The sequence below is a fragment of the Ptychodera flava genome, chromosome 9 (assembly GCF_041260155.1).
Source record: "Ptychodera flava strain L36383 chromosome 9, AS_Pfla_20210202, whole genome shotgun sequence".
NCBI lineage: Eukaryota > Metazoa > Hemichordata > Enteropneusta > Ptychoderidae > Ptychodera > Ptychodera flava.
Window position 1 is genome coordinate 10,646,723 of NC_091936.1, and position 576,716 is coordinate 11,223,438.

At 37.6% G+C, this 576,716-nt stretch overlaps 20 protein-coding genes and 1 long non-coding RNA gene across 32 annotated transcripts; 11 read left to right on the forward strand and 10 right to left on the reverse strand.

Moving 5' to 3' along the window:
• Positions 1 to 596: 596 nt before the first annotated feature.
• Positions 597 to 54,180, forward strand: LOC139139947 (MAM and LDL-receptor class A domain-containing protein 1-like). The gene is made up of 39 exons (XM_070708914.1): positions 597 to 811; positions 1,448 to 1,585; positions 2,258 to 2,378; positions 3,905 to 4,149; positions 5,740 to 5,877; positions 6,460 to 6,804; positions 8,898 to 9,038; positions 9,865 to 10,127; positions 11,475 to 11,559; positions 12,577 to 12,615; positions 13,167 to 13,292; positions 14,476 to 14,634; positions 15,479 to 15,741; positions 17,196 to 17,406; positions 17,708 to 17,857; positions 20,218 to 20,315; positions 21,856 to 22,026; positions 22,291 to 22,384; positions 22,915 to 23,091; positions 23,773 to 23,943; positions 32,709 to 32,962; positions 34,198 to 34,282; positions 34,644 to 34,766; positions 35,352 to 35,501; positions 36,249 to 36,346; positions 37,991 to 38,161; positions 41,101 to 41,353; positions 41,525 to 41,668; positions 45,012 to 45,374; positions 47,560 to 47,688; positions 48,807 to 48,965; positions 49,401 to 49,558; positions 49,816 to 50,023; positions 51,194 to 51,340; positions 51,527 to 51,571; positions 52,053 to 52,149; positions 52,384 to 52,447; positions 52,804 to 52,851; positions 53,663 to 54,180. The coding sequence occupies exons 1-39, from the start codon at positions 766 to 768 to the stop codon at positions 53,708 to 53,710; spliced, it is 5,925 nt and encodes a 1,974-aa protein (XP_070565015.1). The 5' UTR covers positions 597 to 765; the 3' UTR covers positions 53,711 to 54,180.
• A 10,134-nt stretch (positions 54,181 to 64,314) lies between these two features.
• Positions 64,315 to 69,042, reverse strand: LOC139139948 (galactose-3-O-sulfotransferase 2-like). The gene is made up of 5 exons (XM_070708915.1): positions 68,857 to 69,042; positions 67,152 to 68,254; positions 66,520 to 66,660; positions 65,428 to 65,735; positions 64,315 to 64,539 (listed from the first exon to the last, which is right to left on the reverse strand). Exons 1-5 carry the CDS (start codon positions 68,979 to 68,981, stop codon positions 64,432 to 64,434), a joined length of 1,785 nt encoding a protein of 594 aa, XP_070565016.1. The 5' UTR covers positions 68,982 to 69,042; the 3' UTR covers positions 64,315 to 64,431.
• Positions 69,043 to 84,682: 15,640 nt separating this feature from the next.
• Positions 84,683 to 174,106, forward strand: LOC139139949 (MAM and LDL-receptor class A domain-containing protein 1-like). Of its 3 annotated transcripts, none has more exons than XR_011553913.1 (47): positions 84,683 to 84,920; positions 99,446 to 99,586; positions 102,953 to 103,070; positions 103,586 to 103,824; positions 104,910 to 105,038; positions 106,161 to 106,511; positions 107,329 to 107,478; positions 108,010 to 108,266; positions 108,561 to 108,645; positions 109,136 to 109,279; positions 110,344 to 110,461; positions 111,006 to 111,250; positions 111,775 to 111,909; positions 115,075 to 115,419; positions 116,725 to 116,865; positions 117,343 to 117,605; positions 117,985 to 118,069; positions 122,138 to 122,176; positions 122,582 to 122,710; positions 124,172 to 124,327; positions 124,684 to 124,946; positions 125,571 to 125,778; positions 126,757 to 126,909; positions 128,598 to 128,695; positions 129,001 to 129,171; positions 131,925 to 132,021; positions 133,157 to 133,336; positions 133,635 to 133,814; positions 135,055 to 135,308; positions 137,503 to 137,587; positions 138,039 to 138,161; positions 138,877 to 139,026; positions 140,067 to 140,170; positions 140,669 to 140,839; positions 141,677 to 141,926; positions 144,088 to 144,228; positions 146,632 to 146,976; positions 147,638 to 147,766; positions 156,615 to 156,773; positions 157,210 to 157,367; positions 157,609 to 157,816; positions 158,592 to 158,744; positions 159,423 to 159,467; positions 159,730 to 159,826; positions 160,153 to 160,213; positions 160,983 to 161,036; positions 161,934 to 162,921. XR_011553913.1 is itself a non-coding variant. In XM_070708916.1 (47 exons), the coding sequence occupies exons 1-47, from the start codon at positions 84,875 to 84,877 to the stop codon at positions 173,723 to 173,725; spliced, it is 7,446 nt and encodes a 2,481-aa protein (XP_070565017.1). In that variant the 5' UTR covers positions 84,721 to 84,874; the 3' UTR covers positions 173,726 to 174,106. The 3 variants fall into 3 exon arrangements, 2 of the variants coding, with proteins under 2 accessions (XP_070565017.1, XP_070565018.1); XM_070708916.1 differs by lacking the exons at positions 144,088 to 144,228; positions 146,632 to 146,976; positions 147,638 to 147,766; ... (7 more) ...; positions 160,983 to 161,036; positions 161,934 to 162,921 and adding exons at positions 163,357 to 163,497; positions 164,269 to 164,601; positions 165,502 to 165,627; ... (7 more) ...; positions 173,030 to 173,074; positions 173,600 to 174,106 and having other exon boundaries at positions 84,721 to 84,920; XM_070708917.1 differs by lacking the exons at positions 106,161 to 106,511; positions 144,088 to 144,228; positions 146,632 to 146,976; ... (8 more) ...; positions 160,983 to 161,036; positions 161,934 to 162,921 and adding exons at positions 163,357 to 163,497; positions 164,269 to 164,601; positions 165,502 to 165,627; ... (7 more) ...; positions 173,030 to 173,074; positions 173,600 to 174,106 and having other exon boundaries at positions 84,721 to 84,920.
• A 3,354-nt stretch (positions 174,107 to 177,460) lies between these two features.
• LOC139139974 (probable phytanoyl-CoA dioxygenase) lies at positions 177,461 to 182,237 on the forward strand. 5 transcript variants are annotated; one of them, XM_070708951.1, is made up of 5 exons: positions 177,461 to 177,590; positions 177,964 to 178,372; positions 179,595 to 179,699; positions 180,214 to 180,432; positions 181,399 to 182,237. In XM_070708951.1, the coding sequence occupies exons 2-5, from the start codon at positions 178,103 to 178,105 to the stop codon at positions 181,615 to 181,617; spliced, it is 813 nt and encodes a 270-aa protein (XP_070565052.1). In that variant the 5' UTR covers positions 177,461 to 177,590; positions 177,964 to 178,102; the 3' UTR covers positions 181,618 to 182,237. The 5 variants fall into 5 exon arrangements, with proteins under 5 accessions (XP_070565052.1, XP_070565054.1, XP_070565051.1 ...); XM_070708953.1 differs by having other exon boundaries at positions 177,465 to 177,590; positions 178,090 to 178,372; XM_070708950.1 differs by having other exon boundaries at positions 177,505 to 177,590; positions 177,954 to 178,372.
• A 7,289-nt stretch (positions 182,238 to 189,526) lies between these two features.
• LOC139139973 (cobalamin trafficking protein CblD-like) lies at positions 189,527 to 196,674 on the reverse strand. The gene is made up of 8 exons (XM_070708949.1): positions 196,534 to 196,674; positions 195,940 to 196,007; positions 195,040 to 195,166; positions 194,441 to 194,649; positions 193,406 to 193,502; positions 192,939 to 193,075; positions 192,536 to 192,622; positions 189,527 to 192,043 (listed from the first exon to the last, which is right to left on the reverse strand). Exons 2-8 carry the CDS (start codon positions 195,946 to 195,948, stop codon positions 191,837 to 191,839), a joined length of 873 nt encoding a protein of 290 aa, XP_070565050.1. The 5' UTR covers positions 195,949 to 196,007; positions 196,534 to 196,674; the 3' UTR covers positions 189,527 to 191,836.
• Positions 196,675 to 196,886: 212 nt separating this feature from the next.
• LOC139140205 (breast cancer type 1 susceptibility protein homolog) lies at positions 196,887 to 221,148 on the forward strand. Its single transcript, XM_070709293.1, is given in 17 exon segments — positions 196,887 to 197,256; positions 198,295 to 198,348; positions 198,943 to 199,017; positions 199,296 to 199,384; positions 199,807 to 199,889; positions 200,094 to 200,251; positions 201,039 to 202,546; positions 204,873 to 205,040; positions 205,569 to 208,316; positions 208,881 to 208,975; positions 215,360 to 216,361; positions 216,364 to 216,570; positions 216,831 to 216,918; positions 217,330 to 217,407; positions 217,936 to 218,115; positions 218,360 to 218,494; positions 218,990 to 221,148. Coding segments are annotated over 17 exon segments (6,912 nt in total). The 5' UTR covers positions 196,887 to 197,182; the 3' UTR covers positions 219,160 to 221,148.
• A 1,582-nt stretch (positions 221,149 to 222,730) lies between these two features.
• On the forward strand, positions 222,731 to 228,579 carry LOC139139952 (transmembrane inner ear expressed protein-like). The gene is made up of 4 exons (XM_070708919.1): positions 222,731 to 222,928; positions 223,465 to 223,603; positions 223,897 to 224,201; positions 225,723 to 228,579. Exons 1-4 carry the CDS (start codon positions 222,743 to 222,745, stop codon positions 225,861 to 225,863), a joined length of 771 nt encoding a protein of 256 aa, XP_070565020.1. The 5' UTR covers positions 222,731 to 222,742; the 3' UTR covers positions 225,864 to 228,579.
• On the reverse strand, positions 227,606 to 235,134 carry LOC139139951 (mitochondrial protein C2orf69 homolog). Its single transcript, XM_070708918.1, has 2 exons — positions 234,806 to 235,134; positions 227,606 to 231,307 (listed from the first exon to the last, which is right to left on the reverse strand). Exons 1-2 carry the CDS (start codon positions 235,043 to 235,045, stop codon positions 230,531 to 230,533), a joined length of 1,017 nt encoding a protein of 338 aa, XP_070565019.1. The 5' UTR covers positions 235,046 to 235,134; the 3' UTR covers positions 227,606 to 230,530.
• A 242-nt stretch (positions 235,135 to 235,376) lies between these two features.
• LOC139139971 (GATOR2 complex protein MIOS-like) lies at positions 235,377 to 266,936 on the forward strand. Of its 2 annotated transcripts, XM_070708946.1 has the most exons (21): positions 235,405 to 235,626; positions 236,509 to 236,738; positions 237,651 to 237,836; positions 238,745 to 238,817; positions 239,696 to 239,785; positions 240,519 to 240,620; positions 241,330 to 241,466; positions 241,956 to 242,085; positions 242,666 to 242,710; positions 243,671 to 243,792; positions 244,285 to 244,498; positions 245,286 to 245,478; positions 248,802 to 248,873; positions 252,798 to 252,904; positions 254,907 to 255,079; positions 256,897 to 257,082; positions 258,429 to 258,562; positions 259,782 to 259,950; positions 260,429 to 260,543; positions 262,293 to 262,386; positions 264,055 to 266,936. In XM_070708946.1, exons 2-21 carry the CDS (start codon positions 236,550 to 236,552, stop codon positions 264,149 to 264,151), a joined length of 2,628 nt encoding a protein of 875 aa, XP_070565047.1. In that variant the 5' UTR covers positions 235,405 to 235,626; positions 236,509 to 236,549; the 3' UTR covers positions 264,152 to 266,936. The 2 variants fall into 2 exon arrangements, 1 of the variants encoding a protein (XP_070565047.1); XR_011553919.1 differs by lacking the exon at positions 264,055 to 266,936 and having other exon boundaries at positions 235,377 to 235,626; positions 252,798 to 252,913; positions 259,780 to 259,950.
• A 1,010-nt stretch (positions 266,937 to 267,946) lies between these two features.
• On the reverse strand, positions 267,947 to 279,127 carry LOC139139976 (replication protein A 14 kDa subunit-like). The gene is made up of 4 exons (XM_070708956.1): positions 278,931 to 279,127; positions 275,027 to 275,101; positions 272,127 to 272,229; positions 267,947 to 268,446 (listed from the first exon to the last, which is right to left on the reverse strand). The coding sequence occupies exons 1-4, from the start codon at positions 279,030 to 279,032 to the stop codon at positions 268,370 to 268,372; spliced, it is 357 nt and encodes a 118-aa protein (XP_070565057.1). The 5' UTR covers positions 279,033 to 279,127; the 3' UTR covers positions 267,947 to 268,369.
• A 230-nt stretch (positions 279,128 to 279,357) lies between these two features.
• LOC139139953 (uncharacterized) lies at positions 279,358 to 304,454 on the forward strand. Its single transcript, XM_070708921.1, has 3 exons — positions 279,358 to 279,556; positions 283,282 to 283,594; positions 302,928 to 304,454. The coding sequence occupies exons 2-3, from the start codon at positions 283,379 to 283,381 to the stop codon at positions 303,435 to 303,437; spliced, it is 726 nt and encodes a 241-aa protein (XP_070565022.1). The 5' UTR covers positions 279,358 to 279,556; positions 283,282 to 283,378; the 3' UTR covers positions 303,438 to 304,454.
• A 21,049-nt stretch (positions 304,455 to 325,503) lies between these two features.
• Positions 325,504 to 404,079, forward strand: LOC139139972 (protein FAM117B-like). Of its 2 annotated transcripts, none has more exons than XM_070708947.1 (7): positions 325,504 to 325,937; positions 365,126 to 365,271; positions 385,471 to 385,560; positions 388,457 to 388,711; positions 393,839 to 394,094; positions 396,341 to 396,467; positions 399,517 to 404,079. In XM_070708947.1, the coding sequence occupies exons 1-7, from the start codon at positions 325,679 to 325,681 to the stop codon at positions 399,689 to 399,691; spliced, it is 1,308 nt and encodes a 435-aa protein (XP_070565048.1). In that variant the 5' UTR covers positions 325,504 to 325,678; the 3' UTR covers positions 399,692 to 404,079. The 2 variants fall into 2 exon arrangements, with proteins under 2 accessions (XP_070565048.1, XP_070565049.1); XM_070708948.1 differs by having other exon boundaries at positions 393,839 to 393,989.
• Positions 404,080 to 411,072: 6,993 nt separating this feature from the next.
• LOC139139977 (synaptic vesicle membrane protein VAT-1 homolog) lies at positions 411,073 to 420,453 on the reverse strand. Its single transcript, XM_070708957.1, has 6 exons — positions 420,163 to 420,453; positions 418,706 to 418,913; positions 416,362 to 416,532; positions 413,018 to 413,107; positions 411,917 to 412,158; positions 411,073 to 411,418 (listed from the first exon to the last, which is right to left on the reverse strand). The coding sequence occupies exons 1-6, from the start codon at positions 420,451 to 420,453 to the stop codon at positions 411,242 to 411,244; spliced, it is 1,179 nt and encodes a 392-aa protein (XP_070565058.1). The 3' UTR covers positions 411,073 to 411,241.
• Positions 420,454 to 420,509: 56 nt separating this feature from the next.
• LOC139139978 (rho-related GTP-binding protein RhoN-like) lies at positions 420,510 to 442,275 on the forward strand. The gene is made up of 5 exons (XM_070708958.1): positions 420,510 to 421,160; positions 421,619 to 421,706; positions 428,262 to 428,371; positions 436,128 to 436,265; positions 438,968 to 442,275. Exons 1-5 carry the CDS (start codon positions 421,041 to 421,043, stop codon positions 439,253 to 439,255), a joined length of 744 nt encoding a protein of 247 aa, XP_070565059.1. The 5' UTR covers positions 420,510 to 421,040; the 3' UTR covers positions 439,256 to 442,275.
• A 4,487-nt stretch (positions 442,276 to 446,762) lies between these two features.
• Positions 446,763 to 462,478, reverse strand: LOC139139979 (beta-galactosidase-like). Its single transcript, XM_070708959.1, is given in 14 exon segments — positions 446,763 to 450,038; positions 451,829 to 451,915; positions 451,918 to 452,055; positions 452,726 to 452,872; positions 453,944 to 454,048; positions 454,553 to 454,717; positions 455,046 to 455,202; positions 455,439 to 455,560; positions 456,455 to 456,513; positions 457,058 to 457,238; positions 459,303 to 459,461; positions 460,783 to 460,933; positions 461,603 to 461,769; positions 462,355 to 462,478. Coding segments are annotated over 14 exon segments (1,974 nt in total). The 5' UTR covers positions 462,433 to 462,478; the 3' UTR covers positions 446,763 to 449,780.
• Positions 462,479 to 463,821: 1,343 nt separating this feature from the next.
• LOC139139980 (beta-galactosidase-like) lies at positions 463,822 to 485,104 on the reverse strand. The gene is made up of 13 exons (XM_070708960.1): positions 484,847 to 485,104; positions 483,554 to 483,720; positions 481,523 to 481,673; positions 480,478 to 480,636; positions 470,572 to 470,752; positions 469,196 to 469,254; positions 468,734 to 468,855; positions 468,093 to 468,261; positions 467,588 to 467,752; positions 467,029 to 467,133; positions 466,542 to 466,691; positions 465,859 to 466,089; positions 463,822 to 465,479 (listed from the first exon to the last, which is right to left on the reverse strand). The coding sequence occupies exons 1-13, from the start codon at positions 484,904 to 484,906 to the stop codon at positions 465,243 to 465,245; spliced, it is 1,956 nt and encodes a 651-aa protein (XP_070565061.1). The 5' UTR covers positions 484,907 to 485,104; the 3' UTR covers positions 463,822 to 465,242.
• A 691-nt stretch (positions 485,105 to 485,795) lies between these two features.
• LOC139140212 (jmjC domain-containing protein F-like) lies at positions 485,796 to 486,836 on the forward strand. Its single transcript, XM_070709301.1, has one exon. It carries the CDS (start codon positions 485,796 to 485,798, stop codon positions 486,834 to 486,836), a length of 1,041 nt encoding a protein of 346 aa, XP_070565402.1.
• Positions 486,837 to 494,061: 7,225 nt separating this feature from the next.
• On the reverse strand, positions 494,062 to 499,950 carry LOC139139588 (uncharacterized). Its single transcript, XR_011553821.1, has 3 exons — positions 499,782 to 499,950; positions 495,792 to 495,993; positions 494,062 to 495,424 (listed from the first exon to the last, which is right to left on the reverse strand). It is a non-coding gene; the product is annotated as an uncharacterized lncRNA (long non-coding RNA).
• A 2,788-nt stretch (positions 499,951 to 502,738) lies between these two features.
• On the reverse strand, positions 502,739 to 545,877 carry LOC139139981 (secreted frizzled-related protein 3-like). 4 transcript variants are annotated; one of them, XM_070708962.1, is made up of 7 exons: positions 545,720 to 545,877; positions 531,862 to 532,544; positions 515,641 to 515,715; positions 514,390 to 514,505; positions 511,801 to 511,959; positions 506,970 to 507,193; positions 502,739 to 505,661 (listed from the first exon to the last, which is right to left on the reverse strand). In XM_070708962.1, the coding sequence occupies exons 2-7, from the start codon at positions 532,322 to 532,324 to the stop codon at positions 505,634 to 505,636; spliced, it is 1,065 nt and encodes a 354-aa protein (XP_070565063.1). In that variant the 5' UTR covers positions 532,325 to 532,544; positions 545,720 to 545,877; the 3' UTR covers positions 502,739 to 505,633. The 4 variants fall into 4 exon arrangements, with proteins under 4 accessions (XP_070565063.1, XP_070565064.1, XP_070565065.1 ...); XM_070708963.1 differs by lacking the exon at positions 545,720 to 545,877 and adding an exon at positions 542,982 to 543,341; XM_070708964.1 differs by lacking the exon at positions 545,720 to 545,877 and adding an exon at positions 533,010 to 533,143.
• A 16,369-nt stretch (positions 545,878 to 562,246) lies between these two features.
• LOC139139983 (integrator complex subunit 12-like) lies at positions 562,247 to 569,712 on the forward strand. Its single transcript, XM_070708965.1, has 7 exons — positions 562,247 to 562,457; positions 564,634 to 564,794; positions 565,600 to 565,719; positions 566,338 to 566,604; positions 567,151 to 567,243; positions 567,812 to 567,934; positions 568,178 to 569,712. Exons 2-7 carry the CDS (start codon positions 564,642 to 564,644, stop codon positions 568,565 to 568,567), a joined length of 1,146 nt encoding a protein of 381 aa, XP_070565066.1. The 5' UTR covers positions 562,247 to 562,457; positions 564,634 to 564,641; the 3' UTR covers positions 568,568 to 569,712.
• A 1,494-nt stretch (positions 569,713 to 571,206) lies between these two features.
• Positions 571,207 to 576,123, reverse strand: LOC139139984 (tripartite motif-containing protein 2-like). Its single transcript, XM_070708966.1, has one exon. It carries the CDS (start codon positions 576,035 to 576,037, stop codon positions 573,875 to 573,877), a length of 2,163 nt encoding a protein of 720 aa, XP_070565067.1. The 5' UTR covers positions 576,038 to 576,123; the 3' UTR covers positions 571,207 to 573,874.
• Between the last annotated feature and the right edge of the window lie 593 nt (positions 576,124 to 576,716).

The window sequence follows — 576,716 nt, forward strand, 5'->3', positions numbered from 1 at the left end:
TCAATATCTGTGAATAAACAAACAACAGAAACGGGTTTATGAAGCTTTGTTTTATAATCTCTTAGGTAATGAAACAATTAGAATGTCTAAAACTGTTCTTTTTAAGATAAAAGAAATTCTGGTTCAAAGTACTTCAATTCGTTGCTATGCCGATCTTATTGATAACTCATTTAAACATCAAACTTCCAGAAAGTATAAATTCACTGAAAGAGGGTTTTAAAAATAACGCTTCTGAAAGCACAGCTGATACTCACACTTTTGAAATATATATATATTTCAGGTTGGAGTCGGTAGTAATTTGTTTGTGGTAATATTTGAAATAAGTCTGAAATATTTGTTATGCCGAGCGGCTACTAGACGTAGGACCTGTGGCTGAGTGCACTTTCTAACATATAAAGACGTGTGTCAATAAAATTCGTCCTAAGTAAACAAACCGCCATGACCCTCGTGAATACAAAAATGACAGTCTTGACAACTGTAACGGCTACAACAATTCATATCGCTGACGAATGTCAACACTAGCACCTCATGTCGTCGCCCCCTCCCCCCAGCGGAGACACCTGGTACAAAGAGAAAGCTCGAGTGCTACGCCTACCAGTTTCAAACCACACAACGCAGTGATCGTATCGCCATTAGCACGCGTCACTTTCTGCCTCTGGCTTTCAGATGGATAGTTAGACGTTGCGGCCTAGTTTGGTTTTCATCTCTGGCAGAATTTGACCTATCCTTTTTCCGCCGTCAGTCCTGGAAATCTGGTTGACGACGATGGAAAAATTAGGCGTTTTTCTACTTGTGTGCTGTGGCTTGGTCGGTAAGTGGTGTTCTAAAGCTTTGATCGACAATATCACTTCTCGAAATTTGGAATTCTAGTAACTGGCATAAGTTTACTTCACCGAGTGCAACAATTGGCAGCATTATAAACATATTAACTATAAAGATTTAAATATATGTATACATGTATTTAAGGAAGCGCACCCTGGAGACATATTCAGAAAAATAAATATCACAATCGTACAGTCAGCGTGATGAGAGAGAAAGACCACAGTTTATGTCACCAAACACAAATCAATGTCGAGCAGCTTTATATAGATTAGATAAATACCAAACAAAATTTAAGAGCACTGATATGATGAATATTGAGGAAAAACTTCTGTTTCGTCAAAAGAATTTATCCTTTGCATCATGTGGCCTAAACAGCTTCACATACAGTAAATCACGTGAATTCATCTAAGGAGGGCGTTCCCATGACTTGACAAATATCTTGAAAGCTAAATTCCTACCTGCCATGTATTATTAAGCAAGTTCTTCCAGGTTGTACATTTTGGCAATAATATCGAAGAGGGAGAGGAAATTTAAGCATGGTTGAATGTCATAATTTCAGAGAATTCGTTGCCATGTTCAAATCAGGGAACGAGAGAGATTAACATGGAATATGATACTTTTTCAGTTGCCCAAGATTGTGACTTTGAAGGAAACAGCTGGTGTAGCTGGACCAATGATCAAAGTGACACCTTTGATTGGATATTAACACAGGGCCTCACTATCTCTCCCCATACTGGACCATCAGTGGATCACACGTATGGAAGTGAGTGGTATTATTTAAGACAGTATGCGCCTCGAAAGTGACAGACTTAAAATTTTGCTCAAACTCAAGGAAACTTTCAACCCTTTCAAAATCAAGAATAAAAACCGGGGTCACTGTGCAAAATGTGGAACTAGAGAAACAAATTACCCAAGATTTACCGATATTTAAATTCTAAATGACTAACCGTATGTGTTAACTCTATGGAGAAAAATGAAATTTTCGAATTTTGAAAAAGTAAGACGGTGAAAAGTTTTCTTACACCAAAAGCTTTAAAATGAACCCCCAAAAGTGTTAGATCAGAAGGGAATTGTAAAAGTTTGAGAGTACGAATATCTGTCCACGAGGCACGTTCTACGTTAATATCTACAATTGGTTTCGTCGAACAATTCCAGAAATATAGATTGATTGACTCATTCCTATAAGTAAAATTATCTTGTTTTTGTGATGCAACATATTTTCTCGTGTTATTATGGGTTTTTCTAAGAAAAAAATCATGTGACGTCATATGTTAATCATTTGTCGTTTGTTTGTATGAATTCAAACTCTACCCAGCCACCAAACTGTGATACACCAGTATTTCTAACAAATTGCTTCACGTCGTGATGACGTATTATGCTATTAATATAACTATGTAAACTACGTGACAATTTTGCCCGACAATTTTGCCCCCAGACAACAGCGGTTATTACATTTACATCGACAATACGGCGGATCGTACGGAGGGCGACCCTGCAAGACTCATAAGCCCTGATGTCAGCTTCGGAACAAATCAGCCGAAATGCTTAACATTCTGGTAAACTCAACTTTTATGTTTTCAGTTTGATTAAATCTAAGAGTCGAAGTAATAGTTGGTCTTGGAGGTTCGACCCATCTCCTCCTTTCATTCACCAATCAGATTGCCACAGGAATATCGTGAAGAAATGATGGATGTAACATTACTTTTTTGATAATATTTAATTTCCATAATTCTTGTTCTATGAAGTCTATATGTTATCCTTAAAGTAATAGCTTTGCCGACACAACCCCCCGAGTGCAACATTCTTGTTGGTTATACTGCGGATTTATAATCATCAATTTTACATTACATTTACAACATCAATAGTCTACATCACACGATTACAGACTGTATTGAACAATTTGCATACCAGGCTGTCGGCCTGACTTTTGTAGTAGACCGAATGAATAAAAAACTTTAACGAAGGAAAAGCAAAATTAAATACTGGAAAATATTTCAAATGTTGAAGCTTTGTGGGGTTTAAATGTTTAAAGGTCTAAATTATATTTGATTTATTAAAAATATAATCTAACAAGTAAAAATACATGAGTGTTAAACTAAACACAAACGCACAAACACGCACACATACATACGTATGTATGTATGTATGTATGTATGTATGTATGTATGTATGTATGTATGTATGTATGTATGTATGTATGTATGTATGCATGTATGCATGCATGCATGCATGCATGCATGCATGCATGCATGTATGTATGTATGTATGTATGTATGTATGTGTGTGTGTGTGTATGTATGTATGTATGTATGTATGTTTGTATGTATGTATGTATGTATGTATGTATGTATGTATGTATGTATGTATGTATGTATGTATGTATGTATGTATGTATGTATGTATGTATGTATGTATGTATGCATGCATGCATGCATGCATGCATGCATGCATGCATGCATGTATGTATGTATGTATGTATGTATGTATAATAGTGTGGGTGAATCTATCTATCTATCTATCTATCTATCTATCTATCTATCTATCTATCTATCTATCTATCTACCTACCTACCTACCTACCTATCTGGTATATGCAATATAGTTTCTCAATACATGCATGTTGATCCTTACTGACGATGCTCACTTAGAAAAGACCGAATAATGAATGGTTCCTGTGACCTGCCCCAACTGATATGCAAATTCCGCGACACCAAAAAGTGTTCAAATCTTGTTATTAAAACGACGTCAACGCAAACTAACGTGTTAATAGTAGTTTTGGTCTTTGTGACTGGACGATCACCGTCCCGAAATGCCGAAATCCCATTGCAAAAAGCAATAGGGCATAAATGAAAATGGATGATGATTTCTGAAAGAAAAACCGTTAAGCCATCCTATTTCTCACACAAAAACAAATATATTCATATTCAAGGTGTTCTATTAGAGTCAAAAGTTATAAAGCCAAATGCAGTGTGTTAGTGCAAGCTAAAGTGACAAATATTCACCAATGCTCTGTGAGGATTTAGCTAATTTAGATGGTTGAGGAAATATATGTCATTTAAGCAAATATTATGCATGTTCCCCAGGTATCACATGTACGGGGCACATATTGGTTCACTCAATGTCTACCTGAAGTCGGGCGACACGCTTGGCGATGCTGTGTGGAGCAGAAAGACTACTTACGGTGACCAGTGGAACGAGGCGAGGGTCTCTCTCAAGTTATCTTCAGCTTCAACCAGGAAAATTGTACTGGAAGCACAGCAAGGTTACAGGATCCACGGCGATATAGCTGTGGATGATATAACACTTGCAGATGGATATTGCACATTAGGTAATCATAACATCTGAATATTCATACAAGGGTTGTTTTGATTGGCCGATCAATCATAACATCTGAATATTCATACAAGGGTTGTTTTGATTGGCCTATCAATCGTATTGAATGTAGTAACCAGCTGATCGTAATTTATCTGGGGACATATACTATAATGATCGCAAACAATTCTACAAAGGTACACATGAGAATATATGCATTTCTGTCACATGAAACCCATTATACTGTCATGTTTCTATAATTTGTACCGGTTACTGTAAATCTTCATTCTAGTAATTCGCCAAATTTCAACATTTCGCCATCTGGGCTTGAATTCCCACGATTTACCGGAGGCGTTAAGGTGAAGTACTACGAATTACGTCAAAATTAGGTTGTGGTGTCATTTTCTTGAAACTTTGCACAAATATTCTTGGAAGTTGTGCAAGTGCAAAAATGAAATAAAAAATGGGGGTCACCACGCTCGTTTCCATGGAAACGGACGTTAAAATGGCGTCGTTAGAAATAAACAAAAATGATATAATTCACTTAAACTAACGAAAGCAATTATAAAACGCATAGCAAATGAGTTAATTTTAATAAATACCAAAAATTAAGATCCATATCTATCGAATGTATAGTTTTCATGATGTTTGTAAAGAAATTTTAACATAAGTATCGATTACAAAATGACGATCACTACATAATTTTCTAACTTTCTTCCTGTCGCTTTGAATGGTGTCATTTTGACCAAACTTGGCGAATAAACTCCTGACATAATACCATTCAGTTTACACTTTTAATAAAAGGGTGTCACCACGCTACTTTTTACAATATCTCCAGGTGAATGGGTAATTTGCGCCATATAAATGGGAGAGAAACGTTAATTTCTCGCTCATATGGAATAAAAACCAGCTTCCTAGGGGGTCAAAATATGACAAGGTTATAGGTCGCATGTATTTCTAAGACACTGGGTCCAAAAATTAGGTAAAAGCGCAATTTCAACAATGACAGGTGATGTTAAATACATGCGCTACAAAATAACCCATTTGCGGCTTAGCTCCGAGAGCCTGGAGATATGCTCACTCCAAGGCTCCCAGAGTCTGAATTTGCCGCCAATTTTGAAGAATTACACCGCCGATAAATCGTGGGAATTCGAGCCCAAATGGCGAAATGTTGAAAATTTGGCGAATTACTATAATGAAGATTTACAGTAACCGGTACAAATTATAGAAACATGACAATACTGCTATTTCTCGCACGGGTTATAAATGTCAGAAGCCGAGAGTGTACGGAAACGGTAGTAGATTTGGCTGACCACTCTGATGGAGCGTTTGTTGAAAATTGATAGTTGCAGGTCTCTGTTTGCGTAGTCTAAATTCTCTCGGCAGGTTCGGTTGTTTTGTGGTACCGAAACTGTGAAGAGATTCTAGGCTACTGTTTCTATTATGCACATAAAGATACACTGACGATATTAACCCATGCGAGTAATCAAATGAATGTTTGTAATTATCATTCTTAATGCACAAATAAGCGTCAAATCAGTTTCCCACAGCCATCACCAAGGACACTTTTTGCCAAAACGATTTACTTTTCTGAACGACATTTCAGCTTATACCGGTTGCGATTTCGAGCGTGAAACCATGTGCAGTGGTGCAAATGACGGAACCGACGATTTTGATTGGTCGATCAGTACCGGTGATGATGACACCGGGCCGCCGTTCGATCATACCTATGAAACTGAAACAGGTGAGGCGTCTGCGTCAGATAACCTTCGAACCTTTCCCAACTAAAACTTTGGAATTGTCACATCCCAAATCCTAAGAGCTCCACGCTGCCTTACTATATTATGAAATGAGCATTCTATCCGCTACAAATCCGAGCCGGTGTGAAGAGTTAGCAAAGATACTGAAGTAGAATTATATTGCAAGACATTTCCTAGTGCATTGGTGTTTAACTTGATTTAGAAAATGAATATTCCTTTTTTCGCTTTACATTATCATTCCACGATGCAAGGATTTTGAAGCTAAGATATGAATTAATGCTGGCATTTTTTTACTACAAATATCAATGGCCGCCTAATCAAAGGAATTCTTCCACCTCTATAAATATATTATGATTGATTTTTTACCTTGGGCTATGTAAAATATTATTACGATGCAGCTGTGTAGTGATAGTGACGTTCCAGATGTAAATATGCCGATGCTCCCCTTTAACCATATACATGCATGGATATAATATGGATGTATGCAAATATTGAAACGCTTCTTCAAAATATATGTGTATATGCAAATTTACCTTGACCTAGTAACTGTAATTCCTGTACTTCAGGTCACTACCTATTGGCGGAAGGTATAGCAACAAACAGAGCTCAAACAGCTCGGTTTCTCACAGACACTCTAAACCTCGATTCGAGCAAATGCCTGCAGTTCTTCTTCGGTCGGCAAGGGCTAGCCGTCGGAGTCCTCAGCGTTCGAATTAAAATCGATAATAACTTAGGACAGCCGATCTGGCAACGACAGTTGCAAATCGGAGATGGTTGGAATATTGGTAGAACCTCATTGAGGCAACAGACGAATTTCCAAGTCGTGTTTGAGTTTGTCCGTGGTGCTGGTGAGACCGGCTACGTAGTTATTGACGACATACAAGTGATGGACGGCGACTGTCCAAAGCCAAGTAAGTTATGTAGACAACAAAGTAGCTTTCTTCGATTAGTTTTTATATCTGTAGACTGTGTTTGGTATTTGAAACAAAATATACTTCAGCCAAACTGGTTAAAGAAAAGGAATAATATAATGCCAGGTATCTGTTAGAAATACGCTAATGAGAGAACGGCCACTGACACATTATGAATCTTTTCAACAGTGACTTATATAATGCATTGACACAATTTTTGTTATAGTCAACACATAAAAAATAAAATGGGCAACTTTTTATCTTCAAACACACCTTTGCTGAATGAAAATTCGAATGAGTCAATGTTGCGTAAAACTCTTGAGCTTCACTGTTCTTCCGATAGTGGATGTTTGCTCTTGTAGAGATTTTAATACAAAATTCAACCTTCGGTTTTTAAGGACGAGAAAAAAACACCAGCTTTGGTAAAAGTGGTGCTAAAGTTTGGAGCATGGATCTAAAACACATGATTCAAATTGCGGTGTCCAATCAGTGGAATATACTGAAAGCGCTTACCTGAGAGAATAAGCAACAATGAGGGGTAATGGATATCTTTCTCTCATTTAGTCCATTGTGTTCGTTGGTGGCGCTGTCTGGCCAGATAGCGAATATTTTTTTTATTGAAAAAACAAACACAAAGACTACAGAAAAGACCAGAGGAAAAAGAAAGACAACACAGAAAGAAGAAAAGCTAACCATCAAAAAGTTCACAAAATCTCCCCACTTTTCAACATGTATCCTTTGTCTATCTTTTGACATTGCTACATACTTTTCTGTTTTGTAAACAGAATTCACATACAATTTAAACTGAAGAACATTTGGCAGTGAATTAGCATTTTTACATCTAAAAATATAAAAGCGTCCCATAAGGAAGATGAGATTTATAAGTAACCTAGAACTCGAACACGAGTCACCAAGTGTACAGTATATTGCATTAAGCGTTATGGTATTTTGTGTAACCATTTGAAACTACTCCTTTACTGAAATCCAAAAACGATTTACATAAATAAAATCCCAAAATAAATGATAATAATCCTCTTCAACCTCTTTGCAAAAATTACATATCGGTGAATTAATTAGTCGCCATTTATATAGTAATCGATTTGAGGGAAGAATCTTCATTATCAACTTATATTGAAAATTCCATAGCTTAATATCACTAGTTAATTGGAATGGAAGCACTAACAACTTTTTCAGAAATATTATCTCATCAAATAAATCGTACCAGTAACAAACTATGTGTGGAGGAAGGTCCTCAGGTGTTTCTATATTTACAAAGAAAGTGTAAATCTCTCTGTTAATTTTTAAACCAGACAAACATTTAGGATTGCGAAAATTAGGCCCACAGACCTGAAATTTTGATGAATGTGAACCCTGTAAAATATTCTTCCAATCTGTTGATATTGCAGACAATAATTGATTGTACTGAAAGCGAGTACAGATATTACCATACATTGTGATGACATTTTCATAACTAAAAAACTTACAATTATCGTCGAGAAGATCGTTAATAAAAATTATACCATTCTCAAAAAAGCGTTTCCTCATTATTGGCTTGTCCCTAATACGTATTTTAGAATTATAACAGATCAGTTGTTGGCAAACATCTACCTTGTCAACAACAGTGATGAAGTTATACTGCAGCCACGCTGAAAAGATTTCTCGTAAGAAAACAGAACTAATGGGCTTTAAGAGATCAAAATCAGTCTTGTCTAAATTAACATAATAAAAAGGAGGACCACCAAAACTGGAAAGTAAATATTTATACCACTTACTGCAAAATAAATTATTATTACACAAGAGTCTAATAAACCAGGCAGTCTTCATTGTGAGGTTAAAAACACTCAAATTTGTTAATTTAAGACCCCCATTTTTATAGGAGTTTTGTAGCGAATATTCACGAGGGGGCATCGCCCCAATCACAAAGTGGCAACGTATATGTTCTCGTGCACTGTGAAATTAATTAAGGTTGTTGTGTGCAGCCTTTATCGTTAGGAAGACTTTACTAGAAATATCACTTTTTACGAATATTGGTACATCTCATCGACTAAAAGAACAAGATCATCAAAGATGGCGTGAGCTCTGGTTTATTTCAGGTCAATGTAATTTTGAGGAGGACAAGTGTTCCTGGAGTAACATGGTAAGCGGCGACGATCTCGATTGGGTGCTCATAAGTGGAGCAACGTCGACTGGCGGCACAGGACCGGCAACCGATCATACCACCGGAAATGAAAACGGTAGGATTGTACAATTTAAGGCAGAACGCACCTGGGGGACAGATTATCAGACTCTCAATTTTCAAATTACAGTAACCTTTTGGTCTGCCTCTTGGATGGGCTCATTTCGAGGCCCATAGAGTAACTAAAGTTTTCACTTATATATGTGAACATCAAAAAATTAAATTTCTTTAAGGAATTAACACAGGGATGGCGGCCATTTGAATTTCAAAGGTCGAAAGATCAAGGATAATTTTTCACTCTAGCACTAAATTTTGCCCGGTAACCCCTGATTTGCATTCTTGATTTAGAAAGGGAACAATTTTAAGTTTCCTTAGGTGAAGTTTAAGGAAAAGTTTAAGTCTTTCAATTTTAATCGGCGCAGCTACCTCACGGATAGAGCCAAAGGCACTGCCTGAGCAAAATATATACAGCTATTCCGAATTATTAGTATAGCAACAGTGTAAATCTGGAATTCAATTTTATATGTTGATAAAAATTCAATGCGAATCACATGTAAACGGACTGCGCCAATAAATACAATGTTTCGAAAAGCCAAAGGGTGTGGATCAAAGAAACGTGTCGTATATGCTATGGACGAAAAGAGCTACTATACGCTCCCCTCCTATTAAGAAGGGGCGCGTAGAGAGCGCCCTCGAGCGACGGATCTTCCAGTCTAATACTTTACCAGAGTTGATTTGATTTTGACTGTTTTATCTGTGCATGTTTTAACGTTGCTGGACATTCGTACGTAAAGAGTTTGTTTGAACAATACAATGGCATACACTGTGGAGGAATCATTCATGCAAGATTTTCAATTCTTCTTGTTTCTTTGCTTTCAACACAGGCGTTTACCTGTACTTAGAAGGCTCTAACGCCAATGTCGACGCTACAGCCAAGCTGTACAGTCAAACCTTCCCGGCCAAGTCCACTACCGGATGCCTTGAGTTCTGGTACAACATGAACGGAGGAGGAATCGGGACCCTTAGAGTGGACATTGTCACGGCTGAAAACCCGGGAACCCCGGACACAATATGGACCCTGAGCGGGAACCAGGATACAGCGTGGAAATATGGCAGAGTTCCGTTCATGCAAACCACAGAATACCAGGTGAGACACTGCACTATCGCGAGAATCTCGGAGGAAACGGGATAGCTATTCATAGTCGTTTAAAAAACACACAAAAATGGAATTTTTATACGTGATTCGTTACGGTATAGACAGTCCTTTTTCTACAGTCTATGGTTGTGGATACTTTCGAACAACTTGAATTTCGTCGGTCCTTATCGCAGAATGAATCTTTAGATCGCCTTTAAGGTAGAACGCGCCTCGGGGACAGATAGTCACACTCTCAAATTTCTACAATTCTTTTCTGGTGTACCACTTGTGGGGGCTTAATTTAAAGCTTTTGGAGAAAGAAAAACTTTCGCAGCCTTAGTTTTTCGAAAATCGAGAAATTAATATTTCTCCCATAGAGTTAATACAGGGATGGCGGCCATTTTGAATTTCAAATATCTCAAAATGTTGGGTAATTTGTTTCGCTAGTTCTTAACTTTGTATAGTGAACCCTGATTTTTATTGTTGATTTGGTAAGAGAATGGAAAAGTTTTGAGCATGTTAACGTCTTTCACTTTCACTGTTTTATTTTTCAATATTAAGAAATCAAATTGCAAATCTTATTCACGTGGCTTGATACGAGACTGCATCGCATGATACACAGGTGTTCACAGCTGCCACTTTAAAACTTGGTCACATACACGCGCTTCCAAAGTGGTTGATCTTGTCAATAAATATCGGTTTTTATAGACTGGTTCAATATGAGAGAGAGAGAGAGAGAGAGAGAGAGAGAGAGAGAGAGAGAAATAATTGCCCCTCGGATTTGACAAAGTTAAGGACTGAGAGAGAATTTGTTTTTTCACGGACCAGCAAAAGCTCCCATTTCATGTAGTTACATCGTTACTGGTCGCTTGGAGTGTAGATTTTACAAATTGTCCCCGGCCCGGCACCATAATGGTGGCGGTACATATACAGGCAGTGTTGACAGAACAATTTCATAGCATTCACACATATTCCAAGAAGAATACAAAGAATAATGACACGTACACCACAGGTGGTCGACCGGACATCCTATGAAAAGTTTTATTCCAAGTCCCTCAGACTCGAGAGACTAAAGGGCGCCGTCACCTAGACCACAAATGATGCGGATGTATTATTTAAACTTAAAACAAACCTGAAAATTTCCAAATTGGCCGAAGCAAAAGCGGCGATTCCGAGGAAAAAAATCACTTATCCTGCGTGGCCTAAATTATATTCTGATTTCCTTGATAGGGAAATATTGGTGAGAATTTCTGTGTCCCTAGATTTCTGTGAAATCTCATTGAAAATGTCTGTTGCGCTGATATTAAGCTCAGTCGAGTCTAACGTTTATTTCGTTGTGGTCTATCTCTCGACAATTAGCTTATATTTGTTGCCATCAGAGGAAACGGGCCATCAAGTGACATTGCAATTGATGATGTGGTTATCAGTGATGGATATTGTACAGGTAGGCAGAATTCTAAGCTTTTTTACTTCAAATCGAAAGGAAGAAATACTCGTTCCAGTGGTCTTATCACAGGCTACCCAGACAGTATTAATAAGCTTATTATTGAGTTTTCCTCACTGTTTTCTCCATCATTTACTCTCCTTTTCTTCATCCTCTCACTGATCGGAGTAAATAAAATAAATGGTTATATAACCTAACCTAGCCTCTGTGACTCTTTATTTATTTTACACCCCATTACAAGGACGTATATCTCTCATACACACATGTTGTAATTAATTAGTCAACACAACTAATTATGCTAATCCGTGGACTTATCAGGGATTTAACGGGTTGGTCAACATCGCGAAAGATAGGAATGGTTGGCTCCTTTTTCATTTACATCTCTATCTTTCCAATGTTGACCAACCCTTGATAAGTCCACGGATTAGTATAATTAGTTGTGTTGACTAATTAATTACAAGATGTGTATATGAGAGATAAACGTCCTTGCAATGGGTTGGATTATATAAGCGTTTATTTTATTTACTCCGATCAGTCAGAGCATGAAGACACAGTCCCTATATCCATAGAGGGACTGTTATGAAGAAAAGGAGAGGAACTGATAGAGAAAACAGTGAGAAAAACTCAATAATAAGTTTTTTAATACTGTCTGAGTGGCCTGTGGTCTTATCTTCGAAAAATACCATGGAAGATAGAGAATTGACAACAATGCGAGGGACAGCGACAGGAAGAGACTACTGGAGACATAAATAATTGACAGAGACAGACAGGCAGGCAGGCAAAATCATGGAGTGACAGGCAGACAGACAGACAAATAGACAGACAGACTGACTGACTGTCAGAAAGACAGACTGACTGACAGGCAGACTAACAGACAGACAGACAGACAGACAAACAGACAGACAGACAGGCAGGCAGGCAGGCAGACAGACAGGCTATAGCAGGCAGGCATATAGGCAGATAGCTAGAGTCTGCAATCCGTCTCAAGAAGTGTATGTTTCCCGTTCTTTCATTCAGGAGTACCAGGGGCTGCAACAGTATATCCACCAACCGTTGGTAAGTTGCTTCTCGTAGTCTCAAGGCAAACATTTTAACACATGATCCGTTCATACTTCACAAGAGATTTGTATTTATGAACTCTGATATCGTTTTATTTCTGAGTCGACAAGCGAATGAATGTCGAAAAGGTGGCGCATAAAAATGAAAATGAGACTTATTTGAATATCTCATTTAACATTATCTAACTTTCTGTGGTCGTATTGTTCTTTTGTGCAATCCGTTCGGGATTTCGATAGAATGGTAATGGTCAAGAATCAAATCTACGCACTTTGAGTTGTAGCTGCACGCGCGAAATCCTCAGCTATACCCTGAAATTCGACAGCAATGCCTATTTGTATTTTTCTTGACATTTTTCCATACGTTTGTTTACTTTTCGAGACCTACATGACATTATATGACCTCGTGTGACCTCAGAATTAGTCACTATAATAGATGAACATTACCATACCATACCATTATACCTTACCATACCATACCTTACCATACCATAGCATACCAGAAGCTGAACACCACTAATTTTGTTTTTCCCCTTTCTTCTTTAACCCAAGCACCGACGGGAGGCAATCCTTGTGGTCCCAGCAAGTTCACCTGTGCAGACGGACAGTGCATTGATGAGAATCAGAAATGTGATTTTGTCACCCAGTGTGTTGATAAATCGGATGAGGCGGAGTGTCGTAAGTCTTGATATAGGTGTTCGGGAAAAGTTATTTAGTCATGATGTGGTTGATATCTACTAGTAGGTAGCTAGTATGTTTTCATTCGACGAATACACTCTGGAATGTCTGAACAGAAATAATTTTCTCCGGTCCAAGATCTCTTGCAAGCTAATGCAGCAACACGTTTTGCTTGCTTGCTTGCTTTATATTTATTCTGTGACTCACAAAATCCAACTAACCACATGAAAACAACACAGCAGGACTGTTTTCGTTTAGAGATAATTCTGACGCGCAGCAAGACAGTTCACATTTTTGCAGTCCTGAAACTTGACCGCTATATATTCTGCGAAATTGTGAATCTGAATGGAGGTCATTGTTTTATTTCGACACAGATTCACGTGCATGATGTAGTTCTAGTTTTGATCTTGGAAATATCTCACCGTAGCCTTCATCTGGCGTTCTGTCGGTTTAAATATTGAAACGCCGGCCAAATATTAACATGCACTGGCTGCAGCCTCAAGATGACACTGTCGCCATTTATCAAAATGAATTGAAAGTGTCTGTAAAATCTAAGAATAAGGTTACCTTTACTTTTTAAGTACGACTTGAGCCATTGTTCTACTCTGCGATGAAAGCTCTTTCGATACACGCGATGATGTTCATATTCATTTGGTAAGATAAAATTGATCAACATTAGCCGGAACTCCTATTCTGAGGTCTCGGTACACTTTAGTCAAAACTAAGGGACATTTATATCAACTTAAGAGAACAGTCTTCGCAATTTAGTCTCACTTGAATCTTGTACTGGAAAGAACTGTTTTTGGCGCGGAAACAAGTTCGTCAGAGCTAGTTATGTTTAACGTTCAGAACTGTTCACCACTCATGTGTGATCTTTCAAAATGTTCATTTCTTTCGTGCGTAGCGCACTACCACACTGCCAATAACGATTTATGTGGTTTGTCTAGATTCACATAAGAATTAGGAAAGATTTTTTTAACCTGTTTCAAGTGTTAATTGAGCAATTAACACCCCGAATATGACTAGAAAAGTTGAAACGTAAATACACTTAGTCCATTGCCAACAACATTTTGACATTTTCCTGCATCAATTTGCATGGTTTGCCAGTGTGCGTATTAGGATCAAAAATCTTGGAAATGAGCATTTTCGTTTCAAAATGAGCATTATTATTTCATTTTTCCAGCCACATTTTGTAACTTCGAACAAAATGAGTGTGGGTGGTACGAGGGCAGCAGTACTGATACTTTTAATTGGTACCGTGGACGAGGCTATGATACACAGTCCACGCCTAATATGGCTCCGAGATATGACCACACCTACGTGCACTTGAAAAGCTTGTACTGTGAGTATTTTCAGGGGCAAAGTGTCCATTCTCTTCATATCGCTGCAATGTTGGAGAAATTAAGGCTAAATCATAATCATTAAAAACAATTCGAATGAATGAATGGGTGTTTATTTTTTTACTTTCTTTTCTTTTTTGTTATGTTTTTGTCACGCTGACCATAAGAAAACAAGTAATGGCAAATGTACGTGATATTTTTGAAAGCGTGAAACGAGTGGTTGAGATCAATGCAAAAATAGGGCACATAAAACATTTGCATCATTAAGCGGCATGGTGTAAATTTCATTGGACCATGAGACAGTATGATACGACGAGTGGGCCGGGACAGCCAACAAAGCTTTAGGTGAAGTGATCGCCAATTTTCTTTTTTCTTTGTTCTTTTGGCAGGCGATATTTTTCGAACCATTGAATTTAATTCTTTTTGGTGGGAAAGGGAGAGAGGGAAGGCTTCTCGTTGCATGCGTTGGGGAGGATTGAGTTTGGAACACCATTTGGCGTCTTTTGATGTCTAAAATCGTATCGGGGTGACAGTTGCATACAGCTTTCACTTTCCCATGCAATTCTACCGGGTAATTTTTTTCAAAATGTCAGAATGACACAAATGTAAAAAAAAACACCTGGAGTTAACGTTACAGTATCTCACATTGAAAAAGGTCTGGCTGGATAGCCAGAAGTATAGTTGTGGCAATTCATCAAATGTGTTTGGTCTTACAATCACTAGTACTTTGTGATCGAAGCATAATATGTAAGAGCAGTGACAAGTAACTTGTGATATTCTCAACCAAGCAAGACATCTCATTCCTCTAATCAAATTCTTCTAATCCAATTTCTACGTATTTTACAGATTACTACGCTTATATCCACCCTGTTGGTGCTTACACTTATCCATACTCGATTGCCGAGTACATGAGTCCAAAGTTCTCATCGGCGATCGCGACATGCAGGCTGAATCTATGGTGGTACCAGAATGGCGTGTCACCATACTACTTCGAGATTTGGATGGTCCAGGGAACTGTGGAGACTATTATGTTTTCATATTATTACAGCATGGGTGATCAATGGAACAACATGATAGTTGGCATCGGCAAACAGACTTCCCAGTGGCAGGTAGGGTACAAGATAGACTTGGTTCAAGTCTTGTGATTTATGAATGTTTGAGGGAGGTGAGCGCGATGATTTGTGTTCTGTTTTCACATGAAACGCGTGAATGTGATGAACACTATACTGGGGAGTTTCTCCCGGAATCTGTGAATCCGGCAGAAACTAACTCACTACTGCGCATACTCACAGACAAATAGTATAGACAGACTGGAAACGCAATAATGCCTTTTGTTCCATGGTCGTCTTGGTAGACTATTGGCTTTTCATATAAAATGAGCTTCAAAGGTGTTAAACTTTTTGGAGGCTTTGTTTGTGGTTGATAATTGCACGAGATTATGCGAAAAATACGAGGAGATGGCATCGTACTGCCAGTCGCGTAGCAACCATAGTTACTTTGTGAGCTCTCAGGCCAGAAACACTGCTTCACGCCAATCAAAACATAACACGCCAGCAGTTTCATAAACATGTCCTTCCTTGACGCACGTGTAAAAGACGGTATGACTGACCGTAAACCATTGAGTGAAACCAGACAGTATCGATAAAAGACTTTCAAATTTGGTTCAAACACACTCATTATATATTCATAAAAATAGGAGAGGAATTTTTAAAACGGTAAAACTCACTTTCCTGAAGCTCAAAACACTCCCCTTTTCGCCAGCACGTCAATTCCGCTCAGCACCACACGACAACAACAACACAAACTTTGCCGAACATACTTTCGCTTAACAATTGGCGAAAATCCGAAAATTACCGAAGGATGCATGGTCGGCACTCTTCGGAAAAGAGAGGCCAGAGCAACCTGAGGCGAGGCGAACATGGATGGGTTACGTAACCGCTTCACGCCTTAAACAATACCCGTTGCGAGTCTGTCCATGTTTCTCTGTGGCATACTCAAAATTAACGCGTTCAGTCGCTAGGAAAACCTGGCCTGGGCTGCCAAATTTCAAATAGGTTTGTATGAAATAGGAGAGACACAAGAGAAACTATGACAAATTATTTTATTTTTTTAAAAATTCACCGACTTGAACCAGATCTAGATACGAGACAAAAACTGCGATCTCTTTACAATAGATTGTGACGAATCGATTTTTTGCAATGTTCGACCACAGATAAGGATACCTTCCTTGAAAGAACGTTCACAGATAGTCCTACACTCATAAAACTTTTTCTGGTTTCTGACAAAGATAAAGTGCAAACTTCCAATCGAAGTCGGTATTTTTTTCATGCAAACATATTTGTGAGAAGGCAGAAGACTCAGTTTTGTCCTCTAACACATAAACGACTTCGCAATTCACCAGCTTCATTTACATGTAAAACATGCATAGTCTCAATGGGCCAATCCGGGAACACGATTGTAAAGCAGGATATCAGCGATGTGTTGCAAATAAGTTGAAATACGAGGTTTTGCTCACTTATTGTACATAAGAATCGGTGAAATTTCAGATTACATTCAATTTCAGATCAAATTCAGAAAGATGCGATACAGTAACTATAACGCAGCGACGGCCCTCGACGACTTGAAATTCGAAAAGTGCGCCCCACCGCCACCGCAGGGCTTCTGTAACACAGGGTCTAATTTCTGGTGCACGAGGACGAGAGCCTGTATTAGTAAGAGTCTAGTGTGTGATTTGGAAGATGATTGTGGTGATGGATCCGACGAATTGAACTGTGGTATGTATACACTCCGTGGAAGTGATCATATACTTTCATTTGTATACTTGAAAATCTGTTTGCATGTTATTTGAAATGGACGCATGGACGTCTGGTTAAAATACTTTGTTCCTATCCTCAATCAACACTAATGATTTAAGCGTTATCGCCAACCAGATAAGCATAAAATGGCGACCATATTCGTAAATGTCCATATCAGCAAATTTGAATTCATGGTTACCTATAAGCGTTATTTCAAACTAAAAAATACTTTATTTTACGGATCTGACCGTTTGAATTTTTGACTATGTATTACTTTCAGGTGCTTATGATCAGTGCACTTTCCAGACAGGATATTGTGGCTGGACACAGGCCTCAGGAACGGATCATTTATCGTGGATTCGCAAAGCTGGCGCAACGTCTACTGCCTATACCGGCCCTCCGTTCGATCATACGTACAGTAACATTACAGGTAGCAAAACCCGCCATCATTTTCTGTTTTTAAGGAGATCATTTGCCGTTCGCAAGAGAGTTCTCATGTAAACATTTTAACATATATATATATATATATATATATATATATATATATATATATATATATATATATATATATATATATATATATATCGTCGAAGTATACAAGAAGTATTATGAGATAGATGAAGTGAAAGGATTCTTAGCCCCCCCCCTCTCTCTTATGCTTATATCTTTGTTACGCACCATAGATAGATAGATAGATAGATAGATAGATAGATAGATAGATAGATAGATAGATAGATAGATAGATAGATAGATAGATAGATAGATAGATAGATAGATAGATAGATATTAAATAGATAGATAGATAGATAGAGAGAGAGATTATATATACAAATATGTAAGATATGTATAATAAATTATATAATTATAGATATAATATAATCATAATCAATAAAGTTTACTTCAAATGAAAAATAATAATTAAATAATAACACATGAGAGCGAGGGCAATATCACGATTTATTGCCTGCCCAAGGGATGGTGGTCATGATCGAAATATTGATGATCAGTATTTCGATCATGACCACCAGCCCGAGGGCAGGCAAAAATCGTGATATTGCCCTCGCTCTCATGTGTTATTATTTTTATTACACCGAACAAGCAAACATGCAAAGACACAAAAACACAAAGACTTCTTCGAGTACAGTTCGCCTTTCTGAGTCCGGACCTCAGCGTAAAATATTGTCAGTGCCGAGTCTAGGGTTGCCGCTGAAAGTTTGCCGATCTCCTCGGTAGCGTATCCAAATTTGTTGCTTGCATAGTCGCTGAACACAGAAATTGCATCCTTGTTGCCATTTTCGTTCGTTTTTCTGTTTACTTGCATCAAAATATCGTCTAACCGGTGACAGCTTTGCATGACGTTTCGCAGCCATAGTTGCCGACTGCAAGTACAAGCGAACGACAATTTGTTTTGCGCAGAAAGGAAGCGCAGTAAGTAAAATGACGTCATCCATGTAATATCAAATGCAGAGGGCATCATCAAGTTCACAGAGGGCATCATTACGTTCGCAGAGGGCATCATCACGTTTTGTAACACACCTCATCCGCAGTCTGTGTTCTAATTCGCCAATTGACAGTCACGTGGGATGCGTTCTTTTTGTGCTGATCCACGTAAACGACGTCATCAGGCATCATTTGTCGGAACTGTTGCCTGCCAGGCATCAGTTCCGAAAAATGATGCCCGCTGACGTCAAAAAAACATTGGCGCATGCGCGAACTGGAATGTAAACAAAGATGCCGTCTGCGGACAAGCGAAACGATAGTCGAGAAATTTCTCGGTTTATCCTACTTTCTGAAGAAGAACTGAATGCTCTGGTTTCAAACAAGGACTCGAAACGAACGAAGACGATAATCAAAGGTGCATTGAACGTTTTGCAGAAGTATTGCGACCCTGTCGGCAAAAACTTTTTCTTGCTGAACCACTCCAACATATTACATCATGCGACAACTTTTGTGTATGGTACGTGCTTATGTATGACTACGGATGAGGTGTGTTACAAAACACATATTGACTGGCCATTAGGGCAACAACATACGTCTTTAACCCCTCGGGCCTGTGAGTCACCCCCAAAAACAGACTGTTTCCCTCGGCCTACGGCCTCGGGAAACAGTCTGTTTTTGGGGGTGACTCACAGTCCCTCGGGGTACAGACGTATGCTGTTGCCCTCATGGCCAGTCAATATGTGTATACTTTTACATGTCATATGAGTCGTATTTAACCAATGGCAGTGCACGCTGAATGAGTGAGGTGTAATGATATACGCTATTAGTTTACCTATCATTATTACACTGGTTTAGAACATCTACACACGTGCGGTGATGTTGTTTTGACAACGTGACCTCCTAATAGACAATATTTCAACTTTCGCAGGGTTTATTTCTTTGTAAGTGACTGATATTAGCACTTAGCTGATAGTTACGCCTGACAGTGTTGAAGTTTACAACACCTCGATTTAGACAATACGTCTAGTTCGTCTTATGTCAACGAGTCAACGCAAACCACTGTATTATTGTTTTTCTTGTTCTTGTTCTTGTTATATTTTATTTAAAGAGCGCAATATGAATTAAACGTACTCATGCCCATCATTGCCCTCTGAAAAGTGTCATTTTCCACAGTGGTTAAACTGGTGAAAATAAATAAAAAGTAAGTCAACGAACTAATATATATGGCATACCTTCAATAACGTCATCATCATTTTCACCATTAATGTACGTGTTACCAGGTTCTTATCAATTATTATAAGTGACAATACTGGGGGTTTTTTTGTTTGTTTGTTTGTGTGACACATTCAGGTTTTTACATGTACATCGAGGGTTACTACAACTACTATGGCAAGACAGCTCAGCTGGTCAGTAAAATATACAAAGCCACGACCAACGGTCAGTGCCAGGTGAGAGCTTTTAAATTTGACAGTCGTAAAAGGGACAAAGTCAATCTTTTTCTACCATTTTGTGATATCAAGAAAACATGGAATACTTGAATAAAAAACTCCGTGTACACAACGAAGACAGTGCATAACTGCCAAAGTGTCAAAAATTACCCCTTTGCTGAATGCAAATAGATGGTTTTGATTACATAAAGACCTCTAGGCAAAATGGATTTCTCCTATTCGGACTTGCTTACGTATTGTAAGTGAAAGCTGCTATTCTTATCTATGTGAAAGGCATCACCAAACTTCATGTAACGGTGTATGTTCAGTAATGGATGGCGAGAGTTGTGTACTGAACTTGATTTTTTTGGTACAGACCGTAAAATGTTTAACAGAATGTTTAATTCTGGTTGGTTGCAAATAGAGTTGAGGTTGTGCACTGTTTACCAGTATTTCAATGTTTCAGAAGTCAAACAACACAAAGTTATTTTCATATAACACAAAAGTCATGAAAACTCAAAAAAGAGCGACTCAATTCCTCAACTTATGTAGGAAAAAACGTAGTTGATCGTTTATCCGATGCATAGTATATAAGCCGAGCCCAGTGGTCTTGAAGAGACGACTTGCCAACTCATCGACACGCCTCCTTTAATCGAATGCTATATTTCGGTGCTTATCATTATCAATAAGAAAATTCCGCCAAGATGTATCATCTGTCTTATATATACATGGAAATATACAAAAGATATTGTTTAGAAACCTGTATCGTATGCCACTGACACAGTATAAATGTTGTGTGTTCTTCAGTCTGATTAAAATCAGATGTAGAGTACGGCAACGTCTATACTTACGCGGTATTCTCTTGCTGTCGCCTTTCACTAACTAGAGAACACCTGGTAAGTATAGAGGTCGCCGTACTCTACATCTGATTTTAATGAGATTGTGTGTTCTTGTACCAAACGCTTCTCGTTACAGTTAGATATCTATCAGCTCAATATTTGTAACAGGTATTATCAAATTTGGTGTAGGAATTTCGGAGTCATATCACTAATTACAAAAGGTCATTAAGCTTATATACACAAATGAGCAGAAAATTGACATGACACAGTATCATCAAAGTGTTCTGAGATTGTCATCTGTTAAAAGTTTCATGAAATTTTGTGCAGTATTTCTCGATACATGTCGACACTGTCATTACTGTTTCCATGGGAAACCATTATATGAAAAAGTGATAGTTCATAACTTTATTAATATGCAAGCCATACTAACCAAAATCTAACCTCATCTTACAATTAGCACACAGTACCCGTCTACCAAATCTGATTTTGCAACCCGTTCAGCCGTTTTTGGAGTTATCGTGTAAACAGACTGACACACACACACTGGCACACACACTAACACACACACTAACACACACACAGACATCGCTATGACACTGACTCACGTGTGTGAACACGTGAGCCAATTGAAGGGCTACAGTGAAAATTTTGGATTCGGAATAGCTGTCTCCGGAGCACATTCTACCTTGACAGAAACCAGCCCTATTTTTTATTCTTTTCAGCTTCGTGTGTTTTATCATATGTATGGCGAAAATATTGGCAAGCTCACGATCTACACTCGTATATACTATAACACGAACCAGGGTCAAACAGTTGTTTGGCAGCAAAACGGACCTAAGGGGTCATACTGGGACAGAGCAGCAGTAACTTTCTCCATTAGTACAGAGTTCCAGGTATGTGATGTACTTCCTTTGTCAGCAATGGTCATCTTAGTCATGATTTTATGAATAACTCCAGGGCATTGTAATGCTAAATATTTCAGCAAATGCATTTTATTACATTTGGTCGCCATTGCCTTTAAGAAGAATATTTTGAAAGCAATCTTGACGACGTAATATTTGCGAGAAGTATGTGTCCGCGAAAAGAAGACAAAGTGGCGCTGTCGGCGTGGTGACAATGCAGATAACAGGGCGCAAAATTGTACGTGTTTGTTGCAGATTGTCATAGAAGCGATGGCTGGGGATTATTATTATGGTGACATAGCGATTGATGACATCACTCTGACGTCAGGATGCGTCAGAAGTACATCCAGTGAGTGAACTTTGTCTTTCTTAGACTCCGATAACTTAAGTGATTTCCTATTGCATGTTTTATCGACAACATTAACACGTGTTGATAAGTACTGTGCTGATAAGCTCTAGAGACATAAGTACAAATGGAATGATATTTGGACGACTGGCCAGCAAAATGGATACACAGACGAATAAATCGGCAGACAGACAGACAGACAGACAGACAGACAGAGAGACAGACAGACAAACTGACTGACTGTCTGACGGACAGAAAGACAGACAGATAAATACATAGATAGATATGTTAACTGATTGATTGATTGATTGATTGATTGATTGATTGATTGATTGATTGATTGATTGATTGATTGATTGATTGATTGATTGATTGATCGATCTATGCAAAGACTTCACTGCACGACGAGCGAAATTTTACATTTCCATAGCAAACCAATATAACACTATCAGGATTTTTGTTTTACACAGTCTGTCCGATACTTGTCGTCTGCAACGAAAACTTCTGATCGTTGTTATCGCTTATCTCCACAGGTAGACTGCCGACCGCGCCACCAACAACACCGCCACCATTTCCACCCTCTCCAACACCCCATCCATCGTGCAGTCCGAACGAATTCTACTGCAACGCTGATAGTAGATGTATATCTCCTGACAGAGTTTGTAACTTCCGCAGCGATTGTACCGATGGCGAGGATGAAGTTAGATGTGGTGAGTGTTTTTGTCTAAATATTCTAATTTTGAAAGCCCCAAAGCTAACCTAAAATGTGCGGAGGTATCCTTTTAAAGTGTTCGTGTTTGATCATATAAATACCTACTTGCCTACATTTTGCGTGATAAAGGATAATACGTGAAAACATACGACTCTAGAAGCCAGAAGAAGAATCGGAGTCATTTCCACCGTACACATTATCGCAATACGTTGAAGCTTTCACTGACGGTAAGCTTACATACGAAAGGAAAAGGTCCGATACCTGAAAACGTCACATTTCTTTCGTTACTATACGCAAAAATAATTATCCGTCGGAGCTTCGTGATAGGATTATTCAGAAATTACGTGCATAAAACGAACGAGACACGTAACATCTTATTGCAAGGCCAGTGCAAGTATTCTGTGAAAGAACTCAAGCCTGTTGTGAGTTGTTTGTCTGCTTCAAGTTTAATTACAATTTCTCCTGTCACGAAAAGTCAAATTTGTCATCATTTGCTTGATCCAGGCGAGCACAGATGATTAAGTATCACCTTTACACCATATTTACCAGTGTAACATAGGCAAACACGGTGCAATAGTGGTACTTTCTCTACCGTGCCTGGTTTAGACTTTTCGTACAAATCGCTGTTGGGATTCAGGATTTGATTTGGAATTTCATTCTTACTCCTTCGGTCCATCAGCCAAGAGTTGTGACTTCGAAAGCGGTATGTGCGGTTGGCTAGGTGTGTCAGGAGAATCAAGGAAACGAGCGGCACCAGTTCCACAGTTTATATGGGAAAGGAAACAGGGAAAGACCAAACTGTCATCCGAACACAGACCAGCCAATGATAACACTAAAAAGAACGGTGAAGGTAATGATACTGTCTTCATATTCTGAAAGAAGAGGAAACCAAAAATAATACGTGGGTTAAACAATTGATGTAAAGGATAAGAAACACTCTGTGAAAACTTTGATGTTATTGTTTATCATCTGGAGAAATAAATAATAACTTAGACCTATTGTACTCAACCGTAGTGTACATCTAGATATTAATACAGTATCGGTTAAAAAGAAGATTTTAAATATTGTATATATATATATATATATATATATATATATATATATATATATATATATATATATATATATATATATGAGTCATGTGACTTTTGTGATTTGCTATGCAGACATTCGCATGACACCATCAGTGCTCGAAATTAACTTTTTACCCTGGTAGTCCACTTGGGCTACCATTTTCTGAAGTTGGTAGCTATAGCCCCATGACAATGGCTGGTAGTCCATGAATATTCAATGTCAAGGGTCTACGCATCGGCTTCTGGAATGTACAGCATATTACTAACAAGATCGACGAACTCAGGTTATTGCTTTCTCACGTGAACAAGCCTTTTGACATTTTGATTTTAGGTGAAACTTTTCTCTCTGAATCTCACCAAGACCTTGACTTTATTGTGTCAGGGTATAATTTGCAAAGAAAAGACAGGATTTCTGGAGCGGGCGGGGGTCTTCTTGCATATATCAAGTCTGACATTTCCTGTATCCGAAGAACAGATTTAGAACTTAGTACTCTTGAAATTATCATTATTGAAATTTCTGTGAAAAATGCACGCCCTCTTCTTGTTATCGGTGTATATCGACCGCCCAGCTCAACACTGTCTGTTGATAAAGATATTGAATCTGTGATAGAATCAGCGTATTTTGAAAACAAAGAAATCATTGTCTTAGGGGATTTTAACATAAATCTTCTTACTCCCATGGGGAAGAAACACAATGTTCATAAAGCAATGGAATCTCTGAATTTCGAGCAACTTATCACTGTTCCCACTCGTCCATCCTCCGGTACTCTTCTTGACCATATCTATGTAACCTGTCCAATGAATATTGCTCATGTGTGTGTTCCCAAAGTTGGTACTTCCGATCACTATCCCGTGTGTGTTGTGAGGCGTTTTCATGCCAGTGACATTACTACAGGTTCTCATATTTCTATAAAACGCAGACAGTTTGGTAATTTTTCCACACATGATTTTATTTGTGATTTGTATGCTTCCCATTGGCCACATCTCTCTGAGATACATGATGTGAATGAACTCATTGATAAGTGGATCAATTGTTTCAACCAGGTATGTGATACGCATGCTCCTTTTGTTGAGAAACGTGTGAAAAGACTCAGACAGCCGCCATGGTTCACTCCGGACATTCTTGATCTCATTCATGTCCGGGATTATCATCTTGTTAAGGCTACCCGATCCAAGTCTCCCAATGATTGGCTACTTTATAGATCTTTAAGAAATAGAGTTGTACACACTATTTCCTATGCAAAACGACAGCACTATCGTGACATTTTCAGGAACAATTCAAGAAATCCGTCTATAATGTGGCGTTGTATAAGTGATATTCTCTCTCATGATAATTCTCGTTCACAAAGTCCTTGCATTTTGTATAAGGGTGAAAAGCTAACAAATCATAAGAATATTGCTAAGGTTTTCAATGCGTATTTTACAGGTATTGTTAATAAGTATCATTCCAGTCTCAATGCTTCACCTGACATGGGTCTTATTGATAACTGGGTTAGTTCGAAAATTGGTGCTACCATGGCCAATTTTAAGATTCCTCCGATTTCTGTTAATTTTGTTACAGAGCAGCTTTCTATACTAAGTGAATGTAAATCAGCTGGTTACGACAATGTCTCTCCCAAACTCTTGAAAATTGGTGTTTCTTGTATTGCAGAAACTGTTACAGAAATGTTTAATTTGTCAATTACCAGTGGTACTTTTCCCGACTGTTTCAAATGTGCTAAAGTAGTTCCGATTCATAAGGGAGGCTCTAAGAGTGATGTAAACAACTATAGGCCTATCTCACTTCTGCCTGTTCTCTCTAAAATACTAGAAAAACATGTTTATATTAGTCTGTACAATTTTATGCATTCAAACGATCTTTTTGTCAGCTCGCAATCTGGTTTTAGACAATATCACTCTTGTCACACTGCTTTAGTCAAGTTAACTGACCAGCTTTTACACAATATGGATCAAGGATTGTATAGTGGTGTATTGTTTTTAGATTTATGTAAAGCTTTTGATCTTGTTGATCATAACATTTTACTGAGAAAACTTTCTGTTTACAGGCTTTCTGATTTGTCCCTAAAGTGGTTTCAATCATACCTTACAGGAAGAAGCCAATTTGTTAGCTATTTAGGTGTACACTCCGATATTTTGTCGATTACGTGTGGTGTACCTCAGGGGTCCATTTTGGGTCCACTTCTGTTTTTGATCTTCATTAATGATCTTCCCCTTTGCCTCAACATGGGAAGCTTAGATATGTTTGCCGATGACCAAACTTTGTGTGTTTCTGGAATTGACATTGAACAAGTCGAGGGGAGACTGAATGGAGATCTCGTGCCAATCTCAAACTGGGTTCATAACAATAGCATGGCAATTAACACCACTAAAACAAAATATATGATTGTTGCGTCTCGCCCCAAAATTTATCACTTAGCCGACTCTGATATTTCATTTCACATTCAGATCAATGATACTCTCATTGACAGTGTTGCTGTTCACAAACTACTTGGTGTTCAATTAGACAACATTTTATGCTGGGATGACCACATAGATAATTTGTGCAAGACTTTGTCTGCAAGAATTGGTGTTATAAGACGACTACGCCCCTATTCTCAAAGGAGTGTTCTTTTGCTAGTTTATAACGCTTTGTTCTTGTCTGTAATTGACTATTGTTGTATTGTTTGGGCTAGTACGTCTAAGACCAATCTCCAAAGATTGTACAAACTCCAGAAAAGGGCTGGTAAGGTAATTCTCGGAGTTGACACGACTTTTCCTTCTCGAACAGTTTTTGTTAGTTTGCACTGGTTGCCCATAGATTTACGTATTGAATACTTTACAGCTGTTATGACTTTCAAAGCTTTAAATGGTCTCGCACCAAGCTATATTAGTGATCTATTCCAACCTCTCTCAGAAATGGATCGTTTAAATACTCGTAGTTCTAGTAATGGTAACCTTTACCCACCAATGTTTAGGACAAGCATGGGTCAAAGATCATTTGTATATCGAGCTACTAAAATCTGGAATTCCATTCCCCCAACTATCCGTGACTGTGAAGCCTTGTCGACGTTTAAATCAAAACTGCATTGTTATCTTTTCATGAAATATTGTAATGAAGGCTCTGACTTAGACTAGCCTATTTTTCCTTTGTCTTCGACATCTTCTATTCGTCTATTCCATACGTTTTTGTTTATTCGATGATTTGTTTGTGTATTTTGCCTCTCTTTTCATGAGGGCTCTGATGGAAATTACAATTACTTTACTGTAATCAGATTACCCTCTTTAAATAAAGTGTAATAATAATAATAATAACAAGGCAGTATTGCTGAAGGCAATGAGTACTTGGGCCGTGATAGAGTAATTTTGAGGACAATATATACTACTATTCAAATATGGTCTTGAATTTCCTCCTGTCAATGAGGCATTTGATTAACTGGTTATTAAACGAAGCAATGGCATGACAACGGCAAAATATGTCTAGCAACTTTTGTGGAGTTTGAGGCAGGGGTTCTTTATTTATAGTGGAAATTGCTTAAACTCCTTAAATATTCAAATTACAGCAAATTTCTTTTGTTCTCGATGGTAGATGTCTAATATTTAGATGGGCATATTTAGATTTCTACCCTATAGTTATCCCTATATACCAAAAATCGGACATCCAGCTCTATTGGCTTGCTCAGAATTAGATATGCGCATAATTAATGAGGTACAATATGTGGTGTCATAAGGTGTCCCATCATACCATTTATGAAGGGTGTAGCACTTGTGGTTACTGAGTTGTGGACAAATATATATATTTGAGGTCAAAGGTCATCGAGGTCACGTGACATTTTGTCAAAATAATTGTATTGATAAGTTATTCCTATATACCAAAAATCAGACCTCCAGCTCTATTGGCGCGCTCAAAATTATATATGCGCATAATTAATGAGGTACAATATGTGGTGTCATAAGGTGTCTTATCATACCAAATATGAAGGATGTAGCACTTGTGGTTACTGAGGTGTGGACAAATATATATATTTGAGGTCAAAGGTCATTGAGGTCACGTCACATTTTGTCATAATAATTGTATTGCTAAGTTATTCCTATATACCAAAAATCAGACCTCTAGTTCTATTGGCTCGCTCAAAATAAGATATGCACATAATTAATGAGGTACAATATATGGTGTCATAAGGTGTCCTTTCATACCAAATATGAAGGGTGTAGCACTTGTGGTTACTGAGTTGTGGACAAATATGTATATTTGAGGTCAAAGGTCATTGAGGTCACGTGAAGTTTTGTCAAACAAATTATATTGTTAACTTATCCCTATATACTAGTATCAGAAATCAGACCTCTTGCTCTATTGGCTCGCTCATAATTAGATATGCACATAATTAATGGAGTACAATATGTGGCGTCATAAGGTGTTCCATCATACCAAATATGAAAGGTTTAGCACTTGTGGTTACTGAGTTATGGACAATAATGTATATTTCAGGTCAAAGGTCACCAAGGTCACATGATATTTTGTCAAAATGTCTGAGATATCTGCGTGAACCGATGGACTCACTGATGGACTCACGGACGGATATGAGCCAATCTATAAGCCCCCTGGACTTTATCCGTGGGGACAAAAAAACTGTGTCACTGCATCCTTTAGGCAATATGAATACAATGAGAAACTAAATTTTTATTTTTCTTGGCATCATACATGCGAGTCTATGGAGAACTGCCTTATACATGGGAGTCTATGGAGGTGTAACTAAAAAGTCCTCTAACACGGCCAAATTTGATAGCATTGTGAAACAAATCGACGTGCATCTGTATGGGGTTGGGTACTAGGCGTGAACGGACGGACGGACGCACGGACATGACCAAACCTATAAGTCCCCTCGGACTTCGTCCGTGGTGATTAAAAACAACGCAACAGTTATTACAGCTACACCGGCGGTAGGTTCATATCCAGAGCCCCGTACGGTCTGCCGCCGTCGCTTGAAAACATCTCATGCACCCGGCCATATGGGCAGCTGGCCGGATGCATGACTTCCCGGAGAAGGCGAGCTGTCACGTTCAAGCTCAGGATTATTTGTCGATCAAATTTCAATAAATTTACCTTACCTAGATGAAATTTTGTCTATAGGCTGAAATTTCGCCGAAGTTTGACAAAATTACATCGATTTTTCAGGTTCATATGCGACATTTTTGAGTTTTGAGTGCAGACAGAAATAAGTTTTGAGGCAACATGGCTGCGACCCCATGTTGACCCCTAGCCCTGCGTACGATGCTATGTGCTACAGCTGACACACAGCATCGTACGCAGGGCCAGCGAGAGAGTTGCCGACATCGACGGTTATTTACGAGAAGTGAATAAAAGACTGTCATTTTTGGAAGCGATCGAGTAGCTGAGGTAGGCTGGGATACGACTTGGGCCCAAGAACGCTGAATTTCGGCAGTAATTTGGCTTTTTACGTCAAGTCCCAAAATGGATTTGAAGTCACCGACCCTACGTACGGGTCTTTGCAGGGCTGTGGTGAGCGGGGCGGTTAGACGCAGGGCTAGTTGACCCCAAGTGAAAATGTGTTCGCGATCAAATCTTCCTATATTTTTTTCAGAATTTTCAACAAAATCATTGCTTCTTACATCTTTTGTAAAATATAAAATACTAAAATAAAACTGCGATGTGCCATGTCTCCAGATTTCTAAAATATCGTTCGTTGACCGTTCGACGCAAACTTGTGACGCAGTTGAAATTCAATACTGACCGCCAAATAATCTTAATGAGACGAGATCAGTCTAGACATCCTCCAAATTATCCAACCATTCGCATTGGAGTTCAGCTCGCTTAGAGTATCATAACATTTTTCGGCCTTCTTTTAGATCGACCCTAATATCTCCCATTTAGGAAATAAATACACAAGCTACCTCGACAAAACTTCGTGCACCATCCAAGACCAAACGCACTACAAATCTGTCTTGACGTCATCATCTCCTTACATGGTAATCGGCATACCGTATTTTTTAGCAAAGGGGACACAGAATACGTCGGAGTATTCAGTTTCAAACGTATTACATTGTGTGATGTTGTCAAAAAAAGTCATGTTACTGCAGTGGTATAAATTACAAAACACAAAAGTTCAAATCAGTTTATTTTGGACTGGCTTTACCCAACATTTCATATTGTTTCTTATGCCAGATTTGACCACGTGCTTACTGGCGACCCCTTTCATGCAAATTTTGTGTCAAATGATGTGTTCCCCTGGAAAAACAAACGTACGATTTCTAAATGAAGGAGGCGAAATTTGCCCTCAAGACTCGAAACCACCCCTTTGGGGTGTACCTAGCTATTTTTAACGAGCTTCTCGAATCTGCAGCTCTATTTCGAAATGATGGTCTGGTTTTCTCAGCTCAAGGATAAGTGTTCTCCATCGCTGTGGGCATTACTATTCTCAACCGGGGGTACAGTTTCCAGTCGTAATGTTTTTCATTGTGTCCGGGATATAAAACCTTTCCTTTTCAAACTTTCTCTTTGATTAACACTAATCCACATCTTGTCAGTGATTAAACATGTTTCAAGTTTAAATGTTAAATTCTGGTCTCGAGCCCTCCTGTTCGACCAAACCGAAATTACCCCTCCCACTTTGGCTCGTCCAGTGGGTGTAGCAAGGGTCGTGCCATCGCCTAGGAAACGGAGGGTGCATTAATTGTTGCATTTCGATGCACATTTTGATTATATTCAGAAGATTTTGTGGCAAAAACTCAGATAGAGAAGCATTTATATTCACATCTCACTTATTCAAGACTGGCTGAGAGCAGCACTTCCATTCAGTTAACATCATTACGCCATTTATTATGCCAAGAAAGATGAAGCCAATACATTTTGCCCTCCCTGGTCTCAGCCAGAAATGGTTATACCTTACAGTTTTTTCCCACGGAATGAAAACAAATGTACTTGGGCTGAGGCCCAAGTACAATAATATTTTGGTTTAGGGATACTTTGCTCGTCCCAGTATAAGCCCCCGGTTCAGCAACACAAAACAGCAGTAAAACTTATGTTATGTGTCACGAACGCTTAATTTATGCTTATTTTTGTACATTTGTAACACTTTCTATCACTTTCTAAATCGGCTTATACATCCAAAAATTGTAACTTTAGTAAAGAAAGACAGAAAAAAAATATTCTCATGATCTTTATGAACTGGCATGCCTTGTTACACCCGAGTCTCTCTGTACGGAACGTAATACATTGATACTGATCGACAACCATAGCGAAACTCAGCCACGATTTCCAAGCGCAGTGTTTTATATTACTATTTCAAATCAAACTTATTACACTATCTCTTGATATAGAAGTGAAATTTTTGTGACATTTCAGCATCAAAACCCCAAAACTTGACACAAGTACGTCTTGTATGCTGTCGATCAACAGCATAGTGTGAACTGGTATGCAAAGACTGCACACGGAAAAGCAGCTCAACATTCTAGTATCAAACGCTCTGCATCTTGTGAAAACAACAACAACATAGCAGTGAAAATTGTAACAGTCACCAGAAAAAACTCTTTACAAATGAAAGGATAATTGCTTCAAACAAATGAAACTACATGTTGACTGCATTTAGATCGTCCAAAAATGACGGACATCACACGCCAAGTATTTCATGTCCCAGGCTTTGGTAGTCCGTGAGGGCTACCACTTTATGGACTTTGGTAGTCCCAGGGAAAAGTTGGTAGTCTGTGGACGCGGGACTACCGCTAATTTCGAGCCCTGCACCATGCATTGTTCTGTTTTTATTATCATCAGTGCTTGACAAAGGTGTGCTATTCATACCGAAACGTCGCCGGCAATTAAACGTTGGGATTGGAAATAAGGTAGACTTTGAACATCTCATCAGTTTGTAAGTCACTACAAGTGTGTATATATATATATATGTAAATATATATATATATATATATATATATATATATATATATATATATATACATATATACATATATGTATATATAAAATGAAACATGTCAAGTTATATACTAGTTATATACTAGTATATATATTTATATATATTTATATATATATATGAAATACAGTGGTCACCAAGTCACCACACAAGTCACCAACTTAGGAATCAGTTATTGGTAATGAGGATCAATCTTATGAATGATGCAAAGCCAGAGAAGGGTAAATTTGAAATGACTCACCATACGAATTTTTTATATGAAATACAGTGGTGAATGAAAAGTGACCCATGCGGGACTCGAACCCACCCCCCCCCCATATATATATATATATATATATATATATATATATATATATATATATATATATATATATATATATATATATATATATATATATATATATATAGATAGATAGATAGATAGATAGATATATAGATATAGATAGATAGATAGATAGATAGATAGAGATAGATAGATAGATAGATAGATAGATAGATAGATAGATAGATAGATAGATAGATAGATAGATAGATAGATAACTTGACATGTTTCATGCGCATACACTGTCAGAGATTATACTATCAAAGATGTTCCCATGTCTTGTCTTTATCGTTTTACGCAGGTTATTACGTATTCGCGGACAACTCGCCCGGACAAAACCTGCACACAACGGAAATCCGCAGCCCTACGATTGGTAACAGCGGACCCGATTGTCAATTGGAGTTTTACTACAACATGGGTCGCTTGAATTACTATGGTTCGCTAGAAGTAAGGAAGAGGTTCGCCAACTACACAAATACTTACTTTACCCATAGCGGAACACTGGACGAATGGCGGAAGGCAAGGGTTTACATAGGGACTGGACTCTCCTACCAGGTGTGATACAAACAAACTCAATTTCATACAATATTATTGAAAACTGAACCATTGTACAAGAAGGTGGATGTATCAGTAGCTGAAACTTCACATTTCAAATTGAAACGTTGAGAGTCCGTGACATTTCGCGGCCAACAATATATGTAATTGCCCGCGGGACCTTATTTTGGGGCGCCTTTAGTTCCGCAGTAATCGTTATTTTCAAGGGACACTCTGATTACAATATCGAGCATTCTGTCAATATCAAATAAGTTAGAATCGAACATTCTTAAGCATGAGACAGAAATATCACATTTCCCAGATTATTTCAAATTTGAATGGCCGCAAAATGTACCGCAAATGCTGTAAATTCTGAAAAAGCTAGATTAAGTTTGGTCTGCAAAAAAGAAGCAAATGACGGTCAAGAATATCCGATATGTTGATCCTCATGCGAGATATCGATACATCAGTATGTATAGGAGTTGACCTCAAATGTGAGTAGGAAAATCGGATACAGCTGTGGGAAATTGTAACATAAAAACCGATATGTCGATATACCGATTTCAACTAGATATATCGTTCGGCCGCGAAATGTCACGTACTGTTACGGGGGTTAGTTACTGCCTTCGGGCAATGTTTTGTCAACTCTGTATCATTTTAGAAGTCTACACTCTCCGGAGTCTTGTCTTGAAACAGCGGAATACGTTGTCAGTAATACATACATGGATTCCACTGAATATACGTGTAACGGAAAGCTGCCAATGATATTAGTATGTGATAACATGATAGCTGACATATTGACCGCAAACCTATTTGAACAGTAATATTTTATTTGACACCCATATCATGAGTGATAATCATAATTTTATTGCATGGATGATTTGACAAGAAACCTTAAAACATAGATGTCTGAAGCATATGGGTACTAGAAGAAATAAAGAATACCTTGCCTATACTTTGCCCGTTGTTCGATTGCCTTGAAGTTATCCCCTTGGAAAGCTTTTTTCTAAGTTCTTTTCACTTTGGCAACATTAAATTATGTACGTCCGTAACTATAAAAATAGGTTGACAACGATGAGGAGCTGTAATCACGCAGGATACAATCATTCTATATGACATTGCTCCTTACTTCATAAAGCGCTAGGAGAGGAGTAATATTACACATTCTTGGTGCTGTTGTTATGTGTAATCGATAGATGGCGTAAAGCTCGCAGACTAAAAGACTTAATGTGTTCTTTCTAACCCTCGATTTACAGATCGTATTTGTGGCTATCCGCGGAAATTACTTTTATGGAGATGAGTGCATAGACGATGTGAAGTTCATAGACTGTGAACCACCAGGTATTAATCGCTGTCAAGCATTAGACTACGAGTATCTTTCAACAGGGAAAAAAGCAAGGGCTGAATTTATGGCGAGAAAACACTTAACATGATGGTTGTCCAGATTTCGAAGCTACACTGTTATTTTGTCGAGTTTGTACAATTATTTATGAAACAGTGTTCCAAGGTCTTTGTCGGAAGAAGTATATCTTTGCGTCACCTAGATGTGTTTGCTTTTATATATAACCAATCAATGAATTGACTGAATTTTTATGTAACTTTGTACTCAACAAAATCTGGACGGTTTGGTCATTTTGCTATGTGTATGTTAATTTAGATACTGTATCTAGGACACGATAAATGTCTTTCCCTTACCTTTCAGTCATTACCGGTGATCCGTGCCTTTCCACAGAGTACACGTGCGGAAACAAATTTTGTATCGATAAGAGCAAAGTGTGCAACTTCGTAGATGAATGTATGGATAACACAGACGAAGACCATTGCGGTGAGAACATTTCTTGGCTGAAAGCAGAGAATCCCTTTACATCAATTTGACTTCTCGCTAAAGTTCCGTCGTGCATAAGGAACATGTAATGAATGTAATGTTTTCCGTGCCAGAAAACTCAAAAATGTGAATTCCGCAAAACGTCGCGAAATGTGACCTAGGTTGCTGCATATTTTAGTGATATTCACCTTACTGTTTACATCTTTTCTCGCATTACAATGATACATTTCACTCCATCTATACCAATTTATTACACGCATTACTAGGACACGACAAACTTACAGCAGCAATCTTTGCATCGTGGTAAATTTGATCTGAATATATAAATTTGATCTGAATATACGGTATACTACGGCCAGTTTTCTGAGAACCTATGAGCAGAACGAAAATTTCATCGCCTTTCAGCGGAATTATGGAGGATTTCACATGGATTACCCAAACAGTAACCAACTATCAGGCGTAGCATGTGTTAAAACAGTGCTCATGCACTGAAGCTGAACAAAGCTGAAAGTGTCAGTTGAGTTGCAAGAGTTAAGCGGAGAAACAGTTTTTGTCGCCAGAGTAATGCCCGTTTCTTTTGCGCAGACTCCCTGGCTGGAAGGTGTGATTTTGAAATCAGTATGTGCGACTGGAAACAAGAAGGCGGTGATAACTTTGACTGGGGTTTACTAAGAGGTACAACATCTTCAGCAGGCACCGGGCCGAGTACGGATCACACAACGAGAACCGAAAAAGGTGAAATCATGGTTAAACTTAGAATATGCTCTTGCAGTCGCTATTAAGGTAGTGAACGACTTGTCAATTTGTCAATTTAAAAAAAAATATATCCAAGTCAGTTTTTTTCAGATTTTGCCTTAATTTTGAAAATAACTGTAGCCAATGAAATGTGATTTCCATTTGGTTCAAAATTATCAAAAAAGTTACAGAAAATTCATAAAAATTGGTAAAATATCGCAATAAAATTTTGGTGGGAAAAATTACAGCACTCATAGGGTTGAACGTTTGTTCAAAATTTCCTGAATGAAACTTTTAATCATTGTCTTATCAAATTAACAATTGAAATCGGGGTCATTGTGCAAATTTTAGAACTAGAGAAACAAATAACCCGAAATTTTGCGATATTTGAAATCAAAATGGCCACCATCCCTGTGTTAACTCTATCGGAAAAAATTAAATTTTGAATTTTTAAAACACTAAGACGGTGAAATTTTTTCTCTCTCCAAGACCTTTAAATTGAGCCCTTACAAGTGATAGATCAGGCAGTGGAAAAGCAGTGGAGAAAATCAACAAAATTGAAATGAATTGAAACTTTTTGATTATGAAACCATTACCGGTTTTCAAATTTCCTACTCAGATGATTACATTCCTGACGTGAAGTTTAGAAGTCACCATGTTTTGAATATTAATCAGTAAAGGTGTGAAGGCATCATTACGTCATTACTGTGCCTCGTTATGTAACTTCTGTCTCCTTGTTGCGATCAGGAAGCTACCTGTACATTGAAACGAATTACCCGCAGTACCCATACTACATCGCAAGAATTGCCAGTCCAACCATCCTAGCGACAAGTTCCAATTGCAGGGTAAGTAGCCAATCACTGCTACTGGCCAAATCTCATAATTGTAGTCCCATAATATATAGAATCGTTTAATTTCTGATGTTCAAAATCAATGCATGTAGCTTACAACGACTAACGAAAATGCGAACAGTGGCAAGCCAACATTTTGCGGTTTAAGGTAATATGCGCCTCGAAAGTAAACGCTTTAAATTTGCTCAAAGTTTCCTCGGTTAAACTTTCAACCATTCTCTTAACAAATCGAGAATTAAAATGAGAGTCAAAGCGCAAAGTTTAATACTGGAGAAGCAAATTACCTACAATCAAGCAGAGCGATATTTGAAATTCAAATGGCCATCATCCCAGTGTTACAATGGGAGAATGAAATTTTCGATTTTCGAAAAATTGAAGTGATTTTTATTTCTACAAGAGCTTTTAAATGAGCCCCTAAGACCAGAAAAGAAATGTTAAAATTTGAGAATCCTAACATCTTTTCCCAAGGCTACCCTACACCTCAAAAAGTATCGTTCTTATGGCTACCGTACACCTCTAATTTATATCGTAACAGTTATTGCCAAAAAACGATGACTGTATATCTTCATCGCTTGTTATAAAATACTAAAGTAATTTATTTACTTTGGCCCTGGATTGAACTTGTCCCAAGTGCAATATACGGCCAAAGTAAATAAATAGGCTTTTTCGTGAATGTGCATCCGGCTGTTTGACGTTTCTATTATTTGTTTTATATGACTTTAGAACCATAGAGCTAAAAGATGACCCTCAAGAAACATCCGTTCGGCTAAATAATTAAATAATTTGTGTTGATGATGTCTGCAGTCTCGTTTCACGAATAGGCTTTATGCAGAATTTTCTTTGTGTTTTTTTCAACCGTTTGCCCGGCGATCTGTCAATATTTTTAGTGGACACAGAGCAAAGCAATTAACTTACTTTGACTAACTAACTTCTAGCACGTCTTGTTTCATGCTTTCTCTGAGGTAAAATGACATAAGCTGTAACTTGCGGCAAGTGTTTCAATATTCAGCTCCTGTATATCAACTACCATGTCTGACCCTAATCCGTCTGTCATGCTGAAATTTCGAGTATTCTTTTTGTCAACACAGCTTGTATTTGTGTAGTGATCATTGTTTATTGTTTACAAATGAATTCTAGTCCGGACTTGAATAGAATTTTCAACAATAACAATGTAGATTATACTCATATAGGTTGTGTTGATATGCTAAATACTTTGGCATTAAATTACAGTTTAGGGATTCAATGCAGAAAGTGTAGGGAAACCACAAAACAAAAGTTCTGAAAAGATAGCCAAAAGATACAGCTTATGGAGCTTTAACTATGAACGTGTCGGCATTGGCCTGTACATAGCCATAAATCTGGCGAGCCACTGCCGTATATGTACCTTCACGTTCGAGCAGTACTAATACAAAGGAGAGGCTGCATAGTAAGAAGGAAAGGAAGCGGGTAATGCACACAAAGAAAGTAGATCACGATTCGGCCATTGATCGACGACTAGCGACCGGTGAACTTGACTAGTTGAAGGGAGGTATTCATAAAATGTGTAACAAAACTAAGTGATGACAGCATATCCGTATATAACGTCAAGTTCGATCGTTCTTGAACCTCTTATTCATACTCCACGTCTTCGCCCTTCAGCTCAATCTGTGGTATCACATGTACGGTACACATGTTGGATCTTTGGTGATTTATCAACGGACCACCTATCTTGAGAATAATATGCAAGTACTTCAAAACTTGACCGGAGACCAGGGAAACTTTTGGCAAAACTTGGATGTCCCCATCACCACAAATGGCAAAAATTTCAAGGTTTGTGTGACAAAAAATAACACACATAACACCGTCATTATAAGCACAATCTCTCTCTCTCTCTCTCTCTCTCTCTCTCTCTCTCTCTCTCTCTCTCTCTCTCTCTCTCTCTCTCTCTCTCTCTCTCTCTCTGATTCGGGTTAGAGAAACACATCTTTAAAAAGTTTGCAATGTGTGTGAAGTACAAAATTGCCGCTATACACTGTATAATACGGTGGCCCCTACACGCCACTGAACTCTATTACTTTTGAATATAAGCTCTAATTTTTCTTGACAATATCTTTAATATTTGTAAGAGAGTTTATTTCTCCACCGCGAACTTTTAATTTGTACGGGCAACTTTATCTTAACTTTATCTTAACTTTAACTTCTCGAAAGTATTTTTAATTTTAACTATAAACAAAATGTGTTTCTCAAAAGTATTTTTTATTTTGTAAAACAAAAGTAAAAATTTTTCAAGACAATAAACTCCCCAACACGTCATGGAAATTTATTAATTTTATTCAAAAACTCATATTTCTTGACAATATATATTTGTAAGAAATTTTATTTCTCCACAGGAAACTTTTATTTCTGAACGGGGAAATTTTATTTTTGGGGTAAACTGCTTTTAAAAACTTTTAACAAAAAAAACTTTAACTTTTAAAATATAACTTTAAATCTGAACAAAATATTTGTTTCTCAAAAGCGTTTTTTTATTTCGAAAAGAAGTAAAAATTGTCACAGCAAGAGTTTAAGATTTTTGCTGAGCGCGAACTGAGTTACTTAAATGACATAACCTTATGTCTTTAGAGCAGAAAACTTAAATTCTTAAAGTAAAGTTTTATTTTTCAAGAGTAAAATTAATTTCTTTATGGAAAAAAGATTTCTCAGAGCACCAAATTGAAATACAGTGAATAAAACTTTTTTCTCAATGGAGAGAAACTATTTTCTGAAGACAACAAAACTAACTCCTTTAAGATATATTTTCTACATATGAGTGTGGTTTAAGAATTTGGTAAAACTGAACTGAGAAAGAACGAAAAAGCAGGAATGAAAAAGTCAAACTTACTTTTCTTCAGAGCGCAATTTAGTTCTGAGGAGAAATATTTCATGTGAGGGCGCAATTACCTATAATGCATAGCAAACTCTCTCTAGCGAGAGTAAACACATTTTGGGGAAGAGTAAAACATTTTTCCGACGAGCAAAACTTTATTTTAACGGCGGCGGAAGTTAAAGTATCCCACCATGCAACACCCAAGTTTGACGGCCTCCCACCACTTAACGCCGGTAACACACAGCCCTGCCATGGAGAGCTAATGAAGGAACCGCAATGCGCGGTCCCGTCGGATCACTCAAACATAAAACCGTTCTTAGGAGGGAATCAGACAAGTGGCAACTGACCCGTTTGCGTCCCCGTAGCCCTGCGTACGATGTGTGTTCCAGGCGTTATACGGCCCCAATACACAGCATCGTACGCAGGCAGGGTAGGGCCGGGCTAGCGTGCAAGTATCGCCGATGAAGTCAGTCATGGTTCAAGTTGTCTCGGAGACTCTGGGTCATCAAACTTGGGTGTTGCATGGCGTGGCGTGTAGGGGCCACCATAGTATAAACTCTAGCAGGTAAGACGAAGAAAAAATATATGTTTAATTGGCGAGATTGAAACATGGGTAGGTAGATGGGTATTAATTTTATTTTATATTCTCTTGAATTATTTTTCTTTGTTTTTCAAAGTTCTTTGCAAAATGCCTTTTGTACTGATTGTCTTTAGCATATGGCTCTTTTTAATGTATAAATTTTGTTTCCTTACAAAAAACGTGTATCATGCTTCCATGTTGCTAATTGTTGTAACATTTCAGACATTTTAAAAACAGCATTTATACACATGAAACAGTGTACAAATTTTTAAAATACAACTATTCCACTACAGGTATCACGGGTGGAGAATGCATTTATCGTCTACGCAAAATGTAATAATATTTATAAAATATGAATGTTATGAATAAAATCAGATTGGTATCCACAGCGTTGAGCGACTTTTCGATGCACTGCAGAGCAGAAAAAAAGAACAACTTATCCTTTGAAATCTGTCACGTGATTTTTCAGTACTTCACAATCCTGTTCCAATACCAATCTGGTTTTATCTATAATATTTTATTTCATAACTATCTATATATTTTGCGTAGATGATAAATGCCTTCTCCGTCTGTGCCAGTGCGTCGCGTATATGCATTTGATATGCTTGTCAATAACAGGCGTCGACCATTCCCACACACAGCAAGCTGAGGACACTGTGCTGTACAGAAATTTGCATAATTCATCACTGCCAACAAACTTTCTCAAACTTTTCAGAGTCTTGTACATTTGAAATACCTTTCCAAAACACATCACCGATTGTCATCGTATTGACGTAAGGTCTTTCGCTTTTACGGTGAATCAACACGCTTCAGCAATATTCAGTAATCGCAACTGAAGTGTGGAAGAAGATATTTTGAATATTCTAGAACATTCATCTTTAAAAAAAAGTTATTGGCTCTCTGTAGAAAATGACCTGCGAAATGATGTAAACCTGACAGCTGTTTGTCGATTGAACGGCCAGTGTTTGGCACTAGAGAAAATAATTACCTAACTATTACCGAGGTTAGAAATTCAAAATGGCCGCAATCTAACCCTTTGGGAACAATAAAATGTTCCTTTTTCGAAAAACTAAAACGGTTAAAATTTGTCTCAACTCCCTCCCCCCCCCAAAAAAAAACACCGATAGAAAGCAACCTTTAGTTTTATCAGTTTGCAAAGTAAACGAAAAATGAGGGTACTGTGTCAGATACCTGACCAAAACCATGTGCACTGTGCAAATTAACATATGAAAAATATTTGCTTGATTTTTTCTTCGCAAAGTCTTTTATCGCTAGCTGGTAAATATTAATTCGATAACAAAAGCACCATTTTCAATGCACTAGATTGTCATCGAAGGTATGGTTGGTAATGGTTACCTTGGCGATATCGCCATCGATGACGTCACCTTCAGTGACGGCTGCATAGCGGGTGGTCAGATACCTGGGGAAGATACAGCCACACCACCGCCCTCACACGACTCCTGTGGTAACGACCCGAGAAAGCTTAGCTGCAAGACGGGAAGTGGTTGTTTCGAGAGCTGGCAGCGCTGTAACTTCATCAGCGACTGTGCAGACGGGTCTGACGAGAGCAACTGCGGTAAGTCAGTCCACGAACTCGTCCCGCTTACCGATATCAAATGTGCATCGTGATTTTAGGCCGGTATTGTCAAAGGATTCAAGCCGACAAAGTTCAAAGTTCAAAAAAATTATATTAAACCATTACTCTTGATCAATAGCTACTGACTTTAACGATCATTTCGTTTCAAAGGGAACGACTGCGATTTTGAAAACGACAACTTCTGTGGTTGGCAGAATGTCATAGGAGTTAAAATGAATTGGACAATCGCAACTGGCCCGTCTTGGACTACGTACACAGGACCAAATGTCGACCACACCAAGGGTTCGCAACTAGGTAAGTCACAATCAAGAATATACAAAATTTGTCAAGCCATAAAAGCTGTGTGATTCGTCTTTTATTTAATCTTTCACATCTTATTTAGCTCTCTCTCTCTCTCTCTCTCTCTCTCTCTCTCTCTCTCTCTCTCTCTCTCTCTCTCTCTCTCTCTCATTCTTATTTGTGCAACATTCAATTCGTAATTTTAACATAACTGCCAAAAAAGGCGATTTTTCAAAAGAGTACACTTGTATTTTATAATACACCGGAGATGTCAGAGCACGGTAAACCCATATCAATAGTACGATTGCGATTATATTCACGTGTCATAAGACAAAAGAGAAGTATCTTGATTACGTTCGGTGAATGCTTGTTTTTCTCGAAAAGCTTTGCAAAACCGCGGTTGTTTAGAGAGCATTCGTTTTACGGGGAGGGGGTTCGGTGAACTTCAGCTACAAACGAAATGCAAAAAAGCGACCCCCTCCCAATGGAATTCTAAATTTGATCCCTACCTCAATTTATCAATTGTAAATGTGACTCCCCCCTTATTTTTCATCTGATTAACCCTTTACACCCTAAGGCCCTGGAGTGGAGTTGACATCTGGAAGTACCATGGGTCCCATAAGGGACTGGACAGAAATTAAAGGAGGGAGGGTCGGTGTTTTTCAAAATGACTCTGCGCGAAAAATAGTGACCCTTTAAAAGAAAAAGAAGTGACCTTCCCCAATTTTCATCTGCAAAAAAGTATCCCTCCCTCTGCGTGTCACAGGCCATACCAATAATATCTTAATTGATAGATAATTTCTAATTTGACCTTTGAACTTTCAGAGAATACATTTTAACCTTTACAAATTATCACTTGTGTGAAATTCCAAGATCATATTTTTGTTCATATCTGGTCTTTCAAACACCCTATTCTAATCACGTACATTTATATAAATTGTCAAACATTTATAAACGCACAGATTTAGCTAGTTTTGTATTGTTCATAGTTTCTTCAGAGACTACAATATATAGAGAATCAACATTTCGCTGAAATTCCAAATTAATCAAATTCCCTGCACACACGCGAACTTGTAACCTCCCTAGTCTAATCAAGTACATTAATATCAACTATCAAGTGTCTATAAATTCACATATTCAGCTAGTTTTATATTGTTCATAGTTTCCTCATAGACAACAATGTATAGTGTATCAACATTTCAGTGACACTCCACAATCAAATTTAGGAGCATCTCCATGGTCCCAATATCTCATCTTATACTGATATACGGTCACTGATACATCATTGTCCTCTGACTGATGAATGAATAGCTGACAGAAAATAGCCTGCCTTACCATCGATCAGTCAAAGTGACTATCAGAACCGAGTAGTATGAAAGATGCAGTTTACCCCTAAGAACTTGACAGTCAATCAAAGTGGCTCGTCAGAATAACTGATTAAAAAGCACTTGTCTCATTGGTGTTCTTATTCTTATTTCTATTCGTTAATCCTGGATTTTTAAATGTATGTAATTATAAAGTCCAAAAAGCAAAAATTGTAAACACTTCATATAACAACATATTTTCAAAATTGGAGTTATTTTTCCCAGTGTTCAAAGTGTTATAAAATTTATATGGTAAACATGGCATGACACTTATTTCTATTTTTGTGAACAAATGTGCTCTTTTCTGCTTGTTATTACCTCACAGTACAATAAATTACCCACAATTCTCTTTGATTTGTATCCATGAAGGTTACTTTTCTAAAAAAAATTTCAGTTCTGCATGTAAGCACTAATGTTCAGCATCAGAATAATTGTTAAATAATATCCACTAAAAGTACGTTTAGAAATGTCAGCAAAAGTTTCAAAATAACCATTAAACAACCATGGAAGTCATGTTCTGTAGGTACAACATTGCCATACTTTTTAGGCAGCAAGTTATGACAAACTGAAGGGGTCATTCTCTGAGAAAACTTAGAATGCAAATTTCTTTTGTCATTTCCATTGGAAAAAATCAATATCCTCTTGTTTCAAAAAACAGGTGCAACTGGTCTCCCTACTTTCCATCACATTATTCTGTATGGCTGAAGACAGAATCAGTGGAAAATTTTACAAAAATGCTATCTCCTCTCTCAATCTTGCATAATTTTCCAAATCATTTAAAATGAGAATTGAGAAGAATGGTGTCCTTAAAAGTACGTTTTCAGAATTTTTACAACTAGTCTATGAATTTGTCTACACATTGGAGACCTGATAGACTTCTCTGGGGAATCTCTGAGGATACAAATTGCAATGAATTATGGGAAATTTACAGTACTGTGTGCACCTGTTCAGACAGAATAAAGCCGCGCTCGCAGCTCGTATTGTGTTTTATACGCTTTTTGGTTAGTGGTGTTGCTTTTTGCCGTACCTTTCAAACCTTCGTAAAATTTGACCCCCCCCCAAATCATTGATTGTAAAATTTGAACCCCCCTTAAAACGGTTTTGTAAAAGTCAATTCCCCCCCCCCATTTCCACCGATCTCCCCTGCCTGTAAAAAAAACCAATACTCCCTTACCGGAGCCGATACAGACAAGTAATTGCATTCCATCTGTACACTTAGTGTATTTGTTATTTGATAACCAGATGTTTCATACTTTCGGAACGTCAAACGACACTTCTACACGTAGTCATTACGGTACGTGTATTATTTTTTAGATTTTCTTGGTGTTTTTCGTGAATTTAGACGAACAACCTCGTAAAGTATCACTGTAAATCAGCAAATATCTTGGATATAGAATATTTCATAGAATTTGCACCAGTACAAGAAATAGGCCTACTTGCTATGATTTTCTGGCATGAACGAAATGTTGTAGTCTAATATCAACTTTTTATCTGACGGCTCCAAAAGCTTTGCTTACACCTCAGATAAAATTGACCGATTTAATTCGAGAGCAGAACGAGGTATAAAAATAGTTTTCACGTAGAAAAATTAATTTTTCATAAAAATCACACGAATTTCGCATATTTCTGAGAAAAAAGTGCAGCAAAATCTTCGGGAACGCTTGTGTTCGTTAGTTTGTTTAGGTTTCTTACAAGAAAATTATGATTTTTTTTTAAGTTTATGTCTCATCTGGTGTAACTGGGATCACGTAACAATGAATTGTTAAACACAACACCTGTGACATGTTAGTTCCATGCTTTCCGTTAAATGCACGTCGCACTCAGCACCTGTCAGTTAGCAACATTTGGCAGAGTATATTCGTCACTATGATAAGGGTGGCCTGCACTCCTAAACCAACGATACAATGACAAAATATTCGTCAAATGACGGCGAAATTTATTAATTCATTTAAATACCCGTTATTGCTACTTCTTTACACTGTTTTGTTTTCCAGGTCATTTCATGTTCTTCTACTCCAGGACATCTTACACATATCAAGGAGACCAGGCTCATTTAAAAAGTTTGACTTTCCAGCACAGTAGTGAGAACTGTAAGATAGTGTTCTGGTATCACATGTTCTGCAGCCTGGTGTCAACTGTAGAGTACATGGGAACGCTGAGCCTGAATTTGAAGTACGGCAACCATCAGACCAAACAATTGTTTTACCTGAGCGGTAACCAGGGCAACACTTGGCAAAAAGCTGAAGTTGATATCGGCAAGTGGGACGAATTCGAATTAATCTTCGAAGCGACCAAAGCTGTCAGTATCTACGGAGACATTGGCATTGATGACATTTCGTTCAAAGACTGTGCCGACGGTAAGTTTATTCCGTGCTTTCACCGGAGGTATTCTTTCTTGCATGCCAGACCTCGGAACCTGTGTCAGCGCTTGATCCCTGCACCGCGAGCGGCGAAGCCGCGAGCTGCGTGTTAGGCGATTACTCGTATAGCACGCGGCGCAGGGATAAGGCGCGGACGCAGGTTCGAGTCTGGCATGCGAGACACTGGAGGTTGCTCCGTAAAATAGACTGTGGGAGTTGAACCTTACTCAGCGTGGCGATGCCAGTTCAGCATCTTGGGAATTTCAAGTAGCTAACATACTGATGGCCAATAGAACTGACGCCGTTCAAGTCACCTGATAGCCACAGCTTTCTAATCGCTGTTTGCAACATTTCCTTCATTTAAAGGTATACTGTCACCTCTTCCAATTTTGCCACAGTTACCATGGAAAGAGAAAATCTAACCAATCACAGATTTTAAACGGGTGGACGCTTTTTAAAAACAGCGCCCTCTATGGGCATTCTGAATATCAAGGAATGCCCCTTTGACCATATATGAGCATATTTAGATTACAGGTGACTGTATACCTTTAAGGTGACGTTGCACATGACACGACGTGTACTCTCTTTTGCAAAGATTTGTTCAATTTTCATTAATATGTTGACCCAATTTTAAAACATTGGTTAGGTTCACTTTCAGCATGACAAGTAGTCATAGGTTGGGCGAGAAAGATCGTTTAAATTGATGCAAATCACAAGATTTCGTGGCCTTCTTTCTTCTGCCGTTTTCAAAGGGCCAAATTTCGTGAAATTGTAATATTACGTTCTGTAAATACTATACTTATATAGTGTAACAACAATTTTGCTTGTCAACAAAGCTTTTCAGTTTTGATTGAGAAACATTTCAATTTTGCATATCATGATTTTTAATCAACTTTTTTGAATGTCAGTCCTTCAAAAATCCTGCCATTCAGGAATGAAAATAGATTATGCAAAACAAAATCATTGTTTTTTCTACCTAATATACAATCAATCGAAGTTCACCCAGCGCCAAAATCCAGAAAACAGTGTTTGCTCTGTGGCACTCACACATGCTCTGGAGAAAAAAAGTGCGTTTTCAGTTTTCTTTTCAAAGTTTCCGAGCTTGGGGATTCTCTGTTCTCTGATACTCTGGTTACAAATGAAATATTAAACTTCATAAAGTATGAAGTTTTCGACTTGAAGTAATTTTATCATTAATACTAAAATTGAGGTTTTCTACTCCAAAGATGTGCCCACTTCATCCTCCGAGTAAACATTTGCTACCATACTAAACTTTAGACTCTCTGCTTTTTGAAAATGGTTGTTCACAAAGGGGTGTTCATTGATTTAGTTGAAACGTTGGCATACATAAAGAAGATACTGGTGGACTTCTCAAAGTTTAGTCTCGTGTTTGGTGTTCACCTGCTAAAATGGCGGTAATAACAGTCCATATGAAAACCATGACAAATTTCTGATCCTTTTCTGTTTTCTCTATGAGGATTCAGTGTAAGAAAGCAACATGCACTTATATTTCACAATATATTTGATATAGTGAGATATAGATAGAAAGAGAAAAATGACAAGATATTTTGCCTCATTGATGCAACTACTTTCCCATATGTCACATGTTTTCAAGTACAAGGTGCTTCTATGAGTAAAATGATCGTCATCAAAAAGCAGTTTTTTCCAATAGCTGTGCTAAGAAAAGGTCTTCTCAGACACTGTGCACATCAGATTTGGCTACGACCTATAAATATAGCTCTCTATGGCTTCTCAGGAGATGTAATTTGATGACTGGCAACAGTCTAATTACAGAATGAAGGTTTAGTGATTATATGACATCCATTTAAACTTTAAAATTGAATCTTTTGAAATTCCTATCTTACAACTGACATGTTAACAATTTCACCAAAACACATATTGATTGCATGTTTAGAATATATTTAAAAATTATATATATATATATAGAGAGAGAGAGAGAGAGAGAGAGAGAGAGAGAGAGAGAGAGAGAGAGAGATAGATAGATAGATAGATAGATAGATAGATAGATATTTATACACACACACACACACACACTAAATCGATAAAAAGTAGAAAACAGGTCTTAGGCGTTACTTAGAGTTTCACGCTACATGTGTTCTTTGTTGGGACTAATCAGATTTCTGCATTCATGCTAATTCTTGTTTTCTATCTTGATTGGCAGACACATACGAGAGACCATGTGATGATTATATGGAGTTTGAGTGCGTTAGCGATAACAACTGCATCCCGGCGGACAAACAGTGCGATTACAAAAACGACTGTGCTGATGGCTCCGATGAGAAAGATTGCAGTGAGTACATACATGCAAATGTTTTTGAGGTTACGCCATACGTACATTTCATCTCAAGTCAGACATGATAATGCTCAAAATATAGGATCATCACGTTTTGATCCCGGGGGGGGGGTACCTGTTCAGAGAAGTGGTAGGGGTGTGCGGCCGCAGGTATAAAACCCAGGGCCCATTTTAGACCTAAAATCCCGTTATTTTAGGACCCCATTTGAGACCTTTATGACCTTTGACCCAGGTCAAAAGTCAAAGCGTCAAAATTTTTAAAACGGAAAAAGCAAGTATTTGCCCCGGCAAAGCCTACCACTGTACCGCGTTTAGGACTATGTTGTTGCTGGCCAAACCATGATTTCCAAAAGGAAATACCAAAAAAATTTGATGAAAGAAAATTTTGTCTTTCACCCTCACCGAATTTGGTCAAGTTTCTACAAATTATCAATTATCTGCAGGTACAGTCTGACTAGTGGGTTTTTTTGAAATTGCAATTCACAACAAACCTCGCTGTTCATCTGTAAAGCAATACTACTTCATGTGGCCATGGTTGACCTGTCTGTCATGATCAATACTAGGAACCACTTTGTTTGGGTATTTTCTATTGGGCAAAAATCTTCAATATATGGAGTTCTTACCAATCAGTGACAGTGTTTGACAACCAAGTCGATATTTACTTTGGCGTAAGCCAGGGGGTCTCTTTAATGGTTCCCCTGCCACAGAAAAAGATATCGATGCTTATAAAGTGCAGCTCAGAGCCCTGCGAGCGAGACGGGAACAGACGGTTGAAATTTGTTCTTGTGTGGCACTCAAAAATCAACCCCATTTTAGACCTTGGTTTACAGTGGAATTGATACCCCCATTTTAGACCAAGTTGCTGAAATACCCACCCCATTGGGCGGCACGTATACATATAGGCAAGTAATGGAAGTGACCCCCCGGGGTTTTGATAGCCTTTATGGCGTTGCATGGACGTGACCTATTACTCTGCCAAGAGCATGGTACAACTCTCAAAAAAAACTACAGTGTAAAGTTGATTGCTGGCGTGTACAAATTGTAGAAATAGGTTTGCATCAAAAAGTTTGCCCGTTAAACTTGTCTGTATGTTTCTTTGTATTGATGGACGACAGTTGTCAAGCCAGGAGACTGCCACTTTGACCAAGTGCAACCGCTCTGCGGATGGGAGCACAGCGACGGCAACATCTTTAACTGGGCTACCGGTAGATCAACAATCAGCGCTGACAGTGGACCCAATTTAGACCACACCACGGGAAATTCTACTGGCAACAGTAAGTTAATAGTCAACTTTGGCTTCACTTACGCTTTGAATTACACCGCCTCCAGTTACTTCATGAAATAAAACGCAAATTATATTGACATCATTTGACAAACACGGTAACTTTTTCATGTTGTTTTCGAATCATGTCAATGCAGTTTATCAATTCCTTTACTATTTTCTCATCTTCTGTAATTGTCTCCCTGTATGGTATCTTAGTAATTCAAATAAAAAGTCAGCAAGCAAGTTTACTGTTATTGTCTCTATTTGCAACTATACAAAATACTATTTCGCCACATATTGGAAATATTCAGTTATCAATGTAAGGTCAGTCCAATCTACAGTCAGGACCGTGTTCAAAAGCTTATCAAATATCGATATAAATTTGAGATGGCTCTTCAAAGGTATGTCTCTAACTTCATTTCGATTCATCTGTCTTCAAATCAAGGTATGTTTGCTTATGTGGATAGCTCAGTGCAGCTTGAAGGCGACATAGCAAGACTTTTAACACCAGGTGACGCTGTGTTTCCTGCCAGTAAAGATGTCTGCACTCTTAGATTCTGGTATCACATGTATTCTGCAACGGGTGGTATGGGCACGCTACGAGTAAGTTCAAAATCGCTATTGTACAATCAATGTACATATAATATCACAGTATGGCTGAGCTCATAAGCTCGCGCACTTAGATTCCACTTTTTTAGTTTTACCGACTTCAAGCAATATTAGAAATGTCTACATGAATATGAACAATGTAAAATGAACGATTGCTACAGAGAAAATGAATTCTTTGCTCCTTATGCTGTGACTTTAATGTAAAGACAAATATTATAGCGCCTCCTCCCTTCTTATTCTCTTAAATACAGGTACTCACGAGGTCAGAGACCGAAGAAGGACAGATGATACCCATGTGGAGTTTGCACGGTGACCAAGGCAGCCACTGGAACTACGCCAAGGTTATAATCGGAAACCCCCATGATTTTAGGGTTGTATTTGAAGCCATCGTCGGCGACAAGAACTCGTCAGATATCGCCATCGACGACGTCACCTTTACAGACGGGTGTTTGGAGCCAGGTAAGGGAATGCGTGTATACAGAGGCTAATTGGAGATGTGGTTTATTTTCATGAAATGTGAAAAATATAAAATGTCAACAATTATTGTCATCATGTGACGTGCCTCGAGAATTGCCGAAATGTCGGGCAACCTTGCGGCATCCGCCTGGTACACCTTGGATCCTTTAATATTTTGTACAATAATACTGAATTAGTTTTGTTTGCATTATACTACCATACAAGATAACAATGACAGTACTGTCGGAATACGCACGAGCGCTTAGTTCGAGAAAATCCCCATTTGCAACATTTCAAGCCATAATTCCAATATAATATTGTGATATAATAGCAATAACATCAGCAACGAGTATACCACTCAATTTTTACCAGATCACTTCGAATATTCACTCGTTTCGCTCGTGCATATATATCATGAACTGGTCAAATCTCGTGGTATACATATTGTTGGGTGTGATTATTTGCTAATATAACCTCTTATTATTAAAAACTTTTAAAAATCATCAACCCTTAATTCGCCTATGTGTATATGTATTGGTTTTCGAGATGGTGGAACAAGTTATCATGGCGCACAATCTGATTAAAATCAGATGTAGAGTACGGCGACGTCTACTTACGCGTACGGGGTATTCTCTTGCTGCCGCCTCGTAGTGAGAGGCGACAGCAAGAGTATACCGCATACACGTAAGTAGACGTCGCCGTACTCTACATCTGATTTTAATCAGATTGCATGGCGCCAAACATAGTGTCGCTGTCAAGCAGGAGTTTTATTTTGATGTATAAAGGCATGATATTGAAAATTCGGACGTATGTATTGCAGATATCGATTTTCCATTTTCTGATAGGTACAAAGCAGCCCTCTATTGTTGATCGATAAGTGATAAAAATTTGTGAAATGTGATTTGTAGAAAAAAAACCGACTTGCATCATGTCAAAACAACGTCCTGTTAACCATCCAAACGTGTAGAGGTATGAACCTGAAACTGTAAACCTGCCCCTATAGCCACATTTTAGGATTTTTCCCTATAAATTATTAGCATCTTTTCTGAAAAGGGGACCAGAAAAGTAAACATTTTGTACTACAAGATAAGTACTTGGCTCTTGTCAGATTTTCTGACATTCAAATAACTCTGGTCAATTTTTGATACTTTACTTCCCTTGTTCATGACACAGATAACATGACACTTGTTGGCTCCTGTTTACGTAATCATGTCTTCTGTCCTGGCGATATGATCTGCATCCCAAACTCCTGGATCGACGACGGTTCTGTTGACTGTCCCAGCGATTGTTACGACGAGACGCAATACAGATTCCAGTGCGGTAAGTATTCCTGTTTCTTTTCCTCTCTATCCGTCAGTCTATCTATCAGCGGTGTAAGTTCATAAATTATCAAACAAATGAGGTCTATTCTTTGGTTGTCATGTGACGCTAAGCATTTCGTCTTTTCTATATAAAGCGAAAAACACATTTATTCACGTTTGTCTGTCTGTCTGTTTGTTACAACAGAGTTGCTGCTTCCGATTAGCGGGGATGACACAAGTTCTGGAGGAAGTAAGCCAAATTTCCTATAACCTACAGTGTAAAGTTAATGACAAAGCTAATTTTGTCTGTGCAAATAAACAGGGATCTTTGAAAGATATCTTCGTGTTAGATAGATACTTGGAAGCTGTCACGATACCGAGGAACAGGGAGGTTAATTTAACAGCATTTCGAACAAAAATTCAAAATCTTGTATTATTTTTCTGACTTTATGAATTAACATCTATCATCAATAGACCTGGGTACAAGACACGCACACAGGCAGCAGACACTGAAATGATCAATACTGCGTCCAGTCGACCGAGCGCGCAGTCTCAGCAGCGTGTCTGACATGTATATTTTTTCAGAGTAATCTGCGATTATTTTACAACAGGTGACTCACTCACATCCAATTACATGTCAGACATGTGTCTGCACTGACCTTTTTGACATGTCTTGTTCCTCATTTTTTCAAAGACGATAACCAAACATTGACTGTTTCTTTCCCGCGCAGATGCAGGTGTCATAGCCGGCGCCGTGATTGGTGGATTGTTGCTTGCAGCTGTTGTTATCGTCGCAGCTGTTTTCGGGTACAGACGTTTCGGACAGAAGTGAGTTCCAAACCAACAGCACTCTACCAGTTTGATTCAAGACAACAAAATTTCGGTTTCATTTTTCACGCAAAATTTTCACAAAAATTGAAAAAATTGACTGGAGTATATTTTAAACAAGCGGATGTTTCAAGTAGTGATTGCTGTCTTATCCATGCACTATTCGCACTGTAGATCTTCCAAAACTGGACTCGTCACAGACATTTCACAGTCGATTTTCTCTTTTCAATACAGGGGCTCTTCATCATTTTCGGGTTTCAACTTCAATGTCAACTTTGGCGGAAGCAACGAGGGCAAGGTTTGAACTCTTTTCTGTACTACTTATCGTGTTACCCGCAAAATGGGTTGTATCTTCAAGCCACACAATCGTATTTGTATTTCTGACATTTTTTGAGGGGTGGGGTCGTATGTTTAGTATCATTTCCACAAGGGATGAACTGGCGGCGTTAAATGAAACCTTGCAGAATAGCATTGATGTAATGACGCTATCAATCCGAAACCAACCGTTCAAGATGAGGTGAAAGGTCACCAATTAGAATGAAGTTGGTAGTAATAGCATGTTTCATTATCCTGGCATTATCAGCTGCGCTGCTCTCATGATGTACAGTGTTTTGTAGTTGGATAAGCAAATATTATCAAATTTGCTGTTTTTAGGTCCGAATGGGTGACGTCATGGTGAACAGCGACTTTGGTGACCCTGAGGTAAGCACTAGTATTTTATATGTCATTAAAGTCAATGAAAACTACAACACCGATTCTTGTGACACACTTGTAATGTCAAACTTAAAATCCTTGGGAATCGAGAAGTACAACAGGATTTTACTTCAAAATGGCCATGAACTTGAGGCTGTGCAGCATATTTGTTTTCCTTTATTAGGGTATTCTGTAGTCTGCTACCAGTAATTGTTGATTATTAATCAAAGTGAGGTTGATATCTTCAACGTACGCGTTTCTGATCTGAAAGGTTTAAAGTTTTCACTGAAGTCTATAAGAAAAGGGTCCTTCTTGACGTCCAAGTATGTTTATATTTTAAGGTAGTGGAAGGTTTACCTTTTTCCATGACTCTACTCGGCAATATCTTATACTACTCTCGCTCGGTGAAATGTTTTGATCAGAAGCAAACTGACCCAAATTCATGATTGCCGATGTAGCTGCCATTCCTTATAATAACTCTTCAAAACTGAAACTTAAATTGAAAGTGAATGTATGTTGACTGTATTATTTTAATGCATTTACTTACACATTGCAAACTAGTTTTCTTGTGCCACCGACTATTTTACCTACCCGATCTGTGGCTTCGTGAATTGCAGCCGGGCTGTTTCCATGTGCAGAAGGGCGCCACCAAAGTCAGTGTTCTAGAGATTATTGTACTGCGTGCAGCATACTGTTATGACAAGTGGCCACCTTCAACGTTCACTTAAATCACAAGGAAATCCAACTTCACCACTGACGTTTTCGTCAAGAGATATCAATGTCTTTCTTACATTTCCTTATATTTCACTCTGTCTAATAGGTAGCCAATGAGGCATATTCGGTCGATAACCCTGTGTATGGAAAATGAGAACTCCTGAAAACAATCGGTTACAACATGCAGGGTGGCAAGAATAATGAAACCAAGATAAAACATCAACAGCTATTTTCATTTTGAGAACAGCAAGTATCAACACCAAACAGCAGTCAAACAGAATTTAAAATTGTACCTCAGGCAGAAGGATATTTTTCGTCTTTACTCAAGATTTCGAGAGAAAAACGTCAAATCATATTGATAATTTTCAGCCACAATGCAATATATATGTATATTCTATAAATTGATAATATTTACTTCAAGGTTTTTGAAAGTCTCTTTTATTTGGAAATTATTTGTACACAATTGTTACATATTTGGGTCATGTTGATGGTTTAAACAAGGATGCGAATAAAAAAAATTGTGTCAGGTATTTTGACACCGCATCTTTCCCGCAATACGTGTTTTCTGTATTTTAAATATGAAGCATTTTAATGTTAATAAAATGACAATTATTAAAACATCAATTTATCATTTTGTATCTGATATAATTATAAATCTTCGTGAAAACTGCATGTTTAGCTCACTCCAAAATGGTCACCTAATGACTCCATTATAAGTTGTTATATTCAAATTTCTGAGTCATGAAGGAAACACCCCTTCTTACCTCTCCGCGTAATTAGATCATTTGTGTCACTTCAATGTACATCATTGGAATCAGTCTACCCACGTCTGAGTATTGACTCTGGAAGGACAACTATTGAAATATAAAATGACCGCCAGGCTGCCATATTAATTTTTTTATTTCAAAATGAATTGACGTCCTTCTGAACGCCATGATACTACGTCCTTCGGCAGAGTTTGATTGAAATTTGTCCTGACGTGTCATAATACTGGCCCAGATCGATAAAAATAAAAACAAAATGGCCCCAATCGCCAATACCATAAGCTTCATCACGAAACATTATTCCAGGATAGTTCCGGTACAGCGTGCCAGGAGCTTGTAAAGAACAACTGTCTGGAAAAAAAATCGAATCATCGAATAAGTTTATACAAAAGTGGTAATGAAACGGATTAGTTGCTTTAGTCTTAAACCCGCGTTTGTAATCAGACACGTAAATCAGGGCTGTCTAGCGATAGACTTTCAGCAGCTGTCATAATGCATGTCAAGCGTACTCTTCAGAGCTTAGAGTGTGTTGTTGTAGTTTGGCCTACAAAGTCTATCTAGCTATGAATCAGCCCTAATCGTACCTCAACACATTAAAGCAAATATAACACAGCTTCAAGCTAGCTGAATACTTTTTAAAGCTGACAAGTTCCATTGAGTATAATTTCCTTCCAAGTGTTCCCTGAGTGCGTTCGCAAATTATAGCATCGTATAAAACAATAGCATTAATACTCGTATGTCCATCTACACTGGAACACAGTCCAAGGTACCGATCACCGGCTGCGTCAATATCGGAGGGCGTTGCTCACGTTGTTTTCCTGGTTACATTTATTAGCATAATAAAAAAAATGTTATTCCGGACGTTAAAACGGAGTTGTGATATAGCAGATACGTGGGGATCTAACTTGTGTCAATTTTGCAGTTTTATTGAGTGAAAACTTGATTTCTTCCAAGAAACGGTGCTAATACCAATAACAGGGGCATTGACTCCAATATCGACGCCACAAATAAACCCTTCCTAAAATACATCTTCCCATTCGTTACTATGCATACCATTTACAGAATGTAAGGGAAAGGGAGGCAATAGCTCAACTTTTGATAGTTCCATAATCTTTGTTCCAGAAATCAAATGCGTTTCTTTGTTCTTCTCCCTAAATTAGGTTGATTGCAATGTACTAGCCACGCAAACACTACGTACCCTGTACGACATGTTATTGTTGACAAAAACTTGTCCTCAATAAAATTCAGGCGTTTACAACAATATGAGACATAACACACAAATGCAGTCTGTGTAGACAAGTTGGGCTTGACAACATGATTTATAAGGTAATAGTCATGTAATAGCAAAACAAAAAGTATAGCTGCAAGCAGCAATGCCGGTAGACAGAATGCCCATTAATGCCCAGTTTTAGTTGAAAAGTTACGATGTTTACGATATTATTCATATTCACGGGCACACAAACAAACCATTATTGGGTATTTGTGGTCGGTCACATGGTTCAGCTCGACCAATTAAAATGCGACGGACAGGGCATGGTAATATAATGCCGAATAAAACCACATTCAACAGCAGGGGCCAAACTATTCTTCGCTGCAAGGTAGTCCAGCATGTAACACACCACTATTCTATTGCTGGGCCAAACAACTTTCAGTGGTAGGGGTGCTTCATAGAGCTTAACCATTCTTGGCAACAACGGATGTCCAGTATATTTAGCACAACTAATTTTGATCGGCGGCCATTTACTATTGTAAGCTATAGGGGTGTTCAGTACTGAATGGCTATACCACTTTGTTTAGTAGGGGAGTGTGCAGCATGAGACTTAACTATTCTATGCAACGAAATTGTATCCAGTTTATTTGACAAAACTCTGTACAGATTTCCAATATTGGCTACACCACTTTCAGCTGTTGGGGCGTAAAGGGAGGCTCTATTCTTGACAAGGTTGTGCACAATAACAGTAATTACTATTATTTTAACAGCTAGGGGTGTCCAGTTGATAGGGCAGAACTACTATAATCTACAGAGTGTCAGATATTGAATGGCTCAACCATTTTCATCATCGGGGACGTGCATCATTGGGCATTGATCGTTCTTAACACAAGGAACTAAACAACAAACCACGCTAACCAGATATTGGACTCAACAAGATATCCAAATATTACGAAAGCCGCTGAGGGCCATCGTACTTCCTACTTCAACCTCACTTCTCACTTCAAAATTTTGTTTCTAAATTTAGACACTCCTACACATTTCTCACTTTGAAATGTCGTGTAATAGGGACTTCTCACTTCAAAATGTTGACGACCCACAATTCCTGTAACAAGATTATGGCAGTCAGGACGCACGGCCAAGACGGCTGAAATCGTGTAAGTTCCGCGGTTTATCAGGTAAGATTTGCATTTAATTATTTTATCATAAGTCAGCTAATGCAGTGCCACGAGCCTAATACCGAGGTACGGTTTAAAACGTTTGAACATACGACCAATTAAATTAAGATGATCAACTTACTGATCAAGGACGGTGATTCCACCATAATTAATACATTCCCCCACTAGTTTTGAGCTAATGTGTGGATAGGTAATATTGACACTCACAGAAATCTCTCATACATCAAATGTGTAAATACTTTTTCGATTTCCGCCGTATCGAAAATCGATTTCCTCAAAGGAGGTCGACTGGCATTTACACGAAGGAGCTCTTATATTGTTAGAAATTGTAGTGCTGTAACTTTAGTCTTCTGTATGAAAACTATATTTACAAACGAAATATTTTAGCTGTAAAAGGTAACATAAAAACATCACAAATGAGTTAGGTATTTTGTAATGAATGACACTCAAACATCCATACATCTAACTACAAAATCAAGTTTATGAATCTATAGACTTTGGCACCTATTTCTCACCTACATTATTTTCATATTGTTGTGAACAGAAATAGTACTGTTATTTTAGCCTAATCTAAACACTATTTGCAACCGAAATATTTTAGCTTTAAAATATCATGTGTTTTAGTTTTGATATTTTGTATAAAATCAACTTCCAAGTCCAACGTTCCTATATCTTGTTTCAAAATTACGTTTGTGTGCACGGCTGTTCTCACTTCGAATTTCCTGATGACCACTTGTTAATCACTTCAAAATTTCTTTTTATAACTTCTCGTTTGCCTCTCCAAATAAATTCCATAATTTACTATTTGCTTCATTAATAATTTCCTCAGGTACGTGATCAAATGATGCCAGTTACCATAATTTTGATAAGCCAGCATATTAGCTACTGCAAAGGACAGATTTCTAGTATTCCAGATCTTAAGGCAGTTCGTGAATTTCTCCATCACTGTTTTCAAGTTTTCTCTGGATGTGTTACTGTTTCCAAACCCAACTCCCAAGATCCGTAAAACCTTGTTTGAAAAATCGATCCCTTCCACTGAATCAGTGCAGTTTTTAAAACTCCCAGCCCATAAACCTCTGGATTTCTTCTTGTTAAGCTTTGCACCTGTTGCTTTTTCATATTTGTCAAACATTTTCAATAACTGTGTAATGAATTCTACATTTCTCAAGTATAGAGTCGTATCATCTGCATAACTCTTAATTTAGTGGCTCACGGCTCAGCTTTAATTATGTAAGGGGAATGTAGTGCGCCCTCTCTTGGTGACTGTTTGACATGCTATACAATACCCTGAGAGCCCACGCGTGCTGAAAGCGTTTGTATGGGGGTCAACGCAGAAATACTGTGCAGGCGGCAGAAGTTGCGCCTGAAACACGACCTGAGGGGCAGTTCTGAGCGGAGTAAACATGTATTCAACATTCAATGACATCACTGAGGAACTGCATGTCTGCCGTGAGGGCAGCCCAGATATATTGCTGCCCTCAGGGCAGATTGGCAGATAGGATAGGAAATGGATGTCTGCCCTGAGAGTAGCTCTGATATATTGCTGCCCTCAGGGCAGATTGATAGATATACCCCACGCAATACTTAAAGGATAGGAAATAAATGTCTGCCCTTAGGGCAGCTCTGATATATTGCTGCCCTTAGGGCAAATTGATAGATATACAATTATTTTTTTATTTATTTATTAGCCGTGTTCACAATAATGACATTGGCTCAGAAAGAAAGAGAGAAGGGGAAGAAAATGTATAACACTGAAAAGTTTTCAGATTCACTTCATTCACATTAGCTCAAAAGTGATTGAACTTTCTGTCTGAAAATCTGTAACAATTCATTCATGTATTTTGCAACAACATGAACAATGCAACTGTCAGTACATGACAAAAAGTACTTAAAAAGAGAATCATTGTCAAAGCATTTTAGCTGGTTCTGAATGTTAAAAATTATTTCTAAGTAAATTGTTCGTACAGTTTGTGCTGGTTTACTTGGACATAATAAAATACAATGGATTTCATCACCAACACCAGAATGACAAAGGGTACAAAGTCTAAGATGTCTTGGAATGTTTTTAAAACGACCAATTTCTATTGCAAAAGTATGATCAGAAATTCATTATGCATTGATGTGTGGGCAAAGAAAATGTATGTCTGCCCTGACGGCAGCTCAGATCACAGGGCCTGGCAAGAATTATTAGTGTAGAAGTTATGAATATGATCAATAAATGTCTTGTATTAAACTATTTTTCATTATACAAACCTTACCTGTGTCATGGAGGTAACTACCTCCATGCCTGTGTCTAGTGTGTGCCTATTACTTTACGCTAGCTATCCCTGTATAGTATTTCAAAGAACACTGTAATATCTGTTAATTGCCCTCCCTCCCTAATCTTCATTAATTTGTTCTGCCGATCACTGACGCGGGGACTTATCGCCCTGACCAAATAACTCGTTAGCAGCTCATAAGGTAGAGCCGCTAACAGGCAGGTGTCATAAGCCTGTTGACAACCCTGTGGGCTGTTGACATGTTGTTTGAATGGAAATGCCGGATTAACCAATACCCCTCTATTTATGTATAGTACAAACCACAGTCCCTCCATTTTGGTGGAGGGACTGTGTACAAACCTTCACCGGTGTTTGAATCTAGCAAAAGTGGCCAAGGGTTTCAATCGAAGGGGAGGCCGTTGTCGCTTACACCACGGGAACCGTTCTTATACATGTCTTTATTTGGAAAACATTTTGTTGATGCGTAATGAAGTATATTCATGCCTCAAGGTTGTCTTCCCCCTCCACTGTCTATGGTCCAAAGGAGTGACCTATTGATTTGAAGAATGTCTGAGTAGGGACAATGCACATTATGTTAATAACTCAGTGTTCGGGGTCAAACTGTCTAGCTTATTATGACTAGCTTTGTAACACCCGATCGAACTGTCTGGATTAGCATTATAGTTTTGTAACACCGTTGCCGATTTAAACAAAATGAAAATTTTATTTCGGAATAGGTGCATCTCAAGATGACGCTCACAAGTGGCAATACTATTACAGATGTTGTACTTCTTCGGATAAGTGGCATCACGGTAGAACTTGACACATGCGCCTTTTCCTGAAAACAACCTAGCTGAATTTAAAAAGCACATTCGCCTCCAAACGGTCGATGTTTACACCACCCACAGGCGGCTCAGACGTATTGAGTTTTTCTCACTGTTTTCTCAATCAGTTCCTCTCCTTTTGTTGATGTTCTGACTGATCGGAGTAAATAAAATAAATGTTTATGTAAACTCAAACTAACCTCTTCACTATTTTTTTTTATTTTACACCCCATTACAAGGATGTTTATCTGTCATATACATATCTTTTAACTAATTAGTCAACACAACTAATTATGCTAATCCGTGTACTAATCAGAGATTTTACAGGTTGGTCAACATTGGGAAAGATAGGAAAAGTTACTGTTTTATTTGTTTTATGTTAGTCTACATTTTGATACTTAATTATCATTATTTAAAGCCCCAGTATTTGTAACTTTTAACCTTTTTTTATGTTCGAAATTGCATATTATTCTCTTACAGCCATCGTAAAATGTTGCTCAGTAAAGAAATAAGCCAAATTTGTGCTCCTGTAGTGACATACAAACGCTAGATATTGCCCGATCGAGTTGGATTGCCGCGCGGGTTTGTTGACAATTTGTAGGCTGTGCACGTGATCGAGAACGCCGATACTGATGACATCATCGAGCCTGCAACATTCCTGGGGCCTTGCCATGCCACGCCACTGCCCGGGTAATCGCCCATGGTCGCCGGCTGAATGACCTGCGAATGGTTTTATTTTGTTCTTCTCCGTTCAAATTCGTACTGCTACTGTGTTTCAGAGGATACAGAACTTTGGCAGAGGAGACTAACATTCTATTCTGGTACCGTGTGCGTTATATACGGATTATTCAAACTGCAGTCGGCAGTGCACCGATTCGCGATGCGCACCCTGCAGTTGGTCACTTAGAACTCCGGGTACCGATGTAAAATAAAGACGACACTATATACACTTTGCTCACTTCTGTAGGCAAATAGCTATCAAAATTGAGTAACTTGAAGTTATAAATTTTAGCTGATTGTCGCTTTAGCGGCAAGGTGATTGCGAAATCGAAGCAGCATAGTTTGGCAATGTATGGTAGGCTGTCGAATGCAGTGAACGCGATGGCCTTTGGCAGCAAGTAAGGGAACCGTCAGTATTTACGACCTGGGGGTCATTCAAAAATTGAAAGTTATAAGGGGGTGCTCAAAATGTTTTTTCTTTGTCTTACTCTGTCCTCAATGACATAATGATTAGTTGATTATATATATTTTACTCTGATACATATCAAATAAAAAGAAAATAAATACTCTAACAGTACAAATAAATATCAACTAGATGAAGCAAGGCAAAAAACTACAAGTAGGTGCTACTAGCAATACTTATTATGAAAGAGAAGATAGTGACGATGAGAATGATATCGTTGTTCATGTACGCAATGCCACCAGCGACATTAAAGATGAGGATCAACAGTGGTGATGATGATTTCACACAGTAGTTTTCTGCAGTCGTTACCAGGGTTGGAAGGAGAGGCTGGGTCATGGAGAAATGTTCTCGACAGATATCAATATAAGTGCACTGGATCTAGGACAAAACTGAACTGTTGTGAATTCATCCTTTATATTATCATAGAAATGTATATTTTATTTGACTTGAGTTCAACAACCATTTGGACATTTAACCATACCATAATGACATGCTACCCATCCAAATTTAACAATACTATATGGTCGGAGACTGCTTATTAGGTGAGCTTTTATATCTACATATTATTACATGGGCTCAGGTAATCCAAACTTTCTGTTAGAGGGGGGGGGGTTACTCAAAGTCATCATGGTTGGCTGGGGTGCGACTCAAAATTTCGGAGTTTCTAATGTAATTCCTGCGACCCCCAGATTGTAAATAATGACGGCTCCCTACACAGCTGTGAACGCCCGAGTCAGAACGATCGGGACCAGTATACGCACTGCTGTATCTCAGCGAAAATTTAGAAAAAAAACAATGGAGCTACTGCTAAGAAATTTACAGACTCTTGGCTCTTGATGCATCAGTTACTGATCTTTTATACTGGTAAAAAGGCATTCTGAATACAGCGGTAAATTTCCTCCCAAACGACAAAGGATAACACGCGGGCATTCTGCAATGGACGCTGTCAATTTTACCTTGCTGCAGGCCCCACACCAATCTCGGCCCGGCCCCGCTGCACTTGTGCAGTCTACTACCTCCATGTAGTACAGCCTTACAGGTCTAGTAGCTGGCCAAAACACACAAAAACACAACGTCGCAGTGTAAATTCCGTAGGTCAGAACCGTTGATCATAAATTTTCAGAACCAGTGATGTTTAAAAGTTTTGTATTGATCACTTCATTTAGGTTTATGTGAATGACTTTCTCATCGATCTGCGTCTATAATTGTCCCGGGCATTGTCCATGCAAATTTGGGGCCTGCCTTAGCTCCCTCCGATCGTCTGTAGACTACAGCCTGAGCAAATTGTACAGTTGTGAAAGTCAGATATGTATCATGAATTTTATACAAAAATATAAACGACAGAATCAAACCAAGAGGTTAGTTTGCTGTCGGGGGTGCGCAGGGGACGACTTTGCAGTGAGGCCGGGATCTCTCTTGTGTTTGAACGGGGTTTGAACTTCCATCGCATCGCAGCTAGCCGATACTTGTTGTACTACTGTAGTCCTTGTGAGGATTATATACCCGTTACGTTCGATATTATTTTGAAATACTTTTAAATTTAATAAGTAAGACTTTTGTACTGCATTCAAGATATAATTTTTCCTTTCTGAGCGTTTTCAATTACGCCGTACGGCAACGACATGCGAAGTTGATAGGCTGTGTTGCCTGCAGCGTAGCCGGCCTGGCCGTACACAAAACTTCGTTTGAGTAGACGGAGCAGAATCAGTCCCGCCATTTATTTTCAACGAAATTTTCATTATACTCCATAATGGAAGAAACGACTAGTTCAATGATTACAATGGTGAAGTGCAGAATTTTTATTCATACATGATTTTCTCTCTCAATTCATTCAGCAAACTTGATCTCCGTACCATCGGTCACAACGTGCAGTGCCTTGCATGAAGCTTACAATCGACTGCCTCCGTCGTTAGTTTAGCTGTTCAAGACGTTTGTTTGCACGGCTCATTATAGTCGGAACAATCTGTAAACACTTACATATTTATATCTTTCCGGTATTTCACCCAACTTTCGCGCGTTTTTAGCTGAGTCTCCAGTTTCGATGGACCAGACCTTTTCGAAGAGCGTATGGTTTCTACGGACGCCACAGTAAAACTTGCGTAGATGTGGTTGAGCATGCGCGGTGGTGTGATTACGTTTCGTTTCGTGTGTCAACAGAGCTGACTTCTGGTCCGGACAAGAAGTCATTTTTCACTCCTTTTACTGTTAATCGTGAGGCGGGCTGGGCATGCAAACCATGCGATTCAGTATTAATTATGGTCTACTTTCACATACTGAGGATGTCATTTTAATCAAAAATATGAAAAAAATTGTTAAAAGTTACAAATACTGGGGCTTTAACTGTGATTGTGATGATAAACAGCTACAATATCATTATGCCGATCAAGGGCTGACGTTGTAATATTATTTATGGCCTGAATCTGTCAAAATGTTTACCCAGCAGTTGATGTGTTTGAGGATTAAAATTGTTGCTCAGGACGACTTATCAGGTGTGGCTGGGTTTTTTGTGAGCGGGTGATAAGTGATTAAAACTACTGAAAGAAAACTTGGAAGCGGGTGATAAATGATTAAGTACTGAAACAAAACCACAGAGGTGTTAATGGGAAAGACGACCTGAAATAATACACACGACCTAATACCTGCGTGGTGCAAACTACTCAAAGAAGTTCAAGAAACCTCGCGATTCACACTACCGTCATAAGAAATTCCAGTACAAGGACGTGATATTATCATCAGATTCGGATGTAAATTTTGACCTAAACTTTGAGTTTTCAGAGTTAGATGATTGATGATACATGGGTTTCAAAAGGATTTCTTGACTCATTGACTGTCAGAGACTCGATTGCATGTTAGCTGGACGGCTATAAGTCGGTCATCACCGGCTTGAAACATACTAGTATTTTGTTCGCAATCTATCCATAGACCGTACGCTCTATGATTTATTGATAATAAAGAATGAAGAGAACTTGATAACCGGTTTATGCATGGTAAATTTTTCCCTAAATTTGAAACGTGTCATGTCATGGTGGTCTAATGGGCAAGTTACGTGGCCCGAAAACAAAACATTAAAAATCGTAAGCAGTGTGACACGAGTGATAAACGCAAGATGTGATAAGTCGATGTCATGGTGGTTTGATGGGAAAAATTAGGTTGCCTGAAAACAAAACATTTTAATCGTAAGCACTGTCTGTCACGAGTGATAAACGCTAATCTTGGATTCCGCGCTGTCTGACAGGAGTGATAAACGCTAATCCTGGGTTCCCTGTTAGCTCGACGGCTATAAGTAGGTTATCGCCCGCTTGAAACGTTGTTTACGTTTCAAGCGGGCGATAACCTACACATAACCTAGCGTTAACATTGTAACAACGACGTACGGAATGGCAAATCGTGATATACATGCAGTGAAACCTTTGAACTTCAACATGTACAATTCAGGTTTCTCTATGTACTCTCTTAGTTCAACATGGCCGATCTCGCTGTAATGACACGTCATCAAGTCCAATAAATAACTGGTTAGTTATATTCCTGATAACAGAAAATTGTCCTGCCACAGCTTCAAAGGCTACCTGAATGAAAAGAGACAAAAAGATAAGAGAGGATCAAAGATTGTTAGGAATCGAACTCCTGTTATGTAACAACACCACCAAACTCTACCAGGCATGCAGAAAAGAGAAAAAAAAAGTTATCGGCGCGCGCACGCACACAAAAAAGTAAGAAAAGACATGATAAATTCTTTGCTAAAAATTAATCCTGAAGACGCAGCACCATGATCATTTCTAATCATTCATTAGGATATTAAGTTGAAAGAATAAAAGTTATGGAAAAACTACTGACTGCAATGACTTTGCACAATAACATAGAGAAGAAAGCAGGGGACCAACATCGCTTGAGACAGAATGCATCTCAGGATATGGCGGTAGAAAGAAAGACCTCCATGCTCAGGGACAGATCACCGTCCCTCCACCCACGGACGGTGGACAGATGTATGAATTCTCAAATCAGTGTACAATTCTTTTCTGTTTTACTACGGGGTCTTATTATAAAAGATCTTCCGGTGAGAAAATCTGCACCGTCTTAGTATTTCTAAACTCGTAAATTTTATCTTACTTCATAAATTTAACACTGGGACGGTGTCCATGTTGAATTTAAAATGTAGGTGAAAGCTAGGTTATTACTATTTCTCTTGTGCCAAACTTTGTACGGTGACCAATGATATTTGTTCTTGATGATTTAATAAGAGAATGGTTTTAAGTTTCTAAGTAACAGATATTATTAATATGTATTTGAAGTGATACCAAGATATACCAAGAATTGCAAACAACATTGGGTTATACAGCCGTGAAGTTGTATAGCCATGAAGTTGTATTTTGGTCTTAGCGATGCCAGCACGCACTTTTTACAAACCTAAAGCAGCTGTTATTTTTTTCTGATACAGTTAGGTGAAGCACACTCACTTGCACTGTGTTGACGGCGGCTACATTCAACGACACATAATTCCATTTCCCGAAATACGTAGCTATGTCCAGCATGTTCCAAGCAGGTAGGCAGTTTGTCAATTTTGGCCCTATGGTTCCAGGAAGCAGGCAAACTTGAAGAGTGAAGTTTCTTCCAATTATACCCTTACTCGGGTAATAGTAAAAGCTGAGACAATTTTGGCTGCTCTTGCGAAGGTAAACTGGTATCAGAAAGCTTGCCCTTTTATTTACCATTTTCGCCACGGTAATATTCCTTTTCCCTGTGTATTTTGCAACAAGAAATGTACCTGCAAGGAAAATTGTAGAATTTTTATACTAAGTTTAAGCCTACCGTATAAGGAGAGAACTGTAATTTGCAACAAGAAATATGTCCTGCAGAGGAAATTTTTAAAAAAATTGTTCTTAGGGATACTTAAAAATAAACACTAGCGATCAAAAAGCAAATGGTTGCTGCTCGTAGGCAAGGATGTTGTTACACTTAATGTCAAAAAGAACAAATTGATCTGAAGTGTTATAAACGTCTTGTTAAAGGTGGAAAAACTGTATACGTTGAGCGGTGTCCCTATAAGTTCAAAATCGCTCAACTTTAATATTGTCAACGTCAATTATATACGGTAGCTTCATTCAGTGGGATATCGTGTCGTAATCTTCGATAAATACAATGATGAATACGGTCTGACATTGCAATCTGAGCAAAGAAATGCATTCCCTAAGTCGTTCCTGTTTTGTGAAAGTGTCTGAAGCGTGTTAAACATTCCGAGCAAAAGTATAATGCCTCAGATAGTACAAAACAGTCAACTATTTACATTTTAAGGATTTTTGTACATTTAATTAACAACGATATGCCGATGAAGAACTTTGGTCTTCGAACATGCACCTTCACTCAAGTAACAATCGATCTAGCGAGCAACTATAGACTGACGATCAAGTTGTGGAATGCATGGCTGGCTGTAAAACTATCCTGCGTCATGAACGTATTGAAATTCCCATTACACTTCTTGTTACGTCACTTCCGGTCAAATCTGTCAAACATGATTCCACGCCATAAACGCGAAAGAGGCTGAAACTTACCGTCGGTAGAGTTTGTGGTAACGTCTTCGATATTAAGTTTTCGATCGAAAGTCCATTCGTAACCATTTTCACCGGCAAGCTTGAACCCACAATTTGCCCTGTATTCAAAGCCGCATATTTTCTGTCTATGAGAATCTGGACCTGTAGACATAGACAGAGCCAACGTGAACATTCGTGCTGCAGGAGAAATCTACCATTCCAGATCACTATTAAATGTATTCATTGTGACAAAATCAATTCATGAAACACTTTTGGGTCAAAACGTTTCGTGAAAAACTAACAAAATGGAATTAGATAATATCGGGACCAATTATTCAAGTATACATATCATTTTCACTATATTTTGGGTTGCACCAGCTATTGCGGACAATTTAGGGTTCTAGACGCAAATTCTCACAAGTGACACGATAAAACCTTAAATTTTATTGGTTTATGGGTAGTTTGTGTTATTTCACTTTCAGATAACGACACTAAAGGTTGTATCAACCAAAGAACGATGAATGTAAAGTTTGTACGTTACACAGTAAAGACTGTTTTTACTTGAAATTCGTTCGATAGTGGGACTTGAAATGTTAGTTTTACAGCACCGCAAACTTTTTATATTACTGATGAATTTCAAACTTCTGCTTTACCTTCGGAATTCGATAAAAAGTAACCCGATGATTGCTTTTGAATAATCTCGTCAGTGAAGTATTTGTTGCTGACTGTCAACAACTTGCACAAAGTCGAGGATGAATTAGGTGCTCTGTAAACAACCCTTTCATGCCTGCTTTTAATTGAAGAAGATGTCGTCAAGGAACAATTTGATTTAATTGTTCTTAGCTGCCTTCTCATTTTGTCCAGATCCCTCTGCCAGTCTTTTCCATACGCTTTTACGCGTCTCCAGAAAGTTTTGTTGAATGTCTGGTACAGCATATTGTCCGCACTGTTCCAGTCTTTTATCTTCTTACAGAGGTCTAAGGTCAAAGTGGCTCGAGTTGTGTTCTGAGATCGCATGTTTCTGGCAATGTACATGATGTCGTTCCAATCCCAGTGTAAAAGTTTCTTCAGTAATAACAACGATTCGTCGAAGTATTCTGTGATAAGCATCAAATCGATTTCGTCTTCCAATTTTCTTATGAAGGAATTGAGAACATCGGTATCGTTGTGATAGACATGGTCCAGTCCAAGATCAAAGGCTTGTACATTGCGTGTAAAAAACTTGAATTTCTCTCCGTAGTTCTTCATTGTCTGTTCCCAATAAAATTCTGGATCTTTAAAGTATTCCTGAAGAGTCTCTTCGATACAAATATTCTTTTTGATGCTTTTGACAACAGCCGGTATTTGGTAATACACAAAATCCGATTCGAAGTGTGAGCATGTCTCTCGTAATATTGAGATATACTTGGTGCCGGGATTCATGAACGTTTCAAATGATGATCTATTGTAGCGTACATGCCCAGTCATCATGTTGTACTTGTAGTTAGTCCAATCACCGGGCTTCACACCAAGGGGCGGTAGAAATAATTTACGTGGACTGTCTTCATGAATTGGAATAATATTAAAATGTCCGCTATGTGTATTCGTCTTCATTAGTGCCAGTGACAGATTACGGGTTAGGGCGAATCGGTTCAAGATGGACGACAGTGTTGTACTTGCTGTTTTTCGTGTCTTGATGAAACATACATCATACAATTGCGTACTCCGTTGATTTCTCCAATGATCATTATAAATGAGATTTTCTCTACCTAGAAGGCTGATGAAACATTTCGAATTACTTTATAGATCAAACAAGAAAGAAATATAAACCTCATCGCAAAACAAAAGGAACTGTAGGTGTAGCGTTCACCGCGCAACTCTTACTCTGACTATGGAGGTAGATGCTCTGACGGGGCGTGATCATGACTATGGCGTTGTACAAATAAACACAACCATGCAGGGAGATACGGCATCGATCGGGGGAAAATGGGGGAAAAGCTTATGGTTGGGAACGTGTGTTGGCGCCCAAGGCTAACATGGCCTTATTCGAACTCTTTATTTGTCATAACAGACACCTTCTGGCGACGGCGTTACAATGGAATACGCATCGATACACTCAACCGCACAAATAGGAGTCGTCGAAACGCGCGAGAATTGAGTCTACTTGTGTATTGGTGATGACATTGATGTCGAAAGACTGATGATCGTCGACTTCGATTGAATTATTGAAATGCTCAACTGTCGGCGGTGTCTATGACTTTTCCTGTTACACAATGCCATGATATCAGCAAATAGAACACAGAGAACACGCTGTGGCGTTGTTTCACTTTGCTGGCCAAGCAAGCTAGGTGGAGGCATTAACAGAAATGTTTGGCTTACCTTAATGAAAGGTGGCTGTAACTCTGATCCGATAAAACCAGTAACAACACACAGGAGCAGATCCCGGCAAGTAAGGTTATTAAAAATATTTTGTAGAGCTTTGATTTGGGCATTTTAATTGTCATGAACGAATTCGACGATAAAATTGCAGTAGCTCAATATCTATTTTGCCTATGAATGAGACAACCCTCACATTATTGTGTAACTACGTCAGTATTGACTTCAAGCCTTGCAGATACACAGGCGCCCTCAGACGCAATGAGTTTTCCTCACTGTTTTCTCTATCAGCTCCTCTCCCTTTCTTCATGCTCTGACTGATGTGAGTAAATAAAATAAATGATTATATAACCTAGTCTAGCCTCTTGACTCTTTATTTATTTTACGCCCCATTACAAGGACGTTTATCTCTCATATACTCATCTTGTAATTAATTAGTCAACACAACTAATTATGCTAATCTGTGGACTTATCAGAATTTTTACGGGTTGGTCAACATTGCGAAAGATACATAAATCTTGATAATGGTGTACAATATCGATAATAATGCCTTTCTTTGCGATTTATCAAACTTTTTTGAGTCCTCCTGGGTGCACTTTGAGCTTTGCCATTCGTTTTTTCTTGCTTTACAATTCGGCCTGCTATGGGAGCCTTCAGTAATTACAGTGGGGTGGGCCTGGGGAATGGAGAGGGGGAAGGTCACTCTGGACGGAAGATGATTTTACCTCCAAACCTTTGAATGTCCAGTTGATATTTCCTGAATAGGAAATTGCCGACATAACATCGATTCTTGTAAATACATGCACATTATCGACAAGCTTCACAAGCAAAGGAGATGCAGTGGTATCCTACATTAAACACCTTGAACAGTTCAAACTGATGAAAGACAAGAGACGAAAACATATAGGACAGATGGCAAAGTGTATCTCAATTATCAAATGTCTATAAATGCACAGATATTGTTAGCTTTATGTTTTATATTGGCAAAAAGTTGATCATAGTTCTTTCATAGACTACCATTGAATCAACATTTCGGTGAAATTCCAAAATCCAATATCTTGCACACACATCCATTTGTAACCACCCTAGTCAAACCAAGTACATTAATATTAATAATCAAGAGTACATAAATACACAGAGTTACCTACTTTTGTATTGGAAAAAATATTCATAGTTTCATCATAGACTACTATGTATTGTGAATCAACATTTCAGTGAAATTCCAAAATCCCATTTTTTGCAGACACATCCATTTGAAAGTAATTATTATGTAAATTAGCTGATACTGTTTTAGTAATTCCTTGGAAAAATAATGCAGTGATTTGGGGGAGGGTCAAGTTTTAGAATGCCGGACAAGGGGGAGTGTCACATTTTACAGTACAGTTGCGCACGGAATTCCCCTGGCCCACCCCCTGTAATTACTGAAGGCTCCTTTAAATGTTTGTACTGTCAAAGCATCTTCGCTTACTCAAAGTCTGGGTGTGCACATGTGTTTCACAGCCGGACAGGTACATAAAAATCGGAGTAAAATAGAATTTTAGAAAATGGAATGAATGAATGAGACTTGTACAATAAGTGTCCTTGCCTAGTACTGATATGTAAATAAACGCTTTGTACTGCGAAGAACATTTGCGAGCTTTCAGGGATAAAACCATTAACCCATTAATACTAGATCAAACAAAGAATTAAAGTCCTACATCATTACGTAAGCAGAATGGTACATTTTACAGCTCTGAACATTTTGAAAATACGAATTCACAGAGTAGTCAGGCACGTCCTCTTTCCCAGCATTTTCGGATGATCTGTAGTAAAATGTTGAAATAAGTTAACTTGAATAGAAAGATGCTATGTATTTAACTCAAATGTGCGTGTTAAAAAAGCAATATTCCTCACTGCTGCAAATCAAATAGAAAGTTCCAAAAAGTGTATTTGTATTATTTGTATACCGTAGAACATGTCATTTAAAAAACGATTCGTCAGAGAAAGTTAGTATATCACAGTAGCTATCATGCTGGCCATGAAGGAGCACTGTTCAACTTTCACTGTTACCAGGTTCGTTTTTGTCACGTCAGATGCTTTATTATGTCGCGAACTGTAAGACTCTTTGGAAACGGACAATCAGCAGAAGATTAACATCATCCGTTCAACCCGTTTGCTCAAAACGTAATGCAATTGTGACTCTTGTCACTCGAGCATCTTCCTTTAATTCATGGAGACTAACAGGGCAAAGGATTTCATTCCGAAAACTCCTTTACTCACTGTGTACATGGAGGGTCAATGATCCTGAGTTACCCCGTGTTAATCCGAGGGGCAGAAGATTGTCTCTTTTGTTGCTTGTTTTGTGCCCTGTCTGAGCTTTTTCCAGTATGGTAGGATCCTTTGTACTAATGAGTGAGTTCACAGTCATGTGGAGTGGTTTGGTGACCCATGAAGATAGTCCATAAAGACAGTAGTGGCAGATTTTGAGTTGTCTTTAGGTTGAGCAATACTCATGCCTAGCTTTACTAACTTGAGCTCAGAGTTTAAATCTTGATAAGGAGTTAGTTTTAGCTCCCAATATCATATTCAATGTGGGTGGAAACTTTTTGGAGTTCTGTTATTTCACTGTCATGCCGAGTACTTTGGTTATCAATAGTCGGCAGGGTAAGGTCTACCCGAGTTCTAGATTTCCGACATGCAGAAATTCTTGTTGAACTGATATTAACATGTGAGAGATACGTGATAAAAAGCCGCTTTATGCTCCTTCTGATGTGTTAAAAGGCGGTGGGTCGTCGGAACGGCGCATGTGCAACTTTCTAATTTATAAACATTCTATTTCATGCACTATATGTAGATGCATCATGTCAAAGTAGCTGCAACATTTAAATTTTACAATTAAGACAAACATGTTTTAACTTTCAACAATCGCCAACGTAGCTTGGATACAGTGTTTATATCGGTGGTAGGGGTCCCTAGCCACCTTTGAGGAGTCATTGTCAGAAAGTGCTGTCCTTCTCAAGAAAGCAGAAGCGAGTATTTGGCCATGTGAGGGCGTTTTTAGGTACCCAAGGCAAAAAATAAGGCTCCGCCTGAGCTGGTAAACAGTCCCCAAATGGCCGAGATTTCCTGTTTTTTTTCTCTCGAAATTCAAAACGTAAATTTTCTAAGCATGTTAAGCTTATATTCAAGCATATGTTTCACCTTTTTCCTGCGGATGTGTAAAATGAGATGAGGAGTTAGGGACGATTCAGAATTTACTTCCAGGGGGAGGGTGGAGGATTTTCTATTTTCTCGGTGATTTTTTTCCATGGCCCCCCCTAGTAAATTATAGAAAAATCTATGGCCCCCCTCATCTTTCCTGTTTTTTTTCCATGGCCCCCCCCCCCCCCTAATATATACATGCATGCTTATACGGTACATTATAGACATATCTAGTCTAACAAGTTGCAGGAACTGTAGGGCCTAGTGGACATTAATCGATGATATAACAAATCATTTCAGGGTTATGTGACTATAAAAGAATGATTTGCAGGGACTGCAAGTGGCACACTTTTGGGAAGGGTAGCAATAAACATATCTGGTTGTAAATTTCTGAAGAAAAAATAATTACTAAATATGAATACTTTTTTCGTTATGTCTCACTGATACATATGATGCACACAAAGACAAGCAAAGATGTCAGTTAGAAATGGTGAACAGAAAATCAGAGGAGCAGATAATTGGCAGAGTGATATATATCTTGAAGTTTAATGGTACATCTCATTTGCAGATATCCAGATATTTCTGGAAAGTGAGATGTACATGTACATGCACATGTTCAGCATACATTTTCATTTGATGATGCTGAATATTTGCAGACTCACGGTGAAAGTTTTAAACATTAGGAATTAAAATTGGTGAAAGCCAACTTGTTTTTAATTTTCTCTTTTTTTCTAATTTGGTTGTCATAAAACCAAGTTGCTGCCACTGAAAGCAACAATGCTGAGGAATATTTTAGAACATTTCTTGAACAAAACACCTTATCCAAAACATGAATTCACATGTTATTCTGCTCATTCCATTCACAATCCAATGTTCATATTAAAATGCAGATAACCCTGTGTAAGTCAAAATTCACATTTTGTCAGCAGTATTTTTCAAAATTGACAGAGCATTCATATTTCAAATTTTTTTTAACAAACTTTAATTTTAGAATAGTCATGATGCGCATGTTTTCAGATGACACGAAACAATACATGTTAATTTGTTTTTTTGCCTTTTCTGCCAGCCGCCACTGTGAAATCTTTGATTATACATATCAGAATGAATGGGACACAAAAGTATTAGCATCAATACACAATGTGTAAGCCTATCCACATTTCTCCTAGCCTCATTCACACTGAGATCACTTCTTGGACTACAGCAAATTTCTTGTGTACACAATATTTCAACAATCCGACACCATAGCATTGGTGCAGTGCCACATGATCTTCTGGATGCACATACAGGATTATTGGAAAATCAACCTTTTTGTAAATTTTTCACCATATATTTTTGACAGTAATACATAATATTTTTATTTTCAACATTAAAACCTATTCGTTGAAAAGCACCTTGAAGATGAGACGGCCATAAATTTATTTCAAAAAAGTTTATAGTAGATGTAAGCACTGTAAAAAGTTATGTAGAACATTTAAAAAATTTAGAAAGGGTAAAATTGATGAGAATGAAACATAGAAAAAAGGAGCAGAAAAGAAGAGGAGCAGTAGCAGTAGTTTACTCAAAGGATGAAGTGGGTGTATATTTGGGGTAAAAAACCTCAATTTGTATTAATGATAAAAATTAATTTAAGTCGAAAACTAGACAGTATTTTCTGAAATGTAATATTTCACTTGAAAGGATAGTATTCATGTAGAAAAAAACAACTATTTTACTTGGCATTATCCATCTTCATTTTAAAATTGTAGGGGTTTAAAGACTGACACTCTAATAATTGATTGAAATCATGATCAGCAAAATTAAAATGCCTCTTATTCACAATGCCTCTTATTAAAAATGTAAGAGCTTTATTGCCAAACAAAACCAATTGATAGTTGTTGTGTTATATAGCATTTAAAAAACATAATGTGAAATTTCAGAAAATTTGACCCAGCCGGAGTGGAGTTAAATTCGTTGGAAATTTTGAAATTGGGAGGCAAAAGAAGCCAAGAAATCAGGTGATTTACATACATTTGCATAAATTAACACTTCTTTATCATGCAACTTTCAACTGCTTTACAAGCTACAAGGTAAACCCAACCTTAATAAGACATTTGCTGTAATTTTTAGCATTTGTTCAATGTTCATCTCTGTGTATCAGCATTTGTTTGTTATTCTATCACTACATAGAACACCCAATGCTGTATTTAGCAACATACCAGTGTGAACATAAATGACCATTGTTATTGTTGATAAACGAATTCTAGTCTGGACTTGATCTGAGATCTCTTTTCAACAAAAACAACCCTGACTGTTCACTGTATGGTTTGTATTGACACGCTAAATACTGGACATTTCATAACGCTTCAGGGAGGAGAACAAGATACTGCAGTAGATGCATAAAACAAACCACTATGAATATTACCGAATTTGGCAGCTAAAGGAGTTTAACTAAACATGTTGAGTTTATCTGTCACCCAGGTAGCGTCTACGGTGCTCTTTTGTAAAGATCAGAAATTCTGGGCAAATATTGAATTGATGTTTTTTTTCCTTGGCCCCCCCTAAAAGATTGTGGTATTTTTGTCTGGCCCCCCCCTAAATTTTCTTGGGAAAAATGGGTGGCCCCCTGAAAATCCTCCACCCCCCCTGGAAGTAAATTCTGAATCGTCCCTTAGTGTCAGAAACTGTTGTCCCTCTCAACAAAGCAGAGGCGAGTACTCGGCCGTTTGAGGGCGTTTTTGAATAAGTCAAGCAAAAAAATAAGGCTCCGCCGGAGCGAGTAAACAGTCCATAAATGGCCGAATTTTCAAGTCTTTTCGCTGGAAATTCAAAAGAGTAAACTTCCTAATATTTCAAGTTTATATTCAAGCATATATTTGACCTTTTTCTGACATAAAACCACTTAGCAGGTCAATATTTGGATGAAAGGCCTTCACGGGTAGGTTAGCTTTAATGCAGTCAAAAGCTTAGAGTGTTTCATTGCTTTGAGAAGATAATTAGTTACAAGACCATAGGGCGTCTTCCCCTAATTAATGGAGACCAAAAGCCATAGAATTAGATGCCGAAAACTCCTTTATTCCAGTACATGTAGGTTCAATGACGCTGAATGAGCTCATGTCAATCCGATATGGCAGAAATTGTCCTTTTTGTTGCTTGTTTTATGCCCTGTTTGATCTTTATCCAGTATGGTAGGATCCTTTGTACAGATGAGTGAGTTCACTGTCATGTGGAGTGCTTGATTTTGAGTTGTCTTTGCGTTGAGCAATACTCTTGCCTAACTTGAGCTTCAGATTTGAACGGTTGATGAGAAATCAGGTTTTAGCTCCAAATATTATATTGAATATCAGTGGAAACTCTGTTGAGAATAGTTATTTCACTGTCATGCTGAGTTCGTTGGGTATCCATAGTCGGCAGGGTAAGGGATACCTGAGTTCTAGTTTTCCGACATGCAGAAATTCTTGTTTAACTGAGATTAACATGTGAAAGATACGTCATAAAAAACACTTAATGCTCCAACCGATATGTAAAGTTATTAGGTGAACAGTTAGTTTGCGGAACTGTTCTCCCTCTCAAGAAAGCTGAGAGGCTAGTACTCGGCCGTGTGAGGGCGTTTGTGGGTACCCCAAGGCAAAAAATAAGGCTCCGCCGGAGCGGATAAACAGTCCCCAAATGGCCGAGTTTTCCCGTTTTCTCTCTCGAAATTCCAAAGAGTGAACTTTCTAAGCATGTCAAGCTTATATCCAAGCATATATTTGACCTTAGACTTGCTCCAAGTCTGTGGGCCTAACAATGATGTAATAAAATAAATACGTTTCTGCAAAATTTGCCTTGATTTAATTTTACGCGCGTAGTGTGATCGGTTAATGTAGGGGTGGACCATTTGATATCCTGGGGGGGGGGGGCTTGGAAGATTGGTGGAGAGCCATTATTTTTTTTTCCAACCTGCTTCACCATGAATTATTTTTTTTCTACAGGGCAAATGCTGGCAACTTTTTTTTTCACTTTCCTTCTTCGAGATATATTTTTTTTACCAAATTTCGGTGCAATGTTTGTTTGCTTGGTTTTTCACACCCAGTAACAAGATGCTGTTCTATCGCACACAGACTATATTCAAGAAACTAAATAAAGATATGTAAATACATGTACATTTTTGATTCACTTTACACAAATATCAGTTTATAGATCTTATTTATACCATGGGTAACACACTGAAAATACAAATCAAACAACCTGATTACTGAGGTCTACATTAACAAACTTACAGTGAAAACTTTTCTGAGAACATCACTGGTGTCATCAGGAGAGATGATGGTATCCTACATCAGGGCTGTCAATGTTTTTCAGAATAGAAGGGTACAAGTGAAAGAACAGGAGGGTACAGCCTTGTGCGGAGCGAAGCAGAGCAAGGCGTGCGCGCAAGCGCACGCGGGGGGGCCAGGAGAGGGGTGTCCCCCCTCCTGAAGCTGAAGCTTTTCTAATTATTCATCTTCAATTGGTGGCCTGTGGTGGCACTTTTGAGGGCAATTTACTGTCAAGTTTATTATAACTGAAGTATCAAAAGTAAAAAGTAACATGAAATCGAATCTTGTGAAATAAATTATGAAAGACAAACAGAAGTATTTCAGAGTTTATATGTTTATTGATACACCAGGTTATTATTATTTGCATACAAATTCTGTTGAATTACAACCTGCTTAATAAGGATCATAATCTGAAAATCTTCCTCAATGAGACCACTTCAGACGAGTTCTTGTTTCATTTGCTGAAAGCTACAGTGATAGTAGCTGTAACTTTTGACAATTTTTCAGTGTTTTTGTTTGTGTATTTATTTCAGTTCCTCGTTTAATAAATTCTAAGTTATTGTTCCTCAAGCTTGAAATGGTTTATGATTTTTAAAACTCCAGAGCTACTGCTTGATTTTTATTGATGCTGCACTGTGCATCGAACAATTGCCAAGATTTTTTTTCCGAGTTGCAATGGTCCATAATTGTTTTTCCATCAGCCACTTAAAGCCAGATTTTTTTTTTCGAGCAACTCCACCTGGCATCTTTTTTTTCCCCCAAATCTTCCAAGCCCCCCCCCCCCCCAGGATATCAAATGGTCCACCCCATAGATCCTCGAGTTTTTCTCGAGGGTCTATGGTTAAAGACAGTGTGATCGCTATGCGTGGACCCAGTTTAGTAACTCAGCTGCCGAAAAGCCAAGTGACTGGTGGTCAGTCTATACATGTAATGAGCAAATATGACATAGTTGCCCAAAAGACGACTTAAATAAATATTCACATTTAAAATTTGCATACGCTATTACAGATAGTCAGGGTAATAATGTAATATCATGATGATGTGAAGATTTAAGATATGTAAATTGTCAGAGAGATCATTTAACTGTCTGCTTGTGATAGGAATTAATAAATCACATGCAAGCAATAGAAAGTATATCACAGATCGCTCTGAACAAACGCCGGTCTCTTTTGAACAGAATCTATATTTATGGGTAATGGCAACCATACATCATGACATGTTCATACAAGTATGAATACGAATAACACACTGTCGGTACCTGTCAGTTGCTATACTTCTTGTACTTGTGACCTGTAATTTTTATGATCGACGAATAAATTAATGTTACGCGTTTTTTTATCAAAATACACATTCTTTTGCTCCTTGTATGATCCCGTATGTGTGGAGTGCTTTGTGTGTAGTACTGTCATACATATGCACCGATGACATATCTCTATCACGATTTGCAAAAAAAATCAATATTAAAAGAAAGAAAAGTTTTAATGTTTGTTCTATCACATGATATGCAAATGTTGGAAGTTTAAAGGCGGCCTTTCGATGCGACAAACTTCATTTTTTAATGTGCCGTCAACATAGTTTATTAACAACAGCATTAATGATACCTTCCATTGGAGACAATTTATCTACATATGATATAAATGTAGAATTACAGTTTTGTTCCTTAGAATCACTTGTTAAACTCTACAAATGACACTTTTTATATTATATCTTGCGAACTTTCAAAATAATGTCTTTCTTTATGCATTCCAATATATTCTATACTTTCTTCTTCGATTAAAAGACTACTATTCACCAGCACTCAATCTTAATTCAAGGCTACTGATGAGAATTTCTGTGAGTTCTCCTTCGTCGATGGTGGCGTTCTCAGAGAAGATCAGAATGTAATAAGAGATGAGGCTGCCTTCCTCAAAGTTGAGCACTTCGGTGGATATGTAGTCTTGGCCTGTTTTTCATGATCCCCATAAACGGTGTCACCTAGAAAATATTTTGATCGATAGAATGTTAGATGAAACGAAATTTCAAATGTAACATACCGTGCGTATGGAAGCCCATAAGGGACATTTTTGTCAGAAAAATAATTATTATCTCGTGCGCACAAGATACTATCTTTTTAGTTTGTTTGTTTGCTTAGTGGAGTTTTCGCTGGATTTATTCCGTGATCGACTGCAGATTGCGTTCACTCCACGCATGCGCAAATGTACAGCAAGATCAGATGCGACAACAGCGCGAAGCGTGGCTGGAGGAAATTATAATCATTTTTTAGATCCCCCTCAACTTGAACACCCACCTATATGATCGAAACTTGCACACACCTCCCCCCACTATCAGCATGCATGGAGTGAAGACGTTCAGCAGTAAGTTTCTTCCGGAATCCGACGACAACATTCTCATCGTACAATAACACAAAATTAAAATTTTTACCAGTAGGAAATTATTATTTAAATAAAAAATGTGTGAATGAGTGAATTTTTAATTTTTTTAACCAAACAGCCAAAGTTTCGGAGGTTAAGTTTTATTTGATTCAATAGTTCAACCCGGTCGTAGTGTAAAATTTGTAAAACTTTTCTATGTAACATCAAGGTCATATATGTCTTGTACCACCGTGATTAGTTTTTCACTACTTGGCAAAATGTACTAGAATTCACAATTTCCATACTCTGTCATGATGGTCATTTTGGATGCTCTTCGGCGGATACCATTGACCCGGTCAGGTTTGGATTAAGTCACAGACAAAGTATTTTTCTGTGATTAGACCAAAAAAATATATTGTGCTGTTCAGATAACATGGTTTTCAAAAATAGGGTAGGTAGGTCGGCAGGGATTTTTTTTCAAAATATTTTTATTCTTAAATATGCACTTTTCAGGGGTTCAGGGGGATCAAACACTGGCCACAACATTTCCAGAAAAACGTATCATACATATAAAAGGAATAAAAATATAAAAGACGTCCTCGTTCAAGCAAAAATTAAATGCCAGGTAACGAACACGTGATTTTACGGGTTTTTTCTTTCTTTTTTTTTACTTCCATGTTTACGTAGCTCTAAAAAGTTAAGGGTCGGCATCAGGCAGAAAATAGGGTAGGTCGGGATATCGGAACTGCACATTTTTTCTTTGGCCTTAACTCAAGTCGGACTGATAAATCATTTACAATTTAAGAATTTGCCCGATGGATATGGCTCTATGCAAATTGCTGACAACATTTACATAACCACTACTCCAGAATATTAATGTGTGCGTCATAAAATGTGTCGAACATCTGCGAGTAGAACTTAGCAATATATGTTTCCATCCCTAATATATATTTGGCTTTAATGCACCGCAAATAGCAGCTCTGATCAACTGTTACAAGATTTGTGCATCTGCTATGGACCGATTCTCAACAACGGACTTTGGACATCTTTAGTAATCTCTTGACGACACTGTCAGAGTAAACCTGATGCCCAACTTTCTCCTTTGCGACTGTAAATTACTTTTTCAGTAGATGAGCGACAAAAGACTTTCAATAGTTGATGGACCAACTGCATCCAATTCCTTTTATGAATGTTCTTTGGTTCTTAGGTTAATTAATAAGTCGCAACAATAAAAAGAACAGAAAAAGATGGCAATTTTTAAGTGCTTAACAGTAGTCATAATACTTGTTTTTTCCTATCACAATTTCTTGTCACAGTACACTGACACACGTCACCTCCTTCCCCATGTCCATGCTGGTACCACCTGTTTGAATATAATGCAGGGTCAGTGAACTCATATAACATCTGCACTCTCTTGAATACTTCGCTGTTTTCTACAGTGTCTGTGGTAAATGTTGTCACGGGATGAAATTAGGCCTATATTTGAGAGCGACGTCCCTTGGTCCCTTTCCAGTATTCTGGCACTCCCACTGTAAAATAATCGTATCGCTGGTTCAGACCAACACTTAAACTTGGTTCAAGTATGTGATTATTTGAAATAAAGCGATTTCAGTAGGTAATAAAGCATTGATGATACTTTTTTGTGTGAAACTCTTTCAGTGAGATGCAGTGCGATCAGACACTGTCTGTGATCGCTCATGGACGTCGCCATCGGAACTGTAGTACCAGTAGTAAGCGATCACCAGGCTATTTACAGGTCAGATCCACCCAAGTGGTGGCGCTGTAGAAAACACGATCTAACGACCCGTCGACGTTTTGCCAAGGTCTGATTTCGGGGAGCATCGGGACAAGACCCTGGTAATCGAAGATGAGGCAACACATTTTCGGCGAAGGTTACAGCTAGCAGTGTCTGGGTCAAATATTCGCGTGTCATATTAATCCAACCTTTATCCAATCGCCACTTTCTGCAGTTCACTTTATCTTTCACGCCCCTTAACAGTGAGCAGTAAACAGGAAAAGGTTTATGTGGATATTTAGCACTCTATTCTGGATATTGATCGGTAAAAATCTGTATTCTAACGTAAATTTGGGACAAGGCACCCCACTCTTTGCTGTGATCTTGACCTGTGAAAACTAGGCTAACCTGACTTTCCAAGTAATTACAAGGCCTGCCTAAAATAACCTTGGCCGCCGTTCAAGGAAAGTGAAATATTTGTATTCAGACGCTGTAAATGCATAGTATTTAGCTCATGACATCGAAATTGTTCGACACTTATTTCCTGTTTATTACTAAGTTGTTGTTCTGGGGGTTTGTTTTTGTTTTTGTTTATTTTGTACGGATATTGTTGTTGTTTCAAGTACGGGGAAAGAATAGTATCAAGGTAGTATGCGCCCCGAAAGTGGAAGACCTAAACTGTTGCTCAAACTTTACTCAAGGAATCTTCCAACCATTTTTATTTCAAAATCAAGAATAAAAATCGGAGGTCACCGTGCAAATTTTGGTGCAAGAAAAGTAAATTACCGAAGATCTACTGATGTTTGAAATTCAAAATGGCCGTCATACCTGTATTAACTCTAAAGAGAAAAATAAAATTTTGCAATTTTGAAAAACTAAGCAGCTGAAAATATTTCTTACACCTAGAGCTTTAAAATGAACCCCAACAAATGGTAGATCAGAAAAGAATTGTGAAAGTTTGAGAGCCTGAATATCTGTCCCCGACTCCGAGTCGGAGACGCATTCAAACCTAGAATTGGCTGATATGCACGTATGGTGTGGACTTTCCATATCATGTACTCTTTCACAGCGATTTGTATGTGTGCTTGCAAAGACAACAATGTTGAAGCCCAAAAAGTTTCAGTTTATTCGTTACGAAGACACATAGACATACAAGACCCGAGTTCTCCGTGTTTTCTGTGGAATGTTGACGTTAGCTTTACCCGTTTGACGTCTAGTCAGCAGATGATTGGCCGGGTAATTGCCCGGTAATTGAAAATCGGTGCGCACAGAAATGTGTATGCGTTACACCCACTCCACCTTTCAAATCGAGTCCGAAGGCAATAATCCAACTCTAGGGGTCGCCGATCATGCAATCTGGCAAAAGTGAAAAGTATCTTTCGATTTAGAACTGACTCCTGCAAGTACTCCTAAAGAAACATAATATAAAGAATTTTATTTCTTGATAGATTGCGTTGTTCTTATTTCAATGTCGATTAACGGGCCCGACATCCTCTTTTTAAGAAGACATTGAATTTCGCATGGTCCGTTATGAATAATCGACGGCCCCTTATTCTTTCATAAGTGCACCGAGAGGACTTTATAAAATCGAAAGACCAGTTCTGGAGTGCACAAACCAACGGCCATTGCAACAACATTCAACACAAAAAGGCCAGTGACTACAATTAATGATTTTAGCGAAGATGAGAGGGCGGGGAGCGTAAATTACCATGACGTTACAATGAAAAACAGAAAATGCTTACATTTTAAGTATGATTTATGTTTCTGAAGTCTTTCTTCAACTGTGCTACATTGGCTCTAAGGAAGCCGCTAGTCTAATTTTCTCAAACTAATACAGGCATCATGAGTGCATATATTATGAGGGAAGAATCTTCTTCAGATTGTACTTTTGATCTTATCAGTATCAACAAATGATAACAGGTTAGGGTACGACTGCACACAAATAGAAAAAAAATGCCTTATTGTGACACAACCGACAACAGTGCCGGCGCACATAAGTACGCGACGTCATCGAAGATTTGAAATCCCGACTAAGGCCTGCAATAGCTATAGCCTTTCTTACTAAAGTGCAGTCACGGTTTGGGTTGAAGGCAACATCCTTGAATCGCTGCTGGCTAAGCCTGCTCCTCTGAATCGACTCCGAAAATTCCTAAGCATGCAAAGGGGTCATGAAAGTTCAAAGATTCAAACCAAACTCAAGGCAAAGGCAAATAGTCATTATTGGAAAAACGAGCGTTCCGAGAATGCACTGCAAGTATCTTACCAACGTGAGAAACAATACACGTAGCATTGAGACCGAATCAAAACCAAAATGAAGTGAACCAGAAAATCGGCACAATATCAAACGTATCCTGCAGAACCATAACATCTAAGCTTATTTCCACTAGAGTCGAGACTGATAAGGTTGCTGCTTTTTAATTTTCACGCAGCGGGCCCCATTTTGAAGCACGAGTGACGAACTAAACCAGTAGACATGAAATTTGTGATGAAAAACTCGTAGGCTTGCTGACTTGCCAGACCGTGCAAGATCGTCGTAGCTGTTTGTTAGTGTAAGGCCCCGGGCCGTTTGCTATATCTCTGCGCAGTTTACTTACCCCAAAAAATATCACCAAATCTTCGGAAAGATGTTTTTGATTCCCATTATTAAGCCATATTGTCTTTGAAAATGTCACTATTTCAATCCTTGGAGATGGATTTAGTCGATTAAATTAAGCTGCTAAAGCATGTACTTGCGACGGCCATATTTGAGTTGCAATTCGAAAACTATTAAGTTAACTTTCTTCACTGTTAAAAAACGATCTCTGGTCACACTTCAGTAAGCATTTTTACATAAGTTGTATTTGATTTCAAACCATGTCATATGCAAAAGGTACAGTTAATTGGCCTTTATAGTGATCTGTCCGACTGACTATCTACGCAAAATCCGAAGCTTGGGGATTATGGTTGAGTTTTACGACAGAAGCAAACATTGAGTGTCAGTATAATAATATGATAGCCTTACATATACATTTCCTTTTAGATCGATCGATCGATTAAAATTAAATTCCGTATCTGATTCAATATCTACTCAATGTGAATTATGCTAAAATCTTCTTGTTCTGAACTGCATATCAGATTGGTTGCACAATGGCTTACAAAACACACCAGTCACTGACATTGGTTTGATTACCAAGAATTGGCGGCCAGGCGTGTAAGCGGTACGTGTGAGTATTTCTGATCAAGGTTACAAATATCTGCAAAATCAAGGCGTTGAATGCTAAGCGTTCGATAAAAACTCACTTTCCGTACCATATGGCGGCCTCAAGAGAGCGAAAAGAGTGCAAAACCTGAGTACCTCTCGAATCAAACGGGAAATTTATTTTCGACAGCTCAAATACTTGCCTTTTTATATATTAGAGTGGCTTGTTCTTCCATACATCTTAGTCACTTGAGATGATAGGCTATTTGGCAGGTACGTCGAACGGCCCTTTCACTTCTTCTTTGCGTAAACAGACCTGTTTGATATGTATCACCCGACTCAGTGAAAAACATCAAATCAAAGTCTTAAGTCAAACAAACGTCTGCTTTGTTTCCCTTGCTCAAGTTAGCGCATAGATCCTAGACAAAAACTGGTTAGCTCTCTCTCTCTCTCTCTCTCTCTCTCTCTCTCTCTCTCTCTCTCTCTCTCTCTCTCTCTCTCTCTCTCTCTCTCTCTCTCTCTCTCTCTCTCACACACACACACACAAACACACAAACACACGCATTTGAGCGCCCTTGCATCAAAGTTTCACAAGGGCCTGTTTCAGCCAGGTTGTATGACCATTTTCTTGGTTGTCTTATAGTAACGCAAAGTTCCCTAACTCCAAGTGGTCCACACTTCAGAGCAAGGACTAGTCTTATGCCCTGCTGCACATGCTAAGAGAATGCAATGTAAGAATGCGATCGTTACGTTAGAATACTACTGCTAGGTGGGTTGACCCTGTACAGATTCTGAGACTCTCTATGTAACTGCTTTTATTTATCTTATTTTTATTGTTATTTACACATTGCAGGCCGTTAAAAGTTCCAATCTCATGGCTGGTTTTTTGTGTTTGCTTAATTGTCATATCTAGATTATCACGACAGTTTCCGTGACAACGGGTGATCAAGTATATGGACCTGCAAATAAGACGGGGATCCATCAACATCATTATATGAATGTAAATAGACTTATTCTAGAAAGGAGCTGTATGTGAAAATGATCGCCTGAGACAAAGGTATCGTGGACATCCGATACGCCTCCTGGAAAACAACCGCCCCTCGCGATCAGTTGCATCGACGTCAGTTCACCTCGTAGCATCGACTCCTGCCCGCTCTCCTCGTTTCTACGCAGTAAAGTGCCATGTAGCGCAAGTTTACTAGCGTAGACGACTTTCTATGCCTCAAGACAGACTCTAGCACCGACTTTCACCGTTCAACCACACCACAAAGTACTTTTAATTATTTATTTTGACGTCGAAATGGAGGTCTTAGGTTTTCTGGTGGTGACGCTCATCTGCGCAACGGGTAAGTCACATTGCTGTTTTTACTACCCCCCCCAGTCGATGTTCGAAATATATCAAAACAGAAACTTTGTTATGTCCTGAAGATAATCGGACAAATTGTAGAATGCAGGATTTATATCGTGACTTCAATACATGGCAATTTTAAAAGAAAAACGCTTTGCTGTGTTTTCTGCATCAAAAAACTCAAGCAAACAGAAAGGGGCGTTTCTACATTTTTTGCGTAACCTTGGTGTTGGAAACTTGATCCGTTGAATGGAGAGAGTGATGTTACAATATGGAATGCAAGGTTTTGAAACCAGAGGAAAATACGCTCAGACATTTTCCATGTTTCTCGCTGTGTGTTTATATCCAATTATAACTGACGTAAATCGTCTTTAAGAACACAAAGTTAGCATTTGTACATGTCTGAGACCTGGATGAGAGCGACCTCGCATTGCTGATCTGCACCTGGCGTTGACATTGGAAAACGGATATTTTGTAAGGATAAGATACAGCTACCGACGAAATTAATAATCTTTTTGTGCTATTATAATTTTGGTTGCCTGCGAAGAGGGACCCACGTAAACTGTCGCCGTGTATGCGTACAGATAAAGAGATAGTTTTCTCGTTTGAAGCAGCAATCAAAGAACCCAATTACATGCCCGTGGCTTGCCATACAGTGAACTGTGTAAGTATGGAAAGAACCTTCTTCGGTTTCGGGTTCTCATGAGGCATAGTTCCGTATCAAGATTTCGCTATTAAAAGACCGTGAGAACCTGGTCAAAGATACGGCTAGGCCTATAGTATCACATTTATGGAGCCTGTGCACATTCTTGCGATTATTTTTTTTCAATCAAGTCTGCCGTTGAGACTCGCATTTTTGGGGGCGTTCCGTTTACTCTCATTCCATAATGATCGATTCATCGTGAACGTTGAGCTCCTCAAATGAATAAATGCAAACATTAAAATCTAAAGAAGGATAAAAGTGAAAAAAAAGACTGAATAAAACAAAAAGTTACTTCCAGGTATATGATGTCCAAAATCCAGTGTTGAACACTTTGTGAGCATCGCATTGAGGTTGTATTACTCACGTCTGGCTTGTTAATAAAAAAATACACATTTCTTCCACCGAAGCAGAAATTTGATCGGTCTACTAAGATTACAGGTCTTAAATTTGAAAGGGTATGCTGGGTTAAGGTGCTTAAAAGAATATGGCGAATCCATGGTTGCTCAATCAAGGCAGGGAGCATATATTAACATGAAGAGAGTTGTGTCATACGTAAACGAGTCCATCTTCATTGTTATTTATAAATAAAACCTAAGGGAGCTCCAATACAAAGACTGGTCTGCTGTAGTTCAGCTAACGTTATGAAACGAAAACAAAGTGCACTGTCTCTAATGGTCGTTTGATGGCGCTGTGCGTGAGTTTGTTGCAGATCAGTCTCACACGAAATTTGAAATTTTGGTGCACTGATTCTTTCAAGATGTGAAAGAAATGTGTTATACGGTGCGGATTAGAATTGCCAAGCAGTACAATTTCCGAACGTTAATCACTAAAACATAGTTGTGCGATTTCGGGAAAGTTAATATTTTCACTCCGTACACTGACATCCTCGAGGTAAGCAATCGGACTTCGTTCACTCAGAACATGGAGGTAGTAGAGAACATGGAAAAGGCTCAGTCACAGTCGCTGGTCGCTTGTCACAATCGGTCGCGTACTCAGTACTCTGCTCTCTACCGAACTTCTATATCGAACCACAAGCGACAGTGGGCTCAGTGATTAGTCTTGCTGCAGTTCCGTAGCCCACAACTTTCCCCATTTCCCAAAATCACTGGGGAAAGTTGTGGGCACGGAATGCAGCAATGATGAGCCTTAACCACAGTCGCTGTACTCTGCCAAAGTAAACCACAAGCTATTGTCCTACCCACAGGTGCTCAAATCAACCAGTGATCGCGAAGCCCCCTGTAAACGTACATTTTACAGGGGGCTTCGCGATCACTGGTTGATTTGAGCACCTGTGGTCCTACCCACGGTCCCGTGTCCTCCTACCCCATGATTTCAGCTGTTTAGAATTCTGAAGACAGTCTGTATCACAGGCGCAGCCCTGCACTCTATTGCAATAATTGTAGTCTGAGTGGTCGTTTTTTTGCGTTAATATCCTTATTCTCCCTCGAGGGGACGAATACGGAAGTCGACATCGAGCCAGCAAACGCCGCGCCGGGATTAAACGACCCCTAAGGCTACAATCATTGGAGCCAAACACAATGGTGCAGAGCACCGAGTAGAGTACACGACTGATTGTTCGAGCCAACCCATAAGGGCCACAGTTCTGTACATTTTATTCGTAAGTTCTCAATGAAGGTTTTTCAACGTCGATGATGTATTACACCAGCGCTGGCGGGCAGGCATTTTAGCATGGATGTTCGAGAAGGGTCCGCTGACCTCCTCCGAGCTCAGACATTATCTCCGTCCTGTGGCGGAGCAGGTCAAAATTTGCATAGTTCATTGCGCATGCAAGGTAGACATTAGCAATATGACGATCTATATAAGACGCAGTCTTGGCAATATGACAAGCCAATTAAAACTGTGTGGCGACTCTTGTACTAACACAAATAAATGTTATTCACTGTCCAATCTGCCCGGCCTACGATTTCCGGCCAAACAGGCTACAAAAAGTCAGAAGCCATCTCGTCGCCAGTCATTGGCAACACCCGATAGAGGACGCTACGGACTGAGATAGATTTGAAATTTCTTATCGTGACAGTTTTAACGGTAGTGCTGTTTGCTTCGAGCTGGGACATTTTAAAAGTTTCGTCATATGCACATCGTGTTGGATATTGCATTTTGTTGGAAACTTGGCGGTTTTTTTTTCTTAAATGTTGACTATAGATGGAGACTCGAGCACATTGGACGATACTACGGACTAATCTAAGACGTGGACGGAATTTTAATCTTACTGCAGTTTGCTCCGAGCTGAGACATTTTGATAATTAAGACACATAGCGTGTCGGATATTCCGGCAAAGTAATGACATTTTTCGTAAGCATGGACTTTAGATATTATTAATATCATTAATCTTTATTTAAACTCGATAACTCCATAGATGAAACACCTCTTTTCATTGAGGTCGAATAGACAAAAGAAAATCATATTACAGCACCAACTTGAAAACACGAAAAACACAGAAGTACAAATATCAAAAAAACTACGAAGAAGCATCAGACTATGGAAGACCGGTCACGACATGCGACTTTTTAAAACTGCGATCTGCGGTTAGGGTTTGGGTTTAGGGGTTCGGGTTAGGGTTAGGGTAGGGGTTAGGTTAGGTTAGGTTAGGTTAGAGGTTAGGTTTTCTCTGGTAAAAAGCCTTACTTCGCTCTCAACCCTGGAGGTTAGGCAAAGGGATGGAAAATTGTAACGGCATAACTTAGGGTTAGTTAGCGTTAGGGGTTAGGGTTAGGGTAGGGTTAGGGTTAGGGTTAGGTCGCAGATCACAGTTTAAAGACGCAGGTCGTATGTCGCAGGTCGTGACCGGTCTTCCATACTATGTCTGAGTCCTAACGTGGCCGCTATTTCTCCCACGGTGTATTAGAAGTATGCAGAAATAAGCTCGTCTCTACCTCTGTAATCCATCGTTAGGAGGAGAACGAAATGACATGTATGCAAACGCCATATTAGTTTTGCAACTTGTATGTCGCAGTTTAAGAACTCGCATGTCGCAGTTTAAGAACTCCCAGGTCGCAGTTTTAAAAAAAAACTCGCATGTCGCATGTCGTGACCGGTCTTCCATATTAGACAAGTAAATAGAATACAGAAAGTTGTTACAAGATTTCTTAAAGCTATGATTGATTTGGGGAGATTGTTATATTCATCCACACCCGAAACAGACAAAGTGTTTTGATAAAGAAGTGTACGTGCTTTGGGAACTTTAAGGAGGTTCTGATTGGAAGAACGAAGTGATCTGGAAGGGATATAATTATTGAACATACTGGCTACACAATTAGGGGTTAGATTGTGAGTTGCTCTGTAAATTTGGGCCAAGATATAGTCCTGAGATTATTGTGGATGCAACCAAACGTGAGTGATAGGTCATTTTTTGGCGTGGACGGAGTTTTAACGTTAGTGCAGTATGCTCTGAGCTGAGACATTATAACCGTTTCGTCATATACACAGCGTATAGGACGCGCACATTGCTGCCAATGATTGACTTTTCGTATCCATGGCCTTAAGATAGAGTTATGAGCTTGTAGGAGGATACAACGAACTGAGATAGATTTTAAATTTCGAAGCCTGGATGTAGTTTTCATCTGCATTTTGCTCCGATTTGAGACATTTTAAAAGTCTTGTCATATAGGCCTACACAGCGTATCGGATATTGCAGTTTGTTAGAAACTTAGCGTTTTTTCTTTAAAATATTGACTATAGATAGAGTGTCGAGCAAAATGGAGGATGCTACGAACTGAAATAGATTTGAATTGTCTTATCATGGAAATATTTTAACGTTACTGAGTGCAGTTTGCTCCGAGCTGAGACATTTTAAAAGTTTCGTCATATTCACAGCGTATTGGATATTATGTTTGTTGGGAACTCGGCGTTTTTTCTTAAATGTTGATTATAGACGGCGACTCGAGCATATTGGAGGATGCGACGGACTGAGATTGATTGGTAATTTCTTGACATGGACGGAGTTTTACACTAGTGCAGTTTGCTCCGAGCTGAGACATTTTGATAATTTATGTATTACACATAGCATGTCGGATATTGTCGGATATTGTGGCAAAGTGATTAAATTTTTCGTAAGCATGGACTTTAGATATAGTTCTGAGATTATTGTTGATGCAACCGAACGTGCATTGAGTGATTTGTCAATTTTTTTTTGGCCTGGATGGAGTTTTAACAGTTTTAACGTTAGTGCAGTATGCTCCGAGCTGAGACATTATAACCGTTTCGTCATATATACAGCGTATTGGATCTTGCACATTGCTGCAATAATGGTTGACTTTCGTATCACTGGCCTGTAGAGAGAGATGTGAGCTTATTGGAGGATATAACGGACTGAGGTAGATTTTAAATTTCGAAGCCTGGACGTAGTTTTATCTGCAGTTTGCTCCGACTCGGAGCTGAGACATTTTAACTCGTCCTAGGCCTATACAGTGTATTGGATTTTGCAGTTTGTTGGAAACTTAGCATTTTTCTTAAATGTTGACTATAGATAGGGTGCCGAGCATATTGGATGGTGCTACTTACTGACTCGGAGATAGATTAGTAATTCTTAACATGGATGGAGTTTTAACGTTAGTGCAGTTTGTTCCGAGATGAGACATTTTGACCGTTTCGTAATATGCATAGCGTATTGCATGTTGCAGATTACTGCAAATAATTGACTTTTCGTATCCGTTGACTTTAGATTGTCCTGAATTTATTGTTTCTGTACTATTCATAGCGTGTCGGATATTGCAGATTGCTGCAAAGTGAATGACTTTTCGTATCCGTTGAATTTCATAGAGTCCGGAGTTTATTAAATGATGTTGCAGACCGAGATAGAATGGTAATTTCGTAGCCTGTACGGAGTTTTAACGTTACTGCAATTTTGCTCCGAGCTGAGACATTTTGACCGTTCCTCATACACACTGCGTATTGCATGTTGCAGATTGCTGCAAACAATTGACTTTTCGTATCTGTGGACTTTCGATAGAGTCCTGAATTTATTGTAGATGCAACGGACTGAGATAGATTGGTCATTTCTTAGCCTGGACAGAGTTTTAACGTAAGTGCATTTGCTCCGAGCTGAGACTTTAATATTTTTTGTACCTATACATAGTGTGTCGGATATTGCAGATTGCTGCAAAGTGAAAGATTTTTCGTAACGGTGGACATATAATAGAGTCCTGAGTTTATTAGAGAATGCTGCGGACTGGAATAGATTAGTAATTTCCTAACCCGACAGAGTTTTAATGTTAGCGCAGTTTGCTCCGAGCTGAGACTTTGATAATTTTGTACCTACACATAATGTGTCGGATATTGCAGATGGCTGCAAAGTGAATGACTTTTCGTATCTGTGGATTTTGATAGAGTCCTGAGTGTATTGGAGGATGCTGCAGACTGAGATAGAATGGCAATTTCGTAGTCTGCAATTTGCTCCGTGCTGAGACATTCTGACCGTTTCCTCGTACACATTGCGTATTGCATATTACAGATTGCTGCAAACTATTGACTTCGTATCCATGGACTGTAGATAGAGTTTTGAGTTTATTGTGTATGCAAAGGACTGAAATAGATTTGAAATTTGTTAACATTGTCAGAGTTTTTACCTTAGTGCAGTTTGCTCCGAGCTGAGACAATTGATAATTTTGTACTATACATAGTGTGTCGGATATTGCAGATGGCTGCAAAGTGATTGACTTTTCATACTGTGGACTTTGATAGAGTCTTGAGTTTATTGGAGAATGCTACGAAATGAGATAGATTAGTCATGTCCTTGCCTGGACGGAGTTTTAACGTCAGTGCAGTTTGCTCCGAGCTGAGACTTTCGTACCTACACTTTGCGTGTTGGGTATTGCAGTTGGCTGCAAAGTGAATGACTTTTCGTATCCGTGGACTTTGACAGAGTCCTGAGTTATTGGAGAATGCTACGGAATGAGATACATAGTGATTTCTCAGCCTTGACGGAATTTTAGTGTCAGTGCAGTTTGCTCCGAGCTGAGACATTTGATAATTTTTGTACTACACATATATTACAGATTGCTGCAAAGTGATTGACTTTTCATATCTGTGGACTTTGATAGAGTCCTGAGTGTATCTGGAGAATGCTACGAACTGAGATAGATCAGTAATTCTCGGCCTTGACGGAGTTTAAACGTCAGTGCAGTTTGCTCCGAGCTGAGACTTTACTAATTTTTGTACCTATACATAGTGTGTCGGATATTGCAGATTGCTGCAAAGTGAAAGATTTTTCTTAACGGTGCCCATTAAATAGATTCCTTAGTTTATTAGAGAATGCTCGGACCGAGATATTTATTTAGGAATTTCCTAATCTGGACAGTATTAACAATAGTGAAGTTTGCTCCGAGCTGAGACTTTACTAATTTTTGTACCTATACATAGTGTGTCGGATATTGCAGATTGGTGCAAAGTGAATGACTTTTCGTATCTGTGGACTTTGATAGAGTCCTGAGTGTATTGGAAAATGCTACAGACTGAGATCGAATTGTAATATCGTAGACTGGACGGAGTTTTAACGTTACTGCAAATTGCTTCGAGCTGAGACATTTTGACCGTTTCTCCATACACACTGCGTATTGCATATTGCAGATTGCTGCAAACTACTTTTTGTATCCATGGACTGTAGATAGAGTTCTGAGTTTATTGTGGATGTAACGGACTGACATAGATTTGAAATTTCTTTACATGGTCGGAATTGTTACCTTGGTGCAGTTTGCGGCTCCGAGCTGAGACCTTTTATAATTTCTGTACTATACATAGCGTGTCAGATATTGCAGATGGCTTCAAACTATTGACTTTTTGTATGTATGGACTGTAGATACAGTTTTGAGTTTATTGTAGATGCAACAGACTGCGATAGATTTGAAATTTGTTTTCATTGTCGGAGTTTTAACCTTGGTGCAGTTTGCTCTGAGCTGAGACATTATTTCATTTTGTACTATACATAGCTTGTCAGATATTGCACAGAGGGCAGCAAAGTGATTGACTTTTCATATCTGTGGACTTTGATAGAGTCCTAAGTGTATTGGAGAATGCTACGGCCTGAGATAGATCAGTAATTTCTCAGCCTTGACGGAGTTTAACGTCAGTGCAGTTTGCTCCGAGCTGAGACTTAAATAATTTTTGTACCTACACTTAACATGTTGGATATTGCAGATAGCTGCAAAGTGATTGACTTTTCTTACGTGTGGACTTTCATAGAGTCCTGAGTGTATTGGAGGATGCTGCAGACTGAGACGGATTGGTAATTTTTTTTTAGCCTAGACGGAGTTTGAACGTTAGTGAAGGTTACTCGGAGCCGAGTCATAGATTGTCAGATATTGCAGATTGCAGCAAAGTGAAACTGAAGACAATAGATGGCCGTGAGCATATTGAAGAATGCTTGGAATAGAGATGATTTCGTCGTTTCTTAACAAAATAGGAGTTTAACGCTATAATGCAGGTTACTCAGTTCTGAGATAATTAAATAATTTTGTTACACGCATAGCTGGTGCGGTCAGATAGTACAGATTGCTGCAAACTATTTCGTGTCACAACTACACGCTACTGTAATCTTTTCAAGGTATTCTTTTCAAGGTATTCTTGTGTCAACTTTTTATCTCATAATTCGACGAGCAGCATCGGAAAGTTGGTATCTATTTGCGTCACAATGTATGTTGTACAATGGAGAGAATGAAATGAAGCCGTGGAGGAGTTTTCTTTAATCTTCGAACACTTCCTTGACAAGTGTTCACAAAATAACTTCGGAAATTGCGAAAGTGATCTCTATTCGCAAATTCTGTTAACTTTTAGAAATCTCGTGATGTTTTCGTTGTAAACATTTGCTTAATTGCCATGGAGATAATTTTGACCCTCTTATCAAAATTGAAAATTAAGCTTGTGAACTTCATAAAATGTCTGTCTGCCGAGCTTTAATAAAATATTAAAACTTTTTGCAGCGGAAAATATGTGTTTAGCAACACCTCTAATATGGCTTTCAGCTGGCGTTTCCTGTCCTGTCAAAATGTTAGTCTTTTTCGTTTTATGTAAGCTTTGGAAACCACAAAATAATAATAATAATAATAATAATAATAATACAGGAAATCAGTACAGAAGAATTTTCTCTCTGCTTTTTGACCGTAACGTACAACTTTTCAAATATCACTGATTAGGTATTTGGTTGTAGGAAAATAAATAAATTCCTTTCAGGGGAAAGTTTTCTATTTGGCGACAGGGTTTTTCCTCAGCTTCCTAAAGGGTTGGTAAAGTAAAACAGAATTACAGTCAACTCGCACTTTTTCCAACTCGCCCAGAACCAACTCGCCCGATTCAAACTCGCCCGATACCAACTCGCCCGTTGTTTTGAGATAGGGTGTTGTGCGTAGATTCCATGTAAGCTAACCCGATGGCCAAGGCCAGCTATTTTCATGTCATGCCAGGCCAGTAACTCGTGAAAGACGGTCCTGCTGTTCCTAAAGAAGGAGCCAGTACGCAGTAACTATCCCTATACGTAAAGAAGCCGAACGAAATTTATTCTTTCAAGAGATTTGCAAAACGTGAAGTTCGCAAATAAAAAGTTTTCCGTGTTGGCACATATTTCAAGCAGCACCTGTGGTTCTCTATGTTAGAAATAGGCCTATAACGTTTTATGCGTACCAGTTGCTGCGAAAACGAGCCCTGCCACTCCTTGACATGTTCTTCCACTCCAATGACCAAGCTACCCGAGTGGCAAAGGCTACGGATTCGCAGCAAGCGTACCAGTAGCTCTGCATGGCAGGGCTGTGTGTTTACCGGCGTTATACGGCCTCCGCATAACGCCGGTAAACACACAGCCCTGCCATGCAGAGCTAGCGTACCAGGTAATCATAAAATTGCAAATAATATCGGGCGAGTTGGTATCGGGCGAGTTGGCATCGGGCGAGTTGATTATGGGCGGGTTGGAAAAAGTGCGAGTTGACTGGTACCCAAGAATAAGGTTCTTTTACATACAAGGTAAAGCGAAAAAATCTTGTAGGTTATATTGGCGATGTCTACTTAGCATGCGCAATGAACTATGCAAATTGTACGACCTGCTCCGCCACAGAACGGAGATAATGTCTGAGCTCGGAGGGAGGTCAGCGGATACTTATGAATGGATGATGTGGATGGGATGTGTGGTTCCCTCCTCCTCCGAGATCACGAAGCAAGCACGTGTGATGGTCGTGATCCTGGTAGGATAGACTGCCGAGCAGGCCCGGTGATCGGAGCGTGTGAGAGACGTCGATCGTTCAAGTACAAACATGTCAATGATCCATGAGGATCAGTTGGATCCTGGAACCTATTAAATTCAATGTCATGCACTTTTGTAATTTCAACCGGAAATCCAGCAAAGTTTATACCGCAGCTGTAGATTGCACTGTGGAGATACCTCTGCATCAGCTGCAGATCACCCCCCCCCCCCCCCCCCCCTTTGACCAGTAGTCCAACCATACAGGTAGCACACAGATCCAAATACCGTATAGATGGACGATATTCATTTTCAACTTCATCTTTGAATTAACTGTACGTAGTAATATAGCCCATAGTTTTCCACAATGACGTGGCTAATTTTCAGTTAATACATGGTATGTGATGGTTAAACTGTCTGTTTTGGTTGTATCATCAGTCTATTTTATTTATTTATTTATTTATTTATTTATTTATTTATTTATTTATTGATTAGCCGTGTTCAAAATAATGACATTGGCTCAGAAAGAAAGAGAAGGGGAAGAAAATGTACAACACTGAAAAGTTTTCAGATTCACATCATTCTCATTAGCTCAGAAGTGATTAAACTTTCTGTCTGAAAATCTGTCTGTCAGTCTATGTGCTCCAAGATTGTTCATTGGTGATGTTACAAGGAAAGATAGTCACATAATCACATCATGATATTGAAGTCAGTTTGATGTGATTTTGGAACTGATATAGCTGTCAAGGTAATAAGAAATATCAGATTAAAATTTAAAAATCAAAACACCTACAAATCCACCCATGATGAGTGCAGTAGAGATAGGAAACTTCTCAAATGAACATGCTAGTGTCAAAAATATTCAAATGAAGTAAAAAAAGAGCAAACTCTCATTAAAAACCCTAAGCATAGTCCAGATCGGGTTGAAATGATATGAATATTGCTTTTGGTGACCTTAATTATAATTAGCTATATGAGTATCCAAATTGTGGTGAAATAGATTAAACCCAGAATTCGAGTGAACCACAGTAAAAACAAACCCAAGTGCACAACTGTGCATAGAAATATGTGTATTTCTGTACGCTCTTGTACACATGGTTTTGTTTGGCCACCATCACATGATCATTTGGGCATACTAAGTCTGAAGAACTCACGTCCTTTTTAATCCAGAGTGAGAACCATTGCATATTTGTATTAATTGGGGGAAATTTTTCCCATTTTTGGTCAAAAAGTTGCCTTTTGTGAAACTGATTGTTTGATTGCTTTGAAACTTACTATGCAAGTTCATGTGATCTCAGTCAGGTTTGTTCAAATCGTTGTGAAATTTTTGTATTTTTGGGCCAATTTTCTCATTTTTGGTCAAAAAATCTTTTCTGAAACAGCTTGTGTGATCGCTTTGGAAATTTGATATGCGTTCCTAGGGATCATCTCAGTTCGGTTTCCTCAACTTTTAGGGAAATTTGCATAGCTTTAGGGCAGTTTTTCCTATTTTTGGTCAAAAAATCATCTCTGAAACCACTTGCTCATTTGCGTTGAAACTTGATGCACATGTTGCTTGCCAGGAGGTCACCTCACCTCAATCAGGTTTGTTCAAATGGTGGTGAAATTTTTATATTGGTATTTTTCTGCCAATTTTTCCCACCTTTGGTCAATAATGTTCTCCTCTGAAAACCACATATCCAATCGTTCTGAAATTGAATTGATGATATGCAGGTTACAAACGATGACCTTTGTCGTGCTTCTTTAACTTGTGTGAAATTTGCACATTTCTTGTTTTTGGGCATTTTTTTCCTGTTTTGATCATTCTCGCGAGCCAGAGCATAATTTCCGCTCCACTGACCTACGCAAAAATCAAGCTCTGGCAGATTACGCCGGGAAACTGGGGAAGTATGAAGTTAATTAATTATTTAGATCAACCACGGCCTCTTAACGGGTAGTGCTAAGCTGTTGCCGTAAAGAGGCGCGTGGTTTACGACGATGTGTTTCAACTTTGATCAAAAAATCTTCTCTGAAACTCCTTGTCATGAAGGTCTCTATAGATGATCTATTTAAGTTTCGTGCAAATTGTGACAAAACATACAATCTTGTATTATGGGCAGTGTTTGCTGTTTTTAGTAAAAAAAAATACCAAATATCTCATTCTTATGATTCCCTAGTCCAATTGCGAAAACTTTAGAACAGCTTCACATTTCACCTTTGTAATCGTATTTAGTGTTTAGATACATGCTGAACTATCATTTACCAAAAGTGAGCAGCAGATAATGTAAAATTGGTCTCAACAACTACTGGTCAGATTATGTTGATAAGTGTTATGTAAGTACCTTTCACAGGTAGACTTCAATTGTGTTGGTCACTTTCTAGCTAATATCTGGAATTATATATTTTTCATGATGATACTGATCCCGTGTTTGATTTGTTGAAATTTGGTTTGCAAACTCCTGAAATAAACGCAGATTTGTGTTTGACATTTCCCCATGTGGCTCAATGACACTGCCATCCTTCAAAAAACAACTCGGAGGCAGTTTGGTGCTTACCATTGCTATATAGGGGTGGCAGCATTGTTAACTCTGACAGATTGTCATCATCGTTTCAAGAAACTTTCAAAGGAACCATGAGCAGCCCAACACGATATAATTGCGATTTCGTTCATTTTGACCTCCCACATCTGATCAAATCTAAGCACAGTGTCCTTATCGCAATTTTTTTTTTTGTCAAGCGATGCATGTCTACATGTGTCGGTAGTCAGTAGCTTTGACCACAAAACACTGATTACTTTTCAATTCCGTATTTCCTGTCACTCTAGGAAACAGTAGCAATAATAAATAAACAATCATTATCTCTCAGAGCAGGAAACTGCACCAAACTCATGTGTTCAGATTTCCACTAATCACTCTCAAGGACTGGATCCAAAGATGGCTAAATGTGTGTGCTCTGACGTAATTGTGATTCTAATATATCCCTTGCCAGTATATGAACGTCAAAACTATGAACTTGCACAAAGTATCAGATGATAGAAGGCATATGATTACACAACGTTTGTGCATTCTGATTTCAGTGATAAAGAATGCATTGGGTAGTTTAATATGACTGCTATAAAATGATGGACCATTGGTAATGCTCCATTAGACATTGCTCACAAAATAACACTATTTACAGATTGGAATTTACATTTGAGCAGCGTTGCATGGAGTCAGCCAGAAAATGTTTAAAATTTTGAAAAACTGGCATCTGTTGAGGTCAAGAAAGAAATTGTGCACAGGTAAACTTTAATCAAAATATGAAAGTGGAAAAATAACCCCTAAAAGTTTGCCTGGCTATTTGATTTTGTGTGACGTTACAGGAATGAGGAAAAAAGTGAAATTAGCATCACAGTGAAGTAGTACATGCATATGAAAGGAAAATGTCAATGGGAACCATTAATCAGAAATCACGTCCCAATATTTGTACAGGTATGATTTTTACCCCGATAGGTAACTGATTAACACGAAGGCCAGGGGGTGTTGCTGACAGTTAAACATACATGTACACACATTTTTAAAAAGTGTGTGTCAACAAGTATCTTGATATGGAAATGCCAACTTGTTATGAAAGTGTCCCAGACTAGAGTCCTGTCAGCTTGCACTTTTTGGTGTCAAAAATGAAAAGGGCACAGGCCACCACTTGTGTCTGCAGAGTGAAGAATTGTGACTTTAACTGATACAGAGAAGGTTTGTCAGTTTTGAATGAGTCAATAAATAGCTACTTTGATGTTGTATGTTACTTTCCTTTCAACGGTGTTTGTGGAAGTAATGATCTTGGTTAGAGTAATGGTGCACTGCATATATGACCAGATATTTTGGAATAAGTTTTGTCTTTCTTGAATGTTTTCCTGCATAAAATTTTGAAAATGAATTCATGTGTTGTCTGGGACACATTGTCAAGGAAGCATTTGACTGATGGCACAAATTTCATATTGTTTGAAACCTTTCAAAAGTCTTGCACAATAGTTATACAATCATGTTATAAAACAATGACTAAGCCTGCAAGTTTTTAGTTTTGAATATTAGAGTAGGTGCATGACATATAACTTTTAGCGGAAGTACATGGTTACATTCTCTTTTGTGATGTGTAGTAATATCTACAATCATAACATGATTGAAACATCATGAAATGACATTCGTTTGAATGTCAGCAAGATTCTCTCAAATTCCTTGGGGGTCAGGCCATATGGTTTGCTTGCCTGTTATGCAGGCTTCTTTCAGTGATAAGGAAGCTCGTAAATCAGCCCAAGTTCATTGCATCATATTTTTTCAACTTTCCGTGGTCTACTTGATTGCTAAGTTTGCTCATTCTGTAACAGGAATCTGTAAAATCTGTAGAATGATGCTAGAGCTATAGCGTACGTATAAACATCATGTTTAGTCGGAGTAGCACTGTCAATGCTGTGTACCATGTGAAGGCTGTGGTTGTTGGTTGAAAAATTAGTAGGTGGCCAGTGAATTTGGTTCAAAAGAAAAAAGGTAGGAGCCAACACTATATCTGAACAACTGATACAGTGAAAAAATGTCATATTTGAAACTACGCATGGTTTAGAGCAACAGTACTTTTTACATGAGAATGATTCTCCTTTTCTAATTTCTTTCTCCTTTTTATTTGACAGGTGTACTGAGTCAGAATTGCACCTTTGAAAGTGACCAGTGTAACTGGAGTCAGGCTCAAGATGATGATTTTGACTGGGTCAGACAGCGCAGTAAAACCGGCACACCCCACACAGGTCCCTCAGGTGACCATACCATCGGAGGTCAGTGAACCCATCATCAGGTCACGTCAGTAACATAAAGCATAGAAATTAAACTAGCTAGAAGATAGCTTGTACAATATGCTCTCAGATAAATCTGTAAAAATGATCATGGTTGTACGTGTGTATTTGCAAGAAAAGTCGGTGAAAATCATGAGACTCAAGTGACTGCATATTCTGAAGGGTTTTCAAGTGGTCTTGTTAAACTAAGACGTCCGGTCTTTCAAGTGACTCAAATACCTAGAAAGTACAATTTATGAGACATGTTATTCTTCAAGGCTTGTAATCATTGACTCGTTACCAACAGACAAACACCTGGTGGAGTAAATTATTGCAATCTGATATGAAAAAGTGATAGTTGTCTGGCAGACTGCAAAGTTAGTATTTCACATTCCCAGATTACCTGCCTTGAATGTATGTAGTCCCTTTGTAGGTGTCAGTATTTAATCAATTTGGACTGAAAATAGAGGGCGCTGTGTACAATTCTAGTCGTGAAACAGCCACATGCCACAGAACTGTTTGTCACATATTTAAAATCAAAGCAGGCAGTGATATTTTATGAATGTAATACTATTCTATAGTGAAACTAATGCAAGATGGTAAACAAAGGTTTTGATACAAAATATCAATTTTCCAAAATAGTTTTGAGCACTCCTGTTTTGCCTAATACTGCAGAAAGAAAACCAACTCTGACATAGTGGTATTACTATTGGTAGTATAATAAGCTAAAGTGAGCCCAAATTTGAATGCCTTTTAAATATTTTAACAGACTATTCTGTGTTAGTGCAATGCATACATGATTGATTCTAATTTCCCCAAGTATGTTTCAGTGATTCACTTTTTAGTCCCCCGGACCCGTCCGGGGGGACTTATAGGTTTGGTCATGTCCGTGCGTGCGTGCGTGCGTCGTGCGTGCGTGCGTGTGTGCGTGCGTCGTCCGTTCACGCAGATATCTCAGAGATGCAAGAAGCGATTTCATTCAAACTTGGTACAAGGATTACTACATATGTCATACAGATGCACGTCTATTTGTTTTGTGATACGATCCAATATGGCCGCCAGGCGGCCATTTTATTACGATTTTTTCATGTACAGAGCCATAACTCAGACATGTTGCAACCGATTTTATTCAAAGTTGGTACAAGGACATTGACCAATGTCATAGATGTGCACGTCAATTTGTTTTGTGATACGATCAAATATGGCCGCCAGGCGGCCATTTTATTACGATTTTTTCATGTATAGAGCCATAACTCAGACATGTTTCAACCGATTTTATTCAAGTTGGTACAAGGACATTGACTAATGTCATAGATATGCACGTCAATTTGTTTTGTGATACGATCAAATATGGCCGCCAGGCGCCATTTTATTACGATTTTTTTCATGTACAGAGCCATAACTCAGACATGTTTCAACCGATTTTATTCAAACTTGGTACAAGGACATTGACCAATGTCATAGATATGCACGTCAATTTGTTTTGTGATACGATCCAATATGGCCGCCAGGCGGCCATTTTATTACAATTTTTTCATGTACAGAGCCATAACTCAGACATGTTTCAGCCGATTTATTCACGTTGGTACAAGGACATTACCAATGTCATAGATATGCACGTCAATTTGTTATACATATATACGTCAATTTGTTATGTGATACGATCCAATATGGCCGCTAGGCAGCCATTTTATTACGATGTTTTCATGTACAGAGCCATGACTCAGATATGTTTCGACCGATTTTATTCAAAGTTGGTACGAGGAGATTGACTAATGTCATACATATACATGTCAATTTGTTATGTGATATGATCCAATATGGCTGCCTTGCGGCCATTTTGTTACGACTTTTTCATGTACAGAGCCATAATACTCTCAGGCATATCTCAACCGATTTTATTCAAAGTTGGTACAAGGACATTAACCTATGTCATACATATGTATGTCAATTTGTTTCATGATATGATCCAATATGGCTGCATGGCAGCCATTTTGTTACAATTTTTTCGTGTCCTTAGCCAAAACTTGGGCATGTCTCAACTTATTTTATTCACCAATTTTAATCATTGTACAAGGACAGTGACCTATGTCATACATATGCACATTGATTTGTTTTGTGGCCATTTTTTTTCCGATTTTTTCATGTCTGGAACCATAACTCAGACATGTATCAAGCAAATTTATTCAAAGTTGGTACAAGGACATTGACTTATTTATATGTATGTATGTCGATTGGTTTCCGAGATGGTCCAATATGGCCACATGGTAGCAATTTTGTTATGGTTGTTTCATGTCGAGAGCCATAACTCTGGCAAGTCTCAACTGATCTTATTCAAAGTTGGTACATGTACATTGACTTACGTCATACATATACGTGTTGAGTTTTGAAACAGTAAGATCAAATATTGCTGCATGGCGGTGATTTTGTTACAATTTTCAAATGTACAGAGCCATAATCAGACATATTTCCACCAGTATCATTCAAAGTTGGTACAAGGACATTGACCTACGAGTATTTCATACATATGCTCGTCAATTTGTTTCACGTCATGTAGCAGTAACATGTCAATTATTGAAGTTTTGTAAGTAGGCTGATATGTCAAGAAATAGTACTGCATCAATTCATGAAACTTATACAGATGATAACTGATGTTAAGCTCACATTGCTTTAACATTGAAAAAGACATTTATCAGTGTCATTTTAATTAATTTGTAATTGCATAAGTAATGAACTTTCCTAATTAGGGTGATATAGCCATAAATTAATACAACGTCAAATGTGATGAAACTTGATACAGATGTTGATCTCATAGTGTTGTAAATACTGCATCAAACTTTATGAAATATGGTACCAGTGATAATCTGTCAAGTGTTAGAATTGTGTGCACAAATGTTTTGCACATCCTGTTGATTAATTCCTTTTCTGAACTTTAGGTGGCCTACATTGGTTTTATGTTTTCATCACCATGGAACTCATTCTTGCCATTGAGCGTCATCTGTATCAAAGTATTTTTATCACAGACCTAATTAATGAAGAGGACTCTATCCTCTCTGAGGACATGTAATCAAAGTACCCATTAACAAGTGGGGACTGTGTCATCAACGATGGACTTTTCTTTAACCCTTTTGGTGCTGCAATGTTTCCCACCAAAATTTACTGCAACATTTTACCAGGTTTTATGAATTTTTCTGTAAATTTTGTATAATTTTGGACCAAATGGACATCACATTTTATCGGCTACAGATTTTTATCAAATTTTGGCAAAAATCTGAAAAAAATTGACAGGGGTGTATTTTAATCAAAGCGACAAAAATTGACTTTTGCACTCAAAGGGTTAACTCTCCCCTTTCCTCTTTCTACCCCTAGGTGGCGGTTATTTCATGTACATTGAAAACACATTCAGTGGAGACCCTGGTGACAAAGCAAGGCTCATCAGTCCAGCCCTTGAAATGGTGGCTGACATGCCACAGTGCCTTACCTATTGGTGAGTGCAGGCTACAGGAAATTTATGAAAGTAGATGAGACAGATCAGGACTATTGATACACGTTTTCAAACTTGGTACATTAATACATCAGTGAAACGCATATTAGTGTTTAATGTTTTCATGATGTAATTTTCAAGGTGCTAAATTATTTATCATTATCTCAAGGATTTTGTACTGTAGTTTCATTACATGTAATGTTTACAATCATACAAAGAATTTTATATAGGCTTTACAGTGAGTAAAAACACAGATAAAAACCAGAAGAGACTCAGTTTCAGTTTTCTCATGTCTGTGAAATAGATTAAGCATCAGTAAAGTACCAGTAAATACTTGAGGTCATGGGAAATATCAAATATTTATTCAACTGTTCAGATATAGTGAAATTTTCTCAAGTCAAAATAATCCTGCCGTATTTTTGAAAATGACGTGAAAGCAGAAAGTAGTGGGATTAACTGAGAAAGTTGAAAGGCAACAAGATGTTTACTGCGTGGATATATCTGTGTTTGATTTCCAGGTACCACATGCACGGTGCTCACATACACACGCTGAATGTCTACTTGGGCGACTCGAGTCTAGGTGATGTGCTGTGGACCAGACAGGGTACACAGGGGAATGCCTGGTTGAAAGGTCAGCTGACATTGATGGTGACAGCTAACAGCACCAAGACTGTCGTCTTTGAAGCGATTCATGGTATCATACAGGGTGACATTGCCATTGATGATATCTCAGTCGGAGAGGGTGCTTGTGTTCCAGGTAGGTCAAGGCTTAGATTTGACTTCAATTTGAACTTTAAATCTGACCTGTTACTTCGTAATTTTACACAGTTTACTTCAATAGAGAATGACAGTTTAAATGAAGGTTTCTGTACATCAATTGCTTAAGTTACTTAATTTAAATTACTTTTTATTCTCAGAATAAGATTTCTAATGATAAGGCAGTTTTTTAGGGGTTTTGTTCTCAGTGTTACACAAACAAACAAGAACCGGCCAAAACTTGTTAAAGAGCCTGTCTTCTTAAAAGCTTTGTTTGTGATAACCTATGATAGATAAGAATCTAACACCAAAGCTTGGATTGACACCTGTCAGTCTGGACAAACTGTGGTTTCCATGGCAATCATTTCTCAATTGTTCTTTTTCTATCATGTTTTATTGACAAGTAAACAGGTAGAAGATGAATTGGCTGCGACTCAGTAACTCTAGTCTTCTGCACAAAACATCAATTTTCATGATCTTTTAAGTATCAAATGTGTGCAGGTGTCAGGGCTCGAACTTAAGTGTATGGTATGACCATGTGACATTTCAAGTTAGTGTCACATGCCAAGTTTTGTCTAGGGCAACTGACAGATACAACAAAGTGACGTTTTCACCTAAAATGTTTTCAAATGCTTGACTTGCCAGGTGTAAGTCTGATTATAAGTAACATTTTTGCTGATGTGAAATTGGAACAGGTTATACAGATATCTTGTTCATGTTGAATGACGTTCACAAAGAAATGGAAAGCTTGAATCATCAAGTTACCATGTAAAGATCAATGAAAGATCACCTGACTTCTCAAGATATTTCTCAGGGAACTTTGTTTAGACAGACATCCTTAGATTGGCATAATTGTGCTTCTGAGCCAATTTGACATCCCAAAGACTCGAGAGTGATGTTGCCTCAAAACATTTTATATATCGCTAGAGCTTAGAATAAATTTGAAAAAATCAATCACACAGTGATATCTGCCACCCCGGACAGCTCAAAGCAGACAGTGTGTTTGATCCCATTCAGTGAACGTATTAGAGTTCTACATTTTACTTAATTAGTTTTCAAGAAAGTCTAATATTTTTCATTTTCCAGACAACTGTAATTTTGAGGACGATGGTAATCTTTGTGGTGGCACACAAGACACTGGTGATAGCATGGATTGGACCTTGTCCAGTGGAAGTCTTGGAACCACTGCCGACTACACACTTGGCACCTTGTCAGGTAGATTACTTGATGAAATATTGGTGACAGCTGTACCTGAATGCTGTCTGCCATTTTAAGGATGCCATATTACACAACAAAATCACTGATAAGGGACAAAGTCACCATATTTTCAAATTATGTTGGTTAGTTTGTTTCATGCCAGCAACTATTCATGTTGTCCTGCTCGCTGAAACATGCTACATTGTCAGTCCTCAGATTTCAACTCCCATCCAAGCTTATAAATATAACAATATATATGCTTTGACAGCATGCAGTAGTGTATGGTATTTACCAGAAATTATGTCATCAATATAGTTACGTGTTACATATACACAAGGTGTAAGGAGAGCTTTGATGCTTAATCATTCAACATGCTTTATAAGGAGAACAATATGAAACCAAAATAACCAAAATAATATTATAAGATATCAATATCCAAGAATGAGTGACTAAATAACAGTTGACACCTTCACCCTGCAATGAAGATTGAGGTGGTAGTACATTTTGCACATACATGTCATGTGTGACTACATGCATTGATTTGTGTACAGATTACACATTATCTCAATCTGTATCCTGGATGGCCAATAATCAAGAGGCACAGTAATCACCGTAACCATGGCCTCACTTCTTTTGTTTTTACATAAGGAGAATTTCTGCTTGCATCATTCAACTCTAAGCTACACTAACATGCATCAACTCTGAGCTTCACTAACTTGCATGAACTCCAAGCTTCTTAACCTCAAAACTGGGACTGGTCCTGTATGTATTTTAACTCTGGGACAGCCCCGGTTCAACTCTTGCATGTAACTTTGGAACCATTCTGAAATAACACATTGCAACTAGCATAGTTAAAACTGTCTAATCGTGTGGTGATGGCAAACAGATTCCTCATGCAAGCTAGCAGTAAGCCAGATGAAGAATGTATGGTACTTTGACTGTGAGAAACCAGTTGTTTATTTCCAACCATTTTGTTTGATGACCATGAGTGCACATACATGTATATTTCAGTGTGCCATGGTTGATAAAAGAAATAAAAAAAAACAGGCACCCATTGCAGGGACAATAAACAAAGAATTGAAATACTTAGGACTTATGTGAATCCGACATGTGATTTTCTCTGTACATTTTTCTAAAAAGGTCATTATCTGTATGTATCAGCAAATGATCAGAACATGCAAAAAACAGCTAGATTCATCAGTTCAACGTTTTCCGGCTCAGCTTCACCTCAGTGTCTTCAGTTCTACTACATCAGAGGCGGCCAGAGTGCTGCAGCCACGTTAAACATATACGTGCAAGTTGGGGGAACCAGAGGAACTCCAGTGTGGAGCAGTACGGCGTCGCAGGGCGATGGTTGGTTTGAAGGACAGATCAACATTAACAGTGCCAACAACTTTGAGATAGTCTTTGAAGCAGTCAGGACCACGGCAAATGCAGGATTTTTGGGATTTGATGATTTCTTTGTGTTCCAAGGACAGTGTTCCAGTGTTGGTAAGGGCAGACTCTGTGTCAATGTCACTGATCACCATCGTGGCATTTTCAGTATACCAACGAATACGCAGCGGTATACCTGCAAGTTCTGAGATCTGAGGCTCTTAAAAGTCAACTCAACCGTGCATGTGGCCTTTTTGGCTCCTGTTTGCCAATGTCATCACTCTGTCAGTCAGTGTGTGTGTGTTTGTGTCTGTCTATCTGTCCCTTCGTCACTCTTTCAACCAAATATGATTTTCCTTTTCATCAAGTACTTTCTCCTCCAGTACATCACAACTCTGGACTAACTAATCACAATAATAATCTGTAATTGTAGATCACTGAAATGATGATGATGAAATCAAGTGATGATGTTTAAATGAAAAATGGAAAGATGAAATATTGATATTTTGTGGATAGCAAAAAATCACACAATTATAAAAAAATTAATTCTATGATACATTTTATTACACCATATGAAATATTTCAAAAAATAGGGTAAGTAATTATGATAGTATATAATTGTATGTCCCAACCATATAAATGAGAGAAAAAGACATAAGGAAAATTAAGTAACTGACTGAAGCTTGCAGGATGCATGAAACTTAAGTAACGGGTATTATTATAGAAGTAATTTGTGTTATATATACCTATAACGTTTTCAGCAGATATTGCCGTCAGTCTAGCTGCCCCAGAATCCATTATTAAAATGTAGTAATGATCGTGTATATGGATTTACAGTCATTCTCAACTGAAGAGTGAGTATTTGTACAACATTCAAAATATCACATCACACTTCCTAAGTTCTATTTCTTCATTACCGTACTCCAATTCTCAGGATCTCTGCTGGGGTCCTGTGACTTTGAGAATGGACTTTGCTCCTGGAAGAATCTCATCACTGATGAAATAGACTGGGTTGAGAACACAGGTGGTACCGGTACTGGCGGCACTGGCCCAGCCACTGATCACACGTATGGTAATTCAACTGGTAAGTGACAGTGTATTGAGTACTTGACTCAGTGAAGGATCTCATTTCAAGTTGAAGTAGAGTGAAAGATTCTGTCCTGTGAGGGCGCTGTGAGGTCCAAAAGTTCGCCAAAATAACTGAATCTTTCTGTGCAAAGTTTAAGAGGCAACTGAACATTTATCTGTGTGTATAATTCCAACACAGAATATGAATAAATGCAAATTTTCCTTAAAGTAAGCTCCTTTCCGTAAATTCTGCCCTTCAGAAAACTAAAAGTTAAAAGGTGATTATGAGTCGAATGAGTCGCAAATGCAAAATGATTATCTTTGATGCAAGCTAACAGTTTGATAATAGAAAGTGTTTAATTGTTTTGTTACTTTTCTGAGAAAGAGAGTCAGTTTTTAAGATTGTAACCAGTTTTTATGATCTTGACAATATTTATATAGATACCAACACTGATGATCTGTAGGTTTATTTGTCATATACACATAATATAAATCGGACCTCAGCGCAGCAAACAATTTGTGTGTCTACTCACTCTCTTTGCTCTAGGAACATATTTCTACTTTGAAGCATCAAACTCAGAAACTGGAGTGGTCGGAAGTTTTGTCAGTGCTCCATATGATGCCAACGCTGATGACGATATCTGTGTCAGCTTCTGGTACCACATGTATGGTGGTCATATTGGCACGCTGAAGGTGTCGCAGCTCATCGGTACCCAGGTCAATGATCTCTGGACTTTGTCCAGTGACCAAGGAAACAACTGGATCAACGGCCGTGTTGGAATCCGCCAAGATCAAGACTACCAAGTACGTGTTATGATTTAAATAGTTCATAAAAATTGCTGAATTTACACTATACGCGGTTGCTACATGTTGGCATCATGTACTCTGACTTACATTTTTTCGCATCATGTATTGTAAATTACACATTTCATGTTTAAAAATCCCGCAAAACTTTCAAACTGCCACAGCGTTCCTGTAGACAACGACACTTTTGCTGAAAAAAAATTGTAATCGCTGAGAAAATTCCTCACTTCTAGCTGGATCACACAACAGCTTTAGATGTAAAACATGCAGGTAATGATGTGTATCTTTCAACAGTTGATGTTTACTGCAATCAGAGGTAATGGACCAGGTGGAGATATCTGTGTTGATGATGTGTCCATCACAAGTGGCTATTGCAGGGGTAAGCTATAAAACTCAGACATATTGAAATCAGCAAGGAATTTCATTGAGCTCTGGTGGTTCCCAAGACTTAGGTGTCAAAGTAAATATTACAGTGGTTTTTGCTGCTTGCCTAGTGGTTCTGTTGTTATTCTTTACCATACAGGTGCAATAGTCAAATGTTTGTCATTATACTACACAAGCAGGATGGGGGCCAACTCCACTTGTTAAAAGCAAAACAAGTTTATACTCACGTCATTGAATCATTCATCTGCAACAAGGCTACGCACTTTTGCTTTGTTACCTTGAATTATATCATGTTTTTTGAAACATTTGTCATTTATACATCATTCAGTGAAAGGCAGTTTCCTAGTTTTCCTTTTATAGGGTCACCACTTCAAAAGAATATTGAAGGCATTTTAAGCAATTTTAACATAAAATTTATTATTTCCTATATAAGTAATTGACCACGATGATATTAAATATAGATACACTTTTTTGTATTTATAAAGTTGCGTACACATCCTTTGACTGTGACTTTGAGGTTGATACATGTGGTTGGACCCAGGATACTGCAGATCGATTTGATTTTATAAGAGCAAAAGGCTACACTGCATCACCACACACTGGACCCTCTCAGGACCATACTATAGGCGGTGAGTTGCTTCTCAGTGAAATATGTCTGCTATCAAGCTAGTGCACTGTGATGTCATTACTGTACAGTGGCATTAAACAGTTCTGAATCTGCTTTTGTTATTTTCAGGCAGAAAAATGTATTTCTGAGTATTGTCACCAAATTTGAAATTTCATTCTTACCCCCCCCTCCCCACTTCCTTTCTCTGACCTTTGTAAACTTCCTCTACTGTAACCTTTGACCATGAGATGTTGACCTTATCATCTTTGCATGCACTGGTCATGTGTGGTAGGTGTTTCATTCACACTTCCTTCACACTTACATGTGATCTTTATTGTGTATCCACCTTTACTGTGTGTAAACACTGACCCTGGCCAGCTTCCATGAACATATACAGCCTCAAACTATGACTTCAGTCCATGTAGCCGACAATGAGATGCAAATGATATGCGGTTAAGGTCTCCTCGAATAACTTTCAGCTGGTTGCTCACTTTCTACTATTTTTATAGTATTTTATACAAGGGCACAGACTTATTCTACCCTTAACTTAAAACTGATAGTGATTTTGTAGCTCATTCTTTACTATTTTTCATACTTTTTGGTAGCCGGTAACAGACACTTCGTGTTCGTGTCGGCTACATGGACGATCTTCCATGAACATATACAGCCTCAAACTATGACTTCAATCCTGGCCTGTCTAGCATGTGGTGGCCAGTGTGCCCACATGCACTGTTGTGCCACGAAGTCATCAGTGTGTTTCAAACAATAGGTTTTCCCATGCTCAGCATTCCTAAACTTCAAATAAAGCACAGTGTCTTCATGTTAAGCCGGTTTTCTACATCTAATTATCTTGCATAGAGTAGCGAGGGATCATGCCTGCTGTGTCTGCTTTTTGCCAATTCTCACCTTTCCCTTATCAATATTGCAAGGGGAACTTGAGCAAATTACCAAGACATAAACTAATGAGTGAAGATTCTGATATGTGGAATCCCTAACTTTTTCAATAATGTAAAAAATACCTTGTCCAAAAAAACCCACTCTTTTCACCATGATGTAATGATTATAATGGTTTTGCTTCTTTGCCAGTGGATGGTTACTACCTGTATATAGACAATTCAGCTGACTATGATTTTGGAGACCCAGCCCGACTGAATAGTCCAAGTGTTATCATCGAAGCAAACGCTCCAAAATGCTTATCATTCTGGTGAGATATCCCTACTGTGTCAGTCGTACTGTGTTTATTGCAAGCAAATATAAATGCATGATATAAATGTTGAGTTTTTATCACCATGGTCATTCCCCTGACCAACCTTTGAATTTACCGTGACAAGTGTACAATTTAATCTTTTCACACCCATTTCCAAATGTACAGGTAGAGGTTTGACTTTGCCTAGAAGACTAGGGGTATACACACCCATTGTTACAGTAGTAAAAAGGTTTAAACAAAGAAAAGAACCGAGAATCACAATTATTAATATTCTCTCTTACATAAGAAATTCACTTGGTTTTATTTATTTACTTTTCTATTTATTTATTTATTTATTTATTTATTATTTATTTGATGAGTCATCACCCATGAAGCCCATGGCAAAACAGACTCTATCGATTTAAAAGCAAAATGGATCATAAAAAATCAGCTTCTCAGTAGAGCAATGTGGCCAATCATTGCAGCTATATCATATCCTCCATACTGACTGATGAATTTTCAGCTGCACATGGAATGCCAACACATGTGTTTTGGTTGGCAGGTATCACATGTACGGAGCACACATCGGAACACTGAATGTTTATCTGAAATCAGGAAACACACTTGGCAGTGCAATATGGAGACGGCAGACCACATACGGGGATCAGTGGATCCAGGCGAAGGTCAACATCATCCAATCAACTAGGGTTACCAGGACTGTTGTAATAGAGGCAACCCAGGGGTACAAAATACATGGTGATATTGCTATTGATGATGTGTTCATGGAGGATGGTTATTGTAAATTTGGTAAGATATAATTATTGATACTACATTTGTTTGATACATACAATAATACATACCATAATTTTCCTCCAATCGCTCTTTCCGTCATTGAATATCATGTGCATTTGCATTGTGTATGTAATATGTTGATGTCATCATTGTATCGAAAACGATAGTATTAGAGTAAAGTTTGATTATTGCAGAACAAAAAAGTCTGCATTACATTATGGTTTTGGTTAAGTCTATCATTTTCTCTGGTATGGTTGAATCCATTTTCTTTGCTCTTGAATTGAAAAAATGAATTTCCAAAACTTTAGATTCTTCTGCATGGCCTATAGAAAGTTTTTATCATGTTACAAATGTGCATGGAGTCATCTGCATTCAAAATGCTGACAAAAATTCTTTGTCAAGGATTAGATTGACATATAAGGTAATAGACATAATTTGAAAATTCTTTACAGAAATCGGTGTAAGTATGAAATAATCTGTCGCTGACTTTACCACCATATTTTACTAAATAATTCTTAAAAATTTATCCGATATATTAGAAATGGATGGCTGTGACTTTGAGAATGGCCTGTGTGGTGGTGGTAACGATGGAACTGCAGATTTTGACTGGACTCTGAGTAGTGCCGGAGATGACAATGGACCCTCTCTTGACCACACTTATGAAAGCAGCATAGGTTAGTAGGCTTGTGCTCTAAGTACAAGGGAGAAAGTAGATGAAGTTAAAATGAAGTGTCAAGTGGTTGAAAATGAAGTTTGCATGGGCTGCTGAATTCATCAGTGAAGTCGGGGGGACTTTGTTTAATAGGACTAGCAGTTCCCATAATTCTTTCTCACTCATGTGGGTCATGTGTAGTTTGTGTAGTCTGGGCAGATCGTCCATGTAGCCGACACGAAAACGAAGTGTCTGTTACCGGCTACCAAAAACTATGAAAAACAGTGAAGAATGAGCTACAAAATCACTATCAGTTTTAAGTTGAAGGTAGAATAATTCTGTGCCTTTGTACAAAATACAATAAAAATAGTAGAAAGTGAGCAACCAGCTGAAAGTTAGTTGAGGAGACCTTGACCGCATATCATTTGCATCTCATTGTCGGCTACATGGACTGTGTGCCGTAGTCTGCCCAGCTCAGCTTCAGTTAATTTGCATATCAGACTCTTTTACAAAGCTTCATTGGATTTGATTAGCTGTTCATGTAATTGGAGATGTGCAGAAAAGAGACTTCTCACAAATCTTCCCACAAATACAAAGTATATAAAACAGTTGATAAACTCTGAACCAAGTATCTCATTTAGAACCAGTAATCAGTTTAAGGTGATAAGAACCTCAATGATGAAAGACATACTTCGTTGAAAATTCCAACAAGGAAAATTTAAACCATTCTGTTTCAAAACTAAGAATAAAAATTTGGGGTCACTATGTAAAATTTGGTTCTAAAGAAACAAGTGACCAAATACTTTCCAAGACTTTGAAATTCAAAAGGATCGCCATCCCTGTGCTGACTATATTGGGAGAAATTAAATTTTCAATTTTCACACAAATAAGTTGGCGAAAACTTTCTGTACTCCTTGAGCAGTAGATGAGCCCCCACAAGTGGTAGACCACAAAGGCATTGTCAAAGTTGGAGAGTCAAGTCACATTCTAGGTACATAGAATCACGAATGTCGCTCGATCCACTGATGCATTGTTCAGTAAAGGTACACAGTCACCTGTAATCTAAATATGCCCATATATTGTCAAAGGGGTGTTCCTTGGTATTCAAAATGCCAAGGTGAGGGCGCTGTTTTTAAAAAGCGGCCACCTGCTTAAAATCTGTGATTTGTTAGATTTTCTCTTTCCATGGTAACTGTGGCAAAATTGTAATAGGTGACAGTATGCTTTTTAGCTAGTATAGACTATAGTCTATAGAAGCTATTGGTATGGTATCCGTCCGGCGTCCGGCGTCAGTCTGTATGTATGTATGTATGTATGTATGTATGTATGTATGTATGTTCGTTTGTAAGGCGTCCGTCCACTCAAATATCTTGAGAACCGCAATACTTACTGATTTGATATTTGTTGTGTAGATGGAAAATATGATTTTGAGAATTTTTTTTTTAATTTTTTGATATTGTTGAGAATAGGCAAATTAATGCCAAAAAAGGTGTTTTGGTAAAAAATCTTCTTCATAACCGCTGGTCAGACAGCTTTGTTATTTGGTATACAGGTCCCTAGGGACAACCCAACTTAGATTTGTTCAAATTGTGATAAATATGCAAATCTGTAGTTTTAAGGAATTTTTGGTCATTTTTGATCAAAATTTGACTTACATTGTATGTAATTCTTGTACTGTATAAACCCTATCAATTCACCAAGACAAAAATTATTGATATGATTTTAAATAATTGAATTAATTAGGAAATCATCAAAGACAAAATAATTTTAGTGTAAAATTATCAGAAAGTTCAACTTTTTTTGACAGTTCATAGTGAAATGCTTACCATCTTGGAGGATTAAAACATGTAAAGGCAACTTTCCTGAATCCCAACTTTGACATATTCTGAACCGTCATTTATTGTGCCCTGTATGTTATCTAAAAGAAATTGCTCAAAATAGTTTGTCATGATAGGGTGGTCAAATAAATAGAGATAGAGAAAGTTCTAATTTCCATTTATGGTTGACTTGGTAAGGATAAAATAAAATTTCTTTTTGAGGAAAAAAATAGAGTGGTCAATTAAAAGAGTAGTCAAAGTGATAGGGTTTTTATGGTAAAGCTGGGCTGTAAGATTCCTCATGTGCTATTTATAGCAATTATGCAATCTGTGTAAACAGTGCAATGAAAGTGTTACATGATGCTTTTGATGACCTTGAACTTCTTAAGTTTCAAACATTTGTCTCTTCAGTGTGCTTTCTCTGAGTACGTACAGTTTCAACTTATTCAACAGAACTTACTTACAATGTTCATTTGAAAGTTAAAATGTGCTTGGTTAATAGGATGAAAATACTGATAAAAAGATAACCAGCTTAAGATTCTTTATAACCTGACAGATATGCTGTTTTTTTATGATGAAAATCTTGATTTAAGCAAGTCTTGTTTACTTTAATTAGAATGTAATTAACTCTCGTTTATTAGCTACTATAGACTAATATAGTCTATAGAAGCTATTGGGATGGGTATCTGTCCGGCGTGCACTGTCAGTATGTATGTATGTATGTATGTCCGTTTGTGAGGCGTCCGTCCACTCAAATATCTTGAGAACTGCAGTACTTACTGATTTGATATTTGTTGTGTAGATAAAATATATGATTTTGAGAAACTTTTTTTATTAATTTTTGATATTGTTGAAAATATGCAAATTAGCACCAAAAAAGGCGTTTTTGGTAAAAAATCTTCTTCTTCACAACCACTGGTCAGACAGCTTTGTTATTTGGTATACAGGTCCCTAGGGATAACCCAACTTAGATTTGTTAAAATTGTGATGAAATATGCAAATCTGTATTTTTACGGAATTTTTTTTTCCATTTTTGGTCAGGCCATCCTGAAATGAGCTATCAAAGATATCCACCTTCTTCATCAATACATGTGTCACAAAAGGTTATTCTCTACATAACACAGCAGAGCTCTGTCAACTGTTGAGTCGCTTGTTTTTTCATAACCGCTGGTCAGACAGCTTTAATATTTGGTTTACAGGTTCCCTAGGATGACCTTAGTGAGATAATTTTAATTTTGTATCCATGTCTATAGTAGCTTCAGGGACTTTGGCCCTATGTTTAATAGTAATACTTTTTCTACTGGCAGAAGACTTTTTTATATGAGAGCTCACTACCAACATTTCAAGACCATCATATTTTCTGTCACCAGGTAACTACTTACTGCTCACAGCATCATCTGACAACTCTGGGCAGGTGGCTACCTTTCTAACCGCATCCTTGACAACCACCAAGAGCAGATGCCTTCAGTTCTTCTACGCCTGGGAAGGGAATGACTTGGGAAAGTTGATGGTGCAGACCAAGACCGGGAATGCAATGAGTCACCCAGTGTGGACAAGATCCCTTCAGCTTGGCACTGGGTGGAATCTTGCCCGTGTGTCGCTCCGTCAACAGAGAGATTTCAATGTCACGTTCTCCGTTATGCGTGGCACAGGGGATACTGGCTTCTTAGCAGTGGATGATATTGTCATTATGGATGGTGATTGTCCGAACCCTAGTGAGTGTGATAACATTTGTATGGCCAGGTTTATTTTCTGAGCTCAGACACAATTAAACATCCTATGCAGCAAGATACAAAACATGCGTTCCAGTCTCACTCATAGACAGAGGAGAAAAGAAAACAGTGACATAATTACACAATAAACCGCTGCATCGATTGGTGAACCACAAGAGTTTGGCTAAATTTATAACATACAGTGTACATGCATTGGCTATAGCGGTGCATGTGAGGAATGAACTGGCTAAAACTGACTGGTACACTCATTGCTGAGTGCCATTATATCATGACAGTGTATTGAAATTCTGTCTTGAAATATTAAGAAAGAGATTGTTTCAAACCAAATTCAAGCTTGTGGGTGTTGCAACTGTTCTATACTTGAACATAGCACTGATATTTTCACATCTCAACCAGGAGGCATCATGGGCCAGTGGCTAGAGCAGTGGACTCACGATCAAAGGATGGTGAGTTCGAGCCCCGGCATGGCTGTGGTGTTGTGTCCTTGGGCAAGGCACTTTATTCCTCATTGCTTCTCCCCACCCAGGAGTGATGGGTACCTGGTAGGACAGTGGTTGTAATGTGTGCGTTTAGCTCTGCTGCGCTTATTGGCTGCACATGTGAGCTGTTGTTTGCTCCCCAGGGAGTTGAGTGGTATCATATTGGGTCCAGTGACCAGGGGTAATGATAATTGTAAAGCGCCTTGATCACATCTACTTGTGGATATGTGCGCTAATATAAGAACCAAATATTATTATTATTATTAACCAATCAGATTGCTGTATTTTCATCATTGATAAAGTGGTATAACATACAGTAAAACATGCCTTTTTAATACATCATTGATAAAGTGGTATAACAGTAATGCCTTTTTAGCTAATTTAGCTCGAGTCAAGGGTTCACTAATTGAAGAAGCAGCTAATTCAAACATTGCACTACATAATAATAGCCACTGTTTGTCAGTTAAATTAAGAATCCAACAATTTCAAATGAATTCCCATTCAGCTAAAAAGCATGAAGCTAATTTAAAGTGTTTTATGGCAATTTCTAGTATCCACTAGAAATACGAGATAATAAGCCAACGATACTTTCATAAACTGCGACCTCAGATTCAATATACAAGTTTTATTGTCAAACTTGAGATGATATTTTACCAGACAGATAAACACCGAAACAGCTTTTACCACTTAATATCGTTTTAATTTTAAGGATTTTTGTGCCAACAACATTGTAAAGGGAACTTGAACTCAAACCCAGAAAAAAGTTTGATAATCCTAAAATATGTATTTTTTTCCTCAAATATTTTAGATGAGTGTAACTTTGAAAATGGGAAGTGTTCATGGACCAATAATGTGGTTGGTGATAATCTGGACTGGGTGTTGAATAAACGTGGTACTGGTACTGGTGGTACTGGACCGGCAAACGATCATACTCTTGGAACGGCAGATGGTACGAAGTTTTGCTTTTTAATCCTTTCATCCACTGTATTGTGATGTAAAATTCCTGAAATGAGATAATAAAACATGTAATAGGCTGTACCAGTGTATAGCTAGCGGCAAAATGTTTCACTTAATGTGAGTTGTGTTATTGCTATATTGCTGCCTTTGAAAAAAGTTGATCAAATCTATGATGTGACCGATTCTAGAATGAAGAATAGGGCTTTTAATAAATGTGTTCTATAATCATTCTACTTTTTGGTAATGATGTAAATCATAATATCAAAGGAGATTGCTAAATGGGTAATTGAACTTCGTGTATTTATTCAATTTCATTTCACAATGGTGTTATTGACTGTCCTTCTTACTGATGAATTTTTGACCTTCAACAGAACATGTTACTGTAACTGAATGCAGATATTTGAAATTGTCACGTTTGAAGGATGCTAACCTCAATATTGTCATCCATTTTTCTTCTCTCGATTGTCAGGAACCTATTTGTACTTGGAAGGGTCCAACGCAAGTCCCGGAGCCACAGCTAAGTTCTACAGCCAAGTTTTCCCACCAGGCTTGACACATCAATGTCTGGAATTCTGGTACAGTATGAATGGCGCCAATATTGGAACACTGCAGGCGGATATACTGACAGCGGCAGATCCCGGTACATCAACAACCATATGGACATTGAGTGGTAACCAAGGAACAGATTGGAATTATGGGAGAATTCCTTTCATTAGTCGCCAAGAATATCAGGTATAAGTCAGAATAGCACTGTAGTCAAGGTATACCAACTCAATGTAGCATTATATTATGATACTGGCTGTTCTAACTGACATTTAGACATAATTATCAGTCTAGCAGCAATATTTAAGACCCAGCTTGTTGTCATAGTCCTTCACATGTCATAACATTTGTGGAAACAAATTAAATCATTTTTGTCATCCTATGTCTTCCTGAAATCTTGCAACAAATTTGGACTCTTCACCATTTTACATAGAGAACGGCATCCATACTTGTTTGGTGTCAACCCTATTCCAGTAGCACATTGTGTGTGAATTTAAAAATCAAGTCTGTGAATTTAAAAATCAAGTCTAGAGGCACATACTATTAATGAATAATTTCTTTTATCCAGCTAATCTTCACTGGAATGCGTGGAAGTGGCTCAGCAAGTGACTTAGCCATTGATGATATTGTTATTACAGATGGTAACTGCCTAGGTAAGACAAACTACAAAACTTTTCGTACTGTTTAGTTTATTAACTGTCACAAATTGTAACAATTTACCGTGTTTTGCATTCTGTTGACAGTCAACAAAATCAAATGCTGTATCAGCAACTAAGATAATGGATTCGCTGTCTCTTATAAGTGTGAAACGCGCAATGTACACCATACTCTCAACATGCGACTATTCTGAATGGCATTTTATATATTCAGTAGTATCTGTATCACCTAAACAGGATTTATCTTCTACACTCACACTTTCTCATACTGGTTACGGTATTTTGATCAACATGGGGGAAAAGAATGAAAGATTTGTTTTGCAGTAACAGTGTACTGAACTATAATTCAATAGTTGCTGTTTCATATTGAATTGCTACAGGGCTTCATCCTCACTGATTTTTAGCTACTATAGACTATAGTCTATAGAAGCTATTGGGATGGGTATCCGTCCGGCGTCAGTCTGTATGTATGTATGTACCGTATGTATGTCCATTTGTGAGGATGTCCGTCCACTCAAATATCTTGAGAACCACAGTACTTACAGATTTGATATTTGTTGTGTAGATGCAAAATGTAATCATGAGAAACTGGTTTTTTTTTGTTTTTTGATATTATTGAAAATATGCAAATTAGCTCAAAAAAGGCATTTTTGGTAAAAACCTTCTTCATAACTGCTGGTCAGACAGCTTTGATATTTGGTAGACAGGTCCCTAGGGATAACCCAACTTAGATTTGTTCACATTGTGATGAAATATGCAAATTTGTATTTTTAAGGAATTTTTTGTCATTTTTGGTCAAAAAGTTATTTCATTAAAATGTCTGAAAGCTTTAATATTTGCTATACAGGTTCATTGGAATGACCTAACTTAGATTTGTTCACATTGTGATGAAATATGCAAATTTGTATTTTTAAGGAATTTTTTTTGTCATTTTCGGTCAAAAAGTTATTTTATCAAACCGCTTGTCTGACAGCTTTGACATTTGGTATAATATAGGTTTGTAGTGATAAACTGAAGTTGATATATCAACATTATGATGAAATCTGCAATTTTGTAATTTTGGGGCAATTTTTGCCATTTTTGATCAAAAAATTTGTCTCTCAAAAACTGCTCATCTGATAGCTTTGATATTTGGTACACAGGTAGGGGTTATCTTATTTATAATGTATAAAAATAATGATGAAATCTGCAATTTTGCATTTTTCGGGCAACTTTTGCCATTTTTATAGGCATAAATGGCAGTTTTCTATGCTGGCTATTGATGAATGTCTGTGTTTATAATGGTCTTTTTAAATATGAGCCATACTGAAACAGTTCTCCTGCTATAAGAATACACTTTATTGCCAAAGGACCTCTACTCTCACTTTATAGGTATTATGCTATGTCCTCTGTACCATCTATAGCAGCTTAAGGGACATTGGCCCTGTTAAATACAGTGATTTTTCATCTGTCCATGTGCCTTTCTTTCAATCAAGGTTCAGATAAACCGTACAATAAGGCCAAAATAATTAAATTCTTTTTTTGCGTCCCCTCAAAATGGGAAAAGGTATGCGTCTAAGCGGCTGAAAAACATACACAAGAAAATTAACACAATGTAATTTGATTGCAGCAAATAAAAAATTGTAACAAAACTTTTAGTTCAGAAAAGCTAAGGGGGTATGTCCTAAAATTTCCTATTCAAATACACTGTGTGTGTTTTTCATGAAAACCTTAAAAACCTAAGCGGGTAATTTAATTACTTTGGCCTAATACTGCTTCACAGAAACATGTGCAGGTTTGATGCTGTTATTCCGTGGCCGAGGATGTTGCTTTGATTTTGACATGATTTCATATCCAAATAATTGGCTCCAGATCCCCAGGTCTGTTGAGATTTTCGTTTGTTATTTTAAGCGATGACTTTCAGAATTTTCCCCATGTTGTAAAAGGTAGTGTCGAATCATAGTGGTAGAGGGACTTTTAAACCGCAGTCCAAATTCAACATTAAACCATGAATGTATTGTCAGCAAAGTGTCACTGAACACGTGAATACAACTATCAAGGTCAGTGACACAATATCAGTATTGACTAATATCACACAGTGCTGAAAATAGTGGCATATACATACCAGGGGTAATGTTAGGGTACAAATTAAATAACAAATAGTAGAGATTAAAAAAAAAAGTGTAAACTTTTTTAATTTATGTATTACAAAACTGCCGTGCGGGAGCAGTATTTATATTTTCATACTTGAGATATGAAATCATCACTATATGCTCCCTGCTTCATGTACATCATGGCCAAGTACCATATACCAAGTACACCTACATGTATAGCAATAATACTGCAATAATGGATGAAACGTCTTTCACAATACTAGAATCACAAAGTTTGAAATTAATAGAAATAGTTGTTTATACTGTTCAGAATGCTCTGAATTAGTACTGTTTACCAAAAATAATAGTACCAGCTCAGTGATTTATGGTGTATGTCAAACTTTACTCAAATATCATGTAGATACCTGCCAGTGACAGTGTTTAATTGCTTAGTTTAACCATGACAGATTGGTCAATGAGAAGCATTAGTTGCTTTGTGCTTCTCTAGAGTCTGTGATTCGTGCTGGGAATAAACACAACTTTGGATGAGAATCAAAACCTAAACCATCATCAGCCATCCTCGGTTGCTTCATTTCACAAAAGATCCAGAGAGCAGAAGTAAAAATTATGCATTCTGCAACATACAGCAGTAAAAATGTTGAACCGTTCCAAGGTCTATAGTTATGCATTATCATACATCCAAGAGTGGTTTGTGAAGAAAGGAAAGGACAGCGAAGTGTTTTTTTGTATTTTGGCGTTTTTATTTTGACAGCAAGGATTTATAGTACACCGGTCAGTGAAAAGGTAATTGGTGTTTTTGATAATCCCACTATTGCACAAAGATGCATGGCTTTTTAGGCACTGAAAGAATCTGCGTCAGAACACCAAGCCAAACTGATTGAGTCCTTGACCATATCACCATCTAACCAAGCATGTTTCAATAATTACAGGCAGTTAGCCTATTAGCTGTAACTGTTAAATGTATTTTCCTATATTTTTGTTTTTGTGTGGAGTTTGTTCTTCTTCTACCAAGTTCATACCATGATATTCAATTTTGATATTAACCATTGGAATGCAGCAATTTTTCCCACCAACATTTTAGTGCGACATTTTACCAATTTTTTGTGAATTTTCCTGTAAGTTTTTTGATAATTTTGGACCAGATGGACATCATATTCATTAGCTACGGTTTTTATCAAAATATTGGCAAAATGTTGAAAAAATTGATAATGGGTATGTTTCCCATTAAGGCAATAAAATTGACCCTAAAGCCTGTGTGTTTGTAATGTCCAGTGTTACAGTCAACAGGAATTTTAATATGTACTGAAATCCATCTGTCAGTGATAACACTGACAGGTGCACACAAAGCATTGTGTGGACGAAATCTTGGTATTTCAACATTCTCCAGAAAACGTGTCTGTCGTACAGAATATAAGATTGACAAAAGTACTTTATGGAAAGTTACAGCTATTATCCCCTTAAGCTGCTGAGCCAGTGCTAATATACTAATCAGAAACCACCAGTTTGTTTCTAAATTGATAATCAAGTATGAGAGTGTTCCACTAACATTCTTTAACCCTTTACCTCCATGGTTTAGCCCAAACCCATCGTTAGGCTGCATTCAAAAAAATGATAAGGGGGCTGGAGGAATCGCGATTGAAATCTTATTTTTTTTCAGATCCCCCCTCAATACCCTCAAAAATTTTCAAGTCCCCCCCCCCCTCAATACCCCAAAAATTTTTGAATCCCCCCTGAATTCCTCCAGGCCCCCCCCCCCCCCTCACCATTTTTTTGTGAACGCAGTATCAATGTTGAGTGTGGACCTGTTTACAGGGAATTAGGGTGATAATTTATACAAAACATATGAAATCAAATTTAGAGTTTCTAGTATTTGCTAACCAGTCAGCAGTTTTAGTGTCATTCCAATTGATAAAGTTCATGCAAAGTTGTTCATCCAGTTTAACAGTCTGTCAACAATTTACTTACGTTACAGGTGTGCCAGCTGAAGCCACAGTCCACCCACCAACTGTCGGTAAGTGAAAATTCACCGTTCTTCATCTTGGCTGATGTTTTGCAACCTGAATTGCTCTGAACCTCATAACAAATTTCAAACTCCTCTTTGTTTTACATTTTTCTGTTCCAAAAATCTATGGTTCTCCTTCTCTTCAGCAGACTAGAAAATAACTGCCTTGCAAATTGCACCTGCCAGCTTTCCCATTAAGTGAAATTTTACCATCTTAGCATCTACTACCTGATCAACGGCTGGAAATACCGGTATTTTCTAATCTTTGGTTTGTTAAGATCAAAATCTACGTATAACAGGGAGGTGTTCAGTATGTAATTATCAGGTAATGTACTGGTTGGCTGGGCAACTTTTCAAAGCTACCTCTCGCTGTCTGGTTTTTAAACATCCATGAATTTCCTATACTTCATGTAGGTCCAACATCCAGCACTAATCCCTGTGGACCCGGAAAGTTCACCTGCACGGATGGTACATGTCTGGATGACACACAGTACTGTGACTTTGTTTCCCAGTGTAAGGACGGATCAGATGAAACACAGTGTCGTAAGTTCTAGTTTCCATGACCCTACATCATCCGTTTTCAAATTTTCCACTCTGGGTTATGCATGGAAGGTGCAAATGTGCAGAAGATTCAGTTCTTCTTCAGAAAGTAGGATAACTGAGAAATATCTTGACTATTGTTTCACTCAGCTGCAGACAACATCTTTGTATATTCCAGTTCGCGCATGCACAAATGTCATTTTTGAAGTCAGCGGGCATCATTTTTGAGAACTGATGCCTGGTAGGCAACAGTTCCGACAAATGATGCCGAATGACGTTGTTTACGTGGATAGCACAAAAAGAACACATCTGGTGTGACTATCATTTGACGAATTAGAACACAGACTGTGGATGAGGTTGGTTATAATTCAAATTGATCAAATATGTAATATGCAAGTGAGCAAAATAAATCATGAAAAGAATAAAAATATGTCCAAATTCTACACTCAGACAGTACTCACTCTTTGACTTCAGTATTTGCTAAAGATGTCCATAATCTAAAAGTTTGTTTGAACAAAGTTGATAACATGACTGATATGCAAATGCCATGAGTAAAACAGATGGTCATACAGTACAACTTCATAAACTAATCATTAGCTCTCATTTACAACCCTTGGCAGGGTCTGTTTTGTCTTTATACAAGCAGAATTTCTGTCTGTATCAAGTAGGCTTGATCAACACTAAAGTAGCCACGGGTGTAACCCCACCACTATCACAGAATGTTCATAATGCAAAGCTTTTGAAGTGTAGTGAAAATGACAATATTTGAAATTACTCCTTAAAGATATACTGTCACCCGTTCTAATTTTGCCACAGTTACCATGGAAAGAGAAAATCTAACCAATCACAGATTATAAGCGGGTGCCCGCCTTTTAAAAACAGCGCCCTCACATGGGCATTTTGAATACCAAGGAACGCCCCTTTGATCATATATGGGCATATTTAGATTACAGGTGACTGTATATCTTTAATATTTGTGGTATTTTCACATATTGTTCTTCTTGAAACACACGGCCATGTGATGGCGGTGTTTTTAATAGTTTCTTGTCATAGCTGGTCTATCAGGATTTCTGAAATTTCAATCTCATCATAATAATTCAGTCCAAGTATTGCTTTGCACCTCTTTTATCTTGTTCCAACAGTACCAAACATGTCAGAGACTGCATGTCTTTATCAGGTGTACAAAAGCTTGTATATTGAAAATACCTTGGCATCTTGAATTTTCACAAATAAAGGGTGTATGCAAAGTTTAGTAAAGATTCAGTTTTGTTCTGAAATCAAACATACATGAATTTTTGAATCATTATCTGATGGGAGTTCTTTCAGTTAAATCTCGTTCATTTCACAAACATAGCACCCCATCCCCACATCTATGAGCACTGTGATTTTAAGAGTACTGCTCTAAGTCTCAAGTAATTTGACCATTGCAAGTGATTTGACATCTTTTCCCTTCTACTACTGTAGCAACCAACTGTATCTTTGGTTACAACAATGCTGCCTGTGGTTGGTATGAAGGAACACCAACTGACAAGTTCAACTGGCACGTATCACGTGGATATGACACCCAAGTGACACCAGACTTAGCACCGAGATACGACCACACATACAAAACCTTGTACCGTAAGTTAACAGCTGAGTATAGTGTTGAACTTTTTTTCATCATCAGAAATTTTGTGTGGATATTTGCCAATTTTCTGTTTTCAGAGTTAATAATATCTACTTAATTATATGAATACAGCAATACTAGTCCATTGCTCATTTAGTCTGTCCTGCAAAGTGCAGAACGGGAATGTATGGATTTTATTCTGTGCATGTGTGCTTCTATGCATGCATATGTCCGTCTGCACCATACACTTTGATTTATTTTGTCATCTGATCCAATATGGTTGCCATTTTGTGCAAAGAGCTCTAATTTACACAGGCCTTGTCTGACCAGCAGCAATTTTACTTATGACTCTGTATTTCATTTTTGACAGAATACTATGCCTATATTGCACCGGTTGGTAGCTATTCATATCCGTATGACTCAGCCGAGTTCCTCAGTCCAAGGTTTTCATCAGCTGCGTCCTCGTGCAGACTGAACCTCTGGTGGTACCAGTATGGACTGAGACCCTATTACTTTGAAGTCTGGCTGGTGGTGGACGATGTTGAATCCAAGCTATTTTCTCAGTCTGTGAACATGGGAGATCAATGGAATAACTTGATAGTTGGTGTTGGCAAGCAAGACAAACCTTGGCAGGTATTGTATGAGGGCGCCATTCATACTCCAATTTCACAACATGTTCAGATTAGAACCAAGATTAAGACCAGCAAATACACTACAAGTTTCTTTATCAATATGAATCACTTCCTAATGCAGTATTATATTTTTGAAATTTATTGATATACCATATAAAGGTATAGTAATTTATAATGGATATTTTATTATTCATTCATCATGATATCTCACGTTTTCAATGGTAACCTGTATTATCTTGTCTCAATTTAGAGGAAATATCACTAAATCACACAGAGAAAAGTAGTCAAAAGACCAATTCTGAATTTAAACAAAATCAGAAGCCCCTGCTCAAGTGCAACAATTTCTGAAAGTTCAACAAACTGATTTGACCATCTTTGCGACATTGACTTTATCAAGTGGAAATGGGGCATATGTCATATACCTGTGTATGCTGCAAAATATATGAAAACTGAGACCCTGCACGACTTACACAACATTTAATGTCTTAGGCTTCTTGATGTTTTACAAAACGTAACATCTCATATGCCTCCCGGCCAGAGTGTATCGAGTTCTTAACCTTGGTGTAGAATATACCATCAGATACTTACTATTTGATTACTTCTTCCAAATTTCTCGTTTTGAAAGATTAAAATCAACAAACTGCGATACAGTTCTTACCAGGCTGCAACAGCTATTGATGACACCAAGTTTGAAGACTGCGGATGGCCACCAGCAGCGTCGTTCTGTGACAGTAGTAAATTTTGGTGTACCGACACCAGAGCCTGTATCAGTAAGGATCTGGTGTGTGATTTCCAAGATGACTGTGGAGATTACTCTGATGAAATGAATTGCAGTGAGTAATGTTCTATTTCAAGGCCCCTTAGAAGCTTTTGCTTCTCATCTGTATACCTATTGCTCTATACTTCGTGTGTCAGCCTTTTTCATTCATGTTTGCTTGAAAAAGGCATTGTGCTATGCATGGAATAACACTGCCGGTACTGGTCTCTTACCAGGGTTCATCCCCAGTAATGTAGGGGTTCCCCTGAAAATATCAACACCACTACATTAGAGGACAGCAGAAATGGTACCGGGGTAATCACATCACTTATCTTTATTCTCAATCATTCCCAAGAACACTGCACAAACTATCACTATTTGTCGGATATCACCTGTATGCACTATACAGTATGGTTGAGTTGATACTGTCATCGTGTTGGTGTGTTTTAGATTTAAAGCTGCTTGTTTATTGTCTTCATGTCGGTAATTGTATATTTTGGGCTAAAAAATGATATAAAAAATATAAAACCTGGCTGATATAAGCAAGCTTGGTATTTTTTTGCCAAGTTGAACCATGTAGCTGTAAAAACATGGCCGAAAGAGCTGGCAGAAATATCAATCTTTTATATAAGTATTGCCTTCTATTAATGTTTGTTGTTTTTCATGATAAAATTTATAGTAGAAATATACTCATCAAAGAAGTCTGATAAAAAAACATGTCTATAATGTGCTTTCCCCTAATGCAGTTTTACCAACTTCATATGTCACCATCAGGTCAAGTTGGTTAAAACTAGTGAAGCAAAACATGTCCCATATAGTGCACTTCAATGATAAATTGAATTGAAGGCCCCTGAGAACAGAGATATTGTAAACATGATTTTTATGAACTGAAGTTGCTGTAACAGGCCAAACCAAGTGGGTGAAAATACATGGTTTTGGCTCAATACCAACTTTATGGGAAAAAGATACTGTCTGGCAGGAAAAGGGCTAACTCCTAGTAACATTGACTTCAACAAAGAGTGTTTAAAATTGCACTCTTTTGTTTATGTAACAGATTCTTACACACAGTGTGATTTTCAAAGTGGTACCTGCGACTGGAGGCAAGCATCAGGCACTGATCACCTCACCTGGAATAGAAGAATGGGAGCAACACCAACAACTTACACTGGTCCTCCTTTTGATCACACCACTGGCAATGCAACTTTAGGTAAGGTCAAGAAAAATAAAGAGTTTTTTTCTCATCCTAGACACATTGCAAAATGAAGTGGTGATGCGGGTTTTTTCTTCTCTTTTTTTTTTTTATTCTTCAACCAACAAGAACATGCAAAAAACGTGAAAACATCATAGGACTGCACAAAGAGATAAATGCACAGCAGTGTTGCTTTAGTATTTTTGTAAAGCAACAGTTCTGCAGTTTGACTTTTAGTGCAGCAATGCACAGTTATGACAATTTAATATAACAGTGAAACATATGTGTACAGTTCTGAATGGAAAGTATGTGTCAGTTATTTTGTTTACAGTTGTTTTAGATAGCACTATAATGCTATGCACTATCGTTGTGTATTTTTGTGGGATATTTTTTCATTTTATTTCCTCATCAGCAGAAAAAAAAGTTGATGCGGCGGGTCTGAATTGATGCGTGCGAGGATGAGAAACAATCCTTTTTTATTTTTCTTGACCTAAAGTTAGTTGAATAGTACCTGGATCAAAAACAAAGTCAAGCTAGAAGTACCCAAGTGGACAGGATCGTCGTATCTATAATTCAGTGTTACATGTAACATTTTCAAGGGAGAAGCCTGAGGTCAATGGCTTGTCAGTTTAGCTCAGATGATATGTACAGGTGCAGCCAATATATGTTTGCTGAAAAAGGTGTTCGTGCAGTTACAAATAGCTACACTTTGCCCGGCAAATCTTAAGGTCGAGGTCAACACATGTAATACACATCAGTACATTAGCTTAAGAAATGTGTTTTGTAAAATCTAATGAATTTTTCAGTCGGCCACATCTGTTTGCACATTGATCAGCATCATGCCCCATGTACTCACACATGTCATACACATTTGTATCGTATCATGAGCAGAAGATTAGGGTACATGTACATGTAATTACAAGTGAGAGGGAAGACCACCATTATCCAATAGCCAAACCAGGCAAACCTATTCCAAAAGTACTTTTGTTGTTTATCATCACACCAATCACAAATCTCTGATTTTTCACTTTTCAAGTTTCAATTTAGCATCGGAAAAGTTCTCCTTCCAGCCAAATCAAATATTTGGTTATATGTTCTAACAGATGGTTAGCTGTGAGAGGTTGAATGGATCTCTGTGAGGGGATATAATGGTGAAAGGGATGATATAAGTGTTTATTTATAAATGTTGTAATGTGATATTAGTGGAAAGGCTGAAACAACACAATTCACAGTATGGCTGGTAGATTTTCCCATAGTCCTCCTGGACAGTGTGTGATATTACAGTTAAAGTCCTAGTAATGCTAACTTTTGACATTTTTTTCATCATTTTGATTTTATAAATCAATTGCAACTTCTCATTTTTCTCCCCAAAGAATGTTGAAACACCCACTATTTAGTTTGTCAACTTAGCGTCTATATGTGTAAAATGCATGGTTATTGTTTACATTTGAATTCTAGTCCGGACCAGAAGTCTGATGCAGTTTTCAACAACAACAGTGCAGTTTACAACCATAGGGGCTGAGTTGACAAGCTTGATACTGTGTATATCAACATTCTTTGGGGAGAAGAACAAAGAATTATGGTACACATTCAAAATAAAAATGTTGAAATTATTATCCAAAGTTAGCATTACTGGGGCTTTAAGTAGAGTCTGACATGACTAGTACATTCAGAATTGAGTTTTACATGTTGTCTGTCCATTGCAGGTTATTACATGTACATCGAGGGTTACTTGAACTACTACGGCAGGACTGCTCAGCTGGTCAGTAAAATATACAGAGCAACTACCTCAAGAACTTGCAAGGTAAATTACACAGTTTGTCACACCCTGATAATCATTTCACACTATCACTCCCTCCCCTTTACCCCCTGTACTTTAAAACATTTGATTTCGTAATATTATGCTCAAATATACTTTTAAGAAAATTTAAATTGCAATAATAATTAAAGCAAATATTTCTGCCACATATCCTTCAAACTAATAAAATGCAATTTGCTTCATGAAAGGTAGACGATGAGAAGTTGATCACTGCAGTGTGAAACAGATTATCATGAATTCAGTATGAATTTATCATAAATTAAGTGACTTTTGTTTGATCTGTCCGACAGTTCCGCATGTTCTATCACATGTATGGTCAGAGTATAGGCAAACTCACCGTCTACTCTCGCATTTATTACAACACAAATCAAGGCCAGACAGTACTGTGGCAGCAGGTTGGACAGAAAGGACCCTATTGGGCCAAGGCAGAAATTGCTTTATACATGACCAGAGATTTCCAGGTAAGCATTCATTCAGGTCAGTTTGCTGATTACATTAAGGTAGCATGTGCCTCGAAAGGGAAAGACTTAAAACTTTTACTCAAAATTACAAGTTAGAATGAAACTTCCAACCATTCTATTACCAAATCAACAATAATATCAGGGATTACCATGCAAAGTTTGGAATAACAAAACAAATTACCCAACATTTTGCAATATTTGAAATTCAAAATGGCTGCCTAAATTCCCTGTGTTAACTCCATCAGAAAAAATGAAACTTTGGATTTTCGAAAAACAAAGATGATAAAACTTTTTCTTTCATCAAGAGCTTTAAAATGAGCCTCCACAAGTGAAAGATCAGAAAAGCTTTGTAGAAATTTATATGAGTCCAAGCATCTGTCCTCGAGGCACATTCTTCCTTAAAGAGCAAGGTCCAGTGCCGTGGGCGCACAATACCGGTAGGCAACGTCGTAGTGACGTTGGTTGTTGGCAAACACTGGGCAGGATGGTTAAACACTAGCTTGCCTAGTTGTTAGCTTATCAGAGCATAGACAGTAGTGTCTATGATCAGAGAAACATAAACTATCTGTTACGCCAGGAGCTACTGATTATCACCTTTGCCTGAATATTACAGAAGTGTGCAGGGTTTACACAATTCGAGCCTAGCTCATAACCAGGGTTTGTGGACTGGCAGAGGGGTGTGGTCTGGCCGACAGACCTTTCTTGACTGTGATGCCTTCGCTAGCTGACTGGATGCTGTACATTGTGAGCTAGTAAGATACATGTACCGGTATACAGATTTCAAACCACAGTCATTTGTGGTTCGATACATAGTGATGGCTGCGAGTTCGGAGACCAATTTCCCTCATACAATTTATTCAATAAACTAGCAACGATTCATGGCTTTCAATACATCTCTGAATTCATATCTGCTATCATTTGTGCATCTAAGTCGATCTGTGCATATTCTGTTGCAATTTCCAATGGGACACGGCTTTCAAACCCAACTTTCAGCATGAAACAACCACTTTCTTACAAAAGCAGCAAGTGATTTGAATATAGAGGTGCTGTGATGGAAGCCAATCATTGAAATAGACACATTACGAGCTCCGGAGGGAAGATGAAATGAAATTGACTTAGTTCAGGAGAGAATTTCCCCGGGCACTATATTGAATCAAATCTAGCCCTGAGCGTCTTGTGTTCAGTACAAGTACGCACACTGGACATAAACATATTAGGGGAAAGTCTAGCAAATGAATTATATATAGTTATTTTTAGTGTATTTATAAGGAAGTTAATTTGAAAAAAAATCTTCACCCATTCACATTTTCAGTGTAAGTTTAGGCATTTTGAAACAAATTACAGAAAAGAGTGAAGAATTTTTGAGTAAAATTGATCTAAAACATTACGATCCCGAGCTCAAGTTGGAACTTGGCATGCATTGGCATGACCCAAAGTATAGTAAGCACAGGTTGCATATCCAGTTACCTCGGATAGGTAAACTCGGAAAACATTGACGTCTGTTCATAATATGCAAATGGCATATGACTAAGATTTCATAGTTGAAAAGTTGTCCGTATATAGTTCCATAGATGAGCATACATATTTGCATACCATATATGCTGCTTTTCACGATATGTAAGCCAGAAAATTTCAAAAAAAAGGAAACTAAATGATCAGCCAAGTATTTTGAAATACATTGGTTAAGAAAGTTAGTGAGGCTGATGAGTCGTCAGGACAACTTTGCAGGGCTGCGGCCATCGTTGATGAGGGTGGATGATCAATCAAGCAACGCAATGTTGATGTTGAGAGTGATGGTCACGAAGTAATCAACAGTGAAATTTCAAGTCGAATCAGTTCGACTGAATTGAATCAACTGATATAAACAATGATCAAAACAGTCACAATGCCAAAGGCAATTCATCAAAATATGAGAGAAAAGATTCAGTTTCGATGCCTGAAGGAAGAAATGAAATTCTTATGCCTTCCAAATGACGTGTTAAGACTCTCAATGTTCATAACTTTAACAGGACCACATACAAAACATTTCTTTTCAAGACCACCAATCACACGTTTCTTGCACGTTCATTACATGTCTTATCGTGTTGTATGTTGCTGTGTATGCGTATGTTTAGGTACATAACGGTGATTTTAGTGATTAAGTCAGTAAGCTTTGTTAGTTGTGCTCAGCAGGGATCAAGATCGATCGATCAAGATTTGAATTTGAGTAATCATGATTGACAGTACACATTAACATTTAGAACAGCGGTCAAATGGACATTCTGGAACCATATTTTATGAAAATGTGAGTTCTCTGAATTCAATAGCTGACTAGTGTGTTTTTCAACGTTTTCACTTTTTTGATTTTCACACAAGACGATTTGCTCTACAGGACTTTGTGAAAATATGCTTTCTCTGAATTAAATAGCTTTTTTTTTTCAACGTTTTTACTTTTTAATTTTTTATTTTCACACAACAAGATGATTTACTCTACAGGCTTCAAAATGAGTCGCCATGAGCAGCAGACCAGAAAAGTGTCGTAAAATTGTTAGAGTGGAAATATATTTTCCCAGCAACCTTCATTTCTGAAGAGCAGAACAAATATTGCAAGTCTTGTACAGTTAAATTTTAATAATCAATCATATTTAACATATTGATTTGTTTGCAGATTACATGTAAGCCCATGCAGTATAGAGCAAGTCATTAAATTTTTTGGTTGAATCTGAGAAAGTCTCTAATTCCGATTGATGAAATATTTGACCTTGATTATACAGATTGTTATCGAGGCAACAGCAGGAGACTATTACTATGGTGATATAGCCATTGATGATATCACTTTGACACCGGACTGCAGACCTAGAACAACAGGGGGTGAGTAGAGAGAGATGTAGATATCACTGTCAGGATAAATCAGCTCTCCAATACAAAAACGGAATAACATACCAGTGTATGGTCTAAGTGTGGTCGAGAGTTATTCATTGCTGCAGAAACTAATTAAGACACATTGTCCATTAATAGATAGCATTTACAGTTTTCAACTAAATGTCCATATTTTAATAAGTTTACTGCAAAGAAATTGCATGACATGTATTATATCATACCAGTATATTGACAGCGCAAATACAGTGATCTGATTGGTCGAGACGCAAAAAGAACCGTGGTATATTTGCAATATACCACAGCTATCATTAGCGCGAGCTTTCGGCTTGAGCAAAAATCCGTTTTTGACGTTCCAGACCAGAATTTCAATATACTGTTATGATATAATAGCAATAAATCACACCCAGCGACAGTATACCACTCAATTTTGACCAGTTCACTTTATATATGCACTCGCTATCGGTCGTGCATATGTCATGAACTGGTCAGAATCTCATGGTATATAATACCATCGCTGGGTGTGCTTTATTGCTTAAGGCATCATTGTTAGTGGAGCCTTACTGTGCACGTTTATACTGCTGTGAAAATACAAAAAACACTTCTGTTGACTATTTCTTTGCCTTAATTGATGACTGTTTACAATCTTGGAACTACTTTTGCTCACACTTGGTGTCATATTTTCTCTTTTCTGGTAAAGCTTTTTAGCGTATTTTTCATGAACCACAGTCACTCTTATATTTGTTAATATATTATTTCTGCCATTATCAACACTAAAAGCTCCAAGGCATTACAACATGACAGTTTATTGACATATAATTCCATATCCTACATCGGAAACATTTATGCCAGCATGCTTGCTCTTCACTTGAAATGAGACATGGACGTTGGATATACCGGGTACTATGATATCAATATCAATTACAGCAAGTTCCAAAATACAAAATGCAGCAATCTCATAAAATTTTGCTCTTTCACTTGGTGTAATGCTCCTGCCATGTTTTCTGGAAAATAATTCATAGTTTACCAGTTAATATACAACCAGTTTTATTATTTGTCATTCATTTCACTGGCTCAGTGGGTATTCATGCACTTTCATGTGTTTCAAACTATCACTTTTTGATGACAGGTAACCTACCAGCTGCCCCTCCGACAACTCCACCACCAGTGCCTCCATCCCCAACGCCACATCCATCCTGTGGTCCAACCGAATTCTACTGTAGTGCCGACAACAGATGCATTGCCGCTGAGCTGATCTGTAACTTCCGCAGTGATTGCTCTGATGGTGAAGAAGAGACAGCAAGATGTAGTAAGTTTTAATACATTTGGTACATATCTGTTTGATGGACTGTGGTAATTTTTTTTTGCAATCAGCAAACACAAACAATAAAGCATTTACTGTCTGTTTATAAACATGCTCAATACTTTTGTCAGGCGGGATCATATCAATGTAAACACCTTCGTAGCCAAAGATTGATAAATTGTATCTTTGACAACAAAACACATTCCCTATCATTATGTTTTGGACAAGCGCCATTGATCGATTGATCAGGAAGTACAATTTAACACAGTGCATATGTTAACTGTCTTCTCTTCCCATCTCAAAGTGTCTACAAGTTGTGACTTTGAAAATGGTGTCTGTGGTTGGGAAGGAGTCTATGTGCCCAGTAGCAGGAGACGCAGAGCCCCGGCTATTCCCAAGTTCAAGTGGGATAGGCAACAGGGAAAGACAAGGCAAATTGGTGATTTCCGACCACCTGTTGATCACACATCAAACTCAGGAGATGGTGAGTAGGGGATATGCAGGTTCATAGTGTCTGGATCCTCTGAAGTTTTTGTCACATTATGGCAAATTGTTAAGATGGCACACATCTCAAAAATGGAAGGCTTCAAATTTGCTTAAACTTTTCTCAAGCAAACTTTCAACCATTCTCTTTCAAAATCAAGGATAAGAATTAGGGGTCATCATTCAACAATTTGTACTAGAGAAACAAATTTCCAAGTATTCATGGATATTTGAAATTCAAAGTGGCCACCAGCCCAGTGTTACATTGTCTCTGTATAGGGAAAATAAAATTCCCGATTTGCACAAACTAAGCCAGTAAAATCTTTATTTACTCCATCATCGTCAAAATTAGCCCCAATGGCCTACCAAGGGGTAAGCTAAAAGAATATTATTACAGTTTTTGAGTCTGAATTTCTGTCCCCAAAGCACATTCTACCTAAAGCTTTTGCCGTATGGCTGGTAATGGCAAGTAACTTCATATTGTTGGTGGCATGTTACATATAATACCATATATAGTATGCAATCATGTATATGCATATTCATATTGTTTGTGGCATGTTGCATCTAGTACCATATATGGTATGCAATCATGTATATGCATATCCATATTGTTGGTGGCAATTGTTGCATCTAATACCATATATGGTATGCAATCATGCATATGCATATCCATATTGTTGGTGGCATGTTGGATCTAATACCATGTATGGTATGCAATCATGCATATTCATCATGCCCTTACACTCTCTAATCCAATGTGATACACAATACTTTTGATATATAAGTACATTTTCAGCAAAAAAAGACTTAATATGATATTTGTTGATATGATAGTGATATAGACTTTTATAGAGTGTCAAAATTAACTTAACGTACATGTCAATGTTTGTATTTTTAATATTGATAGATTTTACTCACTGAGTATCATAAATTTATGATCAGGATGAAAAATACTTTTCTATCTAACGGTATTATACCGTAATTATGCTCGCCTTACATGTAACATTCTAAGAACCATTAATCTAGTTTTTCAGTATCATATTTGAATTTTACTCCAAAATTAAGTACAACAATCATGTCAGATGTGTATTGCTGTAGCCTTGACAGTCACCTTACTTTTAAATTTGGACAAAGTTCAATCAATTTAGACTCATTCATGGCACCGTGAACTTAACTGTTATTAGCCATCTTCTCAGAAAATTTATTTGACGTAGTTTCCCAATGCTGTTCTCTTCTTCCAGGATATTACCTATTTGCCGATAATTCCCCCGGTCAGTATCGTGAAACAGCCCTCTTCAAAACCCCAACGATTGGTCGAACTGGACCAGGTTGTCATCTTGAATTCTATTATCACATGGGTGGTACCAATGTGGGCTCGATGCAAGTTTTGACCGTCTTTGACAACGACAACAGCACCAGGTTCAGTCTCAGTGGTGTACAAGGAGATGAATGGAAGAAGGGGCAGGTTTACATCGGCTCAGGACAAGCATTTAAGGTAATACAAATCAAAACATACTCATGGAAACATAATTTCTTTCCATTTATGCAACTACTCCGATGCAAGTTACTCTCATCTCAGAAGTTTGACAAGGGTAAAGTGTTGATGTGAAATAAATAAAGCAAGGTTGGCTAGAATTTGTGAACATTTATTGTGCTCTGTGTTATGAAACAGTTGTAAAATAGTAATAAAAATTAGCAGTGATGAAATCAATAACGTGGTCAAGACAGCACGAAACTTCATGAGGCATGACACTTACTTCTAAATATACGCCTCAAGTGACATACTTGCTGTTTTTTTTACATCATTATTGTAATTTTGTATTGATTGAAATGTTAGTCATATTGTTTGGCATCATAAACATGTTCAAAGAATGAACGGATATAGCACATCTTTATATCTTCCTTTGAGTCTGGCTTGGTTCACCATGGCACTCAGGCCAAGAGAGCCATCTCTGGGCCAGGTGCAAGATTTTTATAAACTAAGAAAATCTTTTGCTCCTTCTTGTAGTTGGCTTTTTGTTAATATATTGAATATAAAAGAATGCCAATATATTTAATTAGGTGATTTTTCATCTTTTTTCTCTGAAAGGCATTTCACATTTACTGTGTGCTTTTTGGCCCAATATCACTCTTTGACAAAGATTCATATAATTAGTCCCCACGGACACCGTCCGGGGGGACTTATAGGTTTGGTCATGTCCGTGCGTGTGTGCGTGCGTGCGTCCGTCCGTCCGTGCGTCCGTCCGTTCACGCAGATATCTCAGAGATGCCTGAAGTGATTTCATTCAAACTTGGTACAAGGATTACTTCATATGTCATACAGATGCACGTCGATTTGTTTTGTGATACGATCCAATATGGCTGCCAGGCGGCCATTTTATTACGATTTTTTCATGTACAAAGCCATAACTCAGGCATGTTTCAACTGATTTTATTCAAAGTTGGTACAAGGACATTGACCAATGTCATAGATATGCACGTCAATTTTTTTTGTGATACGATCCAATATGGCCGCCGTGCGGCCATTTTGTTACGATTTTTTCATGTACAGAGCCATTACTCAGGCACGTTTCAACAGATTTTATTCAAAGTTGGTACAAGGAGATTGACCAATGTCATAGCTATACATATCAATTTGTTTTGTGATACGATCCAATATGGCCGCTGTGCGGCCATTTTGTTACGATTTTTTCATGTACAGAGCCATAACTCAGGCATAACTCAACTGATTTTATTCAAACTTGGTAAAAGGACATTGACCTGTGTCATGCACATGCACATTGATTTGTTTTGTGATACGATCCAATACGGCCACCGTGTGGCCATTTTATTACGATTTTTTCATGTCCTGAACTACAACTCAGACATGTATCAAGCAATTTTATTCAAAAGTATTTTTATCACAGACCTAATGAAGAGGACTTTATCCTCTCTGAGGACCTGTAATCAAAGTACCCATTAACAAGTGGGGACTGTGTCATCAACGATGACTTGTTTTGTCAGTAATTTTGTTTATGCAATATAAATATATCGGTAGGTTGAATATTTTTGCATGACATCAAGTTTGAAGTTAGGTGATCTGAGAAAGAAAGAAGTACGAATTTATGCAAATGTATGCAAATTACCTGATTTCTTGCGTTCACCTGCTTTGAATAATTCAAAAGAACATAACTCAATTCTAAACCATGTCTGACAAATTGTGTGAAAGTTTCACATTTCATTCTTGGAGTAGTATACAATAAAAGGGTAATTTTGTTCATGAATGTAAATTCTTACATTTTTCAACTTTGCTCATCATAATTTTAATCACTTTTGTAAATATCAGTCTTTCGATTCCTGCCTTGGTAGAATGAGAGTCTAGATTATGCAAAACAAAATTAGTTTTTCCTACATAATCTCTAGATTCAAATTATTCATTAAGTTGGAAGTCTTTTGAGTGAAATTAATTTTGCTATCATCACCAGAATTGAGGTTGCCTGCCCAAAATATGTACCCCTTCATTCTTCGAGTAAACACCAGCTACCACACTAAATTTCAGATTCTCTGCTTTTTGAAAATTGTGTAGTATTAGGGGACTTTACTTTCATGCTTCATATTAATTTGATAAAAAGTGTGTACTAGGTAAAATGCAATGCCATCTTAAATACAACAGACTGTATTTCTAACTTGATATTCGTTTCCCAATTCAGGTAGTCATACAAGCAACCAGGGGGTCGAACTATCAAGGAGACGAGTGCATTGATGATGTTAAGTTTGTTGACTGTGCACCACCAGGTAGGCACATGTTGAATGACATTGTCCAGTGTTGCCACAGCGATTGTCAACACGTACGTTTGACACAACCTCTGTCAAATTTTCGTCAAATTCACTTCAATGTGAGAGTGAATGTATTTTCACGAATTTGTTTTTGAAACTTCAATCTGAAATTGGAGTTAAACAACTTGTAAAATACGGTATTGTGAAACAGTTATTACTAAAGCTGATAATTGATACATAACAGGAATAGAGATGCAATGAGTCAACCTGATGTCATATTCAGTGAAATATTTCAGACTTTAATTTTCAAAAAAATTGGAATCAGATTAACTTATGCTATACTCATATACAAGACAAGGCCTTGGTTTAATGTTAGGAAAATGCATTGGTCATGCAAGCAATTCTTGACCAATCATGGTGGCTGCAAAGTTTCGTCATGAACTCTGACCCTTCCTGTTAACATTTTCAGTGATCACTGGTGCTGACTGTCTGACATCGGAGTTCCGTTGTGCTAATAAGTACTGCATTGATAAATCCAAAGTGTGTAATTTTGTTGATGATTGTATGGACTTCACCGATGAGGACCACTGCAGTGAGTATTCACTTTGAATGTCATCTACCCTCTCTTCTTCAATGGAATAACCCAACTATAAACTTATTGTGTTAGAACTGCCAATGACACAAGACAGCAGGGCAACAAAGGGTACATTAATAATGACACAGGCAAACATCCCAGATGAGGTTTTAGCAACAAAGTGTAAATCTCATTGAGTTTCCAATGAGAAGTCTGATCATTTTCATGTTTCCAATCACAAACATTGCATATTTCTGTTTAAAACTTTTATACATTTATCTTTAGCAAAGATTCTTAAAAAGGGAGAAGGTTGCTAATTTTAATGATTATAATACAGGTATGAAGATCAACCATGAAGTAATCGATATTATCAATCATGCATGTGAATAAAAATCAACTTAAAAAGTAATAGTACTCTTTGCTGTGAGGTTTACTGTTTGGTAGCAACATCTAAAGCTGGTCATTCACTCACAAGCATAAATCTAGAAAATATCAAATTATGATATCACTCTGGCTCCTGTCTGTAAGAGAGGTGTGAAGTATTTGTTTTCAAAGATTATTTCATCATTCATGCAATTGTTACAGTTCTGACCAATGCCATGCATATGACTTCTAGAGGAATACAGAACTTTTAAAATGATGCCATTAGCAATTTTCTTCCCATATGTAAGTTATCATCACCAAACAGAGAGTAATATTGTTAAGTGTACATATTTTTGTATCTTTGTTGCAGATACTTTGGCAGGTCGGTGTAACTTTGAACTTGACTTCTGCTCTTGGAAACAAGAGCTGACTGATGTTTTTGACTGGACACTGTTTAAAGGAACAACAACATCAGTTGGTACTGGGCCAGACACTGACCACACCACAAGAAGTGAAAAAGGTGAAAAATCGTAGTAAACTCATATACCTTTAAAACTATTTTAAAATGAAATTGTTGTCTCAACAAAATGGCTATAACTTTGTTTTTCTTCAGTAGTCATTTTAATGTGGCATTTTGCTGACTGAAGGATTCACCATTTGATTTGAGGAAAGGGTTAAGCAGGATTGTGATGTTTTCTGCATTATTTGGCATTCCAAGATTTAGCAGAATATCCACTCCTTTTTTCCTGGAAGTCCAGACTTTTTTTACTCTCTAGCCTCCTTTTTACAAAGGCAGAAGGGGAAAGCGTTTGTCCGATCATCATCCAGCCTGCTTGAAAATGTTATGTAAAACAATTTTATGATTTAGATTATAGTTTGTTCCAGATGTTTTATCCTCTATAAAGCATACACATGTAAGTTTGACGCATTTCTGACATACATTGAAGGACAAAGTCAGAATTCTAAGCAGAATGATATCAAGAAAATTTCAAAGACATGACATGAAACAAAATGAACCAAACGACTTGATTTTGTCCTGCAAATTAATCACAGTACATCCTAGAAGTGGGAACTTTTAGCCTATGGTTGTGAAATTTTCAAATCGAGTACAAGTATGTAAAATCCATGGTCACCTTGTAGACATAATGGCAATAAGAATGATTTTCTTGAAAGAAAATGTGCAAAAATGTAAAATCAAAATGTTGACCAAAATTTCTGACTTGAAAGGAAAAATTGGTGAAATGGACATCAGTTCTATCATTAACATGGAAATTGAATGAGTGTCCCAATGGTTTACTCTAGGTTTTGAAGCCTTTTGGAACAAGCTAAAAGATTGGAGGGTGCATGGCTACATAGACTATCAAATTGAATGTGGACTAGAAAGCCATAAAAATCAGACTACTAGAGAACCACAAAGCACAAGATAAAAAAGACAAACTTAAGTTTATTCAATTTTTTGTAAATAATGGTCGATGCACATACACTCAATTACACCCACAATTATACATTTACTAACAAACCTACAGTCCAAATTTGTGTATTACTACCTTTTTTATTCAGGTCATTACGCATACATAGAGACATCCTCCCCACGTAGGCCAGCTCACGTTGCCCGCATTGCTAGTACCACCATCAAAGGAACTACAAGCAGTAGCAACTGCAGGGTAGGCTGGTATTTTTGCATTATGACTCATTTCTGACTGTTGCAGAGAGAGAGAGAGAGACAGAGAGAGAGACAGAGACAGAGACAGAGAGACAGAGACAGACAGAGAGAGATACAGAGAGATGTTGGAACGGTAAAGATTGTCATTATGATTGCCGATAAAAAACATCAAAAAACAACAGAACTCTTAAGCTTCCATGCAATTTTGAATGTTAGACATAACATCATTAACCCTTTCACCCCATGGTTCGGCCCAAACCAATTGCTATCAATGGTGATTGTGGACCTGTTTACTAGGAAATTGGGTGGGGGAGTTCAAAATAAGTCATCACAAGAACACAGTTCTCCTGATTATCTTTTTATCCCCGTTACTTTCTGAAAACCCATACAATAATACTTGCACTTCGACAGAAAAATCAGCAAATACTGAAAGCACACACCACATCTCCCTATCGTTGAATAGTGATATGAACTTTTTATTCTCTGATTTTTTTTGTAGATTAAGCTATGGTATCACATGATGGGGACAGATATTGGGTCACTGTCCATCCTCATCAGAACAACTTATGACAACGACAACTTTCAGGTTGTAAAGAACATCACAGGTGACCAAGGTAATTTCTGGTATTTCCTGGACGAAGTACTTGACTCTGGAGGCCAGGATTTCAAGGTCAGTTTTTTTTTAAGTTTTTGCAAATTACACAGCTTTGTCTTGCCCTTTTTAGTGATGAAATTTTTTACACCATATTGTACAGTGTTAAATCTAATTTTTTTCCATAACTATACCACTGACCAGCATTTCAATCATAAAATTACAAATTGTATCCACACAATCTTTAATATTTTGCAGTCTAAAAAAAAAACCATAAGGAGAGAATCTTCCCAGGCCAGGTCAATTTTTGACAAGAGAGGTAAAATCTTACAGTCACCTGCCCAGTGGATGAGTTGACGTAATTCTTGATTTTTGGTTTGTAGAGATCAGAGACTGGGTGTACCAGAGAGTTAGTACAGTAGACAATTATTTTAGCAGGTGCTGTTTTGCTCGTGCAAGTAGCTTTTCAAAGTTTCCTGTCTTTATGTTTTGTTGTTATTTTCCATAAGTTTGCTGTTCTTGATTTAAGGTAGAAATTCTTTGCACCTTGGCGACAGGTATTCAAACTCTTAAACTTTTACAATTCTTTTCTCTGAAGCTCTTTTAGTAGTAAAATTTAAACATCTGATTTTGATAAAAATTGGATGTATTATTTTTTCCCATAGAGTTACCACATTTCGAATTTCAAATATCAGTAAATTTGAGGTAATTTGTTTCTCTGGTACCGAAATTTGCATGATGACCCCTGACTGTCATTCTTGATAAGACAGAATGGTTTAAAATTTCCTGGAGGAAAATTTGAGCGAAAGTCTAAGTCTTTCACTTTCGAGGTGAATACTACCTTAATCCACTTAAGAACCATTTTGTGAAGTACAACATTAGAAACTGATGCTGTATTTGTATTTTTTGTAACAGGTTGTGATCGAGGGAATGGTTGGCAGCAGTTTCCGTGGTGATATTGCCATCGACGACGTCACATTCAATGATCAGTGCCTTGCTGGTGGCTCTATCCCAGGTGAAGACGATGCATACATTCCCCCGCACGATACCTGCGATGATGATCCAACAAAGTTCCAATGTGATGCAGGCAAGACTTGTTTCTCCGGATGGCAACGTTGTAACTTCATCAAGGACTGTGATGACGGCACAGATGAAAGTGATTGTGGTATGTACCAATTAAATTCTCTTGATGCAAAGAATTTTGTATTGAGAGTAATCACAGATATGGAAGTTTCTGATTTGAGCTTGCCGTTCAGACAAAACTCAGTCTGCACTTGGAGGAAGCAGTTTGAGTATGGTGTTGTATACATGTAGTAGTGAAAATGTTTGTGTGTTTTGTCTTTTTGTCCCCTGATTAAAATAAAATTTCTAACTCCCAGCTACTGTTTATGTATACGTCATTCTCAGCTATTATGTTTTACACTTATTTCTACCAATTTTGATTTTGAATTCCCCATCCCTTTATCTATGTGGAACCTCTGTATGCACATGTATACCGTACACATCTTTGAATCATTGTCTCAGAGTGTAGGGTTTGATTTTATATCTTTGTTGTTGTCTTACACTGTACATCTGGTATAAAGTAAAACAAAATGCATTTGCAACACCCAATGTGTTATTGACTTTGTCAGTACTTGACTTGTAACTCAAGACAAAATCATCAACATTTACTCAAGAGACAAGAAGATGTGCTGACAGGTGCCACACACGTCAACTTTGACAATTTTCACCTTACATGCAAAGAGTTAGCATTCAAAAGAATTGCATTGCTTTGCACATTTTGTGCTTAATTATGCTGATGATAGTAACAACAATTAATCCTCTTTCTACCAGGCTCCATAGCCAAACCATAGAAATAAATACCGCACTGGATCACTTTTGGCACTGTTCACGTACTTGATAAAGTCAAGAAACACAAAAATAGTGGAGAAATAATCTCAAAATGCAGGTTCAGAGTCATTTGTTACAGTTACAAAGATCCTGACATGTTTACTTAGTAGCATTGTCCAGTTTTTGGCATTGCTCACCATTAATGCTGATTAGGTGTAATTAGGGTTAATGCATGCATTGTTATCAGTAGCTATACTATCACTTTGTGAATAACTTTTAATGTCTTGTCAACACCCATCCAACCGGAAACCAGTCCTCTATGAGAAGATAATAACTGGAGTTTTAAAATCTTAATTTCATATAACTAAGATAAGTTTAAGCATGTGCTGTGAATTGATATTTCATAAATTCTGATCCATGTTGTAGATTTTGGCAAAACTTCATTGAATCATATTTTGTTAAGGAAAGTGTTGTGAATAATTTGTTGTATCTTTGCATGTAGAAGTATTTTTCCACACTTGCACATTGAACATTCATTCTTTGCCTTGATTGTATTGAAATTAATATTACTCTTCACATCAGCTGTTCTGCGTATCCACTTGAGATGTTCATGTTCTTCCTCTCATAACATTGCATTGCGTAATGCCAGCATCAGCAAAGCACAGAAGTACACGACCCAGAAAGTAGTAGCATGTATTGTCACTACAACGCAATTACTTGCTTGCTATTCAGCTGCATGTGATCTTCCGCTTTTGGTAAAATGCTTGCATACAGGTCTGCAAAATCGCTCCTTTTTGCATCAGAGGTAAGTGTCAACCAAGCTGTAAAATTTAATAAGCCAGGGCACCTTACTTTCAGTAATAACATGCTAAAGAACATATCTGTCACACTTGCTTGGAAATTTAAATCTATAAATCTTCATCGGTTGATGAATATTGGCATTAAATTTTGCATAAGATCAAAACTTGACTGAAGAAAACGTTTTCAGCATTTAGATTTACCAGAAAATATATGGTACTCGTCATATTTTTAGTTTATACTGAACTGATTGTAGGAAATGTCTACTTTCACACAAGTCTGAATTTGCATTTTGCTTTCTTGTTTACACTTTTTAAGTATCAAGTATCCAATGCTCTCATAGATTCAAGGGTGAGCATATTCATTAGCCCAAGCTCACAGGCTAGTTTGGCTCACAGGCTGGTTGTTTTAATTGTTAGAACTGTAGGTTTTTACATCTCTTAACATAAATAATGGATTAGTTAGTTATTTAGCTGGTAATTAAGATGTTGACAAGAAGGCATTGCCAAATAGAAACTAAAGTTCGGCTACTTATCTTTTTTCCAGCCTTGAGGATCTTAATTAAAATGGTTTTTCTCAATTCAAATTCATAAAGATGGTTCACTTTTACTTGTGAATTCACTTTCAAGAACTATTATAGTTCACTATCAATATTCTATATTTCTATCATGCATTGACTTTTTCCCTTTTCTCGCCAGGGACTGCATGTAACTTTGAATCTGGTCAGTGTGGATGGCAAAACTCTCTGGGTGATAATTTCAATTGGACCATGGGACAGGGACCATCCTGGTCAACAAACACAGGTCCAACAGCAGACCACACACTGAAAACTGCTCAAGGTAAATAATTAGTCAATGTACAGTGGATATTTTGCGGAGTTTATACTGGATCTTGCCAAAAAGTTGTGATGAACGTCATTACGAAAAGAAATCCTGTTTCTAGGAAACAAAATTCTACACATTATTGTACAACCAACTAATTTATATCCCCTTTCATTTCAGAGCTTCACACAAAAGTCAACATTAAAGGGACAAAATTGGCCATTTTTCATGAATTTTGTTTGATACAAGACACTTCTTATATTGTTTGATGTATTGAAAGATACTGAATGAATGGGTGACCATGCATATATTCGACCCTGGTTTTAGACATGATCAATGAAACCATCGCGAAAATGAATTAATGGTCATGACCATTAATTCATTTTTGTGATGATTTTGTTTATTGTGTCTAAAACCGGGGTTGAATGTATGCATGGTCACATTTATTCAGTATCTTTCGTCATGAAAAATGGCCGACTTTGTCCCTTTAATTCTACAGAATAAAATACAAAGTTCTCCGCAATTTTGTAAGTCTTTCTTTTTCATCAATGATGTGGTTTCAAAGCTTGTAGGAAAATGTCACCAATACAGGAAGAAATATGGGCCACTGTTCATATTTTGTCGGTTTTAATTTTTTGGATACTAGTGAATTCAAGCAAGATATTACCAGGTGATGATTGAGTTAGCTTATGCACAGTCCCTCTATCCACCGGTCTGGAAACGTGGCTGGTTTCTTTGTGACACTCCGTGATATGAACAAACACACGATTCACACCTTAAACAAAGGACACTGACAGTGTTCAACTGGCCGTTATATCGATGTCGCTACCCCCACGATCCTATGACAGCCGCAATGTGATCGTTCAAAAACATGACGTTTGTGGGTTGTTATTTTCAGAATATCACAAAACATTACAACTTGTTCCCTTTAGAAACACTAAACAATTATTTTTTCATTAAATTGGTAACGTTGCCCCTCTAGATAAAGCTTGAAAGGGACCACACATTATGGTTGCATTATGATCACAATCGAAAAACAAAATGGCCACGCACTGTTCGCAAGTGTCATGGACTATCGCCCGAAATCAAGAAGACAGGCAAAATCAGCTGAATATTAACATCGACAGCTGAGTAGTTCATTACCAAACTTGTTATTGTGTTGACATGATAGCATTTTGTAAAAGGTATTTACTGTGCCTGAGCGCGAGCGTACGTATCGAGAGTTCGCCATATTGACGCTATACATGGGAAAATATGCGAATAAAATCTACGTGCATTTCTCAGCAGTTGTCGTTCCTATTCTGCTCAGTTAACAGACATAATTTCACAGAATATTACACAGAAAACATATTTAGATCATATTTGGAGGCACTGACTACTAGCATTGCAAGAGAAAGGGACGGCAAATTTTCCGGTGTGTTTCCAGCCGTGCCTGAGCGAGCGTACGTATCGAGAGTTCGCCATATTGACGCTACATGGGAAAATGTGCGACCACACAACTAAAATCTACATGCATTTCTGCAGTTGTCTTTCCTATTCTGTTCAGTTAACAGACATGATTTCACAGAATATTACACAGAAAACATATTTAGATCATATTTGGAGGCACTGAATACTAGCATTGCAAGAGCAAGGGACCACAAATTTTCCGGTGTGATTCCAGCCGTTGCTTGTGCTACGTACGTCAACACACTCGCAGCGGTCAACCCCAGAAATTATCGCACACTATCATCATTACGATGGGATAAGGATCACGAAAAACACACACCGGTTTCAGGATATGATAATTTCTGTCTTCGTGTCGTAGATAGACGCAGAGAACACTTAATAGAGCGCCAAAAACAGCCAAAATTCGAGAAAAGCGTACACACAATCGGGGACTATGGCATGCAGGACAAACCCAAGCTACGCATTATCACGTGACTGGCCCTCGTATCGCGGTTCGGCTGTGCGGTCTAGGTGATTGACACCTTTTACAATAGGCGTTTCCAGACCGGTGGATAGAGGGACTGTGGCTTATGGTATTAATTTGTCGAATATCTCTTTCATTTAGGATTAGGAAGGTGTCCTTGCCTCCATTTTAAATCAACTTAAGCTTGTTGAGAGTGTAAGATATGCTAACCACCTGCGAGTCCATTTTGACCTGAAAACTCATATACTTATATGTACATCTAAATGTACAATGGAATTTTTACTGATTGGTGACAAGTGCAGTGGAACTGTCAATTGCATGTCACCATATTTTCACTCTAGACTAATATCACTATGCCATGACACCTGCTTTGGCCTTTGTTATCAGCTAGCATGGTCTCCAAATGACATCAGTTGCTTTACCATTTTTGTAGAGCAGTTATATCTTAATATCTTGCACCCTAAAATCTTAGGAAGTGCTATTCTAAGTCATATATATTTGTTCTGCAGGTCATTATATGTATCTGATGACGAACACGCGATACACCTACAAAGGGTTCAAGGCCCACTTGCGCACTTTGGCCTACCAGCACAGTAGTCCCAACTGCAAGCTAGAATTCTGGTACCACCAGTTTGGCACCACCGTGGGATCACTGTCCATCATAGTGAAATATGGAAACCACCAATCCAAGAATCTCTGGACAAAGGTCGGTAACCAAGGTAACCTGTGGCAGAAAGCTGTTGTTACCATCGGCCAATGGGAAGAGTTTTCATTGATCATTGAAGGAGTACGTGGCACAAGTAGCTATGGAAATATTGCACTTGATGACTTTAGATTCATCAATTGTGGTGACAGTAAGTTTAAGTTTTATCATGTGTCTCTAACTAATTTTCCAACTCAAATGTCAGTGATTTGCTGCTTGTCAGATAGGTGGAATGTTTATCAGCATCTGTCTGTAGCGCTGATCGCAAATGACGTCACTGTTTCTCTCATTAATATAAATAAATATTTTCTGCATAAACAATGAAAATAAAACCTGCTAGTGTTAATTCGTATGAATTTATGGTTCAAACTACAAGCTTTCAACAACAGTTGCGCATACAACAATACCATTTGTCCGAATTTCAGGCAGCGTTGTCTGAAGTCGCATACGTGCAGCTATATTTAGTAACAAACCTGAAATCACGATCAACACTATTGATGTTCCCCACTAACTTGACTTTTGTCACCAAATTGATGCACAGAAAATGTTCAGATTTGGTGTATAGTCTCTAGGGATTACCTGACTATCTCTTAGAATGGCAAATATATATATATATATATATATATATATATATATATATATATATATATATATATATATGGAATAATACTACTGGAGATAATCAGTCTACATTGATTCTGTGACCACATTTGAAGTCCTCATTAAAGTAATATCTATGTCAGTACATATTAAAAGCAAAACACTTCAAAAAAGTTCTACACTTGATCACAATATTTTATTTGTATTCACAGCCTCCTATGAGCGGCCCTGTGATTCTGCCACAGAATTCCAGTGTACTACAGACAGACGCTGCATACCAATTCACCAGCGATGTGATTATAAAAAAGACTGTACTGATGGATCTGATGAAAATAAGTGTCGTAAGTTAATGTAGAAGAACATTTCATTAATGGCCAAATTAAATCTATACAAAATTATATTCCGATTTTAAAAAACTTAGAACGCTGTAAATTTTTCGTATTCTAAGAGTTTTACAGGGCTTGACAATTTTTTTTCCAGTTCACTTGTCCATCGGACAAGTGGATTTTCAATTTCACTTGTCCTCTCAAAAATTTTACTTATCCTCCATTTGTAATAATCAAGACCAAAATACTTGCGACAAATTCCGTAGTGGCTTTCAGGGCTTTCTTATTTTGGTAATTTTCGCCGATGTTGATGCCGATTTTTCTCAAAGGTTACATTGAAGTAGGCCTGCGTACGGTCTGTGTGTTCCCGGCTTTATACAACCTCCACCCACAAGAGGCCGATTACACCAGGAATACACAGACCTGTACACAAGGCTAACAGAACATTGAATTTGAAGGTACATATCATACATCAGCTGCCCGTGTTTGGCAAGCATAGGCCTAAATGCCGTCGTAAAAAAATTGGTCAGTGTCTGTCGCTGGTCGTCGTCATTCAGTTCACGCATTGCGAGTGCATGCGATAGGGGTGTTGGCAAGTGAAACCGTATCGGGCTCAGCGGGACCCACAGAATTTCCACAATTATTGTCCCCGTCAAGATCTCATCTGCGATGCGCCAAACAGTCCAAGCGGTTGACTAAACTCGTGAGACCTTATCGATTCAACGCAAAACATGTCGCATCCGTCAAGAAAAGCATTTCGCTTGGTTTGGCCATGGAGGTAGTCTCTTCCTACCTCCATGGTTTGGCAATGGTGGGGTATTTGAGACACGACGTACAGAACATTTTGGAACCGTCATATTTCAACCAAGGCCACTGTGCTTTCCATTTCGGGAGATAACATCTACGGCGTTTTTCCTCATCATAACGCTTATCAGCTTATGTTTAGATCTTTTGTCAGAAACATCGTTCTAATCATCACATCAACTCATCATCAGCACGCTGGCCCTCGTTGTGCCGTCGTAAATCATCACAACGTCGTTTCTCAGAGTTACACAATGCCCATCGTCGTAAACTACGCGCCTCTTTACGGCAACAGCTTTGCTTGATTTTTGCGTAGGTCTGCGGAGCGGAAATTACGCTCTGGCTCGCGAAAATGCACAATGCCTTGTTTGAGTTAGTGGAAATATTACCGTAAAATACTCATATTTACAGCGATCACTCCACAAACTATCTGCCAACAATGTTCGTCTACCTCGCGAGGCCGCATAAATGATTTTGAAGTACTGCACGGTCGATCGCCGATAAGCAATATGATTGGGTTTTGCAATTTTTTACCTAATTTGTTGGGGCAGAGCAGTCAGCATACAACAAAGAAATGCTGTTTACGCCAAATTTTAAGCGACTTTTTTAATTTAGACGATGAAACAATTTCATATCGATCATCAAAAAATTGCAATATTTTGTGAGTCGGCAAGTGAATCGCAGAAGAATGTCACAATTGTATCTAAAAAAAGTCAGTGATTGATATTATTTTTGTGTGAACGACAACGCAAATCAGGCGACACATGCACAAATCGCAACTTAGGTTCGTGTTGATTGCGCCAGAAGTTGTACAAACAGCTTGTCCGGCGGGCGACCAGATTTTATTTTTTACTTGTCTGAACGTAAATTTCACTTGTTCCGGGCGTCGGGCGATAGGAATTGTCAAGCCCTGTTTTAAATGAGCCTCCACCGCACTGCTTGGTTAATCAAAAAAGAATTGTGCAAATTTGCTAGTCTGAATATCTGTCTTGAGGAACATTCTAACTTTATGTGGTAATGTATTTATCTAAACATAATATTCAAATCATGGATCAGAACAATGGTGAAAAAGCTCCAGAAAGAGAGAGGACTATTTGTCATATGTGTTCACAATAACTCCTTCCACTGTACATCTTGAGCTCTGACACAGCACAGTGAGGAAATTTTTATATGATTTATACAAGGTTCAGTTTATAACAAGATATGGCAATTTCATCTGTCTGCCTCCCTCCACCCCCTCCACCCTCCATTTCACAGGTAAGAGCACAGGCGACCCAATAGGTTCTGAGTTTTTCACACTGTTTTCTCTATCATTTTCTCTTCTTTCTTCATGCTCTGAATGATCGGAATAAATAAAATAAATGGTTTATATAACCTAACCTAGCCTCTGTGACTCTTTATTATTTTACACTCCATTACAAGGACGTATATCTCTCATACACACATGCTGTAATTAATTAGTCAACACAACTAATTATGCTAATCCGTGGACTTATCAGAGGTTGGTCAACATCGGAAAGATAGTGATGTTAATGAAAAAGGAGAAGGTATGAAGATCGTGGGAAACATGTCCCGAGGACATCCGTAAACCTAGTGGACGCTTATATATTCATGATATGCGCAAACAAACACTGCTCATTATTCAAAAATAAACGGGAAGTTAGATCGAAAGGAACGCTGGAAACGCGCATGCTTTTCGTTGCCAAGCGCCAAATTCTAACATAACTAAGCAGACATGGTCCTGCTCCGTGTAACAAATGCCACCCAGAGAGTATCGACCGACCAAGCAGAAAAAGATCGCCGGAGTTGCCGTTTCATGAGTTTTTCAACAAAATTATATAGATGTATGCTTCACGTCGTCGTTTTCTGCGAGTGTATATACCGAGTATAATTTACAAACGCGTCGTGATTCAAGGCACAATGGTGACACATTAGCAGGAGCACACACTGGAGAATTTTGGCCAGCACTGTGAAATTTTTAAACCAGTCACCTTCATTTCTCTGCACTCGCTATTAACTCCATGTCTACCGCTAACATATCGTTATTTTCTGTCTCAAAGTACGTACCAGCAATAGGCCTTTGACGTTAAGTTGGTTGTTTTCTGGTATACGGTAGCAACCAAGCTCATGATTAGAATGACTGTACGGCGTCAAAGAGTCGCCGGTTTCTTTTTTCGCATAATAAAAGAGAGTTGGTCGCTACGTGGAGCTATAAGTTTCTAGCTCCATGGTCGCTACTAGTCTAAGGAATTCATCGATTTTCATCGTGTCTTATGCTCAGCAAAATTCCCGAAAGAAGCGGCGCACGGGCTATAAAACTTCGTTTGTACTGTTAGGCTAGCTTTGGGTCCCTAGCTGTGTGTTTTCGGACGGGATTTCTGCCTTTTACAGCTGGTTTTCACTTTAACGTCACCACCACAGCCATGGGAACGTCAATGTTCTGCCCGACAGCACGCTTGTCGCAACTTTGTTTGTCGATATTTCGAAAATTTTCCAACCAATTGCCAACACTCATCGACAACATGGTTAGGCCTATTAGGGCCTACCACTACCAGAAATCCGCTCAAAAATCACCAAACTATCGCAGTTTTTCCAGCTTTTTCCGACATGACTACTCGCAGACCGTTCTTTTTCTGGCGTACAAGCGATTGACGAGGCTCAGAGCAGCCCGTCACTAAAGTCACCTGAGCGGTGACCTCGCAACATCGAAACACAAACTGACATCACCGATGATGTCGGCCACTACGTTAAGAAGCCTGTGAGAATTTTTACCAGCACTGTGAATTTTTTAAACCAGTCACCGCCATTTCTATTCACTCGCTATTATCTCCATGTCTGCCGGTAACATATCGTTATGGAGAAGTTTAGTTACACGTAATGATTACGTTCCATCATCAGCTGATCAGTGATACCCATACGTCGCGTACGTGTAGAACATATACGTTCGGAACGGCAAACAACACCTCTACACGTACAAAATGTAGTCATAATTACGTGTAGTATTTTTAGATTATTCTTGATGATTTCCGCGAATTTAGACAAGAAACCTTGTAAACTATCATGGAAAACATCTTTGATATCATAATATTTCGTAGAGTTTGCACCAGCGCAAGAAGTACTTGCTATATGATTTCCTTACATGAACGAAATGTTGTTGTCTCATTCACGATGCTGAAGTTATTTTCGTATTCGTTTTCGTATTCGTTTTCGTATTCGTATTCGTATTCGTATTGGAGTCACTGACAGAAATTGTTATTTTTAGTCCAGGTTTCAGGTATGAAACGTGCTATATACGATATTTACTGAGGTTTAAATATTGTGATAATTTGATTCGTAATTTCATCTGCCAAATTTGGTTAAATTTACATAAATTTGCATTTGTAGATTTTAAAGAATTTTGTTCACTTCATTTTATTTGGAAAAAATACTTAAAATCGGTTGGGATCTGGTAAGGCAGCATCTTTGCTTGCCAATGTCTCTTGACCGGGCAGCTGGATGCACCCCTAAATCAGGTGGTCAGTGCCAAGTAATGGGACTCGTGAGAGCGGATGCAAAGGAACTGCCCTGGACTGTACCATTGTTTTGCGGGGAGGGCAGATTTTTGTGAGGCGCTGCAAAACGGGTGACTGTTGAAAGCTATGATGAACGGGGGACTGTCTAGGACAACCATCTGAATAAAAAATATGAAAATTGTTATATCCGGTCATCCTTTTGGACTCACTTTAGAATGATCATATCCCTTTACAATTTTGTATTTCAAGTATTTTACTTGATTTTGATATGGCTCTACGTAGACCTGAAATAAATTATAATAACGATACAATACAATACTTTACAAAACTCAGGGAGTGCGGTAAGGCAAAAATTACAAAATTGCAAGTTACGACTAAGTTGTACGTGCTGCTACAAGGGAGAAAGTAACATAAATCAATGACAATAGGTAGTTTATCTTTCAGAGTAAAGATGTGAGCAATATTATACATAAAACCGGACCGACCGATAATTCATGTATTACATTCAATCAGGGCTCAAAGTAGCGACCATTTTCAGTAGCATAGGCGACCAAATTTTATGAGATTGCGACTGAATGTTTTTCAAGACATTTCTCCATACCATATACGTGATCAAATACAACATATATTCGCTCAGTGTTCACGGAGCATTGTCCTGAAAGGCCATGACCCCAAAATACGCATTGAATAAGCATAGCCGTTGAGCGGAGTTACTCAAAGGTTTGAGCGCGTTCTCTCCTCTGCACAGCGCTGCCAATGTGTCTGCTGATGTTATCTTGAATGATCTGTCAAAATATCCCATGAATTTAATGATAAATTTTACTACAATCCAATCAAGTATCAGAAGCAGTTTTAGTGCTGTCACATCATTTCAAATGAACCAATCATAATCCCAGCATAAAATGTCATCAAAATGTAGCTGACAAGGGAAAACAAGCAACCAGTAACTGCAACATGTTTCATGCGTTCACGTGCGTAATGAATATTTGCGTTAGTGGCACGTGACCGGCTAGACCATTTCCGGAAATCGTCCTTTGGAGAGCAGATCAAAGCATCGATTTCATCAAGCTTGGACTGGATTATCCTGTTTCATAAAGGTTTTTTTTCAGCTAGATCTAAATAGCAAGCAACTTTGTTGAAATATCATGGCAAATCTGCCGGGTAGCGACTGCAATTATGTAGAACCATGGAGGTAGTAGAGAACAGACCATGGATGGGACTGTGGCGATGACCTCAATGACCCGAGCGAGTTCGATACACGCCACAAGTACCGCTGCGATATCATAGCTAGGATTAAATGCGCATATACGTTTGAGTTTTGTTCTCTTGCCTACAAAGTATCTATCGAAAGTTGATAGTTGCTGCATTTCTATTCAGAGTTTTTGTTGAAAAAAGTAGCTATCTACGGCTAGCGGCTTAATTGGTCCCCCAAAATAGTACTGCTGAAAGTTTTTGGAGTGACCTGCAGAACGGAGTTGTAGAGCTGGGCAAACTGCGTAACACTAAAACTGGATCGCACAGTAACAAATGACGTTGCTGCGAAAACGAGCCCTGCCACTCCTTGACGTGTTCTGCTGCACTCGAGCTCCAATGACCAACCTACCCGAGTGGTAGAGGCTACGGATTCGCAGCAACAAATGACGGAAACCGATCGAGCCAGTAGCGACAGCTACTAGACTAGCTGAAGTCTATTTATCATAGAGTACAGGTATTTCTCGATATTTCGCGATACAATTAATTTCCATGCATTCTGGTGTATCTTATCATAAAGCAAGTTGATCAACATGTTCTGGCAATGACAGTTGACGCAGAGATGGGCCATACTGAAATAAGGACTCTGACAACAGCGCACACATTAATTTAATCTTTATTAGGGAAACAAATGTACCGATCGGGACATAGGCCTATGATACCATTTTATTCATCTCGTTTTCTTTTATGACGCTTTTCCACATCATATGAGATGATATTTTCTTTGCGACAGCAGTCTAAATATAGCATGTCATCGACTTAGGGGCATGCGATAACGTTGAGCCCTGCATTCACTGTCGTTATGACGATCACTTTCTCAGGATATCAGTTTAAAACAAGAAAATTACCTTTTAAGTTTACAACTCGTCAAATTGGGCGGGTCAGCTAAATTTCCATTATCGATACTAATGATGTCAACAGAATGTTTAAGTTGGTTGTTGTGATAAAGTTAATACGAAAACGAATACGAATACGAATACGAAAATGATGTTTGTTTAAAAAATCTTTCCTCCAAAGACTACTACTGGCCCACAGGCGCTAATAGCTTGGTAGTCTGCTAAATAGATCGATTTTCGGCTCGATCGATCGATCCCGTGTCAGTTTGCCCGCCACTGTAACCTAGTGAGTATTTTGGTTACAATGGCGCGCATATCGACTACGGATCGATAGATCGAACCGAAAATCGATCTATTCAACAGACTACCAGCTAAGGAGTGCCTGTGTACTGGCCGTTTGTTTTTAAAATCTCTCCTCTAATTATACCAACGATATCTTTCAATCTAGGGCCTAAAAAGATTGGATCTTTTTCAACTTACATTCTCAAATATTGAAGTATTGATAAATTGTCATATAAAAAGTACTGTAAGTTCTGTAAAGACAGAACTTTTATATAATACGTACGAAATTTGGACTAAAAATAAAAAATTTTGTCAGTGACTCCAATACGAATACGAATACGAATACGAAAACGAATACGAAAACGAATACGAAAATAACTTCAGCATCGTGTCTCACTCCACTTGTTATCTGACGCCGCCCCAAAGAGTTCTCCAAAACATATAAAAAACTGTATCAAAGAAAATCGGCGGATTTAATTCGAGGATACGAGCTAGAATATTCCTCATATAAAAATTAATGTTTCTTAAAACTTAAACGAATTTCCAATGTCTGTGAGAAAAAATACAGCAAAATTATCGAGAACGCACAGCTAAACTGAAAGGCAGACCACCGTCCGTACACCCACGGACGGCGGGCAGGCAGAACCTTAGCAACACCATTCGATTGAGAGAACCACGCTTAACCACACGAACTTTGACCCTAGTCAAAATCAGACTTGTCCCTGGGAAATATGTTTACAAGTTTGCCCACATATAAACAACGTAAAGGTCAAAGGTTTCAACTTCCGACTTCCTGCTTTACGGATGTCCTCATGCCATGAACTGCACGCAAGGCACTGGCAGGGTTTGCACTGTTCGCGACCATTTTAACGTTTGAAATAAGAGTAGCTGGCTCTCCTCGGCCATCGAAATACATTGGCTGCAGTAGATTTTGGATAAATGGTAATGACTGGCCGCAATTTGGTAATTTCTGGACACATTTCAGGAGAGCTTCTTACCTTCCCGTTTTAGTAACCATTCCTATCTTTCGCGATGTTGACCAGCCCGTAAAATCCTGATAAGTCCACGGATTAACATAATTAGTTGTGTTGACTAATTAATTACAGCATGTGTGTATGAGAGATATACGTCCTTGTAATGGAGTGTAAAATAAATAAAGAGTCACAGAGGCTAGACTAGGTTATATAAACCATTTATCAGCGTTTCCGTTACAATTTCAAAACATGCGTACGATTTTACGCAACTGAGTTTTTTATTGCGTAAAATGTATTCAAAATGCGTACGGTAGGAATCAGTATCTGAAGTGAGCTGGGCAGTCTTTTCTGTAGAACTTGGGGGTTTCCTGTAATGCGCATGCTGTATTAACAAAAAACAACAACCTGGGGGGCTTCAAGGTGAAGCTGAACGTTTGCCATGCTGCGATGCATGTCCCGTATATGATCGTTGAGCAGCCCAATGAGTTCATGTTCAAAGAAAATACCTCCTGACTACGAAATTAGTGTTTTCAAAGGGCCAACAAAAAGCAGATACTGTTCAAAGTCCAGCGGGACCTCTCAAGAATGCAACCCCGACAAATGGTCACCCGTAAACACTTTCCAAATAACATGCGACGTAATGACCATTAACTGTATTGTGTTACCAACAACGTAGACTCGATCGATTCTCGAATTTTTTGCATCTGTAGTGCCATTGTCTGTACAGAACTGATTGACATGATGTTTTGTGATGATGAAATACAATGTTGCATAAAGTGCTGGGGTCTGTTTAAGTTACAATGTTGCAATATCATGATAAATGTCACTTGCAAGCAGGTGCATATGTTCTATTTTTGTCCTGCATTGAACCACGTTCAGGCAATGAAGTACGGGCCCGGGCCAAGTACGTCGTGTCATTGGGCGGCATTTCTCAATGCGTATTTGTTTACGCAGTCATGATTTTTTTTGCGTATTTCCGAACAATTTTGCGTAAAATACGCAGGATTTTGCGTTAACGGAAACACTGTTATTTATTCCGATCATTCAGAGCATGAAGAAAGAAGACAAAATGATAGAGAAAACAGTGTGAAAAACTCAGAACCTATTGGGTCGCCTGTGGTAAGAGTCACCCTCTTTCATCTGTAGCAGCTATTCCACCTCACTGCCAACTGAAGATAACTGTACGTGCATTTTTGTTTTCCATCAGTCGTGAAACCAGGTGACTGCCACTGCGACATGCCCACATCAACTTGTGATTGGGAACAGTATGAAGATGATGACTTTAACTGGGAAATTGGAAAATTGACACCAAGTAATTCTTCAGGTCCTTCCCTTGATCACACCACAGCCAATGCATCTAGTAATAGTAAGTATTGACCTTACATGACCTATAAGAGTTAACACTGACCTCAAATGACCTACAAGTTCAGTTGCCAACAATAACATTGGGGGTTTCACACATACAGGCCAAGTTATTGCCAAGTTAGGCATTAGGAATTTGAATATGAATTTTGCGCTGGAACATACAAGTGCATTTCACAAAAGGAAGACAATACTAAAAAAAAGCTTTTAAAAATACAGCTTATAGAAGCTTTTTGCTTATTACGAAGTTTTAGAAAAATTTTTCTCTTTCAGTTTGCGTTGCTGGTTTTAAAGTTTAATATCAGACAAAATGAAATATTTCCAATATGCAATATTCTTTTTCATTATTCCACACATTTACTGTATAGCTTCTCCTTTGAAATCAGTGTATAAGTTGATTCAACCTTCTCTTACGTTACTGTCTTTTATCGCATCTACAGGTCAGTTTTACTACGTAGACAGTGTCAAACAAATACGAAGCTACATGGCCAGAATTGCAACACCAAAGTATGCAATGTTTCCAGCCAGTAAAAATCTCTGTACACTAAGATTCTTCTACCACATGTATTCCAAGATTGGCGGCATGGGAATGCTTAAGGTAACTTTGAACTTTGAACTCTGTCAAAGGTCAAATGCATCATGCACAGCTTATAGTTGTAATGTGACAATTTCTGTTTTTTTTCATTGCATAAGAAAATAGGAGTGATGTAGAACTTGAAAATTCCACTTATTTGCTGCTTAATTGAAGGACCGGATCTCTATCCAAAGAAAACAGATAACAGACTGTCAAGACTATGAAATAAGTGACTGAAAATCCTGTTCTTCTGCGTAATTTCCAGGTGTACACAGAGTCAAATTCTGCCAATGATCAAAGACTTTTGATGTGGCATAGAACCGGTGACCAAGGAAACCAGTGGAACTATGCCAAGGTTATCATAGGCAACCCACATGAATACAGGGTTGTGTTTGAAGCCGTCATGGGTGACAAGTACGGTTCAGATATCGCTATTGACGACATTACATTTACAGTGTCATGCTTGAATCCAGGTGAGTGATAATCTTTTTATTTTTGAATTTAATCCTTTCACAATCACTCCTAAGGTCCAAAAGAGAGTTACCAGAATGAGGTAGGATCTATTTTGGGGAAAATATGGGTGGACAGTAAGTATTTATTTCTGTCACATTTTTAAATCCACATTATATTTAAAGTTTGAACAGTACAGGGGAAAGTGTTGATACTGTGTTAGGTAAAATGGTCTTTATCGCTAATAATGTGAAACATTTATGTGAAATTGTACATGGGAATTGCTGTGGAAGTGAACCCTGTGATTGCACATCAGTAAATTGCTGACATCTTCCTGTTGATTAAATACAAGTGATAATTTTCTGCTCTTCATGCCAACTAATAAGCCTTGGCTTCAATCAATCAATGCAAATTTGCATAGATTCATATATACTGGTAGTGTGGGAATTTAAACCATGATAACTTACAGAACATAATTAGCACTTCAAAATTTTGATGATGTGCTCTTTGGTGGCAAGATGTGAAAATTTATAAATTGTTTCCGATCTGTAAATACAGATGACCGGGTCTCTTTAACCAACACCAACATTGTAATGAATATTCAGAAAAGCTGCAATGAGGGTTGTCTCTGCAAATAAAGTCTCAGCTGCCTTGATGCATTTAGTATCTTCAGCAAATTTTAATTCTGGTTAGATTTAAATTGTATTTTTACAAATGTTTAAATTACTACAGCACATAAGTGCCATATTTCTTGATTGTTGCTGGATAACATTCCCTAAAATTCTGATTTCTTCACAGATAACAGCACTCTCATTCCACCTGGCTCTTGTGAACGCGACCAGTTTTACTGTGTTGGCGATAATCTATGTATTCCGTATTCTTGGGTCAACGATGGCAATGTAGACTGTCCAACGGATTGTTATGATGAAGAACCATACCGCTTCAAATGTGGTAAATTGCACTTTTCTCTTCTCTTTTCTTTGTTGGTCATTCACAATCACAACACAAGTTCAAACTTTCTGTACTTGTAACGATGAAAGACATGATATATGCCCATAATCTTGTTGAGTTCCATGAACAGGACAGGTATAGAAGTAAAGTGTGGCAGTGCAAATCTGAGAGAAGTGGTAGAGATCAATGAACTATTGATTACAATTGCTGTATGATTTAGAGCAGAATGAATAGAGAGATTTGGGAATGAGAATAGCGTAGATTTTATCTTTAGAGGACCAGTGTGATGAACTGATCTTTGACTGAAGTTTTTGTAGCTATATGTGGTTTGAGAGAAATGTGACACAACCAAGATAATAGCCAAGAGCGTGATACATGTAGTGGAATTTCTTGATTGTGGAAAAGATCAATAATATTCTGCTTAGCAGACACCATAGCACACTCCTTGTTTAAATATGATTGCATCAGCAAATGAACATCATTTAAAATGAACAAATAGTAGTTCATTTTTTATGATCATTATCAACACAGCTGTGATGATAGCTTGCAAGATGTTAGTCTCAAACAGTGAAGTCAGCAGTGAAAAAAATTTACAATCTTACATTTAGGACAATGTCAAAAATATGATATTAGTTTCTATCCTCGTTTATTTAATATGTATTTATTTTTTTTCATCAGAATTGGCAAATCCTCAAGTAGGCGACAGCTCATCATCATCTTCCAGTAAGTACTTAAAACAATGATGTTACAAATTTCTTCCATTCATCAAAAGGAACACTCAGCAAATCTGTTGACTGTATAATTTTAAAATGTTTGATATTTTATGACTAAGTTGGCAAGCTTTCATTCCATTGTGCCCGACTTGGTTGTCTTCCACTACAATTGTCATCAAATTTTCTGACTGACCGAAACAGAACAAAATTTTTACAATTTACAGCATAAGAAATACCACTCAGTTAATTCTATTAAATTTTTGTTTTAATAGATGCTGGAGTTATCGCCGGTGGTGTTATAGGTGGACTCCTAGCTGCTGCACTGATTATTCTTCTGGTTGTGTTTGCTGTCAGAATGTACAGAGAAAAGTAAGTCATGACGATAAGTAACATCAGTAACCTTTGACCCCATCATCTGAGTACACTTGTCCAATAACGTCAGTGCTTACACTCAGCTGATACATTAAATTTTATGTTTTGCAAGCTAGATTGGAAATCAAAGCCTACCTTACAAACAAGGCCCATACAGCATGATCGAAACTCAGAGCAGGCATCTAGAGAAATAGCTTGATACAGAAATTTCTTCATATGGTTATTCTCATCTTCCGCATCCTCCAATCACAAATCTCAATCTGTGAAATATACTGATTGAAAAGATCTGACATGGAATGTATCATTTTCTTTCCCATATTTAGGGGTGGAGCATCTTTCAATTTCAACTTCAACTTTAATTTTGGTAGAACACCTGATGACTAGGTATGTCTTTATTCAAAATATTTACAACCTCAGCGACTATCCCAGTTTTATTTGGAGTGTTTAATTGTGACTGTGTAGATTGATTTCATTTATACACTACGTGTTGTCATCAGAGTCACCTTTCAGAGAGTTAGAAGGTTATTATCACATTTTTGAGTATTTCAAATATTCCATATGTGACAAGTTTGAGGAAGAGCTTTCTAAATTGCGTGAATATTTTAATGGAAAAGTTTGGTTGAAAGTGGATAAATTGAAATTCTTCTTTGAATTTTTAGGTCTATTGCTCATAATCAAAGAGCTGCATGGACTTTGCCTTTCAAAAGTACTTTTAATGACCCTTTAACCCTTTGAGTGCTGTAATTTTTCCAACCAAAATTGTACTACCACATTTTACCAATTTTTATGATTTTTTTTCTGAAAATTCAGATAATTTTAGACCAAATGGACGTCATATTTTATTGGCTACAGTTTTTCATCAAAATTTTGGCAAAAATCAAAAAAAAATTGACTGTGTTATATTTTGTAAAGGTGAGAAAAATTGACGTTTGCGCTCAAAGGGTTACATCGGAACTTCTTCAGAAATCACTGAATGTCTCCTTTGTGTTTCATTTTCCTGTATACCAGTACGATACGCATCTCATTGTGAATTTTTCACAATACAGTTGCCTTTTAAAGCCTTAGGCTATTTATGGATCAATATTTGACTTCTCATACTCACAAACTGTACAAAAATTTAAAATCAAATTTTAATTTATTGCACTATTCAAAGGTCCGTATGAGTGAAATTGAGACAGGATTTGACTCTCCCATGGGTGATGTAAATGTAAGTAGTTTCTGATCAGCACTACAGTCATCTTTTTAGCAGGATAGTACAAGGAAGTTAAATTCTTGTTTATACAATTACCATTATCATCCTTGGAAGCATTTTAAACGATACATTGCCAAACTTTTTGTGGTGGTTATCTTCTTATAAGGAATTATGCGAAAGGTATTTTGCATTCAGTTTCATGGAGAATCTCAGCCCAATACTATTGTATGATAATTATAAAATCAGCAGTTGAAAAAATAGCAAACCTAGAAACTAGGGTGAGAAAGTCTATTAGCTATAAATAGTGTTTGGTTGTCTCCATAACCAGTATCAATAGACACTCTCAGTCAAGTTTGCTTGTCCTGCATAAACTCCGTATCATGCAAGTGTCTGAATATTCACAACTTGAAAGGACCCGTGGGATGGCAAATCACTTGTTTGAGGAAAACAGTCTGGTAATCCAAGATCTTAAACTGTTGCATTTGCTCATCCCACATGGAATAACTTGTGTACGAAAGGTAGAATGCTTAAGGGAAAACTATGCAGGCTCTAAAATATTTGCAGTTCTCTTCTGGTCTCTAGCGTGTGGGGGCTCTTGGCATAAGAAAAGTTTTCACTGTCTCAGTTTTTTGAAAGTCAAAAAGTTTAATTTTTTCCTCATTGAATTAATGCAGGGAAGAGAGACATTTTGGATTCCAAATATCAGTAAATGTCAGGTAATTTATTTCTCTAGTGCTAAAGTTTGCACGGTGACCCCCGATTTATCTTCTTGATTCAGTAAGAGTGTGGCTGAAAGTTTCATCGAGGAAAGTTTGAGCAAAAGATGAAGTCTTTCACTTTCAAGATGTGTACTACCTTAATAAAATTATTGGTAACACCTATCCACTTGAAGTCAACATGTTGTCTTTATAGGATGGTCATCAACCATACTCCCTGGATAATCCAATGTATGATGGAGATCCCACAACAGTGTCAACGGTACAGCTGAAGGACCAACCATCCTCACAGTCTAAAGCCTAATTGGAGGAATCAATCCAACAAACATGGAAACATCATGATGTCATATAAGTTCTTATAAGAGCCAACATGGAATCAAACTTGTCTTTTTATTTATTCAGAGTTGACACATGTACAAAGAACCATTTGGTTCACTATCGGAGTAAAATCTAACACATATATAATGAAACTGATATTATCACTATAGTTACACAGTGAAAATAAAGAAAAAGATGTAAAATTTTTTGTTTCTCAGCTTTTTGCGAAATTTTATACAAAGCTCCATTCCATGAGAGAAATAGACAGAAAATAGTGAAGTACGGTATATAACCATGTATGGCTACTCATTTGAGTTTATAACATCCAAAATTACAGCTGAGAATGTCAGCATAATGTATTCCTTGAACTGAGTATATTTACTAATAAGATAACCAGTTGGTGTGTGTACTGTGCAATACACGAAGATATATTTCAAAGATCCTTATTTGCAATTTTCCCTCAGTTGTGAAAAATTTGGCCTACACTAAAGTCTTACTTCTTCATAGAGCAAAATGTTCAACAAGTTGTGTGCTATATTTGAAAAAACAGACTATCCAAGATCTTATTTTTTTAATACGGTAAAGTCATGATTACCTTTCTTCGACCAAATCTTTTACGTATACTGTTGTACATATCGGAAATTTAAGATGTTAGAACACATTCAGAGTACTGGTATACGAAACTAACAATGCACCTCTTAAAGCAGAAACAGTGCAATTTCAAAAGTCAAAATGCGAGAGACATACAGATTACAGTTTTCATAGTACATGTATTTTTTCTTTACCCCAAATCAAGACTTCTTCATCAGCAGTATCGGACAACCTTGTGTTTTTTTTGAAAATAAATAAAGTGCCTCTAAACAATGGCTAATACGTCTCTTTTTTGCTCATATCATTGACTGTGTTCAGTTTATTTGCCTGTTTGTGTTTATTTAATCAAAAAATACAAAATAATTTGCATTTGGAATTCGAAACAGGTATGTAAAACACAAAATCACAGTTTTCTGGATTTCTTCTCTGTACATTACATGCACATATGGCATGTATTCTTTTTATCAGTGGGTATACTAATGTCATACATTTTGTTAAGTTTTGGTCACGGTGATGATTATTTGAGATTGATCATGCACATACCCATGTTATCTGTGTACTTGTGTCGTGGTTGTATTGAACAGTTCATATTTTGCAAGTGCTGACATTTCACAAATCCCAGATTGCATTCACACTAAAAGGTCTATAGGCCCTTTGCATTTACAAAGTTGCTGGTTTCATTTTTCTCAATCTTCATTTTTCTCAATCAGGTACATCATGTGACTTTGAGTCCGGACTATGTGGCTGGTTCAACGCCCTCAGCGACTCCTTCAACTGGACGCTGGGACAGAATTACACACCGTCCGTGAATACTGGCCCTTCTTCAGATCATACACTTGGCACTGATCTAGGTATGGATGGAAAATCTATGAAACATTCAGTTTTCTTCAAATCAGTTCATACAAAAGAAAAACATATATTTTGAGAAGCAATCTTTCTTCAGATGCCGAAAGTGTCAAATGCAGAAAATTTAAAATTCATAACAACAGCATGTAACTCTTAAATCATTGACACTCGTATGATGTACATCAGTAGACATGCTGTTATCTGGTGAAAAATTAGCGTTTTGTGATATGATATCACGTTTTGTAGCTATGCAATATTTTTATGTATCAATACGAGTACTTTATTGTTTATGTAAGATATGATTCATGATGAAGTCCAACACAAAAAATGATGAATGTAATAGTACATGTACCATGATTAAAGCTTGAGAAAATTTTGAGTTTTGTGCACAAGGTTTTTGTCATAGACAGACTGACCTATCTAAATCTTGCCTGTATAAAGAGAAAATGTGCCTTAATGAGAGACATTCATAGACTCCAAATTTTATAATTATGTACAGCTGTTACGGACTCATGAAAGTTGAACAGAATTTATTTTTCATTAAGCAGAAGTGTGCAAGAATGACAAGTATTGTGAATTTCATACATCGGTAAATCTGACTTTCTTTGATCCAAAATTTTATATGGCGATTCATGGTTATATGAGAGCTATTTGTGAATTTTACCTGAACTTCCAGGCAAGAAGGGGTTTTCCAAAACCCAAAGTATGACTAAAATTATAAATTTAATGTTTTAGATATACACTACCCAAAAGCACCGTTCATTTGCTTTCATCAGGTCACTATCTATACATTGAAAGCTCCCTGACTGGCCCCAAAGCACATCTACGGAGCCTTGCTCTCCAGCACAGCGGATACAACTGCAAACTGCTGTTCTGGTATCACATGTACGGGGAAACCATCGGCACTCTCTCTGTCTACATCAAGTATGCAGACCAAACTTCAGAACAGCTGTGGTCACTCTCCGATAACCAAGGAGATCAGTGGATGCAGGCCACTGTGGACATCGGACGACAGGAGGAATTTACTTTGGTCATTCAAGGAGAAAAAGGATCGAGTTATACCGGTGACATTGCTATTGATGATGTCGAATTCCAAAACTGTGAAGATGGTGAGTCCTTTTCTTTCCAAACCCTTTGTCACTTTTTGAAAAGGCAGCACTTAAATTACTTGATCTAGTTAGTACTTAATTATAATCTTTGGACTGCATGAAAGTGTTGAGCGAAATCGGTTTTCAAATTAAAGAGGAATGTTTTAACAAGGTTCTTATAAAGTAAACAGAGTTAAAGGATAATGTACGAAGTCAGCATGGACTATAAATTTCCTGGTATCTGCATCTGGTACTAGCAAGACTAAACCTCTTCACTATTTAATGTGATTTGTTCTTATGTTGTTGTTGACTCTTTACACAGTAATAGCGGGTAAGAAAGTCCATAATTTTTCCAATTTATGTTAAATTCATTTGCATATATTATTAGAATGATGATTAAGCAACAATTTTCCTCTGTCACACAGCAATTCAAGATGACATATGTCTTTTATTAGAATTTCGGATGTACAGTGGCAATGCACAATTAACAGTTACTGTATTAGTCATGCTGAATTTGGTTATTATGCACGAGTTGGGAGTGGTGTTTACATTCTTTGGATATGAAAGAAAATAGTTTTCCTGGGGGCCTTTAACTATATAGTCTATCCCTAATCCTAAAATGTCCCCCTAGGCTACTAGTGATGAACACAAAATGCTGTCTGTATCTATACTCTTCACCTGTACTGCATCTGTTTGAACACTTTCATCCTCTTAAGATTTTGTCTCTTCAGTTTTCATGAAAAGAGAGATATTTTATAATCCAAAAAATGTTAATTTTCTTACTATGTGTAATTACTTTTGCTTCATGAAAGATACATTCCTTTTCGCAGGACATGGCTAGATTTTAAATGTTAATCCTAAAAAGTTAAGGGTAAGCTAAATATTTAATTATTAAAAGATCCTTACTTTTCCCCTTTTCAGTGGCATATGTTAGGCCATGTGAGAAAGATAAAGAATTTCAGTGTCGAGATAAGCATTGCATTTTAATGGATGAAGTCTGTGATTATAAAGGTGACTGTCATGAATTATCAGATGAAGAAAATTGTGGTAAGTTGTGCTAACCAAGTCTTGTATTGTCATGATTAAATACTTTCGTTTGAAGTTGTTTTGTTTTCATTTGGTCTTCCATTGTTCTTTAAGATATATCACTTAGATTTATGCGTTTAATATTTCAAAGAGAGTCAAAAATTGGAAACTATTATGCTACTGTACGTATGTAAATTAAGTCATTGAAAATGCAAAAAAAAAACCAGAAAAATTTTTCTATCTGCATTTTTTAAGAAAACAATACAACATGTACTTCTCACAATTTTTTTTCTGGTTATCTGTACTGTCTTACACTTTTTAATTCATTTACTTGTGATTACCAGTCCTAAGGGTATCTTAATGTGACCTATAAAAAAAAAACAGGACTTACACAAAATTGGAGTAAAATTGAAATTTTGTCTTAATGAACAAGGATCTTTTAAGCTACCACAGCTGATCTGTAATTCTGTACTTTTCCTTTATTGTCTAGTTGTGAAACCTGGTGACTGTCATTTTGATGAACAGAATCCATTGTGTAACTGGGAGCAGGCAGATGATGATGACTTTGATTGGGTCGTTGGTCCATCAACTCCCAGCAACTCCTCAGGGCCAGACTTTGATCACACTGATCATATGGAAAATGGCACAATCAGTCTGTATAGTAAGTGAAATGTGGGCACTAACTTTTTTACTTTGCTCTCTGCTTTAAAATGACAATAGCTGTAACCGTTGATAATATTTCCATGATTCTTGTCGCAGAAAACAAGTAAAGTTACTCATTCTTCTCCGTACAGTATGTTGTATGTTACCTAAATAGTCATGACAACATAATGTGTTGTATACATCGTGGAAAATTATTGACTGATGAATTCTAGACTTATTCTTGACGGAAATTCAGTAATCAACAATAAATTTGGACATAGCACGTATACATATAGACAGGAACTTTTACATGTCTTTTGGAGTAGAACATGACTCTTTATATACAGAACAAAAATATTGAAGATTCATTGAAAGTTATACCAGCTATCTTTCAATAGAATTCTAAGTAGCTTTTAATAGAATTAGAAGTGGTGTACAGAGTTGCAGTGCATTCTGGGTAAACAATATACCGTTACTTCTTTCGTTGGTAAACTTTGGGACGGTTTGATCATCTGCAAAGCATGAAGTTTCACAACAGTCACTGCTTAACGTCAAAGAACGCCTTGCATTGACCAGAAATGTATTTTAATTTGTTGTAAAGATATGCCTTGGTTGGCTGGTTGCAAATGGTACCATGAAAAAAATTACCATGGCTTTACTGATATTCAAATTTTCCATTTCACAAAATTAGGACAGTGAATATTTTACTAATGCCAAGAGTTTCAAAGTGAGCCCACATGAGTTTTAGATCAGAAAAGTGTTGTAAAATTTTGTATATAATTTTGAAAATCTCCCCAATGTGTATCCTGTTTTAAATTCAAATGGACTAGATTTCACTAGGGCATTGCCTGTGATAACTCCAAGAAATGATCATTGAATTAATTGTCTTAGTGTTTCGTGTTTTCATGCAGACTTTACCACACTATGAATTAATAGGCATCAAAATAATCATGACACTACATGTAACCAAACAACACTTTCACCTTCCAGTATTTACCATGAAGATTCTATAGTGGACACTTCCACCAAAATCAGCAAAAATCGAAATTTCGGAACAATGCATTTGCTAAATGTTTAGAGATATCCTTCTCCAACAGGTCAGTTTACATATGTGGACAGCAGTGTTGAAATGGAAAGTAAAGTGGCTAGAATATCCACCCCAAATGATGCATTGTTCCCAGCAAGTAAAGACGTGTGTGTTCTCAGATTTTGGTATCACATGTATGCCACAGCTGATGGAATGGGAGTGCTCAGGGTGAGTAAATGAGTTAAGTTAATGTAGTTCACTGGTTAACAAAATCATGAACTTGATCTTTGGAGCAAAATTTACCACTGGTAATTCACTATGCTTAATCAATTTAAGTGAATGGAACCAAATTACAACTAGTAATTTAAATTGTTTTGAATTGTCATGTTCACATTGTATTTGCAATTTTGCTTTTATGTAAGTTATCCTTATGATCATTATGCAAATTAATTACATAATGATGATTCTTGACTGATGCCTCTGTCATTTCTTGATATTTTATATCTTTCAACTTTATCTCTCCACTCGTCAAAGTAATTCATAATTACAATAAACTCCATTCCAGGTTTATACAAAGTCCAACACTGCAAACGATCAAAAAATACTGATGTGGCACAAGAGTGGAAGTCAGGGAAATCAGTGGAACTATGCTAAGGTTGTCATTGGAAATCCACATGAGTTCAAAGTTGTGTTTGAGGTCATCATGGGTGAAAAGTACATGTCAGATATTGCTATTGATGATATCACCTTCACACCAACATGCCTGAATCCAGGTATATTATATCTCTTCCTTTTTTTCATCAGCCATTTTTTCTTGCTTCAAATGAATAGCTCAAGCCCTGTGAATTTCCATGTGTAACAAATATATCACACAAACAAATTCCTAACAGCCTAATTCAGATTTAGCTACTACGCTACAACTTTATATGATATTCCGTATTTATGGGTTCCCACAAAATTATGACAATGGAAATGTCTCATATAGTGCCATGTGGTTTTTCAATCATTTACATGCCTTACAGATTAAAAATAATTAATTGTGTGGAATGATTAACTGCAATACATTTCAAAAAAAAGAAAGAAGATACCGCAATTATACGGTGTTGCTCAAATTTGATCAGAATTGGTATATACCAGTATGGGTTACCAATGATCAACAATAAATGTTGTTCTATCTGTTCAGTGGAGGAAAATTCTACGTTGATGTTAATGATTTCTGCACAGTACAACCAGAAAAACAACAAGAAATATTGAAACCAGAAAAACAAGAATGACAAAACTTATTAAGGTCAAACTTTAGGTACTGGAGGTCAACTTTAGCAACATGCATAGCAGAAACAAGCCCCTCTTAGTTTAGTATAAACAGTCTTCCCCCATCTACTGTCTATGGTTGCAGCTGGTCTGTTCATGTATATGTAACAGTTCATAAACAATGACAGGAAATGAGTCAAGATCAGTGGAGTTTGCCTGTTTCTCACTGCCATGCCTCCTGCACATTTGCAGGATTTCACTTTTTCTTACCTCATTTGCACATTTTGACACTGATGCGTTCATTTGAACAAATTCACATCTCAACCCCTGCATCTACCTGTACACCAAATACTGAGATTGTAGCTTTGGCGGTATGGGAGCCTTTGTGCGTGACGGACATACATCCGCACATACCCACAAATATACAGACATACAGACATGCAAATCAGATGCAAATGAACTGATTCAGCTTATACGATAACCTCACATTGGTACACCAAATGTGAGCTAAAAAGAAAGAAGAAGCTATGTTAAATTCCTTTCAAGAAAAAGTTAGAGGTCAAAGGTCAAACCAGGCAAGCTTAAACTTGTAGCCTCCCTCTATCAGTGACAGAACATTTCCTTTTGTGAACAAGAATGAAGTAATTTGCATATGGCAACCTTGACTTCCTGAGATTGAAAAGCCGCTGCTTTCAAGTACTTATTTCCCAACTTAAATCATGTAAAAGTACAAGAACTAGAACCAAAAGACTAGGAAAGATGGTAAAGACACTTGAGTGCTTTGAATTTCAGTTACCCAGCAATGAACCCACTGTGTTCAATGCTCTGGTCTCAAATGTGTTTAGCAATAGGGGATCCTCAGCATTGTATTTTACACAAATGCATGTAGCGATAATTTTATAATAATATATAATACTTATAATACTTACCAAAGATTACAAGGCTTTGTAGAAGACTTAACACAAACAGGGTTGGTTCTCTATCTAAAAATTGCCCTGTTTACTCTCCTTGATAAGTGTATCAAAGAGGGTTGCTGTCATTGAAATGAATGAAAGACTGTCTCGACATCTCAGATTCATCTCTTAGATATCTCCCAATTTACATCTGTTATGCAATACAAGGGTAAACAGTTGGATACATACTGATTGTAAGAGTCAACTTAAAATGAAATACAAGAGGAACCGTATCTCACAGAACTCTATGCGCAGATCTTCACCGTAACAACAAGGCCAAGAAAATGTATGTTAAGATAAAACTGGTAATTGTGGGGAGGGGGGAGCACTGCAAAAACTAGAGGAAGGGTAATAAGGATCAGAAGGCCCTGGTACTTAGCTTTCCACCGCTGATTTTGCTGCTTGCCTTCGACATTTTAGCAAAAGTGGTGTGATTTCAAATACTTTAATTCTTTTATAAACCACTCTGATATAAGATTATCACAACTGTAATTTTATACAGATGGCAAAATACTTTTTCTTTCCTTCTTGCATTTTATGGGTAAAATGCAGAGGCAGCTGTCATACAGAGAGTGTCCTAGTATTTGAATCAATTTGTATTATTATGAATAGTTTATAGTTAACCCTTTGAGCACCAAAGTCAATTTTTGTTGCCTTTATAAAATATATCCCAGTCAATTTTTTTCAGATTTTTGACAAAATTTTGATAAAAAAGTATAGTCAATGAAATGCGATGTCAATCAGGTGAAAAACTATCAAAAACTTTTCAGAAAAATTCATAAAAATTAGTGAAATGTGCACTGAAATTTTGGCAGGAAAAATTACAGCACTCAAAGGGGATAGTTTGATAGCTTATCTGGGACCATTTCTTTCAACAAACCATTTAAGGAAAAAAGCTAGGACATGACACACAGGTTTTAAAGTGATGACAGGAAACTACTTTATTTTGGGATGGGATGGGGCAAATTATATACTTTTTCATTCAATACAGAAATCACCATTCAAATCTTTTACGTTTTCTTTGATTTTAAAGCAAAACTCAATTTCATATTTTTCCACTATGTTTTCTCTTCATGACAGAAAATGGCAGTATTCCTATCCCTGGTGTGTGCCAACGTGATCAGTTCTACTGCCCAGGTGACAATCTGTGTATACCTAATGCATGGGTCAATGATGGTGTTGTAGACTGCCCTACAGAATGTTATGATGAAGAAGAGTACAGGTTTCATTGTGGTAAGTTAATTATTCAGTTTACCTGGCAACAGCTATTATTGTGCAAATTGAAAGTTGTCTATTCAGATCACCTGGTTACAGTAAGTTCATAATACAGATTCGTCTCACTGGATATTCAAGCCCCTGATTTCAGATGCTTTGTTATTAGATATGTACGTTCTTTAGGTTGTGAAAGAAATTTTTTTACTTCAGAAGTAAATATAGACGTTTTTAAGAAAGTGCCACTTAGCTGTTCTTTTCAAGATTAAAATAAAAGTAAGTAAGTCAGAGTGGATGTTGGAAGGAATGGTTTAAGCAGCAATTTTAGCATCTTATCTTTGATAAACTGGTCAGGTAAAGCAAAGTAGCTGGTATGTTGTGTGCTGGCTGCAGGCTCTGTAACTACCATATTTTAAACCCGGGGTAAGAGACTCAGTCTAAAACACTAAAAAATCTAATAAGTATCATGCTTTTGTCTGCTTGCAAGATTTTGACCGTCCAGAAAATTATGAAAAAACATACATTGCATTAATATGAAATATAAATTATTTCTTGCTGCAGAATATTCAGTTTGTATCCTCTACACCATTCACCCAGTGATGAAGGTTTGAGATGCTGTATGGCCTATCAACTATAAAATCCAAAGTCTGTAGACATCCCAAAACCAGTAAAAAAAGGTTTCCATAGAAGGTCTGCCTTATTCTCAAACAATATCAAACAAGTCGTATCATTCTATTCAGTAATGGTCCACTTGATAAGAAATGGATATTTGGATTTCGAATTTCTCATTTGTACTTAAGTTTCATACCAATCTTAATGTTTTATTTCTGCAGAAAGACTGTTACCTGTGATTGGAGATAAAACAAGTAAGTAGATATGAAAAAGAATAAAATTGATTATGAGTAATAGCTAGTGGTTAATTGCATTTTAAAAGAATAACTAAATATGAATGACAAACAATGGTACAACCCAGCTTGCATTCTGTATCAATGACCAAAATAATAATGAATCATGTTACCTCTTTCATATTGTTTTCAATGATAAAGTTTGCCTCCACCAAGGAGTACAGGGTTAATACGTACTGCCTGTTATTGTAGGGCTTCACTTGGTTGAACAGTTACTTTTTTAATTACTACCATTCTATGGCAGAGTGATTTCGTACTGTCATTTCATTTTTCTAAGTTTTAATTCAGCACTATTGAACAAAATGTGCTTCGATCGTTAAGCACAAAAATATAGAAACGTTTAAATCTTTCTGTTTAGTATTACACTTTAAAAAGTTATATCTCATGAGTCATCCAACAGTTAAGTTTTAACAATCAAGTTTAAGCCTTCAAAGGCCTTAATTTTCTTCAGAATTATGTATTGACCAGTAAAATGTTAAAAACCTATAAAATATTGAAGTTTTCCTGAAGAATTTCAGGTTGAGCAGTAAGCAATAGGCCTCGTCACCAAGAATTAGAGATCCTTTATGAGTAGAAATTCTCAAACAACTCTGTTTGCTGTCTTTCATTTCCATAGATGCAGGTGTCATAGCGGGTGCAGTGGTTGGAGGACTTGTAGCTGCCATTGCTCTCATCGTTATCGTCGCCTTTATCATCGTCATGTACCGTCAAAAGTGAGTTTGCTGTCTACCATCTGGGCCCTGTTATGCTTAATTGAAATTTATTTAAATTTCTAACCAAAATATTCAACTTTTATGCCACTGACACAGGTGAAAGAAAAGAAATTTTAAGGCTTTTATATGATTCAAATTTTAAAAATTGTTGCGCACCATTGAACACAGGAAACCGGAAATTCTATATGCACATTGACTGATTAATATATATTTTAAGTATTGCCACCAACCAATATAGATTGCAGGCCACTTAATTAATACCATAAACAATAATCAATTATTTTCAATATTATTTCACATTAAACATTATGTGTGACTCTGAACAGAATTTTCAAGGAAAGAGAAAGAAGCGATATTTTGCATCACACAATCATGACATGTTTCTTCCCATTCTCTGATTCTGTTCTAATGAAAACATAAAGAATGTGAGACATGACAGGATTCATACAAATTCTTTTAAAAGTAAAGAACAATTCTCACATGATAAAAAGTCAAGATCTGTTTTTTGTCATATTATTAACATGTTTCAAGTGGCTTAAATTTGTATTTCACATCCTTTTTCTAGGGGTTCTTCTATTAGTTGGAATTTTGGATTTGGAAACAAGTCAGACGACAAGGTTAGTATTGTCTTTCGTCTGAAAGTGTCAAAGAGTTATCTCATTGTTAATCATCAGATTCAAGTTTTATCTTGAACTAATGTGTGATCAATTTTTACTACAGGTTCGGATGAGTGACATAGACTTTGATGTACCACCAGAAATAACGGTAAATGAATGATGTTTCTATAGTTTACATGCTTTATAGTTTTATCATAATCTTTAATTGTATCAATCATTTCCACAGTAGTTTTCATGCTGTTCACCCCAACACCCCAATTCCCAGTAAACAGTCTCCACAGTCCCCATTGATAACAGAGGGATGTGGACCAAACCATAGTGCTTGAAAGGGTGTTGATTAATGCACAAACTGTTTTCACAGATATGTACTGTAAAGATGTAGTTGTTTGAATTAACAAACTTCCACACCTGGTTGTTTTAGTCTTTGAGTATCTGATTATTCATAGTACAATATTTTGCGGTGTACCTATAGAGCTGCTTTAGGCATGTCAAGTCTACAATGAAAAAGTATAGACATAATTAGCTTTGTTTAAAAGCCATTATTTATTGCAGGAAACAAAAATTGGTATCAGTGGAAGCATACCACTGACTAAAAATATTTTGACCGCAGATACTGTACCACTGTCTTCTTTGCCAAATCTTCATCCATGTTTTCATCTTGTCTTTAACACAGAGTGGACAAGAAGCATATTCTGTGGATAACCCAGTGTATGGAAATTCGGTCAAAATTCCAACAGTGACAAGAATGGAACAACCACCAATAATGGAAGTGAAGCATAATCCATTGGCAGTAGCTTGACCACGTTAAACATTTTGTCATTTCCAAGACTTCTTTGATTCCGTAAAATTGAGGTCTGAACTGTCCTGAATTTTTTTTGAAACAGTTTATTTTTCCTAAATTTTAAAAAGAAATTGATGGCACCTAAGCAAATACCACAAACAAATTCCATTTGGTAAACAAATGAAGATTTGCCTTGTCCATTCCTTTCAAGAGACTTCCATGTATGTAGACCCTTATAAGTGAGAGTTGAAGATTTAGATACTACAATAATGTATCAATAAATGTAGTTGGTTTATTTTAATTTTTGTAACTCATTGAGTACACTGTCATGAACTTATTGATGCCATGTTTGACAGAAATCAATTTATATGAATAAAAATGATATTGAGAGTACAATCACACCCATTGTTTAGGTAGTATGTGCATCAAACTTTAAGTGAAAGAAGTAAACGTTTGCTGAAACTTTACTCCATGAAACTTTCTGACCATTCTCTTACCAAGTCAAAAATAAAAATCAGGGGTAGAAACTCTGCAAAGTTTGGTACTTAATAAACAAAATACCTAACATTTACCAATATTTGAAATTCAAAATGGCCACCATCTCTGTGTTACCCCTATGCGAATGAAATTTATGATTTTCAAAAAGTAAGACAGTTAAAAGTTTTCTGACATCAAGAGCTTTAAAAGAGCCCCACAAGTGATCTCCAAATATCTATCAACAAGGCGCATTCTACATAAATTTCATGAAATTTTGTAAAATTCATTTAATTGTATCATACTGTCATCTTTTGTTTACCTAGACATGAAAATACAACTGTACAGTACTTTTGAAAGATCTTATAAATTTTTTGTCGCCAGATGTTTCAAATAAATGCACTGTCAAACATTGTAATTTGTATTCCATTTTCTTGTTGTCTATGGTCTGATTACGTGTACGTCTAATGTTTCATTCACACTGTACTGAAGGTTTTCCATGTATTCTGAATAGCATGGTATTTAGCAATTTGGTTGTGTTCTTCCCTGCCATATCTCATAACGGGCAACGTTCTATTCACCCTCACCCAAAACACAACCTCCCCTTGCCCGTCCTTTTCAGGCATGGCAGAATGACAGGTGCACACCTGGACTAGAAGTGACAAAAACCAAAAGAAATCTGTCCAGTATCGTTTTAACAGTCCCGATCATTTCCAAAATTTGGCAATTGGGCAGCCGTAAAGCATCAGTCTTATGAAGTTTGACAAACTTCGACTGTCAACATGATCTACGTGTTCTGCACAAGATCATGGCCACCAAGTCCGGTAATGGAAAAAATAATCAAGATATTTATAATCATTTCAACGGTCAGTTTATGGATTTCTCTCAAGTACCAAGAATCATTGTGTAGATGTTCGTCATCCCTATTAGAAATACTCTTTTCAAGCTTATTTGTGTAGGTATGCATATGGCATTTTGCTAGAAGTAAGAGCGATGTCAGAGCTTTAAAATGATACCTAAGTTATGGTTGTCCCATGCAGACTAAAAACGGTGCGCGATTTTGAAAATGTGTGTTGACAGAATGACCACACAACTGTTCAAGATTATGACAGAATACGGCGCGATTAATTGTCATTTCCCAACTGACATCCGTATTCCCTTGCAATGTGGAACACCTATTGTTTAGGCAAAACCCCTATTTCACAAATAATATTTTGACAGAGATATACGACAATACACGAAGAGTTCTGTGAATTGTGTACAGGAGGAGTTTTAGATATACCCCCCCCCCCCCAACACACTATGGCGTACGTAACCATGAACGCATGTGGAGGTTGCCAGGAAATACAATTTTTACTGATGGCGTGCTGGCCGCTGATTGGCTAATAATAGGAAAAACATTATGGTATAGCGTCGCAAATTTTGGAAATGACCCGGACTGTTTATTACTAGTAGGGATAGTTCAGTCACCAATGGTCAAGTTTTTAGCTCCACTGTCAGCAACACGGAGCTTGTCAAATAGGCTTATAGTCATCCGTTCGTCTGTTGCATGTCCGTCGACAATTGCCATCTTCTCTGAAAGTGTATGTCTGATTGCTTTGAAATTTGATATGCTGTGCACTTGGGTTGGCCTCAGTTATTATTCAAATAGTTGTGAAATTTGCATATTTGTATTTTCAGGGCATTTTTTTTTCCTTTTTTCGATCAAAAAAGCTGCTCTGAAATCACTCGTCCGATCGCGTTGAAATTTGATGTACAGTTCACTTGGGGTGACCTCAGGTTCAAATTGTGGTGAAATTTGCATATTTGTATTTTAGGGCATATTTTGCTGTTTTTGGTCAAAAAAGCTACTCAGAAACTGCTTATTTTTTGCTTTGCAATTTGATATGCAGGTTCATGGTGATATCCGTTGGGTTTGACAGGTTCCTAGGGGTTATCTTAATATAATATATTGAAATAATGATGAAATCTACAGGTCTGATAGCTTTGATATTTGGTAGACATTGTGACCGGTAATCTTGGGGATGATCATATAATGTGATATGTTCAAATTATGATGAAATCTTTCAATTGTGGATTTTTTTGAAGCAAATTTTGCCGTTTTTGGTCAGGCCATCCTGAAATGAGCTATCAAAGATTTCTACCTTCTTCAACAAGAGAAATGCGCCACAAATAGTTATTAGTCCCCACAGACACCGTCCGGGGGGACTTACTAAGGTTTGGTCATGTTCGTGCGTGCATCCGGCCATTCACGCAGATATCTCAGATATGCCTGGAGCGATTTCGTTCAAACTTGGTACAAGGATTACTTCATATGTCATACAGATGTACGTCAATTTTTTTTGTGATACAATCCAATATGGCCACCATGCGGCCATTTTGTTACGATTTTTTCATGTACAGAGCCATAACTCAGGCATATCTCAACCAAATTTATTCAAAGTTGGTACAAGGACATTGACCTATGTCATACATATGCACGTAAATTTGTTTTGTGATACAATCCAATATGGCTGCCAGACGGCCATTTTATTACGATTTTTTCATGTACAGAGTCATTACTCAGGTATATTTCAGCAGATTTTATTCAAAGTTGGTACAAGGACATTGACCAATGTCATGCACATGCACATTGATTTGTTTTGTGATACGATCCAATATGGCCGCCGTGTGGCCATTTCATTACGTTTTTTCATGTCCAGAACCATATAACTCAGACATTGTATCAAGCAAATTTATTCAAAAGTATTTTTATCAGAGACCTAATGAAGAGGACTCTATCCTCTCTGAGGACCTGTAATCAAAGTACCCATTAACAAGTGGGGACTGTGTCATCAACGATGACTTGTTCCCTACATAACACACCAGAGCTTTTTCAGCCATTTTTAAAAGATCGCTGGTTATTATGTTACTACCAGGGGTGAGCAAATGCCTATCAGTTCTTATCTAAATCAATATTTACATAGTTCCTAGGCAAAAGGAAAAGGTACTTCTTGGTCCCCAGATCAACGTGAATGCAAGTCTAAGCGGTTCAGATGACTGCATGGTTTAAAATTTGCATATATTGTCCACCATGTCCCTAGGAAAACAATTTGACCAATTCTAGCGAGAAAATAATTAGTCTCAGACCTCTATACTGTATAATAATAGCCATCTTCAAGTGTGGGGTACACCTGCACTTTTTAATCCATTCCTTTGAAAAAGTGGGTTAAGCTACAATCACAGTGGTATTCAAATGCAAATAAAGTCCTGTGATCTGTACATTTGTTTTTTGTGGCCATGTGTCCTTTGCACGTTTTCAGGTGTTGTTTTTTATTGTTGAACTGATAATAGCTGTTACGTACCACTGTGTACTAACAGCTAGGGCAATAGCCTAACTTAAAAATCCTTTTTCTGTTGAAAGTCTCTGGTAAGTATTAAAATTCTGTTTGTTGTCTAAGTCTGATGAAATTTTATAACCCCCTAAAGAGAAGACAATCCTTTATTAGTAATGTGATTTTGATGGACAAACAAACCAAATGCTACATGTTGAAACTGTGTATCGATACAAGGAGTGACTGAAAGCACGATTACTGTGCTGAAAGTGGGTCTGGGACAAAAACACATGGCATGCAATGATCAACACAATCTGCGGCTTAGACTTTGTTACTAAGTCAGTAGAGGTGCCCTATGTTAATGTTTATTTTGCAAAGTTTACACATGTAAGGTATTTCAATCTGTGCTTGAAAATCTAGAATTTAATATCGTCCCATTGTTGCAAAATGCACTCAAGGTTACTCTAGTAGAGGGTGCACTGGACTGCTTTGTGGTAGAGCAACTCTGCAGAGGACCTGACAAGTCATTTGCTGTATTGCATCATCCTGTCAGTTGTACACATGTGCAAACACTACAGTTACTTGTAGATCTAGAATCCCAGCCATCATGGTTACTGAAGACATCATCCGTGAATATGAAGAAAACGGAGCAGTGTGTCTGCGGGGAGTCTTTAACAACTACTGGGTTGATATGGCACGCAAAGGAATCGAGAAGACCCTGGCTAATCCAAGTCAGTACTCGGAAAACTTGAAAGGACCCACTGGTCCAGGAAGGTACTTCAATGATTACTGCAACTGGAAAAAGATTGAGGAGTTGGAGAAATTTGTTTTTGAATCTCCAGCAGCTGAGATAGTTGGAAAATTAATGAAAAGCAAGGTAATTAATTAAGATTTGAATCAATTTTCTGAGTAGTTCATACTTGGTACGACTGTAAGACGTAGAAAATTATTTTCTGAGCCATATTTCAAAATAAAAAATGAACGTTAAATTACCAGTAGTTTTGATAATGCGCTATTGGTTTGATGAAAATAACTGGCTGAGGTAAAATTTTGACTTGATAACTTATGTAAAATTTATTGCAGGAAATAAGTATATAAGTTGATTTATTTGGCAGAGGTCCTGAAAATTATTGTGTCAAGAAATTCGGCCAAACAAAACTTGAAGTTTGTTTGTCATCTTACAATATGTCTGCGATAGCAGTGCATGTGTAATTCATATTTTATTTGACATGAAAATAGGAAGAGGACTGATGGAATGCAGTGATGTAAGATTGATAGAGCGAGATAAATGATGATTAAATTCAGTTAAGTGTTCAGAGCTCAGTACAGTGCAAATATATCTGACAGATATTGACATCTGCCATGCATGCAGAACTTTTATTACTTTATATTTACTTTTACCACACACAAAGGCTGCATTTTAATGGCTAGTTGACGAGTTCAGTGCATGATGCAATAGTGGGAAACAAACTTTATTTCCTTACCATAAGTTAAAGATTTACAGAACCATTTGGCCTTGACCAACACAATAGAGCAGGAAAAATGGTAGTTGAAATCATAATGTACCGGCTAAGTTCATATGTACAAAAAACAAGTGACTATTATAATAAAAACCCATAAAAACCCATAATAACCCATAAAAACTTGAGATCGATAGTTTATACTTTTCAGAAAATCTTGTGTGATTGTAAACACTGTGTTTGAAGCTTAATGTTATGACCTTACCTTTTTTAAACTTCAAGAAATTATGATAAAATGTTGACTTTGATCGTGTCGTTCAAGTGACCTTGGCACAACTTCTGACCCATAATAAACAGTAATTTGGACCTAGCTGTCATTTTGTACAAAATGTGAAGTATTTGTCATAAGAATTTTGCTGAAATTGTACACTTTTCACACTTACTCCATCCCCTTATTTAACAGAAAAGTGGAGTTTGTGCTTTGTAGTTTGAATTACCGGGTAATTGTGACGGTACATAATTGTACCCTAGCTATCTCGATTGAAGCCCCAAACTGACACCCCCCTGGATTTCAGATAGGAAGATTTAAAGGCAAGTGTGCCTTCCAGTTTATGTTAAAATTTCTCTTCCTCCAACCAGGAGGTGGCATTTTACCATGAACATGTTCTGACAAAAGAACCAGGAACTATGAAGGAAACACCCTGGCACCAAGACCAGCCATATTATCCAGTAGATGGTGACAAGGTGAGAATTTAGGACATACACACAATGCACACAATGTCCAATTACATCAGTCATACTCATTCTGTGGCAATTTGCCAGACCAAGTTATGTGTTGAGAAAGTACATATGTCTAGTGCCCACTGGCCCAAAAAGTCACAACAGAGGGTATTTTTCTAGAGACATTGGGGAAATAGTTTGCAAAGAAGTGCCAACAGGTTAAACGTGCACAACATCATGCAGCATCATTTTCACTGAGAACAACTACATACATTATGAACTCAGGTGCTTTAATGGTCACCAAGTTATGGAAGAGCATGTCCAAACATTTCAATCAAAAAGATCATATCAAAGTTATTTCTATGGCATTCATGCTGTAGTATTTGAGAAGTAAATAGCATTCCCTATGCATGGCTCTCTAGAATAACTTGAACCTATTAAGGCTTTCCATAGACTCAGCTTGGTCTACTACTCCCTACAGAGGGAGATATGGCAGTGATTGGGATAAATTCCCTGTTGACTTATTTTTGTCTTGCAGGTTTGTTCCATTTGGCTGCCCATTGATCCCGTTTCCATGGAAACCACTATCCAGTTTGTAAAGGGTTCTCATCAGACAGGAAAATGGTTTCATCCCAGGAAGTTTGCCACTGCCAACAAATACGAGGTTATAAACAATGAAGAGCAGAGAATTTATCACACCATTCCTGACATCACCAAGGAAACCAGCAAAGATGACATATTGAAATGGGAAGTACAGGTATAGAATAATTTAAAACTACGTCAGTGTTTTCTCTCAAATTGCACAAGTTACACATTTCAAGCTATAATGTAGGCTGAAAAAGTTACACAAAGTGCAGCATATTGGTTCACTAAACCATCATAGATTCTAAACACAGACTATAAAAAACATAGCAACCAAAAGCATCAGAGTCATATATGTGATTGTGGCTGATGTTTAGTGTTACCCGTGGTGTTGCTGTTGTTTCTTGCAATATCACTCCATCAGAAAAGTCAAAATATCGCCTAGCTGTCATTCTCCTTTGATGATCTCGCGTGACCTGGAGTGTATACATACTAATAGTGCAACCAATAATATCTTGCGTGACCTGGAGTGTACATACTAATAGTGCAACCAATAATATCTTGCGTGACCTGGAGTGTACATACTAATAGTGCAACCAATAATATCTTGTGGTTGGTCTCAATGGACGAGTACAATCTTATGTTTATGTTTCGATAGTTATAAAGTGTCAAAGCAGAACTTGAAACATTGTATCAATACATAAAATTGAACTGCTCTCCAACATTTCAAGTGTGCCCCTAGTTTTGATGAATTGGGCACAAATTGACCTTTCTGTGAACATTCAGAGAAAACACGGCTACAGGAGTGAAAATGCCCAGAAATGAAATTTACAAACATTTTCGAGCATATTTGTCAGATCTGTTGAACATTTTAGTAGAGGTGCTGAAATCTACAAGTTAAATATTTTGGATTTTTCTCAAGTCAATATGAAATACAGTTATCATAGAAATATCAAAATCTTCATATACATTGCATATTAACCATTTTTCATCAAAAAGATTGTTCCATCCATGAAATAAAAATTGATTTCCTGGTAACAAATATACATCATATACACGGTAATCAAACAGCATTCTTTGAAAAATAGAAATGCAAGATGGATAATAGTAGTTCACATTTTCTGTCACACCTCATTTCCAGCCTGGTGATTGTATCGTATTCCACATGCTGTCCATTCACGGAGCTCCTGGAAATACTTCCCTGACTGTACCACGGAGAGTTCTGTCAACCAGGTGGTTAGGTGATGATGCCGTCTTGGCAACCAGGCCATGGGAAGTGTCTCCACCAATCACAGGCGGCTTGAAACCTGGACAACGCATGCTGTGTGATACCTTTCCATTAGTGTGGAGGGCACCATGAATGTATAGCAATGTTATACAAGTCATTAATATAATAAAGTCTGGACAAGAAAAATATTTCAAACAGCTGTTAAGTCTACAGACAAGATCATTTTCATATTTTGAGGGGGTATGTTTTGACTTACAGAGCACATATATGTGTTCTTTTATAAGAGTTTGATAATCATATTGGAACAGATTTCAAGAAGGAAATTCTGAAATTTTCAGGTATTCTGACTCAAAACTTGTAAGTCGATAGTATTTTGTTAATCAAAGACTTTTTAAAATCAATCCTACTGAATCAAGGAAACTAGGAATTTTGGATGTGTACATGTATCATGATTTAAAAAAAAGACAAAGTGGGCATTGTACAGGTAAGAAAACAGCTGTTTTATTATTCACAAATTACAGTGTTTCTTTGAGAAAAAATGAGAAACTAAAACAGCAGGTCTACAGCTAGAGTTGAAGCTGTACAATGATAGTCAAAGTGTCTTTCAAAATACATGGACAACATCACTCCTAGCCAGAATAGTAACCGGTAATTACAAAGTATATTTTTATGCTCATTAATAAATACAACATACCCTATAGTGAGATGCAGTCAGGTGAATTGAATAAACGTGTGTGTTTGTAGTTCATGTCCATGTAAGGGTATTTCTGCTGAAGTGTATATACATGTTTGTGCGTAGCTATTGGCTGTCAGTGTAACCCCCAAAGGCAAAAACTAAATCGAATTAAAATCAGATGCCGAGATGGATTCATGTTTACTCTCATTTGCTCTTTGCTGGCACTGAGAGGCAACACGGACTGAATGAGAATGGCAAATGACAAACAGAGGTGAAAAAATCATCGCCACATCTGATTTAAATGAGATAGTCAAAACAGTAGATTCCAAACTGTAAGAGTGTTGATGTACTACTTTCCTGAGGCCATCCTTCCATACCGGAAATAAGTTTGACAAATGAATATTCCCTTGTGGTAGTTCATCTAATTCAACCTCAAAGTGGTTAACAAATCAGTTTTGGGGTTTAGTCAGGTGGCTTAACAAAAATATCGTTACACGGATGACAAAAGTGCCAAATTTGCTACAGATGTTCGCATATATGTGTAGATCAATGTTAGCTATTGCTCCAAAAATTTGGGCCACCGGAAAGGCTCGATGACGTCATAAATTCAAAATGGCCGCCATTATAACGCTTAAACATGGTAAAATACGTCTAATTCAGGCAGTTTTCAATATTTTTTGAATAAACCGACACAAACATCCCAAATTACAAATACAACATAAAATTGATGCAAATCAATTATTATGATGACGTCATAAAGCCAAAATGGCTGACCGAATTCAAAATATCCCCCATATTATCGTCTAATAATGTTCAAATACTGTTAATTAAGCGTGTTTCCAGCATTTTATCACCTGTACTGAAATTAACACCCAAAATTACAGACAAAACATATAATTGATACAAATTCATCATTGTGATGACGTCATAAACCAAAATGGCGACCGAAAATTAAAAAATGACCTATTATGAAGTTCACTGTGCTTAGTACAATAGCCAATTTACGTGACAAAATAATAGTTTAAAGGTAATGTACAATTTGTCTTGATAATCCATAAACTCAAAATAAATCATAAATGTACTAAAACTTAGCCAATAAGCTCAACACAAATTACAAACTGTTATGAAATTATTTATTTTTAACAATGACCTCTGTCTGAAAAACTGAACCAATATAAAGGAAATAAAGGCATCTTTACCCATCGGTTCTACCTTTGAAAGTGTTACTATATAGTGAGTAGATCAATAGTGATGTGATTTCATGATAATGAAAAACATGGCGAGAAACCGGTAAATAAATCACGCCTTGACCCTGGTCATGTGACCTTGGTCCCTGAAAAAGATTTATGTTTGTGATTTTGGTCTTTTGCTTCTTTGTTTCAGAAGCCTTTTTCGTTTGAATTTTCTTAGATTTTTATGTCTCGGTGTGTGGTGACATAGTTTTGTGCTACAGTAGTTCTCTTTTTGGAGGATGTGCCGGCCTGAAAAAGACCGTTTGGTCAGGGTTTATGAACGAAGAAGACTATTTTTGCTTTTGAATCTAGTTTAGCTTACTTTTTTGCAGCTTTCGTGAATTTTATGAAAAGCGTCTTTGCCTTTCGTTGTTCACTTACCAGACTGGTTAGGAATTCAAAGATGAAGGAAACTGCAAAAACGTGACCAGACGGTTTTGCTGTTTGGAAACCCAAAACATAAAAAGATAAAAACAAGCGACCTAGCGGCCGATATAGCTCCGCTGTGTTTATGTAGAGAATAACTATTTTTGACACATGTTGATGAAGAAGGTGGAAATCTTTGATAGCTCAATGCAGTGGCCAGAGAAAAGTGGCTAAAATAGCTGCAACAAGTCATCGTTGATGACACAGTCCCCACTTGTTAATGGGTACTTTGATTACAGGTCCTCAGAGAGGATAGAGTCCTCTTCATTAGGTCTGTGATAAAAATACTTTTGAATAAATTCGCTTGATACATGTCTGAGTTATCGTTCAGGACATGAAAAAATCGTAATAAAATGGCCACACGGCGGCCATATTGGATTGTATCACAAAACAAATATATGTGCATATGTATGACATAGGTCAATGTCCTTGTAGCAAATTTGATTAAAATTGGTTGAGATATGCCTGAGTTATGGCTTGTACATGAAAAAATCATAACAAAATGGCCGCACAGCAGCCATATTGGATCGTATCACCAAAACAAATTAATGTGCATATGTATGACATTGGTGAATCTCCTTGTACCAACTTTGAATAAATTCACTTGATACATGTCTGAGTTATGGTTCTGGACATGAAAAAATGTGATAAAATGGCCACACGGCGGCCATATTGGATCGTATCACATAACAAATCAATGTGCATGTTCATGACATAGGTCAATATCCTTGTACCAAGTTTGAATAAAATCGGTTGAGTTATGCCTGAGTTATGGCTCTGTACATGAAAAAATCGTAACAAAATGGCCGCCTTGCGGCCATATTGGATCGTATCACAAAACAAATTGACGTGCATATCTATGGCATTGGTCAATGTCCTTGTACCAACTTTGAATAAAATCGGTTGAGACATGTCTGAGTTATGGCTCTGTACATGAAAAAATCGTGATAAAATGGCCGCCTGGCGGCCATATTGGATCGTATCACAAAAAAAATTGACGTGCATATCTATGACATTGGTCAATGTCCTTGTACCAACTTTGAATAAAATCAGTTGAAACATGCCTGAGTTATGGCTCTGTACATGAAAAAATCGTAATAAAATGGCCGCCTGGCAGCCATATTGGATCGCATGACAAAACAAATCGACGTGCATCTGTATGACATATGAAGTAATCCTTGTACCAAGTTTGAATGAAATCGCTCCAGGCATCTCTGAGATATCTGCGTGAACGGACGGACGGACGCACGCACGCACGCACGGACATGACCAAACCTATAAGTCCCCCCGGACGGTGTCCGTGGGGACTAAAAATACCAATTGAAGATTTCATCATACTTTGACTATATCACATCGGATCATCCCTAAGAACATGTCAACCAAAGCTATCTGATGAGTAGTTTTTTGAGAATAAAATTTTCTGACCAAAAATGGCAACAATTGTGCCCAAAAATAAAAATTGCAGATTTCATCATCATTTCAATAAATATCATTTAGTTAATCTATAGAACCTGTATACCAAATTTCAAAGCTATCAGATGAGTAGTTTTGGAAATACATATTTTTTGACCAAAAATGGCAAAATTGCCCCCAAATTACAAAATTGCAGATTTCATCATAATTTCAATAAATATCATTAAAGTGATCTGTAGGAACTTGTATACCAAATTGCAAAGCTATCAGATGAGTAGTTTTGGAAATACACATTTTTTGACCAAAAACGAAAAAAAATTGCCCCAAAAGTGCAAAATTGCAGATTTCATCATAATTTCAATAAATATCATTTAGTTCATCTGTAGGAACCTGTATACCAAATTTCAAAGCTATCAAATGAGTAGTTTTGGAAATACACATTTTTTAACCAAAAACGGCAAAAATTGCCCCAAAAATACAAAATTACAGATTTCACAATAATTTCAATATATATTACTTAGCTCATCTGTAGAAACCTGTATACCAAATTTCAAAACTATCAGACCAGCACCTTTTGAGAAATACATTTTTTGACCAAAAATGGCAAAAATTGCCTTGAAAATGCAAATTTGCATATTTCTGCACAATTTGAACAAATCTGAAATAGATCATCCCTAAGGACATATGTACCAAATATCAAAGCTATCTGACTGGTAGTTTTGAAGAAGAAGATTTTTAAAGATTTTTTTACCAAAAATGACAAAAATTGCCTTAAAAATACAAATATGCAAATTTCACCAAGATTTGAACAAATCTAAATGAGGTCACCCTCAGTAAACTGCATATTAAATTTCAAAGAAATCGGACAAGCGGTTTCAGAGAAGAAAATTTTTTACCAAAAACAGCAAAAAATGCCCCAAAAATACAAATATGCAAATTTCACCACGATTTGAACAAACTTAAGTGAGGTCACCCCAAGTGAACTGCATATAAAATTTCAAAGCAATTGGACTTGCGGTTTCAGAGGAGAAGGCAATTGTTGACGGACGACGACGACGGACGACGACGACGGACGACGACGGACGACGACGGACGACGACGGACAACGACGGAAAATCAACCTATTTGATAAGCTCCGCGTCGCTGACAGCGGAGCTAAAAATACCAGGAAGAACATAAGCAGAAATGGAAGGTTAAACAAAGATAAGAACTCAGAAAGATTCTCAGATTCATCAACAATCTTGCAAATCAAACCTTAATCAAAGCATTAAGTAAGGCTTGAAATTTATTCCCACTCCGGAGTGCCTCTACAGAAAAATTGTCGTATGAGATATCAACAAATTTATTCGCTTCATGAGATTGTACGATATCATGAGAAACAATCAATCAATCAATCAGACATCTGTTCTAAGATAAGTCCATGTTCGACACTACTAACCGCGGAAAACCCAAAAATTGCAAAACTGTCTCGAAGCAACTTAGATCGATAGAGGAAATTCCATTCACAACCCACATCAGAAAGAACATGACTCTGGCAGAAAAGACTGTCCTGAACAATCTGTCTACAAACAAACAAATCTCAATGAAACCCATCAATAAAGGATGAGGCATAGCAATTGTGAATAAGATAAATGACATTAAAGAAAGTTATAGACAGCTGCGAAATGTTCACTATTACACTTGGCGACATTGACTATACAGTGGATATGCATACGAATCATTTATCTGCGACAAGAAGATCATTGACGAGGTGATTTACAGTTTCCCCATACCCAAAGTAGAATAATTTGTACACCACGATGGTATTTCCTGCCAAAAATACACAAAACCAAAGCAGAAGAAACAATCATCACCCAACGTCTCAATAGAAATGGCTGCTCGAGCCCAATAAAACAAATGTCAGAATTTCTAGACCTTGTCATAAACCAATCGTCCAAACGACATATATATGCCAGGGACACAAAAAACTTTATTCTCTAGTTAGAACCAATTAAAAAAACAAGCAAACTCTATTCTGGTAACATTAGTCGTGATATCAATGTAGAAAAACATGCCAAAAATGAAGCCATAAATGCAGCGACCGTAGCGTTGGACTCTGAAACAGTACCTGCCAACTGATATGATACAAAAAACCCACCATCAATATATTTTAATTCAACTGAGAAAAATACAAACGAATCTATGGATGCAGTATGGGCTCACCAGAAATAGCTGATATCACATACCATGAAACGGAGAAAGTTATATTAAATCCCAAATCCGGTCAAATATTCGTAGGGAATTTAAAAGGTGACATGTTCATGGTTTACACAGGAATCGAACATCAACTTCTAACATTCAGAACATTTGTCAAGGAGTGCAACACCCTGTACTGTACGTTCAACTTGGGAATTCATAATTATACATTCTATCAACAAAATCTCATACCTTGACACAATCGGGAGAGATGGCTCGATTTTAAAACCAACACAAAACCATCTGACGATATTTATCTGCCTTTGACTTTCAAATGCTTCACTGAAGGTGAATTACTCAGATATGTACATGCAACAACAATATGGACTTCATAAAAAGGTCAATTTCTCAACGCAAAATCTTCAACAAGAGATTACAAAAAGAAAGACATAGCTTGTATAAAAAAAATGTAACAAAACGTCAGCCATCCTTCATTAACAAAAGTAAGAGTAATGATGTAACAAAGTACTTGTCAGCACAACCTCATCAAAACCAGCCTAATCAAACAATGTGATAAGATTCTGGAAAATTATGAAGGGCGATTAAACGCTGGTCATGGTTTTCCAGAAAATCTATAATAACGTACAAAAGGAAGAAAAACATACAATATATCCTCCTTCAAGCAAAATTCAAACACAAGGAGAGTACAAATGAACGGTCTGAGCAACAATTCACGCAAAAATCTGACCAAAACATAAAGATTTTAGCATCTCTCTATTATGAACAATGGGTACCATTAAACTGAGCATGTGGGAATACAAAACCATTCAAGTGACTGAAGAAGGGATCACTTTGGCCCGAAACGCCGCTAGGAGGAATAACCAACATAAAACCTTATTTCCGGACCAAGGTCACATTACGAGGGTCAAAGCACTATCTATTCTCTGGTTTCTCACTATTTTCCCTTATCACCAAACCACATTGATCTACTTACTATACCGTATCACAAGCAAAGGTTGAACCAGTGTGTGAAGTTGCCTTCATTTCCTTTATATCGATTCGATTTTTCAAACACAAACCATATTTAATATCAATAATCTCATAAGAGTTTGTTACTTGTGTTGAACTTATTGGTTGAGTTTTGATACAGTTATCTTTTATTTTAAGTTTATGGAATATTAATACAAATTGTACATTACTTTTATGCTATCATTTTGTCACGTAAATGGGCTATTGTACCAAGCATAGTAAACTTCATAATCGTCCATTTTGTAACTTTCGGTTGCCATTTTGGTTTTATGACGTCATCTTAATAATTAATTTGCATCAATTATCTGTTTTGTCTGTAATTTGGGGTGTTAATTTCAGTTCAGGTGATAAAATGCTGAAAACAGGCTTCATTAACTGTGTTTTAACATTTTTAGACAATATTACGGCGGACATTTTGAATTTGGTCGACCATTTTGGCTTTATGACGTCATAATAATGATTAAGTTGCGTCAATTCAATGTTTTATTTATAATTGAGAATGTTTGAGTCAGTATATTTACAAGAATAGTGAAAACTGGCTGAATAAACCGTATTTTACCATTTTTAAGCAATATAATGGCGGCCATGACGTCATCTAGCCTTTCCGGTGGTCCAAATTTTTGGAGCAATAGCTAATTTTGATCTACACACATATGTGAACCTCTGTAGCAAATTTGGCACTTTTGTCATTCGTGTAACGATCTTGCTGTTTTTTGTTGCTAAGCCACCTGACTAGTTGGCATGAATCAAACCAAGTATACTACCAAAAAGGAGAATGTTGAGGCAGCACGCTCAGGAACTCTCTTTCAGAGAACAAAGTGCAGAGTCACCGGTATTTTAACTCTTTGAGCGCTGTAATATTTCCCACCAAAATTTTAGTGCAACATTTTACGTTTTTGTAAATTTTTCTTAATTGTTTTGATAATTTTGGATCAAACAGACATCACATTTCATTGGCTACAGTTTTTCATCAAAATTTTGGCAAAATCTGAAAAAAATTTGACTGGGTGGGTTACATTATAAAGGCGACAAAAATTGATTTTTGCGCTCAAACTCATTATAGTGAATACATGTATACTGAACATGTGTATGGTGTTTTAGTGCAGAACATTTTACTGTTCACTTAAAATTCAAAAAGTGCAACATCCCAGTCAGTCAATCACAGCTCAGAACTTGAGGAAATGTACACTGTAAAACTAAGTTCATGATGTGAAAAGATTGAGCTTTTGCATTCAGTCCACCACTTATTCTGATGGAAAAGAAATTTGAAATTGATCAATGCATATGAACTTTGTTGGAGCACAGGTCAGTGTCAGTGTTCAATACAATTCTTGTATTACTGCACAAGTCATAGGTGTGAAATCAAACCATACTTCAAATCAACTCACTAGGAAATATCTCTGAATTTTGCCAAAGGGAATTCCTATGCAAGACTTGAAGAGATTCTAAGGATCTTCCTAATGGTAAGCTACATCACTAGTGTAAATAAATACATTGCTAAATTACTGAAAGCGGCTGGTCTATGACCAAAACAGCAGAAACCTCCACACAAAGTATGATACACAAACATGAACTTGGCTGTTTGTACAGAGTGTAATACACATTAAAACAAGGATTTATTAATTTTTGTATTTAATTTAACTTTTCAAAGTTTTTCTCTAATTACATTTTTGGAATTTCAGTTAAATAGTATGAACCAATGCCTCCATTGAAAATTCTATTCTCGTGTTCAATGATTCAAGTGCCATTTAGCAGCGAATGCTCAGAACTGCTTATAACTAAGCAGCATGAATAGCTCCACTCTTCAATATCGAATGCCCAGCACATACATTTTTGGGAGCTACTGAATGGTGCTGCAGTTGGCATGAGGAAAATGTTGTAAAGACAGAGGTCAGACAGAATGGAACTGTGTAACCTCTGTTACATTACAAATTAGACATTCCATATACATTCAGATGTCTATTACCACTGATAGACTGACACAAAAACCCACAGCCTCTCTACAAACTCTGCAATTTCTCTATGGTTCACCATGGTGGAGAAGTTCCTGTTGCCATAAATACAAACTCTACCAACATGAGTCTGCTCCCATTTCAAGCATATCTCCCATTCAAAAAAGATGTGTTATGCACCAAACATAGTTACCAAACACTCATATTGAAGCTTTTCATGACAGATTTTTTAAGTATCATCTTGATGTTTCTATTCTTGCTTGCTTTTCAAGTCTTAACCTTGCATAAAGTATGGCTATCACTATTTGTACATTATCTTCGACATTATTTAATGCTGATGGTTACCATTTGTAATTGTGCATCAACCATTTATTTAAATGAAACCTTTGTAAAATTTTACGAAAAAGGGATTGCCTGTGGCAATTTGTCACTTCAGTGTGCAAAATTGTTGTCAAAATATATCCAATTTTCCTGACAAGTTAAAATATTTCCTAAAAACTACATCCCTACAGTGCTTACGTATTTAAAACGTAAATTCACTTTGTAAACCTATAAATGCAAATAAAAGCAATGATGATAACAAATGGATATTTCAGCAGCATGAATTGAGAAATTAATATGATCACTCTGGTACAAATTAAAAACAAAACTAAAACATTAAAACTCCCTGTTGATTCATTCTCCTGTACACATTTTCTGTGATTCCTATTGTTCCGGCATATGTCAGTGCCAATTGTGTGCTAACATTTTAAGACCAAAGAAACACATGAACTGATAGCTGCGCCTTGTCTCTTATATTATGGGAGTGATCCAATTATAATCCATCAAACACAGTGGTTCAATATATTATTATAAATAGTCTGGTACCCTGTCCTAGTTCTGCCACTGGCTGCGCTGTGCTCACGAGAAGAGTCCAGTATTTGCCATTCTATCCTAGGCTGTCACTGGCTCTCCTTATCAAGTGAGCTAATTTGTGAGTAGTTTCTTGAGTGATGCAAGAAGCATGGATGACAGTGTTCATTTATGATGTCAAATAGGCTATAGAATGTATAAACCTTTGACAGGGCATATAGTGTACAGAATCGGGGCAGGGACCTGGACTAGTATTTCACTTGCAGCCATGAGCGTATTAAATTTCAGCTTACATATCACACCTATTCACCTAAACCAAACTTATAATCTCCCTGATTGGTTCTTCTTGAACCATGTGGCCAGTATTTATGAGCATCTCTTGTCTTGGTATTTGTTCTGAACATCAAACAGTAAAAGTACCACCAAAGAGAAAAGAACACAAACCACACCACCATACCATGGACCAAGTCCTTGTTGTGTAACAATATCCAAGACAGATCTGACCAACCAAATTCACATTCCTATCCTTTTTTGACATGAATAATCAAAAAAATATGGGCTTTGAGAGATGAGTTCATGAAACGGAGTTGGGCGGACTAGTCCTTGTGTAGACTCTGCATGATCTTCACCATAAGTGGGCTGTCTGTTGGTGCATTGGTGAACACGCTACCGACAAACGCGTGTGTCCCCCACAGGTGATGGCTGATGACTTTACAACAGCCAAGGTCAACAATGTCAAAGCCAAGGGTCTTGTACCTTTCGTCGGTTTCAAAGAGTGCTGTGTTGGTGTGAGGTCCATAATACTGCAGAAATGAGGGAATACAAAAATTACTCCAACAGAACAAAATGCCAACATTAAACAAGTTACATTGTAAGAGAATTTTGAATTTAATTCAATCAGTGTATCAAGTATTTCTGAGTAAATTTCTACACTTACAGTAACTTCTGCATACGAAATTACAATGTAGATTGTTTCTTTCACCAGAATTGATCAGAAATAGACAGTTTTCCTTAATAAATTATTAAATTCTGAAAATTCTGTGATGCAGTACAGAAGCACTGAGGAAGTTTTGAACATAGATTTTACAGACTTTTGTTTTCAGAAAGTCACCATTGCACACCATAATAAAGCAAAATCTCAACGTTATGAGAATAACTACCAGACCAATATGAAGAAATATTGAAGCCATTAACATGTACTGATGGCAAGGTTGACAGAAGGTATGACAACATTTAATGTTTCCATGCAAGGCCAGTCATTCAGGATGGCTGTATTCTTTAATGAGAATACTTACAGCAAGGCCAGACGCAGGATCAATGAAATCAGCCCAGTAACCTTCTGATTGTAGCAACTGACAGATTTCCTGAGCTCCTTCAACAAACTGTGAATCAAACATGAAATGTAGTTTGAGTCTAAAGAAATGTATGAATGATTTAGAAATGATACACTGGCATGTTGTGTTGTTGTGTCAGGCAAATAAGCAGATTTTAAGATATGTACATTACACTCCATATTACATTCCTACATTCCGATGAAAGATTACTAAAGCCTATTTTTCAGTTGTAAACAGATTCTATGTGAAAGAAAATTGCAAATATGATTCCAGTTAGGCGGGGTATGGGAGTCTTATACATTTTCCCTCTGACAATTCATATTTTGTGAAGTAGACACATAAACTGTATGAAATCAATGCTTACATAGTCAGTGAGCTCATTCCTTTCTTTCTCTACAGCTGGACTCCATCCACTCATGTCATTGGTCGTCTTCTGACACAGTGTAACAACTGTGAGTTTACTGTCACCAACATTGGCCTCTAGAAATAAGTCCATGAAACCTGTGACAAAAATACCAACCAATTAGTAACTTTCTCAGAACTGTTGCAGGTGAAGTTTTTTAACACAATCTAGTAACCCTGCCACGATATCCCAGTATTTTATCTGTTGGCAAGTATCTATATTACAGTAACAATATACTACCAATTGACCTAATGGTATAGTCAAAATCAGTATTATAGCATTTAGGTCTGTTTTTCAAGATAACATACTGTGTTCTATCCACCACATGCATGTATCAACAAAAGTAGCCGAAATCAAATCAAAAGAATCTACTGAAAGGACCAGTGAAAGGTTAGTAGCTAGTATAAGAACAGGAAATATAAGCATACTTCTCTTCATCCTTGGTGTACATTCCTGTGCAACACATTCAAGCACATTGTCTATGCATTTTGAAGTCTGTTGACTGTGTTTTGCCATGGCTTTCCCCTGTCATGGAGAGTGAAATCAAAACTGTTAATTAAATGCTCTGATGAAGAATTTTGGAAACCCAGTCTGGGGACTTACACTCAGCTACTATTCATTATCTGTCACGGCAATTTCAACAAAATGTTAATTTCTCTACATTTTGAATATAGCAAAAGTACTTCAAGGTTCAGGGTGCCAAGAATCTGGTATTCAGGGGCCATTATCCTGCAAAATCACTGAAATTCAGTTATATTTATATAAGTTATAGCCTATATCTTTATAAATTATAGTCCATTGACACACACCATGTTCGAGGGAAGTGTAAAATCTGCCAAGCTGAGCATAAGTAAATTGCACACATTCATACGAGACCTGCCATGTTGGTGCAAACAGGTTGTGGCTCATTACCACTTTTTACTAACATAGCAGGGTGATGGATGACAGGCGTTGCATGAAAAGGCTTCACGTACATGTCATTGCAAAGTACACTCAGTGTGTTACTTGTGGTAAAACAGAAACACATAATCAATAGTGGTCACACTACATCTTCAAATTTTTGATGATCTCTGCAACTAGCAAGGCCACAGTGCAATGCAGCCACCGACTTGTCTGATTGTTAGTTACGGCTCCACTTTCTCATGATAATGTAAATATCCACATAATCTTTTTTTGCCCATACATATTAAAATACACATGCAAATAACACAAAAAATAAAACAACTGAAAAGGGGACATTCTCGGACGGGCAGAGCTGGCTTCACTATTTCACAGCAATAGTTACAATACATATTCACGGGCATGACTTCACATGCCCTGTCTGTAAGGGTTTGCTATGGATGTATTTTGAGAGACACTGAGGGTCACCTGAATATTTCAATGACAAAGGTATACACTGGGATAGTTTTATACCATCCTAGAGTCTCTGCTGCACTACAGTGTATCTGATATAAACTACTTACCTCTTCTGAGGCAAAGAACTGTTCCATGGCAATCACTTGCCTCTCATGAGACGTTGGTAAAGTATTGACATCAAGTTCAAAGGGTAAGACTGGTTTGACTGGGGGTTTCAGTTGTGTTGCAGCACCGACATTACCTGGTAGTGGGAAATTCTTATCCACTGGGGCCAGAGGACCAAGCGTCACATCTGGCCACTCACTTCCTGTCAAAGCTATAAAACAAAGAGAAATGATGGTTCAAAAGGTGTAGTTGTATAGCTTACATAGTGTAGCATTTCAATACGTACAAATGCACTTTGCATAACATTTTGGTCCAATTGCTTGATTAAATCATCATGCATTCTGCAGTACCGTCAACCTTTCTCAACAAGGGAAGGTCAAAAGTTATACTGCACTGGGAAAGAAGATGTTGACAATGACATTTTCGGTCTCAATATGATAGACTTTTCACTTTATTCAATTTGATTCTTGGTTCAAAGAGACTACCTTCCATTTCCAATTGTATAAATCTTTTTCATTAGCAGCAAATTTCAATGGATACAGTAGAGCAACAATGTGATGAAAATAATTAAATATACAATATCAAACTTTGCATGCAGTACCTTCCTGTTGATCTGCAGCACTTGCGAGCGGTTGTTGTTGTCTGAAGCTGGCAAAAGTCTGCAGTCGTGATCTCATCACTTGAAGGCTGGGCAGACGGCACACTAGCCTAGGACTGCTTGCTAGCACCTTTGAACACAGAGAAAAACAAATGGGTAAAAATAAAGAAACACATGGAGACATAGAGAGTACTAGTCAGAAAGCTACTTTTTGTGATGTGATAATCACTTGGTGAAGCTAGAATATAATCAGTTGTTCAAAGCTATGATGAAATCAGGCTTGTACATCCATTGTTCTGATGCATATATATGTGTTACTTTACTTATCAAACTTTTGCGCTTAATTACCTTGGGGAAACTATGAGATATTTCCTTTCAAAATCAGTCATAAAAATCTGCAAAATTTAGTTCTACAGAAACAAATTACCTAATATTTCCTTACACTTGAAATTCAAACTGCCACCCCTGTGTTATCTCTATTGGTCAGGGGGGTGGGGGAATTAATTCTTTTTTAATGCTCACCCAAAAAAAGCTCGTGAAAATGTTATCTACTCCACAAACTTAAATGAGTTCCAACAAGTCATATACCCAAAAAAGTATAGTAAAAATTTGGGTCACAATATCTTTCCCCGGGGCACACTCTATCTTTTTTAAAATCATCTTCTGCTCAAGCATCAGATGAAGGAGACTCCTAGTCTCTGAAAGCTTTTGCAAAGTACTGCCTAGTTGATCTTAGCAAGCCACATGTACCTATCCCCTAGCAAACTTTTAAAATGTATGCTACATGTATTGTTCATAAATGTGTGTAAATTATTCAATTTTGACAGAGTATGGCATTCTCTGACAAAATGTGGACGAATGACTGCACCTCCATGAAAGTTGGAAAATGTAATATACATGTACCTTTGCCATCTTATTCCCTTTAGTACTGTTTTGACAGCTTACAGAATTACCACTTACGTCCAGTACAACTGAAACCCAAGCAAACAAGTAGGACTTGATGAGATATTTTGATTGATGAAGTAAGAAAATGTCATATTTCGTTTTTTCTTTCAATAACTTTTCAAAAAACAATATGCACAGAATCAGCGTGACAATCACTGTCTATGAAGTCAAGTGCCACTGATGATACCTGTACATCAATAGATGGCATACCGCCTAGACCGTAGAGGAGTTGAAAATGAGAACTGGCGTTGTGTGTACAGGTTAGGGTAAAAAGAATGACTTGTTATATCACTGTAACACATGATCAACGGTCACAATATTTAAATATCCTCAACCTAAAAATCAGTCAGACGAAAATGAAAGCTATCTGGCCGCGGTTTATATCAGCCTACAGCGCTAGCGGCTGTGAACTGTGAGGGCACTGAAGACAGTGAAATTGAAGGTTTCGGACGCCGGGTCGACAGATTTGTTCAGTTCCGATTTCTCGGTAATTTATCAAAATACATGAATTACCAAAGGAGAAAAATAACTTTGACACTAAAATCTACTTACTTGTATACCTTGGAAACGATAACCCGGGGGAAATGTTCAAAATTTCGAAGGTACGTCACGATGCACGCAAACGTGACGAAATACCCGATCGCCGTTTCCGAAACAAATTTGACCCGAATTTGACCTTTAGGTCATTCCCAGAGTTCATAGGAAGAATTCTCGGCAAATCTCGTTGCTCCCAAATCACCCTGCAACAAAATAAGACTGATAGATATTTGAAAAATCATTAAGATCAAAGTGAACAAAATCAAATTATGAAAAAGAAAACGAAACATGGTACGAACATGTTTGTTCGTACGCCCACTGTTCAACTGAAGAAAAGTTGGTTGTCACATGACCATGATCATTTTGCGGGAAAATCGAATATGGCGACTTACTCTGTGTACATTTCACCGCGCCGTTCTTGTCATCAGGCTCAGTGAACATTTTCATTTATATTTCGAAATCTTTTGACTTATCAGCTAAAACTTGTTAATTTTCACACGTCGGTATCGAAAAAAGAACACTGAAGTGTCGAGTATGTGATAAACTGATATTTCTGACGTCGTTTCTGAAGTTACACAACTCGTTCTTCATACTGTACTTGGGTTTTATGCAAGTGAGATAAATAGTAAATAGGCGCCAGTTTTCATCGCGACCAGAAAGAAGCATGGCTGTGACCGAAATCAAGTTAGTCCAAGACACTCTGTGTCGAATGCAGAAGAATTTAGAATGCCCTATATGGTAAGTTTATTCGTAAAAATAACGATTTCGCCAGTGTCAATACACGTCCACTGATCGAGTGACCCGATCATTTAGAAATGGCTTCTTTCGAGTCCGACATAGCTGCAGCATGCAGTTACGTGTACAGTAACTTGAGGTTTTGCCTTGGGTTTGCTTCATTCAAAACCTTGAGCTACTGTACTGCAGCGAAACAGAACTAAGTATTCCGAAAGCTGTTGTTGATTGTATAAATTTTAGACATCCCGTGCTGTGTGTTCCCGGCGTTTAATACGGCCTCCCCACCACACAGCCTGTGGCGAGGCCGTATAACGCCGGGAACACACAGCACGGTACGCAGGGCTATTAGACATATAGACACCCATTCTTTATGAATACAGTACATAGACCAACTCAGAATTTGAAATTCGTCAACCCATTGAGCTAGTAGAATTTAGAAAGTGATCTACATGTAGCTCCATATAATTATAACCTTTGACAGATTCTGGAACATCTTCTAAAATTCCACTTTCTCAAAAACATGAAGCAGTAATGGTTCAATTCCCTAAGAGTTCAAGTTGAAGTATTTTTTGATGTTATCATGTTTGAAACTTTTAAGTTACCTTACAATATTACCAGTACATGTACACTTTTGATTTGATGTTTTTTATAGTACAAAGTTTTTTTCTTATCCGTCTACAAACATAACAGAAACTAGCACATAAACTGACTGGCTGAGTTGTCTGCTTGATCATACTCTGTGCTTTGTAACACACATATGGCCCACACAAAAATTTAGTGTGTTAGAGCGCAAAGGACCAAATACACAATCGGTCAATCGAGCAGACTACCCAGCACACAAATGCCAGTGGATGGCTTCAACCGCTGCAAAGAATCATTCTGTCGAAAAACAGCCTTTAAGTATTCAGTACTTTTAACTATTGTATTTTGTAAGTTTTTTTTTTTAAGTGAAACATTGCAAATGTCAGGAAATTCCACTTGAAATAACTTATTCAAGTCAGCATGTTGAACAAGTGTGTTAAATAAATTTCTTGTTTTTAGTTTGGATTTACTGAAGGATCCAGTGTCCACAAGATGTGATCACCAGTTTTGCAGGTAATTATGAAGTGTAATGCTTACGTTGGATAAAATGGAATGATGATAAAAATTGGATAATTTTCTGGCCATAAGTTGTAGCTATAAATACATAACATTGCAATAGTTTGCTTCTGTTTTAGGGTGAGTCATCTGGGGCCATGCCTGCTACAGACTGTAATACATCCCTTTTACTAAATGGACAGTTAACTGCAACACAAATCTTTGTCAATCAAATTCAAAAAGTACATCCACAAAAAGACAGTTCAGTGAATTGCATTATATCTGCATGATCCCAAACTACCATACAGAATCAAATTCTCATTACTAGTAACTACTTACTTTTTTCAACTACTTTCTTTTTCCAGCTTGTTAAATCTTGCATTTCTAAAACAGATTTCAGCTTTACCTGTCGACAACTATCTTGTCTCTTTTTACACAATATTATAATTTGACCAAATCATTGTAAATGTGAATCCTAAGCAATGAACCATTTTCTCACTCAGTGTATTCAACTTTTGATTGAACTTCCAATTTGCCACAAAATTAAGCAATATTCAGAGACAAAGTTGCAATACATTTAAAAAAACAATTCTTATATAACTTTACCCTAAGGTTTTGCATCCTAGAAGTTCTTAATAAGAAGTCATCAGCTCCGTGTCCACTTTGCAAGAAGCCTATAACAAAAAGGTAAGAGCATGCATTTCAAATTTATTGACAAGAATTTGTTTCAGTTACAACATTCATATGTGTGCATACATTATTAACAATAAGAATATTTTATTTCTTCAATAGCTATATACATCTAGTGCTGTTATTGCTGTTCTCCGTGGAAGTTAAAATTTATTTCATTATGCAAATAAAAGTCCAACACCTAGTGTTAGTCAGCAGATCACCGATAATAAGGACAGATTACACTAGTTGTATGTAACGCATTCTTCTATTTTATTTATTTTACTTTACTGCAGGAGTTTAACAGAGCACTGTAAACTGAATGAGATTGTTACTGCGGTAAGAGGAGTGGTCAGTGCGGTAAAAGATGATACAGGAATGGAATGTAAGCGAAAAAATGTCATATTCAGTCAGGACTTTATTTACATCTATACTATAGTTATGGAAAGGACATGCAAACTGATTCAAAAAAATGCATAATTGATTGTTTTTCCAATTAGGGCTATACTTCTGCCTCAAAGTAATGAAGATGTTCTTTGAAGTAACTAAAAGCAGTCTTTATTGATGCTTTCACTTGAAGAGTATCAAACCATTACAACTCACGGCAGTCATAGTCTAATTTTTATTATACTAGTTGAAGGGTCAAAATTACTTATTTTACACCTTCTAGGGATGAACTGTTCTTTCACACCTATAACACCATTGTTGGGTTGGATTGTTTCCCATTGTGGAGTTAGATCTCTAGACTGGGGTATTGGGTTGAAAGGCTTATCTTGTCCTTTAATCATTTTTGTGATCTGGTTTAAGGTACGCCACCACGAGGTCCCCCTATTGCATCGCAGCCATCACCAAAACCTAGTCGGCTACAACAAGAAGAAGAGAACAACCAGGTTGGTCTAAGTGTGTTAGTGATTTATCAATCAGACATTCCAGTGCTTTATTATTATAATATTCATGGTTCAACTTGCTTATCAGTAGAATCATTCAATTCTTTGCTGCATGATCAATATAAAATTCTCGATTGTCACATGTACATATTTGGTCAATTTTTTTTTTAATATAAATAAACCAATCACAATTTTTCCTCTCTGAAGACTGTTGCAAACACATCTAAAGGAAGAAAGAAGAAAAAGAACACAAGAATTGCCAAGACAAGAAAAGTAGAAAGTCAACATATTGATGTTTACATCGATGAGGACTGTGAAAGTGAAGCTAGTAGGCAAGATATCATCACAACCAACACTAATGTCAGGTAAGATGTTGGTAAGAAAGAAAAGTTTTGAAATTCACCTGAATCAAGCTTCACCATACTATACCAACACTGCTCTGTGCAAGAACACCTTTATAATGTGTACTGATGCCACTAAATTTCCTCATATTTAGATCAAATACTTGAACACAACTGTGCATTGTAGTTTTCTGAAACTTACAAGTAGGTTTTTTGTAATCATTTGAACAGGCAAGAAGTAAATCCTTCAAAGACGTTTTGTTTGCACTTCATTTTCAGCATAGATACATGTAAGTTGTTACTCTACAGCAAGATAGTATAAACATTTTAAATTTATATATTGTTAGGTGACACTATATAAATATTCTTGGTTTGATTGAAGGGCCAGCAGCTATAACTTTTGATAATTTTTCTAGTATTTTTGTTTTTGGATGTCAACTGCAAGTTGTGTTCTACACCTGGAACTATGTTGAAATACCCTCTATTAGCTTGTCAATACAGCATCTTTATGTCTAAAATGAACTGTTATTGTTTACATTTGAATTCTAGTCCAGACCAGAATGCACTCGACAACAGTTGCACATGTACAGGCTGAGTTGATAAGCTGATTACTGTGTATTTCAACATGCTTTGTGGAGCAGAAGAAGAAATTATGGTTTACATTAACACAAAACTTAAAGTTACAGATACTACCCCTTTAACCCTTTTCCTGCCGGGTCACTGGATTACTACTATGTGATACAGAAGCCACAGATAGTTTTACATTCCTGTAAGATTTTCTCATCGGTGCTATTCTTTCGTTCCTTTTCAGTTCCTCTTTCCCAGCTCCTCAGTCTTCGAAGACCAGGAAGAGGAGAAACACCAGGAGATCCCTCAGGAATGACAATTGTGATGATGCAAATAGTGATAAACATCCTGCTAGCCATGGTGATCTTCTTCTGGAGCTGGACAAGTTGCCAGTGTCAGATCAGCTTGACTTGGAACAGATTGCAGGAAATCAGGATAGAAACCAACCTGGTGTAATGAACAAGCCATCAAGCTCTACTGCTGTTGCTAGACAACAGTCTGAAACAACTAGTAACCATGGTGAAAGAAATGAAGCGGCAAAACCACAGGAGGAAAACAGACAGAAAGAAAATGTCTTTCAACTGCCAGAGGTGGCGCCATCACGCAATACGAATGTTGGAAAGTCGTCATCATCAGATATGGACCCGTATGAGTTCATTCCAAGTCAGCGAACTCCAAAGAAGAAAGGGCGACTGCAGAAGAAAGTGAAGGGGAAAGGGGCCAACAAGAGATTGCACAGTAGCAGTGAGGAGAGACCAAGGAAGAAGGCCTGTGTTGTTATTGTGTCTCGGGAAAAAGAAGTAAAAGGAAATCAAACTGGTGAAGATGACCATAGTAAGGGCCTCACTGGAAACACTGGAAGCACTGCAGCATCTGACAAGCTTGAAAAAATTTCTGCCACAAACACTGCCACAGGACAGCAAGTTGTTGCTCAGCAACTGTTTGCTGTTACCAAGGAAACAAGGACAGATGTGACTGATGGTAATTTTCTGGATGGATTATCTGGTGATGAAGTGACAACAAAGAGAGTGACAAGAAGTCGAGAGAAGTTGGAGGAAGAAAACTGCAAAGAAGGAGAAGAGTCTGAGGATGATTTCTTTACATCCAACAGGAAATCTTCTCTTGGAAGTAAAGTCTTTGTGAACACTTACAGTAAAGGGTTAAACCACACGAGGAAGAAGTCCGCTGAGAGGAACAAAGCCATCAAGAGAAGTAAAACACATGCAAGTGGTGATGATTTTGATTCTCTGATGGACTTTGATAAATTTCTAGAAGACAGCGATGATGAAGTAAATGTAAAGATGCCGAGATCAAGCAAAGAGGAAAAGACTCATGGAGAGAGCATCTCGGAAAGTCGGAGACAAATCTTTGATGCTTACAACAAACAAACGATTAAGGAGACTGGCAAGAGTGATCAGATTCCAGAACAAAATTTCAAGAATTTAGCAAATATCAGCGGTATAGCGAGCAAGACTAAGGGAAGGGGCAAAAGGAAGAAAGGCAGAAACACAAAGGATACCATCGCTGATTTCATTCCGTGCAGTCAGGATGCCATTGGTCATATCATAAAGAACACAGTCTTAGACTATCGCTGTGATGAACCAGACATCTCCCAGTGTGACTCCATTCAAGATATGAACACAGTAACAGATGCACACATGAATGATGAGCTGAAACAGGTTAATATTTCAGAAAAGAAAGGAGCAGGGGGTCAGAAAGTGTTTACAAGCGCACAGAACAAGAAAGAAGAAGGTAAGTACACTTGCTCAATCGATAATCTTCAACTATTACTGTTGAACCCACGTTGTTTAGTTTGTGAAGTTTTAACCAATATCCTGCCAGGCCTGTTACTTGCCATTTTAAATGCTAAGTCAGTGACAGCATTGAGCTGAAATCTACACTTTCACCTACAATCAACACGTATACCACAATGGGTTAGGTCTGTAAAATCATGTTTACATTAGCTAAGTATTCAGGGGCACTCAAATGTTCAAATCTGTTAAAAAAAATGCATGGAACATGATATACATTACCAGAGTTAATCTGATTGTGATATGAACTTTGATAAATAAGGGTTACTTGTGATCAAACAAGGTCGAGGTAATTGCGAGTATTTGAAACAATGTCACACATTTGAGATATGCACAAAGAAGGATTATCATATACCTACATTCACGTGCCTGTGTAAAGCTATGGGAGAAAGCGCCCTCAGATCCGTGCATTTTTTTTACGTATCACGCCCCGGCCCGGTGCCCAAATATGGGCAATCGCGTGCATTTCTGAACTATGTCGATTCTGGTTACTACGCGCATTGCTATCCGCAAACGTTCCATTCGTACACAAAGCCAGCGCGAGATTTGGAAAACGTCTGCTCGCTCAGCTCGTAGTTGCGCGTGGCGTCAGTGGCGTCAGGCTATTATTTCTAAATTCTAGTGAAATCCTGTGTATATTAAGTGAGTGTCTGTTCAGTATAAATTACCAGAAACTGACATCACGCTTTTATCCTTCCTACACCTCGATTTCAATCTGGATCTCTGTTGGTCACGTACTAGTACGCAAGTTGCTTTGCGCGTTCTAGAATTCTGCGGGTAAACAAATGACGTCATTATGTATGTCAATCCGCGACGGGAAGCGGCCATCGTATATATGGAAAACAGACACAAATGGCGATGAATTTTTGAAATCGCACGCATTTTTATCTCCTACACAATGTTGAATATTATGTAAACTACATATTTATCATTCCATAAGGTATATGATAAAACCTTTACGGCCCTGATACGGCTTTTGCGGCCCGAGGTCGTACGGCGTACGGGCCCTCGCACGCTCGGGCCCTTCCGCCGTACGACCTCGGGCCGCAAAACCGTATCAGGGCCGTAAAGATTAAAGGGGAAATTTACCCAGACTTTCTTGGTAATCAGGTCGTTATTTAGTGTAAAATAAACAAAATAGCGTTGGTTTCATTCACTTTCACTTGCGCGTATTAGCGCAGTGGCCACAAGCTGAACGCACGGAAACCGGAAGTGACATATCAAACTTACTAGTCACAGCGGGTTCAAAGCGAGGTCACTTATGACCAAGCTCTTCCACGCCAAGTAGAGTAAACGTACGCGGTACGCAAACCTCAGTGCTCGACTAAAAAGCATAATGGCGAAGATAATCGGTAATAACTTCAAACCTGAACGAGCAATCGATGATCCAAGATTGACATCGTCAGAAAGTTACAGCGACTCGAGTTCGGAAAGTGACTATTCTAGCTCCGATGACGAAGTTCAAATTACTCTCGGCGATCAATCATGCCTGTCATTGTCAACCCACGGTCCCTGTGAAATCATGCCAACACCGAAGTAATGCCAATGCTCTAAAGAGATCGACATAAATTCTAAAAGTTTGAGCATTTTTAATGTGTTACAGAACACCTCGATGTAGCCATGATAAGTCTAGAACCAGCGGTCCTGTCTACAGCGTTCCGTTTCTAGTGCCTGAGCGTAAGCACAGTCCCCATATGTACAAGCAAAGCACTTTGGGCTGGATATGCCCCGGGCAGTTTTCTTTTAGGCTAGTAGTTCAGTAGTTGGACTTGCAACTTTCGGTAAAAGCAGTCCTTCTCAAATGGTATTCGCAGAAAACTTTATTTCTGCTCGACTTTAACATTGACACCGAGTGCTTGGCCCCTAATTCTGTAGCCATTCTGTACACTGTAAGTGGAAAGCTTACCTGCTTACAGTTACACACGTCGACTGCTTCAATGACCAAGTTTACGACGTCACTTCCGGTATTTTAGTACACCACTGTTTGTTAGCCAGTGAGTGAAAGTGAATAAAATCGACACGAAAGCCTTTCAATGACCATATCAGTTTAATATGCAAAATTAATTTTCAGGGTAAATTTCCCCTTTAAATGTACTGTATTTGTTACAGTTACTCTGTGAATGTCACTGTTAGTAAAACAATACTATGATAGTATCTACACAAAGTGCAGTATCAAAAATATTATACACAGAACATATCATAAATTCGTGAAAAAATATCCAAATTTGGTATATCTATAGATGTATTTGGTTTTCTTTTTGTCTCAGGTACTACAGCAGAAACGCCTCATGCAGCTAATCCTAGTGATGATGAATTCAATGGAAGTATTACAGAATCCATGGAATTCCAAGAGGATAAATATGATGGAAGTACTACAGAATCCATGGAAATCATAGATGATGTTGCAGAGGAAGAAACTATCAAACCAATAAAAGGTGAGATTTCTTTGTGTGATATTGATTATGTTGAGACTTGCGTCGTAGTTGTCTATTTATGTCTACCTGCAAATCCAATTGTGTGTTTGTTCATCGTTGTAGATAGAACTTTCCCATTTTGGCACAGCTCTGTTTATATTTAGAACCCCTTATTATCGCAGATCCTATGGCTAGATTATCAATGTACCTAAAATTGTGGTGATGACATTTTAAGTGCCTTTCTTCCATCAGCTAATTTATCTCAATATAGTAAACATCAATAATAGAAAATGTGACCCCGCTGTTGATGAATCTATTTTCCTTTACATCAAAGTGGATGATGAAGACACATCTATGGTGAATTTATAGAAAGTCAAGACATTATTGTCAAAGTTGATATTTATAGGATAACTTTATTTTATAATTGATAATTTAAAGAAAAAAATTGGAAGAAGAACAAATTTAGCAACCAAAAGTGACATATGTCTCAGTGGTTTAGGACAATCAATCTAATGATCCTTTTTATGAAACACTATTCTTTCACTTCAGGTTCACAAAGTTGTCTCCGCACAGGGAAGAAAAGTGAAGTTGTCTCAAGAAAGAAAACTCATCCCAAGGTCAGACAACAGAGAGAACTGTCAGAGAAGAAAATGAGAGACGGTGCTGTGGAACAAGTGGGAGCCATTGACAAGGCAGGTAGTGAGAACCTGGAAGACAGTATGACACCTGACTTGATTTTACCAACACCGGAAGAAACAAAAGAAGAGAGTGTCAAGAAAAACAGGGGAGACACTGAAACAAATCAAAGTGAGGTGATTTCAGTCATTCCAGAGTCTCATTTAGAAAAATCCATTCCCTCTGGTAAAAGTCAAAGTATGGAAAATGAAGACGTTAAGATGAATGCAGTTCAGCCGACAAAAGATGATGGAAATGATGATTTGGAAAAGACAGATGATGATGATGATGAAGATGATGATGAAAGTGATGTTGAGGATGAGGATGATACAGCTGATGATAGTGATGATGAAGATTCAGATTTGGACCTCCTTCCTCCAGGGCGAGATCTTGATGATAGTCTCATTGCAAGGGGCAAAAGACAAAGCAGAAACAGTTCATGTGTCGGTAATAACAAGACAAAGCTGGAGGAGGCAATTATGAATGGCAGCCAAGAGAAGAATGCAGAATCTCAAAAATCCCAAAAGAGAAATTCTGGCAAAACTGCAAATACAGAGACCAAAGGCAAGAGTTCACTCTCACAAGACAATGCAACATGTAAGAGTCTTAAGATGACAAGTTCCAGACCCAGAGACGGACATCTTGAGGTTAAGGAATCAGTGCCAGCTGTTACTCCTGTGTCATGCATACCTGAGAGCATGGAAGATGATTGCACAGCGTTGGTCACAAAACGCAAAACCAGGTACAGTCAGAGCAGGAGTCCAGCCCTGTCAAGGTCCAAGCTGAGATCTTTTGCGATGGGGGAAAGTAAACAGGCTGTAATGGCTGGCAGTGGTGGCAAGGAAAAACAAACCATGAAAGGGCCAGACAGTGAACAGACTTCATGTGACAGTGAACGTACAGTGGAATTGTTTTCTAACAAAAGTGATGAAACTGGAAACACCAATCCAAAGGATGAACATGTTGAAACAGATATGAATGGCGTGAAATCAAAATTGAAAAACAAAGGCAGCTTATCAGCAACATCTTCAAAGAACTCAGTGTCTCAAGTAGAGTTAACATCACCAGTGTTTCAAAAGCAAACATTTCAACAGAAAGCCCAAGACGTAGTTCATGGTGGCAGTGAAACCGATAATGTTACAAAGGACAAGATCGAAACATCTGCAGATAACAATGGCATTGATGCCAACAGTACAGAATCCATGGTACCTGCCAGCATTGGTGCATCACAGAGTGAAAATGAACCTACTCCTGTCATAGTTGTGCCCAGGAGAACAAGGCAGTCTGCCAGGGCTGTCGACCAATCAGCCACTGCCAAAAAGGGTCAAAGTTCAATGAAAGAACAAGCCAATAAACAAACCAAGCTGAAAAGGAGGAAAGGTAAAAAGGCTGAGTCATCGGAATCTGATGCTCGAAAATGTGCATCACAAATTTCAGCAGTTACAGGGTCAAATGTCAGTGAGGTCAATGACCTTGACATGGATCAAGAGAGTGTTTCACAGGATAAAATGAATTCAGGTCAAGGTTCACAGCTGAAGAACAACAGTGACAATGCTTCTGGGGTCTCTCTATCTGGTGAAAATAGCATCTCAATTCTACACAGGACAGACAAAGCAAAGGTAAATACTGAGGAAAAGTTGACAGAGGGTAAGGAGACTGGAGAAGGAAAAGATAGTATTGCTGGAAGAGACACAGCAGTTGGATTCGGAACAAGAAGGATCTCAGAAAGCGATCATGAGTTGGTGAGCCCACCTGAGAAGTGGACAGAGGGGACACTGAAACTATACAGCAACACTGAGCAGAGCCTTAGTGGCAGTAAAAGCCTGGAGTGTAAGGAAGATGATGCTGTGTCCAGCAATGTAAGTGACAAACTACGATGTCTTGAAACAGATATTTCAGGTAGTATTGAAGCCACCAAAACTTCTCCCAATACTAATGATGATCATGATGGTGATATAGTTGAAGCATCAGAAAATGAGGAGGAGGAGGAAAACGATGATGATGATGATGATGATGATGATGATGATCCAGAAGGCGTTATTCCACCTACACCCCCTGCAATGCTGGGTGCTATCTCAGATAAACCTGCAATGTTGGGTGCTATCTCAGATAAACCATCTGTGAGACTGCTACGGAAGAGAAGTCATAATGAAAATGCCAATAATAACCTAAGGGATTATTCTGTGAAGTCCGCAAAGAGTTCACCTTCAAAGACATCCATGGACAGAGAGAAAGTACTTGAGGATGTGAAGGAGACAGTGCTTGAAGATGATTCCAATGTCTCAGGTTGTGATGATGATGAAACAGATGACGAAGGAGCAGTAAGACTGATCTCACCTATGTCATCACCAGTGAAAAAGAAGAGAAAAAGAAGAGTTGCCAGGCAACTGTCTGACAGTGACAGCAATGATGACATTTTGACCAACTCACAGTTAGATGCCATACTAGCAGAATCAGCATTCCCACTGCATAGTGAGGAGACCCCTTGTAAGGAAACTGCAAAAGGAAAGAGAGATGGCCAAACCAATGCTGAAGAGGTCACAGGTCATACCGATATTGATATGGAGACCTATTGTGAAGAAGTTGAAGACAGAGCCCTCAACAGCTGTGATGACACTGACTGTAAGTAAATTAGAACTTTATAAAGGATGCATTGAGAGTTGTGAGGACGGCTTTCTAATTAATAACATTACTATGCTGGAAAACATTCCAAAGTTTTCTGTCAATGGAAATTGTTTTGTGAATTTTTGTAATTACAATATGTTTTATATCAGAGTTTGATTGATGCAAATGAAAGCCAATGAAGAATATCTGTGTCCATAAAAAAATATTTCATATTTCCAGCTTGTACATGAACAAACGAATCACTGTTCACGCTTTCAGCTACAATGCTTATCTCAAAAGTTCATAGGATAAGATATCTGCTAATTAATTCAAAATTAATCTTTCATCCCCAAAATGTAGCCTTTCCCAATGAGGTTTTCCTTATACATGCAAATTACCACACAGATAAAACAAAGCAAAACTTGATTGCATATGGTATGTGCCATTTTGAAAACTTGTATGGCTTGAGATAAACGAACAAGGGCGTAGGATATAGGGTATACTGAAACATTGTATCCATATGATTTATGTTGTGCTTGCAGCTCTCAAGTAAGTTTCGCCATTATTTTAATTTGATTACAGCTGACAGTACTCAGGACAGTGCTGCAAGCAAACAATTGAATCTGACCAGTGCGTCATCTATTCTATCAAGCCAAGGAGAAATGTTCAGCTCTCAGGTATGCAGTAAATCAAATCTTCGTTTCATGAATGTTTCTAGACTTGCAATTGCTTCAGCTATCACTTGTATTGCATGCTTATGGGAGCATAGACTTTGTAAATTTCATTTGTGTTTCACTTACCTGGTATTATTGCCACAGATTCTAAAATGATAAAAGTAATGGTTTACGAGATCAATGCTGATACCCCTGTGGGGAATCTAGAAAGCTAAAGAGATCTGCAACATTATTATACATATAATATTCCACACTTGCCAGAGTAGAGGTATTCTTATGGTGTCCAATCCATGCCAAAATTACTACTTTGATTTTACAACTCAACATGCCATTCCGAATTTCTATTTTACAATTCAACATGCTATTTCACAACACAACATGCACTTCCAAATCCTATTTTACAACTCAACATGCTATTTCACAACACAACATGCACTTCCAAATCCTATTTTACAACTCAACATGCTCTTCCCAATTTCATTTGACAACACATCATGCACTTCCAAATCCTATTTACAACTCAACATGCTATTTCACAACACAACATGCACTTCCAAATCCTATTTTACAACTCAACATGCTCTTCCCAATTTCATTTGACAACACATCATGCACTTCCAAATCCTATTTTACAACTCAACATGCTATTTCACACACAACATGCACTTCCAAATCCTATTTTACAACTCACATGCTCTTCCCAATTTCATTTGACAACACATCATGCACTTCCAAATCCTATTTTACAACTCAACATGCTCTTCCCAATTTCATTTGACAACACATCATGCACTTCCAAATCCTATTTTACAACTCAACATGCTCTTCCCAATTTCATTTGACAACACATCATGCACTTCCAAATCCTATTTTACAACTCAACATGCTCTTCCCAATTTCATTTGACAACACATCATGCACTTCCAAATCCTATTTTACAACTCAACATGCTCTTCCCAATTTCATTTGACAACACATCATGCACTTCCAAATCCTATTTTACAACTCAACATGCTCTTCCCAATTTCATTTGACAACACATCATGCACTTCCGAATCCTATTTTACAACTCAACATGCTCTTCCCAATTTCATTTGACAACACATCATGCACTTCCTAATCCTATTTTACAACTCAACATGCTCTTCCCAATTTCATTTGACAACACATCATGCACTTCCAAATCCTATTTTACAACTCAACATCCTTCCCAATTTCATTTGACAACACATCATGCACTTCCAAATCCTATTTCACAATTCAACATCCCATTCTAAAGCTAGCTCTGCGGAGCAGGGCAGTGTTACTGGCTATCGAACAAGATTCAAAATGGCGGACGCGAAATGGTCCCCTCGCACAGAGAGAGAAATGCGAACTTTGCACAAGTCTAAAAACGCAGCTTAGCACATTGTGTATCTAAACAAAATGAGCGTGCTCGAAAACTAGGATCGATCACGATTATAAATTAAAAATTGGCTGTTTTTGGAAAAGAAACTGTGCGCTGCAATCAGCAGTTTTGTCTATTGTGCACCGTGCGTGGGAGGCTTATCGTGAAAGACCGAGATTTACTATATGGCGCATCTGATACGGATATGGTCCCATCGCATAGAGAGATGACAGTGGGCTTTGTGTAAGTTCAAAAGCACAGCTTAGCTCATCGTGCATCTAGACATGTTGAGCGTGCTCAAAATAGGAGATCGATCACGATTTTGGGTGAAAAAAAACGAGTTTTCGGTGGAGAAACTGCACGTTGCAACCAGTGGTTGGTTTTGCCTATGGCGGTCAGCAGGGCTGTGGTGGGAGGCCTTTCGCCGCCAGGGGTGGACCATTGGGGAGTGGAAAATTTTCGAAAAAAAATTCCCCACAAATTTCAAAAAAAATAATCAGCCAAAGAAACTTGAGAAAAACAGATGACGCACTTAGGTAAAGGAAAAAAATCCGTCAAAAGTTACTTTCTGAAACATTTTTATTTTAGTCTGCATCAGATAGGCCTATACTATGATTCTTTGGCCAAGGGGGGGGGGGGGAGGGAGATCTGAAGGGTATAATCGTGGCCAGTAAATGAAGTAACTTTTTATTTCATAACTTTTTGTTCTGTTTATCATATTTTTTCTTTCACTGAAGTTTGGCATCGTAAAGTAATTCGAGATATAAGATAATATAAAAATCATATCTGTGATATCGATTGTTAACAACTGTATTGTGGGTCTTTACACTATGATTAATTAACAAGAATTCAACAATTCAGGCAGCTTGCATCGGTACATAAAATGGAAATATTCACCAACCATATGACAAGCAATCACTTTCTTTGTATTTCACTATTCAACGAAACTGATTTCCATTGTAATGTTTAAACTTTATTTTACAATTAAACATTACAAATCCGTATTTTTTAGTCCCCACGGACACCGTCCGGGGGACTTATAGGTTTGGTCATGTCCGTGCGTGTGTGCGTGCGTGCGTCCGTGCGTCCGTCCGTCCGTTCACGCAGATATCTCAGAGATTCCTGGAGCGATTTCATTCAAACTTGGTACAAGGATTAATTCATATGTCATACAGATGCACGTCGATTTGTTTTGTGATACGATCCAATATGGCTGCCAGGCGGCCATTTTATTACGATTTTTTCATGTACAGAGCCATAACTTAGGCATGTTTCAACTGATTTTATTCAAAGTTGGTACAAGGACATTGACCAATGTCATAGATATGCACGTCAATTTTTTTGGTGATACGATCCAATATGGCTGCCAGGCGGCCATTTTATTACGATTTTTTCATGTACAGAGCCATAACTTAGGCATGTTTCAACTGATTTTATTCAAAGTTGGTACAAGGACATTGACCAATGTCATAGATATGCACGTCAATTTTTTATGTGATACGATCCAATATGGCCGCCATGCGGCCATTTTGTTACGATTTTTTCATATACAGAGCCATAACTCAGGCATGTTTCAACAGATTTATTCAAAGTTGGTACAAGGACATTGACCAATGTCATAGCTATGCACATCAATTTGTTTTGTGATACGATCCAATATGGCTGCTGTGCGGCCTTTTTGTTAAGACTTTTTCATGTACAGAGCCATAACTCAGACGTGACTCAACCGATTTTATTCAAACTTGGTACAAGGACATTGACCTATGTCATGCACATGCACATTGATTTGTTTTGTGATATGATCCAATATGGCCGCCGTGTGGCCATTTTATTACGATTTTTTCATGTCCAGAACCATAACTCAGACATGTATCAAGCGAATTTATTCAAAGTTGGTACAAGGAGATTGACCAATGTCATACATATGCACATTAATTGTTTTGTGATACGATCAATATGGCTGCTGTGCGGCCATTTTGTTATGATTTTTTCATGTACAAGCCATAACTCAGGCATATCTCAACCAATTTTAATCAAATTTTCTACAAGGACATTAACCTATGTCATGTATATGCACATTTATTTGTTGTGTGATACGATCCAATATGGCCACCGTGTGGCCATTTTATTACGATTTTTTCATGTCCTGAACTACAACTCAGACATGTATCAAGCGAATTCATTCAAAAGTATTTTTATCACAGACCTTATGAAGAGGAGTCTATCCTGTCTGAGGACCTGTAATCAAAGTACCATTAACAAGTGGGGACTGTGTCATCAACGATGACTTGTCTTTTCAAAATTTCATTTGTACACTTGTCTTGACGGTTGAATACCGTGCGTGTGAAATGCAATAGTGCAGAAGAATACGGATAGCGACATTACAGCGACCTCTATCGGTTGTTATCCACACAGTCTTTCTCGCGAAGTCCGTTCCAACAGAGCTTTGACCCTTGTCTGGCCCCATATTCGTATTTTACATCTCCGCTTGCTGAGGCTTAGTTGTCAGTTGTCATGGCTGTAATGTCGCTATCCGTATTCTTCTGCACTATTGCATTTCACACGCACGGTATTCAACCGTCAAGACAAGTGTACAAATGAATTTTGAAAAGAAAAATACGGATTTGTAGCCTAATGTTTAATTGTAAATAAAGTTTAGAACATTACAATGGAAATCAGTTTCGTTGAATATTGAAATACAAAGAAAGTGATTGTTTGTCATATGGTTGGTGAATATTTCCCATTTTATGTACCGATGCAAGCTGCCTGAATTGTTGAATTCTTGTTAATTAATCATAGTGTAAAGACCCACAATACAGTTGTTAACAATCGATATCACAGATATGATTTTTACATTATCTTATATCTCGAATTACTTTACGATGCCAAACTTCAGTGAAAGAAAAAATATGATAAACAGAACAAAAAGTTATAAAATAAAAAAGTTACTTCATTTACTGGCCACGATTATACCCTTCAGATCTCCCCTCCCCCCCCCCCTCTTGGCCAAAGAATCATAGTATAGGCCTATCTGATGCAGACTAAAATAAAAATGTTTCAGAAAGTAACTTTTGACGGATTTTTTTTCCTTTACCTAAGTGCGTCATCTGTTTTTCTCAAGTTTCTTTGGCTGATTATTTTTATTGAAATTTGTGGGGAATTTTTTTTTCGAAAATTTCCACTCCCAATGGTCCACCCCTTGCCGGCTAAAGGCCTCCCACCACAGCCCTGCTGACCGCCATAGGCAAACCAACTGGTTGCAACGCGCAGTTTCTCCACCGAAAACTCGTTTTTTTTCACCCAAAATCGTGATCGATCTCCTATTTTGAGCACGCTCAACTTGTCTAGATGCACGATGAGCTAAGCTGTGCTTTTGAACTTACACAAAGCCTATTTTCATCTCTCTATGCGATGGGACCATATCCGTATCAGATGCGCCATATAGTAAATCTCGGTCTTTCACGATAAGCCTCCCACGCACGGTGCACAATAGACAAAACTGTTGATTGCAGCGCGCAGTTTCTTTTCCAAAAACAGCCAATTTTTAATTTATAATCGTGATCGATCCTAGTTTTCGAGCACGCTCATTTTGTTTAGATACACAATGTGCTAAACTGCGTTTTTAGACTTGTGCAAAGTTCGCATTTCTCTCTCTGTGCGAGGGGACCATTTCGCGTCCGCCATTTTGAATCTTGTTCGATAGCCAGTAACACTGCCCTGCTCCGCAGAGCTAGCTTTAGAATGGGATGTTGAATTGTGAAATAGGATTTGGAAGTGCATGATGTGTTGTCAAATGAAATTGGGAAGAGCATGTTGAGTTGTAAAATAGGATTTGGAAGTGCATGATGTGTTGTCAAATGAAATTGGGAAGAGCATGTTGAGTTGTAAAATAGGATTTGGAAGTGCATGATGTGTTGTCAAATGAAATTGGGAAGAGCATGTTGAGTTGTAAAATAGGATTTGGAAGTGCATGATGTGTTGTCAAATGAAATTGGGAAGAGCATGTTGAGTTGTAAAATAGGATTTGGAAGTGCATGTTGTGTTGTGAAATAGCATGTTGAGTTGTAAAATAGGATTTGGAAGTGCATGATGTGTTGTCAAATGAAATTGGGAAGAGCATGTTGAGTTGTAAAATAGGATTTGGAAGTGCATGTTGTGTTGTGAAATAGCATGTTGAGTTGTAAAATAGGATTTGGAAGTGCATGATGTGTTGTCAAATGAAATTGGGAAGAGCATGTTGAGTTGTAAAATAGGATTTGGAAGTGCATGTTGTGTTGTGAAATAGCATGTTGAGTTGTAAAATAGGATTTGGAAGTGCATGTTGTGTTGTGAAATAGCATGTTGGATTGTAAAACAGAATCCGGAATGGCATGTTGTGTTGTAAAATCAAAGTAGTAATTTTGGCATGGATTGGACACCATAGTATACTGCATAGCCAATTTTGTTTACAGACTTCTAACATTTTCTATATTTATTATACACGTAATAAATGAAAGAGGTGGGGAATTTCACAGGTGTTACAATTCAACAACCCCACAATGTTGTTACATGACAGATATGCTGTGCAGTACCACATTAACCCTTTTAGCGCCAAAGTCAATTTTTGTTGCCCTTATAAAATTATGCCACAGTCAGTTTTGTCAGACTTTTGCTAAAATTTTGATAAAAACTGTAGCTGATTAAAAATTGTTTTCATTTGGTCCAAAATTATCAGAAAAGTTACAGAAAAGTTCATAAAATTTAGTACGATGTTGCACTAAAATTTTGGTTGGAAAAAATACAGCACTCAAAGGGTTAAGGCTGTCATTGATGTTTTCCAGTACAAAACAGTGATAAAAGGTCGAGGCTGCAGTGTAGAAAACAATGTGTGTACCCAAACTTTCTAAACTTGGAGGGTTTAAAAGTGATGCTCAGAGTTACATGTATTACATATTATTTTCACACGAGAGATAAAATACAAAAGGAACACTGCATGATGAGTTATCACATATTTTTTTCAGACAAGAGATAAGATGCAGAAGGAACTGCATGACATCGAAGCAGAGATGGCCAAGATAAAGGCAGCAATTGCAGCAACAGACAACGACGGCAACAAGTCACAGCAAGGTGACCACAGTGTGACTGATCACCCAATGGATGTAGACGCTGAGTGTCGCAATGACGGTGACAAACAGGATGACAAAAATCCCAGGGAGGATGCTGAGACTGGACTCTATGACGGTGACAAATCATGTGATGATGAGGGTGACATGGATGGTGACAATGATGTTAGCATAAATGGTGACAGTGATGATGACATTTGCTGCAGCCCTCTGTCACCCTCACCACCTCCCCGGATATCACCATCAAAACTCCGAATTCCATCAGTCAGTGACTTACCTTACAAACTGAAAGAAGTTGAGGAGTTACTTGGACAGCTCAAGTCACAACCCAGTGAAGAGAGGTCAATGGTTAAAGCAAGCCTTGAAAAGAAAAGGAAAGTTGACATGAACGAACTGAAGCAAAAAGCCGTCATATCTGATGATACAGACAGTGAACCAGAGACAAACACAGGGCAGAGTAAGTCTCAAACAGAGTTGAGAAAAGTACCCAGCTTTGAGAATCCAACTAGCCAGCAAGGAAGTCAGAGAAAATTCACCTTCAGACAGAATGTGCCAAGTAAACTCAATGCCCAGAAACAGTCAGTTGTGCAAGACAGGAGGAAAATCAGTCCAAACTTTCCCAGCAAGCAGGATCAGAGAAAGATTCTGATGCAGAAAAGCAAGATCAGCCCTGTTTCAGAAAGGAATCGGTCTGGCAGCAGTGTGGTACACAACCAGTCACAGGTAGACAGGACTGTCAAGGCATCTGGCAGCAGTGTGGTACACAACCAGTCACAGGTAGACAGGACTGTCAAGGCATCTGGCAGCAGTGTGGTACACAACCAGTCACAGGCAGACAGGACTGTCAAGGCATCTGGCAGCAGTGTGGTACACAACCAGTCACAGGTAGACAGGACTGTCAAGGCATCTGGCAGCAGTGTGGTACACACCAGTCACAGGTAGACAGGACTGTCAAGGCATCTGGCAGCAGTGTGGTACACAACCAGTCACAGGTAGACAGAACTGTCAAGGCATCTGGCAGCAGTGTGGTACACAACCAGTCACAGGCAGACAGGACTGTCAAGGCAGAGTATGCCTTCATCACAACTGGTCTCAGTAAAGAAGAGCTTGTGAGTATACAGTTTGCATCTTTCAAACTCAAAGTCATTCAATCAGGACAATTTAAGACTCATTCAAACAGGATAATATGCTAGCCATTTTAATTTTTTTCAATCAAATTTTGCTATTAAAATCTTTCAGGCAGTTTGAAATGAACGGACAGTGAAGGGGTCCCTATGCAGTATCATAATCATAAACAAGTTTTGTCAATAGTTAGACACCTTACATGTATTTATTTATTCATTATTTCTTTGTCTTTTTCCTCATACAGAAAGATGTTGAGTATGTAACCAGACAAATGGGTTGTCGTCTCCTGCCAAAGTTCAATTCTTCTGTTACTCATGTCATTGTGAAAACATGTAAGTTGTCAGTTTTTGTAATCTTTTATTTCTGATATAGCATCAAACATATATATACATGAATATTCACACAATCCAACTATATTCAGTCTACAAAACTAATAAAGTTTTATACATACAACCACTGTAAATTCTGCAAAACTTGTTTTCAGGCTCTTATCTCAAGCTTGAACAGTGACTGAATTGTTAGTAAGTTAACATCAAAAGGTAACGAAATATTGCAACAGGTGTCAGTTTCAATCAGATATGAATTACTGTTTCCTTTTAAACAAACAAAAACACCTGTATGTCAGATAGTTGTTTTCCACAATTATTTATTTTCTTTCTTTTCTAATCTCTTCTCTTGAATTTGGTATAATAATGGAAATGTTGATCAACGTTTTGTTTTGTTTTGTTTTGTTTTTCTGATAGATGATGGCCTTGTTTGTGAAAGAACTCTGAAATACTTCTTTGGTATTGCTGCAAGGAAATGGGTTGTCAGTTACAAGTGTGAGTATTGCTGTTTATTTTCAGTGATGTAGATGTCTCGAATTCTTGCAGTTTATGTGAATTTGTTCCGTTATGATCAACATATCATTCTTGAAGTTCATCAGAAAATTTGAAGAAGTTGCGCTCAGTGTGAACAGTTAACTTGTCTCTTCAGCTGACTTAACTTTTCACATTTCAGTTTGATTATTCATGTACAACTGTTACACTGATCACGTTCATGCTAAGTCCACTTTCAACTCTGAAGCAGTCCATCATTTGCCATGCAACTCTTCATACCCCATTTGCCATACTTATGTGGTTCCTACAGTCTGATTGAGCATGGCAATACTTAATTTAACTTATAAAACTTAATTAACTTCATTGTTGAGAGCAGCAAAGGTTCTCAGTGCCTAAGATTCGCTATCTTAAATTTGTATGCTGCCCAATCCAATGAAAGTTGTTGTCCTGAAATTTCATCAGTAAAGAGCAGGATTTCATTCAAAAATGGTATTTTAGATTCACAATTATCCTACATTGTATGTATTACAGGGATACAAGCATGCGTACAGGCTGGCACCATGTTGTCTGAAGAGCCTTATGAAGTCCGTGGTGATCTTGTCAACGGTGTAAATCACATGGGACCTAGAAGAGCCAGGAAAACAACGGGCAAGCTGTTGCTAAGCAACTATGAGATCTGTCTCATGGGGTCATTTACAGCCCTGACTACAAGTGAGTAAATCCGCATATTTTGATGCTCGCACAGATCATTGGCTACTATCATCTTTTATTATTGATCTCTTATATTTATAGACATTTATTGTAAAATATCCATCATTGTGCATTTAATTTATATGCATTTAATAGCAAGTGAACAACATACCTTCAAACATGATGTAGGCTATTTCAAAGTTGCAGAACTAGCAAGTAGAAAAATAAAACAACTTTCAAATATTGCTGATATTTCTTTCCACAGGTCAGTTTCGTATACTGATAGAAGAATGTGGTGCCAGTATAGTTCATCAACCATCCTTGTTCAGCTACGACACAAAGATGACTCCAGTCATAATCCTACAGCCAGATGCCAATACTGTACAAATTGACTACAACAGTGAGTACTGCTAACACGTAACATACTTGAAATGTTATAAAGTGCCAATTTGATAAAGATATTTTCCTGTTATGAAGGGGAATGAACATTCCATAGCACAGATGAGCAACGGCATTTACTGTATGTTCGTCCTAAGCCATCTGAAAGTCAAGTGGTCCTATGGTCTTGTCTGCTAGTTCTGTACACATCCTTGATTATGCAAGTGAATTTGAACTCTCAAGTTTATGAGATCAGTTGATGGGCAAATCCACCTTGTCCATGCAACAACTTGCTGGTCGTGTACCTTTGATTCTAGTGGTTGCCAACCCCTAAATAGCCATCTCAATATTGGCATTGACTTTGGGAGGACAAATTCAGCAATTAAAAATATTTCATAATAATCAGAATGATGGAAATATATGGTAGTGCAGTGTCGTATTTTCATCATCTGCTAGGTAAATGCAATAGTTCGGCAGTGTGTACCTTTAACTTTGTCAAATTTTTCCCCATTTCAAGGTATTTACAAGAAATTCCATGCAGTGACAGCCACCAGAGAGTGGATCTTCGACAGCGTAGCCCAGTACACAGTGCAACCATTGAAGGAGTACTTGCTGTGTGATGTGCAAGAGAATGCTGGCGATGAGATCATTACACTGGATTCTGACAGCGACAGTGAATTGTACTGAGTGTCTTAGTAACAGCGACAGTGAATTGTACTGAGTGTCATACTAGTGTAGGGCATGATGTGAGCAGTTTGTGAAGCTGATCATTTGGGAATAATACCCGCACATAGAACTTAAGTCTAACAGGAAAAAGTTTCCGTTTTTTGATATTTTGTCTCTGTCAAACGACAATAAACAAGCTTTCAACCAACTATGCACTCAATAGATATTGATTCGTAATATGTCAGCATCATACGTAACCTCACTACAAATCAGACCAATATTTGCAGTTTAATACTGGGCAGATATTTCATACTGATTTATTTCTGGTGGAAGTAACACACTGTATTAGGACTTGTTGATCATTTTACTCAATGAGGACTTTGTTTACAGGATAAGCTGATCATTCCTGATGCTAAGTACGGTTGAAAGGCTCTATTGTTTATCACTTTTTAGACATGTTTCAAGATACAAATACAATATGATGATTTCTCAATAATACACAAATAATACAAATAATGTCTGTAAGTTGCAAACTTGTTCCAGTTGATACAATGTCAATAGTGTTCGTCAACCAACATGGCCTTCCTTCAGAATTGCACAGACATGATTTCAGAAAGTTAAAATTTCAAAAACTACATTTTAAAATTACATGAGACGGGCTTACAGATAGGTCAAACAAGTTAAATAATGAGTAATTAGACAATCAATGTTGTGTGTTGACACTTAATCATCACAATGACAGTAGTCTAGAAATGTTGTGATGGCCACGTTGTTTTTCTCTACAAAGAGTTAGGTTGGAAAAGGTTGCAATGTTGAAGTTTCCTGATTTGAACAAACATCACATGGAAGGGGGTTAAACAGACTGAGAGTAAAATATTTTATATCTGACTTTTTTCTTTTTGTCTTTTTTATGTGTGATGTAGATCATACAGCCGAAAAAAACAATTTGTAGACAGAAGTTGTCTGTAAGATTTTGACTTCCATTCAAGAAATCAATAAGAGTTGAGTTTCTTGAAAGATTTTGTTCTGTCAAGTTTTAAAAAATTATAGTATGCTTTCTTGTTCAGTTCCTGCAGGATTTACTGTACATTGAAATACCCAGTATTTACTTTTCAGCTTTTCAACATGTGAACATATAGTATGTGCACAACTTGTACCTGTATTGTTTCTGTAAATACCAAAATTTCAAGAATCAACTGAAATCATTTTTACGATGTTACACATTTTAAAATCCCATTGCATGTTTGAACAGTTTTACATTGTCAGTTAGGTTAGCCTGTGTCACACAAATTGCCTCAAGACTTGTCAGATATTTTTAATGCTCTCTGACTGACTACATAAAGAAATCTCATGTCACGTGGATACTATTTTCTGTATACCCCCTTGTACATGGGCTAGAGGTCTTAAATACAAATTACAATACATAAAGGAGAAACTTCATCACCCAAAGGAAGGCAGTGGAAGTTCAATACAGTACCTACCCCTCACTCTGTAGTAGTCTGATGTATCTCCAGTCGCCTAGAATGTTACTATTAACCCTTTGAGCACCAAAGACAATCCCCTTTATAAAATAAACCCCAGTCAATTTTTCTCAGTTTTGCCAAAATTTTTAGAAAAAAACTGTAGCAAATGAAATGTAATGTCCATTTGGTCCAAAATTATCAAAATATTACGGAAAATTTCATAAAAATTGGTAAAATTTTGCACTAAAATTTTGGTGGGAGAAAATTACAGCGCTCAAAGGGTTAAGTAACCTAGTAACTCTCTAGTCTGTAAATAGAATAATACAAATTTATTACATAATTACATTAGAAATAGCCTCACCTACACTATGTCAATTTGCTAGAAAACATTTCTTTTCATGTACTTTTTATGCAGAGAAATACAAACTTTGCTTTTTATATCAAGTATATCTTTTACAATGGTAAATTGAATGTCATTTCTCAAATAACAGTTGACTTATTTTTTGAAAATTTTCAATAAAATTGCCATCTGTACATAACTACAGTATATCTGCTTTTCTTTTGTCAATCTTTTTATTGTGCATGAATATGAATTCAACTTACACTTGTTTTACTTCAGAATGTTTCAAAGTACTGAGATTTGAAAAGTTCTGGTTTTGATAACCAAGCGTAGGTTGTTTCTGAAATGAAAATTTTTGTTATTAATAAACCATGGGAGACCTCAGCATTCTTATTGTCTTCTTGATTTTCACAAAATGCACACAAAAAGCTGACAATAATGATTAAAGTAGTGATAAAATAATATTGTGTGGTGATAGATAGTCACAAAGAAATGGCTGAAAACTCTCAGCAGCCTACTAGATGCCATTGACACTCACATCACATTTAACAGTACCTTATTAGACCAATACACTCTATATTTTAATATAGGATAGCATCACAGGTTTATGACTGAAGTGTTTCAGCTGCTTGGTGCTAACCTTTAGATTTAATATGTTTACCAATGAATATCATAATATTTTACAATAATTAGCTGCCTGTAAACTAGCTTTCTGCAAGTTACTCTAAATGGAATTTGTGTTTCCATTTTGAATAGCATTATTGGCAAAGAGTCCATGAAAATTCAGATGCATGTCAATTTTAAAAAATTAAAATTTTGCAAAGGAGCCAGTAATGTTTAAAGGTATACTGTCACCTGTTCCAATTTTGCCACAATTACCATGGAAAGAGAAAATCTAACCAATCACAGACTTGAAGCGGGTGGCTGCGTTTTAAAAACAGCACCCTCACATGGGCATTTTGAATACCAAGGAACACCCCTTTGACCATATATGGGCATATTTAGATTACAGGTGACTGTATACCTTAACTTTTAATGATTTTTGTACAATTCCTTTTTTTCAATATCAGCTACAGTTTCTTGTTCTATTCCCCAAAGCATGACATGCTTTGGGGAATATTTACTGTTAACATTTGAATTCTAGTATGGACCAGAATTCACTTGTCAACAATGACAATGTATTATCTACACATGTACAGGCCGGCTGAGTTGTAAAGCTGAATACTGTATATCTAAACAATGTTTAGATATACAGTATTCAGCTTTACAACTCAGCCAGTACATGTGTAGATAATACATTGTTATTGTTGACAAGTGAATTCTGGTCCAGAGTAGAGATCAAACGTTAACAGTAATAGTGCATTTTGCACCTATGTTGTGTTGACAAGCTATGTAGTTAGTGCTTCAATATACTTTGGGGGGTAGAACAAGAACATGCAATCGCCATACAAGACAAAAATACAAATGTAGTTAAAGAAATCATCCAAAATTAAACTGGCCTTGTAAAAAGACCGCAACCTCTCCTATTGTTTGTTTTAAATGTACACTGAGTGTATTGATTTCCGTCATGTAGCGGAGCGGTTAGTTTAGGGGTTTAAATTTGAAATCTGAAGTGTAATTTTCATTTGTAAAACCGTCGATAACATATCAAAGCTTATCAATGATCATTTAAAATATGAAAATCAGATGTAGTTACCAGATATTTCATCAATTAATAACAAAGGACAATGTGTATATAAAATCTAACAAGGTATTATATGCTGTATGGATTGTATATACAATTTCACCTGGCAAAACGTGTATGTCACTGCCTATTGTAATACTCATATATTCAATTGTCACTAACTTTCCTGTGCATACTCATTCAAAAATATTGATCAGCTTAGGGTGCCTCATTTCTATCATCATGGCTGATGGTATAACAGTGAAAGTGTTCATAATATTGCTGTGTTTTTGTCAAATTCACGTTGCTGCAGCTCAAAACCAGGTAAGTGAAGACAAAAATTATGATAATTGTTTAATACGGTTTAATTCTTGTTCAGTGTAGAATGTATCCTTTACAGCAAATTTTGTCAGAAATATCGATCCTTTGTGGACATTTTTCGGTGTGCAACCACGCAGACAACAAAAGAGTAAGTTCCCGCGTGACGGTTGATTTGTCAGTCTCTTTGTGTGTTATGAAAAGAACAATGATGGCCTACTTCAAATCCAATATACACACAGCTATCATAATTGGATATACCAGCAGGGTTGACAGCGTTGATGAAATATAAAATACGGATGTTGGCTGAGTCCTTCACAGTTCCTTTGTTTCCATAACAAAGATCAACACTGCGCAAAGGCTTTAAAATTAATACGAAAAAAATTTAAGCTGAATAATTGCATTACAATTGACGCATTATTTCTCACTAATGGAATTCAAATTTTTTTCATAACAACTTTAAACATCACAGCATGTAGAATTCCCATTGATGGATAAAACTCATTAATTCGTCATGCATTTCTCTTTGTGTCTGTCTATAGCAAAGCACTAGTGATGGCGACCCTGGCGATGAAGAACTTGGCACAACAGAAGCCACTGTCAAATTCACAGAGATCGATGTCTGGGGCTTGAGACTCTGGCAGGTAGCTGGCATGTTTCTTGCTGGAATAACTGGCATCAGTAAGTCTGTATTTTTTTATTGGAATATCAAATATTTTGACAGCAAATTCATTTTCAGCATAATTTTTCCAACTGTTTAAATAGAAAAGTTGAATTTTAAATTTTGAAAATTGCATGCATCTCCATTTAACATTTTAATATATAAATGTTTATTTATTTACCTTTATGTATTTAATTTTTCATTGATTAATTTCATTGCAATAATAATTTCATGTTACATTTTTTTAACTAACGTACTTTCTGGTTCCCTGCTGAAAATATTCTCACTATGGCTTTCCATTGTCTATCAACAGTCATACTTGCCTGCTGTTTCTGTGACATACGGATTCCTAGAACAAAAAAAGAAATCGAAGCTCGCTACAAGAAGAAAATAGTCGTGGAAAAGTACGCTGATGACATGAACACCGTCTATGTAAGAGATCTGCCACCCCCTCCCCCAGAGACAGCTGAGGTCCTCCAAGAGGTCAGACAAGTGACCCCAAAGAAGGAAAAGAGAGTGACCAGGACGCCAAAGAAGGAAAAGAGGGGAAAGAAAAAAGGTAACCTGCTGAAGAAACTTGGACATTCAAAACAGAAGCAAGATGCCAATCAAATGGAGGTATGATGAAATTTGATCAATATTTTCAGTCAAAATTTTAAAGTTACCTTGGTATGAATATATTGAAGCGTTGGTGAAAATCTTACTGATGACATTAATTCATTGCTCGCCCATAAATTTTTGCCGGTAAAATCACTATTTTAATCATGATATCTATCATTGTATAAAAAAACCAAGCGTCAAAATTAATATATAAAGGTGTGCAAGACTTTTACCTGGTTAATCAATGCCGCATTATATTTCCGGGTGAAAGTGTTAACTGTGAATTTTGACTTATTCTCTTTTGTGAATTGTCCATCCAAACTTAAAAAATTGTAGATATATAAAATACTACCAGTCTCAAAAGAATACATGCCATATCATATATATTTCTGCCATTTTCAATATTTAAACATAACATTTTATAATAATTTTTCAATGAACTGTATAGATGAGAATATGTAATAAAAATAATGACCAACAAAACAATTATACAGAAACTCACATTGACACAAAGGTTATTGTAAATACTGTACTTAAACAAGGTGTGGTCTCCGAGTTTTACAAATATTTTATCCATTTCAACAGTCAACAGACAAAAGTACCATTTGGTGAAATATATTTAGCTTTAATGTTATACCCAGCAACCATTTCTTCAACATTCCATTATCTGTGGGGTTGCCATAGCAATATTCAGTTAATGTCAGACATTCTTTTATTGTCTTATGAGGTAATGTAATGAAAATTGTCTGTAGTATTAAAGAGACATAGTTCTGCAAATGTTTGCTTATAATTAACAGAGAATTAAAAACATGGATATAGCGGAATGTCAAATTTAGAAAATGAAAATTTGTGCAGACATTGGGAAATCAAAATCTGAAAGACTGCATCCATTATAGCTTACAACAAAATTTAAAAATTCAAATTTGCACACTTTATTTTGCTATCACGATTTTAGCTGTAATTTATTTTAATAAGAACCAGAAAGAATTCAAGAGGTAATTCTAAAAAAAATTCTCTGTTACTTGTACCTGCAGTGTAAAAACCGGTGTGATTTCTGCAATTTTCAATTTACATTTTATTTTTCTGACAGCAAAACCATTCAAAGTGGGAAATATGAGCCAAGCTTTTGTTTCTCAGACCATTTGCCCTGAACACAGCACACATACAGTACATGCCCTTGAAATGACAGATGTTTCACTGAGAAGCACAGCTAGCCTTCATCTGTTCATGCATTTGAGTGAAATTCTTATTTTCATATTTTTCAATGAAAAGTCATCCTCTTTGAAGATGTTTGTGATCCCAATTTTCTTCCTCAAATCATGTACTTCATTTCCATGTCAAAGTACTGTAATTTCAATGTATGTAAAACTTATATGTAAGTTTTTTAAAATCCCTTTGTTTTTCTACATTTCTAAATACCACACCCATCAGTGGAAATATTGCAGTGCAAATAAAAAATCTACTACCGGTATTAATAAAAAATATGTTTCTCCCCTTTAAAAATATACGTACTGATGTTTGATGTTTCTGTGCACACAGGAGGCTGGTCCAATTATCCATAACCCAGTAAGCAGTGACCCGGCATTGACATCAAACCCCAAACTGATTGAAGAACCATTCGGGGGTCACATGAACACTCCGGGCCAATCATCAAGGCAGTACACCTTGTCAAACTTGTAAAAAGTCTGACAAGTATGTGACCTCTGAACCCTTCTGTGTCAGGATTGTTTGTTGGTATGTGTTTGTGTATTTTCTTCTCCAGTTATCTTCAGATTATGATATTGTACTTCACAAGGCTTTAAAACTTAAAAACTTTCACTGATCATATTTCAAAAACATGGCTAATTCATTTAAATTTTGGTAAAATGTCAGTTTTGTATCTTTTTATACACAACATTTCATTCTTTATGAATTTTATTCAATGAAAAGTACTTTAGAACTATGAAATGAAATTAAATGGTACTTGCGGCTTAAAAGACTTCGCTTATAATGCAGAAAAAAATGTCCTCTGCCCTTTTGCACAATTCTTTGTTATTTTTTCCAACCCGAGCAGCATGATAAAACTACAGAAAAATATAACGGTTACATAAAGATCTGACACCTTGATTTTTTGTCTGCGCAAACCATCAAAAATTTCTTTATGATGGCAAAATGATTCAGAACAGTCTTTGTGCTGTACACAGTACCTCATCAGTTGATATGAAACATCATAGATTGTACTTTGGGATCTTTACATGACATTTATAACTACTTTATTTGTAGCATTTCTACAATATGGCATACAGAGAATACATAAATCGAAAATTATCTTTATTAATACATCATCTTGGAATCAAAATTCCTATTATTCTTGCACTAGAAGAGCTATTTTCATAAATTTTTAGCGATATATTTTCTGGAGATGTGACAAGCTTTATGAGTGGGTGGCTTGTTTCAACTAGACAGTTTGATAGAAACTTATTCAGCGCACTTATGCATCAAGAATGTAAATTCTTTCTTTTATGTCTGATCCTGCAGGAAACCTCTGAAATACAGTCACACTGTCACCATATGTCTCATATAGTGGAACCATAGACCCTTTGAGGTCTATGGTATTTTTTCCAACCTTATATCCTGTACTGAGTAGCTGCCTTTAGGGTTATTATACATTAAAAAATAGAACTTGCACATATATAGCTGACTGCAATGTTTAGGTAGATGACAACATTTTCACAGCAAACTCATGTTACTACATAACTTTTTTGTTTGGTGTTAGACAATGTTATCTTATTAAATGTCTGCTTGGTGTCTTTGTATTCTACCACATTATGACTGTGTTACTGTGTTTGAGATAAAAAGTCATCATGAAAACCTGTTATTTATATCATTTTATATTTTATGATATAAAGCTGTACTTATAAGCAATGACTATTTATTCATTTTGAAACCAGCTTTAGGCCAGTTGTTGCAAAATTTTCTCAATATTAACATTTTGAATGCTTGATTTTTATAAAGAAAGCAATTTAAAGATATTGATCATGGAACAGATAAAGACTATTCATATATGGACATCTATGCTATACTCATGATCTACTATGTGACGGTTTGTATGGTTAAATAATCATGTTGTCTGATTATTTGATAAAAATTATGACTTTTGATATTCCAAGATGTTTGGTTCTTTGTATATCAAGTGTCTTGTACACTCTTCTTAACGTACTTGCTGGTATAACGATGATGTTTGATGGAGTTTACTTAATACCGTTCACTGTATCTTACTTTTGAACACAGTCCACTTTGACATACCTAAGTATGCTTACACCCTTGAAATAAACATGCAAAACTCGTTTCTGGAGATATCCTGTACAATGAGAAAGTAGGTATAAATGATTTACACAGTTTTCATTATTTGACAGAATGTCTTTTATTTAAGTTTTGTAGCGTTATATCAATTATGAAACATGAATATCAACAAAATTACACAGATTTATTGGATAAATACTTTATCATTCCATTTATTAGCATAATTTAAATTGTGAATTGCTTATTTGGGTTTCAAAATTGGCAGCAAATGTGGAAAATCAGTAGAGCCAATGCTGTAATACATTGTACACCAAGGTTCCAAAACACTTTGGAAGCATTGGAGGATGTTTTACCATTCAACTGGATAACCTGACAGTATTGCAGGGCAGAATTAGTATTTCCTTTTTCAGTCCTGCACTTTAGCTCCAAGGCTTGCTGGGCCATATGGGAGCCAGCACTCATGTACATGTACTTTGTGCTTAGAAATACTGATTGGGAATTTACACGAGAAAAACAACAACACCCCTAACTGCTTGGCTGTTATACCAGAACATCAGTGTGCGATATGTCCGTGTTGCATTACTATTACTGATAAAGAGTTCAGATTTTGATGTTCAGAAATATCTTGCAACTTCCCAGAGCAATGAATACGTGTACAAGCCAATGTTGTAGTATTACTATGCCATAGAATCAGCAAATTGAACATTTCAAAAACATTCCACTAAATTTAAAAACATCATTGTGGCGTCTGAATGGCTTATATTTCTTAAGTTCAATGTATTTACCATTTTGTTTCAGTCCATCGCAACACGTTGCCTGGCTACCCTTGCAAGTATTAGCAAACATTGAAAAGAGAATCTTACAAGTTTCAGTGTAATTATTAAGGATGTCTATAACATACCATTTTGTTTGTTTACAAGTATCTTTATTGTTAGTATGTTAGAATTATATTGATGAAAGGTTCACAACAATGTTGTTATTTCAGAATGAAATGACTAATGCCAAAAAGTTTTGTACACATCTTTGTGGATATACCAAGGCTTCAACAGCTCTGATCATAATTTTTTCATCCTTCACACTGCATCAGCAATAAATGAATGTCCTTTAATGTAAATATCAATATTGGTATTGCTTTGATTTCAAATAATTTCACTCCAGCAAGATGCCCCCCCCCCCACCTCAATACTTATGACATAATGGTCAGTTGCGTTTTGTTGCTTGTGATTGTCAATTTAGAAGTAACAGGCCTTCTGAATGGCTGTCCAGAATGCAACAGTTGCATTCATGTCGAATAAGTTCACGACATAGGATTTTTAAATATAACAATTGTTATGATCATCTCAGGGAGCAAACAGCCATATTATATCACCATGCCCTGTCAATCGCCTTTTAATTGGTCGAGCTGAACCACGTGACTGCCCACAAATACACAGTAATGGTTCGTTTTCATGCCCATGAATATGAATAATATCGCAAACACAGTAACTGTACAACTAAAACGAAAACTGTGATTTGTACAAAATTCATAATCAACCACAAAGTAAAACGGAGCATTTGTCAGCCAAGTTTAGACGCTTTTTTTTCAAAAAAATTCAGATTTGCAAATTTTTGCAGTTTGCACACTACTCACTGACAGGTTCTGGGGCCCCGTTGTCGTTCGCACTGGAAATTTTCATAAATTTTGACAGTTTTTCGGGGTTCGTTGATATTATAATGGAAATAACAGACTCCGCGCTGACCATTAACGTTTATTTATGGGCGCAGGCGAGAGGAAAGCCAAATTAACGGGCTCGGCAAGCCTCGCCCGTTAATTTTTGGCTTTCCTCTCGCCCTTGCCCACAAATAAACGTTAATGGTCAGCGCGTCGCCCGTTATTTCTATATTATAACTACATGTACTTGTTTAACTTGACAGTAATTTGTCTGGCTGAGGTTGTAATTCAAGTCATCAACCAGCTTTGCATACCCCTCCGATCAAAATCTCATGTTGAATCTTTTCAATACAGTCTGTGTCACAGTTACTGCATTTCCAATCTGTCAAAAATTCACCACAGCACACTCCTATCCTATCCTATTGTTTAGACCATCACCCACAGTCTGCTATCTAAAGTGATCCCCAGGGGGAAAAACAAAATCATTGATTTGCTATTTAGTATCAACTTGGAAACATACATTACAAATTCATATCTGAATTCCAAGAGAAAAAATTAACAGATTTAGCAACATATGTAAATTCATACTGGTACCGAGATATGGCACGATGATAAAATATGCAAAAAAGAACTCTTCAATCTCTTGCATTATTTGAAATAGTACTTTCACAACGTCTCACAAAAGATCTTAAAATTTCAGTTATTTGGTTAAATTTCAAAATACACTCAAAGTTAAGATGTTCAAGATGTTAATATAACTATCCCCTGGAAAGTGTGAGATAATGACTGTAATAGTTTTAGATGGAGGATTATCAGAACCCAGACTGGAGAATCCATCACTTGACCATTCCACTCCCATCTCAAATGGGTGTGATGGTGAGGTTAGTATCCTAGGGTCAGGACTCTTAAAGTCTGACATTATGACGAGCATATATGTAACTACCCAAGTCTAGGTGTCCTTTGTTTTCACATTTTGGTGGTAAAAATTAGGGACATCTGAAAAGGGAAACTTATTAAAGGAATAATACAACATTCAAGTTTCTAGTCCCTACAACCAACCATCTTATGAGTTATCGCACTGCATTATGTTAATCAGTATCTCCTGCCAATGAGAGTATCAGAGTATGGTCTACCTAGAGGAGACAAAAACCATAACAGTAGAGTACAAGGTGTAAGAGTCCATTCATCGACACCCTTGAGCACCACTAGTGATCAAAGTACTAAAGGCAACATGTAGCATAATTGTATTCTATTACAATGATTATTCTAGTTTGATAAATATCATCCAAAACAACTTCCAACCATAGAACATGGTGTTAAAATGCTCATGATGCATATTTCTGCTGTACTTAATTGCATGTACTGGTACAGATCAATAGGTCAGACGGGAATTACAAAATTATCACACTTATGTCTAAAACATTTCAAGAATACCAAAATGGTACTTAAGTGAGGGCCCTCTTTCCTCAAAATGGTTTTTAAATATTATTTTAGCACCAAGTCCTTGCAACGTATCCATAAATATTTTTGCCTCCTTTCCAGTCCATGGTTTCTGTGGGTTTCTACTCTGGTATGGAGTCATATGAACCTGAATGTCTATTTGTAAGTCAGTCAGGTCTCTCAAGACGTCAACATCAGTTATCCATGTGTCCTTTGTTCCGCTGTGTCCACCATCCAGCCAATACAAGGCTTTCCACTGCTGAAGGAACTCTGCAGCACCCTCGTCCTGCCTCGCGTTCTGCAGTTCATGAAGCATTTGATTCATGACGATGCATCCTTTACTGAAACCAGCAATAACAACTGGTAGCTGAGCATCAACTACAGGTGCAGACGATTTCTCCTCGCATTCAAGATCATCTTCTTTTTTCTGATTCATAAATCTGGAATATCTCTTTGCAAAATCACCATCAGTTGTTTGCAGTTCCTGATTGACATATTTGACAGCATTGTAGAGTAAGGCTTTCAGATGCGATATCGCAGTGAGGTTTTTGGAATATACTGGAGTTCCGATGGTATCACCCTCAACAAAATTGTCAAAACAGTTGAAACCACCAGCAAACTTCCTAGCTGGCCTGATGACCCAGATATAGCTGTTTGGGAATCGTTTACTCAAGAGTATAGCAGTGTCTTCCAGATTCCATTTGCTCCATTTCCTGGTGTGGCTGTCTTGCTCCATTAACTCTGCATAGTCCTGTTAGACATGAGAGACAAAAATTTTGAAATGTGATGAAATAATATTACAACTTGTAGGTCTAGCAGCTACACTTTCAGCATAATCAACAAGTGGTCAAGTCTTGATGAGTCCATAATCTAGTCATTTAAATCTACAATGAAATGATTTGTATCCATTGGCAAATTGTCAAACCTCTGTCACTGCAACAGTACAAATTACAACACCTCATTCACTACCTCTGTCATGTTTATGGTAATTATTACAGTCATGTCGGATGTGTCATTTTGGCGCTGATACATTTATTTATCAATCAAATGTTATGGTATTCTACTAAACCAAGTATGGTTGGCAGCACAATCTTATCCATGTGAGCACTTTCTAAAAATGATCACAAAGAAGGCAGTGTCATCTGCAGCCGAGACAAGGGATAGTGGAGAAATTTCTTGATTATTCCGTAAGGAAGATAAATCAAGTGTGTTACATTCAGCTGCATTAGGGAAAAGTAAACCCTTGTTTCCCCAAGGGACTGTGAGTTGAAACAAAAACAGTTTGTTTACCCTTCAGCCTTGGGGAAACGAGGCTGTTGAGGAGGGGAGTGTATAGCTCTATGATCCACACTCCCCTGGGGAAACAAACATGCTGTTCCTCAAATATGGCCAGCCAATATGTGGATAATGTCATCATATTTTGAGGCTCACGCTTTTGGTTTTATATTATTGAAGAAAGGTCTGCCCTTCATCTGTTAAGTAAACTGATCAGCAATCTCAGACTATAGTCCAGTGGTCTGACTAACAGGTGGTTGGGCTCTAACTCTGTATATACAGGCAACTGCAATGAAATGATGTAACATATAAAATATAAAAAAAATGAAATGATGTAACACATTATTGTTATTCCACTATTTCTACAAAGAAGCATTTGGATTGTTATGGTAATCAAGTTCATTATCAGCCTGAAGAATAGTGTACCTCATCAGCAAAGCATAAGTGAAACAAAGTGACAAGTTATAAGCTGTATACACTATATTCTTCATTTTCCAACTGTAAACATCCATCTATAGTATCAATTTATTGAAGTATTGTCTGAGAAAATGCTATATTAATTTGTATATCTGTCAGTGTGTACATTTTTAAGCCTAAAACTTACGTAACTAATTCAATAATTTCAATTAGCTGTTTCCCATTTAAATTTCCTCATCCATGAAGAGGGATACAACTTGTGAACTTGTCCTTTCTGTAGCTGGCTATCAATGACAGGATGCCATCAATTTGAAAAATTTGAACATCATGTCAGTACATGCATTCTTTACCTTATGTCAACCTGCAACTAAGTGACTACTGTACTAGATGCTGTAGTTGGACAAAGTCTCAACTATGGTGCACTTCGTATTTGTTAGTGAACTGTGTTGATCACAACAAACTTTAAAATATTTTTCACTTTCCATTGAAGCTTCTCATCCATCGAAATTTGGTCAGCACAACACCTGTGCCAGTCAAAACCATTTGATATTGGGTATTTTATTTCCAAGTTGGTATACTTATATTCTTCTGACTGAAAAACTAAGAACTTGACATTTACAATCACATGCTCATTGTAGATGATAGATGAATGTGGTATCCTAACATTTGATTTTGCTGACCAAAATGGGGTTATTTACCAGAAATTAATACATATTTCATTAACAGCGAAATATAAATAAACACGTATCACATTCACAGTATAGTGTCTATCACAAGGCTGGGCGTGCAGATCCAACCGCAGCTGCACTTCCGACCTCCAGCTGCGGTTGGAGTTGGGTTTCATGGGCAGGGCTGTACCGCTACGCGTCAGGATGTGGTGGGAGGCGTGGCCGGTAACACACAGCCCTAAGGGAGCCTTCAGTAATTACAGGGGGGGTGGCCGGGGGAATTTCGCGAACACCTGTACCGTAAAATGTGACCCTCCCCCCAATCCTCCTGTCTAAAATGTGACCCTCCCCCTTGTCCGACATTCTAAAACTTGACCCTCCCCCCCCCCCACCACTGCGGAATTCTCCCCGGGAATAAATAAAACAGAATCAGCTAATTTACATAACAATTGGTTCAATTGTTATGTTAGGGACAAATTACAGAGGGGAGAGCTGGTGTTTTTGGAGGGACAGTCGCAATTTATCACGCAAGAATTTTTCAAGAGATATGGTATTTCATACAGTTTAGGGAGGGTCACCATATTTTGTGCAACTATAAGAAGGCAAGATGTAGCTGATTTAGTGCTTCATCCAAAAATATCAAATCATAATACATGGAGTCTATCAGGCAAATTATTGACAATTTGCCCCCACAAAACATGCTATATCTGTATTTTATACATGTTTGATAATGTATTTAAATGTACTTTGCTTGAATAGGGAAGTAAAATGAACATTTGTGTACAAGAAATTGATTTCTGAATTTCATCTAAAAAGTCGATTCACTATACATGGTGTTTATGATGAAATTATGAATAGTTTTTTCCAATACAAAAATAGGTAAATCTTTGCATTTCTGTACTCTTGATTATTGATATTAATTTTCTTGATAAGACTAGAAGGTTACAAGTCCATGGTTGTGCAAGAAATTTGATTTTGGAATTTCACCAAAATGTCGATTCACTATGCATTGGGGTATATGACGAAACTATGAATAATTTTTTTTCAGTACAAAATTAGATAAATCTGTGCATTTATGTATGCTTGATTATTCAGATTATTGTTCTTGATAAGACTAGAATGGTTACAAGTCCATGGTTGTGCAAGAAATTTGATTTGGAATTTCACCAAAATGTCGATTCACTATGCATTGGGGTCTATGACGAAACTATGAATAATTTTTTTTCAGTACAAAATTAGATAAATCTGTGCATTTATGCATGCTTGATTATTCACATTATTGTTCTTGATAAGACTAGAATGGTTACAAGTCCATGGTTGTGCAAGAAATTTGATTTTGGAATTTCACCAAAATGTCGATTCACTATGCATAGGGGTCTATGATGAAACTATGAATAATTTTTTTTCAGTACAAAATTAGATAAATCTGTACATTTATGTATGCTTGATTATTAAGATTATTGTTCTTGATTAGACTAGAGTGGTTACAAGTCTATGTTTGTGTAAGAAATTTGATTTTGGAATCTCACCAAATGTCAATTACTATGCATGGCGGTCTATACGTGTGTGCGTATTTTGTTGGTGATTTCCTATTCAGGAAATATCACAGGACAATCAAAGTTTTGGCCATAATATCAGCTTCTGTCAAAAGTGACCCTCCCCCCAAGATAGGTTTATAAAAAGTGACCCTCCCCCTTGAACTGTTTTCTAAAAAGTGACCCTCCCCCAATTCCCCCGCCCACCCCCCCCCCCTGTAATTACTGAAGGCTCCCTAATGATGGAGGGGCGGTTCCGCCTGTTCCAGGATCGAGGGCGGAGAACACGAATAGCACGACTTTGCGACTGAAACAATAACGTTCAATCTGAAATAAATTACTGTGTATATCTACCTGTACGTCACCAGGGAAATATAGCACGTGCTGGGTGCTCGCTGACGCACAACAGAAGACCATTTCGTTTTCTTTACCCCGAGTGCCCTCGATTTTAGGTAAAATGTGCGCTGCTGGCCGTCCAGCGGGAACCTTGAAGTTTCCTTTACTCTCCGAGTCCAAGCTTGCCATAGTAGTTGAGTGCATAGAATGTGCCAGTAGTCGAAATGTGCAAATGATCGGTATAAAAATCTTGTTCATCGTGCCATGTTAATTTGCAGTGGTACTGGTGGGATCACATTCACAGTCAGATCGGGCACCAGTCTTGTGCAGTTGCTGTGCACAGTTGTAAGCTTGAGCTGTTGAGCAGTGACCTTCAGAGTGAGGTCACGCGTGCAGCCGTGCAAGCGGAAGTGGAACGTCGAAATTGCGACAATAAGAGTAATGGGGAATTTGGCATTCCTAAACGTTAAAATCAACATCTAAAATATCTCTAATCTCAAAAAGAATTATTTTATTCGACGAAATGGTCGACTTTGTCGATTTACAGTATTGATTCGTCTATATTATCTACGTTTCTGGTTGTCGTAAAAAGGTGATTCACAGTGTTGATGAACCTCGTTTTCGAAACAGGTCCTACGGGCGACGAAGGAGTACGTGTGGCTGCAGCAGGTGTGGTATGCCTCCGTCACAAGCCTTAGAAAAGCTCTGAAAGGCCAAAAATGCAAACATTTCACATGACATTACAGACGTCACCAACATCTTCGTATCTTTAAGTTGATATCGGTATCGGCAACGTAGGCGCTGTGTTCACCTGTAACTTACAGACGTGGTATAACGAAGTGAGTCGTACTGGTTTAATGTTTTCCTAAACGGGAATGTGAAAGTGAAAGAAGAACAGTATTTACTTACTGTATTTGTTATACATTTGCCATTTCTATGTTATATTTGCGACCAGTAGAGGGATAGTGATAATATATATATATATATATATATATATATATATATATATATAATATATATATATATATATATATATATATATATATATATATATATATATACACACACACACACACATACATATATAACATGTGTGTGTGTATATATATATATATATATATATATATATATATATATATATCAAAGTATACAGTCCTCGTGGGAAATTGTGTGTACTATATATATACTCTATATATATATGTGAGTGTGTGTATATGCGTGCATGTGTGTCTCAGTGTTACCTATTACAGGTTCCTAATGTTGTTGATGTTTTCTTAATACTGGTGATTGCAAATGATGTCATACTCTCATTAATATGCAAAAATAAATATTTGTCTGCATTTTCCGGAAGAACGATGAAAATAAGTCCTGCTAGTGTTACCATAGACAGTAAAAGTGAGATGCTTTTACTGTCTATGGTATTAACAAAGGATACACTAATTCATAGCTCAGACTACAAGCTGCAACAACAGCCACACATGCAACAAAGTCTGTCTGAATTCCAAGCAGTAGTGTCAGATGTCTGTGCAGGGGCAGCTGTATTTAGTAAAAAACCTGAAATTGCGATCAGCAATATTTGGCAATTGTTATTACCTATAGCCATCTTCATGCTCACAGAACAAGGCTGTAGACTGCCCTCAGGTGTCAGGTTCCTCATTAATTGCCAACAAATAGCAAAATAAACCTGCTATACAATGTCTTTCAAACATTTCAATTTACAGGTTATTGCATACCGTTGTCTTTCACCATCTCGGCACCCAAAATGGCGACTGGTCCCAGGTATGAGGTTCTGTGGTCACCTTCTCAGCCAGAAAAGTTCTTGACCTTTGGCAATGACCTGACATTGTACAAGGTGGAAGATCAGCCTGGCAAGGCCCAGGTACAGAAGATATCTGATGAGAAGTTTGCAAATCTAGTCTCTATTAATGCAGATAACCAGTACAACATGAAGGTAAGGAAAATTATGCTAAACTTATTCATCTTTATTTCTGGCTGTTCCATGGAAAGACATACAACACTGATGAAATCCAGTCTCCAGAATAGAGGCACATATACTTTGTCAGTGGCCCTTTCAATATAATAACAAGTTTCATGTTTCTCGTAAAGATTAGTAATAAATTGACTCTTCACAGACATTAGAAACAGAGATAAAAAAAAGATAAAAATTTGTTGATATCCATCCTATGTTTTAGAGTTGTTGAAAGTGAAAAATGATAATGTAAGAATAAATTTTGAGAACTTACTGAAATGTATCAAAGTTTTCATGGTCTCTCAGCATATGTATTACTAGTGGCCTGTACAATTACAATTTGATGATAAGATGCATGTATGCTTCTCTCATCTTAGTAATAAATATTGGTAGGTCATATACTTTTTTCGAAATTTCTTCAAACATTGCCGGCTAGCAATAGATTCTCAAAGATAAGGACTCAAATATAGCCAGTATGGTATATTTGTTGTATCTGTATGTCACAGAAATTTCTCCATATAAGATTTCAAAACGTACACTATTATCTGTTTTAGTTAACCATGCAAGCAAATGTTCACATATCAACTTCACTTTTTCAAAGTGAATAAAATCGACAGGTAGGATAAGTGATTTGTATGCGATAATAGTCTAGTATGCGGCAAAATTGACTGTCAATGGCTGTGCTACTTTCAAATTGACTGTAGCATCCTATAATCTGGAAATTTACTGTAACATAAGATAACCTTGAAATTGACAGTGACATCAGATAATCTTGAAATTGACTGTGACATCAGATAATCTTGAAATTGACCAGAGTATCCAGAAACTCTGACCAGCACAAGTGATACAAAGTGTCATCTGATGATGTACCAAGTTCATATGATTCTGTTACAGTGTGTTGCATGGTATCCAAAGGGTGATCCAGAAGACTTGTTAGCCGTAGGTCTCACCCATGGCAGAGTTGTACTGACCAACTTTGGACAGGAACCTGACCCTCATGGATTGGTTGGTAAAACTTTTGTACCAAAACATGGCAGAACATGTAACAGTTTAGCCTGGAATCCTATTGATTCAAATCTTGTAAGTTTTACGATATATTCCAGTATGTGCAGTAGTCGTATAACTTCAGAATCCTAGCAACATTTTATAGCTTTTGCGACTGCAATTCCCTCAAAACCTGAGGAATCCATCCAACCTGATAAATCACACAGGTTACTGCATCTTAAAAAATTCTGTGCAATACTTTAGATTCCTATGGTGTCCTACTCAGTAAAACTACAAATCCCTGCTAAGGTGGTACGTGCCTCAAAATTGAAAGATTTAAACTTCATCTCAAACTTTCTTTGAGAAAACTTCCAACCATTTTCTTTCAAAATTAAGAGTACAAATCAGGGGTCACCATGCAAATTTTGGTATCAGTACCAGATAAACAAATTACCTGAACTTTAGCAATGTTTGATATTCAAAATGGCTGCCATCCCAGTGTTAACTCTATGGGACAAATTTAAATTTTCAATTTTCACAAAAATAAAATGGTGAAAACTTTAGTTACTTCAAAAGTTTTGAAATGAGCCCACGCAATCAGTAGATCAGAGTAAAAGTTGAGAGTCAGAATATCCGTCCCCAAGGAACATTTTTAATCCATGGAATCTTAACCTTATCAACAGCACAGCTAGCTGAATCCTATAGAATCCTGACTTATCCTGTTAAATCATACATGAAACACTCTGCATATCAAATGGAATTTAGAATCCAGTGTAATCTCACCAAATGGAGGGTATCTTTTTTATTCATGGTACCGCCATTTAACAATACACAATTTGATACATGGTATCGTAGACTCTAAAAAAGATGGTGGTATGGGAAGTAGCATTGGTATACATGTAGCTTCAACAAGATACGTGTCTTATGTGTGCTGTACACATTTTACTTTGTACTCAACAATTTTAGTGAATCATGTTCTGACAATACATATATACTTCTTCCAGTTAGCAGCTGGCTTTGGTGAAAAATCCAGAACAGACTATTCAATACTGATATGGGACATTAATGCAAAACCATGTAAGTTTTCAGTTTCATTTTATGTCGATATCATAGGTACATCTATGTATATTGTCAGATGAACATATGCATACTGCAGACAGACTAATGCACGCTTAAAAATGAATGACATGTTCAAAACAGAAATTGCCACAATACTTTCAAATCCTGACCAACTAGATATTACTTTTGTGAAACAAGATTGTGTGCAGTCACAAAAGGGTTTGACCAAACAATTGGGTGAAGTTTCAGTGAAGGATAGTATAGTGATGATATTTAAGCATCAATTGCCTATACCTCTGTGTGAAATTTCTCATGTTACTAAGACAACAAGCATGAAACTATTTTGACCATGTCACAAAAAGTCAGATTTCATGAAACCAGCACACGTTTTCCACATCCAAATAGCTCAGAGGGTTAAAAGTATGTGAAACATCTTTAGATGGTTCCTCTAAAACACATGGTGAACACTCTTAAGTACTCTCTTCACAAGAACAATATGATGCAAGCATAGAATATTTATGAGTAAATTTTGTACGAGGGAGGAACACTGATGCAAAATTTAGACCATTAGCTCTTTTCTATGCAAAATGCAATTTTATTTTTAGACATAATACAGTTGAAACCTTTCAACTTCATGTTCCAATGCTGGTTTGAAATTTAGCATGAGGTTCCATTGAGTGTTAGTACCATAAGTTATTCAGATGTGTTGATATGAAGAAAATTAATGAATATTGTGATGAGATTTTCTTATTTTTGGCGAATTTATACTTGGTTTTAGCTGGATTGATATCAATTGTGTGTGTGGACCTGTTTACAGAAAAATTGAATGCACATCATAATCTCATGCATTATCTTGCCTAAATGTCTTCCCTTTGTATTTTATCTCTTCTTTTCAGCTGCTGAACTGAGTTCTACACCTGAAAGAAACAGAACTACCAGCTATATTGATTCATCATTTACAGTCACCAAAGCAATGACAGAACTCGGTATTTGTAGACAAATAATATCACCCATTTACAAACTCTGTGAATTAGAACTTTAGAACTTTGAAAGGGGTTGTAGTCAGTGTGCTGTCTAACTTCTAAGATTCCTCAACTCTTTAAGTGAATTTAGGAACGTCTTGAATTTTCTGTGCATCAGCCCTATACCAGTGCATGTAAATTGTGAAATTGTTTTCAATTTAAGGAAACACTGAGTATGTTGTACATCAAATTGGCTCAGAAGACACATAAGTGACCGTATGTTTGCAATTTTTCAAAGCAACAGAATAATATAGCACATTGAGTAAACCCTCATTTAATATTTGCAAAAGTACAATTAAATTATTTGAAGGTCTGCTGAAGACTGAAATATGAATATTTAGCTCCAGGCACCTGGAAAGATTCATCGGTGCAACCATAGCAACCAGCTGTGGAAACTCTTGTTTTGCATGCAATATTAAATTCATGTTGCTATGCAAGAGAAGACAGAATAATTCCCCTTGTGTTTTGATATCACTATGAACCATGCTGTCTGCACATCAGACAAGCACCTTTGCATATATAATTGTTTCAAATATATTGTATACAGCAGCATACCACAACAGAAAGTCTGTAATATTTTTGTTCCATAAATGAACCATTAGTATTAATCAGGTCAGTCAGTAATTTTCTTGTTACAGAATTCTGATGATAGAGCTTTAGAGAGAGTGATAATAATGAAGTTCTTTTATATTTTCAGGATTGTCGGAAACCTCAACATCATTGGCGTGGTCATACCACAATGCAGCAACTTTTATCACTGGAATGAATAATAAGTTTATACGAGTGTTTGATATAAGAGGTGAGTCTGAAATTACCGAAAGATTGTTGGCAGTGTTGGACGTGCATCATGGCAAGAGTCGGGGTCCTGTTGTTGCATTACATTCATTGGATACAGTCTTTTTGTTGTGGTTGGCACCCTGGTAAATTCTACCAGGGTTTCCTAATAATGTTTCCATAGATCCTCTCTGTATATCAATGTAATCATGTAAGAGGGGATAGCAGACATGTTACCAGGGTTCCCAAACCATTTATTACACACCAACCCATAGCAGAAAATACTAAGATACTGTCAGCTTGCCTAACCAATTATTCTGAATACAGCAGCTGTTTCCATGGTAGTATCTGTTACCAAGCCATTCTACTTAATTTCACAAATGCACAGATGGTTGGAAATGCGACAGAATGTCTGATTATCCATAAGGAAATTCCTGGATTATAAATGCTATTTGTTTCAGCTTTCAGTTATGGAACCTTGTCTGCTTAAAAACCATAGAGTGTAGCTGCCTGAGACATTTATGAAATTTCCTGATATCAGTAAACTTTTGTTTATGTTTCTGTAGTGTTTGCTTTTCATTTAAAAAAATGATTATCCGTATGAGTACTGAGGAATAATTTCTTCCATGCAAGTATGAGGTAGGATTGTTTATATACAGTGTGTACAGTAAAAATAATGTCTCATACCATACGATACCAGAAAGATGTTACTAAAATATTTCTTTATGTTTTAGATCCTACAAGACCTATGAAGGTAGCTTTAACCAAGGCAGTGTATGGAATATCAGCTGATCCACACTCAGCACACAGATTAGCCTCATACTGCGAGGGACAGCTGACCATATGGGACCTGAGAAACTTTGATAAACCTATATCCTTTTATGAATTTATACTCTCAAGTCAGTGGTTTCAACTTTTGTTATTATTGTTGTTCTGGCACTTTGTGAAAGTTACCTTCCAAAACTTTGATGATTGTGTGTGTACATTTATGATAAAGGTCTAAGGCATTTATCTCAATTTCCCAATCTACATGGCAGACTACTCCATCTAAATCAATAGTGTACGGAAAAAACAAGTTGGAGGATGTACAAGTATGTATGAATACATCCTTCAGTAATCAGACATCCTTGTAGATGACATCTTTTTGCAAACAAGACTATTGGCAGGCACTGCTACTACATTTGCTACTACGCCTGTTTGTTTGCAATAATGTGAAAGAAAACTTGTTCTCACTTCGTGTAATTGGACAAAGAGTGACATTTTCCATTTCTTTGGACTTGAAGATCAGTTTGGCTTACTTCCAGTGCTGTACGTTTCCATGACAATATTCCGTGCATATTTTGCCTTAACCAATGTGTACGTCTTCACCATCAATGAAAAATGTCAAATCAACAGGTTGTCATGGTGTCCGACCAGAATGGGACTGCTGGCTGTCCTGCCCAAGGACCATCCAACCATAAAACTCTATGACGTACAACACGCTACTTTCAGTAAGTTTATTCTGTGTGTCCCACACATCAGGACTTGAATCCTGAATTGCATAGTAACTGTGATAGTCTTTGTGAACAGTAAAACTACTGAATGTGGATATTGTTGTGATAACTGGTTTTGTGACTTTATATACATGCCAACAGTGGGAGATTCAGAAATGTAATTTATTCCTGTGCATTTATATATACTAATCTTTGATTCTCTGATACAAGCCAATATCCGAATATCCTGAATGAAACACAAAGAGTAATGTGTGTAATTAATGATGAAATAAATAAATAAGGGTACATTTACCCATAAGAGCACAATTGATGTGATGACAAATAGAATGGATGTGAACTAAAGAGGATGCATAAATTTCAGTATGACTTTTAAAAATAAACACACATACTGGAGTTGACCTCGGTGTGAATAGAAATTTGGTCAAGACATTGGTTTTTCAATGAAAAATTGTGTGAAATTTGTGTCCATCATAGCAGCCAATTTTAACAACTGTTTTAAAACATTGTGATGCAATCAGTATGACGGCGTTAAACTTCACAGAACACATTCTTTTATATTCTTTTATTTCTGACACAGGTGGTGAAGATGTAGAACCAGCAGTTATAGAGAGAACCGTGCAACGTAAGTGGAGTTTTACTGTTAGTTTTTTTGTGTTTTCTGTTCATGGTGTCCAGTTATGTCAAGTTTGGTGTACTCAACAAACTGCACAAATACTTAGGAACCAAAGCATGGTTTGGTAAAGGAAATCAAGGTTTGATTTAAAAAGACTTTTCCAACATTTCAACTGTGCACAGACTACAGACTGTCTTTATCAAGGTCAGCAAGCTGAAGCTATTTAACCAGCTGCTTTTAATGAAAACTATCTATTTGGTGTCAGTGTATTGGGAAATTACAATAAAATCCACTTTGACCAGGCCAAAGCAGTCTTTGACTTGATTTATTTTATCAATTGAACCCATGTACAAGTACAGTATGCAATGCTTGAATCCATGCTGCGTTTAACTTTCTGTGCCCGTCAACTCAGCTAGACTGGTCATGGATCATTACTACAGACCACTAACACTCCACAAATTAAACTCAAACTATAGTGACCATGTACAAACACAAATAATGCATTTGAATTTGCATTTTCTGCAGCAAAGTTTGATTTCTTCAAAGGGAAGTGGAGGGAAAGTGTTAAGATGGTCCATCTTCATAATTTCAGAAGCTGTTGGTTTCTGAGTCACTCCTGTTTTTTTGTGTGAAGACAATGTAACAGCTACTGCTGTTATTTTGGCATTGAAATTGATCCAACCCTGTTGGTTTCTGTGGCAAATTTGGACTTCCACATAACAGAAACCGAAAGCATTAAAGTGGTCCACCTTGATCATTGTTGTATTGGGAGAAAGTCTATCACTTTCAAAGTCACTGCAATGTGTTCAAATCTGGCATCAACTAACATTCACCTGTAGTAAAAAAATTTCACAGCTTTTCTATAAACATTGCTGTTTATCATACACATAGCAGTGTCATACATTCTGTACGCCAACAAATTCACACTGATCAAACAAATTATACATGATATCTGTATAACACTTTCAGCATATCCAGGCAATCAAACCATGTCTTCCTTTGCCTGGCATCCAACGGATGAAAACAGAATGATTACCATAACACCAAGTGGCATTATCAAAGACATCACTGTATTTGAAAGAATAGCTTTGGTAAGTCTGTGCTTGATTTGAGGTCTTATTCTAATATGTAAGAGGGAAACTCTGTGTTTGCACTCATCAACCATTCAGGCCAATAAGAGGATAAATTATGACATGTCATTATGAAGTTTTTGAATAAGGACTTCTACTTTTTGCGACTTGTGTTTCAGACAGAATTGAGATATAATAGCCCATGGTCTCTGATGGAAACTTGAAAGAGTTTTACATGCAATGTACCAGTCAGTTGCCAATCATATGTACAAATCAAGTGTTTACCAATAGAGTGTTATCTATAGCATACTGGTAACTAAAATGAGTGAGTTTTTTCTGCCTTCCTCAACAACAACGTAGATGATACAATGTTTGCCACGCCCTGGGATCTTTAGATGATATTTTTCACCACAACCATTAAGCTTCATACATCACAGGTAAATGGTCAGCAATTTTTCTTTTATAGGGGATGTTAGCATCAGTAATATGCATTTTTGTCAAATTCCCCCATAGGCATGGTCGCCACACACCAGTGTGATCTGGTCATGTGGTAAGAAGTTACTGCAGGGTTCACCGGAGATACCCAATGTAAATGTAGAGGATGATATTTCAATCAAGATGAAACGTCGAGCTAAGGAAGGGTATGGACTGAAGACAGATCAGCTGAGTGACAATGGAGAGCTTACTGGTGATCCACAGTTAGAAGCATTGTGGTCTTGGCTATGTGATATCCTTTCTAATGTAGTTTTTGTTTGAAGAGATGTGAAGGATACAACTTTGCCTGATGAAAATTTCTAATCACTTGTGACTTTCAGAAAATTCCTCATGCTATCTCATGCTATCATAAACAATAATTACCCGGAAGATGTCTTGACATGGCCTCTTCCACATCTTTGAATATGCGATTACTCCTTGAAAGTGGAATGTTTGACCTCAAATATGGCAGTCAATGAAAACTGTTGAAAAAGTCCTAAAAAGTGCTAGTAAAAGTTTTTTTCTTTGCTGGTGCCAACACAGGATCTGTGGACCCTGGACACGTAGAGTGCACACAGTTGCCCAGCCACCAGATCCTCAGGATCATACCCTCTGTTGAGATTCCAAATTTGTTTATTTAGAAGGCGTGAATGGGACAATTCTCGATAGGTATACCACTTGGTTTTTACCAATTCACTCCATATCTGTGCATAGGTTTATTATGAAAAGGATGAGTTCCGCCCACTGCAGTACACCTTAGTTTGGTTTTCGATTAATATGTATTCATGCCATTGTCAAAAGTAAAAAAGATAAATTTACAATGACTGAAATGTGATACATTTAAGTTTCTTGTGTACCATCAAGGTGTTCGGTCAGCTATATTGGCCATTGGTGTGCTGAGCCCATTCACCTCCGAAGTTTGGTACAGTTCTTGAACTTTCATTTTCCACAGGGAAATGACAGGAAGGCTTTCCATATAGTTGCCACTCTCTACATTTAACATTTATTTTTTAGTCAGTCTTTCCTTGACTCAAATGCACATGTTAAAACACTTCGTGAGGAAGGCAAAATTAGGAATTCCGGTAAAAACACTATCAAAATGCCAGGTGTGAAATCCGTGGTTCAGGGCGAGTTGAATGGTACAGGAGTATGTATGCGCAGTGAAGAAAAAGTAGTTGAATGGGAAGGTTTAGATTGGCCTTTGTCATCAGTCATGTACAAGAGTGAAGACAGGTAAGTGTGAAACTCAGTACTACTACAGGGGACTGTCTAAATGTCCGTCCCCAGGGGTGGGTAGGTGTTTCGTTGTATCGCTAATAAAGATATATTCTACCAACCTTTGGTGTTTCGGTCTTAACTTAGCACTGCCCTTGACAATCTTGCGTATACGTTTTATCAACATGACGCGTCTATTATCTGATGAGTTTGAGTGCCTAATTAGCCAAAGTAATCAAGGGTAAATTACTAATCTGTGGACGCTCTCACCAGATTATCACCGGATTAAATATGACAAAATCAATAACGACGCACCAGCAAGGTATAACTGAAGAAAGGGCTGAAACTCTCAAAAGCCGTGTTCACAGAAATCTACTTTACAATAAACATTTCCTAATTTTTCGAACGTCAACAGTTTTCTGACATGTTTAAAACGGGGACAGGCCAATTTATGCCTGCGTCGGTTGCTTCTTTGAGCTGTAGGACGCTAATCGAAGCGGTGGAGTCAGTGTCCCGATGTGGTCCGTCAGACCGGAAGCCGGAACTACAAACCTTTAACCTTAGAAATGTTTAGTTTAAGCCCACATGATCGATAGAGGTAAACAAATTAGCCAACATGCTTTGGGATCGAGGGTCAAGCTCATCGGTGTTTATAAACACGGACATGACAATCTATGTATTTTTGACTACAGCCGGTCATCGTTTGCTGGAAGAAACTCGCCGCTTGTAAACATAAAAACTGACTAGTCGGCAAAAGTATTTTTCATGCCTTATACATGCTTATTCGTTTCAAGACGAGATGAAAGCTGCAAAGACACATTGGAAGCATAGTAATACTCAACCAGGTTGATCTATACGTTGGGGAGATATTGATGTCACAGTCTTGTCGAACGAAAACGGGGATGTTTAAGCCATAGCAAAGACGATATAGCAAAGACGATAAATCAGTCAGCTGAATAAAACGAATTTTTTGGACACCATATCTTTTTATGTCAGTTTTGAGCCCGCGTGAAACCCTGCGTAACAATGTAATAACTATAGTATACAAAACCTTTTGGACATATCTTTTTATGTCAACGTTTGGCACGCTTTAGAAATGCATGATATAGCATACTGTATATGTCTGACTGTCGGGGAAACACTTCTTGCGCCGCTGTCGGACTCAGTCGCGCGATCACGGTGTCTTTCCCCGTCTTTCCCTCGCACATTCGCTTTACCAAAAATGTGTTTTTTGTATAAAAACCGCAGCTTTACAGTTAAGGATGTTAGACTTCGAAATTTATGCAATCCATCATCATATGGCCACTGGCTCGCCTTTACATGTTATGTGGGACTTTGCTCTTAGTTCACTACAATTTGACGTAGGCTTCGTTGACTGATAGAATGGAATAACAGAGATGTGTACATCGGACACAAATGCGAATGCACTGGGTTTTTTTTCGCCTCCGTCGGACTCAGTCGCTGTGTCTTTCCCTTGTACGTCAGCTTTCTCGAAAATGTGTTTTGTATAAAAACAACTTTACAGTGAAGGATGTGATCCCTCGAAGTTAGTAATACAGTTGTCGATTTGATATGCGAAGACACACTGACGACCAGTTATTTATTAGTTCTCAAACCTAGTGAAAATCATTCCGCGACACTAATCGATTATATGTCTTTTGGAGAATGTCCTAAGAACCTGACATGACCCTTGTTTGATGCGTTAGGTAGTTGAGTATAAGGATTGATAAAATAATGTATCAAAATATACACAGATTCACGCGACTGCACTATATTCTTGGCAGCTCAATGACGTTTATGGCCGAGAGGGCGAGAGTCTCAGACCCAAGGGAGCATAAGCAGTATGCAGTACATTGCATGCTTTCCATGCAAAATCCCATATGTGGCCCAAAATCCGGCTTTGACTAATGTTCCCGTCCTGTTTCCGAGCATAACTTTCGAGCTGCGTAGCTAGTAATGTTGAGGTCAAGATATCTGAATCGTTCGTGTTCGAAATACTTCTTGATTTGCAGAGAGAACACTCGACCTTCTTGTTTGTGTAACTTAGCACATGGGGTCAATTGAAAAATTCAAAGCAAAATACCGCGGTGTATAACATTTGCAAGCACGTAGTCACCAACCCACAACACTACTGCTGCAGAGCACATGATCGGTCGTATGTAAAACATGTCTTTTGTTATTTGAAAAAAAAGACTAATACAAAAGTGTACGTATTGCAAGAACGCAGTTGATAAACTGGACAAGTTGAAGGCGAGCTCGAACGTCGAGTTAATAAAGTCTTTTCTGTTCTTGTTCTCGACACGACACTAACACGGAATTTTTCAATATACCCGTGAAGTCTGATTCAGTTCGATGCGGTGTTAGACACGTCGACCAACGTGGTTTTTGCCGGGCCAGCATGCAGGAAGAGTATAAACACATCTCCGATACATTACCAAGGTGTGTTGAACACATACCACGCATTCCTGGGAGTCCTCCTTTCCGACCTGTTCGTTTACAAATGAATATCCAAGTTTGTTTTGCCTTCTGTTTGTTTATGAATACATGAATATAAAGTGTCCACTAGTTTTACGGACCACCTCTGGACACGGCTTTTGAGAGTTTCAGCCCTTTCTTCAGTTATACCTTGCTGGTGCGTTCGTTGTTGACTTTGTCAAATTTAATCCGGTGATAATCTGGTGAGAGCGTCCACAGATTAGTAATTTACCCTTGATTACTTTGGCTAATTAGGCACTCAAACTCATCAGATAATAGACGCAGCATGTTGATAAAACGTATACGCAAGATTGTCAAGGGCAGTGCTAAGTTAACACCAAAGGTTGGTAGAATATATCTTTATTAGCGATACAACGAAACACCTACCCACCCCTGGGGACGGACATTTAGACAGTCCCCTGTGGTACTACTTCAAGTTATAGCAGCTTGTTCGTCTCAAAAATTAATCAGTATATTCAGTTTACTGATACTCAGAGACAACACTGTCAACATTGTCTAGTGTTTCTCACCTTGTCAATCAATGCCATTGTTGGCACTGTACGTTTCAAGATATTTTAAAAAGTGTCAAAGACATCTACAAGCAATTAGTCAATAATCGGGTCTGTTGGGAATAACAGAAAAATCATAATTCTGGAAAAAATTCCTGAATTTATTCTGCCAGGAAGTAACACTGGACAAGGTTGCTGCACACTTGCACTTAATTAGTTGGAAAATGTTATGAAAGTAGTTAAATAACCTTTGCCTTTCAAAATATTTATGTAAATATGTTGAATATGCACTCGTTGCTTTCATTCCAAATGGTGTTGATGAACTCCCAAATGACTCACTTTATTTTCTATTGTCAGAACACGCACACTACAGCTATGTGGATGGAATTTTAGCAGAGATGATCAATCCCTTGATGGATTTCTCAAAGAGTAAGTCACAACTCACTCTGTTTAAAGGGCATTGGCTGTAACTTTTGATGATTTTTTTCACTATTTTTGTTTTTAATGTCAACAACAATTTGTTGTATTCCCAAAGCAGTTGAGATACGCAGTATTCAGCTTGTCATCTTGGCCTGATATACATTGTAGTATTTGACTAGAACTTGACTAGAATTCAAATGCAGACAATAACAGTGCATTCTGCATTTAAGGCCAGGCTCCACCCTTATTTTTAACACATTTTGACAATGGAAAATTTGCCATAATTTTACTAAAAATTGTTAAATATTGATGAAATTTGGCAATATGATGTAAAAATAATTTCTCCAAAATATAATGAAAGTTCAAGGCTGTTGACCTCATTTGACCCCTGAAAATATGCAAATTAGGAGATAATATGGCTTCAATCTATCAAACACCATTTTCTTGTGTTACTTCTGATGTAAATGATCAGTGTAAGTGTTTTGTGACTTGTAGGTATTTAATTCAGTATTTTGATGTTTACTCAACAAACTCTAGCAAATTTCAGCACACAGTGATGAACATTTATCATCATATTCAGGACAATTCTCTGTCCTGCATAGGTTATAAATAACCTGCAAAAAATCAAATTTTGTTGAAATTCACTGCAATCTTGCCTTTAATGTGTAAACATTACAACTTGGAATTTTAAACTTACGTTACATACATCGACAAAATATACAATAAACACATTTTTCGGGTTCTCACTAAACTCATTTGCATAATCAGTCATGTGACAAAGATGGCTGCCGTACAATAATTGATTTTCAGTAAAATCGCAATATCTCCAAACTGGCTCAACCGATTGTACTGAAACTGATCACACATGTACAAATGCCTATTGTGCATCAATCCAACTATTATATCTGATGTTCATTCATTTTTTCAAGTATTAGAGCCATTTACACAAAAAGCTGCATCTGGGATTTGCAACAATGTTGCACAATCTATCATATTTTGAAAATATTTGCAACGAACTTAGTTTATTTGATAAACTGGTTCATAATGAATAATCACTGCAAATTTCAAGAAGATTACATTAAAATAGCCAAAGATACTGTGCACACCGTGTGCAATGGTTGTTGAAAAGTGTCATTTTGAGAAAACTGCAATCAAAGTTTTGTTTTACTTTTTTCAGTGTTTCAAATTCACAGATATTGTACTGAGGTCAAATATATACTTACAGTAGATAGTTGACATATTTGTGAGCTGCAATTTATATCTAAGATCATCAGTTGCAGGTTCTGGGTGAAAAATATCATTAAAATCATCTAAAATTCACCAGCACCATAGTCTGGATCATCGCGCTGAGCTGCTGCATGAGCAGCACGAAGACGACGTGCACTGATTATGTCACTGGCTCCAGGAATATATCCCCTATTGACCCTCTTTCTATCAAGGGCTTCTAAGCCCTGTACAGTGTAGTAGCCAGGTCTGAGTCCCAATTTTTTAAAAATTGTCAATCGCCTAAGTTCTCCCTCATTGTACACTATTGTTGCATCTGCAACAGCAAGCTCCAGTCTGCAACGCCCGACGAATCTCTCTTTCGGGCACCGATCCCATATGAGATTATGAAAAGACTCATTTGTGTTCTGAGTTCCTCCATGTACACACTTTCTCAGCAAATTATAGTCAGACAGTTTCTCAAAAACTGGCCTAATTGCATTGCAAACAAACTTAGGAAGGGCATTTTTATTTGGGTCACCACGTCCAGATTGGGATGGGAACCACTCGCCGCAGTGAGTGTGGTCTCTGTTTCGGTGTTTCCACATTGCCCAAACAGATTTATGCATAGCTTCTAAATTACCAGCATTATCCCGTACTGCACCTCCATAATGGCCCTGAATGCGTAGAATGGATTTCCTTGTCAACCTCCGATACCAGAATATGTCTTTTGTATTTTCAACAAACCGTTTTCCCTTGTTCTTGGATACCATATCAAGCAATTGGCGACCCATGCGCTTCTGTACATGGCCACAACACTCAAGTTTATTAATTCCAATTCCAGGATATATTGATGAGTTTGCATTTGCTACATGGGTATATGATTTACTGTCCCCATCTCCCAAATAGCCAGTATAGCGTAGATTTGTACTATTGACTGAGCAGTGAAAAATAGCTTTGACACCTGTAGGCTCCCTTGCACAAGCAGATCAAGTATGGTTTTGGCAACAGTCTCCAGACTGAGAGTGTCTATCATACCAATCACGAAAAGTTTGCTCATCTACTGTTTAGCTTTCTGATTTGCACAGCTATTACAGTAGTTGCTCAGCACTTCAGTATCGATGACTTTGCTAGATGGACCAGCAACAGACAAAACAGTAGCTACACCATTCTTGCTGCTAAATCCACGACGTTGCCATGTCCCATCACAGCTAACAGTAATATTTACTGGATCATTTTCATCAATATTATTGTTTATGTCATAGTGTTGCCTTGCTTCAACTGCAGCTCTTTGCATACTATGCTCAGCAACTTTACGTGTCTGACGATTTATTTGTTTGAGATGGCAACTCCAAGCTTTCCAGGATTTGGGCTGTGGCATGTTCATATTGGCGAGAAATCGTTTTCCCTGAGAAAAATGTCTTCCAATTGCAAACATGGAAAGTGGAAAACGACGATTTACATCATATACTCGACTGGTCATCCTGGATGTGTTCATTGATTTGTGTTCATTACACTGTCTGCAGACAAAGTCAAACTTAGAATTGAGGCCAGTACGAGTCTCTCTAACATCCAAGTATGTTATATCATCGCCACAACCAAAGTTTACAGCACTGCAATTGGGGCAGGAAAACTGTTGTACAAAATTAATGAACAATTCAATGTCCACAAATCTGTACCCAGAAAGTTCATCATCGGGGTCTAAACCATTATCTTGACAGTCACTAAGGATTTTTCCCAACTTACTTTCTGATGAGGAGACAGATGATCGACTTGAAGGCTCAACGTTGCCCGATTTGGTGTCATGCTGTTCTCTTCTTGGCAATGATCCAGTAAATCTGTTGCCGTGAAATATTCTCTTCTTGGGTCGATTGGAATTTTTACCTGGTTTTCTTGGAGCCATCCGTGTTATCGTGTTCACTACATGTCCAGAATGATTACTTCAGTTTTAAAATACTGACCAGTGAGGAAATTGAATAATAACAGCAAAACAGGCACGCCGCAATTGAGTTTGTAATCAAGAGCTACCAGTTTTTGAACCCATCCAGATGAGAATTTAGAAAACTAGTCACGCGGATAAGTTTGAAAGCACCATCTATGCGTGCACACATTCTAGACAATGTAAACAAAGATGGCTGTGTCGTCTGCAACCCAGCTTCCAAATGAGTGATAGTAGAGATATTGCTTCTTTTGTCAGAGAGAAAGGTGGATGGGGTATGTTACAAAACATATTGATCGGCCATATTGGAATAACAAGCATATGTTATTTGTCCACTGGGGACAGTGAGTTGACTCCTTAAAACAGTCTCTGCCTTTGAAAACAGACTGTTCAGGAGGGATTCACAGTCCTAGGTTAAAAACATATGCCGTTACCGGAATAGGGTCAGCCAATATGTGTATACTGTGATACCATATCTGCTCATGTTTTTCTCCACCAGTATTCCTGATTCTATTGTGACTGGAAAACTGGCATAAGAATCTTTTTTCATATTATATATTCAACTTGAAATTGTGACACCTAATTCTCAATTTCTCACATTCATTCTCACATACATTCATGAAAGCATATGCAGTTAATAAACAGTGTTTGTGTGTACAAATTTCCTCATGTGAATAGAGATATTCATTTGACTGCAAAAGCTCACAATCTACATCGCAATGGCAAGTTTTGTGTATCTGTCTAGGAGGTTTTACAAACGGACTCTTTGATTTTCTTTGAACTCAATGCAGATTGGAAGAAGATGAAGAATATGAGAGGGCTGCGGCAATTGCACTGTTCAATTTAAAACTCAGAAAAACCATAGAAATTTTGAAAAGGGGCGCTTCATCCTCAAATGGTAAAAAAGGTAATGTGTAATCACGGTCCCTTCACAACGGTGTAATTCATAGTACTGCGATCATCTTACATCTGTTTCCATCAATTGTGAAGTGTTAAAATAAAGTGATATTTGGTCTATATATTACATCAGAATTGTTCACTATTAAGGGCATTTATTCTTGTATTTCTAATGCCGTTTCAAAACTTTGGATAATGCCTGTATATGCTGAATGGGATAATCTCAGCAATAAACCACCCTAGCAACAGGTATATTACCATGAGAGTTTGACCAATTCATGACATGCAAGCACAAGCAGTAATGAGTGCATATACGGAGTGAACTGGTCAAAACTGAGTGGTACACCTGTTGCTTAGGTGGTTCATTGCTATATATGATAACAGTGTATTGAAATTTTGCCATCAAACATTAAAAAAGTTTTCTCCAACTGAGAGCTCACACATGTTCCAAGCTTGTTACATCATGAATTTGTCTACTTGTGAATATTTTCACGTCTAAACCAATCAGAACACTGTATTTTTGCCATCAACACACTGGTATCATCATAAAATACAAATTATTGGGCATGTCATACTAATCCTTTCTGCTACCATGGGATGACAGATCAATTTTAATGAAACATGGACAAAATTCAGACTACCTTCCACATGTTCTGTATGGTACGATACATCATTCATTCATTGCCGATCAATAATCTGAACACGGATTTTTATCAATAAAACGTCAAAATTATACATACCGATACAACTTTGTTTTTGTAGATGTCATGGGCACATATAAGACGTTCAACAAATCCAGCATTGTAGATTAAGGGATTACCAAATAAAACTAATATTTGTCACCAGGAACTAAAACCATCACATATTTTGGTTACCAAAGATTTTCAACAAAAAATACAAAAACACACCAATCATGATTATTGACCCTGTTCGACCACTCCCCAAGTGCTGACAGTCAGGGTCGGAGGTCATGACAATTTTGATCAGCCGTTTGTGCTCCAAAAGTCAACCTGATCATAAATTTTTCTGAGACGTGTAAAATGTGTCCTTTCCGATCAAACTGGATATCACGTCTTGTACACGTGTAATACCAAAGGTTCCTAACATATTCAAAATGAAAATTTGTAACTTAGCAATTATCACATCAATATCTTATCACTGTGATGGAACTTTGGAGAACAGCGATGTAAAGTTCAATGATGAAAAAATTGGCTAAAATCGGATATTTGCTCAGTAGCAAGAAAATATGGCTGATTTGTCAAATCAGATTCTATCATTGACATGCAAAAACATAAAATAGTTGTCCAAATCTGACAGGAATTGTGAGAATTGTACTTATGTTCTGAATGAAACTACCATACATGTACAAAAATATAAACCCAAGGGTGCGACCATGAGCTGTAGTAATAAACTAAAACAGGTGTACTGGACAAAATTTGCAGGAATTTCGGTCAGCAGTAACAAATGTCACACACACATTGCTGTATTATTGTAAATACCTATTATCGCGATCAGCACTATCGAATTTTCTTGGTTTATTTTCTGACCTTTGAAGTAATTCTTTTGATTTTGATTTTATCAGTAATGAATAGCTCGATATGTGTATGTTTCAACATATAGTCTGATACCTACAAGGTATGACATGATAAATGAGGTAGAAATACGTCTAAATGATAAGAACCTGACATCGTCTATTTGTTTCACTCTATTTATTATGCAGTAAATGAGGTTTTATCGATATGTGAAGTAGTCGGTTATTTAAGACTGTGACATATGTTTGAACTGAACAGAACAGGCTACTAACATGTCTCTGTGGTCAAAATATGAAATTGTTTTCTTATTTGTCTTCTCTTGTCATGTGCATAAAGTCCACCTTCTCCCCTCCCTCTCTCTCTCTCTCTCTCTCTCTCTCTCTCTCTCTCTCTCTCTCTCTCTCTCTCTCTCTCTCTCGTACAAATGATTATCTTTTCACAAACATCACTCTCATACATTCTTTCCTCCAGCTGGAGATCTGAATCTCAACGTGGTTGCTATGGCGTTGTCAGGGTACACGGATGATAAGAACACATTGTGGTGTGAGATGTGCAGCTCACTGTGCCAGAAACTGCACAACCCTTACCTCAAAGCAATGTTTGCGTTTTTAATAAGCAACAATGATGGCTACACTCTTGTACTGGTGAGTCCACGATTCTATTAATTCCACATCAACCACGCATGAAATCATGAAATTTAATTTATCCCCTCACAGATTTTTTGCTGAAAGTCCTAACATGTCTTATCTTGTGTCATCCAATCTACGGTAATCTTGGTATATCTTATCTTATTTAATCTTTCGCTAGTCGAGGATGAGTGGCCTATTCATTGGCATCTTATCTAATAAAATCTAGTCAACATGTAATTCTTAACCAGTATTATTTCATCTAGATTTACATAAGTTTGATCACAGTTCATTTTACAGGCCATATCATATCTTGACTATTCAACGACACAGTGTACATCACTATGGGGTTTTGTCAGAACATGATCCAAAAAATATTTACGTCACAGCTTGAAAATTAATACTTCTATACTTGCAACAGGAAGCTGTTGCTTATCTGAGATGTTGAAAGTACAAAAAGAGAACTGAAATAAAAACTGTTTGGCTTCAGAGGACAGATGGTTTCCAAAATGGTAGCTACTCTGGAAAAGAGTGTGTGTAGTCTTTGAAATTCTCGTTGCTTTGTTTGTATACCTTTTTGTTTATTTTAAGTTGTGTACATCTCAAAATTTTTGCTGAAACTTTCCTCAAGGAAATTTTCAACCATTCCCTTTTGAAATCAACAATAAAAATCGTGGTCACCATACAAATTTCGGTACAATTGAAATGAATAACCTGAAATTTACCAAAATGCAAGATGTCCGCCTGTATATATAAGAACTTTAAAATCTGTTCCTGAGGCTTCTAACAAAATCAGGAGAGCTAAAAATTTTTGAGAAGGCATTATGTTGCAGGTTACTCTGTCAGTGACAGAAGTATTTTGTTTTCAAAACAGGGTACATTTGCAGCATCCAGTTGTAAACTTCTAGCTCGTGTAGACCAACAGGATATATTTTGATAGTCAAATGAAAATGTTGGCACTCATTAAAAAAATAGATTTCAAGGTCATACCTGGCAAATACACCCTACATTGAAAGCCTGTAGACCTGTAAATGCCACTGATTTATTACACATTTGATACCGGTATTTAGTTTTCAAAAACATGAATTTGTTTGATTGTGGACAGCATTTAGCTGTTTCTGTGAGGAAAATAACATCAGGCGGACATGGCACTAACAGATCATCAATTGGAAAATTTTGCTGCTGTCCTTTAACCACATGTATTTCTGTAACTCAACCAATGTGATAAAAGGGACTTGGCTTGACTCTATCTGTGACATTTTCCAATTTCTTCACAGTAAACATTGGTGGTCATTAAAACCACCAATGGTTTTTATATAGTGGTCCAAATGAAAAATTGGTGGTTTTGGAAATCTAAATATTGAACCCTGATTTGTTTTGTTTTTTTGTTCTTTTTTGTTCTTGGGGTTTTTTTTGACATGCACTTCTTTTTAGCTCATATTTGGTTTTATATATAAATACCAAAAAGAGCTTATATGATGAGTCTGAGTGGCGTCTGTATGTCTGTATATTTGTGGGTATGTGCGGATGTATGTCCGTCACACACAAAGGCTCCCATACCGCGAAAGCTACCGTCTCAGTATTTGGTGTACAGGTGGATGTAGGGTTGAGATGTGAATTTGTTCAAATGAACACATTAGTGTTTTTCTGGTTGTACTGTGCAGAATCCATTGTCACAACATTGAACGTAGAATTTCCCTGCACTGAACAGATAGAAACAACATTTATTGTTGATCTTTGGTACCCATACTGGTATGTACCAATTCTGATCAAATGTGAGCGACACCGTATAATTGCGGTATTTTTTGTCGTTGTTTTTTTTTTGACATGCACAGAGTGAATCAGAGATGAAGGTACAAGACAGGGTTGCCTTTGCGTGCCACTTCCTGTCAGATGCAGGGCTGGCTCAGTACGTCGGTGAACTGACCAAAGAAATGATTAATGACGGAAACCTTCAAGGGATACTGCTGACTGGGCTTACCAAAGATGGCGTTGATTTGATAGAAAGATATGTAGACAAGGTTTGTACATGTGAAAATGTTGTATATTGAATATTGTGTATTGCCAGTATAGGACAATCACCCATCATACACAACAATACATAACAGAAACAATAGAGGTAGCCTGCGACCTAAAAACAGAATAAAGGAGATAAAAAAAACACAACAAAACAAAACAAAGTCAACATGGATAAAGTCTATGGCACAAAAAGATGAATTAAAGGAACAAAGTCACTTTTTTTTACCTTTTTTTGTGAGATCAAAAAAACATGGAATACCTACATAAAGCCACTCAGTGGTCAAAATAATGTCTATGCATAACTGCAAAAGTATCAAAAATTACCCCTTTGCTGAATACAAAGAGATGAATTGAGTGACCTCTTGACTTAAATAAACTTTTCCTGTTCAAATTTGGTTTTGTATAAAATATAAACATTGTCACAATGTAATAGGAAAATCTGCTATCCCAATTGATATGAAAGGCACTGCCAATTAAAGATTTCATCTCACAAGCTTTACATGAGGGCCAAACTTTATGTAACAGTATACACTCAGCTGTGCATAGTGAGAGGTGTACACTGAACTTGATTCTTGAGTTGAGACTATGAAATGTGTCACTGAATATTTTATTTTGTCTTGTCTTGTGCAAGCAGAGTAGAGGTTGTCTAGAGTTTACCAGTATTTCAGCATGTTTCAAGTACACATAGTCAAACAAACAACTTTTCATATCATAAACAAAATTCATGAAAACAGCTCAGAAAAGAGTGACTTGTTCCTTTAATCAAAAATGCAAATTAGATAAATTAATTTGAGCCATGGAGTGCATCTCTTCAGCAAAGAAGTTTTCTTTATCTGTGTAAATGTATGCCATAGTAGTCAGTGAGCTGACAAAATATCGTGCATATTTTCCTGATGACCAGAATATAACAAGCATATCTTTTTAGAAATGCATTGTCAGGGACAAGGGGATATATTGCAATATCTTCCAGATATTTTTGTTTCTTAATCACTTTTGAAGGAATCATTTTGCAGCATCAAGGCTGGCCACCCTGACAAAAAAAAAATCCTGAAATATTACATTTTAGACAACCTTGTTCTTGTGGGTAATCTGCATATCACAACCTGCACACCTGCTTATTTTCTAAAAATCATGCGTTAGCAATCTCATAGATTACAACCTTGTCCAGTGTTTACAAGTACCCAGTAATTTCATACGTCTCTGAGCATAGCAACTATTGTGTCATGATGTACTGATGAAAATGTCACGTCTATTGTCCTGTATTTAATTGATAGTGGCACTCTATTCACTATGATGTAATTTGTTCAACTTGTTTAATTAAAGAGTGATTTATTTCCCTGCCCTGCAGAGCAGTGATGTTCAAACTGCCAGTCTTGTGATGCTGCAAGCTTTCCCCAGTGAGATCTCCAAAGACAGTCGAGTTGAATACTGGATTGATTGCTATAGAAGTCTGCTTGACAGATGGAGACTTTGGCATGAAAGGTATTACCGTGATAATTAATAATAATTACCATAATACAGTTTTTTTTCTGTCAATAATCATAAAAGCTGACATGTTTGGGTAATTGAACTCTGACCTAATCATGCAAATATCGCTGTGCTGACTGTGTTGAAAAGTAATACTCCCATACATATATCTGAACAAATTATTGTGAAGACCAAATATTTCTCCGCAGCTCAATCTTCTTTGTGATACATCATATCTTTGCATTCGATATGTAAACCTGTTTTTTTTCATAGTGACAGTTTTGGGTCAGGACTATGTTGCTATGTAGGACTCATGCCCCTGCTATTAAAATAATCAGATATTTTCAATGTGTTTGTTTAGAGAACAAACGCTAGGAATCACAGAAAAATATGAGTCGTGGCTCTCAGTATGTTGACTTCACAAATCTCATAATAACAGACAACAGAATACAAATGACGGCCTGAAAGAAAGGGCAAATTTCAAAGCCAAGCAACCCTACATGGTAGTCATCACACGTATCACTTTGAAATTTGCACAAAATGTCCAAACATATGGATAGCACACAAATTAATTGATTCACAATATGAAATCAGAATAAGAAAAATTAGAATTTGTGAAGTTCCCTCTCTTTATACCCGTGAAATACTGAAAAAGAAGCAGTATTTGCAGTCAGGACAGATATTCAGACTGTTAAATTTTTACAATACCTTTGTGAACTGCCACTTGTAGTGACCCATTTTGAAGTTCATTGACTAAATGAAGTTTTCACCGGCTCAACGTAATGAAAATTGAAAATTTATTTGTCCCCGTACACAGGGATGCAACCATTTGAATTTCAAGTGTCAGTAAATATTGGGTAATTTGTTTCTCTAGTAGCAAAATTTCATTGTTACCCCGAATTTTCATTCTTAATCCTCTTTCTCCCAAGCTGGATTTATTTCTATGATTTGTCTATGGAGCCCGGTAGAGGATCAATTTCTAAAGAGAAGGATTTGATATTTCGTTACAGAAAGTTTGAGAAAAGTATAAGTCCTTCAATTTCAAGGGGTGTACTACTGTAAAGGGGAACACAGAAGGAGAAGAAAAGAGCTTCCCTTTACCACATCAGGTTTGCTAAATGTAGGGGATCAGAAAAATAATCATTTTATCTTGGTTTTTCTGTGCCAGTGTTATGTACTTGTCACGCATCAGCTCATTCGTTCTTCGATTTATGTTTTCTTCCTACCCACAGAGCAAATTTGATGTGTACCGAAGTCAGTGTGATGCACAGAGTCGACCAGCTCAGCAAGTTTTCATCAGTTGTAATTTCTGTGGAAAGTCCATCGCCAGTAACATGATAACTGGCACCGCCAGAGCTCGGTTTATGACGACATTTGGTGTCGGAATTGCGAACAAATCAAAGGTAACCCAATATGTTTCATCTAGATGTTCCATGCTGTAATTACTCCAACAGATCAATTTCATTTTTTATCGTATAACTTTCATTTAATTGTTGTTTTTCTTGAATGGCATGTGAGTGCATTCTTTTACACAGAAATCAAACTGGAAGACTGGTGTTCTTGTATAAATGAAATGTCATGAATTCATCACGAATGGCAAATAGTAGTATATTAAAGAAAAATTAAAATTCAAAACACAGTCAAGTTAAATTGTGGTCTGGTGTTTTCCTCAAGATACTGTTCCTGGGAACATTCTTGTGCAATCTCATCGATATTTACTTTGTATCGCTACATCCAGGAGAAGAAAAGATCCATTCATTATCCACATAACACTCAGTATTCAGTGGTAGCATGTGTTAAACACTTGAAACATTTATGATGGCAAAGGTGACATTTTTCCAAGTAAGACTTACTCTGCCGAGTGTTGATTTTTTTTTTCAGATCAACAGTTGTCCAGGGTGCAGAAAACCATTACCACGGTGTGCTCTCTGTCTCATCAACATGGGAACGCCCTCGGCACCCCCGCCTACTTGTAAACCAAAGGATGAGACAGAAGGTCGGTGATCTTTCTCGTTCTTGACTTTTCCCCTATGAATCATCAAAGCTAGAATGTCTGGTAGTATGGTTGCTATGTGCATATAGATGACGCAGACTGTGTTACGGTAATAGTTGTGTCTGGAATTCAATGTAGAATCAGCCTCAAGAATAATTCTTGGATCTCAAATTTTCATGACATATTTCTGTCTGCTGTTTTTGTGTAGTGATTTTGGAGCCTGTAGAGCAAATGGAGATTCTGTCGGCATGGTTTTGTGAAAATTCAATTTTTACCCCAATACAGTTCACGTGGGGTGTAGCAGCCATTTTGAATTTCAAATACCAGCGAAGTATCGGTAATTGGTTTGTCTAATGCCCAAATTTGCATGATGACATCTGATTTGGTCGCTACAAATGAAGTCCAGGGAAACTAATGGCTTAGTCTCTATCCATCTCAAGCCATTACTCAGATATGCCTGGACTAACTTTGTAATATGCACATCAGTTTATTTTGTGATACAATCCAATATGGCCACCAGGTGGCTATTTTTACAAGGACAATGTAGGTACTATAATGTGTTCGCATCAATTTATGCAGGGGTATGGTTGAACACGGCTGCTGTATGGGCAGCCATTCTGTTGTAATGTTTCCATGTCTTGAGTCATTTTGCAGATATTCATAGCAGATCAATTCCAATCAATTTGAAATTAAGCACATATATCTGCTTGTTGATTTGTGATTGCACTTTCCAAACCAGGATCAACAGCTCCCCAAAAAACAGTTGATCCAGAGGGGTCTGTGTTATTCACAAATGGGTCTGTATCGTTCACAATAAGTTGCCATTCTCAATTTATGACAGAGAATATCTTCTTGAGGAAAGTTTTGAGCAAAAGTTTCAAACTTTTTGTTTCCAGGATAGATCTTGACAATCCTGGCAGTTCAACACAGGCAGATATATCAGGGGACTTATACAACAGCAGTGCAAACTAACCTTATTTTATCACAGTCAAATATATATGTGCATGCTGATTGTATCTCTGTTTAGCTGCAGAGAGATTTTTTTAGCCCGATTACAGTATGCTGTAGCGTAGTCATGCAAATTTTCATGCGTAATAAGCCAAATCGTCCGTTTATTTTGTTTAATTAGCCAAATTATTTTACATCTAATAATCTAGCAGGGAGAGCTATTGAAACTCAAACCTCAAATTAGCTACAATGTGATGTGCGTGACAACGCCGTGTCTGCAGGTTTAATTAGCCCAATTGCCGTAACTTGTGTTTCCGGGGACCGGGAAATGTGAAATGGGAACATCTACTGAACTCTGAAAGTAGGGATTATATAAAGGCAGCAGCAGTGTCAATGATTGAAAGCACTGCGGATGAAGGAGAAGTATTCCTCTATGAGTGGTCATTAACACCGTCTTGCCAAAGTACAGTAATTTCACAATGGTTGACGGTAGAGTTTCAATGATATATACTGGTATATATGCCAGGAAATGAGATTCTGCAATATTCCCTTTTCACTTTGTCACACAAAAAGCCCCTCAAAACTCTTGTCCACAGTCAGTTACTTCCTAATAAGGGTTGGTGACTTCATGCATTTTACAAGGACACCATTGACTTTGAAATGACTTATTCCTGATGGCTTCTAGGAACACTGCAGGAAAAGGATGGATAACATTATCTGCCCACGTGACACTTGATAATTGGACTACTTTTAAGAGAGCCTTTCTCCCGTTTTTTTTTTCAAACATATTAACTTTTTTTTCAGATGTGGGTAAACGAAGCCAGTTCAATAATTGGTTCACTTGGTGCCAGACGTGTCGACACGGTGGCCATGCTTTTCACATGACGCAGTGGTTCACGTGAGTTTGAAGTATCTCAAGTCAGTCTTGTTACCCAAGTGCTCCTTGAAAGAAACTTCCCCACATATCTTAAAACCATAATTTCCAGCTTGAAATCCAAATGCTCCAGTTACAAACTCAACTCTGTATTTTCAATGGACGTGTGTCCGGTCAATACAGAAAAACAATATTGCATTGGCAGATTTACTACTAAATGTACCTAAAAACATTATCAATAACAGCTGCCAACAGACATTCAGTCAAACTTTGTCCACTGTACTCAGCTTGTATCTACAGCCCTTGATATGATTTTTTTATATCTATTTAAGGATGTGGGTCACAAAGCACCATTTTCCATCATATTTGTTACCATAGTTTCCAAAGGTCTCATAGAAAACTTTTTGACAAATAATTATTTTTGTATTATCATTAACAATAGAATTGTAACACTCTTTGGAATTAGATCTATTGTCAGGCTTTGTAAATTCAATTGAGAATTTTTTCACCCCATACTTAACATGAAAAAGAAATTACTGTGTGTCAAACAGACCTCCATCTATATCCTAGTGATATTTAATCTGACCTTCAATAGCAGAGACAGCTATGAACACATCCAGTGTCAATTTTCAACACAAATACATGAAATTTTGTGAAACTCTTGATGCAAAATGTCTCCCTACTTTGATCATCAAACTTTGTGTTAGTCAGGGTAACATTTTAAATTTCCACCTCTGACACTAAGAATGAGTGTTTACTATCCCTTTTGTTTCCGGGGAAAACAGGATCTGCCTCAGTATCTCTCCATGTGCCTGTGTTTGATTTCAGTTTCATTTTGGCAATTTCATTTCACATCTGCAAGGAAAGGAGAGACGCTTCATATCGAAACTCTGATTTCCCATGTGGATTGCAGTGTAGGACTGATGTCTGATAATGTGACAATTCTATCATTCATTTGAAAAAATGATTATTCATTCATGCATTGTATGTTTCTTTCAGAAATTATGCTAACAAAATTGATGTACCAGTAAATAGTGCTTTGTTATCACGACTGTTATGATTGACAAGAAAAGAAGTCATGTTCAGGGCAGCAGAAATGAATACATTTACACAACCACAGGGCTGTGACACAACCGACAAAATTTGTCAGAATTTTTGTCAATGTCACTTTCAACTGATGTCCCAACTCTTTACTATGTTTGGTGACAAACCTTCAATCATAATTGTTCTACTCTGGAATAAAAGGGACGTGATGTGTTCTGCAAACTCAGTACACCTTTAAGAGATCACGTGATGGCAGTACAAACAAATCAACACGTGTATAAATGCGTATGGAAAACACGCACCTCTATGCACATTTGAACATGTGGATTGGTTTGTACCGTGGGCTATTCAAAGTCTGGGTTTTACCTATTCAATTGTGTGCTTGAAACCACTCTCAGTAAAAGTAGACAAAATGTGTACTTGTTGTAATGCATGCAGTTTTCAAGGGTTAGCAAGGTGGCTATTTGTAAGCTACACAACCTAAGTCAGGGTGAGAGTTGTTAGGAATTCAACCATTTTGAAAGTTGCAAGTTCAATGTGACAAACAAACTGAACATGGACAGATAGCAACAAGGTTGTTATGGATTTCTATTGAAAAACTAGATTCTGACATTTACAGTGACTTCCTGGTTCTAACTTCTCCTACAGAAAACACACAGAATGCCCAGTCACCAGCTGTAAGTGCAAATGTATGACGATGGATGGAATCGGAACTGTAACATCAACCACAAAGACTGAATCATAGCGAGACGTGAAACACGTCCGAATCCAGGCAGAGTTTCAAGATGGCTACTGTTCATGTACATCAGATCAATGCAACATGACTTGCCAAGCTGTCTAATTTCATCATGCAATGAATAGAGACAATGGCATACATCTCATCAGATCTTTCTGCATCAGGGATATGAATCAAACTTTTGATGAAATGCAGTTGTTCAAAAGGCAACTGCAATCATGTACATTTAAAGGTTACTCTTCCAATGACAAGTTTTCAGCCTTACTTTAATTTTCCCAAGGGTGTCAATTATTTCTACTGTACAGTAACATTGGACTGTCTGTCCAAGAGACTTTGAAATGATGATGACCTACCACAGGATGTTACAGCGGATGTAAAATTACAATCCAATCAGTGTAACAATACTTGAAGATTCAAAATTTAGTAAGATTTTTCCTCAGCACTTTTTTGTCTTTTCAATAAGATTTTCTGTTGCTATTTTTTTGTAAAGAGAGAATCCTGAATAGCTGTCAACTGTGTTTGTATATGGGTGTATTTCTTCGCAGTAAAAAAATCTGTTTTGATTCTGAGTGAATATAGTTTTGAACAGAGTGAGATCTGTCTCCATATTGAAAGTGTTTCTCAACCTCTACATAGCTCTAATTTTACATTTTGCCACTGACAGTAATTCAGTACCGTAATCTCAAACAAATGAATGCAGACAGACGCTGTGTGATTGAAAATCCCACTTTCATAGATTCTTTTCATTTCACAAAGCAAGAAGTACATCAAAATGTATGTATACTATGCATAACTTGACAGGCATTGCAAGACGGACCCTAGAAACAGAGGGTATAGGATTGCAGATTTGTAAAACAGTTACATTATTTCATTCCAAATTTACAATGTTTTTATTACATAGTACAAATGTGAAATGTTTAGCTTTAATTTTCACCCATTACTGTCATCAAATGACATCAGGCTAATAAACTCCTTGTAAACATGAAAAAAAAATCAGATGAATTTGCCAAATTATTGATACTTTATTTCAAGTGAAGATATTTGTTACATTTACGGTTTGATGATCTCAGATATCAACGGTAATTCCAGTGATAGAAGAAATAATGTCTCAGAAATTGACTCTTTGCATATAACTAGCCTATACATTTAGTGGGGTTTTTTTATATCGAAGACTATAATGAGCAACTTTTCTGTGCAAGACAACCAAGTTGCCCAAAATTTAACAAAGCGGCAGCTATATCTACAATTTTTTTGGAAAAAAATCCTCCATTTTTCACGCTTCCACAACAATGGAATAATTTTTTTACTGTGGGAGACAGAGATGTGAACTATGGATGATTTGCTTACTTTGAAAAATGAATTTACAAGGTCAAATGCAAGGTAGCATTGACAAAACAGCCCTCTGTACGCCATAGAAATCAGAACTATTGAAGAATCTGTTGTGCAATTTTGAACCATGCTATTAAACATATGGGCAATATCTTTGCCTCATGAAAATAGGATCAGGGTTAGCACTATCAATACCATTGTCACAATTTTGAAGGTATTTTTTGCAATATTCTGGGTTTTTTCCAGTTTTTAAAAAGTTATACATGTATATGATATGGTTCCAAACATGTTTTTCAGTGACAGTACAGGACAGCAAGATGACAAGGTTGGAGTAGAATCGCTTTTTAAGCATTTTCCCAACACGTATCCTTACATCAATTCAACTGATGGGTTGTTCCATGTCGAGTCTGATGCAATCACTGTACAAAAGATGACAAAATGTCCCTGTGCTATTGACTTATTCCTTGTCAAAATACAGAAGGTTGAATTTGTACAAGTGCATTTCTTGCTGTACTAGATGTGGTAGAATTATGTTTCTCGATGTACTGTTCACTGGAATATGATGTCAGGTTCTTTGTTGGTCAGGCAGTCAGGAACAGTCCTCAGCACTGCTGATATATCTCAAGACTTTTTCATTATAACTCTTTTAAAGCAGTTGATCCATAAGCCAAGGAGTGATGTGCTCTTACAAATTATTTATCAATTGTAATTTTCCACGTTCAATATGGCGCAATATTTGGTATATCTTTCGCTACCGTAGTTTGTCATCTACATTTTCTAGGAAACGTGCGAAAACTTATTTGCATTTCCTCTGTCATACATTTCGATAATGAAGTTCTGAGTTCCAAGCAAGGTTGAAAATGAATGGTGTTTCTGAATGTCCATGGAGTTTCAGTACGTACAATACACATCAAGTCTAGCCAATTCAAAACTGGATGTGGAAAATAATGAGCCAGCTGTGGTGTATGTGTATAGCAGATGGGCTTGATCATTTTTAATGGTGCACATCTCAGAGAGTGACATATTTAGTTTTTAGTAAGGAAGTAGTCTTGAAACTCAGCCATAGTAGTAACCAACTATTATGCATAATTTCTTTCCTGATTTAAGCCGGTTGCCTTCAGGTGACCTTAATTTCTCCATGTCCACCCAACCGCATGAATGAAATGTACTGTCATGCATTGTCATGTGGAGAGTTATTGTAAAGAGTGTTGTGAAGCTCTCCACAACTGTGTATTTTCTGCACAGAATTATGATTAAAATTGTACTTTTTAGGACAAATCAGATTTTTGTCACTTTTTGGAAAAGTATACCTTCAACATGTGAGACCGACAAACATTCATGCCTGCCCAGAAGAATAATATAGTTTTGCATTGTGATAGCAACTTCCTCACACAACTTGAATGTTTTTAACCTTCAATATAAGTTTTGCTAATAAAATGGTCATGTAAAACAACAGTAAACTAAACCATTCACATATGCATACTGTGTTCTCCACCATGTTTTTGGCTCTGCTTAATGAAGTAGCTGAGGAGGCCAAGTGCTTAATGAAGCGGCTTAGGAGGCCATTTCTTTCATGAAAACTACATGTATGTCTGTCAGTGTGCCCACTACCTCAGAAACTTAGAGTAAATTTAAGAATATCTGAAATTTGTTTGTTTCAATCTTGTATCAACGTGTAATATGCAAATTCTTCGCATTGGAAATTTTGCTTAGGAGGGACAACGCCTTATGAGTGTGTGTACGTTTGCATGGCATTTGGATTGCATTTACCTCAAAAGTATTTTGGCAGCGATTAAAACTTTCACACACAAGACCTGTCTGGTTTCTTCATAGATACTAGTGTGCCCTAAGTCTAGTTGACAACTTGAACAAGGGCATTATGCGACTGTTCTCTCCCTGCCTGAGAATCTCACAGGTGTTAACAAATATCGGAATTTCAGATGCCTTCTGCTGAAAGTACAACCCACTGTCAGTGCATTTTGAACAGACTTCAGTAGAGTAAAATACAGTAATGGTTTGCTCTCCAGGCAGTATGAAACTCATCCATGTGCATCTGGTACTCAAAGTCGTCATAAAATATTCATTTATGCAAAGTATAGTAATGTGCATGGTCTGTGGGAAATCAACTGAGAAGTCATTATTAATTGAGAAAGCGGGCTGAAAACCATGCACTCTCCATATGAAATTGTCAATTCTTTGATATACTTTTTAGGAACTTTTTGTCACATCTTACGCAATAGAAAATGAAATACAGCATGAAGGTTGCAGCTAGTTGTTACTAAGGTCAGTTTTCAGGACTTCACTTCCACACATGTATCTCTAAAACTGGAACAACAATAAAGTTCTAGTCTGCAAATGCAAACTTTTTTTCAAAATTCAAAGTATATTTATGCTAATTTTGAATTTTACTACATGTATTTTTCACATGTCTTGGCAGTCAAGCTTGGAGCAAGAACACAACCACAAACATTAAGATTTGAAATAAAAATGTTATTCTTTTATTCAAAATAACATCCACTACACGATGGTATTCACACTTTTCTTGTACTAAATTCTACCCTGTAAATACTTCAAAACTCTGACAAGAAAAACGTGACAGGATGTTTGCTGCATTCCCTGCCACACCTACATTCTTTGGTCAAAGTCGCAAACTTAAAAAAAAGATGTTCTCACAATGGCAGTGTTTAGAGTAACTGCAATTTATACTGCATGATTTATGCAGTAAAATCTGCACACCTGTAAAATATCAGCTCTTTCAGGTGCATGGTCTGTGTTCTGTAAGCATTGAAATAGAATGGAAACACGTATAGAGGCCTGTTCAGATGCACAGGTACCCAGGCTTCGGATACAAAAATATTTTCTGTGAAAAAATTCAGTCCTTCCTTGACATCCACACTCTCATTCCTCTTCATCTACTACATGATACTGTGGGAATTCTTTAGTCAGTTTGACAGCTTCGTTGTAAAGTGTCATGTCTGAAAGAGAAGAAGAAACAGGCATTATGAGATTCTACACAACTGAACAATAGTGGGTCCACATCCTAGATGGTATGTTTCTATTATCAAGTACAAAGGACACCCTAAGACAAGCACATTTCTGGCATAAAGAGGATTCAAGTAACTAAGATGATAACGTTTCCCAGCATGGACATCTCTAAATTCCCTTATCCCTACATACAACTCCCTCGCACTTAGGTATCGATGCCAGCTACCTCTTGCAGCTTAGTTGCACCTATATTCAGACACAGAAGCAGATACTGAGACATCAAAATCACAGCAAGTCTTGAACAAACTGAGGATAGTCTCTTTTTTCAAATGGGGAGGACAGGGCAAGGTTGTGAGGGCTGAGGCAAGACATTAAACATATCACTGACACTATGACAGTTAGATGATAGAAAGGCTAGCCGACTGTGCAGGATATATGAAGGTTGTGTTGACTGGATGGATTATTAAGGTGTCTTGGGGACAAGCACTTGAGGCAGAAGTGTACAACAGGAGCCATAAAATGCAAAGGCTATGAAAATCAGGATATTAGGAGGAAAGAGGAAAGCTGTGAGGTCAAAGACATTACTGCCGAAAGGTTAGACGCAATGAGAAAATTTGTTTCCAGGTAGTCTCATTCTAAACAAGCTGCCCATGTGCTATGAAAGTCAATATGCCAGGAAAGTCGGAACATATGGAATTCACTATAATGGCATTGGAAGTTTCAGCACGGAGTCGGAAGGAAAAATGATATGTGGCAGATCAATATTGGGAGAGTCCAATATGACCAGGGTAATTGCCATAGGCAATCAAACAGATCTGTACTGCATTCCCAGTGCTGCAATAAATAACAGCCGTAATCAAATATGACAGAAAACAAGACATGGCATGAAATTCAAGTAGTATGTAAGAGATCGTAACGAATTCAGAAATTTGGCTCAAAGCTCATCAAAATAACTTTCAAAGACTTGGTCATTTTATACTAATTGACTCGTCTCACCAACATCCAGAGCTTGTATCTTTTTCTGCTCTACACTATTTGATTTGGAAGGAAACATCTGATTCTTTATTCCAGAATGGGCATCTCGGTACAAATACAGTGCATGTATGTTTTCCCAACTGTGTTTTCAGCACAGGTATAGCCTACGGTAAGGATAAAAGGGAATATCCTCCTTCACGTCATCCGATTGGCTAAACCAAAATCTTATACATCTATCATAAATGACATCAAGGCAGTAACCGTATTTAGGGCAACATGACATCGACCTAAAAGTTTTGTTATACTGAGGTATTCAATGGCATTGTGTTAACAACTGAAGCCATTGATAATGATAGATTGAATTCTCATATATGACCACAGGTGAGTATTTTATATGCAGAAAGGAAAAGTAAATGAAATGCTTTTTCAATTCAACGACTGCTTGTGCCATATTGACAACCATGTACCAATGCCCTCTTTAGTATCATCAGTTCTTACATGACAAATTATTTTTTTTCATTTGAACTTTTTTTTTCAATTTTTCTAGTGTTGCCATTGATTATATCTAAGGACTAATCTTCTTAAATTTGCCCTGCTCTCAGTTACTCATCGGAATTCCATCATTCTTCCCTCAAGTAATGCACTTCAAAGAAGGAAAGAAAACAAAGTTCCAATGATTTGCTTCAGTAACAATGTCGTAGTGTTTTCACTACAAATCATTATCAGATGATTTTAACCATTAGTGTACATCTCTCTACGCACACAACAGAGGTTTTTTTTTTATTATCAGAGATGATCAAATGAAAGCGGAGTCATTATACTAATTTGTGCTGATTGAGTCGCACAGTTGACAAGGCATGACTTCATCTGCTCTTTACTGCTATCCACTGCAGCATCAGCCGGTGAGACTTCAATTCCAAATTGGCTTAACTTTTCAATGCGTCATTAGCTCTTAACAATTCACTGATTTTATTCGAAACTGACTGCACAAAGATGGACCGAAAATCGATCTTAATATCACGAAATGGCCGGTGCTCCGAGTGACAGCACTCACCATCAGCTGCTACTCAGCGTTTTAGAGACAAATAAAAGACTGTGATACTTTAACACTGAGACTAATTGCTTTTTTCTTGCAGCAAGTAAAAATCTGTCTTTATTAGCCGTGGAGCAGTCAATGATTTTCAAGAGCCAGTGACTTGCTAGGTCATCAACATCAAAAGCTAAGGATCGGCAAGCCAAGGATATCGGGAAACTCTGCATGCAGGGATGATTGTTGGGCCCATTGTAGTACAGAATCAGCAAACGGCAAATGCTCTGATGTGAAAATGATGAGGTAAGCTGATTAGCAAGACCCATGGAAGAGGATGCGTGGGCAGGCAATGACAACACTTGGGAATTTGGAAGGTCACTCCATTCAGTAGACAGAACACTGGTCTACAGGTGAGAACAAGTAAAAGACACTTTAGCAAGAAATCAGAGTGTCACTGACTGTTGCATGTAAATGTTCGTTTGACTTAATCTTCCAATATGGATGTCACCTCCATTGTGCAGCAAAGCATAAGACACTAGGAATGACACAATTACAGTGGTAAGGTTACACTGATCAAGTGATCCTTTGCCTTAAAAGGGGGTTCCAGTTTTTTACAATTTCTACACTGAATGTAGCTGAAAGTACACTAAAATAATTTTCATGAACATGGAGATCATGTTTTTTAAGAACTCTTACTTTGTTAGCTGTAATTTGAAATTTAATTTCTCATTGTTGTAGAGATGTCAAGGCTAAGCAGACTTTTAACAAAATTCAACTTGGTAAAAGAGGTATGACTGTAAAACACAACTTTTGCAATTCACAATTCTGACCGGGACCAAACTGTGTTGGCCAAAGGCCGACACAGCGTGTCAACATTGATTATTTTACGTCGGCCCCTGCCCAGCACCGTGCTACACCGACGCAAAAGGTCAATCTGAACAGGGTATATATATAGGTTAATTTGCATAACATTTCCATAAAGTTATAAATCATCTACAATGTAGCATAATTGTGACTGGTTTTAAATCATGTGTTCAGCCAATTATCGCCAATCTTTGGAGAGATAATGTACTCTCAGTAAATATTCCAGCCACTGGCAATCTTGATCACCATAACCCATGAATTTACTATGACCAAGTTAGCGGGAAACACTGACATCAGCAGCGTGTGATTCTGTCTATGTTTATATGTGTTTTAGTTTGCCAAGACGGAAACTGAGTAGTCTTTTGACCTTATGAACAGGTCATTAAAAGTCAAATATTTCATTTCATGGTAGAGCTATCATTTTTACAAGAATAAACATTAAACTGTCGCAATCAAACTTCACAAACATAACGTTGATTTCAGTTCATGATTTTCGTGGCGTCTATGAGCCACATCCAGAAGAATAATGAACACCCTCCAAATGACATGTACACAAATAGCCCTGATCCTCTCTTTATTTATTCACTAACTTATTTCTTTGTTAATTAAGTCATGAACCAACAAATTACCAAAATAACAGGTCTATTACACCAGACTGCCTCTTAAATTATAGTTCTGTTCTACAAATCATACAATTGTCTTAGTCAGCATGCAAGAATGTCCAAAAAGTGCAACCTAAAAACCTTTTGAGGGAAAAAACATAAAAGACTTGATGAATTAACTAAATATCTTACAACTTACCAAAGTCTGTATCACCAAAGTTGACATAATTGGTACACCTCACTTGACATCCATTTTCAACTACACCAATCACTTCAATTATTCCATCTATCATATCATTTAACTGAAAGTAAAGAGAAACACACATATAGACAAGCGATATAAAAATTCAACGTACATTCAAATTTGTCAGTGAACCTTTTTAAGCATATTACCGTAACATCATTAATTACAACAAAATAAACCAATAAAATGTTTGTCAGCATAATAAAGAATTCAAAAGCTGAGAAACTTATGTGCATGATATGGGAACAATTTCACCAATTCTACTGCCCCTTGATAGGACTGCTTAGCTGTGAAAAACTAGTGGAACCATGGCCAGCTAATTGACGGTGGACCCTGGTAATTTTCATTTACCAACTTCAATAAACTCCTATTGCTCTCTATAACATACATGTCTTGATGTACAGAAGCAAAAGGCAACATGAAAACTGTTTTTAACCATCGATATTTGGTTTTCCCTTACAACTGTGAACTATTCACATCTTCATGGACGCTTTTCGTAAAAACCTTTCATAATTTTCTTTTATGATCAAGTTTTCACTACTTAGCCATCTTGCCATTTTCTGTTTTCACCTCTAACTTATTCATCCCTTTTGCCCAATCATTTGATCTGAAAACACACTTGGAAAGGCATTTCAGATGAATGACCTCAGTACTGTGACTTGTTGCAGGACAATAAATCAACTGGTCAAATAAAATCAAACTTGCAAAATTGATCTGTCATTTTAAGACTTTTCAGAGTTGTTGGAGCAGTTCAGCAATAGTTCAGTATGGGGCAAAGTCAGTGGAGAAGTAGAAATGCTGACCCTGTCCCAATCCTTGACAGTAATTGTCATTCAAATTAATCACTCAGAACCAGCTGTATAGTTTCTTATTGTTTTAGCATCAGTGGGTGAATACCAGGTGCATAGCTACACACATTATTCTTTGTGAAAGGAGAAGTTTACCAAGGATGATTTTTAGATATGTGATAGCTTTTGGGTCACTTATTCAAGAAAAGTCATTTTCGACATTTATAACTTGCGCGATTTTTTACAAAAGCGGGTAAAAATAGCGGCAGAAGTTGCATTTTAAGGCTTAATCAACTCAATGTATTTTGAATCATGGGGAATAGCGCCAAGCTTGGCTCTTTCATCACGTTATATGGCAGGGCCCATCTTCCGATGGGTATGGCATTATCCACTCACTCGAGTTCACACCAGGCTGTGCGTATTTGCATTAACATAAACAATAGTTATGCCAATGCGCACAGCCTGTTGTGATTGTGAATGACAATGCCATATCCATCAGAAGATGGTCCCTGCCATATCATGTGATGAAAGTGTCAAGCTTGGCACTTTTTTTCCATGATTCAAAATACATCGAGTTGATGAAGCCCTATAATGCAACTTCTCCCACTATTTTTATCTGGTTTTGTAAAACATAGGGCCAAAGTCCCTGAAGCTACTATAGACATGGATACAAAATTAAGTATTTCCTGACTGTATGAAATTATCTCGCTAAGGTCATCCTTGGGACATGTAAACCAAATATTAAAGCTGTCTGACAAGCGGTTTTGAAAAAACAAGCGACTCAACAGTTGACAGAGCTCTGCTGTGTTATGTAGAGAATAACCTTTTGTGACACATGTATTGATGAAGAAGGTGGATATCTGTGATTAACATTGTAAGTGAGTTCTGTTGAATAAGTTGAGACTGTACGTACTCAGAGAAAGCACACTGAAGAGACAAATGTTTGAAACTTAAGAAGTTCGAGGTCATCAAAAGCATTATAAGGAATCATGTTACACTTTCATTGCACTGTTTACACAGATTGCATAATTGCTATAAATAGCACATGAGGAATCTTACAGCCCAGCTTTACCATAAAAACCCTATCACTTTGACCACTCTTTCAATTGACCACTCTATTTTTTTCCTCAAAAAGTAATCTTATTTTATCCTTACCAAGTCAACCATAAATGGACATTAAAACTTTCTCTATCTCTATTTATTTGACCACCCTATCATGACAAACTATTATGAGCAATTTCTGTTAGATAACATAAATGGTGGTTCAGAATATATCAAAGTTGGGATTCAGGAAAGTTGCCTTTACATGTTTTAATCCTCAATTCACTATGAACTGTCAAAAAAAGTTGAACTTTCTGATAATTCCACACTAAAATTATTTTGGCTTTGATGATTTCCTAATTAATTCAATTATTTAAAATCATATTAATTATTTTTTTCTGGGTGAATTGATAGGGTTTATACAGTACAAGAATTACATAAAATGTAAGTCAAACTTTGACCAAAAGTGACAAAAAAATTCCTTAAAAATACACATTTGCATATTTCATCACAATTTGAACATATCTAAGTTGGGTTATCCCTAGGGACCTGTATACCAAATAACAAAGCTGTCTGACCAGCGGTTATGACGAAGAAGATTTTTCACCAAAAACACCTTTTTTGGCATTAATTTGCCTATTTTCAACAATATCAAAAATTAAAAAAATAGTTTCTCAAAATTCATATTTTTCATCTACACAACAAATATCAAATCAGTAAGTACTGCAGTTCTCAAGATATTTGAGTGGACGGACGCCTCACAAACGGACATACATACATACATACATACATACATACATACATACAGACTGACGACGGACGCCGGACGGATACCCATCCCAATAGCTTCTATAGACTATAGTCTATAGTAGCTAAAAATCGCACATGTTACAAATGGCATAAATGGCTTTTCTGGAATAAGTGACCCAAAAGCTAGCACATATGTAAAAATCAGCCTTGGTGAACTTCCCCTTTAAACTATTGCTTCTCAACACATTTTATACACCATATGAATTTTTCACTTACCGGCTCTGACAAGAGTATTTGGACGTCTTGTTGATCACATGATACTAAAACAAATGATGAGCCGTCTTGACTAACCTGAAAAGGATACGATAATAGAACTATACATTAGCAGTATATGAGGCCATACACATAACTAAAATTACCCTAATCCATTTATGAAAATCACAACACAACAACTCCTTTGCAAAAAGATAACCTTCATTACTCATGAATGGGAAAATAGCTGAACTTTTGAGGATTTTTTCACTATTTTTGTTTTGCATATCGATTGCAAATTATTTTTGTACTTTGCTGATTTCTTTCCAGTTTTTTATGCTCTGCAAAACTGGAAAGAAGTCCATCAGAAATCTAAAATTTTGTTGAAATTCCCCACTTTTGGAAAATGAAGTTTTAATTTGGACAGTGTTAATTACAACGATATATTTAGTTTAGAGTGACAGACGTTGCTTTGTAAGGGGTATACTCTCTTGAAAGGTTACTGAAAGTTGCAAGTGCTTAGGACAGAGATTGTCCGATGTCGCTTCTCGGTAATCACTGAACACAGGGCAGACCAGGAATGGTTCACTTTAAAAATGGAGGCCACCAAGCCCGGTCGTCCTAAATGCAATTTCATAAACTTCAGTTTTTTCATATTTGAACTTATTTCACATTAAGCCTACATCACACTTTTTTCTGTCAAGGTGACAAGTAATTTGGTTATTATTCTGCGCTACATTGAAAATATCCCAATGGACTGCCAAGCTGCCAACCTTATCATTCATAGTGTAACCCAACTTTGTTTGGCACTATGGCACGTAGCAAAATTACTGCATCCCTTGGCACAATGTTGCGTGTTGTGGCACAGATTGTGCCGATTACTAAAAGCTGACTGTGTGGGAGCGGTCTTATATCATGAGGTTTGTCGCTGAAGGAATACAGGGATCCAATAAACACCAGTACAGCCCATAATCATGTGAGTGCAACTTTAGGAGGCGTAACTTACAGAGCATCCATGCTTGTACAGTACGAGGTTGATCAACATTCAGTGCAGAAATACATACATCCAACCTGCACCAAACGCTACAATTTACCGTCCTTTAACTCATATTTAATATCTAATCAAAATGTTGAATCAGATTGAGTATTGTCATTGGTGTGCTAAGGATTGTTTAGTTACACCATGTCTATGTGAATCAAATAGTATACATACATGTATGATTATAGGCCATCAAACTAAAATTTGACCCTGCTCCTATTCATCTTCGTGGTAGTTTAAATGTGTTCGTTGGCACCAGATTGTCTCATCAGAAAATTTACCCACCAGATTACAATTTCAATGAAAACAAAGGCTATCACAACTCCATTAATCCTCGTTACGACTAGAAAAAGGCGATCCCTGGGATCGCGAGTAATGGCTTTAAAACCCTTTTCCTGCAGAGTGCCCTTGTTCATTATCCTGCCAAGTCCGTAGAAAACGGCCCCATAACATGTGCCTGCAAAAGATTGGCTCTACTGCACGTTATCCTGCCAGGCATTTCGGCAGAAACCGCCCATTTTCAGGGTAGTTTTAGCCCTACTTATACGTGTTAGACTTCGATAATTTCTACATGCCCGTAGACAGGGGAAGGTGCTCAAGGGTTACTGCAGAAAAAAATTGAGGTCACCGGCTTTGTTTGCCCCAGGGGGTGCGTCATTTTATTGCCGTTTCATGCTTATTTTTTCGGAAATAAACTCCTTCAGTATTGCGCACGTCCGCTAGGCACAAACATCACCTCGCTCGTCTGTTAGTCAGAGACCCTGGGGGTCGTGCTAGGGGTGCAGCAGCACCGGCAAACCTGTCCTGTTTCCCCAGGGTAGGGTCAATTGAATACGTACCTTCAACGACTTGGCAGTGTAGCACAAAAACTACGTTTTTGCCGTTGTATTAAACAGCATGGCTGAGCAGTTTAGCCAGCTCGTTTGGGAGTTGGCTTACGAGTGTTACTCGTTCATTACCGACTTAATCAAGCGGTCGTCAGTCAGGTACGGGTTTGTACTGTCATGGCTTGGGCTGCAGCTATACAAGTGATAAACAGTCACTACACGCAAGTCGTCAGTCTCACTTTTGCGATGCACGGGTACAATGCAATATGCTTCCATTGTTCTAGCCGTCGACGTCTCCACATGCCTGGCGGCCATTCTACATCTAGCTGGTTTGCATAACAAAGCAGTCCCTGCTAAGTGCAGGCTGTATCCCCGTAGCATTGACCTTATGTCCCCTTTTCAATTCTCTGTACGCAAACAGCGTACGTAGTTACCAATGCGTCGGCAAGAGGATACGTTTGCCTGCAAACCAGAGCTAATACTTCAGACGACGGAATAAATAAAAAATCCAAAGCACGTCCATTGAATGGCACGGCCAAGGCGGTGAAGGACGTTGCCTGGCTTAAACTTGCAGAGCTGAAGCCCAGCTTAATACGTCGGACACCAGTTTGTAATGGTATTTCCGAGTCGTTCATATCCGTTCCATCGGAGGAACAAGTCGAGCCGTCCCGTCAAAAATACGTTCTCATTTTCAGTCACGCACAACTGAATAAGTGACTTTCGTCTCTCACCATCGGCACATCTGCCAAGTCGTTTTCAAGATGTAGCCTTCTAGATTAGCATTGCCGAGCTGGTCAAGTTCAGCAGCAATCTCTATAGTGCCAGGCAGCCAAGTAAGTCTAACTCGCCAGAAAAGTCACCATGCTATCCTGCCAAGTCCACTAAAAAGCGGTAAAAAAACCCAGCCCCCTCGGGTGTGGGGGACTGGCGGACAGGTTTCTGCACCTTTCCCTGTCTATCGACTCCTTGCGAACCCATTTCGAGGCGTTCCTTGTCAGAAAACCTGTCCTCAGATGACCCCTAAATGCACGGGGGATAGCAAAACGTAGTGCCGTCGACTTGGCAGGAAAGGGGGTACCCAAAAAGGGCCCGATTTCCCCGAGTTGGTAGAAAAACGGTCACCAGTGCTTAGATTCTGGCTACACCAAATTCGAGCAGATTTTCACCAACTTGGCAGGAAAAGGTTTAAATGTGTTTGCTGTGGGTCTGCACCAGGCTACTATTCCCTTTGTTGTGTTTATCTCTATTTATTTATTTACTTAGCCGTGTACACATACGTGACATTGGCGTAAAAAGAAATACAAAACAAAAGAATAACAAGATCGAAAACACTTCGCAAGAGAGAGACGAAAAAAGTCATCTCAAAATTATACGTTATAAGCTTTCATCAGCTGTGTGTTGTTGGGGAGTCGACAATGCCAATGCACCTGAATCATAGCTATATATGGGTCCAGTAGGCTGCAGGTGAGGTCTCAGCCCGTAGGTCTGCACCTACTGCCACCGAACTTTCGTTCACTGGTATCACAAGTGTTTAACTTGAAGCATGAAGGTCTCGCTTCTACCTTTATGCTTGAAGCATGGATGTAAAAAAGTGATTACATCCAATGCTTGGAGAATGGATGTAAAAATATAATTTACACCCTTGCTGCGGATCCGTAGCCCTACCACTCCCTTTGCTGGTTGTGTTGGGGGAGTTGGCAACACAACCAGCAAAGGGAGTGGTACTGGTAGGGCTACGGATCCGTAGCAATTTACACCCATGCTTGGCTACCTCCATCAATCATGCTTGGAGCATAGAGCAACCTACCACTGCCAGAGGGGGACACCCAGCCTTGGAGATACATCTAAGTCTATTTAGCTCCAGCATCAGACCGCGATCGAGCGAACGATACTGTATTCATCACCAAACAGTATCTTCCTAATTTATTAGAACATTATCACACCTGTGTACATCCATGGATCGAAGGAGAAATCGTCGAGGTACACTATCCGCATCCCACTACTGTTACAACAATAAATAATACTTGTGCCGTTCACTTTGGAAGTTCAGGAGGTTACTTACGCTGCCAACTCTTCCTAAGAGACACACATATCTCCCGTCGTATCTTGGTAACATAGATGCATTAACTCTTGGCCGTGCTTTTGTGATGATCTCCATTGTCATGTCGAGTCCTCTGCAATTTTTTTACCTCCAATACAGAGTAACCTATATGCTCTAGTTAGTTGTAGTTGCGCATGTGAAATTGGCGCGGATTTATTGCGCATGCCCGATGATGTCCTCGTTCAGTACTCACAAATAGGAGAGCCTGAATACCCACACAACATCACCATCCTGCTTTGCTTATATTATTATCGACAAGCTTTTGAAAATTATACCGTTTGTATTTTTTGTGTTGCACTATATATCATTTTGTCATATCAATATATTTTTATCTGTTTTAAAATGGGTAGAGCTCGACCAAGGACGTCTGTGACCTCTTGTGACCCCTGAGATAACCCGGATAGGATTGCTACGGCACGATGAGTCATAGGAAGGTGGAAGGTGACGCATCGTAGTCTCTTATACTTCGGACGACTGTCTTTCCAATATGTATTTTCGCGAACTCTGAGTAATGGGTAGGTGATTCCCCATACGTTGTCCTGTGAGACGTATTTTGGGACTCCACAGTAAAATTAAACACGTTATTGGTAAGTAAAAGCGATGTATTCCAGTATAATTTTCTTGCTTGTTGTGCGCCATATTGACTGTTTACTTCTTGCGGGGTCGACCGACTTCTGACACCAAGTGACCAACTGTGTGTTCTCCAGATAGCCCACCAGGTTGATTTCATTATATTGTGCACCCACAAGGTAACTATGCTGTGGCAGTTGCCATATCAACAGTGGTTTCTTCTGTTAATTTTTAATGGAAGTCCTGCATGTCGCATGTTTGCTTAAAACTTGCTCAGAAAATGAAACTATATTTGAACTTGAAGTACATGTACAACGTGTTGGCTTGCATAGACCCTAGAGTGATAGGGTCTATGGTTGTACTACTAATATAAGAATATGGAAAGAGTTAACTCGTGAAACGTGTAGTTTTTGATCTATTTATCATTAAGATATTTTAGAATAGATGACGAGTATTTGAGAAGTACTTTGTGAAAATCTTTTTTTCCAACCAAGGAATGAAAAAGTTGTTCAGAGACAAAATATAATATATGAATTTTAGTAAATTGTGTAGCAGGTAAAGTTGTTCATTCAAATCGTTTCTGTATTAAAAATCAAGAGATCATCACTTCAAATATATGATAAACCATTTACTATTATGTTCTGATTCGAGAAGAGATCTTACTGTACTGTGGTAAATCAACAAATACCAGCATCAGAAATTTCCCTTTCATCAATGGTATTGTGAAATCATAATGAATTTGTCTTTATAAAGACAAATGATAAATGAGAAAAATATTACAATTCTATAAACCGATCAAGATCGAAACAGTCACCTAAGTAGTGTCAAAGTCAATAAAGCTAAGATTCATGATTACTGTACGTAATTATGGAGGGACTGTGGTGATACATTTCTATAACAAGTACTAGTATCTTACTTTGCCAATCTAAACAGTAGATCTTTTATTAACTCACGGAATACTGGGCATTTTGTGTGCTGTAAGGAGTTGGTTAAAAAATTGCAGTTGATTAAGACATGCATCATATGATGTTCCACAAGTTTTATCTGAATATTATCTTAATTGCCTTTCTGACAAATTATCTTTAAATAAGGGCTGAGCTTCTCAAGACTTTGACACTCTGCCAGTTCCATGAGGGAGCCAATATTCCCCAAATAAATACTGATTTGTAATTGTCTATCAGATTCATAGCTATCCTATCACGATCATCAAGATCATCTATCTTCTATTGATTTTCGTAATCTATCCATATTGTTCTGAAAACTACTTTCCATCTTCTCAAAGATGCTATGACTCAAAAGTAATATGAATATAACATGGTAATGAACAGTTTTCATTTTCTGAATAGTTCACTTTTCTAATCAGGGAAGACCGGCACTACATATCATTTCTTTCTTCATACATGTAGGGTTCACTACAATTTCAGAATGACCCATCAGCCATTATGTCAGTTTTTCCCAGGGGAAATGCCTTTTGTGTTTAACCAGCAGGAACACACTTCTGCAGTACTTCCAAAAACGTTACATCTCAGTACCAATGATAGCCTTATTAAAATATGATGTTATAGCTGTCCAAGATGGCACATGTCAATTCTTAGTGTACCTATGTATCTCAAGCTTGTTGTCACAGTGTTTTGAGATATCCAATTGCGCTGATCGCAAATGACATGATTTTTCTTTCGTTTATACACAAAAATAAATATTTGTCCACATTTGCCATAAGTAATGTTACAATTGATACCCAAAGTCACACTAATTAATGACTCAGACTACAAGCTACAACAATAGCCATAAATGCAACAACAAAATTTGTCTGAATTTCAAGTGGTATCGTCCGATGTCGCATGCATGCAGCTATAATTAGTAGCAAACCAGAAATTGCAATCAGCGCTATTGTAGTTTGTTAGTCAGTATTCTCCCCAGAGCAATTATAGAGTGGTAGTCACGACTCTTTAAAATCTGGCAAACAATAGAAACTCAATACCATAACAATTACATTTATTGTTATGCAAATTAGTCGCCACTGTCACTGAAAATCCTTGGGAGAACACTGTTAGTGATGGTTTACATAAAAGTCACTGAAAGTATGATAATAATATTGTGTAAATGAACAGGTAGATTCTGATTTTATTGTACGAAGAATATATGATTGCATCCATTAGGCTTGATCGTCAACACTTCTAAAGTCTGTAGTCCACATGCAGTTTCAGGCCTTTATAATGACATACAGCAAAATGTCACTCACATGAATGTTAATATAGCACATCACAAAATATTTCACCTGTTCAAGAAATCTAGTCAGAGATACCATAATGTGTCTAACAACATAAAACATGTAAGTGACCATACTTTCACTCAACCAAAAAAATATTTGTCAGTTTTCAAACTCATACATTTTTAGCTACTATAGACTATAGTCTATAGAAGCTATTGGGATGGGTATCCGTCCGGCGTCCGTCGTCAGTCTGTATGTATGTATGTATGTATGTATGTATGTATGTATGTCCGTTTGTGAGGCGTCCGTCCACTCAAATATCTTGAGAACCGCAGTACTTACTGATTCGATATTTGTTGTGTAGATTAAAAATATGATTTTGAGAAATTTTTTTAATTTTTTGATATTGTTGAAAATAGGCAAATTAATGCCAAAAAAGGTGTTTTTGGTAAAAAATCATCTTCTTCATAACCGCTGGTCAGACAGCTTTGTTATTTGGTATACAGGTCCCTAGGGGTAACCCAACTTAGATTTGTTCAAATTGTGATGAAATATGCAAATGTGTATTTTTAAGGAATTTTTTTGTCATTTTTGGTCAAAATTTGACTTGCATTGTATGTAATTCTTGTACTGTATAAACCCTATCAATTCACCCAGAAAAAAATAATTAATATGATTTTAAATAATTGAATTAATTAGGAAATCATCACAAGCCAAAATAATTTTATGTAGAATTATCAGAAAGTTCAACCTTTTTGACAGTTCATAGTGAAATGCTTACCATCTTGGAGGATTAAACATGTAACGGCAACTTTCCTGAATCCCAACTTTGACATATTCTGAACCGTCATTTATTGTGCCCTGTATGTTATCTTAAAGAAATTGCTCAAAATAGTCAATAGAGATAGAGATAGAGAAAGTTCTAATTTCCATTTATGGTTGACTTGGCAAGGATAAAATAAAATTACTTTTTGAGGAAAAAAATAGAGTGGTCAATTAAAAGAGTGGTCAAAGTGATAGGGTTTTTATGGTAAAGCTTGGCTGTAAGATTCCTCATGTGCTATTTATAGCAATCTGTGCAATCTGTGTAAACAGTGCAATGAAAGTTACATGATTCCTTATAATGCTTTTGATGACCTTGAACTTCTTAAGTTTCAAACATTTGTCTCTTCAGTGTGCTTTCTCTGAGTATGTACAGTCTCAACTTATTCAACAGAACTCACTTACAATGTTAATGAAAGATATCCACCTTCTTCATCAATACATGTGTCACAAAAGGTTATTCTCTACATAACACAGCAGAGCTCTGTCAACTGTTGAGTTGCTTGTTTTTTCAAAACCGCTGGTCAGACAGCTTTAATATTGGTTCACAAGTCCCTAGGATGACCTAAGTGAGATAATTTCATACAGTCAGGAAATACTTAATTTTGTATCCATGTCTATTGTAGCTTCAGGGACTTGGCCCTATGTTTACTTGTTTTCCTTGTCCTTTTTTGTGCAGTAAAATATTTATGTCTATTTTTTCAACAGTCAAAAGAAGGGACATATCAAAAAAGGGAATTTTTTCCTGCATTCTGGCCAGGAGAAATCTAGAAAACCTAGCTGTTGTACAGTAGTAAGAGTCAGGATGGTGGATGCAATAGCTGCATTTCTCAACAGTCTCTCGGGACCGAAGAGGACCACATCAAGACAGTCCTCCCACTCGTCACCGCCGTCAAGACGACGGCGAGCAGATGAGAGAGAAGAAGATGGCTTTGTGTTTCTCGGCGACACAAGGTCAGAGAGAAACCAGAGAGATTCCAATTACCAGGCTGATGCTCCTCCTACGTACGACGACTCACAGGTAATGGACACAGTTGCCATTTCTTAGAGAAGCTGGTCATGATTAAAGTGTGGAGACAGAAAGAGGATTACAATCACATAAAGCCAGCTATATGTCATCTTCACCTGTTCTCAGAGCAACATAATACCGTTATTAGTGTTCCCCCTAAGCCAATTTGACGTGCTACCAACTCAAAAGAATCCACATTGGACTGAATGAAATTACATATTACATCTATAGGGGAAGGGTTGACTCAGGGAAATTACAAAAATTCCTCATGTGACTCAATTTTTAGAAAGTAAAATACCACAGACTATTACATGTGATATTGTATTGATGATTTTCTTTTTACTGACACCACAGATGTCCTCTCATATTATCAAAAAGCTGTAAAACAGAAGAAAATATTACTTCTTCCAAGTAGATGAGACTTTTACACAATATCAGATACCAAAATGTTACATGGTAATCAAATGCTTTGGGTTGGTTACCCAACATCATTTTAATTTTTAAACTGTGCAATATTATTTGTTTCTTCAACAATATATTCCAATTCAAACTAGATGTTATAAATGCTCGATTATTGCAGATAGTTTGGTTATGATTGTTTCAAAAGTACCGGTAGATAATAGTCATACCTCCTGTAAGACAGCACCATATCAATGTTGGCCATATTCATTTTTAGTCCCCACGGACACCGTCCGGGGGGACTTATAGGTTTGGTCATGTCCGTGCGTGTGTGCGTCCGTGCGTCCGTGTGTCCGTGCGTCCGTCCGTTCACGCAGATATCTCAGAGATGCCTGAAGCGATTTCATTCAAACTTGGTACAAGGATTACTTCATATGTCATACAGATGCACGTCGATTTGTTTTGTGATACGATCCAATATGGCTGCCAGGCGGCCATTTTATTACGATTTTTTCATGTACAGAGCCATAATTCAGGCATGTTTCAACTGATTTTATTCAAAGTTGGTACAAGGACATTGACCAATGTCATAGATATGCACGTCAATTCTTTTTGTGATACGATCCAATATGGCCGCCGTGCGGCCATTTTGTTACGATTTTTTCATGTACAGAGCCATAACTCAGGCATATCTCAACCGATTTTATTCAAACTTGGTACAAGGACATTGACCTATATCAGACATATGCACATCAATTTGTTTTGTGATACGATCCAATATGGCCGCCGTGTGGCAATTTTATTACGTTTTTTCATGTCCAGAACCATAACTCAGGCATGTTTCTACAGATTTTTTTCAAAGTTGGTACAAGGACATTGACCAATGTCATAGCTATGCACATCAATTTGTTTTGTGATACGATCCAATATGGCCGCCGTGCGGCCATTTTGTTACGATTTTTTCATGTACAGAGCCATAACTCAGGCATATCTCAACCAATTTTATTCAAACTTGGTACAAGGACATCGACCTATGTCATACACATGCACATTGACTTGTTTTGTGATACGATCCAATATGGCCGCCGTGTGGCCATTTTATTACGTTTTTTCATGTCCAGAACCATAACTCAGACATGTATCAAGCAAATTTATTCAAAGTTGGTACAAGGAGATTGACCAATGTCATACATATGCATGTTAATTTGTTTTGTGATACGATCCAATATGGCTGCTGTGCGGCCATTTTGTTATGATTATTTCATGTACAAAGCCATAACTCAGGCATATTTCAACCGATTTTAATCAAAGTTGGTACAAGGACTTTGACCTATGTCATACATATGCACATTGATTTGTTTTGTGATTCAATCCAATATGGCCACCATGTGGCCATTTTATTACGATTTTTTCATGTCCTGAACTACAACTCAGACATGTATCAAGCGAATTTATTCAAAAGTATTTTTATCACAGACCTAATGAAGAGGACTCTATCCTCTCTGAGAACCTGTAATCAAAGCACCCATTAACAAGTGGGGACTGTGTCATCAAGGATGACTTGTCTTTACTTATATGATGTATGAATAGTGAGCCCCCATGTGACAAGTAGAAGCATAGAAGGTATCACAATTTACATTGTTAGCAAATTCAGATAATATGCTGTGCTGAAAACACTCTCACAAGTTCTGCTGTCCACACAGGAGAAGCTATGACAGAGATGCAAGCAGTGGCTTTGCAATGACAGAGAGAGATAAGGGTAGATTTCTCATGTCAACCTGCCATTGGAGATCTACATTTCAACATTTCAAACAGGCTAAATTTGCATAAATTTGCTGTTTCAAAACCAAATTTGAAAAATTCCCAGCAATGGTACGTACATTGTGTACCAAGAGATGCGTCAGAAAAGATGCAACATCACCCCTATGGTTTACCTTACAGGCATGAACACAGGTACATGTACTTTAATTCAGTTCCTGAATGAATTATAGAAATGGTAGAGTTTACCCGTAACCTGCTTCTGTGTTGAGAAAGCACTTCAACAGGCTGTCATCAGCACTGAATCACTGTTTCAAAACCAAATTATCGAAATCACTGCTGTAGATATGTGTGTGTACTGAAAAATTCATGAGTACTGTAGAGGGCAGGAACTCAATCACCCCCAAGGGTTACTCTACAAGGGTGAATGTATAATTATAAACAGAAATCGTAGAACTTGCCCATAACACATATACTTTCTTTTCCTTTTTAACACCTTTTACTGCCTCAGCTGACGTCCATGGTGACTGCAGAAATGATATTTGATGGGTAAATTCCCATGGTTTGAAAATTCATGTGCTACTCAGTGACCCATTTCCAAGAATGTAATTTGTACAACTGCAGTCCACCCTCAACTTGACCCACTGACCCAGTCATGGTTTTCCATAAATCTATCACCGACTAAATATGGAATTGCCTGTGTTCTGTGTTGGCACTTCCAATCGTTATGTATGGCAAGGTTTTCTGATCGAATTACCTCAATTTATTTCCCTTAGAAGTGAATGGCAGAAAAACAGATTACATATACCAATTTCAATCCAAAATAATGCAAGTACCTAGAAGAAATAATTCATTGTGGGTTTCTCATCTTGATTTTCAAGTGAATTAAGTTAATGCAACCAGCAAGTTGATAACAATTTATCGCATCCCGCGCATGAAACACACATTACTAAGATGTAAATTGCATCTGGCATAATTATATTACATTATTCAATGGTATAAACAACCATAAATTTCTTTCCCTGCACGTAAGCCACAGCGTATATGGGACAAAGTACAATCATGTCCGTTGGAAAACACATCAAGGTGCGTGTAGCACATGTACAGTATACACATATTGACGGCCATGAGGGCAACAGCATACGTCTTGGTACCCGAGGGCCTGTGAGTCAACCCCAAAAAACAGGCTGTTTCCCCGAGGCCGTAGGCCGAGGGAAGCAGTCTGTTTTTATTGGGGGTGGGGGTGACTCACAGGCCCAAGGGGTTAAAGACGTATTCTGTTGTCCTCATGGCAAGGCAATATGTGTTTTTAACACACCTCATCCGCAGTCATGCATAAGAACGTACCATACACAAAAGTTGTCGCATGTAAGCTATATGATGTAATATGTTGGAGTGGTTCAGAAAGAAGAAGTTTTTGCCGACAGGGTCGCAATACTTCTGCAAAACGTTCAATGCACCTTTGATTATCGTCTTCGTTCGTTTCGAGTCCTTGTTTGAAACCAGAGCATTCAGTTCTTCTTCAGAAAGTAGGATAAACCGAGAAATTTCTCGACTATCGTTTCGCTCGTCCGCAGACGGCATCTTTGTTTACATTCCAGTTCGCGCATGCGCCAATGTTTTTTTGACGTCAGCGGGCATCATTTTTCTGAACTGATGCCTGGCAGGCAACAGTTCCGACAAATGATGCCTGATGACGTCGTTTACGTGGATCAGCACAAAAAGAACGCATCCCACGTGACTGTCAATTGGCGAATTAGAACACAGACTGCGGATGAGGTGTGTTACAGTGTTTGCTGCTGTTACCTTCCACCAATTAGTGTTCCTGTACATTGTGACAAATAAGGCTCAATGCCTCTTGGGGGGGGAAATGTGCTGAAGTGAGTCTTTTGAAATCCTGTTAAGAAAAGACACCCACAGAAAATCTCAACTCTCAGTCTAACTAATTAAGCACAATTTCCCCAAAGTGCCCTCTCCAGAGAGAAAAATTGGATGATATTTCTTGTGAAGCTCAAGACTCAGTGCCCTCAGGCGATATGTGTTCAAGTAGTTAAAAACAGATTGCATTGCCCTAAGATGGATATGCCTGTACAAAATTTTGATAAACTGAGCGTCTTCTTTCAAACAGCACTTCAAGACCAATCTATGTTATCTTCAGCAGTACACTGTGATGGCAATATGTACACGTACGTAAGGTCAGATTCTGAACATCTAGTTCATTGAACCATGCAATAGCTACAAAAAATATGATGTGCTGACAACATTTTTCCATGAGAGTTTGTTAATCTTCATGAATCTATCTGTTTATACATGTTTTGTTTGTATATCAAAGAGAGGCAGATTTCAGTGGTTGCAAAGTGTGAATTTAATTCCCTTCGGCTTATACTAAACAATAGGTGTTATCAAGTCAAGAAATATATCTCTCTGATTTCCTGCTCTAATGATAAATGTGTTCATAAAATAGTATTACCAGAAATCCCCAGCTGAAGTTTGGTGTGAATTCTCCGATATGGCTCACCTTAATCTCTCATATAACACTACATAAAAGTACTGAACCTACTGTAATATGAAATCTAGTCGTCACCTAACACCGTACCATGTGAACATGATCGTTGTGCACAGGACAATTGCATCACTTATATATCAGATCATATGTGTAAAGTTTCTGCTACCCTGATTTGACAATGCATCTAGCCATAAGTGGAAACTTGCCCATATCCAAATATTTTTGTTTGTAGACAATCATTTTACGCACAGTGCCCTGTATGAGCAGTTTCTCCTCAGGGCCAGTGTAACTTGCTTTGCAAGCATAACAAAACTCCTTTCAAAAACGACGCATGTTGTTTGTGAAAAGTGGATGCGCCATGAATGAACAAAATGAGGGCCTTTAAAGACCAACTTTTATCAATGACACGTTGCTGTGATTGCTGTCCATGGGTGCAAACGTTACGTTGGATTCACATCTCACACATGCGTACATAGATGACCTATGCCCTTCCAGGCCATTTGTCACCTGTGACAAAATAGCATACTTTTTGCATATGTTCGTCCATTAATGTTCCTTCTGTCCTGATATCCACGATGTTCCTCCCAAAACATTTCACTGAAGACAAAATTGTGAAATAAAGTATTATTGCTATCACTGCATGCAAATGTTACGTGGAATAAACCCATCTTGTACATTCTCATATGAGTTACTATCCTACACTAAATATTGCTTAATCTCATTTTCAGCTATTGGACTTTTTTAGAAACAAGATGAAGTAAAACATCCTTGTAAGCCTTAAGATTCAAAAGTTATGTTGTGGATTTATGCAGGATGCAGCTTGTGCCTCCACCCGTCTAAAATTAAAGAAAATCTATCATCGATGTATAAAAAAGAAAAGCTATTTTCTATGCTTCCAAATGATTTACTGTCAGTGTACGATGTTTTCAGAAAAGGTCATAATAAAGAGTTAGTGAATTACTTTGGAATCTGAAGAGTTACAATGTTTAAACTTACAACAATATATCGCAGAGATTCACATACATGTGGCAGCAGAGCTCTGATGGAAATAAACCAAGCTATGTCCTATTTGCTATTCTCAGCAACTGCTGTTGTGTTGTGTCTCTAACAGTTTGGGAAATTTTAGTCTGAAAGTGGAGACAGAGTTGGCATGATGACAGAAACAGACTAGCACTGAATATTGCCCTGTCTTTCTTCAAATTGCTATTAATATTCATAGAAGAGAGGAGGTCGTACTCTGATTGGTTGAAACGTGCCAATATCTAAGGTCATGACCTAAGCAGAAGTATGGAAGTGGCCATCTGGAAAGGTACACAAACTTTCCAATAGGTTTTTTTAAATATACATGTTTTGCCTAGGCTTATCAAAGCTAGGATTTTTTGGGCTTCAATAATTAATGTAGGACACTTATTATTCATCAGAAACAATTGTTTGTCAGTTACCAAGGTCTTCTAAAAGAAAGCAAATATTGTTTGTTTTTGTCAATCAGTTTTCAAATCGTTATTGATATTGGAAGATTTGCCATGGGAACATGTATATAGAATTCATTGAATTCTATAAGAGGATTTTTTTTTTTGAGGAGTTTGGCTGCCCTTTCTTTTCTGTGTCTGCCTATTCATATGTTACTAGCCAAATAAAAGATACATTCAATAAAGAAATATTCAAATTTTATATGAATATTCAAACTGGATGTTCTGTAACTTTAACAGCATGGGGAAATAAATTTAAACGCAATTTGTCTGGGAAGCGATGACCATGTCATGTTATGTGAAATGAGAATATTTATATTTGTATTTATATGCAGATAAGATATCAGAATCGTTTTTGCTAAGGAAAACACATAAAAATTGTTTTAACTTTTTCATGATGGTAAATGTATTGTAATATACATGTAACATGCAATGCTGTGCAGTGAACAGAAAAGGGGCATTGGAGGGGAACTGTTATAGCAGCTGTGTTACTCAGTAACAGGGAACTTAAAGAACATGTTTGTGAAAGCTGTAATGACTACTGTACTGCATGTATGGCATGTGGCTTACATAAAAGATCTATGAAAAAACCAACACATATGCCCCAAAACAAACAGAAACGACCATGAATGCAATAATATAACCTATTTACAGAATATGTAGAGCTTGTATTTATTTAACAAGCACTATTATACTGTGACCCAGTTTTTAATGTTACAAACTAACTATCCGATATTACTTCATTTGGTTTAGGAAGTGTGTATCCATGGATAAATTAACCGTAGTTGAGTCACAACATTGCAATTGGTACTGTTGAGATCTTCAATCAACACAATTGACCTCAAAAGTTGCTATTAAGGTAATAATTTAACAGGAAATGACATCATTTCTGTCAAGGCCAAAATGGTATTAATGCATCTATTGAAAACTTACTCAAGTGCGTACACTTTGCCATTTACACCGATATCAAAAGAACCTAAATGTGATTTTGACCTGGCAAGTAGCCAGATTGAGAGTATATTAATTGGGAAAGAGGCTTGGAGAGAGAGGAATGCCGTGTTTTCCTGAACTGTAATGCACCATGGCCATATGGTGACATGCTTTAATAGTTCATTATTCCAGGAACTTCTGTAATGTCACACAGAGTTCATGGACACAGAATGCAAAGAAAAAAGCAACCTGTTGTTTGAAAATAGCCAACCAAATATCTACCAAATAATGATATTGGCAAACAGGAATAAAAGGAATTTTATTGCATCATCTGTCGTGTTTCACGGTACATTTCTACAAATGATCGACACAGTCAATTAGTAAAATATTTTCACTGTCCCTGCAGAAAAATTCCCATAAAATGAAAATTCATGGCTTTTCATTCCATGTTGGATAGAATTTCATTTATGAAACAGACTTTGATACCTGTACGTGTATACACGTAAAGTCATTTATTGCAAAACTACAGTTTGGCCAATATGCACATTGAGGTAAAATACACTTCAGGGACAGATATTCAGGCTCCAAATATTTTACAATTCTTTTCTGATCTATTGCTTGTGGGAGGCTTAGTTTAAAGCTCTTGGAGTGAGAAAAATTTTCACCCTCCTAGTATTTTGAAAGTTGAAAATGTTATTATTCCCCATACAGGGCAGGCAGCCATTTTGAATTTCAAACATTCGTAAATATTGGATAATTTGTTTCTTGTGTACCAAATTTTGCATGGTGACCCCTGATTTTATTCGTGATTGCAAAAGGGGATGATGGAAAGTTTCCTCAGGAAAGTTTGAGCAAAACTTTAAGTCTTTAACTTTGGAAGCAAGTACTACCATAATTACAGGTGATATTTTTTCACAAGAATATGGTACTTTTGCTTGTCATTTCAAACCTGTCTACAACCATAGACAGTAGAAGTGTCTATGCCACAACACTCAGTCAATCTTTTTACTAGCATGCTTGAACTCCTTGAGTAAAAAATTGAATGAAATGTTATCCATCCATATTATTTCTATGAACACTTCAATTAGACTGTAATACCAGTACATAATATAAGCCAACCAGTAATGATGTCAGTCCAGTTGCCAGTCCTAAAAATTGAAGTGTAAAACAGTACATTTTTGTCAAGATCAAAAAAATAAAAGTTTTAAATGCTTGTAAGTTACCAGTGTTACTAACAAAGGCATTCCAACTTATGTCAGACCTAGTTTCTTTACTGAGATGGGAATTTTGGCACATAGAGAGTATTTTTGTATTAATTAATTTCTGTTTTTGAGTATTTCTATTTGTACTACCAAGAGTAAGAGCTAAATAAATACATATTTGCAAAATCAAAATCCAACAAATGCATGCAAATCCAACAGATATGGACACTGCAGTATATTGTCTATTACATCCAGGGGTCTCACCATGCATGCAACATGTACATGTATGGTGTGACTGTCGTTTCTGTGTCCACATTTACAAATATAGTGTACCCCATTATGATCTCAAAATTATCGTTGTTCTGAGGATTTAGTCAGATTTTTTCATTTATTTGTATTTGTTTATTTATTTACATTTGCAACTCGGTTTTGTTAATTTTGCCAGTTTGTATTGTGCAAATACTATGTAAAGTATCTCCAAGAATCCTATACACTGTATTTACTTACCGGTATGTCACAAACGTTCAACTGTTATTACCAGATGCACTGAATGATATATTCAGTACGTACACATACAGTGTATGTACTTTGTACCTTTTTAAGCCCTTGAGGAAAAGAAATTACAAGATAATCTATCGCCGACACATGAGCAAGTAGCATGTCATTTCCAAGGGAATTAATCAACAGAAAAACCGTGCAAAATGGACGTCAGTTCATGTCAACAGACATAATGTAGCTTTATCAAACCATGCAGAACGCAAACAGTTCACTTATTACATTTTTCATTCCCACAAAGGATCTACATGTACCTGTTATGTCTCTCGTCACAACATATGTCACCAGACTCGAGGAGGGATCATTCAGTTTGCATTTTTCCATAGAAGTGGTGTTCTTTTCTAGTCTCTTTGACAAGCACAATATGAACGCTACAAGTGGCCTGTTTAAATTTACACTCAGGTGCTCTGTCAATTTATGCAAAGTTTATAGCCGTGTAACAGTTTGGCAAGGACAGACAGTCAGATAATATTTTTGCAGCAAAAAAATGGACCTCAAATATTTTTTCTGTCATTTGTACTTCTCTTCCATTTTGCTTTATTTATGAGAACAGACCAACAACAAATTATCACATCAGCAGCACATGTTAGAATTTTTCATAAAGATGATTAATAAATCAATTAGTGTTATCATCTTTTTATTTGAAGTAGACTCATCACTCAGGGAAATGTTACAACAGGATATACAAATGTGTGATTAGAGTGTCTACAAGGATTTGGATCCTTGTTTCTCCCAGTAGATGACCGTGTTTGAACAACTAGCGGCGTATACTCAGTTTTCATTAAAGAGCGATCTGGAGTATAAGGAACTTTTTATGAATTTGTCATCATTTTTGCTTTCATTGTCAAACAGTGTCTGTTCTGCTCCCTAAAGTATGTTGAGATACACAATATCATGTAGCTTGTCAACTCAGCTGGTACAACGTGTAGACTGCATTCTCGTCGGAAAACAAGTGTGAATTCTGGTCCAGACTAGAATTCCAAATGTAAACAATAACAGGTGATTATACATGGTTAATGCAGAGAAGGGGTATAGAGATGCAGAACTTGCTGGTCAGGTATCTTCCACAGTTTCCATTTGATTTTACAAGTCGTCTCTTGACTGTCCACCTATGGTCTGAAATTGGTTGTTATTGTGAACTTGAATTTGTTGTGATGTTGGATGTACTGTATGATGGCTACTACTGGATAAAATCTTCACATTGGAGTAATTTAGAACAGAATACCAGCATCAAAGATCTCCAAACATTTCTGTTTAGTCTGTTCAGAGTAAAAATATGCCCATATATTTCATATTTGTAAAACCATTTCACTATTATATTCCCTTTTAACTAATACTTTGAGCTTTGTTATCATTTTTTATCAAATTTTGTGTCAGAAAACTCTTCTTATATTAGCTCTGATAATTAATTTTTCCTCCTTTCCAAACTGTCTGCCTGTTGGACTTCACTTTCACTGTGGGGTTCAGAAACCCTGTTGTTGTTGTGTCTTTCCCATTTTGCAATATGTAAAGTACAGTACATGTTACATGTGACTATAAAGTTGGCTTTCGTCTTACACGTGTACTTTGTACGGAACTCTAGACCATTCATTGGCAGCTACATTTAATTAACTCATTGAAACCCAGACACATTTAAGCAAAAATTACCTCATCAATTATTGAACAGATTTCAGAATGTAACCTCTTTGAATTCCAAGCAAGTAATATAGTCTGTCATAAAAAAGTGACATTTAAAATGGCAATTTGCAAATTAAGCTGATTACCAGTAATGCATTTCATATATTGAAATGTCAGTCATGTTCGTAAGAGTGTCATATCGTGTTATTTCTGCCCGTCGCGTATCAGCATGAATGGAACATACACACCACTAATGATGGTTATTTCATAAAATCCTGCCAGTGCCTTGTTTGCTGTTTCAACAAGCCGGCGTCTCCATTGATCAACTCGCCAACCCCCCTGAGAATATCTGCCTCACCTAAAAATTTATTTTGCTGAAAGTTTTAAATCCCTGCTTGTTTCATCATGAGAAATTTCAGCAGATTCATCTTTTTTTTTTTTACAGTAAATCACGTGCCCTTTTGCACGCACTCCGTCTGGCACTGTGCCAGGCAGGATGTTGACGGCGTATTGACGTACACAAACATCTGCTGTGCTAACAAAGAACATATGAAATATGCACATAGCAATTTTATGCAGACAACCCACCAGGCTGTATATTAACTGTGGTTATACTTTCTCTCCATAACCTCTACTACATGTAGAATATTAGACCACCAAGAAGTACTGTAGTTTTCACACAGGGGGGTCTTCACATACAGTGTATCTGTGTACGTTAAAATTAAACTATCACTCACAATGGATATTCCTATGTCTTTGATATTTCATCTAAGATATCGAATGACACTTTTTAAAATACATAATTCTAAATATATTTCCATTTTAATATATTTTCACACCTTTTCACTGTTTGAATGACATTTTGCACAGAAAGCAATATTGCTGCTTTGCCTCTGAATGAAAATAAAAGAATCAAAAATTGTTGCTGGTTCACCAGCTTTTCAAGCTTCTTTTGTAATAACCATCAGCAGATATTGCTCGTAATAATGACACCTAGGTTTTGATATAGTGCTCAGACACCATTGGCAAAATATGTGATGTGAAGAATTAAAAAAAAAATATCTTGTTATCGAGAAAATGTGAGTGCTTTTGATCCTGGGTTTCTATTTTGACACTCTTCTCTGTGCAAAGTAGGCATGAACATAGAAAGTGAATCAAGAGTGTGACTGGTGTCCTTTCATTCACTCCTTTCAAAGTAGAACTTGAAATTATATGTCAGTGATAGTTTGTACGTGAGCATCATACTACCGGTAGTAACTGTCTACTGTCTACTTCATGTTACACTGCATTATTTTCATATATTACTTAGCATATACATTTATCTATATGTACCATACATTAATTTCCAAACTCAAATCTCTCTCTCTCTCTCTCTCTCTCTCTCTCTCTCTCTCTCTCTCACACACACACACACATAAACAGATGCATGCACTCTTGCTCTTTTCTCTCCCCTCTCCCTCCACTGCTCCTCCCATCCCACCACTTATTCCTTCCATAAAGTATATCACAGACTTACCCTCCCCTCTCTCAGCATGTGAGCTGCACACTTACATTCCATAATTACACAAATCCAGAATGACAGGGATAGCATATGTCACAATTCCTCAAGGAATCAGTGTTTATCAGCATACCTGTAGCGTAGGCGGGATTTTACGAGTTGGACTGCAGCTGCGTGTTTAACCCTCCTTAATACTAAGTCAAACAGGCAAACAGCATGTAGAACATTGCCATGATATAAAATTAGTGAAAATTCTGATGTAGCTTGAGGACATAAGTGGAGGAAAGAACCTTTCAAAGAAAGAATCGGACGTCTTATTCAATTAATGTCAGACAATTTTAAACACTGCCCACACATTAAGTCGTAAAGTATATATATATTTTGAAATGTCAAACAAAAAGAAAACTCATTTGATATAACCTGCTTCATCATCAAAGTTTATATTGGCATTACAGTATTTGTTGCATGCTTTGAAAACCTTTAAAAAGATCAAAGATGAAAGATTTTTTTTGGCTAAAGCGCGTATTGTTATTGTTAATGGATGTTTCAGCAATCAGGGGCTGTCATAAATTTGTGCTCCCAGTACCGATTGAGATGTCAATATCATAATTAAATCGTCTAACACATTTCACGCTGCCTTAGATAAAGCATGCATTCTAAACCAAGGCAGCTGCAAGATACTCCGTTGGCAAGAACCCATGGTGATTCTGTCATCTTGTCCCAGATTGCTATTACCGTCGTACAATTGTGTCTTTGTCTTTCTACCATTTCCATGAATGTATACTTTGTAGTAGGTTTCAATACTATGATTCTGAGATGACCAACCAAATCATGTCGATTACTTGAGCCCTCAAGCCACAGGCCCCAACTACAATGGCTGTATTCTCGGCATGAAATAAAGCAGTGTTTTGGGTTATTTTGAAAAATTATGATAATAACACTGAGTGCCTTGTCAATTTCCTTTTTTGGACCTACCTGTGAAAAAGGTGTGTTTAACAAAAGCTGTTTCATTTTGACTACTGTCCTTTTATGTTGTACATAATGATATATGCATTTTACATCAAGTTTCAACATTCCTGGCTGGATCAGTTCTTTTTATTGCTGACAGTGTTTCTCAGAAACGAAAGAGCTATTTCATCTCAGCTGATGAATATTTCAGCTTGTTCCTGAATGCCTTCAGCTATGTCTGATTGCTGAGTGACTCATAACAAAGAGCTTGGCTATATGATACAGCAGCTGGGTCATGGTGGGCACATGTACCTCATCTATTTCTTGATTCTGAAAAGGGAGTGTACCGGGGGTATATGTTTAATCCATTGCACTGCAACATTTGACTAGAAACCCTTCATTTGCTGCAGCATGGTGGACTATGTACAAAGATGATGTCATACTTGCAAGGTGTAACTTCGTTCGTAACCAATTAATTTCATTGAAACTCACGGCCACTCTGGGTTTACTTTGAACCACGTTAGATATTACACGGCTACAATTGCTGCAGTCCTTGCATATATGCCACCAACTTTGGTCGTTACGTTCAGCTTAACTTTCCAAAGCAAACGCAAAATTTTCGTGTGAGGTTTCGAAACTAGGTCACATTGTGTGGATTTTTCAACAAGTATGCATCTCTCTATTCTGTTTTTGATTTCATTCACCGTCATATTGACTTTTCTCATATCAATGAATATCTTCTTGTCAGGATATGTTTCCTTTCTGTGCATGTCCATAAAGTGCTAATATTGCCCCATCATTGTTGTACCGTGGCATTGCTTCTATAGATCTGTGATAAAAAGCATCAGTAGTGCTTTGCAAAAAGGATTTTTCTTTGACATATATTTCCATAGCCCTTTTTGTTGAGTCGAACAAAGCTCAATGCATTTACTACATCTCACACTTCCAAGGATGGTGAAAGGTATAGAATAAAAGACAGAACGATATGAATTGTTACCATTTTTAGCAAAATGCTAAAAAAATTGATGCAACGACGAAGATACTCAGATACAAGCGTGCACAAATAAAACTAATTTCCTTTGCAAATAAATTTAAATTCAAAACACAGTGATAAACAGAAAAGTGGATATTGGATTTGCAGCATCAACTCAAATATCAGTACATGTACCATATTGGTTTGCTTATCAAGAGAAATTAATTCTCCATAACACTGGTGCACCAATGTAGGCAACAAGTGGACGAAGTGTGACACCTCTGTAGGGAAGTCTTGAGTTTGTTTGTTTGACATTGGTATTTAAAGGCACTGTACATTGAAATTGTTCATTTGTTTTAAAATATGTGTACTGAGTGAAGTGTGAAAGTAACAGCTGAGGAACATTTCTAAAATGATGCAACCACTCTTAGAAACATGGGGGTATTTTAGCCATCTAATTTAAACTACAATGTCAATCCAGAACACATCCCTGTAGCAAAGTGTAATGGTCGTCAGGTCCATTACAAATTGAAATATGTATGCACATCGATGTTGCTATTTCTTTGTTGGGTTGGCTGAAGAAATCCATGTAATTTTCAGTGTAGTTTGCAAAATCAGAATCACAGAGAATGTTCAGAAACTGTAATGGAACAAGCAGACACACGTAGCTAGCCATGACACATGTGCTCAGAATAAACTCAACCAAGTGGGCAGGACTTACCATGGGCAATGCACAACCTTTTACTTTGTGCAGCCTGGAGGTGTGCAAAATTTAAAGCAGTTTTCTGTTTGCGTGTGTAGAATAGATACCACTTCAGCAACACTTCAGAAAATAACAAATGTAATGAAATATACTGTTCAATTTGCAGAACACAACAACTGCCCTACTTTCTCTTGTCAGTTTCAATAAATCATGCACTTGACTGCATCTCATCATCTTGTCTAGGATCTCAACGTCATCTTTTGGCCTCCGTCCATACTCCATACTGGTACATGGACAAAGGCCGAAATATCAAGTCGGGATCCTAGCCAACTGGTCATCAGGGTTAAAAAAACTTTTTTTTAAGTTTGACAGTAGGTAGGGTCTGTCTGAGGTGGTAAAACTTGTAAATATCAGGTTTTTTGGCTGATAGTGCAGTGCAGCAAAGCATTAAGGTGACCAAAAGTGTCAGAAAATCATACAACATTCACTGTGTTAAATTTCTTGTCAGGTGATTTGCTTTGCACTGTGCAAAATGCAATACACAGCAAACGGAGGTAGTTTGAATTCAGGTATGAAACATTGTCATTGTATCTCCCTATCCCACACGGATGAAGAACCTGAGGTACAGCTAAACTGTCATGTGTAGCTGTCTGTCAAATGGTGTTGCATTGTAATTTTGGTATTGTTCCAAAATACATTTCCAGTTTAAGCAACGCAATTGACAGGAACATATTTGGACCCATTTTAGCAGGCAAAGATATTGCATCATGTCATGCACAGGTACATGATGCAATTATACTGGTACATAGGTCAGGCAACCGCCATTTTCATTGCGGAATGGAATTTTTGCACAGAAGTTATCACTGTAATGTTGTTTGTCTCTCACAAATAAATCACGGGAAATCTTTTTAGCAGATTTTTAAAATGTCATAAACTTTATGCCTTGATAGATCTGAAGAGAAACATCAATTACATAAAAAGAGTACATATGATATTGATATATAAAACATTAACTGCTTTGTTACTTGTTTCAAACATCACCAGACCTTCTGGGCAGTGCGTGCTGTTTGTGAGATGGGTTTCAATTTCAGCTACGGTACTGAATTTTAGGAGCAAAGTTGTGGATTTGAATTGTACTGGTGGGGTCACAGTTGTGCAGTTTAACTCATCTAGCTATCTTTTTTATTTGTCATACACCCTGTTTAAGTGCTGAAGTTTGAGAGATTTGCGATGGAAACATTTGGAAGTCATCCAGCAATAGTGCAATGCTCTCAGAACCTTTTGTTTCTCATCAATCTGTATTTGACTGCAGGTCAGATACAGAGGGACATAGGAAAGCTTCCTATTTGAATAAATTGATGACCTGTCTGTAAAGGGGGAACAGTCTGAAGTATGTGGGCAGGATGTGATGGTTGATAATCACACGCCTAGAGCCAGTCTATTGAACGTAGCACGGACCTTTGTACCAACTCCATACATCAGTCACCAAGGAGGTCAAAACATTCAGTGTGTCTTACAAATCACATGCGAAAGGAAGACATTCAATACAATAGTTGATTTACTCTTCCATTATACAATGATTAGCTGACTAAATTGTAATACTTTCACACCCTTACATTCTGTCACACGTTCCGCTGAAAGCAATAACTTCCACATTGCGATGGCATTCTTTCCTAAAGGAATTCAATTCTACCGACTGAAACAGTATCAAGTAACGGCTAACATGTAAAATGTCTGGTGGTACACACCCAAAAGTCTTCAAATTACTTCAAATTTCTCTTTCAGTTGCTTTCTGTTTCGTATCGGAACTCTCCCTGCCAGGAAACATTCAAACAACAGCACAGCATGGACAAATTCAGTAATTTTTAGTCCCCACGGACACCGTCCGGGGGGACTTATAGGTTTGGTCATGTCCGTGCGTGTGTGCGTGCGTGCGTCTGTGCGTGCGTGCGTGCGTCTGTGCGTCCGTCCGTCCGTCCGTTCACGCAGATATCTCAGAGATGCCTGAAGCGATTTCATTCAAACTTGGTACAAGGATTACTTCATATGTCATACAGATGCACGTCGATTTGTTTTGTGATACGATCCAATATGGCTGCCAGGCGGCCATTTCATTACGATTTTTTCATATACAGAGCCATAATTCAGGCATGTTTCAACTGATTTTATTCAAAGTTGGTACAAGGACATTGACCTATGTCATACATATGCACGTCAATTTATTTTGTGATACGATCCAATATGGCCGCCAGGCGGCCATTTTATTACGATTTTTTCATGTACAAAGCCATTACTGAGGCATGTTTCTACAGATTTTATTCAAAGTTGGTACAAGGACATTGACCAATGTCATAGCTATGCACATCAATTTGTTTTGTGATACGATCCAATATGGCCGCCGTGCGGCCATTTTGTTACGATTTTTTCATGTACAGAGCCATAACTCAGGCATATCTCAACCAATTTTATTCAAACTTGGTACAAGGACATCGACCTATGTCATACACATGCACATTGACTTGTTATGTGATACGATCCAATATGGCCGCCGTGTGGCCATTTTATTACGTTTTATCATGTCCAGAACCATAACTCAAACATGTATCAAGCAAATTTATTCAAAGTTGGTACAAGGAGATTGACCAATGTCATACATATGCATGTGAATTTGTTTTGTGATAAGATCCAATATGGCTGCTGTGCGGCCATTTTGTTATGATTTTTTCATGTACAAAGCCATAACTCAGGCATATTTCAACCGATTTTAATCAAAGTTGGTACAAGGACATTGACCTATGTCATACATATGCACATGGATTTGTTTTGTGATTCGATCCAATATGGCCACCATGTGACCATTTTATTACGATTTTTTCATGTCCTGAACTACAACTCAGACATGTATCAAGCGAATTTATTCAAAGTATTTTATCACAGACCTAATGAAGAGGACTCTATCCTCTCTGAGGACCTGTAATCAAAGCACCCATTAACAAGTGGGGACTGTGTCATCAACGATGACTTGTTTCTCAGATTTTAATTCACAAGTTACAATGACCAATAATTGCTATTTTATGCAATCTTTGTTTATATTTTGATCGTACATGTATAAGAAACTAGGAAGGACATAGGTGAAAGGACATACTGTGTGTTGTTTGTTATTCACCTAGTTGGTACTGTACTAAGGTTGTGTGTATACAAACTTTTTTTATTTTTTTATTTTTTTATTTATTTTTTTATTTAAACTTTATTTAAAGAGGGTAAACATCCTTAACAGGAAACCTGGTTAGCGTAAATGCTAATCTTCCCCAGGGCCCTCTATGACATACAAAGTACATAAAGAAATAAAATTACAAAGCACAAAAACATACACTAAAAACATCAAACAAAGGGCAGTAAAATGATCAGTACAAACAATGCAATGTTCTTAAAGACGAAAACATTTAAACATTACTTGACGTCAAATATGTCCTGATGTAATTTGTTTTGAAGGTGTTCAACGAAGGTGATGATCGAACACACTCTGACAGTGAATTGAAAGTGACGGCACCATGGTGTCTAAGAGATTGTGACGTTACGACAAGTCTCGCCCTAGGGACATAGAGAATATCGGTTTGATTGCTAAATCTCGTACTGCGAGATGATACACTGGTTATTTTAGTGAACAAATTTGTAATATATTGGGGCAACATATTATTGACGGCTTTATACACGAAACAACTTGTTCTGTATTCGACACGATTTTTTATCGGCATTATTTTACATATTTCATAAAGTGGTGCAGATGGAGTTGCTCTAGGGGCATTCGTAATTAATCTGAGAGCCATATTTTGAAGAATCTGAAGGCGTTTAATATGACTCGTGCCACCCCAAATTGTACTACAGTAATCAAAGTGGGGTTGTATAAAAGCTTTATAAAAAAGAACACGTGTTTCGGTTGGCAGAAAACAACGTAATCTACGCAACAGTGCTAGATTTCTACCAACAGTGCCAGCAATTTTTCGAATGTGGTCTTTCCAGGTCAAGTGTTGGTCGATAATGATACCAAGAAGTTGATCAGATGTAACTGATGTCAGTAAACTATTGTCAAAATAGATGTCAAGATTGGATTTTGAGAGCCTAGAAAGTTTTTGCTTCGTTGTGATGAGCATTGCTTTGGTTTTTCCTACGTTTACAACCATTTTGTTTTGTTCACACCATAACTTGATCCCGTTCATAGCAACTGTTAATTTGGTTTCTAATTCCGAAATATTATTATCTGATTCACTAATAGTGGCATCATCGGCGAACATGTCTATATTTGATTCGATGGATAATGGTAAATCGTTCATAAATAAAATAAATAAAAGGGGTCCGAGAATACTACCTTGAGGAACTCCATTTACAATGTCACTGACTTTAGAGCATGTTCCCTTAATGGAAACAAACTTCCAATGACTGTGTATGAGTAGTTAAGATGTGTCTCTGATTTCTTAAATTGAACCAATCAGTAGTATTGAAACTTTCCTAATTTATGTCATAACTGAGTATTTAGTGTGGGAGACAAGTTCAACACTGGAACAGAGATGGTGCATTATGCAGTTTAAGAATCAGAGAGCTGTTAAAATTTTAAGTTTTGTTGAAAACAGTCGGACATTTAAAGCACAAATATCCATGCAAATCAGAAGACCCATGCCTGAAAGAGATTGTTTACACTCAAAATATTGTTTCAAATGTACAATGTATAAATGCAGATTTTACTGAGAGAGGATCCTTCACTGAAACTTTTTTTTTTCTTTTTGCTGTAGGATGGACTTCCAACATTTCAAGAGGCTATTGCCCGGAGACAGAGTGGCAGTGATTTCCAACCAGCAAGTGTTCCTGTCCAAAGAACTGCTCCCTACCATCATCAAACAGACAATGTATATCGACCAATGAGTCTGCCAACAAACCCGAATCAAGGAAGTCGGGACCTTCCAAGGAGTGTACCGGATAATTTTGTGACGACAGCACATGACATTCCTTTTGAGCTGTCTCCCCAAGCGCAAATTCTGATGGACTCGGCTGACTGTGATTGGTTGATTGTTCCTCCAATCATGCGTTCTAATCCATCGCGGTTTGAGTACGACTTCAGTCATGAGCGAGCGGTCATCAGGGAAACTAATGTAACAAACCAAACACAGTCAAGTAGTTATCACCAAGGGAGAAATAGCATGGACAATTTTCCCATTGGAACAAACAGTCCTTCTGGCAGACGCAATTACATGAATAATCAACAAAGTCCAGCCATGGAAACGGATTTGATATCATTTGACTGACGTTAACTTCTGAACCTCTAGTGGAGTCGTGATATTTATCCACAGATATACAAAGCTATTAGCTGCATGTTACTGAATTTGATTGCATGCACAGAGGTTTGACATTGGTCACACACAGTGTGCATACATAATGCAATATTTGCATATGAAATAATACACGCAAAAAATACCATTACATGATCATTTACATAAAAGCCAAGTGTACAGATATATATTGAAATGAATGAAACAGTGGCTGAATTGTGCTGCACTGCAAAGATTTGCCAATCTCAGTGGCTGTTATAATGTGCATACGCATGTTTTCAGAGTTTTTGTCTATTTTCTGCAGAATGTGTGCCTAGGCAGAAATGCACATTTTCATATTTCCTGTGAAAAATAAATATTGTTGTAAATAAAACCCATATAACAAATACCTTGTCATAGAACCCCAACATGCTGGAGAAACTACTCAGAAATGTGTCAACAAGTCTGAAATGCCAAAAACCTTACTTTTCAAGTGTGGCTTTTTAAGTGAAAATTGTGGCCTTTTTCTCTGATAAACTTAAATCTGTAAAGCTGGTACACGTAGGCAGAGAAACATCAGGTGTGATGTGAGGCCACAGTTGTTCTGTGTCAGAATTTTAACCAGAAATCTCTGAGCTCTTCACAAGTTGTCAATCATGGGATCAAAGTCTACAACTAATGAAGACGGTATGTTTCAATACATCATGTATTACATATAAATAAGCAAAAACTGTTTCATGTTCAATGTTGTGGCATGTTGACTATGCACCTTGAGAGGACCTTGGTCTGCAAAGAATCATGGAAGACAATGGATCAATTGGGAAAAAATCATTATAGTTTTGCTTGTTTGTTTCAAGAGGGTTGATATGCACCAGTGTTATAGAATTTCCCATAAAGACATTGTGAAATTTAATGTGTGTATCATTTGATACATCTATATCAAGTCTGCAAGTTACTTCTCTCATCCACTCAGTTTTTTTACAAGACTTCAATAAATGTTTGTAAATTATCTTTTCTCTGTATCTATATGTTATGTTGACCTAACCAATCATGACATCGTCCTGTGACTCCCTGTTGGGACATCCATTCTGCTTAAAGAATGTACCAGACCAAGCTGGATAGTCTTAAACTATTGGGGCAGTAGAGCATTCCTCCCAGTTCAAAGCAAGAAATGGTACTCTGAATTATTAGAATGGATAAGTGAGGTAGTTTTGAAGATAAAAGCAGATGTTGGCAGCTTGTGGTTTGACTCCCTCCAAATAATCTATAGTATGTCGTAAATTATGCGTCATTCAATCCCGGTTATTCATTGATTATTCTAACGTGGTCTGATACTCTGCATTTGAACCCGCTTCCAAGAAACTGGTAACAATTCCTATCATAAGTGCAAAACTAACAAGACCTCCTCGACTATACTATTTTATGAATTCACTTCTATCATCAACTCCCACAGAATGGTCAATAAGTAACCACCCATCTTTGAATTGTCATTATCAGCTCTGGCAAGTGAGACCCAGAAACACACAGTATATATGAGGAAGTTACAGGGTGTTTCAATTGATTGTGCGTGACAAATACACAAATCATTATAAGACAAGCTCCGTCAGATGGAAATAAATCTGAAACTACACCTTGGTCTTTGTGACTGACTTTCAGGAACATGACCTTGAAAGGTAATGCCCTAACTTCTGTCACTCTTCCATTTCTCAAGCTAACATACCTCAACGCACCCTACAGTTGCAATTTGACCTGTTCCAAAGTATTTGCCTATGTGTAGGTCCACCTACCTCATTGAAATCAATAAGGATGTACCAAAGTCTGGTGGTAAAGGGTGATCTGTCTACCCATTTACCATTTACTGAATACAAGCAGTAACATGCCTATTGATTTTGCCTTTATTTGGACCAGTATCCACAGCTTCACTTTTCACTACCTAACCTTTTTAAAACCTCTGACCCTAAACATTTTTGTCATTTATGAAAATCACTCACGATTCGTCCAAATTTTGCAGGTTTTTAATGGGTCATAATCTCCCACAAAATGTATTTTTTTATGTTCCAAACTGAGGTACCCTTCCCCTGAAGGCATGATGATGGGAACACGTATGATTTTCTTACTTGACAGGCAAGTCATGTGAAATGTTTCCCCAAGTCTCACATTCTATTTCAGTAGACTTATACATACACGCATGGTTGACTGATCAGTGTATAATCTAGATGATATTGCTTGTTAGGTCATTAGTTTAACCCCAGTCACCCTCAATTTCCTGTACACTGGTCCTGGCTGTCCTCGGCAAATCATAAGGCTGCATCACATCTTGGCATTAGAAGGCTTACATGTAGTAGCGAACTTAGGGACTTGTTGGCGATTTTGTGTCACTGATATGTACATCGAGTGTTTCTCCTAACCACAGGAATTCTTCCACTGACCACAAGTATTTTCAAGGTTTTACACATGTGGTGGGCCGCCGCCCTCTTCTGTTCCGTACACGTAACCTGAGGCGCTCACTCTTTTTAAAAGTTCCTGACATCACCCACAAGTAAAATGCCCTGGGTATTGTGCATTTCCTCTTAGCTGGGTTGACTATTGTGTAGTTCATTTCGTGTTTGCCCATTGCTAAGACCAGGGCAGGGTAAGAATAATCGCTATACCTGTACCAATGGATATTTGTGTTACTATATATAGGTAATATTTGGCGAGTTGTTCCATTTCCGCTGATGGTGGATATAAATGGTCATATGAAATGTCCCTTTCCGTTGGTGCCATTTTGATGGGCATCACAATCAAGGCGCATACTATTTAATAAAGTTAATTGTGCACAAGTGACTTGCACACATTTGGCCTATATGGTAAGTCCATGCTTTACCCAAATCATGAACGCCGCATCCCTACAATAAAATGCCACCCTTATGACGAACCAATAAAAAGTTTAAACTTTTTTCGGGAAAATGTAGCAAGAATGTCATATTACTCATAAGATTCATAAGGAAATGGCAAAGATTTCACAGTTTTCGTGTTGTTGAACTTTAAAATAGCCACATGCCATCTGTCGATCCGACCGTCTTCAGCCGACTATGTAGCCGTGCTCACCATAACTGCCGATAATTTGTTCAGAATGTAACACCTCTTCAAGCAGTTCGAATGAAAGCCTTCAAACTGACAACGAGTTGCGTTGTGAGAGCCTTTTAAGGTGTACCTTTAGACCTTCATCGTCACTAAAATGTTCTATTCATTTGGCGCGGGTACCTGACGGGATTTGACCAAAAGAGGTCGGACGCTCTACTGGCTTGTGACAGCGAGTGATATCTGGCAGGGTTATCCGACATCGATAACTATTATATCCGAATCTCCAAACCGTTGTACTTTGCGTGAAGTTAATACTGTGGCCATTTGATGTGGTCACATTGTACATATTTGTAGGCAGCTTTCTTCGGAGTGCCTATTAAATGTGTTTGAACAAGGCGATGAAACAGGTGTGCATATACAAATTTATTTTTTGTATGTGATGGATGAATGTATATTTAAAGCACTTTCCTTTTAGGTATTCATTTGGCTATGGCAATGTGAACATTATATGCGGGTACGGAAATTGATTCCGGTGTCTTTTAACCTGTATATATATTCATGTGACGTATGTTGCAGTAGTGTTCCCCCATTGTACTAAAACGTGGGTGTAGTTAATGGTGTTTGATGTTCATCGAAAAGAAAGAGAGAATTTCGAAAACACGCTTAATTGTCTCTGTCAGGCAACAAAACGGCGGAATCGGTCTTTAAATGTTTTGTAGTGTACGTATAAAAAATTGGTATAGATGATGCATTAGTTGAGGACTCTGAGCGAACAAAATGGTCGGTAATAATAAAATCGATCAGAGACTTGTGAACATTGTGTAAACAGATAAAAGTATGGAAAACGCTTCCGTAATGTTGGGTACTAAACCGCTGAGTTGGTGTAAGCAAGTCTGCGCTGTCTATCGGTATGATGAACAATTACATCATCCTCATCTTAAAAAATCGTCGCTTATTGATCTCCACTGGCGGCAATCTACAAATACATAGCAATGATGATTTTTGAGTGCGGGTTACCAGCTAGGTCAATAAACAGAAATTCCATGCGTAAATACAAGGTGAACGGAGACCTAATATGCAAATAACTCGAATAATCTGAGTCAAAAGAGTGTGGACCAGGTGACATCTTCACGTTGATTTCTCAGCGAAGGTGATTAGTGGTTATGAAACTTGATTCAAAATCTCTGGTTAAATAAAGTCGGTGCTTGAAAGAATTTTAGGCTTTCATCGAACACAGACGCTCAGTGCAGTCACCCCTGCAGGTTTCCTGACGTACATTTTTTCTCATTAATCCATGCGTTCTGAACGCTTTTATAGTGTTCTCACGGGCTCTTGCTTAGGAGTTCTGGTAAGAGAAAAAAGCTCACGTACTTGAATTCCCTTGATGCGGCACCCAGTAACACGATTGAACACATTTCGGCCTACTTATGCGGGAAAAGCCGTGAAGGTGAAGGTGACCTTCACGGTGTCACACAGTTTTTATTAGTAGAACAGACATCCAGCCGGTGATCACTCCCTTGAAATATTGTGAATGGTTGTGAATTTATGCAATGTCTCAGTGTGTAACAAATGATGGTTATGTCAGAGGGGAAGTCTTGGGGTTCAGACAAAGATTCCGTATTTCTCAGGTTTAGTAGGATATGATATCTATGGGAAACGTTTCAGGCAGATTGATACCGTTTGTGTTTTTTACGACAAGAAACGCCGTCTTTTCCCTCCAAAAAGCGTGTCTCTGATCAATATAGGATCCTGTATATTCTCACATTTGGTAAAGGTCACATTAAGAAACATATTTCCTTCTCTGAAAAAAATGAAAACCAGGCCATTTACATCCTGACTAGAACATTCAAGGGTAACGAAAGGGCTACAAGACTTGAGTCCAAGTGACAGGAGACGCATCTTTAGACCGAAGCTTTCTCTAGTCAACGACAATAAGTCGCCAACTCTGACTGTAGCCTAGTATAAATAGTCCCCCGGTTTCTGTTTTCAATTAATGCAAATCCTATGCTGCGGGACCTTTCCCTGTTTCATAAGAGATGTAAAGAGAAAGAAAAAACGAAGAAATGAGGTAAGTACAAGATGCTGTTATGATTACGTTCTCGGTCACCTTTTGCCCTTACTGAAGTGTGTGTGCCGTCGAAACAACTTTTTTTACTTATTTGCCAGACTTTTGGAGTCAACTGTCAACTTCTTTAAATTGAGATTATTTATTCTGGCCTACAAACTTTACATTGAAAATAAGAAGTAATTTACAGTTTGGTCAGAAGTTTTCGGGTCCTTTCATCTACTCTAAAATGTCAAATAAAACGGGTTTTCCATCGGTTTTTTTCGATCACAACTCAAAATTACATTGACATTCAAACCGTTTCAAGTATTTTCTAAGCGGCATATTTCAAACGACTTTTACGTTATTCAGTGTTAAAAAATTGAAGATGAGATAATGGACGAAGGAGCGGAAGACACTGTCTATGATGACACCTACGCGACACCTACCTTAGCAAGTCTAGGATCTACCTTTTGGTTTCCGACACTGGGAAACCTGGTTTGGGGTGTGTAGAATGTGAAACTAAGTAGATTACTGAAGATTATATACTAGTATCTGATGTCCACACTTTACCTTCTTTCGTATCATTTTATAGTCGTTGAGAGGGCGCGAAAATACAGTCTCAACGCGTAGTTTTATATTTACAACAATAGAATAATCTTATTGGTGTTTACATGTTGCTGTTTAGGTGACGTAATCTGAAATCTCGAAGACATCCGAATGCATTTTCTCTTTAATGTCAACGGTGGACGACAGGCGTGAAAGACCTTGCTCTTGAAAATTACTTCGTTTTGCCTAGATGTATTACGTACATATGAGTCTAGAACTGAGGACTTTGTCCGTTACAATGCACACGTGTATCGTAAATGCTCAAATGGATTATCCATATGCAAATCACGTGCTGAAGATATTAAAAATATAGAAGAGATAAATTAGGGAAGAGAATTTGGCATGTCACTTAGGTATTTATGGTACATGTATGTCGTGAGACAAGGTGCTCCATACTGAAAACCAATTAAAGGGCTTTACCAGTATTAAAAAGTCACCGACGCAAAACTGCCCTGGTTGACACAGAGAGTTCAATGGTTCACGGGCTATCGTTTCATTTTAGTATTGAATTCTTCGGAGGTTTGTCATTGTCAAGAGGAACTTTTACGGCCTAGTGTCCGTCCACTTCATCTTGTTAACGAGGTACTGTCATCAAATGTATGGGGAGTCGGGGTTGATTCTTGCATTCAGTGGGATTGGATTACAAAGTTCTTCGACCAGAATGGTGACCATCCATAAATTTTAAAAAATGCTTCAGCAAACTATTTAAAAACAACAATTTCAGAAACTTTTGTAAAACATTTGTTTTTAAAAGTTTTCCGAGGCAGTTGCATTACTAGACGAGTAACAGATTTACTATTAGTAAATTTACAGCTGTTTATAATAAAACGCAATTCTTATCAAATCATTTGAGTCAAGGTCTTTTCAACAGGCATGGGCGACCACTTACGTCAGCTATAAGACTGTGTGGATAGCGATGTTATCTTGAGGTCTCATGATAGGTGAAAGCTTTGAAGTGAAAGCATATACTTGTGTTTGGTCATTCGTCGGTGGCGATGGGATTTCCCGTGTTGTAAATTCTGGACTGTTGCTTGCACTACTTAACCAGGTAACAGCGATCACAGGATTCCGCTATCAGCTTGATCACCCGTTTGATACCAGTGTTGATACAAGTCTCATAGAAAGGCCGCGCAGGTGCTGCCACTTCTTGTCAGATAGTCTAGTGAGCTGAGTAAGTAAAAACAATTGATACCAATCAATCAATTTTCGAGTAGTTAACCCAAAATCTGAACAAACAAGAGCTGAGAACATTTCACTTTCAGGACCTTTACTTCTTTCGATAAAATGGAAGAGGCAAAGCGTCACCATGTGATATTGAACATGACGGCCTTTAATCAAATCACGACTCGACGAAATGACAGAGCGACTCTTTCGCAGTCCCGTTCAACCCTCACGGAATGTTGACCGTTGTAAATCTTTTCGTTGTTTCTGACAAGGCCCTTCGGCTTGATCTGTAAACATGTATACGTATAAAGTGGCTTTATAATACTTCAGATATCAACGCTACGCTATAGTTCGGGATTACTTTACAGATGAAATTGTCATAAGGTTAAAACTCTGGTTATTGTGATTTGATGTTGCATTTACATCTATGGTACAACTGGGAGCGGCTGAAATATGAATATGTTTACCACTTTATCCTTCAGCGATAACATTCCATTAAGATCGGACATTCATTGCAGCTGGTGCTTTTTTAGAAAAAAAAAACGACTGGCCCGCCACTCTCTGTTTGCACAAAATACGGGGTTCCCCGTAAATAATAACTTGAGACAGCATATCTCGAACTTTCATAAAATACGACATACAACATTCATGGCGATGTACAAGCATTCTTGTGAAGGACTGTTGTGAAGATTGAAGGATTAGAAAGCACCGAGAAAACACTTCAGTTTTCGAGGAAATGTCAAACGGGGCGTAATGAAAATCGTAAGTCACACATTCCAGAAATCCAGAGACATTGGAGTGGGCACAGACTTGTAATTGTGGTGATGGTAGTGGTGGGGACGCTGAAGTGGGTACTTGTAATTGTGGAGATGATTACAGTGGTGGTACCTGCGGTAGCAGTACTTTGCAGTGGGGATGGTTGTGATGCTAAGGTGGATGGAGGGGCAGTGGTTGTTGCGATAATAAAGGCGAAGAAGAAGCAGAGGAAGAAGAAGAAGATAGGTGTGATAAATGATGTAGGATGGCTGTGTCAGCAGTGACAGTAAAAGTGAAAAGTTTGGCGTTTTACGTTTTAAAAAGACCTTTCAAAACACTTGGTCAATTGAAAATTCTTTTCGTTTGATTTTTGATGAGAGTAACAGGCAATCTCGCATGTTACCACATGCCTTAAGGAAGTTAAATACTGTTCAATTTTGAATTCCAATGGGTTTGAGCACTTACAGAGGAGCATACCCGTAAAGTGGAAATAGGGCGAGACAAAAACAGAAGTGTCTATCTATCTATCTATCTATCTATCTATCTATCTATCTATCTATCTATCTATCTATCTATCTATATATCTATCTATCTATCTATATATATATATATATAATATATATATATATATATATATATATATATATATATATATATATATATATATCTATCTATAGATATGCGCAAAAATCAGAGAAATTACAGTGTAGAGGACATCACATAAATAGGTATCAGCTTCATTGACTTTGTCCCCATTCGCTTTACTGGAGAGTCCTGCCTGATTAGAATTTAGAACCAAATAATGGACTCATTTCAAGTTATTTTAATAGTATGACTAGAATACAGTTCAACGATCTCGATCAACGATCTCGATATGCAATATCGGAAATGCATTCTTAAGCATTTAGTTATGTTCTCTCGATTGTTTTCCATGGATATTCGGATATCACGTGATGCTGTAGGAAAACACGCTAAGAATGATAATCTTACAGAAGGTAACAGGTAAGCTTACTTTCTCTAATGTCGTGTTCCCTATTTTCCATGCGGAATGTTACCATATAATATGGAGTTAGTACAATACAACAAAAAAGAGTATGTGGTAACTGCTAACACGTGCCTTTATATATCAGAGTCCTTTTTGAAACAAAGGGCCATAAAGAGAAAGTCTACCATGAGCTGGAACAACAAGACTCAGTTACCTGATCAAACAACCAGCTTAAGATTATAGTTAATGGCATGCAGTCAGGGCCAAATAGCAACAATTTTAGTTTTCGGGGTCTGTGAAACCTCGGACAAGTTGTTTAAGATGAAACAAACACTCGACTCCTAAAATAACAGTGCCAAAATGACATTCAGACAAATGTGTAATGTACTTCAAATGACTGCATTTCTTTCAATGTTGTCTTTGTTCTAGAGTCCCCCCATTCATTATCTACAAAATTTACTTATTTTATGAGACGGATTTAAACCATGGACGTACACGATAGGTACTGCGCAGTAAACAAGGTCTACTACTCACAGCTGCAATACAAATGCTGTTGTGTTCATTTGCCCTAGGTATAGCTAAGGGAAAGCCGTCCATCGAAGTTCGACCAGCTATAACTTTTAACGTTTTTTCCAGTACTTTTGTTGTCTTCTTCGTTTCGTAATGTCTCGAGTTAAACAAGACAGTGTGTATGTGTGTAGTATACAATGTTATTGATGAAAACTGAATTATAATCCCGACTTGAATTCATCTGTCAACAATGACTTCAAATTGTACGCAATCTATTGTGTTTCCAATGCCAACACTTTGTATTTTACTCATATATTTAGGAAGAAGAACACGCATAGAGCTTGTTTTCTGTAAAAAATTAATGAAATCGTTATCAAACGTTACAGATAATTACCCTTCAAGCTGTTATTCAGTTGTTTTGAGCTTTGAGCATCTCTGACTGTAGTTTCGCATTTAAGAGATATTTCACTCGAATTGTTCACAGCAACGTATTTTATGTGAATATTTATTGCAAGGTTTACTGTTTGTTTTGCTCTAAGTAAAAATGAATTTAAAAACACAATGCTATTATTATTCCTTGCTTTGTGTAAAAGATAAGTTCGTTATTTGCATAAATGCATTTGGTGCCACTAAAAAAGCCGGTTTCGGGGAGTTTTCTCGAGATCTTACAGTAGATCACTAAAACACGACAACAATCCAAAATTCGTCCAAATCGCCTGCCCAAGCAAAAGAAAACATTCCCTATATGGTAGAGAATAATGCTTAACGTCACGTTGTGACAAAGCAGGATACTTCACCGTAACTGTTGATGTGTATACTCCCAAAACAATGTCAATGTCCAACATATAACAGCTTTTATACGTATGCAACGACCGATGTTTAATGATGACAGCTAAATTAACTCAGGATTACAATTCATTTGCCGTCAATAACTTTTCACTTTGTGCACCATGTATTATATTGCACGGGCTAGTGTTTCGCAGCACAACATATCTTTGGATCAAGAGAAGGAAGAATAAAATTTACTGGTTTCTTCATACAAAAAATAATGAAGATGTCATCAAAAGTTACAACTGTTGTTCCGTTAATCAACTGATGTTTAAGTGTAATTAACAGTATCGCACAAAAGGTGTTAGGCGTTTCAGGCGCTTAATCAAAAATCGAAATGAAGTTCAAAGCATTTAATCATAGAACACAATGTGAAGGTCTTGAGGGAGCGAAATGGGAAGAATTCTCCAATTCTCGTTGGATGAAAACGCCGTGTCAGCATTGTGAGGATTAATTGATGTAAATTTGAAAATTGCCGTAGCGCCATGCATCATTTGTGTGTACCCCTGCCCTATACAGCTGCTGAAATCTATGAGTTTGTGACGTCCATACTAAGAAATATAGTTGCTCGCGAAACTGTCACCATGTTATTCTCACCAAATAATATGTCTCCTTCTTAGTTCCATTGTACAAGAAGCCTGTTTTTAAAGTCCAGCTTCCAATTAAAATCGCGGAGTTCATTCGATGAATTGGTCACCAAGTTATGGCTTCCTCGAAACCGTTGGGTCGGTCGCGAGCCAATGGATAAAAACAGTGTGGTGAAACGCATCCTCTTCATTCCCATTGGCGGGAAAGTTATTAACAGCTCATATGCTACAAGAGCATTGTTCTTTCCAAAATTTAGCTGTCTGCAAAAAAAATAATTATTAACGTTGTATGTACTCGAAAGTGAAAGATTTAAACTTTTGCTAAAACTTTCCTGAATGAAACTTTAAAACATTCTCTTATCAAATCAAAAATAAAAATCGGGGGTCACCGTGAAAAGTTTGGAACTAGCGAAACAAATTACCCAACATTTTCAAAATGGCAATATCTTAAATTCAAAATGGCAGAGATTCCTGTGTTAACTCTATGGAGGAAAAAATCAATTGTGGATTTTCGAAAAACTAAGGAGGTGAAAGTTTTTTCTTTCTCCAAGACCTTTAAAATGGGCCCCTGCGAGTGGTAGATCAGAAAAGAATTGTAGAAATTTGAGTCCGACTATCTGTCCCCGAGGCGCGTTCTACCTTAAACTCCGAAATCAAGCGGAAATACCGTGATAGTTCTAATATACTACGGGTCATATGAAACAAAACCCATATATCAAAAAATTGTCGACAGGAGTAATTTAAAAATGGTATGAAACATCGAGCAGAGGAGTTAGAGATAAAAATAATAACATTTTGTCCAAAAGAATACAAAGAGAGTCATCCACTGGAACTTTAATTATCTTTAAAGTTGTTAAAATAGAAATGTTTCGATGAGATGCACTAAATTTGGTTTATTGTAAAAACCCCATCATCCGCGATGTAGACCGTTTTGCAATTAACCTACTGAATAAAATATTTAAAGCATCATATGTGTTCCTCTGTAGTGGCATTAATTTTAGTACACGCATTTCATTTAGTAATATGTTTGCTAATTACAAGTACATTAAAAAAAATATGAGACCGTTCTGTGCAATTTTATTCAGCTTAGGACATGTGTTTCGGTTCCTTGGTACCGTTCACTGATGCCAACTCACATTTTTCAACTTTGCCTTTTTACAAATCAGCATTGGTCAAGCCTCTTGTGCCGAACAAGCGTTAAAGGGACAAAGTCGGCCATTTTTCATGAATTGTTTGATGTAAGATACTACCTATATTGTTTGACATGTTGAAAGATACTGAATGAATGGGTGAGTATGCACATATTCGACCCCGGTTTTGGACACTATACATGAAACCATCACGAAAATGAATTAATGGTCATGACCATTAATTCATTTTCGCGATGGTTTCATTGGCCGACTTTGTTCTTTTAACCTACTTGACGCAATATTATTTCGGCTCGTGTTGTGTGTCATTTCGTATCTGTGTAAATATTTAGTATTTTTTTTTCAAAAAGGTACTTGATTTCTCTGTTCACGCCTGGTCCACTGTTTAAAATGAAACATTGATACTGCCGATATGCAGGACTTACAACATGTAAACTTGCCGGCTTCGGATGATGCTTTAACATGTACTGAGAGTTACTACGTGTCAACAGTCTTCACATAGTTAATGTCATCTTACGGTGGGAATAATTTCGAAGTCGGAGATGCGAAAGGATAAGATTTGGTTTCATTTCCTTGACAACGGTCTGCTCTCGGTTTTACGTGTCTCTGATCAGCGATGCAGCTTGGCGTTATGTAATGACTCAGGCAACCTACGCAGACATGCCAACGTGTTTCAGAAAATATGTTTGAATCTGAACTGGGTAAAACAGATTAAGAAACGGCGAGACCGTCTTAGGATGATGGGTTGGCGTACTTGTTATTGTCGTTACTGCTTCGAATGATACCCCGCTATCTCGTTACATTGATAACATCTCAAAATGATTCTCCTGTGAGGATATCAAGATCATATTTTCGACATATCGGTTACTCCCTTTGTCTTCTTAATCGCAGTCCCTTCGCTACTCAGATGATTGAAGTTGAAATACAAGCTGACGGACAATGTATTCACCATCGATGTATTAAATATCATGCAAATGCTGATGGCGCAATGTATTATTAATAAAATTAAATTGTCACTCAACCCTTAAAATATACGTGCCAGTGCCGCTGTAGAATTTCTTTGCACGATAAGAGGAGATAACTACAGATAAGAAATTATGTCAATTCACGTTGGTCAGCGGATGCATCAAATTCCTGTTTGGTCATCCAGAAGAATTGGCATCGTAGAAATTGACCATTGCAACGTGTTGAACGTGATAAATTAAGGCATCACGGTCATGTCACGCGTACTGCGCAGTCATAATCATTTATACATTCCTCCATCGAAAACGATACCAACCTGTGTGCGCTCACACACAATTTCGAACGAAAATGATGGTATCAAGTTCATGGAGAAAAGGCGGGAAGAAAAGGGTCTGGGAGAAAAACAAAAGTTTGAAAACAGAGTTCGAGTAAATTTGCATAAACCAGGGAAACACAAATTTCTTGCAGCATGTCAACATGAGTGTGGAGTACAAAGGAAGCAGGGGTATCTTTGCATTTGAAATGAAAACTGAACATATGCAGTGATTCTGAATTTCGTTATATTTAGTACAAACCATCATTTCGGTTTATCTTCCCATTCTTTTACCTTTTAGCCATGAACTTTTCAGAAAATCAACCATCTCTTTAAAGTTTGAAGCACTGTTTTACGATGAAACTGGAACATCCAATCAATATCGTCAGAGGAAAATTTAGCGTCATAGTTTACAGATGACGCTGTCCCCGTCTTTTGGCGGGAAAAGCGACGTGGCGGCGAAGTAATGCGGCTTGCGTGTTTCAAATTATACAGACGAGTTACTTCACGTGAGAATATGTACATCCCCCATACAATGCAGAGATCTGCGTCGGATAACAGGTACAATAGGCCCTGTGTTCAGCCTGTTCGATTTTTGAAAGTGCGGCAGTCCATTGAGTCATCTCAGAATGCCAGAATCTCATGTCTTACCTTTGAAAAAATCGGTAAATGTCATTTTCTGTGTTGCTGGATAAGAAGAGATTGGTGACTTAAGAAACTGAAAATTGAGATCAACGTGCGCATAGCAGCATTACCTTTCAGTCATTCCCTTGGTACAAACGTGAACGTACACGCCCTGGAGACATAGCCAAATACCGAAGGCATATAATGACACCATATGATTCTAAATTTTCGCAGAGTAAATTCAATCACATCGAATAAGATGCCGGGTTCTGTGAAGGGGCCACGATGCACTTTCTTTAATGTAAATCCTTTGTAGACACGCACATATCGAAGCAAATACGCTGAGGGCCTGGACGTTTCCCCCGAAACTAAACATGCAAATCTGATGGAAGATATTCTGATGTAAATCGACAAAGATGTTAGCCACTGATCGGGTTACTGTTCGCGTTCTTCAGGGATTCGGTAATTTCGGTATAGCTCTATTTTGTGTGCTGAACAACGTTAACACTGTCAACTATTGACGTAAAGCGCTAACGGTTTCACAAGAACAAAAATACCGTTGGAAGTGTGAAGATCTCTGCCGCTGGCTAAAGGACAAATGTGAATCGATGATGACATCATGCATCACATCAAATTATTCAGATGCTGATAACATGGCCTGCAAAGCTGTTGTCATGCAGTTCAAATCTTACGGTACGCTCACTAAGCTGTCTCCTGTATCTCTCTCCTGAATTTTTTTATCTAACTTCTTTCCCGACCGAGTTTGGTGTGTGCCTCCTCGAAACACCTGGTATCATTTGTTTGACACGTCAATAACGATTGCTGCAGAAGTATGAAATTAATGTATATCTTCCTGTGTGTCTGTCTATCTGTCTGTCTGTCTGTCTGTCTGTCTGTCTGTCTGTCTGTCTGTATGTATGTATGTATGTATGTATGTATGTATGTATGTATGTATGTATGTATGTATGTATGTATGTATGTATGTATGTATGTATGTATGTATGTATGTATGTATGTATTATATATATATATATATAAATAAAAATATGTGGTTATAATATATATATATATATATATATATATATATATATATATATATATATATATATATATATATATATTTATAATGCTTAAGATACAAAATGACATTATTGTAGCCCGGTAATATGATGTGCGTGCATGACCAAATGCAAATGGATTCCGATGGCTGTTATAATTCCACTATTTTAAGGCCAGTAATATTATCATTACTACAACAAACCATGGGCTTTGTCCTCTTTAAAAAACTATCTAGTCAACGCAAAGGGTCACAGTTGCATGGCTAATGATTTGTGTTTCAGCTTACCTTTGACAGAAGCAAATGAAAATGTACTTTTTTGAACTTTTAATTAAACAAAATCAAAAGTTAAAAGCAACGTCCCTTTATTGTTAATTATACTCTAATTGTTCTCTGCGAATTAGGAACGGATGGGTTGGAGAGGACATTTTATATATACTGTTTGTTGGTGTATATGTACACGAGTGTAATTTGCAGCAAATTCATGTCAGATAATCAGTCAAATACAGAGTAATTTCAAAATTAAATGTGCAATCTTATCCATAATTTACAGCGGTAATGGACTTCCCGGAGATAGTGTTTTTCCATTTCCATACAGAAGTTCAAGGCGAAGCCTTATCATAATGAGTTAAAAACTCAAATTAACACGAATACTACGAGAAAGTTAATGATTCTACCACACTATACACTGTCTTTGACTTTCTTCCCGGCCCATAATCACCTTTAATTTCTTCTAAATTAGACCTATCCGCCTGCCTTTATGTCATAGCGATGCTGTTGGAATTTTTCCTCTATTCATTCGTATTAGCCCAGTCCAGAAAGGTTCGGTTTCTGCGTCTATCTCTTCACATTGCGACGGGAAAGGAAATTTAATTTACAGTTGAGGGTAGGTCATTTACGATTTTGAATTACTGAAAATTACATGTCATATACATACATACATACATACATACATACATACATACATACATACATACATACATACATGCATGCATGCATGCATGCATGCATGCATATATATATATATTGTATACATTTTGTGTATATATATATAATACATACATACACACACACACACACACACACACACACACACACACACACACACACACATATATATATATATATATATATATATATATATATGTATATGTGTGTGTCTTTGTGTGTATATATATTTATATATATGTGTACACACACACACATATCTCAGAAGGGACTTGTCTTCTTTATACTATAGGTATCTGACGTATGTGATTAAATTCACTTTTTGAACAGGGGACAGCACGGTTTAACTTCCATCATGATGTTATTAGTCTTTGATTTCCATTTCGCGTGCTTGACTACAAATTAGATCTGTACATTCTCCTATTGCAGGTATAACTCAATTCAAGAGGTGTCGTGTAAGTTCTGACACACATGCTAGTTCATGTGTAAGGATCATGCAGATGTCACTGATCGGCTGTGATGTAAATCTGTCAGAGTTTTAATGCATGCGTGAATGAATATGTATGTGCGTCTATGCGTCTGTCTGTCTGTCTGTCTGTCTGTCTGTCTGTCTGTCTGTCTGTCTGTCTGTCTGTCTGTCTGTCTGTCTGTCTGTATGTATGTATGTATGTATGTATGTATGTATGTATGTATGTATGTATGTAATGTATGCATGTATGTATTCTGAAGGTTTTTTCCTTTGCACTCATAATTCATATAGAACAACACATAAAATATTACGCACAGGGTGCATATTATTCTTCTGTGGTTGATATTATTCGCTGTTATACGAAATTACGTTTCAAAAACTGATGCCGGAGAGAGGTCAACTGCCATTGCAACATAGACTTGGTTCAAGTCTGTGATTTGTGAATGTTTGAGTGGGGTGACGCATGATATGTATTTTGCTTTCATGTGAAACGCGCGCGTGAGTGGAGTGGACGCGATGAGTCGGGTGAACGCTATACAGGGGAGCTTCACCCGGAATCCGGCAGAAACTAACTCACTGTACTGCGCAGACTCAAAGGTAACGCATTCAATCGCTTGGAAAACCTGGCCTGGGCTACCGAATTCCGAATAGGTTTGTACGAAATAGGAGAGACACAAGAGAAACTATTATAAATTATTTGATTTTTTAAAAATTCACCGACTTGAACCAAGTCTAATCGCAACACTGACCATGACAAGTACTTTACAAAGGGCATTGACTCTATTTATCGATTTTGTGTGACCAATAAAAATATTACATTGTAATCCTTTAGAACAATAATCACAAAAGGCGGTGTTATCATATAGCGCTTATGCTTGCTTAGTAGGCTGTCCGTCTGTTGGGAAGATTACATAGACGACTGCTAAGTGCCGCGAGCCAATATACGAGCTTAACTTCGCCGTAGTTATTAAATTATCTGATTTCCATCAGTCGTCATATGGTTTATGTTCTCACGCACAATGACCAGTATTGGGAAAATAGACCTGAAACGAGACTGCTTGTATGTTTGTCTCGAAATCCTTGTTTTCAACATTTTCCAGCCGTTATGACACTTATCTAAGTGAATAGATCACGAAGCTCACTTCCAAGTGCCAATTTGTAATGTTTCATGTCTAGCTTGTAAAATAACGATGAACAATCAAGAGTAGCTCATGAAAATAAAGATTACGGTATAGCTGTAGTAAAGACTGTAAAAGAGTGGCAAATTTGTGAACTACAGTGCAGAGTCACCTCACAATTATCGCAGTTATGCTCTCCCGAGTGACCCGGAAATCTTCCATAAGAACACTGGTCGGACATTTTTATCTTTTTGAAGAAGATAAAATGGATAACTAGATTGAGCAAAGAGGGTTAGGCCTACTTTTATCTGTTATTTCTGTGTTCCGTGACACCTCTGTAAAGGAATCTTTCCGCGGAATGTTCCATTTTAGGACACAGGAGGCGTACGGTAAGTTTTTTCTCACCCCCAAAGTATTCGAAATATTTAGGTTGGGAGAAGAACAACATACATATGTATTTGTCCATAATTCCGTGCTTTTCCTGTCCTTTGGCAATTTGTGTGCAAAATCGGCAAGACTTTTAGGTAGAATGCGTATCAGGAACACGTTAGGACTTTCAAACTGCTATCATGTTTTGGTCTACCACTTTTGGATGATGGCTCATGTTGAAGTTAGCGAAGTAACTATAAAGTTTTCACCGTCTCATGTTTGTTAAGTTCTAAAATTGAATTTTCCCCATACAGTAAACATAGGGGTGGAGTTTCAAGTGTCCGTATATCTGAATATGGGATAATTTATTTCCCTAACTCTAAAGTTATACGATGACCCCTATTTTTTTCGAGTGTTAAATTTGGAACTGATTTAAAGTTTCCTTACGGAAAGTTTAAGGAAATGTTTCGTCTTTTAATTTCAACTCGGAGACGCGTATACTTCTTTACGCAATGGGGTTCGTAGAGAGTCAGTTTCCCCAGCAATTTTCTCTCCCCATACTTATTTCCCATTTCAAATACCCATTCCAAAATAAAATTTTCCATCCCTTTCTTTGAAACGTATTTTCTTTACTTAGGAAAGTTTGCATGAAATAGATAAACAATCTGTACTCTAAACACAGCTTTACACTTTTTATGATTATTATATTCCCAGGGTTTTTCATGACTGCACGCGTCTTAAGTACAAATTCCAATACAATACAATATTTGCAATACTTTTTTTCTTCACGTATTTTATTTTTTTAATATAGTGTATGCGTATATAGTATTATGCCTAAAATGTAAAAAAGTGATTGCCTGTTGACGCAACAACTCGATGCCCTTAGAGAAATAATGTGTATCATACTTCAGTTCCGCAATGTCTGGTACATAGGCCTGTTACAAAAATTACGTCATCGAGGTATTCATATAGGGCAATTTCGGAGTTTCGACGGCCGTTGTCTGAACATGTGTTAGTCGGCGTAGTAATTAAATTTAAAAATAAAAATGAAGTGAATTTAAAAAAAAATGAACACGGCGACCTTGTTCTCTAACCTTTCCGTGTTTTTGATTAATAACTAATTTAAATTTATTATTCTCAGACCAAAATGAAATGGTTTGAAATCCTATATTAATAACTTGTAGACTCGAATCGATATGATAGAGTACAGACCCACGTCGACCGCCAGCACTGGTTAAAATTAAATCTAAATGTTTGTCCGCCTTCGCTCAGTAGAATCGATTTATCCCGACGAGCAACATCGTTATCTTGTTTAGATTCGCGAACAAGCAATTGCAGACATAATCGCGCGTGTATTTATGAAAAGTGATACATTTTTGCTCACGTAAGATTTGAATATGCTGGTTTGTGTGATCGATGGGCCTATCCAGGTAGAGCTATCATCCGGAAGTCGAGATGAAGGGCAACTTGACGTATTACCCGGATGTGGCAACAATGCCAGGCCTGGGAAATCGATAAACGTCATTTCAGGCGTGGAGTGCCCATTGTGCAGGGCGGGTTAACATGGTGAACATACAGCCAGGATGGAGTGTATTAATTTCCGATCGTCGTATTCCTGTCATCACCACTGGAAATATAAAAGACAAATTAATGAAGTTGAGAGGTGATATTATGTAAGCGAGATCCATACACTCCGGTTTACTTGAAAAATGTGATCACTGATAGCTAATCCACATGGACGAAGAATGGGCCCACGGGCTCGATTTTAAAAAGTAATTATTTTTTTTGAAATTGTGTCGTAACTGTTCCCTAGGAGTCCTCAGCAATATGGTTGAAGTGGATTTTTGTTCATAATCGATCTTAAACGGCAAATATATCTACTTCCCTGCAATGAAGATGACCAGCCTGCTTTTATGGAATTTATTTTTATTATACAATGAACGAGGCTTCCATGATTTTAGATCTGACTTGTTCTCTGTGTTTCTGAGAAAAGTCACTGATAGCTCTATTAGCCGCAATTTTTGGTGTTTTTAAGTTACTCTTCTTCTTTGTTGTAAAACAAACTGTTTGTCCTTCTTCCCGAATCGTGTTTATACGTAAACTTGTCAAAATTGCTTGCAAGTGTTACATTTAATGTCGACGTCCATCATTATTGTTTAGGTACTGTGATGTTTTTGACGTCTATACTATAGCCCAGAATTCATTTTTTCGAAGTTACGCTAATCCTACATTTTGTACAAAATGTAACGCGCTGTTAGGGCGATAACTTTGAAATTAGTATTTCAAACAATAAAAGGAATGACGGAATATAGCGTATTTTTCCGTAGATAAAAAATACTTTGAATATTTTACATTTTAAAATTACTGGTGAAAGTCATGTGTGTGATTTTGGGGCGGCGCACGCCTACTACCAACGGTATAGCTATTTATGCACTTCTGAATGCAATTCTACCTTCCCAATCTGCCCTCTATTTGATTGCCATTGTTAGATTATGTAACGGTGCAATAAGGAAGAAAATATTGCCACACAAACAAAACGACAACAACAACAAATATTTTAAATGTACTTTACTTATGCACTTCAATGTAAGCTTATTTTTAATTGATTTAGAATCTATGCAGATACTCTCGGGTTGAATACTAAGTGTGATGTAATGGCGGTTAGTCGGTGAAAGTGATGATAAAATATTCTTGTTGGTGTCAAGAGGACGATAACGAGGCTCCTTGAAATCTGCACAGCAAAGTTTTCCAAAGTTATCCGAAATATTAACGCGTCCAATCATCTCTTGTGTCGACACTGTTATTACATAGATTTCGTCTGAGGAATAGCTAGTGCGTCGCCTTTATTTGGAGAATTAACGTGTTTCTGTCGCACGCAGAGAGTTCGTTATTAGGAAGTTTTCACATGGTTCGTTTTCAGGTTTTCTCTCCCTTTCTTTAATTTCTGACTTTAATTTATCATTCAATTATTTTAATCGAGAGAAGAGAAGATATGCATTACAGTCCTTTGCTCTGCTTGTTGTGTGAACGTGCAAATGATGTCACACAGGAGTCAAAGGTCACATATGATTTCCCCTGTGGACTCGCTGATTGACACCGCGTTCACTTACAAATTATCGGATGAATGGATTACACGCGCGGCACCATACGGCGGTTTATGATGTTAGAATTAGGGATCGTAAACAGTTTTCATTTTGATTTCAAGGACATCTTACAATTTCTATTTGGATGTCATTGGAGCCGATTTATCATTTTGGTGACAGTATTTGTCATGTGGCATGGTATCCCATCCCTTTACACTGTAAAGCAACATATAATTTGGTGAATTTTATTGATACATTCTCTCGTAGCATACTTTAGTTTAAAGTCATACTTAATTCAACGTAAATAACGATAGGGTTGTACGGCATGCGTAATTTCTTTTTCTGATTTCCGTCCATTGTCCACTTTTATACATGATCCATTGCGCTTCTCGAGGTCGGTAAACAATTTAGGTGTGGCGCCCTTTCAACTGGAAACTGGTTTGTTGCAATCAACATCTGTTTGTTTCTCCAATAGTTCCACATGATGAAAGTTTTAAAATGTAATAGAGTTCACAAACTAACTTGCAAATTTCAACAGTACGTAAAGGTGTCCAAAACTTCACAACATCAAAACAAGGTTCATGTTGTTGTGGTTTAGATGGCATCATAACGATGGCTCCTGCGGTATGAATAAATTACGAACTATTGTCAATTAGGTCGATTTGTGTGCTATTAAGGCGTACACGCATCCGATGGTATATACTTTTTAATGTAGCTGCGACCTATTCATGATTCCTGGCACTCTGCCAAAGCACAGCACTGTGGGCTACTCAACTTACACAGTGCTGGCAAAATGCCAATTCAGACCTCATAATATATCGGAAAAGGGCAAACTCAGCAATTTTGTCCAACTTTTCCTGCCACGTATAAGCAGATGATATTCTGAACAAAAAAGTTAAAGAACCATCGACATAACTGTAAATTTGAAAGAGATAGATAAAACCAATCTGAAAGTTGAAATGTCGTGTGTATATATCGTGGAATAATTCTGGGTGGTGTGCATGTGCGTATTCGCATACGTAAGGGGCTCATTACAGAATCACATGCAGTGGGAGGGGAAAATATGTGGGACAGCGGACCTCCTCAGCTAATTGTGCTTGTGTATGTTAGGGACCCGAAAACTTCTGATTGCTCTTTTGTTGGTTTGTGTGTTTTATTTGTATTATTTTTTTTAATTTGTTAGAGGGAGGGTGATTTGCCGCCGACGGTGACATAACTGTTTCGCTTTCCACATTGATATCACAATACATAGTGGATCCCTCGCATATGGCGACCAATCAAATCGACAGAACCTTGGCAACGTCACGGAAGAGGGTGATTCCTGGTCACTGGGCTTCACTCTATTAGCATAAATAAATGAATATGTATGAGACGTGCGACCAATGAAATAGTCGAAATATATCACATGATACTGCATGCAGAAGAAATATTTTGCTGCTCGCAGTTGGCGGATGCTGTAAGGAGCGAACAGTTGTATGAAGAATTCCCCAGGAAAAGTCCTCCGTTTTATGCGTTCCTTTTCATCTTATAAATTTCGGACTTTGCCAAGGAAACATTTACTATATAAACTACCTCTGATTGAAGTTTTACAATAATAATGGCCTCACAACCGCCTCAGTGGCCGAGAAGGATTGCTTCTCCCTCGTCAACAAAGCCACCGCCGATGAAAGCTACCTTAGTGCCCATTTCGCTACGCCAAGGCAGTCCGACACGAAGTAATGGCCGTCGATCAAGTCCTACCTCATCGCCAACGCCACTATGGGCCTCAGATACTAGAGTCAAACACAGACGTTCTCCAGACCACAGAACGTCGCCCGAAAGGCGAAGTCCAACGTCGCCAAGCAGCTTCAACAAAGGTGAGTTGGTGTGCGCTCCATGCCATTCTTTGAATTGGATTTCAGACGCCATTTTGCTCGATTTCTATGCTGTAATCCCCAAACCAGACCCAAAATTTTCCCATTTTCCGAGGAATTCAGAGATTTCCTGAGAGACCCCCATAAAGTTATAACCTATACTTTCATTTGGCACCAAATTCTATTTGAACCGACGACATATTATAAAAATAATAAAATTTCATTATTTAGTGGATAAAGAAAGCACTGAATCGCGGGATAATTTCCATAAGAATTGCATATGTCGACAGCCGACAATTAGCCAGTAAAGCTAATTTCTAGTGTTTTTAGAATAATCATATAGGATTAAATATATGTTTCTATTACGGTTTTTATCTCAATTTTCATGTTTTAATGGTACTGTGGTAGACTTTTCTAATAGCATATACGTGGAATTTTGAAAAAGGTGTTTCCCCCCAAACCCGCCACTCACCATCTGCCGACATGAGCTATTACCCGGTAACGCAAACTGGCAGGTCGCGTATCTTTCGCTTTGCAATGGGTTTGTGTGTAAGGTTTGCAATGTGTATTTATGTTATGTTATACCCGATATCCAGTGTATACTTATGGGGCCACATATTATTTTTTGCATTTTTATAAAATGTTTAATTGACTCGCAGAGAGGCGGCTCTTTCACCTTTATATGCATAATTAGTTGATTCATCGTGGTTTAGCCTCCTGTGTATTGAAGCCTGAATGTATTTGTTGTAAACAACTTGATTAATCAAAACACTCAGACAGACTTTACTTCAAAATTCAAAAATATATTTCGCTGTCTGATATTCCATTGCAAATAATTAAAACAATGGTCCTTTTTTGCCGCAAGATACAAATAAACTCTCAAAAAGCATTGTTTTGCATAGATAAATGAGTATTGCAGATGGTTGGGAGGGGTTGAATCCACCCTTGTACATTTTCAAATATACAGTGCTTTTTGTGACGATATTAACTTGTATTTAAAGTCGACCTGTTTTAGTTCTGATATTCTGTTGACAATTTTATATTTATGAGATGACTGTAGATATGTGATAGCATGTATGCGTACCATACAGGCCACACCTGCCCTAACCTCAAAATCATGTCTTTTAATCAAATATTTCTGTTTAAATGTTAAACTGAGTCATTTTGAGTCAGCCTATGCTTTGAGTTTGAAGCCTGTCTGCCTTATCCCAATTCATGTTCATGTTACACACAATCATCAGTCTTTTCGCCATGATTGTTTTTATACAAGACATCCACATTACTTACCAGTCCTACCGATCAAGTTTTGTTGTTTCTATGTGCTCTTGTTGAAGAACTATCTGCTTATATATATATATGAAACAATGAAAATGGTAGCTTTGAAAATGCATTCACCAGGTGCAAGAGAAACGATGGTTTGAATGCCAAAGTTTGTATGGTTGCTGCAGCTGCTCTTTGTATCTTGTATTCAGCTCTCACTTTTTGTTGTGAACAACTATGTGAACACCCAGATCAAGGCATCAAATCATGTGTCCATGAAGCATTTGATGACAAGTTGACAGGATTCCTGTACAGCTCCGTGTGTCAAGCTCTCTTCTGCAGCGCTTGATAGCACATTTAGATTTTCCAAAGGGACAGTTGATGTTTTGCCATGAAATATTTGTAGAGATCTGTAGTCCTTCACTTAATTATCAAGGTAACAAAATATAACCCTTTTAATTTCACAATGTGTAGTTATAGTATATCACTTCTGTTTTCTTCGCTTCATATCAAAATATTTAAGTTGCTGTGAAATGTTTGTTTTAAAGCATATATAAGTAGACTTCCATGCTGTGAAACTGATTAACTACCATGTAAGGTCAGAGGTGACTGAAAATCCACAGAAAGAGTATGGCATTCAGAAGAGCCCTATTTATGCCCATTTGCTGTCTTGCCATGGTTCACAGTTCACATTCTTGGTTCAGCAAGGTTTTGACATTTCTATGACATCTCCGGAAGGAAGGCTTCTGCATTTCATTCATTTGAAACCTTGTATACACATTTTTGTGGGCAACGATTAAGTTTAGTTAATATCATTAAAAGAGGTTGGACAAAGTTCATTTGTTCCCTTGATTTCACAATGACATGAGAATAAAATTAAGCAGCCGCATTGAAAACCGCAGAATTACATAAGTCTCCCGTCTCCTTATTCTAATCTGCAAAAACGGCTTTTGTTCAGTCCATGGCAGAAACATGCTTTTACAGAATCACATAGAATGCAAGGAACATTGTGGCACAGGATGTCACAGACCAGTCTTCTTATTCTCATGTTGTCTGTGCCGCTTCAACACTTCGTTCTCATGCTTGCCATATGCTAATTCCGTGGCTTGAGATTACATGCATGATTGGAAACTTTGCAATGACCCCTTTTGGTAAATGAAAAGGTCAGACACTCCATGTGGATAAGCATTTGTTCTGAAGTTGTAGCTAGCACAGCAACCAATTGACCCTGTTCTCATGTCTGTGGTACAAAGATTTTAGTTATAATCATTTATTCCAGAACCAATGATGGTCTGTATCATAATTGAAGGCAATGAAATATTACCAAATAATTATCATTCATTGTCTGTAACTTAATTTTTGGATTGGATACAAGATTTTAATTTCTTTTTCTCGTCTTTCAAGAGGCTTTAATTGATAGCTGATAGTAAAAATTTAGTTGGATGTGGCTTATAAAATACTTGAACCTTTGCTATGTATACCTGCCACAAGGCCAGCATGGTTAATCAAAGTCCATATGGGGCATGTGTGGTTTTACCTACCGAAGCAGACTTTTTGAAACTACCAGAAATAATCATGATTTATTTGTCTCTTGCAACTGAAAATTGGTGAAAGAAAATTATAAGAACTTGCTGTTGCAATGAATTCAAATAAGTCAGGAAGGTTTTTATTGAAGCAGGTCACTTGTAATGGTGCAAACTGTTTGATTCAGGCAGTGGTTTTTTTCACAAAAAATAGCCACCATGTGCAGAAAGAATACATCTGTACATGGAGGTAGAAGGAGAGAGGCTGGGGCATGTAAAATTCTTTGTCATTTTCACTGCATATAGTGTAAAATGATATACACATCTGTAATTTTGGCTTGACCCTAAATACTTGTTCAGATCCTACAGGCTGGACTGTTTCCTAGCTAATTTGTCAACCACAGTACCTAAAGATATACACACACCATTGTTGAAATCAGAACTGCACCACCTGCTTTGACACCCTTTGTTTGGTATCAGCTCTGTCTGTCCGTACCAAGATAGATAGAATTACTTCTATTCCTGTAACAGGCCCAGGGTTTTGAACCAATGGATATTCAAGGCTCCTTTCATGTCAGTTAGTCTACTTTCAAAATTCCCTTCTCTGTTGTCCGTGAAATGCTCTGCAGACAGAAGATGTGAAACCATGCTTAGCTTGTGAATGCAGCCTTTATCGTTTGCAATCAAATGACTGCCATGGTGTAGCTTTTTACTGCATTGTGCAAAATGTTTGCTGTTGTTTCACAGGAAGCAGAGTCCAGAAAAACAATGTGAACCAAATGCAGCTACTCCTGTTTTCATTGTTTACAGTGTTCATGAAGAACTTGGTTAGCCATGTGACTAAGACTGTTGCTCCATTATATTGTGTACGTATATGGTGGCAACTGCAATCTAGTTCATGTATAGAAAAATCGAACAAACCAAACCTCTGAGACTTGTTAAATCTGCAAATATCATACCACAGAATTCCTTGAATGGCAATAAAGCTTCCTTAGTTTACCCGGTAAGCCGTTTTAGAATTGTTACAGTTATGGCAACGTAGAGGATAGTACATGTTACTGTAGAAGATGTATTGAATTCAATTCTCAATATGATTCATACAGTATGAATATCATTATGTTCAATATTTACATGTGAGAATTTAATGTAGACCCTGTATTTTCCAGGGTCAACAAAGCAATCAAGTACACCTAGGTGCTGATTTAAAATGATATTCTTTTTTCATCATTTCGTAGAAAGCATAGTCAATAATTGGGTACAATGTAACTACGCGGGAATGAAATATGGAAAACTGCCCGGCAGGTGAATAGTTCAAAATGGCTCCACCATTGCATATATTTCCAGGTGAAAGTGTGGATGATTATGAATAAGGATAAGGATTATTGAAACCATGTTCACAACAAGTTTATAAAGAACTGCCATCTTGTGACCTCTATCAGTATTTCCTAGGCCTATGTTATCTAAGAAGGCATAATTCATTTAGTATTTGTCATGTTGATACAGAAAGAAAGGTAGTGTAGCATGGATTCAGTTTCATCGTGAGATCAATAAAAAATAGCAGTGCTTTTGTCAGCTTCCATGATATGATACACACGGTGGGCTTTCATACAAAATTGATCACATCTAGTGTATGCCTAAGTGCATGATAGAAACTCTCTTGTTATTTGAATCATATCTGCACCCTCTGGCATCAAAACCTGCTGTTATGAAACAAGCTTTTGCATCAGTGTGATAGTGATAGCCATTGATATAAAAGTTTCCAGGCTCAACAGATGATGTCCTTGCAAGTCCCTTGATGCATGCATAACCCTTTGGTATTTCCCAAAGTCTCTCTATTAGCATGAAGATCTTTCTTGCAGAGCTTACCAATCTCCATAGGCAATTTAGAATGAGATAGCTGTCAAACACATGCTGCAATACTGCATTCTGAGGGTTCTCACCAGGTCTAATGAGGGGTTTGCGAAATGTAGCTGCTTCCCCAGGAGAAAAAGATAGCACAATTCAATAGGTCCTTGTTAAAAGTGTGAAACGGAGAAAACGGGAAGTGATAACTTTACTGCTTGTGAGTGTAATGCTGATGGGGATTTGCCTAGATCCACATAAATTGCTGAGTGCAGATTTTTTATTTGATTGTGGGTGAACACTCCGCATTGTACATATCTCATCTGGGGTCAATGCAATAGGTCATGGTGATGTGAGCACCTGCATCTGTCACCTTGTTGAAAAAATAATTATAAAACATGGCTGCATTGTCCCATAGGGCTTTGTGCCAGTAGAACTGCACTTTATGGATTTTACTAAAAGATATGCTTGTATACAAACAACATTTTCAGCACTGAGATAATCCACTTCAGCATTTTGAACTCCTCTGCCTGATCTTCATCAGATCTAGCAATATATCAGTATCAACGAAAAAATATGGGGAATTACTCTTTTTTATTCTTTTCAATTATTCAAAGAGACTAAGGAAAGAGAAATTTCCATGACCTTTAAAATATTTTGTATAATTAATCAAGATTTTGCATGAGTAGTACAGAAAATTTTATCTTGATGCATGGTATGAAGTGGAAAATATGCCAGATGAAGCTGTCAACTCAAGTTTGCGCCTTTGATCTGTCATACACTAGCTCCATATTTGTTGGGTAGAAGATGTCAGACTACATTATATTACCAAACTGGTTGCATGCCCATCTACAAAAGCCCTGTCAATTACTCATACATGAAATGTCTATCCCAATATGTGCTAATGTGTGCAGTAAAGGGTGTTTGTTAGGAATTGTAGTGAAAATCTTGTATAGACCACACTGACTATTTTCGACTCGGCACTTGGTTGCTCCAATTGAAAAATGATTCCTGACATGAACTGCTACTGCTATCGTTCTTGTCAGTGTTCATGTCAACTGAAAGCCTATCTTTGTCTGTTTCTGTGTGTGTGGTGTTTGTCTTTTGTGTGCAACGGAATTCAGGTTGCTATGCCCCTTTCCTTTTCAAACTTGTGTCAGATAATATGACGTGCATGTAAATTGTTTGCTTGGGCTCTGCTGCTTACGGCGTTCTTTGTATTTTCAAACTAGTTCAGAGGTTGGAGAAAGTAATCAGACTAACCTGAAAACATATACAGCGTTGTCATGCACCATTAACATTTTGTAATCCTCCCCCTTTTAGGTGACCTCAAAAATATATGTATATATGTTGATACTTTTATTGTCAGGCAAAATACTAACAATTTATACACTTGGAATTATGTGATGACAGGGAATTAATCTGTTAACCACGACATGAAATTCATTTTGTATTTGTGCTGTCACATGATTGCCCTCTGTAAAAGCAGCTTTGTTTCAGTGAAAGCAGATACATTAATTTTCTGTTTGCAGTGAAAATATCTTAATATATCCTCCATGTAAGTAATATTCCAGAATCTAATATCAATAAGTTTAGTCTCTGGGTATATAGACATTGGCCAAACCTGCATGTTGCAGTATTGCAGTGGTTTTGATCAAAGCTTAGCCTGAATACATACCTTGATATTTCCTGAACAAGGACAAGTGAATTTCTGCATAAATTTGGTTTGTTTGCACCACCTTCTGTTGCTATTGCTTTCACAACTGCAGCAGGGAAAATGCCAATTCTCTTTTTGGTGGCTACACTAGATTAGCTGACTAGAATTTCTGAATAGACATTTAGATTTGGTCTTCTAGTTCATCCTATGTGAGACCTGTACAGTTATAAATTTTTTAATCCACACATTGACAGAGTCAATTATGAATGTGCAAATGTACCTCATCAAGGAGGTGCAAATTAACTCCTAACAAAAAGTACAAAAGACATTTAAAAAATTGGAAATATTAAAAAGCTGTTTTCCCTTGGGTCAAATTTCCTAATTTATTTCTGAAGTGAAGCTGTACACAGGGTTTGTAACGGAGGTATTGAGGTAGTACAAATGGATTTGACAATCTGACAACACCATCTCCATATTTAATTTATGGCATATTGTGACAGACGACAATCATATCGACAACTAACCTGGAGCTGAATCCTTCTATAGAATCCTTCCAAAGCAGCGCAGGCTTTCATGCCACTCTCTTTCAAAACTGAATATTAAGCACCATATATGTGTTCATACATTCTGCACAAAGGCTGGCCATTCTATCAGTGATCCATGCTCACAGAAAGGATGGTGTGTGCCCATTGCATGTAAGTTATTTCAGGCTTATTCTTAAAAATGTGAAGATGTTCCACAGTTTCTTTCACCAACACATTTTTTGTGTGCGGGCATTTTTTATTTAACACTGATACGTCATTCCAGCAGTGTGTACTAACGGTAGTTAATTTTGAACCAGATTGACAAAGATTCAGACATTTTAAAAATTTCTTAACCTTTTCCTTCAAGGTAAAAATTTCAGTATTTTTTCAGCAGTTGTGACCATGAGTCTTAGCATACAGGTAACCTTACATTATTTTGAAATGTAATGTATATGAATGGTATGTTGGAGTCGCTTTTGTCTGCTTATTGTGCCAGAATTGTTTAGAAGAACTGTACCACGGGGTCATTGAGTTCAGAAACACTTGGAAGTCATGTCTGAACAAGTTTCCTCAGCCCCCGAGTCGATTGACTAAAATGCCGTAGCTATGGTCACTCATACACTTCGGCATACATGTACCACCAGGTTGATTTACAAGCGGTTTTGAGTTTCCAAGCTGTTGTCAAATATCTCTGTAAAAGCCTACCTTTTATATTTAAAAGTTTATACCTGTTGTAAATACATGTGTTACCTCACACCATATTTCGAATGTTATGTATAAAACTACTGTTTATTACATCTTTGAGAGTTAGAGGTTCAATAATTCACAGGCTAATTGATAACTGAATCACACAGAGCTCCCTATGATATTGACAGAATTCAATGAAAGTGCCTATAATTTATTCAGCAGGACATTCAGTGAGTACAGAGCTGGGCAGAACAGTCAACAAGAAGGGGTCATTCCTTTCTCATAAGTGCAATACTTATGCAAGAGGCTGCATGTCCATGTGACAGCCAAATTACTTTGAATTCCACCACAGTGACGTGAAATTAGGTTTTTTAAAGTCAAAAACAAAGACTAACCAAGAAAGCCTACTTTACTTGGGCTTCCTAGATTTGTGTCGTAAGTCCTGTTTTTGTGCTGAAGCCTTTTTTGTATGCTTTAACATCACAAAGAAAAGCCAAAGACGATTTAAGAAGTGGGTGTCAATGCATCAATATTGGGGCTGTGTTTGCCAACACACCAAGAACAATGCTTGAGAGAAACAAAGGTTTCAACACTGTAAATTTACAGAGTTCTTCATCTGCATGGAGATGTAAAAACTACCGTCTCATGAACACGTATGACATAGAAGAATTTGAAATTTCGCTGTGTAGTTTGTCTTCCTGTCGTTTACTTCACTTAAAAATGTTAATTTCTGATTTTGGATAATATTGTGTTGCATTCGTCAGCAAATCTCAGACGTAAAAGGTCAAAATATTGTCATATGTTGACATCTTTCAAGTGAAATACTCATTTTCCTAGTGGTACATTTTCCTTGTCCCCAGCTTGTCTATGTTTAGAGATTTGAATGTAACCTCTATGATCATGAAAATTACTGCAGTTTCAAAGTGTTCTATACTGAAATCGATAATTTGCATACCAAGCCAGCATTATGCATTGTGGGCACTCAAAATTCTGAAAATAGTGGTCTTTCAGGGTCCAAACTTACAATGTTATGTATGTGAAGTGGTGTGAGGATGACTCAAAGAAAGTCTTTGAACTCCTCTGTCAAAGCACCCAGAGCTCTCATATTTTGGCAAGTACACTGATTTCGGTACACCAACCAAACCTTCACAACATGTGAGGGTTTAGTCCATCAAAGGTGCTAGGATGCCATATGTTTTTAGATTTGTATTGCGTCACTTATTTACATAACATGATGATATTGATACTATGGTGTTTCAATGATCTGTTCTACACAACCTCCATTATGATAAATTATTTTGCCTTGGAATGATTGGTCAGAATCACTCAATTGCCTCCAGTGCCATGGTGGAATCAATATTTTATGTCATAATTATCGTAAAAATAAGGTGCATTTCAGAGTGGGCCTGTACAACATGACATTACATCAAATAAAATATCTGCCCTTCACATGTCGTTTTTTGAAACATTTAATTAGTCAAATTAGTCACGTTTACTTTGTCACCTTTGCTACAGGTAACCTTTCCGCAAACTTAATGAATGATTTTGAAGTTTACCAAAGGTACAGCGTACACTGTTCTTGGTTAATGCTCAACTGAAAACCAGGATAATGGAATTTCCCGAGCAGAGACTGTAGAGTTTTGCAGGAGGTCAAGCATCAGGAGTGTGCTTAATATATAAAGGACAATATTTACACAATCATTGCATAATTTATCTTTATATTAGTTTGTTGGATATTTGGTTCAGTTGCAGAATTTGAAGGATTATAGATCAGTGGTGTTATAGTCTTTTAATTATTTTAAAAACTTGTAAACCGTCTCATATTGTCCTGATGTCATCATCCACCTGTCCACAAATATGTGTTTTCTCACATGTGATTCCTGTCAAGCTCAGAACTCATTACCTGTCCAAAAATTCACTTGTTGTCCAATTGCTTTTTGTTTTGTACCGATCATTCAAAAAAAAATTGGAATGCAAATTGACTGGGGTGTATGTATTGTAGATTGAATGAAATCATCATGGAAATGTTAACAAAATAGATATTCCCCAAAGATTTCATGGCCGAGTAAAGTTCATAAATAACAAATTTTAATCATACAAAGTGTCCACTTGGTCTGACAAATTGCCTTATTATAGGGGTTTGTTGTTTGTTGCCAGTATTGTGAGAACTTTCATCGTGGTGGAATCTTTCTTATATTTTTGTTGGAATTGATGTGAAGTTGGAAACCTACTTCTCTAACATATGGTTATACCATTACCACCTGAAGTGAAATGTATGTGGCCACCTAGTTTTATGATGTGTTATAAATTACCAGGTGGAAACAATGTAGGAAAGAGGCATGATTGCAGTGAATGGCACATGTGGTGTCTAAAGTGATATACTGTGTACTTACGATGTGCTGTATAATATTATCATTATGTTGTACACTGCAAACTTATTGTGATGCATGTAAATAGTCTAATTTTAGAGGATTATAATGGTATCCAGAACAACATGCAAAATTTGCAGCTCTGTAAGAAGTGTTAAAATGCCCACTTGTCACACCACATTTGATCATATGGTACCATTTGCTTGTTTTCCCTCAGGGCTCTCCAAAAAACCTGAGGACACCCCCATAAATCGTCTGTGCAGAATAAAACATGCCGAACTGTTAATTGCTTTTTTAATGCAAACTCAAACAAAACCGTGTGATAGGTAGGACTTGCACTCCATGCTGTCCAGGGTCTTAGAATTTCATGAAATGCATTCACGTACATTCATTGATGGCTGTACCTTGTGCACACACATGTATCATTAAGAGTAAATGCATTTTGACATTTGTGAAATATTCTAGTCTCCTCTAGTAATACTCCACATCTGAAGCAAAAAGTGGGGAATTGACGTTCCGTTTCACCAGTGTTTAATCTATCTTGCTGTCATGCAAATTGTGTGAATTAAATTGGTCACAGATGAAAAGGAATGGCGATATTTGATCCATTGGTTAGCAGTGCCATAAGAATTGATTCATGTGTATAAACCATAACCAACAAAGACAAATGTAAACATCAGCTTTGTTTAGTCATCGATACTTTTTAACAGTAACATGAACAAGTAATAATTGGATGTGAAATTAATACAAGTATGTTGAAATGCATCTTATGCATTCCTTTAAGTTGTTTGTAATTTTTTGTGTTCATTATTGGGAATACACATAGATCAGTTCGTCATTGTTGTTCTGTATGTAAGGCTGTTCATCAGACTGAGGTACACCTTGACTGCTTTCTTTGCGGCAACTTGGCAGGAGCAGTATACATATTTTGTTTCGCAATGCAATCCAATATGGTGGCAGAGCTGCCAATTTCTTTTTCAGTTCATACATACCAATATGATTTGTCATTTTTTTTCATGTGCCTGAATGTAGTTTCTTTGTACCTGGAAAAATATTTGGTGAAATTTTGACCTGAAATTCAAAAGGCAAGAGCAGTGAAAAATTTATCACTTGAGCAAAATTTGAATTAGAGATGTTTCAATGCCCACTTTATTTACTTTTAGTGTCAAAATACACATAACAATGAGAAAAAATTCAAGAGGACCAAAATACATACATTTAGCTACTCTAGTTAGTTCATTGCTCGTAGTTAATTCAGTCATATAGAATTTCACTACATACCTAAAGTTTACCAACCGATCGCATACCACTTTTTCTCTGATAACCTGGGGTAATACATGTAGTTAATTCAGTCATACATCATGTCATGCATGATCACCTGGAATTCTAATATCTTTTTCCAAACTGTATTTCTAGTTGTTTTCACAGGTTATTGTGTATACAACTAATCATGAGAATATGAGTGTTACCTTGCAGTGGGTTGAACAGTGTTTATACTTTACTTGTGTACTGCATACATTTATTTCAATTTTTCCAAATAGTAGTAAAGCCAAATTTAAAAAAAAGCACGTTTCTAGTAACAAGCCTCCGAAAATAGGGTAGGTAGATCGAAGATAATTTTGTTTTTTGTTTTCATTTTTTTGGCTCTTTTAGACCCGTAAAATATGATAAAATTTATGGAATTTACTCGAAATTCGTTGAAAGTGAGAAAAAATGTCTAGGGTCGGCAGGTTTTTCTAGGGTCAGTTGGGTTACCGGAAACACATGTAAGGTTTTATTTGGCCAAGCACATCAAATTCTCCTTCTTTTCAGGGAAATATTTTTAATAGTGTTCTACCATGTACATTCTAACAGGATTTTACTTTTGGGGCAACGAGGGTCATACAATGTTTTGTCCTTGAAGTTGTGCAAGGAAAGTACATGTGTCATATCAGGAAACTTATCTGAAATCTGCAGTACTAAGTTGTAATAATTTACTAGGACCAGTCAATTGGTAATTTATTGGACTTTTCTATGCAAAATGTCTTAAATCGATATGTACTTAAGAGTTATTTCGCGCTTTCTGACACACACCTTCTTGAAATTGACATTTTAACTTCGTGTACTTGATCACACTGATAAAGTCTCTCACATGATATCATCAGAATTGACATGGTAACATCAGTGTGAACATGTCAATTTCTGTTTTTATAATGAGCTACACAAAGAAGGATCAAATTGTCTTTCAAAGAGTTCTGAGGGGTAGCTCTTTCTGTTGCTGTATCTCATACTGTTTTATATGTACAGCGCTTACATTGAGGCCATAGGTCGTTCAACCAGGACAAGGCCTATACCCTTTACATGCCTTCGTAGCCACATTTGGTGTATAATTCCTTTTCAAAATTCCCTTATAGGTGTCAACCCCTGCTTTGCTTCAGGACAAAAACCTTGTATGGATGGGTAGTACACCTTCATTTTATGAGGGGTGGGGGATGTTGGGTAAAGTAAAGGTGATCTGCAGGGTTTGATGGTTGACATATCAAGTTACCCAACAGGTCAGCCATAATCTCATGTGGGAATCCAGAACATCAGAAAGTTCTTTTCATTATGTAGTGAGTCATACATGCATTGTATAACAGGAATCATGGCTGTACATCTATACAACTTGTGAATTTTGTGTACAACTTGTGAATCAAAAACAAAATTCACACCATTGCAACTTTGATACTGTAGTTCAGTCAGACATATAGGAATGTCATTTTCCAACATTACAACAAATCAGTCAGAAATAGTCAAAGTAGTTGGCAGTTGATCAACATTTACATGTATCTCCCTGAAACAGTTATTTAGTCAGAATGTCCTTCCAACAATCCATGCTTGTTCTGAAGTGAATTAGATATTGAAATTTCATGCATGGCAAGTGGTATTCTCTGACTCTTGTGTACTTACCAGTTAAACCGTTATCTGACACCTGTAACCCCTTAGCTCCCATTTCACCAATTCACAGGCACAGCTCATGATATCAGGCAGCGTCAGAATATTTCTCAGAAAGGGACTCTAGTCCAAACATCATGGAAATCAGTATTTGCTCATTTTTGAGCTCAGATTTTTCTTTTACGTGTTGTCAGGTTTGATACAGGGTAAAAACAATTTTATTTCCCCACTGGCATTCCAAAGCTAATTTCCCATTCTGTATCGCAGAAAATTCACCAAACTGCTACCATAATCAATAGGTTTTAGTGATTTTTTTGACACAAAATGCCTTCTTTCTATACATGAAAAGATTATACAGAAAGATTCTTAGATTTATTTTTTCCATCAGTACTGGTACACCTAATTTGATTCTTGACAAGCCTAATTACAAGTTTTACTTCACTGGAGTGATGTTTCTATTTCTGTTCAACTCCATTATCTGAATTGATTCCCAGTGTGACTCTTCACGTCATGAAAGGAAATACCATTATAATTTGTCACGAACAGTGATAAAGGCATTGCATATCAGCCAGGATTTGATTGTAACTTTGGCATCCAGCAAGGAGGAGTGCCCTGGGTATAGGATACATATTCAAAAATTTGCTCAAGTATTGATCCGAGTATTGATCAAGGTGGCTGACAAAAATTTTGTCGGACATTTGGCAGATCATGTTGGCTGCGTGGATAAGTGCTAGTAATCTAGTATTCATTCTTTTTGGTGGGGCTGGGGGGGGGAGAGAGAAGAGGGCCAACGAGTGACATCATACGGGTAGACAAATTTGTTCATACCAGGTTGAACTGCATATTGAAATGCAAATTAGGTACTGGAATTGTGCCAGCTATTTTGTGGTTTGTAGGCCTCTAGGTGTCTGACCCTACCTAGTAACTTATCATGTTTTTTAGGACTTTACAGATTGTGTTATTTTGTTAGATCAGACTCCACAGATTGTGTAATTTATGGCAATGTGCTAACCTATGACTGAACAGCAGTGATTTTTGTGAAAATATGAACTTAATTGAGCAAAACACAATTTGTTGATGACAGATATCAGATAATGGTGTGGTATTTTCGCTCTTGTTCTTTCATAAAATCCATAGTTTAAAAATGATCAACTAATAAAAATGGTAAAAACTGCAAACACTCATACACATCGATGAGATACATGGTGCAGTTTGTGTTATTGTGATAAAATTGCAAAGTCATCTGTCTATCTGACTGTGAGCACTGGGAATTTCAAGCGAGAAACAAGAAAGGATCCACATAGTCTATACAGCACATTCCTTGAAGAACAGGTAACTTAGCAGCAAATGTTTTTCGTTGAACCAAAAAAAGACTCATGCCAATAAATTGTAATTTATTTTATGGATGTGTTTTCCTTCCATTCTTGTTGTTTTTTGTGATACGTCTGCTCATGTTTATCAGTTTGGCAAGCTTCCAAATGTTGGAATCTCCTATGTTGTCATGAATGGGTTTACCTTGAACTGGCTGTTGGGGGCTGGTGATTTGCCAGAATTCTATGTAGTTTACATTAATTTAAATATTTGATACAGCATAAACTGCCCATGGATTTCTGCAATATTAATTGAAATACTGGAAGTTGGTCTCAATGCTGTTTCTTGTTAACCAATGAGGAGTGTATGCCATGTGCTTTGTGTTCCAGGAGGATTAGCAACAGTAATGGTAGAAGAGTTACATAAAATGAAAAGGTTTTATTGGCCAACAAAAACCTCAAAACCTAGTATTTGGTCTGTAATTCTGCTGTGCAACACAAGGTCCCATTCATTTGGCAGTTTGCCAGATGTAATTGGCATGGCACTGTTGTAGTAAGATCTATTTGGAGGAAACATGTCCTTGGTCCCATGCCAAAACCACACTCATTATTTTAAACTGGACTAGCTGATAAGAAGTATCAATTGGACTCTGTCATGTCCTACATACAATATGGGATGACGTTCTTTCCCACCCTTCTTGATATGTTGGACATGTAGGTTCATATGCAAAAATCTCTGAACTAATAAAATGTAGAAAATAAAATGTTATGCTGGTCAGCAAATAGAGGGGATGTTTGTGAGAGGCGTCTACTGAGAATGTGATCAATTGAGGCAGTCATTCAGAGATTCAAATGTTCATTTCAACACCTTGTTGGTATGACTGCCGTGTTAGTGTTTGTGTAAATCCATCATGACTTGAATATTGGGCAATATACATTTGTACGAACATGCTTGGATATCTCAGAGATTGACAAACATTCCCCGCATAGTGACGCAACCGTAGCATGATCTGTAACTCTTTGGGTGGGACAAGCTGCACCCTGTTGTCAAATGTTGTCACTAGGCTACCGTGGACTTCTTCCTTTCCAGCCCTTCAATTTAAATATCTTTAAACAAGTGAAATCAATTTTGTGGTTATGGTAATCTACTGCTAAAAAAACCAGGGTTTTGAGGTGAGGTTTTTATGCTGATAGCATTCAAAATATGCAAAATCCAGGTGTGACCAAATCCGTTATCACACTGATATCAGTTTGAATATTGGTATATTTGGCAATGTAACCCAGTAGTTCTTTTTATATATACCAGTACTGGTACATTTGGTGTATTCCATGCTGAAAATTGATATATTTTATATGAATTCTTTGGAGCCTTTGCATCCCAACCTGAATGCTGGTCTGCTGGCTATCAAATTACAGCTCAGCAATATCATTGGTACATCATGGTTTGAAATTATCAGGAATTTCTTCAAGTATGGGCTTTTGATTCATAGTATTGTGTAGATAATATCAGTATGTACAGTCAGGATCTGGATTTATTATCTCTTTCTATATACACAAATAATTTTTTTTTATAATTCATATTTTTATTGTTTCAAGTGAGAGCAATCACCTTGCGACGTGTGCTGTTTGCCAATTTTTTTATCCCAAACCTCTTAAAAAAGCCTCTTGCCTTCTTGAGTAGTGTAAGTGATTATCATGCAATGCACCATTTTGCCAAGGGGAACCACAGCCTGGGTCATGAACTTCGACATACAATAATATAACAGGTTATTTTCTTGGCACTTTTAATATTCTAATCTAAATAGTACTGAGCTTATATTGTACCTCATGTTATTGAACATCTCACAAAAATTTGATTTGTCTGATAATTCCATACTACAAATTTGGCAGTTTTGAACTGTTGAACGCATTTTAACATGTATGATTGCTATGCAACTGGGTACATACAGTAACTGGGCCAGAGAGTGGTAAAATAGCAACAACATAGCTTCTTTTACTTCCAACTGATAGTAACAAAAACAAAATCAATAAGATAACTTACAAATTACCAGTGGACAGATTACTGTACCACGGAGGTGTGGTGGAAGTCAGAACTGAGTAGATTGGGTAACGGAACTTGGGGGATACCTTAGTTTTCTGTGTTTTGTTCCAAAATCACACTGTTGCTTCTGAAATCCACAGATGTTGAACACCAACACCACAGCTAAGTACATATTGCACGTACTTATCTCTACTAGTGCTATAGAAAGACAGGTACTTTAAGTGTGCTAGGAAATGCCGTAGATATGCAAAAACAGCCATTTTTCTTATGCTGTTTTCATGGTTAAATTATGGCATGCAACCAACCTGTCACTTTACTGTTCTCATATGTTCTACTGCACCCTATGGCTAGAATAATCACCAATATGGTATTTTAGCAAATATTATTCACTATTCTGTTTTGATTATTGCAAGAGGCTGCTGCATACTGGTTGTTTGATATTTAGGTTGTGACCCACTTTTCCATTACATAACAATCATGTGTTTTCATATCAGAGTGAAAACAAGGACGTCCAAACTAGATGATTGTATATTAGTATCATGATGTAAGTCAAATAATTCGGCAAAGTTGGTTACTTCATTACCTCATTGATTTCTTAGGATAGTTGAATAGCTGCACTCAATTTCTTGTGGGAATGCATCTTAATGATACCATGGTAACAACTACATGCACCCAAATTCCACACTTAGCTTTGTTTCCTCCAATGGTTTATTTTCTCAAATGGGTATACTATTTTAATTCCCAGTATTAAAGCTTGTATTATCAAATACTCCTGCATTCATGTTGTATTTTGTACCATAATTTTGTTATAAATTACCAGCGAACGACTCCTTCCTGGCTTTTTCAATAGGGTAACCTCAGCCAAAGATGTATGTAATTAATAATACATAACCTTGATGCAAATATCTCCAGTAAACAATGATTTTGAGATAATGTGTGGTCATTTGTGTTTGGCCATTTAAATGTTGTGTTGGCGTTGTCAATGTATGAATGAAGTTATTGATCTTTGTGGCCACTGATATGCAAAACTTAAAATGTCGCCAAGATGATTTTCAAAGTTTCATTTCACAATTGTAATGTAATATTCATGGATAAGTTTCAGAAATAATTCCTTTCTGTGTTATGCTAGGTTATTTAAATGTGCAGGCAGAAAATTGGTTTCTTTAGCAAATCAAATACTAAAGTAACCAAATTTGAAGAAAGTATTTTTATATAACAGGGAGACACTGAAGTACACAGGCCATCTCATTAGGGTGTACCCTCAGCAACATTTTGAAGCTTGGCCATCCCATCCTGATTTCCACGTTAACACAAGGGTACTGTTACATATCAGATGAGCAGGACTGTAGGGGACTATAAACCAGTCCTGATCCGTGACACCCAAGTAACCTTTGTCTTTTGATGGAAAGCAGTTATTTTTGTTATACTTTAATGGAGCTAATCAATCGGCAGTATCCAAGCTTACTGACTGTGTGGGGAAACAAAAAACAACTGTGCCAACAAAAACAGAAAGTAGAGCTGAAATTTTTCCGATTCATAGGCTCTTACTTATTCTGTTAGGTTTCTATTTCGATGCATGAATTTTCAGAAGTTGTACCAGGAGTTTTTTCTTTAAGATCAGTAATAGCTGATTTACGGCCTGTGTCAGCTAGTTTACTACCACACCCTGCAAATGAGGAGTTTGTTTTATTTTATAGTACAGGTGAAATGATGTAAATGCTTGTAATAAAACAATACATCCTTTTTCCTTTGATCGTCCTGGGACTGATGTTTTCTCTTTTTTGTGACGTTAAAGCTTCTCAAGTGCCTCGGGCAGTAACTGCTTTGCCTGGAACTGAATGAACTACTGTCAGAACTGAAAGGCATATGAAGGCAGTCTACACAGGCAAGATGCATTCACAGGGGAAAAGTAGGCTGAGCTTCTGCCTGGGTGACTTTATAAACCCTCTTTTCATTGATTCCTCTCTCTTATGCAATACTTATTAAACCGACTTGGAATGTTACATGGCCCACCTTTTGAATAGGTACTGCTGTCTGCATAATATTGTTTATTGATTTTGACGTTAGTCTGCAACTTACACATATTCAAAAGTCCCAAACCTCATAGCTTTTGATGTCTTTGTACCAAGTTAGCAAAAATTTTCAATGTATGCTGTGCATGATTTGCCTGAAAGGAAAAATTTGCAAGCGAGCAGGCAGTGAGAAGTGGGCAGATACTGTGCAGCTCTTTCTTTGTATAGGGCTCTCCTCAAAATCAAAAATGCATAAGAAGTTGGTAACTTGTGTCAGACATTCATTAAAAGGTTATCATTCATTCATGTTAAATTGCAAGGTATGGTATTTTGCTGCATGTCACTTTCGGCAAACAATTATCATCAAATTTCCTACTGTGCCCATGTGAGGGGGTGTGCAATAGTGTATGAAACGAAGGATTATGGGAACGTAAGAAACTGTGAAAAATTATCACGTAGGTTACTCTCCCATTGCATCACAGGTTACATGTTTGTCAACTCAGGTATGCCTTCTTTTTGACTCCCGGACCATTACTTTAAGTTTATGTGTAGTCTAGCGTCACCGCTGAAAAACCACGGAACGGAACTGTGGATTAAGGGTTGACAGGGGTGACCGCGATCAATACAAAGTCTGATGTCTTTTAGGCAAGCAAATGGACAGCCTGACACAACCCCAATCTTTACACTGTAAAAAAAAGATGGGGGCAGTCATTCACGTTGAGTTGCATCACCCCATGTGCCAGCAATCGTCCCATATAAATGGCAACAAAGCCAACATTAACACTTGCACAGACATACCAAGAAAACACTGCATTGCACTTGTGAGAACCCCAGCCACTTGTCTGACAGAAAACTTAACCACATTGTCCAGTGTTTAATAATAACACATGAAAAACTTGAGAACTGTTGAAAATAATTGAATCCTCTCCTCAAACAAAAACAGCATTTGAAATGATTGTAAATATGTCCAAGAAATGAGAGCTGATCTGTAGCAACTCTCAGTCTGTTGATGGAGATGCAGTGCCATGTAGAAATATCCTGATGGTGACCATATACACTGGTATCAATGATGCAAATTCTTAGAGTAGGATAGTTTCAAGATGCTGTATCTGCATGGTTCACAGGAAGCAAAATGTGCCACTTTTACTGTAACTGTGTAATTTTCAATTTATATTATAGTATCTTTTTCAAAGCAAGTTTGCCATTGAAATGTGTAAATTTTCATGTATCTGTCATATGTTGTGACTGTTTTGGCACATGCAAGCTGTTACAAATCTAGCTTGAAGTGTATCAATGTGCATAAAACCCTTTCAGTGTCAGCCCTGAATGTCACCTCCTGTTTCTCGGTATGTAGGTCTACCCAACCTGTTGAGAACTGTAGAGGCTGTACCAAAGTGTGATAGTGAAAAGGTGTGCACTTTTAACAACAACACTGTGGTACAACCCTGTTGTTTTCACACGACAAAATGGAAACTCTTTTAAAAGGTAAATGGGGTGAAAAGGGTTAAAGATGTACTTTGTTTTTCCTTCATGGAATATTTATGCAAGCAGAATAGCAAACTACTCTGCCAACAAAAGATGAGGGTAACAACAGGGTGATTATCTTGCTGTGAGTGTATCATAATTTATAGCATGGTGTGGTTGCTTTATTGGTCCGCTACATATGGCCCACCCATTGTACTTTCTGCTGAGTTCAATATACTTCAGTTTGTTCAATTTTTTTTTTCAATGGGTAAATGCAAATAAGCTCTTTGCTATTGATCAGTTCTCCGGGGCAGGTGGTTGGCCATGGGTTTTTTTTGCTGTCAAAAGAGTAAGTAAAGGCCCATTTGACAGTCGGAGTGTATGAAGACCCAGACTTATTACATTTGATAATAATTATCGTCTGCTGATGGTTTTGATTAGTAATAAACAAATAGGCCAGAATTGTATATGGTTGTTATAAATGAAAGGAGAGTGAAGGTGCTTTTGAAAGAATCTTTAAAGGTTTTCATTTGCTTTGTGGAACAGATCTGAAGAACCACCCTGGTACATGTATGTGCATACAGCATTGCTCACACATTTAAATTTATAAATAATGCTGGCATCACCAGGTATAACACTTATGTGACGTCACTCAGAGGTTACCCATATCAGCTGTCAGCACGGAATGTGATAAAGGCAGAAGGGTGTCGAGGCAATACTTGTTTCTGTGAAGTTTTCCCATGTGCCGAGTCTGTGCTACAAGTAAGACTGGTACATAATTGGATTGCAGTGGTGACATTTGCAGCGGAGATGTACCCCGTGACCCAGGTAACATGAGCTAAGGTAGTATGCAGATTGCCAGCATGTAAATGTATTCCTAGATGTGAATCAGTTTCAAATACAGCCATGGATAGACATTCACAACAACCTGTGCACTGAGGAGTTAGCCATCTATTGTTAATGGTTTCTCTGTCACAGGTAAATATGCATACAGAGTACTACTATACACAAATGGAGATGTCACCGGTATTAAGCTCTTTCCTTTCAAAGGGTATTTTAATTTTAAATGTACAGTTATCAATGATTTCACTGAAACTGAATTCTAAACAAGCACACAATGTATTATACGAATATTGAAGCATTTCTGTATTTGAAAGAGGTCATATTGACTCCAGTCTTAATTTCAGTGTGTTGTAGCAAAATGCAATAAAAATAACTGTTACAGTGAAACCTACACCTTGGGAAAGTTTTGGTTGTACAGTATATAAATGAAGGTATATAGTTTGTCTTGATCATATATGAAGCAGCTATCAACATCAAATAATGAAGATTGCTTTGCAGAAATTCAGACCACTAAAGAGTGAATATGCTGCTTGAGTTGTCCTAATATCTCTAAATATGGCTGACAGGAGTATGAAGTGATGTCTTGTCATGTTATTGACATGCAGAACCTGTCATACTGGCTCGTATTCAACTTGGAGAAGGGTATGAAAGTATGCCTGTGTGTTTTACATCAAAGCTGTTCTCACAACATCGCTAATTCTGTTTAATTTGGAAAGGGGAAGAGAGCTTAACAAATAACACTCTACATCAGTAATTGTTAGTCAAGTAATTTTTAGATTTGTCATACATATATGGCAATGGGAGGTTATATGGTTGAAAAAAGTCTGTATGTGAGATGTCTGTCTGTATGTATGTATGTATGTATGTACCGGTATGTATGGATGTCTGTCCGTCCAACGCAAAAACTCCAAAACCGCTGCACGTATTGAGCTGATTTTTGGTGTAGTGATGCCATATATGATGTAGATGTGCCGCTGTTAAATGAACTTGTTAGCCCATAGATATGCTAATGAGGTAGAAAAAAAGCGAAAATGGTCAAAAATCAATAACTCAGGACTACTCATCTGATCATTGTCATATTTGGGTTTAAGGTACCTTGGGACCAACTCAATTAAACATGTAGATTTGATGTCAATATTTGATGCTTTCTATTTTTAATGATTTTTTTTTCTTTTTTTGCCATTTTAGTAAAAAATCTTTTCCTCTTAAACCAATGGTTGGATGGCTTTAAAATTCGGCGTGCAGGTACCTTGTGAAAACTCAAAATAGAATTCACCAGAATTATGGCACAATTTGCATATTTGTATTTTTGGGCAATTTTTGCCATTTTTGGTTAAAAAAATCTTCTTTGAAACTGTGTATGCCATTACTTTCTGATTGGGTGTGCAGGTTCCTAGGAGTGACCTGAAGATGACTCTGTGAACTCAAGCTGAAATTTGCAAATTTTGTGGTACTTTTTGCCATGCTTTCAAATTTGGTACATAGGTGAAATGTAGTAGGTCATTCATTCAAAGTCAAGTACTGCCTGTGTGAATGAGCAGATTATGATTGTGCTGTTCCAGGCTGAGGTGCTATTTATAGGAATGATGCAATGTTAAACAGTAATTGATGTTTTGACTGAATTTGACTTACATTGTATGTAACTCCTGTACTGTATAAACCCTATCAATTCACCCAGAAAAAAATAATTAATATGATTTTAAATAATTGAATTAAAGAGGATATCAACAAAGCCAAAATAATTTTAGTGTAGAATTATTAGAATGTTCAACTTTTTTGACAGTTCATAGTGAAATGGAGGATTAAAACATGTAAAGGCAAGTTTCCTGAATCCCAACTTTGACATATTCTGAACCGTCGTCATATATTGTGCTGTGTATGTTATCTAAATGAAATTGCTCATAATAGCTTATCATGATAGGTTGGTCAAATAAATAGAGATAGAGAAAGTTCCAATTTCCATTTATGGTTGACTTGGTAAGGATAAAATAAAATTACTTTTTGAGGAAAAAAATAGAGTGATCAATTAAAAGAGTGGTCAAAGTGATAGGGTGTTTATGGTAAAGCTGGACTGTAAGATTCCTCATGTGCTATTTATAGCAATTATGCAATCTGTGTAAATGAAAGTGAAAGTGTTACATGATTCCTTAAAATGCTTTTGATGACCTTGAACTTCTTAAGTTGCAAACATTTGTCTCTTCTGTGTGCTTTCTCTGAGTACCTACAGGCTCAACTTATTCAACAGAACTTACTTGCAATGTTAATTTGAAAGTTAAAATGTGCTTGGTTAATAGGATGAAATACTGATAAAGATAACCAGCTGAAGATTCTTTATAACCTGACAGATATGCTGTTTTTTTATGACGTAAATGTTGATAAGCAAGTCTTGTTTACTTTAATTAGAATGTAATTAACTCTCATCTATATTATAATAAGCAGTAGTATCAAGTTGATCAAGCTAATATTGACAAGTTGGTCTGCTGTTGGAGATTAAAAGCTGTAAAAACAAATGTATGCATGTATGCATGTCTATCTGTTTGTCTGTCTGTCTGTCTGTAGACCCGCGTTTTTTGGAGGGTCTATGGTCTGTCTGTATGTATGTATGTATGTATGTTAGTTATTATGTGCGGATGTATGTCTGTCAACATTAAAAACTCCTAAATCGCAGCACCTACCATCTTAGTATTTGGTTGACAGGCATCGAGGGGTGGAGATGTGAATTTGTTGAAATAAACATGACAAAGTCAAAAATATGCAAATGAAGGGGAAAAAAGGAAAAATCCTGCAAATTGCTAAAACTTTGTAACCACTGGCCAGATTTGGTTGAAACTTGGTATGCAGGCTCTTTATAGTGACTTAAGTTACATTTCTTCAAATTGTGGTGAAATTTTAAAAGTTGTATTTTTTTGGCGATTTTCCCGTTTTTTTGTCAAAAAATCTTTTCTGAAAGCACTCATCCCATTGCCTTGAAAACTTGTTTGTATGATCCTAGGGTTGACCTTTGTCAGATTTGTTCAAATTGTGGTGAAATTTTCATATTTGTATTTTTGGGGCAATTTTTCCCATTTTTTGTCAAAAAATCATTTTCTCCCAAAGTATTTGTTGGATTGCTGTAAAACATGATAGTCTTGATGCTAGGGTTGTTTTCTGTCAGACGTGTAAAATTATTATGAGATGGAGCATTTCATATTGCTGGGGTATAAGATTAATTTGGACTTTCAACGAAATTTTCTTAGTCAACCTGTAAGAATGCAATGTCATGTGTGTACTAGTAGTTAGTATCGCTGCAAAATGGGAGGACAGTGTCATTGACACTATTTTTAGATTTGTCATGCTTAGTTTAGACAGTTTTAATATTCTGTATTTATGTTATTTTTGACACACTGATGACCACAAATTCTAAATGAAAAGTTACATTCTCATTGCGTAGGTTTGTTTTCAATGGTCAGTGCAGAATTTGACCGCGGTGAAACTGTACAAATTATAAAATCCACCTATCACAACTAAGAACTATATCCCATCTAAGATTTCAATGGGTTTCTCTATATTTAATGATGCAGCAGAAAACATGTTTTCATGAAATACAAAAATTGTGTAAATGCATAGGGTACATGCATGTAGACATCTTGCTGAATTTGATTAGAATCATATGATTGTGTACCTATATCCACTACAAACGTTATTAGTCACAAAAGGTTGCGTTTGTACTCAAATTAATGAAAACATAATATTTGTAGATATTCTTTACAACTCCCATGTTAGAAAAAAGCAATATTGTATGAGCTCATCCATTTTGCTTCTGTTTCTAAGAGAAAGCATTTCAGAGAGGCAAAGAAGACTACATCAGTTGATGACTTTTGTTCCCATTCAGGTTAAAACTCCATTCTTATTTTGAAATCCTGAATTAATGGAAAATTAATGCCTTAGGGAATTCCCAACCTAGGAAAGTGTTGATTAAAATGTCATGAACAGCCTTAAATTATGGAACACTCCCTGAGAATTCCCAAAGAAAATAAACGACATGGAATTGTGCAGTTGGATGTTAAATATTGCTCTTCAACAGTGTGATTTATGAAATTCGTTATTTTGGCAGAATACCGTGCCTGATAAGAACTAAAACTGCATGGATGATATTAGACACGGCATTGATGAATTTCTGATTTATGGTGGTCTTTTGAAAATCAAAAAAGGAAACAAGTGTATCTGTTGGAACAGGGAGAAATGAAACAGCTGCATCATAAGAGCAAACCAAAGCCTGTTTACTTTTTAAATGAAGTGAGATGTGCAGATTGTGAGTAAGTGCCCTGTTGGGAATGAAAACCAACGGGGTAATAATTCTTGTGTATTTTTGCAGTCCAGAGGTGAGATTGAAAGAAAGACGCCCAGTGAGTGCTAGAATAGCTGCAAATTCTGCTGATAATAGAGGGATTGCCCTTTTTTTTTAGGACAGAATGCTCATTTGAATGCTGTCAATATATTCATACAAGTCTGAGCTGATTTAGTGCAAATACTTGGGAGACGTTTGAGACATTACCAGCAGTGAGTCATTTCTTTTGGCCAGGGCTGTGCCTTGTCATTGAAGCCCAGGGATTGCAATCTCCTGTAGCAAGTGGACTGAAGCGTTATATTTAGAAGAGAACCGTAGCTTTGGTCCCCCTCCCGCAAAGCTAAAGTGAAATAAAAAAAAAACTGCAGATTTTGATTGTCAGTATTCATTTCCATCTGTAGGAGTTCGATTGTGAAACTGTAGACCTCTTTGTGGTAATGGCAGGTATACTGCCAATATGTTGGTACAGTAGCTGATGTTTAATGTCCAGTCCCCACTTTGACAAACAGGGTGTGGATTTTATCATTAGCACATGGTGTAATTAAGGAAACCCTTGTCATCAAAATATGAATGTGATGTATCAAAGTTACTGTGATTGCCAGTGAGCTTTCATTCTCAATGGATTTTCATTAGTGAGTTAAGTCTTTCACCCAATCCAATTGTTGTGCTGTATGCTAAGAAGCACCTTTAATAAAACAGTAAACTGGGAGAATGGAAGTAAAAGTGTTAAATCAGTAGATTGGCATCGCTGTATGAGGCAATAGGCCTCGGTGTGGCATTTTCCTGATGGATAAGACCGTTTGAAAAAAGTTCTACAGCTATCGCCTCAAAGTTGTTCCTGCATCAGAACAGGTAAAAACCCCTGCATGAGACCAATTATCTTGGTTGTGTCATGAGACTTGCATGCTCACCACAGGTGTGTATCCACAAATTACTTGTGGTACATGCATACTTTTCCCATTGTGCCATTCTCCAAGGGGGTCTGAATCCCAGGTGTGAAGTGCAATGTCAGTTGATCCATATATTGCTAATCAGCAGAGACATACAGTTGATTTGTATTCTGCTCTCATTTTTTTCTTTCACAGCCACTTTAATGTAATCTTTTATGCAGTGTGAACTACTTTTGCTATTGGAAGACTTGACCCGAAATTATGATGACATAATTTGTCATATTTTCCTTTGAGTGTAAATATGTGAAGTAATGTTGCAATAAGTAAAAGGAAATTGAAGTATTCATGAAAGATTATTTGACTGAATTGATTTGTCCCAACGCTTTAAATTGATAGGTCACGTGACTGGATTTCTGCGTCATTCCCTTGAAGATATCTACCTCAGTGGAATGGTGTTTTATCCCTGTTATCTCTGATAACTTGCTCCTGTACAGTATGACAAAAAAAAGCACTGTTTTGACCAGTTAATCTGTGCTTGTCAATGTCAGTGCTAATTTAATACTATGGCAGAACCCATGGCGAGACCGTGCACACATGGCGCACTCAGGGTATTTGCAGGAGGGCTTGAGGTGTATTCTGCAGCTGTCAAGGTGCGAGTGCAGGGACAGCGGAATACACCGCAAGCCTGAGAAGAAATACTCAAAGCACAAAGAGCTTGCACTCTCACCACAGAGTCATGTTAAAACAGAAAAAAAACCCATGATGATACCCATTACGACGTGTTTCAACGTCTGAAGTTTGGCGAAATTATACGTACGAAGTTCCTACTTTCATAATCAGGTTTGATGTGAGTTGATGTCATTGATTCTCATTGGCTGCTTTTTGTCACATCCCAAGTTCTGATTGGGTAAAGTTATACATGCTTATGGGCCAAAGGTTCATGCATTTGTGGTACAGGTCTCACTCAAGCCTTGCGATGCAATCTCAAATCATGGCGAGAAAGAACAGAGCATGTAGCTACTTATATATAATCCCATGGTATTTTTCTCTGTTGACATCATCGTATACGAGTGTTTTTCGCGGAGCCGTACAATTCGGCGAGAAGTTGTTCGGCTCCGCGAAAAACACGAGTATACGATGACGTCAAACAGAGAAAAATACCATGGGATTATATATTTATCACATGAACAGTCTTCTTATTTTTTTTTGACGTGAATGGATCAAAATTATCGTAACAAATTGCATGAATTTCGTCGCGATTTGTGTTTTACTTACGTGGATTACTTTCATTTCAAGAGTAAAGCGGCCCGTCACCCAGAAGATACTTTCACTCATAAATCCCATCAAGCTGAAATTTGCTACATCAAATGGTATTTCCACCAATCAGATGTACGGAATTGGTCACTTGAACCTGTCAATCATTGTCTCGCGCTGTACCGATGCCAAGGCAAGTCAGCCATCGGTGGACATAACTTTCATCGTGCTAGCGACGGATAGCCGTAGCATTCAGAGTTATTCAGAATATTTACAAATAGATTTATGAAGTAAATGCAACGACACGATCGAAACAGTAATTCTCATTCTCAGAGATTCCGTGGCTTTTCAAAATATCACACAAGTTTACGACCGTGGCGAGCGCGAAAGATTCCGTTCGATGACACACAGAGTGTACCTCATTGCATGTTTATGCCCACAACAACGCTGCCGTCACCGGTCTCTGCAATGCCGGTGTCAACTCGTTAATCTCGATCTCGGTCGTCAATGTTTTCGACTTTGATGTTTGCAGTGACATATATCTCACCCGTAGATACATCCTAATTTTACTTGACGGAAACTCTGTTTTGAGTGTTGTCTGAGTCAACTTTCGAAGTACATCGGATTCCACAGCGCTGCAATGCATGTACAGCTCAACAGTTGATGTCTTCGCTAGAGCTACAGCCTTACACCGCGCTAGAGGTTTGATTCCGAGCAAGAATTTACGGAATTTTTTGTATGATGAAGGAAATTTATCGTTGTTAGTCGAATGACTTTATGCTTGTGCCTGTATGTCGCTTTCCCGAAGATTACACTGTACTCATTTATTCAGTTGAACTTCCGTTGAGGTGAAGATTTCAGGTTTATCGCCAACCGGGATCGCCAGGTACGACGTCCACATTGAGCCTTACGAGGCAACTCGACTGGATCGGCGGTATCCCCATTCGATTCTCGGGAACAGCTATAGTTTTAGCGACTCGAAATTTCGCTAGACATGCCTTCTATGTTTCCATGTGTGGATTTATCGGGTCACCTTTTTGGAAAAGTGTCATGAGAGCACGGCATCGATCACGACAAATCGGTCTATGTTCACGTCGCGACCCGCATGTATGAACGGTACCATGCAAGAAAAAAGTTCCGGTTGATGACGTACAACAGGGGTAATTCTGATTTCTTATCCGTCCTGTTCTATGTCACACAGGTGGGAATTCGGCCAGTTCATGTGATACTAATTTATAATTTACAGAGTCTTTGCTAAACTCTTTACACCCAAGGTAGAAATATAAGCAACAAAGAAATACAGTTGAACTATTATAATGGGAGCTGGCATGATTATGAAGGAATGAAGTAAGGGATAACACTACAATTTAGATGTATCAAAACTTTCAGAAGTATGGTTTTCTCACTTTGATAAAAATATGTAGTAAGCTTTGTCTTTGAACTCTCCGGTACCAATGGATGTTTCTCTCCCGAAGTAGTACAGACAGCTTGCAGCAACCATTTGCGATTTGCTTGTATGATACTAGTTGCTTACAAGCCAGATTTGTTTGGGTTATGAGTGCTAATTAACATAAGGTTATAACATAATGTTTTTTTGTATTGCTGTACAGTGCAAAAACCGGCGGTACACATGCATTCCCATGCAGGTAAACTGTGGTATACATGTAATAATTAATAATTTCAAGAAAGAGATGGTATATGTTAACAAATGCCTTAATTTGGAAAACTGTACACCTAGTAAAACTGTACACACAATGGGCTGAGTGGATATTTCTTGAGATAGGGTCAACACCTTTTTCAATCAGTAATTTTAGTAATTTGTTTTAACCAGCATGTTGTCTTATCAACAGAACAACCAACAGAATTTCACGTAATTTTCTATACAGTTACTGTACATTTTCAATAGATTTTAAGCAAACAGAATACCGCCATCAGATAAAATATTCTCTCTTCTTACAAGGTAAATAATTTCATGAAGGCAGGAGCCCACCTACATGTATATGTATTACCTGTTATCATACATATTCTGAATGTAGTCATTTAATCCCCTTTGATGGCTGCATGGATTTTCTTTGCCAGATACTACTGGGATTTTCCAAATGGTGATATCAATCTTTTAATATCACAAAGAGAACTGCCAAGCAGAGTTGCCTGGGTAGGGTAAAGCATGGCTGTATTCTTTGATAAAGTAACATGTAGATAAGATGTGCATACAGTCTGTCATTTTCAATTGTCAGCCTGTGTTCATCAAAGGATTTGCAGGAAGTGTTGCATGATCAGGTCATTTGAAACATATAAGTACATGAACTCAGGAACTACAATTTGCACTTACACATACTCGCATCAGTAATTTGGACCTCAATATTCATGGAAGGAGACATCACCTTAGTTTTTAGTCCCCACGGACACCGTCCGGGGGGACTTATAGGTTTGGTCGTGTCCGTGCGTGTGTGCGTGCGTGCGTGCGTCCGTCCGTGCGTGCGTCCGTCCGTTCACGCAGATATCTCAGAGATGCCCAAAGCGATTTCATTCAACTTGGTGCAAGGATTACTTCATATGTCATACAGATGCACGTCGATTTGTTTTGTGATACGATCCAATATGGCTGCCAGGCGGCCATTTTATTACGATTTTTTCATGTACAGAGCCATAATTCAGGCATGTTTCAACTGATTTTATTCAAAGTTGGTACAAGGACATTGACCAATGTCATAGATATGCACGTCAATTATTTTTGTGATACGATCCAATATGGCCGCCGTGCGGCCATTTTGTTACGATTTTTTCATGTACAGAGCCATAACTCAGGCATATCTCAACCGATTATATTCAAACTTGGTACAAGGACATTGACCTATGTCATACATATGCACATCAATTTGTTTTGTGATACGATCCAATATGGCCGCCAGGCGGCCATTTTATTACGATTTTTTCATGTACAGAGCCATAACTCAGGCATGTTTCTACAGATTTTATTCAAAGTTGGTACAAGGACATTGACCAATGTCATAGCTATGCACATCAATTTGTTTTGTGATACGATCCAATATGGCCGCCGTGCGGCCATTTTGTTACAATTTTTTCATGTACAGAGCCATAACTCAGGCATATCTCAACCAATTTTATTCAAAGTTGGTACAAGGACATCAACCTATGTCATACACATGCACATTGACTTGTTTTGTGATACGATCCAATATGGCCGCCGTGTGGCCATTTTATTACGTTTTTTCATGTCCAGAACCATAACTCAGACACGTATCAAGCAAATTTATTCAAAGTTGGTACAAGGAGATTGACCAATGTCATACATATGCATGTTAATTTGTTTTGTGATACGATCCAATATGGCTGCTGTGCGGCCATTTTGTTATGATTTTTTCATGTACAAAGCCATAACTCAGGCATATTTCAACCAATTTTAATCAAAGTTGGTACAAGGACATTGACCTACCGTATGTCATACATATGCACATTGATTTGTTTTGTGATTCAATCCATTAAGGCCACCATGTGGCCATTTTATTACGATTTTTTCATGTCCTGAACTACAACTCAGACATGTATCAAGCGAATTTATTCAAAAGTATTTTTATCACAGACCTAATTAATGAAGAGGACTCTATCCTCTCTGAGGACCTGTAATCAAAGCACCCATTAACAAGTGGGGACTGTGTCATCAACGATGACTTGTTATCAATATTTTTTGTATCTTTTTGAGTTCATACACTGGTTTTGATTTTAATAAGATAAGGTATACAAACATTCTGAACACATGTGCCTCTGATAAATTTTAGTTGCCATGGCTTTTTTAATCATGAACAATGTGCATAATGTAAGAAGCAGTAAATTCTCTATGACACACAGACACATATGTATATGTATGTGTGTTTGTGTGTGTGTGTTTGTGCTCGTGTGTGTACAGAGATACATCTATGATTTTCATTTAATGTATCAAGAACTATCAATTATATACATGTAGAGTATGCAACTACTGTACATTATGACAAAGGCTCTTTCACCTTCGCACTAGTTTGTATGGTGTGATTTGGTTTGCATTTTTCAAACTTTGGATGAGAAGGGCCGCTGATTTATATCTGAGTTCTACTCCACATCTAAAAGGACAACCATGCTTGATTTTGCATGTGCCAGGCATAAAGCCATGACTGATGGATGGTATACTAACCTGATACACATAATCTTTGATTTGCTAATTTAAATGTATCCAGTAATGATCAACATTAATATTCCAAACAAGAATGTAGTGTATGCAAGTACAAATTTTTGTACATTTTACACATAAAGCAAAATATTTGGTGGTGAGTGATATGTACATTTTATTGACAAATATTTTCCTCTGTCATTGTTACGTTGCAGTGTCATGTTGTCAACCGCTAGAAATGGTGCATGACAGTGGTGTGTTTACTGTATCTTAAGTATTCAAAGCATAGGTCTCCCTAATTTTATCCATGAGTAGTTTTTCGTGGAGTGTTACAATGTGCATTCAAATGCCCATACGATTTTCAAGATGACATACACTTCAGTAGACAATACCTACGAAATACAGTAAGATGTTTGAAATGAAAATACCCAAGACATCTCTGACGCATTCAAATTTTAGATGCTCGTAACAATCTCAGTATACAATAGTGCAACAATTTACTTTGTTGGTCTGAACTTTAGTTTCATTGCATCAAGGCACTTTGCCCATGACTTGTGATTTGGAATTCATCTCACCACTCTACGGCACAAAATCCAATTTAGCTACAAATACAGAGATCAGAATGTTCCTGAAATGTGACATGTCAGCATATATTAATATCACACTAGGGCTGAGCCCATAAACTTAGACAGCTATATGATTTCAATAAAGTAACAGTTCACTGTTCGTAGTAGATGGCTTTTGGATAAAGATATTTTCAAGATACTCCTCTTTGTCACAGGTTTTGATAGTCTCGCAGTCTCACTTGTTACATGTGCGGCAGCATGCTGAGATTGATTACTCAGCACGCTGCAGAATCCTTTATGCCTTTGACACAAGATGACTGCCAGAGTGCACTGCACGCAAACTTTATTGCTTGCAAATCTTTCTCAAAGTGAAAAACTATTGAAGCTGGATGGTGACATACAATGACTCAATAACAAGAATCATGGGATTGCAATGGCGGCGACCATGCCATGAAGAATTTTATTCTTATCATACAGCAGCGATGCATGCGTATCAGTGAGCCGCTTGTAGTCACCTTCGGAGGCCTACTGTGTGAGCTATTATGCCATGAAAAATTAAACCTAAACAGTCCTTAAAATATCATACCAGTTCATTGACGGCACAAATTCATCCATCTGATTGGTGGAGACGTGAAAATAACCATACTATATTCGCAACATACAGGTTGGAACACATGCAAGCTCTCACCTAGAGAAAAATTCCTATTTTGGCATTTCCTGTCAGAATTTCAATATACTGTTATGATATAATAGCAATGAACAACCTCAACAATGGGTAGTACCACTCAATTTTGCCCAGTTTACTCCTTATATGTACTCACTATCACTCATGCAAGTGTGTCATGAACTGGTCAAAATCTTGTGGTATGCCTGTCACTTGATGTTGTTTGTTGTAAGTACATTGCATGCTTTCATTTCATCATTTTTCGCCTTCTTCAAAAGGTTTATATTGGGAAAAACACATGCACAGATACTGTTGTACTCAGAAGATATATGTACCCTACCTTGCCAATGTGACACTTGCTGAAGTACTGAAGACTCCTACAACGTCATGTGTACAAAATACTTCAGGGGTTTAAGTCGTTAAAGAGTGAAATTAATTAAATATTTATAGACCTGTCAATCAAAGTGTACCAAGAGTTCAAGTGTGCTACATAATGCTTATAAAATTAAAGTTTGTATACTCAGGACAGGCAAGCAGTTAAATGTTATTTATGTCAGTATGTTGCAGCTCTCACAGTGTTCTTGAGCATTGTGTTATATCCAAGGAACTCATAACAGCCTGAAAGTTCAAAATCTACCAAGCTATTGTGTTGATGTGCTCGCAATTTTTGTCATTTGGCAGAAATTTTCCCTGTTAAAATGGCTTAGTTTATATAGTTCCTCCAATCTGTAAAGAGAACATGCGAGGCTTTGCCTGCAATTACTGTAGCAGTAGAAGAGACTTGATATTTTGCCTAATGACTGGATTGCCTGCATCATTACGCTGTTGGTAATTGGACTCTCAGATTAAGTAACCAACTTTGGCATTTCATTTCTGCATTGAAGCTGGTATGCTGGTATTTAATTGGTTCAGCATTGAATCTTTCCTTTACTGGTACGGCCCATTGAAATTAATTCAGAACAAGGTAGCCCAGGCCTTGCTCAGATTTCTCAAGCAGTGTCCAATTAGTTTCCTCTATATCAACAAGGCTTCAAAAACAGATTCAGTTTTCAGCACTACTACCAGCCTAGTAAGGAGTCTAAGAAATCTAGTGTCAGGATGATCAATTTTGAAGTCGCTTTTCCGAATGTTTGATTTAGATTGCTCTCTTTCCATGAGCATGTAATCTATTTATTACACATGTTGATGTGGTACTTATAGATATCAAAATGTGATGGCAATATTAAAATATTTCATTGCATCTGGAGGAGCATCAAACTTCAATGTAAATATTGAACATTTCTGTGTTCATTGGAACAGCCCTGTATGTATGTATGTATGTACATGTATGTGTGTGTGTGTGTGTGGCTGTGTAATTTTCCTGTTTCCCTAAAATTGTTTCTGTGACTTGTAGCATATTTTACCAGTGGTTGTACCATGTGAAATCAACTTGATGACAGATGGAGATAGCTTTCTCATATTACTCCTTTTGCTTTTTTCTCTCAAATAATCAAGTTCAAAACTTTTATATTGGTGTGTTACGTTCTAAGTTCCAGATGATGTACTGATTTGAGGCACCATGTAATATTAACTTTTTTTTTGCCTTTCAAATTTTGGTAAGGTTGTAGTATTCATTGACGAATACATCCATGTATGTTGTTTGACCTGTGTGTTAGGAAGTCGGTGATAATGTCCATCATTGTGATGAGAAGTGAACACTTATAAAGTATTATATTCCAATATGGTTCGATTTCCTTTACTGGGTATTATTAGCATATGTATTAAAAGACACAAGTTTATACATATTTGTGTAATCTAAAAGGCCCTAATTGGACCAGTTTTGTAAGAAAAAATTGGTATTTGACTGACAAAAATTCAGATTATCTGTAGGGCTAGGATGATGGTATTTTGTTAACAAGTGACTGTTGAAAAATATGATTGGACTTGTCGGTTTTCATCAGTTCCAGTTAGCTCAAAACAAACCTTTTAAAGTGCATATGTACAAATTGAACGAGTAAAGAACAATTATTCCCCTAAGACATGTTTCTGCTTCAGCAGATATTCATTTCATCTCAAAGAGAGGCAGGTTCTTTAGATTTCACAGGTTAGATTTCTAAACCAAACAAGTGATAAACATAGTCATGGTACAACATGTGTTGATCTAGAAATGTAACGAAAATAGAACACAGCATTAACATCAAATAAAAGAGAAAATAAACATAAATTGTATTTTCTTTATATAATATTCTTATGGTCTTCATTTGCTGTCAGGGATGTACAGTTCATATATTACGTACGGTATGTTTAAATATTTACGTGATCAGAGTGTTTGAAATCTATGACTCCTGTCTCATTTAAACAATTCTATAAACTTTAACAGATTGCCTGAGTGTTGAAAGGCAGAATATCTGATGGCTTGCTCATACAAATAGCCACCAGGTGGAAGTTAAGATTCAACTGAAATTTGAGAAAATCTGGTTTTAAAGCTCAGCCTGACATTCTGTGTGACATGACCTTTTCGAGAAGACAGAAATGCCACCCTTCATTTAGCTTGTATATATAGAATACTTTGTACAGGTAGGTCTTCCTGGTATGATCGTGGAACAAAAACCTAAAGATAGGTTTTATCTGTAGAACCATGATGCTCTCCAAGAAATAAGAGTGGGCATTCTATTACTTTGAGACTTTTTTTACAAACATCAGGGCAAAGCAGAAGTGTGGGCTCGCTGTTTGGTATGTCAGGGAAACAAATCTGGTTGCACTCAACAAAATCCACTGTGTTAGGAGTTCAAAAAAAAACAAGAAGTTATAGACCTGAGAATTGTTCATGTAGAGTAAGTAAAAGAAAAGATGAAAACACTAAATCATGCAACAGTTTTCTTGCAAACAAGAGTAACTCTCCATTTTCCTCAAGGCATGTTCTGTGTAATAACAGGACCAAGTGCTTGAATCCTTGAAGAAAAGGCAGTTCCCTGGCTTTATTGCTTCTCCACACATCAAGATGGATTGATGTAATATTTTAGTGAGTCAAGTTAAAAACAAAATATTACAGACCCCTCAGGAATACTGCACTTCGTCAATGTCTTTTGGCAATGACTTGTATACTCTTGAAGGCCATTTAAAAATAGGCATTGTCGTTTGCCCGTTTGCTAATGAATTTCAATATTTCTGGCAAATATGACTGTTATTTTCATGCCAGAACACTGCATCACCCCAAATTCCAGCTGTATTTCGGTGCCAGTTTTTGTAATTCCCAGAGCAAGAGTTGAAGAAAATGTAAAGGATCGAAGTTCTGCGTTTATACATACTTGTAACTGTGAGATTGCACAATTCGTAAAAACTGTGAGATTGCACAATTTGTAAATCTTTCATCTTTAGTGAGTGATTGAAAATTCTACGATGTGTGGTTGACATTGTGTACACTTTAACAAGGACACCATACAAATTGACTTTATTTACAAATGTTGACCAACTCTTTTGCCATAAAATATTTGTCTCATCGGTGTAAGAGAAATATACCCATGGGCTCTTCATCTTCCCTGGTCACTGCTGTGAATAAGTTTTCAACACCTTGGATTATCATGCAATATCAACAATTCTAATTGGAGTGTCTATTTATGTTACATCATTAAACAGCATGATATTCAGTGTGAGTCAGAGTGTTGGTGATGTGTGCTCAGAAATACCTGGTGACTTTTGCTGTATCACAGTTATAAAGCATACCGGTAATCTGGATCTTATGTTCATACAAACACACCGTATTATCACAAGTTATGCAAAAACCTCTATCAATAAACTTCATGTATGAATTGTGAAAAGAACGACAGTCACAAGAGAGCTTCTGTGGAAAGAAGCCTTAAACCATACTGTGGGATCCACAGGTATTGGCAATCTTAGGTTTTCAATTTTTAATAAAGTATACCCAACGGGGAAACTGGCATTAACACACACATGTAGGGCTGTCTGAGTAACCCTGTGAGATAGCTACAATATATAGATTCCCTGGATAGTAAAATATTGTCCCCACAGTGAAAAGGTCTGCAGAGTAAATAATCCGAGTGAAAAAATTCTTTCTCTTATCATAAAGACAGCATTTTAGCAGTACTATATATATCCCCAAGATTGAAAACAAAGTAAATGTTGTGTTATCACCAAAGTTTCAGCCGTCACCAGGAGAACCATGCAGCTTGTACCCTGAGACCCCTAGAATGTGACAATGTCACAAGGTTTCAGCATGTTTGAAAACCGGACGTCTGGTGCAACCAAGAGGAAGGGAAGAGGGTATCATTCTAATGTATATTTGGCTTGCGAGTTTGCCTGTTAATCTGAATGCCTGGAAATCTATGAAAAACTTCCTGTGTATTGATCTTTATCAGAATGAACTATACAAACTGAACTGGTGACTTTCTTAGTCCCATCATAGTGTAAAAAGAATCCCAGAAGTGATTGTCAGATAGTACTTGAATGTTTAGTATTTTTCTGACAGAACAAATTTAAATATTTATTTACTTGTTCCAGATCTCATGTAAAGCATTTGGAGTAGCAATTGTACATACATAAAGCACTGAAAATGAAATTAAAAAGGGCATAACTGATAAAAAAGTATTAACACCGAAATTGTCAAAAGCAAACCTTTTGAGGACAGCCTCAACAGTTCAAGTGCAGTTTGAAAAATTGATAATCTCGGTACGTAGGGTTTGCTTCAGGTTACTCCTCGGCATGGCAACTTAACGTGTCATTATTAATCAGGACTTTATTCCGTTTCACAAGTTTGACTGTTCTAGTAAATAAAAATGGGAACTTTGCTGAAGAAACCTCTTGACCTCAAACTCAAAACAATATGTCCTATATCGAACGTGCTCTCCTGTCCGTGTCCCTCAGCAGTGAAAATATGCTGTTTTTGTCTGTTTGTTTGTAATGGGTCAGTCTCCATTTGTTTCAAATCCCGATGTTTGTAAGACTTTGAACGAAGTTTTCAAGGACCGTCATTACTGATGTAATGACGCCAATCAGGTAGATTTTGTCAGGATAGCGTGATCACGTATGCCTCATTTTGAAAATTGATTTGTGATTGGCAAGTTGCCAGGTACATTCTAGAAATTATAGAAATGTAGCCATGTGCTTTTTTTCGCCTTCTGCGTGTACAAACGATAATTGAGGTCAACTCTGATTGGCCCGCAGCCAGCTTTGCAGGGTGGGGATTCATTACAGGTTCTGATACACATCAAGTCAAGTTACTGCAAGCTTTGAGAGGTCAACAGATCAAGACAGGCTGTAGATTTTGTGCCTTTAAATGTCCATCAGGTATTCTTAATTATAATCATACATGTAGGAAAGTATTCTTGGTCTGTGTGCTGTTTATACAAGGAATGGTGAAAGGTTCTTCATAGAAATCCACATATAGCTCTGACCACATTGCTGGTGTTAACAGTCATTTTTTGCAGTGTTTGTCACTCTATTCTCAGGAGTGCATCAGGGATGACCTTTTACATCCTCTGTACTCTTGACTACTTTGGGTCCATGCCAAAATTTCATTTGAATTTCTGTTCGGTGCATTGTCATAATCAGAACACCAGCCTATGGAAGCATTTACCTTCTATACGTCAGAGATGATGCCACGCAGAGTTGGACAACTGAGAGGTACCTGTCATCTTTCTGGTTGTCAAATATCAAAGCGTCAATGGTTAATGATGATGCGAATTGGTTAAATTATTGCCTTTTCATATCTACTGAAAGTAATCAGCTTTTAGTTTTGTCCAGTTTCACCTGTCAATAGTTCTAATGAATCTTTGCTAAGTGCAACATCCTCATATAGCCAGAAGCTGCCGCCATTACAGCATTGTTTTGTTGCATGCAGGTTTGGTCACCAACAGTAGAAATTTCAATGGACCTGAACATAAAAAGAAATCATGCTATTTTCCAATAAAAGTCACGCACGCTTGTGTGTCATATTACAAAACCTCCCTCATTTTCGTACATTATAGCTGTGTAGCCTTTAATGCTCTTCAGGCTCAATTTGCTCTTAGTGGAGGCTTAGGCAGGTGTAAGTTGCCCATAATAACGCCCTATTTGCATGTTAAGTTAACTCTCTTTCACATGAGTTGCACCGCGGTGCTTTCATGGAAAATCTATAAAACGTGAAGGAGTTTTGCAGGATAGAGTTGACCTTTTCAACCAGTGGCAGAACCCAACTTGTATGTTTTTTTTTAATACTGCAATTTCCCAAAACCATTACTGATGCCGCCGTCTGTGAAATGTAGATATGCAATTTGAGTAGAACAAAACAGAAATAAACTCAAATAAATGAGCTATTTCTTTTGTCATAGATCCTCCACTGCAGCTGTGCAGCTGCACAACTCTCTCCAAATGATTTTTGTTGCATCAAATGGTATGTTTTTGGGGAATTTGCAATTTTGCATCATTATGTCTCCAACAGCAGATGGCATTGCCTTAGGCAGTCATTTTCATTCAATTCTATGTGTGCCCATTAACTTTGTTAATCATATTTTCTCACATGATTTAACTTATTTGACCTTACCGAGTCCTGATTGCAACTTGTCTTTTTATTCAGCACATTGACATTGATTGCTCTGGTTTTTCTATTGGCATTCCAGATTTTCACGGCTCGTGTGATCTTATTCAGATCTGTCATTTTAATGTTTGAAATCTTCTTTTCCCCAAGAGCAGGATCAATACTTTTCTGCTGTGTGTGTATTACTTCTACTTCTCACGTCAATTACATTTTTTATGTCACTTTTTCCCTGCTGCTTTGCCTGTCGGCACATGAGGCTGAGTAGGGGGATTTGCTGCTTTTAAACATCAATCCTTGCCCATGTCAGTGATCTTGCTAATTCAGCTACATTGTTTTAACAGTTCCATTCTCTGTTTTGATGAATTTCAGTCGAACGTCCCAAGCCAGTGAGAGCAAGTCCTTCATCTTCCATTAGACGAACTTCTTCACTAGATACCATAACTGGTTACCTGACAGGTATTTGGCCAAGGGATGGAACGAATTATGGCCCAGAAATGAAACACAAATCCACACAGGTGAGTCACAGAGAGCAAGAGCTCTGTCTTAGAATTCGACAATAATGAATCATTAGGTTTCATCTGAACAGAGCTTGTGGCTACATCTCACTATGCATTATGTCCTAACTTGTCATTCATCCTTGCACATGTCAATTTTTCAACCCCTACTTTGAATGACCCATTACACGGACCATTCAATTTCATATTGAACATTAGGGTGAAAGGTCGATCAATTATCTCCAGTGTAAGCTGGGGAGGAGAATTGTATCAATCTGATAATTACCTGCAGTATGCAGGTAACTTATTGAACAGCCAGCCCAATATTGTTAATCCTGTCTTTATAATTTCCTTAGAACGTGACTGCAAATAGAACTGCTTTATATGCTTATTTTTGCTTTAGATATTACTGAATTCACACTTTTTTCCCCTAATCCAAAGATGCTATGAAAGTTTCTGAAATCTGAAGGATTTTGTGTTTAATGTTTGAAATCTACATTATTCATTTTATAAGCAAAGATGGGAAGTCACAGATCATACACGAGACGAGTAATTGAAATGAATTACAAAAAATGTCCACCAGCTTAGCACAGGTGTTGGTTCTCCAATTATTCCTAGCATTATGTATGAGATATATTGACACCCGAGGATATGGAAATAACAGAAATGTGTAGCATTTTGGGGATATTTCCACCTGTTCTACAGATGGCATGATTATCAATTTGCATAGATCTCACACTTAAAGAGTGAAATGCTCATGGCATAGTGGATGTGTGTCATGTGATACCAGCTAGTCCATCACAAATGCACAGATAAACTTCAGAGGGAAGTGTTCATGTATAGGAGATGACTGCTGCACGTATCATGTAACTCATAGTGTTTTAGTTGTGAATTATTAATGAAATTCCCATAAAGGGAAACAAATTAAATTCAAATTTACAATTGCATTTTCAACATAATGCTCATCTGGCATACATGGGTGAGAACTAGTGTTTAGTTGTGAATTATTAATGAAATACCCGTAAAGGGAAACAAATTAAATTCATATTAATTACTATTGAATCATATTTCAACAAAATGCTCATCTGGTATACATTAGTGAGAACTACGGGATACCAAAAGAGTGTTCATTCAGTGCTAATACTGTCTTAAAGGGGACAATCATTTCATCAGGTTTCCCTGAAAGCTAATTACCTGATGTTTAACAGAAAAAAAGTGCAACGTCATTAGGAAGGGTAGATATGGTTGCTATAGTATTAGATAGTACACGTAGGAGAATGCTGTCTCTGTAACTCTAAAATGATAAACCGTCACAGAAACAGTTTCCTGATTATGAAAAGTTGTGGAACAGAGGGTTTTTTTGCTTACAACTACTGTAAAATATCAATAAACATTACTTGATTTGCCATCAGTTCTGTCACCTTGAATCAGTGGAATGCATATTATCCATGTTCGAGGGCCAACTACATAACCGTCTTTATGCTTAATGTTATGATTGTCAAAATTTCATGAAAACATTCTGAAAAATATGGGTTTTCTAAACTCATTTTGGGTCCTTCACAAAAATTAGTTGGGTTGAGAATTTGTGAGTTTATCAATTATGACTGTGTTTATGTTACATATCAGCTAAAGCCAACCAGCTAAAGTTTAAAACTTGTGCATTAGGGGCAGTCAAGGTGACTGTAGATGTTGTGCTGCAAACCAATCATCACTGGCAAGGACTATTCAAAATAAATTAATTGTTTTAATTTGTATCAGGCCATAAATTATGGTACATTGCTCTACATTACAGCTTTGATGCTTTCGGTTGATATTATTTATTTATACATATTATATGAATTTAGTATTTGTATGTTTACTGATCATTTATTGTCGTTTAAATTTTTGTGTTAACAAACATTGATCTGTGATTTTTCCATACTTCCACAGGAAATCAATACATTCACTGCCTGTTTTATTATTGTCTCAAAGGTGCCGTTCTGAAATTTTGACTTCAAAATGTATATATATATATATCAGTCTTGCTGTATCTAGCAGGAAACAGAGTTATGCTTGATACGCTTTATTTGCAAGTGCCTCTTTAGTTTGTGAGCCCTGGGACAAACAATTCAGTTTTAATATGAACGCTCTGCATATTAGGTGGGCAGTTTGTTAAAGTTGCATTTCTGTTTTGCAATTAGTAAATGTTTAGTAAGCGTTGAGCAAGTTGTACTGCTTTAGATCATCAACTACCAACAATTGAAATTTCAATAGATCTTAACAACCGAATTTTATGCAAATTAAATCATCAGCACTCTAGGCTTGATTTCTTTTGGATATTTACTGTGATTTTCTTCTAGAGGCCTCTTGACATAATCTGGTCAACAGTTCTTGTTTTCACAAAGCCAGTTGTCTACTCACATTGGTAGCTCAAAAGCAGAATGTCAATAATATATGTGGTTTAATTTATAATCGGGGCTGAAGATAGTTCACAGATTATTAATGAAAGGTAATATCAATGAATCAAAAAGATACGCAAAATGTTTCTGAACAGGAAGAATTAATTTTTCTGTTGCTGTGCTGGTACAGTGGCCCCTTTTTCTCATCATGTCCAGATTGCTCTCCATAGTCGAGGTGTAGTACATGGGGTACAGATTTTGCAGAATGCTCCCTCCCCTCTGGTGAAAGATAGACAAGTTGCACAACCATGTGAAATAATGACAGAATCAACTCAACAAAAAATTCAGGTGATGTTGGTGAGTCGATAACCAACTGTCAAGGTAGGGTCTCTGTCCATCAAGTTTTATTTCAAGAGCTGTCGCTAATTCAACGCATCTTTATTTTTATGGCCACTGAAGTAACTGCTGCGTGCATGTGTGTGTGGAATCTGATTGGCAGATTGGATGGAAAAGAAGGTCAACTGTGACAAGAGAATACAAGACCCTGACAGCATTAATCTCACCGTATTTCATTTGGATTTTGAACCGTTGCCAAAATCTTCCAATCAGATTCTGCTCCCTTAAGGAACCTGTGCTCACTTCATTAGAATAATGTCCTACATGATTACAGTCTGACTAATAACACTAGAAAATAAAGAGAAAAGATTTGGAAAAATTACATCAGCTATTGATCTTCTAATTAAAAAAATTATTTGATTAATGTCGTAATAATTTAGCTCAGTGTTCAACATATCTGTTGAAGCAATGTTGCACAGCGTTGTTTTGACCCATTACTTCAATATCATTACATGGAATTAGAAAGGTTTTAGTAATCCCCGGACAAAAAAGACTTCTAATCTAATAATAACTATTTGAATATCCGAATTATCCAAGTAAGCAGTAATTATTTACATCAAAAGAAATTTCAAACGACAGGAATAAAAAAATTGAAGCTTAGAAATTCCTGTCATTTATTATTCAATAATACAATACGTGCTGAATTGACTTTTATCATCAATGTGTCCTGCAATGCTTATAAAGTTTAATTTCATGTACTGTACATAATTGATCAGGGCAAAAATCACCATAAGCTCTAAGTTGCATGGTTTATATATTACCATTACCCGTACCTGTTTACTGATACATATTGTCAAAGAAGAGTAATAGATGAGAAACGAGCAATGTCTCTGTGCGTAAGTATTCTCCATCTTGAAACCTTCCAGAAATGCTGACAAATCCACAGTAAGTGAGGCCACCCACAATTCCCCTTGATTTGTTCACTCAGACATTTTTTGCTAAAGGCTTTTTCAATGTTATCAGTTTCCTAACAATTTTTAACCTACAATTTAAGTTCAGGATTATTTGTTAAAACTATGTTCCAAAATTATTGATTATGTTTAAAGTTCAAGAGTAAATTGAATGAGAAGTCAATGTTTGGAGGTGCTAAAAATTGTACACTTGTCAAGGTAAAGTTATCAGCAACTAAGATGGTCTCATCATACCACCTGTCAGACATGCAAATTTCCTTTGTTACGAACATTAAAAAAAATCAATACCCTTTCTTTTGCCAACACAGATGCAACTTATTGCCTTAGTTTCCTTGAAAATATTGTGTATGGCTGTCAAAAATCTATGTCGACAAAATTACAAAATTGCTATCTCCTCCGCGGAAAAGGGGTTGATCTTCTCATTATTCACAGTGAGAAATCAGAAAATTATGATTATCAGAATTATGTTGCCAGAATTTTGAAATATGGACCGAGCTGTTCTGTATACAGAAGAAATTTGCTTCAGTTCAGTGAGTGATCTCCGTGTGTACAGATCATGGAGAATTGTGGGTAGCCTCACTTACTGTGAAATCTTCCATAAGAAACTGAAAAACCAGAAGTATGCATCCCTGTTTAACACTTTAGAGGCCAATTCCCTTTAAAAGAGAACTCTGGTATACCAAAGTGTGTTGGTAAAAGGGTACACCAAAATATGATGTTCTCCCTTTTATTTTTCAAAATGCTTCGTATTTGCCTTGCTGCACAAGGAGAAGGCTATCCCCATAACAGATGAATTCAAAGTGCCAGTTTCAACCATCAAACTTGGAGTCAAATTCAGTGACAATAGTCCCCAAGTCCTTTTAACATAATGCTGCACAATCAATCTGTAACTGTTATATGTTGTGTAAAATTAACGTTTGTTGACATGTGTTTAAGTTATATTGTAATTAACATGAATGGAGCTACACATATTCTGCATAGTTGTTTGCTGTATGTTGTTGAATAGCACCAGGTGATTACATTGTATAGTACGTAGAGTTTGGTAATCACATGTACCCTTGTGATGGTGTAGCACTGCTTTGGACACACAATTCAGGCAATTAGGAGCTTGATTGTTTCAAAGTGCCTCACCAAGTCTTTGCAGAGAATTTTCCCAGAGGGGTGAAATTCTGTGAAAGTTTTTGTGATTTTTACAAAGGCCGAGGAAGTAAATCACACAAGGCTTCGTGATATGTACCAGTACCATAGTCATGCAACTGCTTTTTTGTGGCAAAGTTGGATTCAGTATTAAAATCACACGGAAATTTTGATTATAGAGATACCTATTCAACTTTTTTCATTTTGTGAACCATCTTGTTATGCTATTGAGAAATTATAATCACCATGTAGTCAATACCAACATATTATGGTACTGTAGTAGATAACGTGTAGAATGGAAGTGATTTGGTTGTATTCACACTCAAAAGTGACAATTCCTTGATGATAATACCAGTATGACCATGATGTGAATGCTCTCCAAAAAATTTCACATTTATGCAAACATGCGATGAACATAAGCATTTAAGAAACTTTCAAGTTTGTCATTCAAACGGTGACTTCATAATTATAGCAACATCCCTACATTGTAGTTTCTTCTTCTGTAATCTAAATATCTTTATTTTTTTCCACTACACAAATTTTCGATATTGGCGTATAAATGGTTGTTCAACAGATATCTTTTGGGTTTTGTTCAGACCTTTGTTCTAGTTTTGCAGGTTTTTAATATAAGTTGCATGATTTGTAATAGCCCATAAGCATTCCTGACATAGACAGTTTCTCAATTACGTAGATCACACAGGTTTAAGCTGAATAATCAGTGTTAACATTGCACTCAAATTTTAACATTGTTACTTTGACTGATGGACAATCTGTTTACCACCTGCGAATCACCTTCCATTGACAAATTTACAAAAGTTTGTGATTCTTCTGACATTCTACCTTGTAACACTGACAAAAACCTGTTGAATGCACTGATTGTTGCAAAGCACCCTTCTTTGTTTCAATTTCCCGTTCACTAATGAGACACATCTCATTTTGTGTTACTCAGCATGGATCCTGGCATTATATGCAGTGTGCATCATTGCTAGTTCATGATGTGTGGTCATGAGATCAATCAGTTTGGACAATGTCTCTGTCAGGGGATAAAACCTCTCAAAAAAACAAAACAAAAAGCCAATGAATCTTACATGTACTTGAATGATTATGTTCAAATTATATAATCCATCTGCCCCTCCCTATGTTGTCATGCACTTCTTGGAAGTGTAGTATAGTATAATCCCATGTTTCTTTTTGTCATAAGCATTGTTATAGTGCACAGTAGGACAGCAAAAATGTAAGGTTTAAAATTGTAGTATGGATCATAATGATTTTGTTTGGACAAAAGATGCTATAACATACCAAGCCAAGTGGGTGAAAATACATCATGTTTTGGCTCAATACTGCTTTTTACTGACTTGGCTGATGGGGAAGTGATACAGTTATTACTGTCTGGCAGGAAAAGGGTTAATTTATTTCAGGAAAAATCCTTTAGTCAAAAGTAAAAGCTGTAGTTTAGACTGAATTGGTGAAGCCCATGAATATTTTTTGTAGCGACAGTTGCATTCGGATTCCACAAGTCACTTGAAGTTTCATTTTGAGTGAAGCAGCCACCCAATGGGAAGAAATGTGTACGCATCGACATATTGAGATTTGTTCGCCTGATTATTAACCACAGATTCAAACAAAGAAAGTTAGGCTAGATTTATTGTGTATCACTCACTCATTTCTAAACCAGATTTTGCCACTCTGTAAAAGAACTCCTTTCATTTTCCCAAGTGAAAAAGTTACCATCTTTTAGCACTGATGAAAGTTAAATATCAAAAAAAAGACCGACTTTTGTGAGGGTTGTTGTAATATAGTTTGCTGTATAAAGTTGCAAGTGGGTTTCACACAGGAATTGAAAATGATTTGTGTTATCCACAGTCAGGGCAAGTACTATAAAATGGTTACAAAGCCATTTGAAACTTACCTTCGTTCCCATTCTCATGGTCTCAATAGATAACATTTTCTGTAATTTTCATAATCATAGTGATACAATGAATGGTTTCTGCAAATGAGAAAACATCCAAGCTGTGTTTGCCTAGTTCTTTTCTGGCTTTCAATGAAATGGAATGGAATGAAAAAATGAAAACGAAGTGCATTGAGTGTGTAGTAGTACTGGTATATGTACCATTTTAGCATTTTTTTCTGTATCCAGTATCCTCACTGTTACAATGAATCATTTCTGTCAGTAATTTCATTGCATCTGTAAATTCTGCTTCAACAACGGCATCATCATTCAATGTCTTGAATAATTTCATTTTGATATGTTGTTTATTGAATGGCTATCCTTTTAAGAGGGAAATTGTTGATTAAAATGCATTTTTTTAATACACAAACATAGATGTACTATGCCCACTTCAAATTCAATTACCTAAAAATTCCAGAATTCTATGAGAACCATATGGATGGAGGATAAATCACTTGTTTTTCCCAGGATATTGTATAGCTGATTTGTCCCATATATGATTTAAAGTGAATTATGGCACAAGGGAAAAAAGGTTTATTTATGTAGTGGGCCTGGACTTGAATGTATATGTGATTAAATTATGGTCTCTTATCGAACAACAGAAGTTATACTGCAAATCCCAAAAAAGGGCCAAGTTGTTAGCTAAAAGGCTGTATTCTGTCTGCTGTTGTTGAAGGACATGGAAAGTTACATGTAGTTATCTAAAATCTATTCTTTCCATAAGTCCTTATAAGCTATTCTTTCCATAAGTCCTTATAAGCAGATTAGGAGACTCCCTACCAGAAGATGTACAGTAGTCAATGTTCTCTCAAAAATCCAGTGGTTATCATTATAGAGGTGCTTGTTCGGATTATTAAAATTATAGATCTGGCCATAACACTGCAAATGAAGTGCCAGAAGAGATGTCTGTTTACTGTACAGAAAGATTTTATAAGGAACTGTAAATAGCTTTACTGTACAAGAATGAATTCGATTACTATATTGGTCATTATATCGTGTGTTTATATTTATACAGCGTATTTCTTCACTGTGATTGCCATGACTACAGTGCTTACTGTAGCTTGGAAAATACTAGTTTGCTCAGGCAGCTTGCCATATATTCCCCTTGTGTGCCAATGCTTGAGTTTGCCTTTCATGTGTAAAAGTACTGATAATGTGTTATTGAATTTTCTTGCTAATGGCTATTGGTGATTCTTGCACATAGATGTAATTTAATGTGGTATAATAGTTTGTAGAGCAGTGCATAGTCGGTGTGATCAAAGTGCCTGAGCAGCCATATTGTCTCACTCTTCTCAGTGTCGCAGGTTCCGATGACGTTATTTTCTTGGGAAAATATCCAGCCATTTCCTTTGATTTTGTATGTTGTACAGATGACCCGCACTCGTGCATCCTGCCTACCTCCATACATCCATCTGAAAGACGATTAGATGGCAACATTACTGTTCTGTGAGTCTCTCAAGAATCGTGGGTTTAGCATTCAAATTACCGTTCAATGTTGTTCTAAAGACTAGGATTAATGATCTGAGTACCACACCGTACATACAACTAAAATTTCTTGTACTGGATTGGTTTCATAAACAATGTAAAGGAGGGCTAAAGTCTTTCTGTTCAGAACGTTATCAGGATTGTTCTTGTAAATAAATGTACCACAAGTTCAATATTATCTAATTTCTCCTTAATGTCTGTATGTAAGCTTAAGATTAACACAAACATTGATTTTTCACCACAATAATAAAGTAATATTATTAAAATTTCTCTCACCTGCATGTATGCATAGCAAGTTACACTTGCCATTCGAGGTGTAACGGAAATTCTATGAAACTGAGTTGAGCATGTTCAGGGAGAACTCATGTTAAACAAATTACACAAAGCGTTCTTTCACTTCACACACATTTTCTACACTTTTTGATGTATGGAACTTTGTTACTTTTACAGACTGATGAATGTAAACAGAACACTTTTAATAGTTTTATGACTGATAAACCAAGGTTGGTTAAGCGTGTGACTGTTTAGAAAGGCGTTACCTTATGACCTGAAGGAAACACACAGAAACTTCCATTTGGACCGTAGAATTTTTAATATTTCCAAAAAAACTTAAGAATCAAAATTATTTGTCTTTTTGGAAAGGATATTAGTTAGATTTTATTATGAGAAAAATAATGGACTGCTGATGTGAATAAATAATTCCATACACCTTTCAGCATTGGACGATATTAGCAAATGTGAAGGAAATTACTAAGAATAGCATCGAGGAAAATTAATGCTTCTGCCATAATCAGAACACCCTCATTTACAATGATGATGTTTGTTGTCTGTAGAGAAAAAGATTCAACATATTGGTTTCACACAGTTTTAAATTTTCTTGTGTTACATTATGAACTCGGTAAAGGGAACAATACATTATCCATTTGACTGGAAACTAAGCATATTTCATCAACTTCACAGTAGGAAATTATGAAAAAACTACATGATTTTCACTGTTGGGATGTTGAGTTGTAAATAGCATGCACTGTTGGAAAGGATATGACACTCACAACATAAAAAATGAAGTATTCCATCATTTTCACTCACTCTGCTGGAGACGTAGGTACTACATTCATGATTGTATTCCGTGACATTTTATTTGTCAAGTTGAACAAATATTGTCATAAAAGTAGAAAGCAGACATCAGCATGAGAAAACGCAATAATACAAATCTTTTTTTTTGAGCTTGTGCTTATTATGTTTATAGTGATCAAACAGAGAGGATTCTATATTGCTTGTTCTATCGATGTCACTCTGAAGTAACCTTTTTAATGCTTTGTCATAGAACTTGCCATCAATCAAATTGTATTGCATGTGTTCTTTCTGTGCAAGAATACTTTTTGCAGCTCTAATACTGCTGTGAAAATATTTACGATTCAATGATGTATGTATTTAGCCATTCAGTAGTTTCCATCTCCTGCACAAAGCTTGACAGGTCATTCATTTGATACATGTGATGCTGTTGGTGGAAAAGATCAACTATGCAATTATGTGTGTATTTAGCCATTCAGTGATATGCATCTCCTACATACAGCTTGATATCTCATTCATTTGTTACATGCAATGTTGTTGATGAAAAGTATCAACTATGCAATTGTGTATATATTTAGCCATTAAGTACTTATGCATTTCCTTCACACAGTCTAACAGCTGATTCATTTGTTATATGTGATGCAGGTGGTGAAAAAGATCAACTATGCAATTATGTGTATATTTAGCCATTCAGTAATTTGCATCTCCTACACACAGCTTTACAGCTCATTCATTTGTCATGTTATGATATGAAAGTTTGCTGTCATGTGGAATAAACATGAGTGTTTAATGTTAGTGGTAACTGGTTTATCAGTTTGTCAGATGAGACACCTTTGCACTATCACAGATAAAAATACAAGTGAAATGATGAAGCTATAGCACCTAGGTGCTTTGAATAACTGCTGTGTCAAGATATTTCTATTTTTGTAATCCATAAGCCATGAAATAGGTATCAGATTGAATTGATTTGTAATGAATGAACAGGTCAGCAGTTTACTCAAGTTATTTGCAGTGTTTACCAGAGGGTTTTGAATCACTCAAAATTTACCCCTTTTATGATTGTTTTGTGTAACAACCAAACTATTGTGAATAAGACAATACCTCATTGTTGCATATACCCATTTAGAACCTAGTTACCTTTTTGAAACTGGTTGACCAGCACTGGTGTTTACAATTGAAGTGACTTACAGCCTCTTGTCCAATGCAGTATGATAATTATTGACACAGTTTCATCCTGCCCAGACTGTATAACTGTTACAACTTGTTGAATGACAAGAAAGTTCCCTTGGGAATTCCAAGTAACGTTAATTTGCTATTCTAACACAATCATTGCATATCTCACTCATGTCATATTCCTCACCATCTGTTCAGTTCAATTGCCATACATTATAATAAGTTATGTAGTTTCATGGACCAATAACATTATAGTGTGTTAACATGTCCTTGAAACGAACTTGACAGTCTTTCATGCACAGATCTATTGCCATATCAAATAGGTCAAGATCACTTAGAGGAGCATACTTGTTTCCTGAGAAAGTGAATTAGCAACAAGCTACATGTACAAGCTTTTCTACAGATCAAGTTCAATTACACTATTACAGTCAAGAAAAATAAATGTCTCCACACTGTTTTTTATTTTATTAACTTTAAAAGATTTGTGCAATAAGGTTGTTTGGACACATTTTCTGTCTCTAGTACATGGTAATATTTAAAAATTGTTCACATACTGATACACCACAGATCATTCCAGCTAATATTCACAAATCACAAGAAAGCTGTATGCTGTTCAACTCCAAATGTTAAAAAGATGTTATTAGGAAACTCCTGATGTGATGACATTTCCAATCAATTTTCTGTATAGATTTGGATAAGACTGTCCATGACAAACAGAAAGCAATGACTGCTATCCATGATCATAATTTTCTCATTTAATGTATTTGGACTCAAAATAGTAGATGATGAAATGACTGGTAACATTATCCCAACTAAATATACCCAAGCCATCAAACTTAAAATGGCCATGATATCCCAAAATGCATTGTCATTTATGCAAGATGGCGGTTACTGCTGCTCATGTTGATGTAAGTACATACCAGAGTTAACACGAAATTGGCTCGGTTTCACAAAACAACTGCTAGAAAGCTGATGTGATGTAAAATGCTAGATGAGAAGCTTTCAGAAAACAAATCCAGGGTAGGATAGGCATTTTCCCTGTATGTAACCCTGGCTTCATCAATTATTAACTGCTCATACAAAATGAGACAGATTGTTGTTCTGTAATGTAATTCATAAGTCATCCAGGTCAGAGTCCAAAGGAGTGAATTACATGTGGCACATATGGTTGCAATATACATGGAATCTATTGATTTCCTTTCACAAGTGTAGCCATCAATAAAGTATGAAAATATATTTCCCATGCATGCTGTAGTGAGTCAAAATGACATGTAAATATTTAATTTATATGAATATAGTATACATAGAGACACACTTGAGTGGCATGTTTTGATTTTTTTTCTTTGAGTTTTATCCATGGCTTTTCCGAATGGACAGTATATTTCAGATGTATAAATTCAAGAGATCATCATGATTTCAAACTTTTTAAAGAACGATGGGACATGCAGGTCAATATGTAAACTAACATCAAACTTCGTTTTTGACATGCAATTGTTATGGATGATAAAGGAGGTTAGGGATACTGCATGAGCAGCAAGTCTTTGCCTTGCTCCTACTTAATAGACTCAAATAGGATGGTAGACAGCGGGCCTTACAGTCGATATAGTCAAAAGTTGAGATTAACGTAAAATCATGCACATGGAAAAATTCCTATGCTGCCAATTAATGTAACTCACTTTTAGTTGCAAATTCCACAGCTGAAATTAAAAGTGCGGTTTGCCACGAAAAAGTTTTAAATAGTTTTCAACAGCTATCCTTTTATGCTGTCTATCACTTCTTTGGTATTTTTGAAAACTTGAACCCTCTGTGCAGGTGTAGTCCGGCGTTATTTTTTGAATTCTCGTGAAATGGTTTATCAAGGAGTAAACAGTATTTGTTAGCCACTAGGGGAATTTTGAGTATTCAATTATCACCTTCTGTCTAAATATAAATGGAAATAGCAACATGGGATTTGTTTTCACAGGTAAAATCACAGTCATTGCTGAACATGATAATGCCATAGCCATGAGAACCATTGCAAATCCCCTCCATCATTTGCCTAACAGTCAGTAAGAAGGCAGAGTATAAATGACAGCTTTGTTATATATAATAGTATGATTAGATATTTCATGCCAAAATTTCAATACTGGTACAGTATTATAGAAATAACGGATGACGCGCTGACCATTAACGTGTATTTATCGGCAAGGGCGAGAGGAAAACCAAAATTAATGGGCGAGGCTTGTCGAGGCCATTAATTTATCTTTCCTCTCGCCCGCGCCCATAAATAAAAGTTAATGGTCAGCGTGGAATCTGTTATTTCAACAAACCCGAAAAACCGTCAAAATTTAGGAAAATTTCCCGCACAAACAACAACGGGGCCCCAGAACCTGTCAGTGAGTAGTGCTCCCGCTGCAAAAATTTTGCAAAAATTTTGCAAATCCGGAGATTTTTTGGAAAAAAGCGTCTAAACTTGGCCCACAAATGCTCCATTTTATTTTGTGGTTGATTATGATCTTTGTGCAAATCGCAATTTTCGTTTTAGCTGTAAAGTTACTATGTTTACGATATTATTCATATTCGCGGGCATAAAAACAAATCATTACTGTGTATTTGTGGGCAGTCACGTGGTTCAGCTCGACCAATCAAAATGCGACGGGCAGGACATGGTAATATAATGTAGCAATAAATTACCCCAGTGATTGGTATGCCATTCGGCTTTGACCGGTTCACACCACGTGTCGTGAGTGTACATGATGTATTTTTGTGAATGGTCAAAATCTAATGGTATACTTTTCATTGGCAGTGGTTTATTGCTTGCTTCTAAGTGTAAGAAGTTATTAGTGTGTCGTCAAGTGTTATTTTCATTTTACTAAGTGAAGTTAGGTGGAGGAAATTTACTCTGTTGTCTTTACTTGTCAATGAGTAAATCCTTTGGGGTAAGTTTGAATGGTAGACATTGTATCACATGACATGAATTGGTTTCAAAACTAGCTGAGATTAGCCTCAGAACATGTACCATGGTCATGGTTTTTACCCCATACTATGCATATCATATCTCAGATAAGAGTGGTTTCGGCTTTAAGCGAAGGAGACAAAGTACAGATTATTTTGTTTCCGAAAAAAATGTAGATTTCAGTTGCAGAACAAGAATACATAGCTTAAAGGTGCAAACTTGACAAGAAACCAGCAATATGCCCTTTCCTTGGGTTTCTCACTGCTAGGATTATTTGTAATTTATCCATGGAATTCTTGTGAAAGATCAGTACAAACAAACGTCTTACCTTTGCATTTGGAAAATGTGACGCCTGTCATGAAACAAAAGAGAATGATGAATGATTACTGTGGAAATGTTGACCTAATATCCAGGGTCGTTCAGTTTCCATGGTTCATTTAGAAATATTCAACTTCAACTATGTTCTATAAATAGGTTTACGTATCAAGTAACAGAAGAGAGAAATTATAAATTGCATCTGAGATGTATTCCTGCCCTCAAGTCCTAGTTGATTTAATTGTAGCAACTTGAATCCTGATTTTCAGAGATTAACATTTTTCAAGCATACAGATTTTAATCATAGTACATGCTGGTTTGAGAGATCTTTTCAAATAAAATGTCATATCAATGTACACCTTCTATTTAATGTACAGTACTGGTTTTTGCTACTTCTGAAGTACAAGTATCCTCAGATGCAGATTCTTATTTCCTTTTCCTTGAAAAATAAATTCTGTGAGAAATTTTGTGTCAAAAATGTCATGACAGCATTCCGTGGTTGTTTGTTGTCTTGATGTCAATGAATTGCTAGCTCTGATTATACACCTATTACAAGCTGAACAACAGTGGTTTGATAAAGGAACTAAATGCCAAGTGATCTAGGCCAATTGCAACATAGCGTATTTCTCCAGGATGAATTGCTTTCCAAATTAACGAGCACAAATTTTATATGATATTGGGGGCAGAAAATGACCAAACAAGGGACATGAGAGCAAATTAGTCTTCTTTTCGAAGATTAGTAGAGCTTGATAGCTGTAGAGAGATTGTATTTCCACTGAAAGGCAGGGGATAAACTTGAAGATGAATAGCATGATGGCTTGCCCTTGTGGAGACATCAAATGATTGTCCTTTGTCAGAGGAGTCAAGATTACTGCATGAAGGTGAAAGATAAATAGCTGAGAATGGAAATTACTGTGTTCCCATGGTCTAGGTCTTCTGGTGCCAGTTTCTCTAATACTCCATGTGACGCCAGGAAGTTTCAAGTCAAATCATGCATGAATCTAATATTGATTAAAAACTGCCTCAACCAATTTTTTTCATAAAGGAAGACAGAAGTAATGTAAATAAAATTAGACAGTTAATGTAAACTGTTCATTTACCACTTTGTTTAGCCAAAGTAGCCTGCTGTTATTGAAAAAATAAGTCCTCCTAAATTAAACAATACTCTTTCAAATTAGTTCTGTTTTGTCTTTTGACATTCATTTGGGTGAAATTTACTTTTGGATGTGAAAAGTGCAAATATGTTGCTTTCAGTTCTGACAATGGTGACGCACAACTGACAAGGAAATTAAAAAATCACTGTAAAAAAATCAATTATTTGACATTTGACTAGAAGCATGATGATGTGATGATGGCCGATTTTATTTTAGAACAATTTCTTAAATTGTTAGTACAGTACATTTAAAAGATGCAATACTTGTATGTGTGTTTCTAATTATATGTGATGATTTTATTGAATTTCATCAAATTAATGAGATTGTCTAAAGAGTCGGTAAGTCATTGTAGTAAGTTTAATGTCATCCTTATTAAATTTCATGTGCTGTAGCAGTGCTTTAGTAATTACTGGCCTTGATTAACATGTAATTGTAACTGGAAATCAAAATCAAATTTTAGCAATTCTTTACACACTGTAGGATTACTTTAAATGTTACAAGTGCAGTGTAGTGAATATTTTTCACTGGCTGTATATTCTTCCCAAGTCCTTCATTTTGAAGCTGTCCATTATCAGTGAACTTGTCAACACAAAGAGGTTGACACGTTGACATTTGTACACTGCCAAGAGCATGGAAGTATTCTGCCCTTGTTGAAATGAAGATGGATGTCACATCTCATGCGGTGTAATCATGATACATTAAAACAGTATGACAGATCACTTTGATGTGAAGGAGCACATACCACACAGATGGAACCTTGATCCATTTCAAAATGTTGGAGTACAAGGGTATACCCAGTGAAATCAACTTACCATCATGGATGTCTCATGGCTTTAGGGGAAGGATTTAATTTGATAGGGGAGTTGAGTGAAAGCCTGCATTTGCATGAACCTGACCTTAAATCCTTGTTTGTGTTTCTCTGTGAAAGAAATGCAAAAGAGACAAATTGGAAAATGTGACACTTGAGTGCCCTTGGCAGCAAAGGTTTCAACTGCCAACACTGGATTGATTAATTCCCATGAAAGCTCTGATTGCATGGAACATACATTTGCTGAATTTACAGACTGAAATTCCTCATCCTATAGATGACTTGTACCAATAAAAGTCTCTGATTTGCATTCCGTCCTTCAACCTGCTCTGTAATTTAATTTAATGAATTATTAGAAATGTAAACCTAGGACTTAAGGGACCGTTCAGTTTTTACGGCTGGGGGGGGGGGGCCGGCAAAATCCAGGGGGGGGTCATCATAATTTTGGATCCAAGAAGGGGGGTCATCACTTTTTCACTGGTAGGAAAGGGGGGGTCACCACATTTTCAAAACATTATACCTAAAATAAAGTCCACTTTATGCCATGGCCATGATTGACCCTCTTTACCGGCGGGCCGCCTTCGGCGGCCCAATACAATAAATATACTTTATGTATTACCCATGACCCTCTTAGCGGGCAGACGCCTTTGGCGGCCCACTCCAATTAGGTTTACTTCATGCAATGGCCATGATCGACCCTCTTTACTGGCGGGCCGCCTGCGGCGGCCCACTACAATAAATTGACTTTATTGTAATGACTATTGTAATACCCCATGACCATCTTAACGGCCGGACGCCTTCAGCGGCCCTGTTCAGTAAAGTTTACTTCATGCAATGGCCATGATCGACCCTCTTTTTACCAGTGGGCCACCTTTGGTTGCCCACTAGAATAAGGTTGACTTTACGTAATGGCCCATGACCCTCTTAACCGGAGGGCTGCCTTTGGCGAACCACTCCAATGAAGTTTACTTTATACAATGTCCATGGACATAAGTTGTCTATGGAAATGAAGTTAAAAATTGCCTTACAGTCGTCCTAATTAACAGACGTTTGCATGGATGTGGCTGAGAAGTTTGTACACTGGCATCTCTGCTACACGAATAAAGTGCGCCGCGTACCGGAGTTCAAATCCAAACCGTGCGGGTAAATTTGACATATGGGTTTTGGCTATTTTTCAGTGGGGGGGGGGGGGGGGGGGGGGTCATCAAATTTTTTAGTCTGACAAGGGGGGGGGGTCATCATTTTTTCGCGAAAAATGCAGGGGGGGTCATCATTTTTTTGAACACCGGCGACAAGATTTTGCCGGCCCCCCCCCCCCCCCCCCCCCGGCCGTAAAAACTGAACGGTCCCTAAGTCAGTGGATCCATCAAAGCAGAAAATTATGTAAAATGAAATGGTAAAGATGCCACGTTCATGCTCTTGTTCTGAAAAGAATATATGAGCATGTGAACTGGTAATACCATTACTATTTAGCTGGACTATAAGTGCTTGTTGTAAAGGCAATAGCACCTTTACCTGTGACTTCTCTACGTTCATGCCTGACTACTTCAATGGGTTATAGAAAGTTATATTGCTGAAGTACATGTGCGGTAGTCCAGGAGCTAGGTCAGTCTGATGGGTATAATGCTTTGACCATGTCTATGGTGAATATCAAAAGGAAAGAACAATTTGTAGACTTGTTGTTGTGCAGATGTACAATATTCCATAGTGTTACCCTGAAAGGTCTGTGCTGTGTCGTTCCCATTCCTTTTATCTTGGTGCTCAGTCACCCCATATGCACTTGATAAAACTGAAAGGGCACACATACCGCTATATGTAAAATAATACAGCAACATTTTCATGGAAAGGAATTTCAACATAAAGCCAAGTTGAACATTTCTTAGACCTTTTACAGTGATTAGTTGTGGTTTAAGCTTTCACCGTGACTATTTCCCTTTTACTCCAGAGGGTAAAAATACTTCAAGCTCGCTGAAATTTGACTTAGCATGCAGGAGTTAAAGGGTTATTAACCCTCCATACATACATGTATATGTTGATCCAGTATCACTTTCAGTTGATGACCCCTATACCTAGCAAATCTGGGTTAAAAGGGAAGGACTTTAACATGTAGCACTTGAGTTCAAGTAAACCAACGTTACAGGTATTGGGGCCCCTGTGTAGATTTAGAATAAATTTTACCCTACTGTGATGCAAATTTCAGATCGAAATACAAAGAAGTGCAATTCTGGACATTGTTTCTAATGACAGAAGGTACCGTGTAAATGCAATGAATATTGGCTGATTGGCAGTTGTGGTGTTTGAAAATACTACCCCAGCCATTTTTTTTCAAAAAAGTAGGCTATTTCTGTCAACATTGTAATTTCAATTAAGAAATATGCTCACCATGTAAACTGTATAAAGAGCTGCACAGAGGATAATGCCAAAGCAAATAAGTGCCTCTTCTTTATCCCTTAATGTATACCTACATAAATGCCTTGTCAACATTGATTTAGACATAGCACACTCTACAGAGGTAGAGCTGGTATAATTAGTCCCCACGGACACCGTCCGGGGGGACTTATAGGTTTGGTCATGTCCGTGCGTGCGTGCGTGCGTGCGTGCGTGCGTGCGTGCGTCCGTCCGTTCACGCAGATATCTCTGAGATGCCTAGAGCGATTTCATTCAAACTTGGTACAAGGATTACTTCATATGTCATACAGATGCACGTCAATTTGTTTTGTGATACGATCCAACATGGCCGCCAGGCGGCCATTTTATTGCGATTTTTTCATGTACAGAGCCATTACTCAAACATGTTTCGACCGATTTTATTCAGAGTTGGTACAAGGACATTGACCAATGTCATAGATATGCACATCAATTTGTTTTGTGATACGATCCAATATGGCCGCCAGGCGGCCATTTTATTACGATTTTTTCATGTACAGAGCCATAACTCAGGCATGTTCCAAACGATTTTATTCAAAGTTGGTACAAGGACATTGACCAATGTCATAGATACGCACGTCAATTTGTTTTGTGGTACAATCCAATATGGCCGCCAGGCGGCCATTTTATTGCGATTTTTTCATGTACAGAGCCATAACTCAGGCATGTTCCAAACAATTTTATTCAAAGTTGGTACAAGGACATTGACCAATGTCATAGATATGCACGTCAATTTGTTTTGTGGTACAATCCAATATGGCCGCCAGGCGGCCATTTTATTACGATTTTTTCATGTACAGAGCCATTACTCAGGCATGTTTCGACCGATTTTATTCAGAGTTGGTACAAGGACATTGACCAATGTCATAGATATGCACATCAATTTGTTTTGTGATACGATCCAATATGGCCGCCAGGTGGCCATTTTATTACGATTTTTTCATGTACAGAGCCATTACTCAGGCACGTTTCAACCGATTTTATTCAAAGTTGGTACAAGCTTATTGACAAATGTCATAGCTGTGCACGGCAATTTGTTTTGTGATACGATCCAATATGGCCGCTGTGCGGCCATTTTATTACGATTTTTTCATGTACAGAGCCATAACTCAGGCATATCTCAACCGATTTTATTCAAAGTTGGTACAAGGACATTGACCTATGTCATACATATGCACGTCAATCTGTTTTGTGATACGATCCAATATGGCCGCCAGGCGGCCATTTTATTACGATTTTTTCATGTACAGAGCCATTTCTCAGGCATATCCGCATGTTTCGACCAATTTTATTCAAAGTTGGTACAAGGACATCGACCAATGTCATAGCTATGCACATCAATTTGTTTTGTGATGCGATCCAATATGGCCACTGTGCGACCATTTAGTTACGATATTTTTCATGTCCTGAACCATAACTCAGACATGTATCAAGCGAATTCATTCAAAAGTATTTTTATCACAGACCTAATGAAGAGGACTCTATCCTCTCTGAGGACCTGTAATCAAAATACCCATTAACAAGTGGGGACTGTGTCATCAACGATGACTTGTATTTGCTTATTCCCAATTTCCTCAATGTTTTAGCTTGAAAACTATTATCTCATATAGAAGGGTTTTAACCAAAAATCTTAAATTCATGATCAAAAAGGGAGAGGTGAAATGTATGGAATTGAGAACATTTTGGTGTTTATTTACGACAAGAAGGAAAAACCGTAACAAATGTAATACTGAAGTACACGCTTACAAATCGAGGAAGGCGTAAACGGCTATTGACATGTACAGAGAGTCATCTGAATGGGAGACTGTTTGCAGGATTTTGAACTCAGTTTTGTAAACCAATGCAGGGGCAGACGTAACCCCATGAAATCTTAGTCTTTTCATTCTAAATCAGAGTGTATTTGTCAAGTGTTTAAACTTTCTTTGTATAGTGGGTAATTGAACTCAACAATATCTGATGAGAAGGAAATTGGAGAAAACATTGTGATTCCATGGTGCACTTTATTTGATTTACCATGAAGGAGATATCAAGTTTTTGCCAGAAATATCACATTTGTGTTTTTTTTTTACTTCCATTACACAGACTGAATGGGACGATACAAATGATGACAAGAAAAGTAAAGGCACACACAAAAGATCGGCATCATGGGGCAGTGACCAAAGAATAAAAGAGGTGAGTTATTCCTAGGAAATGTTCAAACTTCCATAACACACAGTGAATGTGTACAGCCAACAAGGGTTCCAGATAACACTGCAGTCACATTGAGGGAAGGATATACGTTTGTTGAAGGATACAGGCTTTTTGAGGATGCAAAATTGTCATGCCGTTTCTTTGTAAGGGCAGTAGGCATGGAAATGTTGCCCGGGTTCCCAGGTCATATTACCAGGGTTCCCATTGGTATATCAATGCAATCAGATTAGGAGACAGCAGAAATGCTACTGGGGTTCCCAAAATCAGATTAGGGGACAGCAGTAATGTTACCTGGGTTCCCGCATCATTTACCTAGTATATTCCCCAGCCTTAGCAAAACCACTGCCTGTATGAATGTGTGCATGCGTTCATGTATGTATATATTGACAATGATTTTTACATGCACTGGACAGTAGAAATGGCTCTGCAGATACAGAGATTCAGTATATAGTACCGTAATACATTGAGAGCTATATGTTCTGTATAGCAATCGATAACATCTATGCACTAGGGTACTCCAAATCAGATGACTGATACTCACTTGTAAAAGGAAAATTACCTTACGTCAAAGAGAACTTGTATTTTGATCATAATTCTTATGACTTGCTTTTGGGAAAACCTTTGCACACCATGCAGATGCACATTAGGTGACACAACTAATGGTGTGCCTCTAGCTATGTTTCCACACAGGTGAAAAATGAATATATGGAATGACTCCTCAACTGCCAGATGCATCTCCCCATTCCCTCTGCCCAGACCTCCCCAGATAACCACATTGGTCTTTTGAAAGTAATCATAATATTCAAAGGTTTGATTCACAAGTGGTGTAGCAAGTGATGGTTTAAATGAAGCTATCACGCAGATAGGCTCTGCATACGAATGAAAAGAGATGCATCTCAAAATGTTAACAGCAATGCAAAACAGTGGAAAAGTAACACTTGAGGCACACCTAGCTGAGGAGAAAGATGATCACGCAGACACATGTTATGAGGATATAAATGTAACTGCATGTCTAATAAATTAATAACAGGCAGTGATGTGTACCCACAGCCCTGAAAGCACACATCATCTTTAAGGTGGACAAATATGCCCTCGTGGGAGCTAAATTTGCGATGTACTAAATAAACTAACACTTATTTATGAAGATTATTTATTAGATGGCATATGTATTTAATACAGTGCAGCATCAATCATTGCTCCAGGATCAAAACATGATGACCCCTTTTGTGCAGTTTGCAGTTTTTATGGATGTAATTTTCTCTGGGTTTCAATCTATCATGAACCAGTCAAATTTTGTCGTGAAAAGGTGATAAGGGTAGATATGAGGTAGACTCATAAAGTGTTCTGCTGGCGGCAGGGGAGGCCGTTTTTTTTGGGGGGGGGAGGGGGGGGGAGGAAGGAGGGAGTTATGTGGCTAGTATTCCACAGCTGGTGTTATTTTCTAAAAGTTGTTTCCCCAATTTAGATATTTATTTTGGGAGTTGTTTCCATGATATATATATACCGGTATACGTTCTCTTTGAAACCTTAACAAGGTATGACAGTTAATTCTTCAAAAAAGCCTACCAACAAACAAACATGTCATTTGGAAAACTTTCCTTTGCCAATTTGATGTACATTTTCCATACCAACTTCCCCTTTAAGAAGATGAATTGGAACAGACCATGTTGTGGCATTGAAGGGGTGGAGATTGGCTCAGTGACTGGTACTGTGAAGGGTTCAAGCAGGGAGGAAACGGCTTGATTTATTTTGCTTTGAAAACCACCCATATATCATGACATGAATACCCCATTGATAGATTTCTTCCGGAGTGTCACTGTCAGCATTTTAAGCCGACTATGCAGTTGAATGTGCTATCCAATTAGTTGTAATGATAGTGCAGTTACATATTCCCAGCTCTGGATTAGCACAAGACATTGGCTGGCCGTAACTTGTGAATAATGCTATGAAGCAATAATGACAGTAATTTATAGTGCCTGCATTGAACTTTTTGGCGCCCAGTTTATCATTTGTCTCTTGAACTTTTACTCTTTAACAAATCTTGCATGTCATTACACGGTTGATGATGAACTTAAATTTATGACATCTGTTTTCTCAATTGTGGGAAGATCTAGCCATTCACAGAGCAACTTGAATGCTACACAGCAGGGTCCTGCTAGAAATTTGCATCTCATGTCAATTATGTGAATGCAAGTTCAGCGAAGTTGTCACTGAAAATTACAGTACCTATATCTTGTAGTATTCTACATTTACCAGTCAAAGTTCATCACAGAAAAATTAAGGTAGAATGCGCCTCGGGGACAGATAGTCAGACTCAAATTGTGTTGGTTTACCACTTGTGGGTGCTTGTTTTTATTATTTATTTAGTAGAATTTTTACTGGCTTATTAGTTGTGAAATTTTTCCACATGGAGATAACACAGGGGTGGCAGCCATTTTGAATTTCAAATATTGGTAAATATTGGGTAATTTTTTCTCTGGTACCAAAATTTGGATGGTGACCCCAATCTTTATTCTTGATTTTGAAGAGGAATGGTTGCAAGTTTGCTTGTGGAAAATTTTAGCAAAAGTTTAAGTCTTTTATTTTTCGAGGTGCGAACTACCTTAAAACCAATATTGTTTGTGTCAGCGTTGTAAATTATACTCTCCCTGGGATAATGGGATTGCACTGTGTAACTCTGTTCATTTAATAAGTCAGAGACAGCATGCCCTCCATCTATCAACCATTTGTTTGTTGATAAACATTGACTTTTGTTCCATTTATAAGTTCTGTTACTTTCCTCCAGTAAGGCTACTGATACTCAAAGTTTAAAATACACTATGTCCCGAAAAGAAGAGTAACAGGAAGATTTTTTTTTTGCATATTCTTCATTATACAGAAACTAAAACACAACATAAGGAAACAAGGTAGTCGACAGAATACCACAAATAACAACCGTCAGTCGCCTGTACATGGTAACCACGCAGCCGTGCAGCAACAGTCGTCGTCAACCGTGTCGCAAGCGATGCCAATTCCATCACCTAGCATTCCAAAGGTTCCTAGAGCGAGAGGAAGCGTAGAAGGGCTTAATCAAGAGATAGAAAAATTGGTACTAACAGGTTTCTCAGGGATAAATGGTGAAGAAGTGGATCGAGTAAGTGCCCTTTTCTCGTTCAGTGTGTCAAATCCATCTTTGTGTTGGAGCATGAAAAAAAGCAGTTCAAATTCATGTGTTCAGTGTCAGCTATATCTCAGTCGTTTATCTCAATCAACTCACATGAACTGTCTTTGAAACTGCACACTACTCACTGCATGTGACTTTGAGCTTTTATTACTCCCGATAGTCACCCTTTGTTTGATCCCACCATGCGTGACTTTAGTTGCTGTATATCTTAATGTTCTGTTTTTTAAAATATTTTCACGCTGCTTCCCTCATTCAAAACTCTGCAAAAAAACCATGAGCCAAAGATTAGCATATTTCACGTTTGATCATAATTTGCAGTCAAGATGCTGATTTATTAAATTCTTGTGTTTATGTTCTCTGTAAATTACCCTTTACAGAAATGCTCTAGTGTAGGGATGTAATCTTGCAAAGAGTTAGGGAGACCCATAGGGGTCCCTTAACATAGCAATATTTCTAAATGCACTAACGTCTTTACACCAAGATACCTGAGAAGTGACAAACATGCCATAGTAGGATTAGTGTATTCTTTAAATCTTATAACACGGCCACCAGGAATATTGATCCTGTTTTCAATTTCCTGTGAGAAAAGATGCGAGATAATTACTGTATTAGGATGGAGACGGTGCCAGTAGGCGTTGTTAAAACCTGCCAAGTCCCTGCATGTTTCATCAAGTTAGCAGCTACATTTAGCTTGGATCTATGTTACATTGTTCATCATTCACAGATTTAAAAATATTCCACATGCTCCACACCATACTCCTTGTTGCCATTTCGGGTTCTTGAAATAAAATTGCAATTCATATGTTTGTGTGTCTGCTTACACTTTCCAACAGAAGCCCGGTAATATGGAGATTACGTTGTATTTTTCACAGAAGATGGTGCCAATACGAGGTTAAGAGCATTAAATTTACTCTGCGCGAGGGAAGAAATTCAGGAAAAACTCATGCCTTTTTTCATCCAGAGTCTGTGAATCAAAGCAAAACGTCAGCATGTGTAACTCTCATTAAATTGAACTCCAGAATTTTGATGACAATTTGATTTACCGTCCAATTGCGAATCCTTCAAAGTGCCTTTTATGCACTGATGATGAGATCAAGGGGTTTCTCGTTTTGCTGGTATTAATGAAGAATATCAAGTCGTATTTAACTCTAAATAGCATGGCATGATTTTGACAAGAGTGCAAGGACAAGCGGGCACCCTGTTGCCATTTTATTGCCTGGTAAATATGTTACAAGGGCAATCCAAAAATGAAGATTCCCTCCCCACTGAAATGTTTCCCCATCTACAGTAATCGAAGGAATTTTTTTGATTTGATGTAAGGTGAAATACACCTTCCAGATTAGTGTTTGTCTGTAACAGTATCAATTGGTAAGACATGTATATGCATGTGTTTGATAACTTGATGATTCAGCAACTTCCCCTTCTCGGTTTTGACCCTACAGAATTTGATTCCTTTCACACCCACTTCCCTGTAAATAGGTTGACTTAGTCTGTCAAAGACAGTAGGGCATGAACCAACAGTGAGTGGTGAAAGCATGGAAGTGTTGGTATAATGTCAGAGTTAGTTTTAATAAACACCCACATTTTACTGTATAGAGGTGTAACTGTTCCATTGGAAACCATGAGATTGGGCCAAACATTGTGATAAAAAGGTTTAAAGTGTCAGTATTTCAGAGATTTTAAAACTGAAACTATTGATGTTTCAGAGGTTTTTATAACTTAACCCTTAAAGTGCCGCGTCGGTTTATAAACCAACACGGCATTCTCGCTCTCAGCGCCACGTCGGTATATAAACCGACAGTGGTTGCGTTCTATGCTTATGCCTAACTTAGCTATGCATTGCCGAACTCAGCCAGAAGGAGGGTATTCCTGACCCTTTGAACCCAGTTTAGTACCATATAAGGACTAAAATAATGACATCATGCAGCCTAACAATCGAAAATTCCAGTAATTTATGCGAACTTTCTTCAAAAGAGGTCAGCGGTTTTCATGAATATTTAATCAGGTCTGCAGTTGCACCCGTACGCGGATACGGCCACAGTGCATTGAACGAAACACGTACGTACGTTTTGAAAGCTTTACCATGTCGTAGACACGGAAGACAACTATATTTTGCCAAGCTACTGCCCTCTGGGTGATAGAAATGATAGATTTTACAGTTTTTTTGAGAATATTTTACGGAAAAATGACGCGATTTGGTGACCAAATCGATCGCGATAGAGAACTTCGAACGTATCGGCGGCCAAGATGGCGGCACTGTGTGATGCCTAACTCTCGACATGGAACCCGAGGTTAAGGTTTTCGAAGTCCAAAACATGCAAGATTGAGAAATTTGTAAGGATTTGGTTAAATTGAAGTGTATTTTGTGAATTTTCAAGCGTTTGACTGCCAAAAAGCCTCTTTAAACTGTTGATATTTGACCTCCGGCCGTCCTGAAGCAAGACGGCCATGACAGTCGACCCGGTTTGTAAATGAAATGTAGTTGTTCCGAACTGTTGACATTGCGAGACATTTCCTACGTGTTACGCAATTTTTTAACTAAAATAAACCTTAGGACATGAAACTTTTTCTCGATATCTAGTGGTTTCTTTCCATTTCGTGGCGGATTTTGTGGCATGCTTGTCAAAAAACGTGATCAAACTTGGCGAACGGATTGACTAGTATGTATGGTAGTACGAGTCCGTGACTCGATAAGCCACAGATAGTAACACACGCGTACGTGAATTAAACTAATGTAAGTTGGGTCAAACACCAAAATTAATCGATAAAAAGGTTAGTGAAATGTTTTTTGTCTTCAACTCTTCATTATAATTATGCCGGCGGTTCAAACTCCAAGAGTCAGTTGAATATGCCCTATAGTTGTGTGCATGTGTTGCACAATAGTTACCCCTCCATGTACAATATGGAACCTTGTTGTCTCTGTGTATGCAAATTAATTGTTTGTGTTTACAGGCAAACAAGACTATAATTGATTTCTTCTAACTTTGAAGACAGATTTTAAATAACAAGAAATCGTATGATAGATAGTAAACTGATGACAAAGTGGATATGTACACTGAATTTTTCTCTGGAAAATCATTTCCACTAGAAGAAATAAAAATATATAAACAAGCAAACAAATACAATTAAACAAACAAACAAATACAATAGACAAGTAAACGACAATGCTTGGGCAATGCAATCATGCCGATGCTCCATATACAGTAGTTGTCAATCTACATTTAGTGTACTGCATGTAAAATATTATTTGTATTTTTGTAGAGATGCATTTGCACAGGAAGCATTTGTATTATTTTGAAAGACACTAATTGTGTGTTTGTTTTTGTTTATTATTTACGTATGATGATACATGATGCTGAAATCGTGTACCTGAATTCGTGTCTTTCCATAACATGAAAATTTTATTTAAGTTTGAAGGCCGATGATGATTTTTTACATTTTTAGAAACTTTTTATCATTTTCAGTGAATTTTGAACAAAAAACGAGCATTTTAGCCCAATTTTACACCTTCAGTGTGTAAATTGAAACTTTTCATTGTCATAGAGAGCTTCTTCATATCCTGAGCTTTGGAAATAATAATGGGTTGTTAGGGTTTCTCGTCACAGAAAATGAACTGCACCGGTCTGAAAAAAGCATAACATGTTGAGAAGTTGGGTTCAAAAAGTCCTTGGCCTGGCATTGCATTGCATAGAAAGTCTATGGCACTTTAAGGGTTAATCCTTTCACCACAATTTCCCTGTATAGAGATCCCCAACTATGCCTTAGGAAACATGTGATCTGGCCAAACCATGTTGGTGAAAGAGCTGAACTGTCGGTGTTTCAGAGTTGTTAATAACTTAAACATTTCATAGTGACATGTCAACAGTTTCTATTAGATTCACTGGCAGGATTCATTTTACTGCAAGCTTAATGCATGTGGCTGTCGTGCTAGATTCCATCTCCAATTACCACCGACTGAAATGTAAATTTGGACTTTTCATACACCTTGTTATGCATTTCCAAAGCCTATTTTCCCTATTCTTTGAGAAAACAGCGGCTTCTTTAAAGGATAGACGGCCATTTTGTAAAGGAGTGATCTCAACTGTATTCAGGTTACTCAGTTCACTGACTTTGCTGATAATTTATAGTGAAATATTTTAAACATACTCTTGTTGTATTGTAGAAAATTTGCTTAAAAATCACATATCACCCTGATTGACTTCTTGCAAAAGTATTGATAATTTAGAATTTGTTGGTTCACTTCATAATAATGTCAACTTTACCAAGACATGTCTTTATTTGAGAAGAGATTCTTTTCTTTAATAGCGTGTCTGTTGGCTATTTTTCTGTCACTGTCTTGTCCATGCAGAGGTGGTTGTTGGTTTCAAGGGTCATCTCCCAGCCATCCTATGCAACCTTGACTAGTGAGAGAGACACCAAAGTCTCTGTGTGTGGTGAAGCTTATCAATTTTTGATGACCCTTTTACAAATAGCTCAGTTTCCCACTACCCATGTAATGCACCCAACCGTCCTGTCGGCAGACTCTTAAAGTGTGTCAACAGCGGTACTTTTTATTGAGATAACAAAATTTTAGAGTGTTTGCGGTAGGATTCTGAGGGATCTGTGTAAGTAACATGGCTAGTATTTAATTTTAAATGATGTCACAAATCTGTTGTCACAAATCACTAACACCATGGGAGAGGGGGACATTTCAGTGTTATCAGTGATCCTGTGAACTGTTGAAGTTTTCTCATCCCCCACAGTGGTCAATGGCAGCAGTGTTCCTGCACATCTGTGCTTGGAACAAGTGTACATTACCCTGTTCATCCCCGATTCTGTGTAAACATGTCCACACTCACCATTGATAACAGTGGACTTGGGTCAAACCATGGTGGTGAAGGGGTTAATTAGAATTGCAATATTTCAATCTTCAAACTTCGATATATCGATCAGAGAACTAGCAGATGATAGTAACATACTGTATACATGGTCGTTTTTGAAACGGCTGTTTTGACGTCCATTTCTAAGAGAAAAAAAATTGTTTTCAAAGAAATAAAATGCATGAAATGTAAACATGAATACAAATAACTTTGTTCTGTTGTTGTGCCATATTTGCAGACTCAGGAACCAACCCCTGATGGTCACAGGGCGCCAATACCTGGAATGGTCCGAACAAGCACAAGCAGTACACGTAGTGTAGACACACAGACACCGGCGGGGACGGATGGGTTGGAAGATGATGATAATAATAGTGATAGTAGTAAATCAGGTAGTCGAAGCCAGTCCATCTCACCTCAGTTCCCTGTTAGTCTGGATGGATCACAACCTGGCAGCAGATGTAGTTCAACTGGAAATGAAAGGCTTGAAAAACAAGGTCAGTTTTATATTTGCTCTGTCCTGACCTCCACATTTCCTCACTCCTTACATTTTGTACTTGAAAACCTGATAGATAGTTTGCCTTTGAAAAAAAACAGAATGCTTGTATCAATTTTGAGATGCTAATTGTACGGGAGGTGTGTTCTCATTGTTTCAGAAAGGTGTGTTCATTGCAAGGTGATACAAAGTTCTCAACAGTAGACATACATGCTATACAAGTGATATAAACTCATGAACTTCACTGGGCTATCAAAGGTCACATGTTGATCACATGATGGGAGCCAGCAACATTTCAGTGGTTTATATTGCATCTTCTGATGTCCATGACACAGGAACTCGTATAGTCATGTCTCAGACACCAGCTGCTGAAATTCATTGGGTCTATGTGGGTCACATGACATCCACATGACCATTTTCCAATGAAATTCAGCAGTTGATCATGGTAGTGGAGCACCGTAAAATCCAATGTGACTTTCACTCTTTCAAATTTCCAAGAACTGTAATTTCTTTACTTTGATAAACTTTTGCATGGTAAGCAATACCAATTAGCATCTCTGAATTGACAATGTCAAAACAAGCATTACTAGCGATGAACAGTTTTCCAAATGAGTATATCAGAGTGAGGAATATGTAGGTTAGAGAGTAAGTATAAACTGGAAACAAAAAAACATCAAAATTATATCATCAAATTTGGATGATCTCAACTCTCACACCATGGGTGCATGAATGATTTTTTTACCGGTTCTTTTGATTTGACACTATTTATACATTTCTTTTTAGTAACTTGCCATCACGGACATGGATCAGTTTCACTCTTGGAATTAATTACATCACATGAACAAAAAGACATGACCATTCAATGTTGTTCATTAGATAAATCTGGGTATTCCATGGTGTGTCTTGTGTCTGTTTTTGGAATACAAGGTTTCATCTTTTTCAGAATGGCCATGTCTTTGCTGCCAGTATATTTTCGTTTCTTTCTCCACGTCTGTCTGTCTGTCTGTCTGTCTGTCTGTCTGTCTGTCTGTCTGTCTGTCTGTCTGTCTGTCTATCTGTCTGTCTGTTGACCTGTTTGGTTTGTTTTTTGGCGTTGATTTGCCGGTTTTTGCAGTCATCTTGCTCATCATCACTAGCATTTATCCACAACTTGCATGCTGTTTTCACTAAGCTTATCAATCTAACTAAATCTTTTGCACTGCAAAACATACTAATACGATGAATCATTCATGTTTGACTGTTTTGTTTTCACAATTTTAAAGGGAAATTGAATGTATGGTTTTTATAACGTGTTTTAAGCATTCAGTTTATAAAAGACAATGATTTGATTTTGAATCATGTTTGCATTTTTTAAAGTATTTTTAGTTTAAACTAAACCATAAGAGTAATGTTTGGACTGTGTTATATAGAAAGGAAATGTTTATTTTCACTGATGTGAAGTCATGTTGCCATTGGAAAAAAAGTTTATGGGGTATCTGTGCTAGTCTTTTGAGAGTTTCACTTCTTGCTATTAGGAAAATCATTTGGAGGAATGCTTTGAAATAGGTCTTTATTTGAGGGCAGTGTGATTACAACTCAAATTTAATTTTGATTTCTATATGAAAGGGCCAATAGCTATAAATTTTGATTATATTTTCGTTAATCTTGTTCAAACAAACTTTTTAAATATTTTACCTAAAATATGTTGGAATGCAATTTATTAGCCTTCAAAAGACAACTTATTGCGTATAATATGAAATGACAAATGAATTTTGCTCCACTCTAAAATTTAGTTGTCATCAATAAAATCAGATGTTACACACATACAGGCTCTGTGGACAAGTTTAACAATTGTTATTTCAACTTCAGTTGGAGAATCTCACAAGAAACTTGTACAAACACAACCAAAAAATTCCCTGGAAAGTTCCAGCTAATAGAGCTTAAACAAACAATTGAACTTGACTCTTACTTGACATGTCAAATGAAGAAACTGTCATTCTCAGTAGAGGGTATTATGTTACATTTATCGTGAACAGGCAAGGAGTATTAACAGCTAGGAAGATTGCTACAGGGTTGGTTTGATCAAATGGCCATGACCTCACATGCTGTAATTATAGATTGTTTATGTTAAAGGCAAGAATAAATCTTTGCATGGTTTTAGTTCATTGCATGTTTTCTGAGTGTGACAATCAAAGGTTTTCGTTTCTGCGTGTGGAAGTCCCCTGGAGGAATGTGTTGACACTGACAATGACCTTGACTCCGTTGCAGGTGACACATCACCAGAAAATCCCATTCTATCAAAGTACGCATCCTCTCCCAACCACAACAAATCTTATCTCTTAACGAGGGAGCCGCCTGATGGCTGTGAGAAAGTCAAAATTGACGACGAATCAAGGTAAGTTTCACAGAGAAATATCAATATGATGGTGGTATCGAATTAAATTTGGATGAAAATTGTTTCATGTTCAAGACTAGCAATAAACCTTCTTTTTAAAAGAAATGCCGTGAACATTGTAAGGGAACACTTGCACATTGTTTTTTTTATTAATTATGATTTGTTATGGAAAATTAGACTTGGTTTTGTGTAAAAGGTTTCAAAATGTGGTGGATGTGGCTTTGCTACAGAATACTAAAATGTTTTTAGATGCAAGTGTGAGCGAGTGTGAACTGTGCAAGGACATGTTCCATGTGTGCAGTAAATTTCCAACCTGTCATCTCTGTACTGTTGAGAGTTCCCTGTTGTTTTTAAGGTAGACTGAGCAATGCAATGGAGTTGCACTGGCAAAGAATAGCAAAATCAGTTTTCTCTGAGTACAAACAGCTAAAATACCAAAACTTTGCCACCTCAACATGGGAATAACTGTTATTACATCTTACCAAAATGTTTCTGCAGAGCGTTCCAGAGTGTCTCAAACACACTCCTATTGGTTATTGAAACAGTAAGATGATACTTGTCGGTATTTGATGAGTTGTCATAATACTACTTCTATGAAAACTTGGTATTTAATACAAAGGTCTGTCAGACTAGAAAGAAAATTTAACATCTTATTACATGTTTGGGCCTAATAATGGAATGTTGACAGAATTTCTCAAAAGTTGTTGAGGCAATCAAAAGGCATTAAGAATACACTAACTATGCCATGGGTGATGGTCAGACCATTGAAGTGTCTATGGTTAGACTCTGCATTTTGCAAACCATGGTATGATCCTAGTTGTTTTCAATGGTTTGGCTTAAACTATACGTGTTGGCAGGATAGAATGGAAAGGTTGAACACTTGGTGAAAACCAAGAATACCATGATCATGCACAACTCTACATCTAAATTATTGTTGCATGCTGATAACAGGAAATATCCTACTGCAGTACTTCTTAACGGAACACAGCACATATTGACTGGCCATGAGGGAAACGGCATACCTCTGTACGCGGAGGGACTGTGACTCACAGGCCCGAGAGGTTAAAGACGTATGCTGTCGCCCGCATGGCCAGTCAATATGTGTTTTATAACACACCTCATCCGTAGCCATGCATAAGAACGTACTATACACAAAACTTGTCTCATGAGTGATGTAATATGTCGAAGTGGTTCGGCAAAAAATGTTTTTCCTGACAGGGTCGCAATACTTCTGCAAAACGTTCAATGCACCTTTGATTATCGTTTTCGTTCGTTTCAAGTCCTTGTTGGAAACCAGAGCATTCAGTTCTTCTTCAGAAAGTAGGATAAACCGAGAAATTTCTCGACTATCGTTTCGCTCGGCCACAGACGACATCTTTGTTTACATTCCAGTTCGCGCATGCGCCAATGTTTTTTTTGACGTCAGCGGGCATCATTTTTCGGAACTGATGCCTGGCAGGCAACAGTTCCAACAAATGATGCCTGATGACGTCATTTACGTGGATCAGCACAAGAAGAATGCATACCACGTGACTATCAATTGGCGAATTTGAACACAGACTGCGGATGAGGTGTGTTATAACAGAAATTGCTGTGCAATAATAAGATTACCGTGTAAATTGCTAAGTCAAGGGTTTACAAGTTTCCTTGGCTCATGAAAAATCATGATAATTGGCCCTACAGATATGTTTGATTTTAGCTATGTACATTTTGTTCAATTATTTGCAATTAGAATGTTATAGAAATGGTGATGAAAGAGACTGGCTTTTCCTATCGTCATGGAAACAGGCAATCATAGGCCATATAATGAAGTACTGTGTAATTCTTGTATTGGTCAAAAGCACTAATGATGCAGCAACATACTTCCAAATCAAGTAATTGCATTAATTGTATCTTTTGAAAACATCAAAATAATGGTATTTGTTGCATAAGGTTTGTTTCTACATTTGTGGTTTGTATACACAGAGTTAAAATCACAGTTGGGTCTTGCTTCTTTCACAGCTTCAAAAGTTTGCTGATTTGAAGGTGTACAGTACAGAGATGTGTCTGTATAATTCTGTGGTTATGTCTTGTTTTGATGCGTCGCAAGCTGAAAGAAATTTGAGGGATTAATTGGTTTGGCACATTGTCAAATGATCAGTAAATATTTTTCTTGAACCGCCCAGCAATGTGTCAGTACACTAGCATAATTTGTAGCATGGTTAATCACAAAGGTTAAACCGGGGACTTCTCAGATAGAATTACTGTTTAGTCTGAAACGGGTTCTTGAACCCTCAAATATTAAGGTGAAACTTTTTTAATTCATTGGAAAACATAACTGTGTAGTTTGAACTCTCAAATAAAATTGAAATATGAAAATATTTGGTATCTGATGAAACTGCTGCTGCGTCACATAGTCTCAAGGCTCTGGATGAATATTGTGGCAAATTTTGCTATGTGCATGCTATTTTTGAGATAATTCTTATGACATTATAAGCAGGAATGTCTATTTGTAATGTACAGATTATCATTTATGTGATCCTCCTGACGATGTAAAAATTAGTATCTGTCTATATGAAGTGAAATCATAAATTTGAAATAAAAGGTTTAATATAAGTTCTAAAATTTTACGTTGTTGACTTTGTTCATGATATATGGTACTGTCCTGTAATTCCAGAATCTCATCTATAAATCCTGCCACACTGCTGAGATCAAAGGGATCATGCTTTAAGTACAGTGGTTGATGGTTCATTCTCCAAACAGAGATATTTTTATGAGATTTTAATCCTTTGTCTCCCATGAGATAACATTGCCAAACTGAACTGTGTTGAAAGCATGCATAGCGTTTGATGAACGTTCAGATCACAACATCTTGCACAGGCTGTCTTTGCTTTGACATGTCATCCCTCAAGAGTCTGACTTCATTAGGTATTTTGAGTTTGAATTTCTCTATTTTTTGAGAGTAATGCCATGCAGCAGAAACTTTCAACAAAATAGAACTAGGTAAAAAAAATGAAGCTCAATAGTCTTCTGTATTTATTAAAATCAATATTTGTTTTCCTTTTTTCAGACCTTGCATTGTTCCAGACAACTTAAGTGTGTATGGTCCAGACAAGAGAGTTACATTTATCCTGAAGCCTAGCACTGGTTCAGCATTCTGTCCACTTCTACCTAGCTATCGAGATTTAGCTGTCAAATCACCCGCACAACAGAATAACAATTCAGCTGGCATCGAAGGCCAGTAGCATGGCGCAGACATGTAGAGTTGTTTTTTTGTTGTTTTTGATAGAATACAACATAAGCTGGTTGTCATGGTTTCTATCTCGTACTCATAGATCTGTCGTTGTTGTGGTCCTGGTGACTGATTAACACCACGTTTTTATCAAAAATTCTCAAATCCTATGAACTATTAAATGTCATCATATTTATACAATATGTAGTATTGAGATGCACCGACATAATAATAATACAGCACAGTAGAACATCCCTGCCCACTCCCATTTCCTAGAGATAGGTTTTACCCATTTTCCAGAGTCAAACGGGAGAATGTTCCAAAATATCCAGAAAAGGAGGTGATGCTGGTGAAATGTCAATCTTTCCTTGTGCTATGTTTTCACTATTCCATGTTATGCCAGATGAAATAATTTGTACTGGCCTATACAAATAATATGAAAACATAAAAAGAAAAAAAAATCTATAGTTCAGATTTGTAGAGTGCGAAATAGAAATTGTGGGTCAAGCATTTAGGAAATCTTTCTTTACAAAGTCTTTTCATTGAGAGACTTTTTGAAGGTTTCTGCAAAATGCTGACTTGCCGGGAATAACATGAAAATTTTCAATGTTTATATAGCATATGATGATTTCACATGGCATTCATTGTTGTCACTGAGTACCTGTATGGTTGAAGTGTGACGATGACAGTTTCCAGGTACACGAAGTCATATCGTATGTCCACAAAATCTGGTGGTCAGAACCAAGATATTGAAAGACACTGGGATATTTTAGCAGGTTTTGATTTGACCCCTGTTAGATTTTGAGATTCTGCGGCATTGAGATATTTGCAAGACCTAAAGGGGAAAAAGCCCGCTGCAATTTGTATATTCGTGAGGTCTATCTATCACACTTTTTGTCTGCTAACACGTTCTACTTGGTTGAAGCAAAACTTCAAATCAAATCAGCTTTGGTACCAACCATGCATGATAGAAGGCCAATTTTATAAGACCAGTTTTGCTGTGTGATCACTGAACTGACATGGATATCGTTTTAATGTGTATCTGAGAAACCAAATCACGTACTTCAATCATAAGAACATTTTTTGTCTGTATAGATGCCTCATAAAGCTTGTAAATGATTGTCTTTCATTCTAGTAGCAAAAATTACATATTTTTATTTGTATGATTGACAGACTAAAAAAAGTACTGTACATTTTTTGTGTTTCTGAGACTGTTTGATAGACTTCCTCATGTCTCCTATGCTGTTCTTGTGTTTTTCACCCCGTCTTTTTTTTTTAACAACAAAAATTGTTTTAGTGTCGATACAGTGAATGTATCATCTGTACAGAAGTGTCTAATATTCTTTGTATTCATAAACAAAGGTTTAGGAAGGAAGGCGTTTTGTTATGTTGCCAAGAGTGCTTGGTGGAGGAGTGTATGCGCGTGTGCTTGTTACTGCATGTATGCATGTGTGTGTGTGTGTACTTGCAAGAGGATACAGTCAGTCAAGTGGTCATTCCCTACCACACATTTGAGTCTTCACAGTAAACTGAGAGAAAAGACAGAACAGGACGGCACAAACCACCAGTGAAAGGCATTAACAGTTCTGATTGCCAACCCTGATGAGCCAGAGCTTCAAATCAAATAGGCTCTGGAATATGTGAATGTAATACGTATAACACAGATGGACATGTTGTACGTATTGTCATTGGACTGCGTGAACAGAATAGTCTGGCTGTGGAAAAGGATTAGATTCAGTTCATTCCATCAAAATAGCAAAATGGAACAAGAATTACATCTATGATGCCAATTTTTTTTTCTTTTGGTCATTTTATATAGATATTATTTTATTAAACCATTGCTAGTCCTATTCTGTCATGTTGAATATTAAAGTGTGGAAAGGTTGCGGCGTATTTTTGCTATTTTTGTGTTCCGCGACTGGGCTATAGCAGGTTATAAGCTGCTAAGAATGCAGTGCTAACCTGTTTGTGTGTGTGCATGTGAGAAGAGACATACTGTCCAAGATGTACAAAAAGGGCTGAAATACCTGGTGCAACATAGAAAGAGGCACAGTGTGTGATATTTAGTTTTTTTCTCTTTTTGTTTTGTTTTGTTTTGTCTTTTGTATTTTGATGGAGTATGTTATACCTTCAGTGTCGAGCAAAATGTTTATTGATCTGCCTAGGTGCTGCAGCATTATGATAGGCTGCGTCTGATTGGGCTGTTGTTCACATCACATGATAGTATCACGCAATGAGAAGGTTGCTTTCAAAAGCTGCCATATGTAAACATAAAAAAGAAGTACTTACTGAGGAGAAAAAGAAGACGACAATGCAAACAGTTAAAAACTTTGAGAGTATGAGAGAGATGGCTACTCCAGCAAAGTCCTGTATAAAATGTAACATTTGTCATAACACTGTGCATAATAAGTTGCCAGATTCTATATATATGTGTGACTTGTTGTTTTTTTTTAAGTTGTGGCCTGTTTGCATTCCTTATCTGTCGCTTGTTTTGGTACAGTTTAACACTGAAATTGATTCAACCCCAACAAATCACAGCATGTACACCCAGCAATAAAACTAGACAGCATCCAAATGATTGTCATTCTGAGTATAAAAGAAAAACATTTCAGATATCTGCTGAGCAGTTTAAAAAACTTTTTGCAGTATTGAGCTCCAATTAATAGACATTTACTACGTATGGGATAAATGATACAGTAAAGCACGGAGCTTTTGAGTACATATAACAAATTTATAGTATTCAGATATTGTTGTTCCCAAACAAATAAGTATTGAGATCTAATTTACAGATTTGTAAGAAAACAACAAAAGTGATCAAAATTTTATGTTAGACGATAAAAAATGCTGTTAAAATGATGCTACCTGCAGCAGTATAGCACGTAAGAGACTTGAAAATCCAATACTGCAATTTTCCTGTTTAAGCATTGAAGTTTTCCACTGTTCTTTACTGTTTATTGTACTTGTGATACCCGAAGTGGCACTAGAAAAAGAAATAGTGCCGACATTACTTATTGTTAATAAGTTTATTGTTGCAAGAGAGAGGGAAAAAAAATCTTTAAATGAGGAAAAAAATATTCCCCCATATTTACTGTTGATTGTAGTATTCTTGTGTATATGTGTAAGGAGAAAACACTAAAACTGCACATAGAATATAATGATTATAATAAATCCCCCTCCCTCTACACATTTCCAAGTCAGCAAATTAGAGATTACCTATTCTCTACCCAAATTTACACCATAGAAAGTAATGAACTCCCCAAATTTAATACTATTCAAAAAATTGTCTAAGGTACCTGCTGTTTATTTGAAATCAAATTTAGAATTGCCATTTCTGCATGAGACTTTAAAGTCCTAACTTGTGTTTTTTGAGAGTATTAAGAGAAAATTAATTTGCTGCTGTCATGTAATAATTGTTTTTTTGATTCAGATAAACAAAATTCCAGTGGCTGAAATTTGTTCTTTTACAAGTGTTGACTGAAATTCCTGGAGTACCAATGATTTGTATCGATACCTGCATTGTAAAAGCACGCTATCTACTTTCAGGGTGTTCAAATATCTTATGTCTAACTTTCCATGATTTGATGTTTAGATACTTTGAAAAATTCAACAATTCTGAGCTGTACAGGAGTTTTGCCCCCCTGCGTCCATCCAGATGATAGGTACAAGATAGAAGTTCTGCTCTGTTGGAAATGTTGTACATAAACTCTGACAGTTCAGCAAGCTGCATCTATAGTAGTGTTGTTTATTTGTAACGAGGCTTGCACTGTCGCTAGGAGACATCTCGGTTGTTTTGCTGACAGCTTTGCAGAAGAGTATTCTATTGTATCACAATGAGAGATGGTCAGTTATCGTAAATCAAGTGTGGTTTTAGTTGTGAACTGAATGAACAAATAATATTGGAAAGGCTTAGGATGTACCAAATCTCATTCTTGTGTTGTGAAACGACCGAGCACAAATACAGACACTGGTGTAAATCTACACTTCACTAGTTCTGTATTGTGTAATAAAAATGTAAAAGAACACTGTTGTGCTCTCTGCAACTGTCAAAACAGCCTGCTTGCCAGGGACTCCAAGTCCATCAAACTGTTCACTGAAGGTCCTCACCCTGCAGTGATCTCTCAATTTTTTTCTTCCAAGAATCTGAAAACTTCAACTGTATATTTTTCTCTGCAACTTTTTGACTGGATGGATGCGGGTCACTTTGAGCTCACAAGATTGTTAATTTGCAGGTTATTCAGTTTTTTGGACATTAATTTCTGTCTGCTAGATCCGTTGATCTGATCTGCCAGACATGAAAGGACTTCATTCAAAAAGTCCTGTTGTAACAGAGAAATAAAAAAACCACAAGAAATGACTGTCTTTATTATTAGTAATAAAAACTGTTATTCTATTTGCAATTAACATTGAGTGGAAGCATATTTTATTTTCCAACCCACCTCCCGGAATATTCTATTGAAAAGCAGTCTGCTTCAGAACTCATACTGACGTCAGTAGAAAACCTGAAAATTGAACAAACATAGAAAAAGGAAAAAAAACGACAAAAGTCAAAGGTATTTTACATCGCACTTTTCCTTTTCAACCAACACATATATCATCATATTTTGTCGATGGACAAATTCTGTTTGATTTTTCCAAGAAGTTCCGATAGAGACAAGTATTCACAGACAATAGTTTGGGAATCTATCCGTTCAGTCAAAACAAATGGTATAGGGTAAACAGCCATTACACTTATCTGTGGAATTTGTCTTCCATGCCCCTCCATTGACTATTATTGATTTATTATCTAAACAAAATTTTAAGCAAAGAAAGAACTGCCTCATAACAGGAAGTATTCTTTTATTTAAGTAAGGTCTACATATGTCATAGCCCCTGCAGCTGCATCTTTCTTCCTCTGTTCTGCCTTCCCAGGAGAAGTCAAAATAGTAGCGAGTGTCTCTGCTGTCTGGCCCTGCCCAATGTTTTCTGTACAGCTTCAATGTCTGGTAATGCTATGCCCCAAGTCATTCCATAGCGTGTATGCATCATGCAAATTAAGCCCAGGCCATGCCGTGTATCAAAATTTAGCTGTCGTTTTTTTTTCAACTTTGCCACTGATCAGCTACAGCACAACTGTAATCCAAAGAAATTATCAGGTTTTCCCATTTCTGTCAATGTACAGTCTTTTACTTTACCAGCAGAGAATCTAGCCCCTGTTCTTTATGGCTGCATGATCAAAGCATCTAAAATGTAGAGATTTGCTTCATCAGTCTTTACGTCATAGTAAAATCTCATCAACACAGTCATAGCATAACAAAATTTGTATCTTACAGCCAGTCAAACCAGAATTCATCTTGGATGTCAAATTTCGTTTATCGTCCAAATGAATTAATTCAAAGATGAAATTAATTTAATTGGCCTTTCAATGTACACTTATGTAATAGGCAAATATTGTTTAATAGGCAATTGTGTGTCTTCATGACCAACTGAGTTGATCGCTTAAAGCAACTGGTCGTTTCCATGCCTCAGTGCTAAATATATCTCCATCATGTCTGTACTCTGATGTCTGAACCATATTTTAATATTTCCTTGACTCTTTGGCCGAAGCATTTTTACATTTTCTGTAATAATTAGTACCATAGCAATGCATTTCTCAGAATGCACATGCACAAGTTATATTCCTCATGCTAGGTCTACATTTGATAGAGAAGGTTAAAATATTGATTTAGAGGCCTAGTAGACAGAAATGTTTCATCGGTTTGCTTCAGATATTTCATCAAAGTATTTGGAATACCTTCTCGACTTTCCATGCACCTGAGTACACCCCCCCAAGAAGGTATGGAAAGTGCAAACAACTTCCCCTTCCAAGTTACCACGTGAAATTTCCTACTATTCTGAATTCTGGTGTCCTGATATAGCTCAGTTACTATTAAAGAGGCACTTGGCATATTGTTACAAAATGTGTGAAACATTTATATAGAAAAAACATTGCACAAATCCTGTGTGATGTTTCGGCCTCCTCAAAAGGAAGAATTGTCTTGAAGAAATTCAGGAATTATTTCAGTACTGATATGGTTCCATGCTGGTAACAATCGCAAATATTTGACAAATACCAGCTCTCTTTCTGCTATTGATGTCTGGAAAATATTGTAATATGAATGAAGATAAACGTCGGAAGGTGAACTGTATTGCATCAGTTTTATTTCTGGGATGATTGTTGACCTGTGAGATGAAAGGAGACAAACGTTTGCCAACCGGACATCAACCTTCCAACTCACAGCTGTGAGGAAGAACCAGCCAATCACAGTATAGGTCCTTGAGAGTGTAGGGACAAAGTAACCTGTGAGGGCGCTCTTCAGGTCTGGTAAAGTAAAAATGTCTTTCTTTCACAGCTGTTCAAAGTTGTGAATCAGACCATATTGACAACTGGAAACTTTTTAGGAAATCAAACGGCCTATAAATATTGCATTATTTAGTTATAGTGATCACAAAACACTAGACACATTGTCACTGTAAGTCACAAATTTAAGAAATTGTAAATATGAGAGTTTCCAGATAGCATTCATGTACACTCAAATGCAGCCCTTCAAACGTGTACTCTGTCTAGCTTTCCTTATTCAAGCTTGATCATACCATAGCTTTAAGAACTGGTGGTTTTTAAGATGCCTGCTTGTCAAAAAAAAGATTATAGATGATTTTGATTGCACCAGGGTAATTATAGCTGACATCGACAATAGATGCCCATGGCAGAGATTTACATTTTCCTCAGCCTCAAAATTGTGGCCTCTCCTTTCTTTGTGTTGTCTGTATCTCTAGACCCAGACTGATTACTAAACAGGCAATTCATAGTCAAAACATGGAGTGAGCGAATACAGTAGCAAAGGTCAATGACCTCAAAAATGTTATATCCTCCTGACCATTGACTGGCGTTACAGTTTCACAGAAACTAGAATACGAAATGCAATTGTGTAATAAACAAAGCATGCAGGATGAACAAGCTAGACTGCAGGACAGCTGGACATAATGACAATGAGTCCAGGGTCCAGCAAAGAATAGACATTCCCAACCCTGCAGAATTCATGGAGTTTGCCATCTTGACTGAGCAGCCATTTCAAGGAGTCATTGTCATTGGTTGGTGTAGCTGGTTTACTCAAATCCTATTCATCAGATCAAAGCATGCATTCCTGTAAAGCTATAGTGACTAATTTCTAAAGTCAAATTCACACTAAATTCTGATTGTCACTGTTAAAACTTCCATTACAGGGTACACAACTGTGAAGACAAATATTAAATATTATAATGTGGTTGATGCCATCATATATTGGAAACGTATTTAAAGTTATGCTAACATCAGTAAATGGTGAAATGATACATACTATAGTTAACAGTGGTCCACATGTTGTCTGGGATCAGTGTCATGCTGTGAAATCTTCTAAGCTAGTGGATCAAAGTATGGTACACAGTTGTTGAGAGTGCAAAACACTAGACATGATTGCTATTCTTTTTAACCATTATGTTGAATTGGAATCAATGATGCTACAATTACTCCTTGTTTTGTCATGATATAGCAAGGTCATATTACTGAAGAAAATGTCATCAAAAATATCATTGAAAGCTGTGGTCGATTGCAATTCTCTAAAGTTAAAAGACAACAAAAAGTCATACAGTCAGAGAATAAAATGGTTTTTATTCCTTCAAGAACTATGCAGAATCAAAATTTTGACAACAGCTTGTCTGAAGAATCACCATTCAAAATAAGATTTTTTATTTGACAAAGTTACACAGGCAATCATACCAAAATACATTGTAATTCATCATGAATGACAGTTGTTTGAAACCCTTTATGATTCACATAAACTAAATAATAATAATACTATAATCAGTGCATGTTGTGCATAAGGTAACATGCACTTCAAAAATACAAGTTTTTAAACGTTCATCAGTAATTTGATCAAGGAAACATTATTCTTCGTCCTTCATGATCAGGAATAAAGAATCAGGCAGTTATCATGCTTCTTTGAAGCATAATCTTTAACATTTCAGACAACTGAAAATTAAAATGGTCCCTTTATTCTGTAAAAGCTTAAAGAAAATATTTAATTTAAGGTTTTCTTGTAAATCAGTTCATGAAAAGCAAAGTTGCTCTAGCAGCTTCAAAATGACTCAACATAAAGTGTAGCAAGGAATTTTTTAGATTTTGAGAAAATGGATGCCTGTCCATGAGACACCACTGCCTTTGCCCTTTTACGATAATTTGCCAAACGCCACTGTTTATCACTAGTGGTGATTGTGGATCAGTTTACAGGGAATTTGTGTACAGGTTCAAATGTGACCTGATGTGTTTCAACTAGAAATACTGGATGTGACTGAATGATGCTGGTGGATAATATTCCATTACAACTAAGTAGCTTATCCATTACTTTCCAGTTCTATCTTCCTCTTTGTTGTCAATTTCTGCAAGGTGAGCTTGCGGTCAGAGGGTCAATAAACGATTACAGAGCCACTCTAACATACATGTACATGAAAGGTCTTTCAAATAATTAGCTACAGAAATCTTGTTACATTGTTTCTCCATGTCTGCATGTTGCAGGCTTAGTCATCTAAGTGACAGTCTAGTGGTTGGTTTACCCTTTGACTGCTGACCCCGTCGTCTGACGATGGTGGCAGATATGGGAAAGAATGAAATTGAAAAAATTCTTTTTCCTGATTAGAAATATTTATACTATAACGAGACGTTCAACTTACAAGAAATCTCCAGCAAGCATTGGAGATCGAACTGTTGGATCCACATGGCAATACTCTCAAATGTCATTAGCTTAAGGGGTCAATAGTCCAGTATAGGACCCCTTGGGCAAACATGTGTTTACAGTTCACTGTGGGTCCACTGTGCTTCATGCATGCCAATATATCTCTAGTTAACAGTCATTTAACTGAAATGGATCAGAATTAAACAGTTATATTAATATCTGTATTTATGCACTTTAGAATGCATAAGTACACATGCACAAGGATAACTTGCGACACATTAGTCGCTGGAAAAGTCTGATATCATCATACAAAACTTCAATAATTATGCAATCCATTATTGAACCACAGGTACTCATGAAGTTGCTAAGGGTGGTTGTTGAGCAGATAGACAAAATGGCCTATGACTCTATAATGCTATGGAAATACATGATGCACTAAGGCTCTTCCACCAGCCAGCAACCCACTGCCTAGCAACTGCATGCATACTTACCTGTGGCTTGACACAGAATTTTATCCCTTAGGAATGAAAAAGAAATTACATACTGGCTTAAGCAGAGATTAAGTTGAGACAGCTGATTACAGTAGTCTGCCTTGACTAATACTGGCTGTATGATTTGATACACAATGACATGTGCAATATTACTGGTATTGACTATCTGTGACAGCAAAATACTATAACCATTGAACTCTTGTGGACTAGTTTTATCCAAACATTGGTTTTGCATTGACCTTCAAGATTAAAGTTGACCATCAATGTCAAACAAACTACTACATTCAGGCTGTTATCTCCATTGTTGTAAAAAGGAAAACAAAAAAGAACAGTAGAGCGTTTCTGTTCTACTTTTTTTTATGCTAATAATATGTTAAAGACTCAGTACCTCTACAAAGGCAGTTCTTAGTATCCATTGCATTTCAAACAGAAAAAAAACTCTAGATTGCACAGAGTAGAATTGATATGTGATCAATGAAAATTCTATTCTATTCCTGTCAATGACAGAGAATTATTTGAAGTTGTTGTCAGTTAGTGTCAACCAGTTTCGCTTCCCATTGAAATTGTTAAAATGTATACAAGATTGACTTAGATGGAAAACACTTTAACCCTTTGAGTGCAAAAGTCAATTTTTGTCTCCTTTTTTCAGATTTTTGTCAAAATTTTGATAACAAAATGTAGCCAATGAAATATTATGTCCATTTGGTCCAAAATTATCAAAAAAATACAGAAAAATTCATAAAAATTGGTAAAAATGGTGGACAAAAATTTTGATGGGAACAATTCTGGCACTCAAAGGGTTAAAGAACTTCACATTTGATTTTCTTCTTCTGTTTTTTTTTCTCCAAAAGAAAAATATCAACTCAGTAAATAGTCCTTAAATTAAAGAGATGGCTTTAATTAAATGCTGTGAATGTTGAAATTTAATGCTGAAATTTAATTCACTTTCTGAAAAACAAAACAAAACATATTTTACTTCCTAAAATCTGTAGTTGAGCCAGACAGTTGCATTATCTATGAAATAGGTTTTCACCATTAGTACTTGGTAAATTCTGTATCACAGTGAGGTTTCACAACCCAACTGATGTTTGCTAGCATGGACTTTCAGGAAGCAATTAAAGCAGGCGTCCAATAACTTTGTAAGATTTATAAACTCTTTCGAGTCTATTTAAAAAGTTTCCAAAATTTGCTAGAGATATTGATTCCAACATTAAATACATATATTATATAAAATTTTCTTATGTTCAATAAATTACTTTTGAATTAGTAGCACATCATAATGACAAATAAGGCAGGCTGCCTTTGAAGTAGATACTCCCTATGATAGGCTATATGTATACCGGGACATGTGTTGCCCTTTTAGGTCAGGATTTTTACAAGTTTGGTACATTAATCGGTCAGGATCATGGTTTAAAGTAGAGTAAATGTCATTTTGTAGCTATCATCAAAATTTCCCAATTTGTGATGTGTCTTATATAACTTGTCACTACTGGCTTCATTATTAACACCCTCCCAAAGGATGTGATGCATTGCAATGGCTTTCATGAGTGTACATGACCAACAATAGTCATTGCCTTAGACTGGTCTAAAATAGTGTCATGGTTCTGTGCCATATATTATGCTCTACCTCCTGCCATGTAGACTGAAAGATTCCGTCGCGTGCGGGCGCATCGGCGCACTGCGACCTACGACCCTTTACCGCGTGTAAAGGGTCGTAGGTCGCAGTGCGCTGGAGCGCCCGCACGCGACGGAATCTTTCAGTCTACCCCCTGCCATGGTACTCCCACACCATTCCTATTCCCGAACAGGTCAGTTATTGCCTTCACTGGGTTAAAACTGAGAAAATCAGGCCTTTCACATGTACCGGTATTCTTTGTAGTTTGTGATGAATCATAGGTTTTTGAACGCATGAAAGTGACTGTGGAAATAGTGGCCTAAAGAGTATAAATTTAACATGAAATTTTTTTGTGGTTGATCATACCACCTTGGTGCACTACTCGCAGTCTGTGATGATTTTGACAACTTTGATACATTATTTTACATTAATTTTCTGTTAATGAAATTCTAAAAGTCTTTGAAAATTTTGATGACATTATAATGACAAGCACCATACCTTGCTGTGACATCCAGAGTGTAATCACTGAATATATTGAATAAAATTTATCTTCAGAATCCATACATAGTCAAAAATAAAACTGCATTGATATAGAAACTTTGTGCTCTGTATTCACTGTGTTAACACTAAAGGTAGAAAACGTTTACACATTTGTAGTAAATTAATTTATCGGATAGGATTTGTTTTGTTTTCCTTGAATTTTTATCTTAGTTTGTTTCTTTGGTTTCTCTACATTAATTTTCTTTTTCTTCTTCTGCTTTTTCATCTTCCGTCTCTTTGTCTGTTGTTTGTTCATCCTTTGTTTCCTCCTCACTTGTGACAGGTTCTGCCGTTTCTGGCGGTAGCTCTGGAACCAGGATAATTTTGCCAACATTCTGTCTATCATGTATTCTTTTCATGGCGTCTCCGATCTAGAAATGCAAGAGAGAATTCCTCTGATCACAGTTACTCAGATTCACGGTGCATATCAGGCTTTAGCTCAAAAACGAAACCACCATGGTTTGGCCCAACCCATTTGTTATCAATGGTGACTGTGGACCTGTTTATGGGGAATTGGGGGTGGACAGGTCAAACTTGAGAAAACGTTTGAAGGAAAACAAGGTACTGGCATCATTTAAACATGTTGCATGTAAACAAGGATGAGAAATTGAAGAGTACATGGCTTAAGAGACCCACGGCATTACTTTTGTTATAAGTAATCAAAACATCAATGTTACAGAATCAAGAATGTTTTGTTTACTATTATCAACAATTTCTATATTTTGTCATTCCAGCTTCTGTATTTCAAAGTAGTGTTTGACAAACTTATTTTAACTTCGACTTCAAACTGTGTGCATGACTATGTTTTCATTTTAATTTACTCCTAACAGAACAGAAATTCAAGAACAGACATATAGATGGCGGGTTACCTTTTCAAAGGGGAAGATAGAATCAATCTTTGGTTTGATTTTCCCTTCATTGTACATTTCTATCAGGGCGTTCATAGCTTCCATTATCAGCTCATAATTATCTGTCAGCATTCCAAGATGGAATCCGCAAACAGCTTTGTTGTCAACCATCATCTTCATTCCGTTGTATGTTGGAACGTTCCACCAGTTTTTAAACAAATTCCACAAACTGCGATGTTCACCGATGACAAAATTAGCTCCACCTGTGGTAGCACAGCAGTATTCAGTGAATTTTAATTGTTTGAAAATACCAGTAAAATAAAAAATCCCACTTAAGGAATGGTTTGTTATCATAGGGTCTATTTTATACTTTAAATATCTTTTCCATTGCTAAGTACATTCACCAATGATAAATCAAACATACACCTTCTAGATTCATTGTGCCACGATGATTTGTTAAAGTCCTGCTAGATAACAGTTATAGCAATTGCATATCAACAATCAACATAAGTAGCAAAACCCAAGAACACAAGCCAAACATTTTTATAGAAAAGGAACACATATTGAACAACAGACATATAGACCATGAGAAACTTCAAAGTTTCTTTAAAGTGATTTGTATCAAGATATTTTGGGATCCATGATGAGGTCTGATTGCAGGAAAGTCTAATTTTTCTAGAGCTCTGTGGGTGAAGTGTCTCTTTCAAGTCAATATACAGTATTAAGGACAAACGCCATTGATACCATACTGGCATCCTTCTTCACCAAACACAAGGATTGAAATTGATCACATGATCACATCACTATGAAGGACACCAACCATAGAGGGCACTATTCTATATGTCTCTGTGATCTTCACAACAATATTAGCATAGCATGCTATGGTTTTTACAGCAGACACAGAAAGTAATAGTAAACAGTCTTCTCAAAAATTTGGCAGTATTAGCTGAAATGTGCACGCCAGTCTGAAGAAAGACATTTGAAATAAAAAAACAATGACTAATGTATGTTTAAAGAGAATTAGATATACATTATCTCACTCGTCCAATATTTTAAAATTCATATGCTATTGAAACAAGTAATTTCAGAAGCAAAAAGCAATTAAATAATGTCAGACTTTACCAAATACGATGATTCGTCCCATGGGTTTCAGAAGCTGGTATCCCTTGGTTGTATCATAGCCATTCAATGGATCCAATACAATATCAATACCTAAGATACAAAAATATGTCATCAGTATTAACTAAAATATGAAAAAAAGGTACCAAACTTAACCTGCTCATCCCCAATTCGATGTGATCAGGTCCACAATTACCATTGATAACAATGGGTTTGGGCAAAACCATGGTGGTGAAATTGTTAAACAATCACACAAACTGCAAGCGACAGTCGTCACTCTTCATGGCTTGGCAACCAAACATTTTCATTTTAATACATTTTTGCCGTCACTAGTGATGTGCATTCTATAATTGTTGAACACACCTTAGAGAGTTGGGTTACCTCTCATCACAATGGTTAATTTGTTTTTCCTTTCAAAGTGTATCCAAGTCATATCTCTATGCAGGATATCTTCAATACCAAAAGTCTTTCATGAATTTGTAAAACTCCACTTTGTAAACCTCTCTTGTAACAAGTGGTTGCTTGTTTGTACAGAGTGATGAAGATGACGGCTTGATTATTATTTCCCTGATTATCAGTATAGGTCAAAGGCAGTACAAATTCAAGGATACAGTTTTGACATGGAAAAAGCAGAATTCAACTCTGAAGCAATGCTTTGTTCATGATCTATGGTCTGAGATTTGATTTAAATACATGTGAATTAATACATCCAGGACACTGTGATGTCACAGTGTATGAAATCCAGACATGCAAATTACACAGATCACAGCTCAGCTTCAGAGCAGCCAGATCCAGTATAATCCAGTTAGCATACGGGAAAATCCCGAATCTTTTAACATTGCTTTTAGATGTTAATATGAGCCAAAATGATGTAATGGAGATTCCCAGAGGGAATCAGCTTGAATAACAATGTTTGACAAGAACAGCATCCATACTGTAATCTGTAAAACTATCAATTGAAAAACCCAGACACTTCTATAATTCAATTACATAATAATAACCAACCTCTGCAAGAAAGAACTTTTTAAATAAATCACTCATACCAAGAGCAACACTCTATTGAATTTGACTTGCTGACATTTATTAAAATTAAAATCCGTGCGTAGGTTTTTCCTATGGATGATTGCTGTTTGTTTTTATTTATGGAGCGATTGAAAAATAACAGATTCAATGAATGGGCAATAAAGTTTGTTCTTTTCAACTCTATTCTATTCTATTCATCGAAAGCAGGCATTGTTTATCATTGTTTATCGGAAGACAAATTGATTAACTTGATAAAAGTTTCACAGGGAAAAACAAAGGAATCACACTAAGTCGACAAGAAGTAACACTATAACCAGGGATTGAGGACTGGTGCTTTAAGAGGCACATACAACTCTTTCAATGCAGGCCGAACCAGGACAAAGAAGAAAATTTGTACACAGATTTGTGCTTTTTCTGTTGCTGTGATTCCATGGAATCTGCTGATTTTACTATTCTAGCAGTAGTTCATTGACATCATGGGGTTTTTCCGATATCATCCATGTAGAGCATTTATTTCCATGTTTACCATGGTTTCCAACTTTTATTGAGGATGCTAACTCCATTAAAAGTGAAAGACTGCTTTATTTCATGATAAAAAAAGATATCACATTTATCCATGTGCTTGGACTTTCTGTACGTTTCTAAGGCTTTTGTGATATTTACTTCCGTATCCTCAACTTGATTTGACCTACAATACAACTGTCTGAATCAAAAAAAAGAGGGCATCTGAAAATTGATATTGGAACTGCATGTCTTTGTGACTGGAACTTTCAGACAGGATGCTCATCTCAGGAGATATCCCAACATCAGATACGGTAATGTATACTTGGTTTAAGTTGCTGAAAATGAAGTAATTGTGAAACTAGACATGTACACCAATATACAGATATCTGCCCCAATGGTATCATTCAGAAATATGATGCAGCATATCCCGAATATAGGGCAACTTGCCAAAGAAATCCAGGCCATCTACCGCATCTCACGGAGATACATGTTGTTACGATACACAGGAATTTGTCCTGAGGTTCAAGGTAGCATATATGCTTTCTATTCTACCTACAATATTTTTATTGCCTGTTTCAGTCTTTCCTGACAAGATACTGATGTCAACTAGTGGACTTTGTACTTTTCTCCAATATTTACATTATTGCTGATTGTTTCAGCTAAGAATGGAATTCATAGTCATTTGACGGATAAAAAACTCCGGCCCCTATAATGCGAACTTTTTTCTAACAATTTACAAAATGACTGACTATAACCAGCCTTGGCAGAGGATTTGTTGTGCAAGTTCAACAGCAAAGGGTTGGGTGACAATATTTAGCATTGACCTCAGTCACCTCACCATGCCGTGTGGACGGAAGATGTTATTGTGTGAATGTCAGAGGATTTGTTGTGTTGGATAAAGCTATACAAAATTCTAGCACTTCTCTAAAGACGCGTACATACAATGACAAAACTCTGAGCCAAAACAGAGTAAAATGTTGATTTAACCTTGGTAGAGAATTCACAACACTGCAGAATATCAGGGATTAAATTCAATGTAGATAATAAAACTCATATCATAGAGCTCTTTTTTAAGTTCATGCCTTGACAAACTGCACTAATTACTATTGGAAAGGTGAAGATAGGGTTTACTTCACATGATACAGAATTCTACCCTTATTTTTTCAAAAAGGAAACGTACACAATACATACCCGTAGATATCATACACTAAAAAAAAATGTCATTATGAAACATTTTTCTATTGTTGTGTAATATGATAATTTGAAGGTACGCCTGATAAATTATCACCTTTTAATCGCTGAAAATTTAATTACCCCACAGCCTCTATGAAAAAATATTTAATTTGGAAGCAGACTTAGAATGACACTGCGTTTTACCATCTGTTGTGAAATAGAAGTAATGAATGTAAATGCTGACGAGAATTGGAGGAAGCAAGCTATAGATAAAAAATTCATGTTTTATTGATCACTGACTCTTATCATATTCAGTCAATCATTAAATTATTCTTATATTCATTGTCCATGTGACAGGATATTGGTGGCAAGATCTCATTTATTCATTTTTCATGCAGGAAATTAATATGTGACCTCACAATATGGAAACCTATATCCGTTTGATCGTATGACAAATTCAAGTCCGCTGTTGTTCTCAGACTAATCGAAGTCAACATAGGCTGTATCTGTCTGACTTTTTCTGCTGAAATGATTAATCACATTTGATTGACACATTTACTTCAAGAGACAAAGTTATCTAAAATATCTTAGGTTGAACATGCAAACATTTTCTTTAAAAAAAAATTGTGACCTCCAAAAAACCCTACCTTTGGGAGATATTTTCAAAATTTCCTCTTTGTAGTCCTTTGTTCTGTAATCAATAGGGTGGGTGATACCATTCTCCATTATTGCTTCATGTTTGTGCCTTGATGCAGTTCCAAACGTGGTCACTTTGGGCACAGTTTTACACAGCTGGGCCGCTGCAAAACCCACGCCACCTGTCAACACAGAACAAACCATATGCTCATTCAGAACTCCCTGCTAATAATACTTTTATTTTGAACCTTTTATCAGTATAGTTACTTTTGAAATTAAACTCTCTTGCATGTCTTTACTTTGTTTTCAGATGAAGCAAGGATTTTCCTCATCAGACTTGTTATATAACTTGATATGTTGAAACGATAATTGTATAAATAAGATTATGATTATGAAGATTGGCCTTCAATAATGCTAAGCCTAATAAATCTCCTGTAACAAGATAATGACTTGCATCTTTCGTAGTCAATGTTGACCTCGCCATTTTGGTCCTGCTTTACCATTTTCCTAAAAGTACACTTTATTCTCTGTCTCAAAAGTTGAACTGTTATCTGTAAGGGTGTTTGAGTATTGTAATTTTTCCCACTAAAATTTAGTGTAACATTTTACCAGCTTTTATGAATTTTTCTATAATTTTTTTTGATAATTTTGAACCAAACAGACATCACATTTCATTGGCTACAGTTTTTCATCAAAATTTTGGCAAAAATCTGAAACAAAATTGACTGGGGTACATTTTATAAAGGTGACAAAAATGACTTTGGCACTTAAAGGGTTTATACAAGTTCATCGAAAATGTATCTTGAATTTATTCAATGAAACATCCTGCAGTAACCTGTGATGTTGTCATCATTTTCCTATTTCGCGTTCCATATGTAAAAGGGAGCAAGTCATTTTGATTGTGAACATCAGCATTTCAAAACAACATTCAAACCAAAGGGGAAGTGGCTGCACTCAGAAATCAACCCATTGTTGATCATTGCGTAACCTAATCCATGGGCCGGAAAACAGTACAGAAAATATGGCATAAATCACACTTTTGAAACTTACATAAAATTTTAGGAAATTCAATGGTCAAAAAACAGACACATTGTACATCCTTCTATTCTCTTAGAGTGTGTGAAAGATTGGACAATAAAAACATTTGGAAACTTGTTTCGAACAAAACAACTTTCAACCCTTTCACCCCTCTTTGCACTTTGCTGAGGTCCAACTATTCCATTGAAAATAATATCAAAGTGTAGCAGTGTGAGAGCATTCTATCATATTCTATGTACTGGTAGTGTTCTATTCTATATATTATCATATGTAATATTTATGCAATCATATATTCTGTTACATCATATATAACATTATACTGCATCATATACAATATTCCGTTCTATTACATGTAAAGTCCATTTTAAATATCTGATGTAATAATCTAATAATAATCTATTTTATATATTATCATATGAAATATTTCTGCAATCATATATTCTATTTCATCACATATACTTCATCATATACAATATTCCATTCTATTACAGGAAAAGTCAATTTTATCATTTATAATGGATGCTCATTGTCCTATATTTGATATATTTGCTCTAGCCTATAGTACTATGCAGAAGGCAAAGACATTAGAAGAGAATTTACACGTAGGATTAAATGCCAGGATGAAAATGTATTCAGATAGGTGTTCTAATTATTGAAGAGGTTATGTGAGAATATATTATTTCCTTTCTTCCATCATTCATTTCTTACTAACCTTATCTTGATTAAAGAATATGTGTGTCACACGACAGATACTTTGGCAAATATAGAATTTGATACAAGACAGTTGCCTATTATTGTCAGATAAAATTCTTTAACCCACAGTCTTCTGTGAATGGATTGTGTTCACCATGATATCAGGAGTAGCCACATATATTTCACCTGATGTAATTGTTTTAACAAGGTCATTATATTCCCTTTGCCGACAGATTAGTACCCTGTAAAAACCATCTGAAAACAAACATGTCCTTTGTAAATCTGCTATGTCAATGCATGTTTATGTTTTTTTATTCTTCAATATCAGATACAGTAAGCATATAACAATCTGATTTTATTCTAAAATTATAAGTCTATATGAAGTATTTGAGTACATAAGCATTGTGTATGAACAGCATTCTGCTTCTTTTCAAACAAATTTTGAATTACTTATTAATTGTCTGTCAGAAGAAATTTTGAGTGATGTCAAATTAATATTAATCTCTCTAGAGAACATATGAAAATCACAATGGTAAACTTCTTTGCAACAAGGTCAGATTTTATCTTTTTGTCTTCTCTACTTTGTTCCTTTTGATATCATTGTATCATTATCTCCCTACTCACCTGCAGCCATATGGATAAGCACACTTTTGCCAGGGCGTAGATTTCCAAAATCAAAAAGCATTAAATATGCTGTGATATAGTTGACTGGAATGGCTGCAGCCTCTTCAAATGTCATCTCATCAGGAATTGGAAAGCAATTCCTGGCTGGTATAGTAGCATATTCAGTCCATAGACCCCAATCTTTCAGGCAAACAACTCGTGTACCAACCTGATTCAGAAATAGCAAGCAAAAAGATTAACCTAGTTTGCTGAAGGGTTTAACTTTTTATTTTTCAACTCATCAAATATTGTCAGTACATTAGGATTTTAAAATTTACTAGCCATCCTTGAAAAAATTAAAGGCCTCATTTTGCAATAGATAATTGAAAAGGATATTATAGAAAAAATCTAAAAACCTCAAGTTCAACCATTGCAATGCCAATTAGCAGCATGGGAAAAATTTGCAAGATTGGGAAAAATTAGGTAAAAGTTTTGGGATTTCATAATAATTAAAATCCTTTCAGTTAAAATTGGATTTCTTTAGTGCTGAGAAGAGATAATCCAATTTAACATTTGAGGATGACAGAGCATATGTGGCACAACACCATTGTTTATATTGGAAGAAAGCAATTTTGTTTATACCAGAACATTGCATCATTATTGCATCATGGGTACAAAGCTGCAAATGCGTATTACACTTATCACAAGAATGATAGCAATGTCAGTGGGATAAATTCTTGGAGTCATATATGTATATACATGTATGCATGTATATTTTTGCATGAAATAAACATAACCAACATTGAATACATGGATTTCAGAGCCATACATTTTAACAGAATAAAGGTATTATTGATAAGTTTTCATAAACATGAATTGTTTTGGTATACATTTCCATTTTTATTGAACACTATCATGATAAAAAACCCAGAGTATTGAAAGTTCGTTTCTAATTGAGTACTGATACATACTGTAGTAGTGCTAGGTGGTATTGATATAGTATTTGCTGGCATAAGACCTGGTATTTGTGCCCATGTATAGTCTACAGTCAAAAGCACGAGCTCAGACAGCTATGACGGATAATCTTTGATCACAGAGAAGTCTACATAAGGCTTTTTAGATTATATATTAACTTTGCACACCATCACGCAGTTGTGTCGCCGTGGCTACTTCGCCCAGGAAAAGGAAAACGACAGTCGCATACTGTCGAATATAAAGAAAGACAGCAATATAGTTTTCTTAATATTTTCGCTCAACGGTTTTTTCCCAGACTCACATGCAGATCATCAGATGAACAGAAACCTGACTGCGGCCTAAAAATAACGAGCTTCATCATCATTCGTCAATGTTGAGCATTAGTGTGTCACGCCCACCTTTATCTATCCACGAAAATTTGAATGGTTTTAATTTCTTAAAGAATCCTGATTTAAATTTTGCGTACGGGGGAGGTAATATGTGGCGTTGTTATTTAAGATTACCTTGGGCTCTGTAACACCTGGACCAAGTTTTGCGATGGTTCCGGAGCACTCCAAACCAAGAACCATCGGGAGTTGCGGCAACTTTTGGTACAGTCCTTGACGAGCCGACACTTCGGCGAAATTCAACCCACATGCTTTAACTTCGACAATTACTTCGCCCTCCTTTGGTTCTTGGATTTGCCGTTGCCACGTACGCAGCTTGTCATACCCGCCAAACTCTACAAGCACTATTGTTTTGGACAATTTGTCTTTCGTTGCAGAGGTTTTGGCTTGCAGCTCTGTGTACGCCATTTTGAACCGATCAGGTGACTGGATCAACTTTTAACCCTTAGAGGTTAATGACCGCAAGCAAGTTACATTGACTAGGCATGTGAAAACAAAGTTACAAGCAGTTTTGTCGTTGAGGAAACGTTGAAAATGGTCTCATGCCTTCCTGTACAATTATTTTTTATTTTATTAAATAAGTAATTCTGAAAATATAGACACAGTCAAAGTGAGTGTATCATTATTCGTGCTATCGTGTAAATTTTAGAGTACGCTCCGGATTCAAATAAAGGATAGGTATCCACGTCCGTATACCGCGTACCGTGATACAAGCGAGCATGGCTCAGCGGCTGCTTTTAGCCCATGACATCACATTACCATATTTGGGTATGTAGGCGTCAGTTCGATATGCAAATTTAAGAGTCTCATACCGGATTGGTCTTGTCTACAAAGCTTTAGTTTTACTATCAACAACACACTTTCGTCATCACCATTTGTGTTTCCGAACACAAGTCATTGAACAGCCACAATCTTGTCCAGGTACTACTCGGAACGAGTGAAAGCTGCATAACAAATTGTTGTCTGTGGATGAAATAACGGTATAAACTACCACAATGGCCTATCGACGATCGGTAGTAATGGAGCGAACGGCCTGTAAAATTGTGCTCGCCGGGGACGCACGGTGCGGAAAAACATCGATGCTGAGCGTGTTTGTCAAGGAATATTTTCCTGAGGTAAGACGCACATCAAGGTTCAATTTGAATTTTACTTTACGCGGTATTGCCCTCTCGGTCTACAAAAGAAGTCATCTACCACATTTGTGTCCAAAAACGAATCAGTGAATCTATATAAAGGCAGTAGGAAATGCAAAAGGTCAGATTTGTGATGTAACCTGTTTACAACTTTTCAGCGAAATGGTAGATTTGCATGAAAATGAATATAGCGCTATGATATATATGATAAATAAAGTGTCCTTCAGGATCTCTCGCGGTCAAGTCGATATTTCACTTTCTTGTTGTCCTCTGGTGTTTCATTAAAAAAATTATAATACAATGCATGGCTTCTCGATTTCAAAATTCAAGTAACATGAAAGTACAGCCAGAGCAGGGCTGCAGTGTCAACCACAGCGGCGTGTTTAACTTTCAGACTCTGCTCTTCCATTTCGAACTCGTGTTCCGTGTCAATTTTCCAGGTGTACAGCCCAACAATATTTGATAACCAAACCACATCCTTTGAAGTGGAGAAATACCGGATCGACCTAAGTATTTGGGATACGTCAGGTAGGTAACGGTGCTTGCCGGATTTGCAAATTTATGACTAAATTTTCACTCGCAAATGTCGGCCCATGGCCGGTCACTAATTCAACCGTATCACCACAGTCATTAGTGATGTATTTACTTGCGTATCACGGTTGCTGGGTAGACAGTGGTTTTCTTCCGTTCGGCGGCACGCATTTTCGGGTTGTCAGATAAGCACGATAAGGGGGAGGAGCAGCCGGTAACTTGTCTGGCTGCTAGTTTCGATCGAAGTGTTGTGTGGAAGGTGCCGGGCAGACTCAGTTTAGAGCGCGCTTCTTTTTAATACGTCTTACGAAACGACGCGACAAATATTCGAAAGTAAAAGTGTAGAGCACAGGAACAGACTAAAAGTCTGACAGCTTTACATCCCCATTCACTTCTGTGTGAAAGACGATCGTTTTAGCGCTCGAACATACTATGTAAATGGTGCTAAATTTCCAATGCCGAGACAGACGTGCAGACTGCACTTATTGAAAAAAAAGTGGTTCATGCATACAGCCAAGGTTGTTTCCGACACAGACTGTGAGTGCGATCACCGCATGGTAACAACTTGTATTGTTCCCTACGGAACAGCTGTTTGTCCATTGTTTCATAAGCGTCCAAGTTCCCTCCCTAGGCAGTGTTCCTCAGGTAGATCACAGACCTAGACAACGGTCTGGCTCAGAATTTTTTGGGCACGTGAAGAGATATTGCGCCCTGTTTAAAAGAAGTTTGTGAGCAGCCACTGGTGTTTTTCATCCGGGCATTGAAATGTAGAGTTTTACATGTGAGACAGGGCAGCGGAGGTGGCCAAGCTCCAACTGTTCCCAGAGCTCCTCACAAGCAAGGGATTAAAAAAGAGGAGAAGTCCAAGGTCAAATGGCTAAATTTAGCTTGCACTGAATAGTACAAAGAAAACAGAGACGAAATAATGCTAATATTTCTCCTTGAACATGTAGAAAGGGGGATATTCCAAGACAAGAACATAAATCAGAAGGACACCAGTCTTATTAATTGGATCTCAAAGGCACGATATTCATCAAGGCTGACTATACATAATTGATTAGAATTGGCCTTCAGAAGGCTTCATGTTGTTTCATTTATTAGAGTTCATGACTTTCTCCTGAATCAACCGTTTCAATGTTTCTAACATGAGTAATTTTCTTGTTATTCTCTCTTTGCAAGTTATTTTTAAATTGAAAACACAGTTTGCATAATGAGCTGGCTCCTGTGTTTATCCGTAATTACTTAGAATTCAAGGCACTGGCCGCATCACAGGATTTTTCCATGATTCCAATATGCACATTCCAGACTTAGAAAAAAATAGTCTGGAGGAAGTTTCTGTTCCGGAATACATATAGCATGCCTATGCTTTATGACAGAGAAAAAGTAACATGAAGCCAAAGTCCAGTTTCATGGAAGGGATCAGATTTTAAGCAAGTGCGTCATAGGTCTGCAAACAGCGCGCGCTGCAGGTCTTCAAGACTTGACTCAATATAAAAGCAACACGAGTAGTGGGTTAAAAGTTGGCCTGGGTCAGAAACAGCTATAAAGTTTCACCAAATATTTGTGTTAGAAAGTGCTTTCGCACCTTCTAACAATTTAATTGACACACCACCAGGGGTTGGGAAAAGATACACTGTGAATTAAAGACCTAATCTGCAGACTAGTTTGACAGTCAAGTTTTAGGTGATTGATTACACATACTCCTTAACCCGAAACCCTCAAACATGTCCCTGTATTTGCCAAGTTCACATGAAAAATAAATATCTCCTCTCTGGGTCAAGGCAACCAGGTGCTCAAACTAATAAATACTCCAACCTTGAGATAATTATTTTTAAAAGTATGTTTATTTACTCAAACAGTAGTCTCTTAAGAGATTTTGGTGTTGATAGCAGAGCTATAACTGTTGTTCAAGTACTATTATACTGCTATAGTATGGACGTCCATGGCTATAGTTACCTTTTTGATGCTCATGTTTTTCCCAAAATTCATGTTAGTGAGCTAAATCTGATGCAGAAATTACCCCTTTGAAACTCAAATTTTTAATAATAATACAGTAGCGTATTTGCGATTGAGTAGAGTTTTCAACATTATCGAATATGTTCTCGGATTGCTACATATCATAAAACCATTGAGCTAAAAGAAAGAGCTCAATGATGTTACATGCTGTTCAAGGTGAAAATAGTAAAGTAGTATTGTATGTCCAAGAGATGTCCGGTCGGTTGTTCATAAATTCAATACAGAAAGATCAGAAAAACGAGACATGGCTTCTTCCTATGAACTCTGCAGCACAGCGGTCAAGGCAAATCGAGGACAATTTTATTGCGATGCCTTTCAATTCGTTTTCCCCTGTGGACGTGGATTACAGCATTTGACAGCCATTGTATGTGTGTTTGAGAAGAGTTAACAATAGCCTAAAGGGATAGTCATGAAAAGGATCAATGCCAAAGTCTCATACACCAAGGTTTTGAGGTCCTTGTCTTCAGAATTTCAATGTGAGTAATTGGAAGTTGATTTGTGTTAAAAGTCAAGACCTTAGCCAGGTTTGGAAAATGAAAAACTGGGGTATTGACCAGTGAATTATTGGTCTGAGATTTCTCAAGCTAAAAATAAAAGAGATATAATTTTTAAGGCAGTGAGTTAACCCACTGAGTACAGAGACTAGTGCCAGAGTGACATGTATTGAGGTATTGTTCACAAAAAAATTGTAGGCGTACAGATTATCAATGACCCTACAGTAAACATCATTATTTCTAGCAAAAAACAGGACATAATTTTTTGAACTCTCATCTAAGTATATCAGTACGTTCAGACTGACGACTTTGCGTCGGCCCAGGTCCGACCAGGGCCGGGGCCGACGTAAAAAACAATGTGGACACGCTGAGTCGGCCCTGGGCCGACTCAGTTTGGTCCCGGTTAGAAGGGGGGGTTCAGGGCCGACTCAGGGCCGACGCAAAATTTGGTCCGACGCAAATCGCCAGTGTGGACACGTTACGTCGGCCCTGGTCCCAGTTGACCAGGCCTCCGCTATGGATCGAAGTTGAACTAGTCACACTATTCGCACAAAACAAACGACGTTTGAAACTAAAGTTTACACCTATCGAAAGTTTTCAATCCAGTCTTTACATTTTAATATCATCCCATGTACGCTGAACTTCCCACCAACCTTTGTTCCGCAACGAGACCATGTCATTCGATTCCACAGTGCACGTAATAGCCTAGAGGGGCATGTCAAAAATGCCGCGCACTGGTTATTTCTCCACCGCGGTCTTATATATACCATATGCTCATCCAATAAATGGTGAAGATCTCTCCGATGATTAAAAGGGTGAGTGGTAGTCATATTTGCCCTTCTTGTGCGTAAAAACACAGGAAAATCATGAACAGTAGAAACAGCGTGCCATATTCAAATGCGCCATTTTGACCCTTGACAGGTCAGAGGTCACAAAGGAAGGTAAAGTTACGTCGGCCCTAATTCTGGTACCGGTAAGTGTGGACACGGACCAAATTTAATCCCAAAAGGACAATTATTTTGCGTCGGCCCAAATTTCAGTTGGGTCGCCAATGTGAACAAGATCTAAGTATCAGTAGGGACTACAACCATCACTTTGGAACTAAATTACAGTCATTAATACCAACTAATGTGTAGTATTAATCTGAAAATATCAACAGAAACATCAAAGTGACAAGCTTGTTAATTAATGACAGCTCATAAAGGACACTTTATGTACCCAGTGTGACCATGGATAGGGCCTTTTGATAGTAGACACTATTGACCGGAAGCTGTAAAACTTGTAGTTTACTAGTCAGGTGACAATGATTCTCTGATACTTGAATTAGAAAGTGACCAGGGCCTCTGGCAAACAAAGGGATTGAAAACCACGCCTTGTTTGTAAAGGTTGGCGTGAATCACCTTGGTCATTCACCTCAATGTACCTAACTATTAGCTGTGATCAATCAGCTCTATGTTCTAAAGTGGATGGTGGTGATAAAAGCACTCATACAGCATTCTTGTTGACAAAACTTTTTTTTGGAGAAATTTCAAGTAATGTTGAAATGTACTCAAAATCCACTATTCCTAAAGAGGTAAAGTGCTCGACCACAAACTGGCTACTTCAGAGATAGAGTTTCAAGTGCGGTTCATTTACTGGAAGAATTGAGCCGGGAGTCGGCCAGTAAATGGTGGCATTCAGACACTGCTAGTGCACATGGTAGCAATGCTATTTCCGCACAGATGTGTAATTGTAACCAATGCAAAAAAATGTTATAAACTTTGTTGGTAGGTATGTTGAGAAAGTTTCCAACTCAACTTCAGGATTTTTCGTCGCTTTTCAATTTGTGTATAAATTCCATTTAAAAATTCACAGAAACATGTAAATTTTGTTGTGACTTAACCGAACCTCTCACTATATTTCCAGTCTTGCAAAGTAAATACAGCCAGTTCAGTTCTTACATTGAAACCTGAGTCACAACAGATCCAGTCTTTACATTTCAGTTCAGGAAAGAACCTGTTGTATGTGTACAAAAGACAGCTACGTGTACTGCATTAGAACAGATCCCACCTTTGTTGAAATTTCGTCTGTCTGCTTTTATCGTGACTCGACCTCTGCCACCCATCCCTGTGACGTGTTGCTTGTCATTTACTGTGACATCTATCAAGTAGATGCAGGACATCCTGAAAAAAAAAATCAAAAAATAGGTTAACGGTCGGTGAACAGAAGTGGTTCATCTTCTTTGTGTTGAAATCCTGACCAAGAGGTCACATGATATGATCAATGATCAAAAGTGACAGGTTGTCTTCGGTGAGCAGAGTTACACAGTACACTGAATTTTTTTTAGCGAAAAGATTAACAGTCGACTCATTCTTTAGGAAAATTTTTACACAGTTGATGATTTATTTTGTGCAATGAGGATCCAGTAAATTGCTACAAAGTATGAGACAAAGTGTTCTGTATCAACAGTGAATAGAAACTGCCACAAGAACTGCTACACTGCCATTAACCTGCTCATTGATTCAGGAAATTGCTACAAAGTTTTTAAGTGATATTTTGTATCTTCAGTGAACAGAAACCAGTGACTTTATCACACTGTCATTAATCAGATATGTAAGATCGTCACTTCTAAAAAGTGAACATTTATAAATCACTGAATGAAATTGTATCAGTGACCAAAGAATTACAGTTTTTTATTGCCTATATATTGTGTTTTTGTAAAGGTGATTTGCCCTATCTTCCGTAACAATGATGGGATTAAAATGTAGACAAAAAATGAAAACATGTCTAGAAATATTGTATGAACTGTCTGATTCAAAAGACAAAAGAACAAAAGAGAATTCAGACTAATAACTGCAAACTGTATTAGTATGAACATGTTTTGTTTCCCATTCAAGCACAATATTTTCATAATTTCATAAAAATGTGTTCTCTAGAATGGCAGTACTGAGTCGTATTACAATACACAAGTCAGACAAAGAGATTTGAAATTTTCCTGTTGGTGCATGTGACGTATACTTGGGCTAACATGCACTAGCTGTGATAATTGACACACTTCACTTCAGACCTGCCTCTGTTCAAATGATAGGCACCATTGTTGAAGAGAATCAGGGAAAAGTGTTTACGTTTCACTCTGATACAAAAGATAATGGATAATTGGCCCCAGTTTCCATAGAAACCGACAGAGATGGTGCTATTGTGTGAACCACCATCGGATGAATTTGAGAACCTTTCCTGTTACATGTAATTGCATCTAGTGACCTCGGTGAAGATAGGCTTTGTCATTAATTAATAAAAAAATGCAACTGCTAATTCTTCGCGTATGGAGTGTATTGTACTGGTACCAATAGACAACTGTATGCAAATTTTAACAGATAAATTGTCATAAAATTTATTTTAGTGTAAATGATCAGTGTTTCATTGTTAATTGTAAATTTTTAATGAACTTGTACTGTAGCTACCAGTGTGTATACTACGGTAGTAATCCAATGTTTGCACATACTTGTAAATTGCATCCATATATATATGAATATTCATAAATCAGTGGCCTTGCATTGAATGGCACATTTCCTCCACATTTTGATAAACAAGTGTAACTCTAAGAAGAAATGTCTGAATTATTGTATCCGATTCAAAAGCTCACTGACAATGATTAATTTTATGATCCTCCTTGGTTTGGTTTTCAGTAGTGAACATTGACTAGTTGGCAGTTTCCCTATTGCCGATAACTATGTAATGTTTGAAATTTTCTTTGTATGCACCTGAGTGCGGCAGAGTCATGCTTTGTCAAAGCCAGCTTAAATATTACCATGATATTATTTTTTCATCTTTAGTGATTATCTATTCAGCGAAAATTCAAAATAGGAAGATTAGAACAAAATCTTGCCAATCGGATTACATATTCAAAAGTACAAGATCCATCCATCCAATTAGATGTTTTATGTCAGTTACACGTGCATATTTAGAAATAGAGGCTAACAACAGGCCAAGAGAATGGTGATGTCAACTTAAAGTACATTCATACCAATAATTGTATTTTTTCTTTTTTCTATTTTGCACTCAGGTTGTTCCCCCTATGACACAGTAAGACCCCTGGCATATGGAGAGTGTGATTGTGTCATCATCTGTTATGAAATCAGTCTGCCTGAGTCACTGGACAATGTTTTACAAAAGGTGAGTGCCTTGCCTCAATGGGACATTGTGCTGTACATCTGCTCACCACAGGATGTTCACCTCTCCCCCTGTAACGCAGTGGAACTAACTGTTTTTTCACAAGCAGAGTGAACTATTGTAAATTTGGAGGGGTGGTTGAGTTGTTGTATGGGTGAAAGTGGATGTATTGATTGATGTAAATTAGAGGAAGTGATACTGTGAAGGGATACACCCAAATGACAATTTCTACTCAACTGATGTGTAAAGTGGCTGTCATTGGACGGCTAAAGATGAAGTGAGAGAGGGAAAAAGTGTAATTTAAAGCATTGTTAAACAATGTTGTTATGGCAGGAAACGTCAGGAATGAAATCAATAGCATCTCTTCATTGAATTTGAAGCAGTGAAATATATCTCAAGTATTACAAAATTGATAGACTGTGAAGAGAAAGTTTTTACTGAATGAATTATGAAATTTGACTGCAGTGCCCGGATACTAGTTGGTTTCATTTGGTTTTAAAAACTGAAGTGTCCATTTAATAGTATTTGATTGTAAAGTTTAACAGCCTTATTGTATGTACTGAGATATTCATGAGGAAAGGATTAAAACCAAAATAAGAAAACCTTGAGTGAAGCTCAATACGTAGATGAATACATAATAAACACCTTGAAAGTGGCATTGCGTTGGGTTAACCATGAGAAGGGTTTAATTAAAGCAGTAGGATATAGCATGTCTTAATCCGCATCGGTACGCAACACACGACTTAAAGTATGATACTCGTCGTGTAATGTGTTGAAACTTTATTTTGAAATAGAATACCTTGGTGGTGTTAATGTCCCATGTGAAAAAATCAATCATGTCAATGTCAAAGCTGACGTCAAAAAGACTTCACAAACACGATGTTTTTGTCGAAGGTTTCCTGTCGGGTGGTCATGCACATGAATTTGACCGTGAAATTTTAAGGACGTTAATGCTCGTTTTGAAGACAAATTACTCTCAAAGTTAAAATTACAGTTCAGAAAGCACTGTTTTTGAAGGTGGTTATTAAATTCAATGGGTTCAAGTCCTATTAAAGTTTCCTTCTCGCTTAAATTGTTAATGTCATGTAGAAAGACACTGTTAATGCTCCAACAAACACTACACCTCTGGTATGTGACTTTTTACCAGTTGTGTGTGTCACTGTTTCACACTTTTGAAGTCAATGGTTGTAGTGATTTATATTAATAGCTGTTGTGGGTTTGGTTACCATGGGAAATAGTGCCACAGCCCAGAGGTATTTGGGGCCGGGAACCATAAAACCCTGATGAACGGCAAGGACTTTTATCAGCATGTCTGCTTTCTGCAGCAACATAAGGACATTCTTACATGACTTGGACAAATAAATAAAGTAAAACCAAATGGGTTTGAGATATAATAGCTGTCAGAGATGTAGGGCATTCGATCGCAGGAGACCATGCTTTGGTGCGGGATTGTATCTTTTCCAACATTGTCCTTTGGCATTCCGGGAATACCGCTTATTAAGAGGGTTATCAGATTAGTGACATCGGAGCACTATCACGTTTTTCTAGACAAAGCGAGGTTGGTGACAGAGCTTGTTCATTATTCCTGTCATGCTAACACCTTTTAAGTCTTGATGATGTAGAATTAGCTGTTTCACTTTTTAAGTTGTGAAACTCACCCAGAATTTGGTATTCAGTGGGTCTGACTCTTTGTTTGAGTAGAATACTTGGTAAGATTGACAGATATCAGAGGTACATGTCACCGTCTGTAGCCTGTTACAGGCATGCACTGGTTGAAAAGGAAAATTGAAACTGAGGATTTTTCCATGATACTCAGTAGGATTTCAGAGCACCTGTGCACACCACTTCATTCAAGTTACTGCTAGAGTGTTTGATCATTTCATACCTGGCTCATCTGCAGTTACTTCAAACGGAAGAGTGTTGTTTGAACTTTGCCATATCTGGGATTATGTTGGTTCACTTTCCCTTTCAACAATGCACCTAGCTAAATATTTATTCTGTGTGACTGGAAATTTCTTTTGGTTTTAAACCAGCTGTAAGTCCTCTGGGCTTTAAATCTTATTGTTTTCCTCATTAAAACCCACAATGGAACTAATTTTCACTTGATTAACACTGGAATGCTGAAAACTTTGAAAATGTTTTCCTAAAAATCATAAATATTCATACATTTTCAGAGACTGGACCATTTGTTTTTCTTCTTTTAACTTTTAATTCTTTCCATAGAGGATCACAAAAGCAAATTAATTCAAGCCATTCTTTGGAGTTCAATTGCACATTTCAGGCCATTTCACCATTTCACGGTGGGATGTTAATTACAGGACAAATATTGACAGCTAGTCTAGGATGTATGAGGAGTACAGGGTAACACTGAGATGTTTGCTGATAAGATATTCATTAGATATTTAACACTTACTCCACTGTCAACACATCAACTTCTTGGCTGTTGTTTTGGTGTCCTGCCAATGGACTGTGAAATGTTGTGTACATCCATACAGTGTACACAACAAGAGTAGGTTTATTGAACTTCCCATCCTTCCAAAAGTTTTTCAACCCTTTGCAAAGAAAGCCAGCATGCTGTTTTGGATTCAGATCCTGTTTTTAAGGACTCTCTGATTGTTTGACCATCACAAGGGTTAACATTTTTCCCCTTGCATTGTGTCGCTGAAGCCCTGGATTTCGGATCGGAAATGCAGAGGTCAGGTTTGCCAGGGTTGCCCTGGGCCGGCAGGATGTCACATTGGAATTACAGCCCCTCTTCCTGTTGATGAGGTCTGTTGCCAGGAGAATGAAGGATATCGGAACGTCCAGTGTACTAAGCATTATGAGACATTTTTAGATTTTCGTCATTTGAATTTTCCAGTGACTTGTGAATGGAAGCTTTTGACTCCTAGTGTTGTAAAATTTCAGAGCTGTATCATGTCAATGCTGCTGAATGGAACCATACATGCATGCACTCTGCTATGGTCTGAATGAAATATCTTGCTTATCACACATGTACTTGGGTTTCAGATATGCTGTTAGGATATCAAGTGCGAATGTAGCTTTTCATACCCTGTGTAACATCTTATGTGTCAATATGAGATAGCAATTGTCAAATCAGATAAACTGCAATAAAACAGTAAAGTTACACAACCATGACAATGACAGGTCATCTATCACACCTAAGCAATGCACAGTACTTAAGAAGCAATTGCTCTTGAATTCCATATGTACAGTTTAGTTGTGCTGCAAATTGTTCAGCCATAAAACATGATAGAGACTGTAAAGATTGAATAAGTCTTTTCTGTAAATGAACATTTAAAATTGTCAGATTAGTGCCCTGAGAGAATTGGAGCACTGCAAATGCCTACGTGCTGTTTGGAAACTTTAAAAAAGCACATTCAAAATGCCATTGAAACTTCAAAAAAGTTATAAACTTTGAAAAATAAAGCTCAACAGTACATGACAATAGCCACTGTTTTCAATTTATGGCTCTTTTCAAGTAAACTTCTGTTTCCTAACACAAGACACATCCAACTGCAAAGTATTGTTAAAGCAGCGTGTGAACAGATAGACTTGCCCAACAATGCACGTATAGGACAGCTGTTCTCTGAAAAGGAGCTTCACAAAAGATTGGAGAGAAACTGGGACAATTGGGAAAGACTGCAAGAAAGAGATCTGGCTTTCAGGAGGATTAGACTGGGTGTGGTGTTTCTGGACCCTATACAGACGGAGTGAAAACAGGGTGTTTTACCGCCAAACCTCTATCCGGAAGATTATGCATTGTTGCCGTGACAATACCAGGGGGCGGAACACCTGTAACTCTTGAAAGTAAAAACCGCAGAAAATTAGAGTTTCAGTAATCTATTAATGTATATTCTGTTGGGGAATTGACCTGTGTAAAGATTACACTTGTTCCGTTACAAAGTTAACTCAACAATGGCTATTCAAGCCTGTGTTGGGTAAACTTGACCACAGTTCCCAAATGCATCGTTCAAATGGATGAAGCCTCCTAGAATTAGATCCAGCTGTCCCAGGAGAGAAATAAATTTAATACCTAAGATACATTGGAAGCAGGGCAGTAAAGATGTTGAGGAAATTGAGGGATTGTCATAGCCAATTGTTTATTTCCTAATTGTTGTTCAACCATAATCTTCCTGAAAGGGAAATTGCTCAAACACCAACTGGAATGCAAGTTCTTTTGTCATGTATCCCTTATATATGCAGATTGGTGGGATTAAAGTATAGGCCATAAAATGCCGGTGATAAAATGAACAGTTTTTGTGGTATCCATATTCTTTGTATCATGGATTGTGGCACCTTCTAAAGACAACCATGAACAGAAATATCGTTGGCCACGTGCATAATAGTGTAAAATAAAATCTCATATTGATGCTGAGAAATGCAGTTTATCCAAGGAGTTAGCTTGGGACTTGTAGCTCATTAGCATATATTCTACATGTATAGCTCGCGGAAGTACATTCCATGAAAGTGAAAGTTGTAACATTTGCTCACATGTTGAGCTATTGTCTTTTATAATCTAGAATTAAAGTCAGGAGCCGCTATGCAAAGTTTAGTATGAGAGAATCAATTAAATTACGTAAAATTTATCAATTTTTGAAATTCAAAATGGCTAACCAGTGCGTTAACTCTATGAGAAACAATGTATTTTTTAATTTTTTTCTAAAACAAGATGAAAGCTTTGTTTAGTCCACAGGCTTCAAAACCAGTTTACACCAGAACAGACCAGAAAATGTAAACTTTTCAGTGTCAGAAAATCTGCCCCCAAGCACTACCTAAAACCAGACATTTCATTTTCTTTATCTTATCTGGCTTTAAGCAGAGTTATTGGTAGGTTTTATGGTAGGATGTAAAAAAAACAGTCTGTGGATGGTTTTAGTACATGCATGTGTCAAGGTTCTAACCAATAACTTCTTAGATAATTCAAAATAGACAAAACATTTTACCCAAGGGCATTTGACTGTCCTCATGTAAAATCCATCAAACAAGGGGGCTTACATGAAACTGTCATGAAAATGTTTAAAAATGTCAAATATCTGTGATAAAGATATGCTTCACTGATGTTGGAATTAAGGACAGAACAGTTTAGATTTAATGGCTAACTTGTTCCCACGTGAGAATGATGTATAAAACAGCTGTTTAATTCCTACATAGAATTCATGGCGTTTGCCCTGTACAGCCAGTTAACCACAAGAACTTGTATATTCCTTCTGTAGAGTGCAGAGACTGCCAGTCCATCTGATTGAAGTGGTTTCAGATTTAATTTTCAATCACAGAGATTTTTTGAGAAGAACAAAGTACTCTATTATAAACTGGTCTCCAAGACATCAATTTGGTATTTTTCCAGTATAGCTTGAATATCAAAATGTATAACCGGAAACTTTTTCCTCACAGATATGTGTGCACAGTGGATTGGCTCATACTCACAATCAGATCACAACCTCCCATCAATCCCTCCCCCCCCATCAGCCGCATTGCAAGTCAACATAGCTGTATTCTGAAATTAAACAAAATTCCTAAAATACCAAACAAATTTAAGTTCAGTGTTCTCCACATTTCTACATCATTTCATGTTGAACCAAGACTTGACTGCATTGATATCCTGTTTGCCTATTCACCCCTTCCCCCTTAAAAAATTAAAATTGTTGTATTCCTAAGCATAACAGAATTCCTGAAATACCTAACAATTGTAAATTCACGTTTGACCATTAGACTGATCACTTTGATATCATGTCTACCTGTTTGTCCTTATTAGGTACAAGAATTTGAATTGGCACACCATGCCCTTCACTATACATGTGATATTTTCTTTGGTGTTTCCTCTAGTAAATGTGACATTCACACCAAAACATCCGCTTGAAGTGAGAAGTGAAAACGCTATCAGCCTCAATTAGCAAACCCCACTCAATGGAGGTCATCAATTTACAGCCTCGCCTTCAGGAGTATCCTTGGAAACCACATGTATCTTGTCATGCAAATTTTGATACAAAGAAAATAGAAAAATCAATTTCCTATTGACTGAGCACTTTTGTACGAGATTTAAACCCAGAATAAATTGACTTTCTTTTTTCGATTTCTCTGTGCAAACTTTTTTCTCTGGGCTCGTCAGGCGATGTGGGCTACATGCACAGTTCAGAGTGGTTTGCTGCTGACGCATGGCAGATTAGCTATCGGCATTTCTGGCAGTAAGCCCATTACATCCTATTTATACTGTAGTCACGAGACTATCCTGTCGGGTTAAAAATTATCTCTGTGTTCATGGCTGATATGACGTGAACAGAACTCTCCAAGTGGGTGTCACACCACCATCAATTTGGAGGGAAAGAGAGAAAAGATAATTACTCTGTCTTGTTCCATGGTATGTTGGTTGCTCAAAGCAAACGTCGCGACAGGAGAGAACTATTCTTGCTGTCTGCATTTTTCAGCGGTGTACACACATCCGTTTGGCCTTTCTTTTCCTTTTCATGTCACCAGATTCTTAAAATAGGCAGCTATTGCATAAGTTTTCATCAATAAATCAGAATTTCTCATGCTTAGTGTGAAACATGTACAAATTCCAGTACCTGACATGTAATTGCTAGTTTGGACATTTGATATATGCACATATATGCCTTATGGTTAATGTTAAGGTCTATTTGGTAAAACATTAAAGTGAGACGAATTCAGAGTTTTAGTCAGGTCCAGTTGCATCTATGAATGTTACTAGCCCACTGCTTAAAAGTTGTCTTGACTCATGATAATCGTAAGTTTTATAAAAGATTCAAAGAACCACAAAACGTCTACCTGTTTCTCAATGTGTCCTGGACATTTCACCTGCAGCTTCTTCAACCCCCACCCCTGACAGAGCTCCGCTTAATCATTGGCATTAAGCAGAACAAATTGCATGGCTTAGAGGTTTGAGAAGCAGTGATGCGAAAGTTGAAAATACCACATTGTTGTTTTTGTATCCTCTTGCTTTTCCTGGTGTCCTCTTCTGTTTGTTCAACCTCAGCCAGAGGTGAAACAATATTTTATATCTCTCCCCAAACAAACATTCCTAGTTTATCTACATCCCCCAGGGAGGGGGTGACATGTTTATTGCGGAATAAGGAAGAGAAAAAACAGGAGTGCAGTGGATTGACATGCATGACAAGTTTTTAGCAAAATAAGAGTTCTGGCATCTGAAGTGAAGAACATTGCTAGCCATTTGTGTTTTTCAAATTGTATTTCTAATGGAGATCTTTTCAGAGATCTTCCTGTCTTCTAACCTTTATCAACCGGGTTTAAGTTTACGTATGGCGTGGCTGTTACGTCAGTGACCTCGCGATGACCCTGCATGATCATCCCGTGTCAGGATGTTGATAACGTCAGTGGAATGACCTAGTAATGAAAGTTTAAGTGATGAAAATTTGTTGCAAGTCTAAAATAGACTACCATTTTGATGTCAAAAATCAGAGCATTAAATCTTGGGTCATGTCTTTGAGAATATTTTAGTATGATGTAGGTTTATGTAAATCATAGGATATGTTGTTTCTGCAGATGTCAATCTTAGCGGATTACAGCAACACCTGGTTTTTATTAAATTATAATATATTTCACATACAGAATGCTACTGAAACTGAGTGACGTAGATATGTCACAATAGAATATCACATCCTGTTGTCTGAATTTTTAGCTGTGTATTTTTCTTAACCTGGCTGCAGCTTCAGTATGCTAACTTTGTCTCTGTATAACTGTGAACTAATTCTTAAATGCCTTTATATTTTTTTTATTTACTCAGTGGTATCCTGAAGTGAGGAATTACTGTTCAGCCGGAATTCCAGTTGTCTTAGTCGGTTGCAAATCAGATCTCCGGAATGACATCCACATCATAACAGAACTTGCAAAGAAAAGACAGATCTCACTCACACATGAAAGGGTAAGTGTCAAGATGGAAATTAATCAGCAAAGTCTGAAAACGTGCAGCCACTCCCCGCGTAATTGTCAAGCAGTTCTGAAAGAGGTATTTTTAACGGAAATCAAAGAAAGTATTTTGTTAGGTTTCCAGAGCCAGGCATGAAGCTGGAAATTTGTAACCGGATGTGTGTGAGTCTATAATCTGTATATACCCGCATTGCATGACCTAATGTTGAAATATGTTTACATAGATTTTAACTGTCACTTAGCAAAACTGAGATAACAACAAACACCCCCAAATGTACTGTTTCCAGGAAAATTTGTACCCCATTCGGAATGAGTATCTTACTCCCACATCATGATGGATGGATATTTCAGTCATACAATATTGAAGCCCTGCAGTGCTTAGCATTGCAGTTTGCTCTTTTGGAACGAGAGTCATTTAAATTGAAGAGTCGGTCTGTTTGCTGCAAAGAGTGGTGTAAAAATATCCCTTGACTGGAGGATTTGACTGTGAGAACATTTCATCTGTGGCTCTGTTCCAATAAAAAGTGCTGATAACGTACTTCCCTCATGTGAACATATGCCATGTATGTGAACTGTGCAAGTAATGCAGAGTTCAGTCAAAGGCCTCACAATTGTAACCTGATGAATCTGCTTTGTAACTTTTTCACAAGATAGACATTGAAAGATTAAGCTCTACCGACCAAGCAGCTGTGTGTGTTGAAAAAAAAAATCACTGTGAAAAATATTTTGTGAACACTTTTGCTATAGAAAAACGATTGTCTTCGTCTTACAATCAAGAAAGACCAAATTATAAATCAGCACGCCTCTTCCTTGGTTTAAATTATTCGCAGTAAATCATGGTTAGCTATTGCATCAACTTGTGGTTATACTGTCCTGACTATTGCTTGCCATGCGTAGCAGGGCGTACGTGTCAGTCAGGGTGGAGAATGGACCCATTGTACATATAGCCATGTGACGTCATCGCGTCACGCAGTTCCAACATCGTCAATTCAAAGAAAAAGGGTCGGTAAACACAACCAGTGCATGTTGTAAGCTGTTAATGATTCATCTGTCCCAGTTGCCGCTTTTGAAAACATATTTCAGTTGTTGAACTGAAGTAACAATATGCAGGAAACTCAATTGGATAGGTTTTCCAGGCAATGATAGAATTCTTTTGAGTCCTCTCCGACTGTAGGCGGAAAGACTGTGTTCAGTCTATTCCCTATCAATATATATACATATATGTCACAGGCAACTGAACTACCTTTTAGTTCCGAAACCATCAAGCTAGCAGCAGCGGCATGCCATATCAGAAACTATAATAAATGTCGTTATCCATCATATTTTATATCAGTGTCATCATATTTTGTTTGTGTTTTGTCCAAAATTTGAAAAAGTGGGTCTGCAAAGTTCAGCATATGGTGACATGCTTTTGAATACAAATCCAATTATAAAGCAGTATCTAGACAGTCAATAAGGTTATCGGTATCAGGCACTGCCGACTGACAGGTTCTTGTAATTGTTCCAATTTAAAGTCTTTGCTCATTCTTTGCTAAATCTCTATGAAAACATTCCATTACTACTAAATGTCATCAGCTAAATCTTTAGCCGATAAAACGTTTAATTGGTGAAAAGTTTTTGTGCCACAGTCTCGGTAATGAAGGCTTGTCTCGCTTAACTGACAAGCTCCCTGTTGTTAAAGTCATTAATTATCTTGGAAACACCCACGGGCTGTTGCTGTTTCCTTTTGCGTGTAAACAGGTGAGAAAAGAAATTATGTCACCAATTTACAACAAGTGACCGGTCATTGCCTCTGTCCTACAAGAAGCTGACTCTCCCATCCCAGCGTCATTCAAAATTTAAAACACTGTAGTAAAAGACAGATAGACTCCGGCAGAGTAATGTAAGTCTGTCACACATTGTTGTTGAATATCTATAGCAGATTTAGCAGGAAATGAATTTTAAATCACCAGCAATTATTATATTTTCATGTAGAAAAACAGACGTCTGTGGATGGATACTTGATGTTTACACAAATTCTACCCAACAAATCACCTTTACCTCACAGGTCATGACAGGGTCAATCTGCTATTAATCATTTGAATTTTAAGCCACTGACACAAAAAAAACCCTGACACAGAAAAAACCCCATGGGAGTTGATAGAAGAGAGCGTTTATAGAGAAAAAAGATAAAATTATCAGCCTAGATAAAGCTGATACAAGTACCACTAAGGCAATTTTATTGGGTCTGAACACAACCATTATAGTTTGAACTGAGCAAATAAAATGTCAGTTTGACATGTGAATGCATTGTAAGTTAAACCAGCTTTGAACCACAGCTCATCAAACAAAAAAAGCGTTTTTTGTTCAGTTTTTTGATGAGTGCATGCAAGACCGTGTTTTATGAGACTGTGTCCTTCTTGTAGCTTCAGCTTGTATGAGTTCCACACAAACAATAATGTATGATTTATATTCTATTGTACAGTAGCTTGTTCACTTCACATTGTGTGCGTGGGAAAATATGACATACTGCACAATGCAGTCTGGTACAGATCAGAACTTTACATAACAATTGGCTTAGCCTAAGGAAATATCATTGTTTTTCTTACAGCATGAGATTATAATTCTCTTGAATAGGAGATATCTCCAAATTGTAATGTGGTTAGATGTACAAATTGCAGGAAAATTTCATCATTTTTTTTTTTGCATATTTTTTAGGGTACACAAGTGGCGAGGAAGATTGGCGCAGCAGCCTTTGTGGAATGTTCAGCGAAGAACTCACGATCAAGCGTCAAAGAAGTCTTTGAAATTGCCACACTTGCATCCATGGGAAAACTTAGCCTCCACAAATCTCTTAAAGGACTGCCGACTCAGCCGAGAACAATTTCTTTCAGACGGAAAAAGAGCGAGAGCGATCTCACGCATCACAGAGTACGTGTCAAGAGTACAGTACTGCAGTCTACAGAGGACGGCAATAAGTTGAACAAAAGCTGTGTGGTCATGTAAAAAGTGAATGCGACGCACAGAATCTATAAAGAGGACTGTATACAACTCAAATTGTAACGTACTTGCCGCATACCAGTATTTACATTATTTCAAGAAAGAGCACATTTATTTAAACGTCGTTTGTACTACCAGCTGTGGTTCTTCAAAGTCCGCGAAAGAAAATTGATCGGGGTGAAGAGATAGTTTTGGTAAGGCAAAAGGTTACACCTCAATGTTTTCAACACTGGCGCCAGAACTTTACCAGTGGTAACCCGCATACTACAAAAGACAGAGGTTGAAGGGTTAATGGATCTAGTGTACTACTGTGCTGGCAATTAGATCAGTTATTTCATAAGCCACTCTCTGCCCGCTACAACAATTCATTGTTAAATTGTCCCTGGTACTGGCAAGGACTTTTGGACTGCAGATATAACCAAGTTGGCACCATCAAAGGGGAAGTACTTGTGTAACGAGATTTCAGTGAGGAGTCCCTGACCAAGGTTGCTGTTAAACAATTAGTCAGCCTTTATCCCTCCATTTCTTTGTAAAGGGTTCCAGCCTCACATTTGAAAATGCTATGGGTGAACCGAAAGTTTGCTGCTAGATGGGTGACATCTGCATGTGAGGGACCACTGGAGAAAGAATCCTAAAATATATACAATAGCTGCAACTTTAGCAGAAGTTTTTACCAGTAACTGACATGTGTGATCAGTTACCAAGGGCGTTTACACTGCTCATGTGTCCCGTCAAAGAACTGCACGGTCACTCAAAGTCTTTTAGTTCAGTCACTGAGGCAAATCTATTCATGACAATGAACTTGTCAACTTCTTTGTTCAGGGCTCTGAATAGGTTTTATATGACCATCAAGTATAGCAACCTTCAACCACACAGTGCCTTAGAGTACAGCAACCTCAGTGCTGTCATTGATCTGTCATTTTCGACTTTTGGCTTTCTCAAATTGGTAATTGTAATATCTTGGACAAAGAAGACAAAATGGTGACTGTGTTTACAAAACAGTGTAGATGTTTCACATTTACTTTACCCATAAGCACTGTCTATCTTTCCATATCTTTTATCATCACCTTCATCTGAATGACTCTGGTTTCATGATCACAACCTTGGGATGTATCACCCCTTTGCATCACCATAGTTTGGTTCAGCCCTATTGTTTTCTGTAATCAAAGTTGGACCTCTTGAAAAGAAATAGGAGTGAAGAATGCAAACAGCAGCTGGTAGTGCAATAATACACTTGTCTATGACAACCAACCTTGAAAAAACAAAAAACTTATATACTGATGTGTGAGTTGAGAAGCAAGCATGCGTGAGTTTTTCCAGAGAGGCCGTTTCTGAAGTCAGCAGGTGTATATGTACATGTAGGTTAACTTAAGTTAATTATATAGATTGTATGTGATTGCTAGTGAATGTGATCTTACTCTGCTAATTAAGTGATTGTGTCAAAAATTTCAGCCTATTTTCAGTTTTTCTTGAGATGTTGACATTTATTATTTTGGAAATCGTAGTTAAGGAAACCTTTCGTCATCCGTTATATTATGTACTTGTCATGAGTGTTTGAAACAAAATCATAAAAGAATGGGTTGACATCACAAAAGTTTCCACTACTTTGTCAATTTGAGTAGTGTATACTGTTTTCCATAGCTCATCTCAAGAGCTTTGTAAAGAGATGAAAGTACTCAGCATTCATTTAATTGAACTGATTTTGCAGTATTGATTTCTACCGAGTTGATATAGGCATAGCACAATAGCTCATTGAAGGAGTCAATGAAAAAGTATTAACAAAAAATATATCAAACAGAAGAATACTGTTTTGTGAAAAAATTCACACTTCAAAGCAATAACATAATCACTCAAATGAGTCACTAAGTTTTAAAAACAGCTCAGAATTTACAAAAACGTGAAAAATTAACTTTGAATTATGCACAAGATGTTGGTATTTTTTTTGTAATCAGTTGATTTTTTATGGCAATCAGTATGAATGTCAAATGATGGACTTACATGATAAGGTTCATTTTTGGGGTTGGAGAAAATTAAGTCAAACAGAACACGTTAGTTGACATTCTAATTTTTGAGTCTGCTGGGACTTTCAACCCTAGTTTACTGCAATTTAGAATCAATAAGAAATCTATATTGTACTTACAATTTGTAATACAATCACATCGTATCCACAGGTCACTTTCATGAACAGTTCTCATCGAGAATCATTTTGCCGCCTTGAAAATTTGCAGAAGACAACTGCTGTCCAGAAATGGTGGACAATATTTGCATAAGTTTGATTCAGTCGAGAAGTGTTTTGTGTTAAGCTGGATTAAGTAACATGGACTGTATTGGTTGAAAACTTGGTACATTTGTTTTTTGAAGTTAACCAAAACTTTGACGTAGCAGATATCTTAAGTACATATCTCAGCACAGCGCTGTAGTAATCCAGCCGACATCACAAATGTTTTTGCCGCCATTTTGACTCATAAATACAAGTCCAGGCTTTGGTGCTGCAGACCAGATAAACCAGAATACGTTCCCAGACAATTACGGTATGTCATCTGACCAACCATGACTTCTTAAGTGTCTTGCACAGGCATGGCCAAAAATGCGTTTCATCATCTTGTAAGCCATAAACGACACCATTGTGTCTTTTGGTGTGGTCCATTCCACACAGAGTAATGGGGGGCACAGCAAGGTCAATCGATTCTGTTTTCTTCTTCAACATGTTGAACGAGTCAACAAATTTCACTCTCAATGCACTTACAATCACTTCTAGACTTTTGGAAAGCTCTTCCAAAGGTCCGAGCAAACTGGATGTACATTTTTAAAAGAGAGCTGTAATTTTTTTGCTAAGCATTTTGTCAATTTTGCAAGTGAAGGAAAAGGCTGAAACATTATTGTAAGTTATGTTTAAGTGATGCAGAAGTATATGTTGTAGTTTGAGTGTAATTATTTAAGTACGAATATTAACTACCGTATGGATCCTTTGAGAGAAGTGGTGAATTTTCATGTCGTGTGAGTAACATTAAAGTTATTTCAAAGTACTCTGTTGTGTCTGGGAATTTTTTCTCTGAGCTTTATTGTTGATTTTGTGTGTGTTTTTAGGTATGCTGTATACTCAGAGCTGTAAGTCTGTCTTCACTGATAATTTTGGCCTCAACTTGTCAAAAAAATGTCCCTGGTTGCTCAAAGGATGGCCCCAAACTCTTTACATCTCTGAACCCACAAAGCAGTTAAATGAAAGTAACTCCAATGTGTGTATATACGGGTACATAACAGACACCAGAAGGTGAAATGAAAAATGTGATCACTGAGTATGCCATGTTATGGTCAAGATGTGGCAGCTGAAGTATGTTTATTACATCAGAGGAATAAATAAACACCAACCAAAGTGTTCATGGGAAAACCCCAGGGCTGATCTGTTGATCACCTAGTACTGAAGTCATGCCCTGATACACACGACACCTGAAACACTGTGATGACTACAAAATCTCCTAAGTGTTGTTGCATCTCATAAGTTGTTGTTGCCGAACTCGTCTTTTTGTACCTTTCAATTCTGATAACAAATTTGGCTGGGACGTTATCTGCATATTTAATTGGTGATTGACATGTTGTCACAGAGAGCAAGGAATGTCTTACAGCTGGGATGACGGACAGCCTTGGTTAAAGGCACTTCTATTGATGTGCAAATTTAAGAGTGAAAATACCTGGAAGGATGTAAACAACTCACACTTGAATATCAACAAGTTCATTAAACCTTTAAAAGAATGAGTTTCCTGTTAATTTTACTGCCATAGATTCTCAACATTCGCTTTCCAGTGTTTTTTCATGACACTTTCCCAAAGTTTCAAAAACTGCATGCATGTATAGTTTGTTCCAAATACTCCAAAACCTTTCACAGAACGTTAATTTACGGCAGCAAGCAGTCAGACAACTTGAGATAAACTCAGCCTTTGTGTTTGATACCCATAATGCAACAATCCTGGGATTGTGCCATGTTGCATAGTAGATGTTTACTGTGAGAAAAGCCATGTTAACAATCAATTTGACACAAAAGGCATTCTAGACATTGTCATCTACCAACTATGCCGGTGTTATTGGCCTGTTACCTCAAGATGCTGGCACAGCAGAATAAGTGCTCTATGTATTCTCCTTTTGTGTTTGATTTCAGTTGTTGCAAGTGTTAGAGATCAAAAAATACGAGAACAGAAGTCAACAAACATGTCACCAAGGTCTTCCATGCAGCTAATTTACGATAAAATACTAAAGATCTTTTCCAAATTAAATGTCAAAATGTAAGAGGAGACATCCTGTTTTATAACTTTCAATACCTGCATGGGTGAGTTCATAGACTTTTAGCACAGAAATAGAATATTCAATGAAGATCTCAAGAATGAAGAATGCAGTTAACCCAGATGATTCTCTTTTTTATGGTATTGATACTTCTTTTTCTGACATTATCTGAAAGAAAGATTATATGACATGTAGTGACTCTCACTGTTTTTTCAATTATAACAAAGTTTGAATAGTGAGGCAATTTTTTGTTTGAAAAACAGAGTTTTGGTGGTGAAAAATGCATGGTTTTGGAAGACCAGCTGTTGAAGAACCAATTGAAGTTACAGCAGAGTAATCTATTAGTGTGCGATCACTGACATTAAAAGATGACTAATTCCCATAAAGTGTGTAAAAGGCAATCAATATTTTTGAAATGTCCCATAATGGATTGTAAAACAGAAGATGCCTTCAAAACACGCCATTCTCAATGGAGTTAGTCATCGCTGCTGAAAGCATTAAATTGTAAGTTATGAGAGCTGAGCAGTCCAATGGCAGGACAGGTCACACTTAGAGTGACCCTAGAATCCACAAGTGATGCATCAAAAATGCATTTACTGGCTATGCTTTGGTAAACTGGATGTGTTACCAAAAATGCAGCCAGTACTGTTCAAACCTGGTTAAAAAAATAGTCAAACCTGGAAGACTGCTGTTATAAAATTTAAAATCCCTGATCTACTGAGTGGTAGACCGAAATCAAAGACAAAGCTTACCAGTAACTACACACATTGTGTAATAGAATGAAGTGGGTATGGTAATTCTCATTGTAATAGTTCAGATGGAATAAATTTTGCCATTTGACTCCAATAGTGTTCATTCAATCTATAGACTGAACTTCTCAATTAATTTTTTTTGAAAAGTTAGTTTTTCAAGAAATAAAACTTTGGTAGCAGATATGTCCACCATCAACATGGCATGCCATGGCTAAATTACTGTAAATAAAGTAAAGAAAAAAAGATATGAAAAATCCAATAAGGATGAGTTCAAGGCATAGCCTGTACCTTCAAGTCTCACAGGGCTTGAAAATTTAATCACAAAATTATCAACTTTGTTCGTGAATCTTTTAAAAAGTACAAAGTATTCATTCATGAAGACAAATAGTATTTCAATTAGGATTGAAGAGTGGCCTTTTCCGTCAAGAATAACTGCATTTCAATTGAGAGGTAATGCAGTGTTATAATATCTGATGCTGACTTGCTGTCAATGTCAAGTTCCAGCGGTACCATCACTAGTTTTGTGATCTCAGTGCTGTTGTTGAAGTTTTTCTCTAACAAAGTTTAAGAAATACATTTTAACCACAGTTTTTATACACTCAAACTAAGTTTTTCACCACTCAAATTAAAGGTAGGGTTATAATACTGCAGTGCCTTGATGAGAAGCGCCCTCTAGAGGCATTCATGTGAAAATTGAAATCGGAGAGAAAGAAAGTGAATTGTGAGGTGCCCTTGAGAAGACAGAGCAATGGTGTTGGTTTCACATCAGTAAATAACCTGTGATAGACTGGACATGCAAATTCTGTGAAAATAACCATTGTCTGGAGGCAAAAACCTGTGCCATGAAGTTTTTAAAGTTCAATGACCCAGCCGTGAATAAAACTTAAAATAAACTTACATGAACATCAATACACAACTACAGGCAAGTAAAAACACAAGAACAAAAGACATACCTTTTTAAAAGGATCAATCACAAGAAGTTGGATAACTGCTTGCACAGTCTGCATGTTGAACTTGAATGACGAGTTGATACTTTTGAGTCCATGCTAAACTTGATGATACTATTTCAAGTTGTCAATAATTAAATGCCGCTGAGAAAGCAATATACATATCTAATACTATTATGTGATCACTTATAAAATAAAAGTTGTGTTTCATCGAATGAAAGTAAATGATGTGTTCTGGTTTTGTATGAAGAGACATGATTGAAGAGATGAACACTTCAAGGACTTGTTTGAGTTGTTTACAGGATGTATTTCACATTCCTGAGTCACATGTTGACAGACAGTGGCCAGAGAAAGACACAAAATGTTTGAAATTCTTCCAACTTTTATTTTGATGATTATGCAATAATTGCAATGGATGACTATTAGATTCAACATTGTCAAACGTCAGTGGTTTACTTTTCAGGTTTTCTATAACCCCAGGGCCTACCACCTGATGAAGATGTATGATGTTCTAAAGTACCGTGGTAGATTTTATAATCTTGCTTGACTCATAGTGATAGTTTCTTGGTGTACAAACTCTGTTATGTGAACAGAAAATGGAATGGACTAACATCAGATTGTGTTACTTTCAAAGTAGGCTAAAAATACCAAGTGATTGATCGATCTCACTTTCTGAAGAATAAACTCGACGCTCCCAGGCATTTTTGATGTGCATATTATGCAATCTATCCTACACAATAACATTCATGCATCTGCTTAGTTTTGCGTCAGTCAGCCACACCATGGCACCTACAAGGCAGTGATTCAGGCCTTTACTAGTTTACTGAATGTTTAGAGTGAAGCCCTGGAGCAGTCTTGCATTCATGTTAAAATAAACATGAATGTATCCCCTAAGGTAATCTTGTCCACACGGATTACTGCAGAAGTCAAGTGGATTAGATGATAAACCAATACAAAAACTTTACTCAACAACTGTAGTTTAGAATGTCATGTTTCTTCACACTTCACACAATTTGACCATGTTACTGGAGTGGTAACCGGGGAAATGATTGGACACTATGTTACAAGCCTGATAGAGGGCGCTAATGCAAAAATTAGTATGGTGGCAGCATCTCTGTCACAGGGTAGAGTCAGCATACCATCCAATGGCATTAAGTTCATCTGGAAGAGACTTTGATGACCTTGTAGGTTGAAAAAGTCATTATCTCAAGTGAAAATCTTCACTTTATTAATGGTCTATTTGTCTTTTTGAGGAAATGTATGTGCTATGACTGGGAATGCAAGTATTTCTTTGAAACACTGACAGGGTTGTACATTTTCAATGTTTTTGTTTTGATGTACTACAACTTCTCATACTGATTTGATTGTCAATGTGGTACATACAATCATAGAAAGTAGGTTCAATCATTGTCTTCACACAGATGTAAACTCACAGCAGAAGTTGTAATACTTACAACATCAAGTCATGGTCCATAGAACAATAACTGATAACATTAACTATAGCAATGTTCTTAAAAAAGTCACTCATGATACCATGGCTGATGGGATGAACTGTCATTTATTGAAATCTGAATATAATACTTAGTGTTTTTGCTGGGAGTAGCAATGAAGTAAATGTTGTGTTGTAATTTTTACTAATGTTCATACAACATCTAACAAAGCATGCAACAGTATGGTGGATATGTGACCGCAGTACATAAATCATTAACCCAGCTGTGTAAACTTCAGTGATCTTTTTTGAAAATATCTTGACCTTAGCACTGTAATATTGTCTGGATATGATGGATTCTGTGTATTGAAAAATTTCTTCTTGGGTCTTGTCCATTGTAAGCAAATACAATCTGTCCAAAGCCAAAAATATATTTCTTTCACATTGATGATCTAAATGACTCTAACGAAACAGACAAAATATTCAGTTATGACATGTTAGCTGGCAGAAATCGTTAAATCTGTACATGTCTTACTCCATTCTGTGCATACTATAATTGCTCTGGACATGTAATAACACCACATGGTCAAATGTTCAAAATGTCTATGATATTTGTGATTTAATTTATAGGTCACATGCATATTGCACCTCTATCTAAGCAGTAACATTTAAATTATGAAAAAATCTGTAGAAATGAGAACCAAATTAACAATGAATGGCCGGTTTAAGGGAATCGGGTAGCCTTTAAGAAGTACAGGGGTATGTTATCATTGCAACAAAAGCTGCCTGCATGGGCTTTCATGCTAACTTGCTGAGTGTTCATATGAATTCATGAGTAATTGTGACAAAATTCTAAGTTGCTTTCTTTCATCCAAAATACTGTTTGTAATGTATGCAGTGGCAAACAGGATATACAGTACCTGTCATCCCTCTTATCACCATGTTTTGGGTAAGTCCAATTGTTTATGGACCCCTGTATGTATGAAGGAGTTACACAGACAGTTTTATCCTCAGGACATATTTGAAGAATAGTATATCTAATCTTCTTTGTCATATTGTAGTGGTTATATTGTTGGCACACAGTCCATGTAGCCAACAATGAGATGCAAATGATATGCAGTAAAGGTCTCCTCGACTAACTTTCAGCTGGTTGCTCACTTTCTACTATTTTTATAGTATTTTATACAAAGGCACAGACTTATTCTACCCTCAACTTCAAACTGATAGTGATTTTGTAGCTCACTCTTTACTATTTTTCATAGTTTTTGGTAGCCGGTAACAGACACTTCGTGTTCGTGTCGGCTACATGGACGATCTGCCATATTGTCGGCTAGGGTGTCTTCAATAATTACTGAATAGAAAACATACCCTTTAGGCTAACATTGAAATGTAATATGGCTAAAAATGAACCCCGTGTCCTACAGTCTTTACCCTTGCTACATGATCTAGAGTCTCTCTGAATAGCAAGAAATCACTGACGTGATCATCGCTTAGTCTGTTTTGAACTTGTAGCTGTCGCCTTAATGACTCAATGTCAAACAGTTATCTGCAGTGCAACAATTGCTGGCTCTGAGCATATTCTGTACAACGTGAATAAAATTGTAATAACAGTGCATTTAAACGATTGTGTTTTAAAATATTGTACCTTGATGTATACACGAAATCGTATAGATATATATATAGCAATGTAGAATGGTTTTTATCTCAAACATTACTTGACAGTGCATAAAAAGTCAAAGGTCAAGAGTATGTTTTCATGGTAACAATCCCATGACCCATTGCTGGAAGTACCTCAGTAGTAAAATCTGTACTGTAATGCCATTATAAAAATTTGTGCATCTCTGTCTGCACAGATTCAGAGTATTTGTCTCAGAACAGAGAGTGAATCAAACTGACAACAGATCTGAGGAAGACCAGAAATTCATGTGCATATGATTTAGTAATTCATAATTATTTAATCTATGAATTCCAGTATTTAACCAATGATCTGGCCTCTTATGCTATCACATATTGAAATTTATTGAGCTATCTCGTCCAATCAAAACCATTTCAGACCAGCACACAGCAACAGCAAATAAGCGACTGGAGCTGCTGGCATTCTGTAAGCTGAATTTCTTACCACGCGGGCTGTAACAAAATACAGTACAAGAGACAAATGACCTATGACCTGCATTCACACATCAGTGAATAAACAAGAAATAAACCTATCTGTCTCTTGACAGACAGCCTTTTTCCTTGTCTGGAGCAGGTCTATTTCTTCCTTTTCTGAAGGATGGGGAGAAACGCATCAGTTCCAAACGATAACAAGACAGTCTGTACAGGATGATATATTTTACCGCCTTTCCCACACAACTGCTTAAGTGGTATAATTTGTGACCATATCGAGTTTATGCTAGATCTTCAAGATATACAATCTAGAATGATTCAGTATGCAAATTAGCTAGAATTATGCAAACATCACCCATTAAAACTTTGCTGTGCATCATTCTACCGTAAAAGCTTCTGCATTTTACAATGGTCCTTGGAGTCAATGTGATCCTACATTTTTAAGAATAAGACTGGCTACTTTTTGAGATAACTTTCAAAAATAATCCATGACACTGAACATTAAATTCTTGAGTAAACCAACTATCTTATGTGCTGATATGGTTTCCTTTACATAATCAATATTTCTCCCAAGTATTACATCCTTTGTGCATGTTGAATTATGCAAATTAACATTAAATATGCAAGCCACACCTATCTCGAAAGTATTTAGATGTAAGTGTTTCAAAGTTTACCATGTACTCAAGTCACATGAACTTTGTCTAAGAACATTTTGTATTACTTTTGGGATAACATTCATAGATCGGCACACAAAAAGATAGACAGCCCTATGATACAGCCTATTGTATGATGTTGCCTGAACGTATGAATGAGTAAAAACTATTCTTTCAGACCAATGAGACACATTTCCCAATGGTGTAGTCCGAGCTGACTGGAAAGTTAAGACTTTTGAAAATTCAGAAATGCTGCACTAGTGTTGTGTTCTGGGTAGGTCAATCTTGATTAAATCTGTGTGCCTCTGTATAGTACATCCTTGTTTGTAAAAGTGGCAAGTATAAAACAAATAAATTTTTCTAAAAATATTATTTTCTACGCCAATATTCACCTTCCAGGTGGTTTGATGTGGCATTGATGATTGGACGGTCAATGAAGTCAATTTGGCAGTCACCATTAGTAACTGCATTTCCATGGAAACCAATGCAAGGTGCATTCTCAAGTTCAAACAATACAACATTGTTGTCTCCAGATTGCAGCACACTGGCAGGAACATACAAGGTGAGTTGTGGTCCAATGTCCGGCCAGTAACGTCCAAGGTTGAACCCATTGATGTATGCTTGACCCTGTAAACAATGATAGAGAAAGACTAAGTAAGATTTGTTGATCACTAAAATTTCATCTATTTCATATATTGTATCTATTTCTTCAAAGGGACATAAGCTCCATTTGAAGGCAACATTGTCCTCCCCCACAGGATTAGTTGTCCCCCCCTCCCCACAGGAAAATCTAATCTATCTCCAAAATCTTAACTTTAGAAATCACTTGAGAGCCACAATATCAAACAAACTGTAAATGTTCACTTTCCCAGAGTGAGAGTCAGTGTTTTGTTGGAGCTGTACTATCCTCAGCAGAAAAGCACACAAAAATTTTGGCCATTGGAGGAACAAAGTCTGACTGTTTTTGTGTTCCATGTCATGTGAATATCTACAATACAATCACTAACATAAGTACATGTAATGTAAGTCGTGTATGATATGAGGGTCAAACAGGTCATCATCCATGGAATGGTCAGAGCTGAGAATCATTGATAGTTGTTGATAAACTCTGCTTAATACAGATGTGAATTAACTGTTTATGAAGTTTATGCAACGTGATGAGTGAGGTTATTAAGCATTGATAATTGTCAAGGGCAGTTTGTGAAGCATCTTTGCATGGCATGGGAGAGCATACAATATCAAAGCAAATACAGGGGTGCTTGATATTATCAGCCTTGTAACTTTTCAGGTATGGCTGATTTTATCTCATTTCATACAAGGTGAATAAATCTGACCCAAGTGAAAACCAAAATTGAATCCTGATATTCCTGGAAATGCAAATTTGATGATTCATGCTCAATTCTGTGGTGAGTATCTAGGTTCATTTGTTTACAGTGAACATGTAATCACAAATTACTGTCTCGTTAATATGCACCAAACTACAATGTCATGAGAGAGAATTATTTTGAAAATTTGCAAGGAAGCCTTGAAGAAAATTAATGCACACTTTGGCAACTGCAATTTCTGGTTAATTTGGAATGTTTGTTTTCTTATCCCAGAAAAATGCAAGAAAATCATTACAGAGAAAGGGTGCACAAACTCTTGGAGCGTAGTGATTAATTAATTATTTCAAGCTGACTCCATTCTGAGAGAAATACAACGTCAACCATACATTTGTTCATCCAGTCCTAATTCACAGTACAATGGCGTGACCTATACAATGAAAATGATATGATCCTACCAAGGGAGGCAGTCTGCAAGTGGACACTACATTAAACTATGGTGATCACTGCAGATCAACAAATATAAAAAGGGTTTTGTACATTAGTATATGACAAGCAAAAAGTTATGCACAGTCATGGATTAATGTTTCTGCTCTGTAAAATAATGTCATTCAATAGCTTTCTTTGTAACTAAAACGTGTTAAATCAATGCCCCTATGCTAACCAAATTTGGATTTATTATATTCAAACTAAAAAAGTTTCTGTTGAAGTATCAAAATGACCGCATATATCACTTAGCATCTATTATGTAAAATAGATGCTATTGCATCTATTGCATTTGGTACTAGTTCAGTGTTTGAAAGCCATTCGGCTGGCATTGTGACCACTTTAGACTATAAAACTAGTGTTCAAAGTTTTTGCTGTATAAAAAATGAAATAAAATGAAAACAAATGAAATGACAGGAAACGAAATTGAAAAGAAAACTCTACAGCAAATATTTGATATCACCCAGTAAATATCTACTCATGCTGAATATATACTGGACAAGCGAAGTAGAGAAAATTGCCATTCATAATAAATCTTCTGAACATTTAATTTTCATGAAAACATAAAAATTCTTTGACTGTACAAATATCCCAGTGATCTCGCCTCACCTTTGTCCATCCCTTTGTGTTGAGAAATGTATCTTGCACTGTGTCCACTGTCAAAGTTCCGCTGTAAAATGTCGGCACTTGAAGAGTGATGACTTGGGGAATTTTGAAGTGACGTATTTGTGTTTGTTGAAGAGACGGCTTGGGTTGACCACAGCATCTAAATCTAGGGAGAATATCGACCAGGGTTGAAGAATATCGCCATCTAGTGTTACGTTGCCGACAATGCCCTGGAAAAGATTCAGACGATAAATAAACTTGTTTTTTCCCTGTACTGTCTAGGTCTCCAGGTTATCACCCTTTCAAATATTCCCTGTGAAACATCACTACATTGTAAAAATAAATTCTTGCTTGGTCACGTGAGATGAAACTTGGCAGGACTTCCTGATCGTAGAAACAAACAAAATAAAAATAGAATATTTGCAAAACTTACTGAATTTTGAGCTATTTTGACTACTTCCTAAAGATACACACTCTGCTGAAAACCAAGATTTTAAATGTCAAACCATCTCTTATCGTTTTCATTGAAAAAGTAAAAAGTGTTACTAATTCAGAAGAAAATGTCGCCAAAACGAGTGGAAATAATCAAACACTTCTTTAATGGAAAGCAATTTTGCCTTTGTAAGCCTTCTTTCACTCTGTTTTTTCATCTCTTTCGATTTTTGTCTTTTTGTGATTTCCGTTTTAGTCCTTGTGCCTTGTTGCATTTCTGAAGTTTTTTTGAAATAAAAAGATTTGCTAATGATAATAATAAAACAAAAAACCAACAGACCATCTTGGGTGTTTAAAGGGATAGATAAAAATTTGACCAACTTTTTCTGTTGTATGAATTCAATACAGAAGATACAATATAATTTGTTCAAACAGTTGCAAGTGACACTGCACAGATGACTCACATACCTTGGAATCATTGATGTACCTGCCGTAGTTGATACGACCTTGGTTTTCTACAAAGATGTCCAGTGTAGCGCCTTTCTGAGCAGACAGATTGAGTGTTGTTCCGATGCTGGGGTCATTAGTCATTCTTGATAAAATGCCTACCACGGTCTGGAAAGAAGAAAATTTTGTGAAGCAGCATGAGAGAAAGTTATTGGTTAAAACTGAGAAGTTTATTATTCTGAGAAATCCAGCAAAAAAGTGATATCTGGCAGATTTGAAAAATAATGTGTAAATTTTGATACTTTGCTTTCAAGTTTGTCTACATCTGTCATATCCAATACATTAAGTAGTTCATGACTTACAAAGCTGACAAATGTGCTGAAATCTGACAATTTTACAGGGCCAGTAACTCTAACTTTGATGATTTTTTCATTATTTTTATTTTGTATATCAATTACAAGTACTTATTCTACTCCCCATAGAATGTTGAGACACTGACTATTTAGCTTGTCAACATACCATATAAGGAATGCACCGTTCTTGTTTATTTGAATTCTAGTCTAGACCAGAATTCACTTTCCAGTATAACAATGCAGTCTGTACATGTACAAGTTGAGTTGAATACTCTGTATATCATCATCCCTTGGGTAGTAGAACAAGAAATTATAGTTTACATTAAAAACAAAAATAGTGAAAAAAATCACCAAAAGTTAGAGTTACTGGCCCTTTAAAGCAAAGACAAAATGAAATCAACATGTCAACATGCTGGACCAATGACCAGCAGCCATGCTCTAATCTCATTGAGTCACATGCCTCAGCTTGTACCAATTTGCAGCACAGTTTGAAAAATAAATGACTTATAAGAGATGATATGAAGAGATTAGAATATGAACAGATACAAAATTAAAAAACAATAAGAGAGTAAATGTTTCTTGGACTCAAAGTCTAAAAGTCATTTATCTTGTCGGCCTCTTTGCTGGATGTCACAACTTCTCCTTTACTCATCAAACTTTCATTCATCTCCATTGTTTTCAATAGGATGGCGGATCTATATCCACAGACACGGGGGTGAAAGGGTCAAAGGGTGGGTGATTTATCATTTTGATATGTAGAGCACACAGATACCCATTCTTAATTCCCACTAGAGCAGCAAACATGCCCTCTTCAACCAAGAAAGGAAGTTTGGGCATGGACATCACGTATAGATTTACTGTGTTTATTTTTGGAACCAGTACTGACCATATTGACTAGAACATATCCCCTGTCTCTGATGCCAGGAACACTGAGTACAGAATTGTTGTAGTCTGCAGTTATTGTAGTCCTGTACAACATAAATCCATAACTCTGCAACAAAAGGAACAAACAAATCTACTCTTACATCATCTTTTTTTTTTTAAATTCACATTTTACACTCCGTTTATGGCATAATTTCCATTGATCTGTTGTTTGCAAGGATCATAAAACACAACTCATTCTGAAATTATAGAAGATAAAGGCACTAGAATTGATGTAGTTCTTATGATGGTTGATAAGATCCTTTGAATTTCTGATATCTTGAGTGTCTTTGTAAATTTGTGTGATGATTCCTTTGGAGCAGAGAATTACAAAAAAGCTTTGTTTTTACTTGAGAATTACTGTACCAGACCATTTTGCTATATCATTTCTTTATCAACAGTTGATGTGTGAATTTCTCTAATTTGTTTAATGTCCTACAAAACCATGTAAGATATATTTTGTTTGTTAACTTTTAACATAAAAACGTTCACTGAAGTAGAGCCTGGAAGGCACTGTCTCATTACAATGTCTTTGGAAAAATATTATGGACATTAAAGAGAGTAGCTTTCCTACCTGTTGCATATCCTCCATAGTGATTGGATAGGTTGCTATGATTGGTCCGTATGGAGACATTGTATCAATTTCATCATAGAATGAACCCAGCTGGGACAGTGTGACCTTGCCGTAGTTGGATTTTGGTGTTGGGGGCGGTATTGGGTCTGGTGGCAATGTGCGGTACTGATTGAGAAAAAAGTCAGTGTGGTTAGAAATTTATTTTGCTGTTACTGTGGATGCGGTTCTGTGACCATTTGTCAGATTTCTTGGAAATTTCTTTTACTGTGAGAAAGCAACACATAAAACAGTACTCCACGAAAGTCAGAAGCAGAATTCATAAAAGAATAATTCAATAATATCATGCTCAAATTATAACAATAAGACATTGTTGAAATACAATAATGTAGTTGTACTGTATTTGTCAAAGTACAATGTATGTGACTCCATGGGGCACTTTGCTTGCTAGCTCTGCTAAAAATGATTAAATTCCATGACTTTTTTCCGTACTTACTTTTCCGATGACATTCCTGATGGCCATGTATTTATCATTGGGATCACCAGCTTCACTCAGTGGTGCGTCATAGTCATAGCTGGTAGGCTGTGGTTTATAAGGCGCGTAGTTGGCTCCGTTCATGAACCCAAAATTGGTACCACCCTCAAACATATACCTGCAAGAGTAACGGAAATTTATGAAGTGAACTTATTTTTTATCAGCTTTGAAACCTGTGATTATCTTTGAAGCTTATCTTTGAAGCTTGATGTTAATCTTGATAATATATTCATTTTATAATATATGTTTACTTTATCATTTGTCTCTCTGCAGCATATGTTTGTTAAAACACAAAGTGTAAGCCTTGCCAACCCAACACAGGTTGTCAGGTCTCATATCTCCAAATTCACTTACATATTCACTGATGCATTCATGGCTAGGATGTCATCAAGATATTTGGCAACTTTGTCTTTGCTTGTTGTCTGATGTGGTGATCCCCAGTGATCTAACCAGCCCGTGTAAAATTCAGAATTCACCTACAATAATGAAGGAAATATGTCTGAGTGAAAATTATTTCATTCATCAGAGACATTTGAAATATCGGGCAAAAATAAAATCTCAACAGACATGGGGTTGGGGCCGAGTTTATTTTTCTAGAAAAATTCAAAGAAAATCCCTGTAACCCTGTACAATGGGCCAACTTTCTTGCTATTAATCACAAGGTTGGACCATTTCACTAGAAAAGTGATAGGGCGAATTTGGTTTATCGTCTCTGATAGGCAAGCAATTGTATGTCAGTAATCAGGGATGTAGCAAATAGCTGGCAGCTGGCAAAAACAACCGGCTGTCAGCTAAAATTTACCGGCTGTGAAAATTTAGTTTTAGTAAAAAGTCAGGACATTTTGCAAAAACTTAATGTGCATATACACTACTTGTAACCACCTGTACTTTTATTTTTGCCATCAGTAACCAAATATTTCTACATTCCTGGTACTTACATTTTGTCAGATATTTGTATGTCAGACAATGCCTCCATATGAAAATTGCATTGTATTAAAGTGGCAATAATCTCTAGCTCTTAGAGATGTCAATTATAATTATACATATCAGTTTTTATGGTATTTATTGTCTGAGATTTTTCTTGTGTATTGCGGCATAATGTATGGTGTGAAAGGCTGCCTGTGCATGCTATTGGTAAGGGCAAAATGCATACATAGACAGACAGATAAATAATTAATCAAATAAATAAACAAATAAATTAATAAACAAATGTCTTTGGGTGAAGCCCAAAGAAAATCTCTATTTCTTTAGTACGAGAGATGTAAAATTCTTGTTTTAATATTTCAATGTTCTAAAATATGCCTGTTCCAAAAATCATTTTGATAATTTGTACATGGAAAGAATACACAGAAATGAGAAATAATACATACAAGAGGTCCATCTGGCTGGAATTGTCTCAGTTTGTTGAATGGTGTCTTAACACTACCACCTATAGAAAAAAAAAAATTTCATATGATACTACTGTAGACTGACATTGGTAATGCTATTCACCAGTTGATACACTGTACCGTAGCTGTTTATTCAACAAAGTTCTTTCAAAGACTCGATACTCTATGAGTTACTGAATCCGTCGATGCTGACCTTTTAACCCCAATCTAGTGCATTAGTCTCCCTGAACTGTTGTTAACCTCTTATCATACTAGGGGTGTGCTACATTCATGAATTACCCTTTGACCTTTAACCCTTTGAACTCATTGAATTATAACTTGCTAGTAATACACACAAAAGCACCCTAGCAAAGTTGCTGTCCATGCTAGAAGGAGCAGCATGCTATACCACCTTCAAAGTATTCAAAGGGGCTGGAGAGAGCCACATGGAATAGCCAACAACGGCTGTGAGAGATTTTAGGAATGCATAACAAACAAAAAAGCCCTAAAACGGATATACTGACAGCATTACTAAAAGTTACAGCTTTACAGTCATGTGAATCAGATTTTCATGCATTTTTTTCAAACGCATCATTGAAACTTTACCTGGACCAAAATCCACAGTGGTAAGCACATTTTGCAGTGTACCGCATTTTAACAGAGAATCTGATGGTCCATCTGTTGTGAAAAGCACTACATCACTTCCAAGTGTGTCAATGATTTTGTTTCTCAGGAATCTAAGATAATCGTAGTCACATGTGTAGTAGCTACCATACTCATTTTCAACCTTGAAAAATATATACAGAAACACAACAGTCTATGAATATTATCTGTGAACACCATTATTCATGATAGATAATAATTAAAGGACTAGTAATGCTAACTTTTGATAATTTTTTCACCATTTGTTTTTGAATGTCAACCACAACTTCTTGTTCTACTTCCCAAGGCATGTTGATATACACAGTATTCAGCTTGTCAACTCAACCCATACATGTGTAAATTGCATTGTTATTGTTGAAAAGTAAACTCTGGTCCGGACTAGAATTCAAATGTAAACAATAACCATGCATTTTACACATAGACAATAAGTAGACAAGCTAAATAGAGGGTGTTTCAACATTCTTTGAGGGTAAAATAAGAAGTTGCAATTGATATACAAAACAAAAATAATGAAAAAATCGTCAAAAGTTAGCATTACTGACCCTTTAATTGGAAATCTGGATTTCAAAAGTTGTAACGAAAATGCCATGGAAGATTCTTAAGGTATTGCCTTTAATGTAACTAGCAACCTGTCATAGCACAAAAGTTCTCAATATAATATAAAGATCATATTCACATTTCTGGATCTGTTACTATTTTTGCAAGAGTGAGCAGTTTTTTTATCCTTTCATGAACAATATTGCACTGGACTACTGGTATTTCACAACGCTCATTTTAATATGACTGCATATCTGCAATTGACTGTAGCTGATTAGATACATGTTACATGAAATATCACAGGAAGACTTTCTTGGCAATTGAAAGAAAATAACACACCATTTCACTGTTTTCAGCAAACTAAATTAGAATTGACGTCTGTGCATTACTACCTAATCCTTCCTGTTTGGTTAACTAAAATTGTAGATTTACAGATTGTGTGTAGGGTAAGAAAGTGATTAACAATCATTGGTTACATGGAATAGAGATATTTCTAAGGCACTGTAGCCATCAATATTATGCTGGCTAGCCTACCAGGTACTGTAGCCATCCATATTATGCTGGCTAGCCTACCAGGTACTGTAGCCATCAATATTATGCTGGCTAGCCTACCAGGTACTGTAGATGAATATGAGTAGAAAACTATCCAGGGTTTATTAGTAACAGCTCGCACTTAATTTCCCTGGATTTCAATAAATCATGCACGAGTCACAGAGTGAATATTACCAGGCGCTGAAAAATTTGACTGCAAACAACGGTCTCGTTATTTTTTTATATCATGATTCTCTATGTACAGTGTTGATCTTCACAATTTTCTAACATGTTTTGATTGTGTATATATTAAATAAATAAATAAATACATGTGCATTCAAAACATTGATCTAATGTACACAGTATTTGTAAACGGTTTGCCTGTCAGGATTTTTATGTACACATGAGTGTTGCATAAATTGGTCACCAGAGTTTTCAATTCCAAGCATATCAGTGTTGTATGCTCATTTAAATATCCAACTGACTTGCAGCAAAGAACTAGTCAGTGACACTTAGAAATGTGACTTGAAAGAATGAGGAAAATGGTAGTTCAATTCTACTTTTTAATTTTGATTTTTCCTTTTTTTGTTGGATAGAGTTCACACATTTTCCTATAAGAGCCCTTGTGGAAATTGAGCAGTCAGTAAAAGTGCATAAATTAACAGATAGACAAATTTGTTCAATAAATTATTTAATATTTGCTCTTTGATATTGTTCATCATTGGAAGTCTCTGGCACAATCCTAGCATATTCTGGTATGCTGTGATATAATTGTGTCATATTATGAATATGGCCAAGTAAAAGAAATATAAGTGTGTCCAGTAACCTGAGCTACCCTATTCAGAAACCCTCAAACCACAAATTTCATTTTTGCATTTTCAAAAATCACGCATGATTTTTGCCAAATTTTACTGATTTTTGATGGGTCATACTCAAATAAAACAAAACTTCATGACCGACCTAATAAATTTCTTTGGGGCTGGTTAAAAGAAGAACACAATATTTTGTTTTAAACTGAAGTGACGTTTTGATAAAATGTTCAAATGATGAATCTCCATCCTAATAAAATTTTTTCTTTCTCTCTCTCTCTCACTTTCTTCTTTCAATTTCTCTCACTTACCTGTAATGTGACGACAGGGCCACCGTTCTTGTAGAGAAACAGACTTATGATTTGCAACAATGCGTCCCACCACTTCCCGACTGGATCAAGATAATCTGGATCAGATGATCTTAATCTGATATTGGGGTTATTTTTCAGAAGCCAGGAAGGCAGGCCACCCTTGGATAAGAAAATATAAAAGATGAAATGATTCAAAACCATGGACAGTAAAAGAAGAAGATTATTTCCAATTATATCATACCAGTATATTGATGGCGCAATTACAGTGATCTGATTGGTCGAGTAGCGAAAAGAACCGTGGTATGTTGGAATCTGTTTTTGATGTTCCAAGCCAGAATTTCAATATACTGTTATGCGATGGTATACCACTCGATTTTGACCAGTTCACTTCATATATGCACTCGCTATCGCTCGTGCATATATGTCGTGAACAGGTCAAAATCTTGTGGTATACTGTCGCTGGGTGTGCTTTATCGCTTAAATATCAAATATTTGCTGTAGAATAACATAACTGTAATATGTACAGTATGTACATAATGACAAAATTTTGTTACTTTTCCTTCACATCTGAAAAGTCAAAAATATCCTCTTTAAGTCCAAAAAAAAATTTGTTTCTGGTCAGCATGTGCATCATTTCAGGACCTGCACATCATTTTTTTTGGTTGCATACTCATCAGTACAGCTATCCTTGATATCCCTGTTTGCATGTCCAAAAATGCTAAAAAGAAAACATAAGTATTATGCAGCCAGTGATAAAAGACAATAACTGTTGCATCAATAGTGCCAAACCAGCATAAAAAAAAAACCCAAAAGCCCCAAAAAACTAAAAAAAAACCAATAGAAAATCGCATCATTGAATCACTTTAACTGAATGTCAAGGACCAGAAACATATCATTGGTCTAAAATGATGGAGATAGACAATCACTCTGGTATCACCATTAAAATTTGGGTTCACATTTCCTAACTTGCTGATCACTGAAAATTCAAAATTGCAAGCAAAATGTCTTAGGAAGTATTCCGAATTTATATTTGAACAGATGGGAAACATATACCATTTGACTTTTAAAGCTACAAATCAACAAGAAGACAATTTATTACCTTTGTAAATGTTCCATTTGTGAACAATAACGCTGTATCAAATTAAGCTTGAAAGGACAATTACAGTATAACAACATGATGTCATTATATAGACACTTGCCATTTTGCTGAATATCGATCCCGTTCCATTCTGCTTTTGCACATACTGAAAGAATGCATTGTTTTCTTACACCCATTTTCTACTGTCATTTATTAATATTGCATCTATTACGAAATCTTTTACAACATAATTTCAAAATGATGTTGGCCATTGAGAGTAAAGTGTACTATAATAATGTAATCCCTAAAGAGAATGTCATGCTGCAATCGTTCTGTGTATGGCTGAAATGATGAGTGGCTGACTGGCAGAAAGAAGAGATTTCTTGGCAATATTCAACATACCATATCCCATTCTCCACAGATGTAGGGTCCAATTCTTGCGATGACCAGCAACCCAGTGTCATTGGCTGTCTGTAAAAATGTGGCAAGGTCAGCCTGACCTTCAAAGTTAAACTGTCCTGGCTTAGGTTCATGGAGATTCCATGGAATATATCTAAAGGACAGGAAAGCGCATTAAAGTTAATATTAAAAGACATGATGTAAATACCCGTAAATAAAACAAAAAACTTTAAGGAGAAAACAAACAAACAAATTTTCAAAATTGGTAAATATAAGCTTTTAACATTGAAACTCATTACACAGAAAATTTTTTCAGGTGAAACTTTACTAACCCAGCCATGGTCAATAGGGTTGACATAACATTGATTTGGATCCAGCATTATATACGAAACTCTGCTGATATACTCTCTTGCAAAACTGTTGCATTGTTGATAGCTTTTGAGTTGTATTGTGACATTGGAAAATGGCTAGCTGTATGGTATTACTTTATTCAAATAAAACAGGAACGTCCTTTCTATGTGATAAGAAATTTCATAATTAAGTCCTCTACTAAATATAAATAAGTTGTCTATATGAATTGAAACGTTTTCAAAAGAAATACTTTTTGAGTCTAATTTTATATATTTGTCAGAAAGATAATTTCAGAAAACCACTCTTTTGAAATTTACTAATTTGCTGATTCTCTGATCAGGCAAATAGCTGTAAATCATTCATTCAATTTTGAAAAATTTACATCTGTATACTGAAAGGCACCAGTGAAAGCTAAATACTGTTTTCCATCGCTGCAAGCTTCCTAAGACCGATACCAATAATTTTTACTTACATCTGGATTGCATTCAGTCCAGCAGTATACATTTTCTTTAATCTGTCTTGCCAATAATCTTTGGGTATTCTTGCATAGTGTATACTTCCAGAAATATACTGGAATGGTTCTCCATCTTTCATAAAGGAATTACCCTTGTAATCAACGGTAAACGACCTCCCTGCGACCTTTAGGGGTCAAAGATTGATGATTTGTGTTATCTTCAAATCAGTTGCATTTACAGATATCCAAGACGAGTCACTCACATGCATTCTCTATCATACGAAGAATTTTTGGTAGAAAGATTTGCGACTGACTAGTTCCAATTTTGTGACTTCAAGACCTTGAACAAATGAAATTCACCCATATGCGCCCTTCGATAAGGAAGTATTCTGACAGAAAGTATAATGGAAAGGTGCTCTTATCGAGCGGTATGTTATTCGTGGCATTGTCACGTTTGTTTGATTTCTCGAACAGCTTTTTGATCTTCTGTGAACCACTACATGACGGCCGCTGTGTGGTGAGTATTTCCATGGGGGTCTCTACTACCTCCATGGTATTTCCAATAGCACGGAATCACGCAAATACAAACATCAGGGGGTGTGTCCGCCAGCATCTATTTTTGAAATCCAGGCCCCCACAACAAAATTTGAAGCATGGAAATGTACCGAATCCGAATTTTCATTGCATTATAAGTTCACTTGATAATGGCCGAAAACTTTTCAATTGATACAACATATTTGAATCTGACAAAAGGTAGATGAATTTCTCACCGCATTATCGCCGAAAAACGACGAAGCCACAAGAACAGCAGAAAGGGAGACGATTGCACATTTAATCTTCACCGCCATGTTAGTCAAACTTTTATCACGTGAAAAGTCAGGTGATTTATAGTATGACCTTAAGGTGACCCTGACGATAGACATTTCTGTAGTTTCAACATAGGTGGCGCTATAGCACTCTCCAATGAAGAGATGAATCTGTCCTCGGTGCTCAAGGAAAGTATTCACATACAAAGGTAATCGGACATGTAACATTTTATGAAACAACATAAAAACATGGGACCAAGGGACACAGAAGTACTTTTGATTTCCCATGTCAAATTCCAAAATAAATATCAAATGTCCTTTATTATTTACCTATATGAAGGTTATGTGGTTCAGATAAATATAAACTATCTGTTCGTTCACAGGGAAGCCAAGATAAAGAAACAAACAAAACAAATAAAAACAGAAACTTCGAAACAAACCAATCAACCAACCAGCCAACAAACCAAACAAACACATACAAACATCATCCAAAAAAGCAAACAAATAAATAACTAATAAAAAACTGATTAACAACTGACCAATTAAAAACAATTAAATAAATAAACAAATGAACAAACCAACCCCAAACAAAAAATAAGTAAATAAATATAACAGAAACTGGTAATTCAAAATTGAATAACAATTGAAATGATTGACTGATTGAATGATTGATAAAATATATTCAAAATGCGCGGTAAGTATCACTTACCACTGCACTCAGTTATTGACATCGCATTTTTAACATGATACATGTGTTGTAAATTATTTCAATTCCTATTCCATTTGAATTTCCAATTTCTCTTATATTTTTCATTTGTTTGTTTGGGGTTTTGTTTGTTGTTTGTTTTTAATTGGTTGTTTGTCTCGATTTTTGTTGGTTTTGTTGCTGTGTTTTTGTTTATCCTTGCCTCCCTGTGCAGTTAGTTATGTCATAGAGGAACATAGAGAGTCTATGTTTCTCTGTGGTTATGTGAAAAATATGGTGAAACGTCATCTCTAAACTACGTAACAAAGGATGATTCCAAACTGGCTCATGGCACATAGAAACCCAATCACTAGCCCAGCCTAGAATTAGATAGGTACATAATAAAAACATAAAACCATATTAGAGTCTTTGACAAAACAGAAAAATTTTACTGTATCGTTAGAACAATATTAAGCTTGACCTTTTGCTGAGCTGGGTAATCCCCCTTACATTCATATATTTTGTTTGTCACAATAAAAATCAGACTTTGGCCATTAGTTAACTGATAATATCAGTTAGTTTGGTTTTGGTATGCAAGCTGTATATTAACTTTTCCATTTATCTGGCTAGTGTTTATTTGTCTTACTGCACACACTTTTTTGCCGAACTTAGCCATACATGCATGCACACATCAATTATTATATTTGCTAATGCTAGAAAGTGAGTAAGAATGGATGAAGATACCATTAAAAATTATGAACAGACATTTATTGCCACAAATTTAACAATTCTGACTCCACTTCAACTCAAGGAACACACATGCTAAACATAAAAGCTATCAAATGAGTGATTTTTTGAGGCAAAGTAAAAAACACAGATTTTGACTAAACATCTTAAAAGTGTCTGTAAATGATTCAATGAAGAAAAATGAAAAACAAATGTAAAGAAATGTTTGACCAAGCAACCATCACTCCAAGTCTAAGAAAAAAGTTATTGAATTGTCTTTGAAATAACTCCATCTACACTATGGCACATGGCATAGAGCATTGGCAGTAGTCCCTTGTACCCTTGGTCCAAAGGACTCAAATTCCTTTCACACTCTTTGAAGAAGAGATAATATCAAATTAACAATGATGAAATATGGTAAAATATTTTATTTTCTGTTAAAATGGACAAAAACTGAAAATAAACAATTTTGATGCAAAAGTAAGCAGTATAATATTACACTTTTTCCAATTGTTCAGTAGTATGTAAACGTTTGGCATTTATTCTGATACCGATGCACTTTTACAGAAGTTCTGGAAGTTTGAGAACTGATTTGAAAGGTGAGAGTGACTAGCCTATTTCCTTCAGCTTTGTGAGTGTGTAAAATATATTGTGGTCAAAGTCTGTTGTGTATAAAAAAATATTGCTTTGTAAAAATATTGCAATGTTCTAGGATATACGAATAAAGACCGTAAAATATAAAATAACTTTAAGGTAGTATGCGCCGCAAAAATGAAAGACTTAAACTTTCGCTCAAACTTTCCTCAAGGTATATTTCAACCATTCTCTTTCAAAATCAAGAATAAAATCGGGATCACCGTGCAAATTTTGGTACAAGAGAAGCAAATTACTTGACATTTACTGATATTTAAATTCAAAATGGCTGCCGTCCCTGTGTTAATTGAGGAAAATAAATTTTTTTATTTCAAAAAACTCAGACGGTGAAAACTTTTCTTTCACCAAGAGCTTTAAAATAACCCCCACAAGTGGTAGATCAGAATAGAATTGATAAAGTTTGAAAGCCCCGAATATCTGTCCGTCCCCAATGTGCGATCTATCTTAAAATAGCCTTGATTACTGCCACTGTTACAGAGACACTACAATGGAATCTAGAATTTCAAATCAACTATGTTGCTCATGCCCGAATATGATGTCGTGTGCATCATTCTTGGTGACTGCTGATGCCTGTTATGCACCTGTGTTCACTACTGCAGTTTGTAGTCATGCAGATAACTCACTGTTTGATTTCTATGGGTTTTATCATAGACATTGGTGGTAAGAAAGTAGAATTTTTGTTAACATTGACTGTGTGTGTAATTTCAGAAAAATCTAAAAAAATTCAGACAATGTAATCTGGAACCAGCCAGTGTCTCTGAAAATGTGTCCTTGAATTTGATGAATCCTATTTGAAAATGAGACTTGTTGCATTTATTATCGGTGTATCAGTAAAATCAACGGTACAATCTCCATCTGTGACTGCATTTCCATGGTAACCAATGCATGGTGCATTCTCAAGTTCAAACAATACAACATTGTTGTCTCCAGACTGCAGCACACTGGCAGGAACGTACAAGGTGACTTGTGGTCCAATGTCTGGCCAGTAACGTCCAAGGTTGAACCCATTGATGTATGCTTGACCCTGGAAAGAAGGGAGACATGAAAAGAGAAATTGGTCATGAATTTCGCAACAGGTTTTCTATTGTAAGGAAAAATTTAAATAATAAATCTAGGCTTGTATAGACACACAAAAAATCTCACTACTTCAAAGGCAAAATAACAATCAGCTATTCCATACTTTTGAAAGAACATAACTAATCAAATTTTCAACACTTTTTTTTTCATACACATATGAATGCTTAACCTATTCATGAGATTGGATTGTCATCTTTGAAATCATGCAATATTACTGGATATAAACGCATTTGATAATTTGTGTACGGTTATTTAAATAATCACTGGTTGCAAGGTCATCCATGGAAACATATAACTATGCAATATTCCTCACTGTGTACCCTCACCTTTGTCCATCCCTTTGTGTTGAGAAATGTATCTTGCACTGTGTCCACTGTCAAAGTTCCGCTGTAAAACGTTGGCACTTGAAGAGTTGATAATTTTGGTAATTTTGGACTGATCACATGTTTGTGCTCCGAGAATGTAACGCTTGGGTTGACCACAGCATCTAAATCCAGGGAGAAGATGGCCCATGTTTGCAGTATAGCGCCATCTAGAGTTACATTACTGACAATTCCCTGGGAAGAAAGAGTGACAATGATTTAACACGTTTCAAAGAATGTTATTGGTAATCGAGTCTTATGATAATTAATTGAATATCTTTTGGTGTCCATTATTATCCAAATTATAACAAATAATAATAAATTCTTTGTAAATATATTACTACTACTTCAGCTTTTTTTAACACTGCCAGTAATTGTAATTGAATCCTATGACATTTTGTATATTTTTGATTTTCATTCTTCATTTTCAGTCAAATGAACAATACTACAATGATCATCAAACTCTGCAAAAATGAAATGAAAGAATGTAATGTCATATTGTACCATGAAACCAAAGCATATATTGCATTATGTGTACATATATACTGATAGCTATTTAGAGCACATTTCAAAACCCTCCCAGAACTATGTGATTAATACAGTATTTGGAAACTCCACAGCTTAGCATCTCAACACTGACCCCATACCTTTGATTCATTGATATATATTTGTGCACTGAAACGTCCCTGGTTCTCCACCAAGATATCCAATATGGCTCCTGTTGTCACGGTGATATTCAGTGTTGTGGTGATACTTGGACTGTTGTTAGTTTTCCTTGAGAGGACACCAACAGGTTGCTATGGATACAGAATTAAAAAGATGGTCATTTGGATAGTATGAACCATATATTTTGAGTATACAGTATTACATGGTTTTTTCACAGGCATCTATTTTGATGTCTGTGTTGCAGAGAAATGTAACATCATGTGATTTAACTGTAGCAAATCATGGAAAATATATGGCAGAGCTGAACTTAAGAAAAGACTTAGCTGTCTGGTTTCATTTTAGAATTTGCAAGCCAAACGATACTTTCAATTTTCAACAATGGCCCTAAATACAACTGACAATTCACAAACTTGAGTACACTACTTATTTCTGTTTTCCTTACAGGACAGCATTACTTTGAAATCTTACCTGACCAATCATCACATATCCCCTGTCTTTGAGGCCAGGGACACTGAGTATTGCATTGTGGTAATCTGAAGTTATTGTAGTCCTGTACAACATAAATCCATAACTCTGAAATATTAATTAATTATGTACAACATGAATCCATTAATCTGAAATATTAATTAATTATGTTACATATAGTCATTTGTTGATGGAATAGTATAATGTCTTATGCAGATGTATAGTTGATTTCACACCTTTAGTAATACAAAGTCTCAATAGTTTATAACACATGTAGACATCTTGTAACTAAGCCTGTGAGAATGATTCAGGTATACAATGTAGCTACGTCTCTTTGTGCTACTGCTGAGAAATTATAATTAACTATGATTATCATAAAATTTTATAAAGACTGCTAAACTTGAAGAAACATTTGGCAAACTGATTCATGAAAACAGTGATCCAGTGTTAGTATCTCATCTGCATTAGGTCTTATTGACACCTGATGCATATGTTCCATTTTCAGGAATTGTCCTGATTGTGTCAAGTTCAAAAGACAGGCTTTGATCTTATTGGCTCTGACCTGTTGCATATCTTCCATTGTGATTGGAAACTTGGATCTGATTGGTCCAAATGGTGCCATGGTGTCAAGTTCATCATAGAATGATGCCATCCTAGACAACGTGACCTTTCCATAGTTTGACTTTGGAGAAGGCGGTGGTACTGGATCAGGCGGCAATTCCCGGTACTGGAAGGCAAATATCAAAACAAACTAAGAACACAACATTTTTCAACCTTGAAAAATTAGAATCTTATTCCTAAGATTTATAAAATTCTTGTCGATAGAACTTCATGATTATCTTTTCAAAACTAATAGTTTTACACCTGTATCACCCCTTGACTCATGTTTGGCTGTTTTTATTATGATAGGTTTCTGAACTCGTCAGATGTTTCCTGTTATTAAATCAATGTTGTTCATTTCAGAAATGAATGAAATCAACATTTGTACAAGAATTGTCCATAAATCTATATACTGAATTAACATCACAACTACACTGATTTTGATGTCATGGTGACAACACACTTACCTTACTGATCAGTTTTCTGATTTGCATAAATTTGTCAGTGGGATCTCCTGCTTCACTCAATGGAGCATCATAGTCGTAACTGTTTGTTTGTGCAAGGTACTGCTCTTTGACTTTTCTATAATCTGCTCCATTCCAAAATCCAAATGTCGTTCCACCTTCATACATGTACCTTTATTTTAGGAAAAATAATCAAGAGTTAAAGTGTGTAAAGTATATAAAATATGTTTATTATCACAGTGATTCTGAATGTTGCTATCTTTTGATAAAAGGCTGATTTTTGGTTAAAATGGCCCGTTCCCTCATTATTTAGACAAACAACTGAAAGAAATTATAAAAAACCACGGACAGTTTGTCTCACAGGCAGATAAGAGAAACCATGGTCCTTCTATCATAGAGTGAATGTGGAGAAACAAAGTTTTTTCTTACTTTTTTCTGCTGTTATGACAAATGTCCTGACAATATTGCTCACCAGCAGACACATTATATCATTACAATGACAGATTAGTCCAAAGTAAACAGTGTAATATTAGTAATTCTGCCAAATTCATCAAATACCTGACTTAACTACCAAATGACTAATAGGTACCTCGTACGGATAACAAAAGAAAATATTGCAGGGAACTGAAACTAAAATCACTTACATATTGACAGAAGCATTCATAGCTAGCATTTTATCCAATGATTTCAAGATCAGCTCTGTTTTCACAGTGTGATGGGCTTCACCCCAGTGATCCAACCAACCTGTGTAGAACTCTGTATTCACCTGTAAACAGAAGTTCAACATTACCAAAAATATCAATTCCTAAATTTCATCTTAAAAAGTCTAAAGTAGAAATGTCTACAGATTACCATTAAAATAGAAAATCCATAAACCTGTGACATGGAACCATTTGGAAAAGATCACATCGTCATTCAAAATTAAGACTACTGACTATGATAATCTAACTGCAAAGCATTTTTGAATATTTAATAATACAAAACCATAAATTAGACAATTGTTGTCATTCTGAAAGGCAAACATGTAAAAATGTTTTGCAAATTTTGAAACTTTCGTGTCTCTGCTTGTCTACATTATGACATAAAGTTTTTACAAGTTTTCATACCAGAGGTCCATTTGGTTGGTATTTCCGAAGCAAGTCAAATGATTTTTCTACATTGTCATCTGTAATTACAATGACAGACACATGGACTCAAAATGCTTTTCTTTTACATATACAATATTTGCATTCATATTAATCTATGCAGGAGGCAGTAAGCACTAACATACATATCAGTTGAGATGAAATCTTCATGTCAGTTGAGATGAAATCTTAATGCCTTGCTTACAGGACATACCCGATGTACATTGTCCATTTTATCATCATGGAAAAAAATATTTGATTTGACTAGTCAAACATGCTAAAAGTATTTTACAAAAACTTAGCCATAACTTGATAATTGTACAATGAGTAAACAAGAGAAAAACACATTCTGTTCTTTGAATGTTCTTTGCAAGACAACAAATGTGTCAGTGATTATATGAACCGTAAATATCACCACTTATACTACAACACTGACTGTGCATTGATGTGGAGACCCTATAAAGAGACTTTTCTAGGGTCTATGGTTACTGCAAACTTATCATAGGATAGATATTGTATCAAAAAATATGATTTCAAGCAAATACTGATTAAACAGAAGGATCTGTAATTCATTATGCAGAATTTTTGGGAAAAATTCTGAAACAGCAAGAAATTGAAAAGTGACATTTTTGAAGAATAAATCCTTACTTCTCCTTGGCCACTATTAACAGAGTGCATTATTACTATTTAAGTAACATATACCGTTATGTTAGAATAGATATGACATTCTTGCATAAATACTGGTGGATTAAAACCATGTTATACTTGTAAATGTGCATGCACATCATACAAACTCCTGCACAGTAACAGACTTTTCTACTGCAAAGGTGGAACTAGATTGTGATAAGATTGGCATTTATAAAGTGTATGTTATTGCTTACGAAATGTGCAACATAACATCTGTCATATGCATTATAATGTCATCCAGGCAATATTGATAGTGCCCATGGTTTCATTGATGCATATTCAATAAATTCTTTTCAAACTCTTCAATGAAACCATTGAAGTGGACAACAGCTATAGTATGAGTATAATACAATCATACCCACTGATTATGTACAAATTATGGCTATCACACGGACAATGTCAATCAGGTTATATTCAAAGAGCAGCATCTTGCACTACACTGTCATAAGCAGAAGAATCTATTGACAACTACCTCGAGTCCTCTAATTTGCATGAATAGTTTTCATATTTTGTTATTGTTGGTAAATTAATTCTACAAATTTGAAATGATACCAAAGAAGGTGAGATTGCTACCATAACAGCCGATTTTGGTGGGTGTGACAAGTCTAAAATGATGGTAAACAATGAAGTGGAATTAAAAAAAATTAAGAGATAAAGGTATTATCACTCACTTGTTCCAAAATCAACGGTTGAGAATAATTCCTTTATGGTGCCACACTGAAAATTACTGTCCCTGGCACCATTGACCGTGAACATCACGACATCATTTCCAACATGCTCCACAAGTTTGTTTCTCAGTTGTCTCAGGTAATCGTAGTCACATACACCATAGCTGCCATACTCATTTTCCACCTGGAATTTGAACAGTAATTAGCAAATCAATTTTAATGGTATGTGTCTATTTCTTAGGTGGCCTATAGTAGTCTGTCTCAAAAAGTTGTCCGTGATTGGTCCATTTCTTTCAGTAAGTATGTCATTTTTGAGCCTAAGGTCCTTGCATTTACTTTGCGGCTAGAATACCTATGCAACTAAAAGCCTTGGTTTAATCACATCTATGATAACATACTGTTCTTGTTTTGTAAATTTGTCAACTATTAATGATTTGATATGATAGAAAATAACTTCAATCAAATGATAGTTGTGATTTTATTTTCAGAATGAAACTCAAGATAAACCTGAAAAATTTGGAGAAGACACTGACACCAGAGTAAGCACTGTAAGTATATATACCTAAACAATGAACCACACCTAGCGATATACCACAAAATTTTCACCAGTTCACAACATATATGGCATATATATAGGCACATATATGGTGTGAACTTGTCAAAACTCAGTGGTATACCTATTGTTTGGTGTGGTCAAGTGTTATCACATTATAACACTATATTGAAAGTCTGTCATTAAATGTTCAAAAGGGGAGTATTTTTTATGGAGAGCTTGAATGTGGAATATGGCACTGTTATTTTCATGTCATGTTTCCTTACCAGTTTCTTTTGCCAATACTCCGTATGCATGTCGTATATTGCTTTGAACTACTGTATGTCATAGTCACCTTTTTATGACATCACTGAGCCATACTTTGATTTTTATTTTTTATAGATTTAAAAAATATGGGAATTGGAGGAGGAAGTCAACAAGCTGAGAAAGCAAATTGCTGGAAAATGCAATAACCAGAAGAAGGAAATTGCCAATCTTGAAAATTTGAATGTTTATCAGCATGCAGATCTCCTCTGTCAGAACAAGGAGAGGCGTTCCAGTCAGAATCTGGTAGATATTGCTCTGTCCCATCTCTTGTCTGATCAGAAACCTGTCCTGGTTTCCTTTATTTAGATATGTATGCCAAATACCAGACTCCAAAATAAAACTCAGTATCTTGTCCATGCTGTTGAGTTGATTTATCCTTCAAGACACCTTAGGTTTATCAGTGATTTCATTACAGCAGCTCAGGTAATTTTACTTAATTTGACAAGGAGCCATATGACTGTTGATCTTATTGGCCACGTATCAGGCTAGAATCAGCGAAGCCATGCTATGACATGATTAATAGTATTCTTTTCAGAGATAATTTTGATTTTCCAGATGCACCAGAGGGGTTAATTGAATTTACTTTCGACAACGCCCAATGACTAACCAAAAATTACATCAACAGGAATGGCTATAAGGTTACAGTGGACATTTTTACTAACATTATTGCTTCTCAGCTGGATCCAAACTTACATCCCTACAATATGAGTTTGTGTTGAAGCCAACTTAAGTCAGTGGCCAAAGGTTTCAGATACAGATGTTACCAACACAGAGGATAGTCATTATGATGAATTTGACAGACTTCGTTATGAATCTGTTGCTTCCTCTGTTAACGACTTACTTTTGTCTGCCTTGGTTACATTTAGTTCAGAGGATACATCACAGACTGACAACATTGACCCATACCTACAGAAACAACAACGAGATGAAAGTACTGTGATTTGACCAAAATGTGGCCTGGTTTTTCTCCACATTCAGGGCAAATCAAGACAACTAAAGTGTTGAAGCTGTGGAATTCGGATGGATAAGTACTTAGGACAAGGAGAGGAAAACTACAAAATCTACCTTTATTACACCAAGGAAGAGATCTACAAGAAGAAAGAAGGCACTTGTACACCATCAGTGTGTTAGTGAAGTACGGGTATGTATTATGTGAGCAAAACACCAATTTCTAGAGCTGATACCGACAATAAATCCAAATCAACTAAACAAATCAACATTTCTGTTGTGTCACCAAGTGCTGTTAACCCAGATTACGCTGAATCGATTGCTCCTCATCCTGGGGAATTCAAGGGGTCGGCCATCCTTGTTTTTTGAGCATCCTATTCAGTTATGAAAATAACTGTACAAAAGAATACATTTTCACAACAAAACACTATGGAAATAATGCATTGTTATGTAACTTGGCCACCTTTCTGTTTTTTCAAGCTGTGGGGAACACTGTTATAATATAGCTTAGATTTCTAAAGTTCGACACTATATCAATGACAACAAGGAGGATAGGAATTGCAAATACAGGGAACAGGTTATGATCAGGTGTGATGATTTGCCATATGTAATTATCACAAAGATATTATCAGATGATCATGAGGGAATATTTTCTTGGGTAGTTTTAAGGACGGGGTTATTACATAAAGAAATCAATGGAGTCAAATCATTTGTGGGGATGTATTGGGATGTAATTTACAGGGAATTTGCCATATCTCTCAGGGCTACTCCTCAGATAAATCGCTTGAATTTGTGAGGATGTGTTCAGACTATTGCATTTCCTTTGATCTTCTTCATAAATTCAGAGATTGTCCTTGGAATGAACTGTTACATGAATTTCATGTGAGAAATCTAACTGCTGATGTATCTGCCAGTTCATTTCTGGGCTGGTTAAGTGCAGCAGCAGTGAGTGATGCTCATATGAACTTCATGTATAACACCTTACTTAGACATTTACATGGAATCTTTCTCTTTTGACAGAGTACTTGCTAGAATGACCTTCCACTTCTGAGGGCTGGACGATGTCTTATCCGCAAACTCCTATCATCTTTTTTATCAACTTGTTGATACTTACGATGTGATTGACCATGTCAGGTATCCATCAATACTTCGCCATATCTCAGAGAAGCATGAGGCAGTTTCATGATCTGGCAGGCCTCAGATGCCCACCAAGGTGCAGATGCCATACTGCAGGAATACAACAAGAACATCAAGGCCTGGGCTCCTCCAGTACCAGACTCACAGAAGAGGATCACTGTCTGTGGCAGGCATGATGCCCTGGCCTGTCTGAGAAAGACAGTCTTCTCAGTTGTCAGCCATGCAAACCCTGGGTCATTGGAATGTAGTCATCCTGATTAAACCAGTGACTTGACGGGTTTCAGGGGAAAACTGAGACACACACAATATGTCAAGTATCAGGCTGGCCGGACTCCTACTACTGATTTTCAGGCAATACCTTCGACAATGAATTCAGCAAATTTTTCTATCAATGTCGAAAGAAGATGAAGTAACCTGCTAGTATGATCTACAAGGGTAAGTATCCAGGAACAGCAAAGTATATTCCTCTATATGTTACCTTTGCAGAAAGACAAACGCGGGAGAGAGATGAAAACAAGACCAGTGCCACACTTCCACAAGATTGCCATGACATCATACGGTACATCCTTTACTGATTGCAAATCAACCACAGATGCACACCCAACTGAAAAGAGCAACAACCAAATCAAAATTGTTGGACTTCCTGTGGAGTTTACAAGATTTATGAGAAACCTTGCTGACGTGTTTGAATTTGAAATGCAGCTGTGAATATCACTGCATTTCATTTGCAAACATGTTGTCCTTGTTTATCTTTAAACTCTGCTTGATTGCAAGGGTTTCAAAAACATGACAATACTTAATACGGTATTTGCTATCATACAAAAATTGATTTTTTTCAGGTTGGTTATATCAACGTCTGTTTTCAGTACACTGCACTTCTTTTATTTGAAATGTGTACTTAATTTGTTGCATTTATAATTAGTTAACGTTATTTTGATATGTAATAATTGCCATTCTCTGCAAGTTCTCTGCAAAATACAGATACAAATGAAGACAAATATTTTCAACAAAACATAATATTTCATCTTAACCTGATATTGAATTATATTCATAACATGAACTTTCATTCCTTTTTTTCAATCAAACATCTCCAAGACTTGTTTGGAAACCTGGTAAATTAACTCGTCTTCTGCAATTTTTTGTACTTAGTTTTTATCTTGTTCATATTTTGACTGTATTTTTATAGAGGAGTGCATTTTTATACCATATATTAGATTATGTATCATTTCCTATTTACACTATTTCATTTACAATTAAAAAAAAATTGTATTTTGTTTGAATAGGGCAAGATACAGAGTGTTATGTATACACAACATTTAATTTTTCCAACACTGCTTAGTAAAAAATCATGAACATTAAAAAAATCAAATATTTAAAAAAACAGAGTTGTGGATTCCAGTAGTCTTCTAAAGATTCAATTTTCCCGACTACCGATAGTATACGACAAAGTTTGTTGACATATATGTATGTATACCACAGTTCAAAATCATGTAAGCTAGTCGAAAGCATCATGGCAATTGTCTCTCAGATAATCGCAATAATGGTTCTTGTCACGGCTGGCAATTATGCTGATTGGTTGGCAGATCAACCGAGCACCTAGTACGGGTCTGTATGACGTTCATTCCAGTATGTGCCACCATTCAGAAACGCATAGGACGACTCCGACTCAGAGACAGATACGACGGACGCGTACGACACTCCGACAACCACTGACTCCGGCATTTCCGTTGACGTGGACAGGAAGAAGAAAGGCAAATGCAAAGGCAAGGGAAAGGGCAGGAGTAAGGGCAGATGCAAGGGCAAATGCAAAATGAAGGATGTGGCTCCATTGGACGTAATCCACAACAGGACAGTCAAGGAGAAAGCGAAACTATCCAAGAAGGTGACCATGCCGAGTGACGATCGGGAATTTTCAAATGGCTGTTCGCCATGAGCTGTACGACTTTCATCTGGACTGTCAAATTTCAAGGCATGGATTCTCAACAAAGTGAGACGCAACTTCAAAATCAGCCCTTGCGATCCACCATGTTCAACCAACACAGAAGATGTAATGGAGTGCAGACCAAGAATCTAAGATCTTCTTCCTGTGCTTTCTAATTATATTTAACTTATTTTCTACATATACCTATTTAATCTGCTTTTATTAATAAAACATATTTTCTTTGTAAAATGTCCAAACTTTGGACACTGGAGCACAACACATTATCAGTCATAGCAAGAGTGTAAAAAAAAATTTATGAATACTATTGACAAAACTTAAGTACTACTGTCATTCTTGTAAATTTACAAAAGTACCCTGCTGCACTGGAATCCTGAATGATGATCAGTTTTCATACCAAATTCAAGGACAGGGTTATTGCATGAAGAAATCAATGCAGTCAAATCATTTGTGGGGATGTATTGGGATGTAATTTACAGGGAATTTGCCATCTCTCAGGGCTACTCCTCAGATAAATTGCTTGAATTTGTGAGGATGTGTTCAGATCATTGCATTTCCTTTGATCTTCTTCACAAATTCAGAGATTGTCCTTGGAATGAACTGTTACATGAATTTCATGTGAGAAATCTAACTGCTGATGTATCTGCCAGTTCATTTCTAGGCTGGTTAAGTGCAGCAGCAGTGAGTGATGCTCATATGAACTTCATGTATAACATCTTACTTAGACATTTACATGGAATCTTTCTCTTTTGGCAGAGTACTAACTAGAATGACCTTACACATCTGAGGGCGTGATGATGCAGCTTGTGGCAGGTTGAAATCATCTTATTTATCAACTTGTTGATACTTACATTTGTACGATGTGATTGACCGTGTCAGGTCTCCATTAATACTTCGCCATACCTTGGAGAAGTATAAGGCCATTTCACGGTAATCCACAACAGGACAGTCAAGGAGAAAGCAAAACTATCCAAGAAGGTGACCAAGTCGTGTAACAATCGGGAAACTTCGAATGAATGTTCACCATGGGCCGATCATATTGACATTTGTTATTGACAAATGACAATCCATTCACTATGTACCACCATTCAGAAACGCACTTGTGACTCGGACTCAGAAACAGAAACGATGGACATGTATGACCCCCAAACAACCACTGACTCCGGCATTTCCGTTGACGTGGACAGGAAGAAGAAAGGCAAATGCAAAGGCAAGGGAAAGGGCAGGAGTAAGGGCAGATGCAAAATGAAGCGTGTGGCTCCATTGGACGTAATCCACACCAACAGGACAAGGAGAAAGTGAAACTATCCAAGAAGGTGACCAAGCTGAGTGACGATCGGGAATTTTCAAATGGCTGTTCGCCATGAGCTGTACGACTTTCATCTGGACTGTCAAATTTCAAGGCATGGATTCTCAACAAAGTGAGCCGCAACTTCAAAATCAGCCCTTGCGATCCACCATGTTCAACCAACACAGAAGATGTAATGGAGTGCAGACCAAGAATCTAAGATCTTCTTCCTGTGCTTTCTTATTATATTTAACTTATTTTCTACATATACCTATTTAACCTGCTTTTACAAATAAAACATATGTTTTGTTTGTTAAATGTCCGCATTTTGGACACAGGACCATGGACCACAAGGCATTATCTGCAGTCATAGCAAGAGTGTAAAAAAAATAGTAAGTTTATTTTCACGAATACTGTTGATAAAAATTAAATATTTCTGTTATTATTGTATATTTACAAAAGTGCAAATTTGCACTTGAATCCTGATGGTCAGTTTCCATGCCAAATTCGCAGAGTTGTAGTACAGATCTTGTTATTAATAAATCTACGATTATGAATATTCTTGATAAAATATTAATATTTCTGTCAATATTGTATACTTACAAAAGTACCCTAGCTGCAGCACAGTATTTATGCTAGATTCACTCAGTTGTACCACAGACCATCAGAAATAAGGTCAGTATTATATATTATTGCCTCAATACATGGGTTTATAGGTGCCCGAGAGCAGGTGACAATTTACCCGACGCCAGGAGGGCAAATTGTCTCCTGCTGTGAGGGCACATAAACCTATGTATTCAGGCAATAATATTTTATATTACACGCCTCTTCAAAGTTAATGCTATGACATTTAGTTATAAGCAGGGCATTTTCAAACAATTTTACCATTATCGACCAGCATCAAACAGATTTTAACGAAAGTCAAAATAGCAGTGCGCGCATGGATATTTTACATGTAGCGTTAAGCGTCTACTTTGACGTCGAAAACATCGAAAGGCTTCACTGGCCCGGGTAACCATGGAAACCGGTCAGTACATCGTTCACCGGCCCGCTAACATCCCGGATGTTCCTATTCAAATCAATGCACTGATTTGCATTCACCTCGAGGCATGTAATAAAGTTACACTGCAGCAGCATTGTTCAGTAACTTGATGTGAGGTCCCAGTACTGCCTCGGCAGACTCTCTAAACAGTAAATAATAAGTCTATTATTTACTGTTTAGAGAGTAAGATGCTTTCATGCTAATTTCAAGTATACTTATGAGCACACTTTTAGCTCATTACTCATTCATGAAAATTTAATTAAGTTTTCTGAAATTAGGGATTTAGCATTTGACTAAAGTAGTGCTGGTGATATGAAATTTCATAAAGACTTTTCGTATGGTAAAGTTCTGTTCTGTAGGTATGTTGGTACTGCCAGAACATGAAAATTAAAGTTCTATGATTGAGATCAGTCGTCTTGATATCACTCAAAATAACGATTTCTGTTGGCTCAATTGGTACATTTGAAATGGCACCTGACTTTTGTAGTATTTTGAATATGTAATTGGATGTATTCTGCTTTGAGTTATTGCACGAGCCTGCGAGCATGCGCAGTACAGTTCAATAACAAGTCATTGACAATGACATAGTCCCCACTTGTAATAGGAGTATTAGTCTTGATGGGGCAGGAAATGTGGTCATTAAGAAGTATCACTGGAGTGTATATGTTGAGATTTATGGGCACATAGGTCTATGTCGTTGTTCCCAATTTGAAACACATGCGGCATGTCTAAGTTATGGTGTTTTCGGAAAAAAGATCAGACCTCTAACTGTATTGGCCAGCCAACAAATACATATGCGCATAATAATGAGGTACAAGACATCTTAAGGTCTAATATCCTATCAGAATTGAGGGTATAGATATAAAGGACATAGCACTTGTGGTTACGTATTTATCGACATAAACGTATATTTAAGGTCAAAGGTCATCGAGGTCACATGACATTACACAACCAAGTGCACTGTGCAATAGAACATATGCGCATAATTAATGAGGTACAATATGTGGCGTCATAAGCTGTCCCATCATACCATGAAGGGTGTAGCACTTGTGGTTACTGAGTTATGGACAAACATGTATATTTGAGGTCAAAGGTCACCGAGGTCACGTGACATTTTGTCAAAAAACTGTATTGCTAAGTTATCCCTATATACCAAAAATCAGACCTCTAGCTCTATTGACTCGCTCAAAATTAGATATGCACATAATTAATGAGGTACAATATGTGGCGTCATAAGCTGTCCCATCATACCATACATGAAGGGTGTAGCACTTGTGGTTACTGAGTTATGGACAAATATGTATATTTGAGGTCAAAGGTCACCGAGGTCACGTGACATTTTGAAAACAAAATAGTATTGCTAAGTTATCCCTATATACCAAAAATCAGACCACTAGTTCTATTGGCTCGCTCAAAATTAGATATGTGCATAATTAATGAGGTACAATATGTGGCGTCATAAGCTGTCCCATCATACCATATATGAAGGGTGTAGCACTTGTGGTTACTGAGTTATGGACAAATATATACATATTTGAGGTCAAAGGTCACCAAGGTCACATGACATTTTGTCAAAATATCTGAGATATCTGCGTGAACGGATGGACTCACGGATGGACTGACGGACGGACATACCCAATCTATGAGCCCCCTGGACTTCATCCTCGGGGACTAAAAACTGTCACTGCATCCTTTTTGCAATATGAATACGATGAGAAACTAAATTTTTATTTTTCATGGCCTTATACATGGGAGTCTATGGACTGCCTTATACATGGGAGTCTAAGGACTGCCTTATACATGGGAGTCTATGGACTGCCTTATACATGGGAGTCTATGGACTGCCTTATACATGGGAGTCTATGGAGATTGCCTTATACATGGGAGTCTATGGAGGTGAAAACTAAAAAGTCCTCTAACACGGCCAAATTTGATCGCATTGTGAAACAAATCGACGTGCATCTGTATGGGGTAGGGTACTATCCTTGTGCAAAGTTTGAAAGAAATTGACCTGGGCATGTCTGAGATATCTGCGTGAACGGACGGACGCACGGACACACGGACGCACGGACACACGGACGCACACACGCACGGACATGACCAAACCTATAAGTCCCCCCGGACGGTGTCCGTGGGGACTAAAAACAGTTCCTAGCCCCGGGAACATTCAGTTTACCAGAGCATCGTGTCTGTCTAGTAGTTTTTGGATGAACCGATCTTTAGTAATATATCCCAATATATTACAACTTTCTCATGTTTTATGTGAAAACTGTAAAAAAGCAACGGTACTTTTTTCATCAGTTTTTTAAATGACAGTTAAGGTAGAATGCACCTCAGGCACAGAGAGTTGGACTCTCAAACTTTTGCAATTCTTTTCCAATCTACCACTTGTGGGGTCTCATTTTAAAGCTCTTGGTGTAAGAAAAATTTTTACCGTCTCAGATTTTTCGAAAATCCAAAATTTTATTTTTCTCCATAGAGTTAACACAGGGATGGCAGCCATTTTGATTTTCAAATGTCGGTAAATCTTGGGTAATTTGTCTCACTAGTACCAAAATTTGCACACAGTGACCCCAAATTCTTATTCTTGATTTTGAAAGAGAATGGTTGAAAGATTCCTTGAGGAAAGTTTGAGCAAAAGTTTAAGTCTTTCACTTTCGAGGCGCATACTACCTTAAAGCAATATCTATACTAACTTGCATAGAAATGACTGGTCCACCATTGATGTACAAATGTGGCTTTATGACTTCAGCTAACACATCCATCCACTTCAACACTGGATTCAGATATCTGGGATCGGATGTCCGCAGTCGGATGCCAGCATTGTCCTTCAACAGCCAGGAAGGAAGGCCACCCTGGAATAATGCAAGATATTGTGGTAACCTTGCATATACTTCTCTGAGGATGTGGAATATGTCTATTGTCAGAGGATGGCATTGAGTTTCCAATACACAAACCTGGATAAATTTAGCAGTTTAGTACCTAAATACATGCAAACTTATGAAGCAACACAACATGTGGAGTTTTTTTACAGGATCCAAAATTTTTGAAAAACCAGCTACCCCTGTTTGACCTCATGCAATAGTCAAATATATCTACTGATTCAAAGAAACCAGAGCACACCGTTGGTTGGAAGTGAGAAGATTGAATTAAACCCTTTCAGACTGACAGTTGGTTTTCAGCACTTATGACTTTTCTCATTCTAAAGTATACACCTTGTGGAACATGACTCCTTTTTAACTTCTGTATTAAAATTGCCAGTTAACAGTAAAAGAAAGGAATACCATGTGGACAAAAATGAGCTGCAAGTTAGACACTACCAGTATGTATAGTTATCTGAGAAGTGTCCTCCATATTCTAAATCACTTGAAACATGATTACTTTATCCCTAAGTGCTTGAAAGAAGTACTTAGAGTGCATTTTATTCCAAGATCATTATTCTTTTCATACTTAATCACTTTGTGTCACTGAGAGTACAAATGTCCCATGTATGGCAGAGAAAGGCTGAAGATAAAGACCAGCGGAACTGAGAGGAATACCTGTATTATTTTTGTAAATATTAATTGACTGAGGGTATCCATTGCAGGATTTCAATTAAAACCCAAATGTAATCGTGAAATGTACACCCTCAGTTTCAATATTGACAGCTACTTCCTTCCGGGCCCACTGTTCTGCAGGTTTGTTCAGATTACTTAAGTCTATAAACAATGTCTCTGATTACTGTCTAAAAATTAATCTTACCATATCCCACTCAGCATCAATGAAGGGTCCAATTCTTGCAATGACTAGCAACCCTGTATCATTGGCCGTCTGTAAAAACGTGGCCAGGTCAGCCCGACCCTCAAAGTTAAACTCTCCTGGCTTAGGTTCATGGAGATTCCAAGGGACATATCTGTGACATTGTAAAACACCAATTAAATCAATCAGTATGAGACCAGTCACATGCATTTTATAAACTACGACAGATTCTTATGTGGAAAGCAACAACATGAGGCAACTTTACTTGAAATTGCTTTTTTGATTAAAATCATTGTAAATAGATCATGAATCTTTATCAAATCACGTATCTCCATCAGGTCAATTGTATAACTCAGAAAGTGATATGAGTCACTCACTATTGTCTTGGCAACACTTGGGTAATAACCTGTAACAATATTATCTTGACAATGCCTTTATCCATGTTATATTGGTACTTTTGGATAATGTCAAAATTCTACTAATTGAACTATTTTTTTTCAATCCTGTCAACCGACATGCAAAATATCATGTTTTATTGTGCCTGCCATTCGTTGCTTATTATGTTACCTCAGAGACTGCTTCATTATCAGAAAAGTCATTTTGACCAACCATTAAGTTGTGACATATCTCTCAGACAAAGACGGCAAACTTGAAAAAAGCAATGCTTGTGATTCACCATATATGTACAGTAATATGAATTATTGGGAAAGGACTTGGACAGAAGCCATCTTCACAGTTGTAATTTACCCCATTGTTGATGAAAGAGCCTGTATCTGTAATTTGAAGATTTTTTCACTACATTTGTTTTTTAAATGTCAAACTAGAGTTTCTTATTCCGCTCCCCAAAGCATATTGAGATACAGAGTCTGTACACATGTAGACTGCATTATTGTTTGAAAAGTGAATTCTGGTCTGCAGTCTGGGATAGAATTCAAATATGAACAATAACAGTGCACTTGCACTGATCGATATAAGATATATCGATATAAGAATAAAATTAGTGAAAAAAAAATCATCAAAAGTTACAACAGAGTAAATTCAAGACAAAAAACATGATGCTTAAAGCCGCACTTTTCAATTCCAGGTTCTCGCATTAGTGGAGTTCTCCTCCCAGTCAAACACATGGCCAGTACAATGTTTTATTTCTATAACATTAATTGCACAAACTTTGCTTAAACTTTTGCCGCATTTTGCTAATCCTGCAAACAGAGTTTATATAAGCATTTGATTGACGGTCGGTTCAAATTGCCTACAGTCATTGATTCCCCACCATAAACGCTCGAATTTCCTAAAAATTTGTCTTCCAGTCGCGTTAGACTTTGAATATAACCACAGAGTTCGATCGGCAGCAACTTCACGCTGACCGCTTGGCAGTCTGTCTGTGTTTTTGCGGCCGGGGAAAACTAAAAGTGGCATTTTCTGGAGCGTGTGCCTGCGTGTTGCCTGTTTGGTGTCCACTTACACAATGAACGCCGCCATACCTTGGTGTCCTTTTAAAGGGAGGCTCCGCCTTTAAACATCTTATTAAAAGATCCAATATCAGTGATGAGATAAAATTGTGTCTGGGATCAAACATTGCTTGTGCAAGGATATTGTTGTATATAATACCATTTCAATCTTAACCACAGGGTACTGATCGTTATTCAGTTACTCTTGGCATCAGTCGGTTTTCATTTCAAACAAACAACTGAGCTTCATCAACAGTTTGGTGACCTAAAGGGTTTCGTGTTGGTTCAGGCATTGTTTGTACCAGGCGATGCTCGGCACAAATGAGAAATATGGAAATATATCCTGTTATGAAAGGTCAATAGAGTAAACAGTGCCTATGTTCATGTTACGAATGGTTTCTGTCAAGTCACATGGTGGACTGCTCATGTGAGCACTCGTCCTGGAGTTTAAGTTACAACATGTGTTGTGACCACTATGAATGCACGATAACACATAAGATTTTTGTCCCTGTTTAGGCGAAATATTGCTTTGACAGTTTCTGAACAAAAGGTCATTGATGTGTCTGTGTATTAAGCAAATACTTACATTTGGATTGCATTGAGTCCACCTGTGTACATTTTCTGTAACCTGTCTGGCCAGTAATTTTTTGGTATTCTTGCATAGTGTATGCTCCCAGAAATATACCGGAATGGTTCTCCATCCTTCATGAAACAATTCTTCTCGTAGTCTATGTTAAATGACCTTCCGGTGACCTTGATGTACAGGTATGAAAAGTTACAGACAATGTGTTGATAGTGAGCATCAGATTTACGAAATGATCATTGCTAGTGAAGAAGTAAGTGAAGGTGAAGGTGCAGCCAATCAAGTTTTTTGAAGAGATTTATGGCTAAACTATCATAAAACATTTTAAATGTATTCAAAAGGTAACATTTTTACAGCAATATAAATCTTAACAGCACTACTACTCTATCAATAAGTTCTCCTCTTTCCACTCCCCTCTTCAAGCACTCTACGTATCCTATTCCATGGGCCCTCTCTCCCCCATATGATTTTGCAGCTACCCACACCCCACGCCTGACACAGCCTTGACCATGATGAAAATTTACTCATTATTTCATCAGTAAATTGCATACACTCGACTCCCCTCCCATCGTTGAATTTCGACAACTTGCCCACAAAAGTCAGTTTCCCCGCTCCCTGTCTACCTCGTTTTTCTAAAAGATTGCCAACTTGAAAAAAGAGGCCAGTCAATCAGATAACAAATTCACTTTAAAAAGTTTACCCATGAACGGCTTTGTCGGCTTTACCTGGGTAATTGCGACCAATATCTGTAGATGATCTCGGAGATGTTGAAGGATGCATACAAAGACTGTACAAGTTCAGTAACCTTTCTGGGAGGGATGGGGTGAGGAGACAAATGTCTTTTATAATTGTTTTCGACTTCAAGGTATACTTTGTTTTTTACATTTGTAACATAAATATTAGATGTTTTGATAGAAAAATATCTCGTTTGTAAAACGATCCTTTAAAATAATCTCTCACTCAATCACACACTGGTACATTATTGTACTACACTCCCAACTTCCAGGTTTTCATAACTTTCATACATGGTCCTATTTTATCGAGTCCTGTACAAGTTTTAGACATGGTCCACGCGTACAGTTATCTACAGTATCTAGAGTCGACTAGTCCCTCGTGTGCAGATGTCAACCACGGTCACTGCACAAGGGTGTCAAGAGGGACCGTGAGTCAACCATGGAGTTGTTTACCTCAGGAGCTTCACGAATCAACTTCAGAGATGCCGAAGTACGCGTTGTCGCATGTGAGAGTGGCCCAGACACTTCGACTCTGAGACTGAACTTGAAGTTGTTCCCCTACCTGATTTGCCATCATGGTGATTACCAGACAAAGATACGCCATTGGTAAGGATGAAGACATTTTCTTGGAGTATATTATTGTGATTGCCAGTACACCTGTACGTCTGAGAGGGTCGACCAGGGAGCGCACACTTCTACGGGAGCTCAGTGAGAGTCAGCGCAAAACGGGAAAGGGGTGGTTTAAGGTCGCTGATCACGTGACACAATTAGATCAGGTGATCGTATTGGCATTCGTAACTGCGAATTGTTTAGGTTTTGTGGGACAGATAGGCGGGGTTGCAGATCGTTCATGTTTCCCACCCTAGTACGAGACCTGACGCACATACTGATTGACCGTTGGCCGATTTGTTTACTTCAAGAACACAAGACCTACACGGGAAATCCAGATTTTCCTTTTCGTGGGGAAACACACTCACTCGAGGTAAACGATAGACTGGGCAGTCCATGGGTGAAACACTGGTGAAAGATTGATGTGGCCTTTGCAACAGGGATACTACGATTCTGCTGTCGACATCATGTCAAATCATGGACACGTCAAGAGTATTAACGTTCATCGCATGAAGAATCCAACAAAAGTATTGCTTCACAAGCTTGGAAACAGTCTTCACTTATTAAAATAGGAAATTCAACTCCTTTCTGCGGAACAAGTTTGAAATTTACAACATTGACACAATCGTCAACAGCAAAGACAAAGTGCCCCCAACAGTTGGCCTGTGCATGCCCCAGTTGTTGGTTGTGTGACACCGGTCAACTAAGTCATGTAAAATTGCAAGAGCTCAGGTATGTGGCGGGCGATCGGGCGAGGCTTCGATTTTTTTGCCGTATGTAACGTGTATTTTGCAGGTAGGCCTAGGCCTACATGAAACGGAATCCAGGTGAGTCAGCTTGACCCTTTGCAAAACTATCAAGGTAAGCAAGGGCGCAAAATGACTTTCCAATTTGACGCAGAAATGATTGAAATTCCAAGATGTTCGGTCATGACACCGGAGTTGTTCAACAGTCGCTACAAGAATAAAAGGCCGGTAATTTTGACGGCAACGATTTCGGACTGGTTGCCAGTGACAACGTGGAAACCTGAGTACCTGGAATGGGCGTTGTCGGAGGAAGGTGCCCAGGTGAAAGTGCTCGTCTCCCATGACAACCAGCATTTCATAAACCACCCGGATGTGACGGAACTAGTTGCCATGCCAAGCAGGGATTTTGTCAGCATGGTTTTCAGGTGTTCTGAAAGAGATGAAAATGAGAATACGAAACAAAGAAACTACAAGCGTGTCTACTTGCGAACATTGTCGATGCCAGATAGACTTTATCGAGATGTCATCGTGCCGAAGCAGGTTACAGATTTGGCGGAGAAAATATACGTAGAAAAGCCTGGTAGAAATCTTCAAATTTATGATAAACCAGATTGTGGAATTGAACAATTAGTCGAAGAGTCGTACTCTTCAGTAACACAGTCAGTGGATGAAGATCCGCGCAGTGTACGCACAACGAAATATGGAAGTCTGGTCCACCAAACTGAACACTATAGCGTGGCGGATTCAGAAGACAGCGATTACGACAGCATGGCGGAGTCTGGTATTTCGGTTTATCCATTCTTTAGGCAAGCCACCATGCAGCTGTGGATCGGCACTCGGGGCAACGTTACCCCGTTGCACTACGATAGAAACCATGGGCTGTTGGCTCAAATTGTCGGTCGCAAAGAACTTTTGCTTTTCTCTCCAGAAGACACGTCAAATCTCTACCCGTATCCCAGTTATTCAAACCGGTCTCACACCAGCCGGGTGAATCTAAGAGAGCTTGAAACCGAAGGAAGTCGCTTCCCGAAGCTTGAGGACGCACAACGCTACCATTGCATCTTACAACCCGGGGAACTTTTGTACATGCCGCCGTTCTGGTGGCACGACGTGACATCACTGGATGATTGCGTTTCTATAACGTTGCCTTGGGACCTAGACACATCTGATCCAATCCCAGCATCTATGCTAATGTAACGTTTCAAGGTAGTGATCTGTGTTTATATCAATGCGTCAACGAGTTACAATTTTCCTCTCATCATGGGTGACATATGTAGCATCGCAATAGTTGGAGAAAATCTATTGATGCTGTGGCATTTTCACACATTTTTCTTTTCGACCGTAAAAACAAATCGATTTTTCTGTCTATGAAATTATAAATCTTCCGTAAATTTGAATAGTTTTTTTTAATCTTCACTCCAGAGAATTAGGCCTATTTTCGTGTCTTCTAAAGGACTTGAAGGCCATACTTTACTACGGATATTGCTGTACGAAATATTCATATATTTGTTGCCGTCATTTTGATAAGGGGTAGGTTTCTGTGCTTTTACGGATTCGAAATATAGCTGCACGAAATATTAATGTATTTTTTGCCATCATTTTAATAAGGGATATATTTCTGTGCTTTTAAGTGCCTTAGAGGTCTTTGTCTAACATGACATGACACCGGTCCAATCAAGAACAATAAATAGCATAAATTGGAGTAAAGAAATGGGTTACGTATAGACTTTGAAATTTGCATGAAGTCTGAGCCAAAATGGTTATTGCTTTGTTTTGGCATTCTCTATCTCTTATAATTAAAAGACGGTGCGGCGCGGCGGCGCGTTGTTTTGTCATATGATCGGGATTTTTAGCTAACAAGATCCATCTACAGACATGAAAATTACAATAACATGAATATTAACTCGCAGTGGTAATTCTGAAATGAATCGAGATGACAGGATGTGTTCACATGTAGAAATCTACTGAGCGTAAATGTGATCCTACGCATACATATAGACAAACCATGAGAAAACGCCGACTGATAGTCTAGATCTACGCGCGCGAAAGTAAGAAACAAACCCTTTTCGTTTTTTGGCTTGGGCAAGTATCATTAGTATTTTGACAAAATAAAACAAAAGCGAAAAAAGTAGGACACTGCCATGATATGTTATCAGTAAAACCCTGCAGATGGTGATCGATCATTTCATCTTTTGGAGTGTGATCAAAGCACACTGGGCAAAATGGCCTTTGAATCGTTCAGTACAGTGCCCCCAGCCTGACAACGCTTTTGGCCGGTTGCTAGTGACGACAGCGAACATGGTATCATATCGTATATATTGACTTATGTACCATAAAATCAACGTATCCATTGTTTTCTTGCACTCAAATTGAATCAAAGACAGTTTGTTCAGTTTTAGTGATGCTTTTATGATTCAGCATATTTTGGCCAAGTTTGTCGCCATGCATTTACGAGCTGGTAACGACACGTGCGATCCACGAGTATGCAACACAACATTGTATCAATTTCCTATAAAAGAATATCGATCGATAACGTTCGGTACACGATACTCGTGGAGACTGCGCCCGTTCGCCTCCGTTCTGTGTTATTTTTACCAATTTACTGCAATTTTCATAGTTCATATTCACCCAAAGTTGGTATAAAAGACAGCAACTTGACAGGTAAGCTTATTTGGCCTTAACAACTTGAGACACGCTTACTGATTACAGTAATACACAGGAAAACCCGCACATCCCTGTAACATTGAAGACACTGTTGGTGTTGCATGGATGTGTACACAGCTGTACCAGTGCAGTGCTGTGCAGCTACAGACACTGTACCAGATATGTCAAAAATTTACATGCTACAGCACTGGTTAAAACGTAACTGCGCAATATATGCATTTCATACCAATGTAAATTATACATTGCCCGGAAATTCTGAAACTGAAAATACAAATCCCCGTCTTCTACCCTAGCAAACTTCCTCTGTGGAAAAAAAAAATGCAGGAGAATTGATATCAGAAAAACAGGTAGAATATGGTCTTCAATGTGATTGTGACCTCTTATGTATGCAAGTACTCATTTCCCTAGAGTAAGGTGTGATGTTCGAATGTGAAGCAAAGACATCAGACATCAGTATTATAGCTTTCTTTCCAAAGTGAAATGTAGCTGTCCCGTGATCACTAGTAATTGACATATGGCATTTGATAATTTTTCAACTATAGAATTCAGTTGTGATCATGGTCCCCTGCATTTTGAGTGGTCACCATGTTAAAACCAATTGCTATTCAATGTTTTTACAATTTTATGTATAACTGAATAACCAGATTAATTATATTTATTGCATGTTCGCACACACAAACTTTGCATGACAATTTCTTTGAACCTGTTTATTATTGAGCAAGTTGCTGATGGATAACTGATATACTTTTTGCAACACATACAACAGTTTGTTGTTTTTACAAGCATTACAGAAACATACTTTAGCATTTGTTCCGTGTATACAATGATGACTGATTTCATGTGTTTATATGCATAACAGTCTTACCATTATGGCCAACTCAGCCTGCGCTGTGTTGATGGTTTTGCTTTCTTGTTTCTTGCAATATTCAACAACAGCTCTTCCATGTCCATTGCCTTACATTTAAGCATGGTTTGTTCCTTTGCAAGCACCTATAATTTGAAAGAACATTTTAATCACTGTTAATTTTACATGTGAAAATAGGAAAAATGTCCTAAAGTTTCACCACACTTTATTTGTAAGCATGCTGTACACTCGTTGAAACAATAAGCACGGTGTTATTAATCGACTGATGTGTTTTTTAAATTTTCTAAACCATCAGGTATATGATGTTTAAAGGCCCAATAGCTGTATCTTTTTGCATTATTTTTGTGATTTTACTTCCAAACTAAAACAAGTTCATGGGAATGAACTCATTCAGGGGGGTTTATACAAGTAGAATAAACTGTCCACTGGGACTGCATGTGCAATTTTGAGCAAGATAAATAATAAACGTTTGCCCAAACATAAAATGGCGCCCTCATGCAAGTTAAGCAAAAACATTGTACGTCATGAATATATGCATTTGAATCTTCACAGAAACGACAGAGTAGTCCAATATAATACATAGTGCTGAAAGTTTTCCACTGGGACATCATATGCTTTGTAATATTACCAGATTTTTAAAATGGCGGGAAATCAAAATAACGGTTAAATTCAAATTTAGTTGTCCAATTTTTCAGTAGTAAAGGACTATATCCTTTAAATTTGTAGAATTTAAAGAAATCAGAGCCTTTTTCAGGTAAACAAATTTTAAGAGTTACAGCTACAGGGACTTTAATATTGCGTATAGTGTGAGAAATAATTAGTATTCAGAGTCTAGCAATGTTTTGACATCTTCAGATTGTTTTATCACGCCACAAAACAAGTATATTTCACATTCCAGCTTTAAATGCTAAAACAATGTTTATTTAGTATTGATTTTTATTAGTCCATGTAAGTTGTTACCTTTCTGCGTTCCTCTTGTCACCATTGACAGAATTTGTCTTTTATCCAGCTAACTATCCTGGCTTCTTTTCCTTCATACTCACTTTGGGTGAGAGCTGTCTTGATGATGCCCTTCAATATAAAAATATACAGCCACAGCTCAAATTCATTTACCTCTGTACTTGTGTTATTCTAGTTTATAAATAGATGTTTAATAACTATGATTACTTAATATATATATTATTTTATTATATTATTATATATATTCACTTTCAGTTTTGCAATACTATGTTTCTGTGAATGGTAATCATACTGAAGAATCTTCTCATTTGTGTTAGACATTGTGTTGTTTTGTATAGATATAGAGCTGCTTTTCATCTTGATGCACCCTGAGAAGTATTCTAAAAGTACACATCAATTTCAGACCTAAACATTTTGCTAGGTGAAAATGTATGCACACCATGGGCTACTTACTCTCGCCTTCTTCCCAGAGATTTCTCGATTTGGGGAATGCATATATATTTTCCCAGCAAGCTTTACAAGCTTGTCCTGAAAAAAAAAATCAATTAAAAAAGTGTGATTGCTTTCCAAAAATGTGCAAAAGACCAGAATTTAAAGATAAATTAGTTCTCAAGAAAAAGAATATCTAGATTTGCGTATAAGTTTTTGCTTTATTAACATAGACATCGTTACGCCATACATTCTCCTGAAAGTCTTTAAATAAATCTTACCTCTAGCACCGAGCCTTTAACCACTCTGAAATGATCCAGCTTGTCCTTCCGTAAGAGAGATAAGGCAGCACCCAACTGTTCTGTTGTCGTCTAAAGATTGCTTTCAATGTCATCGAGTTGTTTTTCAATTATTTGAACTTTTTTGTTGATTGCATTGACGTATTGAAGGATGCGGACGTTAGTATTAGGTTCAGAAGCCATTTTTACAACTGCGAGTACCTGACAATTTCCTTTGAATATGAGCGGTAAAACATCCTATAGTACAGGGATGTGCCAGGTTCTCTGTGTATGAGTCGATTTCAGACCCTTGTTCTGCATATGTAAACGCAGTATATTTCATTGATCGGAATAAATAAACTGCAAACAAAACAAAAGTTTTATGAAGAAATTCACAAATCTAAAACCATACGAATTTTGTATATTAATCAAAGGATCATCTTGCCACTTTTCACCATCATTGGTTCAGAATTGATGTTGATACGGTGAGAAGTGTGCAATCTGTCCGGTACATTAGACGCCACTTTTCTATGGGAAATCGAGCTTACTCGGCACATTGTAAAATGAAAAATACATCTAAAAACCCCTTTGCTTTTATTTAACTTTATACAAGGAAATGGAATCTGCAACTCTTTCATAAATATTTAGCTGTGCAGCGAGGAAATTCGGCTAAATTAATTTTGCGCGGAAGACGGAAATTTAATGGCCCGCTTTACACTAAAGCCTACTCGACATATACTGAGGGATATACAGTGGGATACGATCTCGTCTCTTCGACAAATGATCGCTGATGGCATCAGTGACATTGGGCCTTAGTTGGTGACCGCTATACTTATATTTGACCTACAGATTTATATACGATGGGTGCCACATGTGGGGCAGGATACGCTTACTATTTTCGACACACCTGATATCACCCAGAGGTCCATATATTTTTCTTTCATGAATTTGACTTTGCTGTCTGTTCTGTGCTGTTTTGTGTCTCTGCTTATAACAATAAACCATGTAGTACGAATTTTGACCTAGTGTTATCGGATTATGGATGGGTATGATCGTGATTAGTATACATCCGTGAGAAAAGGAGTGAACAAAATGGGGGCCTTTTGGTGCATAGTGAAAATGGGAAGAAATCTGTTGAGGCAGAGCATCAAGTGCTTCAAAGTTAAATCAACACCCCCTCCCCCCGCTATTTTGCTCCTGTGGCCCAAAACAATCGCAAAGGTATGTATTTCCTTGGAATATATGCCATTAAATATTCGAAAACTTTAACTATTGGAAGGTGAAGGAAAGCAGTTGCATTTAAGAATTCTGACCAGCCCCCCTCACAATCTGATGGTCCATTCTTTCGAAAACGAACGCTTGACCGGGGATGCAAAAGTTTACATGTAATTACAGCAAATGCTTCCTACAACTTTAAATTTCTTATCACTCCACACTGCGACTTTCATGTCTTCCGTCACGTGCATGTCTTTTTACAACTTGTTTTCATGTTTAAGGAAAAACCCACAAAAATATTGTGGAAGAGTGTTCGTAAACAGTTTCTTAGCGGGCTAACAGGCACGCACACTTATATACTGTTATCAGCGATGGGGAAATCTTTTTATCACATTAGTGACCGGGGATTTTAGTCGTTTGCTCGGCGGGCGGTATAGGATTCCATGGTTGTGGAGCTAGCAAAAACGAAGGATACGTCCGTGAGAAAGGGAGAGGGCAGTTCGAATATTGCGATGGAGACACGGTGGATATGAAGCTTTGTAAGATTTTGTACAGAATTTTACCGTTGGTGACTTTTGACAATGAAAAGTAGTGGACGGGAATTTTTTATCACTTATCAGGTATTACATGTAATGCGTCAGGTGACGTCGGATGTTTGATTTTCGGACAAACTTTTAATCAAGAGTGATGCTGGTTGAAGGTTCCATACAGCGCTGTCCATCTGTAACTCAAGTCACACGCTCCAATACACACACGGACAAAGGGAACCCTTTAACTCTCATACCTATCCAAAAAACGTACATTTATCCAAAAAACGTACATTTTACAAAGAAAATATATATTATTAATAAATGCAGGTTAAATAAGCTTAGGTATATGTAGAAAATAAGTTAAATATAATAAGAAATCACAGGAAGAAGATCTTAGATTCTTGGGCTGCACTCCATTACATCTTCTGTGTTGGTTGAACATGGTGGATTGCAAGGGCTGATTTTAAAGTTGCGTCTCACTTTGTTGAGAATCCATGCCTTGAAATTCGACAGTCCAGATGAAAGTCGTACAGCCCATGGTGAACGGCCATTTGAAAATTCCCGATCGTCACTCGGCATGGTCACTTTCTTGGATAGTTTCGCTTTCTCCTTGACTGTCCGGTTGTGGATTACGTCCAATGGAGCCACATGCTTCATTTTGCATTTGCCCTTACTCCTGCCCTTTCCCTTGCCTTTGCATTTGCCTTTCTTCTTCCTGTCCACGTCGACGGAAATGCCGGAGTCAGTGGTTGTTGGGGTGTCGTACGCGTCCGTCGTATCTGTCTCTGAGTCGGAGTCGTCGTATGCGTTTCTGAATGGTGGCACATACTGGAATGGAACGTCATACAGACCCGTACTAGTGCTCGGTTGATCTGCCAACCAGTCAGCATAATTGCCAGCTGAGAGAGAATTGCCATGATGCTTTTGACTAGCGTTTGTAGAAGCAACTAAATTGTGCCCTGGGCGAACATTCTAATTCCTGATCGATTATAGAAACCCTCTGTGACGTCTCGGGGATTCGATATGTCCTTGCGCGCACGAAAAAGTTTTATCGTCCAATTGTAAGCAGAATGGTACTTCACTTTGTGCAGGGCACTCAAAGATTGCAGGTTTTAAATGATTGTATGAATTTGTTTCCCTTTCGCGTAAAAGTATTTATCACAAGTACATCCATTACTTTCAATATATTGTTACTCCAGGGAATGGTTGCAGAGCCCAGATCAGAACGGCCTGTTGCTGGGGTCCTTTTTGACAGATATGACATTGCAAAAATTGAATGTACAAAACCTAAAATAGATGAACGGTAGATTCCTCTGAATTTGAAGCAGAAACGTCAAAGAAGGCAAATTTTGATTTGAATGCCATTCGAAAGTAAAATGGACTCCCTCTCTCCCTGTTTTCTCTAGTGAAGCACTGGGGAATACGTTACTTGAATATAATATGTTGGTTGTCAAGCAGTTAACTTATTTGTGATCATGCAGGTCAAAATATGTACACCTTCCAGACAACATCGGTAAATTTCCTTTGACACACAGATAATCATACCTTTAGGCCCTCCCTAACTCTTCGAAAACTTACCATCCGACGATAACACAATTACTAAAATCGATGTATTTTTGTCAAAATGTTTTGTAGGTCGCATCATTTAAATACAAAATATAAAATGTTTCTGATCAATCTACTATTTTCTGAGGGTGTGTCGACGGAAACGAAATTTTTATGCGTCACCTACTGTTAGAAATATGAGGATAGAGTCGCACCACGAATTGGTAACTTGGTGTTTAAAGGGTTGTACGAACAGAAACTAATCGTAATGTTATTCGCAATATTCCTCCAACAAGACACACAAACAAAGTCATGTACACGTCTGAATATCATTTCTTCTCCCATATAGTTGAAAGAATCAATAGAGAACCCTTTTATAGGACATGCAAAAGCATCAATATAGCATTTCTATATTCGTAATCTGTAAAACAGTGAAATAGGTGCGTTTTGATCACAAAAGAAAGAAAAGTGGTTGAACGGCAAAAAAGACAGTGTAGACCGCAGGAAAACTGACTCTTTGCGCTGGCCACTTGGACGGTCTAGTCATTGTGATCTGCTTTTGCGTTTGACTTTCTTCAGTCTTTTAAAGTAGACTAAAAGTTTTAGTATCTCAATCGGAGTCATGCAAGTTGTCAGAAGTACTGTATACTGAAAGAGTGTGAATATTGACCTTAAGCTTACTGGCCCAGGTATACTCAGTTGGTCTAGCAGTCGATTTCCGTATGATATATCACGCATAAGCTTTATGTATTTTAAACAAAAATTCTTTTCGTGACTTTGAACCACACTAATATGAACAACTGGCGTGAATATTCACTGTATACAGTAGTCTATTACTCCTGCTGGTCAATCAATGAGTTTGCAGCCTTCATTGTCTTGAACAGGTAACTCCTGTAGAAAAAAAAACTTTCCCAGTAAAAACAATATTAAAATGCATTGTGTCGTAAAATAGGAATTCAAATCTGTATTTAATTAAGAACTCGACATAGATGATAAAAATGAATGTCTCTGAAAAGTTTTTGAAAGTCGGTCTTAACTCAAATTTAAAGAGAACAGTCTTCTTTAGTATTTTCTCGCTTTTCCCTTCTGTACGTCTGCAGTGTATGCCTCTCTCTCCTCTTGTCTGAGTTCCTTGTTCATTTCTCGAAATCCTTTCTTACTTCCCTTTCGACCATTAACTTGAACTGCATGTAGCAGTTGCTATCGCACGCTACAGTCCGTGTTAAGCTTATCTTGTGTTGGTTGGAAGCAACACTCGGCACATGCACCGGTATGGCAGCAGTTGAGCGTCATTATTGTCTAGAGGTGACAGATACAGACATACGTAATAAACGTAGATGGAGAAAATAGATTCGAATACACTCTTTGTACTTCATGTTATTATCTATACCGGTTACAAGTCTCTAATATCTGTTGTATACCGGAACATTATCATCAAGTTATAAATCACAAAACAATCCACTTGGGCCTACTCGTAATGTGGTAACTTTTGATAATGTAGCTTGATTATCTATATGTATTTTCATCAATATTAGAAATTGTGCAATCCAAGTATTTACAGGCCATACCAGTTTGCAGGGGACAATCGAATTTCGAGACTACATTTTACATGATGTACATCGTGTCACTATCTGTAAAATAAAAAAAATAATATAGCAAGTTTTACTTCGATGTTATTAGTGACCAAGAACTGTCCACATGTCAGAAACTTGGCGCATCACTCATAATAACCAGTTCGACACAGTAACCTGGCGAAGTAAGGATGGAAAAAAGACGATGGTCGTCAGATTGATATAGAGAGGATTTTTGGTTTTGGTTTTTATTTGTCCTCGTCTTGGGCGATTTTCCTCAGACATCGACACAGGTACCTGTAAAAGAAACACTATCAAATGTCGTTACTGATCTAATGAATGGCAAAAAAAAAACAAAACAAAAAAAACGTTTCGATAATTATGCAGCGAAAAGACTGCTTCGCCCTCTCAATTACATAAAAACCACGTGCTCAAATATTTTAAAACCAGGTCAAGTAAGTCATGAATGGATTTTTGAAACATTGTTACAGTTTATTGTTGACAGTTTACACTTTCAACGGCAGGTCATAGGGGCTAGGGGAATGCTGTCAGGAATAATCTACAAGTATACTACGACGTTCAAGTATTTACAAAATATTGTATATAATTTAGATTTTTAACCTACTGGATACATATCCAACATCTCCAACAGGCTCGAGAAGCGTTTCGTACACATTTTAAGTTTCCATCAAGTATAACTGGATGTCATTGTAATTGTATGATTGAGGATAGTGCAAGATTGCTGATAGAATGCAAGTGTGGTATTAGAATATCAGGCACCTATGGGGCACTGTGTCAATCCATACTCATGGCGGGTAAGCCGTTTAAAAACAAAAAAAAATCAACACAAAAAATGTATCTTATTTGACAGTTTTCTCATACAATATGCCACAGACAAATAGAAGAAATATTTGTCTGTGATCATGAACGGAGAACGCTATATATATAGCTAATATTATTGTCAATATGGCAGAGGATTGTTAATAAGACATTCCCTCGAAATGAATTGAAACGAGAGCGTCCACCTCATCCCATCAATAATACCATGATGGTCCATAAAATACACTGTCACGGTCCTCAACTGAAAATGCTTAGGGACGGACCATTAGATCTTGGGAGGGGGGTGGTCAAAAACAGAAAAAAAAAAAATTTCAGAGCAGAAAGTTAGGAAAAAAAAATTTTCAAACTAGTTTGCAAAATAAAAAAAAATAAATAAGAAGACAAAGGCATAAAAAAAAAATCTGCAAAAGTCTTTAAAATTTTGAATTTTTTTTAGATTTTACCAACAGAAAGCAACTTTCTGTATTTTTTAGTACATCCTCCTGGCACATTTTTAATTTTAATTTATACATTTAGAGTGACTGTATCCCTTATACTGGAAGTTGTACTTATCTTATCTTTTCAGGACTTTTGTATTCTGATCACTTGAAAATTATGAAATTATAGAGCCTGTTTTCTACTTGTTTCCTGCGTTCAAACCAAGCAGGTACACTAGGTAAAACATTGAAACTATGGTATGGTTGTCAAGACAGAAAGTTGTATTTGCCTTTTAAGATCAAGGTAAACAGATGCAGGCCACATCAGTTTCATTTTTTTCACAGCATTTTATTGCAATGATTAATGCAAGAATGGGTGAACAAGTAGAAACACGTCAATAATGATAAAACAACATATCAAGTCATTATGTATTATTTTGCTTTTAAAAGGCATTTTCAATTCTTTTCTCAAAAAACAGCCTCAAAAAACAACAGCAACACATGTTTAACATTCAACAATACACTACGTAGAATGCCATCTATCCAACAAATCCCAACACAAAAACACACAAAAGGGTTGAACTTTGAAAGTTTCTCGATAGCAAATACTGAATAAATCTGCATGAATAATCGTTTTTGTGTAGCAAATTTCAAAGAAATTGGACAACCCCTTTCAGAGAATACAGATTTTTTGACCATGAATGGCATAAATTGCCCTAAAAAGACAAATATCGAAATTTCAACACATCTATACACATCCAATCAATTTGGACATGCTGCTACAGAGAAATAGATGTTTTGATCAAAAAAGGGCAACAATTGCTCTAAAAACACAAATATGCAAATTTAACTATATTATTTAGCTTATTTTAGCTTCTCAGCTTGTCAAAATCAATTGTAAATCATGAGATATGCATGTTTGGTGGGGTGAATGTAGGCATTTCACCACGCAGTAGAAAGGGAAGCCAGGAAACCAAAATAGTCAATTTTCAAAACTATAGGAAGCTACTGAGGAGCAAGAAGACCATGTTTCAGAGGAAGATGTGTAATCCAAAAAAATGCTCCCCAAGTGCCACCAAATAACACCATTTTTATCTCTATTTTTCAAAAGCTCCAACGGCAGGAGGGGGACACCCCTCCTGACCATCCCCCCCCCCCGCAAAAATACTCCCCAGGTGCCACCAAATAACACCATTTTAATCTCTATTTTTCAAAAGCTCCAACGGCAGGAGGGGACACCCCCTCCTGACCATCCCTACTCCCCAAGTGCCACCAAATAACACCATTTTAATATCTTTTTTTCAAAAGCTCTAACGGCAGGAGGGGGACACCCACTCCTTACCTCCCCCCGCAAAAATACTCCCAAGTGCCACCAAATAACACCATTTCAATCTCTATTTTTCAAAAGCTCCAACAGCAGGAGGGGACACCCCCTCCTGACCTCCCCCGCAAAAATACTCCCCAGGTGCCACCAATAACACCATTTTAATCTCTATTTTTCAAAAGCTCCAACAGCAGCAGGGGGACACCCCTCTCCTGACTCCCCCCCCCCCCCCCGTGACCGCTTGCGTGGCCGCTTGTGGTGCTTGGCACCACATCTTTGCCCTCTTTATCTTCAGACAGCGACGAACTAAAAAAAAATTATAAATCTGAAAATTTACCCTGAAAAAAAAAATTTGCACAGCTAATCTCAATTGGAAAAAAAAAATTTCAGAAATTTACAATAGTAAAAAAAAATTTTTCACAATTTCATTGTGACCACCCCCCTCCCAAGGTCTAATGGTCCATCGCTTATAAACTATTGTCTGGACTAGAGGGATTGCTACAAACTGTTGACAAACAATAGACGTAAAATAAATAAATGATATGAAATATAGATATTGCAAAATTCATATAAATATTATCATGTCTAACGAACTTTTATCATACTGATTTTATTTTTCTGATTTATTATTTTTCTATTGTTCAAACAGATAGAACACTGCAAATTAATACTGGGCATGTCATAATTTAGTTACTAGTGCAACATTAGATCTGTCATCTTCTGCTCTAGCAGAACCTCATATTTCAGGTAGTGTTGCACTTAACCATCACACTTTTTTTTTCAATATCTGCGAGTACTCGTACTTCGCGGCTACGCCGCTCGAGCGCGCCGCACGCAGATTCGAGGTCTGGTATGCGAGACTAGGTATTTTACATACATTTGTATAAATTTACGCTGCTCAGCTTTTTCACCCCACTGCTCATGCTTGTCGCGCTAAAAGGTGCACCCAACCGATCTTTAGTCTTATGTTAACACATTAAAGAAATTTGAATGGATCTCTTGGCAAAATAGTGATTTTGAGCAAAATACGCTGTTAAGCGCAACCCTTTTCCGTAAGATATTTACCTATAATAACCTTGTTCTTGTTTTTACCGACGATTTGAAGCCGAATTGAAACCATGTAACAAGTCTGATGTCATTACCCGCTCCCCGCATTTTCTTCACCAACGGGTCACTTGCATTTTGTACAGACGTGAGCTTCAAATGCATTGGGTTTTTCAATTTAAATTTCTATGAAGTACAATTGTATCTGCTGTTCGATATTGAAACCACTGAGCGAACTTCCATTATATAATTTGATGTTCAATAATGGGTACATAGTGTAAATTTCGTATAAGGATGAATCCATTCATATCAAACAAACTATTTGAAAATGTCATAAGCTCGCGAGCTGACTGCTTCGACTGGACCGTGTGCCGGCACCCGCCTGCCGATCAAAAATGCTGTAAAGACTCTGATAGTCGATAAATATATTAACCACTCAAAAAATACAATTCGACACCCACCTGACTTTCAGTTGACATTTGCATTCCATGTTCTCTCACAAAACTTACGATTTCCTCCGATGCATATCTGTGTTCTGTCTGTGCCCGCAGGACGTAGAGTTGCCGTGTTAGTACCTTTCTCTCTATGTATACTACACGGCAACTCCACGGACGTACGTGGACCAGTGTTTCTGTGCCTGGCTACGGGTATAATCTGCAGAGCAAGTGACGTCAGACATACGGATTCTCTGTCTCGATCGATAGATGGCGCTTTAAGCAATTGGGCATATATTGAACTGGCTGTTGAAGTCAAAACGTCATATTGGTCAAAAATGGGCTGAAAATTTCACTTTCGCCGACGAAATCTTTGTTATTATGTCGTCTTATAGTGATACGGTCGTCAGAACTGCGCTTAAAGGTCGTATGGGACCCATGCGACCGATGTAAATTCTGTATCCAAGGTAGGATGGTGATTGATGAAAGTTAAAACATGTCTGTCATAATCTATATCGCATCAGCTATGATGGTGAGGTGCATCTAGATATCGTGCACGAAATACATTGTTTGTAAACAAGAAACTCGCACAGGTGCAGTTCTGGCGACTGTTTTCATTTTGAATGATTCAAATTGGAGATATTTCACCGAGGCTTAGTCACAGGAAACATAGCCAAAACTTTCAATTTAAGTGATGGGAAATGCCATATTTGTGGCTCAGAAGAAACACTGGAACACATCTTACTTGAGTGTGAATATGAAAAATAACTCTTGCAGAAATGTATTTCTTTCTTTGTCAGGAAACACAACTTTGATAACAACGCCAATATGATCAAAAGATAAGCAATTGCAGGAATTGAAAATGATAATAATGCAAAAGACTCGAAGTAGAAGGATGTATTTATATGATATGGGTTTTTTCGATATTTGTCCTCCTCTTTGTTCAGTTAAATAACTTTTTTCAAACAAGCTGCTTTGTGATTTTGTTAATTCGCTCGACACATTCACAGTTATGAAGATTTGTTTTTATTTGTTACTTTGTTGGAGTAAATGTTTTAAAAAGGCTATTACAGTTACGGAGAGTTGGGATTGGTGAAAATCGGACGTTGGGCTTTACAGATCGGTCGTAGAGGAGGTGTCAAGATTTACAATAGACATATGATTAGTATGGAGTTATGGTAATAACAATAAAATTGATAGAAAAGTATAGGGCCTATGCAATATAAATTGAACATGGTATTATACCGTATAAAAATCTTATGAACAATACAAACATAGTTGTACCAACAACAAGGCTGTTTATTATGTTAAACAACAAGCTGGACAAACGCCATCTTGTGACATGATTAATAGGATAGTAAGTATTGAATACTGGTGTCAATATAACTTTCCTGACTTGAAAAAACGAAATGGTAAATAGCATTCACACTATGATAATAAATGTAGGTTTGAAATGATCGGATGAGAGTAATGTCGGGATTGACACGACGACGCCACAGAGGGCATCGAGTGCTGCTTTGTGTACTCCTGCCGCATTGTTGCTCGTCATCATTGTTCTACTGAAGTCTTCCCGAACGGGTTGATCTCCGGACGGCTACTAAAGTCATGCTCAACCTCCGAAATTTTCTTGCTGGCACATAAAAAGAACTAGACCATATAAAGAAGATGTCGCAAAAGTTTGGCAATGCTGAGTTGTTCAAAGGTGGAACGCATCCTTTAGACGCATCTATAATTCGATATATTGTGCCATTTTACATAAATACGAACTACTACATCTCAGTACATGTTTGTTTTGATGCTATGCTATGATATTGAATATGAAAGTATAAACTATAAAAGTACGTTGCAAATTTTCTTTCTTTCTTTCTTTCTTTCTTTTTTACTTACTTATGTTGATGTTGTATGTCAATTTCGACTTATAAATGTATGCAAGCTGTACAAAACTTTTTCGATTACACCCAGGTATGTCAGCAGCATATTTTAACTAGTCATGTGTCTGAAATAATGACACTAAAAGGATCCCACTTCCCTATGTGCGTTGCCTTCTGAGAAAACCTATTTTTGACATTAGGCTTGACCAACATCTCTTTGTTGAGTCAGTTTGACAACCAGCCCTTCCTTCACCGACATCCTAACTTGATTCAAACGGATTCGGAGAATTATTAAGACAATAATTATTGTCGTCACTCCGTCGCTGTCTGGGTCCCTGTACGTCATTCGGCAAATTTTGCAGGCAACTGTGACAGAAGTAGACTGATTCTATGTCAATATTGGAGTATTCCATCATTCTGAATACAACACACCTTACGCGAATAGTTTATTTTTTACAACTGCCTTCTTCGACTTCCTCCACTGCTTCACAAATCAAAATGTTCTGTTGATACTCCACCACCAAGCTCTTTCCTTTGAAATGTCCAGGTTAGTAAAACCGTATTTAAGCTGTCGATACGTAGGTGTACATATAATAATCATGTGACCCCCGGGCTGGTCCATTTCAATCAGTAGTCGGCCATGCAGCGTAAACCCGGTATTGCGGGCTCTACAGTTTCGATTTGAGTCAATATTCAAAAATGGTGTACAGTAGAGCTCCTGTAAATCTCTCTTTTGCAATGCTGTATTGATACTATTCCCTGCCCAACTCTTCCGACATCCGGGACATATCCAGTTCACATGTATCCGATTCCTTATTTGCATTATTATCATTAAGGGGACGTTTATTACAACTAGTAACTTCGACCTAGCGTGTTTTTACACACTTGGCAAAGTAATATACGTGCTGTGCGCCATCTCAAATTTATGACAAAAGTACATACATACATACATACATACATACATACATACATACATAACACTACCCTACCCTACACTTAACCATCCTTTGCAATCCCCTCTACATACGTTCCGATATGTTCACTCATTCTCAGGAGCATGGGGTAACTACCAAACGTGCTTCACAGTAATGAAAAACATTACTACGCTTTACGTTGAGTTCACAAGCTTTATTCACAGCTCAACAAAAGCAATATCGAACAAAATGATACAAAAATTGTAAGACTTTTTAAAAACATACTATTATGATATGTGTCAACTACATATATATATCATTTTGTGAATACAACTGGCGCAAATCTTAAAACTTACTATGTGTCGAAAATTTAGTTGTTTTCGTAATCGTATTGCTTAGCGTACGACAGATTTATGTACGTTTTACAAAATACGAATGTTTCATGGCTGCATTATCTCTGGGATACAATGATAGACGGCAAAATTTGCAAATCTTTGCTACATATTTACGTATATCTAACTGACCTACACTTTTATCTACAATATTGTGTCTCTTGCTGAAAACATTTCAGTATCGATCACATGCGTTTTCTCTTAGTTCAGTGCTTTTTTGTTAAAACATTTTTTTTCATTAAACGATTTAAATACTAGTTAATTCCATCCCTACATCACAGGATTTCTGTCACCGTCTGCAAACGTTAAGCACTATCGGGGTCTGACGCATAGCGGCTTGTTATACTCTTGTGTTTATTCGTTTCGAAGCGACAAAATGACGGAATTAAACTATAAATTTATAAAATATATTAAAATTTTCATGTAAATTTACGCATATCGTAACAGTTTGAATAGTTTCATCCGAAATCAAGTGACCCGATTGGTAGATCTTGCAACTTATGCTCTCTCCTCTTATCGGGCACGCCCTTTCTGGTTCCGCCCAAATTCGTGCAGTATCCATTTGTGATAAAAATAATTATTATAATAAATTTAAATACAATATTGTCTGCTGAATTATGGAATTTGAGTGGAAATGCACGAACCGGCTATATGAATGTTTGCTTTCGGATCATCAAATTGAATCAGTTATATCTATTTATATTCAAAGCGGTTAAAGAGATTAAGAAAGATAACAGTATTTGACATCAATATACTATATTATTTGAAAAAGTGAACTTGTAACCCTGCTTCAGTATTTTACAAATCAAATCGCATTTTTCTCTCCAATTAGTGCAACGACACATAATTGCATTCGAAGCTACAATACTAAGTTTAAGAATGACATGAGAGATAACACTACATGGACAATAGTAACGATTTGATGGTGTGAATATTTTAAAACGTGCAATTTCCTATCTTTTAATTTATAACAGTTTCATTTAAGGAGTATAGTTGATTAAAATCAATATGACCGAAGGGTACGGAGTTGCCATATCGTCTGGCGGAGGGATATCACATTTGCGTATGAGCACCGCTTTTACTACTAATCTCTGGTGTAAATTCACCAAAAGAATAGGTGCCGATATACGAAACGGTAATTCTTGTTATACATAAATGTTAGGGAGGGTGATTTTTTTGCTACGCTTAAAGGTGTAAACATCGAAAAAGACGATGGAATATGACAAATTTTGCACGATACAATTGATACAGGTACTAAATGGCGGACGAGTACGGAGTCCGGTTGTCGATGTACAGCACCATTGTTAAGTAAAAGTTGCATAAACTGTCTGCTAAGAAGCTTGGCAGTACCTCACTGTGTCTACAATCTCGCTAAGACCACACTGAAACTTGACATATTATATTAGCACGTGGTTGAATGCGAGAAATGGCGAGATTATCACAACATTCAGGATTAACATCTTCAAACCTCGGCCTGTCCAGAAAGTGTACTGTTCGCTCATATTCGTTGATCGATGACAAGCATGACTGTTTTGACAGACCCAGTTTCTCTGATCTTCTTGGTTATAGTATAAATAAAGGTCTATTGCTTCCACATTACTCAACTGAACCTCGCCTCTACAACAAGCAGTCAGCACTCAGTCCTTTCGATGGACGCACGTAGTGGCAACATTTTGACACTCACAACCTCTGGCACGAGGAACTTCCTTTTGACTGATTTAGGACAACTGTTAGTTTAAAAGAGCAGGTCTTTAATCAGGTTTATTTCTTGAAATTGATTAACCAGAGACGACTTTCAGGGGAGGATAAAGGTGCAGCATTATACGTAAATAGTAATTATTGACAAGCACTAAATGTGAGAGCCAGGCTTTGATGATTGCCGCTTTAAAACCAATAAAGGGAATCAAAGTTCAAACATACTTTTTTGTCATTTTCGTTAAGGGATTCACTTGCTGTATTTCATACATTCCTAACAATGTTGTTTCCCTGATTGTCAAACAGTTGTCGCCCATACCTGTCTAAGTAAACACACATTTACAACTAACTTCTGACTCTCCATTCAGACAATGTGAATATATAGTCAAACAAAAACCTCGGCTAAATTTTATGAAGCCAGGAGCTCAGTCTTTGAAAACTTTAGGCCATTTTAAACGATGTGTACTTTACGCTGCTTTGATCTTATTGTAGATGAAGCATATTTACAAATATTTTTTTTCTCAACAGGCGCAGTCTTTTCAATTCGTTTCCGAATTCCGACAACAAAAACTATGATTTCCTAGGTTACCATCGTGCACGTGACGTCCGTGAATATCTTCCTTGACGGACGATTGGTCGCACGCATTATTACACATATTCTGGGACAGGGTTTCGTGGACACGTGAATGATGTCACGAATTTCGCGTGAATCCAACAAAAAAATCCTCGAAAGAAGTTTTAATGAGGGATATACCCTCTTTTCAAATACGTTAAATACTCTAAAGTGAACTCTACATGGAAAGTTGAAATTTCGACGGAGAAATGATTCTCTGGAGTCAAGTTTTCTTTAGTGTCTCACATGATTTGCTTTTCAAGTTTAGATTCATATATCGAGTGGCGTATGACGGAAATTCAACATTCTCTTCTCCCTCCCGAGGACAAAGTCACTTTCAACGCAGACGTACAAATTTCCTATGAAATTCAAATTGATGTAAAGGTCAGCCGTCTTACTCTTCAGTGTTTGCTTTTTGGCGCCTGAAAATAAAAAAATTAAAAAGTGAGATCGTTGATTCGGGTCGTGTTTGTCTGTGTAGTAATCATATCTTTAAGTTACTGAATTATTTAATTGATTAACTTAATTAGGTCATCAAAATATTTTGAAAACCAAGTAATTCAAATAGGCGTTCAGTTTAAACTTTCTGGAAACCGATCTTGAAAGAATTAAATATAGTCGCTGAATCCCTGTGCATTTCTTTCTGAGGAAACTGCCAGAATAGTCCAGGTCGTTAATGGACAGGACGATCTGTTATTGCTCCGCCATTCAAAGCATTTTGCACTCGCATCTCCAATCTCATCCGCCTATCAATTACACTAAACCTGACCAACGACGAGAGAAATTTCTCTTTTTTGTCTATTATTTGAATCGGTCAACACTTCATGTCGTCACAAATTTCCTTTTGAAGGATATACCTTATTGTCTTTTCCCCACGTGAACGTCACATTAACCAAAGGCACAGTTAGGGCAATATAGAACGATCGGGCAAATCACTGCGCTGCGAGTTTGCAGAGCGCCCTCTACCGACCGACCATAGTTCTTTCTGATAAACGATAACCAGTGACATCAACTAACTTGCTCGCTCTACTTGAAAAAGTTATAATTAGCGGCTCTTGAATATATCCACAATACTGTATTATTCACACACGCAGACATTGCTTTCTTAGTTCAGGCAAGGACAAATTATGAGACAGTTGTTGTAGACTCCTGTTATAATATTCTCATTGCACATTTTAGTGAACGGGAAAACAATGATTGCTTGTAAGGGAGATAGCAACGTGTGAAAGTTCAAAGCGGTTCTGCCGACAGACAAGCAGTAAGCTGAAATACTGAAATCAGTTGCGCACGATTTGCAAATAATATACATGACGGTAACATTTAGATTTGGGGCGATAAAGAAACTGTACACGTTCCTGCCCCACAAAGACAGACGTCTGATCCCCGGATTTCAACTGATGTTTTGCAAAAAGTGTAATATTTGTAATACCTGTTGCACCTGATGCTGCTGCTGCTAATCGATGAACTTTACCACGGGCGCTCGGTGGCTTGGTAGTCCATGAGTCTACGAGACTACCCAGCCCACGGGCGCCTTTGAACTTTACACTTGAATTCGCTACACTATTAGGAGTTCAAGAACGTACCGTTGCACAACACCTGATATATTTGAAGCGATAATATAGGCTAGATTTTTTATTGTCGTCGGTACAAATCGAGGAGACTTGTATTAGTACGGCAGCGCGCCTGGGGTTGAGGAGACTGTGACTATATCATCTGTTGTAAAATCTTACCTCCTCTGGCCGCCATTCCTGCTATTTCCAGACTTTCTCCTTCTGCTTCCACCGCTGTTGCCACTACTTCCGCCGGGCTGCCTGCTTTCGTCAGCGACGGTAGGAGCGTCCACTGGCGCCGAAGTTACAGTCTTGCGAGATGAGGAACCTTTCCTCCTTTTGTCCCCCTTCCGTCGTTTCTTTGACCCGGCGTCCAGTTTCTTTTTCAGCTTTTTTTCCCATTTCTGCCATTTTGAAAGAATCAGGAGGAAAGTACGTGAGTAGTTCGTTAAATTTCAGTCTCAATCGATAGCTCGAGTCACAGTCACCTGTGGTCTATTCCGCTCTGCGTCTATGTGCCCATAGACTGTCTACAGGCATATGTACACACGTCTATGGGGCGTATTGACGCAGAGCGGAATAGACCACAGGTGACGGTGCTCGAGTGAATATTTGTGGACACAATCCTTTGGTCACCTTTGACCTCCCCAGGTTACTTGTGATTTATGTGAAGAGCTAATTCTTTCAACTATATTATGGCGAAAGAGATACGGGAACGTTCAGTTATATGGCCGGGGGTGGGCCGGCAAAATCCAGGGGGGTCACCTCAAATTTGAAAACTGCAAAGGGGGTCATGTATTTTTCAAACAGCTTAGAGGGGGGTCACTTAATTTTCATAAGTATCTGTCCCGTCAAAAAGCAGTACCAGTGTTCAGAAATATTCTGGGAGATAAAAATGATGCATTGCATGTTATTCAACTGTAAATCTGAACAAAAGTATAATTATCTGTCACATGAACATCTGAGGCTTGTCTTATTGTAAATCGAGCTCACTGAGGGTAATGAACAATTCCTATTACTTACATATTATTTATCCTTAGATGAAGCATCACTTTGTGAATTGGGAAAATACATACATACATGTTTTAAACTCAGACAAGACAAAATGAAAAAACAAAGTAAACTATTTATGAACCTGTAATATGTTGACCTCATATATATATTTATATTTATATATACATATATACATATATATATATACATATATATATATATATATATATATATATATATATATATTATATATATATATATATATATATATATACTCTTTCATTGTTGTTTTTTTTGCAAAACCTTTATTGTACTTTATGATCAAGATCCCAACTGGGATACGATTCAATAAAGGCTTACTTTACTTTACTTTACTTTAATACATATTAGAGATATAGCAAGTTTTGTCAGGGAAATTATTTAACAATTAACTGTAGACTACTACTACCATGAAAAGTGAAAGTATACTTTTAGGTGAAATTCCAATATCATAATTGTTGTCAACATCTGAACTTTCAAATACCCTATTTGAATCAAGTACTTTTGTATCAATTATCAAACACCTATAAAAGCACAAATTAATTTAGTGTAGCATTGTAAAAAAATTATTCATAGTTTTCTCATAGACTCTAATGTATAGTTAATCAACATTTCAGTGAAATTCCAAAATCCAATTTCTTGCACACATATCAACCTTTAACCATCCTAGGCTAACTAAGTACTTTAAAATGAATTATCAAATGTCTATAAATACACAGATTTTGATTAATCAAATATGGCCGCCGCGAACACGAACAAAAAACTGAACAATCGGCCAAGGATTGACATCAAGACATTTTCAATTACTACAATATGGTTTCATAACAGGAATCACAAACAATTTCTTTGAAGATTGGGTTGTTTTTTTTGGTGAGCAAAATGCCAAAAGTACTGCTGACGGGGCATTTAAGGGGCCGTATCTTAACCGTTTACACTTTTATCTAAAGTAATTTTGTCTCTACTTATAGTACACTAGGATGCAGAGCCATGAATGTTTCAAGATTGCGTCCGTTTGTCTTTCATTGACTGCAGTCGAGAATTATCTCGAAGTGGCAACAGTTTCAGAGAGTTTTTACCTGGGCTGTGTAGAGAAAACAAAACATTCAAAACACAGCTGACTTGGAAAGATACGGATAGAGGTAGTGTTGAACCTAAATCTAGAAACCATTGTCACAAACACCGCCCATTAAGAAGTTCTTTACAGGTTTGTCGATAGGCCTGAAATGTCTCTTTTAGTGATATGATTGCCTTTCGGTCAAGATCCTTCCGTCCAACTTTGGTCTTCTCTCCTGCCCACCAACATACGGTGAGGGCGACAATCGTCATTAACTTGCACGATGTTTTCTTTCATAAACGAAGCCGCAGAAACTGTATACTCTTTCACGTTGCCGTTTGTTGGCGTGCGGCCCACGAGTGTTCCAAAAGCATCATGTCGACGTAATAGTATAGGACAACCTCTACCACGTTGGAGCATATACTCAAACACGATATGGTAGTTGATTGAGCGACATACGTAATGGCTTACGTCTAAAGACAAGAACTATCAATAGTGGGCCGGAAGATATTTTCTCCCGTAGATTTTGGAATTCGTCCGCATTCACAAAGTTGCTCAGAGGAGCGGTTTAAAAAAATTGCATACACAACGGTGATGATTTGAGGAAGAAGCGCCCTTGCCAAAACAGATAACCCCGCGAACGCCACATTTACATCACTGACCGTGACGTTTACAATGTTGGTTCCAATAAGAGGAGAAACAAAACGCTATGACTGACTACGAGTAAAATCCACTGAACTTTGTTTTCACAGCGCAAGCACGTCAACCGGCTTGTTTTACATGTTTACAGCAGACTTGACGGTACGTCTGAACGAAGGCCATCATGTGACTGCATCTTTCACATCCCCTGTAGGCAAAAGTTTTCCAAACGAGATATTGAAACTCGACAGGACTGACATAGTTGAGCACGGCAATTGATGGGTATATTGAAATTTCGTGCATTATTTATACCGTCCATTTGAATATATAAGAGAGTCAATCTGGCAAGACTTGTCCCAAGTCTGCGGGCTACGTCTTTATGACTTACTACATTGAATAAAGATATTTACTGTCGTCGTCTAAAGCAAAAACACGTTGATAATGGTTGACAATTGGGGTGTAATTGCAAAGTGGTATTTGTGATCGCTATTGGAGAGCCACAAATTTACACCAGGGTCTCGGATGAACAGATAACAAATTAGAGTTGATAGGCCGAAAGAAAGTAAACAATTCGTGTACGGAAGCAACCGGTTCACTTCAATATATTCATAGAGATGTATGCCTAAAACACCCTGCAACTGTCAACAGTCAACATAAAATGTGATTCACTAGAAATCTCAATCTTGTTTTCACTTAGTATTTATATGCCTGTTGCCTTTTGTCTCCATCGTCTTCTCCCGTTCAATGTAAAATATGTAGTTCAACCAAGCAGCAAATGAAATTCATGAAAATTTTCTTTCCGAAAACAATTATACTTCATGGAATTTCGTTTGCCGGTGAAGAGCGGGCGTATGTTTACGCACCGTGGCCCTGAGAAAGTGTAAAACGTTAGATAATCTATAGTGATGATAGAATACTCAACGCGATGGACACTATATAACTCACTATGGACATCTGTTACTATCAGTTGTCTCAAAATGTGTATACATAGAACGCAACAGCAGGTTTTTGTAGTATATGACAACGCTGGAGGGTTAAAAACACAGCATATAGTTTGTGTAACCCCGACGGCACCGAGAAAAATTCAGGAAACGTCTCTGCAGGCGCTCTCAAAATTCGAAGTTAAACGAAGCTGTGTTGAGCCACGGGGTATACCTTTTGTAATTGTTTATTTGGGGGAGTCACTGTCTCCAGCCGTCGGGCGTTATTTCCGCTTAATTTCACACGAGAAGATGATCGTGATGTTCCGAACAACGGGATAGACCTCACTGTCGCTTGTCGGAGGACTTTTCACCTTATTTGCATGACGTCACGACACGATGACGTCATGAGTGTACCTAGCTTATGACACAAACGCCATTAATTACGTCCCCGAAGTGGGATCACGGTGCACATAGCACGGGACACCGATATCATAATTGGGAAAATTGCGTATAAACACGAGAGGCTTGCCATCTGAAATAAATCTCTCTGCCCCTTGCAGAGCAAGTCACGGCATCGCTCTGATGGACTACGCGTTCTGATACATAAAGCTGCTGAAAGTCCATCGTTCAATCACCTCCCTACTGACACACACACAGCCATGTGGATTAAAATATCGGTATAGCTCGAATATAAAATCACGAAGTAAAAGTAACGACTGAAAAGGTGTTTTAAAATATCATAATTTAGCGCATTATGGTAAGATTGAAGCTGCATTAAGAATTACTTGTTAATTTCTACATATTTTTCTTTATTTCTCATCTGTATGTACAGCTTCTTACGTAGAGCAGTGTTGCTGCAGCCAGGACGCGCCCTTACGACGATGTCCCCAGAACGGAACCTGTTGTCCATTTTCGCACACTGTGGGTTGCCTCGGGTGTACTCATGAATCGACTGTGTTCGATGGGTGTAGTCTGCAAGTAATATATGTTACTGACGATGGCCTTTGTTTTGCTTGATTATTTTGAAACTTATATTTACGTACTTTCGAAGCTGTGATTAAAGTAACTAAAACACTTGGTTGTAATACGACTGAGCTCTGATTGGAGGCAGATACGGTATACTGCTACATTTGCCTGAAATTAGAGAATAGCGATGCGGTCCAGGTAGCTTGAATTTTGTTTTGTGAAACTTATTTATAATAAAATAATACATAATTTTATTGACAACTTACGCATGTTGTTCCCAAATGTGCAAAATGTCCCCAAAAGTTAACGGTAGAGGGACACAGTGTCCCCTTGTTTAAAATTTCTGGCTGCCACACAGAAAAAGTAACGGTCTTTGTCGAGAGTTAGATGGTTTTACCTTGATCGCATTGGTGAATTTGTTTTTCCATTTTTCTACAAGACTGTTTGGTAATAAAAGAAGTCTTCCATTGGCTGAGTCTTCGTGTCCGACGATCAGATACTCCTCCCCGACTTCGATGGTGGGACAGACGCACGTATTATTTGTCCAGAGATGAATCTTGACATGAAAAAAAAGCAGAATTAATTGTTGTCTAGCGACAGTTGAGGCCACAGGTCAATTAGACAGCCTATCAATCAACAAGTCTATCAGTGTAAGATTTTCAGATTTTCATCACTTCCCGAGATTAGACGTCATCACGGTAAATTTCACATGTTTGATACTTGAGCCCGAAGTAATAGAGAGAGAGAGAGAGAGAGAGAGAGAGAGAGAGAGAGAGAGAGAGAGAGAGAGGAGAGAGAGAGAGAGAGAGAGAGAGAGAGAGAGAGAGAGAGAGAGAGCGTAGCTTGACTCAAGGGGGTAGAACATAGCTTAGCTGGGATCTTGGTAATTTACATAACTTTACATATGGAAAATTCCGGGGGGCACCTGCCCCGCCCCCTCCCTAAGCTGCGGCCCTGGCGATGATGTTTGCCTTTATGAAAGAGGTAGAATTGTTACAGGTTTTAGTTCATTAAAAGGTCCAAATCGGAAGAACATTTGGGAATATCACATGAGTTGGAAAGACGTAAAGGCTTAGAAATGCTTACAGCTCTTGTCTAACGCCATATTGGGCTGTTTTGCAATTTGGTTTGCATGTAAACTATTATTTGTAAACGGGAAATAAATATAGTTCTATTCAGAAGAAAAAAGTGTGCCTTTCTCTGTGAAAATGCTGGTGTGCAATGGCAAAATCCGTTAATATCCAGCGGTATAAACGGAAAGATAGGGTCGCGTTCATAATGCTGCTTGTTCAATCTCTGGGAGTGCTCTGTGTAGGTTATTCGATATGTCGGCAAGTTTGAGTGTTCGTAAATCTATTGCCACAGCAGTAGAGGGAGAACGCACAGTCAGTAAGCATTTATTGAAGTTCAATCTAAAATTATGTTTTCGTGCTTTAAAAGGTGACAATAGTGAGACAAGTGGGCAAAAGAGCTAGTACACAGTGTAGAATAAGACTGAAGCGTTGCTAGCCGTACGTGTGCACTTAGTGTATGTATGTATGTATGTATGTATGTATGTCACTCTGTAAAACACACAACATGCACTGACGATCGAGAATATCGGATACCGTGGCCTCGTTCCTCGCAGGCCGTCATCTGAATGAGAAAGTAGTGTAGAGTTAGTTCGCATCTATTATGTTGCAATATATCGCACTGATAGCATGCCAAACCGCAAATTGTATGCGGGGTCCCATACATGTCAATACTATATCACCATTGAAATGCAGAACTCACACGGCGTTCGCCTTAAAAACCTTCGACCACGTCTCAGTCGTAAATCTTAATATACGAGATGCCAATTCCTATTGTTAATGCAAGGCAAGATGGGATTGGTTCGCTTTGGGTGACTATGCCACACTCAAACTTTGAAAACCAATTAACTAGAATGTAGACTTCACGTATGTCACTGCGTGTTTTTCCCGGCGTCATCCTTTCGTCTCAGATATCAAGGATGCCGGCAGTTATCCCGGGACAACTTCTATCACGTGCACTGTATCGTTGGGGATGTGAACACGTGCAATTTGATGCAAAGGGCCGTCATATCTTTGCACCAACGGCCGGAGCAAATCAAGTCAAGCAAAACAGCATCTCTGTATACAAGGCATTTCCACCTCTTGCCTTCGAGTTCCCATGGTGATGCGTGCCCATTTTGAGGTAACTCGCCAGTGTTGGCCGGCTCAATAGTTACATGTGCTTCTTCAATTTCCTGGATGGCGATTCTCCCCCTCCCCCACCTGTGACCTGCCAATTCTGGGTTTTAAAACGACGTTTATGTCGCACTCCTTGCTTGCCCCTTTCTATAATCGACAAACACAAGTACAGAAGTTTGCCATAAACTCGCAAGAAATTGACACTTTCTTGATTTTTGCGAGAAGTGAGCGAGAATTAATTTTTTATCTCACTTGATCTACAAGAATAGTGTATTCTCGCAATCTTTCGGAGAGAAATTACTTATTTCCCTTTATATCTGCGAGACATGAATTTCCCGCCATCAATTGAGTAGAAATTGGTTTCCTCTCTATAAACTTTCAGTTGACTGTTAGAATACAATTTCTTGCAGATTCTTGACAGACAACTAATTTCTAATTTTTGCTTGACTTGGAGAAAACGCTATTCTCGTGTACTTAGTGCGAGAGCAACTAATTCTCGCAAATTTGTCGCAGAAAGCGAGAAAGCACCAGTTTCTCGCTATCTTCTTGCAAAATGTTTTCAGATGCAGATTCAGTCTCAGATCACACATTGGAATACAAAATACCGACAACTTTGGCGAAAGCAAACATTTAAAAGAGCAAAAATTGAACAGCGCTGACGACTTGAGCTTCTTAAAATGGTCACGGTGAAATATTAAAGACAAGGGGCTGCAGAGAGAAATAATAAAACCTCGCAAAATATCATCAATACGACACATGTGAAGTGAAAGAATAGTTTCCACACTAATATTACTGACCTCGCCCTCCGGTATATCGACAGTTGACTGTTTCAGTGTACTTTTGACATCAACGGTGGTGGACATCATTCCAACTTGGCGGTCAGCTTGGATCGACGTCACTTCCGCCTTGATGGCTGTTCGTTAAAGAAAATATTGCCCCATGTGTGAGCATAGTTCGGCAAAATGATGCAATGATTTGGTGATTATGTATATAATATTTCATCAGATACAGATTGTATAGATGTTTTGCATGTGCTGAGAGATTGAGTCTTGTCAAATCATAAGCTTACTATATACATGAAATTAAGCTTCAGGGCATCAGTGCATCTTCCGTTTGTTTGAATTTTCTACACACTGACGCCTGTTTAATAATTTCAGATGTCAAAGACAATATTTAGGGTGACTTTGCGCAGATGTTGGTCATTTTTAACACTTGGAATTTAAATCAACTTCCATTGGTAAATAACATGACAAATCAATGGAGATAAATTGATTTGACCCTTGATCTTGAACTTTACCAGTGGGCGCGACAAGTTCACTTGCCTTCGAATCGACGGATGTTAAATGACATTAACGCATGGGCATCTATGTTTCTATGACATTTTGATATCAATGTCCGCCTATTCGTGCCAAGGAAAATGTAGATGAACACGTGCGCTAACATGCAATCATAGTTTCTAATGGACGTATATGCCCATAACCTCTTTTCCGAATTAACATAGAGTGAGTAATTTGCATAATGATATGCAGCTCCTCAACAAATATGGCCGCTTTGAAGTTTACACGCCAAGGGCTTTGCATTGTTTCTACCTATACCTTTATACTTGACCCGTTTATTGAGACACACATTATTGCAAGCAGAATGGAATAAAAAACATATTTGATGAAACCGCAGTGTCACACAGCGGCTGTTTGGAATTCTTTAAAAACATAACCCGAACAGCGGCACATTGATATTGACATTCAGGAATTCTTATGTCACAAGTTCAGCACGTTCATGAAGTCAGGCCGCATACATCTTGGTTTGTGAAAGCCAAAGGGCATATGACTGATGGGGTACACTTGCACACAAACTATTTTTCAGATTTGCTGTTCAGTTTACAGAGCGTCAAAGATAAGTCAGGAACATTTATCCGCTCGGTAATGAAGAGAGCCCCAGGGCTGGAATGTCTGTGAAGCTAGACGGGCCTCGCCTTCAATCAACATGTTACATGTAAAACTTTGCATAATCGTGCCTTCAGGGTACAGCAAACTCTCTTGTAGACTCACCATATTCGTATCTGTTGTTGACGTAGGAGTTTTTGGATGCCTTTGTCTTCTTCTTACAGTCACTGCACGATCCACCTGCAATTACATTATCACAATTTATCAAAACCTTGTTAAATATGAAGACCACGTTTGAATGCAACAGCGTGCTACATATTGGGCCAACTTGGAAAAGGGTTTTTGCATTAAAACAGCCTATACATCTTAACCGACGGGAAAACATACGTAAATAGACGCAGATAGTATTTTATGGTCAAATGTACAGTGATCTATATCTCTAGGTCACCAATGTTAATCCCTGACAACATTACGGGAGTCGGAAACTGTTCCTTTGCACTTATAGACCAGTTTTTTCTAATGCTCCGGTCAGCTTTTGTTCTGGATGATGGTAAAATACGGTATAATAATGAAAATATGACGTCATCATGACTAGTTTGTTAAACAATATAAGCAATCAAAAACGGAAGATCATGAAAATCTCCAATAGGGTTCACAAGTTGCTTACAAGGACCACTGGTTCAGGCATAAAAAAACAATACGGTCAGTCAAGTTATTTGGAGTCTGATGTTATGTATGTCTTCTGGCGGTAAATTAAGTATTTCAATAGTAGAGCGTGTCTTGTAATAACATTGTGAAAATAACTAATAATGCTATGTCGTTCTCCGCCTTGAGACAACATCCTGTTGTACAGACCCAGAAGCTTCTCGAATATCTCATATATATATATATATATATATATATATATATATATATATATATATATATATATATATATATATATATATATATATAAAAGATTTAGTTAGTTTCAAAGAGTTAAATTGCACATCACGTCCTCAGCTTTGACCGTTACAGGTGCGCAAACCTTTCGGCTTACAAGTAAAGCGCATAAATTAATCATATTTATAAAATGTTGATTAGAAACTGAGTTTGATTCAACATGCCCTGCCAAACTCTATTACTGACTTAGTATGGAAACACTTTCTGGTAGAAATATTGTTTGTGTTAGGTCCAGGGGGCCCGATTCCTGTGACGAATGTTACCAGTACAAGGTAACGTACGCGTAAACCATGCGAGTTGATGAAAAAGCACAGGCAAACGTGGCCACCGAATTTCCGTACGTTTCATAGCTTGAAGATGTTATGCCAGCGTGTTTTCTCAGGGTTTGCCGAGATTTAAAATGCATTATATTGTAAAATGTTGAGCGCTGGATTACATTCGTGCCTTTCATTTTATTGAATAAACGCTTGACTAGCCAAACATAGGTCTGTAAACTTACAGCTGCGTGAGACATTTTTTCGCTTCCTCTATCGTTGAAAGAAAAAAAAAAACTTTGACAGGGCCAGCGGTTTCAAAAGATACCGACCGACGACTTACAGAAAATATCGGTGGAAATTTTGGCTTCTATGAGGCCACTGGGATTAATTCTCCATTTTTCGGGATGATCTTTCAAGGGCTGTTTAGAACCAACGCAAGGCAAGCGTTCACAAAGTTGGCTGTCTTCCTCCTTACCAGTATGAATGGAACACTTAATGTCGGAACAGAGACTTAACACCAGGATTTACGACATTACATGCTCAACGCAAATTCAACCATCAACCTTATTGAATAGGAATGAAATTCCAACACCCTAATTAATTACGGCCCTGGCACGGGATCAAGGCATCTCCGCGATCGTTTGAAGGCAACAAGGAGCGGAAGGTGGCAATACCGGGCCATTTGTCAAATCTGAAGCATGCGCAGGGAAGGTCGCGTGAAGCATCCGGCCAAGCCTGAGAATTTTCTTCCCTCGCATGTTTGTCTTTTAGCCCCCATAAGTTCTTTCCGTGGTTTACAAGTTCCGACAGTGTACAAAACCCGCGCTTGGTGGTAACCTGCGTCGCCCTTGACGCATACCTTTGAGTAAACCAGAAAGTTTCGGAGCATGGAGAAGTTGCAAGTTTAATGGTGCAAGGTTTTATTAAAGAACTTGAACTTTGTCGTGTTCCAAAGGGCAGTATCAGGAACACGTTGGAAACTTTTACAATACAATACAATACAATACAATACAATATCAAGTTCATTTATGAACCTAGTGGTATTGTCAAATTCACCAGTAATTCCCTTTTTAATTGCTTTTCGAGGCTATACATGAAAGTTTTTGTCAAAGACTGCCGATTTTAATGCTTTTGCCTGGAGTTTAAAAGAAATGCTAAACAAAAGAATTTTAGTGTAGTTTTTGTTTCGACCTGGTTATTTGAATTTCTTCTTTTTCATTTCTTTTTTTAATAAAACCATCACGTAAGTGCGAATGGAGATATGGTTTTGAACAGTGTCGTATCTGTGTTGCAGTTCAAAATAAATAAATAAATTTATTAATTAATTAACATAAACAAACAAATAAATAAATTATGAAGTACTGTAAATTGATTAATTTCGCTTGAAACTTACCCAGGAAAATGCAAATGAAATACATATTTTCCCACTGTACAATATTCGATAATAATTATAATACATAGTCGAAAAAGAGTCACAATTTGATGCTTGGTGAGAAAATACCCCGAGGGTGTGATAAATCACACATTTCATAAATCTGACAGCGTACGGGAGGAAGTGATGATCTTCGATATATGGAGTGACAAATTCGACAGCAAAGCAGATTTTGATGAACATACGCACGACTACTTAATTGAAGTTTCAATCTCAGTGACAGCAACAATTTATCACCGACGGGATGAAATAAATTTATGTTGGCTCGACCCAGCGATAGCGCCATTTTAACAACGATGTATGGTTACAATATATGGTACAGTATCACCTTACAAAGTATTGAATAACATTATTAAACGCCAAACTTATCCGGAGAACATTTATAAAACGTTTATATTTTTACAGCGGCAATTACTCAATCTTTGGAGAGGATAACTGATACACACCGGTCGGTACAGAGAATTTTTTTTTTTGCCGGAGCGTGGTTCTCGAATTCCAACGCTGCCTAAGAAGATTCGCAAAGATGAATGTGTTCAGGGTCTTATTTCAACGATCTGTAATACAAACTGTAAGATAATGCCTGATTTAAGAAGTCCGCCCTGCATGCCTACAAGGGATGCAACATATAACATGATTGAAACAATTTCAGAATAAATGCATGATGTGAAACAGGTACTATTCTAGGTTTGTTGAAACTATCGGTAACACGGAAAAGTTTTAAGTGACTACTTCCCTTCTAAAACCATGTGGTTGATATAATGAAATAATCTATTGAAAATGTAGAAGCGTAGATATCTTTCACCTGTCATCGCCATGGAATTATTGACTCTAATCTTGCTCTGTTAGATCATATACGCAAATATATATATATATATATATATATATATATATATATATATATATATATATATATATACGTATGTATGTATGTATGTATGTATGTATGTATGTATGTATGTATGTATGTATGTATGTATGTATGTATGTATGTATGTATGTATGTATGTATGTATGTATATGTATGTATGTATGTATGTATATAAACCTGCTTTCTTTTTGGTGTTTAAGTTTTGTTCATCTGTCAGCTTGTAACAATTATATTTGCATGTTCTTTTGCCTTTCACATTGGCAGCGTATCTTGCCCGTCTTTCTTCACTCAACAGATTATTAAGTTTTCTTCTCACCATAGAAACTGTGCCTCCCACCCTCGACTTCCACTGTGTGAATCTGTACGTATGTAGAAATTAGCCACTTTCTTTGGGTGATATCCGGGTCTCTATTTTTCATCGCCCGCCGTGAACAATACTTCCTGGGCATGTGAACATGGAGACTGAAGGTCGAGCAGCAAGTCTCCAGGTTACATGCGATGTAAGGGCTGGCCTTCAGTGTCTCCGCCACGGTGCGCACAACGGGTAATCCAGGAAACACAGCGGTCTGCGATCGTCCGGCTGCGCAGAAACACAGGAGGGCAATCCATCCTGGTCCTATGCGGCTAAAAATAGTAAAAAAGGGCTCTCCAAGAGTGAAGCTATGAGAAGGATGGAAAAAACTCCCATGTCTAATGGATGAATTGTCTGAAGTATTGAACTGCGATGGTAAAATGGCTGAGTTCAAATGTCTTGTCGTCTAGCCATTCACATAACATGGAGAAATGCTGTAAGGCCATTGCTGTAAAATGTCTGTCAGACAACCTATACAGCCGTGTCAATTGTCTGTAATATGTGCTTTCATTTGTTTGTCTTCTTCTCTTCTTTTACTCAAGTGTTGACGTTTTTTTCACTTAAATTAATTCCCCGGAAAACTGTCAAAATATTTCTTCTCTGAAAACACTTGGCTGTGAAAGTTGAGCAAGGTCCTGCTGGTATCCACTTCTTATGCAAACGCTCGTCTAAGAATATTATTAGTGTTTACATGTAAACGTTTTTGGATATTCCTTCTCTGGTGAAAATCAGTTTGAGCTTACTTTAACTTTACATTGCCGGATTTGAAACACGTGTCAGGGACACGGCTGTGCGCATGTCAGAAATCTCATTTGTGGTAGGGACAGGATGGGGATACGTTTTTTTAGCAATACCTTGCATGGCTTTCTAAGAAGTTGATAATGCCATTCAACTTACCGAAACATGTCTAGTTTTTGTGGCCAGGAAATGCTAACCCATCGTTCCACATGACATGGCAAAGGATATTACAGTATATCAGTAAGGCTGTGTTCACAAGCACACCGGCGGGGGGGGGGGAGAGTCATAAAAATTTTCGCTGGTTTTTCGGTACCCCTAACAACCCAAAAATAATCTCAAGTAACCCTTCCAATTCATAATAATTTTGAAGTCCCTTGTGAGAATAAGAAAGGTAAATTATATCTTCAGTCCATCGAGGCGATGATAGACCAACAGAAGGAACGTTTGAAACAAGATGAGTTCCCCTCCCCTGTCGATAAACATGTACATGACCGTTTGCGATACCAATATCGTGCATACTATTTGAATGCAGGACTCTCTAAATAGTGGGTAAACACGGCAAAGAGAGATGAATAGGCGGCCCAGCAGGGTACGAGAGAGGGTGGTAGGGTGGGGTATTTGAAGCTATTTTATGCATTTCTTTGCTTTGCGAACGATAGTGATAATGGCCACAGAGATACATGCTATGATGATAAACTGAACACCAGACTTTCAAAAAGGGCCAAAGGAATAGAAAAAGATAGTGACTACGAATAAAACACAGCAGTTACTTCCCACTGACTGTAGTGCAGGTACTTGTCGAACCTGAAAACACCGGCTATATTCTAGACGAGATACGTGTATTAATTTACGGTAGTTGAAATAGCTGTGAAAAATAGCTGGAAAAATTTTATGAATAACCGGTTAATTTAACAATTTAAATATGAAAATCCTGGAATGTCATATAAAAAACGTATATTCACTGGCTTTTTTTTGCAATTTGGTACAATAGTAAAATGTCCGAGTCTGTTTAGCTTTTGGCCTGTTTCACAAATAATCATCTCTTTCTTGAGACCGTACCAGAGGATTATTTTGGGTGACTTAGGCCTGAGGAGAAGCATATGTACTGTTCAACTAATATCTCATAGCCAGTCAATATGTGCATATTGTTCCATTCAAGTCACTCTGTCATTCAGTGTGGATGTATAGAAAAGGTCCCGCATGGTCTGTTACAATAAACACGTATTCTAACCAGACCTAACGACTGAACACAGACCTTCGCTTTCATGCATTTGACGGAAAATACTGCAAATTACTGCGTGTAAACTGTAAACATGAATATCCTAACACTTGAAAAGCGGGTCACTGTAATCTCGATCACTATGTTTGCACTGCTCTTAAAAACAACAACGTTCTCTTCAAGAGGCTGAAGCAGTTTCATGTGATTTCTGCTTACCTTTATGAGTGTGAGAAGGTATATGTTTGAATAGGCGGGTACAATAAATGCACAACTGCGAATATTTTTGTTAAACTTTACTTTCGTGTGACTTTTTGTTCAATATTGCTCCATTGCGATACTTAAAATCAGCAGCGTTATTTTTTCAAGTTCCTTTTTAAGTCCCACAGAATTTTCAAGTCCCCATCTACCTTCCATTATTACAAATCCCCCTCTAACCTCCCCTTAAAAAGGTGTCTGTGAAACGCAGCCTACATAATTTACCACTATGGCGTCATCGACCAATCGTCTCGTTTAGGGTTTAATCTATACAAACTGGACTTAGCGCTTCCCTGTCGACCAACACTTTTACCTTGAACAGCACGCAAGGAATTCCGAGAGCGACGCATATCTGACTGCAATGAGATCACGGTAAGGGGCGACTTAACCCCTCACCGACTAGTTACCCTCCCGAGGTCGTTGACGTGTAGCTGGTGACAGATTGATGTCGTCAGCGAAGATTTCAATTTCCAGTAATCATTTCGCGGGGCTCGCATGAAGCATTGCACTCTTCCGACCGACTCAGTCGTGACGACAGACGCTCTGCTGGTCATCCGTTTTACAGCCGTTACCTTGGTGACACCTCACTCCTTCGCATCTCAGACGGCAACTCAGAACGCTCGCGGGTGGCCGTTATTATTCAAACATCTACAAATAGAGTGGATTCAGACGAATTGTCGTGATTCGCGCGGCCTTGGCCAAGATTCGCAACACTGAGAATGCCAAGGGGTTAGACTTCATGAAGTAACCTAATCTGGAAGGTCGGCTGTTATGGAAGTGTGGACAGATGAACGGGGAAGATGAATTTCACTGAGCAAGTGTCGTCTGCGACAGCAGTTATGTAAATCATGACATGCGCGTGAAGGTGTAGATGACTTAATCAACCTTTTCCATTCTGTCAAAGCAACAAACAATCGGGTTCAAGCTACATTGTGAAAAATCGAGCACGTGGAAAAAACGGAGATAGTTTCTAAACATAGCGAGCTCACACCTTTTGATTTGATCAGAAACCTTAATCAAGTTCAGTCTTATCATTCCCCATCAAAGTTAAATCTCGAAACAATTTTATGGTCTCTTGCTTCTCAGTAATGACAGCCGTGAGTCCAAAACGTGCTAAGTTTACGTATTTTAAAGAAAAGGAAAAGGTTGCATATCTCAAGTCGAATCAGAACAACTTTCTGCTCATCAAATATACACTACTGTGACGCAATTCCAAAACCAATGGTGAAATAAAATCACCACATATGCCACGATTCACAGTTACATTTTCCTCTTAAATAGTTAAGTGTAGTTTAAACATAAAAACTAGAACAGAAGAGCCTTGAATTCACCTAAACGAAGGGTGCGCAAAATCTCAAGCAATTCGGTTCAGACCTAAAACAAATTGGCACACTTTTATTACTTTCGGTGTATTATAAGTTACAAGTTTTGTGGCTATTGGAAACTTTGATAAGTTTGCCATCGGCTCAAACTTGATACAGATCCATTACAATGCTTAATAAACTTGAGCCGTAATTGAGTTTCTTGATTTCAGGTAGAATGCGTCTCAGGACGGGTTCATAGTACTTTTTGGCCTACCACTTGTGAGGGCCCTCATTTTGAACCTTTCAAAATGAAAAAGTTTTCACTGGCTTATTTCTGTGAAATTTTATTTTCCTTCAGAGAGTAAACTCCTGGATGGTTACCATTTTGAATTTTTAGTTTCAGTAAATGTTGGGCGTTTTGTTTCCCTGGTACCAATTTTGCACGGTGACCCCTAATTTTTTTCTTGATTTCGAAAGGGGGAGGTTTAAAGTTTCCTTACGGAAAGCTTGAGCAAAAGTTTAAGGCTATCATTGTGGAGGCGCGTACATCGTTGAAAGTGTGATGCTAATCTATCGTAATATAAGGTGTAGATGTATGGTTTACGTGCTTACTGTTCTCGTACTGCGTTTAACGACACATTGAAATTTACACCTACAAGAAGAGAACATCGTCTGAAATCTGTATCCTGTCCGCTGCTATTTCAGAAAAGAAATTAATCAGATCATTGCTGGCGGCCGCGACAGAAGAACACGATAACCCGTCCGGAAAAATCAGAGTGAATCAATCATTAGTTTTTGCTGTCATCAAGTGAATAAACGTCTAACTAAAGAAATATGAGGTGATACCCTTTCCCTGTGTTCCTGTCACTGTTGATGTACCACGTAGCTATTCAAAGAGCGTGGGTAAAATACGTAATTTCATTTTACGATGCTGCAGAATTTATTTGTTTAAATGATAGTACGCATGCACAACAAGAAGTAAAATTCTCAACTCCCTTTGCATATTTAGTATCTCTTTGGCCATCTTGGGCTTCACTTGTGTAAATCGTCTATACCTGACATTAAGTCACGTGACTGAAATATGTAAATTTTCAGCGGGGAACGGGCTAATGTACGGGGCTTTTTCAAAGTGGTCAATCCATCTCATTTACATGCCATTCTGTTTCTTACTGTTGACGGAGAAGCAAATGTCGTGTGGAAAGTATTCACCCCACTCAGCGCGTAAATACAGATCATTCAACCGTCGCCCACAACGAGATCACATTCTATCTACTTTTAAAATACATACCAAGTGTCGCGGAAGTGAAGCGTCTTTTGATCAAATGCGCGGAGTGAATGAACTGGATCGATCTCATCCGAAGAAACGTATATGTACAAAGATACGCTCGTCTTGAATTAAAGCCAATAGTTCGTCATTCTTGCCCACAATAGTCTTGTGTTACCGCTTTGTGGTGTCTTTGAAGACTCTGCTACTTTTGAAGCAATTGAAACCGAACACAGCTGGCCACCGGAGGTCAGAGGTCAACCAAGTGCGTGCCCGACGGTTTTCGACACGTGCTGTCTTTTGATCACACGCAGGTTTCCGTCGACCTAATCTCACCCCACGGATGAAATTTTATCGCGATTCGACGTGCCAGGAATGAGAGAAATATTTAAAAACTGAGTCAGGGTTAGAAGTCCTGTTATTATGTAATATCACCTTACTATGGGAGATACCGTCAAACGCAATGTAACCCGAACACCGCGTCAAAACAGAAATGTGAATTGAGAGCTTTGATCATTGTTTCACTAAAAAGCAGTTTATATGTAGAGACTGGACGATGGTGGTTGTAACAAGACCAGCCTTGTTCAGAAGAAATTGCCGAGAGCCATGCGCCGGTACAAACAAAGGGAACAGAGAAAAAACACAGACAGCAGAAGGACTGCATTGCGTGTTCACCGAACTTTCCGCCACAGAGATTCCCGTGGTCCATTTACAGGCGCTGTCGAATTCTGCCACAAGAGCGTGAACAGCCGCTGAGCAGACAACTCCTCATTCATCGTCCTCTCGCGATTCTAAGCATCCAAGATTTTTTTTGTCATATTGGGAAGCGCAGTGAATGACATCAAACCCCGTTCGCGCCGCTGTCAGAAAGCTATAAAAGGGGACATTGGCTTTCTTGGCCAAATGTAAGCCGAGTCTGACATTCAAGAGTTAAGTAAATCGTCCTCCAAACGAACCATTTTATGACTTTCATGTAAGCAAACTTAGTTTCATGGTATTAAAAGAAGTTTACTACAGTGTGTCGCTCATTCAATGAGCCTTTGAAGTGGATAGGACAGTAATGTTCCGACGTAATGATCACGGAATGGAATATGTAATGAATGTGACATTTGAAGTAAGACTTCTTTGAACAGGGAAAACGTCCCTGTTAATATATCAGGGGATTCATTCAATTAAGTTTCTATGTCATATGGATGTCGATGCCTTTGTGGCTCAAACACCGATAACGTCGACGACGAAAACAACCAAAACATGAGGAAAACATGCCACAATTTCTCTACACATTGTCAGCTGTGTTAAAAGGGCGGGGTCGTCGGTTGCGCATGTCCCAGGTTTTTTTCCTGTTTACAAACAGTTATTTTATCCAAGCGCCGTTATGATCAGATGTTTCTCAGAGTAACTGTCGCGGCAAAGGTTGAAGTCAGCGAAATCGAAATTATCCTGGGTATGACTATCGATGAAATCGGTTGACTATAAAGCTGTTACACGTGTTTGTGTTCGTAAACAGGGACATAATGCATGTCTTAGTCTAAATGCTCTGTCACGCTTGCCCTGTCCGTTATTTTCACCCACAGTGAAGCTGATATTATTCAGCTTGGTCAAACAGTTATGTAACTCATTAGCATTTCGCACCTACTGGAAAACGCCTCTGAGAAACATTTTACTTGATATCTACTTTTGTGATGCCAAATGTTGCTGGCCAACAAACGATGGCTTTGGACTCGATTTTTGGCACATGCTCGACTGACGACCCACGCCCTTTAATGATGTATACAGTGTATAAACCTACTAGTGTATACGACTGTTTCCGATGGCCACTTAGCTTGTCGTCAGGGGTTTTGCTCCGTACGTGCAGCAAAATCAAGCCGATCTCTACTCCTACCGACAGAAGTCGCGAAGATCATCATCCTCTGCATTGAAAGTGTTCAAAGTATCGCATCTTTGCGGCAGTTTATAATACATTGTAAATCCCCTAGTGCTTCTAAATTTAAGTGTTGACAACAATCCCGATCATGATTACTTAATGTATTGATACTTTTGAATGGGTGTAATTCACATTTCAATGTGTATATCAATTACACTTGTTACATACAGGAAGATTTCGCTCTCTAAATCAAGATATTTACATTGTTCACACACTGTCACATAGCGGTAAGGTATCCTGAATCCGACTGCATTCTGTTCAATTCCATAAAATCTTTCCAAGGTACACATTAATGTTCAGGGCAAATCCCATCGCCCGTGGGACTTCATCGTGTTGTAATATTTATCATAGTAAATGCTAATATTTTAGTTTTCATTTTCATTTCAAGTCAAAAGTAATTTGGAAGGGCCATTTTGTTTAGTCTCGAGTGTTCTATCGAAAGCAGTTGTGACAGACAACATATGTCTGTCTATTGCAAGTAACCTATAATAGCACGGTTTAGAGATGTCTCCACAATTAGCCACGGAGATTTTGAGTTGGTTTCACTTGATTTGATGTTGAATTCATGGCTGCCCCAACAAATACAATCCTTAGCAGCAACGAAAATATGCGTATGGTTGGAGAGGTGCAAATGGCTGTCTAAGTGAAGTGTTCGAGCTGTTCTCCCGACTTGCTGGCAACAGCGCTTGGCAGTTTACCCGAAACAACTGCATCCGCATGTTGCCGCAAACACCACTCCTCTATCGCCACGGCACGATTAACTCGGCCAATTGACTTTGATAGCTTCCCCGAGCGTAACAACACTGCAGAGAGACATTCAAAGTGTCTCCCAGTAACATCACCGAACTGGGGGGGGGGGGGGGGGGGCACATTGTGTAACTCAACATCACCTAAATGTTTACACTGCAGATGAGAGTAAATACAAAGGGACATGATATATGCTGCAGTTTGAACGGAGAGTTTCCTGAAATAGTCCCTTTACGAGCGTAGATTCACAACTTCTGCAACCTCACATCATTTTAAGTTGATTAGAGGTCAGGAATGGGCACTGTCCCACTATTGTGGGCAGGCGTGTTGTGTCGTTACGCGCAATTGACTAAACGTATAAATATCCAACAGAGTACGGCCACACCAAGCTTTTCTGTAACTCAAACGTGCGCGAGTAAGCTTAGCTATCAACCCGGCGTATCGAACATGGTGCGGGGGTTTCTAAGTATCCCAAAACGAATTCAATGACATATCCGTGATTATTTTACTGCTTCAGCGACGGGTATGGTAAGTACGTTGGACGCCAGCTCGGCCACTTTTCACCGATGAAGGCCGGGGACCGCTGGTTCAGCTCAATGCGAGATAAAGATCTGTTAAACTTCCTTAAACAATTAGAATAATAAACTAATAACACAAACCAAACAAACAAATCAATCAGTTAAGATAATAAATAAATAGCTGGGCGGTTACGCAGAGGTCACACAAGGTACTGAAATACGCGGGAAAGTCAACAGATGTACTGGTTACTGCAGACACATGAACAATAAATTTAAAAGGCTCGTTTTAGACGTCGGCAACTAAAGTTGCCAGGTCGACTGCCCTGGCAGCTGTGGGCCCCGTGGAATTTTTCCCCGTTCGTGTAAGTTTGTTTTCTTTTCTTTCGTGTTTATCGGAGATTTCTATTAATCTTCGGAATTTCTAGAGTTTTGGTCAGGTTGTTTGAAATCCATTAAGAGAGTCAAAAGTGCATAACCGGCATTCCTTCCCACTGTTCCCGTAGTCGGCGCCTGTCCTTAAAACGTACAGGCCAGCCTTTAAGTACATATTGTCATGTTAACAACAGTCCAATATAACATCTTTCTCCGCAGATCTAAGGGTTCGCCGCGATTCACATTATTTCGACATTTAATACAGGAGGTATTTACAAGTTATAACGGCGGGCAAAAAATGGAATGTCGAGGACAGGTCGATCGACAGATCCTTGAGATTGTGATGTCGGTGATTTTGCTTTCGTTTGGTCGCGTGACGAAGCAGGGCAGAAATGACAGATTTCAAAACAAGTTTGCCATGGGTGTCCCCCCAAAGCAGTCAAGGGAATATACATCCTTGATTTATTCCTCTTTTGACCTCTCTCTCTCTCTGTCCAACTATTGCCGGCAGAATTTCCTTTATCAACTACTCAAGTTAGAATTGATCACATTCTTTTTAGGCGAGTTCACATACGCCGTTCCGTTTTTTCCTGTTTTAATTGTCGGTTTGGAGAACTCTCCTAGGGCAACCTGTCCACTCTGCTCTGCAATGTTGGCAATACTCCATATAAGTAGGAATAAACTTTCCCGTCTTCTTTACGTTTGTGTTAAGTTCTTAGTTGACCATTTTCTGCCCATTGATGCTGTTTACAGAAACATAAGTGTTTGTACTGTTTACATAATCTGTATTGATGGTGCAAAGTTTCAGCGCCACGGGACATGGATGAATGTGCACACACTTGATGCATTGAATGTGATGGCTATTACTGTACGCTTTTATGAAAAAATATTTCATCGATCTGAAATGATAACGGAATATCTCACGCGGGTTTTTTCCGGAGAGGAGAAAAGATATGCTACCTGTACAGTAGTACGCTCTGATACTTCCGAAGGTCTCGTCTTTATTCTGAACAGACAGGCAGAGCAATAATGTGGAAAACTGTGTTTTCCTTCTGGTTTTCCCTTTTAAACCTTAATTCCGTAATATTTTGGACCATATCAATATTAATACACACGCTCAATTGTTTTTGAGACGACCCTTAAAATGTTTTAGTCCGAATACCACGGGCCTTTTGCCACTGCCACGGTTCCGATAAAATAAAACCTGTGCACCGTAAAAGACTTTGGTAATATTTTCCCTTCTCAGGGTGATGAACCACAGACTTGTGACTGCGTGTTAAAGAGATTGGTTGGCACCTAACGATGTCAACTCCTTTGGACTATGCCCCAAGGAGGTCTGGTCATCGAATTAATATCGTATGCCAGTAATAATGGTACGACAGAACTGCAACAGGCCTGCGAACAGTGGAGCATGACTGGCCGGAAATTGACTAACTTGGCGAAATTCCTCATTTCATTCTTACCTTTAGTTTACCCCTTGGCCAAGCTCTTCCTCCGTCTGTGGTTTTTTGAATAAAAACTGCCAAATATATATTAACTTCTAAAAGAAAGTTACCTCCAGGAGGTAACTTTCTTTTAACAGGACCTGTCCCCTAAAGTGCCAGTAAAACTTTGACTCATTGGTTTATACGAGGAACGTAACTGACAAGGAGATTGTGAGTATGTTGGAATGTTTACTCTAATACTGTGGCAGAAAGTTATAAAATTCCGAGGAAATGTTTAACATAACGTCGTCCCGTGCTAGCATTTGATTATCCCGCAGGTCATTTGGCCCCACGAACTGGCAGGCTATTCATGCTATTTCAAGATTACCCTTTGTTTATTGCTGTAAATCTTTTCGTTGTTGATGAACTGTCGTGTGCCGGTGTCGGCCAGGCAGCCGGGTTTTTTTATTGTAGCCTGTGTAGTTTGCCAGGGGACTCAACTTTTGGTCTACGTGTGTCCATAGACATTATGTGTGTTTAAACTCTGTTGTCCTTTGGGATAGATGACAGTACCTAGTATGTGCTGAATTTGTGTCTTGCAAACAACGGCATTGACACGTCTGAAGCCCATTGTAAGTGCCGACTGACGATTTAAGGGTCTTGTTCCTTTGGTCTGTCTACACAGCAGGTGCAGCCAACGGAGCTATTCATCGAAAAAGCTATTCCGGAAGCATTTTTTGAGGGCAGGGGAAATTTTAATTTTACTAGGGCAGGGGACATATTTTTAGGTGGCAGGGGAGCAAATTTTAGTTTTTTTTGTCGGGCAGGGCAGATATTGGTTGATTGTCCTGGGGACAGGGCTTGGCGAAAAACGAGGAGAGGGGAAGCTACTTTTAAAACGGGGACAGGGGAATTTCAGCCATGGTGTTTCCGGGGATGGGGACACAGGGCAAGTACTTATACCTTTTAAAGGTTACCCAGACTACTTAGCCTATCGATTGACCCAACATCTCACTCTATGCACTGAGAGATGGAAACCAAATAGAAGGCCACTGCAGTATGTTTCTGCACGGGAATGTTAATTTTCAGGGGAATTTTTTTCTCAGGGCAGGGGAAATCGACAGGTTTTTTTTTCATTACAGGGTAAGGTAGCTTCATGTTTGCAGGGAAAATGGAATCATGACAAAATTTCGAGGGGAATTTTTTCCAGGGCAAGGGAAATAGGCAAGTTTTTTTTCGCCACAGGGCAGGGGAGCTTCAAACATTTACAGTGGGGAGGGGAAACAGGCAAAAATATGTGGGGAGCGGGTAAAAATGAAGTTTGAATGCGGCAGGGTAAGTCGAAAAATTTTCAGTGGGAGGGCAAATTATGAACAGCTATTTAATTACCCTCTTGACTTAAAATTAGTCAGTTCACATTACTTGTCACGTACAATATCTTATAATAGTAAGGACCCCTTTAAAAGTGTATTGTTCGTTGGGTGTATCTGACACAGGACATCCGTCCAAAAGAAACCCGATGAAGCCGTCACTACAGCGTATTCATCACACGTACTGTTTCTTCACATGGCTTTGTTTCTCAGGTGGAGGGGGAAAAGGGAGGAAAAGTCTGGATATGAGAGAGGCGGCTCGCTATTGTCAGTCAGCCAATGACGTGGACAACCCATATTAATCACGGTCAGTCGCAGAGCGAATGTCAAGTCGGACGAGAGTAGAATATGTGAAACTGTGAGAGGGACGCGATGAGCACGCGAGTAAAAGGAGACAACACGGGTGTCCCGTTGAGGTTAAAACGGTTGTCAGCAGAAAAGTGCGGGAGAGTCAGATGGAAAGATCCGGTGACAGGACAGACCTAAATTTATTTCTGTACTGGTGGTCTTATTAAAGTTTCTTGGTTGCATGGTCAGCAGACAGCTTGCCGTTTGAAGCCACGCTGTCTTGGCTCTCTCTCTCTGCTCACACATCGTTATGATCTACTTCTAAATATAAACTGTCCAAGCGTTGAAATCTTATCCCCCTGTGCGATACACGATATAAAATAAAACTGGGTTTCAACTACTTAGGACGAGATGCTTTACGCCCAGGAATAAATAAATCCCTGTATAAATTTACCATGCTGTGGAAAGATGTATATGTGCGTGCCTATATTGAAGTAGCTCTACAGCAAAATGATTTCCGAGTGTTTGTTTAATAAGTTAAACGCTCAAACGGTGATAGAAATTATCTCATTAGCGATAGCCGAAGACACTATAGTCCAAATCCTATTGCCCGAGCTACAAGTCAACGATCACCGGGTTTCTACCATACATAGAGAAACAACAGCCTTGGAACATTGAGTTCGACACGCGATCTTGAATTGCCCGTGTCATATCGGCGGTGCTGATAACAGGAGCCATCAATAACGTTATCAAATTCACTATCCATCTGCTTATCCTTAGAGATTACTTTTCTGCGTGTATGATGGATAGCTTAGCAGGGTAAAACCCCGGTAAAACAATTTCCTACCATTACGCTATGATGTCTTTTTTTGCAGGGATTTCCCGTTGCAATGACTAGGTCCCCTGCACCCTTGTATTTATATCTCGGGAACAAATATCCCTTTCATCCAAAGATAAAAAAGTCTTTCGGTCAATGGGTGACGTTTCCTTTCAGCCACCGAGAGGAAAAACGTGAATGAAATCATCAAATGACTGTTGGCATGGGTAAAATTGTGTGTCTGTGTGTGTGTGTGTCTTGTTGAGTGTTGGGCAAGGGAATCCATCCAGCTTACCTTCGGGGGGAGTTGTGACAATGGCTTCCGGTGAAATACAAACCCCACGATCGTACACCGGTAGATCATCGCATGCAAGATACTCAGGCCAGGGGACTTTGTGCTCCAACATGATAGGTTCGCAGCCGTCTCTAGCGTGCTGGCACACACTTTTGCATGGCTGTATGGCGTCAGTCTTGAACTGTACAGTACAGATTGGTGCGTACATCGAGCATAAAAAGAAACGTAAATATTCGCTGCAGTTTGTGGCAATCAGCTCCTCAAACTGCTCAATTGCTAATTTGGCGTTTTCCTGGGTGCTGTGATGGAGCAAGTTCGGCATCCTGGTCTTGTTGTAAGCCATCGACTTGCACATCGGTATCTCTATCGGCTCGCATGCCGCCGTGTAGGTGCGTGTGATCTGTTGTAAAACTAGTATCAGGAAAACGAACCAATATTTCAACACCTTTCGTGTGTGTCTCATTGTGGCCAGTCTTTATGGTATCCGGCCCAACGCCAGCAGCAAAGTCCCAGGCAGTTGTTTCAGCTCAGACAAATTCTGCACTTCGGCGGTGTGTACGTTTTATGCCAATGCCAGTATAGACGATGTCTTCAGAGTCGAAGCCGAGACGAGACGACCAGACGACTCGGTAGCGGAGACGACAGCCAATCAGCAATAAATATTTTTGGTCCGATTAACAATTCTGAAAGAATCAAACAAACATAACACCGTTAAGTACCTATGAAGTTACCACGTCTCCAGGGCCGGGTGCCGGGTTCTCTCAAGCACCCGGTTGTCAGTGACCATGTAAGCTACGCTCGGGATGTACTGAACCACTGCAGACGGTGAAGCCAAATAAAAGACGGGAAAATTGCCTATTACGATCTCCGCCCTCTTCAGTTATTCCGTCAACCAATAGAAACCTAGTAACTGCATGTAACGAGATTCACGTGTCCATTGGACCGCTACAAGTCATCAAGTCATTACGCAGTCGACAGTCTCGACATGAGGAGTGAGGTACACAATACAGACCCCCTCCCCTCCCCCTTCTGATTTTTCAAATATCTGGAATTATGTTGGCAGGGTGAACGTCTGCATAACTCAGACAAAATGATTGGCAGGGACATAAACACCACGGCCAATGCTGCATAAGTGTATGACAACCTACTCAAGCACGGTCTCAGTCCTCAGTCAGCGGCTTCCAAGTTAACTCAACGGGGCATTGGATTTCATTCGCCGTATCTCAGTGATAACCGGAGATTTAGTTCGTATGCCGCGGTTACTTATGACTCGGAAGTCGCCGCTGGATGAGACAGAGGCATATTTCATATGAACTATGAAGACGTCATGTTGTGTTACTTAGAAGCCTAAGTTCAAACAAGCATCGTAACCTTTTTTTTTTGCTGCATTTACTTACGGTCGTGGAGGGACCGTGATTTACTATACACTGTTACACACAAATCTTGCCACGTTCTGACATCACTGCGTCGTACAAGGGTGACGTCATGCGTCGACAGTGCTCTGACATTAGCCTGCATAATTTTTATCCCCACCCTTGCACCACAGTTGCTGGGCATCTTTCAATACTTTATCAAGTAGATGCCTCGGGCACTTTGTCGCTGCTACGGTGTCGATCGCTGCTACGGCCCGTCAGTTTTTATGAACCACTAATCGAAGTGACAGAGTCAAAAATCTCGCTCCCCCCCCCCCCCCGAGATTTATCCTCCGTATCAGCATCGAACTCATCTGCAAGTTTGCTGTGTACTTTGCGATTCTACTTATCACACACTCGGATCAATGTGACACAATTTGTTTTATTTGAGATTTGCCGGACGCTAATAAATAAGTTAAACCGTCTTTTTATTGGGGCGTGAAACAAAAGCAATATCATCGGAATTTGCATTGCAATTACTGCACCCTGCCCAATAGTCGGTACATGGGTCTGTTGTCAAGCAACCGTTGATTGGGGAGGTAAGTGTTGGGTGTTATCAGCGCGAATAGGAGGCATGCTTGAGCAAATAATAATACCATGGCCTTCGGAAGCTATGGAGTGCTCGGGAGAATTATTAGAAAATTAACTGATGGGAACTGTCGAACTTCTCCAATTACGTCACCAGATTCGTTGCAAGGTGTGGTGGACTGCGCGCGCAAGGTAGACAATAAAGGACCGATGGAAACTCGGCGTCTGAGTATGTGAACCGATACCAGACAAGGCGGTGTTAAATAAAGGCGAATCTTAACAGCTTTTTATTTTCTGTTTCACGGTGTAATGGTTGATAAGAACAGGTGTGCGCCGTTGCCAGGCCAAATTAAACACCGCGTGTCTGCCATACCTACGGTGTTTAACAACAGTAGCCAGTTTGTTGACTGTTACGGGTTGCAATCACGGTACGCCACGAAATGGCGCGACGACACGGCGTGCAAATTCTCCGCCTCATATAGAGCAAAGAGCACGTGCTCCTCCGGTAACTAAAGAGTTCAGAATCGACTTGTAAACTGACATCGGCAAAAAGTCCACGGCGTTTGTTTACTGATGCACACATCTGCGTCGGGCGATCGGATTTCATTGATTGCGGTTGTGTAACAATTATAATTTGAAAATTATGACTTCATTATGAATAATCTGTTTCATTTAATATTTGTGTTCTATAATCAATATTTGTCACGCATCACTAAAACAGGCATTTATCGTATCATTAAAGTGCTAAAGTGTTATCGTTGCATCAGAATGGATGCAAGCCAAGGTTTAACTTTTAGCTGTTGCCTGGACCGTGATAAAATTTGTTGCTCACAGTAATAGCGACAGCTCATGGTCTCTGTTTATAAAATGCTTTCTCACGAGTTCAAATTATCGGTTTGGACAACTTGTACAGGTATTCCAAGGAATTGTTGACAAGGATTGTGTCACGTGATCGAACGCAAATTATAGAGCACTGGTTCAAATCCTCGCACCTGAATCATTATGGCGTACTGATCGACATGATAATCTCATAGATCACTCACTCTGTTACTATACTGATGCATTGTGAGATCATTTAGACAATCATACCAGAATCATGGATCGATGATTGAAATCACGGGACTGCAAAAATACCCTTGACCTCAGCAGCACATCAAACTTACGATACAGGTATTGTGTGCCAGCAAAGATGGCACAGGCCTATAAGTTTTGTGTCACAGGTTTTTACTCATTGTTAAGAGACATAACGACGTGAACAAGTGTTTAGTAAGGTTGAAACGGTCTCAACGTTTTACTTCCTATCTTAGCCCCTATACATTGCTGTGTAAAGTGCAGTGCACACAGGTACGTGGTAGTCTAAAATTTTGCGCGCCTTAAAAATACTGCCATCGATCGTTGCTTACAGTTGTGTAAAACGGGTCTGAACTTTATGATGATCTCAGTAACTACATCCATCACGTGACTGCACAGGGTCTTGCGTCTACATTGGTATGGCAAAGTCCGAAGTTGTACACATGTTATATATGGTTAAAAAAGAAACACAAGTTACGTGAAGGTATAGTTTTGTAAAAATAGACTAAAGCAAGGCTGATATCTTACGAAAGCATGCTCGGTGACTTGGGAACTCAACACATCCTTAGATGAGGACCGAACAGACTGATACAGACACGTATGCCTTTTGATTCTTTGCCCTTCATGTTTGATCAACATGTTTTATCAACAACTTTTCTTATGAAAGATTAAAAAAAATTGTCGTCAAAATCAAAATCATCTCATTTATTTATTTAAAGTCGTTCATGACAACGCTATATTATTGCAGTTTCTCAATGGTTCACAGGTTCCCTTATCACAGGATACTTGTGAGAAAACTCGTAAACTCGCATAAATTAAGAAGTTTTCGGTAACATTAACCCGTTTTTAAGATAATACGTTCTTAGCAATTCCCGCCTAAAATCATGAGCCATGAGAAATCCGAGAAGCCTTTTCCTTCAATCGTCGATGACTTCAGATTCAGTAAGAATGCAAGTCTATATGGTCCAGTAAGATACAAAGTAGTCGGCATTAGCCTGTCTCTCCGCTGCGTTGAAAAGAGGGTTTGATTTTTAAGCTGTGAAGGAATCATATAGTTTATGTTCCCTGTCACATTTTGTGAACGGTCATAGAGCACGTACTCTGCATTAAGGGAGTTTGTGCCTCGAAAGTGAAAAACTAAAACTATTACCATAACGTTTAAGGAATATTTTAATCATTCTCTTTCTTAATCAAAAATTAAAATCGGGAGTCACTGTGCAATATTGGTACTAGAGAAATAAATTACCCAAGATTTACCGATACTTGAAATTCAAAATGGCCGCCGTAACTGTGCCAACTATATGGAGAAAAATGAAATTTTGAATTTTCGAAAAATTAAGACGGTGCAAAGTTTTCTTACACCAAGGGCTTTAAAATGAATCCCCACAAGAGGTAAATCAGAAAAGAATTGTAAAAATTTGGGAGTCTGAATATTTGTCCCCTAGGCGCATTCTGCAGGGGAATGATTCTTTATTTGACAAATGATCTAAGTCAACAAGAATATTCCTGTGTATCTATCATGGAAGACTTTGCACAACTACGAAAATCTGGTTTATTAGATAGGCATGCTTTCATCTCGTTCTGTGCCAATAGCCCTATGCAAACTTGAACACACAAAAGAAATACAAACGGAATCCTAACAAAAACATCCCTGCTGTATTATTTTTATACGATAGATCGGTCGACCAGTATAGCGGGCTAAATATAACGTTCCCCACGCATAATTCGTCCGCCATTACGTTGCGCTGAACCGTGCCCTCTGTGCAGTACAAAGGTGTCTGGAGTTGGAAAAGAAATAGCTTCGGGCGTTTCTAAATCAGCTTCAATTCACCATGCACTCCCAGGCTTGGCCTTAAAATGATTTCACTAGAGTGTCACGAATCGGCAGGAATAGGTAAGAAAAGAAAAATAATACCGTGACACTTTGGAAGGAGCGTCGTTTGCTTTAGCGGTTTCCTTATCAAAAAACGTTGTTTCTTATACCTGCCGGTGTAGCGTGAGTCATGTTTACCGAGAAGCCTGTACCCCATGTACTGATGTTGTCCAACGGCAGAGATCAAGGCTAGAAACGGCGGCTACTTACACAGGCACTGTGCTGTCGTCACGCACCTCGAGCTCCGAATTGTTACAAGCAACCAACAGTGACAAGAAAAAACCCGGACACGCATATTTGGTGGTAGGCGTCAAGGAGAAAAACTGAAGCGGACCCAAAGTCCCGTGTTGGGGCAATTTTTTTTCAAGTTGCTCTCTTGATGACCTCAATGATAATGTAGCTTGTGGCAGTCGGAGTTCTTCGATAGGCAACAAATCATTGCATACAACCTTATTGCATACGATGTGTGTGTCTGGCCGTCTGGGGGACGAGTGCTTGACCGAAGTGGAGGAGCTTGAGGCGGGGTCAAACCTCTCCCGTGTGAATAAACCGAAGGGAAGCTGCCGACACAAATGCCGTCGCATTTAGATGACTAGAGGGAGTGTCGGTCTGGGCGGGAGGAGTGATGGGTTAAAGATTCAATTTCCCCCAAGGGTACAATTCAACAATAGATGTTTTGGAAGTAGGAAAATAGTGGTGCAGACGGCATTCAGCCAAAAAGTGGGAAGCGCGAGTGGGTGGGGAATACCTTCGGGGCGAAACTACCGGCGTTTTCATGTTACCGAGAACAGTATTTTTTCAGTCAACCGTGTTATTTTGTTTCCGCAAACAACTTGTATTTTGGTGTTGCTAACACTTAAGCCTGTGCTGCGAGACATGAAGTGGAGGAAAACAGTTGTTTTTTTCACATTTCGGCTTAAAAGTTCACGGAAAGATAGGTTTGGGAATAAACCAAACAATTTTGATGCACTGTATACGAACCTGCGATAAAATCCTTGACAACAGCTATGATTATTAGTGAACGGAGTCACGAATTTTGCTCTATGAATACAGGTTTACACTCAGTCCCTGGGGCCATCAACCTGCGAACTTGAATATCAAGTGACTGGAGTTTTATATCTCGGGCAGAACAAGATCTTTACATCATAACTTTCCAAGACAAGTAGCTTATTCAAGACGTAAGCCACAGTCACCATATGAGTCATCAAGAAACACTTAAAAATAATTTACAACTTGGATCTTTAATAGCAAGTCTTGTTTAAGTTTTTGTTTGAATCATGGAAACCACGTGAGGTGAGAGATAAAAAATAGCTTCATTCGGGAATTGTAGCCTGGTCGCTTCTCTGCTTTTGACATACATCCATCACTCAGAAAAAGTTATAATTTGTGTTGTTCATCGAACTTCTGCCGATGTATGCGCCGAAGTTCTTCTGTATCTTAAGATCTCACCGAAGTGGCATTCAACCTTGACGGTCCAATGCATGCGGCGCTGTAACAAAAAAACACTCCACACAGTCACACGGTAGAGCCGAGATTGACGTCAGTATTATTCGTCATGGCGGGTCTCGTCCACTAATTTACGAACAAAGGAATTCTTCGACCCTTTATTCTCAAATAGTGGGAGATTTGACGCTCAATCACAGCCACAAAATCCGCCACCCGCTACAAAGCTGTTGACTGGCTGAGCCTCAATGTAAACTCGTTCTTGCAATAACCGTTACCACTAGTTTAACTCGACATCACAGCAGGTGAGTCTCCTGGCCACTGAATGCATTTGTCTGCGGGATAGCAATACGGCGGGAAGCGTCAGGGGACAATGTTTCTTGGAATCGCAGAGATAAAAACCTACATCTTGGCTGTAGTCGTAGATTTATTCAGCTGTCACATCACTGTCCACCGACCTTGCCTCTTGACAGCAGACATCGACCAGCCAGATAAGACTGGCGTTTGACGTCAATCGAGCACGTGAAACAAAAAAGCTCACAAGGGCCCATCGGTTGAAAACCTCGTTTGGGAAAAGTCACTCTCGTCTCTCTCACTCTATCTCAATATGATATCCAGACATTCCGGTCACCTGCCCTCTATCGTCCATTTGCCACCGACCGACCAGAGTAGCCAGTTTAACCCTAGCCCAGTGGTTTCTCCGTGGGGTAGTCGACAGACCACCCACTCAAAATGCCACACAGACTTTGCGACAAGCCAACGACCGCCACTTGTCAGCGTCCCAACAACCTGTGCTTAACTATGATGCCATGTCAATCACACACACACACACACACATCTTTACATACATACATTCATTTGTCAATTAGTCTGTCACTAAAATTGAATTCTTCTTTAATGCCACCGGCTTCCTATTCGGTGCAGCGAAGCAGAATACTGGAAACAATGAGACTTACAAAGCTTCCACCGATGGTACTTTTGACCATCGCTTGTTTTGCGTTAATCATACCCACTCTGAATTACAAGATACAGAGCGCTATGGCCTGTGTTTGTTTTGCATGAGCCTCAGTCAGCAGCCAACCTGTTGTTCAACAGATGTCCCTCCCCTCTACCCTCCAAAAAACTGACAAAAAACACAAGCAGTCTTTCTACGAAGCGCCTCTTTTTATATCGTTAAGTCTCGGCGCAAGATACAGCAAACTGTTGGTGACCTAGCCTCCACTTTCAGTGCTAAAATATTTTCGCCGGAGAGTGCGGTAAAGGATTGTCCCTTCAAATTTAGTCACCCAAGCAAAATAGTCACCAAAGCAAAATAGAAATTTGAATAGTGATGAATAACAATACGAAAATACATAAAAAATGCCCGAAACTTGGGCCATTAGATTTGAAAGCTCCGGTGTATGACTGGATATACACTTTACGGAAAATTGACTCATCAAATAACACGCTTAATCAGGTACAATACACTTACTTTTACACTGTGTGAAATCAAATATGATCCAAACAGCAATCGGAACTCGAACCAGGTATTCAAAGACGGACCGTCACAAATGTCGATAGTTTCGGGATTGGTTTACAATACAATACAATACAATACAATAGCTCTTTATTATCCCAAAACATGGGCAATTCTTTGTACGACAGCGGACAAGTCAAAAGTTACACAGGTAAGACATGTATAAAATATTTAAAAAGGGTTAGTGACGTTAAAACACATTATATAAAAGCAGAGATGACTAGTCGTTTCTGTTTTGATTCAGTACAGAAATTGCAATGGGAATGAACGAATGTTTTGATCTATTTTTATTGATTCGATATGCATCCATATCGCTATACCAAGTTGACGAGTTCTCTATTTATTCCAGAAGCCTACACACTCTCAGTTACGAGCACATTTTTTCAAAAGAAATTGTGTTGAGAGAGTTCGCCGAGTCAGCGCCGACCTCTTGTTCATCGAGTACCCATTTATCAGACAGTAAAGATACCCAGCGGTCAGATAATTAACCCAGGTTAAGAACTAAACCATCGCTCTGAGTGACAACACTGTCCAAGATGAACTACCACATTACCTTTACCTCAGCACAATTGTTCGCATTTTGTGGCATTAAACGAGCCCGTGTACTCTAACACCAAACATTTAATAGTCCCCCTCTTACCACAAATTGGCTGCGTCGACTGATAGATATCCTTGTAACAAATCGCCCATTAGTACGAATATAGAAGGCACAATAAAACGTAGGCTTCTATGATTAAGCTAAAGTTTGACAAAATCAAGTGGATTTTAGTTAAACAATGCAAAAAAATGTAACTTCCCCCAAGCTTGCAACGTCACGTTGTTGTTGTACGGGGTTTACTGTTTTAACAAACGACGAAATACCAGGGCAAGTCAAAGTCAGAGGAAAGCGAAAATCGTAAACTTGAAAATTGTCAGAACGGACTTTATAAAATTGTATATTCTCTACTGAACAGTGTCTGTAAAGGGATATTTAGTTTCGTGTGAGTCGAAAAAAATATGTGCTAGGTATCTCAATCGGTTGCTGCTGTTGAAAACCCTGATTAGACGTGAGTCCCTTCAGAAACTAACTGCTTTGGGCATTCGTTTTTAAACTCTTTCCAATTCACTTCACGTTCGACCGTAGTATTTTACTGACCCCGGGTTCTTTTTAATGAACCCTGGAAGTGAGTCAGATCTCACAACAAAATCGTAAGAAATTCCGTTTATGGTCTCCGCTCGGCTTTAATCTGGGTAATTCATGTCTGTAGCGTTGTATGAACTAAGTCGACATTAGATTGTCGCGCTAAATCACAGCGACCTGGGAGAGTTTTACGACGCTTTAATGGACTTAGGAACGAGGTTTCCAGAAAATCGTTTAGATCCTCGACAATTATGTGAAATTTACCGTAAACAATATCGAGATTTGACTATTTGTATCCTACCCCTCCCTTCTGCCATGATGATTTCTCCCCCCCCCCCCTTGCAGAAAAAACACCTGCCAAACTTGTTCATCCTGGCGAATCTCCCTGTCATTGCAACTGTTTGTCTATGGCGTTCTGTCATGCCCTTTTTGTCGTTTACCCCCTTTTAAGGCCAACTACTTAACTAGGCAAGCCATATCCGCCTTTATCGCGGCAAATCAACGTTTATACTGCTATTAGAATCGACTGACTTGTATATTTACAAGCTAGGCGGTAAAAATCGCTTCTGTCAACTGTGCACACAGTTCTAAGCAACCGAGGCAGCATTCTTGGTCCATGATAGGCGACATCCGGGTCTCCTTTTTCGACGGACAATGTTGAGTCAACCTGCAATTTTTCAAGTCAAGAGATGGGCAAGAAATCACGAAAAAGATAAGGTACAGATTTGGGGTCAATCGGAAAAAAAGGAAGTTTTTCCAAACATTAGTAATCCGAGACACAATAATGGACAAAGATTCACACTGACAGACACGCTATCAATTGTCGAACATGTGATCTATTTAACTAGATTACCCTGTAATTGATCATTACTGTATAACTGTTCCAGTTTTTGGAGCTGTTATTTTAATTCCTACAGGTGGATTGTGTCATTGGCGGCAGTTTCGGTTAAGACTTATGTTTGGGTTTCCGACATTATGAGAACATACGTGATATGAAACTCGTCTACAGAAATGCCGTAATCATTGGTAAAATATTTGGACAAAGGCCGCCGCCGGCGATACAACGAATGTGCGATTGCGCACCGGTTCTCATATTGAACCTTACGGCTAAGGATGTAGCAATGGGTTATTTCAATGCGCGGCTCTCAGCTGTTTAAATCAAGTTCACCTAGCTATAGTCAGCTCCGCACGTCCGATCTACGGGTCATGGTCAGGTAGTCATGATTCGGCTCCTTATTTTTTATGACACCCTTTTGATATCTCCTTGAAGGCACCAATGTCAGCTGAGGGCATGGAGCGATGTAACGAATGGCCCTTTTTTGCCGGAGGGTGGTCGAGCAACTATTGAATTTATGCTTGTGTTCTAGATAGTGTGATATTGGGTTTGAATGACTCTGCGTCCTGTACAGTCAGCCAGTATCCAATGATTTTATGACTTTTTATTATCAGTCGCGGTGCCATGTTGACACTTTTACTGCCTTTTAAATTATTTCGAACGGATTTTTATCGAATTTTTCAACGCTCGCGAATTCAAAGGCACTGCATTCGTACTGCAGAAAGCGGACGAACGCTGCCAACGTGCCTGCGAAAGATGAACCAGATTTCAGTGGAAAGGTAGGTTTAGCAACCGTATTAAAGGATGAAATCGTCTTTATACTATGCATACCCGCAAATTACGCTTTGCTTGGCCTAACAAAATGTTGTTACAGGCAATGCAACAGTACAGTGCACTCGACTTGGTACTCTTGTCTGTGTACACTATTCTGTGTTATAAATGCAAATCTTTTTTTCTGTCCGGTCTCTTCTGTACAATGTTTAGTTTCAATCAAGTTCCCGCCGCTTCCCGTCGATTTATTAAGTCTGGCCGATCCAATTATAGTTTTTGGAAACCCTCAAGTGTGAAGGTTATTTCGCCGAGCTGTGCATGCACAGAAATATGATCCTTTTTATGAATTCGGTAGATAAAATTGCACATTGTGAACAACCCAGATGCGTAGAATAAAAATATTGGGACTTTGCGCTTTGAGTGCAAATCAGAAAAAGTACGGCCCCGATTAGACCGTTTTATAGTGGCTTACAATAAGCTCTAATAGTGTGATCAGAATAAGAGGAATAAGTAATTATACGAACGACCGATCACTATGTATGTCCACTCACCAAAATCAGTTGTGTCCTTTCGTATGAAGACTGTTTGTGCCGGCAAACCTCGGCGACAGGCCACCTAATTGAACGATTCCACTTATTCGGCCATATTTATGGATAGAAGCCACTCTGTGACGTCATCAGCATGCTTGAGAAATCTTCGCCCAAGCCATCGTTATTGGCCTCTTTGTTTCTCTAATCTAATCACTCCCTGTTTCTATGTCTGTTAGTCACTATCCGCCGACTCGGATGTAGGGCGTTCGCCTCGAAGTGTCTGCAGTACGCCACTGTGATTGCGTCCGGATTGGAATGCCTAAACCGAGCAGTTTCTGCGCGGTAAAATAGCTGAGTGTCGCTCTCAGTGCCCGCCCACGTTCCGAATGTTATCAGGAATAAATGCAAAACAAGATCTGTGTTTGACGTCAAATTTTGCAGTTTGCGTCCAACAACGCAAGGCGGTGTGTTTTAGGATTTGTCGAGCAAACCATTTGGAAATAAATTGTAATCAAAGTAAAAGTGTTAGAGGAAATCACTTGCCAATCTTCTTATCACAACTTACAAATAGGCTGGTGATGTAATGCTTTCTAAAGTAGAGCTGTATCTTTACAAAGGAAAGTAGCTAATTCCTCAATGATAGGTGCACATTAAGTGGATTTGAAGAGTTGTCGGATTTTGTTAATTTTCCGGCTGTCATCAGCTATGATTCCGTGTATGACGTCACTGTTGACTGCCGGAGAATAGCAACTGTGTAGAAGAATCGTCCACGAAAGCGGAGGGGTGCTCCCATCGGCTCTGTGGGTGGATTTTCCAAAGGCACTTGCCGCGGTAAATCTTGTTGAATTTTAAACGTTGGCTCATGGTTAGATAGCGTCTGCTGCCTCAGTCCTCGCTTCAATTTCTCCTTGAGCCAACGCAATTTTAACCGCCCTTTCTGCTGCAATGCGCGACGTGTAAACGAAAACAAAATTCAAGCTGGCGCGCGACAGTTCAACAGTTACTGTGTCAATACGAAACCACTGTGGTTGTACAGGATATTGAGAATTTCCAAATAAATGATGAAAAACATTCCTGACTAGAATAAGTTAACAACAAGCACCACTGTGCATTTATATGATCGCGGTTAGTGGTTCACATACAGTACTTTTTTTCTTGGAAAAAAAATCAAATTGATAACTCACTCTGGACATTTTCCTCCATTCACTGAAACTCAATAGAGGTACGGCTTATTCATTGAGCACACTAAATACTGCCGTAGATTACATGTAAAAGCTCTGCATTGAGTAACTTACATACATTCAAGTCACGAATTATCCGGTAACTCAGGATGAAGAAACCGAAAAAGGAAGAAATGGGGAGGTTCAATAAATGTCATGACACAGTATGGCTTGATCAAGCCACCAAATCAAGATCTAACACCATCTCAATAAATCTAGACATTATATATGCTGATAGAAATCCATAAAAATATTATGATGGACACGCAAGCGTGACTGTTCTACACGGAATTGCCGTGTACTTTGCCACTGAAGTACTTTATATGCAAATTTTCTCAGGAGAATAGTTATTATTGGTCAGATGAGAAATGTTGATGTCTATGATGAATGGACATGTCTAAATGACCAGGTAGTTTCCTTTTGTGATGCTTCTTGAAAAAAGGCCTTGCTACTGGGCGAATTCTGAATTACTATGCATTGGCCCTCTTTAAAAGCTCAACGTGTAGCCACAGTTGGAAGTTATGGCCACACTCAAAACATCAACAACCCGGGGTGACTCAAACAAGACGAGCACGCAGTGTCGTGACGGAGAAACTTCATCAATTTTCGTAACAAGTATATTAACATTTTAAGGGGCTAGGAAAGTCGTAAAAGGCCATTTCAGAGCAGTTTGTGCACGACGAACACCATGTCTACGCATCGAGGCAGTATCATTGTTAACGGAAAAGTATGTAATATCTTGAAATACTCGCATTAATGTCTCGTAATCGTAATTTTCGCTTGCAAGGTTCACTTTTTGGGTGCTGACGAGAATCCTTTGAGTAAAAGTAACACAAAGAATTTCGTTTTTAACGGACCGACACTCCTTGGAGTTCATGCAATATTTGGTAGGGTTCAGTGAGAAAATGAGGTGAAGATAATACAAATGTTTGCTAAATAAGTGGCCGAGACTAAACTGACACGGTCGGAGAGTGGTTTCCTTTCTGCTGAATCTAAGAATCTCTCCCACTACGACTGACTTTCAAGTGGCCACAGATAAGGCAAACATGTCTTCTCGAGAAATCAGCGATTAATAGTAGTGTATCGCTCCGGTACATCTGCGATTTTTGTTTTGCTTTCTTCACGGTTTTGTCGACGAACTGAAAGGGAATGTAACTGGACGAGGCCGAGTAAGAAAAACAATAGTCCCTTCAAAGCACTGAACGTTTTTACGGACCATTTCACGGAGATAAACGTTGCAAGCTCCTGCCTTCAGTCGATGGTGAGGCCGCAGAGCTCAGTTTAATACCACTTCGGCAAACTCTCATGGTGTTTGATGGGACATTGAACGGTGATTACGATGTCGTAAAAACCGTGCCGCACAAACCTGATACGGGTTTATCTTGCGAAATAAAACAAGCACGGCCACATGACCCGGAAAGGACAAGTAGACTAATAAGTTCACATCGCAATTTGGTTAAATGAGCTTCCCTACCGCAATTAACGAGGTTGCACACTAACATTAAGATAAGCCGGTTGTATCAGAAACCGCTCTCTCACCTTATACTTTCTCAGCAACGCACGCTCCAACGGCTTAGCTGAAATGCCCTGGCAAGGCGTCTTTCCCTCTTTTAACCTTCCAAATCAGTGTTTTTAAGCGCTTTCACTTGCAGACACCGCGGGGGAGGTCCGTCTGTTCCGCTGCCTTCAACGCTAATGGAGAGTTTTGAGGAAAGGGGCACAATTCCCAGTGATGGAAAGAACAAACGCCGGGTCTATTTTTGGCCGGCGCATTGGGGGACTAATTCCAGCTCAAATGAACCACAAGCTTTATTCGTTTATGAAGGGATGCCAATTAAAATGTACTTAACAGACCTGGTCATCGTTTTGTTGTTTCTTCAACTGTCTGTCTTCAGACAATGTCCTTCGATATGGACAATGCTTGTCCAGCATGCTCGTCCTTTGAAATTGTAACAATCGAGCAATGGCAATTCGACGTAAGGCGATCAGCCGGGACCACTTCTACAAGAAAATCTACTGGATTTGAGCCCGTTTAAATTGAGTATGATTTAAACAATGGAAAAGCAATTATTGTTGGGCGGGAATTGGAATTCATTCGTCAGACGTCCAACTTAATTGACTGGTCAGTGACAGTTCTAGTGGGGGCATACGAACAACAAATGTGCAATTTCTCTGTAGGGAACCTAGAGAATTTAATATTTTGTTCAATAACCTGACACTCAGTGAAGTTGCCCGCATTTCCGCTATTTGCAGCGACCGCAAAAATATTACAGATGCTTTCCAATTATAAGAAGGATCAGCGGGTCTGTGGGCAAGGCCACCGGGCTGATCGTTGCGACTCATCAGCATAAAGGACATGGATGATTGACATGGTGTCCAACACGGATTTGAACAAAGTGAACCAAAACAGACAAAGGTGTTTATGTCTGCTTAGCAAAAGAACCTGGGTCCGTTAGTTCTTCGTTCGCACTTTGGACGAGTCTTGTCTGTGTCACTCAACCGGTGACAGGTCTTGTCCGCCGCGTTTAAAGAGTGAAAATCCCTACTTTTCACGTCTGAATATTGATCGAATGGCAACTGTCTCACGGGAATGTGTGAAACATTTTCTTTTTAAGAAAACGACAAGTGCTTTCGAGGAGATCTGCGTCTGTCGAGAGACGAGGGCACTTCAGATTTTTTCACTCCATCCATTCTTTACGGCTACTTGTGAGAGAACTTGTTGGTTTTACAACTTTACTGCGTTGAAAGTGATACGCTCAGGCTCAGCAGAACAAATACTGTATAACTGACGATAGTTTTGTCCTCATTCAAGCTTTAAACCAAATCGTGACTCTTCCATTTAGTTTGGTATTGTGGTAAACCACACAGGTAGAATTTGTCAGATCTTTTGAATAGATACTGCATTGATAATGCATCATAATGTTTGAAACGAGAGAGAGAGAGAGAGAGAGAGAGAGAGAGAGAGAGAGAGAGAGAGAGAGAGAGAGAGAGAGAGAGAGAGAGAGAGAGGAGAGGAGAGAGAGAGCCCACGGACAGACCTACACCCGGGTAGTTGTCGGGGGGGGGGGGGGGCAATTGTCTTGATACCTTCTGTGAGACAGACGTCGACGCTGCACTCTGCAGAAGGACAGACAGTCAGACAAACAGAGAGAAAATGAAAGAGGGGAGGCAGATAGAGAAATAAAGACAGATAAAAACACATTTCATTAAAAAGCCAAACAAGGGGCGGAGTTCCTAGAGCTTATGATACAACGAAATCGTATTTCTACGGTGGCCCCTACACGCCACGGAACTCTATTACTTTTGAATATAAACTCTAATTTTTCTTGACAATATCTTTAATATTTGTAAGAGATTTTATTTCTCCACCGCAAACTTTTAATTTTGTACGGGCAACTTTATCTTCACATTATCTTAACTTTAACTTCTCGAAAGTAGTTTTAGTTTTAACAATAAAGAAAATATGTTTCTCAAATATTTTTTATTTTGTAAAACAAACGTAAAATTTTTTCAAGATAACAGACTCCCCTACACGTCATGGAAATTTATTACTTTTGAACATAAACTCATATTTCTGGCAATATATTTAATATTTGTAAGAAATTTTATTTCTCCACAGCAAACGTTTATTTCTGAACGAGGAAACTTTATTTTTGGGGTAAACTGTTTTTAAAATCTTTCAACAAAAACACTTTAACTTTTAAAAAATAACTTTAACTTTGAACAAATATTTATTTCTCAAAAGCGTTTTTTATTCGAAAAGAAGTAAAAATTGTTCACAGCAAGAGTTGAGTTACTTAAATGACATAACCCTATGTTTTTAGAGCAGAAAACTTAAATTCTTAAAGAAAATTTTTATTTTTCAAGAGTAAAATTAATTTCTTTATGGAAAAAAGATTTTCTCAGAGCAGCAAATTGAAATATAGTGAATAAAACTTTTTTCTCAATGGAGAAAAATTATTTTCTGAAGACAACAAAACTAATTCATTCAAGATATATTTTCTACATATGAGTGTGGTTTAAGAATTTGGTAAAACTGAACTGAGAAAGAACGAAAAAGGGATGAAAAAGTCAAACTTACTTTTCTTCAGAGCGAAATTTATTTCTGAGAGGAGAAATATTTTATGTGAGGGCGCAATTACCTATAATGCATAGCAAACTCTTTCTAGCGAGAGTAAACATATTTTTTGGAAGAGTAAAACATTTTTCCGACGAGCAAAACTATTTTAACGGCGGCGGAAGTTAAAGTATCCCACCATGCAACACCTAAGTTTGATGACCCAGAGTCTCCGAGTTGGTAGCCGGTATCAGACAGTTCGTGTTCGTGTCGGCTACATGGACGATCTGCTCTCCGAGACAACCATGACTGACTTCATCGGCGATACGGGCACGCCAACCGGTTCCCAGACACTTCGCACCAAAACCACTTCGCACCATACCATCTCGTCCCATACCATTTCGCACCAAAACCACTTCGCACCAAAACAACCTCGTACCAAAACCACTTCGCCCCAAAAGTCATGTCCCCCAAACCACTTTGCCCGAAACTTATCGCTAACTGGTAAAGCTGAAAATAACCACCTTCCTGTCATCCTGGGACTGAAATCTTGAAAATGTACGCATTTTGCGAAATTGACATCGTGCAATTCCGCGCACGGCACCTGAGTTGTAGCATTTGCGTGTTTCTTTTTTCTTATTCTATCGTTTATGGTTTCATGCAACAATAAATGGTTCGTGGTAGCCAAAATGTCCTAACACATTAATGCTTCCAAGTTGTAGGTAAAAACAACCTTATGATACGTCGTAACATCGTTGTTTCAGGACGAGTTGACGGTACTATACTTTGGGCGAAGTGGTTTTAGTACGATGTGGTACTTGGGGCGAAGTGGGGTTGGGCGAAGTAGCACTTGGGACGAGGTGGTTTTGGTACGAAATGGTTTTGGGACGAAGTTGTGTGGGGCGAACTGGTTTTGGTGCGAAGTGTCTGGACCCCGGCCAACCCGGCCCTACCCTGCCTGCGTACGATGCTGTGTGTTTGGGTCATATAACGCCGGGAACTCACAACATCGTACACAGGGCTACGGGCACGCAAACGGGTCAGTTGCCACTTGTCTGAGTCCCCGAAGAACGGTTTTATGTTTGATTGATTCGTCCTGTTGGCAGACGGTGTGCGACGGGACCGCATTGGGGTTCTTCATTAGCTCTGCATGGCCACACATGACACAGGTCTTTGTGTTCCCGGCGTTATACGCCGGGAACACACAGACCTGTACGCAGGGCTATGCATGGCAGGGTGATTAGGCTACGGAAGAAAACGTTGGAACGTAGCATAAACTACACTCATAGTAGGGATTTTAGGTCACGTGACATTTGTGTTGAACGTACGCGTTCGATGCAGGTCTAGTCCGAACTTTCGTGTTAATTCTTAAATAGACCAAATAATCAGAGAAAATGAAACTGTAGTGTTGAAGATTATTATTTTAACTTCATTTTGGGAAATTTTCACTTTTTTACTACGATAAATGGCAAAGCAGCACGACTACAAACTCACGCGTACCGGCGATTTTGGCGTCCATCATGAGCGTTGTGCCGTGACCTCGAATGTCCCGCGAAGGAGATCAAACATATACTTCTTTGATAGGCTGTCCGCATGACTTATTCTGATCGCATCACTATTTTTGGGGGTTGGTACAAAAGTAGAGATCATGGGCTTCATTTTGAGGGGGCAAACGTTAAAATCGGCCGAGAAAAACTCAATCTGTGATCAAACTTTGTGTTTCGTTTGTGTTTTTTTGAAAGAAAATCTTGATTTCCTTAAACGTTCGGCCCCAAAATTAATTCTATGATAAATATTAATTGTAATTCTGCAATAATTACGAGTCTGACGATGCGAAAAATGATGCTTAAGGCCCTTTTTAGCGAGTATGGTTTCACCCCAACTTTACATCCGGGCACTCCCAGGAATCACATACAAGGAATCGGCGCTTCGCCGCATGTTCTGTGTCAGGAGGTCTAAGCTGAGTTCCGACGTTCATGATTTTGCAGCTAGATTTGTCTGATTTCTTATCTAACGCAAGGATCTAGAGAAATATACTTACCCTTTCAAACGTTATCTTGTTCGAAGTAGTTTGACTTCCGGGTGATATTTTTCGATAGACACTGAGAAGTTGTCAAGCCAGCACTGCACTGCAGTGTAGGCATACGGACGAGCACCACACTTTGCCGATACTATACTGAAATTTTAGTTTCTATCTTTAGTTCCCGAGAAGGGGACTATTTTGGTTCTCTCTGAAGAACAAGGCCATAGATTATTAATTTGTTCTTTCCTCATTGATGGTGTCCCGGACTTTGAAAAAGTTGTATTTATACTGGTTTGTATTTCGGACCGCTGACTTCGACATGTTCGAGGGTCTATGTTATTTCCGTGGCAGCTTAACTTTGCATCCAGTTTAATGCAGTTGTTCATTCTATAAATGCATGTTGCTGTTTTACGGCATAGACAAGGGTTGAGAACGAAGTTTTTTGACTTTTGGAAAAGTTCTTTGTTTTAACTTAAAATCTACATTAATCAGACATATTTCATATTCATTTAATAAAAGTTGTAATCACACAAAAAAAATTTAAAAAAAAATTCGAAGTTCAAATTAAAAAAAATCTAAAAAAAATATTTTGTTAAATATAAATCAAGTTCTAAAATGTCACAGGTATCATTTGATTGTTTACAGGTATTGTTGTTAATTTGTTTACCTTGTAAATATAAATCTAAATAACTTTTTTCGTATATGCAAAGTAAATATGATGGAATATGATTATCATATTTCTGTTGATGTTCACAATACATAATGCATACAGCGATCAATGTCACAGGTATCATTTGATTTTTTACAGGTATTGTTTTTGTTTACCTTGTAAACAGCATTCTAAATAACCTTTTTCATTTATAAAAATTAAAAACCATTGAACATTTCGTCAGCAATATTCACAAAAAATTTCATCAATTTTCAATAAGAAATGCTTGAGTTATTGCAAAAAGCACAAGAAATTGCAATTCTAATTTCCTCAAACAATGTTCAAAATGGGGTCACCTGGTGGTTATGATAACTACAGGTGTCTACCATGGCATAATTTCTAAATAGGAGGAAGTTTTTTTTCAAATTCAACAGGACATATCTCTGCATTTACTGAACCGATTTTCATCAAACAAAATGCAATCAATTGGTCTCGAAGAGAGCTTTCTGTTGATATATAATTTATTATTATTGTAGCTGTCTATCAATTTCATGTAAAATCCCTACTCATAGAAACTACCCAGAAAACATCACGCCTGTGGTCTGCGGTCAGGACGAATCACTCAAACACAAAACCGTTCTTCGGGGACTCAGACAAGTGGCAACTGTTGAACTGACTCGTTTGCGTGCCCGTGCCCATAGCCCTGCGTACGATGCTGTGTGTTCCCGGCGTTATACGGCCCCAACACACAGCATCGTACGCAGGCAGGGTAGGGCCGGGCGCGGGCTAGCTGCAGTACAGTACGGCAAACCGTCCGACCCAAATACCCAGGTAAAACCTCGAGGTACTGTACTGCAGCTAGGGCCGGGCTAGCGTGCCTGTATCGCCGATGAAGTCAGTCGTGGTTGTCTCGGAGACTCTGGGTCATCAAACTTGGGTGTTGCATGGTGGGATACTTTAACTTCCGCCGCCGTTAAAATAAAGTTTTGCTCGTCGAAAAAATGTTTTACTCTTCCCCAAAATATGTTTACTCTCGCTAGAAAGAGTTCGCTATGCATTATAGGTAATTGCGCCCTCACATGAAATATTTCTCCTCTCAGAAATAAATTTCGCTCTGAAGAAAAGTAAGTTTGACTTCATCCTTCCTTTTTCGTTCTTTCTCAGTTCAGTTTTACCAAATTCTTAAACCACACTCATATGTAGAAAATATATCTTGAATGAATTAGTTTTGTTGTCTTCAGAAGATAATTTCTCGCCATTGAGAAAAAAGTTTTATTCTCTGCATTTCAATTTGCTGCTCTGAGAAAATCTTTTTTCCATAAGAAATTAATTTTACTCTTGAAAAATAAAACTTTTCTTTAAGAATTTAAGTTTTCTGCTCTAAAGACATAAGGTTATGTCATTTAAGTAACTCAGTTCGCGCTTAGCAAAAATCTTCAACTCTTGCTGTGAACAATTTTTACTTCTTTTCGAATAAAAAACGCTTTTGAGAAATAAATATTTTGTTCAAAGTTAAAGTTAAAGTTAAATTTAAAAGTTAAAGTTTTTTTTGTTGAAAGTTTTTAAAAACAGTTTACCCCAAAAATAAAGTTTCCCCGTTCAGAAATAAAAGTTTGCTGTGGAGAAATAAAATTTCTTACAAATATTATATATATTGCCAAGAAATATGAGTTTATGTTCAAAGTAATAAATTTCCATGACGTGTAGGGGACTTTGTTATCTTGAAAAAATTTACGTTTGTTTTACAAAATAAAAATACTTTTGAGAAACATGTTTTCTTTATTGTTAAAACTAAAACTACTTTCGAGAAGTTAAAGTTAAGATAATGTTAAGATAAAGTTGCCCGTACAAAATTAAAAGTTTGCGGTGGAGAAATAAAATCTCTTACAAATATTAAAGATATTGTCAAGAAAAATTAGAGTTTATATTCAAAAGTAATAGAGTTCCGTGGCGTGTAGGGGCCACCGTATATTCCGACATCTAAATAAGTTACTTTAAGATTCTCGGCACCGAGAGATAAAAACACGATGTTTCTCACAATTTAACCATGATAGGTACATATTCCATTGTCACCGTGGTTGAGCCAACATATTATCATACTGAAATCGCGCAAATGGCGCTGTAGATGGTAAGTCAACCACGGTTGTCAGAGGCCATCGACATCGGTGTATGAGATGGGGGTGACAAATTTTCCGGAATAATTTCTGCCTGTTATATGGCTTGTTCTCTGGCATCAACCAGATGCACTCGGTGCACGCTTCTATTGACCCGGATGTACAATTCTTTTACCCTGCCAAGTTGGCATGTGTAGTACTGCAGGAACATATTAGACGGAATACAACAATTGCCATAGATACAGTGTTGAAGTTCCTGAATTCCCAAATGCAAACTTGATTGAACGCAGTCGGCTCCACACAAAAGGGGAGAAAGAATCTCGTTTGATCCAAAGCCAGAGACCTACATGCGGCAAACATTTAAGAATCTGAGAAATATAGCTTAGCGGACAGTTTTGGATGAAAAACTGCATTCCAAATCTGGAGAGAATTAGTATGGCCGTCCTAAGCCATGCGTGGTACAGTCACTCAAGGAACGAGCGGAGCGTCAACGTCCCGTGACTTTTGTTTGTAATCATTCCGACTCTCTCGATTTCAGAATCGTGCCTTTCATTTCGTTGAAATATAAAGCAATCGAAGAAGCGTTTAGATTGGAATAAAATTGATGACGTCTCAAACGACAGGAACGCTATGATTCATCCGGTGTTCAGTAAATTGTGGGTCTGCGGAGAGCATTGTAGCGCCGAAGAAAGATAGGGTACGGTCATCGTCTGATTGGCTACGTTTCAAACACAGCGAGAAATGATTTCACCATCATCCAAGAAAACCAGGTTCCGCATACCGATAAGTGTGTAACCTACAAACACGTGTGAACCCTATACCTCTTCTCCCCAAACATAGCCAGAAAATGTCTAGTTTCAAATAGTTACATAAACTGAATTTAAGAAAACAACTTAAAAACAGGGAGCAGAGAGGTCTTAAGGTGATTGAGCTAATTGGTAATCTCTCATTGACTGTTATCGTTCGAAACGGGACAGATAAAGGGTTGTACTACACCACGAAACTAAAATAGTTGCACGTTTTCTGACGGCATTTTTTGTATTTTCGAAAATCTCCCCTAGGATGTGGTTCTGGTCTGTATGTGCTAACTCTATGCCAGTGTAACGCAAAGACATGCATAACTTGTTTCCTGACATTTGTGTATAGCTCAAGAAAGAACGCAAAATAAAAAACAAACATACGTAGATAGAATAAACTCATCTATCAGTTGTCTGACTTAAACGGTTCACAAATCAATATTATCTTGCACAAAGAGAAGCGAAATGAATAAGATGCCGTGTATTCGAATGGAGAGTAGTGAGGAATTCCATATCAACGTTCCAAGGCTATTGTAGCCCACACAATATGTATGATGGAAAATGCTATTTCACTTTAAATGCTTTGTTTTGGCAGTAAACATTGTGTCATGAGTTTGATGCATCTGCCAGGATTGCTGTTAGAAGCGCACGTTTGTGTTAACAACTGCTAGAGGAAAACCCAGTGTTCTTTGTACCGGTTACAGTCCAAGTCACTCTCCCGTTGTTCCATCTTCAAGGGGTCGAACGGAAGTCTGCATTAAAGCGAGTTTAATAGAGTTCAGCGGACTGTTGGCGGGTAGAGGTAGCATATCAGACTTGTAGCTCATAATTGGATATATTAGAATAAACAGGAGAGAAAGGCTTACTGATTTGGACATTTACTGTAAAGCTGGTGATGTTCAATGCAAAATCACACAATGGTCGTGAGTTTAATCATAAACCGTAGATACTACTGTGTATGGTTTAATCCGACCTTTTCGAGGATTAAATTTTAGATGCACCGGAGTGAAAGCTACACGTGATTGAAGCGGTTTGGCGAAAATGTCGTATGTCCAAAACTGCATTTAAGCTTGTAGGCCTATTGCGGCTTTGTCGATGTCCGTGAGTGTTTGGAGCACCTTGCACACAGTGTTGATTATGAATGCCCTGACTATCAACGAGCATAGTTGGTCAGGAACTTTTAAAAATGCATTTACTGTCCCAAGCCATCACCGCCATCACATTCAGGAAGTATGCGCCTCGAAGGTGAAAGACTTAAACTTTTGCTCAAACTTTCCTCAAGGAATCTTTCGACAATTCTCTTTCAAAATCAAGAATAAAAATCGGGGTTTACCGTGCAAATTTTGATACTGGAGAAACGGAGAAACAAATTACCCCAGATTTACCAATATTTGTAATTCAAAATGGCCGCCATCCCTGTGTTAACTCTATGGAGAAAATGAAATTTTCGATTTTGGAAAAAATAAGGCGGTAAAAAGTTTTCTCACACCAAGAACTCTAAAATGAACCCCCGCAAGTGATGGAGCAGAAAAGAATTGGGAAAGTTTGAGGGTCCAAATATCTGTCCCCAAGGCGCATTCAACTTTAAGTCAAGAACTAAACAAACCAAGTTATAACCATGCAGGCGGCATGATGTCACTTCGTGACTAGAGCTATCATTTTTGAAAGGTATACAATTCCAGTCACTAAGTGCATGACTAGGGTAACTCAATTCAATGATGACAAATAAATATATTAATACTATATTTTCCGTGGCGCGTTTCAATGAACCACTTTGGCAGATTTTGGTGAAAGGAGAGAACGAGATGGAGGAAACGTCCTTCACAATCGCTTTAACGAGGGAACAAGTCTGCGTTTTTTTTGTACTAGAACATTCGATAGGACTCGTTGCTTTTCAAACGTCACATTTGTCTTCAAATGTACTGTTTGGCATGGACCTGCAACCTCACCTTCACCCGCACAGGTGTCTTTAGAATAGATTCATCAGGGATGTTGTCAACTTGGCAGATGCAATTATTTCACCTTCCTAACCATGAAGTACATTATTTCGTTAAATTAAGTTTAAGCAACGAAAGAACACGATGTTAATCTAAAGGCAATCATAGAGATTTTGTTCTAATCGCCTCCTCATTTATACCCTGACATTTGCATGTCACGTCAAGGATGCCAAACGCAACTTTAAGAAGGAATAATGTTCGCAAGCGATTTTCTTGGACGGAGACTTTTTTTGTGTCAACGGTAGAGCGGAAGGGTGAGCGATTTTTTATCACCAACGGGCTGGGTTTTTAGATTATGATCAGTGGGTAACTCACTAATGGCGGTTTGCTGGTGAGGAGGGGAAATCATGTGATGAGGAGACAGCCAATGGGGAGATCTTTGTAGAGGGAGAGGGCGATGGGTTTTTTTTCTTGAGAAGAGTGGGTGAAATTCTGGAGGGCGAAAGTAGAATTTTTTTCCAAACCGTATCGGGATGGGTTTCGCGAACAACTGTCATTCAATTTGGTTTGAAATTTTACCATTGTGTCTTACGTGTAAAATCATCGATTCCACAAACTTCTCGAAATTGACTAACTTGCTTCAACTGTCACTTGTATAAAATATCAAGAAAAAGAAGAGCAGATGAAAATCTTCCAACTCCATGAGGAAATTATACAATTAAGGTTTGGATTGGAACTACGGTCATGTCAAGATTATTATAGATTTCAAAGATGTGCGTTTTTAATATTACATTGAGTGTTCGTGGATTCGGTTTAACGTTCAAGTTCAGACTATCCTCCCTAGCTTAGTCTTCTCCCTTCCTTCATTTTTCTTCACAACTACGATTACAGGAAGACATGCTTTCAGCCACAGCCTTATCCGTAGTTATATGCTGTATGTATGTATGTATGTATGTATGTATGTATGTATGTATGTATGTATGTATGTATGTATGTATGTATGTATGTATGTATGTATGTATGTATGTATGTATGTATGTATGTACGTACGTACGTATGACGTACGTACGTATGTATGTATGTATGTATGTATGTATGTATGTATGTATGTATGTATGTATGTATGTATTTATGTATGTATGTATGTATGTACGTACGTATGACGTACGTACGTATGTACGTACGTATGAGTATGTATGTATGTATGTATGTATGTATGTATGTATGTATGTATGTATGTGTGTATGTGTGTATGCGTATGTCTGTGTGTCAGTGTGTGTCCGTGTGTGTGTCTGTGTGTGGATGCATGAATGCATGTGTACACATATACTCCTGTGCGAATTATATTTATGTATGCCTGTACATGTATACACATTCGATCATGATCTTGATGATGATGTTACGACAACCACACAAATAACAGCAGCAGCAACAACAAAATACCACTCATCAGGATCATCATCATCATCATCATCATCATCATGTCAATAATATCACAAGAGATGTGTTACAGATGTATTTTTCCCTGCCCGTGCTCTGAAAATGAATTTAATTTCTATGACGACCTAACATTTCATTGCAAGCAAGGTGCCCTCTTGAACAATGAAACATTTATTGTTATGTTTTTAGCATTGATCACATCATGGTGTACTAACCAGATTTTTACGTTATATTCATTGTTAACAAACTTCTCCGCAATTATCAATGTGTTGCTGTGTTTCACAATGCAATATAACAGTTCCCATACGATTGATTCGCAGGATCTCGTATTCCATTTCCGTTGTCATGACTGCATTGCGACTGTTGGCGCCATCGTCCGTACTATGTGTCACGCAAATGACACCGAAAGTTTACACGCAATAAAATTTTACTGTGGCCTTTAACGGTTGTATTATGAGACACTAAGGCATAATTTAAAATTCGGCGTTCCTTCAGATGAAAGCTACTGTAGCTATGGTTACCACTTTGATGCGATTCTGAAGAACTACGACACGGTTGTTGATTAGCGATATTTTTTGATAAAGCGTCAGCGTTGACTTTGTTAATCAGCTGTGATGGCCTGTGGCCTGACAGTGACGATGCCGTGTGGGACATTTGTGCAATGCATCGTCCGCGTCAGTAGACCAGTGGGAGACGTAAAGAAACGTTTATCGCATCGGAGGCGAATTATTATTTTGTTTTTAAACAGTGTCAAGTGGTGTTAACCATCCCTAATGACCTTGCAAGGGACGTTTTCGGCAATGACTGGGTCGGGGAAACATGCGCATTTTGCACAATATTCCTAAAAGCAGCCGATCGCATTAAAAAGGCATCAAATCGCAGCGACCTATTTTTGATTTCAAACCACACCGACTTATCTAATCAAATACCGTTTTTTTTCTCTGTCTCTGCTTCGATTCCCAGTGTTTAGCGGAACTTGTTTCCGGATCTGAATAACAATTTTACTTTTTTTTACTTCTCCCTCCTTCACAAATTGCATACGTGTGACGTGTGACCGTAAAGTAGATTAGGTGCAGACAGAGCGCGCCGTTTCCAAGGCCACCCAATCCAACGCGTTGACAAGTATGATTCATACGCATTTATAGTTCTTTGATGAAATCCATAATAAGTCCTCATCAAGAAGATGGCGAACCGTCTCCGATTAGCTCGGCAGATAAGATCTCTTTACGACCTTTCACAAGCCATACTCTGTAGAATGTCACATCTCTATATTTAAAACACCGCGACAAGGCAGAACCTATTAAGATCGGCCGAGAAAAGATAATTGCGCGATCGGAAGGTTGAAATATTAAGTAGACGGCGAAAGAAGTCTCCTTTCTTCGCACTTTTTTTCCATCAAGTTATTCAAAGACGAGTTATTTTCTATTACCTTGATGTTTCTGATTTTTCTTCAATTACTTGCATCGGCGGACAATATACAGCGGTGAATGCTTCCTAAATATAAATATATGGAAATCGTTTAGTATTCCTCGCCGCTACTTATACGAGCTATTATCAAAACCAGACACAAATGTGTTGCAGGACGCTCAGTCCGCGCGAAGAAAAAAGAACCAAGTTAGAAATGTCAATAGTTTTAAATTTTGATGACATTTTCGATATTTTATTTCCATACAGAAAATAAAAGACAATAACATTTTAAAGGATACGGCTAATGGAGCTCTAGTGGCAGACTTTGTGAAGTGACACCATCAAAGATTTGGGATTAAGTAACAACTATGCACTATGCCTTTTCAAAAACGGCTGTTCCATTTCTCTTGATGTCAAGGTACGTCCTGAAATTCGCGCTTGTGTTGCATTTTATCTACATTTATGGCTGATCTATCATGCTGAGTTTGTGTCTGGACTTATTCTATGCTGTATATGCACGCAAATTATTGGAAATCATATTGCAAGTTAGTTCAACAAATTCTATTGGGTGGGGAAATACCACAGCAATGACAGTAATAACAATGGACAGTTTTCTATCCAACAGAGAAATGTAATCCGTCTTTGCCTGGAAAGTGTGAGGCTTGTTAACTGTCAACGGACGCGAGTTTGCACTCCTATGGCATATCGCGTGGGTTTGAATTGTATATCTTACGGTTTAAACCTTTTGATTGCTATAAAGCAAAGTAGAAAATCTTACGAACGGATTATGCCGGACTCTTTATGTAGCCTTCCGATCTAGAGGTATTTACAGGGAACTGTGTAAGTTAATAACATATTTCCATAGCAATTTTTGTACCTAATTATTCATTAGTTTATCACTAACGGAATCTATAATATTTGAAGAAATCTTATTTCAGGTTGCCGACGGTTTTGTGATAAGCCGGCTAGGGGGACATTATTTTGAATAAAGCACAATATATATTCTTCCAGTTTCGGCTTTATTCAGTTTCTCTGTCACTTCGAGTCTTTATTCACATGTCATCGATCAGTCAAAACTATGATTTTATCGAGAATGGCAATGAGTCACGACGGCTCCACAAATTATTGAAAACTATGGACAGCGTGTGGTACTGTCGCTGGGGGCGCTCTACACTCATCTGCTCGGTTCAATGTGAACTGATACCTTCTTTGATCACAGAAAATTTGCTTGTGTATGTCAAGCAATTCAGATCATATTGTATTGCATACAGCGTGCTGTAGACTTACTGCAGGAGCGCTGTCTAGTCGCCAAACTTAATGATACCAACACAGTTTTACAAAGAGAATCGGAGCCTTCCACCCACTTTCACTTCTATGGTTTGAGGTTGTAGTATGACATTGTACACGCAGACTCCTCTCCTTGTCATCAATGTGATACCAATATTAATGGAAAAACAAACCCCGTTTAAAACTCTCTGTTAAAAGTTGCTTCAACACAAAAGCCACCAACCCCATGTCTTCGTTTGATTAGGAGACAACTTAGGTGCATAGGTGCAAGTGTATGGATGACAAGCCCAATTTCGAGTCGATCATAGACTCTACGTTTGGGTCTTTGGCCCAATAAATTGCGAAATTTGGAAAAGCACTGAAAAATACAAAATCAAAGCAAAGTAAGAGATGATATTTTATATAGCGGACGCTTATAAATTTGTCGCAATATGTCCATTTCGTTATTTAAAGCACAGGTAAGATTAACTGTTGATAGTCTGCTTTTAATTTGGTGTTTTCTTATTTGTCAATATTTTTTCCGTCTGTTTGATCCTTTCCGTAAATTATGGTGCTGAAATACCATGCATTTGGGCACGGTCCCTCTATCATAGAGGGACCGTGATTTGGCCTTTCAACACAAACTCTTTGCAAATAATGTACAATTAGGGTTTTTTTATTTTTTTACAGTCACAAACTCATGTTCGGACATACAATCCAGTTGTCAACAATAGTTGTACACGTCACACACTCACAGTCAGTCTGTGTACAGGTAGCAGCCCCAATACTTGGTATGTCAAAAGGCTCAAGCGAGAAAACAAAAAATATGGCTAACAGGTACAGGCACACTAGTAAAAGTCCAGAGTCACAAAGCTACAGGGTCTACCCAATTCAGGGCTCGAAATTAACTTTTTTCCCTGGTAGTCCCATTGGCCTACCATTTTCTGAAGTTGGTAGCCCAGTGACAAGGTCTGGTAGCCCATGCATCAATGAAGAGTTTTTTGTAAAGGATATTTTTATTTATATCTACACAATGAATGATTTATTTTGCATGATTCTATCCAGGAAGTAAATTTTCTTGTCATTTGACCTGCAGATCATACCCTTAGGAGAAGGTATAGCATGTGTAGTGGACAACGGTGACGCCTCAAAGTTTGACGACCTATTCACAAATACGCAGAGCTTATATGCAAATGTTGATGTTCGCCATGACAACGACTTCAGTCAGCACGTGTAAACATAACATGGCTAAAATAGATTGGCTATGGATTTCAGGATGACAACTTGGTACATCATGTTCCTAATACTTTCATGGCAATTTCGCTATATTTCTCCACCATAGTACACTATCATGGGATGATCTCGTACACTTCGGAAAGTGTAATTTGTGGATGGCCCGACAGCTTTTTCTTTGCAGGTTGAATAATTTTGAGTTTAATTGTGATTGATACATTGTGATTAAATTACTAAAATAATGAATTTTCATTGGCCATCATTTCCCGAGCCCGTCATCCAAGTACATCAGTTAGATAATGATATTTTATTGAAAGTTTGTCGCCACAAAGTCGACTGCACTGTCGCCTTTTAATAGCCTGGTCTTTCTGTGTCCGGCTGGGTTGACTGTATGAGCGTCGGTCATCTCACAGCGACCAACATCATGTCGCTTAGTACTTTCATGTCCCAGGCTGTTGTAGTCCGTGTGGGCTACCATTTCATGGGTTTTGGTAGCCCCAGGGAAAAGTTGGTAGTCTGTGGACGCGGGACTACCGCTAATTTCGAGCCCTGACCCACTCAACCTATATTCCATGTTTGTAGATCCTACCCGACTGAATCAATAAGAATATGCCAAAAGACTTATGGAGCCACAGGTTTAGTCAACTGATAGAAAGGGGGAGGGACATCCGAAACCACTTTCTTTCGAGACTGATCCGGATTACATGATAATCTGTATGATTAGATAAAAGAATATGCAAGACTTTCGTCTTCATAAGCTTACAAGCGTGAACCAAGAAAGGCTGCCATAAGTAGACGTATTCAAATTATTTAGATTGGATATCTCAAATTTAGGGGTAAGCTATTGAAGAAAACGCCATGGTAGGCCTAGATCACAAAAATTGAAAAAAATGAGAAATTTGTGTGTGCTATTTTGGAAGAAAGTACTGTCTCTCTTTCCTTTACAAGCACCTACTCAGTGTCTTCAGCAATTATCAAGTTGTACAACACACCATGACATTATCATAATATTCGATAGAAATGTGTATGGGTATTGTGTTCGTGACTTGCCACAGAGCGTAGTAGGCCTATATACATGATATAGTTGACCATATTTCACACTCCCTCCACCCACCTGACGTGTGGTGGCGCCCCTCAATATTCAAAACGAGGCCGGGTCAAAGGTTGGCCTTCCACAACAGATGATCGACTGTTTGAGACTGATCGACTTCTAGTGATCGAGTTAAGTTGTCTATGATGTATGCCTACTGTATCGTTTGATAATCGGACTTACGTGTCTACACAGATCGTAAATCGTGATAGTCTGGTTCTGATGTGTTCAACTTGACAGTACATTCGTTGGAGAGATACAGAGGTAGGGATATTTTGACATTTTTGATTGGCTAATGAAAAGCAGTTCAAGGCAGTCTTGCATCGCATGCATGCCCATGCAGTCTATGGTTTCGACGGTTGCTTTCTGCACAATGACTAGTCAACCATGATTTTGGAAGTTTTGACGGCAAACGGTGGGGATCTCCTGCGACGGAAATCAAGAATAAACAAAAAATACAAATTACACCAAATGATACGCAGTTGAAGTTTAAAATAGGCCCCTAGGAAATGATATGTGAACATTGTCATGCCGCTCCAGTTCCCTAACCCATAACATTCTGGGGGGGTCCTACTAATTACTGCCCGTCACTGCCCTGCCCGTCACTGCCCGTCAGGAAATTAGCCTTCCATTACTGTAATCGTCGATATTTCAATACCAAAGACCACTACTCTTTGTAAAAACGAACGAAATAATATTCCAAGATCCGAAAAATGTTGATTTTCGAACGAGTAGCAACGCTAATCGTGTAATCGTACATGCATCACGTCCTACTAATTACTGCCCGTGACTGCCCGTAGCTGCCTGAGGACTGCCCGAGAACTGCCCGAGCACTGCCCGAGGAAAAAGTGGGCCAAATTTCGCCAATTTTAACACTAGGCCAATAGGTTCAGTTTATATCATGCCCAGCCAACCAAAAATATCATTGATTTGGCGTTAACCTGATGTTTTCTCCGGCGGTTTTGGAACTCTGAAGACGGCCCGGCTCGAAGGACATCCGCCAGCTTGATAGTGAGATCATACCATTTAGTCCGAGAGGTGGTACAATAACCTCGCCGAGTGCGTACAGCTTGATAGCCTACCACCCCTTGCACTGAATGGTATGATCTCACAATCAAGATGGGACGTCTTTCTCGTCGAAAGCCCGGCGTCTTTCGGGTTCTAAAGCCGCTAAAGAAAACTCTAAATCAATGATATTTTTGGTTAGCCAGGCATATTATAAGTTCAGCTATTGGCTTAGTGTTAAAATTGGCGAAATTTGGCCTACTTGCTCCTCGGGCAGTCCTCGGGCAGTTCTCGGGCAGTCCTCGGGCAGCTACGGGCAGTCACGGGCAGTAATTAGTAGGACCCCATGCATCACCATTGGCCATACATTCTGCCCGTCGACGTCCGACCACTGCCCGTCACTGCCGTCGGGAAATTTACCTTTCAACGACTGTAATCAGTTGATATCTCATATCAAAAACATTACTTACTATACAACCAAACAAAATTGTCGTCCCAGACCCCAACAACGTTGATTTGCGAACGAGTGGCAACGCTGATCGTAATCGATGTCCGAACACTGCCTATCATCACTGCCCGTCGAGTAGAGAACTTAGCGCTCCAATATTCACGTTTAATAGTTCTGAGACAGGACTCGGGCATTTGGAGTAAAACAGACTCTTATTTTGTAGCTTTCTATTATATAAGTGGTCTTTGGTATTGAAATATCGACTGATTACAGTAATTGGAAGGCTAATTTCCTGACGGGCAGTGACGGGCAGTAATTAGTAGGACCGCATTCCTCTGGGTGAGAGTTCGTATATGAATCATGATAAGGTTGATACGCCAACAAAACTGCAGCATAGCTTGCACTTTTAATATACTAGGTGGTGGTGGTGGTGGTGGTGAAATGATATTACAGTAAACTCACTGTGGAGGGCATGGCATCTGTCTACAGGAATGTACATGAATTTCATGCATGGAAGTGGCAGAGACTACCTATTATATGTGATCCACATAAGTTGACATTCTCAGATAGACAACAAACCTCAGTCCTTCAATATTATTGATATTCTGGCTCCGAATTTTTGCCCTAAAAATTTTACAGATAGAACTACAATATGCACCAATATGAGTTCAGGCAGGGTCATGCAGTGACAAATAAATTTGAGGAGGTTTGCCAAATCTTACTAATTAGTGTTCTTTTTATCAAAATTACGACTCTTACCTTCATCGATAACAAGGAATCATAAAAATACATTTTATACTGAGGAGATACTGCTGATGGCTTTTAATTGTGCATAAACAGAAAAATTGGCAAATAGACAACTTAAATCCTACTTGGTACATCCTTTCAATTAGGCATATATTATAACAGCATTGTTTAGTTCTGTCATGGCGTGAACGTGGTATCATCATGAAAATTATAATTTATCTATCACGCTCTTTCATGCAGAGAAGACCATGGCCACCTTTGAATTGGATCCACTATTCTTGAAGGCACTGACACTGTTGCATTCCAAGAGCAAAGACGCCACGGAGCAACTCAGACAGATGGCAGATGATGCTATCGCCACCTCACAGGACAAAAGTGAGAAATCTGCAAGTGAACCCAGGGTGAGTAATTTCACATTCTAAAGAGAACATCAGCAGCCTACCCAACCCCATTTTTTTGAATTCATACATGTAGCTACAATGGCAAAAGTCTGTTGTAGTATAATGTGAAATTTAAGCTATGTGTATGACCTTTCATATATGTGTATGACCTTTCCATATCCATAATCCTGGTGTATGTTTCAGTTATTGTGAGTTTCCTGATGACTACAAGTCCATTGTGATAGTATTCATAATAATACTGGTCAGTTCCCTGTACTCTTTGACGTTTGAAATGTAGATCACTTTGAACTACACTGTCTGTTACTACACCAAAACACACTGACTGGTATTCTTAAAGGCCAGGGACTTGATCCCTGGGATCAAGTGTGTTCTAGTCTGTAAGAGGATTGCATGGAGATGTCATAGCATTATGTTTTCCATGAAATTATAATCTAGTATGTAACTTTCGTGGCAAGACAATCTGACGTCTGACACAGGCCTTTAATGCATAAAGTAATTTCTTACAACCAGTCAAGTAGGAAGATGAGAATACATATGGCAAAACTCTCTGTGAGAGTTGAAAAGCAATTATCAAGACTAACTGAACATTTTGCTTAATATCAGAATGGAGAATTCTGATTCCATGTTGGTGTATTTGCAGGCATGAAATTTCTTGTTTTTTGTGCATAAGACACACTGGTATTATAAAGACATTCCAAAAGAGGAACTCTCTGATTTTACCATGCTGTGTACTGGTACTTATTTGAACTTGACAAAACTGAGTTACTCTTTTCAATTTTAATCAGTTCTTGTGCTTTGTTCACAGACTGTGGAAACCAAGTCACAAACACCAAGTTCAAGGCCTGTGGTGCCAAGCAAAAAAGAATCAACTCATGGTAAGTCCACAGAGCTGAAGAAGGAAGCAGAGAAGAGATCTGCTGAAAAGGTGAGATTTTTGGGAGGTGATAAAATTCTCAAGAAAATGAAATCATGTCTAGTGATAAGCGATGCCAAACATTGCTACAATATGTTTGTAAGTGGCTGGAATAGCAGTCTTTGTATGAAGACATGAGTTATTTTGCCTGGTGAAACATGCTTCACTGTGGCTCACTCAATAACTACTCCCAGTGTCAGGATAGTGTATTATTCATTTCAGTGATTAAATATTTTATCATTAAACATTTCATCTTCATTCTGTGAACAACACAATCTTATCTGAAACCGTTGAAATAAAGACAAATAAGACTCGTGAATTTCCTTTACTCTTACAACCATCATTTAGAAATGAACAACTATAGAAGGCAGTGTGAAACATGTCTATTCAGAAACCTCACTAATCAGGGCCTTTGTCTATAGGACAGAGTTTTTTAAGCCGTAAATTATAGATTTAATAAACTTATGGACACCTCTCTATTAAAGACACTTGCTGTTTCTAAGGGTGTCTTCACTTGACAGGTTTGGTTGTATTTTTTGCGCATTGAAGTATGTTTACATGAAAGTGTGGAATCACTTTTTCAAGTATGAGGATGAAAAATTTAACTTTTCTGATATGTCTGGATGACAGCTGAAACCAGACCCAACAGACGTACCAAAGGAAGCCAAGAAACAGAAACTGGATGAGACGGTTTCCAAGCCCAAGTTGACGGAATCTCTGTTCTTGAGAGATGACACTGGTGATGAAGATAGCAATGATAAAACAGAGGATAGCACAACGGATGCTGACGACTTCGCCATGGAGATGGGGTTGGCTTGTGTGCTCTGTCGGCAGCTGGATGTTGCGCCTGGCAACCAACTCGTGGAGTGTCAGGAATGCCATAACCTCTATCACCAGGTAAGTAACTCTATAGATGTGAACAAAAGTCACAGTGTAGAATATATGACAGTCTGTACTGCCACGGTAGCTAATGATCTTACTTTGATGTCTGGAGTCAAAATAAATGTTTGATAAAAATCATAAAAATAGTTATAAAAACAATAGTGTTTTGTTGTGAATATAGTAAAATGATGACTTTTGAGTACATGTTGGTTTGTCACAGTGGCATAGGATTACTACTGACTTCTGTATTACGATAAGATGTCATCTGTCAATACATAAGGTATAATGGATAGATAGTCCAGATAGAAGTGTTATCATTAATGGGAGAGTTTGGTCATTCCAGAATTATTGTGAGCTGATTATGTTACCGTCATCAGTGCTGTTGTCTGTTCAGTATTGCTGAAACAGATGACCACTTGCAACATATTCAGAGATCCATTTCCAACAGTTCAGGACCACTGAAAAGAATTCTGACATTGTAACAAACAGGCCTTTGGTAGCGTCTTTCCTATAAATCAGTTTTAACATTACATCTTCACTGCTTTTCCCTAATATCAACAGAAATGTCACAAGCCACCGGCAAGTGACGCTGATGTGAATGATCCCAGGGTAGTGTGGTACTGCGGCAGATGCAGTAGAAACATGAAGAAAATGGTAAGCATAACATCTGTGTACTATCCAGGCTATTTAAGTGCTATTTTACCATTCATATTGCCTGACAAGAGACTGATTGATTTTATGTTTCACCACATCATGGGAACTATTACATTTTTTCCCTGAATGTTTTTTTTCAAAAAACTAGAAATTCTGAAGCAACAATATTTCTTCCTACAATGCTTAGAAAAGTTTTACAGGGTTAGTTAACTAGAACAATCCACAATTTTGTAGACGCTATCATAAACAGCACCTCTCCCTCCACCAGCCCCACCTCTGCTACTGTCTATGTTGCTACTAGGAACTTTTAAGTATTACAGTAGAAATGTCTGTGTATGTGTTTCATATGTCTTACCTGTAATGTCAAGAGCCCAATAGTTCACATGTATCATTGTAAACTATGATAATATATGACCATACATTGATTATCCCCTTACCATGTAACACACAGTACTTAGCCATGTTTTGACTGTTTAGTCAGCATGTATTGCATGCACAGGGGTATTTGCTATTGGGAAAGGAAATCATGAGTTTCACTATGCATCTCAACTGCTTTAATCTTGATCAGGCATCAAAACAGAAAACTAAATCTTCAGGGACGAAAGAACTAACCAAAAAAACAGAAGAGAGAAGAAAAGTTGAAACAGTGATGCCCTTCAAAAGAACTGAGACTAGTATAGCAACCAGTAAGGTACGTACTCACTAACTAAAACAAATCCGTTTAAATATTACACGTGTTTTTTTTCTTATAAATAACAGTAGCTTCACTTCTGTATCACCTGCTGTAGCTTGGATATGATTTTATGACCCACCAATGAAGTTGCTTTTTGTATCTTGAAGTTTATCCATACCAAGGAGAACATATAACACACTGATAATAGACTTGATTTGATTGGCTGAGTGCTAAATGTGCCTCTACACTTAATCCTTTCAGACCTCATCCTCAGGGGCATCTTTACCTAGCAGTCACCAACCACTGGTCGGTTTAGCCAGTCTGGCAGCAAACCTTAGCGGGAAATCCTCAAGTTCAAAAATGTCTTCATCCAGTAGTCTGGCGAATAAACCACTTTCGTCAAGTTCACTCAAGTCATCCACCACTGTCTCCTCCAGTAAGAGTTCAATGGCCCCGTCTTCAAAGTCTGGTAGCACACTGCCCCCAGTGGTCCCAGCCAAACCGTTACTAGCGCCCTCAACCAGCAAACCTGCAATGCCACAGCTGCCCAAACCCAGTGCAGTGGCCAGACCAGCGGTGTCTGGGGCCACCAGTACGGCCAATGCCATGAAAAGACTGCAAATGATGAAGAAAAAGGCGGCAAAACGATAAACAGCAATGTCATTAAATGTGGTACATAATTACAATGTGTAGTAAACATAGTTCAATCTTTCCCCAAATGCACAGTACAATTTACAGTGAAAGTACCATACTTCATGAAATGGCGCACAAAGTCCATTCTCACACTCCATTTCAAAGATGTGTTTCCTTCATATTCGCCAGAAATCTGTTGCCATCTATACAATAAACTGAAATGCTTTTTCACATTGGAATTTGTGATGCATTTTGTTTTGTAATCAAACTTGGTCTCACTGTGCTGTGTTCTGTGTTTGAATTCATCAAAATGATGTACCTGTAAGTAACACAGGAGAGCAAAGTGGTGCCAGACCAACGAACTAGGCAACACAAGTCAAATGATCTCTCTTGCTCAGATTTCCCATACCAAACAACCAGATAATATATTTGTCATCTGCCAACTATGTAACACACCGATAGTCAGTCTGGCTAGTTTGACCAACCTACATGTGATAAAGTTCATGCCAGTGGATTTGTCCTGGGAGGTCACAGCTGAGCTGGAATCTAAAAGATTACATTCGAAAATAACCTCTTCATCAAAACATCGCCCGAGGTGAATTCCACATTGGTAGAGTTAGTCACTTACCTTGCAATGAACAAAGTACACAATGATGAATTCTTTAATAACTGCTCAGATGTATTTCATGTGCTTTCCAGAACGATGGTGAACTGATTCAAAAAATGTAGTTGTATCCATGTGATTCATAGATACAGGTTTCATAACCTAAAGAAGCCATCTGTGTTTACTATCACAATTAGACTTGGTTCAAGTCTGTGATTTGTGAATGTTTGAGTGGAGTGAACGCAATGATTTGTATTCTGCTTTCATGTGAAACGCGCGCGTGAGTGGACGCGTTGAGTAGGGTGAACGCGATGAGTGGAGTGAACGCTATACAGCGGAGTTTCACCCGGCAGAAACTAACTCACTACTGCGCAGACTCAAACGTGACGGATTCAATCGCTGGGAAAACCTGGCGTGAGCTGCCAAATTCCAGATAGGTTTGTACGAAAGAGGAGAGACACAAGAGAAACTATTGTAAATGATTTTATTTTTTTAAAATTCACTGACTTGAACCAAGTCTATATCACAGTGAAAATTCAATAAACTTGTTTTTGAGAGACATGGTTTTGTCTTGGGGCGTATTTGAATCTTCTGTAATTGAAACTGAAAAAGAAGAGACAAATACTTCACTGTTTCCTATGCAGAGTTCAAAGTGTGTTAGAGGAAATCGATAGGTATGTACACTTTCACTAGTAATCTCTACCAAACATGTCAGTGGTAGCATTGGAAATTTTCAGGACTTTGCACCATGGGATTTTCAATTGCATGAATCTATCAGTGTGAAACAATGAAGTGTTTTTTACTGACTTGCCACCCATTTCTGACTGTATGTTGAAATTTAGATTATTCTTTAAGCCAAATGTTGAATGTTTTATATTAGACACGGTCAAAGTACCGGGAGGTAAGTTCATGTTGAGGTCAGGAAAGTTGATCAGTTGCAATGATTTGGAAAGTGCAAGGTATGCAAATTATTGGATATGCATTGGAGTAATGAAAATTATGCATTGGTAAAGACTAACACACGTCTATTGATATTGGACTTGATTGAGTTGTGGACAATTGTACGGTTTGCTGACTTCAAAGTTGTGGAAAGACCGTGCCTCTTCTGACATCTGAATTACACAGATGAACAAATAAATGTATAATCAGAGAGGGGGTAAATTAAACACTCATTTGCAACAAGTGTATGGTTGAAGCTCAGTTGCCTGTAATAAAATCTGCCTGTTGTGCATCTATCGGTTTGGGTCGGGGAAGGGTGCCTTCACCTCTCTCGCGAGGTTGACTGTGATATTAGTCCCGCAAAGAAACTAATGGACTGGACTGACATTCAATTTCTATATGTTTCTTTCCTACACCAGTCTGAATTTGTGGAGTATCTAGGGAAATTATCTGACAATTGTTATCCCCACCTTACAAAAGACTTGCCATGGTTTTCAGTGAGCGCCCTCTGTGGCGATTGCAGCATAGTGTTGCATCCTGTTGTAACATGAAAAATACACAATTTAAATACGTATGCACTTAATGTTATTGTTTATATATATATATATATATATATATATATATATATATATATATATATATATATATATATATATATATATACATACGTATATAACTTCTTTTAATAGTGCACGTGTTTATCTCTGCAATGTAAATTTAGTAAGGCCAGGCTCGACTGACGAAAAGCAATATTTCTGGCTCCATATAGCGCTATTGAATGTGAATTTTGTGTCTGCATTCATGGCACGTGAAGTTTACTATCTTTCATACGCACGCAAAAAAATCTGAGGTTAGGGCAGAATGTCTCCTTTATCTTATGATAACAATGAACAATGTTTAATAATTTAGACACAGACAAGTACATATATCATGCACAACAAATTCATGACAAAACGTTAGAGGTAAGGGTCAAAATAACTCATCAATATTGTGATTACATCACATAATTTCACTCAATTACACAACCACACGTATTTATGCCTTTATGTGAGTGGGTAAGGGTTACAAAGTCTCGTGAGTCTTTGATACTATTGTTCAACTTTATTGTGTGGAAAGGCTCAAAAGTACAAAAATGCTGTGTTTCAGATAAATTTCTAAATGAAACTTTATACTTTATAGTATTACAATGAATGATGAGTTAGAAGAAGAGAGAAATGTTGATGCGCAAGTTTAAAAAGAAATGGCGATATGTCTCTCCTAGCCGCGCCAATCAGCCTGTACGGTAAAGTGTTAGGAGTTCAGCGATATCGCTTCGCAGGGCTTAAAAATATTTGTACTAGTTTCTGCGCACTCGCACGCAATAATTTATCATATCGTAGTCGATGACTTGGATAAATACTGGTATACAATTTATCAAAAGGTATAGCCGTGATGGTGGGTGTTGTCCGTGACAGCGTGTCACGAATGGTGATTCAGTTGTTGATTTATCTAACACCATAAACATTCATCGAACACCGGCACACCATAAACTTATTATAAGTATTTTCAATGTTATCATAATTCAAAATACCTTTTAGGGCGTCTCTGTCACGAGATCTTGGACAAAGGCATTAGATATGATTAGATATGATTAGATATGAACATTTTACAATTAAATATTTCCAATTTGTTATTTTTCTGACAGAAATTTCTGACAGAAACCCTTCCCTAGCACTTCCTCCTTACACAACTTGCTTGAGCTAGGTGGAGATAAAAATACCTTCCCGCGTTGAAGGCTGTCGACCTTTCCGCGGTAACAGCTTACAAGCTAGACTGTCTCACGGTCCGTTTGTTACCTACAATGATGTTCCCTGAACAGTCTGGTTAGGCCAGCCCAAGGAAAACATGTAGCAAAACCAGGCCAGCTCGATATTGAAAGTCAGTCTACATCATCAGACCTTGAATCAGTACAGGAGACAGCAACAAGGCATACCCTGCGGGGGCTGCGAAAGAGTCTACTTTTTGGTAATTTTTCTTATTTCAAAAAATACACAAAGGGGATATGCAACAGAAAGAACAAAGGGCAAAATACGCATGAAGTCAGAAAAAAATGTCGGAGAGAACACGACAAGACAACTCTTTATATTAAAATTGCAGGATATGTATATTAGAACAGGGTTAGTAGTACTGATAATATTTTGATCATCTGTACAGAGTGATAAAAGGTTTTACGTTTTTATAAGAAAAGCTTGAAGGTCGGGGTTCCATGTCGTTTTAGCAATGATTTTCTTTCTTCTACGGAGTACATAAATTAAGAGATGGTCGTTTGTTGAGAAAAGGAATGGAATAAAACTTATATTTGCTATAAACGTAATAAATCAATTAAAGAGAGGGTGTTGGATTGACCTCATTGTTGTCAGACCATTACAATGACGGTTGTCAGCTTCGACGGATCTGCCATGGCTGTGAGTACTGTACTCTGTCGCTGTCAATACAAGGGCAAGTCAATACTTACAATCATGATGGCTCTAGCGAAGTTCACACCCGTCATGAAAATGGTCTGGAAACGATACGGGTCACCAAATATTTATTTTCACATCCAATAAACTGATTAATGCTCAATGAAACTGACGATATCAGAGATTTTCGTCAAATTTCATAAAATTATAACTATACACTAAGTACTCCGGTTGTTTTAATCGAGTTTCAAGCGACCTCGTCTGACTTTATTTATTTTCAGCTTTTCAATTTAGTAAATTTATACTCGTTGAAAAGGTATAAATCAGTATACGATATGTCATGATTTTTATTTTGACATTTCAAAAGTGGTTTCTCAGGTTTTTTTCACGGTATACACAATTATAAAAGTGTGCTTTTGATTTGACCCAAACTCTCGAATTATAATCTCAGATAGGCCATGGAAGACTTCTTCAGTATTGTGTCATACAAGGATGTCCCTGCAAAGAGAGTTTAATCTGAGTAAATACGGTATATGAGTACAGTTTATGTAGCATAGAGTGATAAGGCCAGGGATGGAAATTAAATAGAGGTTAGTCTGTAGCAGAACGGAAGCAAATGTTTGAAAAAAACGCCGTAGACTTTGGGAGCTGAACGACCAGAGTTCAAGCGGTCGCTTTGATCTATACGTCAAGCTCTGGAGAGCACACCAAAGCATATTGAGTCTTTTAACATAATTACATGTAATGTTAGTGGGTCCAGACTTTTTACTACAACCCTGAACTCTGTCATTTTACATTTATACTGTGATGATGAACACTTCGAATAATCTATTGTTCTCGTCGAAACTTAACACCGGATTTAAATATTTGCAAGCCAAAACAATGACAAGAGGCAAATTCCACAATCGAAGATACAGACTAGGGTCAAAGGTTGACCTTAATTTTGGATGACAGAAAATGTAATATATCATCTCAAGATTTCATAGCTTTGTTGTGTGGGAGTAAATTTGATTTGTCCCTTCTAAAATGTCGACTTTGCACCAAAAGGCTTATGATTACTGTTTACCGTGATAACATTTCTGTTTACAGTACCTTACATTATGACTTTGGAAGACTGCTACAAACCATACCGTATGGGATTTATAAAGCAAGATTTTTTTCCTACGATTTAGTTGCAAAATGACACCACCACTGTGTATAATTCACGAATTAATGCGATCATGAGGAAAACTATCATAAATATCGGGTGGATCACGAACGGCAAGGCTAGATCTGGTACGAACTACCGGAATAAATTCACATCATTTACCGAGTCACTAGACGCCTTAATCTTATAATGTAGTTTCATATGTAGAAGATTTTGGCGACGTCATTTCCCTGTTCCATTACAGAAAGTGCTGCTGAGACGCGACGCGGTCCGTACTTGCTCAAGGTAACGCGGATTGGTTTTGCGATGTTTCCTTGCATGGTAACAGCATGGCGGATGAATTTCCCCTTCGAGTTGTACTGGCTGATTCTGTTGTTGCCATAGTCACATACATAGATGTCGTCATTGTCGTCAATGTCAATGCCATGGGGACTGATGAGTTGGCCATCTCCGCTGCCCTTCGACCCGACAGAAAAGGCGTAGCTCCCAAAGGCTGTCAACACCACAACTCGATGATTGTTGGTGTCTGACACTACCATTTCGCCTTTAGAGTTCACTCTAACCGAGTATGGATGGCTCAGCGAACCATTTCCCCTCGGAGCGAACATTTGTACGAAATCACCCGTTTTAGTAAACTTCTTCACGCAATGCTTTCTCAGCGTTTGCCAATCGGTAACGAGTACGTGACCATCTTTGGTCAGGGCAATGCCCTCGGGGTTGGTCAGCTGCCCCTGTCCGAAAGCACGAAGGAGCTCGTTGCGTTCATTGCAGACAACCACCTGTTTGTTCGACCCGTCAGTCACAAAGTACTGACCATCGTCCGACACGACCACGTCATGTGGGGTGAAGGGCTTCGGAAAATCGGGGAAGGCTATAGATGATGCAAAATTACCAAACGAATCCAATATTTGTAACTGGCCGTTTTTCTTGTCGGCAACAACAACGCAGTTATTGTCATTCATTGTCACGTCGTTGGCTGGGGGCGGTTTCTTATCGGTTCTCGTGTTCAGTCGTTTCACTGCTCCCCTCTGCGGGACAACTTTGATGTTAAAAGGAGAACCCTTTAGAATTTGGTCGCCGACGGAAACATTCAGTTTATATTTTCCTTCTGTTTTGAACTCAAGCGTGACAGTATGACAAGAATCCGGGTAATCGGTTACCTCCTGCGGTTCAATCTTCCCCTGAGCATCTTCGACAGTCGCATTTACGGCCCTATACCCCGAAACATTTTTGTTTTCACGATTCCTGGTGTCAATGACGACTTTCTGTCGTTCTCTGACTCTGACGACACTTTTCACTCGCGTTATGGTGGAGTTTTCACCAGTGGCGGACGTCGTTCTCACCTTTCCGAAATTGTGAACGAGAGGCGTCTCGTCCGGTTCGAACTCGAAGTCGCCCGCTTCGTTTGGTGTGTAGCAGACATCGGCGCCGAGAAGTTGCAGGATTCGTCTGTTTACAGTTTTCTCAAAAACCAAATATTCTTCCACGCTCGCGTATTTTAACATCGTTTGCGCATACTTTTCAGCACTCCTCACCATGTCGTCCATTTTTACCAATTCTTGCAATTGAATATCCAACACTTTCGATTTACGCTCCGTCATCTCTGTGAGTGTCATCTTCACTCCTTCCGTCATGCTCAGTATAGTATCTATCATCTGTTTGCTTTGGTCGTCGATTTTTTTCTCGGCTTCCGCCTTGTCTTCGGTCAGTCTGGTTATTTCGGTTTTCACAGCTCGGATTCCTGTGTTGACGTGCTCTGCCCGTGCTTGTAAGGCTTGGAGCGACTGCTGCAGGTCTGCCTTCTTTGTCACTACAATATCCTCAAATAAAACCAGCTGGTGGTCTGGTTGACGATGTTCGACCAGTGCACACTCGATGCAAACGGGAACATCGCACGTAGCACAGTACGACTGAATCTCATGGTTAGGGTGATGGCTGCAGAAGAATTTCTTTTTCTCTTGGCCCGTCTCTGTCTTGCAGCATACGTGCATAGGAGCACACTCACCGCATGCACGAGCCAAGCAGCTTGCGCAAAATGTCGTTGTTGGCTGCTTTTTGCAAACTGTACAGCTGTCTCCCCTCTCGTTGACTCTCTCAGACTCGACTTTCTCGATGCACTTCGCCAGTTCTGAGAGAAAGAAATTACTTTTGGAACCGTTCATCTGGCAAATTTGCCGGCAAGTTGGGCATATGATTTCTCCACCGTTCTCGCCAACCCACATCAGAAGACATTCCTGACAGAAACTGTGGAGACAGGATAGAGTTCTTGGATTCTTATAGACACAAAGACAAATAGAACAGCTTAAAAAGTTGTCCTTAATGATATCAGTTACGTCAGTGGATGAGCCAGACTTCGCCATAGTAATCGCCAAAGCAGTAAGTGTGCTATGTATGAAGATAAATCGCTGCGAACGTACAGCACTTTGCACTGTCCAGCTTACACTGGTTGGACTGTGCTGTCAAGCGCAGTATGAACTACAATAATCTGATTATGCCCGTGGCTGGGCTTGTATTAAGGTAGCACGTGCCTTGAAAGTGAACGACTTAAACTTTTGATCAAACTTAACCCAAGAAAACTTTTAGAACGTTTAGCCATTCTCTTACTAAATCAAGAATAAAATCATGGGTCACCATGCAAAGTTTAGTGCTAAAGAAACAAATTATCTAATATTAACAGATATTTGACATTCAAAATGGCTACCATCCCTGTGTTAATTCTATTGGGAAAATAAAATTTCGGTTTTGAAAAATTAAGAACGTTAACGTTTTTCTCACGCAAAGAGCTTTAAAATGAGCCTCTAAGTGATAGATTAGAAAAAAATTGTAGAAATTCGAGAGTCCAGATATCTGTCTTCGAGGCGTATTCTCCTTTAAGGTGACGCACTTAGGTTGTTATGCTACAGCGGACGATAACAGTAGCAACCCCAGTTTGTTCGAATCGGACTCTGTCCGTTTTGCCTAATCGATATTTCTCTTCCATCCGGTTTTTCATGACATGTCGTGACATGCGCATTCAATATATGATTCATTAGTCGACGT

What these genes read in the sequence shown, in the direction of transcription:
- LOC139139977 (XM_070708957.1), bottom strand. Translation starts at nt 420,453, where the DNA reads ATGGCGTACACAGAGCTGCAAGCCAAAACCTCTGCAACGAAAGACAAA. An exon ending in GGGACGAATCATCGTATTTG is followed by an intron (nt 412,159 to 413,017) that starts GTAAAGTCTGAC and finishes GTGCTACCACAG; the next exon opens with GTGGAGCTAATTTTGTCATC. An exon ending in CTATCTTCCCCTTTGAAAAG is followed by an intron (nt 411,419 to 411,916) that starts GTAACCCGCCAT and finishes TTGCATTTCTAG; the next exon opens with ATCGGAGACGCCATGAAAAG.
- LOC139139952 (XM_070708919.1), top strand. Translation starts at nt 222,743, where the DNA reads ATGTCACTGCCTATTGTAATACTCATATATTCAATTGTCACTAACTTT. An exon ending in TTGCTGCAGCTCAAAACCAG is followed by an intron (nt 222,929 to 223,464) that starts GTAAGTGAAGAC and finishes GTCTGTCTATAG; the next exon opens with CAAAGCACTAGTGATGGCGA. An exon ending in AAGATGCCAATCAAATGGAG is followed by an intron (nt 224,202 to 225,722) that starts GTATGATGAAAT and finishes CTGTGCACACAG; the next exon opens with GAGGCTGGTCCAATTATCCA.
- LOC139139973 (XM_070708949.1), bottom strand. An exon ending in GGAATGAGCTCACTGACTAT is followed by an intron (nt 192,623 to 192,938) that starts GTAAGCATTGAT and finishes TTTGATTCACAG; the next exon opens with TTTGTTGAAGGAGCTCAGGA. An exon ending in ATCCTGCGTCTGGCCTTGCT is followed by an intron (nt 192,044 to 192,535) that starts GTAAGTATTCTC and finishes TCATTTCTGCAG; the next exon opens with TATTATGGACCTCACACCAA.
- LOC139139972 (XM_070708947.1), top strand. Translation starts at nt 325,679, where the DNA reads ATGGCCTCACAACCGCCTCAGTGGCCGAGAAGGATTGCTTCTCCCTCG. An exon ending in GCCAAGCAGCTTCAACAAAG is followed by an intron (nt 325,938 to 365,125) that starts GTGAGTTGGTGT and finishes GATGAATTTCAG; the next exon opens with TCGAACGTCCCAAGCCAGTG. An exon ending in GTGACCAAAGAATAAAAGAG is followed by an intron (nt 385,561 to 388,456) that starts GTGAGTTATTCC and finishes TTCATTATACAG; the next exon opens with AAACTAAAACACAACATAAG.
- LOC139139980 (XM_070708960.1), bottom strand. Translation starts at nt 484,906, where the DNA reads ATGTCTTCATCCTTACCAATGGCGTATCTTTGTCTGGTAATCACCATG. An exon ending in GGACTCAATGCAATCCAAAT is followed by an intron (nt 481,674 to 483,553) that starts GTAAGTATTTGC and finishes ACAATGTCACAG; the next exon opens with ATATGTCCCTTGGAATCTCC. An exon ending in TATATATCAATGAATCAAAG is followed by an intron (nt 466,090 to 466,541) that starts GTATGGGGTCAG and finishes CTTTCTTCCCAG; the next exon opens with GGAATTGTCAGTAATGTAAC.
- LOC139139949 (XM_070708916.1), top strand. Translation starts at nt 84,875, where the DNA reads ATGGAGGTCTTAGGTTTTCTGGTGGTGACGCTCATCTGCGCAACGG. An exon ending in TACTCTTGGAACGGCAGATG is followed by an intron (nt 116,866 to 117,342) that starts GTACGAAGTTTT and finishes CTCGATTGTCAG; the next exon opens with GAACCTATTTGTACTTGGAA. An exon ending in ATTCCAAAACTGTGAAGATG is followed by an intron (nt 164,602 to 165,501) that starts GTGAGTCCTTTT and finishes TCCCCTTTTCAG; the next exon opens with TGGCATATGTTAGGCCATGT.
- LOC139139981 (XM_070708962.1), bottom strand. Translation starts at nt 532,324, where the DNA reads ATGAGACACACACGAAAGGTGTTGAAATATTGGTTCGTTTTCCTGATA. An exon ending in TGTCACAACTCCCCCCGAAG is followed by an intron (nt 515,716 to 531,861) that starts GTAAGCTGGATG and finishes ATGTAATTGCAG; the next exon opens with GTGGATCGTGCAGTGACTGT. An exon ending in AGGAATGGCGGCCAGAGGAG is followed by an intron (nt 505,662 to 506,969) that starts GTAAGATTTTAC and finishes TTTTATTTTCAG; the next exon opens with GCGCCAAAAAGCAAACACTG.
- LOC139139978 (XM_070708958.1), top strand. Translation starts at nt 421,041, where the DNA reads ATGGCCTATCGACGATCGGTAGTAATGGAGCGAACGGCCTGTAAAATT. An exon ending in TCAAGGAATATTTTCCTGAG is followed by an intron (nt 421,161 to 421,618) that starts GTAAGACGCACA and finishes TCAATTTTCCAG; the next exon opens with GTGTACAGCCCAACAATATT. An exon ending in TGGACAATGTTTTACAAAAG is followed by an intron (nt 428,372 to 436,127) that starts GTGAGTGCCTTG and finishes TTATTTACTCAG; the next exon opens with TGGTATCCTGAAGTGAGGAA.
- LOC139139953 (XM_070708921.1), top strand. Translation starts at nt 283,379, where the DNA reads ATGGTGGATGCAATAGCTGCATTTCTCAACAGTCTCTCGGGACCGAAG. An exon ending in CTACGTACGACGACTCACAG is followed by an intron (nt 283,595 to 302,927) that starts GTAATGGACACA and finishes TTTTTGCTGTAG; the next exon opens with GATGGACTTCCAACATTTCA.
- LOC139139948 (XM_070708915.1), bottom strand. Translation starts at nt 68,981, where the DNA reads ATGACAATTAAAATGCCCAAATCAAAGCTCTACAAAATATTTTTAATA. An exon ending in TACAGCCACCTTTCATTAAG is followed by an intron (nt 68,255 to 68,856) that starts GTAAGCCAAACA and finishes ATGTTTCATCAG; the next exon opens with CCTTCTAGGTAGAGAAAATC. An exon ending in CTTTTTATCGAATTCCGAAG is followed by an intron (nt 66,661 to 67,151) that starts GTAAAGCAGAAG and finishes CTATGTCTACAG; the next exon opens with GTCCAGATTCTCATAGACAG.
- LOC139140212 (XM_070709301.1), top strand. Translation starts at nt 485,796, where the DNA reads ATGATTGAAATTCCAAGATGTTCGGTCATGACACCGGAGTTGTTCAAC.
- LOC139139976 (XM_070708956.1), bottom strand. Translation starts at nt 279,032, where the DNA reads ATGACAATGGAGATCATCACAAAAGCACGGCCAAGAGTTAATGCATCT. An exon ending in TCTTAGGAAGAGTTGGCAGC is followed by an intron (nt 275,102 to 278,930) that starts GTAAGTAACCTC and finishes TATCCTTTTCAG; the next exon opens with GTTAGTCAAGACGGCTCATC. An exon ending in AAATACTCTTGTCAGAGCCG is followed by an intron (nt 272,230 to 275,026) that starts GTAAGTGAAAAA and finishes CTTTACTTTCAG; the next exon opens with TTAAATGATATGATAGATGG.
- LOC139139947 (XM_070708914.1), top strand. Translation starts at nt 766, where the DNA reads ATGGAAAAATTAGGCGTTTTTCTACTTGTGTGCTGTGGCTTGGTCG. An exon ending in ATGCGTCAGAAGTACATCCA is followed by an intron (nt 22,385 to 22,914) that starts GTGAGTGAACTT and finishes TTATCTCCACAG; the next exon opens with GTAGACTGCCGACCGCGCCA. An exon ending in TGACACAAGTTCTGGAGGAA is followed by an intron (nt 51,572 to 52,052) that starts GTAAGCCAAATT and finishes TTTCCCGCGCAG; the next exon opens with ATGCAGGTGTCATAGCCGGC.
- LOC139139951 (XM_070708918.1), bottom strand. Translation starts at nt 235,045, where the DNA reads ATGAACAAGATTTTTATACCGATCATTTGCACATTTCGACTACTGGCA. An exon ending in ATTTCCCTGGTGACGTACAG is followed by an intron (nt 231,308 to 234,805) that starts GTAGATATACAC and finishes CATGTCTAACAG; the next exon opens with GACTATGCAGAGTTAATGGA.
- LOC139139984 (XM_070708966.1), bottom strand. Translation starts at nt 576,037, where the DNA reads ATGGCGAAGTCTGGCTCATCCACTGACGTAACTGATATCATTAAGGAC.
- LOC139139971 (XM_070708946.1), top strand. Translation starts at nt 236,550, where the DNA reads ATGGCGACTGGTCCCAGGTATGAGGTTCTGTGGTCACCTTCTCAGCCA. An exon ending in ATAACCAGTACAACATGAAG is followed by an intron (nt 236,739 to 237,650) that starts GTAAGGAAAATT and finishes ATTCTGTTACAG; the next exon opens with TGTGTTGCATGGTATCCAAA. An exon ending in TATTTGAAAGAATAGCTTTG is followed by an intron (nt 243,793 to 244,284) that starts GTAAGTCTGTGC and finishes ATTCCCCCATAG; the next exon opens with GCATGGTCGCCACACACCAG.
- LOC139139974 (XM_070708951.1), top strand. Translation starts at nt 178,103, where the DNA reads ATGGTTACTGAAGACATCATCCGTGAATATGAAGAAAACGGAGCAGTG. An exon ending in ATCCAGTAGATGGTGACAAG is followed by an intron (nt 179,700 to 180,213) that starts GTGAGAATTTAG and finishes TTTGTCTTGCAG; the next exon opens with GTTTGTTCCATTTGGCTGCC. An exon ending in TATTGAAATGGGAAGTACAG is followed by an intron (nt 180,433 to 181,398) that starts GTATAGAATAAT and finishes CCTCATTTCCAG; the next exon opens with CCTGGTGATTGTATCGTATT.
- LOC139139983 (XM_070708965.1), top strand. Translation starts at nt 564,642, where the DNA reads ATGGCCACCTTTGAATTGGATCCACTATTCTTGAAGGCACTGACACTG. An exon ending in AGAAGAGATCTGCTGAAAAG is followed by an intron (nt 565,720 to 566,337) that starts GTGAGATTTTTG and finishes TCTGGATGACAG; the next exon opens with CTGAAACCAGACCCAACAGA. An exon ending in GTAGAAACATGAAGAAAATG is followed by an intron (nt 567,244 to 567,811) that starts GTAAGCATAACA and finishes AATCTTGATCAG; the next exon opens with GCATCAAAACAGAAAACTAA.